This window comes from Pristiophorus japonicus, chromosome 5 (assembly GCF_044704955.1).
Source record: "Pristiophorus japonicus isolate sPriJap1 chromosome 5, sPriJap1.hap1, whole genome shotgun sequence".
NCBI classification, from domain to species: Eukaryota; Metazoa; Chordata; class Chondrichthyes; family Pristiophoridae; genus Pristiophorus; species Pristiophorus japonicus.
In genome coordinates this window covers 264,773,016-265,254,503 of record NC_091981.1, presented here as the reverse complement: position 1 = coordinate 265,254,503, position 481,488 = coordinate 264,773,016, and the positions used below count along the sequence as shown (strand labels likewise).

Sequence of the window (481,488 nt, the reverse complement as noted above, 5' to 3'; positions counted from 1 at the left end):
TTGCTATTGAGGGAGTGCAGCGAAGGTTCACCAGACTGATTCCCGGGATGGTGGGACTGACCTATCAAGAAAGACTGGATCAACTGGGCTTGTATTCACTGGAGTTCAGAAGAATGAGAGGGGACCTCATAGAAACGTTTAAAATTCTGACGGGGTTAGACAGGTTAGATGCAGGAAGAATGTTCCCAATGTTGGGGAAGTCCAGAACGAGGGGACACAGTCTAAGGATAAGGGGTAAGCCATTTAGGACCGAGATGATGAGGAATTTCTTCACCCAGAGAGTGGTGAACCTGTGGAATTCTCTACCACAGAAAGTTGTTGAGGCCAATTCACTAAATATATTCAAAAAAGAGTTAGATGAAGTCCTTACTACTAGGGGGATCAAGGGGTATGGTGAGAAAGCAGGAATGGGGTACTGAAGTTGCATGTTCAGCCATGAACTCATTGAATGGCGGTGCAGGCTAGAAGGGCCGAATGGCCTACTCCTGCACCTATTTTCTATGTTTCTATGTAAGAGGATGCAGGAATTGCCAGAGGGGACTGCTGGACCACTTCAGGAGAGAGGGGTGGAGGAAGAGGACAAGGAGGAAGACAGGGACATCGAGGAGGATGAGGTCGAGGATCCTGCCGATGAACCTGTGCCACACCCCCACCCCCGAAACCACAGGGGAAGTGAGACACTGCACAAGAATGGTCCAGTTGAATAATAATTTTTTATAAATGTTGAAATTTGAAATATAACAAGTTTAAATAAAATTAAATAATAAGTAATTCTTTTTCAATAATATTTTTACAAACCAAACATTGCCAACAACAACAACAGTCAGTACAAACAACTCACCCCACCCACCCTCCAAGGATTCTACCTGCGGCCACCTTTCCCAACGCCTTTCCTTCTCAACCCCCCCTTGACCCTTGGCCCTGTCCTCCTCCTCCTGCTATCAGTACCCCTGGCCCTGCCCACATCGGGACCAGGATGTTGTGCAGCAGAGTACCTCGAGCACAGCTGCTGAGGGGAAGGGGAGGGTCGACAATGGCAGCGCTATGTGTGGGGGGTCTGGAGAAGCTGGGAGTGTTGCGGACACGTCTTCAAAGTTGGAAGAAAGTACTGCCTCCCGACGATCAGGTGCTGTCGCATTGGTGGTATGGCACCTTGGGATGCAGTGCCATATCCCAAGACCATCAAGTGCCACATGGTATTGACGGACTGGTTGTTCTCCCTCACCTCCGCAATCAGCGATTGATGGGCAACCTCCGATTGATGGGCTGCTAATGTGACGATGTTGTTGGACAACCCACGAATGGCCTGGAGGAGCTCTCGACCCACGTTGATGCTCACCCTAGACAGTCCCACCATGTCCAGGTTAGCATCTGCCTGTTGTGTAGCACTCCCGCCTTGCCGGATCAGTCGCTGCAGAGTTTGAGGAGTGTCCTCCTCTTCCATCGTCTATTTCATCATCTCTTCCTCAGCTAAGTCCTCTCTGGGAAGGGCGGTTGGTACAGTCAGCTGCTGCTGCTGCTCCTCCTGCTGTACAACTGTAAAACATATTGGCCCTGAATTTCCGTTCGACCTCTTCCTGAGGGGAAAACGACCTTAAAAAAAGCAAAAAGATACGCACTTACCTGCTGCTGCTGCGACTGTCCGAACTGCCGAGCCTGAGGCCCAGAGCTGACTGCGCGCGCAGCTTGTGCACGTGGGAACGTGCGCAGGCCGGGATCTAGTGACAGCAGCCAATCAGGTACAGTATAGTTTTGCATTCATAGCAATAGGAGTTCCATAAGTATGGAACTCCTGTAGCTATGAATGAGAAACCCCCCCCCAAACACTTAAAAACTAATAAAAAATAGAAAATAAAGTACACAATTAACGCACATTTAAATTAAAGTTGTTATAAAAAATAGTTTTCCGACTTTTTAAAAAAACAATTTTTATTAACACTTAAAATAAACTTACCATAGTGGGGAGGGTTTTTAAACATAAAAAGTGCTTTTATAACTTTATTTTTTATTTGTATGTGTATTTTTAACCACATGCGCGTGTAAAAGTTGGTTATATGCCTGCTTTTCAGGTGCAGGATTTTAAAGGACATTTGCAGGGCAAGATATTCGTAAATATCGGAAATCTTACCCTGCAAGTGTCCTAGCTTCAGAGATGCGGCCATCTGTCAAGACCAAAAACTTGACAGATCGGAAATGTCGGTTTCCAGCGCATGCGCATTGCGCGCTGGATACCGGCTTTTCCAGTGCCTTCCCGGGTCCGTAGGAACTTCTTGCGGACCCTGGACATCGGAATTTCAGGGCCAATATTAATGGTTAGTGGCAGGGGAGTGGAGGGAGGGGAGGGGTCAGAGGTGACATGAGTATCGGCTTCTGTAGAGGAGCAACACCGCTGCATCATATATTACCAAGAATCATTACATAAAACTATTATAAACAGAGTAGATAGAAACTGCATGACATAACAAAAACTTGAAGTCCCAAACTGTTGTTTTCCAAGTGGCAGAGTGTGATCAGCCAAAAGTTCATGTCAGAACTAACAACATTTCGTGTTCCCAGCACTACATTGCATTCTACATTGTATTGACGCAACATTAAATTACATGACCGCAGCACATCCCGGGGATTAGGCAGGATTCACCCTCCACGAGCACCAGTTCAGCACCAACACGCATGGCCGTACGATCATGGGCGCCCGTCAGGGCTGCAGTGCGCTCCTCAAGGTTGGACAGTTCAATTGCCTTCGGTGGACCTCCGCCTGTCTTGCGGAGCTCCGCCCTATTGCTGGCTAATTTTTTTGCAAAGGTGACAAAAGCTATGTGTAAGCTAATTTCACAGCTACTATTACGGAACACATAGATAGACATCCCAATTAACCATCCCCAGTCCTTTCCTCAATGAGTGGACCATTTATGAACCATTAGGACGCAAGTGTTGCCTGATGAACACATCAAAGTACAGAGACTAGTGCAATGAGATCGATGATGGGAATAATGCGTGAGACCAAGCTTTGCAACGTAATAAAATGTGGCACAACATTAAGAGTAATTAGTCAGTGCATGATAAAAGTTATTACTTACTCTCGCCGCCCCAACGATATCGTTCCACTGCTTGCGGCAGTGGTTTGCACCCCGCATGACGGGTGTGGCAGATGATACCACCTCTACAATCTCTCGCCAGATTCACTAATAAACAACTGGGGTGGGTTTTCCGTGTCCACCCCAGGTCAATTGCTCCCAACGAGCCGCCATCTTGTGCACCAGTGCTTCCTGCGCCTCCTCCGAGAAGCGCACGGCCCTCCTCCTTCCACCTAGCTCTCTCTCCATCTCTTCTTGAATAATTTATATGTATTACTATTTATATGTTGTATAAATTATATATATTTCTAATAATTAATTATCTATTATTGCTTTATATATAATTTATAATTTATTTATTGGTATACTTTAATTTACATTTAATATTTCTTCATATGGATACTCCAAATGCTTTATAAATCTCCCTCTGCCTCTTTACAAACTCTCACCTTTCTAAGTCTCATTAGGTGCAGCAAGCAGTTAGGAAACCAAATGGTATGTTGGCCTTCATTGCAAGAGGATTTGAGTACAGGAGCAAGGATGTCTTACTACAGTTATAAAGGGCCTTGGTGAGACCACACCTAGAGTATTGTGTGCAGTTTTGGTCTCCTCACCGAAGAAAGGATATACTTGCCATAGAGGAGTGCAGTGAAGGTTCACCAGACTGATTCCTGGGATGGCAGGACTGTCGTATGAGGAGAGATTGGGTCGATTAGGCCTGCATTCACTAGAGTTTAGAAGAATGAGAGGGGATCTCATTGAAACGTATAAAATTCTGACTGGGTTGGATAGACTGGATGCTGGGAGGATGTTTCCCCTGGCTGGGAAGTCTAGAACAAGGGGTAGGAAATTTAGGACCGAGAGGAGGAGAAATTTTTTCACTCAGAGGGTGGTGAACCTGTGGAATTCTCTGCCACAGAGGGCTGTGGAGGCCAAGTCACTGAATATGTTTAAGATGGAGATAGATAGATTTCTAGAAACAAAAGGCATCAAGGGGTATGGGGAAAAAGGGGGAATATGGTGTTGAGATAAAGGATCTGCTATGATCATACTGAATGGCAGTGCAGACCCGAAGGGCCAACTAGCCTACTACTGCTCCTATTTTCTGTTTCCTCTTCTCTGTGCATGCGCAGGGTCACCCTTGGCCCCCGAAATCGAGGGAAAATGTCTGCGCATGCGCAGACGCTCATTGCTAGGGACGCACCAACCTTTCTAAAGTAAGAGGATGATCACCGCCGTGGGAGCAACACTACTGCCTGCTCCAGCCCGCTACCGCCACCGCCGACATCAAACAGCTGAAACTTGGGGGAATGGATCTTAGCGGTATTCTGGCGATTCTAAAGATGCAATCACCGGAATACCGCTAAGATTTGGGCGGTGGTGCAAATCCTAGCCCCATGTTACTTAATGTGACTTTTGCTTCCTAAATAAAACAAACTTTCACATATTTGTTTTCTATTTCAAGTCCAATGTATGTATGTGTAACATGGCATAATTGGCCCAGAATTTGCTAGAGTGGGACATCTTGTGGTGTGCCCTGTTAGTTGGATTTTTTTCCCTCACCCTTCAACAAGAAAATATTGTGCGTTGCAAATTGCTGGCAGTGCAAGCTGATAACAGCGTGGTGAGGTCAATGAGGTATCTGGGACCTTAGTTACCAACAGGACCAGCCGTCTATGAACAAAGAAACAGTGGAACGACGGAGAAGGAAACAGGACGAATTAGAGTCAAATTAGGTACAGAAAGAGAAATAAAGAGGGAAAGAAAGATTGGATTGAGAGAGAAAAAAAGAAACATTTAAAAAATCTCCAAGAACAATTTTCTTCCTGCGGGTATGAGATCTACTTTCACTTGTTCCCTTTCTGGGCCAAAGAGGTCAAGTGGTATTGCAGGAACATAAATCTCCTCCTTAAAAGAGTCCTGGCGTTGTTAAGTACCAGCCTGACCTTTCTGCAGTGAATTTAATTAATATTTACTGCGCCAATGCAGTAATTGCTTGAACTCATGGAGAGGTTTGACAGCGAGCTCAGTTTTTGTGATACCGGCAGAGTGGCACAAATCGTCCAACAATTTGTGGCAATTCGTGACTCACAACCTATTTCTTCCTCGCCACAGATTGCTGGGTTATTTACACACTAATAATGGTGTACGCATAAATATCACTATTTTCCCAGCAAATTCTAGGCCATATGTTAGTTCCGCTTTTCTTTCTCTTAACTAATGATACTAAAGATGGAATTAATCAAGTCAGATGCCTCAGAGTTATTGTCAGCTGACAGAGTGACTCTCGAGTTCCAAAGAGGTGTCCGTAGAATTAGACACAGGAGCGATGGTTCAGAAACTCTAGCCAAGATTTGTCACTCTGGCATTATCACCAGCAGAAGTATGATAGAAACATAGAAATTTACAGCTGCCAGAAATTTACCGCGTCGGCCGACAAAGAGCCGCACGGCCCTTGGTCAGCAACCCTGAAGGTTACATATAAACCTATGAACAATGGCGGAAAGGTAAAGAGCACCCAGTCCAATCAGTCTGCCCCACACAACTGTAACACCCCTTACATTAAAACATTCTACATTCTACTCCAACCTGAGCCATGTGATCTCCTGGGAGAGGCAAAAACCAGATAAAAACCCAGGCTAATTGAGGAAAAGAAATCTGGGAAAATTCCTCTCCGACCCCTCCAGGTGATCGAATCTAGTCCAGGAGATCACCCTGGCCGTATTTGATTCCCTGCAGTACTTAACATTGTATCTGCACTGGCCAACAAGAGGTTATCCAGTCAAATCCCAATTACCAGCTCGAGGTCCGTAACCTTGCAGGTTACAGCACTTCAAATGCCCATCCAAGCACCTTTTAAATATGGTGAGGGTTTCTGCATCCACCACCCTTCCAGTCAGTGAGTTCCAGACCCCCACAACCCCACTCAACGTGAAGAAGCCCCGCCTCAAATCCCCTCTCAACCTTCCACCAACCACCTTAAAAGTATACTCCCTCGTAATTGATCCCTCCACCAATGGAAATAGGCCCTTGCTATCCGCTATGTCCAGGCCCCTCAAAGTTTTGTACACCTCAATGAAGTCTCCTCTCAATCTCCTCTGTTCCAATGAGAACAAACCTAGCCTATCCAATCTGTCCTCATAACTAACATTCTTCATTCCAGGCAGCATCGTAGTAAATCTCCTCTGCAGCCTCTCTAGTGCAATCACGTCCTTCCTATAATACGGCGACCAGAACTGCACGCAGTACTCCAGCTGTGGCCTAACCTGGCCAAAAACCTCCGGAAGTGGAGGAAGAGCATCCGGGAGGGCACTGAGCACCTCAAGTCTCATCGCCAAGAACATGCAGAAAACAACGCAGGCAGCGGAAGGAGCGTGCGGCAAACCAGACTCCCCACCCACCCTTTCCTTCAACAACTGTCTGTCCCACCTGTGACAGAGGCTGTAATTCCCGTATTGGACTGTTCAGTTACCTAAGAACTCACTTTTGGAGTTAGAAGCAAGTCTTCCTCAATTTCGAGGGACTGCCTATGATGATGATAATAATGAACCAGAGTATTATACAATTTAAGCATAACCTCGCTGCTCTTGTATTCTATGCCTCGGCCAATAAAGGCGAGCATTCCATCTGCCTTCTTAACATAGAAACTGAGAAAATAGGTGTCGGAGTAGGCCATTCTGCCCTTCGAGCCTGCACCACCATTCAATAAGATCATGGCTGATCATTCCCTCAGTACCCCTTTCCCGCTTTCTCTCCATACATCTTGATCCCTTTGGCCGTAAGGGCCATATCTAACTCCCACTTGAATATGTCCAATGAACTGGCATCAACAACTCTCTGTGGCAGGGAATTCTACAGGTTAACAACTCTCTGAGTGAAGAAGTTTCTCCTCATCTCAGTCCTAAATGGCCTACCTCTTATCCTAAGACTGTGTCCCCTTAACCACCTTATCCACCTGGCCTGTTACTTTCAAGGATCTGTGGACAAGCACTCCAAGGTCCCTTTGTTCATCTACACTATTAAGTGGCCTACCGCTTCATGTGTATACCCTTTCCTTATTAGCCTCAAAGTGCATTACCTCAAACTTCTCCGAATTAAATTCCATTTGCTACTGCTCTGCCCACCTGACCAGTAGATTGATATCCTCCTGCAGTTCATGACTTGCCGCTTCGTAATCAACCACACAGCCAATTTTAGTGTCATCTGCAAACTTCTTAATCATACTCCCTATATTTTCAATCTAAATCATTGATGTATACCACAAAAAGCAAGGGACCTGGTACTGAGCCCTGCGGAACCCCACTGGAAACATCCTTCCAGTCACAAAAAACATCTATCAACCATTACCCTTTGCTTCCTACTTCTAAGCCAATTTTGGATCCAACTAGCCATTTTGCCCTGGATGCCATGGGCTTTAATCTTTATGACCAGTCTACCATGTGGGACCTTATCAAAAGCTTTGCTAAAGTCCATATACACTACAATGACTCTCTTGGTTACCTCCTCAAAAAATTCAACAAGGCTAGTCAAACACGATCTTCCCTTAACAAATCCATGCTGACTGTCCCTAATTAATCCTTGCCTTTCCAAATGTAGATTTATCCAGTCTTTCAGGATAGAACAGGACTTTTTTTTGTTCTTCATTCATGTGATGTGGGCATTGTTGGCAAGGCCAGCATTTATTGCCCATCTCTAATTGCCCTTGAGAAGGTGGTGGTGAGCTGCCTTCTTGAACCGCTGCAGTCCACGTGGTGAAAGTACTCCCATAGTGTGCCAAGTTCCAGAATTTTGACCCAGCGACGATGAAGGAATGGCAATATATTTCCAAGTCAGGAGGGTGTGTGACTTGGAGGGGAACTTGGAGGTGATGCTGATCTCATGCACCGGATGCCCTTGTCCTTCTAGGTAGTAGAGGTCGCGGGTTTGGGAGGTGCTGCCGAAGAAGCCTTGGCGAGTTGCTGCAGTGCATCTTGGAGATGGTGCACACTGCAGTCATGGTACGCTGGTGATGGAGTGAGTGAATGTTTAAGGTGGTGGATAGCATGCCAATCAAGCGGGCTGCTTTGTCCTGGCTGCTGTCGAGCTTCTTGAGTGTTGTTGCAGCTACACTCATCCAGGCAAGTGGAGAGTATGCCATCACACTCCTGACTTGTACTTTGTAGATGGTGAAAAGGCTTTGGGGAGTCAGGAGGTGAGACATTTGCCACAGAATACCCAGCCTCTGCCCTGCTCTAGTTGCCACATTATTTATGTGAGTGGTCCAATTAGGTTTCTGATCAATGGTGACCCCCCAGGATGTTGATGATGGAGGATTCGACGATGGTAATGCCATTGAAGTGCCAACTGGAAAGCATCGCCATCAGGGGATATTCATGGAGCCTCCTCCTCCCGTTAGTTGTTTAATGGTCCACCACCATTCACGACTGGATGTGGCAGGACTGCAGAGCTTTCATCTGATTGGTTGGTTGTGGGATCGCTTATAGCATGCTGCTTCGGCTTTTTAGGGTGCATGTAGTCCTGTGTTGCAGTTTCTCCAGGTTGGCACCTCATTTTTAGGTACACCTGGTGCTGCTCCTTCTACACTCTTCATTGAACCAGGGTTGGTCCCCTGGTTTGATGGTAATGGTAGAGTGAGGGACATACCAGGCCATGAGGTTACAGATTGTGGTGCCCTCATGGATGCCCAGTTTTGAGCTGCTAGATCTGTTCTGAATCTATCCCATTATTTCATCATCATCATCATAGCACAGTGGTAGTGCCACACAACACGATGGATTGTGTTCTCAGTGACTGTACGGTGGCCGCTGCGACCAATGCTGTCATGGCCAGATGCATCTGCAATAGGTAGATTGGTGAGGACGAGGTCAAGTCGGTTTTTCCCTTGTGTTGGTTCTCTCATCACCTACTACAGGCCTAATCTGGCAGCGACATCCTTCACAGCTCGACCAGCTGTGGTGCTACCAAGCCATTGCTGATGATGGATATTGAAGTACCCCACCCAGAGTACATTCTGTGCCCTTGCTACCCTCACTGCTTCTTCCAAGTGGTGTTCAACATGGAGGAGTACTGATTCATCAGCTGAGGGAGAGCAGTTGGTGGTAATCAGTGGAGCTGCCTCGACCTTGCCCATTCTTGACCTGATGCCATGAGACTTCACGGGGTCGGGAGAGCTCCAACTCCCTCCCTCCCGTATATCACCGTACCACCACCCCTGGTCTGTCTTGCCCAGGGGATGGTGATGGAGGAGTCTGGGACATTAACTGAAAGGTATGATTCTGTGAGTATGACTAGATTTCCTTCCCTAAAAACATGACTGAACCAGATGGGTTTTTACAACAATCCAGTAGTTTCATGGTCACCATTACTGATGTTAGCTTTTTTTATTCCAGATTTATTTAATTAACTGAATTTAAATTCCCCAGCTGGCGTGGTGGGATTTGAACTCAATCTCTGGATGATTAGTCAACGCCTCTGGATGATTACTCCAGGTGACATTATTACTGTGCTACCGCTCCCATTGCTACTTGCAATTAGGAGCTTACCACTATGTGTAGGGTAAGAAGGCAGGATATGTCATGCCTCCCTCCATGCAGTACCAACTTGGTGTGAGCAGTTTTCTTGCAAGGGAGGAAAAAATATTTTATAGAATATCAGCAAGGACAGCTTCAGGTTAGAATCATAGAAATTTAAGGCACAGAAGGCAGCCATTTGGCCCATCATGTCTGCGCTGGTCGAACAATAGCTATCCAGCCTAATCCCACTTTCCAGCTCTTGGTCCATAGCCTTGAAGTTTATGGCACCTCTCGTACATATCCAAGTATTTTTTAAATGCTATGAGGGTTTCTGCCTCTACCACCCTTTCAGGCAGTGAGTTCCAGACCTCCATTATTCTCTGGGAGAAAAAAAGTTCTTCTCAACTTCCCTCTAATCCTTCTACCAATTACTTTAAATCTATTCCCCCTGGTAATTGACCTCTGTGCTAAGGGAAATGGGTGCTTCCTATCCATTCTACCTATGCTCTCATAATTTAATACACTCAATTAAGTCTTCCCTCAGCCTCCTCTCTTCCAAAGAAAACAACCCCAGCCTAACCAATCTTTCCTCATAGCTAAAATTCTCCTGGCAACATCCTCATCAATCTCTCTAGTGCAATCACATCTATCCTGTAATATGGTGACCAGAACTGTACGCAGTACTCTAGCTATGGCGTAACTCGTGTTTTAGCATAATCTCTCTGCTCTTATATTCTATGCCTTGGCTAATAATGGAAAGTATCCCGTATGTCTCATCAACCATCTTAGCTACCTGTTTCGCTACCTTCAGGGATCTGTGGATATGTACTCCAAGGTCCTTCTGTTCCTCTACATTTGTCAGTATCCTACCATTTATTGTGGATTCCCTTGCCTTTTCAGCCCTCACACTTTAGACTTCTCAGTTTTAAAAAAAACTAAAATTAAGGTCTCACTGGTCTAGATCAGGATGATGTCAACATTCATGAGTCAAGTTAATGTCAAAGGCAGAATATCAATACACTCAGCCACAATAAAATTACATTTAGCAAGGACCTTCATTAACGAATGGATAGTCTCTAGTTAAATAAAGAGGACCAGTGATTGGTGATCCAGTGGGACAAGGGAAGGTGGTAAAGTTAACTCTTAGCAGGTGCACTGGGCAGAAATGTTGGTGAGAGAAGAGGGTGGTGCTGTTGCTCAAAAGGAGGCAGTGATACATACCTTGATGGGCCCTTTGAAGAATGCGGTAGCCTGTGATGATAGCAAGTGAATCGGAAGGCAGAAGAGCAGTGATAGTTTGAGTTAGGGATGATGGAAGACGGGTGGACCCAGTGGAAGACACCCGAGAGGGCAGTAATGCAAGGTGGCAATTTCAAGTGAAAGGAAAGAGAAAAAGACCCAAGAGAACTAGAGGATTTTAAAAAAGTGGATAGAAATAATGGGCTCGAGTCCAGAATGGGTAAAAATATGTACACAAATGGAGAGAGGGAATCTAAATTGCTTAAAAAGTAAAACAATGTGTTACATTATACAAGGAAACACATAAAGCGAGTACTGGAAGTTACACAAAATCATATGAGGATTACTAAATATAAGAACTTAAGAAATAGGATTTGGAATAGGCCATATGGCCCCTCAAGCCTGCTCCGTCATTTAATAAGATCATGACTGAATTCCTACATTAATTCCACTTTCCTGCCTTATCCCCATATCCTTTGATTCCCTTAGTGCCCAAGAATGGTATTAGATTAAAGGAAGAGGCTTATAATGTTGCCAAAAAGAGCAGTAAGCCTGAGAATTTTAGAATTCAGTAAAGGAGGACCAAGAAATTGATAAAGGGAAAAGAGAGAATTAACTAGCGAGAGACATAAAAACATACTGCAAAAGCTTCTATATGTAAAAAGGAAAAGATTAACAAAAGTAAATGTGCGTCCCTTACAGGCCTAGACAGGAGAAATTATAATGGGGAATAAGGAAATGGCAGAGAAATTAAACAAATACTTGGGGGCCGAAATTCAGGGTCTCAGATACCCGTTACTGCCCGTGTGCGGCGGCCATTCCTAAAAATCGAATGGCCACCACTTTGGGGTCAACAACCGAACCTAAATTCAGGTCGGGGATTTTTTGGCCTGGGCCCCATTCTGCCCAAGTAGTTGCACCGCCAATTTAAAGCAATATAAAAATACTTACCAACAATTTTTAGCTCCATCCCTCGATCCCCCACCATGCGGCGTGGTGCCCCCGGCAGGTTTTTCTGCTGGTGCACCATCTCGGAACTGAGCGCGGCTGCCCGTAAAGGGGAGGGCCCACTGCCGCGGCCACAATGGAGACATTTTTGCTGGCCAACTTGCCAATCAGCCATCAAAATATTGCCCCTGGGTTCGGCCAGACCACCAGCAAGCAGTCTGGCACCCCCTCTTGGATGCCAGGCTGCTGGCCCGGCCAAATCCCTTCCTGGTGGCCAAAGTTAAAAAATGATATTCTCTCCCCTTTAACATAGGGGAGAGCGCATAGTGACACACACACGCTGTGATGTCACAACTTCACTGCTGATTGACAGCGGCGGAGGCCCCAACTGACCCATTTTCAGCCAGTCAGCCTGGCTTTGAATCTAAGGCCCACCCCCATTATGATCCATTTCCTGTAGGACTTTGAAAAAATGTCAAAGTCCTGAAAATGGATCTCCTTATCATACCAGGAGTTCCAGCGGTAAGTACCACTACAAAACTCATTAAGTGCTCCAGCTTTCTGGAGCACCCGAATTCTGACCAGTGTCTGTCTTCATGGAAGGCGCAAAAAATTTCCTGGAAATAGTGGTGAACCAAGGGTCTAAGGAGATTGAGGAACTGAAAGAAATTAGTAGTAATAAAAAAAATTGTATTAGAGAAATTAATGGAACTGAAAGCCGATAAATCCCCATGACCCAATGTTCTACATCGTAGAGTTTTGAAAAAGGTGGTTAAAGATAGTGGATGCATTGGCAGACTAACTAGTGTGGTACTGCAAGGATCAGTGCTTAGGCCTCAGCTATTCACAATCTATATCAATGATTTGGATGAGGGGACCAAATGTGATATATCCAAGTTTACTGATGACACAAAGCTAGGTGGGAATGTAAGTTGTGAGGAAGATGCAAAGAGGCTTCGGGGGGGATATAGACAGGCTAAGTGAGTGGGCAAGAACATGGCAAATGGAATATACTGCAGAAAAATTTGAAGTTATCCACTTTGGTAGGAAAAATAGAAAAGCAGAGTATTTTTTAAACGGTGAAAGATTGGGAAATGTTGGTGCTCAGAGGGACCTGGGTGTCCTTGTACACAAATCACTGAAAGGTAACATGTAGGTAAATTCAAGCAAAATTTAAACTGCTCTTAAAGGATTAAAACAAATCAATCTCCAATGGCCATTTATTTTGGTGTTCAATATCCATTTTTTTTTAAAAGGAGTCCATCAATTCAATCTTCTATCCAATTAGGCAACCATGTCCTATTTTGTAAGTATCGTTTGAGCATCAACTCTCGACCCCATATGGTGGTCCCAAGCAACGTCCAGAGTCCTTCCCCTCTAATGCATATGGTATTACTGTTGGAGTATTGTGTAGAGTTTTGGTCACCCTATTCTAAGGGAGATATACATGCAACGGAAAAAAAATAGGTTGTTGCCAGTTACAAAGACTTCAGAGGTTAAGTGTTTTTTTCCAATTGGATCGGAGATTAAAAGGCAACTTAATAAAGTTCGCCATGATTGTGAAAAGTTATAAGGCAAATAGAAAATAATAATACATACAACAACTTGAATTTATATACTGCCTTTAACGTAGTAAAACATCCCAAGTCACTTCACAGGAGTATTATAAGACAAAACTAAATTTGACACCAAGCCACAAAAGAAGAAATTATGGCAGATGACCAAAAAGCTTGATCAAAAATGTAGGTTTTAAGGAGCTTCTTAAAGGAGGAAGAGAGGTAGAGAAGCGGAAAGGTTTAGGGTGGGAGTTCCAGAGCTTAAGAGGCTGAAGGTACGACCACCAATGTTTGAGCAATTATAATCAGGGATGCACAAGAGGGCAGAATTTGAGGAGCACAGACATCTCAGGGAGTTGTGAGGCTGAAGGAGATTACAGAGATAGGAAGGGGCGAGGCCATGGAGGGATTTGTAAACAAGGATGAGAATTTTGAAAATGAGACGTTGCTTAACTGGGAGCCACTGTAGGTCAGCGAGCACAGGGTGATGGGTGAGCAGGACTTGGTGCGAGTTAGGACACGGGCTGCCGAGTTTTGGATGACCTCAAGTTTACATACGGTAGAATGTGAGGGGCCAGCCAGGAATGAGTTGGAGTAGTCAACTCTAGAGGTAACAAAGGCACGGATGAGGGTTTCAGCATCAGATGAGCTGAGGCAGGAGCAGTGGCGGGTGATGTTACGGAGGTGAAAATAAGCGGTTTTAGTTATGTCGCGGATCTGTGGCCGGAAGCTTATTTCATGGTCAAATATGACACCTAGGTTTGCGAACAGTCTGGTTTGGCCTCAGACAGATGCTAGGGAGAGGGATGGAGTCTGTGGCAAGGGAATGCAGTTTGTGGTGGGGACCAAAGACAATGGCTTTGGTCTTCCCAATATTTAATTGGAGAAAATTCTTCTCAAGCCGTCTGACAATTTAGAGACCAAGGAGGCGTCGAGAGAAGTGGTGGTGAGGTAGAGCTTGGTGTCGTCAGCGTACATGTGGAAACAGACGCCGTGTTTTCAGCTGATGTCGCCAAGGGGCGGCATATAGATGAGAAATAGGAGGGGGCCAAGTAGAGATCCTTGGGGGACACCAGAGGTAACGATGCAGGAGTGGGAAAAGAAGCCATTGCAGGAGATTTTCTGGCTACGATTATAGATAAGAATGGAACCAGGCGAGTGCAGTCCTACCTGGCTCGACGGTGGTGGAGAGGCGTTCGAGAGGAGCATAGAGTGGGCAACCGTGTTAAAGGTTGCAGACAGATCGAGAAGGGATAGTTTACCTTTGCCACAGTCACAAAGGCTGTCATTTGTGACTTTGATGAGAGCTGTTTCAGTACTGTGGCAGGGGCAGAAACCAGATTGATGGGATTCAAACATGGAGTTCCGGGAAAGACGGGCACGGATTTGGAAGGCGACAACACTTTCAAGGAGATGGGGTGGTAGCTTGTAAGCACAGTGGGGTCAAGGGTTGTTTTTTTTTAAAAAAGGAGGGGTGATGACGGCAGATTTGAAGGATGGGGGGACAGTACCTGAGAGAGAACCGTTAACAAAGTCAGCTAACATGGGAGTCAGAAAAGGAAGTTGGTCAGCAGTTTAGTGGAATAAGGTCAAGGGAGTAGGAAGTGGAACTCATGGACAAGATGAGCATGGAGAGGTCAAGAGAGGAGATCAAAGAGAAACTGGAGAGAGATGAGAGTTCAGGGCAAGGAGGGAACCTCAGAGGAAGTTTGACTCGGTACGCTAGGGAAAGGAAGGGAATTGGCAGAGACAGCCGATCAGATGGTCTCAATCTTTGAGCTCCTCGCATGTTGTTGGAGGGGAGTGTAGTGGAGACAGGGGAGAGGGGTTTAAGAAGACAGTTAGCAGTACAGAATAGTAGCAAGGGGTTATCTTTGCATTTCAGAATGATCCTGGAATAGTAAGCAGTTTTGCCGGACTAGAGTAGGACCCGATAATGATTTATGTGGTCCAGCCAGATCTGACGGTGAATGGCTAAACCAGTTGTTTACCACATCCGTTCAAGTCTGTGTCCCTTGGACTTAAGGGAGCGAAGGTGAGGGCCGTACCGGGAGAATGGCCAGGGTGAGAGAGAGTAATGGTTTTAATAGGGAATCGGGTAGTAAAGGTGGTGGTGAGGGTGTGTTTGAGGTCGGTGGCTGCAGAAATGTCACGGTGAATGGAGGGCCAAAGACTGGACAGTTTGAAGTTGATAAGCGCAGTTGTAAAAGAGTTTGGAGAGAATTTTTTCTAGGGGCGGACGCAGAAGGAAGTAGGGTTGGGTGGGGGAAAGAGGTGGGGAGCGATACTAGGAAATGGTTAGAGATGGCCTTATCTGCAATTGATAGGGTAGGAATAGCAAGGCCACGAGAGATGGCAAGGTCAAGGGGTGGCCATGAAAATGGGTTGGGGTGTTTACATGGGAGAGAGAGAGAGTAAGGGAGCATAGGAAGGTAGTGAATTCAGAGGAGAGCATGATGAATTGAGATGGTGGTTGAAATTACCACGGAGGAGAAGTCGTTCGGTGCAGAGGCTGATGTAGGAAAGCAGTGAAGATCTCGGTGGTAAAAATGTTATGGTCCTTATGTGGGCGGTAGAGAACGAGAATTTTAAATGAGAAGTGAGAGGGGTGGAATAAGGTGGGATGTTCAAAGGAGGAGAAAGGAGGACAAACCAAGGTACGATTTGGTGTTGAGAGCCACACCGCCACCAGGGCAGTCTGGGCGGGGCAAGTGGTGGAAGGTATAGCCAGACGGGGAGACTGCGTTAGAGGCAAGGTGTCATCAACCCTCAGCCAAGTTTCCGTCAGGGCCATGATATCGATGCGATCATCCACGATAATGGATGGGAAGGGCCTTGTTTTCAAGCGAATGGACATACACATACAATCACCAAGTTTCACAATGACAAGTAAAGTCTCCGTGGCTACTGCCGACTACTGAATCCAACCCACAGTGCAGGATGGAGCACAAAATTAAGGAGACTGGAGGTACTTCAAAAATTATCATCCTTCAAATATCAGCTGTGGCTCAGTTAGTAGCACTGTTACTTCGGAGTCAGAAAGTTGTGGGTTCAAGGCCCAGTCCAGAGACTTGAGCACAAAAATCTAGGCTGACACACTGGTGCAGTACTGAGGGAGTACTGAACTGTCAAGAGGTGCCGTCTTTTGGAAGAGACGTTAAACTGAGGCCCCATCTGTTCTCTCAGGAAGACGTAAAAGATCGCATGGCACTATTCTGAAGAAGAGCAGGGGAGTTATCCCTGACGTCCTGGCCAATATTTATCCCTCAATAAGTATCACTAAAAAAATTATCTGGTCATTATCACATATTGCTTCATGTGAGAGCTTGCTGTGCTGCATTTCCTATATTACAACAGCGACTACACTTCAAAAAGTACTTCATGAAAGTGGTCATGAATGGCGCTATATAAACGCAAGTCTTTCTTTATGTTATATGGGTTCAAAATAGACTGCAGGACTTGTGCGCATAATCTAGGCTGGCACTTCAGTACAACACGAGAGACGTTCTCCATTGTCATGGGTGCTGTCCTTTGGATGAGATGTTAAACTGAAGTCCAATCGACCTGTTCCAATATCCAAGGAGACATTAAAGATCCCATTCATAGAAACATAGAAAATAGGTGCAGGAGCAGGCCATTCGGCCCTTCGAGTCTTCACCACCATTCAATATGATCATGGCTGATCATGCAACTTCAGTATCCCATTCCTGCTTTCTCTCCATATCCCTTGATCCCTTTAGCCGTAAGGGCCACATCTAACTCCCTTTTGAATATATCTAACAAACTGTCCTCAACAACTTCACAATTCCACAGGTTCACAATTCTCTGAGTGAAGAAGTTTCTCCTCATCTCGGTCCTAAATGGCTTACCCCTTATCCTTAGACTGTGTCCCCTGGTTCTGGACTTCCCCAACATCGAGAACATTCTTCCTGTGTCTAACCTGTCCAATCCCGTCAGAATTTTATATGTTTCTATGAGATCCCCTCTCACTCTTCTAAATTGCAGTGAATACAAGTCTAATCGATCCAGTCTTTCTTCATATGTCAGTCCTGTCATCCCAGGAAACAGTCTGGTGAACCTTTGCTGCACTCCCTCAATAGCAAGAATGTCCTTCCTCAGATTAGGAGACCAAAACTGTACACAATATTCAAGGTGTGGCCTCACCAAGGCCCTGTACAACTGCAGTTATACCTCCCTGCTTCTCTACTCAAATCCTCTCACTATGAAGGCCAACATGCCACTTGCCTTCTTCACCGTCTGCTGTACCTGCATGCCAACTTTCAATGACTGATGTACCATGTCACCCAGGTCTCGTTGCACCTCCCCTTTTCCTAATCTGTCACCATTCAGATAATATTCTGCCTTCCTGTTTTTACCAAAGTGGTATACATTAATAATTTAGATGAAGGAATTGAATGTAATATCTCCAAGTTTGTAGATGACACTAAGCTGGGTGGCAGTGTGAGCTGTGAGGAGGATGCTAAGAGGCTGCAGGGTGACTTGGACAGGTTAGGTTAGGTCAAAGAATAGAGAGTTCTTTTATCGAAGCCAACATTCTTCCCTCAAAACTGTCAAAGTAGCAGACTAATTAGTCTTTTACCTCACGATTGTTTGTGGGTTCTTGTGTAAGAAAAATAACTGCTAAATTATAACAGTAATGCGTTGTATTTGAAGTACTTGGAGAAATTTGACACACAAGTTGTTATACAAGTTTTCTTTACATTTACAGACATTATTTCCTTATTTCAACTATTTTTTGAACTGCAAAAGAATAAAGCAAATCTGTTTTCTTAATAATTTTATTCACTGTACATGGCTGCCTGCATATACAGTTGACGGAGGGGACAGGATATCAAGCACTGGATGCTGCAATTTCGTCAACAAAATCCGAAACGAATTACATTACAATGAAGACACCAGGGCCAAAAATCTTAAAATTTCCAAACAATGATAAACAGACTTCGGCTTTGTATCTCCCTCGCCATTAATTTCTCGCCGCTCGCTCAAAAAATTTTTTCTGCCAGCATTGCAAAGCAGTTTCACAATACAAGTTATAATTTCAAGCAAGCCAATGCAGATAGCACAAAAATATTCCACTGCACACCCCAGGCCAACAGATTTTTCTTTTTTTGATGGTGAAATGTTTTGAACTTTCCTGTTTGTGGCTGATCCTCTATTTGTACCAAGAAACCCACCTAAGACAAACTAATGACCCCTAATTTGGCAATCCCAATAAATCACTGTTTGGTGCTGTGCAAATATAGAGAAAAAAGATTGCCATTATCATTAGGGTAACACACTTGATGCTGCTGAACAAGTTCTTAATCTTGTAACCAGATAAGAAAGAAAAATATTTCATCGACAGCATCGACAATCCGGCAAAGAAAATGTCATAAATACTGTAAGAAAAAATCTATTAAGTATAACTATCCTCAAATATGAATTGGTTTCCATAATATCTTAATACATTTATATTTAAGGCACAGTAATACCTGCATGGAGCAGACAATGGTAGCTTGACCCAATAGACTTGACTGACTCAGCTGCAGTGTTCTAGTTCTTGAACCAAATACTCAACATTACAGCATTAACACAAGTCACAGATTGCACTTTTCAGGAAAATTGTAGGAGAGAAAGCTCAATTATTATTTTGTATTAAATGGGACAGAGTCATGTTGTGTGAACAAGGATTACTGCACCTTTCTGTTTTTCTGTTGTTTGTTTCTGAATAAGAGTCTTCATTATAGCCTTGGATTGAAATAATAATGTACCTGAAGAATGACTTTCACCATCAATGTCAGGGGGTAACTATCTTTAGACTATGATAGTAATGGACAATATATAACTATTGTGTGGGCTTCACAAAATACAGTCTCGTCCTGAAAATTCAGTCATTTGCAATATATATTTTTTTAAATCAGCAGATAATTTGAATTAAATAACTTTAAATTAAAAGTATACTGCAGAAGCCAGTCTTCATATAAAAGGGAAAAGCTATTCATCCATTTGGAAATAAATATTGTCCCAAGCAGAATAAAACAAATATGAACTGCATCTTTTAAGATACAAACAACTGACCTTTTGGTTTATATAAATGACCTAGATTTTGACAAAATAATTCAATATTTGACTTCAGATTCAAGTCTCGCCATTTTCTGCTGTCCCTGTGTCACTAATACTAACAGTTTACTACGTTTGCCTTGAACACTGTGCTTATACAGCAATAATCTAAATACCACAGGATCAAGTTAACTATTCTGTCTGAAGATGTTCGAGAATGAAGAATGTGTTTAGCTATATGGTTGCTTAAAGTAAGAAATAGCACTGCAGTACATAATATTTATAGCACATGATTATAATTCTGGTTAAGTAAAACAAAATATAAAAGAGAATTTGGAGGTTTTTTGGGGTGTTTGAGATTTAATAAAATCTGAAAATATTTTGCTTATTAAGCTCAAACCTATAATACCTTCTAACAAAACAAAACAGGATCGAAACAATCTGACATTTGAACAATGTCTAAAATCAAATAGCAATAACCTACTCAAGATTTTTGAACCTTATTATAACTCACTTTTTGAGTGAATTAAACCTTCATGCACTGATAGAATGTGTCAAAAGCATCCAATAAAATCAGCTCATCTGTATTTAAAAGGAGGCCAATGTCAGAAATATTATGAAGTTTCAACAATATTATATTATATATAAATATAAAAATGTTATATTTATTAGGGGCAGTGCCATAAAAGAGCTGGTACCCCAGCAGTGTGCCTGGGAATGTAGATGTGAGATTCTGATCTCAGTCATGCCTACATGGGAAGAAAGCAGAGCACACAATCAATCCCTGCATCTCCTATCAATTCAATCAAGAACAGGATTGGTGGAGATGTTGGAACAGAGCAGTGCTCTGTCCCGTCAGTCAGTCAGTGCACAGGGAGTTCCCGAGCGAGAAGAAAAATTACAAATCTGGGTGTGGGGGAATAACGTGGGCAAAAAACTTGATTTAGATGGTGTTCACATCTCTACAGCAAAAAGTCAAAATTAAAATAATCAGCACTGAATCCCCATAGTGATTACCAGAGATTGCTGATTGTAAAGTGCAGGTTTCCTCCTCCATAGCTTGCATCTCTTCATTATTTCACTGGTAAGTACATTGCGTAACTTGTGTTAGATGAAAAGTCAGTAAGGCCTACATATTTCATATCATAGCGCACGCTTCTAATGCAGAACTGTACACTGCAAGGCTACTGTAAAAAGCATGAGGCGATTGCTCAGACATGCAATCTTGTTACTTCAATAAATGGAAGATTCTCCCTTCTGTATCCTTCACAAACATCTGATATCACATACTCAAAACAATACACAAATCACACTTGCTGTATTTACACGTTATACATTGCAAACTTACAGACAAGGCTGAAGTAATCCTGGATCAACATTCTGCCTCACACTGTATTATACAGTCTTGTACAGTAAAGATATTTTCTTTTGACCAAAAGGACAATCAGCACATATGCCACAGGTTATCCATTTTACTACCATAAGAGTCACACCAGTAATTGTTTTAATAAAAAAACAATAAAATAAAAAAGTTAATTCACTAATAAAAGTTTTTTTTTTTAAAAAGATGCAACAAGCAGTGCCAAAACCCAGTAAAATATATACTGGGATGATGGCGTTATCTGTAAAATCTGTGGTGCATTCATTGGCACGTGTGCAAAGCTTTAGGTGTGATGCTGGTGCCCCTGGGATAATTTTTTTTTTAAAACAGCTAAAAGCCTTGGTGACCAATAGTAACGACACTGGGTTGGTGCTTCCTCTAGGTCTGGGGCTGGTGCCTGGTACCATCCTCTGTCAAATCATACCTGGAAGATGATTACAGATAAAGTTACATGTACAGTAAAAGCTACATCGGTGTGTGCTACAAGACAGGAGTTCTCAAATACTTACTGAACCTAGAATGATGATGTATTTTCTTCACTCTAAGTAATGCTGCACCACTGCAGGAGAATTTTGATTTTTTTTTGGTCAATCTGAGAATTCAAATTGACAGCGACCTGTAGCTGACTGGAATCTACAGCAGGAGCCTTTTCATAGTGTGGGAGTCGATAGTGCCCACAACACAATGACAGGCAAACTGAACGATGCCTGAAGTGACATATAATTGAGTGTTCCACACAGAGGTGGACTCTAACATAGACAATACACAGTAGATGTATGAATAAATACTTATCAGACGTGTCTACTCAATAATTGTGCACTACATTACTGCATAACCACAGAATACAGATGAGTAAAGTGAAGACAGTGTGTGACTGGGTCAGCACACTGCCCTTTCACCTCAGGGACCTGGCTCTAATCCCATTAATCTGCCGTAGGTTTAAAGTCTCTTCTATCTGCAGTTATTAAAGGTGCCCTGTGGAAAGAGTTTAAACAATCTCAATCTAGTTTATTAGACAGATTGAGGGCCCATGACACAAAGCTAGCTACAACTCGGGAACTTAAAATATCACAGGAGCAGGAGTGACCTTCAGTGGTTGGGACATTGTGAACATTGTTGGTTTTGGAGCTTCACCCGCATTACCTTTTGCTCTGGCTGATGCTGCACAATGCGCAGGAAGTAAGAAAATGTTACTAAGGGACGGTGGCAAGGAGTGCTTGTGGGGCCTCTTCAGATGCGATGTTAAATCAGTGTTTCATGCCTGTTCAGATGGACCTTAGGAGACACTATCCAAAGAAAAGCAGAGTTCTCCCGGTATCAACATCCCTTTCTCAACCATCAAAAACAGATCAAGTGGTCATTTATCTGATCGGCGTGCATAAAATGGCGACCATGTTTATCTACACAATAAAACTTTCGGCATTCTAAAAATTAATTCATCACATGAAGTGCTTGGAGATGTTGGAGGAATAATATAAATATAACATAACATTGGGAAGACCAAAGCTATAGTCTTTGGCACTCGCCATAAACTCCATACCTTTGCTACGGACTCCAGTCCCCTCTCAGCCATTGTCTCAGGCTGAATGAACCAAACTGTTCATTACCTCAATGTCTTATTTCACTCGGAGCTGAGCTTCTGACCCCATATCCTCCCCATCACCACCCAAATCACTGCCTCCACCTCAACACATCTGTCACTGAAACCCTCCATCCAGTCCATTGACTATTCCAATCCTCTACGCACTTACCTCCCATTCCCTTTAGCTGATCCAAAACTCTGCTGCCGATATCCTAACCTTCACCAAGTCCTTCTCCATCACCCGTGTCCTTGTTAACTTCAACTGTCTCCTGCCTGCCGAAACTTCATAGTGAACATTCTCATCCTGTGTTTAAATCCCTTCATGACCCTGGCCCCTTCCCCTTCTCTGTAACTTCCTCAAGCTCCACAACACCATCCCTCAAAATCTCTGTTCCTCTGTCGCCGACATCTTGTGCATCTCTTCCCACCCCTACTGCTTCATTCCGCCATCGGTAAACATGACCCTCTGTAAAACCCATCTCGGACCAAACTTTTGGTCATCCTCTTTGGCTCAGCATCCTTTTTAACTTTATACCTCTGAAGTACCTTGGAACGATTTTCTATATAAATGAGAGGAGTTGTTCAGAAGCTGAACATCTCACCTGCAGCTACAAGTATGCTGCATTTCTAAGGTAGGTGGTGTTCTCGCTGGATTGTTTCTTGCTTTTAGGAGCCAATATCTTGGTACTTACCACTGTGTAGAGCCTTTAACCACCTCCTCTGTCAGTTCTATTAGGAGCTACAATGAAAGAACAGTGCAGATATAGAGGGTTAGAGAGCACCTTTAGAGTATAGACTTGAACTGTTTCCCTATCTTTCTCTTTCAAACGTTAACTGATCTGTTGTACATTTTAAACACATTCCCTTTCATTTAAAAAGGTAATTAATAAAAACAGTGGAGAACAATAATTCAATTTAAGTATTTAAAAAAAATATTATGCAACAGAAGCACTGATCCTTTAATGAGTTTGATATCCTCAACACTTGGCTTCTCCTCACCCACTTTTGTATCTTGCCCTGTACTGGCTGCATCACTGACCTGCCAGTATGTACAATGTTCCACTCTCCATCACCTCAAACTGTGTGTGATACAGCCACTGAATGCTGCATATCATTTAAACTGGCTCTTTACATAATAACAGCTGTACAAATTCTAATGCAGCAATCAGGATACACCCCATTCTTTCACTTCATTAATCTGGAAGTTACATAGAATTATGTAGAATTTAGGAGCACAGAAATGTGCCATTTGGTCCATGCTGGTGTTTATGCTCCACGTGAGCCACCTCGCACTGTATCAACATAACCGTCTATCCCTTCCTCTCTCAGGTACTTATCTAGCTTCACCTTAAATGCATCTGTGCTATTCGCCTCAACCACTCCTTGTTTACGTTCCATTCTCACCACTCTCTGGGTAAAGAAGTTTCTCCTGAATTCCTTAATAGATTTATTGGTGACTATCTTATATTTATGACTTCTATTTTTGGACTCCTCCACATACTGCTTGTTACAAAACACAATCTGGCCACTTTCATTTTCCGATTCATAATCAGAATTCACTGAGGTCATTTTCATTTTATTCCTGCCGTGACACCACATCACCCTCACCCTTAGAATCAGGAATCCATCCATTTATTTGTATTTTATTGCAAATAGTGCTGTCCTTCCACTCTGAACACCCTGACCTCGCCTCCTTCCACTCTGAACACCCTGACCTCTCCTCCTTCCACTCTGAACATCCTGACCTCTCCTCCTTCCACTCTGAACACCCTGACCTCTCCTCCTTCCACTCTGAACACCCTGACCTCTCCGCCTTCCACTCTGAACACCCTGACCTCTCCTCCTTCCACTCTGAACACCCTGACCTCTCCTCCTTCCACTCTGAACATCCTGACCTCGCCTCCTTCCACTCTGAACACCCTGACCTCTCCTCCTTCCACTCTGAACACCTTGACCTCGCCTCCTTCCACTCTGAACACCCTGACCTCTCCTCCTTCCACTCTGAACACCCCGACTTTCAGCCCACAAAATGGACCTATGACCCTCCCAATGCCTGCCCCGAGCCAAGCTTCAGATCACCTACCATTTCACCGAAGGGCGCTACTCAGCGCCGAGCTTATGACCCACATTTTGCCGTAGGCATTTAGGCCCATATAGCAGTGCCTGGTCTCCAGTTGTCTTGGACCCGCTTGCGACTGGACCAAGACCTTGCTCCGCTAAGCCCGTGTGAAACGGCCACCCCATGTTAAAAGAACTCACACACAGGCATCTTCCACCCTTCAATATGAAGTTCAGGACCTGGAACGTCAGGAGCCTCATGGACAACTCCAACAGCAACAGGCCAGAACGCCGCACCACCATCGTTGCCTGGGAATTTAGACGCTTCAATGTCGACATCGCCGTCCTAAGCAAGAACCAGTGGGCAGAGGAAGGCCAGCTCAAGGAACAAGGTGGAAGTTACACCTTCTTCTGGAAAGGCAAACCAGAGGACGAACGGCACCTCCACGGAGTCAGTTTCGCTATCAAGAACGAGCTGGCCGACCGCCTCAGAGACTCCTCCTGCGGGATTAACCAACGTCTCATGACTCTCCGACTGATACTATCCCAGAACCAGTGCGCCATAGTCATCAGTGCGTACACCCCAACATGAGACCAGCGATGAGACAAAACAAGGTTTTTACTCCAGCCTCGAATAATCCCTGTCCTGTGTCCCCACGGACGACAAACTCATCTTCCTCGGCGACTTCAACGCCAGGGTCGGCAAGGACACAGCCCTCTGGGGAGGCATGATCGGCAGAGAGGGGGTAGGGAAAACCAATTCCAGCGGTACCCTACTCCAGACAAAATGTCTAGAGCACGAACTTGTCATCACCAACACCTTGTTCCGCTAGAGGGACAAGTACAAGGCATCATGGCAACACCCTCGCTCAAAACACTGGCACCTGCTCGACTATGTCATCGTCCAAGCCAGGGATCACAAGGATGTGCACATCACCCGCACCATGACAGGAGCTGATGACTGCTGGACGGACCACCGCCTCATCCGTTCCATCATCAATATAGCCCCAAAGCGGCGAGGGCAGCAGAAGCAGTGCCGCAAAAGTCAATGTCAGGGCACTCAAAGACCCAGCTAAGAGAGCCCGAAACAGCCAATGCCTCACTGCTAACCTGGCATCCCTTGATGACCCTGAGACGCAGAATGCCCACAGCGCTTGGTCTTCCCTCCAGGCCTCCATACCCAATGCCTGCGAAGAAACGCTCGGTCACTCAACCAGGAAACACCAGGACTGGTTTGATGAGAATGACTAGGAGATCCAAGAGCTAATAAATCGCAAGTGTCGGGCATTTCTGAGCCTGAAACAACAACCCAACCCGGGAGCAGCAAAGCAGCATTACAAATGGCTTAAGGCCAAGGTCCAACAAAAAACCCGCGACCTAAAGAACAGATGGGGGGGTGGAGAGAGCACAGGAGATTCAGCAGCTGACCGACAGCCATGATGTGTGAGGATTCTTCACCGCAGTCAAGGCCCAAACACCCAAGGCCCCACCCCACTGCTGGCCAAGAACGGGGAGACACTCATCAAGGACATCGAGGCAGTTAGGACTCGCTGGAAGGAGCACTTCGAAGATCTCCTGAACCAAGACTCTGCCTTTGACTCGAGTGTCCTCACCTCCATCCCGCAGCATGTTACCCGCCACCATGTCAGCAAAACCCCAGCCCTGCACGAGGTAAAAAAGGCCTTACGCCAGCTTAAGAACAATAAGGCAACCGACGGGAGCAGATGGAATCCCCGCTGAGGCACTAAAGTATGGTGGAGAGGCACTATTGGCACGAATACATGACTCATCTCTCTCATCTGGAAGAAGGAGAGCATGCCGGGAAATCTCAGAGCTGCAGTAATCGTGACCATCTTTAAAAAAAGGGACAAGTCCGACAGCGGCAACTACAGAGGAATCTCCGTGTTATCAGCCACTGGGAAAGTTATCGCCAGAGTCCTCCTCAACTGTCTTCTCCCTGTGGCTGAGGAGCTCCACCCAGAGTCTCCATGCGGATTTCGGCCTCTTCGGGGTACAACAGACATGATCTTCACAGCGCGACAGCTGCAAGAAAAATGCAGGGAACAGCACCAACCCTTGTACATAGCCTTCTTTGACCTTGCAAAGGCCTTTGACACTGTTAACTGCGAGGGACTATGGAGTGTCCTGCTCAGTTTCGGCTGCCCCCAAAAGTTCGTCACCATCCTCCACCTGCTCCACGACGACTTGCAAGCCGTGATCCGAACCAACGGATCCATTACACACCCAAGTCACGTCCAGACCGGGGTGAAGCAGGGCTGCGTCATCGCACCAACCCTCTTCTCAATCTTCCTCGCTGCAATGCTCCACCTCACACTCAACAAGCTCCCCACTGGAGTGGAACTAAACTACAGAACCAGTGGGATTCTGTTCAACCTTCGTTGTCTCCAGACCAGATCCAAGACCGTCCCAACCTGTCGTCGAGCTAGTCCGCGGACGACGCATGCGTCTGCACACATTCAGAGACTGAACTCCAAGTCATAGTCAGCATCTTCACTGAGGCATACGAAAGCATGGGCCTTACACTAAACGTCCGTAAGATAAAGGTCCTCCACCAGCTTATCCCCGCCACACAGCACTGTCCCCCAGTCATCAAGATCCATGTCGCTGCCCTGGACAAAGTGGACCACTTTCCATAGCTCGGGAGCCTATTATCAACAAGGGCAGACATCGACGACGAGATTCAACACCGCCTCTAGTGCGTCAGCGCAGCCTTCGGCTGCCTGAGGAAAAGAGTGTTTGAAAATCAGGCCCTCAAATCTAGCATCAAGCTCATGGTCTACAGGGCTGTAGTGATACCCGCCCTCCTGTATGGCTCAGAGACGTGGACCATATACAGTAGTCACCACAAATTGCTGGAGAAATACCATCAACGATGTCTCCGCAAGATACTGCGCCCCTGGGAGGACAGACGCACCAACGTTAGCGTCCTCGACCAGGCCAACATCCCCAGCATCGAAGCACTGACCACACTTGACCAGTTCCGCTGGGCAGGCTACATTGTTCGCATGCCTGACACAAGACTCCCAAAGCAAGTGCTCTGCTCGGAACTCCTACATGGCAAGCGAGCCCAAGGTGGGCAGCGGAAGCATTTCAAGGACACTCTCAAAGCCTCCTTGAAAAAATGCAACATCCTCATCGACACCCGAGAGTCCCTGGCCAAAGACTGCCCTAAGTGGAGGAAGTGCATCCGGGAGGGCGCTGAGCACCTCGAGTCTGAACGCCAAGAGCATGCAGAAAACAAGCGTAGGCAGCGGAAGGAGTGTGCAGCGAACCAGACTCCCCACCCACCCTTTCCTTCAACCACTGTCTGCCCCATCTGTGATAGAATTACTGTGACAGTAATTCCCGTATTATTCAGTCACCTAAGAACTCATTTTTAGAGTGGAAGCAAGTCTTCCTCGATTTCAAGGGACTGCCTATGAGAGAGATGTACAGTGTCCTTCCAAGTCATCAATGAATAATTAAACAAACACAAGATAATGTCACACTGTTCCCCTCAAAGAAGACGAGACTCCTGATGCACTCTTTCTTACCGCAGCTCTATCAGTCTATGCAGCACAACTTAAGCACTAAAGTAGATGCAAATCCTAAATAACCTGGAAACCATGTCTTGTCAAGAGTAACTGTGATGATGTCACTAGAAGACTAAAGCCACATTCCCAAAAGCAGCAAAAGTCGACCTATTTGTATTGGAAAAACCGAAGCCCTTACCTTGGGTCTCTGCCACCGACTCCATCCCTCTCCCTGGCAACTGTCCGAGGTTAAACCAGATCATTCGCAATCTTGGTGTCATATTGGACACAAAATGAGCTTCTGACCACATATCCGATCCATCACCAAGGCCGCCGACTTGCACCTCCGTAACTTCGCCCAACTCCGCCCTGCCTCAGCTCATCTGCTGCTGAAGCCCTCATCCATGCCTTTGTTATCTCTAGACTTGACTATTCCTACACTATCCTGTCGGCCTCCCATAAGCTGGACTTCACCAAAACTCTGCTGCCTGTATCCTAACTCGCACCAAATCCCATTCACCCATCATCCCCATGCTCGGAGACCTGCACTGGCTCCCATCTGACAAAGCCTAAACTTAAAATTCTAATCCTTGTTTTCAAATGCCTCCCTAGCCTCGCCCCTTCCTATCTCTAAATTCCTCCAGCTCCACAACCCTCAAAGATCTCTGCGCTCCTCTAATGCTGGCCTCTTGCATAACCCTTATTTTAATCGCTCCAGCATTGGTGTCCGTGCCTTCTGTTGCCTAGACACTAAGCTCTAAAATTACCTCCCTAAACCTCTCTGCCTCTCTCCTCCTTTACGAAGCTCCTTAATACCTACCTCTTTTACAAAGCTTTTGATCATCTGTCCTACTATCTCCTTATGTGGCTCTGTGAGAAATTTTGTTTGATAAAGCTCCTGTGAAGCGCCTTGGGACGTTTTAAGAACTAGGAGCAGGAGTAGGCCATTCGGCCCCTCGAGCCTGATCCACCATTCAAGATCATGGCAGATCTTCTCTCTCAACTCCACTTTCCTGCACTTTCCCCATATCCCTTGATTCCCTTAATATTCAAAAAGTATCGATTTCCATCTTGAATATACTCAAAGACTGAGCCTCCACAGCCCTCTGGTGTAGAGAATTCCAAAGATTCACCACCCTCTGAGTGAAGAAGCTTCGCCTCATTTCAGCCCTAAATGGCCGACACCTTATTCTGAGACAGTGACCCCTGGTTCTAGACTCCCCAGCCAAAAGAAACATCCTCCCTGCATCTACCTTGACAAGCCCTGTAAGAATTGTGTACGTTTCAATGAGATCACCTCTCATTCTTCTAAATTCTAGAGAATATAGACGTGGTCTACTCAATGTCTCCTAACATAGAAAATAGGTGCAGGAGTAGGCCATTTGGCCCTTCGAGCCTGCACCACCATTCAATAAGATCATGGCTGAACATTCCCTCAGTACCCCTTTCCTGCTTTCTCTCCATACCCCTTGTTCCATTTAGCCGTAAGGGCCATATCTAACTCCCTCTTGAATATATCCAATGAACTGGCATCAACAACTATCTGCGGCAAGGAATTCCACAGGTTAACAACTCTCTGAAAGAAGAAGTTTCTCCTCATCTCAGTCCTAATTGGCCTACCTCTTATCCTTAGACTGTGTCCCCTGGTTCTGGACTTCCCTAACATCGGGAACATTCTACCCGCATCCAACCTGTCCCGTCCCGTCAGAATCTTATATTTTCTATGAGATCCCCTCTCATCCTTCTAAACTCCAATGTATAAAGGTGCAATTGATCCAGTCTCTCCTCATATGTCAGTCCAGCCATCCCAGGAATCAATCTGGTGAACCTTCGCTGCACTCCCTCAAGAGCAAGAACGTCCTTCCTCAGATTAGGAGACCAAAACTGAACACAATATACCAGGTGAGGCCTCATCAAGGCCCTGTACAACTGCAGTAAGACCTCCCTGCTCCGATACTCAAATCTCCTAGCTAAAAAGGCCAACGTACCATTTGCCTTCTTCACCTCCTGTTGCACCTGCATGCCAACTTTCAAAGACTGATGAACCAGGTCTTGTTGCACCTCCCCTTTTCCTAATCTGCAGCCATTCAGATAATATTCTATCTTCGTGTTTTTGCCCCAAAAGTGGATAACCTCACAATTATCCACATTATACTGCATCTGCCATGCATTTGCCCACTCACCTAACCTGCCCAAGTCACTCTGCAGCCTCTTAGCGTCCCCCTCACAGCTCACATCGCCACCCAGTTTAGTGTTATCTGCAAACTTGGAGATATTACACTCAATTCCTTCATCCAAATCATTGATGTATATTGTAAAGAGCTGGGGTCCCAGCACTGAGCTCTGCGGCACTCCACTAGTCACTGCCTGCCATTCTGAAAAGGACCCGTTTATCCCGACTCTCTGCTTCCTGTCTGCCAACCAGTTCTCTATCCACGTCAGTATATTACCCCCAATACCATGTGCTTTGATTTTGCAGACCAATCTCTTGTGTGGGAGCTTGTCAAAAGCCTTTTGAAAGTCCAAATACACCACATCCACTGGTTCTCCCTTGTCCACTCTACCAGTTACATTGTCAAAAAAATTCCACAAGATTTGTCAAGCGTGATTTCCCCTTCATAAATCCATACTGACTTGGACCGATCCTGTCACTGCTTTCCAAATGCGCTGCTATTTCATTCTTAATAATTGATTCCAACATTTTCCCCACTACTGATGTCAGGCTAACCAGTCTATAATGACCTGCTTTCTCTCTCCCTCCTTTTTTAAAAAGTGGTTTTACATTAGCTACCCTCCAGTCCATAGGAACTGATCCAGAATCGCTAGACTGTTGGAAAATGATCACCAATGCATCACTATTTCCAGGGCTACTTCCTTAAGTACTCTGGGATGCAGACTATCAGGCCCCGGGGATTTATCGGCCTTCAATCCCACCAATTTCCCGAACACAATTTCGCGCCTAATAAGGATATCCTTCAGTTCCTCCTTCTCACTAGACCCTCGGTCCCCGAGTACTTCCGGAAGGTTATTTGTGTCATCCTTTGTGAAGACAGAACCAAAGTATTTGTTCAATTGGTCTGCCATTTCTTTGTTCCCCATTATAAATTTACCTGAATCTGACTGCAAGGAACCTACGTTTGTCTTCACTAATCTTTTTCTCTTCACATATCTATAGAAGCTTTTGCTGTCAGTTTTTATGTTCTCCTCATAGAACAATCCTCCCAATCCCAGGCATCAGTCTGGTGAACCTTTGTTTTACTCCCTCTATGGCAAGTATATCCTTCTTAAGGTAAGGAGACCAAAACTGTACACAATACTTCAGGTGTGGTCTCACCAGGGCTCTGTATAATTGCAGTAAGACGTCTTTACTCTTATACTCAAATCCTCTTGTAATAAAGGCCACCATACCATTTGCTTTCTTAATTGCTTGCTGTACCTGCATGTTAACTTTCTGTGATTCGTGTACAAGGACACCCAGGTCCCTCTGAACACCAACATTTCCCAATCTCTCACCATTTAAAAAAGACTCTGATTTTCTATTTTTCCTACCAAACTGGATAACTTCACATTTCTCCACATGATTATCCATTTGCCATGTTCTTGCCCATTCACTTAGTTTGTCTATATCCCCTTGAGGCCTCTTTGTATCCTTCTCACAACTTACATTCCCACCTAGCTTTGTATCATCAGCAAACTTGGATACATTACATTTGATCCCCTCATCCAAATCATTGATATAGATTGTGAATAGCTGGGGCCCAAGCACAGACTTTAAAGACGCTATATAAATGCAGTTGTTGATAAACACTGTGAATGGTGGTTATATTATTATTCAGGTGTAAGTGATTGCATTTTAACTGAAATTAGACAAATGTGAATGTGATACTTGCCTTTCCCAACAGCCCTTTGTCCCGTGATAAAAAGCCACCACTGTTTTTTACAGCTACATCCAGAGTTCTTTTCTGTACCTCTGCCAGTGACACAATGAACTCAAACCTATGGAAGAAACAAAGGATTCTCCATAAAAATCTGCTTTAAAAAAAAACTTCCATAGCTATTGGAAACCATTGGCTAGCGCTCCATATCACATAACTCAGGAGATCAACAGTGCCACGCCACTCCTGCACATATGCAAAATTCCAGCTTCATTTTGAGAGACGACGGTATTAATATAGCATGTGTCCCGCTAGGATGAGAGACAGCAACTTTAATAACTAGAGAAATCTTGAATAAAGCATGCTGCATTGATACATATGCTACGGTCTTGGTCTGTGGGATAATAGAGAATCACCACGTGGTGTTCTCACTTACCTCCCTGAAGACAGGGGTTGGCCAAGATCTGACAGCAGAATGACTGCCTGCCTCCCTTCCTGTCTGGTGCTAGAGGGAAGGTAGGAGTCCTAAGTGAGGGAAAAGGGAAGTGAGTTAACTCTACCCACTTTTCTTCTCCTCAAGGCTCTGGTATAGTTCTCGGGTGCCAGTGGCACTCCAGGACCTCACCCCAGATGACCATCGTCATCATCATGGGCAGTCCCATGAAATCGAGTAAGTCTTGCTTCCACTCCAAGGCCCCAAATTTGGCCAGTACAGATTTCTAGCGCACTCACCAGAGGTGTGCCGCTTTTGTAGAACTCCAAGGACGCCAAAAATGTTTGGCCCGAGTTTGGCCTCTTCCCAGCCTTTCCTCCATGGTGGCGTAGCGTGGCAACTGGATTCAGGGGCGGAGCCAGGTCCCGGCGCTGAAAACAGTGCCTGGACCTCTGCACACAGCGCGCATGCGCAGTAGCTCCTAGCCCCCAGAATCTGAGAGTGTGTGATGCAGGCTGTGTGGGAGGGGCCGAAGCGTGCCCCCCCCCCCCCCATATCCTAGGGCGCGTGGCCTGCCGCACAGGCCGGCCGCTGCCTTCCCGCGCTGAGGGCTACTAGAGACAGGTTAGTGGGGGGGGGGGGGGGGGGGGGGGGGGGGGGAAAAGAGAAAGAAAAGAATCTTCAAAGATTTTTCAGCACTTTAATGTCTAGCTATCTTTCCTAAAAATACATTCCGTTTAATCAGGCTGATAGCACCGACACCCTGTCCAGTCTCACTGCTTAGGATAAAAAAAAAATAGCATTCCTATCATAACACAGTCATTTGGAGGCTACCTGCATGGATTTCTTAACTCACCGCAGGGTTTTTCAGAACGTACAAAAGTCGCCACTTACTCTGGCCTAACTTAGTTTGGAGTAACTTTTAGCTGGCTAAATTTGCTTAAATGGCCAAAACAGGCCTAAGTGGCTGGTAACACCCTCTTTTCAAAAAAAAAAATCTGAACTTAAAAAAAAACTAACTCACTTACACTGGAGCAACTTAAATGGGGAGAATTGCGAATTTTAAGTTACTCCAAAAAAATCTAGTTGCTCCAAAAAAAACGGAGCAACTCCTGGGGAAACTTGGGCCCTAAAAGTGAATTCTCAGGTGACTGTACAGACTAATACGGGAATTACAGTCTCTGTCACAGGTGGGACAGACTGTGGTTGAAGGAAAGGGTGGGTGGGGAGTCTGGTTTTCCGCACGCTTCTTCCGCTGTCTGCGTTTGGTTTTTGCATGCTCTCGGTGACAAGACTCGATGTGCTCAGTGCCCTCCCAGATGCTGTTCCTCCACTTTGGGCGGTCTTTGGCCAGGAGCTCTCAGGTGTCGGTGAGGATGTTGCATTTTTTCCAAGGAGGCTTTGAGGGTCTCTTTGAAACATTTCCTCTGCCCACCTTGGGCTCGCTTGCCGTGTAGGAGTTCAGAGTAGAGCACTTTCTTTGGGAGTCTCGTGTCAGGCATGCAGATGATGTGGCCTGCCCAACGAAGCTGGTTGAGTGTGGTCAGTCCTTCAATGCTAGGGATGTTGGCCTGGGCGAGAACATTGACCCCCAGGTGACCATCCTTCACGCGTGAACCTAAATGCAAGTTTAAGTGGGACGGGCAGCATCACTGAGCCTGATTCAGCCCTCACCCTGCATTCACTTAAATGCACTATCCAGCAGGAATCATTAAACAGCAACTGGGAGAAGGAATATTGGTTGATTTTTTCCCCCCCATTCTTAGCCCAGAACTAAGCACAGAACAGGAATTAAACCTGCATCCTTCCTGATTTGCTTGGCTCAGTCCACATCAGCTAGTGCACTTACTCACTGAGTGCAGACAACATATCAAATTTATATACCAAATCTATTGTCTACAGAAAACAGAAATAGGCATTGGTGAAATATTGTTCCTACTGCACTGGTGGCGATGACCCAGTCAAATACTTGCACCCTATTACCAAGTAGAACTTTTGGAGCTTCAGAATCAATGGATTAAGAGTGGGTCTGGGTTGAGAATAGGCCTAAAATATGGATTGTTGGGTGTTGGAAGTTGACACAACTCATAATATCTCCTCAGTTGCATCGTGCATCGAATTATCCTACATTTCACAAAGAGGTTATGCAGACACCCACAAAACTACCATCTATACTTGTGCATCTAAATGCACCTCTTTTGGGAGAACTCAATGTTACGGTCTCCAAAAGGAAACAATGTTCCAAGCATTTCAAACACATAAAATGCTATTATATTCGTATGTCGAAGTATTTTTGTTATTTCACATTTCTTACTTCCAGTAGTGAGTCTTCGGTTTCGTGGATTAATAATTCCATCACATCCAGTCAATAACACAATAAAGGGTCTTAAGCTGGAATATTTTCAAACAAATGGAAAGGTTTTTCTACCTACGTTTCATCATAGACTGGATTTAGCTGTCTCTTCAGCACAGACGTTTTTCTCCTTCCCGATCTTCTCTTGTCGGGCAGCAAATACAATCGAGCATACGGATCTGAGCCATCCTCAGAAAAAGCAATTAAATTACTGCAGGAGAAAAATAAATGTAATAAATAGTGTCAAATCAAACTTCTAGTAAAAGCAGCCAACAATCTAGTAAGACGACAATCGGCATCTATTTTTTCTTTACACTGCAGAAGAACATAGAATCCTCCATTTCTTGGCGTGAGAAATGATGTAAACACAGATTACAATATTGCCAAAAACTTAAAAATTACACACGTTTTAAAAAAAATATTACACAAATTTATAAATGCCTTTTATTTTCTAGCTGCATTTAATTGTTCTTTACTCCACTGTGGTGTCCATCATTCTGTAACAGCAAAATATCTCCTCAGTGTCATGCTGGGCGTAAATCAAGCAAATCTATTGGCCCAAAACCTCCGGAAGAGGCCGCTGACCTGCGAAAAGAATATGCACCTACCTGATGGCAGCTCTGTCGCTACGTGCTGGAGACAGCCGAATCACCCACTGATCCCAGGGACGCAGCCTGTGCGGAAGCATATCTGGGATCACGTGGGCCTGGTCCTCCAATCAGAAATCAGATTGTCTTTCATTCATTTAAATTACTACATTACTACAGCCTTTAACATACACACAGATTTAGCTTTTATTGTGGGAATCCAATTCATTTCTCAGAATTCCCACTACTGGTTCAGCCTCAACTGGAGTATTGTGTCCAGTTCTGGGCACAGCACTTTAGGAAGGATATGAAGGCCTTGGAGAGGGTGCAGCAAAGATTTACGAGAATGATTCCAGGGATGAGGGACTTCAGTTACGTGGATAGACTGGAGAAGCTGGGGTTGTTCTCCTTAGAACAGAGAAGATTTGACAGCAGTGTTCAAAATCATGAAGCGTCTGGACATAGGAACATAAAAAATAGGAGCAGGAGTAGGCCATTTGGCTCCTCGAGCCTGCTCCGCCATTCAATAAAATCATGGCTGATCTGATCATGGACTCAGCTCCACTTCCCTGCCCACTCCCCATAACCCTCAATTCCCTTATCGCTCAAAAATCTGTCTATCTCCGCCTTAAATTTATTCAATGACCCAGCCTCCACAACTCTCTGGGGCAGAGAATTCCATAGATTTACAACCCTCTGAGAAAAGAAAATTCTCATCTCAGTTTTAAATGGGTGGTCTGAGATAGACAATGTCCCCTAGTTTTAGTTTCCCTATGAGTGGAAATATCCTCTCTGCATCCACCTTGTTGAGTCCCCTCATTATCTTATATGTTTCGATAAGATCACGTCTCATTCTTCTGAACTCCAATGAGTATTGGCTCAACCTACCTTCATAAGTCAACCCCCTCATCTCCAGAATCAATCTAGTGAACCTTCTCTGAACAGCCTCCAATGCAAGTATATCCTTCCTTAAATACGGATACCAAAACTGTACGCAGTATTCCAGGTGTGGCCTCACCAATACGCTGTACAGTCGTAGCAGGACTTCTCTGCTTTTATACTCGATCCCCCTTGCAATAAAGGCCAACATTCCATTTGCCTTCCTGATTACTTGCTGTACGTGCATACTAACTTTTTGTGCTTCATGCACAAGGACCCCCAGGTCTCTCTGCAGCACTTTGCAATTTTTCTCCATTTAAATTATAATTAGCTTTTTTATTATTTCTGCCAAAGTGGAAAACCTCACATTTTCCCACATTATACTCCATCTGCCAAATTTTTTCCCAATCACTTAGCCTGTCTCTAGCTCTTTGTAGATTTTGTGTGTCCTCTTCACAATTTGCTTTCCCATGCATCTCTATCAGCAAACTTGACTACATTACACTCAGTCCCTTCATCCAAGTCATTAATATAGATTGTAAATAGTTGAGGACCCAGCACCGATCCCTGCAGCACCCCACTAGTCACTGTTTGCCAACTGGAAAATGACCCATTTATCCCGACTCTCTGTTTTCTGTTAGTTAGCCAATGCTCAGAGCAGATAGAGAGAAACTGTTCCCACTGGCAGAAGGGTTGAGAACCAGAGGACACAAATTTAAGGTGATTGGCAGAGGAAAAAACACTTTTTACACTTTGAATGCACTACCTGAAGGGTGATGGAGGCAGACTTAATCACAGGTTTCAAAAGGGAGTTGGATAAGTACCTGAACGAAAAAATTGTAGGGCTGCAGGGAAAGGGCAGGGGAGTGGTACTAGCAGAGAGCCGGCACAGGCTCGATAGGCCAAATGGCCTTCTTCCATGCTGTAACCATTCTATGGGCCCAAGTTTCAGCCTCAGTTGCTCCTGATTTTTTGGAGCAACTGGCGTAGAACGGAGTATCTCGGCATTTAGTTTGCTCCAGTTCGAGTCAGTTAGAACAGTTTCACTTTGGAACAGAATTTTTTTTTCCAAAAGGGGGCGTGTCCGGCCACTTACGCCTGTTTTCAAAGTTTCGGCAGTGAAAACTTACTCCAAACTAACTTAGAATGGAGTAAGTGAAGATTTTTGTACGCTCCAAAAAACCTTGTCTACACTTTAGAAAATCAGGCGTAGGTTACAAATCAGGCGTAGGGAATGGGGGGGGGGGGTTTAAAGGGAAGTTTACAAACATTAAACACTTCAATTTTACAAATAAAGAGCCATCATCAATAATAAATGATAAAAACATCAATAAATCAACCAATAAAATTAAAAAAAAAGAAATAATTAAAAGAAAATCAATAAATAAAACATTTTCTACTTATCGACTGCAGCACCAGGAGCCCTCCAACAGCGTGCTGGGATGCCCCCCCAGTGTGTCTCTGTCAGTGTCTCTATCTCTCTGTGTGTGTCTCTCACTCTCTGTCTGTCAGTGTCTGTGTTTCTGACAGCAAGGGGTGGAGGGGAGGGGGAGGAGGGGTGGTGGAGTGGGGGAGAGGGGGTGTAGTGGGGAGGAGGGGTGAGAAGGGAGGGAGGGGAGGGGGGTGAGAGAAGGGAGGGAGGGGAGGGGGGTGAGAAGGGAGGGAGGGGAGGGGGGTGAGAAGGGAGGGAGGGGAGGGGGGTGAGAAGGGAGGGAGGGGAGGGGGGTGAGAAGGGAGGGAGGGGAGGGGGGGTGAGAAGGGAGGGAGGGGAGGGAGGGTGAGAAAGGAGGGAGGGGAGGGGGGGGAGGAGAGGTGGGGGGGAGGAGAGGTAGGAGGAGGGAGGGGAGGGGGGAGAGAAGGGGGGAGAGAAGGGAGGGAGGGGGGGGAGAGAAGGGAGGGAGGGGGGGGAGAGAAGGGGGGGTTGAGAGAAGGGAGGGAGGAGGGGGCTTGAGAAAAGGGAGGGATGGAGGGGAGGGGGGGGGGAAAGAGAAATGAGGGAGGGGAAGGGGGGAGAGAAGGGGGGGAAAGAGAGAGAGAGAGAGAGAGAGAGAGAGAGAAAGAAAGGAGAGGGAGGCTGAACAGGCCGGGTCCAAGACTTCGAGCTTAGATTTACCGGATTGACAGGTAGGTGGCGTCGGGTCCGGGGTCCGGGAGCGCGGATCGGGGGCGGAGATCGGTCGGGGGGGGGGGGGGGTGGAGCGGAGGTTGGGTCGGGGGCGGGGGGGTGGGGGTGGTGTGGGAGCGGGAGTCAAGTCAGGTCGGGGGGCAGAGGGTGGGGGGGGGGAAGCGGGAGTCGGGTCGGGTCGGGAGGAAGCAGGAGCTGGGCGTGGGAGGAGCCTTATGCATGCAGCCCCAGTGAAGCCATTCGGCCAGGGCTCGGGGCTGCGTGCTTCGGGCCCCTCCCACACAGTTTTGGGCACCTGGAGCTACTGCACATGCGCACCCACTGTAGCGCGCATGTGCAGAGGTGCCGGCACTGTTTTCCCGCCCCCTGCAGCTCGTGCTGCGCCGCGCCGAGGGCCAGAGGACCAGCAGGGAGCCGGAGAATCTGGAAGTTTTTTTTAGGCGCACTTTGTGGCGCAAAAAATGGGCGTCCAGGTCGGGGCTGTGCCGTTCTAGCGCGGCCTGAAACTTGGGCCCTATGATTGTAAACAAATACTGTGCACTGTGCAGAAAGTGATGGAAGGCAAATGGTATTTTTTTTTTTTAAAAACATGCAGCTTTGACATACACGAGGATTGCTTCTCAAATGTTCCTGGATTTTTAAAAAACGTATTTATTTAAAAATAAAAGCATTTTTTCATTTCAAGTATCCCCTTACACTGGGGAAACAGGCCCCGCGCCTGTTTCCACCAATCGTAAAATTTCCCTACGCTGGGCAGTTAGTGGGTAATTAGCCCAACTCTGCGCCACCAATTAGGTTTTCTGTGGCGGTGTGGATTGCTTGTCAACGCGTACGTTGACAGATCGCAAGTTCGGGATTTAGTGCGAACTTGCAGTGGGTTTCAAAGACGGTATGACAACGTATCACCACAAAATCCGGGCCATTAACTCGAAACCCCTCAATCCCCAGTCTTCGTCTAAAATAAGAAAGTTTGGAGTAAAGAAAAGATTTCAGGCAATCAAGGCTACTCCTTCGAGTCCATGTATGACCACCTTAATGCTCTCCTCCTAACTTCCATAAAGGAACAGGAGTAGGCCATTCAGCCCCTTCAGCTTGTTCCACCATGAAACAGGGCAGGAATCAGCTGCTGTTGGCCTTCATCAACTAGACAGTCAATGTGTGTCTGTAATAAACTTGATTCAAGTTTGTGAGTAATTCTCATTCCCATTCCACAAATTGCTTGTCTTTCAAAACATTTCCGAGCTATTGCTCTTCATCCCTTACTTTACAAACCCAATGTATGTGTGCAGGCACATCAACACACCAGTCTGCTGTGCTACCTACCGGCAAGCATGTACAACCACAATGAGCTTGTTTCTTTGAGAACTGTGCCGAAGTGTTAGTTGAATCTGACCCAATGGTGATTGGCCAAGAGTTGTTCCACTGCAAGACATAAAAAGTAGAAAGATTTACTGATAAGATCTATTCGAATGAAACACCAACAAATTGAGAGGTTAAGTGACAACAGGCTCGAAAACATTGTACAGACTTGAAACCTACATTAAAAAAAGTCAATATGCTCATGAAGGAGAAAGGTGTCAATGCTGTTGAACTCTGCCAGCTAAGGTGTAGCATGGATTACATGCAGAGCAAAGCATCCTCTACTCTGCTCCAACACTACACAAAAGAAAACCGCTCTCTCCCAGACAGAACTTTTCATTTCCTCTTACAGTAGCAGTTGCAAGACCTTGAAGTAAGATTGCTAATTAGTGCCGATAATCTGATGCCCACTGTGACTCAGGGTGCAATCTACCTAAACTCAGTTTACACAGAGCCAGCGGGGAATGTCTAACAATTTGAACTGGATTCGAACACAGATGACAAGAAGGATAGGAGAATGTTCTGAATTAAATATACTGAATGTTCTGAATCAAAAAATGCTCCACAGTTTTTTTTTCTATTCACAGAAAAATCCAGTATCTATAACATTCATTTTTTAAACGTTACCATGAGCACATTCACTTAATGAAAATATTTTACTATTTCAAAAATACATACAACTTACTTCAGAATGAACTCAATATAAAACTGCACAACAATGAACTCTCAGCATTTGGCCATTTCAAGCAGCCAAGGATATCCCCCCACCGATTCCTAACAAAGGCCCCGATTCAGATTTCCTCTGTGCCCTGTTTGTTACACAATCAATTCAAGATATAAAAGTCAGCTATAAGCACTTTCAATGTAGAAGTAGTGCAACTCGAAGCTAACAATGCAATGCAATATTTACACAATTTGTGGGACCAAAGGGCGCAATATCCTCATCACAAAGTCCGTGGCCAGGCCCACGCACTGAATAAAAAGTTTATTGTAGGCACCTGTTCAACTCTCAACTGAGGTGGGATATACCTCACATTAGACAGATAAAGGGTAACAGACGATCCAACTCTCCCAAGGCTACTTTCAAGTTCCCAATCTGCCTTTAAGATTTAAAAGTAATTGAGTTGGTTGTCTAAGAGAGAAGTAGAAAATTATTGCAGAAAGAGACATTTTTCTCTTGAGCAAACAAAATCAAGAGATTTGATAATCCCATCCTTCAAACTGGTTTTAATTCTATCAGTTTGAAGGAACTCCTCTTCCCCCACCCCACCCTAGTGTAAAAATGAGCAGGGACTGTACTTTTGCAGTTGCCGCAATCTCTGGTGTAACTCCTGCGTGGCGAAGGGTAGCGATATATCAGAGGCGATACTCGGGGTTGGTTCTTTAGCAGAAAGGTGCGAGGGCGAGCCTGTTTGACTCGAGGTATTGTGAGCGGATGGAGTTTGCTGGAGACTGGCAGGCCTCTGCGGGCTTTGGGAAGCAGTGCTGTAGTTCTCCACTTTGTCCGTCTTCTCAGGCCTTTTGGTGCTGTCGGCAGCAGGAACAGCTGGGGCAGGTTTGTTTGATTCTGTGGGGGCAACTGGTTGCACTTTTGTCACTGGCTTCCTAGCGTCCTTGCTATGAGATGGTTGCTTCTTTAACTGAGCTGAAGAACGATCTTGAGCCTTGTCTTGCTTTTCAATAGCAAGGATCTGTGAAGAGGAGGGGCACAATACGAGAATTACATCACGAGTTTCAGAAAGTTATCTGGCAATTATATGACACTTTAACTACAGGCCTTATGAAGAGAAGTTTAAAATTGATGTTCGGATCAATAATTGGAATGGGATACCAGAAAGGATGGTATTGTTGTGATTTGGACATTCATTTAAGAAATAGCTCGGCACTGCAATGGGCAGACAGTAAAAGCAATATTCTGAAAGGATGCTATTGAATGAGATCTTTGCAAGATAGTTATCGATGAAGGCGGCCATTAAGACAATCTTAGTTCATTGTTTGTGTCATGCTGTCCAACTGCATGTCTTCCTTATTAGTCCTGCATGACATTGCATAAAGGAATGCAGATAAGCAAGTTATCATCATAGGCAGTCCCTCGAAGCGGGATGACTTGCTTCCACGCCAAAAAGGAATGAGTTCATAGGTATTTCAATGAGGGACTAGATCCCGAACTACATCCTGAAGGGTGGAAGATGCCTGTGCTTGGATTTTTTTTAACGTGTGGTGGCCGTTGTACATCAGCCACCACACAGGCTTGACAGAGCTAGGTCTTGGTTCAGTGGCAAGGATTACCCAAGGCGACTGGAGACCAGCTCTGCTGCACGGACCTAGTGCGCACACACATATCGCAGTGTGGGCTGGCCCGTGCTGCCCTCGCCTCTTCTGGGCCTCAGATTCACGCCTCTCCTGGGCCCCGGTCACTTCCCTCGACAAACTCTTGCCGCTCCTTCGCCCCTCCTGCTGTGCCTGCCCGCACTGCAATCAGCGACCTGACTTCGCAGCCGTCACCCTCCTGCAGTGGTAGGCCACCGCACACTGCTCTCTCTGATGGGTCCGGCCTGCTGATGGTCTTGCAGACCCGGACCGTGCCGATTTCCGGGCCGAGCCGCCGCATGCTGCTCCCTCTAATGCAGCCTTTCAATCAGAGTAAATCCCCTTCAATTCACTAACGTGGCCAAGTTATATCTGTCGTCATTTATTTCTGAACTGTTCAAATAAAAGGAGAGCCAGTGGCCTTATTATTTTCAGTTGTTTTTCTCATGGTTGAGTTTGAAAGAAAAGAATGCTTTAACTCCTGCACATTATCCTAGTACTGTTGTCATTAGTTGGAAAAAAAAACATGCCAAGTAGATTTAGATGTAAATTGACAAAGAAATCCAACTTTTGCCACCAAACAGTATTTGTTAAGCGCCATAATGCTGCAGATTATCCTTACCATTGCCAATAATACTGAGGTCAACTGCAGAAATATAGTTTTGCCAATATAAAAGGTAGAAAGACCCAACTGTCAAATAGCTGCATTTGGTTCTTAAATGATTCCAGGGTCCAACTGGAATTAAAAAGGTCACTGGCTCTCTTATGTAAAATACTTCAGAGGTAATGACAACAGGTATAACTTGCTTGTCTGCATTCCTTTACGCAAGATCATACAGGACAAACACGCAAGACAGTCACATGCAGCTGGATAGCATGACACAAACAAGGGAAACCCAACAATGTGCAGGAGCTAAACCTCATGCAGTTGGATTAACAATCATCTGTGTACAGCTCACTTAATTTCCCTCTTATTGTTTAGCCTCGGCAACTCCTCTGGAACAAATTTAGCCCAGCCAGAAAATTCAGGGATAGTAAGTATAGGACATTACTTTTTAAAAATTTGCTCCTGGGATGTGGGCATCACTGGTGAGGCTAGCATTTATTGCCCATTCCTAACTGCCCTCAAGTAGGTGGTGGTGAGCTGCCTTTTTGAACCACTGCAGTCCGCATGATGAAGGTACTCCCATAGTGCTGTTAGGGAGGGACTTCCAGAATTTTGACCCAGCAACAATGAAGGAATGGCGATATACTTCCAAGTCAGAATGGTGTGTAACTTGGAGGGGAACATGGAAATGGTGGTGTTCCCACACGCCTGCTGCCCATGTCCTTCTAGGTGTAGAGGTCGCGGGTTTGGGAGGTGCTGCCAAAGAAGCCTTGGAGAGTTGCTGCAGTGGATCTTGTAGATAGTACACACTGCAGTCACGGTACGTCGGTGGTGCAGGGGGTGAATGTTTAAGATGGTGGATGGGGTGCTAATCAAGCAGGCTGCTTTGTCCTGAGTGGTGTTGAGCTTCTTGAGTGTTATTGGAGCTGCACTCATCCAGGCAAGTGGAGAGTATTCCATCACACTCCTGACTTGTGCCTTGTAGATGGTGGAAAGGCTTTGGGGAGTCAGGAGGTGAGACACTAGCCACAGAAGACCTAGCCTCTGGCCTGCTCTTGTAGCCACAGTATTTATGTGGCTGGCCCAGTTAAGTTTCTAGTCAATGGTGACCCCCAGGATGTTGATGGTGGTGGATTCGATGATAATGCTGTTGAATGTCAAGGGGCAGTGATTAGATTGTCTCTTAGACATAGAAACATAGAAAATAGGTGCAGGAATAGTCCATTCAGCCCTTCGAGCTTGCACCACCATTCAATGAGTTCATGGCTGAACATGCAATTTCAGTACCCCATTCCTGCTTTCTCACCATACCCCTTGATCCCCCTAGTAGTCAGGACTACATCTAACTCCTTTTTGAATATATTTAGTGAATTGGCCTCAACAGCTTTCTCTGGTAGAGAATTCCACAGGTTCACCACTCTCTGGGTGAAGAAGTTTCTCCTCATCTCGGTCCTAAATGGCTTACCCCTTATCCTCAGACTGTGACCCCTGGTTCTGGACTTCCCCAACATTGGGAACATTCTTCCTGCATCTAACCTGTCTAAACCCATCAGAATTTTAAACGTTTCTATGAGATCCCCTCTCATTCTTCTGAACTCCAGTGAATACAAGCCCAGTTGATCCAGTCTTTCTTGATGTGTCAGTCCTGCCATCCCGGGAAGCAGTCTGGTGAACCTTCGCTGCACTCCCTCAATAGCAAGAATGTCCTTCCTCAAGTTAGGAGACCAAAACTGTACACAATACTCCACGTTTGGCCTCACCAAAGCCCTGTACAACTGTAGCAACACCTCCCTGCCTCCGTACTCAAATACCCTCGCTATGAAGGCCAACATGCCATTTGCTTTCTTAACCGCCTGCTGTACCTGCATGCCAGCCTTCAATGACTGATGTACCATGATACTCGGGTCTCGTTGCACCTCCCCTTTTCCTAATCTGTCACCATTCCAAACCTGTCTCTCTGTTTTTACCACCAAAGTGGATAACCTCACATTTATCCACATTATACTTCATCTGCCATGCATTTGCCCACTCACCTAACCGATCCAAGTCACTCTGCAGCCTCATAGCATCCTCCTCGCAGCTCACACTGCTACCCAACTTAGTGCCATCCGCAAATTTGGAGATACTACATTTAATCCCCTCGTCTAAATCATTAATGGACAATGTAAACAGCTGGGGCCCCAGCACAGAACCTTGCGGTACCCCACTAGTCACTGCCTGCCATTCTGAAAAGTATCCATTTACTCCTACTCTTAGCTTCCTGTCTGCCAACCAGTTCTCAATCCACGTCACCACACTACCCCCAATCCCATGTGCTTTAACTTTGCTCATTGATCTCTTGGGTGGGATCTTGTCGAAAGCCTTCTGAAAGTCCAAATACACCACATCAACTGGTTCCCCCTTGTCCACACTACTGGAAACATCCTCAAAAAATTCCAGAAGATTTGTCAAGCATGATTTCCCTTTCACAAATCCATGCTGACTTGGACCTATCATGTCACTTCTTTCCAAATGCACAGCTATGGCATCCTTAATAATTGATTCCATCATTTTAGCCACACCGACGTCACGTTGACCGATCTATAATTCCCTGTTTTTTCTCTCCCTCCTTTTTTAAAAAGTGGGGTTACATTGGCTACCCTCCATTCGATAGGAACTGATCCAGAGTCTATGGAATGTTGGAAAATGACTGTCAATGCATCCGCTATTTCCAAGGCCACCTCCTTATGGACTCTGGGATGCAGTCCATCAGACCCTGGGGATTTATTGGCCTTCAATCTCATCAATTTCCCCAACACAATTTCCCGACTAATAAGGATTTCCCTCAGTTCCTCCTTCTTACTAGACCCTCTGACCCCTTTTATATCTGGAAGGTTGTTTGTGTCCTCCTTAGTGAATACCGAACCAAAGTACTTGTTCAATTGGTCTGCCATTTCTTTGTTCCCCATTTCTTTGTTCCCCGTTATGACTTCCCCTGATTCTGACTGCAGGGGACCTACGTTTGTCTTTACTAACCTTTTTCTCTTTACATATCTATAGAAACTTTTGCAGTCCGTCTTAATGTTCCCTGCAAGCTTCCCCTCGTACTCTATTTTCCCTGCCCTAATCAAACCCTTTGTCCTCCTCTGCTGAGTCCTAAATTTATCTCAGTCACCGGGTTCAGTGCTATTTCTGGCCAATTTGCATGCCACTTCCTTGGCTTTAATACTATCTCTGATTTCCCTTGATAGCCACTGTTGAGCCACCTTCCCTTTTTTATTTTTACGCCAGACAGGGATGTACAATTGTTGTAGTTCATCCATGCGGTCTCTAAATGTCTGCCATTGCCCATCCACTGTCAACCCCTTAAGTATCATTCGCCAATCTATCCTAGCCAATTCACGCCTCATACCTTCAAAGTTACCCTTCTTTAAGTTCTGGACCATGGTCTCTGAATTAACGGTTTCATTCTCCATCCTAATGTAGAATTCCACCATATTATGGTCACTCTTTCCCAAGGGGCTTCGCACAACGAGATTGCTAATTAATCCTCTCTCATTACACAACACCCAGTCTAAGATGGCCTCCCCCCTAGTTGGTTCCTCGACATATTGGTCGAGAAAACCATCCCTTATGCACTCCAGGAAATCCTCCTCCACCATATTGCTTCCAGTTTGATTAGTCCAATCTATGTGCATATTAAAGTCACCCATGATAACTGCTGCACCTTTATTGCATGCCCTCCCTAATTTCTTGCTTGATGCCCTCCCCAACATTACTACTACTATTTGGAGGTCTGTACACAACTCCCACTAATGTTTTTTGCCCTTTGGTGTTCTGCAGCTCTACCCATATAGATTCCACATCATCCAAGCTAATGTCCTTCTTAACTATTGCATTAATCTCCTCTTTAACCAGCAATGCTACCCCACCTCTTTTTCCTTTTATTCTATCCTTCCTGAATGTTGAATACCCATGGATGTTGAGTTCCCAGCACTGATCATCCTGGAGCCACGTCTCTGTAATCCCAATCACATCATATCTGTTGACATCTATTTGCACAGTTAATTCATCCACCTTATTACGGATACTCCTTGCATTAAGACACAAAGCCTTCAAGATTGTTTTTTTTAACATCCTTTGTCCTTTTTGAATTATGATGTAGTGTGGCCCTTTTTGTTTCTTGTCTTTGTTTACTCGGCCTTCCACTATTGCTTTTTACCTTTCTACCATCTGTTTCTGACTCCATATTACTTTACCCTTTCTCGCTGCATAGGTTCCCATCCCCCTGCCATATTAGTTTAAACACTCCCGAACTGCATAAGCAAATGTTACCGCTTGGTCATCAGTTCCAGTCCTGCCCAAGTGCAGACCGTCCCTTTTGTACAGGTCCGACTTCCCCCAGAACTGGTTCCAATGTCCCAGGAATTTGAATCCCTCCCTCTTGCACCACTGCTCAAGCCACGTATTTATTCTAACTATCCTGCTCCTTCTACTCTGATTAGCACGTGGCACTGGTAGAAATCCAGAGATTACTACCTTTGAGATCCTACTTTTTAATTTAACTCCTAGCTCCCTAAATTCAGCTTGTAGGACCTCTTCCCACTTACCTATATCGTTGGTACCTACATGTACCACGACAACTGGCTGTTCACCCTCCCTCTCCAGAATGCTCTGCAGCCGCTCCGAGACATCCTTGACCCTTGCACCAGGGAGGCAACATACCATCCTGGAGTCTTGGTTGCGGCCGCAGAAACTCCTATCTATTCCCCTTACAATCGAGTCCCCTATCACTATAGCTCTCCCACTCTTTTTCCCACCCTTCTGTGCAGCAGAGCCACCTACGGTGCCGTGAACCTGGCTGCTGGTGCCTTCCCCTGGTAAGTCATCTCCCCCAACAGTATCCAAAACGGTATATCTGTTTTGGAGGGAGATGACCGCAGGGGACTCCTGCACTACCTTCCTGCTCTTGCCTTGTCTCTTGGTCACCCATTCACTATCTGTCCTAACCCTTACCTGCAGTGTGACCAACTCACTAAATGTGCTATCCACAACATTCTCAGCATCGCGCATGCTCCAGAGTGAGTCCATCCACAGCTCCAGTGCCGCCATGCGGTCTGTCAGGAGCTGCAGCTGGACACACTTCCCGCACACATAGTAGCCAGGGACACTGGAAGCGTCCCTGACTTCCCACATAGCACAGGAGGAGCATGACAAGGTGATAGTAATTTCCTGGCGTGAATGTTACTTGCCACTTATAGCCAAAGCCTGAATGTCTTCCAGGTCTTGCAACATACAGGCATGGACTGCTTCATTATCTGAGGAGTTACTGTTAATCAGTATATAGATACAGCATAGATGGTCACCTGAACACATTCAGAAAGAGCTTTCCTATATTTAACATGGTTAAATTATTTACATTTTAAAATGATGTTGATGTGAATCTGCCATTACTTCTTCCACTGAGGTTTAGCTCTATCCTAAGCTGCTTCTTTCACTGCCATCTTCTGGCTGCACTGCAGAACTAACTCCACCTCGTGGCAGAAAAGTTTTTGAGGGCGACAATATATATTATGTATTTTGAACAATCATATCCAGATCCTTAATAATGACCTAAAGTTAAATGTTACTAAGTAGGGATGGTCATACCTTCAGTATGACAACATACACTGTGCAATATTGAAGGTTACATATTAAACTGGGTGACACTACTGCATTTGTTTTTCTTTCTCTCAAGTGTAAGGCAAGTTAACATTCCTCTTTGAGACAAAGTGTGTCATGTCTTACTGGGCTGTTTATGATTTTAAAATCAGCAGTTTGAGTCTGAACTGAACTGTGACCGTTAGCTCGTGCTCTGCTCTCCTGCAGTCCAGCAAGGTAGAGACAAGGAGAGGTCATTTCAACATCTGCAGTGGCTTAAGTTAGAAGGGAGAGCTGCCATTAAAATATCAAAGTATTGACCAAATTAATTCTTTTGTTCAGGCAGTCAACATGACCAGGAATACTCAGATCAGTAAAGTTCTGTAGCTGAATAACCAGAAGCGTGATTGTTCTCAGAGAACAATTCCATTTTTGCAAGCATTGGTCACTAACTTGAAATCCAATCCTCAGCTGGAGAAAACAGGAGCTGGCTTTTTACTAAACAAGACACAAAGACATTGTTCACACATACTCTAAGCATTATCTTCATCTTGATAGTGCTGCTGGGACCAGAATTGTTCAACTGGAATCGCTGGTTCATCGTTAGGTCTTCAGCTTCCAGCAACTGTTTAAGAGGCAGGTTAAATGAACCGAGTGAGCATTGGTGATGGTCATCCTTAGCCTGGACAAAACAAACCACATAAACATTGAGTCTTCAAAGTGTCAAGCAACAGATAATTCTTAAACAGAAACAACAAAACTACGCCCTGATTTTGGACTGTTGGGTGCTCCAACTTCAGGAACAAATCCTACCAGAGATGTTGTACACCATCATTTCCAATTTCTGCAGATACATCAGGAAGAGGAGCTGGGTCGGGGCTAAGCAATTCCACACAGGGAGGAATGGAGGGAAGTAAGGTCAATTGAAAAGTGAGAAACCTCGGAAATTGAGCTCTGCTCCAAACGGGGCGTACTCACCGTTATTTTAAGGTTTGCTCCACCAGAAATTCAACTGAGAGTTTTTTTTTCAGCGGGTCGGTGTGCCGGGTGGGTGCTGAGAGGAAGTGGCCTTTGGTCAGGTCTGCGGCCCCTCCCAGTAATCAGCGCCGTGCTGATGACGTCACAATGTCCCTCCCCTTCAGTTAACTGCAAACTCTCGATGGGGTTAGTTAGGTCCACTGGGCCACCAGGAAGGGTTTCAGCCAGACCAGTGGTCTGCCACCCAAGAGGGGTGCAGGGCTGCCTTGGGCACCATTGTTGGGCTGACCTGGTAGTCGGCCGACAAATAAAATAAAATGGCGTCCGCGGCAGTGTGCCCTTCCTGTTAAGGGTGGACCTGCTGCCCAAGCACACACAGCTTCCCGCCGAGGAAAGCTGTCGGGGACACCGACCGGCAGCCGATCTGCTCCCCTCGCCAATTTCCTGCACAGGGTGGAAAGGGGGTCGCCGCCGGTCGGCTGGGGGTCCATGTGTGCCCGACGGGTACACGGGTGGTGCGGTACTGATTACCGCTGCAAAACCCAGGTAGGGCAATTTATAAAATGGACCTGAATATGCACTGACTCGGCGGAGCGTCATTATCGATCTGTAGCCGCCTCTTTGAGAAAGGGGCTATTAAAGAAAGGGGCAATTTCTGCCTCCTAGACTCAATACTGTACATCATCTAGCAACTGGTTACAGAGTAGCACTGAAAGGTCTGAAGCAGACTGTATACCCTGCACTTTGGCCAGGAAAAGGTGTGTTGAAGCAGGGAAATCAGCTAAAACAATTAAAAAGCATAATTCCCCTCTTTACAACCCGTTCCACCCAAAACCCAAGATTGGAAAACCGCAAATGTAACGCCCCAATTTAAAAAAGGAGGCAGACAAAAAGCATGAAACTATAGACCAGTTAGAAACATCAAAAATAGGTTCAGGAGTCGGCCATTCGAGCATGCACCACCATTCAATAAGATCATGGCTGATCATTCACCTCAGTACCCCTTTCTTGCTTTCTCTCCATACCCCTGGATCCCTTTAGCCGTAAGGGCCATAACTAACTCCCTCTTGAATATATCCAATGAGCTGGCATCAACAACTCTCTGCGGTAGGGAATTCCACAGATTAACAACTCTCTGAGTGAAGAAGTTTCTCCTCATCTCAGTCCTCAATGGCTTACCCCTTATCCTTAGACTGTGTCCCCTGGTTCTGGACTTCCCCAACATCGGGAACATTCTTCCCGCGTCTAACCTGTCCAGTCCCGTCAGAATCTTATATGTTTCTCTGAGATCCCCTCTCATCCTTCTAAACTCCAGTGTATAAAGGCCCAGTCGATCCAGTCTCTCCTCACATGTCAGTCCAGCCATTCCGGGAATCAGTCTGGTGAACCTTCACTGCACTCCCTCAATAGCAAGAACGTCCTTCCTCAGATTAGGAGACCAAAAGTGAACACAATATTCCAGGTGAGGTCTCACCAAGACCCTGTACAGCTGCAGTAAGACTTTCCTGTTCCTATACTCAAATCCCCTCGCAATGAAGGCCAACATAGCATTTGCCTTCTTCACTGCCTGCTGTACCTACATGACAACTTTCAATGACTGATGAACCATGACACCCAGGTCTCGTTGCACCTCCCCTTTTCCTAATCTGCCGCCATTCAGATAATATTCTGCCTTCGTGTTTTTGCCCCCAAAGTGGATAACTTCACATTTATCCACATTATACTGCATCTGCCATGCATTTGCCCACTCACCTCACCTGTCCAAGTCACCCTGCAGCCTCTTAGCTTCCTCCTCACAGCTCACACTGCCACCCAGTTTAGTGTCATCTGCAAACTTGGAGATATTACACTCAATTCCTTCATCCAAATCATTGATGTATATTGCAAAGAGCTGGGGTCCCAGCACTGAGCCCTGCAGCACTCCACCAGTCACTGCCTGCCATTCTGAAAAGGACCCGTTTATCCCGACTCTCTGCTTCCTGTCTGCCAACCAGTTCTCTATCCACGTCAGTATATTACCCCCAATACCAAGTGCTTTGATTTTGCACACCAATCTCGTGTGGGACCTTGCCAAAAGCTTTTTGAAAGTCCAAATACACCACATCCATTGGTTCTCCCTTGTCCACTCTTAAGTTACATTCTCAAAAAATTCCATAAGATTTGTCAAGCATGATTTCCCCTTCAAAATCTATGCTGACTTGGACCGATCCTATCACTGCTTTCCAAATGCGCTGCTATTTCATCTTTAATAATTGATTCCAACATTTTCCCCACCACTGATGTCAGGCTAACCGGTCTACAATTACCTGCTTTCTCTCTCCCTCCCTTTTTAAAAAGTCGTGTTACATTAGCTACCCTCCAGTCCATAGGAACTGATCCCAAGTCGATAAGATTGTTGGAAAATGATCACCAATGCATCCACTATTTCTAGGGCCACTTTCTTAAGTACTCTGGGATGCAGACTATCAGGCCCCGTGGATTTATCGGCCTTCAACGCCATCAATTTCCCGCCTAATAAGGATTTCCTTCAGTTCCTCCTTCTCACTAGACCCTCGGTCCCCTAGTTCTTCCGGAAGGTTATTTGTGTCTTCCTTCGTGAAGACAGAACCAAAGTATTTGTTCAATTGGTCTGCCATTTCTTTGTTCCCCATTATAAATGGGAACCAGTGGATGTGGTGTATTTGGATTTCCAGAAGGCATTCGATAAGATGCCGCATAAGTGATTACTGCACAAGATAAAAGCTCACAGAGTTGGGGATAATATATTAGCATGGAAAGAGGATCGGTTAACTAACAGAAAACAGAGAGTCGGGATAAGAACACAAGAGAACATAAGAAATAGGAACAGAAGTAGGCCATACGGCCCCTCGAGCCTGCCCCGCCATTTAATACGATCATGGCTGATCCGATCATGGACTCAGGTCCACTTCCCTGCCCGTTCTCCATAATTCCTTATTCCCTTATCATTTAAGAAACCATCTATTTCTGTCTTAAATTTATTCAATGTCTCAGCTTCCACAGCTCTCTGAAGCAGTGAATTCCACAGATCCACAACCCTTTGAAAGAAGAAATTTCTCCTCGTCTCAGTTTTAAATGGGCGGCCCCTTATTCTAAGATTATGCCCTCTGGTTATGGTTTCCCCTATCAGTGGAAATATCCTCTCTGCATCCACCTTGTCAAGTCTCCTCATAATCTTATACGTTTCATAAGAACATAAGAATTAGGAACAGGAGTAGGCCATCGAGCCCTTCGAGCCTGCTCCGCCATTCAAAAAGATCATGGCTGATCTGGCTGTGGACTCAGCTCCACTTACCCGCCCGCTCCCCATAACCCTTAATTCCCTTATTGGTTAAAAATCTATCTATCTGTGATTTGAATATATTCAATGAGCTAGCCTCAACTGCTTCCTTGGGCAGAGAATTCCACAGATTCACAACCCTCTGGGAGAAGAAATTCCTTCTCAACTCGGTTTTAAATTGACTCCCCCGTATTTTGAGGCTGTGCCCCCTAGTTCTAGTCTCCCCGACCAGTGGAAACAACCTCTCTGCCTCCATCTTGTCTATCCCTTTCATTATTTTAAATGTTTCTATAAGATCACCCCTCATCCTTCTGAACTCCAACAAGTAAAGACCCAGTCTATTCAATCTATCATCATAAGGTAGCCCCCTCATCTCCGGAATCAGCCTAGTGAATCGTCTCTGTACCCGCTCCAAGGCTAGTTTATCCTTCCTTAAGTAAGGTGACCAAAACTGCACGCAGTACTCCAGGTGCAGCCTCACCAATACCCTGTACAGTTGCAGCAACACCTCCCTGCTTTTGTACTCCATCCCTCTCGCAATGAAGGCCAACATTCCATTCGCCTTCCTGATTAACTGCTGCACCTGCAAACTAACTTTTTGGGATTCATGCACAAGGACCCCCAGGTCCCTCTGCACCGCAGCATGTTGTAATTTCTCCCCATTCAAATAATATTCCCTTTTACTGTTTTTTTTTCCCAAGGTGGATGACCTCACATTTTCCGACGTTGTATACCATCTGCCAAACCTCAGCCCATTCGCTTAACCTATCTAAATCTCTTTGCAGCCTCTGTGTCCTCTACACAACCCGCTTTCCCACTAATCTTTGTGTCATCTGCAAATTTTGTTACACTACACTCTGTCCCCTCTTCCAGGTCATCTATGTATATTGTAAACAGTTTTGGTCCCAGCACCGATCCCTGTGGCACACCACTAACCACCGATTTCCAACCCGAAAAGGACCCATTTATCCCGACTCTCTGCTTTCTGTTAGCCAGCCAATTCTCTATCCATGCTAATACATTTCCTCTGACTCCACGTACCTTTATCTTCTGCAGTAACCTTTTGTGTGGCACCTTATCGAATGCCTTTTGGAAATCTAAATACACCACATCCATCGGTACACCTCTATCCACCATGCTCGTTATATCCTCAAAGAATTCCAGTAAATTAGTTAAACATGATTTCCCCTTCATGAATCCATGTTGCGTCTGCTTGATTGCCCTGTTCCTATCCAGATGTCCCGCTATTTCTTCCTTAATGATAGTTTCAAGCATTTTCCCCACTACAGATGTTAAACTAACCGGCCTAAAGTTACCTGCCTTTTGTCTGCCCCTTTTTTAAACAGAGGCATTACATTAGCTGCTTTCCAATCCGCTGGTACCTCCCCAGAGTCCAGAGAATTTTGGTAGATTATAACGAATGCATCTGCTGTAACTTCCGCCATCTCTTTTAATACTCTGGGATGCATTTCATCAGGACCAGGGGACTTGTCTACTTTGAGTCCCATTAGCCTGTCCAGCACTACCCTCCTAGTGATAGTGATTGTCTCAAGGTCCTCCCTTCCCACATTCCCGTGACCAGCAATTTTTGGCATGGTTTTTGTGTCTTCCACTGTGAAGACCGAAGCAAAATAATTTTTTAAGGTCTCAGCCATTTCCACATTTCCCATTATTAAATCCCCTTTCTCATCTTCTAAGGGACCAACATTTACTTTAGTCAGTCTCTTCCGTTTTATATATCAGTAAAAGCTTTTACTATAAGATCACCTCTCATCCTTCTGAACTCCAATGAATAGAAGCCCAACCTACTCAACCTTTCCTCATAAGTCAACCCCCTCATCTCTGGAATCAACCTGGTGTACCTTCTCTGAACTGCCTCCAAAGCAAGTACATCCTATCGTAAATATGGAAACCAAAACTGCACGTAGTATTCCAGGTGTGGCCTCACCAATACCCTGTATAACTGTCGCAAAACTTCCCTGCTTTTATACTCCATCCCCTTTGCAATAAAGGCCAACATTCCATTGGCCTTCCTGGTCACTTGCTGTACCTGCATACTAACCTTTTGTACTTTCATGCACAAGTACCCCCAGGTCCTGCTGTACTGCAGCACTTTGCAATCTTTCTCCCTTCAAATAATAACTTGCTCTTTGATTTTTCCTGTTAAAGTGCATGACCTCACACTTTCCAACATTATACTCCATCTGCCAAATTTTTGCTCACTCATTTAGCCTGTCTATGTCCTTTTGCAGATTTTTTGTGTTCTCCTCACACATTGCTTTTTCTCCCATCTTTGTATCGTCGGCAAACTTGGCTACGTTACACTCAGTCCCTTCCTCCAAGTTGTTAATACAGACTGTAAATAGTTGGGGTCCCAGCACTGATCCCTGTGGCACCCCACTGGTTACTTATTGATTGCCAACCCGAGAATTTATCCCCACTCTCTGTTTTCTGTTCATTAGCCAATCCTCTATCCATGATAATAAATTACCTCCAACCCCGTGAACTTTTATCTTGTGCAGTCACCTTTTATGTGGCACCTTGTCAAATGCCTTCTGGAAGTCCAAATACACCACATCCATTGGTTCCCCTTCATCCACCCTGTTCGTTACATCCTCAAAGAATTCGAGCAAATTTGTCAAAAATGACCCCCCTTCATAAATCCATGCTGCATGGGTCATTTTCTGGTTGGCAAAATGTGACTTGTGGGGTGCTACAGTGATCAGTGCTGGATCCTCAACTATTTACAATCTATATTAATGACTTGGATGAAGGGACCGTTAGTAATGTAACCAAGTTTGCTGATGATACAAACATGGGTGGGAAAACAAATTGTGAGGAGGACACAAAATATCTGCAAAGGGATATAGACAGACTAAGTAAGTGAGCAAAAATTTGCAGATGGAGTATAATGTGAGAAAATGTGATGTTATCCACCTTGGTAGAAATAATAAAAAAGCAAATTATAATTTAAATGGAGAAAAATTGCAAAGTGCTGCAATCCAGAGAGACATGGGGGATCCTTGTGCATGTAACACAAAAAGTTAGTATGCAGGTACAACAAGTAATCGGGAAGGCAAATGGAATGTTGGCCTTTATTGCAAAGGGGCTCGAGTATAAAAGCAGAGAAGTCCTGTTACAACTGTACAGAGCGTTGGTGAGGCTACACCTGGAGTACTGCGTACAGTTTTGGTCTCTGTATCTAAGGAAGGATATACTTGCATTGGAGGCTGTTCAGAGAAGGTTCACGAGGTTGATTCCGGAGATGAGGGGGTTGATTTATGAGAATAGTGTAAGTAGGTTCGGCCTATACTCAGTGGAGTTCAGAAGAATGAGAGGTGATCTTATTGAAACCTATAAGATAATGAGGGGGTTCGATAAGGTGGATGCAGAGTGGATATTTCCACTCATAGGGGAAACGAAAACTAGGGGACATAATCTTAGAATAAGGGTCCGCCATCAATGAGCGATAATAATCAGGGTTGCTCAGGAGGGCAGAATTAGAGGACTGCAGACATTTCGGGGGCGTTGTGGGACTGGAAGAGATTACAGAGATAGGGAGGGGCGAGGCCATGGAGGGATTTGAAAATAAGGATGAGAATTTTAAAAGCGAGGTGTTGCTTCACCGAAAACCAATGTAGGTCAGCGAGCACCACCGTGATGGTTGAGCGGGACTTAGTGCGAGTTAGGACATGGGCAGCTGAGTTTTGGATCACCTCTAGTTTACATAGAGATACATTTTAAGGAGCGTCTTAAAGGAGTGTCTTAAAGGAGAAAAGAGAGGTAGAGGCGGAAAAGGTTAGGCAGGGAATTCCTGAGCTGAGGGCTCAGGCAACAGAAGGCACAGCCACCAATGGTTGAGTGATTATAATCAGGGATGCTCAAGATGGCAGAATTGGAGAACTTTAGAGGAAGTTTGGCCTGGTGGGCAAGGGAAGGAAGGGAAAAGGGAAGGCAGCTGAACGGATGGTCTCAAACTTACAGACAAAGAAATCCATGAGCTCCTCACACTTGTTGTCGGAGGCGAGGGTGGAGGAGTCAGGGGAGAGGAGTTTAAGAAGACAGTTAGCAGTAGAGAATAGAGGTCGAAGTTTATCTTTGTTTTCCAGAATGATTCTGGAATAGTGAGCAATTTTGGAAGATGAGAGCAGGACCTGATAATGCTTTGTGTGATCCAGCCAGATTTGGCGGTGAATGGCTGAATCAGTTGTCCACCATATCCATTCAAGTCTGCGTCCCTTGAACTTAAAGGGACCGTACTAGGGGTACCAGCCAAGATGAGAGAGAGTAATTGTTTTAATAGGAACTAGGGCATTAAAAGTTGTTGTGAGGATGTAGTTGGGCAGATTGGTAACTGCAGAAATGCTGTGGTGACTGGAGGGCCAAAGTCTGGACAGTTGGGAATTCGTAAGTGGAGTTGTAAGAGAGTTGGGAGAGTGTTCTTTTTGCAGGGATGGATACAGAAGAAAGTCGGATTGGGCGGGGGGTAAAAGAGGAAGATGAGTGGAGAGCGATACGAGGAAGTGGACAGAGATGGCCTTATCTGCGATTGACATGATGGGAGTAGCGAGCCACGAGAGATGGCAAGGTTGAGGGTGTGGTTATGAATATGGGTTGGGGAGTTTACATGGACGGAGAATAAACATTTTCCAATTATAGCATAAACTCACAAGCAAATACCGTGCACTCAAGTAATTGCAAATAACTTGTACGGCTGTGTGACTCTTTGTGTGGTTTCACTGTTCCAATACGGGAATAGTCCAATACGAGAATTACAGTCTCTGTCACAGGTGGGACAGACAGTCACTGAAGGAAAGGGTGGGTGGGATTGGTTTGCCGCATGCTCCTTCCGCTACCTGTGCTTGTTTTCTGCATGCTCTCGGCGACGAGACTCGAGGTGCTCAGTGCCCTCCCCGATGCACTTCCTCCATTTAGGGCAGTCTTTGGCCAGGGACTCCCAGGTGTCAGTGGGAATGTTGCATTTTATCAGGGAGACTTTGAGGGTGTCCTTGTAACGCTTTCTCTGCCCACTTTGGGCTCGCATGTCGTGTAGGAGTTCCGAATGGAGCGCTTGCTTTGGGAGTCTCGTATCAGGCATGCGAACAATGTGGCCCTCCCAACGGAGCTGGTAGAGTGTGGTCAGAGCTTTGCTGCTGGGGATGTTGGCCAGGATAAGGTGTACACCAACAATAGTAGAGGACAGATATGCGAGAATGTGACTAGCTGAGGTAGTGATGCAGAAACTTGTATGTATTAGCTTAAATACAAACAGGAAAATGTCATCAACCTGAAACGTTAACTGTTTCTCTCCACAGATGCTACCTGACCTGCTGAGTATTTCCAGCAGTTTCTGTTTTTATTTCAGTTTTCCAGCTTCCGCAGTATTTTGTTTTTTGTACTTATTAACTTGTTTGATTGGCAGAGCAGGCTATTTAAATTGAATATAAAATGTTATTTTACTGTACATATCGAACATAGCTCTCCTACAACATGCATTTATGTAACTTTTATATGCCATAAATTGGAAGAAATTCCAAAATGTTTAACTTGGTTTAAAATATTATTGGAAATGCTTGTATCCATGTTTCCTCTTTTGGGAGGGAGGGGTGGAAGGGAAATGTAGCTGATCTGAAAAGTTTCAACATACAACTGAATTGCTAGCCTACACAAATCTGGAACGATTTACTTTTACTTAAATTTTGTTTCCTGCTGCAAACTTCAACAGAAATCCCAAATGTATTGGTTCCAATAGTTAGTTAATATAAAAGATAACGTTAAACAGATTGCTCTTAAGCACTGTACCTCAATATCTAGGTCCACAGTCTGTGGATTATGGATGCGGAAAGTAAACGCCTCTTCCCAAACAGGATCCGTGGTCCGATATCGGATCTGCAAATAGTGACAGGCAAGACAATGTGATAAATAAGCCAGCACCTCATTGATGGCAACCCCAGAGTATATGAATGGCAGACAATTTTACTGTAGGTCGCGGTTAACAAATGACCACCTAGTACAAGGTAACACACTTTCAGAACTAGTTCTACAAAATAAACTGTGCATAAGTCAATATAAGGCATTGTCAAATCGTTGGATTCAGATATCAATGAACCACTCAGGTTTTCTTTTAATGTGAGCCTTCAGATTCAATTCGTGCATGTAAAGCACTTTGAGGAATCCCGGATTCTATGTAATAGATGACTCAATATAATTGGTTTGTGTCACGAATGTCATGTGGACATTTATCCAGACTGCTTTGCAATTCAGCGGAGACAGTCACACTTTTTATGTCATACAGATGATAAATATATCGAGGAAGGCATATCTCATTTCTGGCCGAATAGTGACCAAGAGGGATGGAGCAAGGGAACATAGTAAAATGTCCAATGGCACTTCACAGGAGCGTTATCAAACAACATTTGACATTGAGCCACAGAAGGAGATATTAGGCCAGGTCGGTTTTAAGGAGTGTCTTAAAGGAGGAAAAAGAGGTAGAGAGGCGGAGATGTTTAAGGAGGGAATTCCACAGCTTAGGGCCTAGGTAGCTGAAGGCACGGTTGCCAATGGTGGAGCGATTAAAATCAGGAAAGTGCAAGGCGCCAGAATCGGAGGAGCGCAGAGATCTCGGAGGGTTGTAGGGCTGGATGAATTTACAGAGATAGGAAGGGGCTTGGAGGGATTTATAAACAAGGATGAGAATTTTAAAATGGAGGCGTTGGTAGACTGGGAGCAAATGCAGGTCAACGAGCACAGGGGTGATGGGTGAAAACATGGTGCAAGTTTAGGATATGGGCAGCAGAGGTTTGGATGAACACAAGTTTATGGATGGTGGAAGATGGGAGGCCGGCTAGGAAAACATTGGAATACTTAAGTCTAGAGGAAATAAAGGCACGGATGATGGTTTCAGCAACAGATGAGCTGAGGCAGGGGCCGAGTCGGATGATGTTACAGAGGTGGAAGTTGGTGGCTTTGGTGATGGAGCGGATATGTGGTATGAAGCTCATCTCATCAAATATGACACCTTGGTTGCGAACAGTCTGGTTCAGTCTCAGACAGTTGTCAGGGAGAGAGATGAAGTTGGTGGCTAGGGAACAGATTTGTGGTGGGGACCAACAACAACGGCTTTAGTCTTCCCAATATTTAGTTGGAGGAGATTTCTGCTCATCCAGGACTGGATGTCGGACTGGACTGGAGGAATTTGCTGGGAAGGAGGGAGGCATGGTAATGCTCGACATGGGCAAGCCAGGTCTGGTAGTGGATAACAAGGTCAGTTGTACATAGCCCTCTGACAATTGAGATTGGAAACAACACATGGGGAAACAGTAAGTGACATGAGGATGAAGGGAGTGAAGGCAGATTCTGAGCTGATTAAATACAGCAGTGGTAACGGGTAAAAGGACTTGAGAAAAGGAGGTCAAGAGTGTGTTGTAACTGGGCAAGGATTTGAAGGTAATGTGTTTGGAGGTAGTGCAGGGACATGGATGGTTAGGAAAACGCAGAAGTGATCAGGTAATCATATCAGTGTTTAAGACATCAGAGATTGTGAAACTGTGTGAGATGGCAAAGTCACTTAGTGTAGAAACTTAGGGAAGGAAGATTTCAATGAGGCCGCCACTTGGGCATTTGAAAGGGAAGTGAACAACAAAAATTTGAAATAAGATGCAGGAGGTATATGAGAGAGGGTCAGGTGCTTGAAGGTGGAAAAGGAGCCAGGAGTGGGAGAAGCTGAGGAAGGACTTGGTGATGAGAGCCATCCGTTGTGATCGGGTCTTGATGCTGGAGACATGGAGCATGGAATACTGAGGCTGAAGGGGGTTGAGTGGGACCAAGGGATGGTCAACCAAGAGGTGGGATTAGAAGGGGGCTCCTAAGATCCAGAGAAAAAGGGACAAATTTGGAAATGCCATGGAATTTGACTTAATTGGTCATCATAAATCGAGGCCCTGATGATAACGAAACTTGGGCTCCGTGACAGAAAGATGGCTGCTTACCTTACTTTCATATGTGTTATGTCCCACTGACAGCTGGACAAATGGGTTAGGCTCGCTGTTCATTTTCTTACCAAACTGTAATGGATGAAGAAAAATTTTGGAAGTCAGCCAAGAAATCATAAATCCTTATCTGCTTATTAGTTGACACACACAAAGTATTATATTTAGGTTTGAAACTTCTGTCAATTTTCCCTCCTCTTCCAAGAATCTGAAATGGAATGGGATGGTGCAGTTGGAAGCATTTATGTAATGGGCTACAGAGGTAGTTGTCATGTTACTGGCTAGGAATCAAGATGTTGGACAACTGCACCAAACTGAAACATTTCCAACATTATAGGGAAAAATTGGGACAACAGTGATAGCTTCAGGGGTCGCGTACCCGGCGGCCGGCCGCTACCAGGGCGTAATTTAAAGGGGAGATGGCTGGCTGCTGCTGAAATAAACTCCCGTTTCACTTCCCGCTCCAGTGCCACTTTGATCGTGGGATCGGTGCTGCGATCGCTCAGCCCGACACTCTGCGGCACCCCTGCTCCCCTGTGGTCCCGTTATGTAGATTGGGCCCTTCCCTTTAATTCAAGGATGAGCCTCTCATTTGTGGCAACTGAGCCGTGCATCCCGTTCCTGCCCCAGGACGGAAGTGGAGTGTTTGATTTAGCGCTCCACTTCCTTCCGGGGGCAGTAACCCCAATTCATCGCGAGACGAGACTTCTGCACCTGCCACAAAGTCTCGCGCCTCGCGAGTGTTACCGCCCCCAAACGGAGCAGGACCCAATTTCTAGGCCTATATTTTTTGCTTGATTTTATCCAAAGGGGGTGGTGGAGGGAAGAGTTTACTTTATCTTCTTCAACGACATAAAACACATATGGAAAGAGCCGTTAGAAAGTATATGAGAGCAGACCACGTATGGCTCCCCCCATGAACCAAGCCACCCCACAGCAGCATGCCCAGGTTTGTGAATGCCACAGAATGAGAGGAATGGGATTGGAACTCCTCCATTCCTCAGCACTGGCTGTTGGTGCTTCAATGTGGTGCATCAGTTAGCAATCACATTACTTGAAATCTAGTTAAAGGATCTGCAACTAGGGCAAAATGGTTTCATTTTTCAGAAATTTCAATTAATTGCCCATTCGAAGGAAAAGAAAGTTTGCAAATTCAGTTCTACATTAAATAAAACTGCATTTAATGTAATCCAACAACAATTCTGTAGTCTCATGCCAATCTGAGGTAATTTCAAGTTAAGTAGTGTGAAATTCGAGAACATTCATTGCATTTAACACTGATGGTAGTTAGTTAGCAAAATGAGGTTAAGATGTAGAGTCCAAACCAGCCACTCATACAAACATCTGGACTTAGCTAAGGAGACCAATGATTTCAGCGGAGAAGAGAAAAATATTGACTGCAATATCGATGGAGGGGGGGAAAAAAGGACTAAATAAATTATTTAATTTGTTTTTCTTATAAAAATTAATAGAATTTCAGAATACAGTCAGGAAATAGACACTGGCTAACACAAAGTAGTTTGTTTTTTCAGTTTAAGACAATTATTATCCAGCATCTTACAAGCAATTTAATTTTTGTTTTGTTTTTTTAAATCACTTCAGTGGCACCTACTGCTAATAGTAGCCAGAAAGTCACAGTAATAAGAAGTCATTCACGATGAGTTAGTTTTAAACTGCATAAATAAAAATACATGTTGGCTTAAGTAATGTCTATTTCCTAATTATATTCTGGAACTCCATTAACTGAAGAAAAATAAAGTGATTCATGCAATGCTTTTTTTTTTCTCTTCCTCCATCTTTTTCAGCCAGTTTTCTCCCCTCCACTGAAATCATTAGGGCACATTTTCCGAGGATTTGTGCTTCTGTTTTCACCCTGGGGGGTGGCAATGAGCTCCTCTGGGCAGGTGGCCGGCTTTCAGTGCTCCGCAGGGGTTTTTGGGCCGGTTTTACGGGGGTACGGAGCAACACCACCTGGAAGAGTTGAGCAGATGTGCAACACCCCTGGTTGCGACATGGGCTCGCTTTTTTGAGTCCCGCCCGACCCGCAGTGCGACCTGCTGGGACCGCCTGTGAAAACGGGCGTTCCGACCTATACCGGCTGCAGTGAGGCAAGTCATATCGTCCTCAGGTAACTGTGATTGCTTTTTCTTTTAATTGTTTTTACGATTTATGTTGTGGTGGCGTGGGCTATGTATTGGGAATGTTTTTTTCCAGGTTTTCTTTTCTCTCCAGGCCTCTATCAGAGCGCTGCTGGGCCGGCTGCTTAGCTCGGGATTTTCCCATGCTCAGCCGGCCTAGCACCCTAAAAGAGGTGTACAATGCCTCCCTTAGCGCTCTGCCTCACACTCAGGTGCCCAATTTTGATGACTGGCGCAAATTGTTCCCAGGTGCAAACTTTACTGTCCTGCCACCATAATTGTCCCAAAATCTGCAAAGCTGAAAATCCAGCCCAGAGACTTCTTGCTGGGATACAGTACCTCTCCCAAGTGTTCAATGTTCAGGTGAGCCTTGATGGTGATGATTGGATGAGACAAGTGTTTGACCATTTGGCACATCATGGCTGATCATGTCTTCACCTAACAACCACATATACATATGCACACACGCACACACACTTCCAGTAAGGGTGATTGGACCGTGATCAGGAGTAGGAATGCAGGTTGATTTTCTCCTCCTTACTCCAGGGATACTGAGGGCACATGTAAAGAAAGAATCTGGATTTATACAGTGCCTTTCACAACCCTCAGGACGTCCTAAAGCACTTTATAGCTGATTGAGTACTTGTGAAGTAGTCACCGTTATAATGTAAGAAATGTGGCAGCCAATGTGCATACAGCAAGTCCCAGAAACAGCAATGAGATGATGACCAGATAATCTGTTTTAGTGCTATTGATCGAGGAATAAATATTGGGCAGGACAACGTGGAGAACTTCCTTGCACTTCTTCGAATAGTGCTATGGGATCTTTTACCCAAGAGGGCCTCGGTTTAATGTCTCATCTGAAAGACATAGTGCAATGCCCCGAATGAGATCAGCTAACACTTGCATGTGGTTCAGCAATTTGAGTCCCAAAGCTGCCCATCATTTTAACTCACGTATTTCAAACAAGCATAATAGTTCCTCTTTGGCTCAGTGAGGCATTAACATAGAAACATAGAAAATAGGTGCAGGAGTAGGCCATTCGGTCCTTTGAGCCTGCACCACCATTTGATAAGATCATGGCTGATCATTCCCTCAGTACCTCTTTCCTGCTTTCTCTCCATACCCCTTGATCCCTTTAGCCGTAAGGGCCATATCTAACTCCCTCTTGAATATATCCAACGAACTAGCATCAAAAACACTCTGTGGCAGGGAATTCCACAGGTTAACAACTCTCTGAGTGAAGAATTTTCTCCTCATCTCAGTCCTAAATGGCCTATACCTTATCCTAAGACTGTGTCCCTTGGTTCTGGACTTCCCCAACATCGGGAACATTCTACCCGTATCTAACCTGTCCCGTCCCGTCAGAATCGTGTATGTTTCTATGAGATCCCCTCTCATCCTTCTAAACTCCAATGTATAAAGGCCCAGTTGATCCAGTCTCTCCTCATGTGTCAGTCCAGCCATCCAGTCTGGTGAACCTTCACTGCACTCCCTCAATAGCAAGAGCGCCCTTCCTCAGATTAGGAGACCAAAAGTGAACACAATATTCCAGGTGAGGTCTCACCAAGGCCCTTTACAGCTGCAGTAAGACCTCCCTGCTCCTTTATTCAAATCCCCTAGCTATGAAGGCCAACATACCATTTGCCTTCTTTACCACCTGCTGTACCTGAATGCCAACTTTCAATGACTGATGAACCACGACACCCAGGTCTCGTTGCACCTCCCTTTTCCTAATTTGCCACCATTCAGATATTCTGTCTTCGCGTTTTTGCCACCAAAGTGGATAACCTCACATTTATCCACATTATACTGCATCTGCCATGCATTTGCCCACTCACCTAACCTGTCCAAGTCACTCTGCAGCCTCTTAACATCTCCCTCACAGCTCACATCGCCACCCAGTTTAGTGTCATCTGCAAACTTGGAGCTATTACACTCAATTTCTTCATCCAAATCATTGATCTATATTGTAAAGAGCTGGGTCCTAGCACTGAGCCCTGCGGTACTCCACTAGTCACTGCCTGCCATTCTGAAAAGGACCCGTTTATCCCGATTCACTGCTTCCTGTCTGCCAACCAGTTCTCTATCCACGTTAGTATATTACCCCCAATCCCATTTGCTTTGATTTTGCAGACCGATCTCGTGTGGGACCTTGTCAAAAGCCTTTTTGAAAGTCCAAATACACCACATCCACTGGTTCTGCCATGTCCACTCTACTAATTACATCCTCAAAAAATTCCAGAAGATTTGTCAAGCATGATTTCCCCTTCCTAAATCCATGCTGACTTGGACTGATCCTGTCGCTGCTTTCCAAATGCGCTGCTATTTCATCCTTAATAATTGATTGCAACATTTTCCCCACCACTGATGTCAGGCTAACTGGTCTATAATTACCCGCTTTCTCTCTCCCTCCATTTTTAAAAAGTGATGTTACATTAGCTACCCTCCAGTCCATAGGAACTGATCCCGAGTCGATAGACTGTTGGAAAATGATCACCAATGCATCCACTATTTCTAGGGCCGCTTCCTTAAGTACTCGGGGATGCAGACTAACAGGCCCCGGGGATTTATCAGCCTTCAATCCCATCAATTTCCCCAACACAATTTTCTGCCAAATAAGGATATCCTTCAGTTCCTCCTTCTCACTGGACCCTCGGTCCTCTAGTATTTTTGGGAGGTTATTTGTGTCTTTCTTGGTGAAGACAGAACCAAAATATTTGTTCAATTGGTCTGCCATTTCCTTGTTCTCCATTTATAAATTCACCTGATTCTGACTGCAAGGGACCTACATTAGTCTTCACTAATCTTTTTCTCTTCACATATCTATAGAAGCTTTTGCAGTCAGTTTTTATGTTCCCGGCAAGCTTCTTCTCGTACTCTATTTTCTCCCTCTTAATTAAACCCTTTGTCCTCCTCTGCTGAATTCTAAATTTCTCCCAGTCCTCAGGTTTGCTGCTTTTTCTAGCCAATTTATATGCCTCTTCCTTGGATTTAACACTATCCTTAATTTCCCTTGTTAGCCACGGTTGAGCCACTTTCTCCATTTTATTTTTACTCCAGATAGGGATGTACAATTGCTGAAGTTCATCCATGTGATCTTTAAATGTTTGCCATTGCCTATCCACCGTCAACCCTTTCAGTATCATTTGCCAGTCTATCCTAGCCAATTCACACCTCAAACCATCGAAGTTACCTTTCCTTAAATTCAGGACCCTAGTTTCTGAATTAACTGTGTCACTCTCCATTCTAATAAAGAATTCTGCCATGTTATGGTCACTCTTCCCCAAGGGGTCTCATACAACAAGATTGCTAATTAGTCCTTTCTCATTACACATCACCCAGTCTAGGATGGCCAGCTCCCTGGTTGGTTCCTCGACATATTGGTCTGGAAAACAATCCCTAAAACACTCCAGGAAATCCTCCTCCACCGCATTGCTACCAGTTTGGTTAGTCCCATCAATATGTAGATTAAAGACACCCATGATAACTGCTGTACCTTTATTGCATGCATCCCTAATTTCTTGTTTGATGCTGTCCCCAACCTTACTACTACTGTTTGGTGGTCTATACACAACTCCCACTCGCGTTTTCTGCCCCTTTATATTCTGCAGCTCCACCCATACCGATTCTCCATCATCCAGGCCAATGTGCTTTCTTACTATTGCCTTAATTTCCTCTTTAACCAGCAATACCACCCTCCTCCTTTTCCTTTCTGTCTATCCTTCCTAAATATTGAATACCCCAATATGTTGAGTTCCCAGCCTTGGTCACCCTGGAGCCATGTCTCCGTGATGCCAATTACATCATACCCGTTAACTGTTGTATGCGCAGTTAATTCATCCACCTTATTCCGAATACTCCTCGCATTGAGGCACAGAGCCTTCAGGCTTGTCTTTTTAACACACTTTGCCCCTTTAGAATTTTGATGTAATGTGACCCGTTTTGTTTTTTGCCTTGGGTTTCTCTGCCCTCCACTTTTACTATTCTCCTTTCTATCTTTTGCTCCTGCCTCCATTTTATTTCCCTCTGTCTCCCTGCATAGGTTCCCATCCCCCTGCCATGTTCGTTTAACTCCTCCCCAACAGTACAAGCAAACACTCCTCCGAGGACATTGGTTCCGGTCCTGCCCAGGTGCAGACCGCCCAGTTTGTACTGGTCCCACCTCCCCCAGAACCGGTTCCAATGTCCTAGGAATTTGAATCCCTCCCTGCTGCACCACTCCTCAAGACACGTATTCATCTGAGCTATCCTGTAATTCCGACTCTGACTAGCATGTGGCACTGGTAGCAATCCTGAGATTGCTACTTTTGAGATCCTATTTTTTAATTTATCTCCTAGCTCCCGAAATTCGTCTCGTAGGACCTCATCCTTTTTTTTTTTTAAAACCTATATCGTTGGTACCTATATATACGACAACTGGCTGTTCACCCTCCCTTTTCAGAATGCCCTGCACCCGCTCCGAGACATCCTTGACCCTTGCAGCAAGGAGGCAACATACCATCTTGGAGTCTCGGTTACGGCCGCAGAAATGTCTATCTATTACCCTTACAATTGAATCCTCTATTACTCTAGCTCTCCCACTCTTTTTCCTGCCCTCCTGTGCAGCAGAGCCACCCACGGTGCCACAAATTTGGCTGCTGCTGCTCTCCTCTGATGAGTCATCCCCCTCAACAGTACCCAAAGTGGTGTATTCTGTTTTACAGGGGGATGACCGCAGGGGACCCGTGCACTACCTTCCTTTCACTGCTCTTCCTGTTGGTCATCCATTCCCTATCTGGCTGTGTACCCTTTTCCTGCGGTAAGACCAACTCACTAAACGTGCTATTCACGTTATTCTCAGCATCGTGGATGCTCCAGAGTGAAGCCATCCCGCAGCTCCAGTGCCGCAATTCGGTCCGCCAGGAGCTGCAGGTGGACGCACTTCCCGCACACGTAGTTGTCAGGGACACCGGAAGCGTCCCTGACTTCGCACATAGTACAGGAGGAGCATAACACGTGTCCAAGCTGTCCTGCCGTGACTTAACCCTTAGATTAACTTAATTTGGCAACAAGGCTAAACGGTTACTTACTGATAAAAAGAACAACTACTCACCAATCGCCAGCCAATCACTTATCCCCTTGGCTGTGACGTCACCTTTCGATTTCTTTCGACTTCTTTTTTGCCTTCCTGCTGCAGCCGCACCGGCTGGCCTTTATTGGCCTCTCCGACGTCCCCGGACTCGCACTGCTCCGAGCTCCCACCTCCTCGACAACCACGAACTCCTGCTGGCCTTTATTGGCCTCTCCGACGTCCCCGGACTCGCACTGCTCCGAGCTCCCACCTCCTCGACGACCACGAACTCCTGCTGGCCTTTATACGCCTCTCCGACGTCCCCGGACTCGCACTGCTCCGAGCTCCCACCTCCTCGACGACCACGAACTCCTGCTGGCCTTTATTGGCCTCTCCGACGTCCCCGGACTCGCGCTGCTCCGAGCTCCCACCTCCTCGACGACCACGAACTCCTGCTGGCCTTTATTGGCCTCTCCGACGTCCCCGGACTCGCACTGCTCCGAGCTCCCACCTCCTCGACGACCACGAACTCCTGCTGGCCTTTATTGGCCTCTCCGACGTCCCCGGACTCGCGCTGCTCCGAGCTCCCACCTCCTCGACGACCACGAACTCCTGCTGGCCTTTATTGGCCTCTCCGACATCCCCGGACTCGCGCTGCTCCGAGCTCCCACCTCCTCGACGACCACGAACTCCTGCTGGCCTTTATAGGCCTCTCCGACGTCCCCGGACTCGCGCTGCTCCGAGCTCCCACCTCCTCGACGACCACGAACTCCTGCTGGCCTTTATAGGCCTCTCCGACGTACCTGGACTCGCGCTGCTCCGAGCTCCTGCCTCCTCTTTAGAGCAGGGTGAGTTGCACTGACCAACTCGCCCTGCTCTAAACATATCTACTATATTGTGAAAAAGCTGTATTGCTGCAATTTTAATGAGTTCCACTTCCCAAAATACTCCTCTATCCTGGTTGAAAGAGGACAAAGTAGTAATCAGCATGCAACAAGAGAAAACAGCGCAATGTTCTTTTGGGGTTGGGGGAGGGGGCAGGTGGAGACATGCTTTCTGACTGCAATTTAGCAACCAGAAAGAGAGAGACACTTCAAGTGAAGACAAGGCCTCTTCCTTGTTTGCAGTCTAGCTCATTAATAAAGAATGAAAATTTGGTGAGGTTCGAGAGGTTGCTATTGCACATTTGATTCCACCCCAATGTGAGTCAACATCTTGAGAGAAAATGGCATGGGGAGAAAATTAGACGGGGTGGAGTGGGGGAGGTGGAGAGAAAGAGACTTTGTTCTCATTTGTGAAATATATTGGAACCAGTCATTTTGAGAACAGATAATACACAACAAATTCAATGAACTGGCTTCAAGATTCTTTTAAACCTACATGAACACACAACATTTAACAAGGTGAAACATGAGTTTCATACAGAATGCTGCTCTTGGTTACTGAAAAGTGAATGAATCAATTCAAGACATATAACAAGGCCTGAAAATATCTTCCTCGGTTTCTGTTTCTTTAATTGTCTCCATTGTAGAATTTATAACAAGAACCATATTCTAGCTTTTTAATTTTTTTTACTTCAGAAATTACAGAAAATGCATAAATAATCATCACTGGCAGATTCTCTCTAATACACAGTAATTAATTCATTGGGTTAGTTAGTAAATTAGCATTGATTTGACTGAAGGCCACAAAAAGTCACTGATTTCAGGTTACTATTTGTAGTTTGTTGTGCCCAAAAGTAGCAATTCAACCAAATCTTTATCTCTACTGACCCCTTTCAGCATCATTCGCAGTGCAGTGCATGGTCCTGGGAAGATGCCAGCTGGTGTCAGTACTGCACCTGGGCAAAATAGCTGCTGGAATGCCATCATAACACTAGCAACTGGGAATCAAACTTTGTACATCAGCTGACTGCGTGACTCAGATCATGAAACCCACAAACCCAGAGGATCAGCAAGTTACATGGCCCAGTATTACAAGTAAATTCCTCCCAACTCATCTTCTCCCCCTCAAAGTCACCCACCTCCGCCCCCCCCCCTCAGTCACCCACCTCCTCCCCCCCTCAGTCACTCACCTCCTCCCTCCCTCAGTCACTCACCTCCTCCCCTTCTCAGTCACTCACCTCCTCCCCCCTCAGTCACTCACCTCCTCCCCCCCTCAGTCACTCACCCCCCTCAAAGTCAATCATCACAATTTTACCACGAGAACTGTTACAGAATTGATTTATGAATGACTTCAGGAAAAGAACTAATGAGAACTTACTGTTACCGATATCATACAGCGTGACAATTAAACTGACTGACATCAGCAGGTATTTTGACAGTGATCCTCGCATATCAGTAGAGAGTCCGAACCTACACACAAAACCCTCTTTCCCATCCCAGTGTGACTCTGTATGGCCTTCAGTGAATGATTATCAGATTACCTTCATTGATTTGGAAATATTAGCCTTCTTCATGCCTTCAGGGTTAAATTCAAACGGATTGCGCTTTGTGGCAGGAAAGAATGAACATATAGGGTTAACAAATTGCACATGCAAGGCAGCGACGGTATTCTGTTATAGCAAAGAGATGAGCACAACATTCCACATCGAAATCTTTGAACTTTAATGAAATGCAAGAATTATTAGAGTGTAGATCTCCAGAAACCATTTTTGCTTAGTGAGTGAAAGGTAAAGTTGAAGTGGCAGAATGTAGCTGTCAAGTCAGGTGTTAAAGTTGTAAAAGATTTAATCCATTTTGCCTCAAAATCGTAGATTTACTAATATTTTTTTAATTCACCACAGTGAAAGCAATCACGGCTTTTTAAAAACTGGGCAGGTTGTGTGGTCACAAGATTTAAAAGGAACAAATCTGAAACACAGACAGGTCCCTTGTGGTAAAGCAGATAATACAGGAAATAGTCAGCAAGTCAGGCAGCATCTGTGGAGTGACCTGTTCTGACCAAAGGTTATCGGCCTGCAACGTTAACTCTGTTTCTCTCGCCACAGATGCTGCCTGACCTGTTGAGTATTTCTAGCATTTTCTGTTTTTATTTCAGACTACCAGCATCTGCAATATTTTGCTTTTATACTTGTGGTAAAGCAATTGATTTGCAGACAGATGAAGATTACAAGTTGCACAATTTAAAAAACAAAAGTAAAACCAGGGATTAGTAGTGATAGAGGACCTGGATCTCTGTTCAACTACAGACTTAAAAGAAAATGGAAACTGATGATTCTGCAGGTAAAGATGCCTGGTCCAGTCTCCTGCTTGGGCTGAATTACCCGATGACAATCAATCAGATAGTGTTGGGGGGTGGGGACAAGAGCAACAGGAAACATCAGCCATGGTGAAACAAAAACTGGAGGATACAGCAAGCACTCAGCAGCTCAGTCATTTAAAAAAATATTTATCATCATTATCAGCCATGATTCTGGCTCTGACTGTGATCATGCAGAGAGTAATCTACAATTGGGATGGACTTCAGGATAGAGTAGTTGAGGTGAAAACCCTGGAATCATTTAAGAAACAATTTGATATTGCAATGGGAGAGTGTAGGGTTGCTCTTAATGGATGAATTATGCTGAACCAAATGACTTTCCTCATCTGTAAGTATCTCGTGATTTAGTGAAAACTGTTGGAAAGAACCTGTGCATGTGGACAGGACCAGCTTGGCTTGGCTGTGACAGACACCCAAGTTAAACAGCTTGCTGATACTTGCTTTATAAGCTCATACATGAAGTACAGTCACTCTGGCAAAACACCAGAAGGCAGTTAGCTAGCATCCATTGGACTGTGCCCCAGCAAAATTCACTGCCTTCAGAAAACAAATGGCAGGATAAAAAAAAACATTATCATGGACCATCATGACCCTGGATTTTAATTCAGCTAATAATCAATATTTAAATCTGGTGCAGAGGACTTGCAGATACATTCAAAGAAAAAAGTGTTTGATTTCATTCTCTAATAAAAGGCCTAGAGATTAGAGTCTCTCAGACAAGGAAAACAATCCAATTTCACTTTGGTTAGTGTTGCAGTCAGGTAACTTTTCTCTCCTTCAATCAGAAATCATCACATTTTACATTTCTCCTGGTACATCATTTGTGCAAACAAGATAAATCAATCTTCATTTTGGAATCTTTGTGTTTAACTTTTGCAACAAAATAGGGGAGGGCGGGAGGCTACTCCCTCCTCAAAAAGGGAAGCAAAACCCAGGAAATTCTTCCCGCCCATCACCCGTAGCAACTAATACTGAAATACGCCGCCTGTGAGCATGTTTTTCCAAAGAAGTAAGTATAAAGGTGACAATCTGTACTCAAGTTTTTTTAAACATTTTTTTTTTGGAGTTGCACATCAGTTTTCTATATCAGAGCATGCACCAAAAACAATAACCATGCTCTGCAAATTGGATCAAAACGGATAAAAATACAGTTTCCTGTATTAGTGTCAATCCACACTGTAGCACTACACACAAAAAAAGCAAACAGAATGGAGCACTCACAAAAAAGTCTCTAAAGATTGAGCTAGTATTTTCACAAAAGACTAGTCCTGCCGCTCTCCTCTCTCGCAAGTATCCACACCCAAAGTTTCCTTCGTAGACATTCTTAAGGAAGGTGGAAGTGAAAGAAAAAGCAAAGAGTGATAGGGTTGGACAGGTACATGCTGTAGGGAAAGGCAGAATGGAATGTAGGAACAGCCAGTTTGTTGTAAATAACAGCCAGAAATTGAGAGAAATAGCAGCCAATGCATTTAATAGTATTGCATATATATCTATATATATTTTGATATTAAACAATGCACAATTTGGATTTAATAATCCTGTCAAATAGTGCCTGCATGCACAAGAAAAGGAACATGGCTTCTCAATCACGGTGTAAAAATTTGCATCAAATTCAACAATTCCCAAACTTGGTAATACTGTACATCTTCACATCAAGATGCTTCACTTGATAGAGGTTTCCTGCGTAAAATGTTCACAATTCCAAATTTTAAGTGCATTTTCCATTCATTGTAAGGGAAGGAAATCACAACATTGATTCCTTTGCAAAGAATCATGTAGACAAGCCCCCCACGAGGGTGAGATCTTGAGATTGGAACTAGCAGGAAGTCCGACCTTCATGTGACGTGGCTTCATTTCACAGAGAATGGTTAGCTCAGTGGCAGAAGTGAATCAGATACCTGGCCTTCCAATCCGAGGGAAATGATACAAAAATGTCAATGTCATGAGGGTTTGCCATATTGGTTGAGCTTGCAGGGCAGCATTCTGGCCCCCAGAAGCGTTGCATTGTCACAAATCCGAAATTTACTCCGTGTGATACAATGCATGCCCGCAAACCAACCAAGAATGGGATTAGTACAGGTATTGAACTCATTTTCAGAAATGAGGGAGGATTGAAAAGCCTGGAATACCATCACGTCTTAAAGTGTGCCTGACCTCCGATGATCTCCAAGTGAATAGAGGAATTGGAAAACAAGGGAAAATTAATATTTGCTGAAACAGGCTTAGACTCTTTTCCAATCCTTTGTTTTGAAGCCACTGGCATTTTATAAAGAACACTTTAGCAGTAACTCCATTGCCTCAAAAAGAACCTATCCAGTAAAGCACCACAAAATGCTGATTTCAGCATTGCAAAAAGCCTGAATACTCACCAAAGAACAGATCTGAGATCCTCAAATGGGGGGCAACACTACCATTGAACAAGATCAAAAGCTTGAAGCACACCTCTATGGAAACTTAAAAAAATAAAACTAGAATTTGAAAAGTTTTCACAAGCTATTTCCACATCTAACCAGTACAGGGAATTGTGTAAAATAAAATGTCAAAGTTTCCTAGCTTGTACCGTGCAATGGGAAAAACAGGTTTCAAAATGTAGACAGAGGTCGAAGGCTGGACTCCTGCGCTTGGAGGCACGGTTGAAATTTTGACCCCAGCTGTTTGAGCACTCTACTCTGAATGAACATGGGTCAGGTAGCTGGTTCGGTGAATTTTCACCGACAGCCTTTGTTCTCAGAGGGAGAACAGTGCCTCACAGTGTCAGTGGTTCAAAAAACTCTACGTGTCGTGGCCAGCCAGATGCAGACAGCTAAGACCACTCTGCACTCTGGCAGATAGTGCCAATAGTGTCAGCAACTTGGAAAAAATGTGAAGGGGTGAAATTAAAGTTATTATTTTAAATAAAGTATAAAATCTTCAGGCAACCAGCCACTTTTTGAAAAAAATTACTGAAGTTAAAAATGTACAATGTTTTTTCAGCATTCAATGAAGAGAAATCAGCAGAATGTGCTCAGGAACAAACATAGCAGTTGACATTTAGTACATACATTCAGAAATGCTAACTTGTGAAAAAACATATAAACAATAGTCTATTCAGTAACCTGAAAGCAGGAGCCCAACTTAACACAAATATTAAAAATAGCAAGGTGGAGATCCTATGTCATTCTAAAAGATGCATGCCATCGGTATTTGTGACAGTGAGCATGTTCAACAAATGTATTACTGACCAGCTGCTAAGAATGGGCAGGTAGAAGATTTAAAAAGAGTTGCAAAACTCAGTGAATAGCTATCAACAGATGAAAAGTAATAGGACAGCACACTGCATCATGGCATACAAGTAACAGTTGCAGCACCTCAAGAAAGATTCTTAACAATAAATACACTTCCACTTACTGGGAGATTCTTGGCAGAGTCCAGATAGATGATGAGTAAGGCAGAGGAAAGCCCATCATTGGCTGTTCCTTTAATAGCTTTAGTACTAGCCATAGCCTGGAGAACAGAAACAATAAGTGGAGTTTGACATTGTGCTAGTTTATTGCACCAATATTGGCATAAACACGCCAAATTTCAGATTTGTTTTTCGTATATGTTGTAACACAATCAAGTTGCAGCCACTACAAGACTCTTCAGTTCATTGGCATTCTTACACTAAGTAACAGACACAGTACAGATTAGATCGAGTGTGCCATCAGCAAACACTACCTTGTGTACTCTGGAGAAGAGTACGCTCAAGGGAAATACTATTTAGAGGACTGAAGCTTCGTAAGGGAATAGATGCATCGCATGATAATGGGCTGGAATTTGCAGTTGTAATGACGACGAAACTGTCAGTGTTTACCGTCATTACTGTGTAAATTTAACAGCAACTTCTGCCGTCCGCACGTGCGGTTAAACATGGAAACCGGAAGTTGCTGTCAGTGAATAACCTGCGTGGTTGCAGTCTTCGCAGATGCAATCAACACAGAATCAGTGAACTGATGTGAACATCAACTATTTGCGCACTTTTCTCACTGTAAAAAAAATAATGAAAATGTTAAGCCTTGTTCAATTAGGAATAATCGAGTTTTTAAACGGCGTGCTAAGTCATAATTACTGCTGAACAACCTCTCTGGCCATGAAAAACTAATTTTACAAGTGTGGAGTCTCTTTTCCTCAGATGAACATTTAAACATTACATGATTTTTAAAATAATAAAAAAAAATCTAAGTTTATCCTATGTCAGCTTTTTCCTTAATGTCATGTGTCTGTCCCAATCTTTATTTCGCTTTCTGTGGAATGATTAAAATGCGAATTATATTCCATCCTTTTTACTTCATGCTTGCTGACTGTGAGAATTTTTCAATCTGATTGGCTGCCTGCTCTGTTGGTGGACACGACAGATCCATTACAAATGGCACCAAATTAAAGAGACTCCAGAAGAGAGGAAATCTGCGCTCTGGAGCCTGGTAAATCTTTGTGGGCAGCTTTTCTCAAGGTCAGCGGTGAGGGCTGTCCCTTCACTACTGACCGCAAAATCCAGGCCAATAAGTTCAAGATTCCTGCAAACCAAAACCTGGGGAATGTGGCAGAAACTTGGAAGAGGGAGGATGCAAAATTAGAGTTAATTTATGCATAGGGTGGTGAACATTTGGAGTGGACTGCCTTGGGAAAGAAATTAAGGAAAAACTGGATAGCTACGTGAAGGTGTGTGCAATTGAGTTATAGATTTTTGGGACCAACCAGCTGGAACAGAGAGTACTTTCCGTACTTCCCTACGTTCTTAAAAAAAAAATATTGAGCCTTTATAAGAACATACGAAATAAGAACAGGAGTAGGCCAAACGGCCCATCGAGCCTGCTCCGCCATTCAATAAGATCATGGCTGATCTGATCATGGACTCAGCTCCACTTCCCCGCATGCTCCCCTTAATCTCTTATCGTTTAAGAAACTGTCTATTTCTGTCTTAAATTTATTCAATGTCCCAGTTTCCACAGCTCTCTGAGGCAGCGAATCACACAGATTTATAACCCTCAGAGAAGAAATTTCTCATCTCTGTTTTAAATGGGCAGTTCCTTATTCTAAGATCATGCCCTCTAGTTCTAGTCTCCCCTATTAGTGGAAACATCCTCTCTGCATCCACCTTGTCAAGCCCCCTCATAATCTTATACGTTTCGATAAGATCACCTCTTATTCTTCTGAACTCCAATGAGTCGAGGCCCAACCTACTCAACCTTTCCTCTTCAGTCAACCCCCTCATCTCCGGAATCAACCTAGTGAACCTTCTCTGAACTGCCTCCAAAGCAAGTATATCCTTTCGTAAATATGGAAACCAAAACTGCACACAGTATTCCAGGTGTGGCCTCACCAATACCTTATATAGCTACAGCAAGACTTCCCTGCTTTTATACTCCAGCCCCTTTGCAATAAAGGCCAAGATACCATTGGCCTTCCTGATCACTTGCTGTACCTGCATACTATCCTTTTGTGTTTCGTGCACAAGTACCCCCAGGTCCCGCTGTACTACAGCACTTTGCAATTTTTCTCCATTTAAATAATAACTTGCTCTTTGATTTTTTTTCTGCCAAAGTGCATGATCTCACACTTTCCAACATTATACCGCATCTGCCAAATTTTTGCCCACTCACTTAGCCTGTCTATGTCCTTTTGCAGATTTTGTGTGTCCTCCTCATACATTGCTTTTCCTCCCATCTTTGTATCATCAGCAAACTTGGCTACGTTACACTCAGTCCCTTCTTCCAAGTCGTTAATATGGATTGTAAATAGTTGGGGTCCCAGCACTGATCCCTGCGGCACCCCACTAGTTACTGGTTGCCAACCAGAGAATAAACCATTTATCCCTACTCTCTGTTTTCTGTTCGTTAGCCAATCCTCTATCCAGGCTAATATATTTCCCCCAACCCCGTGAACTTTTATTTTGTGCAGTAACCTTTTATGAGGCACCTTGTAAAATGCCTTCTGGAAGTCCAAATATACCACATCCACTGGTTCCCCTTTATCCACCCTGTTCGTTACATCCTCAAAGAACGCCAGCAAATTTGTCAAACATGACTTCCCCTTATAAATCCATGCTAACTCTACCTGACCGAATTTTGTTTTTCCAAATGTGCTGCTACTACTTCTTGAATAATGGACTCCAACATTTTCCCAACCACAGATGTTAGGCTAACTGGTCTATAGTTTCCTGCTTTTTATCTGCCTCCTTTTTTTTAAATAGGGGCGTTACATTTGCAGTTTTCCGATCTGATGGGTCCTCCCCAGAATCCAGGGAATTTTGGTAAATTACAACCAATGCATCCAATTCTCTTAAGACCCTAGGATGCAAGCCATCAGGTCCAGGGGATTTATCCACCTTTAGTCCCATTATCTTACTGAGTACCACCTTCTTAGTGATTGTGATTGTGTTAAGTTCCTCCCCCACTATAGCCCCTTGCCTATCCACTGTCGGAATATTGTTCGTGTCCTCTACCGTAAAGACTGATACAAAATATTTGTTCAGAGTTTCTGCCATCTCCATGTTTCCCATTACTAGTTCCCTGGTCTCATCCCCTAAGGAAGCAACATTTAGCCACTCTATTCCTTTATATATACCTCTAGAAACTCTTGCTGTCTGTTTTTATATTTTGTACTAGTTTACTTTCATAGTCTATCTTCCCTTTCTTAATCATTTTTTTAGTCATTCTTTGCTGGCTTTTAAAAGCTTCCCAGTCTTCTGTCCTCCTACTAGTTTTGGCCACTTTGTATGCCCTTGTTTTTAATTGGATACTGTCCTTTATTTCTTTGGTTAGCCACGGATGGCTATCTTGTCTCTTACACCCTCTTTCCTCCTCACTGGAATATATTTTTCTTGAGAGTTGTGAAATATCTCCTTAAACGTACACCACTGTTCATCAACCATCCTACCCTTTAATCTATTTTGCCAGTCCACTTTAGAAACATAGAAAATAGGTGCAGGAGCAGGCCATTCGGCCCTTCGAGCCTGCACCACCATTTAATACCCAACTTTGCCCTCATACCTTCAGAGTCTCCTTTATTTAAGCTGTGTATGCTGGTTGTTTATAATCTGCTACTTCTGTGTGTGGTGAATTTTCAATAAAACTAGGTATGATTTTGTTTCCTTTTGTAAACCTGTATCTAAGCATATAATGAGCAAATCAAAGTGAGAGCATAAGAAAGAGTGGAATGGGTAAAGGTCTAGTTACCCATCGAGTCCAATGTTGCGATGGGATCCAACAACGGTAATAATTAATTACTGCTCACAGAATTTGCTTCGAGTTTCTTCTTAAAAATGTATAGTTTAGTATAATAGTGTTACATCTGAGAAGCCTAGTGTACAGATTGGAGAAAAATGTCTTCTGCAAATGCAAACATCTCACTTGGAATCTGACTATAAGAGATCAGTTAAACTGTATTTATTTTTATTTTCATCAATTTGCACCCAATGTGCCACATCAAATTTAGGAGGGCGAAGAAACACTATTGAAATGTCGATATAAACTTTGGATTCAGGATCCATTGCCTATGACTTGAACTGAAAACAATGGAACTTAATTTGATGTACAAGCATTTAGGTACCTGAGGCAGTTGGTCAGCCATTGGCAGCAGAGAGAGCCACTCCAACTTCAAGTGCAGCTTTCCTTTGCTCACCTCATCCAAATCAAACCACTGGGAAAGGATAAAATGATCAAACACCAAGAACAGTGGGCTCACAGGTCACAACCAACATCAGCTACTACAGTTCTGTCAAAATGGTAACGTTTTCCCAGTTCCCTTCCATGTGAAGTAAGTTAACGCATGTTACTTTAGAGTCCATTTGCTTCAAGCAATAAATTTTAAATAACAATTTGTTTCTACTTGAAATAGGGCCAATGCATACGACCCAACAAAACTGTATACCTGATCAACAAGCTGTTCCTTCTGAACTTCAACAAGGTCAATCATAAGGCTGCAATGAGAAGATACACATGCTTTATAAAACCAGTATTCTGAACAACTTCTTAAAAAAAGTTCAATGTTTCTGTTACATGAATGTATTTATTCTGGCAATGCCCATCCTCATTACACTCCCCAATACTGCTTTCCGCCATTCAGTTCCCTTTTTCATTTGTCATTTCAGCCTTTCCCTCAACGACTGTCTGTCCCACCTGTGGCAGGGACTGTGGTTCTCGTATTGGACTGTTCAGTCACCCAAGAACTCATTTTTAGATTGGAAGCAAGTCTTCCTCAATTCCGAGGGACTGCCTATGATGATCATTTGGGAAGACAGAGCTTTGTAGGTGAATGACTGTGCTCGCTCACCTATATTGGCACCTGGTCAACCAACACCACAAATTTAAAATTCTTATCCTTGTATTCAAATCCCTCCACGGTCTCGCCCCTGCTTAACCTCCTCCAGCGCTACAGCCCTCCGTGATCTCGGTGTTCTCCTTTAACTCTGGCCTCTTGCGCACCCCCCACTTCCTTTGTCCCCACCATTGGCAGCCATGCCTTCAGCCATCTAGGCGCCAAGTTCTGAAATTTCTTCTGCCTATTCAGGTTGATGCAAAAGATTCCATAAAAACATAAGATAAGAAATAGGAGCAGGAGTAGGCCATTCGGCCCTTCGAGCCTGTTCTGCCATTCAATAAGATCATGGCTGATCTTCTGCCTCAATTCCACTTTCCCGCACTATCCCCATGTCCCTTGAATCCCTTAATATCCAAAAAGCTATCAATCTCTTTCTTGAATATACTCAACGACTGAGCATTCACAACCCTCTGGAGTAGAGTATTCCAAAGATTCACAATCCTTTGAGTGAGGAAATTTCTCCTTATCTCAGTCCTAAATAGCCAACCCCTTATTCTGAGACTGAGCTCCCTAGTTCGAGACTCCTCAGGCTTCTTCTGTAACCTCCTCAATGATACTATTCAAATGAGAGTTCTCTTGGTTTCTTGAGAAGCCTTTATCCCTCAAACACACCACCCAAAAAAAAATGTTGTGCACAAATTGGCTAATGTTTTGCCTACAAAATAACAGTGCATACACTTCAAAAGCAATTTGTTGGCTGGAAAGAGTTTTGGGACATCCTGAGGACATAAAAGGCAGAAAATAAATGCAAGTTCTTGTATCACTCTCTGCATTTTACTGCTATCTACTGGCAGAGGGAAAAATAATTTAACCATGCTTCTTGTTTCCGATCACTATCAAGTGACTCTTGTTGGAATTGCGCATTAATTGGGCATCAGGTGAGGGCACAATTAGGCTCATCTATAATAACTTCCATGGAAAATAGACTGCCTATTCACAATGTTGAGATTCACATGTCTATTACAAATTAAAATCAATGAATGGATCGCAATATTGCAATTTAACATGCAGTGACAAGTCCCGTCGGGCTTCATCTCTGGGAAAACCCATAATAAAAGTGTCTACTTTTACCTGTAGCACCGGTTCCACCTGCAAGTGGTGCTGTGATATGGCTTTTCAATGTTCAGGGCCAAGTTGCATTAGCTGCTAAAACTATTACCTCTTGCAGACTATTTTGAGCGTTAACACCAAACAAAAACCTGGTATAGTCTGCAGAAGACTGCAGGCTCTGGCCACTGAATATCACTGCGGGACACCCCAAGTTCTTGAGTCTCCATTGTTTCAGGTATGTTAGAATCATAGACTAGTACAGCAGAGAAGGGCATTCGGCCCATCGAGTCGGCGCCAGTTCTTTCGAAGAGCAATCCAGTTAGTCCCACTCCCCTGCTCTTTCCCCATATCACTGCCATTTTTTCTTCAAGTATTTATCCAATTCTCTTTTGAAGGCTACTATTGAATCTGTATCCACCACCCTATCAGATAGTGCATTCCAAATCCTAAACACTTGTTGCGTAAAAATGTTTTTCCTCATGTCGCCTCTGATTCTTTTGCCAATCACCTTAAATCTGTGCCCTCTGCTTATCGACCCTTCAGCCACTGGAAACAGTTTCCCTTTATTTACTCTATCTAAACCCTTTGTGATTTTAAACACCTCCATCAAATCTTAGCCTTCTCTGCTCTACGAAGAATAACCCCAGTTTCTCCAGTCTACCCACATAACTGTAATCCCTCATCCCTGGAGCCATTTTAGTAAATCTCTTCTGTACCCTCTCTGAAGTGTGCTGCCCTCCAGCTGAGGCCGAACAGTGTTTTATATAAATTTAGCATAACTTCCTGACTTTCGAATTCGATGCCTCTATTTATAAAGCCCAGAATTCCATTTGCTTTATTTACTTCTCGGTTAACCTGTCCTGTCACCTTCAGAGATTTGTGCACAAACATAGAAACATAGAAAATAGGAGAAGTAGGCCATTCGGCCCTTCGAGTCTGCACCACCATTCAATATGAACATGGCTGATCCTCTATCTCAACACCATATTCCCGCTTTTTCCTCATACCCTTTGATGCCTTTTGTTTCTCGAAATCTATCTATCTCCATCTTAAATATATTCAGTGACTTGGCCTCCACAGCCTTCTGTGGTAGAGAATTCCACAGGTTCATGATCCTCTGAGTGAAAATATTTCTCCTCATCTCGGTCCTAAATTTCCTACCCCGTATCCTGAGACTGTGACCCCTTGTTCTCGACTTCCCAGCCAGGGGAAACATCCTCCCCGCATCCAGTCTATCCAACCCAGTCAGAATTTTATATGTTGCAATGAGAACCCCTCTCATTGAATTCTAAACTCTAGTGAATACAGGCCTAGTCAGCCCAATCTCTCCTCATAAGACAGTCCTGCCATCCCAGGAATCAGTCTGGTGAATCTTCGCTGCACTCCCTCTATGGCAAGTATATCCTTTCTTAGGTAAGGAGACCAAAACTGCACACAATACTCCAGGTGCCATCTCACCAAGGCCCTGTATAACTGTAATAAGACAGCCTTGCTCCTGTACTCAAATCCTCTTGCAATGAAGGCCAACGTACCATTTGCCTTCCTAATTGCTTGCTGCACCTGCATGTTTGCTTTCAATGACTGGCGTACAAGGACACCCAGGTGCCTCTGTACATCGACACTTCCTAAGCCATCACCATTTAAATAATACTTTGTCCTTATGTTTTTCCTACCAAAGTGGATAACTTCACATTTATCTATGTTATACTGTATCTGCCATGTGTTTGCCCACTCACTCAACCTATCTAAATCACCTTGCAGCGTCTTTGCATCCTCCTCACAACTCACAATCCCACCTAGTTTTGTGTCGTCAGCAAACTTGGAAATATTACATTTGGTTCCCTCATCCAAATCATTTATATATATTGTGAATAGCTGGGACCCAAGCACTGATTCCTGTGGTACCCCATTAGTCACTGCCCGCCACCCTAAAAAAGACCCGTTTATTCCTACTCTCTGTTTCCTGTCAGTTAACCAATTTTCAATCCATGCCAATACATTACCCCCGTTTCCTATATGCTTAATTTTGCACACTAACCTCTTATGTTGGACTTTATCAAAGGCCTTCTGAAAATCCAAATACACTACATACACTGGTTCTCCCTTATCTATTCCATTAGTTACATCCTCAAAAAACTCCAGTAGGTTTGTCAAACATGATTTTCCTTTCATAAATCCATGTTGACTTTGTTTAATCCCATTGATATTATCTAAGTGTGCCGTTATCACATCCTTTATAATAGACTCTAGCATTTTCCCTACTACTGATGTCAGGCTCACCGGTCTGTCGTACCCCGTTTTTTCTCTCCCTCCTTTTTTAAATAGTGGGGTTACATTTGCCACCCTCCAATCTGCAGGAACTGTTCCATAAGCTATAGAATTTTGGAAGATGACAACCAATGCATCTACTATTTCCATGGCTACCACTTTTAGTACTCTGGGATGCAGATCATCAGGCCCTGGGGATATATCTGCCTTCAGTCCCATTAGTTTCTCCAACACTATTTTCTTACAATTCCTCTTGCTCACTAGACCCTTGGTTCCCTAGCATTTCTGGGACCCCTGACCTCTCTGCTCTTCCACCCCTTTTAAAATTGTACCATTTGGCTTGTTGGTGTAGTTAAAGTATAGAAATTTGTAAATAAATGTAAAAGTGCCAGAAATGTTTTGGCCTCTTGCGGGTCTCCTCTATTTCCTCCCACCTCACACCACCGTGTGTGCATTTTCTCAGAGCTGTCCCTCCTCCAGCCTCACTTGTCAGTCATTAAAGCCACAGGCCTCTGGCCCCTGCCCAGCTACTTCTCCCTTTCCTCTCCCCAATGACCAGCCCCGCACATCCTCCACACAGTCACTGAGCAGCAGTGGGGAAGGGCACTTCATTCTCATCCCACCAACCAACATTTTAGCCACGTCTCCAACACAGAAACATAGAAATTTACAGCGCAGGAGGCGGCCATTTCAGCCCATCGTGTCCACGCCGACTGACAAAGAGTCGCACAGCCCTTGGTCAGCAGCCCTAAAGGTTACATATAAACCTATGAACAATGACGGAAAGGTAAAGAGCACCCAGCCCAACCAGTTCGCTTCACACAAATGCGACACCCCTTACCACTAAAACATTCTACACTACACCCTAACTGGAGCCATGTGATCTGGCAGAGGCAAAAACCAGAAAAAAACCCAGGCCAATTTAGGGCGAAAAAATCTGAGAAAATTCCTCTCCGACCCATCCAGGTGATCGAAACTAGTCCAGGAGATCACCCTGGCCGTGTTCGATTCCCTGCAGTACTGACCATTATAGTTGCGCCGTCCATCAAAAGGTCATCCAGTCTAATCCCAATTACCAGCTCTAGGTCCGTAACCCTGCAGGTTACTGCATTTTAAATGCCCATCCAACCATCTCTTAAAAGTGGTGAGGGTTTCTGCATCCACCGCTCTACCAGGCAGTGAGTTCCAGATCCCCACAACCCTCTGCATAAAGAAGCCCCCCCACCCCTCAAATCCCCTCTAAACCTTCCACCAACCACCTTAAAACTATGCCCCCTTGTAATAGACCCCTCCACCAATGGAAATAGGCCCTTACTATCCACTCTGTCCAGGCCCCTCAATATTTTGTACACCTCAATGAGGTCTCCTTTCAACCTCCTTGTTCCAATGAGAACAAACCCAGCCTATCCAATGTCCTCATAACTAAGATTCTCCATACAGGCAGCATCCGAGTAAATCTCCTCTGCACCCTCTCTAGTGCAATCACGTCCTTCTTATAATACGGTGACCAGAACTGCACGCCAGCTGTGGCCTAACCAAAGTATTATACAATTTAAGCATAACCTCCCTGCTCTTATATTCTATGCCTCGGCCAATAAAGACAAGCATTCCTTATGCCTTCTTAACCACCTTTTCTACCTGGCCTGCTACTTTCAGGGATCTGTGGACAAGCACTCCAAGGTCCCTTTGTTCATCTACACTATTAAGTGGCCTACCGCTTAATGTGCATACCCGTTCCTTATTAGCCCTCCCAAAGTGCATCACCTCACACTTCTCTGAATTAAATTCCATTTGCCACTGCTCTGCCCACCTAACTAGTAGATTGATATCCTCCTGCAGCCCATGACTTTCCTCTTCATTATCAACCACACAGCCAATTTTAGTGTCTCTGCAAGCTTCTTAATCATACTCCCGATATTCAAATCTAAATCGTTGGTATATACCACAAAAAGCAAGGGACCCAGTACTGAGCCCTGCGGAACCCCACTGTAACAAAAATATCCATCAATCATTACCTTTCGCTTCCTACCTCCAAGCCAATTTTGGATCCAACTTGCCACTTTGCCCATGGGCTTTAACCTTCATGACCAGTCTACCATGTGGGACATTAACAAAAGCCTTGCTAAAGTCCATATTTATTACATCGTACGTACTACCCTCATCGACCCTCTTGGTTACCTCCTCACAAAATTCAATCAAGTTAGTCAAACATGATCCTCCCTTAATAAATCTGTGCTGACTGTCCCTGATTAATCCTTGCCTTTCCAAGTGAAGATTTATCCTGTCTTTCAGGATTTTTTCCAATAATTTTCCCACCACTGAGGTTCAGCTGACAAGCCTGTAATTACTCGGCCTATCCCTTTCTCCCTTCTTAAACAAGGGTACTACATTAGCAGTCCTCCAATCCTCCGGCACCATACCCACCTCCCTCACTTCACACTCCAAAGATGCACCTTTGCCCTGATCTTGACTGCTGCCCACTTTATTCCACTCAACAGGGAAATTGTCCTTAGCGCACTAACCTCCTTCACCATCTTCGCTCCCTCTCCTCCCCCTCCAAAAGAAAAGTACACATAGACACAGAGCTACATTGCTAATTCATCTGCACATATTGCAGTGGGACACATAGATTGTGCAGAATGTTCTAATTCAATTAGATATTTTTTTTAATGTAGGTTTTTATATTCTATCATCAACTTAATCCAAAGTGGTCATCTTTTACCTGCCAAGGAAATCATCTTTGTCTGGATCTTCATCAAAAAGTTCAATCTCCAGCTCCTGCCCAGGATTTTCATAAACTAGTGCCTATAAATAGAATACAGTTAAAAAGAAACTGAATTGGATCCAACAAAATTAGATCGCGATTGCTGCAGACTACGCAATGAAACTACGTATCCTGGGCAACATTTTAGAACAAAATATTAATGTGCTAGTTTAAAAAGACCATGGTTTCCTTGTGACACTTTTTGGTATTTTTACAAAGAGGTGTTAGTTTACAACACAGGGCTCTATCTATAAGGGCACTATACTTTACCAAGTTAGTTACTTTCTATCCAGCCAATTGCTAATTTGGTTTATTTTCTTCTCAGAAGGTACAGTAAGCTAGATCACTGTAGTTCCAGGGTTTCTATATTCATAAAATTGAATAATGAATCAAAATGTCAAATTTTCAATTATCAGGTCCTAAGCTGTATGAAACAGACCAAAGTTCAAGCCCAGAACTTGCATAGTTCAGTCAGGTTTGGTCATTTAATCTAAATTATGAAAGATTTGACCATTCTTTACTGAAAACTGCATAGTATTTTTCTCCATCTCTATGCAAAGAACATGTCACAAAACAAATTCTGTCAGAAATCAAAACAGTGTCTTTGTGAGTTGGGGTGCCTAGAATGTGGATGCTTCTTTGAGGGAAGAGCATCAAATTTGTTAGCTCCAAGGGCTTCCCCAGAATCTGTTAAGGTTCATAGAGAGAATCCTGGAAATACTCAACCAGAGCTTGTGAAGGGGCCCGGTGAAGAAAATGAAGAGCCATCCATCCACCAGGATCCATGCGGCATCCAAACAGGGAAGGTTAAAACTATGAACTAAAGCCTTCAGGTCGGGAAAGCTGCTGTGTTAGGTGAAGGTCTGCTCAAGGAGTCCCCAAATACGGCATGGGGTGTGTGGACAGTCTGATTTTAAAGTGGGCTTTATTGGATTGTTTGGGCCAAGACTAAACAAAAAACATAGGGTTGAAGTACCTGAAATCACGAGAAATTATTTCAGCAACCCTATATGCGACTTAAACAGCTTTTGCTGTTGAGCACCCTATCTCTAATGTCTAATTAAATTAAGTACCTCACCTAGCATATGGACCTAGTTATTGTATAACAGTTCAATGTCATTATTCAAAACTTTGGCTTGAAAAAAATTAAAAACATACTTCAGAATTATTTTTTGTAAGATGACATGACATGTCGGGGCCAAAATTCAGACCCACCAGAAAGCTGGCGCACTTACCGTTTTTAGAGTGCTTTTACCGCCGTCTCGGAAGAAGTCGACTCTTGATCGATATTCAGGACTTTGTCCCAGGAAGTCAGGGGGCGGAAGTGCGGGGGGGGCGGAAGTGCGGGGGGGACGGATTCTCCACCACTGTCGCTCAGCAGCGGAGCGGTGGTGATGTCATTGCACATCTGTGTCACCACGAATCTCCCCTCCTTTAAAGGGGAGAGAATCGGCGAATCTTTAGGATCGGCCACTGGGCCACTAGGGAGGGTTTCGGCCGGGCCAGCGGCCTGGCACCCAAAAGGAGGTGCGCCAGGCTACCTGTTGGCAGCCCGTCCGAACCAGGGGGCACACTAGTCCAGCCGACATGGAAGTCGGCCGGCAAAAAAAATAAAATGGCGGCGGCGGCATTGGGCCCGTGCCTTTCATGGCCACCACGCCGCCAGGGCTGACAGAGGGAATGAAAGGTGCACCGACAGAAAACGCTGTTGGGGGCAGCACTTGGTGGGCATTAGATTTTTCGGGCTGAATATCGACAGAGGTGTGGGGGGGGGGGGGGGGGGGGGGGGAGAGCGGGGGGTCCCGGCGGTGCGCGCACTGATGACGCACTTATGGCCGCTCGGCAGCAGTGGGGATCGCCAGAAAAAACCCCTGCTGACGGTGGCCATTCGTCCAGAAATCGGCCACCATTGGATTCCGCCGCCTGACCACCGCATTCCGGCGGTAACCGTCCTTATCGGGACCCTGAATTTCGGCCCTGTCAAATCTCAATCATTTGGATTAAAATCTAACCTATTTTCACATATGTTGCTGCAAAGCGAACATACTCCACATGTTAAAGTGGGCTTCCACTTGGACTCATTCTTGGGAATCTCACTTTTAAAATTACTCCAGTCTTGACTGACCTAGACACGTGATCAAAAGGTTCTGAGAGTGTGCAGAGTAGTCCAACTGCACATTACCTAAACCTACACAAAAAGAACTGGTTCAGCTGCTTGCTTATAAGAAGCAGAGCTACCTCATAAACCTCGTTCCACTTTGGACTTAGACTTTCTTTGACGGTCTTGCTTTGGAACATCTGGTTACCAATACGAAGAATGCCATATGGGTCAGATTTGCCTTTCACAAGTCCCTTCATATACATGTCTTTCCATTCCAGATCCTGAGCTTCAATGAAGTGTATTCTTAGAAGCCCCTAACAAATAAAAGAGCAAACACAAACAGTGAAATATAACAAATAAAATCTACAATCTAGCACAATAATTACAGAGAGAATAATGAGTACTTAAGTGATTATGTTATTACTTTCATTGAAGAATTCAAAGCATATCAGCTACCATGTAAACCTTAATTGTAGCTAATATATACTTAGATTTTGCCTTTTAGGGAGGGGAAAAGACACCAAGGAGAGTTACTGTGTTTGGTCAGTATTTGTATTAACAGTTTTGCATTGGTATAGAATGACTTTCATACTTTATCCATTGCACAAGCATTTTTCCACCTTCCCTTTGCTCTTCTGATGGCATGCTGGAGTATAGTTCAACAGCAGTTATCACCGACGCACCAATGTTGTGCTGTTGCTACGGAGCTTGATCTTCTCATCCATCCTTGGTGGACATGTACTTTGAGGATGTTTCACTGGACAGTGTGTGAATCTTGGCTGAATTTCCTCTCCCTAGCCCAGGGATGCCAAAGCCAAATGTCAGGTCCCTGACTGAATCAGTCTAACTCAGCACAAATCAAGGATCAAACCAAATGGCTCAAGCAATTCACACAACTCCAGGACAAAGCAAAAGGACGAGAGTCATGCTGATGGGACCCTTAAATCTATCAACAACAACTTGTATTTATATAGCACCTTTAACGTAGTGAAACTTCCCAAGGCTCTTCACAGGAGTATTAGGAGATAAAAGATTTGACACCGAGCCGCAAAAGAAGAAATTAGGGCAGGTGGTCAAAGAGGTAGGTTTTAAAGAGCGTCTTGAAGGAGGAAAGTTTAGGCAGGGAGTTCCAGAGCTTAGGGCCTAGGCAACAGAAGACATGGCCATCAATGGACGAGATTATAATCAGGGATCCTCAACATAGAAAATAGGTGCAGGAGTAGGCCATTCAGCCCTTTGAGCCTGCACCTTCAATATGATCATGGCTGATCATGCAACTTCAGTAACCCATTCCTGCTTTTTCTCCATACTCCTTGATCCCTTTTAGCTGTAAGGGCCACATCCAACTCCCTTTTGAATATATCCAATGAACTGGCCTCAACAACTTTCTGTCGTAGAGAATTCCACAGGTTCACAATTCTCTGAGTGAAGAAGTTTCTCCTCATCTCAGTCCTAAATGGCTTACCCCTTATCCTTAGACCAAGATCTTCAAGAGGGCAGAATTAGAGGAGCGCAGACATCTCGGGGTTTGTGGAGCTGGAGGAAATTACAGAGCTAGGGAGGGGCGAGGCCATGGAGGGATTTGAAAACAAGGATGAGAATTTTGAAATCGAGATGTTGCTAAACCAGGTCAGCGAGCACAGAAATGATGGGTGAGCGGGACTTGGTGCGAGTTAGGACACGGGCAGCTGGGTTTTAAATCACCTCTAGTTTACGTAGGGTAGAATGTGGGAGGCCAGCCAGGAGTTACAGATACCTTGCTTTTTTTCCCCCCAAAGACAGCAAATGGTAGGTTGCAAGCATGTCTATATTTAATTCTTCAGAGGCCTGGAACAATTGGCAATTGGCAACACAGTGATCCATTTCAACTCCTTCTATTGCCTGGGTGTGCCTGGTATCATCCAACATTGAATATAAATATCTCAGCCTAAACAACATATTTGCCCGACAGAAACGTACAAATTATCACAAGGGGCCTATAATCTGATTAGACACCTTTCCAAGGGTTCCAGGAGCAACCAAAGTTTCACAACCAGGAGTGAATTCTGGTAACATTGCAATGGCTTCCACCCGGAATGGAATGCAGTAATACAGAAAGGTAGAGGCAAACCCCTTTCAGCTCACAGTTTACAGAAACCAACTGAAATTTGCTTATTTTGCAACAATTCCAATACTCTGCACCACTACACTGTCCTTCAGCCTGAACATTAAAATTCCCAAGCTTTCCTAAATGTTAACAGCACAAGAGGCCATTTGGCCCATCATGCCTGTGCCAACTCTTTGCTAGAACAATGCAAAAGTAATCCCACTGCTCTGCTCCCTCCCTCTGCTTCAATCTATTATACATTGTTAACGAACATGCCTACAGCTGATGAATTAACAATTAATGGTTACCTTATCCAACCACTGAAGGTAGTATAAATCTTCAATTAAATCCTTCAAGTTAAAATAAGTACAGGATTTTCCAGTTATTTTCCAGTTCAATGCCTGAGATGTCAGAACTCTGAAACTTACTTTTGGTACAGGGAAACGCAGCTGAGCCAAGTGCACCTCATCCACCAGTGGTACCGTAATCCGATTGGGCAGCACCAGATAGTTGGAGATGATATCAAGGATGATCGTATCAGACATGCCACTGAAGAAAAAAAGGACACAGAAATCAGGTTAAAGCATTCCACCCAGAGACAAGATAAATTTATTACTCCATACATACATTAAACATGGAAGGTCTCTGCGCTCGGACTTCATACTCAGTTACAAATACAAAACCATGAAAGGTCATCAATTCGAAACGTTAACTCTGTTTCTCACTCCACAGATGCCACCTGACCTGCTGACTGTTTCCAGTATTTTTTGAGTTTCATTTCAGATTTCCATTATTATGCTTTCATCTTCTGCTCAAGACTTGCACTTTCAACCTTAAGTCTGAACTGGCCCGTTTACTCAAAGTTCCTGCGACCAAACAGTAATTAAACTCCAGATGACCCAAACCTCTGTTTAGATAACAATTAGGTTTGTGTTCTTAAAGGGACACAACTCAATTTTATCAGAGTAATCTATCGTCCATTACATGGTATAACACACCTGGCCTTGTTATAAAGGAATGCTCCAGCAGATCCACTAATTACTGAAAAATTAACATACCAGATACGAATACTACTATGCAAATGGAAGTTTTATTTGGTATAACAATCTTGAGCAAATTTAATATCAGGGACTAAATTTATTTAGTTTGGCTCTTTAACTGAATAGATCGAGCAGATACATACGTTTAGTCACCAAGCGTACAAAATATGAATCCAAGAACAGGCTCAATGAAGATTCTTTCCACTTCAAGACACAACTCCAAATAGCAATCTATAACAACTATTTTTACGGGGGTAAAAACCCAAAACATTTAGAAAGGGGTGGGGGGGGGAGGAGGTGTAATCTTTTTAAACATATTACATACATAATTTCAAATTATAATCCTTATACAGGTTCGACCTCTCTGGTCCGGCATCCTCGGGACCTGACCGGTACTGGAATGGAGAATTTTCCGAACCACGGGAGATCACGCTTACCTTCCTGTGTGCGCGCGTGCTGGCAGCCTGTGGGCGACTCCCTCAGCACCCGCACACACACTCACTGACTGACAGCCGCTCCAGCCAACTGCCGAACACACGCATTGATTGACAGTTGTTCCGGCCAACCGCTGAACACACTCACTGACTGACAGCCGGCCAATTGAAACTTTAAAAAAAATTCTCCCCTCTCTCAGGCCCAACTAATGCTGAACCATGGATGTTTCTGGACCAGCATGTTCCGGACCAGAGAGGTCCAACTTGTATTACATCAGCAACATAGGTTCAAGATCTTGGTATTTAAATGCAGTTGACACAAATTGGAGCCCCTAAAAATCCAACTGGAACCCCAAAAAAGTAAATTCCTATTAGGTCGCTAACATAACCAATTTCAAGTGCTTTGCAGGATATTGTGACCATAATATGTTTGAATTTCAAATTCAGTTGGAGGGTGAGAAAGTTGGTTCTCAAACCAGGGTCCCAAGCTTAAATAATGGAGACTACAAAGATATGATGATGATGATCATCGTCGTCGTCTTAGGCAGTCTCTCGGAATCGAGGAAGACTTGCTTCCACTCTTAAAATGAGTCCTTAGGTGGCTGAACAGTTCAATACGAGAACCACAGTCCCCGTCACAGGTGGGACAGATAGTCGTTGAGGGAAGGGGTGGGTGGGGCTGGTTTGCTGCACACTCTTTCCACTGCCTGCGCTTGATTTCTTCATTCTCTCGGCGATGAGACTAGAGGTGCTCATCGCCCTCCTGGATGGATTTCCTCCACTTAGGGCGGTTTTTGGCCAGGGACTCCCAAGTGTCGGTGGGGATGTTAGAGGGTGTCCTTATAACGTTTCCTCTGCCCACCTTTGGCTCGCTTGCCGTGAAGGAGTTCTGAGTAGAGCACTTGCTTTGGGAGTCTCATGTCTGGCATGCAAACGATGTGGCCTGCCCAGCAGAGTTGATCAGGTGTGGTCAGTGCTTTAATGCTGGGGATGTTGGCCTGGTCGAGGACGCTAACGTTGGTGCGTCTGTCCTCCCAGGGGATTTGTAGGATCTTGCGGAGACATCGTTGGTGGTATGAGGGTAGAGTTGGCTAAAGTGGACTGGGAAAATAGACTAAAGAATGGGACAGTTGATGAGCAGTGGCAGACATTTAAAGAAATATTTCATAACTCACAACAAAAATATATCCCAATGAGAAGGAAAGACTGTAAGAGAAGGGAGCACCATCTGTGGCTAACTAAGGAAATAAGGGAGGGTATCAAATTGAAAACAAAAGCATACAATGTGGCCAAGACTAGTGTGAGGCCACAGGATGGGAAATTGTTTAAAAGCCAGCAGAGAACGACTAAAAAAATGATTAAGGGAAGATAGATTATGAAAGTAAACCAGCACGAATAATAAAAACAGATAGTAAGAGTTTCTACAGGTACATAAAAAGGAAACGAGTGGCTAAAGTAAATATTGGTCCCCTGGAGGATGAGACTGGGGAATTAATAATAGAGAATAGGGAAATGGCAGAGACATTGAACAAATAGTTTATATCGGTGTTCGCGGTATAAGTCACTAAAAACATCCTAATAGTGGATAGTCAAGTAGGGAGGAACTTAATACAATCACTATCACTAATGAAGTAGTACTCTGTAAAATAATGGGACTAATGGCGGACAAGTCCCCTGGACCTGATGCCTTGCATCCGAGGGTCTTAAGAGAAGTGGCTGCAGAGATAGTGGATACATTGGTTGTGATCTACCAAAGTTCCCTGGATTCTGGGACGGTCACAGAACATTGGTAAACCGCAAATAACGCCCCTATTTTTAAAAAAAGGAGGCAGACAAAACGCAGGAAACTATTGACCAGTTAGCCTAACATCTGTCAATGGGAAAATGCTGGAGTCCATTATTAAGGAAGCAGTAGCGGGACATTTGGAAAAGCATAATTCAATCAAGCAGAGTCAGCATGGTTTTATGAAAGGGATATCGTATTTGACAAATTTGCTCGAGTTCTTTGAGGATGTAAAGAGCAGGGTGGATAAGGGGGAACCAGTCGATATGGTGTATTTGGATTTCCAGAAGGCATTCGATAGGGTGCCACATAAGAGGTTACTGCACAAGATAAAAGCTCCCGGGGTTGGGGGTAATATATTAGCATGGAGTGAGGATTGACTAACAGAAGAGAGAGTCGGGATAAATGGTTCATTCTCTGGTTGACAAACAGTGACTTATATTGTGCCTCAGGGATCGGTGCTGGGTCCTCAACTATTTACAATCTATATTAATGTCTTGGATGAAGGGACCGAGTGTAATGTAGCCAAGTTTGCTGATGATACAAAGATGGGTGGGAAAGCAAACTGTGAGGAGGACACAAAAAAAATCTGAAAATGGTTAGAGACAGGCTATGTGAGTGGGCAAAAATTTGGCAGATGGAGTATAATGTGGGAAAGTGTGAGGTTATCCACTTTGGCAGAAATAATCAAAAAGAAAATTATAATTTAAATGGAGAAAAATTGCAAAGTGCTGCAGTACAGAGGGACCTGGGGGTCCTTGTGCATGAAACACAAAAAGTTAGTATGCAGGTACAGCAAGTAATCAGGAAGGCAAATGGAATGTTGGCCTTTATTGCAAGGGGGGATAGAATATAAAAGCAGAGAAGTCCTGCTACAACTGTACAGGGTATTGGTGAGGCCAAACCTGGAGTACTGAGTATAGTTTTGGTCTCCGTATTTAAGGAAGGATATACGTGCTCTGGAGGCTGTTCAGAGAAGGTTCACGAGGTTGATTCCGGAGATGAGGGGGTTGACTTAGGAGGAAAGGTTGAGTAGGTTGGGCCTATACACATTGGAGCTCAGAAGAATGAGAGATGATTTTATTGAAACTTATAAGATAATGAGGGGACTCGACAAGGTGGATGCAGAGAGGATATTTCCACTCATAGGAGAAACTAAAACTAGGTGACATAGTCTTAGAATAAGGTGCCGCCCATTTAAAACTGAGATAAGGAGAAATTTCTTCTCGAACAGGGTTGTAAATCTGTGGAATTCTCTGTCCCAAAAAACTGTGGAGGCTGGGTCATTGAATATATTTAAGGCGGATATAGAATTTTGAGTGATAAGGGAGTAAAGGATTATGGGGAGCAGGCAGGGAAATGGAGCTGAGTCCATGATCAGATCAGCCATGATCTTATTGAATGGCGGAGCAGGCTCGAGGGGCCGTATGGCCTATTCCTGCTCCTATTTCTTATGTTCTCATGAGTTTAGGAAAACCATACGGTACACAATGAAGCACCAAAACTCATCACTAATACCGCTCGATTCTGTCAGCAACCATGAGTGTGATTCTGTCAATAAAAATATTTCCCCACTTGTGCAGATTGTGCTTTACAAGATAAATGACCACAGAATGCTGAGCAAGAATCTTCTTCTGAACTACGACTGATGCTACTCCACACTGCTCCATGTAACAACGAATGTACCATCTCAGTTTAAGTTGTAACCGAGTACCTCAAACTTTTTTTAAAAAGGGATTGAAGATAGATTTAGAAGCATTTTTTCCTCTTAGGGTCAAGAATGGTTGGTCATCACTGGTCTAAAATTGTGCAGTACATTAGAATTTTTCCAATTTAGCAAATTTGAAGTGGGAATTTCCAGTAGAGGGCAGCAGTGACTGAACATTCTGCTTCTCAACAGAAAGTGATTATCTGCATGAACATTTTTATGCCCTTTTGCGCATGCGCACCCAATACCCCTGTGCACATGCACGCTGTCACCAAGGTCCGGCCGCGCATGAGCAGGACACCATAGTTGTGTCTGCAGTGCAGCGTGAGCCACGCTTTCCTCAGCTCCGTGAGACAAGGCTGGCCAGGAGAGAATCGAAAGGGGAGAGAGAGGGGCGATTGGAGCGAGAGAGAGAGAGGGGGGATCGGAGCGAGAGAGAGAGAGAGGGGGGGGATCGGAGCGAGAGAGAGAGAGGGGGGGGATCGGAGCGAGAGAGAGAGAGGGGGGGGATCGGAGCGAGAGAGAGAGGGGGGGGGGATCGGAGCGAGAGAGAGAGGGGGGGGATCGGAGCGAGAGAGAGAGGGGGGGGGATCGGAGCGAGAGAGAGAAGGGGGATCGGAGCGAGAGAGAGAGGGGGGATCGGAACGAGAGAGAGAGGGGGGATCGGAGCGAGAGAGAGAGGGGGGATCGGAGCGAGAGAGAGAGGGGGGATCGGAGCGAGAGAGAGAGGGGGGATCGGAGCGAGAGAGAGAGGGGGGATCGGAGCGAGAGAGAGAGGGGGGATCGGAGCGAGAGAGAGAGGGGGGATCGGAGCGAGAGAGAGAGGGGGGATCGGAGCGAGAGAGAGAGGGGGGATCGGAGCGAGAGAGAGAGAGGGGGGATCGGAGCGAGAGAGAGAGGGGGGATCGGAGCGAGAGAGAGAGGGGGGATCGGAGCGAGAGAGAGAGGGGGGATCGGAGCGAGAGAGAGAGAGGGGGGATCGGAGCGAGAGAGAGAGAGGGGGGATCGGAGCGAGAGAGAGAGGGGGGATCGGAGCGAGAGAGAGAGGGGGGATCGGAGCGAGAGAGAGAGGGGGGATCGGAGCGAGAGAGAGAGGGGGGATCGGAGCGAGAGAGAGAGGGGGGATCGGAGCGAGAGTGGGGATTGGAGAGCGAGAGAGAGAGAGAGAGAGAGAGAGATAGAGAGAGAGAGGGGATTGGAGAGAGAGAGAGAGAAAAGAGAAAAAGAGAGAAACATAGAAAATAGGTGCAGGAGTAGGCCATTTGGCCCTTCGAGCCTGCACCGCCATTCAATGAGTTCATGGCTGAACATGCAACTTCAGTACCCCATTCCTGCTTTCTCACCATACCCCTTGATCCCCCTAGTAGTAAGGACTACATCTAACTCCTTTTTCAATATATTTAGTGAATTGGCCTCAACAATTTTCTGTGGTCGAGAATTCCACAGGTTCACCACTCTCTGGGTGAAGGAGAGAGAGAATGGGGGGGGAGGGGTTGGATTGGAGAGATTGGGAGAGAGGGGACCGGGGAGAGAGAGAGAAGGGGGGATCAGAGAGAAGAGGGGTGGAGGAGAGAGAGAGGGAGGATCGGAGAAGAGGAGAGAGAATCAAAGAGAGAGCAGCGAGAGAGAGAGACGGGGAGGAGGTCAGGAACTTGTTTAGGGATGGGAGAATGTCTTAAACCGTGAAAGTGAGCCCTGTCTATTCCAAGTGAACTCTGATCGGTCTGAAGTCGGCAGTCAGAATGTACCAGTCAACTCAAACCCCGCCCCCCCACTCCCCCACAAATAAACCCAAAAGCACGCAGAGGCACATTTATACAAATGAAATGGGCAAATTCTAATCTCAACAGGAAGCAAGTGCACCAGTAACCTATTCGGATCCCCATATTAATTTTATGCTTTTGGTAATTACAGCAATGTTGTAGGATTGCTGGTATGGTATTTTTATATTTTTAAAAATTTATTCTGATTTATACCGAGCACCACAATGGACAACTTATATAAGAATACAGATATAAAAGCACAGAGTGCAATTATGTGCTTTTACAAAACAAACATTCGAGGTATTTGAACCAGTCCTTTGAGACTGGTTAGAGTGAACTATTAATAAGTATGACCAAACATAATTCTGATCCACCATTTCTATTCACTCCCATTACACAGAAGTGCTGTTTGTAGCAGAATCTTCCTCAGAGGATTAAGTGGCTCAGAAAATTAAATTACGGCTTAAAGCTGATGCAAGATAAATTGTCAGGAAAGATTAGGATTATTGCAATGGATATTTTAGGAAAGATTTTGTACTAATCCCAAATCATTCGAGCAAATCAAAAGGATATGTTAGTGCTAAATATCCGAGTGACAGTGCAGCTTGTATCACTGCCAATTTGATAGAAATAGTGTGATGTTAAGGATGCCAAAGCATTAAACAGACTTCGAGAAATAAATGAATTGCCAGATTACAACAAAAAGTTAAAAAGCAAAAAAAAATGATATAAATAGCAGATAAATAAGGACAAAGATGTGCAAGAAGTTTGTGGAAACTATGCAAATGGTTGAGGAGAGTCAGCTCAAAAAGTGAAGGATTTTGGCTGCTTCAAAACTGGGTGCACCAAAATCCTGCTTTTTTGGATGAACATTTCAATGGAACCAATGACATAAAACTTGCATTTATACTGCCACACTGAAACATCTCAAAGTGTTTCACACAATGAATTACTTTTTGGAGTGCACTGACTTTTGTTCTGATTGCTGTCTGTATTATATATGTTCCCTTGGGTATCTGAGGATTAAATCCACATTATGAACATCACACACCTGTACAATAAGTCGAGAACTATTTCTTTCTCCCCACTTCATAGGAATTGGAGTAGGACATTCAGCCCCTCGAGCCTGTTCTGCCATTCAGTTAGATCATGGCTGATCTGCATCTTAACTTCATCCACCTGCCTTTTTCTCCATATTTCTCGACACCCTTACCTAACAAAAACTATCGATCTTAGTCTTGAAAGTTTAAATTCACCCACGAGCCACAAGACTTGGGGGGTGGGGGGAGAAAGTTCCAGATTTCCACTGCCCTGCGTGTTATGTATTTAACCCTTTGTAACCTGCATCACAACTGTCCACCAGAGGGCCTACCTGTTGGAGTCCCAAGGGATCCCAGCATCCCTTGGGAGCACAGTATTTAAGCAGGCCACCCACGAGGTACCTGCACTCTGGAACTATAATAAAGGAGCCAAGGTCACACTTGCTAATTACACACAATACTCGGTCTGACCATTTATTATGAGTGTAACAATTGGCAACGAGCTAACGAACAACCGCGCGAAAATGCAAAGAACAGTCAGCAACTGGAGAAGTTCTCAGAGGGGGACAATTGGGAGGCCTTCGGGGAGAGACTCGACCAATACTTCGTGGCCAACGAGCTGGAATGCGACAAAACGAAGGGCAATCCTCCTAACTGTCTGTGGGACAACAACTTATGGCCTCGTGAAGAATCTCCTGGCCCCGGCTAAGCCAACAGAGAAATCCTACGAGGAATCGTTGGTCCGGGAACACCTAAATCTTAAGGAAAGCATGTTTATGGCGAGATATCGGTTCTACACGTGTCAACGATTGGAGGGCCAGGAAGTGGCGAGCTATGTCGCCGAACTAAGGTGCCTTGCAGGACATTGTGAGTTTGAGGGATTCCTAGAACAAATGCTCTGAGACTTTTTTGGACTGGGCATCGGACATGAGACAATCCTTTGCAAACTGTTGACTGTAAAAACTCTGAATCTGAGTAAAGCCATAATGATAGCCCTGGCGTTTATGTCCACCAGCAACAACACAAAGCAGATTTCGCAGAACAAAGATGTTTCGGCCAGTACTGTGCATAAAGTAACGTCGGTTTTGAGCAGAAATGTGCAGGGCAGAATGTAGGTGTCGGCTGCTGTGGCCCGATCTCAATTGACCCAGAGTCCACCATCGTCTGTTAATGTGAGGCAGTTAACACCCTGTTGGCGCCACGGGGGTGATTGGCGCCATCAATGCTGCTTTAAGCACTATGCGTGCAATGGCTGCAGAACAATGGGACACCTCCAACGAATGTGCAGGCGAGCTGCAAACCCTGCAAACCACCACGTTGCAGAGGAAGGTCGATCTACAGTGGATCAGACAGAATTGGACGGAGGAGGCAGAGATATACAGGGTACACACGTTCACGACGAAATGCCCAACAATAATGTTGAAAGTAGAACTGAACGTCTATGGAGCTGGAGACGGGGGCAAGTCAGTCCATAATGAGTAAAACAGCCTTCGACCGGCTGTAGGGAAAGAAGGCACACAGGCCCAAGCTCTGCCCTATTCACACCAAACTAAGGACTTACACAAAGAAACTAATCTCTGTAATTGGTCGTGCTGAAGTCAAGGTCTCCTATGATGGAGCAGTACACGAACTCCCGCTGTGGACTGTGCCAGCGGATGGCCCCGTTTTGTTTGGTAGAAGCTGGCTGGGGTAATCCGCTGGAACTGGGACGACATCCGAGCGCGCTCGTCCGTCGACGACACCGCATGTACCCAGGTTCTAAGCAAATTCCCTTCGTTATTTGAGCCAGGCATTGGAAGCTTCTCGGGGGCGAAAGTGCAGATCCTTTGGTTCCCGGTACACAACCCATCCACCACAAGGCTCGGGCGGTACCATACATGATGCGTGAAAAAGTGAAAATCAAGCTGGACAAGCTGCAACCCGAAGGCATCATTGCGCCGGTGGAATTCAACGACTGGGCCAGTCCCATTGTTCCGGTACTCAAGGAGGACAGTACGGTTAGAATTTGCGGGGACAATAAAGTAACGATTAACCGTTTTTTGCTGCAGGACCAGTACCCGCTACCCAAGGCTGACGACCTATTCGCGACCCTGGCTGGAGGAAAGACGTTCACCAAGCTGGACCTGACCTCGGCCGACATGACGCAGGAGCTGGAGGAGTCTTCGAAAGGCCTCACCTGCATCAACATGCACAAAGGTCTACAACCAGTGCCCGTTCAGGATTCGGTCGGCCGCAGTGATCTTCCAATGAAACATGGAGAGCCTGCTAAAGTCGGTTCCTTGCACAGTGGCCTTCCAGGACGACATATTGGTTGCAGATCGGGACACCATGGAGCACCTGAAGAATTTGGAGGAGGTTCTTAGTCGATTGGATCGCATGGGGCTCAGGTTGAAACGCTCAAAATGTGTTTTCCTGGCACAGGAAGTCGAATTCTTAGGAAGGAGAATCGCAGCAGACCGCATCAGACTCACCAACGCCAAGACAGAGGACATCAAGATCACGCCGCGACCACGGAACGTGACGGAACTGCGGTCGTTCCTGGGACTCCTTAACTACTTGGGTAATTTCCTACCTGGGTTAAGCACCCTGCTAGAACCCCTACATGCGCTACTGCGCAAGGGAGACGTCTGGGTATGGGGGAATTCACAAGAGGCTGCCTTTAAGAAATTTATTATGTTCGAACAAACTGCTTGTCCTGTATAACCCATGTAAACGATTGGTGTTAGCTTGCAATGTGTCGTCATACGGGGTCGGGTGTGTGTTACAACAGGCTAACGAATCGAGGATTTTGCAACCAGTTGCGTCTGCATCCAGGAGTTTGTCCAAGGCCAAAAGGGTCGACAGCATGGTTGAAAAAGAGGCTCTGGCGGCGTTTATGGGGTAAAGAAAATGCACCAGTACTTGTTTGGCCTCAAGTTCGAGCTTGAAACTGACCACAAGCTGCTCATATCGCTGTTCTCGGAGAGCAAAGGGATTAATATCAATGCCTCTGCCCATCTAAAGGTGGGCACTCACGCTGTCGGCATACAACCATGTAATCCGCCACAGACCGGGAATAGAGAACTGCGCAGATGCTCTCAGTCGGTTACCATTGCCCACCACCGGAGTGGAAATGGCATCGCCAGCAGACTTGATCATGGTCATGGAGGCATTTGATAGCGAGAAATTCCCCGTTACGACCTGCCAGATCAGGACCTGGACAAGCCAGGATCCTTTACTGTACCTGGTAAAAAACTGTGTCCATGGGAGCTGGTCCAGTGTCCCATTGGAGATGCAGGAAGCGATTAAGCCAATCCACAGATGCAAAGATGAGCTGTCCCTGCAGGCGGACTGTCTTTTGTGGGGCAATCGTGTAGTCTTGCCCAAGAAAGGCAGAGACACATTCATTTGCGAACTGCACAACACCCACCCAGACACTGTGATGATGAAAGCCATAGCCAGATCACACGTATGGTGGCCTGGCATCGACTCAGATTTAGAGTCATGTGTGCACCAGTGAAACATTTGCTCTCAGTTGAGCAATGCACCCAGAGAGACACCACTAAGTTTGTGGTCCTGGCCATCCAAACCATGGTCGAGGATCCATGTAGACTATGCGGGCCCATTCCTCGGCAAAATGTTTTTGGTTGTCGTGGACACTTACTCAAAGTGGATTGAATGTGCAATAATGTCTGTAAGCACGTCCACCATTGAAAGTCTACGAGCTATGTTCACCACGCACGGCCTGCCTGATGTCCTAGTCAGCGACAATGGGCCGTACTTCACCAGTGCTGAATTCAAAGAATTCATGACCCGCAACGGGATCAAACATGTCACATCTGCGCCGTTCAAGCCCACATCCAATGGTCAGGCAGAACGGGCCGTTCAGACAATCAAGCAAAGCTTGAAATGCGTGTCGGAAGGCTCCCTGCAGACCCGGTTGTCCCGAGTACTGCTCAGTTACCGCATCAGACCCCACTCACTCACCGGGATTCCCCCACTGAGCTGCTCATGAAAAGGGCGCTTAAAACAAGGCTCTCTCTGGTCCGCCCTGATCTACATGATCACATGGAGGACAAGCGGCATCAACAAAGTGTGTACCATGACCGCGCAAACTTGTCATGCGATATTGAGATCAATGATCCTGTGTTTGTGCTCAATTATGGACATGGTCCCAAATGGCTCGCTGGCACGGTCACAGCCAAAGAGGGGAGCAGGGTATTTCAGGTCAAACTGACCAATGGACAAACGCACAGAAAACACTTGGATCAAATTAAACTACGGTTTACCAACAGCTATGTAGAACCTGAAGAGGACACCACCAACTTTGACCCTCCAACACACACACACACACACACACACACAGTGGAAACTGACATCACAGTTAACCACGAAACAGAACTCATCACCCCCAGCAGCCCGGCAAGGCCGGCTGCCCAACAGCCCAGAGAAGAATCGACCAACCCAACCGCACCAACATTTGTACCGAGACGATCGACAAGGGAGCGCAAAGCCCCAGATCGTCTCACTTTGTAAATAAGTGTACTCTTGAGTTCACGGGGGAGTGATGTTATGTATTTAACCCCTTGTAACCTGCATCACACCTGTCCACCAGAGGGTCTACCTGTTGGAGTTCCAAGGGATCCCAGCATCTCTTGGGAGCACAGTATATAAGCAGGCCACCCACGAGGTACCTGCACTCTGGAACTATAATAAAGGAGCTAAGGTCACACTTGCTCATTTCATACAGTACTCGGTCTGACCATTTATTATGAGTGTAACATTGTGTGTGTAAAGGTACGTCCCGATTTCACGCCTAAATAATATAGCTCTCTAATTTTATTATGCCCTCTTGTTCTGGATTCTGCACCACAGGAAATATCTACCTTATTGAATCCTTTAATCATTTTAAATACCAAGAACAGATCATCCCTCAACCTTCTAAACTCGAGAATGCAACCTGCCTTCATAATTTAACCTTTTAAGCTCTAGGTTAATTCTGGTGAATCTGCACTGTACCCCTTCCATGGTTAATATATATTTCCTGCGGCTTGGTGCCCAAAACTGAATGCAGTAACTCCAATGACGTTTGACCAAGGCTTTTTACAACTGAAGCATCACTTCCACACTTTTGAATTCCACCCCCACACCCCTTGTGATAGAGGCCAACATTCCTTTTGCCTTACTTTTTGTATCTATGTACTAACTTTTCATAATTTATGTACATGGTTACCCAAATCCCTTTGCCTCCTCCACAGCTTTTATAAAGAAAGTATTCCAATTTGTCTTTTTCAGATCAAAAGTGGATGACCTCATATTTCCTTCCCGACATTGAACTCCACCTGCCAAAGTTTAAACGATTCATTTAGTCTGTCAATGCCCCATTATAACTTCTGGCTGCCATCTACACAATTACTGCACCACCTAACTTAGTGTCATCTGCAAACTTGGATATACAACTCTATTCCTTGCAACTCTCTATCCAGACACTCCCCTATCCACCATACAAGTGACCGCTTCAAAAACTGGAACTACACTAGTCAGACATGACCAGTCCTTGACAAGTCTATGATGTTAAACTGACAGATCTGTAGTTACCTGGTTTCTCTGTTCCTTCTTTCTTAAATTGACATTTGTAATTTTCTAATCCAAAAGCACAATTTCTGAATCTAGGGAGCTTTGGAAAATTATGACCAACGCATCTGCAATTTCCTCAACATTTTTTAATACCCTGGGGTACAAACCATCAGGTCCTGGAGATTTGTCTATCTTACGTTTCACCATTTTCTTCATTTGTATATTGAATACACTAAGTTCCTCCACTTGACTTATGTTGAAGTTCCTTTGCATTACAAGTATTTTATTCTCTTCCTCCAATATGAAAACAGATGCAAAGTACTCATTAAACAAGTATGCCATTTTACTATTATCCATTCTAGTCTCGCTTGCACTCGTCTTTAACTTCCATTGAAAAGCTTCTATATCCAGATGGTTTATGCCCGTGAAGAAAGAATTGATTTCCCCGCCAATGCCCGACATTGTTTCTGATTTATACTGGCAGCTGGCGTGGCCTTTATTTAAATATGAAGATCAGGGCCTGATGATGTCATCATGCCCTAACTGTAATTTTAACCCCAGCCTAACTGGAGAAGCCATTGAGTCTTTCCTGCCCAGTGAAAGCCGGTCAGACGAGGATGGGAAGCAGAAGAGACCATTCCAAGGTAAGTTTCTTACTTTCCTTTGTGGGACGGTCGAGCAGGGGTGCTTCTCTGGGCCACACAAGGGAAGTTTCGGCCTCCCTTGTCTGGACTCACCACCCCTTCCCCCCCCTCTCCCTAACTCAAGATGACCCTGGACCCCCATCCTGAAGTTTACCCGAGTGCTGACCATCAGCCAATGGCCGCCCAATTTTACACAGTCCGTCATGTATTTCAGCCCGTTTCTGGCAGGAATGCAGCCTGTGGCATGTTAATGAGGCCTGGCTGTCAAAATCATGATGGCCTCATTCTGCCTTGGGCAGGTGGGAAAGTAGCGCGGCGGAATCCCACGGTGAATTACAACCCAGCCGACTTTCTTCAACAGTTTCTGTGCAAAACTGGCACACTTGGGCAGTAAGTCACGCCACCCGCTTTGTAAATGTTGATATTTGTTTTATTTGCTGCTGGTCCAAGACAGATCGATTGCCCGACTGCATACTCAGAAAATAACTTGCATTTATATACAGGAGGCAGGATCAGGGCTGGGAGAGGCTTAGATAGGTGCACAAGAGGAAGGGGCAGTGGAATACAGCAGAGGCAACAGACTTGAAATTACCAGAGACACACAACAAAACCAGTAAGTTTTATAATGGTTCAATGCCAATGGAGGAGGGACATCAAAATGCAATGTGGAATTGAGCGCCTGATTGTGTCAATAAATTCAAAAGGAAACTGTGTGAAGACTTGATGAGAGAGGTATTTGAGAGTGTGAAAGCGAAAGTGTGGTATATAATTTTTGCTCTTGAAATTTACCTGCCGAACTATAGTGGTTATTTCCAATGACATGCATACACTTTATACAATATGGATGGCAGTGTTACATTATTAATGATAAGCAATATTGTAAGGAACCCAAGGGTGTGGCTACAACTGCTGGCAATATTCCTTACCCACATACTTTCTCTTTGTACATACTGAAAAACTGGAGTTACCACATTCTTGTTTCTAAAAGGATTGGTCGGAGTTGGTAACAGTCAGAAAGCAGCAGGAGTGAGATTTGTGGATTACACAAAGGCAGCTTTCATTTTGGCTGAAATAAGCTTTAAAATAAATGGAATGAGATCCTCCTTTGCAAGGCTTTCTACTTTGCCTCCTTTACATGCAGCCTATTTCATTCAGATGAGTGGGTGGAGGAAAGAATACTTTATTGGATGATAGAAATACACAGGAGTAGGAAATAACTACTATAGTTCAGCAGGTAAATTTCAAGAGCAAAAATTATACACCACACTTTCGCTTTCACACTCTCAAATACCTCTCTCATCAAGTCTTCACTCAGTTTCCTTTTGAATTTATTGACACAATCAGGCGCTCAATTCCACACTGCTTTTTGTGTAAAAAATAAATTACATTTATCTGACTTTTCTTATGATGTGCACCATAGAATCAATCTTCAAAATATTAAATATGCACATGTCTATACAAGCTCTCAGTTTTGGAAAGAACAGACCGATGCTGCACCAAAAGATTTCTTGACATCAAACTAACAAAGTTAAAAGCAGGCTCATTATTTACAGCAGCAGAAAGAAATATTGGTGGCAATTTTTAAACTGCTGCTCTTTTTTCACTTGAAAATTTGGCGCCTAACACAAGAAAATCAGTTGGAGGAGGGGGGAACTTAGTCCGTCCCTTGGAGGTCCCAGGACCACCTGATGCTACACCGATACTCTAGTTTTATAGTACAAATGGGCAGAGAGAGCACCGTTCAGTTTGCCCAATCATACCAGGCCATGAACGGCTAATCATCGGTCTTCAAAAGAGATCGCTGGTGCCCACAAAAAGAACCCCAATCCTCTCGGGCCAGGAGGAGTAGGAGTGTCATATATGGGAATATGGCTGCAGGCAACATTCTTAATTCATGGTCGAATTGTAATGGAACATTATTTTACTGAAAAGATGACAACGACAACTTGCATTTATATAGCGCTTTTAACGTAGCAAAATGTTCCAGGAGTGTTATCAAACAAACACCAAGCTACATAAGGAGATATTAGGACAGATGACCAAAAGCATAGTCAAACAGGAAGGTTTTAAGGAGCATATTAAAGGTGGGGAGAGAAGTAGAAAGATTTATGGAGCTGAAAATGGTTGCTCCAAGGAAAAGAAAAGCACAGGAGGGAATAAAAGCAGATCGACTTGGTATTCTAAGAAAACAGACCAAGCATTGTTGAGAAAGCAGACTGAAAGAAAGATGAGCATTGATACAGCACTTTCCCAACCTCAGGACATCCAGAAGTGCTTCACAACCAATTAAGTCCTTTTTTGAAGTGCAATCACTGTGGTAATGTAGGAAACACGCCAGCCAATTTTCACAAGCAAGGTTCCAAAACAACAATGAGATACATGACCAGATAACCTATTTCAGTGATTGAGGAAGAAATATTGGCCAGAACTGCCCTGCTCTTCTTAGAAATAATGCCTTGGGACATTTACATCCACCTGAGGCCAGACGGGGCCCTCAGTTTAATGTCTCATCCAAAAGTCGGCACATCAGACAGTGCAACACTCCCTCAATACTGTACTGAGGTGTCAGCCTAGATTTTGTGCTCAAGGAAGGATCCACCGTCTATTAAAGGAAGGGTACATAAACATTTTAAGCAGAGTATGATACAGGGCTAGGGGGAGAGAGTAGGAAATAGGATTAGCTTTGAATTGCTCGGGCAAAGAGTTATCAACAACGATGTACATTTAGATAGTACCTTTAACATAGTAAATCTTCCTCAGGCTCCATCAAAATTTGACATCGAGCCACATAGAGATATTCGGACAGGTTACCAAAAGCTTGGTCAAAGAGGTAGGTATTAAGGAGCATCTTAAAGGAAGTGAGAGGTGGAGAGGTTTAAGGAAGGAATTCTAAGCATTGGGCCAAGATAGCTGAATGCATGGCTGCCAATTGGGGATGCACAAGAGGCCAGAATTGGAGGAAAGCGCAGATATCGGAGGGTTGTAGGGCTGGAGGAGGTTAGAGATCATCACAGACACAATGGACCGAATTGTCACCTTTAGTGTTGTAAACTTGTATTGTTGTGGGGACACTGAATTACTTCCTTATTTGCTGTCATTTCCATGAATCTACTTGGTCGATGTCAAATAGTGGAGGGGAGCTAGTTGCATCTTCTCCAATTAATTCTGGAGGGAGACAACTATTGGATATATTAAATACATTCATCCTTGATTTCAACCCCACTAGCATACTCTTAATGTTTTAATCTCTCATCAGACAGCCTGCTTAATTTATACTACTGTATGATTTTCCTGGTTTTATCATCAGCATCTGCAGGTATCGAGTTATAGATTCCTCTTTACATGCCAGGAACACTGAGACACTATTTCTATCCTGGCTGAGTTCACCAAAGAGGATCGAAACTGGGGCCATGTCTTGTAGATTTCAATTGTTCAGTTCAATCTTTACACTTGCAGAAGGTTAAAGTGAGATAGGTTAACTGAACATTACAGGGCAAGAACCCAGGTTTGACTCCCCCATATGTGCTAAATCAACTGATATCAGCAAGGTCGATGGCAAGGCTACCTCCATTTGCCTACGTCCCTGTTCTACAGAGAAGAAAATAAACCAAGATTTGTCGTGACGTACGTGTGTGGGGACAGCATCAGGCTTAGGTCTGATGCCTTCTATGATCAAACGTATGAGGGAAATTATAGTACCCCAACTGCTGATCTATCACGCTGCAGGAACTGAAGTTGACACCTTCTTGTCTGTATAGTTTGCTCTGATGCCAGATGGTGTATTAACGCATTAAAGCAATTCAGGATAGAATAAAAAATGGTTTTGCTTTTAGATGAGAAGGGGAAAAGAGGTTTGGTGGCTGTATTTTGGCCAGGGGAGGGGGCAGGGAGGAACAAGGCTAAATTGCTCTTAAATAATTGTCTTTGGTTCTCATTAGTATTGTACAAGGTGCATTTATAATGGATGAGGGAAGCACACTAGTATATTTCTTATCCACTGCTTGTATTATAATCTCACAAAATGAAAACAAAAAAAACTCTCAAAATGAAAACAAAAAGAGAAAAATACCTTTAAGTGTGAAATGCCTTAGCATATTTGAACTGTCAGGAAACTGTCACTTTAAACAGGATACATTAACTGTTTCAGGGCATTTAATGAAGTTGCACAATTTTGTGATCCTGAGCACTAGGAAGACTAAACTTAATAATGGCCAGAACTTGACAAGTCATTTGAAATACATTTTCTGAAAGACAAGTTGGTTAAAAGGTTGAGGTGGCAGTCCCTCATTAAGATGGTTATGATATTACAAAAAAACTACAGCACACCAAATTATATAGAGAGCCTGGAGTTGCCATAGTATCTTTGTGCTTGTTTCGGAGAATGCTACATTTGTAGAGAGACCGAGTGAGCTGTGACTAATGTCTCCAACAGATGCTACCATCTGTCGCTCCAGAACTTCTAACCAAAGGGGGAACATCCAATTTTCCCAGCAATGATTCACAACAACAAATAATTTAATTCCTCACTTCCTCCATAATACATAACTCAATTCTGGCAATGTAACAAGAGCACCAAATGTGTGTGCCATGACACTATCTCAATAAGTCAATTAAGATACAAAGTGTTAACTGAAAGAAACATGCAATGACTTGGTAGGAGAAGATTTATACAGTGATCTGATAGTTTACTTGGGACGGGACTAGTCTCAGGGACTAAGAAACCAGCAGTATAAACAAAATGGATGTAATGTGTCCAATATATGTCACGGCACAACACTAACTGTATATATGGACAACACAAATGAATAAATAAATGATAACAGAAAATACAAAATGGAATCTAAACTTCTCCAGAATAGCAGGAGTTAAACACAGGGAAACAAAATGAGTAACCAAGGCACTCCCCATTGTCAAAGTCCCACCCAATTACTGCTCCCAAGGTAACAAACAAACAAAGCCAATTTTAAATGGAGGTTCGTACATGCTGAAATATTCAATGACTTTGTGTTCCACAATTGAGGTTCTCTACAGAAGATGTTATTTTTTTATATTATTGTGCATTAGTAATTCTTTGCACGAGGGAAAATAGAAGCATGCCACAAGAAATAAATGTGAAATTTATGTCAAGTCTTTTGTTATTATGAAGAAGTGACTTCACATCATGTTCTGAGACACTAGGAACTTTTCCCAGTCTTATTATGCTACTCAGCGCCATTTTAAAGTATTCCTACTATCGATATGACTGTTATTTTGATAGACCAAAATATTTGATTTTCAAAATTGAGATACTACTGTAGTAATAAAAGCAAAACCAACATGGACAATCTGCAGGATGTATTTCAAGTAAATTCTTGATCTGGTTCATTATGCACTTGATAGCTCCACTGATTAACAGAAACAAAATGTGTTTTATTCAAAGATAAACACACGCTTGGTTGCACTCCAATTCAATACAGCGAGTATCGTAATTCAATGGTACCTGATAATTACGTTAGACAGAGGGCACTTTGAGACAACTCTATCTGAAATTAACCAAATGTGCATCTTAATACAGAAGGTGTGCCATCCGTCCTAGAAATTAAACATCCATTGCAATCCACCTGCATTGTATACAGACACTAAACTCTTAACACCTCGCACTCTTAACATGGATATCATGAGCAGTTCTATTCTTACTCACGATCCCAAAGGACTTTGGTGAACAATTTGAAACTGCAGCTCCTCACAGTGTTACTTGTTTACAGATGTAGAGCAGCACTGCGGGAAGAGGTATCCATTCTGTCCTTCTGGCTGGGGAAGGTATGTGGCACAAGGGACTTTGGTGGATTAAAGTACATTCATACTCTCAATAACTTCACTCAAGATACTGCTGCGACTTAACAGCCTGCTCAACTAATGGACTCAGTGTTGTTACATATTTTTCCTTTAAAAAAAAAAATTCATTCTTGGGATGTGGGTGTCGGAAGCATTTATTGTCCATCCCTAGTTACCCTCGAGAAAGTGCTGGTGAGCCACCTTCTTGAACCGCTGCGGTCCATGTGGTGTTAGGTAGGGACTTACAGGACTTTGACCCAGCAACGATGAAGGAACACAAGCTGTAGAGAAGATGATTCCATTTATGGGAAGTCCAAAACTAAGATCTATAAATATAAGATAGTCACTAATAAGTATAATAAAGAACTCAGGAGAAATGTCTTTGCTCAGAGAGTGGTCAGAGAGTAGTTGAGGCGAATAGCATAGATGCATTTAAGGGGAAGCTAGATAAGTACATGAGGGAAAAAGGAATAGAAATAGAAGGATATATTGATGGAGTGGGAGGAAGCTCATGTGGATCATAAACACTGGCATAGGCCTGTTGGGCAAAATGGCCTGTTTCTGTGCTGTAAATACTATGGGCCCAAGTTTCCACCCCCACTTAAAATGGCGCACCTTGTAGGATTAAAACTGCGGCGAAAACCAACCTCGTCATTCTCGCGACTCCTAGTTCCTTGCAGGCCCGTGGCGTGGCGCAGCAAAAGCTGTGGGGGGCGGAACTAGCGCCGTGCTGGGTCAAGACAGCCGGCATGGGGGCGGGGTTAGGGCCCAGCGTGTTTTTGATTGCCGGCAGTGTTGCGCATGCCCAATGGGTCATCAACCTTGGCAATCGGCCATTTAAAGGTAAATCGTGCTCAGTGGGTCAGCTCAGTGATTTGTGGGTGCCTGAAAGAGTGGAAAGAAGTGCTGCATAGGTGTATGCAAGCTAAGGAATGTGTATCTTGAAAAATCAGAGTGTAAATTCAATACAGGAATGCAACAACGCACGGAGAACAAAGAATTTCTTGCCTGATGAAGGGGAGATACTAGTTAATGTCATTAAGAACAGATGGCAGGAGCTGGATACGAGCAACAGAGGTCGCACAAAAATGGCACTCAAAGGAATGAATAAACGCTGGAACCTAGTTGCAGAAGAATACTGGGCAGTGGTACTGCGAGATTTGGAAGGCAGTGTAAAAAATGGCAGGACCTTAGTCAAGTAGTTAGTGTAAGTAATATCTTCATTTTTCAATGGAATTGCAATTATAAATGTGACCATCTGTATATGTCCCACCCAGCAGAAAGACACCCTCTTTAAAAAATTATATTTTCATCTTTGCAGAAGAAATTGGCCCAAAACAAAAGGGAAAGAACAAACAGGAGGAGGCCCGCCAAACCTGCACCTTGGAACAGAGGGTCACTGCTTTGATGAGTCGCACCTGAAGAAAATCAATCAGTACAGCACAAGCTGGGCCCACACGTGAGGGAGAGGGCAAGTCCTGAAAATTCATCGTGACCCTTCAAATCAACCTGCTGTCTGGCCTGCTACGTGAGAGACTACTCATGCCACCCATCCTCCCCCCTCCTGTGCTGCTAACCATTTGACTGTTCTGTTATATTTTGCAGAACATGATGCCAATCTTGAAGATCCTGAAGATTCAGATGTGTGCGATCCAGACCAAGGTGGCGGGGGGGGTGGAGAGGGAGGAGGGGGCATGGATATATGTTCAGGGGAGGATGTTGATCATAATATGGATCAGTCCATAGTGCAGGGCCTCACTCAGCCAGACACTTCGAAGAGTTCTGGTCCGACATTCCATGCTTTCATCCCCTCCCCATCCTTCCGTAGTGCTTTAAGTTTTGATGCGACATGCCATCATTTCTCCACGTACCCATCCGTGTTTAGTGATGTAAGTGCTGGTGCGGCATTTCATGGTTTCACAGGTTCCGTGGTTGCAGGTCCCAGTGGTGGTGGTGGTGGAATGCAGCTTGGAACACCCAGGGTCCCACCGTCCCAGCCTGCGCCTCGCACTGGAGGGGTGCCGCGAGGCAGACCCAGGGCAAGGAGAACGAGAATCCCAACAGGCTCTCCTGAGATGCAGCATGCAACAAATGTGCCTGAGATTATGGCATTGGGTGTGGAGACCAATGTCCTTACCTGAGCACTCGAGGGCACCGTAAATGGGGTGGGTGATGAGGTAACGGGACTGTCGGGACAAATAGCAGTAATGACACAGGAAGTGAAGGCGGGAATGTCAGAGGCAGTGCAAACGATGGCACAGGCCATCAGGGAGGGCGTGTGTGAGGTAGCTGCTGCAATAAGGGCACACAGCCCAGCCAATCAAATGCCACTCCCACTGCATTCCCCGCACCAGCCTCTGTGGAGACCCAAGCCGGGCCAGCCCCATCCCATCACCCACCCCCACGAGGAAGTGCACATTCATCGAGATGCGGATGAGAGATGGGCGCAACCATTCTTTGCTGCTGTTGTTGTTGTTGTTTTTACTGTTGTAACTGTTTTCAAATTGAAATTGTTTAGTAAGTTTTGTAACTTTACAAGTTTATAAGTGATCTTAAAGTTTTTAAGTGATCTTAAGGAGTCATATTAAAGTTTGATACAAGAATTGTTTTATTGCACCAAAGTGACGCTATGTCTAAACCACACTTCAGTTGATGGTATTCAGTGCCTCAAAATTAAGCTGCATTGAGTTACAAAGGTGGCCTTGATCCTGTGCACTTTTTTCTCGACTTGAGTTGAGAACTGCTCTGGATGCAGGTGTGAGCGAGCTGTAATGTATTGCGTTTGCTGTAGTGCTGTTGGACAAGCAGCAGATTATCAGATCATATACATCTGTGGCCTAGTGACAAAGTGGTTCTGGGAGGTAGTATTTTTAATGTTTACTTCTGATGTTCTTGTGTGTAATTATCAATGCTTCTATAACTGTAAACTGTAACCAGCATCTCCTGGTTATTAGAAATGTAAAAACAATATGAATTTTAACTGCCTTATCATTCCAATACAAATTCTTGAACTGGCTTTCATATTTTTTTTCGCTTGGTTCTGTTATGAAGACCATCAGTACTTTTTATGTTCTATTCATTCAAGTTCTATACGGGTAGTTTCCAAACATCTCAAATTACTTTTCCTGAAAGATTTTACAGGATGATTTTCCAGTTGCCATGGCTGGTGGAACAGGTAATTGGGCAGAGATCCCTCCCTGGATCACCAATAAGTTCTGCACAAAAAATGCAGGCACTTCATTTTAATATTAAACACAGACTGCCCGTAAAGTAAACTGTCCCACAAGTAAAGGGAGAGTGACGAGAGTGACCAAAGTGTCACCACGTGGGGGGGAAAAAAGGCGGGTGTGCATCACCGGTCCAGTCCCTGCGGAGCTCACGGTGACCATTCGCCAAGGTCTCGATGACGAGCTGCCAGTTGAAGCTCCCTTAAATTCGATTGCGGTGTAATGTTGCAAGACGGTGGCAAGTCCATTGACGGTCCGGACGAGCAGTGGGGGAAAACAGCGGGAGAAATGGAGAGAGAGAGAGAGAGAGAGAGAGAGAGAGAGAGAGAGAGAGAGAGGGCTCACTGTGGACAGGCACACAGACTGAACTAGACAGAAGTCGAAAGAAGGGCCGCAGGCGAAGATCACGCAGGGCCAATGAGCAGCGGGGACGTGCAGTGTGGAGCGGCAGTCGGCAGCAGAAAGACGAGGGCACGGCTTTTGTTTTATCAAGCCAGGACACCTCTATCATTCGCTGCCTGTCATCTAACCGCAGAGCAGCTGAATGAAAAGACCAAGCGTGCTAGGGCCATCCCTGTTTCAAGCCGACCGAATCGTCTTCTCTGTGCGGCCGTTTTCTGGTGACCGTTCATCTCTAACACGACTCTCATCTGCTGACCCAGCTTGCTCGTTTCGTTCCGGACAGACTGCATCGGGGAAAGGGGGGTGAGGGAGAGCCGCCAGTTCGGCCCAGCAGTAACGAGCCTGCCGCCCCTAGCCCTGGCCAAAGGGCTAGCCGATGTGTGCTGCAGTCGGCAAGTTAGGACTTTTTATTTTTTACTGATTGATTTATTTTTCATTTATTCTGGATGATGTTGTGAATGTGTTGTGATAAAGATGTGATGTACTGCTGATGTTGTCAAGGTGTTTAGTGCTTCAGAATCCTCTCACTTCCCTTCCGTCCACCCGCCCGTCCCCTTATCTCTGGCGACCTGCGCTGATTTCTTATTTCACCGCAAGATTTTTCAGAGCAGACACACTGGCCTGTTAGTTTGGAGTAACTTTTAGCTGTCAAAACTTGCTAAAATGGGCCAAACAGGTGTGTGGCTGGTTACGCCTCCTTTTGAAAAAAAAAAAGAAACGAAAAAAAAACCTAACTAACTCACTTCCACTGGAGGAAATTAAATGGGGAGAATTGCGATTTTGAAGTTACTCCAAAAAAATCGAGTTGCTCCAAAAAAAATGGAGCAACTCCTGCCGAAACTTGGGCCCAAAGTATGTAATCATTTCTATGTGACCAATCTCATGTGCAGACGCCTGAGCATTCTTTCAAACTCAACTGTACTGTGCAAAGAAACAAAACTTTCTGACCTCCTGTGGCTGCAGTGAATGCTTATTCAGATGCAGAATCATCATAGTAGCCATCAACGAAGTGAAGTATGGGAGGGGCTGCTCTTCATTGACACAGAGTACGCCAGGGAAATTATCATGTATCCATAATAGGATATGGGGAACAAGGAAGTGAGTGGGATTCGACTAGTTGGATCATAAGAGGAAAAACATTTCAGCAGACTGGATGGGCTGAATGGCTGATTTCGATGCTGCAAGTTTTGTGATTCAATGCCATTAGATGGTGCAATAGTTGGGGTTTTTTCTCTGTTCAAGGATATTATTTTAGGAATTCAGCTGGAAGGGTACCACATCTGAAATAGACACTAACAAGGAAATTGTTCCAGTTTAGATACACGTGTCCATTCACAAATATCCAGAGGGCTTTTGAGGGACCTCAAAGTCTAAAAACCCTAGCTGTTCATGCATTGTATCAATTTTCTGGCACTTGCACCTACAGATAAATTCCAAAAAAATATATTTTATTAACTTTAAAACAAATAAACAACCCTTGCCATTTTCTCATCTCAAATTTGTAACACTGCCTAGCAGGCCAATGCTGAAGCCTGCCGAAACACCTCAACGAATTCTGCACTTACTTCAACCCTGGGACGTCCAGAAGATTTGTTAGTCCTGTCCAGTTAATTTCAAGTAACTGTTGATTAAAAACAGAAAGAATTATTCTCAGCTTATAATTTTCAAAAAATGTCTAAAGGTTGCAAAATTGATTGATAAAGACCCTGAAATTACACCACAGGATGCTAGTATATGGCTGTGTACCATATTGCACAGAACTTCGTCCTTTGTTGTTTTAATGCAGGCATTTAAAATTTGAATGTTTATTTAAAAAGTTTAAAGATCAATGGACCCTCAGGAATATAACAGTAATTTTATTGAGGTGTTCCAAATATGTCAAACCTGGAGCGGTTTATAATCATCATCTGAACCCAAAAATGCTTTAAAACTTAAGAGTTACTTTTATGTAAGCTTTATGCCGTATAATCATAGAATACACAGGTCTGGCTTTGCCATTTTGAACCTTTCAATCATCGCAATGCATGCTGACACACACTGGAGATTATGATGTCATGACTGCAAGTTTATCGCGTGAAACAGTTGATTACTGGAACACAAAAAGAGACAGTACGTACGTAACATAAATTGCAATTTAAACAGTTAACACCAAGATTGAGGCGCTAGTAAAGTGCTATTGCCAAAAAGACTTGGTGTTAAATTTTCAAACTATGTTTAAAATTTTTATTCATCAAATAGATAGCAAACCTTCAATACATTTTAACTGTTGAGAGTTTTAATTGAGGGATTTATGTGCTATGAAGATCAGATTAGTGTATCGGGGTGATGCTATGGTGAAGCCCAGACCCGTGTCATGCTCCTCCAGTGCTATATGGGAAATCAGGGACGCTTCCAGTGTGTGCAGGAAGTGTGTCCAGCTGCAGCTCCTGACAGACCGTACTGCAGCACTGGAGCTGCGCATGGATTCACTCTGGAGCATCCGCGATGCTGAGGATGTCGTGAATAGCACGTTTAGTGAATTGGTCACACTGCAGGTAAAGGTTACACAGGCAGATGGGTGACCAGCAGGAAGAGCAGTGGAAGGAAGGTAGTGCAGAGGTCCCCTGCGGTCATCTCCCTCCAAAACACATATACCGCTTTGGGTACTGTTGGGGGAGATGGCTCATCAGGGGAACGCAGCAGCAGCCAAGTTCATGGCACCATAGGTGGCTCTGTTGCACAGGAGGGCAGGAAAAAAAGAGTGGGAGAGCCATAGTGATAGGGGATTCTATTATAAGAGGAATAGATAGAAGTTTCTGCTGCGGCAATCGAGACTCCAGGATGGTATGTTGCCTCCCTGGTGCAAGGGTCAAGGATGTCTCGGAGCGGGTGCAGGACATTCTGGAAGGGGAGGGTAAACAGCCAGTTGTCGTGGTGCATGTAGGTACCAACGATATAGGTAAAAAACGGGATGAGGTCCTACAAGCAGAATTTAGGGAGCTAGGAGTTAACTTAAAAAGTAGGATCTTAAAGGTAGTAATCTCAGGATTGCTACCAGTGCCATGTGCTAGTCAGAGTAGAAATAGTAGGATAGTTAAGATGAATACGTGGCTTGAGGAATGGTGCAAGAGGGAGGGATTCAAATTCCTGGGACATTGGAACCGGTTCTGGGGAAGGTGGGACCAGTACAAACCGGACGGTCTGCACCTGGGCAGGACTGGAACCGATGTCCAATGGGGAGTGTTTGCTAGTGCTGTTGTGAAGGGTTTAAACTAATATGGCAGGGGGATGGGAATCTATGCAGGGAGACAGAGGGAAGTAAAATGGGGGCAGAAGCAAAAGGTAGAAAGGAGATAAGGAAAAGTGGAGGGCAGAGAAATCAAAGGCAAAAATCAAAAAGGGCCACATTACAACATAATTCCAAAAGGACAAAGTGTGTTGAAAAAACAAGCCTGAAGGCTCGGTGTCTCAATGCGAGAAGCATTCGTAATAGGTGGATGAATTAACTGCGCAGATAGCTGTTAACAGATATGTAATTAGGATTACGGAGACATGGTTCCAGGGTGACCAAGGCTGGGAACTCAACATCTAGGGTATTCAATATTTCAGGAAGGATAGACAGAAAGGAAAAGGAGGTGGGGTAGCATTGCTGGTTAAAGAGAAGATTAATGCAATAGTAAGGAAGGATATTAGCTTGGATGATGTGGAATCTGTATGGGTAGAGGTGCGGAACACCAAAGGGCAGAAAACGTAAGTGGGAGTTGTATACAGACCACCAAACAGTAGTAGTAACGTTGCGGATGACATCAAACAGGAAATTAGGGATGTACGCAATAAAGGTACAGCAGTTATTATGGGTGACTTTAATCTACATATAGATTGGGCTAACCAAACTGGTAGCAATACGGTGGAGGAGGATTTCCTGGAGTGTATAAGGGATGGTTTTCTAGACCAATATGTCGAGGAACCAACTGGAGAGCTGGCCATACTAGACTGAGTGTTGTGTAATGAGGGGGGAATAATTAGTAATCTTGTTGTGCGAGGCCCCTTGGGGAAGTGTGACCATAATATGGTAGAATTCTTCATTAAGATGGAGAGTGATACAGTTAATTCAGAGACTAGGGTTCTGAACTTAATGAAAGGTAACTTTGATGGATTGAGACGTGAATTGGTTCGGAAAGACTGGCGAATGATACTTAAAGATATGGCAGTGGATAGGCAATGGCAGATATTTAAAGATCACATGAATGAACTTCAACAATTGTACATCCCTGTCTGGCGTAAATATAACACGGGGAAGGTGGCTCAACCATGGCTAACAAGGGAAATTAGGGATAGTGTTAAATCCAAGGAAGAGGCATATAAATTGGCCAGAAAAAGCAGCAAACCTGAGGACTGGGAGAAATTTAGAATTCAGCAGAGGAGGACCGAGGGTTTAATTAGGAGGGGGGAAATAGAGTATGAGAGGAAGCTTGCAGGTAACATTAAAAACTGACTGCAAAAGCTTCTATAGATATGTGAAGAGAAAAAGATTAGTGAAGACAAATGTAGGTCCCTTGCAGTCAGAATCAGGTGAAATTATAGTGGGGAATAAAGAAATAGCAGACCAATTGAACAAATACTTTGGTTCTGTCTTCACTAAGGAAGACACAAATAACCCTCCGGAAATACGAGGGGACCGAGGGTCTAGCAAGGAGGAGGAACTGAAGGAAGTCCTTATTAGTCAGGAAATTGTGTGAGGGAAATTGATGGGATTGAAGGCCGATAAATCCCCAGGGCCTGATAGTCTGCATCCCAGAGTACTTAAGAAAGTGGCCCGAGAAATAGTGGCTGCATTGGTGGTCATTTTCCAACATACTATAGACTCTGGATCAGTTCCTATGGATTGGAGGGTAGCTAATGTAACACCACTTTTTTAAAAAAGGAGGGCGAGAGAAAACAGGGGTGGGGAAAATACTGGAATCAATTATTAAAGATGTAATAGCAACGCATTTGGAAAGCAGTGACAGGATCGGTCCAAGTCAGCATGGATTTATGAAAGGGAAATCATGCTCGACAAATCTTCTAGAATTTTTTGAGGATGTGACTAGTCGAGTGGACAAGGGAGAACCAGTGGATGTGGTGTATTTGGATTTTCAAAAGGCTTTTGACAAGGTCCCACGCAAGAGATTAGTGTGCAAAATTAAAGCACATGGTATTGGGGGTAATGTATTGATGTGGATAGAGAAGTGGTTGGCAGACAGGAAGCAAAGAGTAGGAATAAACGGATCCTTTTCAGAATGGCAGGCAGTGACTCGTAGGGTACCACAAGGTTCAGTGCTGGGACCCCAGCTCTTTACAATATACATTAATGATTTAGACGAAGGAATTGAATGTAATATCTCCAAGTTTGCAGATGACACTAAGCTGGGTGGCAGTGTGAGTTGTGAGGAGGATGCTAAGAGGCTGCAGGGTGATTTGGACAGGTTAGGTGAGTGGGAAAATGCATGGCAGATGCAGTATAATGTGGATAAATGTGAGGTTATCCACTTTGGGGGCAAAAACACGAAGGCAGAATATTATCTGAATGGTGACAGATTATGAAAAGGGGAGGTGAAACGAGTCATGGTACATCAGTCATTGAAAGTTGGCATGCAGGTACAGTAGGCGGTGAAGGCAGCAAATGGCATGTTGGCCTTTATAGCGAGAGGATTTGAGTATAGGAGCAGGGAGGTCTTACTACAGTTGTACAGGGCCTTGGTGATGCCACACCTTGAATATTGTGTACAGTCTTGGTCTCCTAATCTGAGGAAGGGCATTCTTGCTGTTGAGGGAGTGCAGCGAAGGTTCACCAGACTGATTCCCGGGATGGCAGGACTGACATATGAAGAGAAACTGGATCGACTAGGCTTATATTCATTGGAATTTAGAAGAATCAGAGGGGACCTCATAGAAACATAAAATTCTGACGGGATTGGTTAGATGCAGGAAGAATGTTATCAATGTTGGGGAAGTCTAGAACTAGGGGTCACAGTCTGAGGATAAGGGGTAAGCCATTTAGGATCGAGATGGGGAGAAACTTCTTCACTCAGCGAATTGTGAACCTGTGGAATTCTCTACCACAGAAAGTTGTTGAGGCCAGTTTGTTAGATATATTGAAAAGGGAGTTAGATATGGCCCTTACAGCTAAAAGGATCAAGGGGTTCGGAGAGAAAGCAGGAATGGGGTACTAAAGTTGCATGATCAGCCATGATCATATTGAATGACGGTGCAGGCTCGAAGGGCTGAATGGCCTACTCCTGCACCTTGTTTCTCTGTTTCTAAAATAATCACAACCTGGAGTACGTTTCTGCCCCATCCAGGACTTTCTGTCATTGCTGGTGTAATTACTGATACGGTATAAGTACTGATACAGTGGATCACTGATTTCAGGGCAAACCATCTCACCACACAATGATGAAATGGAGAAGCTTGCTTTACTTGAGTGATACATTGGTTAAATTGTTCATTAACTTCTAAATGTAGATATTTACATTCATTCCTTTCAAGGTTATTTTTTAGTCTTTCCTTCAGTCTTGTTTTACCTAGTTACCACAAAAGCTTCAATAATTCATGGCAATTATGCTTGGCAGCTAACTTCCTCTGGCCTCCTTCACAAACTCGTAGGAGTTCAAATTAGCAAATGAGATGATGTAACTGCAAGCGCTTACTGCATTTTTCACTTAATTTTGAATGCAAAGCTTAGTGTTGCTCAAGTATTGATGTATCTCATTTAAAAATATCACTGCATACATTTCCATGGCATGCAGCTTCCAGTGAGTCAGTTTCCTTTTCAACAATATTGATATTTAATGATCAGCATTTCTGAGCTACTACTGGTACTTTCAGGTCTCATGCAAAGTGGTGTCCAAAGATCTGCTCTGCATCTATTTAGGATGCAAACAGAAGATTTATTTTTCCTTTCTGTCTTTGAATTGCCCTTTGAGAATTGAAAGCAGTAGGTAAGTGGACAAATAAGTGGATTGTAGCGTGTCTGCAAATTGATGCTGAACATGTCCCGTCATGACTTCATGCATCGTGATGTGAACTCGCTGACATTTAGCAAGCCACAGGAGGCGATCGTTATTCCAATTGCAGATAAATAAATTCATGAAAAAGTGGGTCTCTGCTACTTTCAACTGTGTGGATATTAGGCTGCTCACGCTCGAGTGGTCTCAAAGATACTGGATTTCAGGAGCCGATGGTACTCTAGTAAATCAAAAGTGCCTTTAAAGAACATTCCAAACTGTAGGCATAAATTCAAGCAATCAGAACTTCTCATGAATGCTGACAAATTTTTCAGGTCACCTCAGAGAGCCAAGCTTTGTGCTGCTCTGTCATTAAGCAAGGATATACATGGCAGAGGCAAGTGTATAAATTCCCAAAGTTTGCTTTGGATTCTATACCTTGACATCACTTATCCTTTTTGTTGCACGACTGGGCATCTTTTATATCTGCTAAACTGTAAATAAATTGCTGACATGATCGCGAAGATAAGATTAACATACTAAAACCACAATAATTGAATTCTAGTTGTAACTACACTGGATAGAGTATGGTCAGCAGCCTAATATTACACAATTCTCCTTTACACAAGTACAGGTTGAACCTCCTTTATCCAGAACTCCCTTATCTGGAACTACCCCGCACCCAGAATCATTCCCGGCCACTGGGTGGCGCATGTGCAGAACTCCGACATGAACAAATTGAAGTCCATCCTCGCTGCCGACTCCCGCAATCGACCCCCCTCCATGATCTCTCTGCTGCACTCCCAGCCCCAATATCCCCTTGCTCAGTACCTGTACCATCCAATTTAACATGACCACCCCTCATCCAGAAAAATCCCTTCTCCAGAACAGGCCAGGTCCCGAGGGTTCCGGATAAGGGAGGTCCAACCTGTACGCCAAAATGAAGATGGTAAAGACAGCTCAGATTGATTGATGTTTTTTTAATAAAGGAACTGATCAATTTTGCCTACCTATGAATGAGTCAAATGCAGTAGATTAAATGTTGTAATGACGCTGGCATTCAAGAACTTCATTATGAAGTTTTGACCAGTCAGTAATCAACATTTAGACAGATGTCTGATTTATGGGCTATCGAAACAGAGGCATGCCTGTCAATTGTATTGCAATCCACATGACTCGAGAAAATACAGCATCTTTTCCCAGGCATTGACTAACACCAGTCTTCTACCACTACAGATTTTTTAAAGTGGCAGATTAGGAAGCACAATTCATCTTGCAAATCTTCGGTCTACCAGAAAATGACAGAATTTGATTGAGTTCCACTGATCGAGTTACATGTAGCATCAAGCCATTCAGACCTAAAGGTTCAACAACAACAACAACTTGTATTTATATAGCACCTTTAACGTAGTAAAACGCCCCAAGGTACTTCACAGGAGCATTATCAAACAAAATATGACATCAAGCCACATAAGGTTATATTATGGCAGAGGTAGGTTTTAAGGAAAGTCTTAAAGGAGGAACTAGAGATAGAGAGGCGCAGAGGTTTAGGGAGGGAATTCCAGAGTTTAGGGCCTTGGCAGCTGGAGACACAGTCATCAATGGTTGAGCGATTAAAATCGGGGATGTTCAAGAGGCTAGAAGTGGAGGAGCGCAGATACCTTGGAGGGTTGTAGAGCTGGAGGAGATTACAGAGATAGGGAAGGGCGAGGCCATGGAGGTATTTGAAAACAAGGATAAGAATTTTTAAATTTTCACGGTTTGATTCCTGATCTGTGCTGAAGTGGTGTGCTACAAATTGTTCCCTCAGCTTGGTTGGAGGGCGAAGGGTAATAAAATCAGTGAGGCTTACTGCTCCTGATTGCTGCGGTGATCCCTACTAGATAATATGGATGGGAGGTGAGGATAGGAGTGAGCATTCTATGATGCTCCTCCTGATAGAATTATCTGCTGACACTTATTGTCACGGCTTACATGTGCATAACGCCCATTTGTGTGCAATACCGAGTGCTGTCTGTGCCTGTTGTACAGTACCTTCGGCAAGAGACAGTGCCTTTAGGGCATGGAAGGAAAAAATGTAGAAGGGCAGCGGGGGGGGGGGATCCTGATTCTGAATTAATACAAGGTTAGCAGTAAGGTAGCTCCAAACAAACTGTTGCAGCTGTGGTTCCAACACTTTGCAATTTGATGAATGGTTCACCAGCCTGAGCCATCACAGCTCTCCATTTTATACAAGGAAAAATAGCTCACAATCCTAATGGGCCACTCGGTGTACATTTTGTGCTGTACTTGGCTTCCTCAGCAGCAGATGGAAGTAGTGATTGGCTTTACCTCACGTTAGCTTGGCTGACAAATCAATACAACACAATTTGCTTTTCAAACCCCTCAACGGATTTGCTAAAATCATTAGTGCAATGACCTGCCAAACTCTGGCTGAAAATCAATGCGTTTTGGTGGTAAAGGAAACCCCCAATCCATCTGAACCAAATCAATATAGGCAGGTTCAGATTTACATATTTTACAGGCTGACACACCATACCTTAAGAAAGACTTGCACCTATATACATACACTTTACAAGAGTGCGATTTGGCAGCTACCTTTTTTTCCCCAGTTAGAAAGGAGAAAATCAGGCGGTACTCCAGATTTATATTTCAATCCAGCAGTCCCTACTGGGTGAGGACTTTGGGTGAAGCCAGGATCAAGTTCCACAGTGATGCTTTCCCTGAAAGCTTTCCAATATTCATAAATTGTCATAGATGAGGCACCAGAGGTTAACGGAACTGTAGACCAAGGTGGTGTCCAATGTCTTCAATATAGTACGGGGAGAAAAGCACCAGAAAAAGGAAAAGTAGACCATCAGCAGATTCGTCGATGATGCAGCAGGAGGACCTGCTCTTCTATTGGTCATAAACTGCTGTGGTGGCATCACTAGCACATTGTCAGTCTGTGAAGAATCCTCTAGAATGGTCTTAACGACAGAACACTAGGTCCAGAAGCTAACATAAAAACATAAGAAATAGGAGCAGGAGTAGGGCATTTGGCCCCTCAAGCCTGCTTCGCCATTCAATAAGATCATGGTTGATCTGATCCTGGCCTCAACTCCACTTCCCCGCCCATTCCCCATTACCCTCAACTCCCTTATCGTTCAAAAACCTGTCTATCTCCACCTTAAATGTATTCAATGACCCAGTATCCACAGTTCTCTGGGGCAGAGAATTCCAAAGATCCACAATCCTTTGAGAAAATAAATTCCTCCTCATTTCGCTTTGAATGGGCTACCCCTTATTCTGAAACAATGCCCCCTAGTTCTAGATGCCCTCACGAGGGGAAACATCCTCTCTGCATCGACCCTGTCAAGCCCCCTCATAATCTTATCCGTTTCAAAGTGAATATACGCAACCAAAATGGGACTTAAATATCTTTCGTAAGATGGTTAGAACATGCATTTGTGCCAGTTATTCCTTGTGCAACGAGTTACCCGATCTCATCCATGGCTTTCCCTCATAAGAAAAATAAATTAGTGCCAGCATCACCCAAACTTTTCTCCCCATGTGTACCATTAGCTGGTTTGTAAGATAGCATTGGTGGAGGGAAAGAAGTCAATATCTTGAGAGAAAATTGTGGAAAAAAGTAAAGAAAATTGCTTTCAGGAACAGTAACCAGTCATTAGCCTCAACAGTGCAAGTAAAAGCACTGCTTTGCTCATTACTGCGAGAAAAAGGTGATAACTTAAACAAGAGGTCCAGTACAGGAAGTCTGTTATTTCTATTGGCCAGCCTGTTCCTTCACTGTCACAAGGTTATTGGCAATAGGAAATACTACAAGCTATACAAAACCTTAAATGAAATAACATGCCAGCAAATAAATCCTCTTGGGACCCATCTTCCTTTAATATATGGATTTAGGATAATACCCAAACAAACTATTCTTTGAACAACTGACTCACAATCTCCTCATACATGGTCAAGGACACTTATGGTCAAGTTTATATACTTATTCTGAAGCAAGGTCATCGACCTGAAACGTTAACTGGGGGTCTGTCACCACAGATGCTGCATGACCTGCTAAGTGTTTCCAGCATTTTCTGTTCTGATTTATAGTTCAAAGTGTGGATGAGCAGTAGTACAACAGCTGTGTGTTACTCTGTCACCATTAAAAATACCATCAGCCTTCTTTGAAATGTCAAACCCCATTCCAAGGACTGTATTACACATCTAGCTCCACCTATTGCTACAATATCAAATATTCCATCAAGGTGCATGTATTCAAGATGTGTTCATATACATTAAATACAAAACTCTCCATCAAGCTTAGGGCAGGCAGGTATTGTTTCCAAGTATGTGAGGTAAATAAAACATAATAACATAAGAAATAGGAGCAGGAGTAGGCCAAACAGCCTCTCAAGCCTGCTCCGCCATTTAATACGATCATGGCTGATCCGATCACGGACTCAGGTCCACTTCCCTGCATAACCCCTTATTCCCTTATCGGTTAAGAAACTGTCAATCACTGTCTTAAATCTATTCAATGACCCAGCTTCCACAGCTCACTGAGGCAGCGAGTTCCACAGATTCACAATCCACAGAAGAAATTCCTCCTCATCTCAGTTTTTAATGGGCAGCCCCTTATTCGAAAATCATGTCCTCTAGTTCGAGTCTCCTCTATCAGTGGAAACATCCTCTCTTCATCCACTATGTCAAGCCCCCTCATAATCTTATACGTTTCGATAAGATCACCTCTCATTCTTCTGAATTCCAATGAGTAGAGGCCCAACCAACTCAACCTTTTCTCATAAGTCAACCCCTCATCTCCAGAATCAACCAAGTGAACCTTCTTTGAACTGCCTCCAAAGCAAGTATATCCTTTCTTAAATATAGAAACCAAAACTGTATGCAGTATTCCAGGTGTGGCCTCACCAATACCCTGTATAACTGTAGCAGGACTTCCTTGCTTTTAGACTCCATCCCCTTTGCAATCTAGGCCAAGATTCCATTGACCTTCCTGATCACTTGCTGTACCTGCATATTAATCTTTTATGTTTCACACACAAGCACCCCCCAGGTCCCGCTGTACTGCAGTGCTTTGCAATTTTTCTCTATTTAAATTATAACTTGCTCTTAGATTTTTCTGCCAAAGTGCATAACCTTACACTTTCCAACATTATACTCCATCAGCCAAATTTTTGCCCAATCACTTAGCCTGCCTATGTCTTTTTGCAGATTTTGAGTCTGCCTTACACATTGCGTTTCCTCCCAACTTTGTATCGTCAGCAAACTTGGCTACGGTCCCTTCTTCCGAGTCATTAATATAGATTGTAAATAGTTTGGGTCCCAGCACTGATCCCTGCGCACTCCACTAGTTACTGATTGCCAACCCGAGAATGAACCATTTATTCCAATTCTCTGTTTTCGGTTAGTTAGCCAATCCTCTATCGATGCTAATATATTACTCCTGCATCTTGTGCAGTAACCTTTTATGTGGCACATTGTCAAATGCCTTCAGGAAGCCCAAATACACCACATCCACTGATTCCCCTTTATCCACCCTGTGCATTACATCCTCAAAGAATGAGTAAATTTGTCAAACATAACTTCCCTTTCATAAATTCATGCTGACTCTGCTTGACCGAATTTTGCTTTTCCAAGTGTCCTGCTGCTGCTTCTTTAATAATGGACTCCAACATTTTCCCAATCACAGATGTCAGACTAATTGGTCTATAGTTTCCTACTTTTTGTCTGCCTCCTTGCTTAAATAGGGGGTGTTACATTTGCAGTTTTCCAATCTGCTGAGACCTCCCCAGAATCCAGGGAATTTTGGTAAATTACAACCAATGCATTCACTATCCCTGCCGCTACTTCTCTTACGACCCTAGGATGCAAGCCATCAGGTCCAGGGGATTTATCCACCTTTCATCCCATTATCTTACTGAGTACCGCCTCCTTAGCGATTGGGATTGTGTTAAGTTCCTCCCGCTTCTATAGCACCTTGACTATCCACTGTTGGGATATTGATAGTGTCCTCTACCGTAAAGACCGATACAAAATATTTGTTCAGTTTCTGCCATCTCGTCCTCTAAGGGACCAACATTTACTTTAGCTACTCTTTTCCTTTTTATATACCTATAGAAACTCTTGCTATCTCTTTTTATATTTTGTGCTAGTTTACTTTCATAGTCTATCTTCCATTTCTTAATCATTTTTTAGTCATTTTGCTGTCTTTTAAAAGCTTCCAAATCTTCTGTCCTCTCACTAGTTTTGTCCACTTTGGATGCCCTTTGTTTTTAATTGGATACTGTCCTTTATTTCTTTAGTTAGCCACGGATGGCTATCTTTTCTTTTACACCCTTTCCTCCTCACTGGAATATATTTTTCCTGAGAGTTGTGAAATATCTCCTTAAATGTACTCAGCTGTTCATCAACCGTTCTGCACTTGAAAATCTATTTTCTCAGTCCACTTTAGCCAACTCTGCCCTCATACCTTTGTAGTCTCCTTTATTTAAGCTTAGTACTCTGGTTTGAGATCCAACTTTCTCACTCTCCATCTGAATTTGAAATTTAATCATGCTATAATCACTTATTCCAAGGGGATCCTTTACTGGGAGATTGTTTATTAATCCTGTCTCATTACACAGGACCAGATCCAAGATAGCCTGCCCCCTGGTTGGTTCCGTTACATACTGCTCAAGGAACTTGTCCCTTAGGCACCCTATGAACTCTTCCTCAAGGCTACCCGGACCAATTTGATTTGTCCAATCAATGTGGACGTTACCCATGATTATTACTGTTCACTTTTTACAAGCCCCCACTATTTCTTGGTTTATACTCCGACCAACAGAGTTGCTACTGTTCGGGGGCCTATGGACCACACCCACCACCAGTGACTTTTTCTCCTTATTATTCCTTATCGCCACCCAAACTGTTTCAACATCCTGATCATTTGAGCCAATATAATTTCTCACTATTGCAGTGATTCCAGCCTTTATCAACAAAGCTACCCCACCTCCTTTTCCTTTCTGTCTGTCCTTCCGGATTGTCAAGTACCCCATAATATTTAGATCCCAGTCCTGGTCACCTTGCAAAATCTAAATAATTAGGATGAAAATTACTGGAAACTTGGGGATAATTGGGACCAGAGTATTCCAAAAATATACTGTGCAGAAAGTTGCAGGAAGGTCAAAATCTCTGAAAACTGGTTAAGATTTTCAGTGAACTAGATTATACCATTTGATTCCACATCTGAGGTTGACCACATGTAGCCTACCGACAAACATAGACAGACTAAAGGCTGCACCGGGTTCTCTTTGCAGATCATTAACACCTCAGTCACATAGTGTAAGAAAAATGAATTATAAATAGACCCAATAATGTTTGTGAATTTTACATTCTGACCATATCTGGCAACAGCGACATTAAGTCACAAGCGAATTATAGCAGCTTCCTCCTACAAAAAGCAAGATAAAATAGTTGGTAGACAGAAGCATGGAAGAACGAATATCTACTGAAAGAGATCTAGTGAAACAGAGAATAACGAAGTGATGTGTTCTGTCAGGTGGACGGGGGGAGGGGGTGGCGGTGAGGCATCCATGGCAGTAAGTTTTACAGCATTAAGCCAACTGTAGGATGAAACTAGTGGCATAGTGTACAAAAGATATTAGGGTAGAAATTGTCCCCCGCCGAAACGTTGAATCGTTTTTAATGCAGCTGCGGTTCAGGTCGCCTCTTGAGCGACATTCTGCTCTTTGTTGTTTTTTTTCCCTTGAATCTGGAAGTCACTCTTAATGGGGGCAGTGACAACACTTAAGGGGAGGATACGGGGCGCTGGCAACTCCTGAGCGGCGCAAGTTGGGGCGGTGCGGGGTGACCGCCACGATGACATCATCATGGTGCCGTGTCACTGCGGCTCTTCCCTTCACTTAAAGGGAAAAGTGTCCGCGATTTTAAAACTTCGGCCCACTGGGCGACCAGGGAGGGTTTCGGCCGGGCCAGCGGCCTGGCGCCCAAGAGAGGGTGCCAGGCTGCCTGTTGGCCACCCGGCCAAACCCGTGGGCATAATTGCCGTCGGCCGACAACAAAAAACATGGTGGCAGCGGCAGGAGGTCCTCCCCATTAAGGGAAGCCGCACCGCCGTTTCAGAAGGCTACAGCCTCACTGGACCACCAGGAAAAAACAAGATTTGGCACTGCCGGGCAGGCCGAAGATTTTCAGAGGAGAACGTCGTCGTTGGGTTGGGGGGGGGGGGGGGGGGGCGGGCGTTGTAGATCGGCGGTGCGCACGGTGATGATGTGCTTACCACAGATCGGCAGTAACGGAGCATTGGTTGGGGGGGGGGGGGGGGGAAAGAGATCGGGGTACCGCCAGAAAAACTTAAGGGGCAATTGGGCTATCAGTGGTCATTTCACGAAACGTCGGCGGCCACTCCACCGCAGCGTGGCCGCCGATTTGCGGTGGTACCAGACCTTAAGGAGAGGGGCAATTTCGGCCCCACTGTTTTTAGATTCTGTACAGAGAGATAAATAAATTCACCTGCCAGAAACCTGTGTAATAAAAATGTTATTGCATTTATTCAGTCACTATGAGTTAGTGGTTTTGCTAATATTTCTGATTATAGTCATAAACTGCAAAGGAACACTAATTCAAGCTCAGAATAAGAATGCTGAAAAAGCTATTTGGATTTAAATAATTTATACGAAGAGTGAGGAATGTACGAAGTAGTAGGCTGCAGGGAATTTTACTGGAAAAATTCAAAAAGAAGCTGGATAACTATTTGGCAAGCTAAACAATTCAAAGGCAAGAGTGCATTTGATATTTTCTAAACTTTGAGAACAGCCTGATGGACCATAATAATCTTTCCTAGATCTGCAGCTGAAAAATCACTAAATATAGGACACATCCTTATCTGATACTTGCCCCAACTGAGGATTTACAAACAGCTAGAATGTCACAATTGTCTGAAGCTGTAACACTAGTGAGTCAGCAATGCGAGCAAAATGCAAACTTACGATTTACTACCTTTACCAAGAGTGCAGTGTCTGAAGACAAAGCCCCAAATTGAGCAGCACAAAATGGCTCGAGATTTACCATCCTTTCTTACTCCTTACGAGAAGCAAGTTGGAAACCCGAGACAGGTTCCAGGGATAACTGCCAGAAGCTTTTGTTCATTATCACTCTTGAGAAAATGGTTTTCCCCGAGCGGATCAGACGGATTGTCCAGGCAGCTTCCGTTGCCCAGCGAAAGGCAAACTAGTCTATGAGGTTAATTTAAGCTGCATATTTCAACCATTAAGACGAGAAACCCAACACCAATTTACCTCTCTGGTATGCCACCAACCAAATGTAATGCCAGAATACCAGTGATATCAGTGTGGATTCAAGACACATAACTAACTTCAATGTATTAGTATCATAGAATCATCGAAGGTTACAGCACGGAAGCTGGCCAATCGGCCCGTCGAGCTCGTGTCGGTTCTCTGCACTTCAGCTAGTCCCACTTACCTGCCCTCCCTCCGTAGCTGTGCAAATTTTTTTCCTTCAGCTACTTATTGATCTCCCTTTTGAAAGCCACAATCGAGTCTGGCTCCACCACCCTTTCATGCAGTTCATTCCAGATCCTAACCACTCGCTGCAGAAAAAAGTACTTCCTCATGTTGCCTTTGGTTCTTTTGCCAATCACCTGGAATCTGTGTCCTCTGGTTCTCGACCCTTCTGCCAAGGGACCAGTTTCTCTCCATCAACTCTGTCCAGACCCCTCATGGTTCTGTCAAATCTCGTCTTACTCTTCTCTGCTCTAAGGAGAATAACCCCAGCTACTCCAGTCTATCCGATGAAGTCCCTCATCCCTGGAATCATTCTCGTAAATCTTTTCTACACCCCTCGAACACCTTCACATCTTTCCTAAAGTGCGATGCTCAGAATTGGACACAATACACCAGTTGAGGCCGAACCAGTGTTTTATACAGATTCATCATAATTTCCATGCTTTTGTACTCTACACCTCTGTTCATGAAGCCCAGGATCCCGTAAGCTTTAACTACTTTCTCAACCTGCTCTGCCACCTTCAACGACTTGTGTACATATACCTCTAGGTCTCTCTGTTCATGCTGCCCCTTTAGGATTGTACCCTTTAATTTATATTTCCTCTCATTTTTTTCTACCAAAAAGTATCACTTCACACTTTTCTGTGTTAAATTTCATCTGCCACGTGTCCGCCCATTCCACCAGCCTGTCTATGTCTTCTTGAAGTCTATCACTATCCTCCTCATTGTTCACTATACTTCCAAGTTTTGTGTCATCTGCAAATTTAGAAATTTGTACACCCACATCCAAGTCATTAATATATATAAAGAAAAGCAGTGGTCCTAGAATCGAGCCCTGGGGAACACCACTGGATACCTTCCTCTAGTCCAAAAAACAACCATTCACCACTGCTCTGTTTCTTGCCACTTAGCCAATTTTGTATCCATGCTGCCACTATCCCTTTTATTCCATGGGCTTCAACTTTGCTGGCAAGCCTGTTATGTGGCACTTTGTCAAACACCTTTTGGAAATCAATATACGCGTCAACTGCATTGCCCTCATCAATCCTCTCGGTTACCTCATCAAAAAACTCGATCAAGTTGGTTAAACATGAATAGCCTTTAAAAAAATCCATGCTGGCTTTCCTTAATTAATCCACACTTATCCAAGCGAGTTAATTTTGTCCCTAATTATTGTTTCTAAAAGCTTTCCCACTGCAGACGTTAAACTAACTGGCCTGTAGTTCCTGGGTTTATCTTTACACCCTTTCTTGAACAAGGGTGTAACCTGGAATACTGCTTGCAGTTTTGTTTTCCATATTTACGAAAGGATATACTTGCTTTGGAGGCAATTCAGAGAAGCCTCACTAGGTTGATTCCGGGGATGAGGGGTTGACTTATGAGGAAAGGTTGAGTAGGTTGGGCTTCTACTCATTGGAATTCAGAAGAATGAGAGGTGATCTTATCGAAACGTGTACGATTATGAGGGGGCTTGACAAGGTGGATGCAGAGAGGATGTTTCCACTGATGGGGGAGACTAGAACTAGAGGGCATGATCTTAGAATACGGGGCCGCCCATTTAAAACAGAGATGAGGAGGAATTTCTTCTCTCAGAGAGTTGTAAATCTGTGGAATGTGCTGCCTCAGAGAGCTGTGGAAGCTGGGACACTGAATAAATTTAAGACAGAAATAGACAGTTTCTTGAACAATAAGGGGATAAGGGGTCATGGGGAATGGGTGGGGAAGTGGAACTGCGTCCATGATCAGATCAGGCATGATCTTATTAAATGGTGGAGCAGGCTCAATGGGCCGTTTGGCCTATTCCTGCTCCTATTTCTTATATTCTTATTTGCAATTCTCTAGTTCTCTGGCACCACTCCAATTTTTAAGGAGGATTGGAAGATTATGGCCAAAACCTCTGTGATCTCTTCCTTCACTTCCCTCAGTGCCCAAGGAAGCATTCCATCTGGTCCTGATGACTTATCTACTTTATGTGCAGCTAGTCTTTCTCGTACCTCGTCTTTAGCAATTTTTATCCCAACCAGTATCTCCTCTACCTCCTCCTTCACTATGTCTATGGCAGCATCTTTTTCCTTGGTGAAGACAGATGCGAAGTATTCATTTAGCACTTCAGCCATACCCTCCATGCGTAGGCCTCTTTTTTGTCCCGAATCGGCCCCACCACTCCTCTTACCACCTGTTTACTATTTATATGCCTTTCGAAGACCTTTGGATTACCTTTTACATTAGCTGCCATTCTATTCTCATATACTCTCTTTTCCTGTTATTTTCTTTTTCACTTCTCCTCTGAGCCTTCTATATTTAGCCTGATTCTCAGATTTATTCTCGACCTGATATTTGTCACACACAATCTTTCTCTGCTTCTTTCGTCAGCCAGGGAGTTCTGACTTCAATTACCCTACTTTTCCCCCTAGTCGGAATGTACCTCGACTATACTTGAACTATTTCCTCTTTAAAGGCAGCCCATTGTTCCATTACAGTCTTGCCTGCCAATCTTCGATTCCCATTCACCCGGGCCAGATCCGTTCTCATCCACTGAAATTGGCCTTCCTCCAATTAAGTATTTTTTTACTCTAGATTGCTCCCTGTTCTTTTCCATAGCTAATCTAAACCTTCTGATGCTATGATCACTGTTTCCTAAATGTTCACCTACTGCCACTTGCCCCACTTGACCTACCTCATTCCCCAAAACCAGATCCAGCAACGCCTCCTTCCTTGTTGGGCCTAAAATATATTGATCAAGAAAGTTCTCTTGAATACACTTCAGAAATTCTTTTCCCTTTCTGCCTTTACACTATTACTATCCCAGTCTATATTAGGATAGTTGAAATCCCCCATTCATCACTACTCTATAGTTCTTGCATCTCTCTGCAATTTCTTTGCAAATTTGCTCCTCCATAATTTTCCCACTAGTTGGTGGCCTATAGAATACACCAAGTAGTGAAATGGCACCTTTATTATTTCTTAACTTTAGCCATATGGATTCTGTCCTTGACCGCTCCAGGATATCCTCTCTCTCCAGCACTGTAACACATTCTCCTTAACCAATATTGCCATCCCACCGCCTATCTTTTCTGAACATCTTATATCCAGATATATTTAATACCCAATCCTGCCCTTTTTTGAGCCAGGTCTCCATTATTGCCACAACATCATATCCCCATGTGTCTATTTGCAGCCCACCATCATGTCGACTTAAGTCTACCAGCATCACAGAATCGCATTGCATTATTCACAGCAGTTGTACAAGTTTAATACAAATTCATTTTATGTTGCCATTGCTCAATTATATATAACTTCTACGTGCATTTTTTGGTCGTTTTCCTACAGCCCTGAAGCTCCATGAAGTTGTGGGGCGGGGAGAATGGGAAGGGACGCGCATATCCAATCATTTGTATTGGTTTACATAGGTTTTTTGAGACACATAGCTCCGTGAGATGCTTCAGGGACTCGGATGAACATACAGCAATAACTTGCATTTATATAGCACTTTTAACATAGAAAACCATACCAAGCACTTAACAAGCCTAGTAATATTTATGAATTAATCTACAGTTTTTAGTAGTCAGCTAATAACTACCAACACCTCGGAGTCCCTGGCTAAAGACCGCCCTAAGTGGAGGAAGAACATCCGGGAGGGCGCTGAGCACCTCGAGTCTCGTCGCTGAGAGCATGCAGAAATCAAGCGCAGGCAGTGGAAGGAGTGTGCGGCAAACCAGACTCCCCACCCACCCTTTCCTCCAAGGACTGTTTGCCCCACCTGTGACAGAGACTGTAATTCCCGTATTGGACTGTTCAGTCACCTGAGAACACACTTCTGGAGTGGAAGCAAATCTTCCTCGATTTCAAGGGACTGACTATGATGATGATGACAGAAATCAATAGCATGTATTGCTCAGTGTTCCAAATTAATATTATTTTGTTTGGAATATTTGGTTCCTATAACTCAAGTTTCAGGAGAAACTCTGCCAAAAGAAGCTTCAGGGCTCAAGACGACAAAAGGCAAGGAAACTTAATCAACATTCTCTGGTACAGACTCAAAATGGAAACCATGTCCATGATCAAAATGGTGAAAACATTTAGCTACCGCTTGATTGTGATCTACTTATTTGCTTTAATGACCTGAATGTATGCACAAAGTACAGTGCTGAGTACAAATTTCAGCTCGAGGCCACCATTTATCACGGGTTGTGTGTGCATCCTTCTAAATTATAAATGTTTAAATATACACGCATTAATTCCTTTCCCCAGAATATTTGCTGCAGTAGCAAAAATTACAATTCTGAATATTGCTTTAGTAAACTCCTCGGATAAGCACTTAAAGTGGTCCCCTTGTATGAAATGCAATCTGAAGTAAATCAGAATTGTTGTTAATCTACAAGAGAAAATAAAATGCAACAGCAAATTAAATAGAAATACTCTCAGGCACTGCCCATGGCTTGCTGGCTAAATGACCAGGAAAGCCCCAAGTTTAATCCCTGGTCTGTGCGAGCAAAATGGACTAAAAGTTTGAGGAGAACGTAATAAAATGGTGTGGACTGAATAACTGGCCTTAATGTCCCCAGGCTCGGAGCGGACAAAGAATAAATCAGCTGTAGCTCCTGCAACTGACTGCTATCCAATGACTCCTGATGCAAGTGCATGTTGGTGGACAGGATCAGACTTGGCTGTGAATACTTAGACTCAACTCTCAAACCAACAAGTGAAAGACCACTTAGAACCTGTAGAACTGTAGCCCAGCACAAGTCTGCATTCATGATTGGAGGAAAGATATTAATGTAGTGGGAGGAGGAGGAGGAGTAGGAATGCAAAAGGAGAAGAGGGGAAATGGTCTACTCGGTTTCTAGTTTGGAGTACAGTTATACCAGACATGAAAATTGTGTCTACATGCGTAATTAACTGCTTCAAAAAAGCTCATGTGATATGACTGGCGAGTTAAAGTAAAATGCTAGTTTGGCAGCTTGCTGCAACTCAAAGCACAAGGTATTTTGTGTTTGTTGACACATTTACTGCAAACCACTTTGTAGTGTGGTTAGCCTGGCATGTCATCCTGCTCCTTGACATACGCTGTACACTGCAATGTGGATTCATACATGAAAAAGCACCGATAATTAAAGCCATTTGCTCTTTCAGGAATTAGAAGCCACAACATAACAGTCGCACCTCAACAAGAAACACGTTTATATACACACTTATTTTAATGTTAAGTCCTTTGCACACCGTTGAAATTAATATTAATAACATGGCGGAATAATTGACAACTCAAGTGAAAGAAAACAGCTTCATTTTCAAGGAGCAAAGTTAGCTTACGTCATGGAGATGGTTTTCCACAAGAAATGCATGGTCAAACCTGGCTATGATCAGGCCTCAAGCAGGGTACAGTCTCGTCCAGCTAATTCAAGGTTAGTTCGAATTAAGCAATTTTAATAAAATGACACAGAGGGCTTTTATTTTGGCACACATTCAATTCAAATGATTAGATAATTATAATTAAAACATTTTCAAATTGAGGACGACACTGCAAATTTTGAAATATCCAAGATTAGTTATTTTATTCTCTGAAAGCCACGGTACAGTTTCAACCCATATGTAAATCCAGCATGGCTGCGTTTCTCCATGCGGAGAACCTCAAGAGGATTCTGTGAAATTTATAAGTTCTCCCAACCAGGAACTGTCAGTGTGACTTGGCTCAGAGAACCTGATCTCATCTCTGCCATGTCTGTCTCTCTCTCTCTCTCTCTCTCTCTCCTCTTTCACTCTGCTGGATACACTTCATTTGATTTTCCACAAGGGGAGTTGAATTTGTAAGATTTAGCATATACTGTGCAGAACACACCAACTTTCCAAAGCCTTCAAAAAATAAATCTGAAAAATGTTAAAACACCTCACTGGGGCCCTTTCCATCAGCCTCAAATGGATATAAATTTGGTGCATTGATTTAACTATCTGGAACGAGTACTCTGCAAGCTCCAATACAAATAATACACTAACACTGTATTGTACTTTCTAATAAATTTCTGGCTTTTCTGGTTAATGAAAGTTAGACACGAGCACCACCAAAGTCCAACAGTTCTGTCAACATTAAGAATTGTTTTTATTCCAGCTCTGCAAATCACCAAAACCCTAATTGCTTTTTTCTTTATTACCGCATCGCGACAAAGACCCTTGTTAAACTGCCTACCATGACACCCAATTAGTTTAAGAAAAATCTAGCTTAAGAGCCAGGAATACAACACTGACAAATGCAAAGTATTCTCTCTCCTTTCCCGTGACTCAGCAGTCAAAGCTTTTTGCGGCACCTGTGGCATTCTGCCACCAGACAGTTCTGAGGCCTTGGAAAACTAGTTGTCTCAACCAGAAATTAAAGCATTCCAAGTCAACTGTCAGTATGCCTTGGCTCAGAGAACCCAACATCATTTTTACCAAATCTCTCTCCCCTCCCTGCCTCCCTCCCTCTGCTGGATACACTTCAATTTGTCTTCCCATAAGAGGAGTTGAATTTGTAATATTTAGCAAATATTGTGCAGAAATGCCTGGTGCTCAGTTTTCTGGTTGGCCTTTTCTAGAAGACCCACTTGCTCTCCTGGCCATTTTAAACTGGTACCCCTTGCACAGATGTAAGAACATAAGAAATAGGAGCAGGAGTAGGGCATTTGGTCCCTCGAGCCTGCTCCGCCATTCAATAAGATCATGGCTGATCTGACCATGGGCTCAGCTCCACTTCCCTGCGCGTTCCCCATAACCTTTTACTCCCTTATCGCTCAAAAATCTGTCCATCTCTGCCTTAAATATATTCAATGATCCAGCCTCCACAGCTCTCTGGGGCAGAAAATTCCATAGATTTACAACCCTCAGAAGAAATTCCTCCTCATCTCAGTTTTAAATGGGCGACCCCTTATTCTGAAACTATGCCCCCTAGTTTTAGTTTCCCCTATGAGTGGAAATATCTTGTCTAGCCCCCTCATTATGTTATGTTTCAATAAGACCACCTCTCATTCTTCTGAACTCCAATGTGTATCGGCCCAACCTATCCTCATAAGTCAACCCCCTCATCTCCGGAATCAACCAAGTGAGCCTTCTCTGAACAGCGTCCTATGCAAGTATATACTTCCTTAAATATGGAGACCAAAACTGCACAAAGTACTTCATGTGTGGCCTCACCAATACCCTGTACAGTTGTAGCAAGACTTCTCTGCTTTTATACTATATCCCCCTTGCAATAATGGCCAACATTCCATTTGCCTTCCTGATTATTTGCTGTATCTGCATACTAACTTTTTGTGTTTCATGCACAAGGATCCCAGGTCTCTCTGTACTGCAGCACTTTGCCATTTTTCTCCATTTAAATTACAATTTGCTTTTCTATTATTTCTGCCAAAGTGGATAACCTCACATTTTCCCACATTATACTCCATCTGCCAAATTTTTGCCCACTCACGTAGCCTGTCTATATATCCCTTTGCAGATTTTTTGTGTCCTCCTCACAATTTGCTTTCCCACCCATCTTTGTACCATCAGCAAACTTGGCTACATTATATTAATGACTTGGCTGAAGGGACCAAGTAGAGTGTAAATAGTTGAGGACCCAGCACTGATCCCTGCGGCACCGCACTAGTCACTGTTTGCCAACCGGAAAATGACCCATTTATCCCGACTCAGTTTTCTGTTAGTTAACCAATCCTCTATCCATGCTAATATATTACCCCCAATCCCGTGAACTTTTATCTTGTGCAGTAACCTCTTATGTGGCACCTTATCGAATGCCTTCTGAAAATCCAAATACAGCACATCCACTGGTTCCCACTTAATGTGAATAAATGTGAGGTTCCCCTTTATCCACCCTGTTCATTACATCCTCAAAGAACTTTGTCAGCAAATTTGTCAAACATGATTTCCCTTTCATAATACCATGCTGACTCTGCTTGATTGAATCATACTTTTCCAAATATCCCGCGACTGCTCCTTAATAATGGATTCCAGCATTTTCCCAACGTCAGATATTAGGTTAACTGGTCTGTCATTTCCTGCTTTTTGTCTGCATCCTTTTTTAAATAGGGGTGTTACATTTGCGGTTTTCCAATCTGCTGGAACCGCCCCAAAATCCAGGGAATTTTGGTAGGTTACAACCAATGTATCCACTATCTCGCAGCCACTTCTTTTAAGACCCTAGGATGTAAGCCATCAGGTCCAGGGGACTTGTCCGCCTTTAGTCCCATTATTTTACTTCATTAGTGGTAGTGATTGTATTAAGCTCCCCCCTACCTTTCGCCCTTTGATCATCCACTATTGGGATGTTCTTCGTGTCTTCTACCGTGAAGACGGATACAAAATATTTGTTCAATGTCTCTGCCATTTCCCTGTTCTCCATTATTAATACTCCAGTATCATCCTCCAGGGGACTAACATTTACTTTAGCCACTCTTTTCCTTTTTATGTATCTGTAGAAACTCTTACTATGTTGTTATATTTCGTGCTAGTTTACTTTCATACTCTCTTAATCATAATATAATGAACATGTCGTGAAATAGGTCAGAATCATTGTGCACATGGAATCAAAGTGGATCTAAAGCAAATCTCGTTGGACTCGGCAAATGTTTACCTTGGCAAGCACTTTTTAAAATTCAAGTTATAGGTTAAAATTGTGCCCTGCCTTCAGAAATTATTGGAAATATTTTGGATAGTTTCATATTTAGCCCATTTAGTTTGTACTAGCCACTAATCAGGAAAGTTCTCAGCCATTCATATGCAAGATCACCAACACCTGTCAGCAGGTTAGCTTGGGACAGGTTACGTAGGAATGCTTGGCATTTTAGGGGGCTCGGCTGCTCATGGAACGGTGTGTGGGGTTTGGAAAGTTTAATTATTCCACATACAAGGTGCTCTCAGACAAATAAAGATTTACATTTGATTACAAAATTCAAAGTGAAGTTACTCCGCCTGCAATCTCTGACAAATTCAGTGTTACCTTATATGGCAATATTAAACAACGTACTATGAAGAATTCCTGCTATATGAATCAGTTCCAGACGGTCAACTTATACTGGAAAAAAATGAAGGCCGAGCTGCATCGTGTACTGCTGTCTTTGCCAAATCCCACAATACCCAACAGCAAAGAGTTGAACTCAGATTGAGACACATTAAATTCTTTGTTTTTGGGTCCTTTCGACTTCAGTTTTGGTTTTAAATGTTCTAAAAATAGACAAAGCATTGACGTGAGCAAGGCAGAAACAGGTTTTCTTAACATTCAGCTACTTTTCCCACATGACAGCTGTTACCTTTAAGTAATATTTATACATAACAGGTACTGCTGGATGGGGTGGGGGAACTCAAGCCTGTTTATCAACTCTGCCTGGTACAGTACATGCAAGAGAACAGATTCCCTGTAGCAACAGAGCTGCTTTGATGAGATAAACCACAAGTGCAAAACTCTGGTAATTTCTAAAGTTTTGTTCTACCCAGAGACTGAACTACAGACTTAAATGCATTAAACAAAAAGCAGAAGGGACGAGAATTCTGAAACAAAAACAGATAATGGTGGAAACACTCAGCAGGTCAAGCAGCATCTGTGAAGAGAGTAGATAACTTGACAATTCAGGTGTGTTCTGATGAAGATTCACACTTGATCTGTTAACTTGTTATGTTCAGAACTACTGCCTGAGCTGCTGAGTGCTTCCAGTATTTTGTGATATACTCATCCCTGGTTATTTGCTATTCGACATAATTAAAAAATGATTAAAAATATATATTTTAGGTTGGCTGAGCATGACAAAGATGATGTGACGTTGATGAAAGTAATAATATTGAAATCAAAACAGAACCTGAAGGTTTAGAGTATCAGGTGACCTTTACTGTAATGAGAATTTACTTTTTCCATTAGCAGATTACTAGTAAATAAAATACTCTGCATACATTATTTAAGTTTATTAATCTACTACCTTTGGGAGACCAGAAATATGGATTTATTGACTCACTTCTAAAAAAAAAAATGACGACAACTGTGTGCAAAGATGAATACTCTGTAACCAAGAATGCATATTTAGGTATGAGAAGACTTCAACGTATACATTATTTTTGAGCCCAAAAACTCAACAACTGCTCCATTAAATAATCAGTGCTCAAAAATATTTAATACATTTGACTTCTCATTGCTTCAACAGAATGCAGAAAATTTCCAAAGTCTTCAAAAAATAAATCTGAAAGATTTAAAACACCTCACTGAGACCCTTTAACTGAAGAACATTTCTGGCTCCTCTGGTTAACAGGTTGATGCAAGTTTTGTCACTGCCAGCACATCATGGTCCAACAGTTCTGTGAACATTCAGAATTGTTTTTATTTTGGCTCTGCAAATCACCAAACCCCGAGTTGTTTTTTTCTAAATTTCAGCATCTTCACAAAGACCCTTGTTAAACTTCCCACCATGGCACCCAATTAGTTTAAGAAAAATCTAGCTCAAGAGCCAGCGATACAACACTGACAAATGTCAATACACTAATGTCACTTAATGTCCTTCAGGGAAGGAAATCTGCCATCCTTACCCGGTCTGGCCTATATGTAACTCCAGACCCACAGCAAAGTGGTTGACTCTTAACTGCCCTCTGAAATGGCCTAGCAAGCCACTCAGTTATACCTGCTATGACACACCATACGACTGCAGCGGTACAAAAAGACGGCTCACCACCACCTTCTACAGGGCAATTAGGCATGGGCAATAAATGCTGGCTTTGCCAGCAATGCCCACATCCCATGAATGAATAAAAAAATGCAAAGTTTTCTCTCTCCTTTCCCATGACTCAACAGTCAAAAGCTTTCTGTAGTGCCAGTGGCATTCTGCCACGAGACAGCTCGGAGGCCCTGGAAAAGCAGCATGAAACAGTATGATTCAGTGCCACCATGCTGCTTAATGGAGATGACTGATTCACTATCAGTCCATTTACAGTAACCAATGTTGCTTTTACAATATTATGATCCATCAGTTATGACGACGTCTCTGCATTTCAAAGTCAGTATAAATGAATAATTAAGACATATACAGCAGGCTCTTTATAATGTGGCCATTGAAAACCAAAGTGCATTTATAAAGGTGTGCCTTTATGCCAACTCTCCTTTATAAAATGAGGCATGATGTATGGCTTTTGCTTAATGTGCATTATATCAGGATGTTGAAATGCATGAGATGGTCCAACTACTACCCATCCGGCACTATATACTAAAAGTAAAACCACTCCATGTAGATGTGTATATTAATTTGCATTTAGGTTTAGAAATGACAACACTAATTCATGCTATTCAACAACTTGCATTTATGTAGCGCCTTGAATGTAGAAAGATGTCCCAAGGCACTTCAGGAAGGACATTCAAATCCTAATGCAGCAACGGAAAATGAAACTTCTAATTTACATTCCTCAGGTTGAGCATTTTCTGGTCTGCACCCATCCAGAGTCATGAAGTTCCGAGATGCAAAAAAGGGAAGCTCCCCTGACATTGTTCCAACATGTCCTCGATTGTTTCTCAGCAGAAACACTGCCTCTCCATCTTTCCAATTGTGATTAAATACAAAACTGGGACTCGAGCAGCTCAGGATGATCAAGTGGTGACAGTGATACGATCGCAGACTGGAGAAACACATTTCCAGATCGAAAAACCAACAGAATTGAAATGCAGTTAGCATTCATTCCAATTAAATACAATGGAAAACTGAATCAATCCAGAATACATGCCCTCACAACTAATCAAGATTGAAAAAGGTACCAAGTCACGACGAGTAGATTCTGTATTCACCAGTAACATAATTGGCTCAGAGGTAACACTCTTGCCTTTGAATCAGAAGGTTGAAGGTTTAAGCCCCACTTCTTGATCACATAATCTGAATTTACAACCAGTGCAGCAACCAGTGGGGGTGCTGCTTTGTCTGAGACTACCTCTGCCTGATCTGGTAAATTCAGCTAACCCCATTACACTTACTTTTTTGAAGAACCGTAGGGAATTCTCCTGATGCCCTAGCCAAACAACACGAGTACAAAACAAATTAAACGGTTACACCTCTGTTTAAATTGTACGCAAATTGGCTGTATATTTGTTTACGTAACAGTAGCTACACCTCAAAATAAGTCATTGGTTGGGGAAGCACTTTAGGATGTTCTGAGGACATGAAGAGTAAGCTCTTTTTCATTCTCTCAAACATGATAAGAAAAAGATACAGACCTCCAGCAGATTGCAACTCTCACTAGATGATGTCTCGTGACATTGCACATTAGGTATGAGAATATGAATAGCCCTTTAAACAGCCTCTGCTGTCTCACATTGCTGCTGCTCTATCTCTCTCTCGCTCACTCTGTCTCTCCTCCACCCTGCCCTGCTGCCACTTTTTTTGCTCCTCTGCTTTACTCTTGTTTCTACTTGCGTGGGAGGTGGTGAAAGGCATCGAATAACATGGTAGGAAAAGGCGCCACCTTTGCTTCAGGTGTTAGCAATTATAATCTCTGCCTTCCAGCAGCAAGCAGTTAGTATTTAGCTTTTCTAAACCGTCAAAAAATATTCAGGTGAGATAATTGGGCAGGATTTTAATTTTTTTTTAAATTACAACTTTACATGAATAAAGTTTTAGAAATTTGTCCTCTAGCTTTTCTTCAAGTAATTTGAAAAACAACTGAGCATGAATTGCAACAAGTTAAAGAAATATATACCATCAATACAACTGACTGGGCGCTGGAAGGAATATCAGACATGCTCTGACTGGACCGCCCAAATTCAACTCAGAGAATCATAGCTTTTGGCAAAGAAAAATGAATGAAGGTACTGAAAGAGACAAAATAGAATTCAATTGATAAATTTAATAATCTTGTTGTGAACTGTGTTATGTTTTTTTAAGTTTTTGGGGCCGAAATGGCCTCCTTTTTTTAAAAAAAAAAGAGTAACCTCCGACAATCTGGACATTGCCCTCGTGATTTTTTGAGGCGGAGAAGGTATCTGCCCCGCTCCTGTGCGAACGCCGATAATAATGTCATCGTAGCGCCAGGTCCCCGCTCCGAAAGCGACATTGCCCCTGGTCTGGCCGAAGCCCTCCCTGGTGGTCCAATGGGTGCCAAGTAGGCCTCGCTGGGCCTCACAGCATCCCTCCCCTTCAAGTGAAGGGGAGAGACATTGCTAATCGTCAGTGTGACGTAGCACGTCCGCGTCGCACTGACGTGCTCAGCACGGTGCTGATGACACCGCCCGCTTTCCGCCCCGCTCCCAACTCGCTTCCGCCCTTCTGCTGCCCCAAACACCACCCCGATTGACTGTTGAAAAGAAAAGAGAGAAATTTCCCTCTATTCCCCGCCCCATTGATTCGGGTGGGAAATTCATCAGATGATTTGAATTATCCGCCCCAAACGTGTGATGATGGGAATGGTGATACCAAGTGTGATAGCTCTATCACAGTACTACCTACAGGTGTAAAAGGTAAATCACAGAAAAATGCGGACACTTTTATAATGGCATTTCCGAGAGCAGCGGATTGACATCGGAGTATTCAATGGCATGCACAAAGTACCAAATTTATTATATTCAGATGCATGTTCCTATTTTTAAAAAGGATACAACATGTGCACCAAGCCTCTGAATAGATGCAGCACATTTATTATTTTTATGGAATCTGACCTGCATCAGCAATTCCATAAAAATAATTCCAAACCTAAAAAGCATTCGAAAGAACAGTCAGGCTTGACATTTTTGGGGGTAATACTTACCTGTCTCCCAAGTCCTGGTCAGGGGAAAGCTAGTTCTCAGACTCTGCAGACTCCTATTTAGATTAGAAGGTCACAGGACCAACTGCAGAACATGAAAGTAACACATTAAAAGGGCAGGAGAGACTTAAAATGGGAACACCTCAAGATGATGAATCAGGAAACTGCGCTCCTCTGTACAAGACACTGGATTGCTCGAAGATGGTACTCAAGAGGAGTCAGAGATGTGGTGCAAATACTACCCGATGAAGTTGACACTTGAGGGAGGCAAGGGAGGACATAGGCATGCCAGGCTTTATCTCTCTTCATTGTTAAGATGTCGAAGCCTCCGCTTCGTAAAGATACCTGAACATATCTGTTATGTATCTGGACTTGTATATACTCTGTACAGCCACCAGAGGGCTCATTCCCCGGAGTCCCAAGGGATCTCATAATCCCTTGGGAGCACAGGTATTTTTAAAGAGTGCTTCACAGGTTGGAGGGGCACTCTGGAGACCTGCAATAAAAGACTACGGTCACACATTACTTTGAGCTCAGTGTTCAGTCTGACTCTTTCTCCATACACTACAACTGCCGACGAGACACAGATAGCGAACCGAAAGATGCAGAGAACTGTGGGCATCCTGGAAAAATTCTCGGAGGGAGATGATTGGGAAACTTTTGTGAAGCGACTCGACCAATACTTCGTGGCCAATGAGCTAGATGGGGAAGAGAGCGCTGCCAAACGTAGAGCGATCCTCCTCAACGTCTGTGGGGCACCAACGTATGGCCTCATGAAGAATCTACTCACTCCAGTGAAATCCATGGAGAAGTCATACGATGATTTATGCACACTGGTCCGAGAGCATTTAAACCCGAAGGAAAGCGTTCTGATGGCGAGATACCGGTTCTACACCTACAAAAGATCTGAAGGCCAGGAAGTGGCGAGTTATGTCGCCGAGCTAAGATACCTTGCAGGACATTGCGAATTTGAAGGACATTTGGAGCACATGCTCAGAGACTTTTTCGTACTTGGCATTGGCCACGAAACCATACTTGGCAAACTTTTGACTGTAGAGACCTCAACCTTGAGTAAGGCCATAGCGATAGCCCAGGCGTTCATTGCCACCAGTGACAATACGAAGCAAATCTCTCAGCACACAAGTGCTGCTACAAGTACTGTGAACAAAGTGATGTTGTTTTCGAATCGCAACGTACAGGACAGGTCACATACAGCTGCAGCTGCACGTCCGCAGATGTCTCAGAGTCCACCAACAAGGGTGATGAATGCAAGACCATTAACACCTTGTTGGCGCTGCCAGGGTGATCATCGTTTCCACTCATGCCAATTCAAAGGATACATTTGTAAGTGTTGTGGAACAGTGGGACACCAACGAGTGTGCAGGCGAGCTGCTAGGCCTGCTAAACCAGGAAACCACCACATTAACGAGGACAGATCCATGGAGGATCACGACAAAACAGAACCTCTGATAGAGGAGGCAGAGATACATGGGGTGCACACATTCACCACGAATTGTCCCCGATAATGCTGAAGGTTGAACTAAACGGAGTCCCGGTGTCAATGGAGCTGGATACGGGCGCAAGCCAGTCCGTCATGGGCAAAAAAACTTTCGAAAGGTTGTGGTGCAACAAGGCCTCAAGGCCAGTCTTAACTCCAATTCGCACGAAACTAAGAACTTACATGAAAGAACTGATTCCTGTAATCGGTAGTGCTACCGTAAGGTCTCCTACGATGGAGCGGTTCACAAGCTACCACTCTGGGTGGTACTGGGCGATGGTCCCACGCTGCTTGGCAGGAGCTGGCTGGGAAAGATACGCTGGAACTGAGATGACATCCGAGCGCTATCGCCCGCTGACGACACTTCGTGTGCACAGATCTTAAACAAATTTCCTTCGCTATTCGAACCAGGCATTGGGAAATTCCAAAAGTGCAGATCCACCTAATCCCGGGGGCACGACCCATCCTTCACAAGGCAAAAGCAGTACCGTACATGATGAGAGAAAGGGTAGAAATCGAGCTCGACCGACTACAAACAGAGGGCATCTTCTCACCAATCGAGTTCAGCGAGTGGGCCAGTCCTATTGTCCCAGTCCTCAAGGGAGACGGCACCGCCAGAATCTGTGGCGATTACAAAGTAACTATCAATCGTTTCTCCCTGCAGGACCAATACCCACTTCCAAAAGCCGACGACCTCTTGGCAACACTGGCGGGAGGAAAGACGTTCACAAAGCTGGATCTGACTTCAGCCTACATGACGCAGGAACTGGAGGAATCATCGAAGGCCCTCACCTGCATCAACATGCACAAAGGTCTTTTTGTCTATAACAGATGCCCGTTTGGAATCCGATCGGCAGCGGCGAAATTCCAGAGAAACATGGAAAGCTTACTGAAGTCAGTCCCGCACACCGTGGTCTTCCAGGACGACATCTTGGTCACAGGTCGGAACACAGTCGAGCATCTGCAGAACCTGGAGGAGGTTCTTAGTCGGCTCAACTGCGTGGGGCTCAGGTTAAAACGCTCGAAGTATGTTTTCCTGGCGCCTGAAGTGGAGTTCTTGGTATTTTGTTCCTAACACAGATGAGACTGCACACAGGGAGGTTAAAGTAACAGTGACTTCAGTCTTTAATAAGACACTCCAGAGTGAGGAACAGGCCTTAGGGGCCGGCTTATATACAGTGCTCCCAAGGGATGCTGGGATCCCTTGGGACTTCATGGGATGAGCTCCCTGGTGGCGGAACATGAGATACACAACAACACTCCCCCCCCCCCCCCCCCCCCCCCTCAAAAATCAAAGTGAAAACTATTTACAAGGTGAGGCGGTCAGGAGCCTTTCTTTCCTGGTGGACCGCCTCGGTACAAATGTCTGTTCTGATGTGTTGGCTGTGCCCTCGCTGGGCTGGCGTGTTGTTGTCCCTGCAGGGCTGCTGGGGGAGCCTTGCCTAGCTGGGCTGTTGGGCGTGATGGGTTCCATTTCCTAGTCCGGCGTGATGTCGTTGATCCTTTGGGGGTGTGTGTTGTGGGCTCGAAAAAGGTGGTGTCTGCTGTGGGTTGTTCAGGGTATTCTGTGAACCGCAGCCTCGTTTGGTCCAGGTGCTTTCTGCAAATTTGTCGATTGTCTAGTTTGACTACAAACACCCTATTCCCTTCGTTAGCTATCACCGTGCCCGCGATCCACTTGGGACCATGTCCATAGTTTAGCACATACACAGGGTCATTCAGATCAATTTCCCGTGACACAGTGGCGCGACCACCGTTTACATTTTGTTGCTGCTGCCTGCTCTCTACCTGATCATTCAGGTTAGGGTGAACCAGCGAGAGTCTGGTTTTAAGTGTCCTTTTCATGAGTAGCTCAGCCGGGGGCACCCGTGTGAGCGAGTGGGGTCTCATGCGGTAGCTGAGCAGTACTCGGGACAGGCGGGTTTGGATTGAGCCTTCTGTGACTCGTTTAAGGCTCTGTTTGATTGTTTGTACTGCCCGCTCTGCCTGCCCATTGGAGGCTGGTTTAAATGGGGTCGAGGTGACATGTTTGATTCCATTGCGGGTCACGAATTCTTTAAATTCGGCACTGGTGAAACATGGCCCGTTGTCACTGACCAGCATGTCAGGCAGGCCACGGGTGGCAAACATGGCCCTCAGGCTTTCAATGGTGGCGGTGCTTCCCGACATTATTTCACATTCAATCCATTTTGAAAAAGCATCCACCGCCACCAGGAACATTTTACCGAGAAATGGGCTCGCATAGTCGACATGGATCCTCGACCATGATCTGGAGGGCCAGGACCACAAACTTAGTGGTGCATCTCTGGGCGCGTTGCTCAACTGAGCGCACACGCTGCATTGCCGTACACAGGACTCTAAGTCAGAGTCGATACCGGGCCACCACAAGTGGGATCTGGTTCTCGCTTTCATCATTACTATACCCGGGTGTGTGCTGTGGAGATCCGAGATGAACGTCTCCCTGCCCATTTTTGGTAGCACTATGTGGTTACCTCATAACAGGCAGTCTGCCTGAATGGACAGCTCGTCCTTTCGCCGCTGGAACGGCTTGATGAGCTCTTGCATTTCAACGGGGGTGCTGGCTCAGCTCCCATGCAGTGCACAATTTTTTTTACTAAGGACAGCAGAGGATCTTGGCTGGTCCAAGTCCTAAACTGGCGGGCCGTGACGGGTGATTTATCATTTTCAAATGCTTCCATGACCATCAACAAGTCTGCGGGCTGCGCCACCATCAACAAGTTTGCAGGCTGCGCCATTTCCACCCCCGTGGTGGGCAATGGTAGCCAACTGAGAGCATCCGCACAGTTCTCGGTGCCTGGCCTGTGGCGGATGGTATAGTTATACGCTGATAGCGTGAGTATCCACCTTTGTATGCGGGCTGAGGCATTAGTATTTATCCCCTTGTTTTCAGCGAACAGGGATATGAGAGGCTTGTGATCGGTTTCCAGCTCAAATTTGAGGCCGAACTGATGCATTTTCTTTACCCCAAACACACGCTAATGCCTCTTTCTCAATCATGCTGTCGGCCCTCTTGGCCTTAGATAAGCTCCTGGAAGCGTAGGCGACAGGTTGCAACTTCCCCGCAACGTTAGCTTGTTGTAATACACACCCAACTCCATACAACGACGCATCACATGCTGGCACAAGTCTTTTACATGGGTTATACAATACAAGCAGCTTGTTGGAGCATAAAATGTTTCTGGCTCTCTCAAAAGCAATTACTTGCTTTTTTTCCCCATACCCAGTTCTCACCTTTACGCAATAACAAATGTAGGGGCTCCAAGAGGGTGCTTAACCCCGGTAGGAAGTTACCAAAATAGTTGAGGAGTCCCAGGAACGACTGCAGCTCCGTGACGTTCTGTGGCCTGGACACGTCCCTGATAGCCTCTGTCTTGGCATCTGTGGGCCGAATGCCGTCCACCGCGATCTTTCTCCCCAAAACTCCACTTCTGTTGCCATGGAGACGCATTTCGATCTCTTCAGCCGCAGCCCTACGCGATCCAGTCCTTGGAGGACCACCTCCAGGTTTTGTGGGTGCTCGTCAGTGTCCCGACCCGTGACCAATATGTCGTCCTGAAAAACCACCGTGCGTGTCACCGACTTGAGTAGGCTCTCCATGTTTCTCTGGAAGATTGCTGCAGCTGACTGAATTCCAAATGGGCATCTGTTGTAGATGAACAGTCCCTTGTGCGTGTTGATGCAGGTGAGGCCCTTCGAAGACTCCTCCAGCTCCTGCGTCATGTAGGCCGAAGTCAGGTCGAGCTTGGTGAACGTCCTGCCAGCGTCGCAAATAGGTCGTCTGCCTTGGGTAGCGGGTATTGATCCTGTAGCAAGAAACGATTAATAGTTACTTTATAATCGCCGCAAATCCTGACCGTGCCATCACTTTTCAGTACTGGAACAATCGGGCTGGCCCACTCGCTGAATTCCACTGGGGGATGATGCCCTCGCATTGCAGCCTGTCCAGCTCGATTTCCACTCTGTCCCTCATCATGTGAGGTGCCGCTTGCGCCTTGTGGTGAATGGGTCGTGCCTCTGAGACCAATTGGATCCGCACCTTCGCCCCGGAAAAGTTTCCAATGCCTGGCTCAAAAAGGGAAGGAAATTTGTTCAGAACTTGGGTACATGAGGCCTCATCGATATGTGATAGCGCTCGGATGTCATCCCAGTTCCAGCATTTTTTGCCCAGCCAGCTCCTGCCAAGCAATGTGGGGCCATCGCCCGGGACAATCCAGAGTGGCAGTTCATACACCGTGCCTTCGGAGGTGACCTTGACCATGGCACTGCCCAGGACAGTAATAAGCTCTTTGGTGTATGTTCTCAGTTTCGTGTGGATGGGGCTCAGGGCTGGTCTGAGTGCCTTGTTGCACCACAGTCTCTCAAACATCTTTTTACTCATGATGGATTGGCGAGCACCAGTGTCCAGTTCCATGGCTACAGGCAAGCCATTCAATTTTATGTTGAGCATTATAGGTGGACATTTCGTCAAAAATATGTGCACCCAGTGTACTTCAGCATCTGCCTCCTCTCTGAGGCTTGAAATTGCTTTGATCCACCATGGACCGATCTTCTTCTGCCACGTGGTGGTTAACAGGTTTTGCAGAGCTTGCAGCTCGCCTGCAAGCTCGTTGGAGGTGCCCCATTGTTCCACAGCTCTTGCAAACATAACCTTTGATGCAGCATGAATAGGCTGAATGGAAGCCTCCACATGCCAACAAGGTGTGAATTGCCTTGCATTCATCCTTTATTGCGGACTGAGTCATCTTGGTCACCTGAGGCCTGATGGCAGTTGCAGACTCGTGGTTTCTGCCCTGTACATTTCTGCTTGCAAAGACAGTTCCAGTTAATTTATGAACATTGCTAGCACTTGTGTGCTGAGAGACTTGTTTGGTGTTATCACTGGTGGATATAAACGCCTGTGCTATCACAATGGCCTTACTGAGGGTCGGTGTCAAAAGTTTTCGTAGGATGGTCTCGTGGCCAATGCCCAGTACAAAAAAATCTCTGAGCATTTGCTCCAGGTAGCCATCAAACTCACATTGTCCTGCAAGTCGCCTTAGCTCGGCGAAGTAGCTCGCCACTTCCTGACATTCAGATCGCTGGCACGTGTCGAACCGATACCTCACCATTAGCACGCTCTCCCTCGGGTTAAGATGCTCCCGAACCAGTGTACACAGCTCCTCATACGACTTATCAATGGGTTTCACCAGAGCCAGAAGATTCTTCATGAGGCTGTCGGTCGATGCCCCGCAGACCGTGAGGAGGAGCACTCTCCTTTTTGCAGCGCTTCCTTCTCCGTCCAGCTCGTTGGCTACAAAGTACTGGTCTAGCCGTTCGACATAGGCTTCCCAGTCCTCACCCTCCGAGAACTTCTCCAGGATGCCCACAGTTTGCTGCATCTTTACCTTGGATTCGTATTCTCGTTGCCAGTTATTGTGTCCCTAACACAGATGAGACTGCACACAGGGAGGTTAAAGTAACAGTGACTTCAGTCTTTAATAAGACACTCCAGAGTGAGGAACAGGCCTTAGGGGCCGGCTTATATACAGTGCTCCCAAGGGATGCTGGGATCCCTTGGGAATTCAGGGGATGTGCTCCCTGGTGGCAGAACATGGAAGTGCATGCTTTACACAACACTTGGGAAGGAGGATTGCGGCGGACGGCATCAGGCCCACCAACGCAAAGACGGAGGCAATCGAGAACGCACCGAGGCCACAGAACGTGACGGAGCTGCGGTCATTCCTGGGACTCTTGAACTACTTTGGTAACTTCTTACCTGGTTTCAGCACACTGCGAGAACCACTACATATCTTACTATGAAAAGGGGGCGAATGGGTTTGGGGCAAAAGCCAAGAAAATGCTTTTGTAAAAGTGAGAAAATTGTTATGCTCAAACAAATTGCTTGTGTTGTATGATCCATGTAAGCGTTTGGTACTAGCATGTAATGCGTCGTCATATGGCGTCGGGTGTGTATTGCAACAAGCCAATGATTTCGGGAAACTGCACCCGGTTGCTTATGCATCCAGGAATCTGCCTAAGGCCGAGAGAGCCGACAGCATGATTGAAAAAGAAGCGTTAGCGTGTGTCTATGGGGTAAAGAAAATGCATCAATACCTGCTTGAGCTAAAATTTGAATTGAAAACTGACCATAAGCCATTCATATCTCTGTTTTCCGAGAGCAAAGCGATTAATACCAACGCATCGGCCTGCATCCAGAGATGGGTGCTCACATTGTCTGCATACAACTACGCCATCCGCCACAGGCCAGGCACAGAAAACTGCGCCGATGCTCTCAGTAGGCTGCCATTGCCCACCACGGGGATGGAAATGGTGCAGCCCGCAGATCTAGCCATGGTAATGGAAGCATTTGAGAGTGAGCAATCACCCGTCACTGCCCAGCAGATCTAAACCTGGACAAGTCAGGGCCCCTTATTATCTCTAGTCAAAAGCTGTGCGCTTCACGGGAGCTGGTCCCGTGTCGCAGTGGAAATGCTGGAAGAGAAAAAGCTGTTCCAACGGCGCAAAGATGAAATGTCTAAAAGACAGACTGCCTTCTGTGGGGCAATTGAGTAGTGGTCCCCAAGAAGGACAGAGACACCTTCATCAATGACCTCCACAGTACCCACCCAGGCATCGTAATGATGAAAGCCATGTGTGGTGGCCCGGCATCGATGCGGACTTAAGAGTCCTGCATTCACAGATGTAATAATACATGCTCGCAATTCAGCAATGTACCCAGGGAGGCGCCGCTAAGTTTTTGGTCTTGGCCCTCCAAACCATGGTCTAGGGTACATGTCAACTATGCAGGCCCGTTCTTGGATAAAATGTTCCTTGTGGTTGGAGACGTGTATTCCAAGTGGATTGAATGTGAGATAATGTTGGCTAGCATGTCCGCTGCCACCACTGAAAGCCTGCGGGCCATGTTTGCCACACATGGTTTACCCAATGTCCTGGTGAGCTACAACGGGCCATGTTTTACCAGTGCTGAGTTAAAAAAATTTATGACCCGTAACGGGATCAAACATGTCACATCTCCCTCGTTTAAACCAGCATCCAATGGTCAGGCAGAGCGAGCAGTGCAAACCATCAAGCAAGGCTTGACGAGGGTAACTGAAGGCTCACTGCAGACTCGCCTATCCCGAGTCCTGCTTAGCTACCGCACAAGACCACACTCGCTCACTGGGATCCCACCTGCTGAACTGCTCATGAAAAGAGCACTTAAGACAAGGCTCTCGTTAGTTCACCCTGATCTACATGAATAGGTAGAGGGCAGGTAGCTTCAACAAAGTGCATACCATGATAGCGCAAATGTGTCACGTGAGATTGAAGTCAATGATCCTGTATTTGTATTAAATTATGGACAAGGTCCCAAGTGGCTTCCCGACACTGTCGTGACCAAAGAGGGGAGCAGGGTGTTTCGGGTCAAACTTTCAAATGGACTCATTCACCGGAAACACTGGGACCAAATTAAACTCAGATTCACGGACTACCCTGAGCAACCCACCTTGGACCCTACCTTTTTTGATCCCCCAACACACACACACCAGTGGCAACCGACACCACGGTTGACCACGAAGCAGAGCCCATCATCCACAGCAGCCCTGCAGGGTCCAACACACCAGGCAGCCCAGCAAGGCCAGCTGCACAGCAGCCCAGCGAGAGCCCAACAAATGACTCAACAACACCAGCTTTCACACCGAGACGATCAACCAGGGCAAGAAGGGCCCCAGATCGACTCACATTGTAAATAGTTACACTATTGACTTTAGGGGGGAATGTTGTTATGTATCTGTTCTTGTATATACTCTGTACAGCCACCAGAGGGCTCATTCCCCAGTATCCCAAGGGATCTCATAATCCCTTGGGAGCACAGGTATTTTTTTTAAAGAGTGCTTCACAGATTGGAGAGGCACTCTGGAGACCTGCAATAAAAGACTACGGTCACACATTACTTTGAGCTCAGTGTTCAGTCTGACTCTTTCTCCATACACTACAATATCCATTAAAAATAGTAATTATTTTTATTTAAACAAAGCAAAGTTTTGAATTAAGACTTTGCAGATTATTATACATTGACACAAACTACGCGTGGGTGAAAACAGATACACAGAGCTGGAGTGAACTGCAAATCAAAAAAATATAGAAACCTTTATCTTCCGTTGTTCGATATATTACATTTAGAAAGAGCACAACTGCTGCCAACAAAAAAGTAGTTGTGCATGCGCAGTTCCAATGGTTTTTTGGATGTTCTCGCTGGACTTCCCAGATTGGTGAGAGAGAAAGAAGGGAAGAGGGGTGGGAAAAGAGATCGCTGCCACTGAACTTAGCCACGTCAGGAGAAGAAAAGAAAAATTTAAAGTTGGGTTAACATTCTTGCGCTGCCGAACTGAACAGAGAGCGAAAGGCATGGTGGGGAAAAGAGATCAGTGTTGATGAACTGAGCTGAGAGAAAGCTAACATTTATGCGCTGCCGAACTGAGTCGTGTCAGGAGAAGAAAATAAAAGTTGAAAGTTGAATTGGTCTTTTTAATCGGCTTATGAAAGTTAACATTTATGCGCAGAATGTTTCTGCGGAGCTTCTGGTTCTTGGCAGCAGTCACGGTTAAAAATTTGTAAAGATTTTTAATAAAGGTATACTAGATGTATTCACTGCCAATCTTGGAGACAGCTCTTACTGTGAATATTACTTTCAGAATTCTTTTGACTGCTTTAACTATATTCCAAGTTGCAATTTTCTTGCATATCAAAATGTTAGGTAAAAGTGAGTGTGTTTTATCTTAAGAGTTTTAAACTGGTTTTCTTGTTATTAAAAAGTCTAAGTTAGTAACATGACCTTTCGTTTTCAGTCAATGCTGCATCTCATTCTACTGTGTAGCCATTTACCTAATAACCATATTAAAGGAGTCTCAGTTGCTTAAGATTTTCTTTTGTGGTCCTTGCAGCTTGCTCTTTCACAGTCCAAAGCTCATACTATAACCCAAAAATGTCCACAGTACTGTAACCATTAGTATCGTATTGCCCACAGCAATCACTGCATCTTTACTTAACTAAATTAAACTAGTCCGTGATTACTAAACTGAAATTGAATCAGGGAGTCTGAAATCAATTACCCTGACTGCATAAAATCTTGCACAGAAATGGCTTTCTCGTTAAGTTGAATTATTCCATGAACTTGCACAATTGATGCTAAATGTTTACATCCTGTGATTCAATTAAAGTTCATTTGGAATTGCAGATGACATTGAACAGCTTGTTCCCTTCAAGCAAGAACCAAAATGTACTGGAAATAACTTGGAAGGAATGAAACATATTCCATGCCAAGGAACATGTAGCAGTTCACTGAATACAAATCCCCTTGAAAAATATTCACCCTTAATGTAAGGTCAGAAGATTTACAAATTTACAATTTGCAAATAGAGTGTCAGGCGCCTTTTTTCGACAATTGACTGTAAGACAAAGCATACTGTTTTATCCTTGTAAAGACCTTGGTCAGGCCTCAGTTCGAATACTGTGTCCAGCTTTGGTGGTCTCATATTGTGGGAGGTTTTGGAAAGGTTGCAGAGGAGAGCCATCACACTGATTCCCAGTTTGAAGCATCTTAGTTATCAAGATCGGCTAAAAGAGCTAGGACACTACACTTTCGGGACGTGGAGACTTAAAGGTGATTTGACTGAGGTTTATAAGATGATGATGATGAAGGAAATACATTGTGTAAGAGGTGAAAGTTTGTTCCAATTAAATAGGTTAGGGAAGACCAAGGGTCCGAATTTTAAGTTGCATAATGTCAGGAGGTGGTTCTTTTCCCAGCGAATAGTGGACCTCTGAAACAGGCTGCCGTTTCATGTGGGGGATGCTGATTCGCTTGATTACAATCGAGAGAGCTGGACCTGTTTCTGGCTGTATGAGGTCTCCTAGACTAGTTTTAATCGCCGAAGGGGGTCAGAGAGGAAGTTCTCAGATTTTTACTGTGCTGTAAGATTCTGTGAATTTGGCCTGGGTTTTTAAATCTGATTTTTTGACTCTCCTGGAAGATCACATGGTTTTGGGAGGCGGGGTGTGATGCACAAGGCATCATAATTGTGTGGGACAGTCTGGAGACCAGAGGGTCTCATCTTGTCCATATTTTCGTAAATGCACCATGCACTGGTACACAAAACCACACAGACCAGAATGTCTCAGTTTAACCATCATTCTGTGCTGAACCAGCTGACCCCAGCTTGAGCAGAAGCAGATGTGTAACAATTTGCCTTAGCATCTCTCAGCTGAGACAGGAATAAAAGAGTTTACCAGGGTTCCTGCTCAATCACTAAAAACTAACCCCTGTTAAAAGTCCAGGAGTATGGAAGTTGAACAAGAATGGGATTCAGCCCACCAGCAATGCCTTCCATCACCTTTCAACAATCATTGACTGGGTATAAACATACGAAACAGCCATTTGGGAATTGTACCAGCTTGCTTCTGGTATCTGTAGAACTGTACCTCAGGACGATTCTGCATCTTCATGAGAGATGGGAAGAAATATGGGGAGTGTGGGGGTGGGGGAAGAGCATAAAAAGGTTGACTTTAAATTTAATTAATTTGCATTAAAACAAGGTTCTAGCTGCCATATGTTGCTGTGCTCGATGTTAATCGCCAGTGGCTCCTGCCCTGTGGGTCGCACTCAGCTATGGCAGCCCAAAGTAAACTTGCCAGATTTGTTATGAAAAGGAGGGAAAGGCTTGCTTTTCAATGCGTCTTCCTGGCGACTGGCCTTAGAAAATCCAGCAATGTTACCACTGATTCCCTAAGACCGTGTGTCAAGCAGCGCTAACACGGCAACTCTCCTAACATAAATCAGCTTGTATTTCTTAAAGTGTTCACTTTGTACAAGAACATAAGAAATAGTAACAGGAGTGGTCCATATGGCTCCTCAAGTCTGCTCTGTCATTCAATAAGATCATGTGTGATCTTAGAGCTCAACTCCACATCCCTCGATTCCCCAAGAGTCCAAAAATCTATCTATCTTAACCCCACAACAATTCAGAGCGAGTGATGTTGCACAATTGCTAGATAGACCACAATTTGTAACTTCCTTTCGAAATAACTTCTCATTTTATTTCACTGAAGCAAATGTTTAAAGCTGTAATCGGCGTGGGAAGTAATGCTCTTAGAAGCCAGCGGATTTGATTTCAAATGTCCTCAATTAGTCATGCCCATAACTGAATTGGTGTAGAAATGGATGTACAGCACACACACATTTAACATTATTTGATAAACCAGGTTCAAAAGGAAAGTCAGCGCTCGGAGAGTTCTGGCAAATGAATTATACATTGAAGTACAAAAACTGGTTGGACAATTTGGGGTGGATACTGGAGGTTGTGACAAGGCTTCACGATGCTACAGGGTAAACCAATGTCTGCTGATTGCTAGGCATGGTAAAAGCCAATAATTACAGAATGATCTGAAACCTCTCCGATGAACAGACTTTCCTCCTACTTGTTTTCTCCCATCCCCTTTTCCTTTCCTAAAAGGTGTTGACTCCATGGTGAGGTACAAAAATGTAACTCTGCATGCCTGATGGCCTTGAGCTTGATTACATACCCATGCTAATCACCAAAGGCCTGCCCCATCCATGTAGTTAGATCACTCCGTCAGCACTCCCATTTATCTCATTGGAGAAAGTGGCACAAGTGGCCCAGATATAACACAAACATGGTTTTCCAGGCATGACACTGAAGCAGAAACCTTTGTTTCAATTATGCTTTTTTCACCAGAACAGAAAGGTTAAAAGGAGGGTCAAAAAGATGTTTTCAACATTATGAAAGATTCTAAAAGGACAAATAGTGAAAACTGCTTCCAATGATTGGTGAACATGTCACAAGAGTGCATAAAGAATCCAGATCATCAAGGAAGAATGCAATGGGAAGTTAGCAGATTATTTTCATATGGAATGCTTTTCCACAAGTGTCTCATGAGGCAGATGCTATACAATTAATTAAAATGGAACTAGACAAGGATTTGAGAAGGAAGATTTTCAATGGAGAAAGAGCAAGGAAGATGGAATAGATCAGTAGCTCCATTTGAAGAGATGGCACCAGCACTGTCACAATGAGTGAAATGGCATCCTTCTGTGTTGTAACTTTTATGATTCAAGAATCAGTTATATGATATTATGGAGGGACTGTGTTCAGTTTTAAAAATACTTTTGAATGTATGGGCCAAATCGACTTCCTGACCTGCATCAATCGTGTGAAAGTCAGAGGACTGGGCTACATATTTAACTCAATGACAATTTACTTCTTGCAGAGTCTGATTTTACATACACTGAATATTTGTGTTGAGTATAGGTAGCCAGTTACAGACAGATCACTGATTGGTTCTTGGTTCTGTGCTTGTATCGTTAATCCTTCAGCGTATACGCCATCACATATGAGAAAGTGCACGGAGAGTGACTGTCAGAAAAAGGGTCTAAACTTCAATAAAATCAGCATCAAGTTCACGTTAACTGTCAATATATTTTATGTCCTAGGGGGAGTGTTTGCTAGTGCTGTTGGGGAGGAGTTAAATGAATGTGGCAGGGGGATGGGAACCAATGCAGGGAGACAGAGGGAAACAAAAAGGAGACAAAAGCAAAAGACAGAAAGGAGATGAGTAAAAGTGGAGGGCAGAGAAACCCCAGACAAAAAACAAAAACGACCACTGAATGTAAAGAGGCTGCAGGAGGGGTCAAAACTAAAAATCATGGATTAAAACCTAGTATTAAAACACTCTACCTAAATGCACGCAGCATTCGAAATAAAGTAAATGAGTTGACGGCACAAATCATTACAAATGGGTATGATTTGGTGGCCATTACAGAAATGTGGTTGCAGGGTGGCCAAGACTGGGAATTAAACATACAGGGGTATCTGACGATTCGGAAAGATAGACAAGAAGGGAAAGGAGGTGGGGTATCTCTGTTAATAAAGGATGATATCAGGGCAGTTGTGAGAGACGATATTGGCTCCAATGAACAAAATGTTGAATCATTGTGAGTGGAGATTAGAAATAGTAAGGGGAAAAAGTCACTGGTGGGCGTAGTTTATAGGCCCCCAAATAATAACTTCACGGTGGGGCGGGCAATAATCAAGGGAATAATGGAGGCATGTGAAAAAGGAACGGCAGTAATCATGGGGGATTTTAACCTACATATTGATTGGTCAAATCAAATCGCACGGGGTAGCCTGGAGGAGGAATTCATAGAATGCATACGGGATTGTTTCTTAGAACAGTATGTTACAGAACCTACAAGGGAGCAAGCTATCTTAGATCTGGTCCTGTGTAATGAGACAGGAATAATAAACGATCTCCTCGTAAAAGATCCTCTCGGAATGAGTGATCACAGTATGGTTGAATTTGTAATACAGATTGAGGGTGAGGAAGTAGTGTCTCAAACGAGCATACTATGCTTAAACAAAGGGGACTGCAGTGGTATGAGGGCAGAATTGGCTAAAGTAGACTGGGAACACAGACTAAACGGTGGCACAATTGAGGAACAGAGGACTTTTAAGGAGCACTTTCATAGTGCTCAACAAAAATATATTCCAATGAAAAAGAAGGGCGGTAAGAGAAGGGATAACCAGCCGTGGATAACCAGGGAAGTTAAGGAGAGTATCAAATTAAAAACCATTGCGTATAAGGTGGCCAAGGTTAGTGGGAAACTAGAAGATTGGGAAAATTTTAAATGACAGCAAAGAATGACTAAGAAAGCAATAAAGAAAGGAAAGATAGATTACGAAAGTAAACTTGCGCAAAACATAAAAACGGATAGTAAAAGCTTTACCAGATATATAAAACGGAAAAGAGTGACTAAAGTAAATGTTGGTCCCTTAGAAGATGAGAAGGGGGATTTAATAATGGGAAATGTGGAAATGGCTGAGACCTTAAACAATTATTTTGCTTCGGTCTTCACAGTGGAAGACACAGAAACCATGCCAGAAATTGCTGGTAACAGGAATGTGGGAAGGGAGGACCTGGAGACAATCACTATCACTAGCGGGGTAGTGCTGGACAGGCTAATGGGACTCAAGGTAGACAAGTCCCCTGGTCCTGATGAAATGCATCCCAGGGTAATAATAGAGATGGCGGAAATTATAGCAGATGCATTAGTTATAATCTACCAAAATTCTCTGGACTCTGGGGAGGTACCAGCGGATTGGAAAGCAGCTAATGTAACGCCTCTGCTTAAAAAAGGGGGCAGACAAAAGGCAGATAACTATAGGCCGGTTAGTTTAACATCTGTAGTGGGGAAAATGCTTGAAACTATCATTAAGGAAGAAATAGCGGGACATCTAGATAGGAATAGTGCAATCAAGCAGACGCAGCATGGATTCATGAAGGGGAAATCATGTTTAACTAATTTACTGGAATTCTTTGAGGATATAACGAGCATGGTGGATAGAGGTGTACCGATGGATGTGGTGTATTTAGATTTCCAAAAGGCATTCGATAAGGTGCCACACAAAAGGTTACTGCAGAAGTTAAAGGTACGTGGGGTCAGTGAAAATATATTAGCATGGATAGAGAATTGGCTGGCTAACAGAAAGCAGAGAGTCGGGATAAATGGGTCCTTTTCGGGTTGGAAATCGGTGGTTAGTGGTGTGCCACAGGGATCGGTGCTGGGACCACAACTGTTTACAATATACATAGATGACCTGGAAGAGGGGACAGAGTGTAGTGTAACAAAATTTGCAGATGACACAAAGATAGTGGGAAAGCGGGTTGTGTAGAGGACAGAGAGGCTGCAAATAGATTTAGATAGGTTAAGCGAATGGGCTAAGGTTTGGCAGATGGAATACAATCACGGAAAGTGTGAGGTCATCCACCTTGGGGAAAAAAAACAAAAAAAGGGAATACTATTTGAATGGGGAGAAATTACAACATGCTGCAGTGCAGAGGGACCTGGGGGTCCTTGTGCATGAATCCCAAAAAGTTTGTTTGCAGGTGCAGCAGGTAATCAGGAAGGCGAATGGAATGTTGGCCTTCATTGCGAGAGGGATGAAGTTCAAAAGCAGGGAGGTCCTGCTGCAACTGTGTAGGGTATTGGTGAGGCTGCACCTGGAGCACTGCGTGCAGTTTTGGTCGCCTTACTTAAGGAAGGATATACTGGCTTTGGAGGGAGTACAGAGACGATTCACTAGGCTGATTCCGGAGATGAGGGGGTTACCTTATGATGATAGATTGAGTAGACTGGGTCTTTACTTGTTGGAGTTCAGAAGGATGAGGGGTGATCTTATAGAAACATTTAAAATCATGAAAGGGATAGACAAGAGAGGCAGAGAGGTTGTTTCCACTGGTCGGGGAGACTAGAACTAGGGGGCACAGCCTCAAAATACGGGGGAGCCAATTTAAAACCAAGTTGAGAAGGAATTTCCTCTCCCAGAAGGTTGTGAATCTGTGGAATTCTCTGCCCAAGGAAGCAGTTGAGGCTAGCTCATTGAATGTATTCAAGTCACAGATAGATAGATTTTTAACCAATAAGGAAATTAAGGGTTACGGGGAGCGGGCGGGTAAGTGGAGCTCAGTCCACAGCCAGATCAGCCATGATCTTGTTGAATGATGGAGCAGGCTCGAGGGGCTAGATGGCCAACTCCTGTTCCTAATTTTTATGAGGGAAAAAAAGATACACTGGGGTCGGATTATTTAAATCTCTTTTAGCAATCATAGAAGAATCTCAGAATCTTAGAGCACAGAAGGTGGCCATTTGGACCGCCGTGCCTTTGCTGACTCTTGAAAAGAGCTGTCCAATTTGGACCCACTTCCCAGCATTTTCGTCATAACCCTGAAAATTACTCCTCTTCAAATACATGTTCAATTGCCTTTTAAAAGTTCCTATGGAATCTGACTCCACCATCCTTTCAGGTAGTGCATTCCAGATCTTATAAACGCTCAGTGTGAAAATATTTCACATTTTCCCTCTACTTCTTTTGCCAATAATTTAAAAGTTATGACATCTTGTTACTGACCCACTTACCAGAGGAAACAGTTTTTGCTTACTTGCTCTATCAGAACCCTTGATAATTTGGAATACCTCTATTCGGCCTCCCCTTAACCTTCTCTGCTCCAAGGAGAACGATCCCAGCTTCTCCAATCATTCCACATGTTTGAAGTCTCTCATCCCTGAGATCATCCTGGTAAATCTCCTCTGTACACTCTCCAAGGCCTTGACATCTTCCCTAAAGTGTGGTGCTTAGAATTGTACACAATACTCCAGCTGAGCATTGACCACACTCGACCAGCTCCATTGGGCGGGCCACATCGTCCGCATGCCCGACACGAGACTCCCTAAGCAAGTGCTCTACTCAGAACTCCAACACGGCAAGCGAGCCCCAGGTGGGAAGAGGAAACGCTTCAAGGACATCCTCAAAGCCTCCTTGATAAAGTGTAACTTCCCCACCTGCATCTGGGAGTCCCTAAGTGGAGGAAGAGCGTCCAGGAGGGCGCTGAGCATCTCGAGTCTCGTCGCCAAGAACATGCAGAAATCAAGCACACAGCGAAAGGAGCGTGCAGCAAACCAGGCTCCCCACCCACTCTTTCCTTCAACCACTGTCTACCCCACCTGTGACAAAGACTGTAATTCCCACATTGGACTGTTCAGTCACCTGAAAGCTCATTTTTTGAGCGGAAGCAAGTCTTCCTCGATTTTGAGGGACTGCCTATGATGGTGATGGTGAGGCCTAACCAGAGATTTGTTAAGGTTGAGCATGGCTTCCTTGTTTTTGTATTTAATGCCCCTATTTATAAAGCCAGGTATCCCATAGTTTCTTAAGCACCTTATCAACTTGCCCTGCCATCTTCAAAAATTTGTGACTATGTCTCCCCAGGTCCCTCTACACTTGCACTCTCTCAAAATAGTACAATTTATATTATACTGCCTCTACGTGTTGTTTCTTCCAAAGTTCATCATTTCACAATTATCTGTATTAAATTGCATCTGCCATGTCTGCCCATTTCGCCAGTCTGTCTATGTCCTCCTGAAGTCTGCTACTGCTCAGTATTTACTGCCCTGCCAAGTTTTGCACCATCCACAAACTTTGATTCCTGTACCCAACTCCAGGTCTTTTACAAAGAACAAGAAATGCCATGGTCCTCATACCGACCCCTGGAGGGCCCCATTTCATACTTCCCTCCAGTCAGAAAAATATCCATTTACCATGACTCTCTGCCTCCTATCTCTTAGCCAGTTATGTACCCAAGTTACAACCATCCGTTTAATACCATGAACTTCTATTTTCTGAATAAGTCTATTATGTGGAAGTCCATATATACATCTACTGCACTACCTTTATCAGCCCTCTCTGTTACTTCATCAAATAACTTATGACGATGATAGGTTAGTCAGACACAATTTGCCTTTAATAAATCCGTGCTGGCTATCCTTATTGACCCATGCTTCTCCAAGTGAGAATTAATTTTGTCCTTGACAGTAGTCTCTAGTAGTTTTCCCACCACTGACATTAGATTGATTGGCCTGGAGTTACCATGTTTATCCCCCTCCCCTTTTGTTTTAAACAGAGGTGTAACATTTGCAATCATCCAGCTCCACTCCCATTGAAAGATTGTAGTCAGACCTTCTGCTATCTCCACCCTTGCTTCCTTCAGCAACCTAGGATTCATCCCATTTGGACTGGGTGACTTGTTAACTTTGTGAGATGCCAACCGAGTTAGCTCCTTCTTTCTACCTATTTTTATCCTACCCAGTATCTCTATTCTCCCTCTTCTACTGCGACATTAAGTTCATCCTCTTCTTTTGATGACAGATGCAAAGTACTCATTCAGTACATTGGTCATGCCCTCTGCCGCCACAAGATGATTTTGTCTTTTGTCCTTAATCGGCCCCACCATTCCTTTAACTCTCCTTTTACTTTTTATATGTTTATAAAAGATTTTTGGGTTCCCTTTTATGTTACTCTCTAATTTTTCTCATTGTCACTCTTTGCCGTTTTTCAATTCCCCCCGTTCACTCTGCAGTCTGCCTGGTTTTCGGTTGCATTTTGTACTCGACATTTGTCATAAACCTCCTTTTTCCTGTTTTATTTTAACCTCTATTTCTTTTGTCATCCAGGGTGCTCTAACTTTGGAGGCCCTATCTTTCCTCCTTATGGGAATATGCTTCGTTTGTCCCCGAGCTAACTCCACCTTGAAGGCTTCACTGCTTTCCTGGCCAATCTTTGTTTCCAGTTCACCTGTGCTAGACCCCTTCTCAAATCACTGAAATTGTCTCTCTTCTAATCCATTATTACCTGTTTTAAATTTTCCTGAGAGAAAAATTATATCTACATGGATGTACATATCCGTTGCTGCATCGAGTTAGAGCAACTAAAAGCAGATTAGAGTGCATTTACACAATAAAGTAGAATCAAAGGGATTGTTGTGGATTCTCTAAGTGTTTTAACTGCAGACATTGGATGGTACCATTATAGCTAGGTTCAATAGGCAACACATATTGGAGTTAAAAGGTTTTGGATTTGAGACTTTTAATAAAGGCCCATCTGCCTGTTCTGCTGAACTCAAAAGATTTTGAGACACTATTCCAAGAGAAGACTGTTCCCCGGTCAACATTAGTCTATCGACCAATACCCAAAAGAGTCATAGAATAGAATCATAGAATGGTTGCAGCACAGTAGGAAGCCATTCAGCCCTTCAAGCCCCTGCTGGCTCCCTGCAAGAGCACTTCAGCTAGTCCCACTCCGTAGCCCTGCAAACCATTTTCCTTCAAGTACTCAACCAATTCCCTTTTCAAAGTCACGAATGAATTTGCCTCCACCACCCTTTCAGGGAGAGCATTCCAGATCCTAACCACTCGCTGAGACATTTAATAATTGTTTGTGGGATTTTGCTGTGCACAAATGGCCATCATGTTTCCTGATGTAAATGTCACAGCACTTCAAAGAAATTCAATGTCGGTGAAGTGCTTTAGTACATTTGCGATGTGACAATGAACAAGTGTGGAGAGTCAGGGGTCAAAATTGCCCCTTTCTATAAGAGCCGTGACCGCCTCAGATGTGGCCACGGGTCGGTAGGGAATCGCTGCCTAGTTGGTGTGGAGTTACCGACAGTTCATAAATTGCCCTCTATTTTTGTCCACAGAGGTGCTCGTCACCGTGCCGCCCGTGTTGCTGTCCCGCCGAGCACGTGCCGACCCCACCACCGACCGGCGGCGACAAGAGTGGGAAATTGCCCCCCGGGAACGGATCGACCGCTGCTCGATGCCCCCGACAGCTTTCCCCTGTGGGAAGCTGTGTGTGGCTGGGCGGCGCGTCTGCCCTTAAAGGGGAGGGCGCGCGACTGTGGCCACCATTTATAGCAGCCATGGGTTCAGCTTGGCCGCCAACAGGCAGACCGGCAACCACCCTTGTGTACCGGACCGCTAGCCCGGCCGAAACCCTACCTGGTGGCCCAGTGGGCCAAACTAAACTAAATGCAGAGTTCGCAGTGGCCCTCCCCTTTAACTGAAGGGGAGAGGTGCTGCGATGCGTCAGCGCGACGCGACCGACTTCCGGCCCGAAGAAAAAATAAATTTAAAGAGCTGAATTTCGCTCTACTCTGCCCCATGGATTGGGGCGGTGAAAAATCTTCTTCATCGGTGAGCGTGCCCCCTTTTGGTCAGAGGGCAATTTCGGCCCCGATGGGCTGGTTGGGCCGAATAGCTTGTTTCCATGTTGTAACTTCTGTGCATTTAAGTCTTTCTTTCATGATAATAAGACTCAAAATTGTAAATTTTCTGCTCAGCTCCACTTGCACATTTTTAATTGCATAGACGAAGAATATGGGTATATATACTCAGCAGCAAAATAACTCAATTATTAGTTTCCCCAGTTTCAAAACATAAATTACCATCACTTACATCAGAACATAATAAATAGGAGCAGGAGTAAGACGTATGGCCCCTCGAGCCTGCTCCGCCATTTTATACGAACTTGGCTGATTCAATCATGGACTCCGGTCCACTTCCCTACCCACTCTCCATAACATAGAAACATAGAAAATAGGTGCAGGAGTAGGCCATTCAGCCCTTCGAGCCTGCACCACCATTCAATAAGATCATGGCTGATCATTCCCTCAGTACCCCTTTCCTGCTTTCTCTCCATATCCCTTGATCCCTTTAGCCGTAAGGGCCATATCTAACTCCCTCTTGAATATATCCAATGAACTGGCATCAACAACTCTCTGCGGCAGGGAATTCCACAGTTTAACAACTCTGAGTGAAGAAGTTTCTCCTCATCTCAGTGCTAAATGGCTTACCCCTTATCCTAAGACTATGTTCCCTGGTTCTGGACTTCCCCAACATCGGGAACATTCTTCCCACATCTAACCTGTCCAGTCCCGTCAGAATCTTATACGTTTCGATGAGATCCCCTCTCATCCTTCTAAACACCAATGAATAAAGGCCCATTGATTCAGTCTGGAATCCCTGGAATCAGTCTGGTGAACCTTTGCTGCACTCCCTCATTAGCAAGAATGTCCTTCCTCAGATCAGGGGACTAAAACTGAACACAATATTCCAGGTGAGGCCTCACTAAAGCCCTATACAACTGCAGTAAGACTTCCCTGCTCCGATACTCAAATCCCCTAGCTATGAAGGCCAACATATCATTTGCCTTCTTCACCGCCTGCTGTACCTGCATGCCAACTTTCAATGACTGATGAACCATGACATCGAGGTCTTGTTGCACCTCCCCTTTTCCGAATCTGCCGCCATTCAGATAATATTCTGCCTTCATGTTTTTGCCCCCAAAATGGATAACCTCACATTTATCCAGATTATACCGCAGCTGCCATGCATTTGCCCACTCACCTAACATGTCCAAGTCACGCTGCAGCCTCTTGACGTCCTCCTCACAGCTCACACCGCCACCCAGTTGAGTGTCATATGCAAACTTGGAGATATTACACTCAATTCCTTCATCTAAATCGTTAATGTATATTGTAAAGAGCTGCGGTCCCATCACTGAGCCCTGCGGCACTCCACTAGTCACTGCCTGCCATTCTGAAAAGGACCCGTTTATCCCGACTCTCTGCTTCCTGTCTGCCAACCAGTTCTCTATCCACGTCAGTATATTACCCCCAATACCATACGCTTTGATTTTGTACACCAATCTCTTGTGCGGGGCCTTGTCAAAAGCCTTTTGAAAGTCCAAATACACCACATCCACTGGTTCTCCTTTGTCCACTCTGCTAGTTACATCCTCAAAAAATTCCAGAAGATTCGTCAAGCATGATTTCCCTTTCATAAATCCATGCTGACATGGACTGATCCTGTCACTGCGTTCCAAATGTGCTGCTATGTCATCCTTAATGATCGATTCCAACATTTTCCCCACCACTGATGTCAGGCTAACCGGTCTATAATTACCAGTTTTCTCTCTCCCTCCTTTTTTAAAAAAGTGGTGTTACATTAGCTACCCTCCAGTCCACAGGAACTGATCCAGAGTCAATAGACTGTTGGAAAATGACCACCAATGCATCCACTATTTCTAGGGCCACTTCCTTAAGTACTCTGGGATGCAGACTATCAGGACCCGGGGATTTATCGGCCTTCAATCCCATCAATTTCCCTAACACAATTTCCCGCTGAATAATATCCTTCAGTTCCTCCTTCTCACTCGACCCTCGGTTCCAGAGTACATTCGGAAGGTTATTTGTGTCTTCCTTCGTGAAGACAGAACCAAAGTATTTGTTTTATTGGTCTGCCATTTCTTTGTTCCCCATTATAAATTCACCTGAATCCGACTGCAAGAGACCTACATTTGTCTTCACTAATCTTTTTCTCTTCACGTATTTATAGAAGCTTTTGCAGTCAGTTTTTATGTTCCCTGCAAGCTTCCTCTCGTACTGTATTTTCTCCCTCTTAATTAAACCCTTAGTCCTCCGCTGTTGAATTCTAAATTTCTCCCAGGCCTCAGGTTTGTTGCTTTTTTTAGCCAATTTATATGCCTCTTCCTTGGTTTTAACACCTTCCTTAATTTCCCTTGTTAGCCACAGTTAAGCCACTTTCCCCATTTTATTTTTACTCCACACAGGGATGTACAATTGCTGAAGTTCATCCATGTGATCTTTAAATATTTGCTATTGCTTATCCACCAACAACCCTTTGTCCTTTGCCAGTCTATTCTAGCCAATTCACGCCTCATACCGTTCTCTTTCCTTACCTTTCCTTAAGTTCAGGATCCTAGTTTCCGAATTAACTGTGTCACTCTCCATCTTAATAAAGAATTCTACAATATTATCGTCACTCTTCCCCAAGGGGCCTCGCACAACAAGATTGCTAATTAGTCCCTTATCATTACACATCACCCAGTCTAGGATGGCCAGCCCTCGACATATTGGTTTCGAAAACCATCCCTAATACACTCCAGGAAATCCTCTTCCACCGCATTGCTACCAGTTTGGTTAGCCCAATCGATATGTAGATTAAAGTTGCCCATGATAACTGCTGTACCTTTATTGCACACATGCCTTATTTCTTGTTTGATGCAATCTCCAACCTCACTACTACTGTTTGGTGATCTGTACACAACTCCCACTAGTGTTTTCTGCCCTTTGGTATTCGCAGCTCCATCCACACCGATTCCACATCATCCAGGCTAATGTCCCTCCTTACTATTGCATTAATTTCCTCTTTGACCAGCAACGCCACCCCGCCTCCTTTTCCTCTCTTTCTATCCTTCCTAAATGTTGAATACCCCTGGATGTTGAGTTCCCAGCCTTGGTCACCCTGGAGCCATGTCCCCGTGATGCCAATTACATCATATCCGTTAACTGTTGTATGCGCAGTTAATTCATCCACCTTATTCCGAATACTCCTCGCATTGAGGCACAGAGCCTTCAGGCTTATCTTTTTAACACACTTTGCCTCTTTAGAATTTTGCTGTAATGTGGCCCTTTTTGTTTTTTGCCTTGGGTTTCTCTGCCCTTCACTTTTACTATTCTCCTTTCGATCTTTTGCTCCTGCCTCCATTTTATTTCCCTCTGTCTCCCTGCATAGGTTCCCATCCCCCTGCCATGTTAGTTTAACTCCTCCCCAACAGCACGAGCAAACACTCCTCCAAGGACATTGGTTCCGGTCCTGCCCAGGTGCAGACCGTCCGGTTTGTACTGGTCCCACCTCCCCCAGAACCGGTTCCAATGTCCCAGGAATTTGAATCCCTCCCTTCTGCACCACTCCTCAAGCCACGTATTCATCTGAGCTATCCTGCGATTCCTACTCTGACTAGCCCGTGGCACTGGTGGCAATCCTGAGATTCCTACTTTTTACTTCAGCTCCTAGCTCCCTAAATTCGTCTCGTAGGACCTCATCCCGTTTTTTACCTGTATCACTGGTACCTATGTGCACCACGACAACTGGCTGTTCACCCTCCCTTTTCAGAATGTCCTGCACCCGCTCCGAGACATCTTTGACCCTTGCACCAGGGAGGCAACATACCATCCTGGAGTCTCAGTTGCGGCCGCAGAAACACCTATCTATTCCCCTTACAATTGAATCCCCTATCACTATGGCTCCCACTTTTTTTCCTGCCCTCCTGTGCAGCAGAGCCACCCACGGTGCCATGAACTTGGCTGCTGCTGCTCCCCCGTGATGATTCATCCCCCTCAACAGTACCCAAAGCGGTGTATCTGTTTTGCAGGGGGATGACCGCAGGGGACCCCTACACTACCTTTCTTGTACTGCTCTTCTTGCTGGTTACCCATTTACTGTCTGGCTGTGTACCCTTTGCCTGCGGTGAGACCAACTCGCTAAATGTGCTATTCACGTCATTCTCAGCATCGTGGATGCTCCAGAGTGAATCCACCCTCAGCTCCAGTGCCGCAATGCGGTCCGTCAGGAGCTGGAGGCGGATGCACTTCCCGCACACGTAGTCGTCAGGGACACCGAAAGCGTCCCTGACTTCCCAAATAGTACAGGAGGAGCATAACATGTGTCCGAGCTGTCCTGCCATGACTTAACCCTTCGATAAACTTAATTTGGCAACAACAATGCTAAATGTTTCTTTTTTCTTTTCTATATCAGAAAGTAAGTAAAACTACTTATCAATCACCAGCCAATCACTTACCCCCTTGGCTGTGACGTCACCTTTTGATTTCTTTCTACTTCTTTATTGCCTCCCCGCTGCAGCTGCACCGCTGGCCTTTATAGGCTTCTCCACGCACCTCGAACTCCCGCCTCTCCCAATCTGCCGCTGGCCTTTATAGACCTCGCCACACACCTCGAACTCCCGCCTCGCCTCTGCTGCCGCGCCTTTATAGGCCTCTCCACGCACCTCGAACTCCCGCCTCTCCCAATCTGCCGCTGGCCTTTATAGACCTCTCCACACACCTCGAACTCCCGCCTATCCTCTGCCGCCGCCTCCGATCTGCCGCTGGCCTTTATCAGCCTCTCCACGTACCTCGAACTCCTGCCTCTCCTCTTATTCCCTTAAGAAACTGTCTATCTCGGTCTTAAGTCTACTCAGTGACCCAGCTTCCACAACTCTCTGAGGCAGCGTTTTCCACAGATTTACAACCCTCAGAAAAAATTCCTCCTCATCTTAGTTTTAAATGGGCAGCCCCTTATTCTAAGATTATGCCCCCTAGTTCTAGTCTCCCCCATCAGTGGAAACATCCTCTCTGCATCCACCTTGTCAAGCCCCCTCATAATCTTATACGTTTCGATAAGATCACCTCTCATTCTTCTGAATTCCAATGAGTAGAGGCCCAACCAAGTCAACCTTTCCTCAGAAGTCAACCCTCTCATCTCCAGAATCAACCTAGTGAACCTTCTCTGAACTGTCTCCAAAGCAAGTATATCCTTTCTTAAACCAAAACTGTACACAGTATTCCAGGTGTGGCCTCACCAATACCCTAACTGTAGCAAGGCTTCCTTGCTTTTATACTGCATATATTCCAATAAAGGCCAAGATTCCATTGGTCTTCCTGATCACTTGCTGTACCTGCATACTAACCTTCTGTGTTTCATGCACAAGTACCCCCAGGTCCCGCTGTACTGCAGCACAATGCAAACTTTCCCCATTTAAATAATAACTTGCTCTTTGATTTTTTTCTGCCTGTGCATGACCTCACACTTTCCAACATTATACTCCATCTGCCAAATTTTTGCCCACTCACTTAGCCTGTTTATGTCCGTTTGCAGGTTTTGTGTGTCCTCCTCACACATTGCTTTTCTCCCATCTTTATATCGTCAGCAAACCTGGCTACGCTACACTCGGTCCCTTCTTCCAATATGGATTGTAAATAGTTAGGGTCCCAGCACTGATCCCTACAGCACCCCACTAGTTACTCATTGCCAACCCGAGAATGGCTCCAGGGTGACCAAGGCTGCAAACTCTCCATCCAGAGGTATTCAACATTTAGGAAGGATAGACAGAAAGGAAAAGGAGGAGGGGTGGCATTGCTGGTTAAAGAGGAAATTAATTCAAAATAAGAAAGCACATTCGCTTGGATGATGTGAAATCAGTATGGGTAGAGCTACAAAATATCAAGGGTCAGAAAACGCGAGTGGGAGTTGTGTACAGACCACCAAACAGAAGTAGTAAGGTTGGGGACAGCATCAAAGAAGAAATTAGGGATGCATGCAATAAAGGTACAGCAGTTATCATGGGTGACTTTAATCTACATATTGATTGGGCAAACCAAACTGGTAGCAATGCGGTGGAGGAGGATTTCCTGGAGTGTACTCGGGATGGTTTTCTAGACCAATATGTCGAGGAACCAACTAGAGAGCTGGCCATCCTAGACTGAGTGATGTGTAATTAGAAAGGATTAATTAGCAATCTTGTTGTGCGAGGCCCCTTGGGGAAGAGTGACCATAACATGGTAGAATTCTTTATGATGGAGAGTGACACAGTTAATTCAGAAATTAGAGTCCTGAACTTAAAGAAAGGTAACTTCGATGGTTTGAGGTGTGAATTGGCTAGAATAGACTGGCAATGATACTTAAAGGGTTGACGGTGGATATGCAATGGCAAACATTTAAAGATCATATGGATGAACTTCAGCAATTGTACATCCCTGTCTGGAGTAAAAATAAAAAAGGGGAAGGTGGCTCAACCGAGGCTAACAAGGGAAATTAAGGGTAGTGTTAAATCCAAGGAAGAGGCATATAAATTGGCCAGAAAAAGCAACAAACCTGAGGACTGGGAGAAATTTAGAATTCAGCAGAGGAGGACAAAGGGTTTAATTAAGAGGGGGAAAATAGAGTACGAGAAGAAGCTTGCCGGGAACATAAAAACTGACCGCAAAAGATTCCATAGATATGTGAAGAGAAAAAGATTAGTGAAGACAAACATAGGTCCCTTGCAGTCAGATTCAGGTGAATTTATAATGGGGAACAAAGAAATGGCAGACCAACTGAACAAATACTTTGGTTCTGTCTTCACGAATGAAGACACAAATAACCTTCCAGAAGTACTAGGGGCCCGAGGGTCTAGTGAGAAGGAGGAACTGAAGGATATCCTTATTAGGCAGGAAATTGTGTTAGGGAAATTGATGTGATTGAAGGCCGATAAATCCCCAGGGCATGATAAGTACTCTGGGATGCAGACTAAGTGGCCCTAGAAATAGTGGATGCATTGGTGATCATTTTCCAACAGTCTATCAACTCTGGATCAGTTCCTATGGACTGGACGGTAGCTAATGTAACACCACTTTTTAAAAAGGGAGGGAGAGACAAAGCAGCTAATTAAAGACCAGTTAGCCTGACATCAGTAGTGGGGAAAATGTTGGAATCAATTATTAAGGATGAAATAGCAGCACATTTGGAAAGCAGTGACATGATCGGTCCAAGTCAGCATGGATTTATGAAGGGGAAATCATGCTTGACAAATCTTCTGGAACTTTGAGGATGTAACTAGTAGAGTGGACAAGGGAGAACTAGTGGATGTGGTGTATTTGGACTTTCAAAAGGCTTTTGACAAGGACCCACACAAGAGATTGGTGTGCAAAATCGAAGCACATGGTATTGGGGGTAATATTCTGATGTGGATAGAGAACTGGTTGGCAGACAGGAAGCAGAGAGTTGGGATAAACGGGTCCTTTTCAGAATGGCAGGCAGTGACGAGTGGAGTGCCGCAGGGCTCAGTGCTGGGACCCCAGCTCTTTACAATATACATCAATGATTTGGATGAAGGAACTGAGTGTAATATCTCCAAGTTTGCAGATGACACTAAACTGGGTGGCGGTATGAGGTATGAGGGGGACGCTAGGAGGCTGCAGGGTGACTTGGACAGGTTAGGTGAGTGGGTAAATGCATGGCAGATGCAGTATAATGTGGATAAATGTGAGGTTCCCCTTTATCCACCCTGTTCATTACATCCTCAAAGAATTCCAGCAAATTTGTCAAACATGACTTCCCTTTCATAAATCCATGCTGACTCTGCTTGACTGAATTATGTTTTTCCAAATGTCCTGCTACTGCTTCTTTAATAATAGACTCCAACATTTTCCCAACCACAGATGTTAGGCTAACTGCTCGAGAGTTGCCTGCTTTTTGTCTGCCTCCTTTTTTAAATAGGGGGCGTTACATTTGCAGTTTTCCAATCTGCTGGGACCTCCCCAGAATCCAGGGAATGTTGGTAAATTACAACCAATGTATCCACTATCCCTGCCACTACTTCTCTTCAGGCCCTAGGATGCAAGCCATCAGGTCCAGGGGATTTATCCGTCTTTAGTCGCATTATCTTTCTGAGTACCACCTCCTTCGTGATTGTGATCGTGTTAAGTTCCTCCCCCTTCTATAGCCCCTTGACTATCCACTGTTGAGATATTGTTAGTGTCTTCTACCGTAAAGACTGATACAAAATATTTGTTCAGAGTTTCTGCCATCTCCATGTTCCCCATTACTGATTCCCCGGTCTTGTCCTCTCAGGGATCAACATTTACATTAGCCACTCTTTTCCTTTTTATATACCTATAGAAACTCTTGCTATCTCTTTATATTGCGTGCAAGTTTACTTTCATAATCTATCTTCCCTTTCTTCATCATTTTTTTAATCATTCTTTGCTGGCTTTTAAAAGCTTCTCAATCTTCTGTCCCCCTACTAGTTTTGGCCACTTTGTATGCCCTTGTTTTTAAATTGGATACCGTCCTTTATTTCTTTAGTTAGTCACGGATGGCTATCTTTTCTTTTACACCCTTTCCTCCTCACTGGAATATATTTTTCTTGAGAGTTGTGAAATATCTCCTTAAATGTATGCCACTGTTCATCAACCGTCCTACACTTGAATCTATTTTCCCAGTCCACTTTAGCCAACTCTGCCCTCATACCTTTGTAGTCTCTTTTATTTAAGCTTAGTATGCTGGTTTGCGATCCAATTTTCTCACCCTCCATCTGAATTTGAAATTCAACCATGCTATGATCACTCATTGCAAGGGGATCCTTTACTGGGAGATTGTTTATTAATCCTCTCTCAATACACAGGACCAGATCTAAGATAGCCTGCCCCCTGGTTGGTTCCGTTACATGCTGCTCAAGGAACCCGTCCCTGATCCACTCTATGAACTCTTCCTCAAGACTGCCCAGACCAATTTGATTTGTCCAATCACTATAGAGGTTAAAATCACCCATGATTACTGCTGTTCCTTTTTACAAGCCCCCACTATTTCCTGGTTTATGCTCCGTTCAACAGAGTTGCTACTGTTAGGGGGCCTAAAGACTACGCCCACCAGTGACTTTTTCCCCTTATTATTCCTTATCTCCACCCAAACTGTTTCAACATCCTGATCATTTGAGCCAGTATCATTTCTCACTATTGCAGTGATTCCATCCTTTATCAACAGAGCTACCCCACCTCCTTTTCCTTTCTGTCTGTCCTTCCTGATTGTCAAGTACCCCTGAATATTTAGTTCCCAGTCCTGGTCACCTTGTAACCACGTTCTGTAATGGCCATCAAATCATACTGATTTGTATCTATTTATACCGTCAACTCATCTATTTTGTTACGAATGCTACGTGCATTTAGACAAAGAGCCTTTAAATTTGTTTTTTTACCCTTTTTTCCTGTTTGTTTCTTCTCTCCTTCAAACTCACTTTCTTTACTTTTGCTTTCTAATTTCAGCTTTATTCCCCTCCCTACTGAATCTATTTTCAGATGCCCATCCACCTGCCAAGCTAGTTTAAACCCTCTCCAACAGCACTAGCAAACCCCCACCCCCATGAGGATATCACTTAATTTGCATGCATTCATAGCTAATCATTGACATACTGCCCAAACTTAGATATGCCTGTCTTTTAAAAAAACCTTGCAGAACTCGGAAATTATTTGCAGAAAAGAACTTAACATGTACAACATTGATATAATAGGTTATCAAAACAGAATGTTACATTACAGAATCAGGCATTCTAGTCCATCAAGTCTGAACCGGTGATTTCTCGACATGAGTCATTTACTGAAACATCCTCCAGTCCTCTCCTGCACATTCCCTCTATGTTTTAATGTTCCTTTTTTTAAATAACTACATAGTTCTGTTTTTAAAGAGTTTATGGACTCTGCTTCAACAATAGCTTATATGTGTAACATTTGTGTAAAGAGATTGTTAAACAGACCCTTGCAATTTGTTTTATCTTAAATTCGTGCCCCATCATTGCTGTCTCACCAACCAGTGGGAACAATCTGTTACTACCCTATTATAACCCTTTATAACCGTAGAAGATAATAACCATAAACATTCCACAAAAGCTATTTACACTGTATGTGCATAAAATAACCATGCTATTGCGCAGATGTGAGGATGTGTAATGAACAATAGTTTGTGCAGGGAGCGAGCACTTTGGTTTCTAGCATGAAGTCCAATGCAAACTGAATTCTGGGAGTTGATAGTTATACTCACAGGCCTGCGGAGAAAGCAGAGTGATAGTGCTCCAACCAGTGGCATGTCACCAATCAGGGGTTCCATAATCACTCGGATTATACCATTCAGCTGCAAATATAATAATGAAAGGATCATATCATTTCAGAAAAGAATCCTCGATTTTCACAGATTAGAGAATAACTGAATTGTGCTCAAAACACACCACAGATACCCAGAATCCTCATCAGGATTTTATATATTTAAGTCACAAGGCTGCAATGCCAAACATCCTCAAAATCAAAGGAACTACTTACAAATCCTCAGATTTGGGGTTGGAAGGCACAATTGTATTTCTCTTTACAGAAAGTGGATGAGGCATTCAGGTTCGGTTTAAATATTCCCAAGGAAACACAACGAAGAGGGCAAAGTACTAAATTACAATAATGAGAAAGGCTTCACAAGTGACAAAAAAAAAAAATCACAAGAAAGCTAAAGGCCATCTTTTAAGCTTTTCTGGTACAATAGGTAAAACAGTGAAAATCTTATTCTTTAATATCTATAACATTATTTTTTTTTTCTATTTTACAATTTCATGCAATAAGGAATCTCAAAATGGCATGGGTGTTACTTCGTAATGTGCCAGAAGGAATCCAGAGAGTTAATAGTACAAAGGAATATACGAACGAAAAGCCCATTCCCTCAACAAATCACAATTTACCCCACCTATCATGCAAAGGTAATCAAGCAAAACTCTGCAATATCGATCCTTTTCCCCCAATTCTGCTATCGAAGTCTTCCTGACTGCACTTTCGTTCTATGCGGTACCTGAAGCCAGTCCAGAGCAGTTAATTGCCTCGCCGCAAACACTATCCAACAGATCTATATTTCAAAAGAGACCAAAGAGTTATTTGAAGAATTCTGGAATACAAGGCACCTACCTGTACACTCTTCACACCTGCTCTGCAAAAGTACCTCTTGATCTCGAGGTCTATCTCACAGTTTCCAACGTAGCTGGGAAGATGAGAAGAAATACCATATAAACAGTGTGACAAAGGATTTTATTTAGTCATCAATCTGGACTTCTGTTGAAAACCTCAGGATCTTAACACAAAAAAGCAAAGAAGTTACTTCCTGTCAGCAACTTACTGTCTGAAAGTCTTCGCATAAGTGAAAGAACAGATTTCACAGTTCCCTGCGAATGTTCTCTATTCCATAGATGTGAACAATCCCTCACATCTTTAGTTTCTGAATTCTAGAGCATGATGCACAAGTTTGAACCCACGAAGCACTGAAACCAATGCTCACTCCCCCAGAATAAGGTGTTGCAAATATTACCTCACCGTATTTGGTGCTTTTTCAGCAATATTGCCTAGTTTTTTCATACAATCATAGAAAACTTATGACTCAGAAGAAGGCCATTGTGTCCGTGCCTGTCGAAAAATAGCTACCCAGCCTAATCCCACCTTCCAGCACTAAGTCCGTAGCTCTGTAGGTCACGGTTCTTTAAGTACACATCCAAGTATTTTAATTGCCTAATTCAAGTATGACCACAACATTTCATCCAATTTCTTGTATTTTTTTTTTTAAATATTGACTTGGGTAATTTTTTTCTCATTTTTAAAAATCCATTATCAGCAATTATTTCTAGCTTCTCGGAGAGGTTCAAATCAGGGCAAAGACTCTTCCACTTTGCCTCAATCCCCATCTCAGAAGAGCACTCTTCACAGCACTAGTGTGCTATTTCCCCATGACAAGATGTCTTGGAATACCGATTCATGCCAAAAAAAAGCTCTGAAGTGTCATTCTTAAATTTTCCTTCTATCCTCGGTGGAGAAAATACTCTGCTCACCTCGCCTCCCGACAACCCAGTAAAGATCAAGAAATTAATGTGCGAGGACAAACCAGAGTTTGACCTGTTGGACCATAACACCATTAACTTTCAGATTCTTCAATCGAGAGTCCACCAACCAGATTCACAGCCATCCCAAATGGCAAGTTGCCTTGGTGGGATTGACGCATTATAAGTAGCAACACAGCGAAATTGTAGCACAGAAGTACTGAACAATCCACAGTTGATTTGCCCGAGGTAACAGATGCAGGTGACATTTGAACACAAGCACTGCTATCCATCCTTGGCTCCTATACACTTAGATTTAGAGGCATACAACAAAGTGTCAAAACTGCTGACCTCAAACATGCATACTTAAAAGGTTTCATCCAATAGTTGAGATTGCTCTGAAAGCAGTGAACAGTACATATTATAAACTGTGTGTTCAATCTCACAATGAAAAGTTATTTATCCCTGCTTAGTAACACAACCATTTTTTAAGGCATTAAATAAAAATGATCTGCAGCAACTATACTGCAGATCTGACAACAGTCTTATTTTAGTGATTAACAAAATCATGCGACCTGGAAAAGTCAAGCACACAAGTGCACAGCCTCACGCCGAGACTGAAGTACACTAGATTACAGTGTTGACAGTTGCACAGCATAATAAAGTATATTTGTGCTGCAACTAATTAAAAAGCAGAGGAGGTTTAAGCTCATGAATATTACTGTATTGCAACAAACCTGACTGTGAGCTGAGTGGGGCTTTGTGACAATTGCGGATAGGTCATTCCATTGGGCCAAACAGGCATTTTCCTGAAATACTTGAAATGTGCTTGAATTATTTTTAACACAAAACCTACACAAGCCTTTATGAAACTCAGAATTGAAAGTTTATTTGCATACAAATAATTCTACCTCAAGCTGACTTCTAGATTAGTATACGTTTAATCATGAAAGGAAAGAAACGTTGCTTGATTTAGCTCTGGGACAAAAATCTGATGCGCAAATTAGAAAATAGCAACCACAGCAGAGGTTCAATGTAAAATTACAAAAAGGTAAACGAGAATCAAAGATGTGGGTACTGGAACAAAACCAAAATACTATGGATGCTGAAAATTTGAATTAAAAACAGAAAATGTTGGATATACTCAGCCGATCAGGCCGCATCTGTGGAGCGAGAAACACAGTCAACGCTTCAAGTAGCTGATCTTCCTTCAGAACACAATAGTGACAGTTACTGATGCACTCTGACTGTAAAAGGCTTCAGAATGACAGACAAGTTTGCAGGATGAGCAGACAGGTGACAGATACAACAACAACAACTTGTATTTATATAGTGCCTTTAACGTATTGAAACGTCCCATGGCGCTTCACAGGAGTATTATGAGATGAAAAATTTGACACTGAGCTGCACAAGTAGAAATTAGGGAAGGACAGGAGCTTGGTCAAAGAGGTCGGTTTTAAGCAGCGCCTTGAAGGAGGAAAGAGAGATTGAGACGTGGAGAGGTTTAGGCAGGGGGGAGTTCCAGAGCTTGGGGCCCAGGCAACAGAAGGCACGGCCACCAATGATTGGACAATTATAATCAGGGATGCTCAAGAGGGCAGAATTCGAGAAGCGCAGATATCTACAATTTATAACTTACATTGAAACAACACCTTTAAAGTCGTAAAATGTCCCAAGGTGTTTCATAAGAATGTTGCGTATATGCACATACATACAGGGCTATGTGAAGAACACAGGGCAGTTGAATTTGTTTTGGATTGCTTTAGCAAAAGGGCTGGCATAGATATGGTGAGCCAAATGGCTTCCTTCTGTACTATAAAATTCTGATTCTATTTTGCAACTCATCATAGTTTTTATTAATCATCAAGCCATCAGATTTTTTTTGTTTTTTTTTAAATAAGTGATCCTGATGAGGAGAGGTGATAATAACTCCACTCAACATTGAGGCAACATTTGGCTGAGTATGACATCAGAGAACCCCAGTGAAACAGAAGTCAATGGGGGAACCCTCGTGTGTCTGGAGTCAAACCGAACACACAGGAGATGGACGCGGTTATCCTAAGCAAATCATCATCACTCCACAACAATGCCCTCAGTCCAACCATCTTCAGATAATCATCTTCCCTTAGGTAATTTGTGCAGTGCATGCCAGTCTACAGTCAGACTGAAGAGTGCCAGGTAACAGCCATTTTGAACGAGAGAAAGTTCCACCATTTCCCCATCGTCAAGTTCCCCATATTCAATAATCCAATTCCAGTGTGCATGTCCATTCAAAACTCCTCTAATAATTAAAAAGCCCTTGCCAGCCTACAGTAGGGCCTGGATAACATCTAGACTTGGGCTGACAAGTGGCAGGTAACATTCCACCAAGGACCAGCTCAAATAACAACCTTCTCCAACAAAAGAAAACCAAGCCATCTCCTCCTGACCTTCAATAGCAGCATCACCATTGTCAAGTTCCTGAAACATCATTGTCTTGGTGGTACCTTTTGACTAAAAGCTTAACTGGACCAGCCACATGAACAAAATGGTTGACACAGAAAGGCAGAGGATGGGTACTTTCAAAGCATATCCACGATTAACAAGGCTCGTTGGGAGTATGATGGAATATGAAGCACTCACCTGGATTGGTACATCTGTATCAATCAGGCTGATTCACTTAATCAGCACCCTTGCCACTAGACTCAATATACACCTCCTCTACCACTAGCACATTGTGCACTGCAACAATTCACCTTGATAGCCTCTTGTCCTCAAAGACCTCTCCTGCTGAGAAGGACAAGAGCAGCAATGTCAAAGGAACAGTATCAAATCGAAGGACCCCTTAAGTCCCATATCATCCTGACTTGGACATATATTCTTCATCGCCTCTGGGTCAATATCCAGGAATTCCCAAACCAATACCACTGCAGGATCACAATCATAAGATGGGCTGCCACCTCCCTTCTCAGAGCAACTAGGGATGGGCAATACGTTTGGCCATCGAAACATCACCAACATCCTGAGAACTAATTGTAAAAATGACAGAATTTATGACTTTTATGGAACTGAATTACACACGTGAATTATGCCCCATCCTCTAACTCTACTTCACCTGAACAATAGTGTTTACTCCCTATATACAAGGCCATGAGAGAGCAACTAATGTATTAAAAGGCTTGCATATCTTGCACAGTTTGAGTCCACAAACCTCACTTTATTAATGAAAGACCAATATGTCAGCATGTCACAATAGAAGCTCTCTATTTAAACATTTACAATGCGAATCTTTGAACAAACATTTACAACAGGAAAACCCCTCTAAACATGCACACATTTCACCTTCAGACTTTGTTGATGAACCAATCTAATCACTCAATTGGGTTTCTGAAAAAAATGCTCCCCATTTTTGTGCTGTAAACCACATTTCTAATCTCCAAAAAAAGATTTTGAAATTCATAACATGATTACATTTATCTACTGACCTGTCTTTTAAAACAACCTTTTAACACCTTGCAAAATTCCTACTGTTAAATTTGTGCATCAGCATGAGTTATTGTAGAAGAGAATGTCGCCTCATCCTGTGACTTGAGAGTTTCTTGGATTTTCCTCATAAACCTTTCAAAGAAACAAGAGAGCGAGAGACCCTAGAAAAGGCTCCGAGGAAGGCCACTAGATAAATACTTAGTTTAAAAACACTTACGTTATCACAATCAGGGAGCTGGAAATTACTATAGAAAAGGATGTCTCGGACTGGCTGCACGGCATTCTGGAGGGAGAGGGTGAACAGCCAGTTGTCATGGTGCATATAGGTACCAACGACATAGGTAAAAAACAGGATGAGGTCCGACAAGCTGAATTTAGGGAGCTAGGAGTTAAATTAAAAAGTAGGATCTTGAAGGTAGTAATCTCAGGATTGCTACCAGTGCCACATGCTAGTCAGAGTAGAAATAGCAGGAAAGTTAAGATGAATACGTGGCTTGAGGAATGGTGCAAGAGGGAGGAATTCAAATTCCTGGGACATTGTAACCGGTTCTGGGGATGGTGGGATCAGTACAAAACAGACAGTCTGCACCTGGGCAGGACCGGATTTAATGTCCTAGGGGGAGTGTTTGTTTGTGCTGTTGGGGAGGAGTTAAACTAATATGGCAGGGGGATGGGATCGATGCAGGGAGACACAGGGAAGTAAAATGGGGGCAGAAGCAAAAGACAGAAAGGAGAAAAGTAAAAGCAGAGCGCAGAGAAATCCAAGGCAAAAAACAAAAAGGGCCACATTACAGCATAATTCTAATGGGACAAAGAGCGTTAAAGAGTGTTAAAAAGACAAGCCTGAAGGCTCTGTGTCTCAATGCAAGGAGTATTCGTAATAAGGTGGATGAACTAACTGCGCAAGCAACTATTAACGAATATGATATAATTGGGATTACGGAGACATGACTCCAGGGTGACCACGGCTGGGAACTCAACAACCAGGGGTATTCAACATTCAGGAAGGATAGACAGAAAGGAAAAGGAGGTGGGGTAACGTTGCTGGTTAAAGAGGAGATTTACGCAATAGTAAGGAAGGACATTAGCTTGGATGATGTGGAATCTGTATGGGTCGAGCTGCGAATACCAAAGGACAGAAAACGCTAGTGGGAGTTGTGTACAGACCACCAAACAGTAGTAATGAGGTTGCGGATGGCATCAAACAAGAAATTAGGGATGCGTGCAATACAGCAGTTATCATGGGCGACTTTAATCTACATATAGATTGGGCTAACCACACAATACGGTGGAGGAGGATTTTCTGGAGTGTATTAGGGATGGTTTTCTAGACCAATATGTCGAGGAACCAACTAGAGAGCTGGCCATCCTAGACTAAGTGTTGTGTAATGAGAGAGGATTAATTAGCAATCTTGTTATGCGAGGCCTCTTGGGGAAGAGTGACCATAATATGGTAGAATTCTTTATTAAGATAAGAGTGTGGCACAGTTAATTCAGAGACTAGGGTCCTGAATTTAACTTCGATGGTATGAGTCGTGAATTGGCTGGGATACACTGGCAAATGATCCTTCAAGGGTTGACGGTGGATAGGCAATGGCAGATATTTATAGATCACAGGGATGAACTTCAACAATTATACATCCCTGTCTGGAGTAAAATTAAAACGGGGAAAGTGGCTCAACCGTGGCTAACAAGGGAAATTAGGGATAATGTTAAATCCAAGGAAAAGGCATATAAATGGGCAAGAAAAAGTCGCAAACCTGAGGACTGGGAGAAATTTAGAATTCAGCAGAGGAGGAGTAAGGGTTTAATTAGGAAGGGAAAAATTAGAGAATGAGTGTGAGTTTGCAGGGAACATAAAAACTGACTGCAAAAGCTTATTTCGATATGTGAAGAGAGAAAGGTTAGTGAAGACAAACGTAGGTTCCTTGCAGTCAGAATCAGGTGAATTTATAATGGGGAACAAAGAAATGGCAGACCAAATTAACAAATACTTTGGTTCTGTCTTCACTGAGGAAGACACAAATAACCTTCCAGAAATATTCGGGATCCGAGGGTCTAGCGAGAAGGAGGCACTGAAGGGAATCCTTATTCGGGGAATTAATGGGATTGAAGGCCGATAAATCGCCAGGGCCTAATAGGCTGCATCCCAGAGTACTTAAGGAACTGGCCCTAGAAATAGTGGATGCATTGGTGATCATTTTCCAGCATTCTATTGACTCTGGATCAGTTCCTATGGACTGGAGGGTAGCTAATGTAACACCACTTTTTAAAGAAGGAAGGAGAGAGAAAGCAGGGAATTATAGACTGGTTTGCCTGACATCGGTGGTGGGGAAAATGTTGGAATCAATTATTAAAGATGAAATAGCAGAGCATTTGGAAAGCAGTGACAGGATCGGTCCAAGTCAGCATGCATTTATGAAAGGGAAAGCATGCTTGACAAATCTTCTACAATTTTCTGAGGATGTAACGAGTAGGACCCAAGTTTCGGGCCGTGCCGAGAACGGCGCAGCCCCGACCTGGACGCCCATTTTTCGCGCCACAAAGTGCGCCTAAAAAATACTTAGATTCTCCGGCTCCCTGCAGGTCCTCTGGAGCTGGGCGCGGCACAGCACGAGCTGTGGGGGGGCGGAGCCAGGTCGCTGCGCTGAAAACAGTGCCGGGACCTCAGCACAGGCGCGCTACAGTGGGCGCGCATGTGTAGTAGCTCCAGGCGCCCAAAACTGTGTGGGAGGGGCCCGAAGCACACAGCCCCGAGCCCTGGCCGAATGGGCTCACTGGGGCTGCGTGGATCAGGCTGTACCTCCCACGCCCATCTCCTGCTTCCTCCCTTCAGCTGGGTCTCTCAAACACCACCCCCCCCACCCCCCCTCCCCAGCTCCCGCTCCGACAGCCCGCCCCCCCGCCCTTGACTCCCGCTCCCCCCCCCCGCCCGGACCAGACTCTACTCCCCCCCCCCCCCCCCGTCCCCCCCAGGACCCAACCCGACCCCCTACCTTTAACTCCGGTGCTGGGGGCGGGCCCCGCCGGAAGTCTTGGGGCCCAGCCGGGCGCGGCCCATTCAGCCTCCCTTGTCCCCCTCCCTCCGCCCCCCCACCTTCTCCCCCTCCCTCCCTTCTCCCCCTTCCTCCCCTGTTCCAAATCTGTTCCAAACTGAAACTGTTCTAACTGACTAGAACTGGAGCAAACAATGCCGAGAATTGCAATTTCTAAGATACCCCGTTCTAAACCAGTTGCTCCAAAAAAAACAGGAGCCACTCAGGCCGAAACTTGGCCCCGTAGAGTGGACCAGTGAGAACCAGTGGATGTGGTGTATTTGGACTTTCAAAAGGCTTTTGACAAGGTCCCACACAAGAGATTAGTGTGCAAAATTAAAGCACATGGTATTGGGGGTAATGTATTGACGTGGATAGAGAACTGGTTGGCAGACATGAAGCAGAGAGTCGGAATAAATGGGTCCTTTTCAGAATGGCAGGCAGTGACTAGTGGGATGCCGCAGGGTTCAGCACTGGGACCCCAACTATTTACAATATTCATTAATGATTTAGATGAAGGAATTGAATGTAATATCTCCAAGTTTGCAGATGACACTAAGCTGGGTGGCGGTGTGAGCTGTGAGGAGGACGCGAAGAGGCTGCAGGGTGACTTGGACAGGTTAGGTGAGTGGGCAAATGCATGGCAGATGCAGTATAATATGGATAAATGTGAGGTTATCCATTTTGGTGGGAAAAACAGGAAGGTAGAATATTATTTGAATGGTGACAGATTAGGAAACGGGGAAGTGCAACGAGACCTGGGTGTCATGGTACATCAGTTATTGAAAGTTGGCAAGCAGATACAGCAGGCGGTGAAGATGGCAAATGGCATGTTGGCCTTCATAGCTTGGGGATTTGAGTATAGAAGCAGGGAGGTCTTGCTGCAGCTGCACAGGGCCTTGGTGAGGCCTCACCTGGAATATTGTGTTCAGTTTTGGTCTCCAAATCTGAGGAAGGATGTTCTTGTTGTTGAGGGAGTGCAGTGAAGGTTCACCAGATTGACTCCCAGGATGGCAGGACTGACATATGAGGAGAGACTGGATCGACTGGGCCTGTATTCACTGGAGCTTAGAAGAATGAGAGAGGATCTCATAGAAACATACAAAATTCTGACGGGATTGGATAGGTTAGAGGCAGGAAGAATGTTCCCGATGCTGGGGAAGTCCAGAACCAGGGGTCAAAGTCTAAGGATAAGGGGTAAGCCATTTAGGACCGAGATGAGGAGAAACTTCTTCACTCAGAGAGTTGTTAACCTGGGGAATTCTCTACCACAGAATGTTGTTGAGGCCAGTTCGTCAGATACATTCAAAATGGAGTTAGATATGGCCCTTACGGCTAAAGGGATCAAGGGGTATGGAGAGGAAGCAGGAAAGGGGGACTGAGGTTGAATGATCAGCCAAGATCTTATTCAATGGTGGTGCAGGCTCGAAGGGCCGAATGGCCTACTCCTGCACCTATTTTCTATGTTTCTATGTAAAAACAAAGATTATGGAGAGATTTGATTTAAATACTTAAAATGGTTAAGGGACTTGATTGTGTACACATAAGCAGATTATTTGAATTAGATAAATTAGGGAGTAGAAATGGAATTGCATGTGAGTTATGTAAACATAGAATGAGGTTGTATGTCAGGAGGTTCCTCTTTTCACAGATGGTCATTGACCTTGGGAATAAATTGCCAGATCGTGCGATGATTGCAGATTTGCTGCAAATATTCAACAGGAAGCATGACGAGGTCAGAGGAAGCTTGTATCATTGCTTACAAAAAGTAGGTGGGATGTTGAGCAATGCAGCCCGTGGTCATTGTTTCCTTCTCGAACTTGTTTTGATCGCCATTGGGGGTGGAGAGGAATTTCCCAGCCTTATTTATCATCATTTTATTTCTTCTCCCAGGAGATTACATGGGTGGGAGCATTGGGGGTTATGTTGCCTAATTGCAACATGACAGAATGGGAAAGGCTCGATGGCCCATCTGATAGTTTTCTGTCTACCTTTTTCCTTTATATAAGTGATGACATTTAAAGTGCAACAAATACTACTTTGCTATTGCAAACTGCACATGCAGCACTCGTGATCACAGTAGGTCTATCATTTTTTTTTTGTTAGCCATTAGAAAACAAAACAAGAATATTTACAGAGAATACATTTCCTTTTACGGTGAGGGGGGCTACGGTAGTGTAAAGATGTGACTGAACTAATTATCCAGAGGCCTGGATTAATAATTCAGACAAGGCAAGCTCAAATCCTATTCCATGGCAGTGTGTAAATTTGAATTCAGTATTTAAAAAACATCTGAAAATAAACAGCTGGAATCAGTTAAAGTGATCATAAAACTAATCGAATTGCCGGAAAAACCCACTGGCTCACTAATGCCCTTTAGGGAAGGAAACTGCCATCCGTACCCAGTCTGGCCTATATACACGAGTCTGACTGCCCTCTGAAGTTGCCTAGCAAGCTACTCAGTTGTACCAAACCGTGACTAAGAATAACACTAACGGTATTATGGGAGCACCTTCATTATACAGATTGCAGCGGCTCAAGAAGTGGCCCACTATCACGTTCGAGGGCAACTTGGAAAGGGCAATAAATGCCTGCCTTGCCAGCGATGCCCCATCCCAAGATTGAATGAAAAAATATCTCACTTGTCAGGAAGCAACTGAGCAGAACCTTTATTCAATAGGTCAAATGGGCTGGGTAGAACCATGATAAAAAACACTAATACAGTCATGACCAAGAACACTCGTGGTGCTGGGCAGAGCCAAGTCAACGAGTAGGCTGACTAGAGCCAAAATAGAGTACACTAATAATCTGTGCAAGTTGTAAGTTTGATGGGCTGTTTCTCCTCTTTTTATTTATTCATAGGATGTGGATCTCGCTGGCAAGGCCAGCATTTATTGCCCACCCCTAATTGCCCTTGAGAAGGTGGTGGTAAGCTGCCTTCTTGAACTGCTGCAGTCTGTGAGGTGAAGGCACTCCCAAAGTGCTGTTAGGGAGGGAGTTCCAGGATTTTGACCCAACGACGATAAAGGAACAGCAATATATTTTCAAATCAGGATGGTGTGCACCTTGGAGTGAAGCCTGGAGGTGGTGGTGTTCCCATGCGCCTGTTGCCCTTGCCCTTCTAGGTGGTAGAGTTTGCGGGTTTGGGAGGTGCTGTAGAAGCAGTTTGGTGAGTTGCTGCAGGGCATCTTGTGGATGGTACACACTGTAGCCATGGTACGCTGGGGGTGAAGGGGGTAAACGTTTAATGTGGTGAATGGGGTATCAATCAAGCGGGCTGCTTGGTCCTGGATGGTGTCGAGCTTCTTCAGTGTTGTTGGAGCTGCACTCATCCAGGCAAGTGGTGAGTATTCTATCACACTACTGACTTGTACCTTTTCAGGTGAGTCACACGCCGCAGAATACCCCCGCCTCTGACCTGCTCTTGTAGCCACAGTATGTGTGTGGTTGGTCCAGTTAAGTTTCTGGTAAAGAGTGATGCTCCCCAGGATGTTGATGGTTTCGGCAAAGGTAATGCCGTTGAATGTCAAGGGGAAGTGGTTGTACTCTCTCTTGATGGTGATTGCCTGGCACTTGTGTAGCACAAATTGTTTTGTTTAATTTGCGCCTAGGATATCGGCGTCGCTGGCAAGGCCAGCGTTTATTGCCCATCCCGAATTGTCCTTCAGAAGGCGGTGGTGAGCCACCGTCTTGAACCGCTGCAATCCATGTGGTGAAAGTACTCCCATAGTGCTGTTAGGGAGGGAGTTCCAGGATTTTGACCCAGCGACTATGAAGGAGCAGCGATATATTTCCAAGTCTGGATGGTGTATGACTTGGAGGTGTTGGTATTCTCATGCGCCTGCCGTCCTTGTCCTTCTAGGTGGTAGACGTCGTGGGCTTGAGAGGTGCATTTGAAGAAGCCTTGGTGTGTTGCTGTGGTACATCTTGTCGATGGTACACACTGCACCAGTGCTGGAGGGAGTGAATATTTAAGTTGGTGGCTGACGTGCCTTGTCCTGGATAGTGTTGAGCTTTTTCAGTGTTGTTGGAGCTGCAGTCATCCAGGCAAGTGGAGAGTATTTCATTGTACTCCTAACTTGTGTCCGGTAGATGGTGGAAAGGCTTTGGTGAGTCAGGAGGTGAGGCACTCACTGCAGAACACCCAGCCTCTGACCTACTCTTGTAATCACAGTGTGTGTGTGTCTGGTCAAATTACGTTTCTGGTCAATGGTGACCACCAGGATGTTGATGTTGGGGGCTTCGGCGATGGCAATGTCATTGAATGTCATGGGGCGATGGTTAGATACTCTCTTATTGGAGGTAGTCATTGCCTGGCACGAATGTTACTTGCCACTTGTCAGCACAAGCCTGAATGTCGTCCAAGTCTTGCTGCATGTGGGCATAGACTGCTTTATTATCTGAAGAGTTGCGAATGGAACTGAACACTGTGCAATCATCAGTGAACATCACCATTTCTAACCTTATGATGAAGAGAAGGTCATTGATAAAGCAGTTGAAGATGGTTGGGTCTCGGTCAATGCCCTGAGGAACTCCTGCAGCAATGTCCTGGGGCTGTAATAATTGGCCTCCAACAACCACAACCATCTTCCTTTGTGTACCTCATGACACTACAGAATTATTTTGAATTTCCAATCTGGCATTTAACAGACATATCCACAGTACTGCTAAGAATAAACTCTCTTATTTTTCCATCAACAGCACAGGCATTTTAAGTATGATAAGAATGAACTGAGAAACATCCAATTATCTTAAAGCATGTACAAATACGAAGCATCTCACCCAGTGGCTCAGCAAGTGAGTAGCTCAGCTATGCAGCCCATGAAGGTCTCAGCTTGATTCCCTAGTCTGTGCAGCTAGCTGATTTCAACCAGGGCAGAGATGGAGGCATTACAGTTAGTTTCAGTTGCCCTGAATTATGGAGGGAAAAATAATGTAGGGCTCCCATACTCGATTGCTCCTCAGCAATCTGGTAATAGTGAGTGTGTGCAAATGTTTGGTGAGCGCAACATCAACTGTGATGCCCTGTGTGGTCAAATATTCAGCCCACATTCCTTGTCTTGGAGGATGGCTACTTGGATCAAGTGTCAAAGGAAGCCTGGTATTCGTGGAACTGACAACAAAGAGTCAACGCCTTCAGGAAGGAAAAAAAATAACGGCAAAAAAAGTGTTAAATAATCAGAACACACGAAACAGAGCCTCAGGCTGGTCCAACTCAGAATCCTGTTCTTTTCCACTTTTAGCACTCCAAAAATATTAGATACACCTAACCTGCAATTGAATAGGCTTTATTATGTAAATTACCTGATTTGAAGGTCTAAGATAATTTGTCTGCTGTCCACGTTTTCTGTATATGTTTTTATTCCATCGATCCGTAGTGGCTGAAAAGAGATGAACAAAGAGATGAACAAAGAGATAGCGGTGAGGAGTGCCTAAGTGTCTGGAAACTCGCCCTAGCAGCTGGTAATCATAAACTTTTGTAAAACCCTTTCAGGTAATTAAAAACAAAATCCACATGCAATTTATTTTCTGAATGTATCTTATACAAATAAAAGACGCTGTTGTTCCCCAATGTTATTTGCAGTTATTCCCAAGAGGTTACAATTTATACAGCATCTTTAACGTAACAACACATCCCAAGGCCTTCATTGGGATAATGTACCCGTCAAGAGGATGTCATTTATGATGGTGGTTCTGAAAAGGAGCAGGACAGTACCTGAGGAGAGGGAACAATTTACAATGTCAGCTAATATTGAGGGAACCATTTACAATGTCAGCCAATATGGGGGCCAGGAAGGGACGTTGAGTGTTCAGCAGTTTAGTGGGAATGGGGTCAAGGGAGCAAAAGGTGGGTCTCATGGATGAGATGAGCTTCGATAGGGCATGAGGAGAAATTAATGAGAAACTAGAGCTTTGGGCAAAAGGAGCCTGAGGGAGGTTTGGCTTAATGGGAAAGGGGAAGCAGCAGAGGCAGCTGAACAGATGGTCTCGATCTTAATGACAAAGTCGTCTATGAGTTTCTTGTACAAACTGCAGGCGGGGGTGAAGCACAGCTGGGAAGAGGGGTTTAAGATTACGGTTGGTGATGGAGAAAAGATGGGAGTTATCTTTGCTCACCAAGATGACCTGGAGTAGCCAGTGATTTTGGCAGAGAAGAGCGCAGCTTTATGAGGTCCAGTGATATCTGATGATGGATGGCGAAACCACTTCTGCGCCAAATAAGCTTAAGTCTGCATCCCATGGACTTGAGGAAGCCAAGATGGGGACCATGTCAGGGGAATGACCAGGATGGGAGATAAGATTTTACTGGGGACAAGAGCACTGAAGGTGTGGTAAGGGAGTGGTTGAGAAAATCGATGCTGAAGTACCACCATGGCGAATGGAAGGCCAAAAGCTAGTTGGGCATTTGGAAGGTCAGTTGTAAATAACTTAGAGAGTTTTTTTTTTCCAGGGTTGGGCACAGAATCAAGTGGGGTTAGGGGGATGTGGGTGGTGAGCGATACAAGGAAGTAATTGGAGGTGGCCTTGTCGATGATTGAGACCATGGGAGGAGAGAAGCTATGGGAAATAGCAAGGTTGAGGGGTTGGCTGTGAGTATGGGGAGAAATGTTTATATGGAAGGAGAGATTTATGGAGATCAAAAGGGAATTCATTCAAGATTTTAAGTGTTTCCTTCTTAACTAGTCAGTCAAATTATATGTAGGTGCGTTTCTTTGCTCGAGTTTCTAGTGTAAAGTGCTAGATTTCCGGTGTGGCCAGTACGCACCTTGTTTCCCATGTCAACCTTTGTGAAGCTGAAGGTACTAAGATGGCTGTTTGCTCCCCGCACAGCCGGTTCAATGGTCTCTTTCAACAGTTTCTCCACAAATTGACAGATATATGGCCACATGTGTTTTACTGTCTAAAAGAAATAAAATGAAATACAATTTTATAAGCCAGAATCATGGCACAGAATGTAAAACCAGCACATAAGATAGACAGCGTTATGTAGAATCATAGAGCATTACAACACAAAAGGCCATTCAGCCCAGTGTCAGCTCGCTGATCTACTGACTTTGTACACTTCCCTTTTAAAAGCTGTTCTGGATTCTGCTTCTATCACTACTTCTGGTAGGGCATTCAAAGTCCTGACAACCTTCTGCATGAAAAATTTCCTCTAACTCCTCATTTTGGTGATGATCTTAAATATATGCCTTCCAATTATCAATGCAACCAATGGAAATAATTTTTCCTTATTTATCTTATCAAAATACTTCATCGTTTTGAAAATCCTCAACAGATCTCCTCGACCTTCTCTGGTCAAATGAAAAGAACCCAAGTTTCTCTCATCTCTCCTCTGTATCATCTTAAAATCTCTTCTGGACTCTCATGACCTTGACATGCTTCCTATACTAGGATGCCCAAAACTGGACACGGTATTCGAGGTGTGGCCTAACCAGTGATTTGTGGAGATTTAGCATTACCTTTTTGCTTTTTTTTTATTCAGTGCCACCATGTATAAATAGTTGGCTCCCAAGTGCCTTTAAAAAGAAATACATTGTCCTCCCACTTTAAAGATTTGTATAGGTGTTGGATTGTGGCCAGAAGGATCACATCATTGAATTCAGAGCATTACTTGTTACGCACTTAACCTGCTCTGATAAAAACCCTGTTTCTCTGCTTCTATTTTCCTTTCAAATTTTTACCATTTAATGTATATGTACTCTCTTTCCTCCCAAAACTATCACCTTGCAGTTCTCCGGATAAAATTTCATCTGAGATCCATCTGCCTAATCTAATAATCTATGTCCTCCTGAAGTCGCATATAATCCTTTTCACTGTTAAGTACTTTCCCTATTTCGGTCCAGATCATATATTTATAATGATAAGAGCAATGGTCCCAACACTGACCTCCAGAGGATCGTCACTGTTTACATCCTTTTACTCTGAAAAACATCCATCAACATCTACTCTGATTCCTGTCCTTAAATTTCGTATCTATTAATACTGTCGGACTTAACTTTAAGAAGTCTCCTATGCGACATCTTTTGAAGATTATAGACAACATCCACTGCCTTTCTTGATCAATACCCTTAGCTACTTCCTCAAAGAACTTGTCTTTACAAACCTATGCTAGCTGTCCTTAATTAACCAAAGTCTTTGAGTATTAATTTTATCGCGGATTATGGTTTCTATAATGCAGTGGGTTGCATGGTTTGGCATTCATTCCCTTACTTATTTCTATTTTTTTCTCCACCCTACATAAAGCACCACGGGACATTTTCTAAGTTACAGGCACTATAAATTGTCAAACAGAAAATTGTAAAAGCTGGTGTGCAAGACACATTCTCATTTTTATGTTCTTGTTCAGCTAGTAGGGTATGATATAAATGTTGTTAAAATTGCACTCATATGAGGGATTTTACAGATTTTAAACAGTATTGAAAAGATCTGACTTTATTATAACAATCAGAAATAAACTTCAAGGAGTCAAACATTGATACACTTGAATGGAAGAAGGGAAAAGTGAAATGTGAAGGACATTTAAAAAGGTAGGAATGAGAAAAGGTCATTTAGCCCTAAAACATGCTCCCTTCTCTAGGTCCTGTCTCCTGGCACTAGTCTGAAAGACAGGATCTGGGATTTCTCAGAGTCATACCATTACCTACTAAACTAACCATCCAGTTAACATAAGTATGTGTGATACTTAAAATAAATGATGCTAGAAGCATTTTTAAATAATATTGTTCTTTCAAAATAGGAATTTAAATTGTTTGATTATAAAAAGAGGATTAGCTGAAGTCAATATACGGATAATGTGAAAATGGATTGGTTGCACCAAGAACCATTCCAAAGAGGCACACTACAAGCTCCTAACGAGATGAATGGGACTTGGCAGCAAAGCAACTAGTTAAAAGGAATCTAAAACAGAATCAATATAGCACATTGTGAAGTTGTCAAGAGTATAAAATCTTTGTACTGTTTATGCTGTGGAATATTTGTGTCAAATTCCCAGAAGCATATACCATTGTACTTTAATGGCAGTTTCATAATCTCCAGCATAAATTCATCTTTCTGACTCTGCCTGAAGCAGCAAGAAAAAAAAAATCAACAGTACAACCTTATTTTTTTATTAACTTGAAAAACTTACATTTGCACAACTGCAAGACGTTAATGGCTAAGCTTCAAGTGACTAAATGCAAGCCAGACTTTCGATATATGTCATGTATTCAACCAGCATTGTAACCCATGTATAATCTGACCAAAGTTGTACACTGTGACAACAATGACCACTAGGTGGAGACACTCCTAACCTGGACCTTCAGGTATAAAATGGGAAACTCCACCCACCTTCATCACTTGAGTGCTAAGAAATAAAGGACAGGTCACAGACTGACCTTCTCTCAAGCATGGGCCTCGTGTGCATTTATATTGCATAGTAAGGACGTATCAATGGCGACGAGAAACTGGGATTTAAACCACGCGAGCATGGCCACTAGCAGAACAGACGAGAGGTACTGTGTTGAGGAATGGTTGGGACAGAGATTCAACATTGTTAAAGCAGCACACAGTTCTCCAGGCAAACAAGGGCAGTCGGGCATGCCCCAACATGTAGTCGAACCCAGAGGAGGAGTTCGACAGAGACAATGGCAAGTTGAACGGCTATTCACGCCATTGCAAGGGACAATGCGGCCAGTAATGGGGCCATCAACACCTGTTAATGGCGCACTCAAGGACAGTCACAGGGGCAGTCAGGCAAGGGACCTTTTGTTTCCAACAGCAGCTCATGTTGGAGGCGTGGAGGCACACACTCAGCCGGAGTTTGCAGAGATGAGCAAAATACCTGCAGAAATTGCAGAAATGAATGCTGGGGGAAATCGCTGGAAGCTGAAGTTCAGCGAGTTCATGTGGAGCACGTATACAGTTCATACACCAGGACGCCACCGATAATGATGAAAGTGCTCCTCAATGGCATCCCAGTATCAATGGAGCTAGACACGGGGGCCAGCCAGTCCCTGATGGGTATCAAACAGTTCGAAAAGTTGTGGGCGTCCAAGGCCAGAAGGCCAAAATTATCGCCGATTGACGCACAGCTACGGACTTACACAAAGCAGATCATTCCGGTGCTAGGCAGCGCCACGGTAGTTGTGACCCACAAAGATTCGGAGAACAGGTTGCCACTCTGGATTGTCCCAGGGGACAGTCCCGCACTACTGGGGAGGAGTTGGCTTGCTGTCATGAACTGGAAATGGGGCGATGTCAATGCAATTTCCTCTGTGGGACGAGTATCATGCTCACAGATCCTGGATAAATTTGACTCATTATTTCAACCCAGCATCGGCACTTTCATGGGGGCCAAGGTAGTGATTCACATAAACCCGGACGCCAGGCCAGTACACCACAAGGACAGAGCGGTGCCGTACATGATGCGGGAAAAGATAGAAGGCGAATTGGACCGCCTGCTGAGGGAAGGCATCATCTCGCCAGTCAAATTCAGTGACTGGGCGAGCCCGATCGTGCCGGTGCTCAAGGCGGATGAGTCAGTCAGGATATGTGGTGATTACAAGGCCACCATCAATCGGGTGTCACTCCAAGACCAGTACCTGCTACCGAGAGCGGAGGACCTCTTTGCGACGCTATCCAGTGGCAAACTTTTTTCAAAATTGGACCTGACCTCAACTTACATGACCCAGGAGCTGGCGAGTGAGTCGAAGAAGCTGACCACCATCACGACACACAAGGGGTTGTTTGGGTACAACAGATGTCCGTTCGGGATTCGCTCGGCCGCCGCGATCTTCCAACGAAATATGTAAAGCCTCCTCAAGTCGATTCCAGGGACGGTGGTTTTTCAGGACGACGTCCTCATCACGGGTTACGATACTGGAGGAGGTGCTACGCAGACTGGACCGGGTAGGGCTGCGACTGAAAAAGGCGAAGTGTGTCTTCCTAGCTCCAGAGGTAGAATTCCTGGGGATGAGGGGAGCAGCAGCAGACGGGATCAGCCCTACTGCGTCCAAGACGGAAGTGATCCAGAGAGCACCCAGACCCCGTAACACGACGGAGCTGCGTTCGTTCCTGGGGTTCCTGAACTATTTTGGTAACTTTCTTCCCAAATTAAGCACGCTGCGAGAGCAGCTACACGTGCTCCTACGCAAAGGTCGCGAATGGGTTTCGGGGGACAGCCAGGAGAGGGCTTTTAATAGAGGACGCAATTTGTTATGTTCCAACACTCAATGTTAACACTATACGATCCATGTAAGAAACTTGTGTTAACGTGCGATGCGTCGTCCTATGGTGTCGGGTGTGTGTTGCAGCATGTCAATGTCAAGGGTCAGTTACAGCCGGTAGTTTATGCCTCCAGAAGTCTGTCCCAGGCAGAAAGGGGTTACGGGATGGTTGAAAAGGAGGTGCTCGCATGCGGTAAAGAAAATGCACCAGTACCTGTTTGGCAGGAAATTTGAGCTGGAGACAGATCACAAACCCCGAACGTCCTTTTTGGCCGACAACAAGACCATAAATGCAAACACATCGGCCCACATACAGAGGTGGGCACTCACGTTAGCCGCCTGTGACTATACAATTCGGCACAGACCGGGCACTGAAAACTGCGGCGATGCACTCAGCAGTCTCCCACTAGCCACCACTGACGGGGCTACCGAGCATGGTGCTGAGATGGTCATGGCAGTTGAAGCTTTCGGAAGCGAAGGCTCACCTGTGACAGCCCGTCAGATTAAAGTCTGGACAAATAGAGACCCGTTATTGTCTCTAGTCAAGAAATGTGTCCTGAATGGGGACTGGGCAGCCACGTACAGGGCATGCCCTGAGGAATTTAAACCATTTCACAGGCGCAGGGATGAACTCTCGATTCAGGCCGATTGCCTACTGTGGGGAAACCGCGTAGTCATGTCCCAGATGGGCAGAGAGGTGTTCATCAGAGAACTCCACAATGAGCATCCGGGCATTGTCACGATGAAGACAATTGCCAGGTCACACGTTTGATGGCCAGGGATAGACGCAGATCTGGAACTTTGTGTTCGCAGGTGCAACACGTGTGCCCAGCTGGGCAATGTGCCCAGGGAAGCCCCCCTTAGCCCCTGGCCATGGCCCGCCAAGCCTTGGTCACGCATCCATGTGGACTACGCAGGTCCTTTCATGGGAAAAATGCTTTTAGTTGTAGTAGACGCCCACTCCAAATGGATTGAGTGTGACATTTTAAATTCAAGCACATCCTCTGTCACGGTAGAAAGTCTACGGGTAATGTTCGCCGCCCACGGTCGACCGGACGTCTTGGTCAGCGACAATGGCCTGTGCTTCACAAACACTGAATTCCAGGACTTCATGGCAGGCAATGGAATTAACCGTGTCAGAACGGCACCACTCAAGCCGGCCTCAAACGGCCAGGCAGAACGAGCAGTGCAGATAATCAAACAGAGGATGCTCAGAATCCAAGGGGGTTCCCTACAAAGGTGCTTATCACGTCTCCTGTTGGCCTATAGATCCCGATCACACTCACTCATAGGGGTTCCACCCGCAGAGCTGCGAATGAAAAGGACGCTCAAAACCCGGCTATCCCTTAAACACCCCGCCATGAAAGAAATTGTCGAGAGCAGGCGCCAGCCATAATATGACTACCATGACAGGAATGCGAGGGCGCGATGCACTGATGTAAATGATCCTGTTTTTGTCCTCAACTATGCTGCAGGGCCCAAATGGCTCGCAGGCACTGTGATTGCCAAAGAGGGAAATAGGATTCTGGTAGTTAAACTTACCAATGGACAAATAAGATCAGCCATGACCTTATTGAATGGCGGTGCAGGCCGAATGGCCTACTCCTGCACCTAATTTCTATGTTTCTAATCTGCCGCAAACACGTGGATCAAACAAAAAGGAGGTTCAGCAACCCCATAGAAGAAGCAGAGGAAAAACACGATGTAGAGTTCACGCCACCACAGGTGACCGCACACCGGAACCAAAGGGAGGAGAGCCCAATCACTGTGGGCAGTCTGGATCGGCCTGAGGCACCGCAAACAGCAGACACTCAGGCCAGCGCCCAACAACCGGAGCCCCAACTCAGGCGCTCTACAAGAGAGCGTAAACCACCAGAGAGCCTCGACCTGTGATCCCAATAAGACTTTGGGGGGGAGGTGATGTCATGTATTCAACCAGCATTGTAACCCATGAAAAATCTGACCTAAGTTGTACACTGTGACAACAATGACCACTAGGTGGGAGACACTTCTAACCTGGACCTTCAAAGTATAAAAGGGGAAGCTCCACCCACCTTCATCACTTGAGTGCGAAGAAATAAAGGACAGGTCACAGACTGACCTTCTCTCAAGCATGGGCCTCGTGTGCATTTGTACTGTATAGTAAGGACGTATCAATATAAAACACAAGTCAGGACCGAGAAGGCCACTTGGCTCCTCTGACCTCATCCCGTTATCACATGAAATCTCACATGATCTGGGGATGTAGCTTGAACAACAAATGTTACACAATAAAAAGGAAAAACTGTAAATGCTCCATGTGCATAGAAGGTCTCTCAGCTGAAAGGCATGAACTCAAAAGAAGATAACCTGTCTTCCCTCTTCACAGATACCGACTGATCTGCTGTGATGTACCAACAGTCCCGGTTTTTATTTTTGAATGCGAGCAGCCCTGTTGTTGTCCCAGACCCATTCAAAATCTGCTGGTCCTTTCACCTAACTGCACAACCTTCAGTACTGTCAACTTGCAGGGTTTTGGCTAGAATATTCATTCAGATAAGCTCTTGATGCAGGAGTTTATTTTTATCAAAAGAGAATAAATTCAGTAAACTGCAACATGCTGTTTTTTGATTGAGTTGGGAGCTCAAAGACGGAGGGTGAAGAGGACAAGAAAAAGAACATGGTTTAAAGAAAGACAGCCAAAGGAACTCCACTGAATTCAGTCCAGAAAAAAATGTCATTTGTGACTAAATAAAAAATGGCTGTGAATTCTCTTCATCTTTTTAAACTTTTCTTTTGCCTTCTCTGTTTGACTCTCCCATGATTTGTCATCAATTCCACCCACCCCATTTTTTTTTCTCTCAAGTCATTTTGGACAGAAAAAAGAATTTGTATTTATACACCATCATTCATTTCATCAGGGTTCTGCAAAGAACTTTACAGCCAATTAATTACTTTTGAAATGAAGCTACTGTTGTTTTGTCGGCAAACATGGTGGCTGAGTTGCACCGAGTAAGGTCCCACAAACAGCAGAGATAAATAAACTAATAATTGATTTTTGGTAGTGTTGGTTTTGGCCAGGTTACCAGAAGAACTCCCTACTCTTATTCAAACAGTGCAATGGCTCTTATTATATCCACCTGAACAGAGAGAACATGAATTTAATGTCTCAGGGAAAAGACAGCCCCGCCTCAGTACACACTGAAGTAGATTATTTGCTCAAGTCGTACAGAGCAGTTTGAACCCATGATCCCCTAAATGTTTATTTCATGAAATTTTATGCAGATTTTCCTTTTTTTTTTTAAATAGTCTATTGTGAAGCAAGAGCAATGATAGCTTTACTGCTCCTCATGAATTTTTATAAATATGGGGCTTGAGTTTTTGTGTTCTAATTAAAAGCTGAAGAAGAAAGATTGGAGAAGTCGAAGCCTTACAGCCTCGAAAAACAAGTGGCTAAGAAGGAATCCCATTGAAAAGTATAAAATGTTAAATGGTATTTGAATAAAGTAAAACCAAATTATTATTTCAAAGTAAGCATGGAAAATAGGGCCAGAAGCAGAAATAGAAATAGAGTTAAATTGAGTTCAGATGCCCCCGCCGCCCTAGTCCCTTGTCAAATTAGCCATTCTTCTTTTATGAGTCTGAACAGCAGGCTATTCAATTTTGTCAATGTTCTCACCCAATGTCCATATGAGTGCTTGCAACAGTGGTTGATGGATAGTGAATGTGGCGACACCCTGTGTTATATATGTGGACTTGTATTTACTCTGTACAGCCACCAGATGGCTCATTCCCCGGAGTTCCAAGGGATCCCATAATCCCTTGGGAGCACAGGTATTTAAGGAGGCTTCACAGGTTGGAGAGGCACTCCGGAGACCTGCAATAAAAGACTAAGGTCACACTTTACTTTGAGCTCACAGTGTTTAGTCTGACTCTTTCTCCATACACAACACCCTGGATGATTTTCCCCTTTCCAATCCAAGAGATGTCATTGTGTCAATGATAGCTCCAGTTGAAGAGTTATCAACTCAATCCCACATCCCTGAATCTTAAAAGATGGCCACTTAGGACACGACCCTACAATAGCCCCTGCAGAATAAAACTGTACACTATGAGACATCATGACATCTAATGGAACTCTGAATAATTCCATTGTTTTTCCCTCTATTTCACAGCTTGGTAAATTATTCAAAATATTTATCACCCCAGTGAAAAAAACTGTTATTAGCTAGAAGATTTTTTCCATACAGTTAGAACATGGAATTATTTACCACAGGTAGCTATTGAGGCAGAAGTTATATTAAACAGAATTTGTTGAGTATTAAAAGGACCAGGGAGGGAAATCGTAAATAAGCATCTCCCACAGGTGGCTGCTTGTTCTGCTGTTTATTCCAACCAATTAATCCGAGCAAGAGCCCGTTTCATCACACTAAATCCAGACAATACATTTCAGTCGTTTATCATTGCATTCAGTTTAATTTTTTTTTCGAACAAATAAAATTTGGGGGAGACCAAAACTCGGGGCCATAAATATAAAATAGTCATTAATAAATCCATTCTGGAATTCAGGAGAATGGTCTTTAACCAGAGAATGGTTAGAATGTGGAACTCGCTACCACAAGTAATAGTTAAAGTCAATAGCATAGATACATTTAAGGGGATGCTTGCTAAACAAAAGAGGAAATAAAGTATAGAAGGTTATGCTGATAGGTTTAAGTGAAGGAGGGTGGGAGGAGGCTAGTGTGGAACATAAACACCAGCATAGACCAGTTGGGCTGAATGGCCTGTTCTGTGCTGTACAGAATAACATAAGAAATAGGAACAGGAGTAGGCCATACGGCCCCTCGAGCCTGCTCCGCCATTTAATAAGATCATGGCTGATCTGATCATGGACCCAGCTCCACATCCCCGCCCGCTCCCCATAACCCCTTATCGTTTAAGAAACTGTCTATTATTGTTTTAAATTTATTCATGTCCCAGCTTCCACAGCTCTCTGAGGCAGTGAATTCCACAGATCAACAACCCTCAGAAGAAATTTTTCCTCATCTCTGTTTTAAATGGGAGCCCCTTATTCTAAAATCATGCCCTCTAGTTCTAGTTTCCCCTATCAGTGGAAACATCCTCTCTTCATCCACTATGTCAAGCCTCCTCATAATCTTATATGTTTCGATAAGATCACCTCTCATTCTTCTGAATTCCAATGAGTGGAGGCCCAACCTACTCAACCTTTCCTCATAAGTCAACCCCCTCATCCCCAGAATCAACCTAGTGAACCTTCTCTGAACTGCCTCCAAAGCAAGTATATCCTTTTGTAAATATGGAAACCAAAACTGCACACAGTATTCCAGGTGTGGCTTCACCAATACCTTATATAGCTGCAGCAAGACTTCCCTGCTTTTATACTCCATCCCCTTTGCAATAAAGACCAAGATACCATTGGCCTTCCTGATCACCTGCTGTACCTGCATACTATCCTTTTGTGTTTCATGCACAAGTACCCCCAAGTCCCGCTGTACTGCAGCACTTTGCAATCTTTCTCCATTTAAATAATAACTTTCTCTTTAATTATTTTCTGCCAAACTGCATGACCTCACACTTTCCAACACGATACTCCATCTGCCAAATTTTTGCCCATTCACTTCGCCTCTCTGTGTCCTTTTGCAGATTTTTTTGTGTCTTCCTCACAGATTGCTTTTCCTCCCATCTTTGTATCGTCAGCAAACTTGGCTACGTAACACTCAGTCCCTTCTTCCAAGTCGTTTATATAGATTGTAAATAGTTGGGGTCCCAGCACTGATCCCTGCGGCACCCCACTAGTTACTGGTTACCAACCAGAGAGTGAACCATTTATCCCGACTCTGATTTCTGTTAGTTAGCCAATCCTCTATCCATACTAATATATTATCCCCAACCCCGTGAACTTTTATCTTGTGCAGTAAGCTTTTATGTGGCATCTTGTCAAATGTCTTCTGGAGGTCCAAATATACCACATCCACTGGTTCCCCTTTATCCACCCCGTTTGTTACATCCTCAAAGAACCAGCAAATTTGTCAAACATGACTTCCCCTTCATAAATCCATGCCGACTCTGCCTGACCAAATTTTGCTTTTCCAAATGTCATGCTACTGCTTCTTTGATAATGGACTCCACAGATGTTAGGCTAACTGGTCTATTACCTGCTTTTTGCTTGCCTCCTTTTTTAAATAGGGGCGTTACATTTGCAGTTTTCCAATCTGCTGGGACCTCCCCAGAATCCAGGGAATTTTAGTAAATTACAACCAATGCATCCACAATCCTTGCCGCTACTTCTCTTAAGACCCTAGGATGCAAGCCATCAGGTCCAGGGGATTTATCTGCCTTTAGTCCCATTATCTTACTGAGTACCACCTCCTTCGTGATTGTGATTGTGTTAAGTTTCTCCCCACTATAGCCCCTAGACTATCCACTGTCGGAGTATTATTTGTGTTCTCCACCATAAAAACTGATACAGAATATTTGTATCCATACATGCTATGTAAATCTATGTACTAGGCCAGTCGGCAACACCTAACCAAACTAGAATCAGCTTTCACATAGACCAAAGCACAATCGAAGTGGATGCTTCACTGTTGAACCAATCTTCCCCTTTCCCGCATTACAATCTAAAAACAGAAATGGCTTGTTGATTATGCAGCAAATGAACTTCACAAATGAATAATTGTGCACTGTGAAGCCTAAGCCAATAGCTGCCAGACATCCGCTACAATATACACCATACTGCACATCTGGCTGACATATCAACGAGCCCAACAAGATGTGCCAAGAGGCAACTGTAACAAGCACAGGTGGCTTTTAAAATGGATGCCTGGGGTGCAGAAGGCCTGGAGAGTTAGTGCTAACAGCAGAAATACAAACTGCCTCAAAGTTGGCTCCAATACATCACATGAATAATTCATTCCCATACTCTTTGGATAGAGTTAATAGAAAGTATCGTTCTCAAAAATCAATCAATATAACAGTACCTTGTTTATCCATTCTACCCGCTCCACGTCTGGGAAGTGAACCTGAAATGACAAGAGATTAAGCGTAAGTACAAAATAGCAAGAAAAAAAAAAAATCAAGAAAAAGTGAGCAAGAATGAAGTCCAGGGGAGTTTGGGGCGGGGGGGGGGCAATTTTATGGGAGCAAACAGGGACGATTTGAAGTAGGATTTTTAGCTCCAATTGAATTTGAAAACAATGACTGAGCATTGAGCCGCAGTTCGAGAAACTTTGCTCTGCAATAACTGACAACACTACATTATACTAAGAAGCTTCTGAAACTAAGAACTTTACGTATATCTAATTTCTGCATTGCTGATGCTGATCTTTATTTTAAAACTGGAGAAAGGGCAAAAATTAGCCCTTTACTTAGTCATAGCACATCATTCATTTTCAGCGGTCTCCCAATGATGAATGCTGCTGGTAATTCATTTTACTTCACCCCGAAAGTCCGGGGCGACGTCGGGTCAGCAGCAGAGGTTGGGGGGTGGGGGGGGGGTGGGTCGGGGGTCGGCGAAGGGTCAGGATCGGCTGCAGAGGGTCCGGGGATGGAGAAATGGGGGAGAGGGGGGGGGCAGGGGTCTGACAGCGTCGGTGGCCGGGAAAAAGCTGCGATGATGATCTGCAAAAATCTTAACGTTTTTTTTTAATTCTTTTTCAGCGATTTCGTAGGTAAAGGTTTTGTGATTTTTTTTGGAGGGTGTTTTCCCCCGTCCCTCGGCCGAAAAAATGTCCGAATTTCAGAACGTTTTCCGGATTCTGGACGATCCCTCCACGGATCAGCGCGATGTCTGGATTTCAGAACATTCCGAATTTTGGAATTCTGGATTTCGGACGCTCAAGCTGTATCTCGATTTCACTAACAAGTGCTGCTGGACAACCCATGTATGCACTGCACTCAAGTGTACTCTACATGGAGCCTCACTCTGGATTCATATATGCCCAACCACTTCAGAGATTATCACTTGTGTCACACTGCTCGAATTGTACTGTTTTTATTTTTATTAGCAAACCTCAATTTTATTTTACATTGCCATAAAGATGATTGCAAAGTATCTGAAAAATATTATTCAATCCATCTTAACTCATTCATCCATAATTCTGAATGCAAGACAAGAATGACAAACACCTTGGGGGCAAAATTGCCCCACGCCCCGATTGGAGGCAGTAACCTTCTGGGGCTGGGACTTTTAGTGCCCGCTGCGGACGTCCCGCCCAACCATTGAATTGGGCTTACCGCTCCTGAAAGGAAGTGGAGCATAATCTCCCACGCTCCATTTCCAATTGGGGCAGGTCCCAGGCGCTACTGGGACAAAATGTTTAGCGCAACGCAGATGCTCCGCGTCGCGCTGACGTGCTTCACCATCCTTTCCCTTCGATTAAAGAGATGGGCCACTGCGCACTCTCTCTGATGGCCTCCACTGGGCCACCAGGGCAGCGTGCAACCTGGCCAGCAGGCCGGTACCAGAGACGGAGTCCCGGGCTGCACGATGGCGTCCCAGATCACGCCATCGCCGAGCCGACCAGAGAGTCGGCCAACAAAAAAAGATGGCGGCCCAGCGAACTGGCGCCCTCCCGAGAGGCCTGCGGGAAGGCAAGGGGTTGGGTGCAGGGTCGCCGCGCACGCTGGTGACATCATCCCCAGTTGCAGAGTGGCTCAGGACGCTAACTGCTGCGTTTTTGCAGGCAATTTCCCAGGAGCCAGTAGCGCCCCACCCCCTGCACGCGAAAACTGTCCTGCACCCCGTTAGCACCACCACCCGGCTCTCAGTTTTAGATCCTCCCTCAGAACTTGGGATAGATCAGCCTGGAATTACCTGTAATGATGCATCAATGTTGCATGGTCCAATTTACGGCGCAAAAGCACCAGGAAATTTTGGCGTAAATAACTTCATAAATTCCTTAGACTTTTGCGCCACTCCACTGTTTTACTCCGCAAAACAGAACAGTTAATTATCATATTAAAGTCAAGGGCGAGATCGAGTATGCCAAATTAATGCCACCGAGATCGCAACTGTCTCTAAGATCATTGTAAAATGACGTTGGTGAGGAAAATATACAGCAATCATAACAGAAACATGTGTAAAAGAGGCAACATCGCTTCTGAGCATTCTAATACAGTTGCAATCTCAATTCTACATTTTCTTGATCATGCTGATCAAAAGCAGAATCCACATTTTTGAAAGTTTAATGTAACGTAAATGCAAATATTACTTATACTTATTTTCCACACTGCTAAATACAGCAATGGAAAAAAGTGGGGTAATCCTGGAAACACTTAAATTGCCTCCTTCTACATTGCTTCTGAAATCAGTTTTTGTAGTCAATCACGGGTGAAATACCGCACTCGTCTTAAAATCCATAGCTCCCAGCCATAGCCTCATGACAGTGCGAGAGTTAGAAGAACTGGCTTGTTCTTGTTGCAATATTTATTCAACATTTATCCCCGTTTATATATTTTAGTAATTTGCTGCCAGATATAAACAAGCAAACAAATAAATTAGATCAAAATTACCACAGAAATCAACAATGAATTCTTAACTATTCATTGGCCGCAGTACTCCCGATTCCCCACCATGCTCGCTGCGGCGTATTCTAATTATTTTAGCTGTAAAATTAATTGCATGTTAATATGCAAATCGGCCAGCAAGTTCAGGGGATTGAGAAATACATTGTAAATTGTGAATCCCCAGAACTTGCTAGTCAATTTCGCACAAACGGCATTCTGTCCTTCGCCTCCCCGTTATTTTTAAGAACTTGCTGGCTTTGCACATAAATTTCTCATTAAACTCGCCACAGAAAGTTAAGTCTGGTAATTAAGAGCATAAGTACACTTTTACCAACGTGATAATTATTAATGTCACCGTAATCGGGCCATCCATCATTAAGGTCACTCAACCAGAAAACACCAGGACTGGTTTGATGAGAATGATCAGGAGATCCAAGAACTAATAGATCACGAGCGCAGAGCATTTCTGAGCCTTGAGCAATAACCCAACTCTGGAGCAGCAAAGCAACATTACAGGCGGCTCAAGGCTGAGGTCCAACAAAAAACCCGGGACCTAAAGACCAGGCCGACAGCCACGATGTGCATGGATTCTTCATCGCAGTCAAGGCCACCTACGGTCCAAACTCCCAAGGCCCCACCCCACTGCTGGCCAAGAACGGGGAAATACTCATCAAAGACACCGAGCTGTCAGGGCCCGCCTGAAGGAGCACTTCGAAGATCTCCTCAATCGAGACTCTGCCTTTGACTCGAGTGTTCTCGACTCCATCCTGCAGCATGCGGTTTCACTGAGATGGTGGTGGTTAGCAACATCGCACGAGGTCGGAAAAGCCGTAAGACAGCTCAAGAACAACAGCTACAGGAGCGGATGGAATCCCTGCTGAGGCACTAAAGGAGGCGCTGTTGGCGCGGATACATGACCTCATCTCTCTCAACTGGAGAGAGGAGAACATGCCGGGAGATCTCAGAGATGCAGTGATGGTGACCATCTTTAAAAAAGGAGACAAGTCCGACTGCAGCAACTATAGAGGAATCTCTCTGCTATTAGCCACTGGGAAAGTTGTCACTAGAGTCCTCCTCAACCGTCTTCTCTCTGTGGCCGAGGAGCTCCTCCTGGAGTCACAGTCTGGATTTCGTCCCCTACGGGGCAAAACGGACATGATCTTTGCAGTGGACAGCTGCAGGAAAAATGCAGGGAGCAGTACCAGCCCTTATACATGGACTTCTTCGAACTTTCAAAGGCCTTTGACACAGTCAACCGCGAGGGTCTATGGAGTTGTCCTCCTGCATTTCGGATGCCCCCAAAAGTTCATCAACATTCTCCGCCTGCTCCACGATGACATGCGGGCCGTGATCCTTACCAACGGATCCATTACAAACCCAATCCACGTCCTGACCGGGGTCAAACAGGGCTGCGTCATCGCCCCAACCCTCTTCTCAATCTTTCTCGCTGTCATGCTCCACCTCAGTCAGCAAGCTCCCCGCTGGAGTGGAACTAAACTACAGAACCAGTGGGAACCTGTTCAACCTTCGCCACCTCTAGGCCAGGTTCAAGACCACCCCAACCCGTCGTCGAGCTACAGTATGCGGACGACGCCTGCGTCTGCGCACATTTAGAGGCTGAACTCCAGGACATGGTCGACGCATTTACTGAGGCGTACGAAAGCATGGGCCTTACGCTAAACATCCGTAAGACAAAGGTCCTCCGGCAGCCTGTCCACGCCGCACAGCACTGCCCCCTAGTCATCAAGACCCACGGCGCGGCCCTGGACAATGTGGACCATTTCCCATACCTCGGGAGCCTTTTATCAACAAGAGCAGACATTAATGAGGAGATTCAACACTGCCTCCAGTGCGCCAGTGCAGCCTTCAGCCGCCTGAGAAAAGAGTGTTCAAAGACCAGGCCCTCAAATCTACCACCAAGCTCATGGTCTACAGGGCTGTAGTAATACCCGCCCTCCTGTATGGCTCAGAGACATGGACCACGTACAGCAGACACCTCGAGTCGCTGGAGAAATACCACCAACGATGCCTCCACAAGACCCGACAAATCGCATGGCTACCAATATTAGTGCCCTCGCCTAGGCCAACATCCCCAGCATTGAAGCACTGATCACACTTGATCAGCTCCGCTGGGCAGGCCACATTGTCCGCATGGTCAGACACGAGACTCCCAAAGCAAGCTCTCTACTCGGAACTCCTTCATGGCAAACAAGCCAACGGTGGACAGAGGAAACGTTACAAGGACACCCTCAAAGCCTCCCTGATAAAGTGCAACATCCCCACCGACACCCAAGAGTCTCTGGCCAAAGACTGCCCTAAGTGGAGGAAGTGCATCCGGGAAGGCGCTGAGCACCTCGAGTCTAATCGCCGAGTGCATGCAGAAATCAAGCGCAGGCAGCGGAAAGAACGTGCGGGAAACCTGTCCCACCCTCTCTTACCGTCAACGACGATGTCCCACCTGTGGCAGGGACTGTGGCTCTCGTATTGGACTGTTCAGCCACCTAAGGACTCATTCTCAGAGTGGAAGCAAGTCTTCCTCGATTCCGAGAGACCGCCTGTGATGAATTATTAATGTAATGCCAGTCAACCTCTCTGGCCCAGAAAATGAACAATTTAAAATGTGTAAACTGTTCCAAGATTCAAAAATAGTAAAATTTTATGTATTTTTCCTTACTTTTACTTTGCTTCTTTTTTCTCTCTCTTTCTTAATCCAATCAATCTTCCTCTGTTTATTTCTGTTTCCGTATCCGATTTTATTCTAATTCACACTCCTTTTCAGCCATTCCTCTGTTCCCCATTGGTTCAGGAGATGGATAGTTGGTCCCACCCAATGTTCCCTCTCTGCCGGTCCCGCGCAGCCCGGGTCGGGCTTTTTCAATGTTAAATTTCACACATGCGTGAAACTGTGAATGGGCCGCCCACTCCAAAAAAACATTTGGGGGAACATTGGTGCCATCGTTCACTGAGGTCCCGTATGTCTTGTTGCCCTCGCCACACCGTTATCAGCTCGCACTTCCAACAAATTACAGCGCAAAAACATTTTCAGCTGAAGGGTGCAGAAAAAAGTCTAACTAATGGGACACGCTGCAGCAAAATCCGACCCATCGATATTGCAGCAAATTCAGGGCCACTGTCTCCATCTCTCACTTGCCTTTAGGAAATATATCAAGGGTGTGGGTTCAATTCCCACTCCAGAGACTCGAGTACAAAAATCTCAGTGCAGTGCAGCACTATGGGAGTGTTGCACTGTCAGAGGTGCTGTCTTTCAGATGAAATGTTAAACGAAGGCCCCCTCTGCTCTCTCAGGTGAGCATTGCACTATTTCATAGAAGAGCAGGGAAGTTATCGCTGGTGTCCTGGCCAATATTTATCGCTCAATCAATCAAATGATCTGGTAATCATCATAATGCTGTTTGTGGGAGCTTGATGTGCACAAATTCTTCTATTAAGTTTCCTGCATTACAACAGTGACTACACTTCAAAAGTACTTAATTGGCTGTAAAATGCTATGAGGTCATGAGAGGTGCTATATAAATGCAAGCTTTTCTTTTTACACATTCAGACACTCGAGTAGTGAACTGCACTGCCAGTCAAATTTGAGTAACTTGAGTCATAGCATCACTGTAAGCACACCAACACATGATTGGTATGTATTGATGAGAAATGCAGGATACAAGTCACCGTAAGAAGAAAAATCTGCAGTAAAGTACACAAAACACCATTTTCCTCCACTTGCTTGACTTTTACATATATATTTGAACAATATTGTAACTAACAGCCTCGGTAATGTGCATTTACAATTCCCATCTACATAATTTCACTACTTCCTTGCCTTTTTACTGCAGTCGTGCCGATGGAATATTTGACTACATTTATTCAGCTCCCAGTACTTCAGTTATGTAGAGAGAGATACAATAGAAATTTTCGGTGGGAATAAGAGATACGAGAGAGAGAGTATATTTATGCAGCACCTTTGTCACACCCTTAGGATATCCCAAAGTAGCTCACAGCCAATGGGTAACTTTTGAAGTACTGTTACTTTGATGTAAGCAAACACAAACCAATATGCACACAAGAGTACTATAAACAGTGAATGATACGAAAGAGAAAATATGTGTGTCTTTTTGTTGGCCAAGAAATCAAAAGAACTCCCTGCCCTTCTGTGAATAGGCAGTGGGATCTTTTACATCCACCTGAACCACTGGAACAGGTAGATCATACATTAAGTTTGACGTCTTGCCTGAACAATAGTACCGCAAACGCTGCAGTATTTAAGTGTCAACTACGGTTATGTGCTCAAAATCTGGAGTGGGACTTCAACCCTCAACCGACCGATTCTGAGGTGGCTGTGCTATTAATTAAGCAAAGCTAAATGCATTGAGACACTAAGAAGGAGGATAGAAAAAGAGAAGGGAGAGGGTATTCAAAATTGATGAAAATACAACCAAAAAACTTAATAGTGGGATATTTGTAACCCGCATTGCTATTCGAATCTTTGCTTTTAACATTACCGTCTGTCGCCTGAATTATGCCTGTCAATACATGCTCCTATAAATTGTACATGAAATATGTAAACCAGTGTAAAAGTTTTTCTTCGCTTAAAAAAAAGTTCCAAAATTAGTATTCAAGAGTGGAGCATGTAAGAAGCAGTACAGTCCCATCAGAAATTACGTAGCTCGAAGTTGGAAATGCACATTACCGAGGCTGGCAGTTTTATTTACAACATATAAAATGTTAAGTGCTTCAGAGGCATTATCAAAAAATGGATGCGGTTAAGCAGGAGATTTTAAAGAGAGGTTGGTCAAAGAGATGGGTTTTAAGGAGGGAGATGGGGAAGTAGAGGAGTTTAGGAAGTAAATTCCAGATGGTGGGGCCTCGATGACTGAATGCATAACAGTCAGTAGTGGAGTAATGGGGTGGGCGCGCGGGGAGCAGATGCACAAGGCCAGAGTGAGAAGAATGTACAGCTTCCAGAGTTGGGGCGGGGGTTGTTGGAAGTTATAGAGATAGGAAAAGGCTGAAGAAATGAAGGGATTTAAACACGAAAGGTTAAATTTGAGACATTTGGGGAGTGTGAGCCAGTGTAGATTAGTAAGGACAGAAAGCATAGAAAAACTGGACTTATGCAGAGTAGGATATAGGCAGCAGATTTTTTTGAAGGAGCTAAAGTTCACGGAGGGTGGAGAGCATTACAACAGTCGAGTCTAGAGGTGACAAAGGCGGGGATGAGGGTTTCCGTGGCAGGTGGGCTAAGTAGGATGCAGAGGTGGCAAAATTATGGGGGTGGAAGTAGGCAGGCACGAAAGTGGAGTTGATATGGGGCCGGTAGCTCAGTTGCCCTGTCCTTGAAAACAGCCTGTACTGGAGATATTGTTTTTCGAACAGAAAGAAAGAACTTGCATTTATATAGCACCTCTCACAATCCAAAAGTGATGTTGGTTGTGGGATAAATATCAGCCAGAACATCAGGAGAACACCATGGGATCTTGCGTCCACTTTAGAGAGATGAGGCCTCGGTTTAACATCTCATCCGAAAGATGGCACTTCCACCAGTGCAGCATTTCCTCAGTACCTAGACTTTATGATCAAGTTGAAGGGACTTGAACCTGCAACCTTCCAATCCAGAAGAAAGTGCTACCACTGAGCTACCGTTTACACCCTCTTTTAATAAAAAGAGTAGTCAGACAGTGGGTACTTTCAACAGGATAACTTCATCAGACATGCACTGCTTCAAATTTCAAAGAACAGAAGGCCATATGAATTATTAAATATTTATTGATGTAGAGTAAATAATGGTTGAGTGTGGATGCTTTGAGAGCAACAAGAATCTTTAGAATTGTTAAAAAGTAACTTTAAGATCAATGAAGCTGTGCACCAAACGCTGGAAAACATTTAACTAAACTCACCACTTAAAACATTTGCCCAGGCATGGTTGAAGGCCAGGCAGCTGATGAGCTCCTCAGCTTCTGCAGCTCTCTTAATAATTTAGCTGCTGTGCTGCAGTCCCACTATCGCATGGCACAGTACCATAACTTAGCTTGAAAGGAATAATGGATCTTGTCCCTGCAACCAGCTACTCTGAGGCACAGAACAATGGACCCACCCAGGTGCTTGGCCACGTATCCTCAGGAAAAAAGTACTGGGGGATTTGTTTGAAGTCTTGCCTGGTGTCAGTTTCTGAAAATTAAAGGTGCTCTGTCCATCTTCAACAATCAGATATAAAGTCAACAACAACATGCACTCTGTTTAATGGGGTGGGTTAGGAAAATAACTCTGGGCTACGAAACTATCATCAAATGGAATGTGTAGGCATTTTCTCCCTCCCCTTCTAAAATTATATTCACCAAATCACATGCATCTCATGGGACAGGCAAGATTCAGGTCTCAAAAATCTATGGCATCAGGCTTCAAAGATTTGATGAATCAGATTCTGCCAACTTGCTCAGATCAATGAAAAGCCACTGGGCTACACTCAGTAGATATTTCATGCAGCCAAATGTTTGCGACACAATTAAAAAATCAATAAAATTGGTCTATTGTCTTATTGCACTTTTTTCATGAATATTACAAAATGAGATCATTTCCAAGTTGTTCAGAGCTTTTGGGTTTGACTTTCAGAGGAAGGTGGGCATGTTAACCCTGCCTGCCCCGGCAGAAAGCAGGCAGTTCAAATGCGCAGGGTTAATCACCCCCGAGAAAGCTGCCCGGATCTGCCATTCCAATATAAACAGACATCTACGGACAGATAACGAAGCTGCTTGCCCAAAGCTGGCAGGGTCCTAATTCACGTCTGCTAATCGGGTACACCAATATCATCATTTGGAAGTTGGGCTTGAGCAGGGAAGCTGTTGTGCGTTCCAATCAAGTGAAGGCCATCGTGAAGAGGATCAGGAAGCTGATGAGACCCTCCAGGTAACTTTTCTTTCCTTTCCTTTCTGGGGTCAGGAGGAACAAAGAATGCTTCTCCAGGCCCTGCAAGGAACATTTAGGCCACCTCTGCCCTCAAGTCTTCCCTCCCTTCTGTGAAATTCCTCAAAACCTCTTTCCTCACACTTTCCCGACTGCCATCAGGGTTTTACCAGAGGCTGGCAGCCACATTCTGTCCATTCCAGGCGAGAAGTGGATTGGTGGCATGTTAATCATGCCTGGCGGTTAAAATCGCCCTGGGCTCATTCTGCTGCGGGCAGGTGGGAAACTAACTGAACACAGCGGTTCCCAACCAAGAATCCACTGGCAGTCAATACTCCCTCTCAATGTCAACGCAGCTTTAACATTTTAAAAGAATTGTCTGCACCTCACGCGATAGAAAATGTGCATTTTGAAAAGCAGCGAGCACGAGGGGGAGGGAGAGAGCACGAGAGCGAGAGCGCAAGCGAGCGAGGGGGATGGAGGGAGGGAGGGAGCGAGGACGAGGGGGAGGGAGGGAGGGGGTGCGAAGGCACCAGCGAGCGAGGGGGAGGGAACGAGGGGGAGAGGGAGAGAAGCGAGGAGGGGGAGAGGGAAAGGAGGGAGGGAACGAGGGGGAGGGGGAGGGCACGAGGGAGAAGGAGAGGGTGGGAGAGAACGAGGGGAAGGGAGAGAACGAGGGGTAAGGAGAGGGAGGGGGTAAGGAGAGGGAGGGAGTGAGGGAACGAGGGGGAGGGAGAGGGAAGGGGAAGAATGGAGGGGGGAGGGAACGAGGGGGAGGGAGAGGGAAGGGGAATGAGGGAGAGGGAGGGAATGAGGGAGAGGGAGGGAACGAGGGGGAGGGAGAGAGAGCGCGAGGGGGGCGCGAGTGAGCGAGGGGGAGGGAGAGGGCGAGGGGGAGGGAGAGGGAGGGAGAGCGCGAGTGAGCGGGGGGGGGCGCGAGCGAGGGGGGGGAGGGGGCGCGAGCGAGGGGGGGAGGGGGCGCGAGCGAGGGGGGGAGGGGGCGCGAGCGAGGGACGCGGGCGAGGGTCAGGGACGCGGGCGAGGGGCAGGGACGGGGTAGCGAGCGAGGGGGGCGCGAGCGAGGGGGAGGTAGGGGGCGCGAGCAAGGTGGAGGGAGAGTGAAGTTACCATTCTCGAGACACGAGAGCGAACGCGAGCACAAACGCACGTGAGACAGACAGTACGTGCAAGAGAAAGTGAGTGTGTGTGTGAGCGGATGAAACAGAGGGACAGTCGCAAGTGCAGCCTGCCCCTTGGGTTCTGTCCTCCCTTAAAATCATTCATCAATAACAGCAAGAAAGAAAGAAATGGTAAATTCGAGTTCTGCTGCTTGGAGAGACATTTGGCTCATCTGTAATGTCACTTTGCAATTTCAAAGTCCGGTTTCTAGTTCTGAATTTCAATAAAAAATACTCTGCTTCATGTTTTAAATACAGGCTCAGAAGATTAAGACTATTGGAGATCATCAGGTAAATGCACGTGTCACAGCAATGCCAAACAATTACAGATGGAATATTGCACAGAAAAATCACAAATAATCGGTGCTTTTTTTTATTCTAAATTTTTAAGTTACTTCAAACTGATACAAAAGATAAAATGACATTTCAGGAAAAATACAACATCTGTGATGCCTGATAATGAGCCTAGTGAAGTTGAGAGATATATGGATTTAGCACTGCTTTAAGTCTAAAATATCTGTTGCCATTTTATTCTGTGGTGATAAATGCAAATAATGGCATCTTATCACTGAATTCGAACATGCACAGCAAGACAGCTTAAATATGGACAACTGATAGAGCTTACGCCACTTAACTTATTTTCGTTGTGCGCCTAATTAATCAATTGAACTAAAAAGGACGTCCATTTACACGCACTATTTTATTCATGAACTACAGATGAAAGTTGCTGCATTAAGAGCACTTTCCCTCTCCCCAGTCTGTTTGCTTCTGATGAATAATGTCTGGGATTTAAATAAAATAGGGCTCTCTCCCCATTACCTAAAGACAGACAGACTTGCCTTTATGTAGCACCTTTCATAACATCAAGCCAACCAAACGTGGTGGCCAATTTGCACACAGCAAGCTCCCACAAACAGCAGTGATGATGACCAAATAATCTGCTTTAGTGATGTTGGCTGAAGGATAAATGTTGGGCAGGACACCGGGGAGAACTCCCCTGGTTTCCATCGAAATAGTGTAATTGGATCTTTTACGTCCACCTGAGAGAATCTTGATTTATCGTCTCAACCGAAAGAAGGCACCTCTGACAGTGCAGCACTTCCTCAGCACTGCACTGTTGCCGGCCTTGATTTTCTGCTCAAAGCTCTGGATTGGGTCTAAAGTTTATGCAGTGCATCAATGTACAGCAGCTACATCACCCTATAACAACAGCAAAACAACTTGCATTTATATAGTGCCTTTAATGTGCTAAAACATCCCAAGGCACTTCATAGGAGTGTTATTAAACACATTAAGGGCCAATATGTGACAGTGGCCAAAGAGAGAGGTTTTAAGGAGCGTCTTAAAGGAGAAAAGAGAGGTAGAGAGGCGGAGAATCTTAAGGAGGGAATTCCTGAGCTTAGGGCCTCGGGCCTTAGTGAGGCCTCACCTGGAATATTGTGTTCAGTTTTAGTCTCCTAATCTGAGGAAGGCATTCTTGCTATTGAGGGAGTGCAGCGAAGGTTCATCAGACTGATTCCAGGGATGGCTGGACTGTCATATGAGGAGAGACTGGATCAACTGGGTCTTTATTCACTGGAGCTTAGAAGGATGAGAGGGGATCGCATAGAAACATATAAAATTCTGACGGGACTGGCCAAGTTAGATGCGGGTAGAATGTTACCGATGTTGGGGAAGTCCAGAACCAGGGGACACAGACTTAGGATAAGGGGTAGGCCATTCAGGACTGAGATGAGGAGAAACTTCTTCACTCAGCGTTGTTAACCTGTGGAATTCACTGCCACAGAGAGTTGTTGATGCCAGTTCATTGGATATATTCAAGAGGGAGTTAGATATGGCCCCTACATCTAGGGGGATCAAGGGGTATGGAGAGAATGATCAGCCATGATCTTACTGAATGGTGGTGCAGGCTCGAAGGGCTGAATAGCCTACTCCTGCACCTATTTTCTATGTTTCTAAGGCACGGCTGCCAATGGTGTAGCAATAGTGCGCAAGAGGCCAGAATTGGAGGAGTGCAGTGATCTCAGACGGTTGTAGGTTGTATATCAAATGGATCTTTCCGTACGTAGTTATTGCACCACTGTTGAACACCTCACAGCAATCATGTGAAGAGAATGCATTAGGTCACTAAAGCTTTAAAAAATATCTCACCAAAAGAAAAACATTTTGAGAATGAGTTACCAGAAAACATATGTATTAAACTTTGTTTAACTTCGCTAACTGCCACAGTCTCTGTTGGTCCTCAACTGTGCTCTTTGATCAATCAGGCAACTAGGATCCAAAATCGGTGTTTACATAACCGCTGCCATGAGGTCTTCTGCAACCAAACAGTTTGGGCAGTTCGGAAAAGGGAATTCTATTTAAAATGCAATCCATCCTATTGACATTTTCAGTTCAGTGTATGGTGGCTGGTGTGCAACGGCCACACACGTTAAAAAAGAAATCCGCGCACAGGCATCTTCCACCTTTCAGGATGTAGTTCAGGATCTGGAATATTAGGTCCTTCATTGAACACCTGCGAACTCATCCTTTTTTGGCGTGAATGCAAGTCATCCTCATTTCGAGGGACTGCCTATGATGATGAGTAGCTGAATGTAGTTTTGACCTCAAAATCTCCCTGATCAAGCTCAGACACCCTTCACATGAACACCAACCATGAGCGTTACACACAACTTCTGACCGACAGCATGCATTGATCAGAAGGGGGTGATGAAATGAAGGGGAGAGGCAAGGGAGAAATGAAAGGGTTGGGGCAGAAATTGGAAGCAGCACCTTGGAGTTCGGGAGGATTAACTGGGAAGGTGGGAGAATTTTGCAAACATAAACCGGAGGGATTATGTCAGCTTGAATTGAGGTAACTGAAAGGGGAAAGAATGGCAGCTTTAATTGAGGGCAAGAAGAAAACCAGCTTAAACAAGGTCTGAGTAGGAGATAACCAGGCTAAACTGGGAGAATGGAAGAGGAAGAATGTCACTACAAACTGGGAGTACAGAAAGAAAATAGAACGTCTGAAAAAGCAAGAAGTTGGATGGGATACAGTGACTCTGTAAATGTCACTGACATTTATAAAAACGTTACAAAGTCACTTTCAAAGCCTCCCTGATAAAGTGCGACATCACCACCGACACTTGGGAGTCCTTGGCCGAAGACCGCCCTAGGTGGAGAAAGTGCATCTGGGAGGGTGTTGAGCTCTTCGAATCTCAACGGCGAGAGCATGAAGAGGTCAAGCACTGGCAGCGGAAGGAGCGTGCGGCAAACCAGTCCCATACATCCCTTCCCTCGGCGAATATCTGTCCCACCTGTGACAGAGTCTGTGGCTCTCATATAGGACTGTTCAGCCACCAGAGTACTCACTTCAGGAGTGGAAGCAAGTCTTCCTCGATTCCGAGGGACTGCCTATGATGATGATGAAATGGGTCCAGAAGGGGTAGAGTACCTCTGTAAACTGGATCAGGTGAGTGGATGTGAGAGGGGTTCTGATGATCTGGTTGATCTGTTAAAAATACAAATGTCATTTGGTGGTTCTTTATTTTCAGATTTGAACCATTTAAAATAGACCAGAATGCATAACTTAATATAAGCATTGATAACTTCCTGTGGGAGCATTCTCCCAAATATCTCTCAAATTTACCAGTTTTATAAAGCCTGTGTTACTTTTAGTTTTTTGCAGATCATAAGTTTATAATCAGGGCTATGAATGAGTTTTCAGCTTTTTAAGAAACATAGGAACAGGATTACAGGAGAAGGCCATTTAGCCCCCGGAGCCTGTTCCGTCATTCATTGAGATCATGGCTGATCTGTGACCTAACTCCATATACTCGCCTTTGTCCCATATCCCTTAATAACTTTGGTTAGCAAAAATCTATCGACCTCAGATTTAAAATTAACTGATCCAGCATCAACTGCCATTTGTGGCAGAGTTCCAAACTTCTACCTTTGCGTGTAGAAGTGTTCCCTAACTTCACTCCTGAAAGACCTAGCTCTAATTTTTTTTTTTTTTTACAAAGAGTATGCCCCCTAGACCTAGAATTCCCAACCAGCAGAAATAGTTTCTCTCTATCTACCCAATCAGTTCCCCTTAATATCTTGCAAACTTTGATCAAATCACCCCCAACGTTCTAAATTCCAGGAATTACAACCCTAGATTGTGTAATCTCTCCTTGTAATTTAACCCTTGGAGTCCAGGTATCATTCTGGTAAATCTACACTACAGTCCCTCAAAGATCAATATATCCTTCCTGAGGTGTGGTGTCCAGGAACTGAACACAGTACTCCACAGCTGTGGTCTAACTAGGGCTTTGGAAAGCTGTAACATAACTTCTACCCCCTTGTATTCTAGTCCTCTAGATATAAAATCCAGGATCGCATTAGCCTTTGTGATTATTTTTTGCAGCTGTCCATTACATTTTAATGATCACCCCCAAGTCTCTTTGGACCTCCATTGTTTCTAGCTTTTCACTATTTAGAAAGTATCTTGTTCTATCCTTTTTAGCTCCCATTTGCCTACACTCAAATCCATTTCCCACAGTTTTGCCCGTTCAATTAATCTATTAATATCCTTGCTAGTCATATCCTGCCAATTAGAGTATCCCTACTCTGTGTCTCCTGCTGCTCAGCCAATTTCCCAACCAGGTCGATAATTTGCCTTTTTGGGGACAGAGAGCGTTTGCTTATTGGTCTTCAGCCAGCTTTCAGGATACAAGCAAGGTGTGAGTAAATGTATCAACAGCCCTTATAATACAGGTTGCAACAGTTTCCCCAGTTGAAGTAGAAACAACAGGAATATACTGCAAGAATCTATTGGTACAAATTGTTTCCTCCTATTCAACTAGAGTGAAGCAGATGACACTAAGTTAGGAGGAACAGTAAGTTATGTATGGCAGAGCATGAAGTTATGAATGGACATAGACAAGTGAGCAAAACTGTAACAGATTAAATTCAATGTAGGGACATAGACGGTCATCCACTTTGGATCCAAGAAAGACAAACCAACATTTTTTTCTGAATGGCAAGAGACTAGAAATGTCTTAAAAAATACATCAGACTCCATCTGGATTATTGCATTCAGTTCTGGGCATCGCACCTTAGGAAAGATATCTTGGACTCTCAGGGGGTTCAGCGTAGATTTACCAGAACGATGCCCACCCGACTTGCGAGAGAACACCATGAGCGGCAGGAGGGGATACTAGCAGGAGCTAGCCACCGCAGGGGGAGGCGTGACCCATTCTAGGAGGGCGACGAAATCGAGGAGGACGACTGCATTGACCTCACCAAAATCCAGGTAGCCGATTGGAGCATGGACGAGACCAGCAGCGGGGTCGGGACCAGTTGCAGGAGGAGCAGCGGGGAGCGGCGATCGGAGGCGGCGTGGAGCGAAGATCAAGACCGGCGATTGGAGGCGGCGTGGAGTGGAGGTCAGGACCAGCGGGGAGTGGCAATCGTAGGCAGTGAGCAGCGGAGGAACGACGAGGTCAGGGCGCAGGAGCAGGGCGCATGAGTGGGCTGGAGCCCAACAGCGAGGCAGAAGCTCAGGCGTGGCGCAGCGTGAACCTGCAGCGGGGTCGGGGCCCAGGGAAGGTGCAGCAGTGAGGCCGTGAGGCCCACAACGAGTCCTATGAATTCCAAAGACAAGTAGGAGTATGTATCTGTACTAGGCCTGTGCAGCGGAGCTTGGTTTCCAGTAGTCTTGGGTAACCCTTGCCTCTGGACCAAGACCTTGCTCTGACAAGCCCGTGTGGTGTCTCGTGTGCAACGGTCACCCCACGTTGAAAGAATTCACGCATCTTCCATCCTTCAAGATATAGTTCGGGACCTGGAATATCAGGTCCCTCACAATAGTGGATGCATTGGTGATCATTTTCCAACAGTCTATCGACTCTGGATCAGTTCCTATGGACTGGAGGGTAGCTAATGTAACACCACTTTTAAAAAAAGGAGGGAGAGAAAACGGGTAATTTTTGACTGGTTAGCCTGACATCAGTAGTGGGGAAAATGTTGGAATCAATTATTAAAGATGAAATAGCAGCACATTTGGAAAGCAGTGACAGGATCGGTCCAAGTCAGCATGGATTTATGAAAGGGAAATCATGCTTGACAAATCTTCTGGAATTTTTTGAGGATGTTTCCAGTAAAGTGGACAAGGGAGAACCAGTGAATGTGGTGCATTTGGACTTTCAAAAGACTTTTGACAAGGTCCGACACAACAGATTGGTGTGCAAAATTGAAGCACATGGTATTGGGGGTAATGTACTGACTTGGATAGAGAACTGGTGGCAGACAGGAAGCAGAGAGTCGGGATAAACGGGTCTTTTTCAGAATGGCAGGCAGTGACTAGTGGGGTACCGCAGGGTTCAGCGCTGGGACCCCAGCTATTTACAATATACATTAATGATTTAGATGAAGGAATTGAGTGTAATATCTCCAAGTTTGCAGATGACACTAAGCTGGGTGGCGGTGTGAGCTGTGAGGAGGACGCCAAGAGGCTGCAGGGTGACTTGGACAGGTTAGGTGAGTGGGCAAATGCATGGCAGATGCAGTATAATGTGGATAAATGTGAGGTTATCCACTTTGGGGGCAAAAACATGAAGGCAGAATATTATCTGAATGGCAGATTAGAAAAAGGGGAGGTGCAATGGGATCTGGGTGTCATGGTGCATCAGTCAATGAAAGTTGGCATGCAGGTACAGCAGGCGGTGAAGGCAGCAAATGGCATGTTGGCCTTCATAGCTAGGGGATTTGAGTATAGGAGCAGGGAGGTCTTACTGCATTTGTCCAGGGCCTTGGTGCGGCCTCACCTGGAATATTGTGTCAGTTTTGGTCTCCTAATCTGAGGAAGGATGTTCTTGTTATTGAGAGAGTGCAGCGAAGGTTCACCAGACTGATTCCCGGGATGGCAGGACTGACATATGAGGAGAGACTGGATCGACTGGGCCTGTATTCACTGGAGTTTAGAAGGATGAGAGGGGATCTCATAGAAACATAAAATTCTGAAGGGACTGGACAGGTTAGATGCGGGAAGAATGTTCCCGATGTTGGGGAAGTCCAGAACCAGGGGACACAGTCTTAGGATAAGGGGTAAGCCATTTAGGACTGAGAGGAGGAGAAACTTCTTCACTCAGAGAGTTGTTAACCTGTGGAATTCACTGCCGCAGAGAGCTGTTGATGCCAATTCATTGGATATATTCAAGAGAGAGTTAGATATGGCCCTTACAACTAAAGGGATCAAGGGGTATGGAGAGAAAGCAGGAAAGGGGTACTGAGGTGAATGATCAGCCATGATCTTATTGAATGGTGGTGCAGGCTCGAAGGGCCGCCTACTCCTGCACCTATTTTCTATGTTTCTATGAAACACCTGAGAATTAATTTTTTTGGTGTGGGAGTGGGTCATCCTCGACACAAGGGATATGATACGATACTATACCAGAATGACACTGGGCATAAAGGGTTAAATTATGAGGATAGGCTGCATAATTTGGGTTGCATTTCCTTGAGTATAAAAGGTTGAGGCGTGATCTGATCGAGGTATTTAAAATGATAAAGGAATTTGAAAGGGGAGAAACACAAACTATTTCCTTTGGTGAGGGCATAATGTGAACATTAAAGCTAGGCCATTCAGGGGTGAAAGCATCTTAACACCCAAAGGGTAGTGGAAATCTGGAATTCTCTCTCTAGAATGCCTGTGTGAATTGAAATTTTTCAAGATCGAGTCATTCACTGCTATATAAAACAGCAAGTTTGTCCCCTTATATGAGCAAATGAGGGACCCAACATCTGTTTTCGGGCCCTCTTGCTGAAATCGGATAGGGATGAGTGGTGCCAGGTCTGTTCCACTCAGGATTCTTGGGTGGTGGTTAAGTTTTATTTCAAATTAAAATGCAAATGTTTTCTATCGAGCCAGGAGCAGCAGAGGTGCTGCCCGGCTCCACAATATTCCAATTCTCCCCCCTCCCCCTCCCAACCCTTTCCTCCGTTGCTGCTCCTGGAGTTGCCTTTGGGCTTTGAGCCACGGTTGGCGAGGCAAATGGTCCAATCTTCATATTCTTAAAATGGGCGAGCTGCCTGTGGAGCTTTCTGTGGAGGCACTGGCAGCTTGCCCACATAATATTAATGCAGCTCGAGGCCCAATTTAGGGCCAGTCACGAGGATCCTGGGTTTGGACATGTGCTTCTTACTTAATTCCATTTCAGACCCAAAAACAGAGCGAAAAAGGAATTTCCACCCACAGTCTGTTGATCAGAAACATTTAAAGTAGAAGAGTAAAAAGAGCAGTGTGAAAGGATGAACTATGGATCACGCATTAGAACAAAGATAGTACATTAAGAGTATGTTGACAGTACTGCAGCATCCACACAACTTCATCTCCCTTAATACGACAGTTAAGGTGCAAATGTCATTCTAATTTGGAGGCAGAGCCTATCCTAGACACAGAACCGAAGTGAAGCATAAGTCCCTGAAGAGGGTATCTCATGCTGCCGGAATCAGGTCAAGCATGAACAACTGATCTTCACACCACATATTTAGTGTTGGTATTAAAACCACTTTGTATTGGTACCAAATGTGTAGGTTTAAGTGCAGGAAAAACAGATACAATTTTTTTTTTTTTTAAAACAAACTAATTCTGTTAAAATAGGAATAACTTCAGTTATCATGACACTTGATGCCATTCCTCCAATGGTTAAACAGGTTAAGAACATAAGAATTATGAGTAGGAGTAGGCCATTAGGCCATTTGGCCCCTTGAGCCTGCTCCGCCATTCACTAAGATCATGGCTGATCTTCGACCTCAACTCTATTTCTGCACTATCCCCATATCCCTTAATATTCAAAAATCTATTGATCTCTGTCTTGAATACACTCCGCAACTGAGCATCCACAGCCCACTGAAGTAGAGAATTCCAAAGATTCACCACCCTCTGAATGAAGAAATTTCTCCTCATCTCAGTCCTAAATGGCCGACCCCTTATCCTTAGACTGTGACCCCTGGTTCTCGACTCCCCAGCCAGGGGAAACATCCTCCCTGCATCTACCCTGCCAATACCTGTAAGAATTTTGTATATTTCAATGAGATCATCTCTCATTCCTCTAAACTCGAGAGAATATCGACCTAGTCTACTCAACCTCTCCTCCTAGGACAATACCCGCATCCCTGGATTCAATCTGGTGAACCTGTGTTGCACTCCCTCTATGGTACGCATATCCTTCCTTAGGTAAGGAGACCAAAACTGTGCACAATACTCCAGGTGTGGTCTCACCAGGGCCCTATATAATTACAGTAAGACATCTTCACTCTGATACTCAAATCCTCTTGTAATAAAGGCCAACATATCATTTGCTTTCCTAATTGCTTGCTGTACCTACATGTTAACTTTCAGTCATTCGTGCACAAGGACACCAACATTTCCATATCTCTCTGTTTAAAAAATATGCTGCTTTTTTATTTTTCCTACCAAAGTGGCTAACATTTCTCCACATTATATACCATTTGCCATGTTCTTATTAAGGCAGCGAGTAGCTGAACCAGGAAATGTCCCAGTTTCAATCGGCAATATGTACTGAGTTTGCTAATCTCAGCAATCCCGCTGGGAGCGCATGTGGGTGGACTTTGGGAGAGGAAAGAATTGTATTGACTGTGATGATCCCATAGTTAAATAACCTTCAAACATTCACAGTCAAGAATTACACATTAAGTCACTGGCGCCCTGCAACAAGTAGATGCAAGGAGAAGGGGCATATTTGGGATCTGCAATGTCAGTTATTTTCATTTGTTCTTTTATTAATGGGCTTCAACAATATTTAATGAGATTACCAATGTTCTGCACTTTGTTAGATTACACCATTTCTTCCTGGAAGGAAAGCAAAGTCATAAATTAATTAAAATATTAATGTAACAGAACACTAGGCAAACTCAAAAGCTTCATAAATTTCAAAATAATGTCAATGATGACTGGAAGACAGCAGAATTCTGAGGATGAGATTACTTCATTAGAATGCAATCTATGATTTACTAATCAGTCTGTCAGGCTAGGGAGCACGAATCTAGCCAGCTGTGTTTTATTTTCCCATTATAAATCTCACTGCATCAATAAAATATCTTCCCTGCATTGAGAATGTCTGAGTAAAGAAAACTGCAATAACACCGGAAAAAAGTGTCAATTTATATAGAACCAAGTTGACACCACCTGCTGGCAGAACCATATTCTTGGGGGTCCTCCCAGGAACATTCAGAGCCCCCTCACGCCCCTGCAACAACACCCTCCAATTGTATGAAACAAGCCCCACATTTGCGCAGGGCTCTGCCATTATTTATCTGGGGCCCCTGGGCACAGGCGCCCCGTAAGGCCGTGCGTTAATGCGCCCCTGCCTGCTATAAATGCCTATGCATTAGATATCAAGATTATGCTGAGCTTTGATGCCTATTGACTTACAGTTGAGGCTCCCACATTGATAATGGCCATTGGGTAGCTTCGCAGAATGCATGAACTGCATTTCAAAAATTCCTGGCACCTGTGTATTCATCGTGGTTTCCCAGCTGGATTGGCAACTCCAACGACAGCCACGTAGTAATTCCTCCTGCTCAAACACCCCTCAAACAGCTGAATTCTCACACATACAATGGCTGCTACAACCAGGCCAATAGACAGTTTTTGGTACATCTGATCACAAAAGGCCAACATCAAGCTAAGTGGCCTATAGTTCCCTGTTTTCTCTCTCCCTCCTTTCTTGAACAGCTGAGTTACATTTTCTACCATGCAATCCATGGGGATCATTCTCGAATCCAGGGAATTCTGGAAAATCAAAACCAATGAATCCACTATCTCTGCAGCCGCCTCATTTAAAACCCTAGGATGTAGGCCATCAGGTCTAGATTTGTCAGCTTTTAGTCCCATTAATTTTTCTTTATTAATATGAAGTACTTTAAGTTCCTCGCTCTCATGGTTCCCCACAATTTCTGGTATGTTCTGTGTCTTCGACTATGAAGACAGACACAAAATATTTGTTTAACCTCTGCCATTTCCTTATTCCCCATTATAATTTCTCCTGTCTTTGCCTCTGAGGGACCCACATTTAATTTTGCTAATCTTTTCCTTTTTACAAAGTTATAAAAGCTCTTACAATCTGTTTTTATATTTCTTGCTATTTTACTTTCATATTCCATTTGTTCCCTCTATCAATTGCTTGGTTATCCTGTGCTGATTTTTAAAACACTCCCAATCTTCAGGCTTACTACTTTTTTTTGGCAACACTGAAAGCCTCTTCTTTTAAGTACAGGGAAGAGGTTAGGAGAAATATGTTTATGCAGAGCATTGTTAGGACATGGAAAGTTCCACCAAATACAGGGTGGAAGCAGAATCCATAATAGTTTATAACGGACGTAGATAACTATTAGAGAAATGTAAAAAAGTATGTTGAATGAGCAGAAAAATGGGAGTTAATGGCCAGCTCGTCCAGAGAACTGCAAACTTGGGGGTATAAGTCAAGTTTTCCCAGTCAGCAAGCAAAACGTCAGAACATTCTGAAATTACACTGGGAGATAGCCAGGTCACTGTGGTACTGATAAAAACCCTGCACTAGAAAAATACATTTGCAATTAAAATGTGGCACACCATGCAAATGTCAGCTGTGGCTCAGTTGGTAGCACCATCGCCTGAGTCAGAAGGTCATGGGTTCAAGTCCCCCTCCAGTGTCTGACATTCGAGGTGCCATCTTTCAGATGAGACGTTAAGCTGCTCTCTCAGGTGGGCATAAAAGATCCCATGGCATTAGTTCGAAGAAGAGCAGGGGAGTTATCCCCGGTGATCTAGCCAATATTTATCCCTCAATCAATATAACAAAAACAGATTATCTGGTCATTATCACATTGCTATTTGTGGGAGCTTGCTGTGCACAAATTGGTTGTCGTGTTTCCAACATTACAACAGTAACTGGCCTTTAAAAAGTACATAATTGACTGTAAAGGGCTTTGGGACATCCCGTGGCCGTGAACGGCACTGTATAAATGGAAAGTTAGTTTGCAGGTAATCAGGAAGGCGAATGGAATATTGGCCTTCATTGCAAGAGGGGTGGAGTACAAAAGCAGGGAGGTCCTTCTGCAGCTGTATAGGGTATTGGTGAGGCCGCACCTGGAGTACTGCGTGCAGTTTTGGTCACCTTACTTAAGGAAGGATATACTAGCTTTGGAGCGGGTACAGAGACGATTCACTAGGCTGATTCCAGAGATGAGGGGGTTACCTTATGATGATAGATTGAGTAGACTGGGTTGGAGTTCAGAAGGATGAGGGGTGATCTTATAGAAACATTTAAAATAATGAAAGGGATAGACAAGATAGAGGCAGAGAGGTTGTTTCTACTAGTCGGGGAGACTAGAACTAGGGGGCACAGTCTCAAAATGCGGGGGAGCCAATTTAAAACCGAGTTGAGAAGGAATTTCTTGTCCACAGAGGGTTGTGAATCTGTGGAATTCTCTGCCCAGGGAAGCAGTTGAGGCTAGCTCATTGAATGTATTCAAATCACAGATAGATAGATTTTTAACCAATAAGGGAATTGAGGGTTATGGGGAGCGGGCGGGGAAGTGGAGCTGAGTCCACAACCAGATCAGCCATGATCTCTTTGAATGGTGGAGCAGGCTCTAGGGGCTAGATGGCCGACTCCTGTTCCTAATTCTTATGTTCTTATGTTCTTATAAATCTTTCTTTCTTTACAACACAGAATAAAATGTCATGCAAATCCAGCAATGTTTGTATACCAGTCATTCTGATGCAAAGTACATTTTGGATTCCCTTCAGGGATGAAAAAACTATTTTATCCAATCTCTCCTAAGTTACCAACCCCTAATTTTCTTTAAGTATCAGGACGGCTGAAGTCCAGTTTTTAAAAAGTCAGCACAGCAGCAGATTTGCCCAGTTTCCCAAATAAACAGTTTATTTAACAGTTAGAAGATTAGACATGATAAATAAAGGAGCTAACACTGTAAATACGAAGAGAAGCAAAATAAATAAACAGAATTCAGACTGTCTCAGCAGAGATAAACACATATTACTAACGTGAAGAGACAGAAAAACACGTCAAATAGTTTAGCTTCAATTTCAAGAATTCTCCAAAATATTAAGACTCAGTCTGATATGGTACATAAACTACAGAAATGATATAAAATTCCTCAGTAATTACTTATTCAGTTCAAAGTGGAGTGGCGGAGAGGGGCAACAAAAACTCAAACAGGATGAATTATAGCAGGACACCAGCTAGTTGTTGCAAGCTCTTGCTAAACACCGAACATGCCAACATGGAACAAGGTGGTCCTCTTCGTAACAGTGGGTCAATGCTCCAATGGACAGCTACAGCAAGAGCAATTTGTTCTCAGGGGACAAAAAAGCCACTGTCTATGCAAGGACCGGTGTATCGGGAATTAGGGAAGTCTGGTCACTTTCAGAATCCCATTGTTTCTAAGGTGAGTCAATAAAATTACCCATCCCAATACAGTGAGCAGAAGATAACTGTTATGTTGATTCAAACAGACATTACTGAATAAATAAGATAAAATGCTGAAGACCTTTGATGATAATCAGAGAATCAGCACTTGTGGGTGTTGTTGGTCTTCACTTGCAGACAGGCAGGAACAAAGATGAGTGCAGGAGGGCTGGTGCGAAAAGGTGTTTGCTTCAGCACCAGTCTCCCAGGCTCCCAAATGAAATGCACAGACACCATGTTTCCTCCCAGAGACTCTTACCTTTCGCTTGCACTATACATAAAGAGTGCAATTACAGAGCAACTATGAAGTATTTGTCCCTGTTTCGATACTACCAGCATTTGGAAACTAAAGAGAGGATTAATTAGTATGTATAGTTCTGTATGTCAACAGCATCTACTGGATAGAATGTTGGCGGTGTCATCTTTCAAATGAGATGTAAAAGCCAGGTCCCCATCTTCCCACCCAGATGGGAGTGAAAGATCCAATGATACCATTACAAAAACAGGAGTTCTCCCTGGTGTCCTGGACAATAGTGTCAAAGGCCTTTGTAAGGTTGAAGGAGGCCATTTATAAGGGCTGGCGCTGTTCCCTGCAGCTGTCACTCTGAAAAATCATGTCCGTTGTGCCCTGTAGGGGACGAAATCCGCACTGTGACTCCGGGAGGAGCTCCTCGGCCACAGGGAGAAGACGGTTGAGGAGGACTCTAGCAATAACTTTCCCAGTAGCTGACAGCTGGGAGATTTCTCTGTTGTTGCCGCAGTCGGACTTTTCCCTTTTTTTAAAGATGGTCACCATCACTGCATCTCTGAGATCTCCCGGCATGCTCTCCTCTCCTCCAGATGATAGAGATGAGGTCATATATTTGCGCCAACAGTGCCTCTCCGCCGTACTTGAGTGCCTCAGCAGGGATTCCATCCGCTCCCGTAACCTTGTTGTTCTTGAACTGTCTAATGGTTTTTTCTACCTCGTGCAGTGTTGGGCTTTTACTGAGGCGGTGGCAGGTAGAATGCTGCGGGATGGAGTCAACAACACTCAAGTCAAAGGCAGAGTCTTGATTGAGGAGATCTTCGAAGTGCTCCTTCCAGCGGGCCCTGACTGCCTCGGTGTCCTTGAGTGTTTCCTGTTCTTGGCCAGCAGTGGGGTGGGGCCTTGGGAGTTTGGGCCGCAGGTGGCCTTGATTGCGAGGGTCGATGGAGCGTCCTTCTCCATTTCGGATGCCCCTAGAAGTTTGTCAACATCTCTGCTTGCTCCACGATGACATGCAGGCCGTGATCCTCACCAACAGATCCATTACAGACCCAATCCGCGTCCAGACCGGTGTCAAACAGGGCTGGGCCTTCACCCCAACCCTCTTCTCAATCTTCCTCGCTGCCATGCTCCACCTCACAGTCAACAAACTCCCCGCTGGAGTGGAACTAAACTACAGAACCAGTGGGAACCTGTTCAACCTTCACCATCTCCAGGCCAGGTCCAAGACCACCCCAACCTCTGCCGGTGACCTGCAGTACACGGACGACGCCTGCGTCTGTGCACATATAGAGGCTGAACTCCAGGACAAAGTCGACATATTTACTGAGGCATACGAAAGCATGGGCCTTACTCTAAACATCCGGAAGACAAAGGTCTTCCACCAGCCTGTCCTCGCCACACAGCACTGCTCCCCAGTCATCAAGATCCACGGGGCGGCTCTGGATATCTCAGGAGCATCTTATCAACAAGAGCAGACACTGATGATGAGATTCAACACCGCCTCAAGTGCGCCAGTGCAGCCTTTGGCCGCCTGAGGAAAAAAGTGTTCAAAGACCAGGCCCTCAAATCTGCCACCAAGCTCATGGTCTACTGGGCTGTAGTAATACCCGCCCTCCTGTATGGATCAGAGACATGGACCATGTACAGTAGATACCTCAAGTCATCTGGAGAAATACCACAAACGATGTCTCCGCAAGATCCTACAAATCCCTTGGGAGGACAGATGCACCAACATTAGCGTCCTCGACCAGGCTAACATCCCCAGCATTGAAGTACTGACGACACTTGATCAGCTCCGCTGCCACATTGTCCGCATGCCAGACACGAGACTCCCAAAGCAAGCGCTCTACTCGGAACTCCTTCATGGCAAACAAGCCAAAGATGGGCAAAGGAAACGTTACAAGGACACCCTCAAAGCCTCCCTGATAAAGTGCAACATCCCCACCGACACCTAGGAGTCCCTGACCAAAGACTGCCCGAAGTGGAGGAAGTACATCCGGGAGGGCACTGAGCACCTCAAGTCTCATCACATGCAGAAATCAAGCGCAGGCAGCGGAAAGAGCGTGCGGCAAATCTGACCCACCCTCCCTTACCTGTGACAGGGACTGTGGCTCTCGTATTAGACTGTTCAGCCACCTAAGGACTCATTTTAAGAGTCCTTTTAAGAGTGGAAGCAAGTCTTCCTCAATTCCGAGGGACTGCCTGTGATGGGCAATAATTCACCCTCAACTAACAGCACTAAAACAGATTATCTCATCATTATCGCATTGCAGGAGCTTGCTGTGTTCAAATTGGCTGCCACATTTCCGACATTACAACAATTACTACATTTCAAAAGTATTTCATTGGTTGTAAAGCACTTTGGGACGTACTGGTTGCGAAAGGTGTTATTTTGCAAACCTTTCTTTTACCTGTGGTGGGATGATGGAAGTTAGGAGCTCACCATTCAGGAATTGAAGGTCCTGGCCCACATTGCATCATTATGGAAGTGTAATATGTTGGAAGTTTTCCTGAAAATAGTTTTCTACAAACCATTACTTGGTACTTGTAGCCCAACACAAAGCTAGAATCATAGGATCATAACAGCACAGTAGGAGGCCATTCGGCCCGTCGAGCCCGTGCTGGCAAACACTACTGTAAGCTAATTTCAGGGTCCAGATGACCGTAATAAACTGTTCCAGCAATCTATCTGATGAACGGTTAAACGCAATCCATTAATATATTTGAAATATTGATGAACCAGCTGTGCATTTCCAGCATTTTATTTTTTTGTGCATTTATTGGCAAATTGGCTCCATTTGCAGACATAAAAAGATGAAATAATAACAGAAAATGTGGGTTAGGTAGCATCTGAAATAGAAAGATCGGTTAACTTTTGGGTCGAGATACTTTGGCATAACAGCAAATTGGAAGATAAGCACCCCCTTTATCGTGACTGTTTTTGGGTTAGCCATGGCTCTGGTATCGCCTCTGAGTCAGAAGGTTGTGGGTTTAAGCCTTACTCCAAGACTTGAGCACATAACTGAGGTTGACACTTCAATGCTGTAGGGAGGTGTCGTCTTTCAGATGAGACGTTTTCGAAGAAATGCAGGGTAGCTCTCCCGGTGTCCTGGCCAACATTTATCCTCTGCCAACTTCACTGAAAAACAAATTATCTTGTAATGTATCTCACTGTTGTTTTGCAGGAGGTTGCGGTGTTCAAATTGGCTGCCATGTTTCCGTACATTATAACAGTGACTACATTTCAAAAGCACTCCACTGGCTGAAAAGCACTTTAGGATGCCCTGAGGTCATGAAAGATGCAATATAATTGCAAGTTCTGTTTTCTTTTTATTTGAAATATTTGCAGTTTAATTTGGTTTAATTACAAACAAAACTTCCCTTTTAATACCAAATGATGAGTTCCACGTTTTTAAATTTAAAGCACAAATTATATCATAGCGGAAATATTACCATGATACCAATACCATGACTGCCCATTAGACAAGTGGATTGCTTTGTGACTATGCCAAGTTTAATCCTAAGAATACAGCCTGACAAACTTTTCTCCAATAACACTCATTATCAGAGTGATTTTTGTTACATGTTGTCACGTTAGGTATCCGTCACATGCAGCATAATTCAAAAATGATGGACTTCAGATATCAAAACAAATCACAACTATCCACCATTTAAATGACAACGGTCATCAGGATTTGAAATCCTTGATCACATCCCAATAGCCCCCGAATTTGTCACATCAGCCACGAAATGAATGTGTGAATGAGGCAACATTACTAGTATAAAAGGAAAGTCAATCTTACTGGCAAGGGCAAATAGGTAGACATACAAGTGGAAAAAATGGTTCATTTGGTGTATAAAAACCTAGTCCCGATGAGGTTAAAAGAATGCCCAATGTTATGTAAACAAGAATGCAGTAGTAATAAAATTCAAAAGTGTTCAGTTCAATTGGTTAATCCTCCGATAATGTAGTTGCCAGCCAACAGTAGAAGATGGATAACACCCAAGCTTGAGCTGACAAGGGACAGACAACATTTGCGCCACACATGTGCCGAGCAATGACCATTCCACCTTGATCTTCAATGGCAGTATCATCGCCTCGTCCCCATTTAGAAACATCTTGTAGATCACCAGAAGCTGAACTGACCCAGCCATGTCAACACAGGAAAGAGTTTGGAAACTTTGCAACATGCAGCTAAGCTCCTGATCCCTCAAAGTCTCTCCACCATCTACATCACGCTCCAGACCAGAGCCTTAGAATACTCATCATTCACCTGAATGAGTACAACTGTAACACTCATGAAGCTCAACATCATCTATGACGGAACAGGTTGTTTGATCGACGTCCCTGTTGCTGTATTCAATATCTACCCTCTTCACCACCATCATACCATATTTGAAATAGGTATGATTTATAGTACATAAGAACATAAGAAATAAGAACAGGAGTAGGCCATATGGCCCCTCGACCCTGCTCCGCCATTCAATAAGATTGTCATGTATTCAACTGTCATTGTAACCCATGTATAAGCTGACCTAAGTTGTACATCTTGAGAACATTGACCACAGGGGGCAAAGTTGTGGGAGACACTCCTAACCTGGACTTCCCGGGATAAAAGGGGAAGCTTCACCCACCTTCAGTCTGTTGAGGTCTTGGTAAAAGGTAACTGGCCACAGAGTGACCTTCTCTCAAGTATGGGCCTTGTGTGCATTTGTACTGTATGGTAAGGAGATATCAAAGATCATGGCTGATCTGATCATGGACTCAGCTCCACTTCCCTGCCCGGTCCCCATAACCCCTTATCCCTTTATCGTTTAAGAAACTGTCTATTTCTGTCTTAAATTTATTCAATGTCCCAGCTTCCACAGCTCTCTGAGGCAGCGAATTTCACAGATTTACAACCCTCAGAGAAGAAATTTATCCTCATCTCTTTTAAATGAGCGGCCCCTTATTCTAAGATCATGCCTTCTAGTTCTAGTCTCCCCCATCAATGGAAATATCCTCTCTGCATCCACCTTGTCAAGCCCCCTCATAATCTTATACGTTTCGATAAGATCACATCTCATTCTTCTGAATTCCAATGAGTCGAGGCCCAACCTACTTAACCTTTCATAAGTCAACCCCTCATCCCCAGAATCAACGTAGTGAACTTTCTCTGAACTGCTTCCAAAGAAAGTATATCCTTTTGTAAATATGGAAACCAAACCTGCACACAGTATTCCAGGTGTGGCTTCAGCAATACCTTATACAGCTGTAGCAAGACTTCCCTGCTTTTGTACTCCATCCTCTTTGCAATAAAGGCCAAGATACCATTGGCCTTCCTGATCACCTGCTGTACCTGCACACTATCCTTTTGTGTTTCATGCACAAGTATCCCCAGGTCCCGCTGTACTGCGGCACTTTGCAATTTTTTTCCATTTAAATAATAACTTGCTCTTTGATTTTTTTCTGCCAAAGTGTATGACCTCACACTTTCCAACATTATACTCCATCTGCCAAATTTTTGCCCACTCACTTAGCCTGTCTATGTCCTTTTGCAGATTTTTCGTATCCTCACACATTGCTTTTCCTCCCATCTTTGGATCGTCAGCAAACTTGGCTACCTTACACTCAGTCTCTTCTTCCAAGTCATTAATATAGATTGTAAATAGTTGAGATCCAGCACTGATCCCTGCGGCAGCCCACTGGTTACCAACCAAAGAATGAACAATTTATCCCGACTTTCTGTTTTCTGTCAGTTAGCCAATCCTCTATCCATGCTAATATATTATCCCAACCCCGTGAACTATTATCTTGTGCAGTAACCTTTTATGTGGCACCTTGTCAAATGCCTTCTGGAAGTCCAAATACACCACATCCACTGGTTCCCCATTATCCACCCTGTTCGTTACATCCTCAAAGAACTCCAACAAATTTGTCAAACATGACTTCCCCTTCATAAATCCATGCTGACTGCCTGACCGAATTTTGCTTTTCCAAATGTCCTGCTACTGCTTCTTTAATAATGGATTCCACATTTTCCCAACCACCGCTGTTAGGCTAACTGCTCTATAGTTGCCTGCTTTTTGTCTGCCTCCTTTTTGAAATAGGGGCGTCACATTTGCAGTTTTCCAATCTGCTGGGACCTCCCCAGAATCCAGGGAATTTTGGTAAATTACAACCAATGCATCCACAATCCCTGCCGCTACTTCTCTTAAGACCCTCGGATGCAAGCCATCAGGTCCAGGGGATTTATCTGCTTTTAGTCCCATTATCTTACTGAGTACCACCTCCTTTGTGATTGTGATTGTGTTAAGTTCCCCCTCTCCAAAAGCCCCTAGACTATCCACTGTCGGAATATTGTTTGTGTCCTCTACCGTAAAAATTGATGCAAAATATTTGTTCAGAGTTTCTGCGATCTTCATGTTCCCCATTACAAATTCCCCGGTCTCGTCCTCTAAGGGACCAACATTTACTTTAGCCACCCTTTTCCTTTTTATATACCTATAGAAACTCTGCAGCAACTCACCAGGGTAACTGCTGTGTCAGGTGTGGCTCAGTGGGTAGCACACTCGCCTCGGAGTCAGAAGGTTGTGGGTTCGAGTCCCACTCCAGGGACTTGAGCACAATAAATCTAGGCTGACACTCCAGTGCTGAGGGAGTGCTGCACTGTTGGAGGTGCTGTCTTTCGGATGAGACGTTAAACCTGTGGCCTCGTCTGCTTTTTCAGGTGGATGTAAAAGATCCCAAGACACTATTTCTAATTAGAGCAGGGGAGTTATCCCTGGTAGCCAATGTTTATCCCTCAATCAACATAACAAAAACAGATTATCTGGTCACTATCACATTGCTGTTTGTGGGAGCTTGCTGTGTGCAGATTAGCTGCCGCATTTCCCACATTACAACAGTGAATGCACTCCAAAAGTACTTCCTTGGCTATAAAACGCTTTGAGACATCCTGTGGTCATGAAAGGCGCTACATCAATGCAAGTCTTTTTTTCTTGATCACAGCACCTCCTAACCCTGCAACCTCAAACAAGGACAAGAGCAGATATGTCATGGGAACACCGTCACCTCCAATTTTCCCTCCAAGTCACACACCACCCTGCCACTGGATATGCATCATTTCTTCATCATCACTGGGTCCATTTCCTGCAATTCCCTACCTAATGCCATTGTGGGAGTACCAACACTACAAGGGGAAGGGTAGGCAGGAAAAGGCCAGGTGATTCCTTGCAAGGAGTGAGGGGGACAAAAATATAAATCACTAAATTGTTGGGCAAGCGGCATTGGGTCACTATCATCCACCATCTAGCTGGCTGAGTTATTGACACAAATATCGGAGCAGGCTGCCTGCCTTCTCAGCCAAGGAACTGCATCAATCCAGTTGCTTGGGAAGATTCAAGGGGGGTTGTCGGGGAAGGGGAGAACAGCATAAATAGTAATGCTCCTGTCAAAGATAGGGAGCGGTTGCCAGAGCTTATAAGTAGATACAGACAGGAAGAAATGTGTTCAAACTTCAAAAACTATTGTGTGATAAACTGTGCTTTATATCGCACAGCTAAGTTGTAAATTTGTTTTCCTGTTGTGAAAACTATTGCAGTTTTTGAAGTTTAGTTTGTGGTGCCTACAGCAATTACTACTCTCAGTAATTTAAGGAATCATCTCCTTAAGTATTTCCTTCCTCAGCACTACAATATTGCTGCTTTGACTCTCTGGTAATTTCAGTAGTTCTATTATTGATTTTTGTTGGTGATTTAATTCAATCTGCTGACAAATGCAGTGAGTGGAGAATGCTGGTACACAGGCTTATGACTCTGCCCGGCTGTTTCTTCAAAGCCAATAAAAAAGATGCTTTGTTAAAATTTTAAATTATGAAAATATCAGCTGTATGCACGCAGACCTTTCTGAAAGAACACTGGGCAACAGGCAGTTTGCTGGAGACACGGTGAAAGGCAAGCCATTTAGGATGTGGTTGATATCCACCCCTAACAAGTCATGCAACATGAAAAACAAATTGCAAAACATTACATGCACATGAAACAACTGGGGTGTCTAACATGGATGACATAAATAAGCATTCAATCAGCATCCATCAGCCATTGCATCAACTTGGAATTTGGAATTCAGAGCGACTGGCACAATGGCGGCGGGGGCGGGGGTGGGGGGAGGTTAGGAGGTGGTGAAGAGTGGGGGAATATAACAATCACTCACCAATCTGTTGCCCTGAATGTGAACCTAATCCAGGCTAGTGGGCTAAAATGCTCCAACCCGTTAATGAAGTAAACTTAGGCAGTCTCAAGCCAGCTCCCAGTGGCCGTCCAATACACAAGCAAGCAATTACACTCAGACTGCAGGAGTCGGTGGTGTCGACTGGTACCGCGCTGCTGTTGACTTCATTCCAAGCGCCAGATTACTAATCTGCTTTCGCCAGGTTAACCGACGACGACAGTACAAGAGACCAGGCATAATCGCTTCCTAAACTCCTCCACCTTGCGACCACCTTCAAAAGCCTCCTCAAAACCGTAGTCCTATCCTGCGCAATGGTTGACCTCTCTGCCCCCATTGTGAAGCACCTCATCACATTCTGCAACTTCTTACGATAGAAAGAAAGCCAGCAACATCAAAGACATGAGAAATAAAACAGAACATGTTGAACACAGTGAATCAGTCAACATATGACATAAAAAGGAGAGTTGATGAAATGTGTCAGCCTTTTCTCAGCTCAATGCCTCAGCTCATGTGGGAGCTCAAAAATGTCAACACTGGGTATTGTTGAACAACAATCTTCTTTGCCCCACTCTTCAATTGAATTTACAATAACTGTCCATCAAACATACACCTTTGGGAATACCAGGTCCAAAATATGGGCATTAAGTTCTTTGCAAATAGGCAACAAACATTACTATCCAAATGTTACCATAAATTTGCATATTTATAATGTATTAAAATGTGAAAGGAATTGCACTGGAATGAATATTTTACAAAATGATAATACACATTTGTACCAATATTCAGTTGAGCAAAGCTTTACAACATTGGTAATCTATTAGTGAAACAGTCTTTTTTTTTACCTTTCGGACTCTCTCACAGTTACAATTCCATCTCACCTCATAGAATACAGGAGAGAACAGCAAAAGAAGATTAGATTCACAAATCGATCCAAAGTTTTTGCTCAACCTGTGAGTGCAATTACTTTTTGTAAAGAAAGACAACCGAGGACTAGCCCAGAGATGCACCAATGTGTCAACACATCGTGTGAGTGTGGAGAACAAAGCTCAGATTTGCACAGCGGTAGCATAGTGGTTGTGTCACTCGACTAGTAATCCAGAGGCCTGGACTAATGATCCAGAGACAGGAGTTCAAATCCTACATGGCAGCTGGGGAATTTAAACTCAATTAAAAAATAAAGCTGGAATTTTTTTTAAAAAGCTAGCATCAGTAATGGTGAACATAAGAACATAAGAAATAGGAGCAGGAGTAGGCCATTTGGCCCCTCGAGCCTGTTCTACCATTTAATAAGATCATAGCTGATCTGATCATGGACTCAGCTCCACTTCCCTGCCTACTGTCCATAACCCTTTACTCAAAAATCTTTCTATCTCTGCCTTAAATATATTCAGTGACCCAGCCTCGACAGCTCTCTGGGGCAGAGAATTCCACAGATCCACAAACCTCAGAAGAAATTTCTCCTCATCTCAATTTTAAATGGGCAGCCCCTTATTCTAAGACTATGTCCCCTAGTTTTAGTTTCCCCTAAGAGTGGAAATATCCTCTCTGCATCCACCTCGTCAAGCTCCCTCATTGGGGCCAAATTTCGGCCCGAGTTGCTCCTGTTTTTTTGGAGCAACTGGTTTAGAATGGAGTATCTTAGAAATTTGAATTCTCGGCATTCAGTTTGCTCCAGTTCTGGTCAGTTGGAACAGTTTCAGTTTGGAACAGATTTTTTTTCCTCAAAAGGGGGAGTGTCCGGCCACTTACGGCCGTTTTAAAAGTTTAGGCTGTGAAAACTTACTCCAAACTAACTTAGAATGGAGGGAGGGAGTGGGAGAAGGGAGGGAGGGAGGGGGAGAAGGGAGGGAGGGAGGGGGAGAAGGGAGGGGGAGGGGAAGAAGGGGGCAGAGGGATGGAGGGAGGGAGTGGGAGAAGAAGAAGGGAGGGGGCAAAGGAAGGAAGGGAGGGAGGGGGCGAAGGAAGGAAGGGACGGGGGGGGGGGGGAGAAGGAAAGGAGGGGGGAGAAGGAAGGGAGGGGGGAGAAGGAAGGGAGGGGGGGGCAGAAGGAAGGGAGGGGGGGGAAGAAGGAAGGGAGGGGGGGAAGAAGGAAGGGAGGGGGGGGAAGAAGGAAGGGAGGGGGGGGAAGAAGGAAGGGAGGGGGGGGAAGAAGGAAGGGAGGGGGGGGAAGAAGGAAGGGGGGGGGGGAAGAAGGAAGGGGGGGGGGGGAAGAAGGAAGGGAGGGGGGGGAAGAAGGAAGGGAGGGGGGGGAGAGAAGGAAGTGAGGGGGGGGAGAGAAGGAAGTGAGGGGGGGGGAGAGAAGGAAGTGAGGGGGGGGGAAGAGAAGGAAGCGAGGGGAGGGGGAAGAGAAGGACGCGAGGGGAGGGGGAAGAGGGAGAGGAGGGAGGGGGAAGAGGGAGGGGAAGAAAAGAGAGGGAGGCTGAACAGGCTGGGCCAGGTCCGGCCCAAGACTTCAGGCGGGGCCCGCCCCCAGCACCGGATTTACAGGTAGGTGGCCGAGGATGGGTCGGGTCCGGTGTCCGGGGGGAGCGCGAGTCGGGTCGGATCCGGGGGCAGGGGGGAGCGCGAGTCGGGTCGGGGGATGGGGGGGTGGGGGGAGCTCGAGCCGGGTCGGGTTCGGGGCTGGGGGTCTGGTCCGGAGGCGGGGGGGTGGGGGGTCGGGTAGCGCGAGTCGGTTCGGGTCCTGTCCGGGGACGGGGGAGGGGAGCTGGGGTCGGGTCTGGTCCGGGGGCGGGTGGGGGAGGTCAGGTCCGGGGTCGGGTCGGGTCTGGGTGCAGGGGGGGCTAGCGGGAGTCAAGTCGGGTCGGGTCCGGTGAGGGAGCAGGGGTCGGGTCCGGGGCGGGGGGGGGGGGGAGAGTCAGGTCCTGTCGGGAGGAAGCAGGAGCTGGGCGTGGGAGGTGCAACCTTATCCATGCAGCCCCAGTGAGGCCATTTGGCCAGGGCTAGGGGCTGCGTGCTTCGGGCCCCTCCCACACAGTTTTGGGCGCCTGGAGCTACTGCTCATGCGCGCCCACTGTAGCGCGCGTGTGCAGAGGTCCCGGCACTGTTTTCAGCGCAGGGACCTGGCTCCGCCCCCCACAGCTCGTGCTGTGCCGCGTCCGACTCCAGAGGACCTGCAGGGAGCCAGAGAATCAGTAAGTATTTTTTAGGCGCACTTTGTGGCGTGAAAAACGGGCGTCCAGGTTGGGGCTGCGCCATTCTAGACGCGGCCCGAAACTTGGGCCCATAATCTTATAAGTTTCAATAAGATCACCTCTCATTCTTCTGAACTCCAATGCGTATAGGCCCAACCTACTCAACCTATCTTCAGAAGTCAACCCCCTCATCTCCAGAATCAACCTAGTGAACCAATGCCAGTGTATCCTTCCTTAAATACGGAGACCTAAACTGTACGCAGTACTCCAGGTGTAGCCTCACTAACACCCTGTATAGTTGTAGCAGGAATTCTCTGCTTTTATATTCTATCCCCCTTGCAATAAAGGCCAACATTCCATTGGCCTTCCTGATTACTTGCTGTACCTGCATACTAACTTTTTGTGTTTCATACACAAGGACCCCCAGGTCCCTCTGTACTGCAGTACTTTGAAATTTTTCTCCATTTCAATTATAATTTGCTTTTCTATTATTTCTGCCAAAGTGACCATGAAACTACTGGATTGTCATTAAAAACCCAACTGGTTCACTAATGTCCTTTAGGGAAGGAAATCTGCCATCCTTACCTGGTCTGTCCTGTATGGTAACTCCAGATCCATCATCATCATAATCATCGGCAGTTCCTCGGAATCGAACAGTCCAATACGAGAACCTTGTCACAGGTGGTACAGATGGCTGTTGAGGGAAAGGGTGGGTGGGACTGGTTTTCCGCACGCTCTTTCCGCTGCCTACGCTGGATTTCTGCATGCTCTCGGCGATGAGACTCAAGGTGCTCAGCGCCCTCCCGGATGCACTTCCTCCACTTAGGGCAGTCTTTGGCCAGGGACTCCCAGGTGTCAGTGGGGATGTTGCACTTTTATCAGGGAGGCTTTGAGGGTGTCCTTTTAACGTTTCCTCTGCCCACCTTTGGCTTGTTTGCCGTAAAGGAGTTCAGAGTAGAGCGCTTGCTTTGGGAGTCTCGTGTCTGACATGCGGACAATGTGGTCTGCCCAGCAGAGCTGATCAAGTGTGGTCAGTGCTTCAATGCTGCACTGCAATGTGGTTGACTCTTAACTGCTCTCTAAAATGGCAACTCACCACCATCTTCTCAAAGGCATCCCATATGTAAATAAAACAAAACCTCATGCAACAAGCTCCTAATCTCAGCTCGACCAAAATGAAGCATGATTTTGAAAGGTGCAAGGGAGTGAGAGGGAAAGAACCAAAAGAGCTGGCTAACATCCTTAATGCTCACTGAATGACAATTGTAGAACCTGGAACAGTCAACAAATGCCAACCTGATCAGAGCTGAGTGCAAGACACAAGTGGTCATGATGGAAAAGGAAATAAATAAAAGAGCAAAATAAAAATAGAAATGTTCCCGATAAACATTTTTGACTAGTTTGTTCTTCGAAAACCTGGTTAAGATATCTAGTTAGCATTTTCCTGAGATATAACCACAACAGTATCTGACAAAACAAATTCCTATGAAGAACCGGCACTAAGGGATGCATTGCTATCTAGATCCATACAAATTTATAGTACAGGTCACTTAACCCATCGTGTCTATACCAACTCTTTCACACAACAATCCAAATCTAATGTTACAGCCCTACTCTTTTTCTTTTGCTGCCATGTAATTCCCAATAAATCACATTACAAATATTGTAAATGTTTAGTCTACAAAATTTGAAGCAAAAGATTTTCTCCAACAACAATTTTGCATAAGTCACATCTTTTGAATATTCACCATCTTTCTGACCTAATTATGACATCTATTCTTAGTCAAATTGATTCCAGTCTCTGCTGAGGTCACTAGAAAGTATGTCAAGAATGAAAAATAGAAAAAAATATCTTTGTACGGACACAAAATCTTACCAGGGCGACATGCCCCAATTGTAGAAGTAAACACAGTTTGCTGAAGTAAGTTTCTTTATCGCAGAGGCACTTACTAACTGCTGGGTCCAGGGTCACAATTACAAAAACTGACGTAGACAAGGGCCGCTCACCAAAATTGCTTATGTTTATTTTTAATAATGCTAGACATTTTCCCTCCTCCTTACCACAAACACGACAACACACTTCCCCTTTTCCCTGGCCAAGCGCAGTCACCTTGCTTCCCCAAACATGACCAGATACCTTATTATTAGAGTAAGTGATTAGGCATTCATTGACATTTTGCAACCTGCAACATTTACTGGATGTAGTGCAATATGCTTTCCGAGTGCCACAACTTTGTATACTATGTTAAATCCCGGAGGCAGTGACAAAGCTGCTTACCAAGCAGATTTGAGCAATAGATCATTTGCTGTAACAAATCATTTGTCCTAGTTTTATTGGGCCCAAATCTGGCCCTCCCGTTTTTTCAGCGCACTCACATGAGATGCGCCGACTTCCTACAGTCCAAACGGCGCCAAAAAGATGTCCCGGGATTCTGGCCCCTCTGCCGACTCTCCCGGGAATTGGCACGGCATGGCGAGTCCATTGGAGGGCGGAGCTAGGGCCCTGCGCCGAAAAGAGTGCCAATAGCTGTCCGCATGCGCAGGAGAGTGTTCGCGCATGTGCAGTAGCTCCTCCCATGATTGTGATGATGCGTGCCTGCAGCGTGGGACCCAACGCATCCCGCCCCTATCCCAGGCCAAGTGGCTTGCCGCTGCCTTCCCGCGCTGAGGGCTACAAGAAACAGGTTGGTGCGGGGAGACTTTTGATTGCGGGGGGGGCGGGGGGTGCGGAAGTTTCTTTAAATGATTTAGAAATAACGGGCACAAGTTTCGAGCCTAGAACGGCGCAGTCCCGACCTGGACGCCGGTTTTTCGCGCCACAAAGTGCGCCTAAAAAAAAACTTCCAGATTCTCCGGCTCCCTGCAGGTCGTTTGCAGCTCGGCGCAGCGCAGCAGGAGCTGTGGGGGGCGGAGCCAGGTCCCTGCGCTGAAAACAGTGCCGGGACCTCTGCACATGCGCGCTACAGTGGGCGCGCATGTTCAGTTGCTCCAGGCACCCAAAACTGTGTGGGATGGGCCCTAAGCACGCAGCCCCTAGCCCTGGCCAAATAACGTCACTGGGGCTGCGTGAATAAGGCTCCTCCCACGGCCAGCTCCTGCTTCCTCCCGACCCGACTCGACTCCCGCTTCCCCCCTCCCGCCCCTGGACCGACCCGACCCGACTCCCGCTCCCCCTCCCCTGGACCGGACCCCGACCCGACTCCCGCTTCCCCCCCACCCCCCCAGGACCTGACCTAATCTCCCTTTCCCTCCCTCCCCCCGACCCGAACCGAACCGAACTCCCTCCCACCACCCCCCCCCGACCCGCGCTGCCCCCAGCCCGACCCAACGCCACCTACCTGTAAATCTGGTGCTGGGGACGGGCCCTGCCCGAAGTCTCGGGCCTGGCCCGTTCAGCCTCCCCCCCGCCCCCCATCTCCTTCTTCCCCCCCCCCATCTCCTTTCTTCCCCCCCCTCCCCTTTCTTCCCCCCCCTCCCCATCTCCTCCCCCCACCTCTCCTCCTCCCCCCTACCCCTTCTCCACCCACTCCTTCCCCCCCTCCCCTCTCTCCCTCTAGCCCCCTCCCCTCGCTGTCAGAAACACAGACAGAGAATGAGAGACACACACACACAGACAGACAGACAGAGAGATAGAGACACTGACAGAGACACATTGGGGGGGGGGGGGGGTGGGGGGGTGGGGGGCGGCATCCCAGCACGCTGTTGGAGGGCTCCCGGTGCTGCAGTCAGTCAGTAGAAAATGTTTTATTTATTGATTTTTTTAAAAATTATTTCTTATTAATTTTTTTGATTGATTTATTGGTTGATTTATTGATGTTTTTATCATTTATTATTGATGATGGCTCTTTATTTGTAAAACTGAAGTATTTAATGTTTGTAAACTTCCCTTTAAATCTCCTCCCCCTCCCCCCCATTCCCTACGCCTGATTTTCTAAAGTGTAGACAAGGTTTTTTCGAGCGTACAAAAATCTTCACTTACTCCATTTGAAGTTAGTTTGGAGTAAGTTTTCACTGACGAAACTTTGAAAACAGGCGGAAGTGGCCGGACACGCCCCCTTTTGAAAAATAAATTCTGTTCCTAAGTGAAACTGTTCTAACTGACTAGAACTGGAGCAAACTAAATGCCGAGAATTGCAATTTCTAAGATACTCCGTTCTATACCAGTTGCTCCAAAAAAACAGGAGCAACTCAGGCCGAAATTTGGGGCCAACAAATTGGGAGGAGCGGAAATGATAAATAGCAATGCGCACAAATTCAAAAAGATCTTGGCAAAGCTGCAGCACATAGTTCAATGTGAAGGGGTCCAATCTCCAGGACTGGTGAAAAAAGAACAAAAATGTTTCACATGCCCTTCAACAGTCTCAAGAACAAGCTGCTTGAATTTAAAAAGTTGTCCCGAGACTGTCTGCTGATAAGAGCAGTAAGAAAGACAGTCAGCACCATCAAAATTCAACTACAAACCATATAATAAACTGCAGAAATTCAGATTTGTGGATTTTCAAGTCAACCCAAGCTGAGCGATTACATTTATTAAGAGACATGGCTGAGTGTACATAATGCATATAAAGGTTACCTCGGACAGAACAGAGTGGCTTCACTGACAAGAATTCCTTGGATGTAGATTTAGCATCAAGGATTGACTGTGCTTCAATGTAACTTGATTTTCTGTTCTTGTACTGTGTATTTTGTTTTCCAATTTCACAGTACTGGTAGAATGATTAAAATAATGAAAGTAACAGATTACACTAATAATTACGATAACTTCCAACAGGTATGGCTTAAATTATAATTCAGAGCTGCTCGCAAAATATTTGATTCATAAATGGTTTTATGAAACCCTTTGTCGTCTGATACAAATATTAAAAAGTTCATATTTTATGAAGCTTTATATAGTGGAATGTGTAAATTATGCAAAAGTTACAGTACAAGATCTGTATTAGTTGTTGTGAAGGTATTTAGTGCTTTGCAAGGTCCTCTGTGCTCCCCCCCACCACCCCCCATATCTCTGGCTACCTGCGCTGATTTCTTAAATCTCCGCAAGGGTTTTCTGTGCGGCCACAAGTGGTCACATACGCTGGCCTAAGTTCGTTTGGAGCAATTATTAGCTGTCCAAACTGACTTAAATGGCCAAAATGGGCGTAGGTGGTTGATAACACCCCCTTTTGAAAAAAAAACTAAACTAAAAAAAATCCTAACTAACTCACTTACACTAGCGCAAATTAAATGTGCAGAATGGGGATTTTTAAGATACTCCAGAAAAATCAAGTTGCTCCAAAAAAAACAGAGCAACTCCTGGGCAAATTTGGGCCCATTAATGTATTTAACAAACAGCTAGCTGCTTTTCCCAAATGGTGGGAATGATTTAATCTGAGTTTTAATGACACAAGCAAGATTGCTGCCTTCTGCTGGAAACATGACCAAGCTGCCTACTTCCCGTCTGTGATGTCGTTCTCAGGGAAGTAAAGCAGCAACTGGTTCACTGGTGAGCTTTAGGGAAGGAAATATGCCATCCTCATCGGGTCTAGCCTATCCAGTTCCACACCAGCACGATTGATTCTTAACTGCCCTCTGAAATGACCCAGTTGTACCAAAACAAGAACAAAACCAGATGGACCACTCTGCTGTGTCCTAGCCATTGGATTAGTACACAACATCCAGTCCAGTCGATACAGCAAGTTAGTTAGCAGAATCGTAGATGCTGGTTCATAATTTTTAAAATTCGAGTGATTTTATTAACAGGAAGATTGCAGCGGAATACCAACTTCTCAAAAACAATGGCAATTACCCAAAGGAAAATTTTACATTTGAACAAAATGAACATGATGCATTAAATCAACAAATACAGAAAAAAAAAATACAGAATTCTCTAGATACTGTGCACCAGATTTGCCTCTCCCCAGACAGAGAGATCTGATAACTTCATGGATCCCTGGAATCCCTTCCAAAACCCTCTAGGTTTTGCAGAGGTTGGAATTGCACTTTGCCGTAGCATGGAGGATAGGCATGCATGGAATGTCACACTTGGCTACGACAGCACAAAAGAATACAATAAAGGTACATGTCGGGGAATCAAAATAAGGGGTCATAAATATAAGATACAGGTACAGCGTCAAGAATCCGGAGTTCCAGAATCCGGGACAATCCGTGGCGGGGTCGTCCGGAATCCGGAAAATGTTTCGTAATCCGGACCCCCGCCTCGGCCGCCCGACCTCCCCCAGCCTCGGCCTCCTCCCCACTCCCCCCCCCCCCCCTCCTCGGTCCCAGCTCGACCTCCTACCCACTCACCTCCCCTGCCCTCCCTCATCTCCCCAGCCCTACCCCCCTCACCTCCCCTGCCCTCCCTCATCTCCTCCTCCCTCCCTAACCTTCCCTGCCCCCCACTCCTTCTCCCTAAACTCCCCCCCCCCCTCCACCTCCCCCCCCCCCCCATCCTAACTTTCCCTGCCCTCCCACACACCGCCCCCCCGCCCGCCCCTCCTCTCCCTAACCTCCCCTGCTCAACTCCCCCCCCGCGCCCACACACACACACCTTTGCCCAGGCGCTTCCGGACTCGGGATGTCAGAAAGATGTTCCCAAGTCTGGAAATACACAAACCTGGGCTCTGGAGTTTCCGGATTCAGGAGGTCATAAAGATGTTCTGAAGTCTGGAAATACACAGAATCCGGAGCGGCCCGAGGCTTCCGGATTCGCAACAGTGTAGTCACTCACAAATTCAATAAGGAATTCAGGAGAAATGTCTTTACCTAGAGAGTGGTTAGAATATGTAACTTGCTACCACATGGTGTAGTTGAGGCGAAGGGCATAGATACGTTTCAGGGGAAACTAGACAAGTACATGAGGGAGAACGGAATAGAAGGTTATGCAGATAGGGTTAGATGAAGTACAGTGGGAGGCAGCTCATGTGGAGCAGAAACACCGGCATAGACCAGTTGGGCAGATTGGCCTGTTTCTGTGCTGTAAATTTTAAGTTAAAAAATTAACTTAAATAGACTTTTAATTAATAATTAAACCAACTGCATATGAGCAGACATCGTTCACTAGTTTGGTCACCTAGGTGTCTCTCTTTGTTTACAAATAGTAAAAATTTATAGGATTCCCTTCAAAAGGATGGCAATAAAATTTAAGACATGGCAAAAAGCACAGAGAGGAAGGGGGCCAAAATCAATGGTGTGATTGGGAATGCAGTGGAGAAAAAAAGAAAGTGTCTTGAATCCTGCAAACTGCCAGAAAAACAAACTTGGAGCACAATTGATTCACAAGCCATGTGATGAATACCCTTGCATTATAGGAACATAACCACTTTTGAAAAAATATTGCAAGTGCACTTTATGAAGCACAATTCAATGGTAAAGCATTTCTTACAATATTTTAAAGCTTTGTTCATCCATTTTCCTTCCAACCAATAAACCAACAAACCTCAGGCACTCAACCTCCACTCCAATCCATTCCAAACTACATTTAAAGTTAATGATCTGTTTTGCAACTCAGTTCACTTTCATAATTAAATAGTAACCAGACAATGAACAAGCATGTGATTTAACTCTGCTGATTACACTACCTTTCATAACCCAAGATATATCAAAATTACAACATATTTATTCATAAAACACTAGTTAAAACACTACGTGCAGATCTGGTCACCACATTACAGGAAAGATGTGATTGCATTAGAGAGGGTACAGAGGAGATTTACGAGGATGTTGCCTGGACTGGAGAATTGTAGCTATGAGGAGAGATTGGATAGGCTATGTTTGTTTTATTTGGAACAGTGAAAATTATGAGGGGCCGAGATAGAATGGATAAGAAGGATCTATTTCCCTTAGCAGAGAGGTCAACAACCAGGGTACATAGATTTCAAGTAATTGGTACGACGTTGAGAGGGAATTTGAGGGGAATTTTTTTTTTAAACCCAGAGGGTGCTGGTGGTCTGGAAGTCACTCACTGAAAGGGTGATAGAGGCAGAAACCATCACCACATTTAAAAAGTACCTGGATATGCACTTGAAGTGCCGTAGCCTACAAGGCTACGGACCAAGAGCTGGAAAGTGGGATTAGGATGGATAGCTCTTTGTCGGCTGGCACAAACACGATGGGGCGAAATGGCTGCTTTCCATGCTGTAAATTTCAGATTCTATGATAAGCATACTGTAAATTAAACTATGAAGAAAAGCGGCTTGCATTTATATATAACCTTATTAAATCGTTCAGCAACAGCTCAAAGTCATTCATATAAATTGAATTACGGTATTTCTGAAGTGCCATGACTGTTATGTAGGTAAATGCAGCAGCCACTTTACACACAGCAAAATTCCACTATCAGAAATGAAATAACTAATTAGTTCATCTCTTTTTTAGTTTCAACATGAGGGAGAAATGTTGGTCAGAATACTGGTTGAATCTCCCTTATCCAGAACCACCCCTCGTCCAGAACCATTTCCAGCCACCGGGTGGCGCACTCCGACATGAACAAATTGAAGTCCTTTCTCGCTGCTGACTCCCACAATTGGTGACCTGACCTCGCGATCCACCGCCCCTCCGTATGATAGATTGAGTAGACTGGGTCTTTACTCGTTGGAGTTCAGAAGGATGAGGGGTGATCTTTATGGAAACATTTAAAATAATGAAAGGGATTGTCAAGATAGAGGCAGAGAGGTTGTTTCCACTGGTCGGGGAGACTAGAACTAGGGGGCACAGCCTCAAAATACGGGGGAGCCAATTTAAAACCGAGTTGAGAAGGAATTTCTTCTCCCAGAGGGTTGTGAATCTGTGGAATTCTCTGCCCAAGGAAGCAGTTGAGGCGAGCTCATTGAATGTATTCAAATCACAGATAGATAGATTTTTAACCAATAAGGCAATTAAGGGTTACGGGGAGCGGGCGGGTAAGTGGAGCTGAGTCCACGGCCAGATCAGCCATGATCTTGTTGAATAGCGGAGCAGGCTCGAGGGGCAAGATGGCCTACTCCTGTTCCATATTCTTATGTTCTTATGTTATGTTCTTATCTCTCTGCCGCACTCCCAGCCCCAAGCCAGCCAGCCCTGATATCCCCTTGCTCAGTACCTGTACCATCCAATTTAACGTGACTACCCCTCGGCCAAAAAAAATCCCTTATCCAGAACAGGCCAGGTCCCAAAGGTTCCGGATAAGGGAGGTTCAACCTGTACTGGGAAAACTCCATGTGCTTCATCGAATGGTGCCAGTGGATCTTCCAACCTGAACCATCAGAAATGACTTTTAAAGTTACAAGATAACGGTACGTTTCTTTAGGAATATAGATGTATAACATTTCAAAAATTATCAAGATAACCAAATAAATGTAAAATGTAAAATTCTGTACTTTGAATATGATTTGAAGTTTAATAAATAGGACAGCTGCCCCATGTTCATTAATACAGAGGCCTATGGTCTTGCCTTTAATAAGGATCAGAGTAATAGCCAATTAAAATCTCACGATTTTGAAAAATTGGAATACTTCAAGTTGAGATTTGTTTTGTCCACATTCATCTATTTAATTTAGTTTGCAATCCCACAATCTGCCCCACACCCCGCCTTTGAAAGCAAGGACTCATGCTGGGATGCCACATTGTCTCTGCTACCTCAGCCAAGTGGACCAAGTCATTGAGTATTCGCCAAATTCAATCCTGTCCCCACCCAATAAATCACTGTACTTGAACTTTTTATACCCAGAACAAAAGTAAGAACCCTCGATGATATTTCACATCCCTGGCCTAGGGCAATTGTAACCTTAAAAGCCATTTCTGATGGTTCAGGTTGGAAGATCCACACCAATTGAGATCTGGTTCATCCAATAAGAGACACTTTTTACCTTCACTCTGCATTGTTGAACAGTTTTAGAAGCGGAACCAGTCTCCATAGACATTCTCTTGTGTTTACAAGCTAGTTTTAGCTTCGTATCCCGATAGCAGAATGACACACCAACAAGACCTACAATGCCTTCTGGGCCTTATGCCTGTATAGAGTACAAGCTCAGACATCTTCACAAAGATACAGGCTGTTAGATGGAGGATTGAACTTGGAATCTTCCCGTTTCATTTCCACACTGATTAGTGCAATTACCACTGTGCCATCAGGGAGCTGCATTTAAGTACTGTAATCACCATTCACACCCACTTGGCACATGAAACAGTCAGTAAAACCTTTTTTTCTTTTTAAAATAGTCTTCTGGCAGTACCAGGCACCATATATTTGTCTCCACATTATCAGGATTTAGCTAGTGTCCATAATTGGAAGAGTGTAAAACACTTCAGTCAAAGGAATTCAGCCATTATCGTTATCCCAAAAGCAATCGCCATTACACTCAGATCTCAGTGTCTGCATTTGAAGATGAAAAGTCAATTGTACATTGTCCAGAGTCAAAAAATACATATACTGAGAGGCATGGGGAGCATACAGACCACAACTCACGTTAAAGGGTTTCCCAATTATCTGAAGTAAATATTTCAAGCAACAATTGAGAAATTTCAGCATCTTTAACAACTAAGAACATTTTGTCACCTCCCCCCAACCGCCCCCCCATCCCACCCGCCCACCACACTTCATTAATTTTCTTCCCCATGGCTTATGTTTTTCTTAAGGCGGTGACTCCTGCAAGGGTAAGATTCACAAGCTGAACAACTTAGCTGCAACTGAACAGCTTAGTTGTTAAAGATGCTGAGCCCTTTGGGATTGAACATTTTTTTTTTAAAAAAGGACTGCATTCACTGGTACCCTCAGCCACCAGGAACTGATGGCCTTATACTGCTGATCCTGGATTAATCTCACAATGAGAAGACCCGCCGCCGCTGGAGGAGAAGGCCCGGACACCTGGTCGGAGGCTCACCTGCTCGCCGGGCGTCGTCGTGGATCAAGAACCCCAGTCGTCGTCGCTGTTGGGTGGTGTGGTGGGAAGCCTGAGGGAGGCCCGACCTTGTGGGATTCGCAGGGTTAGGTTTAGCGTAGGGGTTCAAGTGTTTAAGACCCCTTATTCGGGTCTGTTAGGGCAAGGGGAAGTTTATACAGTGGGAGGGAGCAAGCGCTCTACTCAGAACGCCTTCACGGCAAACGAGCCAAAGGTGGGCAACGGAAACGTGACAAGGACACCCTCAAAGCCTCCTTGAAAAAGTGCAACATCCCCACTGACACCTGGGAGACCTTGGCCAAAGACCGCCCTAAGTGGACGAAACGCATCCGGGAGAGCGCTGAGCACCTCGAGTCTCGTCGCCGAGAGCATGGAGAAATCAAGCGCAGGCAGCGGAAAGAGCTTGCGGCAAACCAGTCCCACCCACCCCTTCCCTCAATGACCATCTGCCCCACCTGTGACAGAGACTGTGGATCTCGTATTGGACTGTACAGCCACCCAAGAACTCATGTTAAGTGTGAAAGCAAGTCTTACTCGATTCCGAGAGATTGCCGATGATGATGATGATGATGATGATGATGATGATGAATGTGAGAAGTTTCAAATGTATGATGTTTATCAGCAGCTACTGCAGGGTCATGGTCAGTCTTTCCACAGTGCTCAGGAAACTTCATTTAAGGCTGGTTGGCAAATATTGTGGTGCACCAACACTATAGTCGTGGCATATTTTCATTTGTGTCAGAGCCTGGCCATCTGCCAAATGCAATTTAAATATTGGGTTATCCAATTCTGTGGTAGATTTTCATCTTGAAGCAATTTGAGAATATTCAGTGTTTGACATGCTAGAGAACAAAGGTCAAATGTACAAAAATTCTTCCCACCTGACTGGTTTGTATTGCTCAGAGACATCTGTTGCGCGGCTATGTGGGACCTTGAGCAGCTTTTAGCAGATGTGTTTACTTATTACTCCAGGCTATCAGTGGTATTGGGCTAGCTGGCTATTGCCAGTGCTCTGTTCCATGATCTTGTTCCAGAACTACAGCAAACCAAGCCAGACCTGTATATTTATACACATTATTTATGTACATTAAATCACCTCATTGCAACTTATTAGGTGATTTCATTGAAGTCTATCCACCAGATAAAACTGACTGCTTTTCAGCCAAGAGTCTTCCAGTTTCTCTTTCTTGTTGTATTTATGTCTCCAGTAGGGGTTTACTACTCCCTTTGCACCATTCTTTATCGCTGAGACTAATACTGTCAGTGGGAAAGCAGTTCCTTGGTTTGAGAAGGGATGCAATGGTTAAAATTAAGATAAGCAGTTGTTTTGCAAATCCCAGGGCATTTTCCCCTCTGACAAAAGGAGCAACAACTTGCATTTATACAGTGCCTTCAACATCGCAATGTCCCAAGCCAATTCACAGACTGGTGTACGGGAAACAGATGCTGAACCAGAAAACAAGAAATGAAGAGCAAAAACTTGCTCATAGAAAAGGCTTTTGAGGAGCTTTTCAAAAGGAGGAACGGTGGAAAGATGGAGAGGTTAAAGCAGGGAATCCCACAAGAGTTGGCTTAGGCAGCTGGGACCTTCCTACCAATTCCAAGGCAAAGGCAGGTGGAATTCAGGAGGCTGGAGTCAAGAGTGGTGTTCGGAGGGGGAAATGTTAGGCGAGAGGAGGCTGCAGAGAGTGTGATGTTATGGAAGTATTTAAAATGCAAATGAGAAAACCAATTCTTTTGCACAGATACAGCCCATCTGAAGTAGGTCAGGCTGTGTGAATCAACACTTTTATGCTGATCTAGTCCCACCTGGTTCCCATACAGCTGACGAAGCCAAAAGTAATACATTTCAAGACTCACTAAAGAGACACAGCCTGCAAAACGTGCTAAAAACAGGTCTTCCCAGCAGAAGCTACTTCACAGTAATAGGCAACAAGATTGTGGGCACATCATTTATTCTGTTCTCCTGTGTGTAGTTGTCAAAAACTCCTTTGTCAGGACTAATGCACATAATACTTAATGATGCACTTCATTCTGCAAAAGGAGAATGGCACAGATCTGCCATCACAACCAGAAAATTAGGCCCCAATATGTGCAAGGAAAAGGAAAAGTACAATGTACTATTTTTACTTTGTCCTGACACCAGTGGTCCAGTCATTAAACTCAAGATGTGACTGTTCCTCCTAATCTTCTTTATTACAAAGAACAATTACTGGAATAACACAAGTTTTACCATGTACCAAATATCAAACAATGCCATACGTGCAATTATAAATAGAATCATACAGCATAGAAGGAGGCCATTTATGCCCGTGCTGGCTCCTTGAGAGAGCCATCCAATTAGTCCCATTCCTTGGCTTTTTCGCCGTAGCCCTAACATTTTTTCCTTTTTCAAGTTTATAACTAATTCCCTTCTGAAATAATTTTTACTTTTTTGGTTGGTCTCAAAGTAATAATTACTCAATTAATAAAAGCAGAAGGAGTATAACAATATGTATAAAATGATCCTATTCAGGTGTTCAAAGCTTGAATTGGAAAACTGGTAAAAGAAAGATTACAAACTGACAATGTTATTCAGGAAGCTGTCAGAACAATTGCTGGCTCTCAACAACCCAACACATGAGCCACAAGAACATGCTGATTCATCAATCTTATCTGTGTTAATGTGGTCGCCAGGGTAGTACAACACATTTACATAAAGCTGCATGATGTTTATCAATCTATCAGAAGTGTATACATGAGTAAACTGCTTCAAATACGCGAGTGGCATAAGACTACTGACTGAAGAGATCAGCAGAATCTGCTCATTTGCAATCACCAGAACTGCTTACATATTGCAAAACCCAATTCGACTGATCAAGAATTCAGAATATTACAATAAACAAAAGATCACCTTGGCATTTCTCTTCACACCCCTCCATCTTCTGTAGGTTGGTGATCAATGCACTCCATGCCTTTCAGTTTCTGCAGGGGGATTGCTCAGCCCCCGATGTTCGGCCTCTCATTCCACCATCTGGTCATGTTCTTATTCACCTGCCTCTTATTACCTTGAATTTAACATCTATATTTAGGAAAACAATGAACTACTTCCCTTATAATGAACACAAAATATATTCTAACACAGGTTTATGCAGGACAGATCACAGTTAACAAATTTATAGGAATCCAAGGATGTCGAATTGATGAAGGATAATTCTATCAGCTCATTACAGAGATGGATATTGCAAACTGGATCATAAATTGGCTAGATAATAAATTAATGAAATTAATAAGCACAAACTTTAATCTATGGCATTAGTTCTAATTTGCAGGGATCAGACTTGGACCTCTGTTGCTCAAAATATTGACAAACAACATCACTGATTTAGAGCTTGCTTGGAAAATTGGAGAATTACAGAATTCGATCACTGAATCACTGGTAAAAATCCCAAAATCCCAAGTAATGAAAATGGAATTTGACTTATTCACTCAACATAAATCAATGCCCAACTTTGTGAATGAACTTGATGATTGAGTTAGAAATAAAACATCAAAATTCAGATACCATTAATCTGTGCAGAAAAGTTGGGCTGTTCAGTAGGAATGGATATCTTCCAATGAGATCTGGAGATATGTAGCAACCCGGAAGATAAATTGCAAATGGCATTTAGTAATGAGAATGATAAGGTAATACAGTCTGGTACTAAAATAGCTAGTGATGTTAAAATTGTAGTGAAGCAAAAACTCCATGTGTAATCATTACCCAGACATTGAAAATGTCAACACCATGTAGTGCAATAGCTGTGAAAGAACATTAAATGTTGGAGCATACACGCAAGCTCATAAAATTGCTGTGTGGATAATGAGAGAGAAAATGTTGCATTTTGGCTGCGAGTGCCTCCCATTGTCAAACAGCCTGCTGACACAAAGGGTCCAGGCATACATGTAAAAAATAGGCAGTTCCCATCAAATTACTGAACTCAGTAACATTGAAATTGCAGCAACATCTCTTCAAATAACAGTAACTGTTCATACAAGTGCAGAGCTTACAACTCCCAGGAGCAGTTTCTTTTCAAAATGAAAGCCACAGACAGGCGAGTACTTGGAGAAACACAGAATGCTTTTTATGTTTATTGAAAACTACCTTGGATCAAGTCACAAGTCCATACATCAGAGGATGGTTGCCCACAGGGTCCATAAATTATTTTAAAAAAGAGATTTACATAGCTAATATTTTTAAAATCATATGGAGCACAGACATAGTGAGCCAAATGGCTCATTTCCGTGTTCTAACATTTTATGACTTTCAAGGACAGCAATCTCTCACACACAGACTCAAAAGAACTAACCTCAAATAAATGCTGCTTCAATAACGTTGCAGGGCTACTGGTTTTAAACTGTTCAGTCGCAGGTGAAAGTGAAAAGAACCAGCACTGAACTGCAGTCTGGAATCCGCTTCTAATAGACCATCCAACAGCACTTTGTCAATGATTTACAGAGTCTTATGCTCAAAATTATGTTTTCGGAGTTCATTTGTGACAAAAAAAAGTCCAGTGTGCCCACACAATGGTACCATCATCAGAACATGGGGCAGAAATAGAGAGAAAAAGTAACGCTACTCTTGAAAAAAATTAAGAATCACTCATGGAGTCTTCCATTTTGTTAAGTATCTACTATATTCCACAGTCACTGCTTTCTGAAGTAAAGTCTCCCTCTCAGTGATACAAAATACAAGACTAGTGTGAGGCCACAGGATAGGGAAATTTTTAAAAGCCAACAGAGAACGACTAAAAAAATGATTAAGAGGGGAAAGATAGATTATGAAAGTAAACTAGCACGAATAATAAAAACAGATAGTAAGAGTTTCTACAGGTACATAAAAAGGAAAAGAGTGGCTAAAGTAAACGTTGGTCTGCTCGAGGATGAGACTGGGGAATTAATAATGGAGAACAGGCAGAAACGTTGAACAAATATTTTGTATTGGTCTTCACGGTAGAAGACACTACAAACATCCCTAGTGGATAATCAAGAAGTTATAGGGAGGGAGGAACGTAATACAATCGTAATGAAGTAATACTCGGCAAAATAATGAAACTAAAGGCGGACAAATCCCCTGGATCTGATGCCTTACATCCTAGGGTCTTGAGAAGTGGCTACCAAAACTCCCCAGATTCTGGGGCAGTCCCAGCAGATTGGAAAACCACAAATGTAATGCCCTTATTTAAAAAAGGAGGCAGACAAAAAGCAGGAAACTATAGACCAGTTAGCCTAACATCTGTCGTTGGTAAATGGCTGGAGTCCATTATTAAGGAAGCAGTAGGGGGACATTTGGAAAAGCAGGATTCAATCAAGCAGAGTCAGCATGATTTTATGAAAGGGAAATTTGCTGGAGTTCTTTGAGGATGTAATGAGCAGGGTGGATCAAGGAGAACCAGTGGATGTGGTGTATTTGGATTTCCAGAAGGCATTCGATAAGGTGCAACATAAGGGGTTACTGCACAAGATAAAAGCTCATGGAGTTGGGGGTAATATATTAGCATGGATAGAGGATTGGTTAATGAACAGAAAACAGAGAGTCGGGATAAATGGGTCATTTTCCGGTTGGCAAACAGTGGCTAGTGGGGTGCCGCAGGGATCGGTGCTGGGTCCTTAACTATTTATAATCTATATTAATGACTTGGATGAAGGAGCCAAATGTAATGTAGCCAAGTTTGCTGATAATACAATGATGGGTGGGAAAGCAAATTGTGAGGACACAAAATATCTGCAAAAGAATATAGACAGGCTAAGTGAGTGGGCAAACGTTTGGCAGATGGCGTATAATTTTGGAAAATGAGAGGTTATCCACTTTGGCAGAAATAATAGAAAAGCAAATTATAATTTAAATGGATAAAAATTGCAAAGTGCTGCAGTACAGAGACCTGGGGGGGTCCTTGTGCATGAAACACAAAGTTAGTACGTAGGTACAGCAAGTGATCAGGAAGGCAAGTGGAATGTTGGCCTTTATTGCAAGGGGGATAGAGTATAAAAGCAGAGAAGTCCTGCTACAACTGTACAGGGTATTGGTGAGGCCACACCTGGAGTATTGCATACAGTTTTGGTCACCGTATTTAAGGAAGGTTATACAGGCAACTCTCGATTATCCGCACACGGATCGAACGGAGAACTCGCTGCAACGGCACTTTAAAAAACTGTCGCACACGTGAAAATCTTTAACAGCTCACACAGAAATTGACTCAGACGTGCACTCCTTTCTCACTTCGCAACTGACACAGGCATTAAGTAACTGTCGCACATGTGAAAGTCTCGATCACTTCAATTAGCAAGCACACATAAATTGAAGCAGGCGTGGACTTCTTTCTCCCTTTGCAACTGCCACACGCATTGAAAGCAGTTAAAGTAGTCCGTTGCACAATTTAAAATGACTTGTGGAGGCATTAATAGGAAAGGAAAGGTATTGTGCATTCAGCAGAAGTTAGAAACTATAAAGTAGTATGAAGCTGGCAGAAGTGTGCGTAACTTGATGGAGGAATATGAAGTTGGATCATCAACAATTTACGACATCAAGAAGCAAAAGAACGATCTTGAAAGAGTCACCGATGTTTCTGAATCTCCCATGAAGGTAATGGCCCACAAGAATTTGCGAAAGCCGAAGCTTGACAAACGAGACCAGGTGCTTTATGAATGGTTTGCTTTGAAGCGTTCTGAAGGTGTGGCAATTTCAGGGCCAATGATTACAGCAAAGGCCAAGGACTTCAAGATGATAATGAATCCAGATGAAGAGTGCATTTTCTCAGAGGAGTGGCTCACACAATTTAAGCAGCGCCATGGCATTCGCCAACTGGATGTGTCGGTCGAGAAAAGATTGGCAGACAATGAGGCCGCACAGAATTATGCCAGAACATTTGCTGGAACGGTGCAGGAAATGAAATTGACCGCAGATCAAATGTACAACGCCGATGAGACTGGCTTACTGTCGAGGTGTTTACTGACTGCTATGTTGGCTGCAGCAGGGGAGAAGAAAGCTGCAGGCTTTAAGATGAATAAGGACAAGTTAACAATCTTAAATTGTGCCAATGCCTCTGGGGAACACAGACTTCCACTTTTAGTGATTGACAAATCAAGACGACCACATGCTTTAAAAGGAATTGCCCATTTACCAGTCAGCTATAAAGCTCAGAAAAGTGCGTGGATGGACAAGGACATATTCATGGAATGGTTCTCAACAGAATTTGTCCCCCAAGCTCGAGAAAACATGAAGAAAATAGGCAAACATACTGGGAAGTGTGTCCTGTTTCTGGACAATTGCAGAACACACCCGCATGAGTCAAAATTAGTGTCCAGTTGTGGCAACATCTTCGCATGTTATCCGCCCCCCATGTGACCTCGCTCATTCAACCTATGGATCAGGGTGTCATACAAAACTTCAAGTGCCACTATAGGAACAACTACATACACAGATTGATTAATAGCGATCTATCAATCATTGATTTCCAGAGAGCATACACTATTATAGATGCCATCTATATATGCTCTCTGGCATGGAGAGAAGTAAAAAAAAACCTTACACTGATGAGGTGTTGCCGCAAGTTGTGACCCAATGTCATGATTAAAGACAGTGCTTCTAATGACGAAGAATTCGAAGGTTTCTATACCGGGGCTAATACAGAAGAGGCCGTCAAAGAAATCATGGAGATTGTCAGCAGTGCTCACGATACAAACGTACTTAATCCCTCGCAGAGGATGAGATTGTTAAATGGATACATGTTGATATCAACTCAGCTTATACCGATGAGCAACTTATCGGCATAGTCACGAATAAAGACAAATCTGATGGAGAGATGAGCGATTCAGATAGAGATTGAAGTAAAAGAAAGGAAAACTTGGACACTGCTGAAGAAGCAATGAAATATGTCGTGGGTTTCTTGGAGGAGAATTCTCATTTCACTTCTCACGAGGTTTTGCAAACTCATATCATCCACAACATTTTAATAAAGAAGAAATTGAATTAATTTAAACAAGCAGATATAAAATCGCTTTTTTAAAAATCAAGCTCAGTTTTAACACTTAACTCTTAACATAATAAAATAATTTTGAAACAATATGAATCCATCGTCATGTGACAACACGAACTAAGTCTTCGTGGTTGGTTCTATCAACGTCAAATTTCAGCTCTGAGAAGTGCACTCGCCCTAGCGTCAAAATAGTTTACCCGGAATAGCCCAATCTCCGAGGGACCTGGATAATCGAGAATTGTCCGTACTTGCATTGGAGGCTGTTAAGAGAAGATTCACTAGGTTGATTCCGGAGATGATGTGCCATTGAGAGCATCAGCATTCTTTAATTATTTTTATCTGGAGAAAATTCATCTCAGATCCTGAGGTTGTTGTAACCAAACGGTGAAGCTGAGTATGGAGAAAAACAATGACACCAAAAGAAAATATACTGCGGGAATAGGACAAGGAGACAAGTTCAAATTACTAAAAGATAATTTTAGAACTTATATCAGGAGGGGTTTTTTTCTTGCAAAAAGTGACCAACACTTGGAGTGGTGGAGGGGAAACTCCTGGAATTATTTAAGACACAACTAGATGCAGCAGGGGACTGTAAGATTGTTCTGCATGGATGAATGAATAAGTATTTTGTGATAATATTTAAAGACTGAGCAACACTTCCAAATAACTGTACAAAGTATTGGTGAGGCCACACCTGGAGTACTGCATACAGTTTTGGTTTCCACATTTAAGGAAGGATATACAGGTACTTGCATTGGAAGCTGTTCAGAGAAGGTTCACTAGGTTGATTCCAGAGATGAGGGGGTTGAATTATGAGGATAGGTTGGGCCTATACTCATTGGAGTTCAGAAGAATGAGGTGTGTTCTTATCGAAACATATAAAGGTAATGAGGGGGCTCGACAAGGTGGATGCAGAAAGGATATTTGCACTCATAGGGGAAACTAAAACTAGGGGAATACGGGGCCGCCCATTTAAAACTGAGATGAGGAGGAATTTCTTCTCTGAGGGTTGTAAAGCTGTGGAATTCTCTGCCCCAGAGAGCTGTGGAGGCTGGGTCATTGAATATATTTTAAGGCGGATATAGACAGATTTTTGAGCGGTAAGGGATTAAAGGGTTATGGGGAGCGGGCAGGGAAGTGGAGCTGAGTCCATGATCAGATCAGCCATGATCTTATTGAATGCCGGAGCAGGCTCGAGGGGCCAAATGGCCTACTCCTGCTCCTATTTCTTATGTTCTTACGTTCTTAAACTAGGAAGGTAGGAGACTTGATACACAGTCTGAGCATCTTCAATCATTACCAGCCTGAAAATTGTCTGTTGGTTAATCAATGGAAAGAAATCTGGCTCGAATTGCCAACCCTTACTAGAATTACACTTTTACGAATGCCAAGAGAATTGAACCAGCCTTGGAAAGAGGTACCGAAGAGAACTGCACCCCAGGGAAAGAGTCTGGGTGAGAAGAGAGGACAAAATTGGAGATGTGAAGAATGAGAAACAAGTGGGTTTGAGATAAAAATGTGTCACAGTACTCAAAATTTTACTATATGTAGTGGTTAAGAGCAGCTCCGGCCTACACTGAATAAGACAGGAAGTAAAATCTTGTGGGTAGTAATGTTCAAGTGGCACAATGACCTCAGAAGCTCAGTAGCATGCTCCCGGCATATCGGTCGGTACACTCCAATCAATAGGAGTTGCCTATGTTAAGCAAAACAAGCTTAATCAAATATCTGAATCACAAGACCAGCAGAAGGCAAGAGCTTGTGAGCCATTCAGGATTCCAAATTCTTTACAGCAGTTGAAGAGAGAGGATTTGCAGTCATGCTAAATAAAGACGACTTCATCACATGTTAGTGGAACAAACTGGGCATTCCATTCTATTTCACAGGCAGCTGAAGGGATCCATTTTATATAATTTTCTGCTTACATTTTCAACAGGAGTTACTATACACACAGACACATTTAAATTAACCACAAAATCATGGAATCTCCTCTCACCGACATCTCTGGCTACCATTCTGAAATTCCCTTTAAAGCTGGTAAGGCTTTGAATTCACGGCAACATTGTAGCCTCAGACAATTTCAACTGTGTGCAATGAAACTCGAAAGGATATTGGCCCAGAAATACCGGCCTCCCGGGTCTGTACGGATCCGGGAAGGCATCGCAAAAGCCGGTTTTCAACGCACAATGCGCATACGCTGAAAACCAGCTTTTCTCAACAGTCAAGCTCTAGCTTGACGGATCCTCCATATCCCCACAGCGAAGACATTGGCATGGGCAAGATTGCGGTATTTACTCATATCTTGCCCAACGGATGTCCTGAAAACTCTTGCGTCTGATAAAAGCAGGTGCATAGCCTACGTTTACAGGCGTAAGTCTTAAAACACACAAAAACAATGAAATAAAATTTCCACTACGGTAAGTTTAAACCATAATTTTAAAAACTTTTTTTGTTTAAATCGGAATTTTTTTTTCTAAGACATTTATTAACTTTAATTCATTTCAATTAATTTTAATTCTGTGAGGTGTGTGTTTTATTTTTATTATAGTGTTTAGTGTGTTTTTTTTCTCATTAATATAATGAGAACTCGTAGATACGGAGTTCTCATTGCTTTTAATGAGAAAGCTGTGGAATACTTCTCCTGATTGGTTGAGCGGTCACATGTGACTGCACCTTCTAGGTCCGAACCTGGAGGACAGGAGCGTGCTTCACAGCGCGGGATGAGAAGGCCTCCACACCGGAATCCCAGGCGCCTCCGGGACCACCAGGTACTTTCGTAAAAATTCTCCGGTTGGAGGCATTCGTCCAAAAGAAGCCTCCGACCGGAATTTCAGGGCCATAGTGTTTCATGGCTTGATGTAAAGCAAGCTGGTAGGAGGACGCAAAGAAGCTGCAAAGGGATATAGACAAGTTAAGTGAGCGGGCAAGAACATGGAAGATGGAATATAATGTGGAGAAGTGTGAAATTATCACTTTGGTAAGAAAAATAAAAAAGCAGAATATTTTTTAAATGGTGTAATACTGGTAAATGCTGGTATTCAGAGACCTGTACACAATTCACACAAAGTTAACATGCAGGTACAGCAAGCAATTTGGAAAGCAAATGGTATTTTAGCCTTTATTACAAAGGGATTGGAGTACAAGAGTAAAGAAGTCTTGCTACACTTATATGAGGCCTTGGTGAGACCACACCTGGAGTACTATGTACAGTTTCAGTCTCCTTACACAAGGAAGGTAAGGAAGGTACTTGCCTTCGAGGGAGGGACAATCACTAGACTGATTCCTGGGATGAGGGGATTGTTCTACGAGGAGATTGACTAGACTAGGCCTATATTCCCAAGTGTTTAGAAGAATGTGAGGTGATCTCATTGAAACATATAAAATTCTTGACAGGTTACGATGAAAAGCAGTTTCAATTGCAATACTTCCACACATTGGGCCCAAGTTTCCACACGATAAAAAACGGGCGCCCCTCCGAGCTGGGCGCCCGTTTTTCGCGCTGAAAACAAAACGCGCGATTCTGGAGCGCCCTGCAGCTCCATTTCTGCTTGGCGCGGCGCCCGGGGGGCGGAGCTTACCACTCGCGCCGATTTTGTAAGTGGGAGGGGGCGGCTACCATTTAAATTAGTTTTTTTCCTGCCGGCAACGCTGCGCGTGCGCGTTGGAGCGTTCGCGTACGCGCAGTGTGAAGGAAACATTGGCACTCGGCCATTTTTGTAGTTCTTTGTAGCTGTTTAATTTTTGAAAATTTTTTAATAAAAGCACATTGCCATCAGCACATCAGCACTGAGGCTTCTTGCAGCAGTGAGAAGGCTGCAGGAAGCCTCAGAAAGTTGAGGCAGCCGTTTCCCTCCTTCCCCCCCCCGCGGGAAGGAACGGCTTCCTCCTCTCCCCCCCCGCGGGAACGAACGGCTGCCTCCTCTCCTCCCCCCCCCCCCGCGATAACGAACGGCTTCCTCCTCTCCCTCCCCCTCCGCGGGAACGAACGGCTGCCCCCGCGGGAACGAACGGCTGCCTCAACTTAAGGCTTCCTGCAGCATTCTCCCTGGGTGAAGCACTTTCACACAGGTAGGAAGATGGTTTATTTAATCTTTTCTTTGCTTATAAATTTTTATTCAGGTTGGATTTATTTGTATAAGTATAAATAAGGATTTATTATAGAATTTAATGACTTCCCTTCACCCCCCCACCTCGTTCTGGACGCCTAATTTGTAACCTGCGCCTGATTTTTTAATGTGTAGACAAGGTTTTTTCAGTTCTACAAAAATCTTCACTTGCTCCATTCTAAGTTAGTTTGGAGTACGTTTTCACTGTGGAAACTTTGAAATCAGGCGTCAGTGGCCGGACACACCCCCTTTTGAAGAAAAAATTCTGTTCCAAAGTGAAACTATTCTAACTGACTAGAACTGCAGAAAAATAAATGTGGAGAATTGCGATTTCTAAGATAGTCCGTTCTCTACCAGTTGCTCCTAAAAATCAGGCGCAAATCATGTGGAAACTTGGGCCCATTATGATATTTGGGATCACACTGGCTGTGATAGCATCAGTCAATTTCACAACCACAAGTTCTGTAAACTGCTGCAAACTGTAGAGGAATTAAACGACAACAACTTGTATTTATATAGCGCCTTTAACGTAGCAAAATATCCCAAGGCGCTTCACAGGAGTGTTTTAAGACAAAAAATTGATACCGAGCCACTAAGAAATTACGGCAGATGACCAAAAGCTTTGTCAAAGAGGTAGGTTTTAAGGAGTGTTTTGAAGGAGGAAAGAGAGGTTTATGGAGGGAGTGCCAGAGCTTAGGGTCCAGACAGCTGAAGGCAAGGCCACCGATGGTTGAGCGATTATAATTGGGGATGCTCAAAAGGGCAGAATTTGAGGAGTACAGGTATCTCGGGGGATTTTGAGGCTGAAGGAGATTACAGAGATAGGGAGGGGCGAGGCCATGGAGGGATTTACAAACAAGGGTGAGAATTCTGAAAATCGAGGCGTGCTTAACCGGGAGCCAATGTAGGTCAGCGAGCACAGGGGTGATGGGTGAACGAGACTTGGTGCGAGTTAGGACACGGGATGCCAAGTTTTGGATGACCTCAAGTTTATGTAGGGTAGAATGTGGGAGGCCAGCCAGGCATGTGTTGAGTAGTCAAGTCTAGAGGTAACAAAGGCATGAATGAGGGTTTCAGCAGCAGGTGAGCTGAGGCAGAGATGGCCAATGTTACGGACGTGAAAACAGGCGGTTTTAGTTATGCCCCGGATATGTGGTCGGAAGTTCATTTTAGGGTCAAATATGACACCAAGGATGCGAACAATCTGGTTCAACCTCAGACAGATGCTCGGGAGAGAGATGGAGTCTGTGGCAAGGCAACGGAGTTTGTGGCGGGGACCAAAGACAATGGCTTCGGTCTTCCCAATGCTTCATTGGAGAAAATTTCTGCTCATCCAGTACTGGATGTCAGACAAGCAGTCTGACAATTTGGAGACTATGGAGAGGGTCAAGAGAAGTGGTGATGAGGTAGAGCTGGGTGTCGTCAGTGTACATGTGGAAATTGACGCCGTGTTTTCGGATGATGTCACCAAGGGCTAGCATATAGATGAGAAATAGGAGGGGCCAAGGATAGATTCATGGGGGACACCAGAGGTAATGATGCGGGAGTGGGAAGAGAAGCCATTGAAGGAGATTTTTTGGCTACGATTAGATAGATAAGAATGGAACCAGGCGAGTGCAGTCCTACCCAGCTGGATGATGGTGGCGAGGTGTTGGAGGAGGATGGAGTGGTCAACCATGTCAAAGGCATTATTTTGAAGAAAAATAGGCGAGTTATCCCTGGTGTCCTGGCTAATATTTATCCCTCAATCAACATAACAAAACAGATTATCTGGTCATTACTGTTTGCAGGAGTTTGCTGTGGGCAAGTTGGCTGCCGCATTTCCCACATTACAACAGTGACTATACTCCAAAAGTACTTCATTGGCTGTAAAGTGCTTTGAGACGTCCGGTGGTCGTGAAAGGCGCTATATAAATGCAAGTCTTTTTTTTAATAACAGTCACTGATCATTGCGTGATGAACTTTGAGATGAGACACAATACAAAAGCAAATTTTATTTGATAATTAATCCTATACATCAGCCTCATCTCACCTGCGCACTTTATCAGAGGCTGTGATACTGGCCAGTACCATTATAAATTCTTTGCAATTGGAATTTCAGAAGCACCAATTTAGCTGTATCAGTTATCCTCTGAACAACCTGAAAATTCACAATCAGGCAGCTGCACAGCCCACACAGAGCAAGAACCCTTTTATTAAATAGAAAAAGAGTCAGACGAACAGGAAAACCAATTGCTTCAAATTAATCTTGCCAGGGCTGCTCTGTTTACAGGATCAAGCCTCACAGAAGACTGCAGCTGGCAACCTTTCAGTAACTGGGGATCTGCTTAAAGGTCACATGCAACAAGAAGTTTTCAATTTTTTTAAAAAAGCATGTTGCCATGGTGCTCGTGAGTCATCAAGCACCATGCATTTGCGGGTACTTACATTTGGAAACTTCAATTGCCAGCCCCAACAGTAGGCAGTCCTGCTGCATTCGGTTTGCAATTTTAATATATAAACTCAATTCATTCATCGTCACCCGGATTGTCGAAAAGACGATCTTCAGTACGGGAGATGCTTGTAACCAGGAATCTTAATTCCATCAACGTCTTCCTCTCCTTCTCCATTAAAGGCACTATATAAATGCAAGTTGGTCATGTCCTACCGTCATCCCCAACAAATTTCAGCTTTTTCATTTCACTTTGAAAGTTCTCTCCTCCTCTCCAGAAGGAAATCAATTCTTTGCAGTCCAGTTCCATGAGCTTTGAGCACCCAAAATTACTTACCTGCCATTGATCCATATCCTAGGATAACCTTGCGTAATAAAAATCTGTCGATCCCAGTCACGAAAATTTCAAGTGACCCAACATCCAGTCTTTTGGGTGAGGGAATCTTACAGCTAATTTTAAAATTGTGTCCTTTTGTTCTGGATTTCCCCACCAGACGAAATAGTTATTCTGTATTTACCCCATGAAATCCTTTTATAATTTTAAACAAACAACCAACTTGTATTCCTAGAACGGCGTCAACATAGTCCCAAGGTGCTTCACAGAAGCATTATTAAACAATATTTGACACCAAGTCACACAAGGAGATTTTAGGGCAGGTGATCAAAAGTAGGTTTTAAGGAGCATCTTAAAATTAGGAAAGAGAGGTAGAGAGGCGAGAGGTTTGAGGAGGGAATTCCAGAGCTTAGGGCCTCAGCAGCTGAAGGCACAGCCACCAATGGTGGAGCGATTAAAATCGGGGTTTTGCAACAGGCCAGAATTGAAGGAGCCAAGATATCTAGGAAGGTTGTAGGGCTGAAGGCGGTTACAGAAATAGGGAGGGGCGAGGCCATGGAGGGATCTGAAAACAAGGATGCGAATTTTAAAATCGAAGTGTTGCTTAACCGGGAGCCAATCAGCGAGCACAGAGGTGATGGGTGAACGGGACTTTATGCAACTTAGGATACGGGCAGCAGAGTTTTGGATGACAATAAGTTTACAGAGGATGGAAGATGGGAGGCTGGCCAGGAGTGCACTAGAATAGTGACGTCTAGAGATAACAATAGCATGGATGAGGGTTTCAGCAGCAGATGCACTGAGACAAGGGCGGAGTCAGGCGATGTTACTATTGTGCAACGATAGTAGGCGGTCTTAGTGATGGCGGACAGGTGATCAGAAGCTCATCTCAGGGTCAAACTGACTGGTTCAGCCTCAGACAATTGCCGGGGAGAGGGATGGAGTCTTTAATTAGATCATCCCACAGCTACCTAAACTCAAGGGGACAAGCCAAGTTTATACAAACGGTCCTCCTAATTTCACCCTTTAAGTCCTGATCATCATCATCCTCATCGGCAGACCCTCGGAATCGAGGAAGACTTGCTTCCACTCTTAAAATGAGTCCGTAGGTGGCTGAACAGTCCAATGCAAGAACCATAGTCCCTGTCCACAGGTGGGACAGATAGTCATTGGGGGAAAGGGTGGATGGGACAGGTTTGCCACACGTTCTTTCCGCTGCCTGCGCTTGATTTCTGCATGCTCTCGGCGATGAGACTCGAGATGCTCAGTGTCCGCCCGGATGCACTTCCTCCACTTAGGGCGGTCTTTGGCCAGGGACTCCCAGGTGTCGGTGGGGATGTTGCACTTTATCAGGGAGGCTTTGAGGGTGTCCTTGTAACGTTTCCTCTGCCCACCTTTGGCCCGTTTGCCATGAAGGAGTTCCGAGTAGAGCACTTGCTTTGAGAGTCTCGTGTCTGGCATGCGAACAATGTGGCCTGCGCAGCGGAGCTGATCCAGTGTGGTGGGGATGTTGGGGATGTTGGCCTGGTCGAGGACGCTAACATTGGTGCGTCTGTCCTCCCAGGGGATTTGTAGGATCTTCCAGAAACATCATTGGTGGTATTTCTTCAGCGACTTGAGGTGTCTACTGTACATGGTCCATGTCTGAGCCAGAGTACTGGTATCATTTTATTGAATCTGCACTGCACCCACCCCCAAGGCCAATATATCCCTTCCAGAGCTCTGATTTGGACTGCTTAGCTCATAGTGACATTGCATTATTGCATGCCATATGTATGTGCGATGTAAAAATATTTCCTATTTCCACAAATTGGTATAACAGCCCCGAATTAAATTGGAATCAGAACAAAACCAGAACTCAATGGAACTAAAAGCATCCTGGTAACAGAAACCAGTAAAACTTGTAAACGAGCAGCTCTTCTGAATTATAGAGAAAAACAGCCCTTACTGCAACAGCTAAGGGAGCTTTCATAGTCCCCATGATAAAATAAGATCAGTTGGGTGCCGCTCTCCTTTCTCAGAACACTGCTGTTCACAGCAGATTATGCATATTTTGTGAATTAGTCACTGTAGCTTAAAATAAAGATGGACTGTTACCACAGCAACTGCAGACACGCTCACTTCTGCTACAAGTTCTATTTATCTTTTGATTGCCTAGAAGCTTTAAGGAACGACTATACATGCCCAAAGTTTGTCCATCTTGCTCCATTTGCTTCTTCCCCTCTATATTTTCATATTTTGGTCCTTTTTTCCTGCACCACATAGTAGCCCTCAATCCACTTCTCCCAAAAAAAGATGGGCAAGCAATCTGTTGCTAAGTCTTTATGATTGCTGCTCTGAGTCAGTCACTAGATACAGGATCGTAGTCTAGACGCATCTCCCTATACAGAACAGCCATCCATCTGATGGCACAGGCAACATAGAGAACTGTGCAGTGTAGTGGTAGGTTCAAGCTCAAGTCCTACTGTTCGCCAAAGCACTCAACATCTTTTATGAAGAATGGCTGAAAGTAGGGGACCTCACTGTGAAACAAGCAGCCAAAAATCAAATAATCTTTCAGAACCGAAGGAGGCCATTTAGCCCATCGTGCCTGTGTCGGCTCTTCGAATGAGATATCCACTTAGTCTCCCTGCCCAACAGACAATTTTTCTTTTTCAAGTATATATCCAGTTCCTTTTTGAAAGTTACTATTGAAGCTGCTTGCACCACTCTTTCAGGCAGTACAATCCAGATCATAAAATGCCGCGGAAAAAAAAATTGTCCTCATCTCCCCTCTGGATCTTTCGCCAATTATCTTAAATCTGTGTCCTCTGGTTACCGTTTCTCCTTGTAATTTTGAAAATAACAACAATGAATATTCAGCTGCACACAGTCTTATAAGGAGAACAAAAAGCAAAATGTTGCAGATACTAGAAATCTGAAACAAAAGCAGAAATACTGGAAAGATTCAGCAGGTCTGGGAGCACCTGTGGAAAGAACACACAGGTTCACATTTCTGGTACCAGACCACATCGAAACATAGAAAATAGGTTCAGGAGTAGGGCGTCCGGCCCTTCGAGCCTGCAACACCATTCAATAAGATCATGGCTGATCATACAATAAGATCATGGCCGTTCCTGCTTTCTTTCCATACCCCTTGATCCCTTTAGCCGCAAGGGGCATATCTAACTCCTTCTTGAATATATCCAATGAACTGGCATCAACAACTCTCTGCGGTAGGTAATTCCATAGGTTAACAACTCTCTGAGTGAAGATGTTCCTCCTCATCCCAGTCCTAAATGGCTTACCCCTTATCCTACGACTATGTCCCCTGGTTCTCAACTTCCCCAACATCGGGAACATTCTTCCTGCATCCAACCTGTCCAGTCCAGTCAGAATTTTATATGTTTCGATGAGATCCCCTCTCATCCTTCTAAACTCCAGTGAATTCAGGCCCAGTCGATCCAGTCTCTCCTCATATGTCAGTCCTGCCATCCCAGGAATCAGTCTGGTGAACCTCCGCTGCACTCCCTCAATAGCAAGAACGTCCTTCCTCAGATTAGGGGACCAAAACTGAACACAATATTCCAGGTGGGGCCTCACCAAGGCCCTGTACAACTGCAGTTAGACTTCCCTGCTCCTATACTCAAATCCTCTCGCTATGAAGGCCAACATACCATTTGCCTTCTTCACCGCCTGCTGTACCTGCATGCTAACTTTCAATGACTGATGTACCATGACACCCAGGTCTCTTTGCACCTCCCCTTTTCCTAATCTGCTGCCGATAATATTCTGCCTTCATGTTTTTGCCACCAAAGTGGATAACCTCACATTTATCCACATTATGCTGCATCTGCCATGCATTTGCCCACCCACCTAACCTGTCCAAGTCACCCTGCAGCCTCTTAGCATCCTCCTCACAGCTCATACCGCCACCCAGCTAAGTGTCATCTACAAACTTGGAGATATTACACTCAATTCCTTCATCTAAATCATTCATGTATATTCTAAATAGCTGGGGTCACAGCACTGAGCCCTGCAGCACCCCACTAGTCACTGCCTGCCATTCTGAAAAGGACCCGTTTATCAGAATGGAGACAAAGGACAAGTGATCACATTATCAAGAGAACATCCCATGAAGAATGGGAGATCTTTTGAAGACAATTAATTGAGACAAATAAAAATTCCCTATAAAGAACAAGTACAGGAGTATGTGACTTTGTGTTGGACATATAAATCTACCTCAGTGCAAAATTACATTTTTCTTTTTTATCAGCGGTTATTCTGATCAATGCCACAACTGGAGTCCTCCTGCCCTAATTTTCAAAACACTGATGGTTAAAGTAACACTGAATAGTTGCTGGTTAATAATGTGACTGAATTGCAACAGCTGGAGTATGGTGTTCAATTCTGGGCACCACACTTTAGCAAGGATGTCAAGGCCTTGGAGAGGGTGCAGAGATTTACCAGAATGGTACCAGGGATGCAGGAGTTCAGTTACATGGAGAGACTAAAGAAGCTGGTGTTGTCCTCCTTTGAGTGTGGTGGCAGAAGATTGAATAATAATTTTCAAATGCGAATTGGATGAATACTTGAAAGGGAAACATTTGCAGGGCTATAGGGAAAGGGCAAGAATGGGACTAATTGGATAGCTCTTTTAAAAAACTAGCACAGGCACAATAGGCCCAATGGCCTCTTTCTGTGCCATATGAATTCAAGACAATCCATATTCAGGTAAAATCTTCATTAAACTGCATCCACTTTTTGCAGGCTCTTATCTTCCAATGCATTGCAGATGCTTGGAGAAAAACCAGACACATGGGAAAGAGTTACAATCCTGTAACCGAATTGAAAGGTTTATGATTTCAGCTGAACTAATTGAAGCCAATTTTAAATATTTTAGAAAGCCCACCTAGACTCCAAGGTGAGATGACAAACCTCATTGCACCGTGTGCAATTTATTATCTTACCTACAATGTACAAGATACTGCTACAAGAATTGTTACATTCACTCTTAAACAGTATGTTTGACAACCCACAACACGTCACTGATCTGCATGAATCGTCCCAAAGGATATTAATGCTCAGTGAGATCATTCATAACAGAAGTTAACAGAGAAAAGGCCATTCAGCCCATCAAGCCTGCTCCATTAAAAGACCCTATATGATTACTCCATCAGGGATTTCCCTCCCACAACATCTTTTGACCCCTATTCTAGGCAATACTTATTTCTTTCCATGGCCTCCTCTGAAAAAGACGCAGCAGTATTGTTGCCCATCTCTATAACCATGCTTGTTTTGCAGTTGTTCTGCATTTAATTGACCATGTGTGGTCTGTTGATTGCGGAACGATTTCTACAATCTCCACATGCATGAAGCCTTTAAAAGGTTTAAAATTCTATTTTTTAGTATGTGACATGAATAGAACTACCGGATTGTGTTAAAAACCCATTGGATTCACTCATGTCCCTTTGGGAAGGAAATTTGCTGCACTTACCCGGTCTGCCTATATGTGATTCCAGACCCACAGCAATGTGGTTGACTCTTAACTGCCCTCTGAAATGGCCTAGCTAGCCACCCAGTTGTACATAACCGCTACGAAAAACAATAATACTGCAACGGTTCACGGATAATTAGGGATGGGCAACAAATGCTGGTCTTGCCAAAAAAGGAAGTTAAACCTGACACCACATTGGAGCAGCTTCATTCACATTCAATCAAAATATGCATTTTATAGAACTGTGGAAATAAAGGTGAGTTTCTGAAATGAATGTTTATTCAGCACTTGAGACTTGAGCACAAAAATCTAGGCAGAAAGTCGGTGCAGTGCTGAGGGAGTGCTGCACTGTCAGAGGTGCCACCTTTCGGATAACATTAAACCGAGGCCCGTCTGCTCTCTCAGGTGGACAAGAAAGATCCCGTGGCACTATTCGAAAAATAGCGGGGACAGTGGGGTTTTGCCCAAGCATCCTGGTCAATATTTATCCCTCAACCAACATCAATAAAAAATCAAATTGCAGATTTTCTGGTCATTGTAACATTTCTGTTTGTAGGAGCTTCTGTGCACAAATTAGCTGCCACATTTCTGAAATTACAACACTGCTTCAAAAGTACTTCATTGGCTGTATAGCGCTTTGGGACATCCTGATGTCATGCAAGGCGCTATATAAAGTCTTTTTTTTTTAAGCACTATGGAAAAAGTAAGAGAATTTTAAACCCCACCCCCCTGCCCCACGAAGAAGATCGAGCAAGGGGTGGTAATAATTGAAATTGCATAATGCGACTCCAACCCACCGCGTATATGTCTGCCGCCATAGTTACAGCGGTAGATTCCATGGTGTGTCTGTGTACCGCTTGAGAGGCATGACACCTTATTATAATATTTAAATATGTCTTCTGCAGTGCAGTTGGGAACCTGATTTAACGTATTTCCCAGGGCACGGGAAACCTGGCAGCTAAATTGACATGGGAACAGCCAGGTCAAGCAGCTAAGTGTTTTTAATAGCACTGCTTGTGACCCAGGAGAGCACCCCCTGGCCTCTCAAGCAAATCTTCTGCCGTGATCGGCCATCTCCCCCCCGGCCCCCATCCCTCCAAACCTGCGATCCTGAGCCGACTGCCCCACGATCTCTCCCGGTCCCCCCTCCCTCCCGATCTGAAGCCCACCTCCAACCTCCGATCTTTCCCGGTTGCTGGAGACCATGAGATCCTGCAGTTAAATTCAAAGCAGCTACAACCTCCTCCCCATCTGCCGCACCCATGCACCCCAGCAAATATCAGGGCCATGGGATCAGGAACTTCAGCAAGTGCATAGAATTCGTTTCTAAATCCTGTTGCTCTATCCAAACACAGATTCAAGCCATGTTTCAGCTTCATTTTTTGTACCTTTAAATAAAAATACTTTGAAAATATGTGTCCAAAGTCAGTAATTTCAGGAGTTTGGGATACTACACTCAGCCTCAAGGGTTGGTGGAAGGGAGGTGAAAGAGAGCGAGGAGAGAGAGCGAGCGAGCGAGGAGAGAGGCACGGGGGGGGGGCGAGCGAGTAGAGAGGGGGGGCGAGGCGAGCGAGGAGAGAGAAGAGAGGGGAGAGGCGAGGCGAGGCGAGGCGAGCGAGGACAGGGGGGGCGAGGCGAGCGAGGAGAGGGAGGGCGGGAGCAGCGGTAGAGAGCAGGGGGCGGCAAGAGCGGTGGTGCGGGGGGGGGAAGGGCGAGAGCGAGGGGGGCGAGAAAGAAGGCGGCCAGAGAGAGAGAGGGAGCAAGAGTGGGAAAGAGAGAGGAGAAAGGAGAGAAAAGAAAGTCAGCTTTGGTTCCTGGCTTCTATCCAGTACTTCCTGCTGGAAGTGTGTCCGTGGCTGGAGGTTGGATGAGAGCAATGATCAGGCTTTACCCTCGCGCTCGAAAAAATCATATATTCATTCATAGGTTCCCACGTGAAGAACAGTCATGTGGATGAGGTCTGCTCGTGTCCTTGGAACTGTGTTCCAGCAAGAGTCAATGTATTGGGGAAGAGCATGGGACAAAAATGGAATGAAAACTCTCGTACACTTAATCCATATGTAATGTTTGAAATCCTTGAGCAGTGCGAGTTGTAATATTAACCTCTATTCATATTATATATAGCAGTACAGTACATATAACACTGATTCATGAATGTTCCCAGTAGGTGCACTTAATACTTTTTACTAGTGGCGCACAATACAGTTTGAATATTAACAGTTGAGAATCAAGCGATATAATGGATCAGTGCATTGAGATTTCTTGTGTATCTGGTCATAACCAGAGGCTTTGGAACAGATCACCTGTGGATGGTGGCTTGGGATTGCATTCTAAAATGAAAAAAGTGCTAGTATTACATAGAATTTACAGCAAAGAACAGGCCAGTGGATTGTGCAAATTCTCATTTAATGTAAACATCAGAGATCACCTGACGAGCAAGGGAAATGCACCCAGAGCAGAAGATTATGTATCCCCCACACCCTCTATCACCAAGGTAACACAATCTATCTAAACCGTTCTGACTCGACCACACAGCTATGATAAATAATACTATACAGTTACTCTGCATGGCGCTTCCAACACTGTGTCTTTAAAACAGCGCAAATGCCAGGGCCGACCGCAGAGCAGTTTACATCAATTGTACTGGCAAGACTGCGCAAGCCCAATGTAGGGTGCAAACACATTGCAGGAGGCTTCACAACAATGCAAGGCGAACAAACTTGATTATTCTGTTATGTGATTTCTTGGGACTTTTACTTCACCAGGAAAAATCAGTTGCTTTGTTACACAATAGGGCGGCTGCTAATGGTATCAGTTTGACCATGGGCCAAAACAGGTACTTCTGGACAATGTCCCCCCAAAAAAAGCTTCTATTTGGGTGAGCTCATAGAACCAGAGTCTAAAATAATCCTGCTGAACAGCGTTGTGTTTCGTGAGGTGCTGTTTTTGGCTCGGGCCTAATACTACTCTAGCAGACAGCTGCCACAAATTCTCTAATCCAACCCTAGTGACGAAGGCTAAAGATCACAAGAAAGTGCCTTCTCATTCTGAAAATAATCCAGACAGTTTATTTTATCTTCCAAGAATTTATATAATCTCTTTTTCCACGAAATTATAATTAAATCTGTTATGAGCTGCATCCATATAGCTGGAACAAAGAGAGATAACGGGGAGTAAACACAGGGCTGAGTTGCTCATTCTTCAGTGCTTGAAGTGTATGTTAATAGTATGAAAAGCACAACATTTGATTATTTACAAAAATTATTTGATTACATTTATGTAAATCAGAATATAAATCCAAAATCCTTTAAATATAAAAACTGATCTTTAAAATGAGATTACAGATCGCTCAGTGTTCTCCGTTGGCTAGAAGAGACCGCTGTAAAAAGAATTTGGATAGCCCCAACCCAGCTACTTGAAGCACAAAAACACTCTAATTTAGCATTAATTGAAAGTCTCATTCAGAATGGCTGATGTAGGAAATGGAAAAAGATGTCACTGGTGCACGAGGGAGTGCTCTTCTGAGGTTTGGGATGAGCACAAGGTTGGGGCATTCTCCATCCTCGCCCAACGTGGAAACATTTGCTCCAGCAAATGGTTGCCCTAAAATCTCTCACGTTGAGCACAAAACACAGGGGTGGACACAAAATTAAAGTAACTGCTGAATTTTTATTTCACAACAATCCTGCAGGTGAAAGAGCTCAGCATACAATTTGGGCATTTAATTTTCTTTGGAAGTTTCCATTTATTGGCCAAGATTTTCCAGTCACCGGCGAACAAGCGGCACTCACCATTCATGACACTTATATACTTGCCCACAGACTCTCTGTGGGCTTTTACACTGGAACTTGTAGTTATTAGAAAGTAAAAACAGCACTGCGCCCTCTACAGGGGAGCTGGGACTTGTGTGAACAGGACAAGCAACAGTGTGTCTCCTTAACCAATCTGATTGAAGAATCCTTACTGAGACACAGAGTCTAAATCAGGAAGTTAGAATAGTTCAATGCCAAATCATGTACAGAAAGTAAAAAAGAGGGAAAGAAAGATGGGATTGAGAGAGAAAAGAGACAAAGACATTTTTTTTTTTTAAAACTCCAACAATATTCAAATTTAGAGTCTCATTCCTTCAGATTTTTAGAGGTTGTTTGGCAGTAATTAAGACTTATCACGCCGTTACAAATTTTCTTACACTAGAATGGAAAAGCCCTAACTTTTTCTTGCATGCTTAGTGGGTCTCTATCACGCAAGTACACCAACTTTACGTCACTGCATGTATTTGAATGCTGAGTCTCTCGGCGAGGTGCTGGTGTTGTGCTGCTTCTGGAGGAGCAGGGTATCTAGGACAGCAACTTCCAGATTTTTGTGATTGCATGTGCAGATGCTCAAAGTTGCTGTCCGATTTACTCCTTAATGACACTGAGCCTCACCATTATGTCAACTGAAAGTTCCAGGCCATTATTTCCGACACACTGTTCAAAGCTGATGTATTATATTCAAGACAGCTGTCTGTATAATATGTTCTGGACATCCTGTAATAAGAGAACCACATGCAGCAGTCATTCAGGCAGCTGTCTGCAGAGAAGCAAATAACATGCTCTCTAGAAATTTAGACAGTGCAGTTACAGTTAAAGAGTTATTGATTGACTAACATTACCACACAGCTAACTGTAGCTTTGCTCTAAAGCTGCTTTTATATTAGGTTCAGGAGCCTGCTACCGCCCTCAACCCCGAAACATGGGTCTTTTTTTTAAAAATTGGATTGTCCCAGCAGCCAGCCTGCCTCAGCAAATCCAGCAAGTTTACTCTGGGATCGCCACCAGCAATGAAAGACCCAAATGTCAAAGCCCAAGACTCTCAAATCCTAGCCAGAGTCAGTGATTCATAGCAATGATCAAATATTTTGTAACAAAGCACCAAAGATTCCAGTCCCTGATCACCCTCTAGTTTTCAGACCAACTCAGATGAAAACCACAGAATATATATTCTGGGTATAAACAGCAAATGTTAGAACGTCATATGGCTTCAATTTCTAACACAAATGGAATGATAGTATTTACTAGGAGACCTGCAGAGTACAAAAACCAGACATTTATATTGATCTATTGGTGAGACGAGATGGGAGTATTTTGCCCATGTTGGTCATGAAACAGCACTGCTAATCATCCCCATATGGGATACTTTCAGTTAAACTGAAGGCATAAAGATTAACTACAAAGAACAACCTTCTGTGAAGTAGCTTGGAACATCTCTAACTAATTTCTGGTTCAGTTATTCAAAGCTGCAGTTGAACTAATTTTGTATCAAATGTTTTATTCCATAGCTCCCCAATTGCTAGGTAAGCTTAACCAACGAGCAGTTGAGCCACATAAACCCAAAGATCCAAGATTTAATTATCAATCTTTTTTGAGTTTGTAATCTTATCCAGGATTGTGGTGGGACCACTACAACTGGCATCAGCTCCCCAGGTTAGAAAGCAGAAAATCGGTCAGGATTGCTGTTCCAGAACATTATGCAAAGACCCATCTTCATAGAATCATGGAATGATTCAGCACAGAAGGAGGCCATTCATCCAATCATGTCGATGACTGCTTTTTGAAAGAGCAATACAAATAGTCCCACTCCCCTGCGCTTTGCCCAAAGCCCTGCAAATTTTTTCCCTTCAAGAATTTAGCCATTTCCATTTTGAAAAGTTATTCAATCTGCTTCCATTACCTTTCCAGATAATAACAATAACTCGCTGCGTATTTTTTTTCCCCCTCATGTCGCTCTGGTTCTTTTGCCAATTACCTTAATTCTGTGTCCTCTGGTTCCTGACCCTCCTGCCACTGGAAACAGTTTCTCCTTATTTACACTATCAAAATTATTAAATCTCCCCTTATCCTCCTCTGCTCTCAAGGGAACAACCCTAGTTTTTCTAGTCTCCCAACATGGTAACATTCTGGTAAATCTATGCATTAAATGTTATCTTATGTGTCTGCCCAGTTCACCATTCTATCATCATCATCATCGGCAGTCCCTTGGATAAGACTTGCTTCCACTCTAAAAATGAGTTCTTAAATGACTGAACAGTCCAATACAAGAACCACTCATGGGATTGGGGGTAATATACTAGCATGGATTGAGGATTGGTTAATGGACAGAAAACAGAGTCGGAATAAACGGGTCATTTTCGGGTTGTAACTCGTCATCATCATCACAGGCAGTCCCTCGGAATCGAGGAAGACTTGCTTCCACTTTTAAAATGAGTTCTTAGGTGGCTAAACAGTCCAATGAGAACCACAGTCTCTGTCGCAGGTGGGACAGACAGTGGTTGAGGGAAGGGGTGGGTGGGACTGGTTTGCCGCACGCTTGGTTTCTGCATGCTCTCGGCGATGAGATTCGAGGTGCTCACCGCCCTTCCAAATGCACTTCCTCCACTTAGGGCAGTCTTTGGCCAGGGACAGCCAGGTGTCGGTAGGGATGTTGCATTTTCTCAGGGAGGCTTTGAGGGTGTCCTTGTAACGTTTCCTCTGCCCACTTTTCCTCTGTATATCTCCTCCTGTTGGAAGTGCATGTGTGACACTGAGCAAGAGTAGGATGGGACTCAACTATGATGCCATCTCCACGGTTGAATTTCCTGCCAAGGCTGAAATAATGCCACTTGTGCAAAGAAATAAATCCATGCTTCCATAAAAGAGGAAGAAAACTGTCAAGAGGGGTAATTATAGAATATAGAGCACACCATGTTCTTATGTACCATCTAATAAATCATGAATTATTTTAAATGTTGCAACTATCGTGGCAAATAAGAAAAATGGATCAAATGTGCAGTCATATCCTATTTTATTTGGAAATTTGCTACTTTCCTAACCCAAATGAACTGCATCTTACTAAGATTACTTTTGTTACTTAGAATCATAGAATGGCTACAGTGCAGAAGGAGGCCATTCGGCCCGTCGGGCCCGTGCCAGCTCTCTGCCAACAGCACTTCAGCCAGTCCCACACCCCCGCCCTTTCTTAAATAGCCCTGCAATTCTTTTTTCCCGTCAGGTACTTATTCAATTCCTTTTTGAAAGCCATGATTCAATCTGCCTCCACCACACTCTCAGGCAGTGCATTCCAGATCCTAACCAGTGGCTGCGTAAAAATGTTTTCCCTCATGTCGCCTTTGGTTCTTCTGCCAATCATCTTAAATCTGTGTCCTCTGGTTCGTGACCCTTCTTCCAATGGGAACAGTTTCTCTCTATCTACTCTGTCCAGACCATCATGATTTTGGACACCTTTATTAAATCTCTTCTCAACCTTCCCTGCTCTAAGGAGGGGAATGACTCATCAGGGAGGGCAGCAGCAGCCAAGTTCATGGCACCGTGGCTGGCTCTGCTGCACAGGAGGGCAAGAAAAAGAGTGGGAGAGCGATAGTGATAGGGGATTCAATTGTGAGGGGAATAGATAGGCGTTTCTGCGGCCGCAACCGAGACTCCAGGATGGTATGTTGCCTCCCTGGTGCAAGGGTCAAGGATGTCTCGGAGCGGGTGCAGGACATTCTGAAATGGGAGGGAGAACAGCCAGTTGTCGTGGTGCACATTGGTACCAACGACATAGGCAAAAAAAGGGATGAGGTCCTACGAAACGAATTTAAGGAGCTAGGAGCTAAATTAAAAAGTAGGACCTCAAAAGTAGTAATCTCGGGATTGCTACCAGTGCCACGTGATAGTCAGAGTAGGAATCGCAGGATAGCGCAGATGAATACGTGGCTTGAGCAGTGGTGCAGCAGGGAGGGATTCAAATTCCTGGGGCATTGGGACCGGTTCTGGGGGAGGTGGGACCAGTACAAACCGGACGGTCTGCACCTGGGCAGGACTGGAACCAATGTCCTAGGGGGAGTGTTTGCTAGTGCTGTTGGGGAGGATTTAAACTAATATGGCAGGGGGATGGGAACCAATGCAGGGAGACAGAGGGAAACAAAAAGGAGCCAAAAGCAAAAGACAGAAAGGAGATGAGGAAAAGTGGAGGGCAGAGAAACCCAAGGCAAAGAACAAAAAGGGCCACTGTACAGCAAAATTCTAAAAGGACAAAGGTGTTAATAAAACAAGCCTGAAGGCTTTGTGTCTTAATGCAAGGAGTATCCGCAATAAGGTGGATGAATTAATTGTGCAAATAGATGTTAACAAATATGATGTGATTGGGATTACGGAGACGTGGCTCCAGGATGATCAGGGCTGGGAACTCAACATTCAGGGGTATTCAACATTCAGGAAGGATAGAATAAAAGGAAAAGGAGGTGGGGTAGCATTGCTGGTTAAAGAGGAGATTAATGCAATAGTTAGGAAAGACATTAGCTTGGATGATGTGGAATCTATATGGGTAGAGCTGCAGAACACCAAAGGGCAAAAAACGTTAGTAGGAGTTGTGTACAGACCTCCAAACAGTAATAGGGATGTTGGGGAGGGCATCAAACAGGAAATTAGGGGTGCATGCAATAAAGGTGTAGCAGTTATAATGGGTGACTTTAATATGCACATAGATTGGGCTAGCCAAACTGGAAGCAATACGGTGGAGGAGGATTTCCTGGAGTGCATAAGGGATGGTTTTCTAGACCAATATGTTGAGGAACCAACTAGGGGGGAGGCCATCTTAGACTGGGTGTTGTGTAATGAGAGAGGATTAATTAGCAATCTCATTGTGCGAGGCCCCTTGGGGAAGAGTGACCATAATATGGTGGAATTCTGCATTAGGATGGAGAATGAAACAGTAATTTCAGAGACCATGGTCCAGAACTTAAAGAAGGGTAACTTTGAAGGTATGAGGCGTGAATTGGCTAGGATAGATTGGCGAATGATACTTAGGGGGTTGACTGTGGATGGGCAATGGCAGACATTTAGAGACCGCATGGATGAAGTACAACAATTGTACATTCCTGTCTGGCGTAAAAATAAAAAGGGGAAGGTGGCTCAACCGTGGCTATCTAGGGAAATCAGGGATAGTATTAAAGCCAAGGAAGTGGCATACAAATTGGCCAGAAATAGCAGCGAACCTGGGGACTGGGAGAAATTTAGAACTCAGCAGAGGAGGACAAAGGGTTTGATTAGGACAGGGAAAATGGAGTACGAGAAGAAGCTTGCAGGGAACATTAAGGCGGATTGCAAAAGTTTCTATAGGTATGTAAAGAGAAAAAGGTTGGTGAAGACAAACGTAGGTCCTCTGCAGTCAGAATCAGGGGAAGTCATAACGGGGAACAAAGAAATGGCGGATCAATTGAACAAGTACTTTGGTTCGGTATTCACTAAGGAGGATACAAACAACCTTCCGGATATAAAAGGGGTCAGAGGGTCTAGTAAGGAAGAGGAACTGAGGGAAATCTTTATTAGTCGGGAAATTGTGTTGGGGAAATTGATGGGATTGAAGGCCGATAAATCCCCAGGGCCTGATGGACTGCATCCTAGAGTACTTAAGGAGGTGGCCTTGGAAATAGCGGATGCATTGACAGTCATTTTCCAACATTCCATTGACTCTGGATCAGTTCCTATGGAGTGGAGGGTAGCCAATGTAACCCCACTTTTTAAAAAAGGAGGGAGAGAGAAAACAGGGAATTATAGACCGGTCAGCCTGACCTCAGTAGTGGGTAAAATGATGGAATCAATTATTAAGGATGTCATAGCAGTGCATCTGGAAAATGGTGACATGATAGGTCCAAGTCAGCATGGATTTGTGAAAGGGAAATCATGCTTGACAAATCTTCTGGAATTTTTTGAGGATGTTTCCAGTAAAGTGGACAAAGGAGAACCAGTTGATGTGGTATATTTGGACTTTCAGAAGGCTTTCGACAAGGTCCCACACAAGAGATTAATGTGCAAAGTTAAAGCACATGGGATTGGGGGTAGTGTGCTGACGTGGATTGAGAACTGGTTGTCAGACAGGAAGCAAAGAGTAGGAGTAAACGGGTACTTTTCAGAATGGCAGGCAGTGACTAGTGGAGTGCCGCAAGGTTCTGTGCTGGGGCCCCAGCTGTTTACATTGTACATTAATGATTTAGACGAGGGGATTAAATGCAGTATCTCCAAATTTGCGGATGATACTAAGTTGGGTGGCAGTGTGAGCTGCGAGGAGGATGCTATTAGGCTGCAGAGTGACTTGGATAGGTTAGGTGAGTGGGCAAATGCATGGCAGATGAAGTATAATGTGGATAAATGTGAGGTTATCCACTTTGGTGGTAAAAACAGAGAGACAGACTATTATCTGAATGGTGACAGATTAGGAAAAGGGAAGGTGCAACGAGACCTGGGTGTCATGGTACATCAGTCATTGAAGGTTGGCATGCAGGTACAGCAGGCGGTTAAGAAAGCAAATGGCATGTTGGCCTTCATAGCGAGGGGATTTGAATACAGGGGCAGGGAGGTGTTGCTACAGTTGTACAGGGCCTTGGTGAGGCCACACCTGGAGTATTGTGTACAGTTTTGGTCTCCTAACTTGAGGAAGGACATTCTTGCTATTGAGGGAGTGCAGCGAAGGTTCACCAGACTGATTCCCGGGATGGCGGGACTGACCTATCAAGAAAGATTGGATCAATTGGGCTTGTATTCACTGGAGTTCAGAAGAATGAGAGGGGACCTCATAGAAACGTTTAAAATTCTGACGGGTTTAGACAGGTTAGATGCAGAAAGAATGTTCCCAATGTTGGGGAAGTCCAGAACCAGGGGTCACAGTCTGAGGATAAGGGGTAAGCCATTTAGGACCGAGATGAGGAGAAACTTCTTCACCCAGAGAGTGGTGAACCTGTGGAATTCTCTACCACAGAAAGTAGTTGAGGCCAATTCACTAAATATATTCAAAAGGGAGTTAGATGAAGTCCTTACTACTCGGGGGATCAAGGGTTATGGCGAGAAAGCAGGAAGGGGGTACTGAAGTTTCATGTTCAGCCATGAACTCATTGAATGGCGGTGCAGGCTAGAAGGGCTGAATGGCCTGCTCCTGCACCTATTTTCTATGTTTCTATGTTTCTAACAACCCCAGCTTCTCCAGTCTATCTACACAACTGAAGTCCCTCTCTCTGGAACCATTCTTGTAAATCTTGCATCGGAACAGGCCATTCAGCGTTTATGCACCATTCGAGAAACAGAGGAACAAAAACAGATCATCTTCAAAGAATGCAATGAACTTCGATTTACCCAACTGCTCGAAATCTTTGGGCTCCATTTTCACCCATCAGGGAACTTGTGTTTTTTTTCCAGAAACTTAGTTTCTATTGGCTCTTGTGCTTTGCAACTTCAGCACAGGGCTGTTAGGACAGTTTATTTTTGAGTAATTGAATGGGTCACAATACAGAACAAATCTGCAATCAGTTGTAGTGCTGCTGGCTTCTACTTTGAGACATTTTCCTTAGTCACTTGAGAGCAGACTGGCTTGTCAATTGACATGTCTTTTGTACAGGATCTGGCATAACAGTGTGCAGCTGGAGGCAAAGAATAAAAGTCACATGGCATTGATCTTGGTTCTTGGGAGCACAGAAAGATTTGAAAAAATAGTTTTAATGTACTAATAGTCAAGTTAAGGCTTTTCTAAGTATACTGCATTCTCCAGCAAATGCTGCCTCAGTATATGTTGCTTATTTCTGTTTTTGAATGTTGCTGATATGCAGACAAGAGTTCCAAGTGATGAGACGACCTAGACAGAACTCCAGTAATTTATTTCTAAATAACTGAGGGTGCTAGAGAAAGTGTGCAAAGTTTTGTTACTGCCATTCCATCCACATTTTGTTTCTGGATTTGACACAGAATGTTAGGAGTGCAGCTCGTGTTTATTGTAAAAACACCGAGATCCAGTTTGGACATCAGGAACCCATGACATAATGATCAGGTCACAATAGAAACTTCTGTTTCCAAACTAATTGTTTCCCAGTGATCTGTCCCAATTCACACAAAACAGCAAATTGTAACTTGCTTTTACACATAAGAAATCGCAATGATGAGGAGAGTGATGAGCAGAATTGACACACTTGCTTTCTGTGAGAAATAGTGTCAGTTTGTAGGTGGATGGAAACCGTGCTCCTCAGCTTGACCAAATTCCAAAGAGAAGCTACACCAGGGAAGATATACTACACGGGTTATTTAAAACAAAATCTTAATCCTACCAAAAACATATAATCAATGATTCTACTACAACACCAATCAACAAAGTTCTTCAATTTAAAAAAAATCTCACTGTTACCTACCCCAATGGATTGTATTACATCTCCGTCAGGTTACAAATCATGACATTCCAAGACACCAAACTAACCGTCACATTCCATGGCAGTATCGGGAATAAAGGCCACAAACCACATTCAACAATCATGCCATCAGTTACTCAAAACTGATTAAACTCAGCATCACAAAAATTGCAGAGTATCTTCTTGGGAGTTTTACAAAAGTGGCTTTTATAGAATTACAAAAAAAAGCAATAGCCCATAATTTGCGGTTGTAATGACAGCGAAATGGTCAGCATTTGCCATCATTGCTGTGTAAAACTGACAGCAACTTCTGGCATCCGCACATGTGCAGTTCATTGGAAGTTGCTGTCAGCGCTACCCAGCTCCTTGACAGAGTGCGCTGTTGCGGTCTTTGCAGACACGATCAACACAGAATCAGTAAATCGACGTGAACTTCAACATTTTACGAACTAGTCTCGCTGTAAAAACCAAAGAAAATGTTACGCCTTGTTGACGTAGACGTAGCTGAGTTTTTAAATGGTGTACCAAGTCATAATTACTGCTGAACAACCTCTCTTGCCCTGAAAAAAACTAATTTTACAAGTGTTGGGAGTCTCATTCTCTCAGACGAACATTAAGAAATTCCATGATTTTTAAAATTATAAAAATTAATTTCTATTTTACTTTGAAGTTTATTATGTTTCAACTTCTACCTTAATCCCATGCGTATGTCCCAATCTTTATTTTGCTTTCTGTACAATGTCCTAAAACGTGAATTATATTTCGCTGTTTTTTTACTTCCTGCTTTGCTGTCTGTGAGAATTCTTCAATCTGATTGGCTGATCAGCCTGCCTGCTGCTTGACGCCACACATGGCACCAAATTCAAAGTCACGTCTGAATAGAGGAAATCGACGCACTGGAGCCCACGAAATCTTTGCCAGCAACTTTGTGGTCAACGGCGAGCACTGTCCCTTCGCCGCTGAACCTAAAATCCAGGCCATTACTGAAAATGCTTCCAATGTAACCATTCACCAACAATAACTTGCATTTATAATAGCGCTTTTAACGTAGTAAAATATCCCAAGACACTTCACAGGAGTGTTATCAAACAAAATTTGATGCCAAGCCACATGGCCCTTACAGCTAAAGGGATCACGGGGTATGGAGAGAAAGCATGAAAGGGGTACTGAGGTGAATGATCAGCCATGATCATATTGAATGGGGGTGCAGGCTCGAAGGGCCAAATGGCCTACTCCTGCACCTATTTTCTATGTTTCTATAAGGAGATATTAGCACAGGTGACCAAAAGCTTGGTCAAAGAGGTAGGTTTTAAGGAGCATCTTAAAGCAAAGAGAGGTAAAGAGGCTGAGATGTTTAGGGAGGGAATTCCAGAGCTTAGGGCCGACGCAGCTGAAGGTACAACTGTTAATGGTGGAGTGATTAAAATCAGGGATGGGCAGTTGGTCAGAATTAGAGGAGCGCAGAGATCTCGGAGAGTTGCCAGGCTGGAGGAGGTTCGAGATGGGGACGGGCGAGTTCATGAAACAAGGATGAGAATTTTAAAATTGAGGAATTGCCAGACTGGGAGCCAATGTAGGTCAGCGAGCACAGGGGTGACAGGTGAAGGGGTTTTGGTGCGAGTTAGGATACAGGCAGCAGCGTTTTGAATGAGCTCAAACTTATGTTGGGTGGAAGATGGGAGGCCGGCCAGGAGAGCATTGAAATAGCCAAGTCGAGAGGCAACAACTGCATAGATGAGGATTTCAGCAGCAGGTGAGCTGAGAAAAGGACAGATACAGGCAATGTTACAGGGATGGAAGTAGGCAGTCTTGGGACTGCAGCTGCATTTATAACCCATGAATCAAAGTAACACAACCTAAACCTACCACTTTGACCAAGTACGTGACCTAATATCTCCTTATATGGTTTGGCGTCATAATTTGTTTGATAATACTCCAATGAAGCGCCTTGGGATGTTTTACTTCATTAAAGTCGCTACTTAAATGCAAGTTATTGTTGTGTTCTAGCGTGCACATTTGCATTCCCACTCAGGAGCACCGACAGAATTATAGGAACTGCACATGGATTATTTTCACACACACTCCTAGTCTCAATCCTGGCTGAGTAGTTAGGTCAAAACATAATTTATCTACAAATCAATCACAACAAGGACATTTACAATTGGTGAAAATTGAATTTGTAATATTGAGTATTTAGGTGAACCAACTTTTAAAAATCGTTGGTGCTGTTAATGCAATGGGTATTTTTTTTATAGGCACAGTCACCTGGCGTGTAAACAAATATTAATCCTTGGTTGACTAAACTAACATTTATGCCCAAAGTAAGAGCAAAGAAATAACTTTAAAACAATCTTGCAATGCCCAGACACTTGCATATTATTTGAAAATGGTGCGATGTTTCATTATGGGATCCAATTTTCTGTGTGCTTCTGTGCGTTTCTGCTGTTCTTAAAGAAATACATTTAAAGTGTTTACAAACCTCCCTTTTAAAATCAAACATTGAAAATGGCAAAAATCCATTTTAACATGACAATTTTCAAAAGAACAATTTTTGCTATTGAATTTTGAACTGTACAAGTTTGGTTATTTGTACTGTTCCTGACTCAAATATACAGTGCTAACATCTGCTCCAACTGACTATACATTGTCCAGTCCTGCAAGTGAATAATCTAATGCAGCAGTATCTTTATGTACCTAGCACAGTGTTACTTGAGATCCATAAATCTCCAGCATTTGCAACAGATGTAATAATTACATTTGTATAAATCAAAAATCGACGACATAAAATAGCATGCCCCTAAAGGTATAGAGGCAATATTGCCACTTTATACTGCAGACATTAACAGTCACATTGTCACCAAAGGAGATTTTCTTTATTAAATATTAAACCAAATCAGGTCTTCAGACTAGTTATTTTAACATATTTCATTCTTATTCCAAATTTCACATATCAGTTTCTAAATTTATTTTCAGCTTAAAGTGTTCTACTGCCCTGTACTGTTGTTGATATCATAGAATGAACAGCACATGCAGCCTTTCGATCCATCGTGCTCATGACAGCTCCTTGAAAGAGCTGTTCAGTTAGTCCCACTTTCCTGCCCTTTCTCCACAGCCCTGCAAATTTTTCCCCTTTATTTATCCAATTCCCTTTTGAAAGTTATTATTGACTCTGAATCAGGCAGTGCATTCCACATCACAATAACGAACTATACACAAAAAACTCTCCTCATGTCACCCCTGGTTCTTTTGCAAGTTACCTTAAATTTGTGTCCTGTTTACTAACCCTTCTGCCATTGGAAACAGTTTATTCTTATTTACTCTATCAAAATCAATCATTTTAAACACCTCTAACAAATCACCCCTTAATCTTCTCTGCTCTATGGAGAACAATCCCAGCTTCTCGAGTGTCTCCGTGTAATTGAAGTCTTGCATCCCTTGTACCATTCTAGTAATTCTCCTCTGCGTCCACGCAAAGGCCTTGACATCCTTCCTAAGGTATGGTGCCCAGAATTTTACACAATACTCCAGATGCGGCCTAACCAGTGATTTACATAGGTTCTGCATAACTTCCTTGCTTTTGTACTCTGTGCCTCTATTTATAAAGCCAAGGATCCCATATGTTGTTCCGAACAGCCTTCTCAACACGTCCAGCCACTTTCAAAGATGTGTGCATGTACACCACCAGATTTCAGATCCTGCAGCCCCTTTAAAATTGTAGCATTTAATTTATATTGGCTCTCCTCATTCTTCCTACCAAAATACACAGGTCACACGACTCGGCATTAAATGTGTCTGCCCATTTTCACCAGTGTGTCTATGTCCTCCTGAAGTATGCTACGATTCTCCTCACTGTTTACTATAGTTCCGAGTTTCATCTCATCTGCAAACTTTGAAATTATGCCCTGTACATATCCAAAACCAGATCATTAACATATATCAAAAAGAGCAGTGGTCCCAATACCCACCCTGGGGGACAACACAGTCTTCTTCGCTCCAGTCTGAAAAATAACCATTCACTACTACTCTGTGCTTTCTGTCTCTTCGGCAATTTTGTATCCACACGGCCACTGCCTCTTTAAGTTTTGCTAACAAGTCTATGATGTGTTCCTTTATCAAACAATAAAGTAGGAGTGTTCTGTAACATTACTACAGATAAGATCGGTGTGAATATCAAGACATGCAAAATAGATACTGCAGTAAGCCTGCATCTACTCCGAGCCAAATAAACTTGACAAGTCTGAAATTATGCTTCTTCCACCGTAATGTATTTTCCACAAATATTACTATCATCACAACTACCAGCTACATAATGGTATCACAGGGCAACACCCCACGCCATGTTCCCTTTCGACCCAACTAAAAGAATGCTCTCTTTGTATGGGGCTGAAAACCAGTTAACTGTACCGCACCGGCTCCACCCCAAGCTCTCACTTCTCAGATATTTATCTTGGGGGTAGAAGGTGAAGGGTCAAGGAAAAGAAAAACAAGGCGGTTAAGAACTAATCACACATCTTTCTAATTACTCTGTGCCAAGCAGCCAGGAGGCACCCTACCAGCTAAGCAAAATACTCATTTTGTGATACCCAGCACCCCCAAGAGGCAACTTTAATTGAGACGTTTTCTGCCAAGTAACTGTCAAAGGCACAACTGCAAGGCGCACAATCCAGCATCAAGTATGCTGATGTTCGTTTACAAAACACCAATGTAAAGTGCCGAGTGCAGCCCATTGTATAAGAGAGAATCCCAAATGTGGTATTTCAGCTAAAACAAAAATCCGGTATTCCTTGAGCGGAGATAGCCGGATTTACCAGTAAGCGCACACGGTAAAAACACAGGAACAGGTATTACACAATGGTAGCCCTGTACTCTCAGCGTTGCAAAAGCAGCCTCTTGTCGCTTGCACTGCAGGCATGGCAGGTCCATGTTATTACAACATTTAAACACAACTTAAACCTACCAGATGCAAACCTGCTTTATGAACCCCACAAGTGCAGTGAACTTTTAAAGCTAGAATAGATTACATATTTTGACTACATCCCTAACTTTAAAACATTTTCTAGGGGGGAGGGGGAGGAAAAGAGACAAGAACCCATTGGCTCGGGTGAAATGTGGCACAGCTCAACACTTGGCGGTGACCTTTGAAGAGACCAGTGAAGGGAAGCCGGGCACAAGGGTAAGGTGAGGGAGGCAGCCATACGCACCCAGGGCGGGAGGTCGGAGCTCTGGATGTTCTCCTTCGCGGTTTTCTCTTCGTGCTCCAGGAAGGCCAGCGCCCGGAACAGCCGGGAGCGCTTGTTGCCGCGGTTCCTCCGCCACCAGAAGAAGACGAGCAGCCCGATCAGCACCCAGCTGAAGCTCAGCCCCAGGTAGCCCAGCACGTACACCGGGAAGATGATGACAAAGGTCTTGGAGAACTGCAGCAGGACGCCCGCCACGTCCACGCTGATCATCTGCGGCGGCGCTTGCTGCTCCTGCTCCAGCTGGTCGGCCAGGCTGGATTGCCGCCGCCGGCACCTCTCGTCCTCATCGGCGGCCGCCGGTCCGCTCATCTCCGGCTGCAGCTCGGGCTCGGGCCTGGCCTCAGTCGCCCCGGCCCTCTCCCGATTTAAATGTGGATCGGTTCAGACGGCCTCTGTGTCTCCTGGACGAGCTGGCTTGTGTGGCGCTGCCTGCTGATGCTGCTCTCACCCTCGCCGTCTCCCGACTCCCTCACACACTCGGCGCCACCAGCCCCGCCTCCGCGCTCCACCCTCCCAACCGACAGACGCAGCGCCGAGCACGCAGCACACCTGCGTCTGACGTCATCCCTCTCCACAACGTCACGATCCCTCCCTGTCTGACGTCATGCCTTCCCCGTGACGGCACAGGCTCCCTCACCCGACCCCCCCCAACCACCGAATGTTGTTGCTGCTGTCATTATTGTTGTTGAATCATAATCTGCATGCCAGACACCAGACTCCCAAAGCAAGCGCTCTACTCGCGACTCGTCCACAGCAAGTGAGCCAAAGGCGGGCAGAGGAAACGAGACAAGGACACCCTCAAAGCCTCCCTGATAAAAGTGCAACATCCCCACCGACACCTGGGAGTCCCTGGCCAAAGACTGCCCCAAATGGAGGAAGTGCATCCGGGAGAGCGCTGAGCTCCTCGAGTATCGTCGCTGAGAGCATGCAGAAATCAAGCGCAGGCAGCAGAAGGAGTGTGTGGCAAATCAGGCTCCCCGCCCACCCTTTCCTTCAACCACTGTCTGTCCCACCTGTGACAGAGACTGTGGTTCTCGTATTGTACTGTTCAGCCATCTAAGAACTCATGTTAAGAGTGAAAGAAATGCTTTTGACAAGGTCCCACACAAGAAATTGGTGTGCAAAATTAAAGCACATGGTATTGGGGGTAATGTACTGACGTGGATAGAGAATTGGTTGGCAGACAGGAAGCAGAGAGTCGGGATAAACGGGTTCTTTTCAGAATGGCAGGCAGTGACTAGTGGGGTGGCGCAGGGCTCAGTGCTGGAACTCCAGCTATTTACAATATACATTAATGATTTAGATGAAGGATTTGAGTGTAATATTTCCAAGTTTGCGGATGACACTAAAGCGGGTGGCAATGTGAGCCGTGAGGAGGATGCTAAGAGGCTGCAGGGTGACTTGGACAGGTTAGGTGAGTGGGCAAACGCATGGCAGATGCAGTACACTGTGGCTAAATGTGAGGTTATCCACTTTGGTGTCAAAAACATGAAGGCAGAATATTATCTGAATGATGTCAGATTCGGAAAAGCGGGGGTACAATGAGACCTGGGTGTCATGATACATCAGTCATTGAAAGTTGGCATGCAGGTACAGCAGGCGGTGAAGAAGGCAAATGGTATGTTGGCCTTCATAGCTAGGGGATTTGAGTATAGGAGCAGGGAGGTCTTACTGCAGTTGTACAGGGCCTGAGTGAGCCCTCACCTGGAATATTGTGTTCAGTTTTGGTCTCCTAATCTGAGGAAGGACGTTCTTGCTATTGAGGGAGTGCAGCAAAGATTCACCACACTGATTCCTGGGATGGCAGGACTGACATATGAGGAGAGACTGGATCGACTGGGCCTGTATTCACTGGAGTTTAGAAGGATGAGAGGGGATCTCATAGAAACAGATAAAATTCTGACGGGGCTGGACAGGTTAGATGCAGGAAGAATGTTCCCAATGTTGGGGAAGTCTAGAACCAGGGGACACAGTCTAAGGATAAGGGGTAAGCCATTTAGGACTGAGATGAGGACAAACTTTTTCACTCAGAGAGTTGTTAACCTGTGGAATTCCTTACCGCAGAGAGCTGTTGATGCCAGTTCATTGGACATATTCAAGAGGGAGTTAGATGTGGCCCTTACAGCGAAAAGGATCAAGGGGTATGGAGAGAAAGCAGGAAAGGGGTACTGAGGAGAATGATCAGCCATGATCTTATTGAATGGTGGTGCAGGCTCGAATGGCCGAATGCCTATTTTCTACGTTTCTATGTTTGCTCGATTCCGAGGGGCTGCCTATGATTGACTGACTGACTGTTGAATCATAGAAAAATGACAACACAGAATAAGGTCATTTGGCCCATTGTGTCCATGCCCTTGGTTTTCAAATTGGAGCCGGGTGGACTTAATCAGCAAGGATGATTAAATCACCCAACGAGCGCCCTTAAACTATACAAAGAGCCAAATACTGTGGATGCTGGCAATCTGGAAAAAAAAATGTAACTGGAAAATGCTGGAAATACACATCAAGTCAAGCAGCATCTGCAGAGAGAGAAACAGAGTTAATGTTTCAGGTTGATGACCTTTTGTCAGAACCCTTAGACCATAACTAGGAGTACGGTAGTATAGTGGTGATGTTGCTGAACTAGCATTCCAGAGGCCTGGACTAATATTCCGGCGATGTGAGGTCAAATTCCACCACAACGGCAGCTGGAGGAATTTAATCTAATTTTGCTGTCCTTACCCGGTCTGGCGTATACATCATTCCAGACCCATCATCATCATCATCATCATAGGCAGTCCCTCGGAATCGAGGAAGACTTGCTTCCACTCCTGAAGTGAGTTCTTTGGTGGCTGAACAGTCCAATACGAGAGCCGCAGACTTTGTCACAGGTGGGACAGATAGTCATTGAGGGAAGGGGTGGGTGGGACTGGTTTGCCGCAAGCTCTTTCCGCTGTCTGCGCTTGATTTCTGCATGCTCTCGGCATTGAGACTCGAGGTGCTCAGCGGCCTCTCGGATGCACTTCCTCCACTTAGAGCGGTCTTGGGCCAGGGACTCCCAGGTGTCAGTGGGGATGTTGCACTTTATCAGGAAGGCTTTGAGGGTGTCCTTATAGTGTTTCCGCTGCCCAACTTTGACTCGTTTGCCATGAAGGAGCTCCGAGTAGAGCACTTGCTTTACATAAGAACATAAGAATTAGGAACAGGAGTAGGCCATCCAGCCCCTCGAGCCATTCAAAAAGATCATGGCTGATCTGGCCGTGGACTCAGCTCCACTTACCCGCCCGCTCCCCAGAACCCTTAATTCCCTTATTGTTTAAAAATCTATTGATCTGTGATTTGAATACATTCAATGAGCTAGCCTCAACTGCTTCCTTGGGCAGAGAATTCCACAGATTCACAACCCTCTGGGAGAAGAAATTCCTTCTCAACTCGGTTTTAAATTGGCTCCCACGTAGTTTGAGGCTGTGCCCCCTAGTTCTAGTCCGACCAGTGGAAACAACCTCTCTGCCTCTATCTTGTCAATCCCTTTCATTATTTTAAATGTTTCTATAAGATCACCCCTCATCTTTCTGAACTCCAACGAGTAAAGACCCAGTCTACTCAATCTATCATCATAAGGTAACCCCCTCATCTCCGGAATCAGCCCAGTGAATCGTCTCTGTACCCGCTCCAAAGCTAGTATATCCTTCCTTAAGTAAGGTGACCAAAACTGCACGCAGTACTCCAGGTGCGGCCTCACCAATAACCTGTACAGTTGCAGCAGGACCTCCCTGCTTTTGTACTCCATCCCTCTCGCAATGAAGGCCAACATTCCATTCGCCTTCCTGATTACCTGCTGCACCTGCAAACTAACTTTTTGGGATTCATGCACAAGGACCCCCAGGTCCCTCTGCACCGCAGCATGTTGTAATTTCTCCCCATTCAAATAATATTCCCTTTTACTGTTTTTTTTCCAAGGTGGATGACCTCACATTTTCCGACATTGTATTCCATCTGCCAAACCTTAGCCCATTCGCTTAACCTATCTAAATCTCTTTGCAGCCTCTCTGTGTCCTCTACACAACCCGCTTTCCCACTAATCTTTGTGTCATCTGCAAATTTTGATACACTACACTCTGTCCCCTCTTCCAGGTCATCTATGTATATTGTAAACAGTTGTGGTCCCAGCACCGATCCCTGTGGCACATCACTAACCACTGATTTCCAACACGAAAAGGACCCATTTATCCCGACTTTCTGCTTTCTGTTAGCCAGCCAATTCTCTATCCATGCTAATATATTTCCTCTGACTCCGCGTACCTTTATTTTCTGCAGTAACCTTTTGTGTGGCACCTTATCGAATGCCTTTTGGAAATCTAAATACACCACATCCATCGGTACACCTCTATCCACCATGCTCGTTATATCCTCAAAGAATTCCAGTAAATTAGTTAAACATGATTTCCCCTTCGTGAATCCATGTTGCCTGATTGTACTATTCCTATCTAGATGTCCCACTATTTCTTCCTTAATGATAGCTTCAAGCATTTTCTCCACTACAGATGTTAAACTAACCGGCCTATAGTTGCCTGCATTTTGTCTGCCCCCTTTTTTAAACAGAGGCGTTACATTAGCTGCTTTCCAATCCGCTGGTACCTCCTCAGAGTCCAGAGAATTTTGGTAGATTATAACGAATGCATCTGCTATAACTTCCGCCATCTCTTTTAATACCCTGGGATGCATTTCATCAGGACCAGGGGACTTGTCTACCTTGAGTCCTCTTAGCATGTCCAGCACTGCCTCCCTAGTGATAGTGATTGTCTCAAGGTCCTCCCTTCCCACATTCCTGTGACCAGCAATTTTTGGCATGGTTTTTGTGTCTTCCACTGTGAAGACGGAAGCAAAATAATTGTTTCAGGTCTCAGCCATTTCCACATTTCTCATTATTAAATCCCCCTTCTCATCTTCTAAGGGACCAACATTTACTTTAGTCACTCCTTTCCGTTTATATATCGGTAAAAGCTTTTACTATCTGTTTTTATGTTTTGCGCAAGTTTACTTTTGTAATCTATCTTTCCTTTCTTTATTGTTTTCTTAGTCATTCTTTGCTGTCGTTTAAAATTTTCCCAATCTTCTAGTTTCCCACTAACCTTGGCCACCTTATACGCATTGGTTTTTAATTTGATACTCTCCTTTATTTCCTTGGTTATCCACAGCTGGTTATCCCTTCTCTTACCGCCCTTCTTTTTCACTGGAATATATTTTTGTTGAGCACTATGAAAGAGCTCCTTAAAAGTCCTCCACTGTTCCTCAATTGTGCCACCATTTAGTCTGTGTTTCTAGTCCACTTTAGCCAACTCTGCCCTCATCCCACTGTAGTCCCCTTTGTTTAAGCATAGTACGCTCATTTGAGACATTACTTCTTCACCCTCAATCTGTATTACAAATTCAACCATACTGTGATCACTCATTCCGAGAGGATCTTTTACTAGGAGATCGTTTATTATTCCTGTCTCATTGCACAGGACCAGATCTAAGATAGCTTGCTCTCTTGTTGGTTCTGCAACATACTGTTCTAAGAAACAATCCCGTATGTATTCTATGAATTCCTCCTCAAGGCTACCCCGTGCGATTTGATTTGACCAATCGATATGTAGGTTAAAATCCCCCATGATTACTGCCATTCCTTTTTCACATGCCTCCATTATTCCCTTGATTATTGTCCGCCTCACCATGAAGTTATTATTTGGGGGCCTATAAACTATGCCCACCAGTGACTTTTTCCCCTTACTATCTCTAATCTCCACCCACAATGATTCAACATTTTGTTCATTAGAGCCAATATCATCTCTCACAACTGCCCTGATATCATCCTTTATTAACAGAGCTACCCCACCTCCTTTCCCTTCTTGTCTATCTTTCCGAATTGTCAGATACCCCTGTATGTTTAATTCCCAGTCTTGGCCACCCTGCAACTACGTTTCTGTAATGGCCACCAAATCATACCCATTTGTAATGATTTGTGCCGTCAACTCATTTACTTTATTTCGAATGCTGCGTGCGTTTAGGTAGAGCGTTTTAATACTAGTTTTTAAACCATGAATTTTAGTTTTGACCCCTCCTGCAGCCCCTTTATATTCATACATATTGTCCCTTCCTATCATCTTGTGGTTTACACTTACCCCAGTGCTACTCTGCTCTGTTGCCTCCTGCCTTTTGCATTCTTTCTTGGGGTCCTGTTCATCTGAGCTCTCACCCACTCTAACTAGCTCAGAGCCCTCTCCTGGGTTCTGAATACTCCTCGCATTGAGGCACTGAGCTTTCAGGCTTGCCTTTTTATTACACTTTGACCATTTAGAATTTTGCTGTACAGTGGCCCTTTTTGTTTTTTGCCTTGGGTTTCTCTGCCCTCCAATTTTACTCATCTCCTTTCTGTCTTTTGCTTCTGTCTCCATTTTGTTTCCCTCTGTCTCCCTGCATTGGTTCCCATCCCCCTGCCATATTTGTTTAACTCCTCCCCAACAGCGCCAGCAAACACTCCCCCGAGGACATTGGTTCCGGTCCTGCCTAGGTGCAGACCGTTCAGTTTGTACTGATCCCACCTCCCCCAGAACCGCTTCCAATGCCCCAGGAATTTGAATCCCTCCCTGCTGCACCACTGCTCAAGCCACGTATTCATCTGAGCTATCCTGCGATTCCTACTCTGACTAGCTCGTGGCACTGGTCGCAATCCCGAGATTACTACTTTTGAGGTCCTACATTTTAATTTAGCTCCTAGCTCCTTAAATTCGTCTCGTAGGACCTCATCCCTTTTTTTACCTATATCGTTGGTACCGATGTGCACCACGACAACTGGCTGTTCACCCTCCCTTTTCAGAATGTCCTGCACCTGCTCCGAGACATCCTTGACCCTTGCACCAGGGAGGCAATATACCATCCTGGAGTCTCGGTTGCGGCCGCAGAAACACCTATCTATTCCCCTTACAATTGAATCCCCTATCACTATCGCTCTCCCACTCTTTTTCCTGCCCTCCTGTGCAGCAGAGCCAGCACATCAGCCACCACCACAGAGACTTTGGAAGTCTCGTGTCTGGCATGCGGACTATGTGGCCTGCCCCGCGGAGCTGATCGAGTATGGAATGTGGTTGACTCTTAACTGCCTTCTGAAATTACTACCACTTTCTCAAAGGCAATTAGAGACGGACGGCTCACCACCACCTTCTCAAGGGCAATTAGGGATGGGCAATAAATACTGGCAATAAATAGAGACACCCACATCCCATGAATGAATAAAACATAAGTGCCCCCTTTTCAGAGGGACAAATAATTTTTTTTAAGACTGGCATTTATATAGCGCCTTTCATGACTACCATACGTCCCAAAGTGCTTTACAGCCAATGAAGCACTTTTTGAAGTGTAGTCACTGTTATCCCAAATTATAATAAGTTTAAAATTATGACAAAACTAACGTCAAAACTTTTTAAAATTATAATTTTGTTCCCTGTCTCCACTATGCACTCTAGTCCTTCTGATGCCCACCGGTTGTGGAAAGCCTCAAGCATACTGGCAAACGCTGCGCGCTCCCTCTCCAGGGACACCTGGATGCAGAAATAGCTGCAGAAGAGAGGCAGGGCAGCCGAAGTGAACACCTCCTATTGACCGTGCTGTGCCTGGAGCAGATAATGGCCACCTTGACTAGGCCCCGCAGCAGACTCACGAGGAGACTCCGACCCGCCTGTTCACCTCCGCGCCGGGTGGCCAAAGTTCAGGAGCGTGGGACTGAAGTAGAGCCAGAAATAGCGGAACAGCCCTCAAATAATAGAAGAAGGGTTGCAATCTCTGACACGCTCTATAAACATGAAACAATGACTCATCCAGGCTGCAAAAATTACAGGCAGACTGGGAGCCCGTGAATCAACTAAAAAACATATTAGATAGGACTGTTCCATGCAACAGTCAGTAAACTAGGAGGATAGCAACAAGGTCATTGGATTTCTTTTTCGGATAAAGTGCATCACTCCTGCTCCCAATTCTTTATGTTCTTATGAAATACAGCCAGAAATAGAGGAGCAACCCCCATCAAATAATGGAAGAGGGGTTGCAATCCCTCACTGTCTGTATAAACATGAAACAATACCTGGGCCTCAACTATTTACAATCTATATTAATGACTTAGATGAAGGGAACCAAGTGCAATGTAACCATACAATGTAAACTATAATACAAAGCTAGGTGGGAAAGTAAGCTGTGAGGAGAACACAAGGAGCTCATCATCATCATCATCATCATCATCATCATCATAGGCGGTCCCTCGAGCAAGGATGACTTGCTTCCACGAGTGTTCACAGATGTTTCAATGAAGGACCCGATGTTCCAATCCTGAGCTCCAGTTGAAGGGGTGGAAGATGCCTGTGCGTGAATTTTTTTAACGTGTGATGACCATTGCACATCAGCCACCACACGGACTTGATAGAGCTAGGCCTTTATCCAGTGGCAAGGAGTAACCAGGACGACTGGAGACTTGCTCTGCTGCACGGACCTAGTGAGCACACATATCGCAGTGTGGACAGGTCCGTGCTGCCCCTGGGCTCTCAGCTCTTCTGGGCCCCGTCCCCTCATTCGCCACACCTCCGCCGCGACATTCCAGGGCCCGGCCCGGGATATAGACAGGTTAAGTGAATGGGCAATAAGGTGGCAGGTGGAGTATAATGTTGGGGAATGTGAGGGGTTATTCACTTTGGTAGGAAGAATAGAAAAACAGAATATTTTTTAAATGGTGAGAAACTGTTAAATGTTGGTGATCCAAGGGATATAGGCGTCCAGGTACAAGAAACACAGAAATTCAGCATGCAAGTACAGCAAGCAATTAGGAAGGCAACTGGCATGTGGGCCTTTATTGCTAGAGGGTTGGAGTACAAGAGTAAGGAAGTCTTGCTACAATTGTACAGGGCTTTGGTGAGACCACACCGAGAGTACTGTGCAAGGTTTTGGTCTCCTTATCTTAGGAAGGACATACTTGCCTTAGAGGCAGTGCAATGAAGGTTTACTAGATTGATTCCTGGGCAGAGAGGATTGTCTTATGAGGAGAGATTGTATAGAATGGGCCTATACTCTCTGGAGTTTAGAAGAATGAGAGGTGATCTCATTGAAACATATAAGATTCTGAGGGGGATTGACAGGATAGAAGCTGAGAGGTTGGTTCCCCTGGCTGGAGAGTCTAGAATTAAGGGGCATAGTCTCTGGATAAGGGATCGGCCTATTAAGACTGAGATGAGGAGGAATTTCTACACTCAGAGGATTGCGAATCTTTGAAATTCTCAACCCCAATGGGCTGTGGATGCTGAATCATTGAGTATATTCAAGGCAGAGATAGATAGATTTTTGGATTCTAGAGGAATCAAAGGATATGGAGGTAGGGCGGGAAATAGAGTTGAAGTCGAAAATCAGCCATGATTTTAATGAATGGCAGTGAAGGCTCGAGGGGCCATATGGCTTACTACTGTTCCTAATTCTTATGTTCTTATGAAGTATAGCCAGAAATAGAGGAGCAGCACTTTCAAATAATGGAAGATGTGTTGCAATCCCTCACACTCTCTGTAAACATTAAACAATGACTTATCCAGGCCACAAAAATTACAGGCAGCCTGGGAGTCTGTGAATCAACTTAAAAATGGGACTGCTCCGTGAAACAGTCAGTGGGATATCAACAGAAGCACTAGGTCATTGGATTTCTGTTTAGGATAAAGCACATCATATGAACAGTCCGCTTCGCCATTGGAGCATAAGGGTGCACAACAATCTAATTTACGCATTAGTCGGCAATATCGCCATTGCAGGAAATTCCTGGACAATGTAACAAGGCTCTTATTGAAGAGTTGTTTTTATTCAAGTCTGCTGAATGAAATGTTGAGTAAATAATTCATTCAGAGAAGGACAGAAAGAGGACATTGAATATTCAGGGGAAGGGGAACCAACAGAGGCAAATGAATATATCCTACCAACACTGACTGGATGCCTCACAGGGCCTTCTCTGGGGTACATTCTACAAGCCAGAACATCTCCCCCAAAAGCACATGTCAGCCAAACAAGACATATACTAGCATTTATCCCAGTGCGCTGTTCCTATTGATAACGTCATCAATCCAGCCCATACTGACAGGCGAGTTCAAGCTACCCAGTTGTAAACTAACAAGGTTACTTTATTTAATTTTACACAATGGCACTAAGCACAGCCTGGCTCACCAGTCAATATGTTCAATGTGCAACCAGCAGCTTCTTCATCAAGCTGTGACATCATTCAGAGCTTCCTCGAGTCCTCTGAAAGCACTACAGTGAGGAGTGCAATCGGTTAAGTAGCTATCATCCAGTCCTTCTGTAGTTGAGTTGGCCAAAGACAAGTGGAGGAAGAGCATCCGGTAGGGCACTGAGCACCTCGAGTCTCGTTGCCGAGAGCATGCAGAAAACAAGCGCAGGCAGCGGAAGGAACATGCGGCAAACCAGACTCCCCACGCATCCTTTCCTTCAACGACTGTCTGTCCCACCTGTGACAGAGACTGTAATTCTCGTATTGGACTGTACATTCACCGGAGAACTCACTTTTAGAGTGGAAGCAAGTCTTCCTTGATTTCGAGGGACTGCCTATGATGATGATGATGAATCCAGATTATCACATTACGGGGCATCCTTCAAGTGATGGGTTCTCCCGAAACTCTGGATTTTGTACTCTATTAGTCAGCAAGTAGAATATATTTTAAAAATGCTGTTTAAATGCCGCACACTAATATATTGGTATTTTTGTTTCTATTTAGTCACAAGGTCCTTTGTACAGAAGAATTGTTTTCATTCAAGTCAATTGAATGCAACATTGAGGCAATGAGCCATCTTGGAGAAGGACAGTGAAGAAACTTCAAGTTCTGGCATTGCAAACATTATACACAAAACTAAGAATTAAATTTACTTGAAGTGGTTTATACGAGACACTATCACTAAAGAAAGTTGGTGTGTATGATCTCAGAGATGTATACATAAAGAGAATAATTAAGGTATTTCAATTATAACTTAAGACAATGTCCAGAGACTTCACCACTTCCTTATCAGGTTTTAATGACAACTGACACTTTTATTGTTTTACAATGTTAATTATTCGATCATAGAATGATTTTGCATCATTGTGAATACTGTAGATGCCAGTCAGTTAGGGTTACCAACCCTCTAGGATTGTCTTGGAGTCTCCAGGAATTAAAGATCAATATCTAGCACACTTCTGTGAGCAAACTGGAAGAAAAATCATTCGGATATTAAAAAAAACCTGTGTACTTTTTCCATTTTTTTTCAGCAATTTTGTTTATTAGTTATAGAAATATTAAAGATAGCAAAAAGGTTGTTTGATTGATAGTCAAGAATCATCCAATCAGCTCACGACGTGTCTGCTCGCTTTCCAATTGGCCTGGGAAGGTGTTGCTTCGGAAAGTTGGACATGTTGGGTGACCAATGGCGAGAGTGAGGAGGCAGAAGATGATGTGATGAAACCTCCAGGGATTCGTCCAACCAGGATTGGCAACCCTACTGTCAGTTAGAATATTGCAAAACATTGACCTTTACTTGTTTAATTACTGACTGAGAGAGGTTACAAAGATGCAACTTCAGGTGCAATTGGATCACAATATTACAAATGTTCCCTGTACAAATAGAGACATTTTATAGAGATCCTGATTAGAAATTAGAACTGAAAGACTAAACAATCTAATGGGAGGCCAGTAGGCATGGTTCAGGGTCAATCAATCATAGGCAGTCCCTCGGAATCGAGGAAGACTTGCTTCCTTTCTTAAAATGAGACCTTAGGTGGCTGAACAGTCCAATACGAGAGCCACATTCTCTGTCACCGGTGGGACAGATAGTCATTGAGGGTAAGGGAGGGTGGGACAGGTTTGCCGCACGCTCCTTCCGCTGCCTACGCTTGATTTCTGCATGCTCTTGGTGATGAGACTCGAGGGAGCTCAGTGCCCTCCCAGATGCACTTCCTCCACTTAGGGCGGTCTTTGGCCAGGGATTCCCTGGTGTCAGTGGGGATGTTGCACTTTATCAGGGAGGCTTTGAGGGTGTCCTTGTTACGTTTCCTCTGCCCACCTTTGGCTCGTTTGCTGTGAAGGAGTTCCAAGTAGAGTGCTTGCTTTGGGAATCTCGTGTCTGGCATGCGAACAATGTGGCCTGCCCAGCGGAGCTGATCACGTGTGGTCAGTGGTTCAATGCTGGGGATGTTGGCCTGGTCGAGGACGCTAATGTTGGTGCATCTGTCCTCCCAGGGGATTTGTCGGATCTTGTGGAGACATCATTGGTGGTATTTCTCCAGCAACTTGAGGTGTCTACTGTACATGGTCCATGTCTCTGAGCCATACAGGAGGGCGGGTATTACTACAGCCCTGTAGACCATGAGCTTGGTGGCAGATTTGAGGGCCTGGTCTTCGAACACTTTTTCTTCAGGTGGCTGAAGGCTGCACTGGCACACTGGAGGGACACTGTGAGAAGTAGTTCCAAGTTCTAGATATATGGGATAGGGGCATGGAGGGGTTGAATTGACCCTCTGGTGACAGGTACCAATTTAAAACTGTCTTTATATGTAAATTACAACTTAGTAATGCTTCTTAGAGGAACTCCTCTCGCCCTATTGTACATATAAATGCTCAAACCCTTGTCTAATTTAAAACTGCCTCGGTGACATCGGCCAGCAATAAAGGCAGGAGACTTCATTGTCGGCAGGAAGACTTTGCCTTCTAACCTGTATTCTAGTTAAGCTAGAATCAATCAATAATAATGCTTTCAATCTAATTCTGAAAACATTATTCTATCCTGAATCTCTATAACATTGATATGGGGAGAGAGCAGGGCAGTGGGATTAGTTTTGGATTGCTGAAGCAAAAAGCAGTGGTCGGTACAAAGGGCTGAATGACCACCTTCTGTGCGGTAGACCTCCGCAGTTCGATCATTTGTCTTCATCTTTGCAGAAGTCTACTGGAAAACACTCGGAATTCCACTCAGGATTCGGGTTGTCATCTTTTGTCAAATGTCAGGAATTAGTGTGGGGAATATGGAACAGTGTGAGTTTTAGCTTGAGTTCTGATGTTGACCTCAGCTGTGCTCCAACGCTTTGAATCTAAACCCCTTGTCCTCATTTTCAAATCCTTCCGTGCTCTTGCCCCACATTATCTGTGCAATCTTTTCCAGTCTTATACCCGCTCCCACACTCTCTGATCTTAAGTGCAACCACTCCCTTTGCCCTACCATTGGTGGCAGAAACGTCAGCCGTCTCTGCTGCACTCGCTAATTCCCTCCCTAAATCCCTCTAAACCTCTCTATCTCTCTTCCTGCTTTTAAAAGCATTCTTAAAATCCATTTTTGACCACGCTTTTGGTGTCTTCAGACTCTCCCACAATGGGTCAATATCTGTTCCTTGTTTTCAGTTTGCCCTCTGTAAAACACGATGGGACACGTTTCTTTGTTCGAGGTGCTATATTGCTGTTGTATGTTATGTAACATGCAAATATATTCAAAGTCTTAATAATTAATGCCTCACCCTCTGTGCCTCAATGTCCCATGATACAGATGTAAATGCAGTCCTCACGACTTGTACCGTTCATATTTATGACGGCTGGCTGTCTATATCGAGCAAATAGCGCTAACCATATGCCATAGGAGTCAATTACAAAGTCGCCGCTTATAACATATTGAGAGCGGCGACTATTTCGGGCACTTCTTCGCACCTTGTTAATCCCCTGTACCGTATTTAACAATCTGCGATGATCACTGTTTATCCCTGACGAAAAATCCAGGAAGTGTCAGTGTGCATCTCCTCCGAAATACTCTGAATTCTCAATTTTCACAGGTATTGCCCTCACTGTTCTCACCGTATTGTAGAAGTTTATATATTCCGGTGCAGGAATATTCAACCTGTCGTATTTTGGCTGAAGAAGTCTGGCATTGACAAAAAAGAAAAATATACCAGGAGCAATTGAAGGCAACCATCCCTCCTTTTCCCACCCACCCACTCGCACCCTACCCCCACCTGTCAGCTCCTAAACTTGGTAGAGATTTGTCTGCTCTTAGATCACACGATAATTATGGATAATAACCCTCCACTTGCCTGGATGAGTGCAGTTCCAACAACATTCACGAAGCTCGAAACCATCATCATAGACAACCCCTCGGAATCGAGGAAGACTGCTTGCAATACGGGAATTACAGTCTCTGTCACAGGTGGGACAGTCATTGAAGGAAAGGGTGGGTGGGACTGGTTTGCCACACGCTCCTTCCATTGCTTGCGCTTGGTTTCTGCATGCTCTCCGCGATGAAACAGAGAAACATAGGTGCAGGTGTAGGCCATTTGGCCCTTCGAGCCTGCACCACCATTCAATATGATCATGGCTGATCATACAACTTCAGTACCCCATTCCTGCTTTCTCTCCATACCCCTTGATCCCTTTAGCCGTAAGGGCTACATCTAACTCCCTTTTGAATATATCCAACGAACTGGCCTCAGCAACTTTCTGTGGTAGAGAATTCCACAGGCTCACAACTCTCTGAGTGAAGAAGTTTCTCCTCATCTCGGTCCTAAATGGCTTAGCCCTTATCCTTAGACTGAGGCTCGAGGTACTCGAGGTTCCATCCAGGACAATGCAGCCCGCTTGATTGGCACCTCATCCATCACCTTAAACATTCACTCCCTCCACCACCGTGTGCACCGTGGCTGCAATGTGTTCCATCTACAAGATGTACTGCAGCAACACAGCAGGTTTCCTCGAGAGCACCTCCCCAAACCCGTGACCTCTACCAGCTAGAAGGACAAGACCAGCAGGTGCACGAGAACAGCACCACCAACAAGTTCCCCTCCAAGTCACACACCATCCTGACTTGGAAATATATCGCCGTTCCTTCATCATCACTGGGTCAACATCCTGGACTTCCTACCAATGTTCCCTGTCATTTTTTTAAGGGGCTGTACGGCCGATTCAAATTTTCGTGCATGTGTGGTTTCTTGCATTGAAAAGCTGGTGAGCAGCCTGTGTGGGACCTCCAGATCGCTGCACAGTGGGAATCGTTGCTCCCTATCTAACAACACTGTGGGTGTACCTTCACCACACCAACTGTAGTGGTTCAAGAAGATGGCTCACCACCAAATTCTCAATGGCAACTAGGGATCGGCAATAAATGCTGACCTTGCCAGCGACGCCCATATCCCATGAATAGTTTTTAAAAAGAGCTGGAACTCCCTACCTAACAGCACCATGGGAGTACTTTCAACACATGGACCGCAGCTGTTCTAAAGACGGCTCACCACGACATTCTCAATGGCAACTAGGGATCGGCAATAAACACAGCCGTTGCCAGCAATGCCTGCAACCTGAGAATGAATAAAGAAAAATAAAGGAGGCCATTTAATTCATTTGATTCAGATACACAGAGTCGAAATGATTCAGTTTACAAGCTGCAGGAAGACAGGCATTGGATTTGTATGCAAATTCATTCAAATTTAATATCTATTTAAACACACGTGTAATGTAGATTTTTTGCTGAATGAGAGTGCTTTGAACTCTAGCCAGAGGAAGGTGAAATGAGCAAGGTAATGATCAGTGATCGCCTGAAGGAATTTGTGTATAATTTATACTGTGCAAATTGCGTAAGGAAGAATAATACTGGCAGTACATGCAAAGGCTGACTCAGGTTTTTTTATAAATCCAGTCAGGTTGGTTTGCACCCATCTCCCATCTATATTTTCCTGCTTGGGCGAGTGCAGGTGCTTACAAACTTTATTTTTTAAAGATCACAGTCCTGAGCAGTGACTTTCTCAAGGGTGGTTCTCACAGGCCTGTCATCTGCTGAATTTGTTCGAGCTTTTATATGTTTTTTGAACAATGTTTATCCATCTCTCTCTATCTTTAATCTTGGCTCTGCAACATTCCTGGGAAGCAGTCATTGAGCCATGAACAGTTGGTTTACAGAGAAGCAAAGATAACGGAAGTGGGCTGCTATGAGTGCCACAGCTCTAGCATAGAAACATAGAAACATAGAAAATAGGTGCAGGAGTAGGCCATTCGGCCCTTCAAGCCAGCACCACCATTCAACAAGATCATGGCTGATCATTCCTTCAGTACCTCTTTCCTGCTTTCTTTCCGTACCCCTTGATCCCCTTAACCGTAAGAGCCATATCTAACTCCCTCTTGAATATATCCAATGAACTGGCATCAACAACGCTCTGCGGCAGGGAATTCCACAGGTTAACAACTCTCTGAGTGAAGAAGTTTCTCCTCATCTCGGTCCTAAATGGCCTACCCCTTATCCTAAGACTATGTCCCCTGGTTCGGGACTTCCCCAACATCGGGAACATTCTTCCCGCATCTATCCTGTCCAGTACCGTCAGAATTTTATATGTTTCTATGAGATCCCCTCTCATCCTTCTAAACTCCAGTGAATAAAGGCTCAGTTGATCCAATCTCTCCTCATATGACAGCCCAGCCATCCCTGGAATCAATCTGGTGAACCTTCGCTGCACTCCCTCAATAGCAAGAACGTCCTTCCTCAGACAAGGAGACCAAAACTGAATACAATATTCCAGGTGAGGCCTCACTAAGGCCCTGTACAGCTGCATTAAGACCTCCCTGCTTCTATATTCAAATTCCCTAGCTATGAAGGCCAACATACCATTTGTCTTCTTTACCGCCTGCTGAACCTCTGTGCCCACTTTCAGTGACTGATGAACCATGACACCCAGGTCTCGTTGCACCTCACCTTTTCCTAATCTGCCGCCATTCAGATAATATTCTGCCTTCATGCTTTTGCCCCCAAAATGGATAACCTCACATTTATCCACATTATACTGCATCTGCCATGTATTTGCCCACTCACCTAACCTGTCCAAGTCACCCTGCAGCCTCTTAGCGTCCTCCTCACAGCTCACACCTCCACCCAGTTTAGTGTCATTCACAAACTTGGAGATATTACGTTATATTTCTTCATCTAAATCGTTAATGTACATTGTAAAGAGCTGGGGTCCCAGCACTGAGCCCTGTGGCACTCCACTAGTCACTGCCTGCCATTCTGAAAAGGACCCGTTTATTCCGACTCTCTGCTTCCTGTCTGCCAATCAGTTCCCTATCCACGTCAGTATATTACCCCCAATACCATGTGCTTTGATTTTGCACCCAATCTCTTGTGCGGGACCTTGTCAAAAGCCTTTTGAAAGTCCAAATACACCACATCTACTGGTTCTCCCTTGTCCACTCTGCTTGTTACATCCTCAAAAAATTCCAGAAGATTTGTCAAGCATGATTTCCCTTTCATAAATCCATGCTGACTTGGTCCGATCCTGTCACTGCTTTCCAAATGCGCTGCTATTTCATCCTTAATGATTGATTCCAACATTTTCCCCACTACTGATATCAGGCTAACCGGTCTATAATTACCCGTTTTCTCTCCCCCGCCTTTTTTAAAAAGTGGTGTTACATTAGCTACCCTCCAGTCCATAGGAACTGATCCAGAGTCGATAGACTGTTGGAAAATGATCACCACTGCATCCACTATTTCTAGGGCCACTTTCTTGAGTACTCTTGGATGCAGACTATCAGGTCCCGGGGATTTATCAGACTTCAATCCCATCAATTTCCCTAACACAATTTCCCGCCTAATAAGGATATCCTTCAGCTCCTCCTTCTCACTAGACCCACTGTCCCCTAGTACCTTCGGAAGATTATTTGTATCTTCCTTTGTGAAGACAGAACTGAAGTATTGATTCAATTGGTCTGCCATTTCTTTGTTCACCATTATAAATTCACCTGAATCCGACTGCAAGGGACCTACGTTTGTCTTTACTAAACTTTTTCTTTTCACATATTTATAGAAGCTTTTATATTCCCTGCAAACTTCCTCTCATACTCTATTTCCCCCCTCCTAATTAAACCCTTAGTCCTCCTCTGTTGAATTCTAAATTTCTCCCAGTCCTCAGGTTTGTTGCTTTTTCTAGCCAATTTATATGCCTCATCCTTGGCTTTAACACTATCCTTAATTTCCTTTGTTAGCCACAGTTGAGCCACCTTCCCAGTTTTATTTTTGCTCCAGACAGGGATGAACAATTGCTGAAATTCATCCATGTGATCTTTAAATGTTTGCCACTGCTTATCCACCGTCAATCCTTTGAGTATCCTTTGCCAGTCTATTTTAGCCAATTTACGCCTCATACCGTTGAAGTTACCTTTCCTTAAGTTCAGGACCCTAGTTTCCGAATTAACTGTGTCACTCTCCACCTTAATAAGGAATTCTACCATATTATGGTCACTTTTCCCCAAGGGGCCTCGCACAACAAGATTGCTAATTAGTCCCTTCTCATTACACATCACTCAGTCTAGGATGGCCAGCTCCCTGGTTGGTTCCTCGACATATTGATCTAGAAAACCATCCCTAATACACTCCAGGAAATCCTCTTCCACCGCATTTCTACCAGTTAGGTTAGCCCAATCAATATGTCGATTAAAGTTGCCCATGATAACTGCTGTACCTTTATTGCACACATCCCTTATTTCTTGTTTGATGCTGTCCCCAACCTCACTACTACTATTTGGTGGTCTATACACAACTCCTACTAGCGTTTTCTACCCTTTGGAACTCCACAGCTCCACCCATACCGATTCCACATCATCCAGGCCAATGTCCTTCCTTACAATTGCATTGATTTCTTCTTTAACCAGCAATGCCACCCCACCTCCTTTTCCTTTCTGTCTATCCTTCCTAAATGCTGAATACCCTTGGATGTTGAGTTCCCAGCCTTGGTCACCCTGGAGCCATGTCTCCGTGATGCCAATCACATCGTATCCGTTAACTGCTATCTGCGCAGTTAATTCATCCACCTTATTCCAAATACTCCTCGCCTTGAGGCACAGAGCCTTCATGCTTGTTTTTTTAACACACTTTGCCCCTTTAGAATTTTGCTGTAATGTGGCCCTTTTTGTTTTTTGCCTTGGGTTTCTCTGCCCTCCACTTTTACTATTCTCCTTTCTATAGTTTGCTTCTGACTCCATTTTGTTTCCCTCTGTCTCCCTGCATAGGTTCCCATCCCCCTGCCATATTAGTTTAACTCCTCCCCAACAGCACTAGCAAACACTTCCCCTAGGACATTAGTTCCGGTCCTGCCCAGGTGCAGACCGTCCGGTTTGTACTGGTCCCACCTCCCCCAGAACCGGTTCCAATGTCTCAGGAATTTGAATCCCTCCCTTCTGCAGCACTCCTCAAGACACGTATTCATCTGAGCTATCCTGTGATTCCTACTCTGACTCGCACATGGCACTGGTAGCAATCCTGAGATTACTACTTTTGAGGTCCTACTTTTTAATTTAACTGCTAGCTCCCTAAATTCATCTCGTGGGACCTCATCCCATTTTTTTTACCAATATCGTTGGTACCTATATGTATCACGACAACTGGCTGTTCACCCTCCCTTTTCAGAATGTCCTGCACCCACTCCAAGACATCCTTGACCCTTGCACCAGGGAGGCAACATACCATCCTGGAGTCTCGGTTGCGGCCGCAGAAACGCCGATCTATTCCCCTTACCATTGAATCCCCTATCACTATCGCTCTCCCACTCTTTTTCCTGCCCTCCTGTGCAGCAGAGCCAGCCATGGTGCCATGAACTTGACTGCTGCTGCCCTCCCCTGATGAGTCATCCCCCTCAACAGTACTCAAAGCAGTGTATCTGTTTTGCAGGGGGATGACCGCAAGGGACCCCTGCACTACCTTCCTTGCACTGCTCTTCCTGTTGGTCACCCATTTACTATCTGGCTGTGTACCCTTTACCTGCGGTGTGACCAACTCACTAAATGTGCTATTCACGTCATTTTCAGCATCGTGGATACTCCAGAGTTCATCCACCCGCAGCTCCAGCGCCGCAATGCGGCCCGTTCGGAGCTGGAGACGGATGCACTTCCTGCACACGTAGTTGTCAAGGACACCGGAGGCATCCATGACTTCCCACATAGTACAGGAGGAGCATAACACGTGTCCGAGCTGTCCTGCCATGATTTAACCCTTAGATACACTTAAATTGGCAACAACAATGTTAAAAGGTTACTTACTGATATAAAAAGAAAAAGAAAAACTACTTACCAATCACCAGCCAATCACTTACCCCCTTGGCTGTGACGTCACCTTTCGTTTTCTTTCTACTTCTCTTTTGCCTTCTCCCTAGTTTAACATCTGTAGTGGGGAAAATGCTTCAAACTATCATTAAGGAAGAAATAGCGGGACATCTAGATAGGAATAGTGCAATCAAGCAGACGCAGCATGGATTCATGAAAGGGAAATCATGTTTAACTAATTTACTGGAATTCTTTGAGGATATAATGAGCACGTTGGATAGAGGTATACCGATGGATGTGGTGTATTTAGATTTTCAAAAGGTATTCGATAAGGTGCCACACAAAAGGTTACTGCAGAAGATAAAGGTACGCGGGGTCAGTGGAAATGTATTAGCATGGATAGAGAATTGGCTGGCTAACAGAAAGCAGAGAGTCGGGATAAATGGGTCCTTTTCGGGTTGGAAATCGGTGGTTAGTGGTGTGCCACAGGGATCGGTGCTGGGACCACAACTGTTTACAATGTACATGGATGACCTGGAAGAGGGGACAGAGTGTAGTGTAACAAAATTTGCAGATGACACAAAGATTAGTGGGAAAGCGGGTTGTGTAGAGGACACAGAGAGGCTGCAAAGAGATTTAGATAGGGTAAGCGAATGGGCTAAGGTTTGGCAGATGGAATACAATGTCGGAAAGTGTGAGGTCATCCACCTTGGGGAAAAAAAACAAAAAAAGGGAATACTATTTGAATGGGGAGAAATTACGACATGCTGCGGTTCAGAGGGACCTGGGGGTCCTTGTGCATGAATCCCAAAAAGTTAGTTTGCAGGTGCAGCAGGTAATCAGGAAGGCGAATGGAATGTTGGCCTTCATTGCGAGAGGGATGGAGTACAAAAGCAGGGAGGTGTTGCTGCAACTGTGCAGGGTATTGGTGAGGCCGCACCTGGAGTACTGCGTGCAGTTTTGGTCGCCTTACTTAAGGAAGGATATACTGGCTTTGGAGGGGGTACAGAGACGATTCACTAGGTTGATTCCGGAGATGAGGGGGTTACCTTATGATGATAGATTGAGTAGACTGGGTCTTTACTCGTTGGAGTTCAGAAGGATGAGGGGTGATCTTATAGAAACATTTAAAATAATGAAAGGGATAGACATGATAGAGGCAGAGAGGTTGTTTCCACTGGTCGGGGAGACTCGAACGAGGGGGCACAGCCTCAAAATACGGGGGAGCCAATTTAAAACTGAGTTGAGAAGGAATTTCTTCTCCCAGAGGGTTGTGAATCTGTGGAATTCTCTGCCCAAGGAAGCAGTTGAGGCTAGCTCATTGAATGTATTCAAATCACAGATAGATAGATTTTTAACCAATAAGGGAATTAAGGGTTATGGGGAGCGGGCGGGTAAGTGGAGCTGAGTCCACCGCCAGATCAGCCATGATCTTGTTGAATGGCGCAGCAGTCTCGAGGGGCTGGCTGCCCTACTCCTGTTCCATATTCTTATGTTGTTATGTTTTGTAGCTGCACCAGCTGGGCCTTGAGAGCATGAGCTGGCGCCTGTGTAACTATTTTATTGAGCTAAGGGCTGATTTCATTAATAGTTTACTGCGCCCTTGCCTCAGCGCATTTGCTGCTGAAACCTTCATCCATAGCTTTGTTACCTCGAGACATAACTATTCAAATGCTTTCCTGCCCAGTCTCCCACCTTGCACCATCCATAAACTTGAACTCATCCAAAGGTCTGCAGCCTGCATCCTAACTTGCATCAAATCCCATTCATCCATGACCCCTGAACTCGCTGAACTACATTGGCTGCTGGTCCGGCAATGCTTCAATTTTAAAATTCTCATCCTTGTTTTCAAATCTCTCCAGAGCCTTGACCCTCCCTATCTCTTTAACCTCTTTCAGTCCTATAACCCACCGAAATCTCCGCGCTGGTCCAATTCTGGCACCTTTAATATCCCCCATTTTAATTGTTCCACTATTGGCGGCCGTGCCTTCAGCTGCCTAGAGCCTAAACTTTGGAATTCCCTCCCTAACCCTCTCTGCCTCTCTATTTCGCGCTCTTCCTCAACGACGCGACTTAAAATTACCTCTGACCAAGCTTTTGGTTACCTGTCCTAATATTTCCTTATGCAGCTTGGTGTCAAATTTTATTTGATAACACTTCTGTGAAGCGCTTTGGGATGTTTAACTATGTTAAGGACACTATATAAATGCAAGTTGTTGTTATTTTTTGTGTTCTATTGTTCTTACCCCAGGATTTGTTACGTGAGTGAGCTTTAATGCAGTTGATGACAGGTTGGATTGGATGAATGTGTGATCTAGAACTGAAATGGTACATCAACAAGTGTGGTGATGGACTGACTCAATCCAGTGACATGTAGTAAACAATGAAGAGGATGGTAATAAACTTCAGGAGGACTTCGATAGATTGGTGAAATGGCAAGACACATGACAGATTAAAAAAAATGGTACAATTTTAAAGGGAATGCAGGAACAGAGAATATAAGAAGATAAGACTAGGAGCAGGAGTAGGCCATTCAGCCTCACGAGTCTGCTCCGCCATTTAATAAGATCATGGCTGATTCCCTTAATATCCAAAAATCCTTCGATCTCTCTCTTGAATATACTCACCGACTGAGCCTCCACAGACTTTTGGGGTAGAGAATTCCAAAGATTCACCATCATCATCATCATAGGTAGTCCCTTGAAATGAGGATGACTTGCTTCCATGCCAAAAAAGGATGAGTTCACAGGTGTTTCAATGAAGGACCTAAGATTCCAGGTCCTGAACTACATCCTGAAGGGTGGAAGATGCCTGTGCTTGGATTTTTTTAACGTGTGGTGGCCGTTGCACACCAGCCACCACACGGGCTTGACAGAGCTAGGTCTTGGTCCAGTGGCAAGGGTTATCCAAGATGACTGGAGACCTGTTCTACTGCACGGACCTAGTGCGCGCACATATCGCAGTGTGGGCTGGCCTTCGCTGCCCCTGCGCCTCTGGCGCTGAAATCACGCCTCTCCTGGGCCCCAATCACATCTCTCCACAGTCTTTCACCGCTTCTGCTGTATCTGCCCACGCTCCAATCACCGACCTGGACCTTGATGACGTCACTCCTGCACCAGCTCATGCTGCTCCCTGAAATGGCATACCTCCACGCTGCTCCCAGGCCGCCGCTGCCTACCTTGGTACACGTAACTACAAGCACACGCATACATGCACGCCATACATGCACACACACACACACACACGTACATACGCAACATAAACATGCTCACCAAAACTATTGTAATCGGTCAAAACAAGCAATATTCAGACCTGATAGCAGAAGGATACATTGCTATTTTCCACAGCCAATAGCAATGTCACACTTGGCAATGACAATGATACAAACAATTCCATGTTTTGATTGTGACTTTATTCAGTACAGACAGATTTTATTCCTTTCCTGGCGAGGTCGGGCAAAATCAAAATTAATGTCTGGGACTCAAACACACAAGCCTCTGGACTAGAAGCTAAAGCTATCCCGGGTGCTGGATATGCACACGTTTTTAAATTCAAGATGGAAAGAGAGATTGAGTGAGTGCATTTTGCGCTTGAATTGGAGCAACAAAAAGATAGAACACTCTGTTCTGACATTTTTCTCACGCACGATCAGAGCAGATCATTATTCACCACCCTCTGAGTGAAGTCATTTCTCCTCATCTCAGTCCTAAATGGCCGACCCCTTTATCTAAGACTGTGACCGCTGGTTCTGTACCCCGCAGCCAGGGGAAACACCCTCCCTGCATCTACCCTGTCAAGCCCTGTCAGAATTTTGTATGTTTCAAAGAGATCACCTCTCATTCTTTTAAACTCTAGAGACTATGGGCTCAAGTTTCGGACCCTGGCTAGAACGACGCACATCGGAGAGGCACGCCTAATTTGTAGAACAGAAATTGCGCCGCATACTTACTTCGCGATTCTCCGATATCTATAGGCACGTTTCCAGCTCGGTGCGGCTCAGCAGGAGCTGCTGGGGGCGGAGCTACAGCCCTGCGCCAAAAACAGTGCCGGCAGCTGCGCGCATGCGCAGTAGCTCCTGGCCCTCCCAGTGCGTCCTGTCTCCGGGTGAAGACCCTATCCCTGGCCGAAGGGACGTCACCCCTATCCTGGGCCGAGTGGCCTGACACCCCTGACCTTGTCGGTGGCAGGGCCTGCCCGGCATCTTACTGGGGGTGGGCCCTGCCCGAAGTCCTCGGCGGCGGAGATCATCGCTGGGTGTGGGCCCCGCCCGAAGTGGCGTTGTCGGCGGCGGCGGGGCCCGCCTGAATGGCATCTCCTGGGGAGGCCCCGTTCCAGCACGCTGTTGGAGGGCTCCCGGTGTTGCAGTAGGTGAGTAGAAACTTAATTTTTTATTTATTGAATTGATTTTTTATTATTTATTTTATTTTTTATTTTTAAATTTTTTTGTTTTATTTTTTTTTATTTTTATTTTTTTTTGGGATTGATTTATTGGTTGATTTATTAATTTATTTATCATTTATTATTGATGATGGCTCTTTATTTGTAAAAGTGAAGTGTTTAATGTTTGTAAACTTCCCCCTGCCCCCACCCCCCCCCCGCCCTGCCCATCTCTCGTTCCCGACGCCTGATTTCTAAGTGTGGCAAGGTTTTCCTGAGCATACAAAAATCTACACTTACTCCATTCTAAGTTAGTTTGGAGTAACTTTTCGCTGCCTAAACTTGCAAAACAGGCATAAGTGGCTGGACACGCCCCCTTTTGAAAAAAAAATCTGTTCTAAAATGAAACTATTCTAACTCACTAGAACTGGAGCAAACTAAATGCCGAGAATTGCAATTTCTAAGATGCTCCATTCTAAACTAGTTGCTCAAAAAAAATAGGAGCAACTCAGCTGAAACTTGAGCCCCATGGGCCTAAGTCTACCCAATCTCTTCTCATAGGATAACACCTCATTCCTGGAATCAGTCTAGTAGCATTCCCTCGAAGGCAAGTATAACCTACCTTAGGTAAGGAGACTAAAACTGTGCACAATACTTCAGGACTCCAGGACTAAATGGGTCATTTTCGCGTTGGCAGGCTGTAACTAGTGGGGTGCCGCAAGTATCAGTGCTTGGGCCCCAGCTATTCACAATCTAGATCGATGAGTCTCACCAGGGCTTTATATAATTGCAATAAGACATCTTTACTCATACTCAATTTCTCTTGTAATAAAGGCCAACATACCACTTGCTTTCTTAATTACTTGCTGTTCCTGCAGCTTAACTTTCAATCATTTGTGTACAAGGACACCCAGGTTCCTCTGAATACCAACCTTTAGCAATCTCTCACTATTTAAAAAAATACTCTTTTTCTATTTTCCTATCAAAGTGGATAACTTCACATTTCTCCACATTATATTCCATTTGCCATGTTCTTGCCCATTTATTTAGCCTGTCTATATCCTCTTGAAGCCTCTTTGCATCCTCCTCACAACTTGCATTCCCACCTAGCTTTGTATCATCAGCAAACTTAGATATATTCCATTTGGTCCCCTCATCCAAATCATTGATATAGATTGTGAATAGCTGGGGCCCAAGCACTGATACTTGCGGTACCCCACTAGTTACAGCCTGCCAACGTGAAAATGACCCGTTTATTCCTACTCTCTGTTTTCTGTCCATTAACTGATCCTCAATCCATGCTAGAATATTACCCCCAATCCTATGAGGCCACATTTTGTTTAATAACCTCTTGTGTGGATCCAATCGAATGCCTTCTGCAAATCTAAATGCTCCACATCCACAGTTTCCCCTTTATCTTTTCTGTGAGTTAAAATCTCAAAAAACTCTAACAGATTTGTTAACCATGATTTCTCTTTCATAAATCTGTGTTGACTCTGCCCAATCCTATTATTATTTTCTGAGTGCTCTGTTACCACGTCCTTAATAATAGATTCTCGCATTTTTCCTACAACTGATGTCAGGCTAACTGGTCTGCAGTTCCCTATTTTCTTTCTCCCTCCTTTCTTAAATAGTGGGGTTATATTTGCGACTTTCCAATCTGTGGGAACCGTTCTAGAATCTGTGGAATTTTGGAAGGTGACAACCAAAAAATACAGATTCCTTGGCTTTATAAATAGAGGAAAAGAGTACAAAAGCAAGGAAATTATGCTAACCCTTCACAAAACACTGGTTAGCCATTCTATAGCTCTTTCAAAACCCGAGGATGTAGGCCTTCAGGAGGGTGTTGCATGGAGCAGTCCCGTGCAATAAGTTTTTAAGTCGGTTCACGGACTCCCAGGCCGCTTGCAATTTCTGCAGTCTGGAGGACTCCGTGTTCCATGTATATGTCGAATATGTAAGGTTGCAGCCCCTATTCCATTATTTGAAGGGGCTGCTCCTCAAATTCTGGTTGCACTTCAGTCCCACACTCCTGATCTTAGGGCATCCTGTGTGAAGGGGAGCGGGCAGGTCGGAAGGCCTCCTCGTAAGACTGCTTGTAAGGGCATGGCCAAGGTGGCCTTCAACCGATCCAGGCAGCGGGCGGTCGAGGGGATCATTCAGCCCGACTGCCTGCCTCTCTTCCGCGGTTACATCCGAGCCAGGGTGTCCCTGGAGATGGAGCACGCGGTGTCTACCGGTCCTTTCGCGAGAGGTGGGCACCAGAGGGACTGGAGTGCATCATCACCCCCGGCAACCAAATTTTAATTTGATTTAAGTTGACTGTCTAAAGGTTAATTTGTTTAAATTTGTTGGTTTTAGTGCCCCCCTTTAATCAGGGGGCACTTGTATTAATGTTCTACAACAAAATAGTTGTAGGCCATCAGGTCCAGGGGATTTATCGGCTGTCGGTTCCACTAATTTCTTCAGTGTTATTTTTTTTAAAGAAACCTGGAGTTGTATGTACACAAATCTTTTAAGGTAGCAGGACAACTTGAGAAGGCAGTTAAAAAAGCATACAGATTCCTTGACTTTATAAATAGAGGCAAAGAGTACAAAAGCAAGGAACTTATGCTAAACCTTCATAAAACACTGGTTAGGCCCCAGCTGGAGTATTGTGGCCAATTCTGGCACCACATTTCAGGAAGGAAGTTAAGTCCTTCCAGAGGGTGCAGAAGAGATTTACCAGAATGGTCCCAGGAATGAGGGATTTCAGTTACGGCTGGAGATTGGAGAAACTGGGGTTGTTCTCCTTAAAGCAGAGGAGGTTAAGAAAGAAAGTAATGAAAGACTTGCATTTATATAGTGCTATTTACAACTACAGGGTGTCCCAAAGCGCTTGATAGTCAATTATGCACTTTTGATGTATAGTCACAGTTGTAATGCAGGAAACACAGCCAATTTGCGAACGGCAAGCTCTTACAAATAGCAATGTGATAATGACCAGATAATCTGTGTTTTTTTTAAAGTGATGTTGATTGAGTGATAAATATTTGTCAGGACACCAGGGAGAACTCCCCTGCTCTTCTTCAAAATAATGCCATGGGATCGTTTACACCCACCTGAGAGAGCAGACAGGGCCTTGGTTTAAATGTCTCATCCAAAAGACAACGCATTTCCCTCAGCACTGCACTGGTGGGTCACTCTAGATTTTGTAGCTCAAGTTTCTGAAGTGAGACTTGAATTCACAACCTTTTGACTTTAAGGTGAGAGGCTAGCACTAAGCCACAGCTAACACTGTGGACAATCTGAGATCCAGCTAAGAGGGACTGAAATACTTTATCTGTATTTAGAAGTTTACCCTCTCCAACCATCATGCCTGTGCCAGCTCTTCGCGAGAAAAATCCAAAACCAACTGCCTTGCCTTCTCCCCATAGTGCTGCACCTTCCTCTGCTTATGTTTATCTACTCTTTCTTTCAAATATGCAATGGTCTCTAACTCAATTGGTCTGCCTGGTAAAGGCTTCCAACTCTTTGCATTCGGAAATTTCTCCTGACCTCTTTCCTCACACTTTTCGCAATAATTGTTGACCTTTTGTCACTGACTCCCCAACCAGAAAAATAGTTATTCTTATTAAAATGCTACTTAATTTTCAAAGTTGAGTAAACCTTCCCTTAGCCTTCTCAGCTCCAGTGGAAAATGTCTGAATATCTCAATGCTTCATTCATGTTGTGGTCTTGTGCAACTGGCCCATGTGCACAAGAACTGTACATTCCTGCCCAGGGGCCAATGTAAGGTGTATGGACATTCTAATAACTGACCTTTGATTAAGGCTGGCTTCCGTTGATTCATTCTCATTGTATGTGATTGTAGAAGGGAACAGTTCTGTTCGCTAATGGCAACTTGTAACCCTGCATCACTGCAGCTCCAGTACAAAAATGTTGGTGCATATGAGTAGCACAGGACTAACATTGAAATTAATATTCATCTAATGGTAGCAAGAACGCAATCAAAGTGCTACACAACCTTAAGATGGCTGAGAGGTGATCTGACGAATGAATTTAAAATGATTAAGGAATTCAATTGGGTAGATACAGAGAAACTATTTCCTCTGGTGGGGGAATCCAGAACAAGGGGACATAATCTTAATATTAGCACTAGGCCATTTAGGAGTGAAATCAGGAAGCACTTTTTTCACACAGAGGTTAGTGGAAATCAAGAGTTCTCTCCCACAAAAGGCTATGGATGCTGGGTCAATTAATTTTTCAAGGCTGAGATCGCTAGATTTTTGTTAGGCAAGGGTATCAAGGGATATGAAGCAATGGCGATTAAAGGGAGTTGAGGTACAGTTCGGCCATGATCTAATTGAACGGTGGAACAGGCTTGAGGGGCTGAAGGGCCTACTCCTGTTCCTATGTTTCCTAAGCAAAACCTAAAAGTATATGAGGAATCGACAGAGAGGGGAAGCAACAGGTACTAGTTAGGGGATTGATGTTGGGCTGGAAAGATATGCTGAATGGAATGTCTCCAGGAATCAGTGCTGGAGACCCTGCTGTTTTCGATTTAAGTAAGTGACCTGGATCCAGAAACCTCATGCAGGTTTCTCAAATTTCTAGATGGTAACAATCTGAGGGAGGGGAAAGTTGAGTCTGTTGAAGCAACCAAAGAATTGCAGAAGGACCTTAATAATATTTTCAAATGGGCAGAACTACAGTAAATGAAATTCAATGCTGATAGAAGGACAAGATTTTATACATTTGAAAATAAATCAAGACAAGTGTACTTACTGTGCAATACTGAATGAGTTAGGGGAGCACCTGAAAGATTCTGTGATGATAGTGGACTCAAGACTCATGTGTAATCATTGCCGAGCAGTCATCAAAAAGCAAACAGAATGTTGGTCTTTATTGCAAAATAGATAGATTATAAATCTGATGTTGAAGCTTTACCGTGCTTTGCACCTTATTGAGTATTGAGTGGAACACAAAAAGTTAATCCTAACCATTGCTTCAGGTTAAACCATTGGTACAGACTGGCTAAACACAATTTCAGGACTGGGGTTAGGAAACATTTCCTTATGCAAAGAATGATCAATATCTGCAATAACATTGCCCAAGCGATGGCAAGATGCTGTTAGACAGGAGCAGGAGAACTGCAAGTTTCCATGGAAGGATGAACTAGATGGGCCAAATTGCCTCCCGCATCTATACTTATTTAGGTGTCCATCGTGATCTTGGTAAGTTTCACCATTAACGTTGACTTGAGCACATAGATCTGCAGGGAACAATAAAATGGTTTTATGGAGCCTGGTGATTCTAACACAGCTTGGGTCAGGGAGGATTTTGAAACTGATGTAGAACTTATGAAATATCTGATTTGGATTGTTTCTCATTACTGAGAGGAAAATAGATCCATGCAATGATTAACTCTGTGGCACTAGACACACCTGGATTTATTTAAATGTGTTTCGAGCTCGGTAATATGTCTTTAAAAAAAATAGTCTTTCTAAATTGAATTGCCTTTTCCAATTTCCTCTCTCGATGTTGGTTTGCATTCACTTTATCAATATGGTTGAGGATTGTATCCTTATCAGGATGGAGTTTCCCCCAGTGTCTGGATGTATATCTATCTCACAGGTTATAAGAACATAAGAACATAAGAAACAGGAGCAGGAGTAGGCCATTTGGCCCCTCGAGCCTGCTCCGCCATTCAATAAGATCATGGCTAATCTGATCATGGACTCAGCTCCACTTCTCTGCCCGCTCCCCATAACCCCTTATCGCTCAAAAATCTGTCTATCTCTGCCTTAAATATATTCAATGACCCAGCCTCCACAGCTCTCTGAGGCAGAGAATTCCATAGATTTACAAACCTCTGAGAGAAGAAATTCCTCCTCATCTCAGTTTTAAATGGGCGGCCCCTTATTCTCAGACTATGTCCCCTAGTTTTAGTTTACCCTATGAGTGGAAATATCCTCTCTGCATCCACCTTGTTGAGCCCCCTCATTATCTTATAAGTTTCAATAAGATCACCTCTCATTCTTCTGAACTCCAATGTGTATAGGCCCAACCTACTCAACCTATCTTCATAAGTCAACGCCCTCATCTGCAGAATCAACCTGGTGAACCTTCTCTGAACAGCCTCCAATGCAAGTATATCCTTCCTTAAATACGGAGACCAAAACTGTACGCAGTACTCCAGGTGTGGCCTCACCAATACCCTGTATAGTTATTTGGAAGTGTTGCTCAGTCTTCAAATATGATCACAAAATACTTATTGATGAGGAAGGTCATTCAGTCCATCTTAATTCATCCACCCAGAACAATCTTATACTCCCCTGCTGCATCTAATTGTTTCTTAAATAATTCCAGGAGTTTCCGCTCCACCACTCCAAGTGTTGGTCACTTTTTGCAAGACGAACCCCGTCCTGATATCAGTTCTAAAATTATTTTTTACTAATTTGAATTTGTGTCTCCTTGTCCTATTCCCACGGTATATTTTCTTCTGTTGTCATTGTTTATCTCCCTACTCAGCTTCACCCTTTGGTTACAACAACCTCAGGACCTGAGATGAATTTTCTCCAGATAAAAATTGTGGTGTATGTAGCACACAAATCACTGACTCCACACGGTCTGGTGTAAATCCTTCGTCCTTTATTGTTCAGCTCCAGAGTGCCTCTCAGGTATGGTGGTCAGCCTTTTATAGTGCCTGTTGCAGGCACTTCCAGGTTTCCCACCACAGTGCCCTCTGTGGTGTAGCATTGTGCTTACATTACATTTAAGGTACCAGGACGATACACACATCAATACACAACATCATACTTCCCCCCCCCCACCATAAGAACATAAGAACATAAGAAATAGGAACAGGAGTAGGCCATCTAGCCCCTCGAGCCTGCTCCGCCATTCAACAAGATCATGGCTGATCTGGCCGTGGACTCAGCTCCACTTACCCGCCCGCTCCCCATAACCCTTAATTCCCTTATTGGTTAAAAATCTATCTATCTGTGATTTGAATACATTCAATGAGCTAGCCTCAACTGCTTCCTTGGGCAGAGAATTCCACAGATTCACAACCCTCTGGGAGAAGAAATTCCTTCTCAACTCGGTTTTAAATTGGCTCCCCCGTATTTTGAGGCTGTGCCCCCTAGTTCTAGTCTCCCCGACCAGTGGAAACAAGCTCTCTGCCTCTATCTTGTTTATCCCTTTCATTATTTTAAATGTTTCTATAAGATCACCCCTCATCCTTCTGAACTCCAACGAGTAAAGACCCAGTCTTCTCAATCTATCATCATAAGGCAACCCCCTCATCTCCGGACTCAGCCTAGTGAATCGTCTCTGTACCTGCTCCAAAACTAGTATATCCTTCCTTAAGTAAGGTGACCAAAACTGCATGCAGTACTCCAGGTGCGGCCTCACCAATACCCTATACAGTTGCAGAAGGACCTCCCTGCTTTTGTACTCCATCCCTCTCGCAATGAAGGCCAACATTCCATTCGCCTTCCTGATTACCTGCTGCACCTGCAAACTAACTTTTTGGGATTCATGCACAATGACCCCCAGGTCCCTCTGCACCGCAGCATGTTGTAATTTCTCCCCATTCAAATAATATTCCCTTTTTCTGTTTTTTTTCCCAAGGTGGATGACCTCACACTTTCCGACATTGTATTCCATCTGCCAAACCTTAGCCCATTCGCTTAACCTATCTAAATCCCTTTGCAGCCTCACTGTGTCCTCTAGACAACCCGCTTTCCCACTAATCTTTGTGTCATCTGCAAATTTTGTTGCACTACACTCTGTCCCCTCTTCCAGGTCATCTCTGTATATTGTAAACAGTTGTGGTCCCAGCACCGATCCCTGTGGCACACCACTAACCACCGATTTCCAACCCGAAAAGGACCCATTTATCCCGACTCTCTGCTTTCTGTTAGCCAGCCAATTCTCTATCCATGCTAATACATTTCCACTGACCCCGCGTACCTTTATCTTCTGCAGTAACCTTTTGTGTGGCACCTTATCGAATGCCTTTTGAAAATCTAAATACACCACATCCATCTGTATACCTCTATCGCCATGTTTGATGCAGGAGGATTCCACGAGGCTTCTCCTTGGGCGCTGCCATCTTTGATGCTCTGTTGCTCTGGACACGATGCCGCCGCCATCTTGCTCTCCGCCGCTCCAGATGCCCTCCGCCGTCGCAGCCTCCGCTCCCCTCCGCTGCCACTTGACTTGCCGCCTCTCCTGCGGCCATCGCCGTCGCTTCTCCGGCAGCCGCACTTGCCGCCTCCCCCGCGGCCTCCCCTGCGGCCGCCGTGGCCCCTGACCTCCAGCTGCTGCCGCCGCTCGACTCTCACTCTGCGTGGGCCCCTCCGATCCGCCAGCCATCCTGGATCCCTCGCACCCCGCCGGCTCACCCCCACACCACTAGGCCCCTCTCTGCAGGGCTGCTTGCCTGTGGGGGATGAGGCTGCAGGATCTCTGTGTGAGATCCGGGGCTGGGGCTTGCCTGTGGGCGGATTGAGGTTGCAGCTCCAGCTCGGTCGGCGCTGCTCTCTGGGGACCCGGGGCACAGCAGCACCCCGGGGAGCAGCAGCCTGTGGAATGGTGAAGTCTTCCCAGCTCCCAAGGACCGTCCCCATCCACCTCCAGCCAAGGAGTGTCGGCCCATCGCCTGCAACGACCCACAGAGGTAAAGCGTGTGTCTCGTCCCCGTGGGATACCTGCACCATTGCTCTGCCAAGAACAGGTATTAGAAACATAGAAAACATAGAAAATTGGTGCAGGAGTAGGCCATTCGGCCCTTCTAGCCTGCACCGCCATTTAATGAGTTCATGGCTGAACATGCAACTTCAGTACCCCATTCCTGCTATAGAAACATAGTTCCCTGGTGTAGGTACGCAGCTTCGCCGTGACCGGGACCAGCTTGGGTCGTGCAGCTGGGTTAATCCACAGTTTATCAAAAGCTCTCCGACTCATCAACGACGGACCCGAGCCCGTGTCCACTTCCATACTCACAGAGACTCCATTGATTTTTACTTCTGTTATCACTGGGGGCAAATCGTCGGTACACGTGTATAGTCCCAACACCTCACATCTTCTGCCTGCCCCTCGCTGGATGATGGATCATCCCCCATCTCCTCAGCCACATGGTGAGTCCGATTTCTTTTACACATACGCTGAAGGCGGCCTTTAATGTGGCAGGTATTGCACGTGTACTCCGCAAACCTGCAACGGTGAGCCCCATGGCTTTCTCCACAGCGCCAGCATGGTGCTGCTTGATTGGCCCCCCTCAGTTCCAGGACCCCGAGGTCTGTGCTCTCTGCCCCGGGCAGAGCCACGTTCTGCAGTTTTGTCCGTGGTGGGCGCTATCCTGCGGACAGTGCCTGCCGGGTTCGAGACTGTGTGAATTATTTGCTTGGTGCTGCGAGTCGAGGTCATATATGCCCAGCTGATGGCGATGGCCTTTGTCAGAGTGACTGTGGGTTCCGTTGCTAACAGCTTGTGAAGGAGTCCCTCGTGGCCAATCCCCATAACGAAAACATCCCGCCTCATCAAGGTGTGCGCCAAAATCACACGGCGCCGCGAATCTCCTGAGGTCCGCAGCATATGTGGTGATATCCTGGCCCTCGGGTCTGCAGTGATGGTAAAATTTGTATCTGGCCGTGAGGATGCTCTCCATCGGTTTCAACTGGTCACGAATGAGTTCAGTCAGCTCCTCGTATGACTTGTCCCTGGTGCTCCCGGGTGCCAGCAAATCCCTGACAAGACAGTAAACCTCATCTCCACAACTGGAGAGCAATATTGCCTTATGCTTATCTCTCATTGCGTCCGTGTCCTTCATCAGGTCGTTTGCTGTGAAGTAGTACTCGAGCCTTTCCGTGAAGGCCTCCCAATCATTGCCCACGGTAAAATCCTTTAGCGAGCCCAAAGTACCCATCGTTGCGTGAAGTTCGTCCGCTTCCTAGTCGCCAATGTGGTGTATGTAGCACACAAATCACTGACTCCACTCGGTCTGGTGTAAATCCAACTGCTGTGACCTTCGTTCTTTATTGTTCAGCTCCAGAGTGCCTTTCAGGTGTGGTGCCTTTTATATTGCCTGTTGCAGGCACTTCCAGGTTTCCCACCACAGCTCCCTCTGTGGTGTAGCATTGTGCTTACATTACATTTAAGGTACCAGGATGAGACACACATCAATACATAACAAAAATAATTAAAGAATGCTGATGCTCTCAATGGCTGAGGACATTGCAGACCATTGTCTTTTTCCCAGACCCTTCCAAATAGAGCCCTCTGCTGCGTCTTGTAATCTTGCACCTTGAGCATTGCTCCCATTTTTTATTTTTCATCTCCAATTTTCTTCCTTCGCAGCCCTGGCTCAGTTGGTAGCACTCTCGTGTCTGAGTCAGAAGGCCATGAGTTCAAGTTCCACTCCAAAGACTTGAGTACAAAATCTAGGCTGGCATTTCAGTGCTGATACTGAGGGAGCCATCATCATAGGCTGTCCCTCGAAATCGAGGAAGACTTGCTTCCACTCCAAAAGTGAGTTCTCAGGTGACTGAACAGTCCAATACGGTAAATACAGTCTCTGTCACAGGTGGGACAGACAGTCATTGAAGGAAAGGGTGGGTGGGGAATCTGGCTTGCCGCACGCTCCTTCCACTGCCTGAGCTTGTTTTCTGCATGTTCTCGACACGAGGTGCTCAGCGCCCTCCTGGATGCTCTTCCTCCACTCAGGACAGTCTTTGGCAGTAATCGTGACCATCTTTAAAAAAGGGGACAAGTCCGACTGCGGCAACTACAGAGGAATCTCCCTGTTGTCAGCCATTGGGAAAGTCATCGCTCGAATCCTCCTCAACTGTCTTCTCTATGTGGCTGAGGAGTTCCTCTCGAATTCACAGTGCGAATTCTGTCCACTACAGGGTACAACGGACATGATCTTTACAGCGTGACAAATGCAAGAGAAATGCCGGGAACAGCACCATCCCTTGTACATGGCCTTCTTTGACCTTACAAAGGCCTTTGACACTGTCAACCGTGAGGGACTATGGAGCGTCCTCCTCTGAGGGAGTGCTGCACTGTCGAAGGTGCTGTCTTTCGGATGAAACAATAAACCCTCTCAGGTGGATGCAATTGATCCACAGCACTATTTGAAGAAGAGCACAAGCGCTTTGGAATATCCTGACATCATGAAAGGCACTATATAAATGCAAGTATAGTTTACAGTTCTGGTCGCCGTATTATAAAAACTATATCGAGGCACTAGAGAGGGTGCAGAGAAGATTTACAAGGATGATACCAGAAATGTGAGTGTATACCTATCAGGAGAGGATGAACAGGCTGGGTCTCTTTTCTCTTGAAAAAAGAAGGTGTGACCTAAGAGAGTCTTTAAAATTACGAAAGATTTTGATGGAGTGGATACAGAGAGAATGTTTCCACTTGTGGGGAAGAGAATAACTAGAGGCCATCAATATAATATAGTCACCAAGAAATCCAATAGTAAATTCAGAAGAAAATTCATTACCCTATGGGCTAGAAATGGGTCTTTTGGCGATAGTGGTATTTTTTTGACATTTTTTGCCAAAAATACTGTTAAAAATACCGCTATTTTTTAAAGGCATAAAATGCACCCGACAGTAAAAATTGGAGTTGCATGACAATCCTCGCCACGGTCCTTGCCTACTTTAAGCTCAGGCCGATTACCACTAAAAACACACACAAAACAATTGCAAAATACAAAAAATAAAAAAAATCACAAAACATTCACAAGACACTTATCTAGCGAAAAATAATTAAAAAATAAAACATTGAACTTATCTTTTTTGCAGGTCTTCATACTTGCCGCTGTTTCTGGGGCTGCAACGCAAGCTTTTCTCGGGCATTTTTTTCACCCAGAATATGAGTGCGCCGAACAGCCAATTTAAAGCGATGTCACTTTTTTTCATCTTGCACAATGGCGGTATGCTTTTCAGCAGCATTTCAAAACTGCCGGCGCACAACTTTGACCAATTTAGGTGAACACCTTTTTCCATCAAAAAAGGCGAAATATCGCCGAAGAAAATGGCCAATTTCTAGCCCTTTAAAGAGTGGTGAGAATGTGGAACTTGCTACTACAAGGAGTGGTTGAAGAGAATATTATCGATGCATTTAAGGGGAGGCTAGACAAGCATATGAGGGAGCAAGGAATCGAAGATTATGCTGATAGATTTAGATGAGGAAAGATGGGAGGAGGCTCGAGTGGAGCATAAACACTGCCATGGACTGGTTGGAATGGCCTGTTTCTGTGCCGTATATCCGATGTAATCTTATGTAAGTCTTGCTTTCTTTTCCTTCTCATTTTCTGAAAACGTTGATTCACTAGCTGAGGTACGGTTCCATGGATGTGAAACATAGAAACTACGGGCCCAAGTCTCCACAAGAAAAAAAACGGGCGCCCCTCCGAGCTGGGCGGCAGTTTTTCGCGCCTAAAACGGCGCCTAAAAAAATCCTCGGTATTCTCCACCTACTTACAGGTCCTCTGGCCCTTGGCGCAGCCAGCACAAGCTGTGGGGGGGACGGAACCAGGTCCCGGCGCTGAAAACAGTGCCGGGACCTCTGCACATGCGCGCTACAGTCGGCACGCAAGTGCAGTAGCTCCAGGCGCCGAACTGTGTGGGAGGGGCCCGAAGCACGCAGCCCCTAGCCCTGGCCCAATGGCCTCACTGGGGCTGCGTGAATAAGGCTCCTCCCACGGCCAGCTCCTGCTCCCCGCCCCCGACAAGACCCGATACCCGCTCCCCACCCCCCACCCCCGCTGACCAGACCCGACCCGACACCCGCTCCCCCCACCACCCCCCGCCGACCAGACACCCGCTCCCCCGCCCCGACCCGAGACCCGCTCCCCCCACCGCGCCCCGACCCGACACCCGCTCCCCCCCGCCGCCCCGACCCGACACCCGCTCCCCCCCCGCCCCGACCCGACCCGACACCCGCTCCCCCCCGCCACCCCGCCCTGACCCGAGACCCGAGACCCGCTCCCCCCCCGCCCCGACCCGACACCCGCTCCCCCCCACCCCCGACCCGAGATCCGAGACCTGCTCCACCCCCACGACTGACCCGACCCGCGCTCCTGTTCCCCGACCCGACCCGCCCTCCCCTCTCTCTTCCCCCCTCTCTCTCTCCCCCCCTCTTTCTCTCCCCCCCACCCCCCCGGCTCTCTCTCTCCCTCCCTCCCCTCTCTCTCTCTCCCTCCCTCCCCTCTCTCTCTCTCTCCCTCCCTCCCCTCTCTCTCTCTCCCTCCCTCCCCCTCTCTCTCTCTCCCTCCCTCCCCCCTCTCTCTCTCCCTCCCTCCCCTCTCTCTCCCTCCCTCCCTCCCCCTCTCTCTCTCTCCCTCCCTCCCTCCCCCTCTCTCTCTCTCCCTCCCTCCCCTCTCTCTCTCTCCCTCCCTCCCCTCTCTCTCTCTCTCTCCCTCCCCCCCCTCTCTCTCCCTCCCCCCCCCTCTCTCTCTCTCCCTCCCTCTCTCTCTCTCTCCCCCTCCCGCTCAGCGACACGAACAGCTTTCTTCCCCCTCCTCCCGCTCAGCGGCACGAACGGATGCAGAATTATCCCTGGCTGAAGCACTTTCACACAGGTAGGAAGATGGTTTATTTAATCTTTTCTTGGCTTATAAATGTTTATTCAGGTTGGATTTATTTGTGTAATATTTGTAGAAGTATAAATAAGGATTTATTGTCGAATTTAATGTTCCCTTCCCCCGCCCCCCCTCCCCCCCACCTCGTTCTGGACGCCTAATTTGTAACCTGCGCCTGATTTTTTAATGTGTAGAACAGGTTTTTTCAGTTCCACAAAAATCTTCATTGGCTCCATTCTACTTTAGTTTGGAGTACATTTTCACTGTGGAAACTTTCAAATCAGGCGTCAGTGGCCGGACACGCCCCCTTTTGAAGAAAAAATTCAGTTCTAAACTAGAACTGTTCTACCTGACTAGAACTGCGGGAAAAAAAATGTGGAAAATTGCGATTTCTAAAATAGTCCGTTCTCCACCAGTTGCTCCTAAAAATCAGGCGCGAATTATGTGGAAACTTGGGCCCATAGAAACATAGAAAATAGGTGTAGGAGTAGGCCATTCGGCCCTTCGAGCCTGCACCACCATTCGATAATATCATGGCAGATCATTCACCTCAGTACCCCTTTCTTGCTTTCTCTCCATACCCCTTGATCTCTTTAGCCGTAAGGGCCATATCTAACTCCCTCTTGAATATATCCAACGAACTGGCATCAACAACTCTCTGCAGTAGAGAATTCGACAGGTTAACAACTCTCTGAGTGAAGAAGTTTCTCCTCATCTCAGTCCTAAATGGCTTACCCCTTATCCTTAGACTGTGTCCCCTGGTTCTGGACTTCCCCAACATCAGGAACATTCTTCTTGCATCTAACCTGTCCAATCCCGTCAGAATTTTATATGTTTCTATGAGATCCCCTCTCATCCTTCTAAACTCCAGTGAATACAGGCCCAGTCGATCCAGTCTCTCCTCATCTGTCAGTCCTGCCATCCCGGGAATCAGTGTGGTGAATCTTCACTGCACTCCCTCAATAGCAAGAATGTCCTTCCTCAGATTAGGAGACCAAAACTGAACACAATATTTCAGGTGAAGCCTCACCAAGGCCCTGTACAACTACAGTAAGACCTCCCTGCTCCTAAACTCAAATCCCCTAACTATGAAGGCCAACATGCCATTTGTCTTCTTCACCGCCTGCTGTACCTGCATGCCAACTTTCAATGATTGATGTACCATGACACCCAGGTCTCATTGCAGCTCCCCTTTTCCTAATCCGCCGCCATTCAGATAATATTCTGCCTTTGTGTTTTTACTACCAAAGTGGATAACCTCACATTTATCCACATTATACTGCATCTGCCATGCATTTGCCCACTCCCTAACCTGTCCAAGTCGCCCTGCAGCCTCTTAACATCCTCCTCACAGCTCACACCGCCACCCAGCTTAGTGTCATCTGCAAACTTGGAGATATTACACTCAATTTTTTCATCTAAATCATTGATGTATATTGTATATAGCTGGGGTCCCAGCAGTGAGCCCTGCGGCACCCCACTAGTCACTGCCTGCCATTCTGAAAAGGACCCATTTATCCCAACTCTCTGCTTCCTGTTTGCCAACCAGTTCTCTATCCACGTCAATACATTACTCCCAATACCATGTGGTTTAATTTTGCACACCAATCTCTTATGTGGGACCTTGTCAAAAGCCTTTCAAAAGTCCAAATACACCACATCTACTGGTTCTCCCTTGTCCACTCTACTAGTTACATCCTTAAAAAATTCTAGAAGTTTTGTCAAGCATGATTTCCCTTTCGTAAATCCATGCTGACTTGGACCGATCCTGTCACTGCTTTCCAAATGCGCTGCTATTTCATCTTTAATAATTGATTCCAACATTTTCCCCACTACCGATGTCAGGCTAACCGATTCCCCGTTTTCTCTCTCCCTCCTTTCTTAAAAAGTGGTGTTACATTAGCTACCCTCCAGTCCATAGGAACTGATCCAGATTTGATAAGACTGCTGGAAAATGATCACCAATGCATCCACTATTTCTAGGCAACTTCCTTAAGTACTCTGGGATGCAGACTATCAGGCCCTGGGGATTTATTGGCCTTCAATCCCATCAATTTCCCTAACACAATTTCCTGACTAATAAGGATTTCCTTCAGTTCCTCCTTCTCACTCGACCCTCGGTCCCCTAGTATTTCCGGAAGGTTATTTGTGTCTTCCCTCGTGAAGACAGAACCAATGTATTTGTTCAATTGGTCTGCCATTTCTTTGTTCCCCATTATGAATTCCCCTGATTCTGACTGCAAGGGACCTACGTTTGTCTTCACTAATCTTTTTCTCTTCACATATCTATAGAAGCTTTTGCTGTCAGTTTTTATGTTCCCAGCAAGCTTCCTCTCATACTGTATTTCCCCCTCCTAATTAAACCCTTTGTCCTCCTCTGCTGAATTCTCCCAGTCATCAAGTTTGTTGCTTTTTAGAAACATAGAAACATAGAAACATAGAAAATAGGTGCAGGAGCAGGCCATTCAGCCCTTCTAGCCTGCACCGCCATTCAATGAGTTCATGGCTGAACATGAAACTTCAGTACCCCCTTCCTGCTTTCTCGCCATAACCCTTGATCCCCCGAGTAGTAAGGACTTCATCTAACTCCCTTTTGAATATATTTAGTGAATTGGCCTCAACTACTTTCTGTGGTAGAGAATTCCACAGGTTCACCACTCTCTGGGTGAAGAAGTTTCTCCTCATCTCGGTCCTAAATGGCTTACCCCTTATCCTCAGACTGTGACCCCTGGTTCTGGACTTCCCCAACATTGGGAACATTCTTTCTGCATCTAACCTGTCTAAACCCGTCAGAATTTTAAACGTTTCTATGAGGTCCCCTCTCATTCTTCTGAACTCCAGTGAATACAAGCCCAGTTGATCCAATCTTTCTTGATAGGTCAGTCCCGCCATCCCGGGAATCAGTCTGGTGAACCTTCGCTGCACTCCCTCAATAGCAAGAATGTCCTTCCTCAAGTTAGGAGACCAAAACTGTACACAATACTCCAGGTGTGGCCTCACCAAGGGCCTGTACAACTGTAGCAACACCTCCCTGCCCCTGTATTCAAATCCCCTCGCTATGAAGGCCAACATGCCATTTGCTTTCTTAACCGCCTGCTGTACCTTGCATGCTAACCTTCAATGACTGATGTACCATGACACCCAGGTCTCGTTGCAACTCCCCTTTTCCTAATCTGTCACCATTCAGATAATAGTCTGTCTCTCTGTTTTTACCACCAAAGTGGATAACCTCACATTTATCCACATTATACTTCATCTGCCATGCATTTGCCCACTCACCTAACCTATCCAAGTCACTCTGCAGCCTAATAGCATCCTCCTCGCAGCTCACACTGCCACCCAACTTAGTATCATCCGCAAATTTGGAGATACTGCATTTAATCCCCTCGTCTAAATCATTAATGTACAATGTAAACAGCTGGGGCTGACCAATTTCTGACCAATTTATATGCCTCTTCCTTGGATTTAACACTATCCTTAATTTCCTTTGTTCGCCACGGTTAAGCCACCTTCCCCGTTTTATTTTTCCTCCAGATCGGGATGTACAATTGTTGAAGTTCATCCATGTGATCTTTAAATGTTTGCCATTGCCTATCCACCGTCAACCCTTTAAGTATCGTTCGCCAGTCTATCCTAGCCAATTCACGTCTCATACAATCAAAGTTAACTTTCTTTAAGTTCAGGACCCTAGTCTCTGAATTAACTGTGTCACTCTCCATCTTAATGAAGAATTCTATCATATTATAGTCACCCTTCCCCAAGGGGCCTCGCATGAGAAGATTGCTAATTAATCCTCTCTCATTACACGAGATCCAGTCGAGGATGGCTTGCTCTCTCGTTGATTCCTTGACATATTGGTCGAGAAAAACGTCCCTTATTCACTCCAGGAAATGCTCCTCCACAGTATTGCTACCAGTTTGGTTAGCCCAATCTATATGTAGATTAAAGTCACCCATGAAAACATAGAAACATAGAAAATAGGTGCAGGAGTAGGCCATTCAGCCTTTCGAGCCTGCACCACCATTCAATATGATCATAGCTGATTATGCAACTTCACGGCTAAAGGGATCAAGGGGTAGGGGGAGAAAGCAGGAATGGGGATTCCTGCTTTCTCCCCCTACCCCTTGATCCCTTTAGCCGTAAGGGCCACATCTAACTCCCTTTTGAATATATCGAACAAACTGGCCTCAACAACTTTCTGTGGTAGAGAATTCCACAGGTTCACAATTCTCTGAGTGAAGAAGTTTCTCCTCATTTCGCTACTGCTGTATCTTTATTGCACACATCCCTAATTTCCTGTTTGATGTCATCCCCAACGTCACTACTACAGTTTGGTGGTCTGTACACAACTCCCACTAACGTTTTCTGCCCTTTGGTATTTCGCAGCTCTATCCATATAGATACCACATCATCCAAGCTAATGTCTTTCCTTACTATTGCGTTAATCTCCTCTTTAATCAGTAACGCTACCCCACCTCCTTTTCCTTTCTGTCTATCCTTCCTCAATGTTGAATACCACTTGATGTTGAGTTCCCGGCTTTGGTCACCCTGGAGCCATGTCTCCGTAATGCCAATTATATCATATTCGTTAATAGCTGCCTGCGTAGTTAATTCGTCGACCTTATTATGAATACTCCTTGCACTGAGGCACAGAGCCTTCAGGATTGTCTTTTTGCCACACTTGGTCCCTTTAGAATTTTGTTGTAATGTGGCCCTTTTTGATTTTTGCCTTGGGTTTCTCTGCCCTCCACTTTTCCTTTTCTCCTTTCTATTTTTTGCTTCTGCCCCCATTCTACTTCCCCCTGTCTCCCTGCATAGGTTCCCATCCCCTGCAATATTAGTTTAACTCCTCCCCAACAGCACTAGCAAACACTCCCCCTAGGACATTGGTTCCAGTCCTGCCCGGGTGCAGACCGTCTGGTTTGTACTGGTCCCACCTCCTCCAAAACCAGTTCCAATGTCCCAGGAATTTGAATCCCTCCCTCTTGCACCATTCCTCAAGCCACGTATTCATCTTAGCTATCCTGCAATTCCTACTCTGACTGGCACGTGGCACTGGTAGCAATCCTGAGATTACTACCTTTGAGGTCCAACTTTTTAATTTCACTCCTCGCTCCCTAAATTCAGCATGTAGGATCTCATCCCGGTTTTTACCTATATTAGGCACTCTTCTATAAATTACACACGTGACTATTGCTCAGGCTTGATTTTTTTTATCAGCTGGGTGCTGATACAAATGGAAAGTCATCACTATGTTTAAGAATATCTGATGCATACTACTGAGAAATCTAGACATAGTAGGATTTGTGTTTGCCAAATGTGAAGTCAGCATTCTCTCCCTGTAGAGGCATATGTCACTCAACTAAGTCCAGGGAGCTTTGGTGCTCTGTTAGCAGAGCTAAGATTTTGGGACCCACAGGTGTGAATAAGGGTACTGTTGGAGTTCAACTCGTGAAAAAACATGCAGCTTACCAGAGTCGATCACCTGTCAGCTACCCGTTGCTTGATCAGCTAAGGCCGTTAGGGATTTGACTGGCTGGCTTACTGCTGGTCCATTCGAGGCCCGAATTGATTTGTCCAGCCACGACTCATGGCCCCCTTCCCCCACTCCTTGCAATCGCCCTGGCAAACCTGGCCTGCTGGCTGGCTCAGCTTAGGAGCCCACCGATTTCCCGCTCTCCCACAACTGGTATTTGCCGTTTGACGACAGCACTTAAGTGAGACCGAGACCCGAATTTGGTTCAGGCCTCACACTGGCACGAACGGGTGGGCCAAGCAGTCAAAACGCCTGGTTATTCCCATCTAATGGATGCCATGATTAACGCAGCCGAGTCCAATGGGACTACAATCGCTCGGACTGTAGGGTTCTTCAGGAAATGAATTTGAGTAGCCTTAATTTAGTTCCAAATAGACATGAGTCCATATCATGGAACTGCCTTTCATTTGACTCATATCAGCTCGAAACTGTCAGTCACAAGGATGGCTGCTGTGGGAGACAGAAACATTGGTGCAAAACGTGATCTTTCTAGATTGTAACACAAGAGAAAGTATTGAGGCACAGCAGAAGGAATTTTTTTCTTTATCTTAATGCCAAGCAGGTGATTTGGAACCCTGGTTACCCAAATTGGGGAAATGTTCCATTGGTGACCACTGAAATTTCCAAAAATTAGTTACTTTGCAGCAACACTGTCGAACAAAAAGTTTAATTTGTACTTGTAAAGTCAGCAGTTGTTTGATTTTTCCATACAATTATTTATATAAAGTAGAGTTTTATGACAAAATGCCTTATTGTTTTCTTTGCCCAATATAAAGGTCAATCTGAGACCAGATCCTTCGATCATTCCTTGTTTGTCATGGCATCTTTCTGTACAGTTCATAAACAAACTGATTTGGCATCTAGAAAAGAAGAAAAGAATGATTAGTATTCCTGCTCCTAAATGCTGTCCAGTAACCCCTGCCATCCACCTGCTGGTGTTGTGCATTTTTTTATTCATTCATTCACGGGATGTGAACCTCGTTGGCAAAGCCAGCATTTATTGCCCTTGAGAATGTGGTGGTGGTGAGCCGCCTTCTTGAACCGCTGCAGTCGGTGTGGTGAAGGTAGTGACTTTGTTGTAGCGGTTTGGTACAACTGAGTGGCTTGCTAGGCCATTTCAAGGTCCAGTTGAGAGTCAAGCACATTGCTGTGGGTCTGGAGTCACATATAGGCCAGATTATTCATCCAGGCCTCTGGATCACTAGTCCCTTAACATAACCACTATGCCACCGTACCCTTATGTGTGGATGTTGGGCAATGAGAGGGTTCCACTTAGCTAATATGACTTTCACAGTTGAATAGCCAGCCAACATTCACTATCCAAGTCTACACGTGAAGAATGGCCACTTCGGTGAGATACCAGAGTGGCACCAGCTGTATTCAAGGGGAGAAGGTTAAGAGGAAGCCCTTAGAAAACTGAAGAAGGAAAGTAATGGAGATGCTGAAGCTAAAATAACAGTTAAAATAAAATAAAAATTTCCAAGCCAGATTAACATTTAATTACAAAGAAACTATTTTTGCAAAGAAAACATGAAACATTTGTAGAATAGAAACTATTCTAATTACTGCACATGAAAATATAGAACAAAATGTTCAGTACAGAGATAAAGAAAATAAAAATTATATTTACTTTAAAAAGAGGAAATGAGAAACACTTATCTAGAACATAACAGCGGCATTCAATCAATCAATTTTCTTGTCAGGCATAAGTCAACTTATTTTCTACAGATGCTGATAGCCTGTTTATGATTTGAACCTGAACTATATTATTATAGTACGGAAGTAAAACTTGAAAGTATAATTCCAGGCATCCTTAAGTGAGCTCCTTGCTATAAATGAAACCGAGTTTACTTTGAAAAAAAATGATAATTTGCCAATATTCTGCTTTTCTCTGCTGAAAGTGTGGTTTTGTGCTTGGGTGCGTTTCACGTGTATAAGTGGCCCTCCAACACCTCAGCCCAAAATTCATTCTCGATGTATAAGCCTGTTCAGTGAGGATGCTTGACCATGTGGGTGCCTGGTTTGGCCCAATTCTATCCTTACCCAATGTTCATGATAATTTCAGTAAGGATCAGTGAAGCTAAACCATACAGACCAGGGAGGTCCGGACTGAATTTCCTGATCTCTGTCAGGGTAGCAAATAGAGGTGATATAATTGGCCTCAGAACCCCTGGGACGGGAAAGGGAAAATTGGTCAGTCCCTACTCTTGATAGCTATTACGGACTCCACTGGAAGTGTGCACGAATGGTTAGGAGGCGAGGACAGGGACAGGCTCGGCTGTGATATCCCTCATGGTCTAATCGCCCGCCAACACTCACTTCCTGAACTCCCACATGAAGAATGGCCACTTGGGCAAGAAAATGGAGGTTGAATAGTGCAAAATGGGCTTCCCGTTTGAAATCCCATTTTATATTGCAGACATGTTGGAGGAAGAGAAGCAGCAAGAGACTGTAAAAGAAGGCAGATCAGTAAGGCAGCAGCAGAAGAGAGCCAGATTATTTCAGTGGTGCAGATTTAGCAGGATGTATCAACCTAAGGTGTCTCACATAAGCCGTGTCTTTGGAGGCTGCCGGTGGACCATTGGGGCTGCCAGCCCTGAGAATCCACTGAGTAGCCATGAGAAAAGGTAGCAGTTACCTTTTTAGGCCTTCATTGCCCTGCTGCCTGCTCCTCTCGGTTTTCTAATCTGAGGCACAAGGTTTACTGGCAATTGCTTTTGGGCAAGCTTTCAAACGAGTGCATGACCGCCATTCTGAGAGGAAAATGAGGTAGGAAAGCACCGTTAGGCTACTCCTCTTCATTTCACTTTTATAATGCCTGTGCCTGTGCCTCCATTTCACTTTGGTATCAGCTGTGGCTCAGTTGGGAACATGCTCATAATAAGAACATAAGAATTAGGAGCAGGAGTAGGCCATTCGGCCCCTTGAGCCTGCTCCGCCATTCAATAAGATCATGGCTGATCTTCTACCTCAACTTTCCTGCACTATCCCCATATCTCTTGATTCCCTTAATATTCACAAATCTATCGATCTCTGTCTTGAATATACTCAACGACTGAGCTTCTACAGCCCCCTGGGGTAGAGAATTCCAAAGATTCATCACCCTCTCAGTGAAGAAATTTCTCCTCATCTAAGTCCTAAATGGTCAACCCCTTGTTCTGAGACTGTGACCCCGGGTTCCAGACTCCCCAGCCAGAGGAAACATCCTCCCTGCATCTACCCTGTCAAGCCCTGTGAGAGTTTTGTATGCTTCAATGAGATCACCTCTCATTCTTCTAAACTCTTGAGAATATAGACCTAGTCTACTCAATCTCTCCTCATAGGACAATCGCCCCATCCCAGGAATCAGTCACCTTTGAGTCAGAAGGTTGTGGGTCCAAATCCCATTCCAGAGACGTGAGCACAAAATCTCGGCTGACACTCCAGTGTCGTACTGAAGTGTTGAGTTAATGCAAAGGGGGCGGAGACCTTCGGGTGTCCTTCAGATATATAGGAGAGGAATATTAGGGGGATTGTGGTAACTTAATTGTGAAATACATTGGGCCGGTTTTTCGGCAGGCTTGTGACCGGGTTTTTGCTGCAATTTGGCTCTCCGCGGCGAAAACCCGGTCGCAAAGCCCGGGCGGGCTCCTCGGGTACCTGTTTGCGGCGGCGCTTTCAAGTACCGCTAGGCGAGAGGTGCGCCAACGTGCAACGACTTGGATTGCATTTGCATCCGAGTTTCGGCACCCTCCCGACTCGTACGCCGCGCCCAGAATAGCCACAGGTCAAACCTGTCGGTGCATCCCTGCCAGCAATGGTAGGTACGAAAACCTGCAAAAAAGGTAAGTTAAAGTTTTTATTTTTTCATTTTTTTGCAGCGATTAGATTGTTAAGGGTCTTGTAAATGTTTTTGGAATTTTTTTTTCTTTTTCCCCCCCCACTCCCAAGGCCTCTCTCACAGCACTCCCTGGACTAAAGTTGCCGAAACTTGCGTTTTACGCCACGAATGCTTGTGCAATGCCTCCTTTACCGACCCTGGCGCAGACGTTAAGGCCGAAGGTTCGGGCTAAAAACGGCAGATCAGTGAAAACGGTAAGTTTCACGTATCGCTACCGTCTTCGCCGAAAAACACCGAAAGCTGAAAATTCAGCCCATTAAGTTGGATTTTCATGTGGAATGAAACTGCACAAGGCTCTTTTCAGTCTTTGGGGACAATCCCAGACCTCAGTGAACACTAAGAATATGAGCTCGTGGCTCACATATTACAGCCCCAGTTCTTTAAGCACTCATGATTAAACATGTTCAAAGCCAGCTGCCAAATCTGGATGTCGGAACAGGCAGGCAGCCAAGATCAATGACCATGTAGGTGGGGGAGGACTATGTCAGCGACCAGTTCTAAGGGCAGGAAATCAGCAATAGACCCGCCGTCCTCCCACCCCCACCCTCCCACAATCCTTCGAAAAATACTCCGGGTCTGCCCCAAAATTAAGTGGAAGAAATTGGGCCCAAGTTTCGGCTGTCCCGCAGAGAGGCCCGCCTATTTTTGTCGAATTAAAAGCGCGCCCAAAACTTACCTCGCAATTCTCGGGTGTTCAGCAGGCCTGTTTAGCAGTCAGCGCGGCGCAGCACAAGCAGCTGGGGGCGGAGCTACAGCCCTGCGCCGAAAAGAGCGCCGGCAGCTGTGCGATTGCGCAGTGGAGTCTGCGCGCGTGCGCAAAAGCTCATGGCCCTCCCATCGCGTCCTGTCCCCGGGCGACCCTATCCCTGGCCGAAGGGACGTCGTGATGTTCGCCGCCCCTATCCCGGGCCGAGTGGCCTACCTGCCTCACCGCCCCTCGCCTCACCTCGTCGCCACTGCCCTTACCTCGAGGCCTCCTCGCCGGCCTGCCTGAACACCTCCTCCGCGATGAGGCCCCGCCAGACTAGCAGCTCTTCAGCAACGAGGCCTGCCTGAACTCCTCCCCGGTGGCGGGCCCCGCCCAACCACCTCCTCGGCAGCGGGGCCCGCCTGACCAGCTCTTCAGCAGGCTGTTGGAGGGCTCCCGGTGCTCCCGAACGGATAGGTGCTGCAGTAGCTGAGTAGAAACTTTAAATTTTTTATTTATTGATTGATTTATTTTTATTTTTAATTTTTTAATTTTTGATTTTTTGATTGATTTATTGGTTGATTTATTGATTTATTTATAATTTATTATTGATGATGGCTCTTTATTGGTCAAAGTGAAGTGTTTCATGCTTTGGAAAATCCCCTAACTTCTCTCGAACTTCCCTTCCCCACTCCCATCTCTGACTACCAGCGCCTAATTCAAAAGTGTACGCAAGGTTTTTCTGAGTGTACAAAAGTAGAAATTTACTCCATTCTAAGTTAGTTTGGAGTAATTTTTCGCTGCCGAAACTTGCAAAACAGGCGTAAGTGGCTGGCAACATTCCCTTTTGGAAAAAAAAGGAACTAAAACAAAACTAAACTAACTCACTGGAACTCGAGCAAACTAACTGCTGAGAATTGCGATTTCTAAGATACTCTAAACAAAACTATTTGCTCCAACAAAAATAGGAGCAACTCCAGCCGAAACTTGGGCCCTATATATTAAAAAGAGTAATAAGTCAGAACCAGGAAACAATGGGTCCATTAGTTTCACTTCAGTTATGGGCAAATTGCGAGAAGGGATTATTAGAGGTGCATTATATGATAAACTGAAAGACTAGGGACTATTAGAATATCGTACCTTCTCTCCTGTCATACCAACCTGATTTATATTTTTTCAGGAGGTTACATAGTTGGTGGATGGGGAAAGGCCAATTGATATTATACACCATGGGCTAGAAATTTGGTTGGAGGGTTCATAGAAACATAGAAACATAGAAAATAGGTGCAGGAGTAGGCCATTCAGCCCTTCGAGCCTGCACCGCCATTCAATGAGTTCATGGCTGAACATGCAACTTCAGTACCCCATTCCTGCTTTCTCGCCATACCCCTTGATCCCCCTAGTAGTAAGGACTACATCTAACTCCTTTTTGAATATATTTTGTGAATTGGCCTCAACAACTTTCTGTGGTAGAGAATTCCACAGGTTCACCACTCTCTGGGTGAAGAAGTTTCTCCTCATCTCGGTCCTAAATGGCTTACCCCTTATCCTTAGACTGTGACCCCTGGTTCTGGACTTCCCCAACATTGGGAACATTCTTCCTGCATCTAACCTGTCTAAACCCGTCAGAATTTTAAACGTTTCTGTGAGATCCCCTCTCATTCTTCTGAACGCCAGTGAATACAAGCCCAGTTGATCCAGTCTTTCTTGATATGTCAGTCCCGCCATCCCGGGAATCAGTCTGGTGAACCTTCGCTGCACTCCCTCAATAGCAAGAATGTCCTTCCTCAAGTTAGGAGACCAAAATTGTACACAATACTCTAGGTGTGGCCTCACCAAGGCCCTGTACAACTGCAGCAACACCTCCCTGCCCCTGTACTCAAATCCCCTCGCTATGAAGGCTAACATGCCATTTTCATTCTTCACCGCCTGCTGTACCTGCATGCCGACCTTCAATGACTGATGTACCATGACACCCAGGTCTCGTTGCACCTCCCCTTTTCCTAATCTGTCACCATTCAGATAATAGTCTGTCTCTCTGTTTTTACCACCAAAGTGGATAACCTCACATTTATCCACATTATACTTCATCTGCCATGCATTTGCCCACTCACCTAACCTATTCAAGTCACTCTGCAGCCTCATAGCATCCTCCTCGCAGCTCACACTGCCACCCAACTTAGTGTCATCCGCAAATTTGGAGATACTACATTTAATCCCCTCGTCCAAATCATTAATGTACAATGTAAACAGCTGGGGCCCCAGCACAGAACCTTGCGGTACCCCACTAGTCACTGCCTGCCATTCTGAAAAGTACCCATTTACTCCTACCCTTTGCTTCCTGTCTGCCAACCAGTTCTCAATCCATGTCAGCACACTACCCCCAGTCCCATGTGCTTTAACTTTGCACATTAATCTCTTGTGTGGGACCTTGTCGAAAGCCTTCTGAAAGTCCAAATATACCACATCAACTGGTTCTCCCTTGTCCACTCTACTGGAAACATCCTCAAAAAATTCCAGAAGATTTGTCAAGCATGATTTCCCTTTCACAAATTCATGCTGACTTGGACCTATCATGTTATCTCTTTCCAAATGCGCTGCTATGACATCCTTAATAATTGATTCCATCATTTTACCCACTACTGATGTCAGGCTGACCGGTCTATAATTCCCTGTTTTCTCTCTCCCTCCTTTTTTAAAAAGTGGGGTTACATTGGCTACCCTCCACTCGATAGGAACTGATCCAGAGTCAATGGAATGTTGGAAAAGGACTGGCAATGCATCCGCTATTTCCAAGGCCACCTCCTTAAGTACTCTGGGATGCAGTCCATCAGGCCCTGGGGATTTATCGGCCTTCAATCCCATCAATTTCCCCAACACAGTTTCCCGACTAATAAGGATTTCCCTCAGTTCCTCCTTCTTACTAGACCCTCTGACCCCTTTTAGATCCGGAAGGTTGTTTGTGTCCTCCTTAGTGAATACTGAACCAAAGTACTTGTTCAATTGGTCTGCCATTTCTTTGTTCCCCGTTATGACTCCAACATAAGCCCGAAGGTGCTAATGTTGGACGGCCACTAAATTCAGTTTTTGCGCCCTGAGAGTGGAGTGGAGCACTACGGGAAGTGTCTTCTCTTAGGGCGTTAGGTCGGATGCGCAACTGGAGATCCCTTTCTAAAGCGCCATCTTTGTAGGGACATAAGAGAGGCCTCCCTGCAAAAAAAATCGGAACAGAAAACACAAAAAATGTTCCTGTATACATTACTCACCCCAAATAAAGTTAAGCCGCACAAAATCCCCTCAAAAATATCAGTCACACTTACCTCATGCAGTCATTCCTTTACTTAGTGCCCTGGGACAGCTCTCATGCCAGCTTTCTCTGGCAGGGTTACTACAGGGCACTACGGGTGCAGCGCAAACAAAGTTTAGCTTCCGCGTCGATACCGGGGGCATTGTACATCGATGGGATGCTCCCAGGCGATATTCCTCAGGGCCGCCGGTACCGGTACTTTAAAATTGCCAAGTGTCGTGAATGTCTACGCTCGTGGCTGCAAACCCTTTAGCGCCCCTCGTGAGGGGTGCTATCCAACTGAATTTCTCCCCCCATGACTTTCAAAAAGCTTTCGATAAATTTCTGTACAAATGGCTTCTAAACAGGGTTGCATCTTGCGGCTGGAAAAGATTTGTTTGCATTAGTCAGAAAGTAGTTCTTAATGTTTGCAGTTTTGCGTATGGGCCAAGTCCTAGTGGGGTGTCGCAGGGATTGGAAAGGTTCAGGGGAGGGGTATTTGCTTGATACCTAGTTTAAGGGCCAATGTGGCTGTTGTTCTTCACCATATGTATTGAAGATTAAGATGAAGGCATCAAAGGAACGACCCGCAATTTTGTGGATGACACGACGATGTGTGCTGTTATAAGGACCTTAGATGAAAAAATAGGCTGTAGGCAGATCTAAACGCAATGGGCCCACATCGAGCAGACAAATACAGTATGATGCATTTGGCAGGGGTAATTTCAAGCAAGCAAGGTTACCCACTCAAAGTTGCTAAGTGGGAGAAGGACATGGGTATTGTGGTTTGTGAAGGTCCATGACCAGTGTCGCAAGGCTGTTGCGAAAGTGAACAGGGTGTTCGGACATATAGCTAGCACAGTTCAATGTAAAACTATACGTTTGTTTTCCTTGTCCAAGGCCTTGGGCTGGCCACATCTAGAATACTGTGTTCCATTTTGGTCCCCTCACTTAATGGGGATAGCGAGGTCTTGGAAAAGGTTCACGGGAGGGGTATTTGATTGATACCAAGTTTAAGGGCCAATGGTTATTAAGATCGGCTTCAAAAGCTGGAGCTTTTTATTTTGGAAAAGCATCGGCTTCAAGGAGTTGTGACTGAGGCCTTTAAAATAATGAAGGGATTAGATTCTGTCAATCGGGTACTTGAGCTAGATAAACAGGGGAGGATCAGGTGACTTAAGTACAAGTAAAAAAACATAGAATTAAATTAGATGCTTGCAAGTACTTCTTTTGTCGAGTCCTCAACCTCTGGAATGTGTTGCGTAAAGGTGTGATGAGTGTGGATTCACTACAGGCATTTAAAAGGGAGTTGGACAAGTTCTGCAAGTGATGTCTCTATTGATAGAAGATAGGTGAGTTAATGGGGGAAAGTGACAGCAGAATTCTTTCAATTGCAATTGTATAAAATACTGAGCGGGCATTCCAATGTGATGTTTTCAAGGGGCATCACCACATCTGATTGTCATCAGTTCAAATCCCAAACTCTCCTGTGGTTCAAATTAATTTCATCAACACAGTATCACTAATGCTTATCCAAGCTGCTGATTAGCAGACACGGCATTGAAGCACATGGGAGATGGGGTGTGTGGTCCAGGGGCGGGGGTGTGGTGGGGAGGGGGTGGTGTGGGGGTGGGGGCGGGCGGGAAAAGGCCAGATCTTACAACTGTACTGACTGGCTGAAATCATTCTGTTGCTGCTGCACAGTTATAATGATTCTGGACACCTATTCATTATAATCAGAAACACAAAACTAAAAACAGACCTAATATGGTCAGAGACTCAATGAACAATATTTTTTGCTCAAAAAATTGTGCATTCTATAAAATGTGCATGTTTACACCTGCAGGTTATCTATTATATATAATATCTAATATGTATGTTTCCATTTGCAGGCTAGCTGTTGCATATAATGTGCATTTTTCCACTCTCAGGTTAGTTACTGTAAATAATGGCCCAGATTTTGCAGTGGTAATATGGCAAAACTGTCAGCGTTCACCGTCATTACTCCTCTAAAAGTGACAGGAACTTCTGGAGTCAGCGGCAGCGCATACGCAGATAAACACAGAAATCCAGAAGTTGCTGTCAGTCATTTCCCGCTCCTCCACAAGGTTGGACTTGGAGCTCCCCAGAGCCGGCAATCAATTCAAATCACATTTCCTGATGAAAACTTCCCCTATTATGTTGGAATATTATGACGTTAAACCCCCCCTGAAAAAGTTAAGCCTTGTTGAAAGAGGTTTAACTGCGTTTTTAATGGTGTACTGACAGCTGAACAGCCGTTCTGACCTTGAAAAACCAATTTTATATTTGTGGAATGTCAAATTTTTCAATAAATAAGATAAGAATTGCATGGCTTTTAATATAATATATACAGGTATATATTTTTTAAGTTTGTTTATGATATTTCAGCTTCAACCTTAATCCTATGTTTATATCCCAATCTTCATTTTGCTCCCTGTAAAATTTATATAAAGTAAATTATAACCTGTGCATTTTACTGGTCTGCTGTCTGAAAATTCTTCAATGTGATTAGCTGTTTAGCCTGCTTGATGACATCACTGTTGCAGGATGCTGGAGATTCTCTAGATTTGGTGCTAGATTCGAAGAGGAGACCTGAAATTCACGCCACAGAGATTGCTAGATCTTTGTGGGCAGATGTCTTCGAGGTCAATGGCGAACGTCGCCACTTCGCCACTGATAACAAATTCCAGGCCTATATGTAGGTTATGTAGGTCTATAATGGGCACCCCTCAACCTGCAAGAGAACACCATCGGCAGGTCGGGGCTATAAAAAGAGCTGGAGCGGCCCAGGACAGCACGACGCCCCCCTGATCTGCGAGAGAACACCATTGGCAGGTCGGGGCTATAAAAAGAGCAGGAGCGAGCCTCTTAAGGAAGCAGCGCATGTCGTTCCAGGAGGGCGACTGATTCGAGGAGTCCGACTGGATTGACATCACCAGAATCCAGGTCGCTGATTGGAGCCCGCACGGGGGGGGACCATCGGCGGGGTTGGGGCCCAGGTGCAGGACGAGAGGTGGCGAGCAGCAGAGGAACGGCGAAAGTTCGTGGCCCAGAAGTGGCGTGATCGGGGCCCAGGAGAGGGGAGAGTTCGGGGTCCAGGAGCGGAGAGGTTAGAGTTGAGGAGCGACGAGGTTGGAGGCGAGGTCAGAGTCGAGGAGCGACGAGGTCATGGCCCAGGAGCGGCGAAGTTTGAGTTGAGGAGTGGCGAAGTTGGAGACGAGTAGTGGTGGGGTTGTGGCCCAGGAGCGGCAAGGTCATAGTTGAGGAATGGCGAAATCGGGGTTGAGGAGCGGTGGGGTCGTGGCCCTCGAGTGGCAAGGTCGGAGTCGAGGAATGGCGAGGTTGGGGAGCAGCGGGGTCGTGGCCCAGGAGTGGCGAGGTCGTGGTCGAGGAGGCCAGCAGTGAGGCAGAGGCCCAGGAGCGGCGCAGCATATAACAGCAGGGTCAGGGCCCAGGGAAGGTGCAGCACAGGCAGCAGTGAGGCCATGAGGCCCACACTGCGACCTATGAATTCCAAAGACAGTAGGAGTATGTGTGCGTACAAGGTCCGTGCAGCAGAGCTTAGTCTCCAGTCGTCTTCATTAACCAAGACCGTGCTCTGTCAAGCTTATGTGGTGGCTGGTGTGCAACGGCCACTTCACATTAAAATAATTCACGCAAATGCATCTTCCACCCTTCAATATATAGTTTGGGACCTGGAATGTCAGGTCCCTCATGGAAACACCTGTGAACTCATCCTTTTTTGGTGTGGAAGTAGGTCATCCTCGACATGAGGGACTGCCGAATACTGTACTATAATGTGCATGTTTACATTCTCAGGTTAATGTATATAATGCGCACCATTATGCAGATCTTTTATTGTACATAATGTACACGTTTATGTCTGCAGATTATGTACTGTATTTAACGTGTTTGATTACTTCAGTGGGCTAGTTATTGTAGTATGTTCTATGTTTGAATCCTTCCAATCTGGTTTCCCCGCCTGCCAGTATCGAAACGGCTCTCATCAAAGTCGCAAATTACATCCTTTGTGACTGTGACAAAGGCAAACTATCCCTCCTCGTCCTTCTTGACTTGTCTTCAGCCTTTGACACGGTTGACCACTCTATCCTTCTCCAACGCCTCTCCACCGTCGTCCAGTTTCCCGTTTGTTCTATCGATTATCTCCACTCGAGCGGGAAGCTTACTGACGGTGAGATGTAGCATTGCAGCAAGGAAGATTGAGAAGAGCGTTGGTGCAATGACACAGCCCTGCCTCACCCCGGTTCGTACATGAATTGGGTCTGTGGTGGATCTGTTGGTCAGAATAACGGCTTGCATGTCATCATGAAGCAAGCGGAGGATGGTGACAAATTTTTGAGGGCAGCCGAATTTGAAGAGGACGCTCCATAATCCTTCACGGTTGAGTGTCAAAGACCTGTCAGGTCAAAGAAGGCCATGTACAGAAGTTGGTGTTGTTCCCTGCCTTTCTCTTGAATTTGTCGACGGTCATGTCCACTGTGCCCCTTAGTGGGCGGAATCCGCATTGCGACTCTGGGAGGAGCTCTTCTGCCACAAGGAGAAGGCGGTTAAGGAGGATTTTTGTGATAACTTTCCGTGTGGTCGACAGCAGGGAAATTCCTCTGTAGTTACTGCAATCGGACTTATCCCCTTTCTTGAAGATGGTCACGATGACGGCATCTCTGAGATCCCTGGCATGCTCTCCTCCATCCAAATAAGAGAAATGACCTCATGTATTCGCGCCAATAGTGCTTCTCTGCCATGTTTCAGTGCTTCGGTGGGGATTCCATCTGCTCCTGAGGCCTTGTTGTTCTTCAGTTTTCGAATGGTCTTTTCAACCTCATTCAGAGTTGGGGTTGTACTTAGATGCTGGCGGGTGGCATGCTGTGGGATGGAGTTGAGTGCACTCACGTCGAAGACAGAGTCACAGTTAAGGAGATCTTCAAAGTGTTCCTTCCAGCAAGCACTGACTGCCTCTCTGTCCTTGATTAAAACTTCTCTGTTCTTCGACCGCAATGGGCTAGGACCTTGGGTGCTTGGGCCGTAGATGGTTTTTACTGCACTGAAGAATCCATGCATGTCGTGGTTGTCTGCTCGTTGCTGGATCTCCTACGCTATCTCCACCTACCATCTGTTCTTTAGGTTGCGAGTTTTTTGTTGAACCTCGGCCTTCAGACGTCTGTAGATCTGCTGTCTTGCTGTTTCAATTCAAGAATGCCTTGTGATTGCAGCTTATTAACTCCTGGATCTCCTGGTCGTTCTCGTCAAACCAGTCTTGGTGTTTCCTGGTCGAGTGACCGAGCGTCTCCTCACAAGTCTTAATTATGGAGGCCTTGAGGGAAGACCAGTGCCGTGAGCACCCTGCGTCTCTGGATCACTTTGAGTCGCCAGGTTGGCTGAATAGCGCTTTCTTAGCATGATCTCTGCGTGCTCCAGCGTTGATTTTCCTGCGGCATTGGTTCTGTTGCCGCTGCTGTTTTTGGGCAACATTGATGGACATCACCAAGCGGATTCGGCAGTGGTCCATCCAGCAATCATCAGCTCCTGTCATGGCATGGGTGAAGCATATGTCCTTGCGGTCCCTCGCTCGGATGATGTAATCTGGCAGATGCCAGTGCTTGGATCGAGGGTGTTGCCATGAAGACTTGTATTTGTCTTTCTGACAGAACAAGGTGTTGGTTATGACAAGGCCATGTTCTAAACATTTCGTCAAGAGGAGGTTAGCGTTGGAGTTGGTTTTCCCTACCCCCTCTCTGCCGATCACATTTCCCCAGAGGCTTGTGTCCTTTCCAACTCTGGCGTTAAAGTCACCAGGGAGGATCAGCGTGTCACCCGTTGGTACTTGGGACAGGGATTGTTCAAGGCTGGAGTAGAATTCCTCTTTGATCTCGTCTGTAGCTTCCAGCGTTGGGGCGTATGCACTGATGACCGTAGCACACTTTTTCCGGGCTAAGTTGAGCCAAAGAGTCACGATGCATTCGTTTATCCCGCAAGGGGAGTCTCTGAGACGGCCCACTAGCTCATTTTTTATGGAGAAGCCTACCTCATGTCGGAGGCGTTCTTCTTCTAGTTTACCTCTCCAGAAGAACGTGTAACCAACACCCTGGTCCCTGAGCTGGCCTTCCCTTTCCCGTCGGGTCTCGCTTCGGGCGGCAATGTCAACATCGATGCGTCTGAGTTCCCGGGCAACGATAGTAGTATGACGTTCCGGTCTGTTGCTGTTGGGATTGTTCATGAGGGTCCTGATGTTCCAGGTCCCAAACTTCATTTTAACTGGTGGAATATGCCAGTGCGTGTATTCTTTTAACGTAGGGTAGCAATTGCACACCAGCTGCCACACGGGCTTGGCAGTGCAAGGTCTTGGTCCAGTGGCAAGGATATCCAAGACGACTGGAGAGCAGGCTCCACTGCATTAACTAGTACATACATACAAACACAAACATACTCCTACTGTCCACCGTCCTCCTTCCCATAGGACCTCACCCATCACCCCTGTGCTCGCTGACCTACACTGGCTCCCGATTTCAATATTCTCATCCTTGTTTTCAAATCCCTCCATGGCCTCGCCCCTCCCTAACTCTGTAATCTGCTCCAGCCCCTGAGGAGATTACTGAGAGCAGGAGATAACCCCCGCCCCCCGCAAGATGTCTGTGGTCCTCTAATTTGCCCTCTTGAGCATGTCCCTGAGGAGGAGATTATCCCCCCCCCCCCGCCCCGAGATGTCTGCGCGTCTCTAATTCTGCCCCCTTGAGCATCCCTGATTAATACATCCCTACTGGCACCTGGGAGTCCCTGGCCAAAGACCGCCCTCAGTGGAGAAAGAGCATCCAGGAGGGCGTTGAGCACCTCGAGTCTTGTCCCCGAGAGCATGCAGAAATAAAGCGCAGGCAGCGGAAGGAGCGCGCGGCAAACCAGACTCCCCACCCACCCTTTCCTCCAACGACTGTCTGTCCCACCTGTGACAGAGATTGTAACATAGAAACATAGAAAATAGGTGCAGGAATAGGCCATTCGGCCCTTCGAGCCTGCACCACCATTCGATAAGACCATGGCTGATCATTCCCTCAGTGCCCCTTTCCTGCTTTCTCTCCATACCCCTTGATCCCCTTAGCTGTGAGGGCCATATCTAACTCCCTCTTGAATATATCCAATGAACTGGCATCAACAACTCTCTGCGGTAGGGAATTCCACAGGTTAACAACTCTCTGAGTGAAGAAGTTTCGCCTCATCTCAGTCCTAAATGACTTATCCCTCATCCTGAGACAGCGTCCCCTGGTTCTGGACTTCCCCAACATCGGGAACATTCTTCCTGCATCTAACCTGTCCACTCCCATCAGAATTTTATATGTTTCTATGAGATCCCCTCTCATCCTTCTAAACTCCAGTGAATACAGGCCCAGTCGATCCAGTCTCTCCTCAGATGTCAGTTCTGCCCACCCGGGAATCAGTCTGGTGAACCTTCGCTGCACTCCCTCAATAGCAAGAACGTCCTTCCTCAGATTAGGTGACCAAAACTGAACACAATATTCCAGGTGAGGCCTCTGTACAACTGCAGTAAGACCTCCCTGCTCCTATACTCAAATCCCCAGCTATGAAGGCCAACATGCCATTTGCCTTCTTCACTGCCTGCTGTACCTGCATGCAAACTTTCAATGACTGATGTACCATGACACCCAGGTCTCGTTGCACCTCCCCTTTTCCTAATCTGCTGCCATTCAGATAATATTCTGCCTTCGGGTTTTTGCAACCAAAGTGGATAACCTCACATTTATCCACGTTATGCTGCATCTGCCATGCATTTGCCCACTCACCTAACCTGTCAAGTCACCCTGCAGCCTCTTAGCATCCTCCTCACAGCTCACACCACCACCCAGCTTAGTGTCATCTGCAAACTTGGAGATATTACACTCAATTCCTTCATCTAAATCATTAATGTATATTGTAAATAGCTGGGGTCCCAGCACTGAGCCCTGCGGCACCCCACTAGTCACTGCCTGCCATTCTGAAAAGGACCCGTTTATCCCGACTCTCTGCTTCCTGTCAGCCAACCAGTTCTCTATCCACGTCAGTGCATTACCCCAATACCATGTGCTTTAATTTTGCACACCCAATCTCTTGTCAAAAGCCTTTTGAAAGTCCAAATACACCACATCCACTGGTTCTCCCTTGTCCACTCTACTCGTTACATCCTCAAAAAATTCTAGAAGATTTGTCAAGCATGATTTCCCTTTCATAAATCCATGCTGACTTGGACCGATCCTGTCACTGCTTTCCAAATGCGCTGCTGTTTCATCTTTAATAATTGATTCCAACATTTTCCCCACTACTGATGTCAGGCTAACTGGTCTATAATTTGCTGTTTTATCTGTCCCTCCTTTTTTAAAAAGTGGTGTTACATTAGCTACCCTCCAGTTCATCGGAACTGATCCAGATCGATACTGTTGGAAAATGATCACCAATGCATCCACTATTTCTCGGGCAACTTCCTTAAGTACTCTGGGATGCAGACCATCGGGCCCCGGGGATTTATCGGCCTTCAATCCCATCAATTTCCTTAACACAATTTCACGCCGAATAAGGATTTCCTTCAGTTCCTCCTTCTCACTAGACCCTCGGTCCCCTAGTATTTCCGGAAGGTTAATTGTGTTTTCCTTCGTGAAGACAGAACCAAAGTATTTGTTCAACTGGCCTGCCATTTCTTTGTTCCCCATTATAAATTCACCTGAATCTGACTGCAAGGGACCTACGTTTGTCTTCACTAATCTTTTTCTCTTAATTCCTGTATTGGACTGTACAGTCACCTGAGAACTCACTTTTCGAGTGGAAGCAAGTCTTCCTCGATTTTGAGGGACTGCCTATGATGATGATGATGTTGCCTAGGCCCTAAGCTCTGGATTATTTCTCTAGTGATTTGAGGTGTCTACTGTATATGGTCCACGTCTCTGAGCCATAGAGGAGGGCGGGTATCATCACAGCCTCGTAGACCATAAGCTCGGTGCCAGATCTGAGGACCTGATCCTTCAAATACTCTCTTCCTCGGGCGGCCGAAGGCTGTGCTGGTGCACTGGAGGCGGTGCTGAACCTCGTTGTCGATGTCTGCCGATAATAGGCTCCCAAGGTATGGAAAGTGGTCCACGCCGTCCAGGGCCGTGGAACTTGATGACTGGGGGGGGGGCAGTGCTGTGTGGTGGGGTCAGGTTAGTGGTCGACCATTGTCTTGTGGATATTTAGTGTAAGGCCCATGCTTTCGTACGCCTCGGTGAAGATGTTGACAATAACTTGGGAGTTCAGCCTCTGAATGTGCGCAGACGCAGACGTTGTCCACGTACTGTAGTTTGACGACAGAGGATGGGGTGGTCTTAGATCTGGTCTGGTGGCAACAAAGGATGACCAGGTTCCCACTGGTTCGATAGTTTAGTTCCACTCCAGCGGGAGTCCGTTGAGTGTGGAGCATTGCAGCGAGGAAGATCGAGAAGCGGGTTGGCGCGATGACGCAGCCCCGCTTGACCCCTGTTCGGACATTGATTGGGTCTGTGGTGGACCCGTTGGTCAGGATCACAGCTTGCATGTCATCGTGGAGCAGGCCAACATCCCCAGCATCGAAGCACTGACCATACTCAACCAGCTCCGTTGGGTAGGCCACATTGTCTGCAAGCGTTCTACTCGGAACTCCTACACGGCAAGTGAGCCCCAGGTGGGCAGAGGAAACATTGCAAGGACATCCCCAAAGCCTCCTTGATAAAGTGCAACATCCCCGCCTATACCTGGGTGTCCCTGGCCCAAGACCGCCCTAAATGGAGGAAGAGCATCAGGGAGGGCGCTGAGCACCTTGAGTCTCGTCACCAAGAGCATACAGAAAACAAGCGCAGGCAGCAAAAGGACCATGCAGCAAACCAAACTCCCCACCCACCTTTTCCTCCAACGAATTCCCGAATTGGACTGTTCAGTCACCTGAGAACTTATTTTTGGAGTGGAAGCAAGTCTGCCTCGATTTCGAGGGACTGCCTGTGATGAAGCTCTGGAATTCCCTGCCTAAACCTCCTAATCTTTTTCCGCCTTCAAGACGCTCCTTAAAACCTACCTCTGACCAAGTTTTTGGTCACCCACCCTAATTTCTCCTTTTGAGGCTTAGTGTCAAATTTTTTGTCTCATAACACTCCTGTGGAGGGCTTTGGGATGTTTCACAATGTTAAAGGCGCTATATAAATAAACGTTGTTGTTGTATGATGTACATGTTTACATTCGCAGTTTATGAGTACATAACGAAGAACGGTTACTGCCACAGTTCAATTATTATACCATCATCATCATCATCATAGGCAGTCCCTCGGAATTGAGGAAGACTTGCTTCCACTCCTGAAGTGAGTTCATTGATGGCTGAACAGTCCAATACGAGAGCCACAGACTCTGTCACAGGTAGGACAGATAGTCATTGAGGGGAGGGATGGGTGGGAATGGTTTGTCGTACGCTCTTTCCGCTGCCTGCGCTTGATTTTTGCATGGTCTCGGCGTTGAGACTCGAGGAGCTCAGCGCCCTCTCGGATGCACTTCCTCCACTTAGGGTGGTCTTTGGCCAGGGACTCCCAGGTGTCAGTGCGGATGTCACACTTTATCAGGGACGCTTTGAGGGTGTCCTTGTAACGTTTCCGTTGCCCGCCTTTGGTTCGTTTGCCGTGAAGGAGTTCCGAGTAGAGCGCTTGCTTTGAGAGTCTCATGTCTGGCATGCAAACGATGTGACTTGCCCAGCAATACACAGTTGTACAGTCACAGCTCCATATTCAGCAACATGTCCCACAGACCGATCCAAGTGTGCATGGTCAGGATTGGTGACGTCACAGTGACCCAGCCCGCAGTCGGAGCGACAGTTCGGGGGGCGGGGTTTGGGATGAACGTTGCCATGGTTTCCAACCCATGACACGCATGCGCCGTTTTGTGCGTTTGATCCGAACCATACCAAGATGGCGACTGTCCGGTAACCAGGGAGCCAGGAGAACGCCATAGTAACGCCGGCCGCGGCTCGCACCATGAGATCCAGCAAGGTAAAACAAAAAACTCAACAAAGTAAAAACAAAAGCCAGCAGCGAGTGTTGGCGCTGTCAGAGAGCGGCGGGCTCTCTGAGGGGGAGGCGGTGAGCGGGGGGAACCAGGCCAGAAACACTCGGGCAGCGCCAGCCGCCACTCTCCGGGCTCCAGGAATGTCTCCGGCTCCAAACCGAGTCTCACTCTCGGAGTATGTCCTCAGCAGCCGCCCGAGCTTTCAGCTTCGTGCCTCACTCTTTCTCTAACAGGACCCCCACCAAACGCGCACTCTACTTCGGCGCCCGGTGGCTGCTGAGGATTTATTCTGAGAGAGAGGTTAGGTCTGAGCCGGTGACATTTCTAAACCCTGGAGAGTGAGAAGTGGCGGACGTGTCGAGTAATAACGGCGTTGTCGATAATTAAAAAAAAAACGGATTCTAACCCTAACCATTAGCCCCAATCCTGACACCCTAATTCTAACCCAAAACCCTAACTCTAATCCCGTAGAATAAGATTTCGAATTCGCAAACTAACCTTGGGTCGGACCGACACTGTCCTCGAAATGCTTTTTATTTGCTGATCGATCTTACTTGGTTTCTGCCAGTAGACCCACTGAATTAAAAACCGAAAATGATGGAAATTACAACAAAAGAACTTAAAAATAGGAGCAGGAGTAGGCCATTTGGTCCCTCGAGCCTGCTCCGCCATTCAATAAGATCATGGCTGATCTGATCTTGGCCTCAACTCCACTTCTCCGCCCGCTCCCCATAATCCTTGACACCCTTATCGTTCAAAAATCTGTCTATCTCCAACTTTAATTATTCAATGACCCAGCCTCCACAGCTGTCTAGGGCAGAGAGTTCCAAAGATTCCCGACCCTATGAGAGAAGAAATTCCTCCTCGTTTCTGTTTTAAATGGACGACCCCTTATTCTGAAATTTCTAGGTAATAGACAAAGAGCAGCAGAATCCCACACTCCTGAATGGAGGGTGCAGAGTACAGCAAAGGCCCATCAGGATGGTGAGTTAAATGAATAACGTAAGCACAGCCCCCCGCATGATGGAGGGTATAGGGATTAGCTGTAGGGCACAAAGTACAGTGGAGCTTTTACCGATATATAAAACTGAAAAGAGTGACTAAAGCAAATGTTGGTCCCTTAGAAGATGAGAAGGGGGATTTAATAATGGGACATGTGGAAATGGCTGAGACTTTAAACAATTATTTTGCTTCGGTCTTCACAGTGGAAGACACAAAAACCATGCCAAAGATTGCTGGTCACGGGAATGTGGAAAGGGAAGACCTTGAGATAATCACTATCACTTGGGGGGTAGTGCTGGACAGGTTAATGGGACTCAAGGTAGATAAGTCCCCTGGTCCTGATGAAATGCATCCCAGGGTATTAAAAGAGATGGCGGAAGTTATAGCAGATGCATTCGTTATAATCTACCAAAATTCTCTCTGGACTCTGGGGAGGTACCAGCGGATTGGAAAGCAGCTAATGTAACGCCTCTGTTTAAAAAAGGGGCCAGACAAAAGGCAGGTAACTATGGACCGATTAGTTTAACATCTGTAGTGGGGAAAATGCTTGAAGCTATCATTAAGGAAGAAATAGCGGGACATCTCGATCGGAATAGTGCAATCAAGCAACATGGATTCATGAAGGGGAAATCATGTTTAACTAATTTACTGGAATTCTTTTTAGCGACTCGATGGCATTGGCCGTGTGGCGGACGTTGGCAGAATCTAGGCGCCGCGCCAGCCCGCTCCTCCGCCATCGAGCAGGTCCCTGACCCTGGTCACCTCACCAGTCACAGCCCTCTCGTCCGACCGCCACCAAAAACCTCGGTCGTGGAGGTACGGATTCCCGAGCAGCGGCTCCTGCAGGACGGCCACCACTCCAGCCGGTGGAGAGCTGCGCTTGGTGGAGACTTTGTTCCAGACCCTGATGAGTTCCTTGTAAAAGACAGGCAGCTCCCGGAGGGCGGTCCTGACGCCCCCCCACACTCACAAACAGGAGCTGCGTGTCGTAGTTGAGGCCGTGCTGCTGGCGGAAGAAATACATCGCCAGAGCACGCCACCTCGGAGGGGGCTCGACGTAAAGGTATCTCTGCAGGGTCTGAAGACGGAATGTCGCGAGCTGGGCGCTGACGCACACCAACGACTGACCGCCCTCCCTAAGCGGGACACTCAAGACTGCGGCAGAGACCCAGTGCTTCCTGTTGTTCCAGAAGAAGTCCACCAGCTCCTTCTGTATCTTGCCGACAAACGCAGGGGGAGGGGTCAAAGTGACCAGCCGGTACCACAACATGGCGGCCACCAGCTGGTTTATGACTAGCGCTCGACCCCTGTAGGACAGCACTCGGAGCAGTCCTGTCCAGCGCCCTAGGCGAGCAGCGACCCTGGCCTCCAGCTCCTGCCAGTTCGCCGGCCAGGCTTCCTCGTCGGGGCTAAGGTAGACTCCCAGATAGAGGAGATGGGTCGTGCTCCAGGCAAAAGGCCTGAGCTCCTCCGGCAGGGACCCACCAGGAGTCCGGAACATTTCTCCCAGTTGATTCTGGCGGAGGATGCGGCCGAGTAAATCTCCTGGCACTCACGCATCCTCCGCAGGTCAGCGGGATCCTCTACCGCGAGGAGCACGTCATCGGCGTAAGCCGAGAGGACGACCTCCATGCCCGGCCCTTGCAGAGCCAGTCCCGTCAACCTCGTCCGCAGGAGGCGCAAGAAAGACTCCACGCAGACGGCATATAACTGGCCGGACATGGGGCATCCCTGGCGCACCCCTCTCCCAAAGCGAAGGGGCGCCATCTAGGACGCGTTAACCTTTATCAGACACTCCCCGGCGGCGTACAAAAGTCGGATCCGGGCGACGAAATGCGTCCCGAACCCGAAAGCGCGCAGAGTTCCGAACAGAAAGTCGTGATCCACCCTGTCGAACGCCTTCTCTTGGTCGAGGGATAGGAAGGCGCCCGACAGACCAGCCTCCTGGGAATAATGGATGAGGTCCCGGACCAGATGGATGTTATCGTGGATTGTCCGGCCCGGGACCGTGTAGGACTGATCGGGGTGGATCATGTGGTCCAGCACGGCGCCAAGGCGAGCAGACATCGTCCTGGTGAAGATTTTGTAGTCCGTGCTGAGGAGGGAGACCGGGCGCCAGTTCTTAAGGAGGCGGAGATCGCCCTTCTTAGGCAGCAAGACTTTCCCCCAGGACCCGCGTGTAGTCGCCCCCCAGGACGTCCCAGAATGCCCTGTGGAACTCCACGGTCAGCCCGTCCAGCCCCGGGGCTTTTTCCCTCGAGAGCCGGTCGAGGGCGCCGGTCAGCTCCGCCAGGCTTAGCGGAGCTTCCAGATTTTCGGCGCCCTCCGGGCTGACCTTCGGCAGGTCCTCCCACAAAACTCTACGCGCTTCCTCGCTGGATGGCTCCGGTGAGAACAGGGCCCCGTAATATTCACAGGCCCTGTTGTTGACACCCTCCGGATCTGAGACGAGAGAGCCGTCGTCGGCCAGCAGCGTCAAGAGCTGCTTACGGACACTCTGTCTTTTTTCCAGCGAGTAGAAGAAGGGGGAGCCGCGGTCCAGATCCCGCAGGAACCAGATCCGCGACCTCACGAACGCACCTCGGGACCCGACGAGCTGCAGGTCCTTCAGCGCGACCTTCTTCGCTTCGTACACCGTCCGCAGGGCCGGGTCCTGGACGACTTGAGCGAGACGGGCTTCCAGGTCGAGCACCTCTTTTTCCAGGCGCCCGACCCTGGCCGCCCGCCTCTTGGTCGACCCCCTCGCGTCAGCTTGACAGAAGACGCGGACGTGAGCCTTGCCCACGTCCCACCATAGCCTCAAGGAGGGGAAGCCCCCCTGCTTCCTTCTCCAGTCGGCCCAGAAACGACGGAACGAGTCCTGGAACCGCACGTCCTCCAGCAGCTGGTTGTTAAAATGCCAGTACGCGGACCCCGTCCTTGCGCGGAGCGAAGCGAGCTCCGCCCACACCAGGTGGCGGTCCGAACACGGTACCGGCCGCATGGAGGCCGCCGGGACGCAGGAAACGTACGCCCGAGACACGTAAAGGCGGTCGACTCTGGACCATCCTACTCCAGGCCTCACCCAAGTAAAGGCGCTGGAGTCGGGATGGAGATTTCGGCAGACGTCCACCAAGTCGAAGGACCCGACCAGGTCCCTCAACTTCTCCATCGCCGTCATGCTCTGCGGGGCATCGGAGCGGTCCCGCGCCTCGAGGGTGCAGTTAAAATCCCCCCCGAGGACAATGCAGTCGCCGAAGTCGACGGAGCCAAGAAGAGCGGACACCTCTTTGAAGAAGCGCGTTTGCTGCGGGCCGGGCTGAGGGGCGTACATGTTCACGAGATGGAGCGGCACGTCCCCCAGGCGAACCGTTACGTGCAGCAAGCGGCCTGACACGGGCTCCTTGACCCCCAAGATCTCCGGCTGAAAATGCGGGGCCAGCAAGATGGCCACCCCACTAGAAGTGGCGGTGAGGTGGCTCATGCGGACCTCTCCTTGCCATTCCAGGAGCCACGTGGCTTCGTCTCCCGGAACGGTGTGGGTTTCTTGCAGGAAGCACGCCGCATATTTCCCCTCCCGCAGGAGCGAAAAATTGTTAAATCTACGGCGTGCCTCTCTGCCGCCGTTGATGTTGAGGCTGGCTATAGTTATCTTCATGACGAGCATAGTGCAACCTCTACCTAACCTATTGTGGAGGGGGGAGTGGAGTTGTTTTTTGGCCTCCACTCCGTCCGCAGCCCAGCGAGGAACCCTCTGAGCCGGCGCAGCTCAAGGTCTTGCGCCCTTGTCAAGGGCCCGCCCGCGGCCAAGGTTTTAACGGCGGCACGGACGGACGCGATGATCATCACTGGCTCAGACCATCTTTCCAGGGCCAGACGGGCTCGGTCGCGGCGACCCTGGCACTGGACCAAAAAGTCCCGGAGTTCCTTTGCAGGAATGAGGAGGGCCTCAACGGCGGACGCGAGCAGATCCACCGCCTCACTGGCGGTGGACTCTAGCTCTTCTCCCGTGTCCCCCACCGAGTCCCCGTCCTCCCCTGGGAGGTCGCCACCAGCAGCCGGCCCGTTGAGCGCACGTGGTACGGCAAACGGCCCGGCCGCTCCATCTGGCCCTGGCTCTGCCCCGATCCCACCCCCAGGATCGTCGGCGGAGGAGTCCCCACTGGGCTCTTTTAAAAGTGGTGCTGGGTCGGGAAGCGACAGCGGAAGGGGGTCCTCCCCCGCCCCAGGAGCCGGGGAACACGGAGAGTCCCGGTTTAGGAAATTCTCCAGGTCCACCAAGTCCCTCAGCTCCAAAGTAGGGGGCGAGGGTTGTTGTTCTTCCCCCTCCCCGCCGACACCCCCGGCTCAGCGTGTGGATGTATATTAAAATTGTCTGCAGTTTCATTTTCTGCCGAGTCGAGCAAGACCCGACGGCAACACATTCCTCCGCTGGCCCCGCGCCCCCCACGACAGGCAGATTTTCCACGCCACCCCCAGGGGGCAGAGGCTGGGCAGCCTCGACGGTCTCATCCTCCCCGGGGACAGATTCCTCGAGCCTACGGCGCAGTTTGGGGGCGCCGGTGGGGGACGCGGGACACGCGACGGGCACCGACTCCTCCGCGGAGGAATGTTGTTCCCCCTCCGCCTCATTGGAGCGGCGCCTCCTTTTGTTCCTGGGGGGGCGCGGAGGCAGGGAGACCCCCATGTCTGCCGAGGCCTCCCGCTCCACTCCCCCCTTTTTCTTGTCTTGCCCGCGCCCGAACCCCTCTGCGGTATTAGTCAAGGGCTCGGGCACGGGCTCAGGGCACCCCGCGCTCGCCGGTGAAGGGGTTGGGCCGAGCGTGGTAAACAGATTGTCTGGCGCACCGAGGGGACCCGCCTCTAGATGTTTCGCCGCCTTCCGCGCCTTCTTTCCGGTCGGACGCTCTCCCTCCCCCCCCCCGCCAGAGGCCGTGAAAACAAAGGCCTCCGACGATGCCCGCGCACCTACGGCTTCCGGCACGCGGACGCAACTAGGGGGAGGGGTGGCGGCGGCGCCAGCCTTGGCCGCCTTCGGTGGTTTGACGGCCTTGGAGGCGGGGCAGTTATTGCGAACGTGCCCCACCTCCCTACAGGCATGGCACCGCACGCCGTCCGACGTCCAAAAGACACGGTAGGCAGTCCCCTCGTGCATTACGTTGAACGATCCCTCCGTGGTCTCCTCCCGCGCGAGCCGGACAAAGAGCTGGCGGCGGAAGGAGAACACGTGGCGCAGGCTGTTCTCCCTGAGGCCGAGCGGTATGGGGTTGATCCCCGACCTTACCTCCCCCAGTTGGTGTCGGTGAGGGAGGAGGAGCCTAGCGGGAACAAAGGGTGGGACGTTCGATAGAATGACCCTCTGCTCGGTGGCCTCGAGAGGGTCCACCGGCAGGAACGCCCCGCCCACCGTGAGCCCCTTTTCAATGGCCCGGGACACCGCTCGCTCCGACCCCAGGAAGAACACGGCCTTCCCAGACATCTTGGAGGCTGCGACAATGGCCGAGGGGCCGACTACCCCAGCCATCGCCCGCACGCACTCTTCAATGCTCATTGTGGGGTGAGTGTAGCTCTTGACCCCGTGTTTTTTGGTTATAAGTCTGAATGGTGGCAGGGGCGCAGGAGGCGCTGTGGATGTGGACGCCGCCTGCGCATATGTCCTTGCTGGCCCCGCCACCGGCGTGGATGGGGTCGCTATCACGGGGTCCCTTTAAGGGCTACACCCACCCCAAAGTCACAGGCCTCAATGGTCTTAAGTGGCCTCGTTTAAATATTTAACAGAGGGAGCTCTGAAAGAGGCACTCCTCTCCCCTAGTTGGCAATTGGGGAGGGGCCTTGCTCCCTCTGCTCAGTTGTCTTAATTGTTCTTGTTTTTTTCACTTGGGAGGAAAGGGCTCTCCGAGAGACAGGGGAGAGACAGAGAAAGAGAGAAAGAGCGAGGGGGGGTGGGAAAGAGGGAAGCTGCGAGGGCAGGTCTCCCCTCACAGCGATGGGTGGGTGCACTCCCCAGATGTCAAACAAAACAGTCTTTGGGGTGGTCTTCGGGTGGGGAGGAGAAGATGTCTTCACCTGGGGCAGCTGGAGCCACACAGGTACACACTCCCAACCATGTTAATTAGGGTGATTGAGTTTCTTCAGCCTGGTAGCTCCAGCTATCCCAGGCTAGGCAATGGGGGAGGGGTGCTTCAGTGGTGTGTGGGCCTAGCTGTAGGCAAGACTCCCACACACACTTCCACACACACACACACCCCCCGCGATGTTCCGGCCCTCGATTGGTCTTCTTTCCTCCCCCCACTGATACAACAAAGTCTTTTTGGGGAGTGCACCAAAACACACCCACCTTTGGCGGACGAAGTCTTTCCCTCCTTCCACATTAGTAAGTTGTTCTTTCTTCCCCCTCTCCCCAACTCTTTGTGGAATTAATCAAGTTGTTGCAGTCTTCTGCTCTCCTCCTCTCACTCTGGATGAATGGTAATGAAGCCCCTTCCTTCCTTCTCTTCCTGGGCTGGTCTCAGGGCTCACTCCAGGCCTTCCAGACAGGAGCAAAGCAGGGAGCTCCTTCTCTCACTGCTCCAGGCTCCAAGTGAATAGGCCACACTTCCAAAGCTCCACCATTGGTCCTTGTGCATGAAACTCTTTTGAGTTTACCTGCAAAACATAAAACATTAAGACCATGCCACCCGACCTGGGTGACACAGCAGACATTTTCAAGGCCCCTTTTCTTTTAAAATTATTTTTTTTTTTTTTGGGGCGCTAAAATCAAATTTTCCCAGTGCCCCCTATAAAAGGGGAGGGGGACACTAAAAGCACCGGCAATTAAAACAAATTAAACTTTAAAACGTAAAATCAAATTAAAATTTGGTTGCCGGGCGTGATGATGCACTCCAGTCCCTCCGGTGCCCACCTCTCGCGGAAGGCCGCGAGCGTACCGGTGGACACCGCGTGCTCCATCTCCAAGGACACCCTGGACCTAATTTCACGTAGCGAGCTAACTTGTGCATGAATCCCAAAAAGTTAGTTTGCAGGTGCAGCAGGTAATCAGGAAGGCGAATGGAATGTTGGCCTTGATTGCGAGAGTACAAAAGCAGGGAGGTCCTGCTGCAACTGTACAGGGTATTGATGAGGCCGCACCTGGAGTACTGCGTGCAGTTTTGGTCACCTTACTTAAGGAACGATATATTAGCTTTGGAGCGGGTACAGAGACGATTCACTAGGCTGATTCCGGAGATGAGGGGGTTACCTTATGATAGATTGAGTAGACTGGGTCTTTACTCGTTGGAGTTCAGAAGGATGAGGGGTGATCTTATAGAAACATTTAAAATAATGAAAGGGATAGACAAGATAGAGGCAGAGAGCTTGTTTCTACTGGTCGGGGAGACTAGAACTAGGGGGCACAGCCTCAAAATTCGTTGGAGCCAATTTAAAACCGAGTTGAGAATGAATTTCTTCTCCCAGAGGGTTGTGAATCTGTGGAATTCTCTGCCCAAGGAAGCAGTTGAGGCTAGCTCATTGAATGTATTCAAATCACAGATAGATAGATTTTTAACCAATAAGGGAACTCAGGGTTATGGGGAGCGGGCGGGTAAGTGGAGTTGAGTCCACGGCCAGATCAGCCATGATCTTGTTGAATGGCGGAGCAGGCTCGAGGGGCTAGATGGCCCACTCCTGTTCCTAATTCTTATGTTCTTATGCCATCCATCCCACATAAGGAGGTCAGAAAGAATCATGCAGCTCCTTGGAAAGAAGAATGTAAGCGACTGCATAATTCTTTCATTTTCGGCCGTCCCTCGAAATCGAGGAAGACGTGCTCCCACTCAAAGTGAGTTCTCAGGTGACTGTACAGTCCAATCCAGGAATTATAGTCTCTGTCACAGGTGGGACAGACAGTCGTTGAAAGAAAGGGTGGGTGGGGAGTCTGGTTTGCCGCGCGCTTCTTCCGCTGCCTGAGCTTGGCTTATGCAAAGGTGACGAGACTCGAGGTGCTCAGCGTGCTCCAGGATGCTCTTCCTCCACTGAGGGCGGATTTGGGCCAGGGATTCTAATGTGCCGGTGGAGATGTTGCACTTTATCAAGGAGGCTTTGAGGGTGTCCTTGAAACGTTTCCTCTGCCCACCTTGGGCTCGCTTATTGTGTAGTAGTTCTGAGTCGAGCACTTGCTTTGTGAGTCTCGTGTCGGGCATGTGGACGATGTGGCCCGTCCAATGGAGCTGGTCGAGTGTGGTCAGTGCTTCGATGCTAGGGATATTGACCTGATCGATGTCGAAATCTCGACCTCCGATAAATGACTCAGACACCTTCAGCTCCGGCAGAAGTTTCTTTAATTTACTTGCTAGCAAGGGAAAGGTCACACTCAGTCAATGGCTAAGTGAACACCTCCGAAATGGTACAGTTTCACGAGATATTTATACAGTAAAACTCAAGTTATGGCCTCTCCCTGTGTATTGGCTCTGTCTCGCAGTCAGTGAATACAGATAAAGAGTTAATTACTACATCCTTGTCCTGACGTGGTTTCCAGATATTTCCTTTTGTCAGGGTTATTAGTTGGCCAGCCGGCCATTACTCGATGAGAGTGTGGTAATGAGCTATTACCTGCCTTGCATTGTGTCAGGATTGTCCAGTTTCCTGGTCAGTTATCTTTTGCATCAAATGGATGAGGTCTCTACAAGAGATAATGGCTGGTGGTTTGAGTACTTCGAAAAGGGTGGGGTGGCGTGGAACTGGTGTCATATAGACAATAGGAGAGCACCATGGGGGGTGGGGGGGTGGGTACTTGTCTCAGCAGGACTTGCCTCCTAGCTGTCTGGTGGCTATCAGCCCTTTCAAGCCAGATTTAGCTGTTTCTGCAAGCCGACTGCTTTATTCAGAAATTTCTGCAAGGACCAGGACTCCATTTTGTTATATATTAAAAAGGGCACAAAAATACCGTGTGGTATCAGCTTAGATAAAAATACATTTCCACATCGAGAATACTGATGTTCCTTGGGATAGTTCTTTGGGATAGCATGCAGGGAACAGCAGAAACCTTCAAAGCAAGTTCATGGAGAACAGTGTGGTTTCCTGGAAAGGACTACGAAGGTGAAAAGTGGGACCAGGAGCTTTGAACAGAAACAAAGTTCAAGGATGGTGAAAAAGGTGAACAGGATCATAACTCAAGAGATAGAGCACAACTCGAAAGCTTTGGCAGGGGTTTGCAACCCAGCTTGATTATTACAGTTCGAGGTACTGCACCATTGGGTTGGAAGCAGGGAGCAGGGGTTGAATCCTGGCTTTGGAGGGAGTAATCAAAAGGCTACAAAGGGAGTGGAAAGTGGGATTGCATCCTTATGCTACGAGGGAAAACTGCAGGTAGATTGAAGGATATTGCGGGGGGGGGGGGGGGGTGGGTGGAAATGGGCTTCCAGGTAAACATCATGAGGTATTTATAATCTTAAACGGAATAGAAAATTGGATCCAAGTGAGAAGCTCATTGTTACTGAGCCCCAGGAGAAGCAAGAAAATATGAATTCAAGCTTAGATGATAAATGGTGAATATCTTCATAGGCAGTCCCTCAAAACGAGGATGACTTGCTTCCATGCCAAAAAAAGGATGAGTGCACAGGTGTTTCAATGAAGGACCTAATATTCCAGGTGGAAGATGCCTTTGTGTGAATTTTTTTTCAACGTGTGGTGACCGTTGCATACCAGCCATCACACGGGTTTGACCGAGCTTGGGCTTGGTCCAGTGGCAAGGGTTATCCAAGATGACTGGAGACCTGCTCTGCTGTATGGACCTAGTACGCATGCATATCGCAGTGTGGGCTGGCCCGTGCTGCCCCTGGGCCCTCGCCTCTTCTGGCACTGATCACATCCCTCTACAATCTCTCGCCGCTCCTTCGCCCCGACCTCGCCGCTCCTGCTGTACCTGCCCACCCTCCAATGATCAACCTAGACCTTGATGACGTCCCTCTTCGCTGCAACAGTTAACAGTCTTTGCCTCGCTTTCTCTCTCAGCTCTTCTCCCCTGACAAGGTCCCTGAAAGACATGTCCCCATGCGCTGCGCAGCAAATCTAGGCCTCCGACCAGGATCCAACATTCCTCCGGGACCAGCAGGTAGATTCGTAGATTTTTTTCGGGTCGGAGGCATTCGTACGAAGGAAGCCTCCAACCTCAATTTTCGGCCCATTGTTTAAAGCCTCCTCCTTCACTCTCCCTCTGACCGCCCTCCACTTCTCTTTCATTTTGGTGAATATATGCTTCATGCAGAGGCTGGTGATGATATGAAATTACCTACTGACTGGGGTGGGGGCGTTAATGCAAACAGGGAGTAGTAGAAATTTCAAGAGGGTGATGGATAAACTTTTCAGATGTGAACATTGACTGGTGTAAAATATAAAGCTGTAGAGAGTGATCAGGGTAGATTCATCAGGATGATCCTAGGGATGGGAAACTATAGTTATGAGGAGAGACTTGAGATACTGGAACTATTTCCATTGGAGCAAAGGTTAAGAGCAGATTTACTTGAGGTTTTAAAAATTATGTCGCGTTTTGATGATGGATGGGAAAGACAATTTCCTTTGTTTGGCGAGTCCGTGACGAGGGGTCATCAATTTCCAAATTGCCAATCAGAATAAGGAAAGAGGTTCGAAAAGATTTCTTTGCACAGACGGTTGTTGGAGCATGGCATGCTTTGCCAGAGGGAATTATTGAGTCAGAGACAATTGCTTCTTTTAAGAGAAAATGTGAAATATTTTTAAGCAGAGAAGGATACTAGGCTACGGGGAGAGAGTTAAGAATGGAAGTTGTTTTGGATTTCTTTAGTAAAGGGCTGGTACAGACATGATGGCCTGAATGGTCTACTTCTGTGCTGTGAACTACTGAGGTCCAAAATGGGCTATGAAGTCTCCATATAAACTTTAGGATTGGTCTGATAGATTGATATAGCCGTTTCTCATCCTGCACAGTTCTGTATTCGTAAAAACAGTGGGGATGATTTAGTTGCTTACATCTAGTGATATGCTATGGGTAACCATGATTTCTGATGCTCGTTTAATTGTCTTAGGGAGTTGGGGAGGAATTTACAGGAGTTATTCCTGAAATTAGCCAGAGGTTTTTTTCCAGGTATTTTTTTTTGCTTGCCCTCGGAGTTAGCATCACTAGCGATTTGGGGAAGGTAATGCATGGTGTTGTCTGAAGGATGTGGTGAGCATTGAAGGGCCTGATGGTCCCTTTTCTTGCCATCTTCTCATACATTCATAACATTAGAAATGGGATGCATTCATTTTTAATGAGTATTGGAAAGATGAGTGTTCAGAACAGGACTACCCTGAAATGTGGCAAGATGATATGTTGCACATAGTATTTTTTTTAAATTGGAACTTTGTTCAAGAAAAATATAAGAAATAAAATAAAAAGGCAAAAAATTTGCAGTTAGTAAAGGAAGGTATCGTGTGCACCTCAGGGGTTGTTGTAAGGATAAATGATTTGTGACAGATAACACTTGAGTACACAGCAGTATTGAACATTAACCAGAAGCAGAATAGTATTCTTACTGTTCGTGCTTATCTTGCACGGAGACATAGCATATTGTTGCCACATCTATTTTGTGGTTTGTTCTCCTGTTTAGCCCATTGAAGCACTGGTTGATCGCGTTATCTTAGCAATAAAGGAGAACATCGCTCATGTAATGAGACATCTTAACTTTTGGGAATCTTGTGGAGTGCCATTCATTCTCCACTACGACAGAATACTTATGGAATGTGTAAGCAGACAATCTCTGCAGTGTGTACTTCATTTGCAAAGGTGACTTGCATGTATCTAGTGCCTTAACATCCCCAAACATTAACAGAGGTGTAATGAAAAAATGGATACTGAGACAAAAAAGGCGATATTAGTCGAGGTCAAAGTGGTTGGTTTTAAAGAGGAGATTCTCGGAAGTGGAGAGGCAAAGGGGGCTTGGGGGAGGATTTCAGACAGTGGGACCTAGGCTGTTGATGACAATGGTTTCAAATATTATGGTGTAGGGATGGGCAAGAGGTCAGTGTGAGAGGAATGCAGATTTCAGGGGAGTCTTGTAGAGCTGGAGAAGAGTACAGAGATAAGGTGGGGTGTGACTTTGAAAAGATTTAAACAGAAGGATGAGAATTTTAAATTTGGGGCATTGGGGACTCAGAATATCATCATCATAGGCAGTCCCTCAATCAAGGAAGACTTGCTTCCACTCAAAGTGAGTTCTCAGGTGACTGTACAGTCCAATATGGGAATTACAGTCTCTGTCACAAATGGGACAGACAGTCATTGAAGGAAAGGGTGTGTGGGGAGTCTGGTTTGCCGCACGATCCTTCCGCTGCCTACGCTTGTTTTCTGCATACTTTCGGCGACGAGACTCGAGGTGCTTGCGCCCTCCCGGATGCTCTCCCTCCACTTAGGGTGGTCTTTTGCCAGAGATTCCCAGGTATCGGTGGGGATGTTGCACTTTATCAAGGAGGCTTTGAGGGCGACCTTGAGACATTTCCTCTGCCCACCTGGGGCTCGCTTGCCGTGCAGGAGTTCCGAGTAGAGCGCTTGCTTTAGGAGTCTTGTGTCAGGTATGTGGACAATGTGGCCTGCCCAACGGAGCTGATCGAGTGTGGTCAGTGCTTCGATGCTGGGGATGTTGGCCTGATCGAGAACACTGATGTTGGTGGTATTTCTCCAGCGATTTGAAGTGTCTGCTGTATATGGACCACGTCTCTGAGCCATACAGTAGGGCGGGTATCACTTCAGCCCTGTAGACCATAAGCTTGGTGGCAGATTTGAGGGCCTGATCCTCGAACACACTCTTCCTCAGGTGACTGAAGGCTGCGCTGGCGCACTGGAGGTGGTGGTGGACCTCGTCGTCGATGTCTGTCTTGCTGAAAGTAAGCTCCTGTGGTATGGAAAGTGGTCCATGTTGTCCAAAGCTGAGCCGTGGATTTTGATGACTGGGGGCAGTGCTATGTGGCGGGGTCAGGTTGGTGGAGGACCTTTGTCTTACGGATGTTTAGTGTAAGGCCCATGCTTTCGTATGCCTCGGTGAAGATGTTATTGATGGCTTGGAGTTCAGCCGCTGACTGTGTGCAGATGCAAGTGTCGTCCTCACACTGTAGTTCGACGACAGAGGATGGGACGGTCTTAGATCTAGCCTGGAGGCGATGAAGGTTGAACAGGTTTCCACTGGTTCTATAGTTTAGTTCCACTCCAGTGGGGAGCTTGTTGAGCGTGAGATGGAGCATTGCAACGAGGAAGATCGAGAAAAGGGTTGGCGCAATGACGCAGCCCTGCTTGACCCCTGTCTGGACATGGGTTGGGTCTGTGGTGGATTTGTTGGTCAGGATCATGGCTTGCATGTTGTCGTGGAGCAGGCGGAGGATGGCGACAAACATTTGGGGGTAGCCGAAACGGAGGAGGACGCTTCATAGTCTCTCGCGGTTAACAGTGTCAAAGGCCTTTGTGAGATCAAAGAAGGCCATGTACAAGGGTTGATGCAGTTCCCTGCATTTCTCTTGCAGTTGTCATGCCGTGAAGATCATGTCCGTTGTACCCCGTAGTGGATGGAATCTACACTGGGACTCTGGGAGTTGCTCCTCAGCCACAGGGAGAAGACGGTTGAGGAGGATTCTAGCGAAGACTTTCCTAGTGGCCGACAACGGAGATTCCTCTGTAGTTGCCGCAGTCGGACTTGTCCCCTTTTTTAAAGATGGTCACGATTACCACATCTCCAGGCATGCATTCCTCCTTCCAGATGAGAGAGATGAGGCTATGCATTCGAGCCAATAGTGCCTCTCCGCCATACTTTAGTGCCACGTCGTGGATTCCATCTGCTCCTGATGCCTTGTTCTTGAGCTGACGGATGACCTTTTCTATCTTGTGCAGGGCTGGGTTTTGATGAGATGGTAGGTAGCATGCTGCGGGATGGAGTCGACGACACTCATGTCAAAGGCAGAGTCTCAATTCAGGAGATCTTCGAAGTGCGCCTTCAGCGGGCCCTGACTGCCTTAGTGTCTTTGATGAGTATCTCCCCGTTCTTGGCTAGCAGTGGGGTGGGGCCTGAGTGCTTGGGCCGTAGGTGGACTTGACTCTGGTGAAGAATCCTCCCACGTCATGGCTGTCGGCCAACTGCTGAATCTCCTGTGCTTTCTCCTTCCACGATCTATTCTATAGGTCGCGGGTTTTTTGTTGGACCTTGTCATTCAGCTGTTTGTCGAGCTGCTTTGCTGCTCCCGAGTTGGGTTGTTGCTTTAAGTTCAGACATGCCCTGCGCTTGCGGTTTATTAGCTTCTGGATCTCCTGGTCATTCTCATCAAATCAGTCCTAGTGATTCCTGGTTGAGTGATCGAGCGTCTCTTCGCAGGCGCTGATTATAGTCGTCTGGAGGGCAGACGAAACGCTGTCTGCATCTCGGAGTCATCGAGAGTCACTAGGTTGGCAGTGAGGCGCTGGCTGTATAGGGCTCTCTTAGCTGGGTCTTTGAGTGCCCCGGCGGTCATTTTTGACCGGTATGCTCAATAATTGTTTAATCAGAGGGACTTCAAGACAGACTGTATGAATGTTCTCTTTACCGTCGCAACAGCAGCATGGCTACCAGTGAAATATAAAAAGACCTTAGAGCATGGCATTGCTTATTGTAAATCAGATGATCTTTTTGTAATGAAAGGAACGTTATACCGTGCAAATCGCAATATATTATTCTGCTGTTAAGGTGGAGTGTGCTCAATGGCTTGTTTCTTTAAATCACATGGTCTAATTGCTTTAAACAAACACAGCCTGAGGCAACCCAATGTTTCTATGGGCCAGAATTCATCGTAAAAATAATGGTGAGGCTCACGCGCTCATCATTATTTATTCACAAATTGGACAGCAACACCAGGCGAGCGCAGATGCGCAGTTAAACACAAAAGTCCTGATGTTGCTGTACGAGATGCGCTGCTCCTTCGTAAACTCTGCAAAAACGGAATTTCACTGTCTGTCTTCAATGTAATGAATAGTGTGAGGTTCCTTTACTTGGGCGGAAGATAACTGGCCACAGAAAGTTGGGGCTTATCCTTTTTAACAGCATGATGAATCTTAATTACTGCCAAAGTAACTTCTCTGGTACTTGAAAATTAACTTTTACAAGGGTGGAATCTCATTTCTTCAGATGTTAATTGTTGTTGGAGATTATTTTTAACAAGTGTAAATTACACTTTATTTACTTTTTCTTTGTCTCTTTTCTCGCTCTCTTTTAATGCCATCTTTCTTTCTGTCTGAATTTCGCTTTCTGTACCTGATTTGACATTAAATTCACTATTGTAATTTGCACTTGCTAGTTCGTACTCTGTGCTGTTCATTAACAATACTTTAAAATGATTGGTGAAGGAGAGACACAGTCCTGTCCTGTTCACACATGTCCCAGATGTTCTTTCACTAACAGCAACTTCCAGTGCAAAAGGTCATAGAAATTAAATGGGCATGGCAAGTCTAATTAAGGGCAGGTGCTGTTTGTTCCCTGTCTAAATTCTGGCCCATTGTGTTTGGTGAGGGAACTTTCTGATTGGAATATGCTTGGCAGTTGCAGGTTGCAGTTCAGAAGCACCCAGCATTTTATGATTGTTTTGCATCTGTAACAGAGTGTAATATCTGGGTGTGCTGACGTATCATTTTTAATATGTTAGTAAATAAAAAAAATTCCTTATTTATTTGTCTGTTTGGTTTTCAATTGTACTTCATAAATGCAGCAATCCATTTGATGTGCGCAGCCTTCAATCTAACCAACCAATATTATGCAGAAATCATTCTGTTGATTGTCTTATATTTTAGTCCTCTTTCCAAATGAAAAATGATGAATTCGGCTTTCAAGTAAAATAACATTTTCTAGCAATATCTATATTTAATATGCAATTGAATACAAAGATATTTAGTCAGTAACATCTCTTATGTATATAATTTTAAAAATACCTGCAGTAATATTTCCTAATCACTAACTTGACCTGCCGTGTTTTTGCAATGTTTTCAGTTTTTGGTTCAGATTTCCAGAATTTGCAGTTTTTCTTTCCTCATTCTTAAAGATGTTCAATTTTACTTTATTTTAGGGGAAAACCAAAGATGACACCTGGAAATCAGAGGAGCTGCTCAAGCATATTAAAGTAATTGCTTTTAATTCTAAAATATAATGCAGTTGTAGACCAATCACAAGAGCAGAAATTGGTTGTTGATTGACCAATCTCTCAAGCCAGTGTTTGATACTGTCGAGTCAACGGGCTAGAATTTCCTAACAACCCGCCAGTGCCCGATTGCTGCTCAAAAGACTGCTAAGATTCCCAAGATTATCGTCGGTGAAAACTCCCTCCCACCCCCCGCGCACCAAAAAAAAAATAGAGAAAAATATGGGCGTTGCACTCCGATTCTCGGCGAAAAAGTGGAATTTTGGGTCGATTGGGCGGTTCTTAAAGAAAATGGGCGATAATTAATAAATTCACAAAAGATTTACCCCGAGGCTGCGGGTTGGGCCGAGGAGGAAAAAAACACAAAATATTTTTTCAAAAAGCAGAACATAAAAAATCATAACATTCTCAGGACCCTTTTAACTTAAATCACCACAACAGAATTTTAAAATAATGAGTAAAAAACCAATTACTAACCTTTTTCTTGCAGAGCTACTCACTGTAAGAGGGGGGGGTTGTCTCTTTGTGGGGGTCAGGTTCCTTTCTGATCAACTTGAGCGGTTCGAATCGCTCCCACTCCCTTGGGTTCTGTACGCTGGATTTATTTGTAGGGTGTGACAAAAGTGCAAAGGACTCTGGTTTGATGCAAAGAACTTTGTTTTTATTACAGTCAAGGTAATACAGGCTTATTACTCTAGTAAGAAAATACAAGGCCAAACTTACAATCACTCTAATAAAGAACAATACAAGGAAAGGTACAAGGTCAAACTTAAAATCACAAATCACTCTAATAAAGAACCATGCACTACACATTCAAAGGGGGGTCACAGTAAATTATACCTCCCACCTCCCAATACCTAATTCTAGCTAGGTTAGACTCCAGGGCATGCAGGGACTATGCTTACTAACCCTTTTGATAGTTAACGGTAGATCGCGGTTGTTTTTCCCTTGATACCACGTTGACTGTGGTCGGTCGCTACTGCGATGGTGATGTCCTTCCATCCTTCAGGACTTCAGGGCTTCGAGGCTGCAGAAGTTAGTTTACAACTGTCGCATTGGTTTCTCTCCTTGTCTTGATGACACAGCATAGTGTGGTACTAGTCTGTCAGTCAAAGTGTCATCTGAGGTAGTAGCAGCCTTGTAGCTACCGAGCAACCACCCATAACCTCTGTTGAAAACAGAGGCCGGTGATACAATTTCAGTGTATTAATCTTAGCGCCAAATCTCTTCAAAATCCTTTGTATAATTTTGTCTGGCTTGGTTCTTCTTTGTAATATTTTGTCGGGCTCGTTAAAAGTTGATATGTCTTGGGTGGGTTGATGTTCGAAAACTGTTTCCTGATGGAAATATTAGTTTGGTAATTGCAATGTCCTTTTGTGCTTAGTCTTTCACATACAGGCTGAATTGGACCTCTTTGTGATGTATATGCTGAAATGGTTGTCCAGACCCATGTTGATGGGTAGCTACCTCTGGGTGATTTTGTGATGTTAATGTCTCTTGTGGGGGAAGGATTTTCGAAAACTCATTCTTCCAGACAGGTTAACTCAGTTCTCACACCCAGGTAGCTTCATAGAAACATAGAAACATAGAAAATAGGTGCAGGAGTAGGCCATTCGGCCCTTCTAGCCTGCACCGCCATTCAATGAGTTCATGGCTGAACATTCAACTTCAGTACCCCATTCCTGCTTTCTCGCCATACCCCTTGATCCCCCGAGTAGTAAGGACCTCATCTAACTCCTTTTTGAATATATTTAGTGAATTGGTAGAGAATTCCACAGGTTCACCACTCTCTGGGTGAAGAAGTTCCTCCGCATCTCGGTCTTAAATGGCTCACCCCTTATCCTTAGACTGTGACCTCTGGTTCTGGACTTCCCCAACATTGGGAACATTCTTCCTGCATCTAACCTGTCTAACCCCGTCAGAATTTTAAATGTTTCTATGAGGTCCCCTCTCATTCTTCTGAACTCCAGTGAATACAAGCCCAGTTGATCCAGTCTTTCTTGATAGGTCAGTCCCGCCATCCCGGGAATCAGTCTGGTGAACCTTCGCTGCACTCCCTCAATAGCAAGAATATCCTTCCTCAGGTTAGGAGACCAAAACTGTACACCATACTCCAGGTGTGGCCTCACCAATGCCCTGCACAACTGCAGCAACACCTCCCCGCCCCTGTACTCAAATCCCCTTGCTATGAAGGCCAACATGCCACCTGCTTTCTTAACCGCCTGCTGCACCTGCATGCCAACCTTCAATGACTGATGTACCATGACACCCAGGTCTCTTTGCACCTCCCCTTTTCCTAATCTGTCACCATTCAGATAATAGTCTGTCTCTCTGTTTTTACCACCAAAGTGGATAACCTCACATTTATCCACATTATACCTCATCTGCCATGCATTTGCCCACTCACCTAACCTATCCAAGTCGCTCTGCAGCCTCACAGCATCCTCCTCGCAGCTCACACTGCCACCCAACTTAGTGTCATCCGCAAATTTGGAGATACTACATTTAATCCCCTCATCTAAATCATTAATGTACAGTGTAAACAGCTGGGGCCCCAGCACAGAACCTTGCGGTACCCCACTAGTCACTGCCTGCCATTCTGAAAAGTCCCCATTTACTCCTACTCTTTGCTTCCTGTCTGACAACCAGTTCTCAATCCATGTCAGTACACTACCCCCAATCCCATGTGCTCTAACTTTGCATATCAATCTCTTGTGTGGGACCTTGTCGAACGCCTTCTGAAAGTCCAAATATACCACATCAACTGGTTCTCCCTTATCCACTCTACTGGAAACATCCTCAAAAAATTCCAGAAGATTTGTCAAGCATGATTTCCCTTTCACAAATCCATGCTGACTTGGACCTATCATGTCACCTCTTTCCAAATGCACTGCTATGACATCCTTAATAATTGATTCCATCATTTTACCCACTACCGATGTCAGGCTGACCGGTCTATAATTCCCTGTTTTCTCTCTCCCTCCTTTTTTAAAAAGTGGGGTTACATTGGCTACCCTCCACTCCACAGGAACTGATCCAGAGTCAATGGAATGTTGGAAAATGACTGTCAACGCATCCACTATTTCCAAGGCCACCTCCTTAAGTACTCTGGGATGCAGTCCATCAGGCCCTGGGGATTTATCGGCCTTCAATCCCATCAATTTCCCCAACACAATTTCCCGGCTAATAAGGATTTCCCTCAGTTCCTCCTCCTTACTAGACCCCCCGACCCCTTTTATAACCGGAAGGTTGTTCGTGTCCTCCTTCGTGAATACCGAACCAAAGTACTTGTTCAATTGGTCCGCCATTTCTTTGTTCCCCGTTATGACTTCCCCTGATTCTGACTGCAGCGGACCTACGTTTGTCTTTACTAACCTTTTTCTCTTTACATATCTATAGAAACTTTTGCAATCCGTCTTAATGTTCCCTGCAAGCTTCTTCTCATACTCCATTTTCCCTGCCCTAATCAAACCCTTTGACCTCCTCTGCTGAGTTCTAAATTTCTCCCAGTCCCCAGGTTCGCTGCTATTTCTGGCCAATTTGTATGCCACTTCCTTGGCTTTAATACTATCCCTGATTTCCCTTGATAGCCACGGTTGAGCCACCTTCCCTTTTTTATTTTTATTCCAGACAGGAATGTACAATTGTTGTAGTTCATCTATGCGGTCTCTAAATGTCTGCCATTGCCCATCCACAGTCAACCCCTTAAGTATCATTCGCCAATCCATCCCAGCCAATTCACGCCTCATACCTTCAAAGTTAGCCTTCTTTAAGTTCTGGACCATGGTCTCTGAATTAACTGTTTCATTCTCCATCCCAATGCAGAATTCCACCATATTATGGTCACTCTTCCCCAAGGGGCCTCGCACAACGAGATTGCTAATTAATCCTCTCTCATTACATAACACCCAGTCTAAGATGGCCTCCCCCCTAGTTGGTTCCTCGACATATTGGTCTAAAAAAGCATCCCTTATGCACTCCAGAAAATCCTCCTCCACCGTATTGCTTCCAGTTTGGTTAGCCCAATCTATGTGCATATTAAAGTCACCCATTATAACTGCTGCACCTTTATTGTACGCACCCCTAATTTCATGTTTGATGCCCTCCCCAACATCACTACTACTGTTTGGAGGTCTGTACACAACTCCCACTAACGTTTTTTGCCCTTTGGTGTTCTGCAGCTCTACCCATATAGATTCCACATCATCCAAGCTAATGTCCTTCCTAACTATTGCCTTAATCTCCTCCTTAACCAGCAATGCTACCCCACCTCCTTTTCCTTTTATTCTATCCTTCCTGAATGTTGAATACCCCTGGATGTTGAGTTCCCAGCCCTGATCATCCTGGAGCCACGTCTCCGTAATCCCAATCACATCATATTTGTTAACATCTATTTGCACAGTTAATTCATCCACCTTATTGCGGATACTCCTTGCATTAAGACACAAAGCCTTTAGGCTTGTTTTTTTAACACCCTCTGTCCTTTTAGAATTTTGCTGTACAATGGCCCTTTTTGTTCTTTGCCTTGGGTTTCTCTGCCCTTCACTTGATTAGACTGTCTCTTGCGAGTTCCGTAGGTCCGCCCACAGCCTTGAGTTTGTATTTTAAAATCTAAAATTCTATTAAAGTTCGTAGTTTCTTTCATAAGCACCTCAGAGTTCCAAACTTTCCGGTAGATAGTCCCAAAGTAAATTTCCTTTCAAATGAGCGGGGAGGGGGGGGGGGGTTTGTCAATTTTGCATTCCTTCATCACCTACTGCCCAGCTCCGCTGATTCTTGTGGACGTTGTAAAAAATATTTACCTATGGGTCACTGCTGAGCCAAATATCACGCCATGGCGATCTGTGGACGGTACACACTGGCGGTCCGCTCCCTAGAGGTACCTCGAAACCGCCGGCGTATCTCAGCTGGGCAATTTCTCGATGACCCGGTTATCGCCCAAAATGGCCAATTTGCTGAGAGACCGGGCGGTGAGCCACTGCTATTTCTAGCCCAATGTTTGAAATACATTTCTTTTCGTTGCAAAAACAAAAGATTGATTGGTACAATAGATTATCAGATATGAATTACTGATGTGAGTCCTGAGTTGCATTTCAGATGATGATGATCATCATAGGCAATCCCTTGGAATTGGGGAGGACTTGCTTCCACTCCCAAAGTTGAGTTCTTTGATGGCTGAAAAGTCCAATACAAGAGCCATAGACCCTGTTACAGGTGGGACAGGGGGAAGAGGTCGGTAGGGCTGGTTTGTCGCGCGCTCCTTCCGCTGCCTGCGCCTGGCCTCTTTATGCTCCTTGCGTCGAGCCTCAAAGAGCTCAACGCTCTCCCAGATGTACTTTCTCCACCTCGGGCGGTCTGCGGCCAGGGTCTCCCAGGTGTCAGTGGTGATGTCGCACTTTACCAGGGAGGCTTTGAGGGTGTCCTTATAACATTTCCGCTGACCTCCTTTGGCTTGTTTACCATGAAGGAGCTCCGCATAAAGCATTTGCTTAGGGAGTCTCGTATCTGGCATGTGTACTATGTGGCCTGCCCAGCGAAGCTGATCGAGTGTGGTCAGTGCTTCAATACTGGGGATGTTAGCCTGATCGAGGACACTGATGTTGGTGCGCCTGTCCTCCCAGGAGATTTGCAGAATCTTGCGGAGACATCGTTGGTGATATATCTCCAGCGACTTGAGGTGCCTTCTGTACATTGTCCATGCCTCAGACCGAGACAAGAGGGCGGGTATTACTACAGCCCTGTCGACCATGAGTTTGGTGGTAGATTTGAGGGCAGCGCTGGCGCACTGGAGGCGATGCTGAATCTCCGCATCAATGTCTGCCTTTGTTGATAAGAGGCTCCCGAGATATGGGAAATGGTCCACGTTGTCTAGGGCCGCGCCGTGGATCTTAATGATTGGAGGGCAGTGCTGTGCAGCGATGACAGGCTGGTGAAGGACCTTTGTCTTACGGATGTTAAGCATAAGGCCCATGCTTTCATATGCCTCAGTGAATACATTGACTATATCCTGGAGTTCAGCCTCTGAATGTGCATCGATCCAGGCATCGAGCGCATACTGCAGCTCAATGACAGAGGTTGGGGTGATCTTGGACCTGGCCTGGAGGCGGCGTAGGTTAAACAGCTTCCCACTGGTTCTGTAGTTTAAGTCCACACCAGCGGGGAGCCTGTTGATCGTGAGGTGGAGCATGGCGGCGAGGAAGATTGAGAAGAGGGTTGGAGCGATAACGCAGCCCTGTTTGACCCCGGTCCGGACGTGGATTGGGTCTGTAACGGATCCGTTGGTAAGGATCACGATGGCCTGCATGTCATCGTGAAACAGGCGAAGGATGTTGACAAACATGTTGACAAAAATGGGGGCATCCGAAATGGAGGAGGACGCTCCATAGACCCTCACGGTTGACAGTGTCAAAGGTCTTTGTAAGATCGAAAAAGGCCATGTATAAGGGCTGGCGCTGCTCCCTGCATTTTTCCTGCAACTGGTGCGCTGCAAAGATTGTGTCTGTTGTGCCCCGTAGGGGACAAAATCCGCATTGTGATTCCGGGAGGAGCTCCGTCGGAGAAGACGGTTGAGGAGAACTCGAGCGACAATTTTCCCAGTGGCTGAAAGCAGGGAGATTCCCCTGTAGTTGCCGCTGTTGGACTTTTCAGATGAATGTATGCATTGATGCATTTTTGGTAGTGATGTTCAGAGATCCTGATATTCTTTGTGATATTTGATAGTTTTATCGCAGTTCAATATATTCAGTTTCATATATTGTGTTGGTAGATTATTTTTTGGCATGGCTAAATATGTAGCTTCTTTCATTCTGTTTGCTCACTTAATCAAATCTTAAATCAACACTACATCGTACTAATATAAAATAATGAGTAGCCCATGGTTGGTAGCAGCTTATTTGTTTCTTCTTCATACACTATTTTATCTTACTAGAAGTATAATCAATTCCCACCTTTGTGAAAGGTAGCCAGTATATTGTTATGAGCAGACAGTGTAGGTGAGGAGTTTATTGATAATGAATAATAATGAAGGTTGGAAAGACCGGTGACGAGATATTTGAGGTCACAACTTGAAAGGAGGCAGTGGAGCGTGCTTATTAGGCTATTCGGATAGACATGGACTTATTTCAAGGGGAATTCAAGCGTTTGATAGCAGCGGGCCAATAGAATATCAGAGGAGACATGGCGGGTTGGAGTAGAAATTGAGTGGGAAAAATACCTCAATGGGAAGAAATGAAGGGTGGCATGATCAAATGGCAAGAAGGAGAAGGCAGAAGCTCGAAGGGTCTCAGAGGGTCGAGAGAAAAGCAAAATGGAGATAGAAGTAAATGGCTTGGGTCTTGAATGGCAGGCAAAATTTGCATACAAATAGATTTGCACATGCGTTTGGGTTACATAGGCATGACAGAGATTAGGCAAGACCTGTTGCAGTTGTAACAGTGGACAGGGAGGAGATGATATGAAACAATACAAAGTTCAAATCTGAGATCCTGTGGTGAAATGAAGTTGATTTGCAGACAATTTGGAGTCGGCTTGGTGCACAGATAGGCCATTGTCCATATCCAGAGTCAGAGTGGAGAGGGAACGGATCCAGCAGCCATTCGGAGTATCAGCTGAGAGACTGGTGGAGGTTGTCCAGTGGAATAAGAGAGCCGAGGAGGAATGGAGGATCAACTGTAAGCCAGTTGAGGTTGATTCTTGGATCCAGCGGAGGTGCTCAGTGGTCTTGGGTGTTAACAAAGTGCACCAGCAGATACGATGGGGCAGCATAGGAGCGAAGTACAATGGAAGAGAAGCTGTTGGATCAAGAGCAGAGACGACCAGAGAGTTAGGGAAGAATAAAGGGTAAATCTACGAGATCAGTGCCAATGTGGGAGTTATGGGGCAGTGAGAGGCACAAGATTGGGAGTACAGCAGGAGTTTGAGGAGCCGGTCAAATCCAGTCCAAATGAAGGGTGATGAAGGAGCTGTGAAAGATGAATAGAGCAAAGCATAGTCAGCGGACATGGGAGGCAAGTAGTAAGAGCACAGCCGAGATCATTCAGTAACATGTGACCTGCTTTCAGAGCAGGATGGGAACTTGCAGGTCTAGATCAGAACTAGCACAACATAGTGAAAAGTCCGAGTGGGGAAATAAAAACTGAGCTTGCAAAAACAGGGCAGGTAGAGGAAATCCAACAGAATACAGTCTCAGTGGAAAATGAAAATTCTAAGTAGAGTAAGGAAGTTCAGCCTGTATCCTGGCCAACACTGATCCCTCACCAATATCACTAAAACAGATTCACTGGTCATTTGTATTATTGCTGTTTGTGGGACCTTTTTGCGTCCAAAGGAGCTGCTGCATTTTGCCAACAAAAAAAAAGCCGACATACAAAAGGTAATTCATAGGTTACAAAGTACTTTGGGGCACCTTATGACGCAAGATCTGCTTTATAAATGCAAGTTATTCTTTCTAATCACAGCATTATGGGGAAATTGGAGTCACTTGAAGATGAAAAATACTAATTGGCATGGGGACAGAATCAGGAAATGGGATTAGAGGGGATAGCTCTGATGCAGAGAAAATGACAGCATCTTATGCTGAAATTTCTATAATAAACAAATTGTTGTGCTCCTCAGATGGACTAAGAGGTAAAAATGTAATGGTGAGGATCAGTACTCTGATTGCCATGTAGTGACCTCTGCTGGAAAAGTCTATGTGTGCATGGGCTAATGGGTCAGAATTAGATCAAGCTTGGCAATGATGCTGCCCTCACCCAGATAGCGCTGCCAACTCTCACCAATGAGCAAGAGAAAGCTCAGTCATCTCCGCTTGACCTTCAACTGCCCCACTGCACCATCCATATCAAAACTGTGACGCCAAGAGCTGGGTGGTGACTGGGCATTCTGCACCAGTAGCTCAGCTGCTGACCCTTCAAAGCCTCTCCACCGTCGACATGGCACAAGTCGGGAGTGCAATGGAATACTTAGCATTTGGCTGGATGGGTGCAGCTGCAACAACATTCAAGGCTCAACACTTTTCGGGAAAGGGCAGTTTGCTTGATCGGTACTCCATCACTGGACTCGATGACCTCCCCCTCCTGGTGTACTGTGGCTGTGGTTTGTATGATCTACAGGGTGCACTGCCATAGTTAGTTCATCAGTATCTCCCTTCCCTGATGTATCAAAGGACAAGGGCAGTAATGTGGAAACATCTCCCAAGTTATGTACCATCCTAACCTGGACAAAGGTCACGGTTTCTTCATCATCGTTGGGTCAGTATCCTAGAATTCCCTTGGTAACACCATCACCACAAATACTGCAGTTGTTCAAGGAGACTGCCCATCATTTAAGGAGATATTTCATAAATGGCAGACATTTAAGGAGATATTTCATAACTCTCAACAAAAATATATCCCAATGAGAAGGAAAGACGGTAAGGGAAGGGATAACCATCCGTGGCTAACTAAGGAAATAAGCAATGACATCAAAATGAAAACAAGGGCATACAACGTGGCCAAGACTAGTGGGAGGCCAGAGGATTAAGAAACTTTTAAAAGCCAGCAAAGAACGACTAAAAAAATGATAGAGAGGGAAGATAGATTCTGAAAGTAAACCAGCACAAAATATAAAAACAGATAGTAAGAGTTTCTACAGGTATATAAAAAGAAAAAGAGTGGCGAAAGGAAATGTTGGTCCCTTAGAGGATGAGACTGGGGAATTAATAATGGACAACAGGGAAATGGCAGAGACTTTGAACAAATATTAAGACATAAAAAACAGTGGATAATCAAGGGGCTATCGGGAGGAAGGAACTAAATACAATCACATTCACGAAAGAAGTAGTACTCAGTAAAATAATGGGATTGAAGGCGGACAAGTCCCCTGGACCTGATGGCTTAGAACATAAGAACAGAAGTAGTAGGAGTAGGCCATATGGCCCCTCGAGCCTGCTCCGTCATTTAATACGATCATGGCTGATCCGATCATGGATTCAGGTCCACTTCCCTGCCTGCTCCCCCTAACCCCTTATTCCCTTATCGGTTAAGAAACTGTCTATCTCTGTCTTAAATTTATTCAATGACCCAGCTTTCACAGCTCTCTGAGGCAGCGAATTCCACAGATTTACAACCCTCTGAGAGAAGAAATTCCTCCTCATCTCTATTTTAAATGGGCGGCCTCTTATTCTAAGATTATACCCCCTAGTTCTAGTCTCCCCCATCAGTGGAAACATCCTCTCTGCATCCACCTTGTCAAGCCCCCTCATAATCTTATATGTTTCGATAAGATCACCTCTCATTCTTCTGAATTCCAATGAGTAGAGGCCCAACGAACTCCATCTTTCCTCAGAAGTCAACCCTCTCATCTCCGGAATCAACCTAGTGAATCTTCTCTGAACTGCCTCCAAAGCAAGGATATCCTTTCTTTAATATGGAAACCTAAACTGTACTCCGTATTCTTGGTGTGCCCTCACCAATACCCTGTATAACTGTAGCAAGGCTTCCCTGCTTTTATACTCCATCCCCTTTGCAATAAAGACCAAGATTCCATTGGCCTTCCTGATCACTTGCTGTACCTGCGTACAAAACTTTTGTGTTTCATGCACTAGGACCCCCAGATCCCGCTGCACTGCAGCACTTTGCAATTTTAACTTGCTCTTCAATTTTTTTCTGCCAAAGTGCATAACCTCACACTTTCCAACATTATACTCCATCTGCCAAATTTTTGCCCACTCACTTAGCCTGTCTATGTCCTTTTGCAGATTTTTTGTGTCTTCCTCACACATTGCTTTTCCTCCCATCTTTGTATCGTCAGCAAACTTGGCTACGTTGCACTCGGTCCCTTCTTCCACAACATTAATATAGATTGTAAATAGTTGGGGTCCCAGCACTGATCCCTGCAACTAGTTACTGATTGCCAACCCGAGAATGAACCATTTATCCCGACTCTCTGTTTTCTGTTAGTTAGCCAATCCTCTATCCATTCTAATATATTACCCCCAACCCTGTGAACTTTTGTGCAGTAACCTTTTATGTGGCACCTTGTCAAATGCCTTCTGGAAGTCCAAATACACCACATCCAGTGGTTCCCCTTTATCCACCCTGTTCATTACATCCTCAAAGAATTCCAACAAATTTGTCAAACGTGACTTCCCTTTCATAAATCCATGCTGACTCTGCCTGCCCAAATTATGCTTTTCCAAATGTCCTGCTACTGCTTCTTTAATAATGGACTCCAACATTTTCCCAACTACAGATGTTAGGCTAACTGGTCAATAGTTTCCTGCTTTTTGTCTGCATCCTTTTTTAAATAGGGGGGCTGCATTTGTAGTTTTCCAATCCAACTAACTAATAGAAAAGAGAGTCGGGATAATTAGTGGGGTGCCGCAGGGAAAGGTGCTGGGTCCTCAACTATTTACAATCTATATTAATGACTTGGATGAAGGAGCCGAGTGTAATGTAGCCAAATTTGCTGATGATACAAAGATGGGTGGGAAAGCAAATTGTGAGGAAGACACAAAAAATCTGCAAAGGGATATAGATAGGCTAAGTGAGTGGGCAAAAATTGGCAGATAGAGTACAATGTGGGAAAATGTGAGATTCTCCACTTTGGTAGAAAAAATCAAAAAGCAAATTATAATTTAAATGGAGAAAAATTGCGAAGTGCTGCAGTACAGAGGTATCTGGGGATCCTTGCACATGAAACACAAATGTTAGTATGCAGGTACAGCAAGTAATCAGGAAGGCAAATGGAATGTTGGCCTTTATTGCAAGGGGGATAGAGTATAAAAGCTGAGAAGTCCTGCTACAACTTTACAGGGTATTGATGAGGCCACACCTTCAGTAATGCGTCCAGTTTTGGTCTCCGTATTTAAGGAAGGATATACTTGCATTGGAGGCTGTTCATAGAAGGTTCACTAGGTGGATTCCGGAGATGACGGGGTTGACCTATGAAGGTAGGTTGGGCCTATATACATTGGAATTCAGAAGAATGAGAGGTGCTCTTATCAAAATTTCCAAGATAATGAGGGGGCTCGACAAGGTGGATGCAGAGAGGATATTTCCAATCATAGGGGAAACTAAGACTAGGTAGCATTGTCTCAGAATAAGGGGCTGCCTATTTAAAACTGAGATGAGGAGAAATTTCTTCTCTGAGGGTTGTAAATCTGTGGAATTCTCTGCCCCAGAGAGCTGTGGAGGCTGGGTCATTGAATATATTTAAGGCGGAGATAGACAGATTTTTGAGCGATAAAGGGTTATGGGGAGTGGGCAGGGAAGTGGAGCTGAGTCCATGATCAGATCAGCCATGATCTTATTAAATAGCGGAGCAGGCTCGAGGGGTCAAATGGCCTACTCCTGCTCCTATTTCTTATGTTCTATCATCACCCTCTCAGGGCAATTAAGGATGGGCAACAAATGTTCAAGTCTTTGGAGAGGGACTTGAATCCACAACCTCTGACTCCGAGGCGAGAGAGCTACCAACTGAGCCATGGCTAATACGGTCTGTACAGTAGCATAGTGGTTATATTACTGGACTAGTAACCCAGAGGCCTGCAATAATGATCCAGAGACGTGAGTTCAACTCGCAGTTTAAGTTCAGTTAATTAAATAAATCTGGAATTTAAAAAAACTAGTATCAGTAATGGTGACCATGAACCTACCGGTTGTAAAAACCCAACTAATGTCCTTTGGGGAAGAAAATCTGCCATCCTTACCTGGTCTGGCCTATCTGACTCCAGACCCACAACAATGTGGTTGACTCTTAACTGCCCTCTGTGGTTCAAGAAGACGGCTCACCACCACCTTCTCAAAGACAGTTAGGAATGGGCAATAAATACCGGCCTTGCTAGCGATGCTCACATTCTGTGAACAAATTAAAAAAAAATGTGGCCTTGCCAGTGTAAGGGGGTAAAAAGTACACTTGAGTAAGAAGCACAAGGGAATTAGGAGGTTCTGAGGAATCGGGAGTTCCTCTGTCTTACGGTATGGATTGTAATGTTGACCGATTATGTAAAACTTGCTTATGTATGTAAAGCACGCTTATACACTCGCTTACATTGGGTGAAGAAGAGGGAGGCAGCAATGCCTGATGGTTAAGGAACCATCTTAGGTAGTCAACACTGCATTGACCCTTAGCACAGAAAATAGAAGATGAAAACAGACTGAATAACAAGGGCAGTGGAGAATCAACAGCCTGGAAAGATAGCATACCCTGGGAAGCAAGGTCAATCAGCACGTCATGAAAAACTGAGGCAAAGTTGAAGAAGGGTGACACTATGGGCGATGGACAGGTGGGGGAGAACCACTCAGAGCCAGTCTGAGCAGTAGGCCAATCGTTGGTTTTGTAGGAGGGTTGCACAAATCGAAAAATTATATAACTGTGCTTGTCGAACTTTTGTGATTTGAAGTGTTCATTGGAACATTTCCCGATTATGTTCGAATAAAACCGATTAACCGAGGTTTCGTTTGAGTGATTTTGTGGTTGCTATACAATACGGGCAGGTGTTGATTCCTGATATCAGGGAGTCCACCTTGAGGAAGAGAAGTCTTTTTACCCCAACAATTGGCGCTGCGAGCAGAGTATGTTGTCTTTCTAGGCTGTTGATTCTCCACTGCCCTTGTTATTCCGCACTGATTGTATGTTTTCATCTTCTATTTTTCGTGCTAAGGGTCAATGCAGTGTTGACTACTTAAGATGGTTCCTTAACCATCAGGCATTGCTGTCTCCCTCTTCTTAACCCAATGTAAGCGAGTGTATAAGCATGCTTTACATAGATAAGCGAGTTTTACATAATCGGTCAATATTACAATCCATACTGTAAGACAGAGGAACTCCTGATTCCTCATAACCTCCTAATTCCCTTATGCTTCTTACTCAAGTGTACTTTTTACCCCCTTACACCAGGGTCACTTACATTCTGGGAAACAATTGAAAAATGAAGAACAATCTGCAGTTGCAGGTTGATGTAAAAGATCCCATAGCACTATTCAAAGAAGAACAGGGGTGTGTTCTTAGTGGCCTAGCTGACATTTATCCCTCAACAAACATCACATCATTTCTCATCACGGTTTGTAGAAACTTACTGTGTACAAATTGGCTGCTTGTGTTTCCCTACATAGCAACAGTGATTACACTTCATAGGTACTTAATTGGCTGTGAAATATTTTGGGATGTTTGAGATAATAATTGAGGCTATGTAAATGAAAGTTGTTTGTTTTCTTTTTGCAGCCCCTTAGGCAATATACTGGATGGATTTCGGTATGTGCAGAACCAACCCCAGCATGATTTATTGCCCGAGGGAGAAAATTGGAGTGGGTGGGAGCGGGAAATGAAGTTCCTGGAAAAAGCTGCACAAAAAATACTCGAGTCGGAATTGGTAGAAATTCTGTTTGCAGGAAAACTTTGTCATCAGTGAGGTGAAGGGGCAAATTCTTGAGAAGAATGAAGTGAAGAAGAGCTAACTAGTAGCTGACACTGCAGGCCAGGACAGCCAATTCTGAGTCTCCCCACCCCCAGGATTTTTTTTCCAGTCCATTTCCCTTTGCTTTCACACTGCTAATATAATTTTGAAGAATTTAAGTCCTATTACATTGTAAATGTGTAATCGGGGAAAAATAAAGCTTTTAGCTCAGCTCAAACATTTAGTTATGGTCCACTGGTTTCTAAGTTAAGTTTGTGCAACATCTTTGTCAGTTAAGCAGAATTACTTCACTGGAATTTCGAGAATAATGGAAACGAGAGTATAGATGTCATTTTAATCAACAAAGTTCACACCATTTTGGTAGGAGGAATAAGGAGAGACTATGCAAGCGAAATGGTACAATTTTAAAGGGGGTGCAAGAACAGGGAGATCTGGAGCTGTTGGTGCACAAATCTCTGAAGTTAGCAGGACAGGCTTTATAAATTGAGGCATAAGAGTACAAAAGCCAGAAAGTTATGCTTAAGCTATGTAAAACACTAGTTTGGCCAATTCTGGGCACCACACCTTAGGAAGAACATGAAGGCTTTGGAGAGGGTTTTACGAGAATGGTTTCTGGGATGAGGGATTATAGTTACGTGGATAGACTGGAGAAGCTGATGTTCTGAGAGCAGTGAAGGCTAAGAGGAGATTTGATAGAGCTGTTTCTGGCCGTGCCTTCTGTTGTCTAGACCTAAGCACTGGTATTCCCTGCCGAAACCTCTCTGCCTCACTACCTCTCTATCCCTCTCTCCTCCTTTAGGACGCTCCTTAAAACCTCCCTCTGTGACCAAGTGTTTGGTCATCTGCATAATTTCTCCTTATGTGGCTCGGTGTCACATTTCTTTTCTTGCAATACTGCTGTGAAGCGCCTTGGGACATTTTACTATGTTAAAGACGCTATATAAATACAAGTTGTTGTTTTGTTGAAGTTATTTAATTTGAATTATCTCTTAAAAAGAAATTTGAATTAATATAAAATGCTCTATGGTTTTACATACCCCTTTTTTGATTTTGCTTTTTTTCAGGCTGCCCAAGGAGATCACACTGATGACAATGATAAAAAGAGCAGAGAAAAGAAAAGACATAAGGATGAGGCATCTACTGGTAGCTCTGACTCTAGGGAGCATCGACATAGGGAAAGGGAGCGAGATAAGGAAAGGGAGAGGGAGCGAGATAAAGACAGAGTGAGGAACAAAGGAAAAGAGAGGGATGGAGACAGACATAAAGAACGAGAACATGAAAAAGTACCCAAAAAAGTGAAGAGTGAAGAAAGGGATAAAGAAAAGAAACAAGAAAAGGAAAGAGAGAAGCATAAAAACAGGGATAGAGATAAAGAGAAGGATCGAGAAGGGGAACTAGACTGCAGTGCAGATCAAAGAGCTCGTAACAAGGACAAAGAAAGGAATTCTAATACAGAGAGACCTACAAATCGGGGACATGAATCTGAGAGACACCGAGACAAAGATAAAGAAAGAGATAAGAAAAAAGAAAGAGACAAACTCCAGGAAAAAGCGAAAGAAAAAGATGAAATTGGCGACCAACGATCTAAACATCGGCAGAGAAAAGATAAAGGTAGATTTGTATTTACTGTTGAAAGTTAATGAAAATCAGATTCTACAAGGGAATGGTTCTATATTTTCCATTACTGAAGTACTTTATTTGTCTTTTAAATATTCTTGGGTTTTGCGTCAGCTTGCAGTTTGATTAGTTTTACACATTAAAAAGAACATTTTGGCAGATGGTTCACTTGATTCTATATTTCCCACTTTGTTATATCATGTTAAGTTTCTCTTCTGCAGTCAAGACGCCAGATAATTACTGATGAGCGAGAAGATTCGGCTATTCTCAGCTTGTCCATTGAGAATGATCCTCAAGTTACCCCATTGCAGCATCCAATTGGTTCTTCAATTGTTATAGGATTTTAACTTCTAATACTCTGTCTGGGAGTTTATTCTGAATGCTGATTACTCTTTGTGAAGAATAACTTCCTGGTATCAGTCCTAAATTTCCTGTTACTAGTTTAAATCTGTCACTCCCTTCTACGATAACAATGTAACTTAAAATAGTTTTCTGTGTTTTCCTTTTTCCTACTATTTACAATCTTGTATACCTCTAAGATCCTCTTTTGGGTCGATTCTTTCAAAGATGAAGAGCCCAAGTTTCTTGTCTTTCCTCATAACCAGTTAAAATCAGAGATCAGCCTCGTGACTCTTGTCGATAATGCCACCAGTGCTTGAATGTCTCATTTCTGTTTTGGTGACCGCAACTGAACATAGTCCGTAAGATGCCTTGGGACGTTTTACTATGTTAAAGGCACTGTATAAATGCAAATTGTTGTTGATGTGGTGTGACCAAAGCCCTGTATAGTTTGATCACAACTTCCTCTGACATTCATTCAATTGTCTGAATTATATCGTTCAATATTCTGTTGACTTTGCTGATTGATATCCTGCATTAGCTGGATATATAAGCTTTTCTGTTTTTAAATGATTTACAAAATACATGTGTTGCTTATTTTCCCTTCAAATTTGCAGAAGAGGTACTTTGTTTCTCTATATTAAACTTCATCTGCCAGGGTTCTGCCAAATTACATATTTTATCCAGTTCATTCTGTGATTCTGAGCTGCCTTCTCCGATTCCACTGACTCTCCCAGTTTGATGCCATCTGTAAATGTGACCAATTTGCATTGGGTTTCTAAGTCCAAGTCACTGATGCACATTTGAAAGAGAAGTGGAGCCTGATCTCTCAGGACTCATAACCAATACTTCCCTAACCCAATCCTGACACAACTCCTCTGAGTATCCCCTGATTTCCACCTTTCAACCAATTTCTTACCCATTCCCAAGATTGACCCTGAATATCCACAGCTTTGAATTTTACTAAAAACCGTAAAATGCCTTCGAGAAGTCAAGGTACAACTTGTCATAAGACTTATCACTGTCTATCTCGGATGTTATTTCCTCAGTCATCAAGGAAGTTGGTTCCACTCCAGAATCTTGAACACAAAATCTGTGCTAACATCAGTGCAGTACTGCATTGTCATCGGTTCCATCTTTAGGATAAGGCTAAACTGAGGCCCTATTTGCCTCCTCAGGTGAATGTGAGAGATCCCATGGCACTGTCCTGGTCAACATTTATCTCTCAATCAATGTCACCAAAATAGATTATCTGGTCATTTATCTCATTGCTGTTTGTGGGACCGTGCTGTTCACAAATTGGCTGCAACATTTCCCTGCCTTACAACAGTGACTACACGTTAGAAGCACTTTATTAATTGGGAAGTGCTTCTGGATGTCCTGAAGTCGGGAAAGGCACTATTTAAGAGCAAGTTCTTTCATTTTTTCTTCTTTTTGTTTTACATGGATTGAAGTAAGACTACTTTGTCTGTAGTCTGATTTGTCACCCTTTTTGAATATAGGCAATGTTGTTTCCAATGTAGTGGTACCTTCCCAATATCCAATGACTCCATCATAATTGTCAGTTTTTCTCTAGTTGCCTTCAGCACTCTGAGGTACTATCTGTCCCTTGAAATTGATTATTTTTGAGGTCCTTTGCCTAGTTAGGATTTCACCTCATTTATATTGGTCATTAATTTTGCTTGAGATAACTGGGAAGGGTATGTTGTGAACACCGAAGAGGAAGGAATCATTCAGAACATTTACTTGTGCCTGTCCTCTGTTTCAAGCCTATTTGCATCTTTTATAATTTTCACCCCTTTGACTGCCCTCTTCCTGGTGAGAGAATGTCTTGCTGCTTTACATTGTGTGTTTGCAGCTTTGCTTTTTTTTAAAAGGTCTATTTTTCTCCCTTTGATCACCTTTTTAACACGTATCCGCATGTTGCTATATTAATTTTAGTGACACCCATCCTCATTCTCCTTGCAATATTTGTCGAGATATTTTTTTTAGCTCTTTATCTTGCCTTTGATTTATTCATTAATCCATTTAAAGTCACACTAATTTAGTCTAAGCTTGATGATTTTAAGTATGCATTTATCCTGGATGCTCAATATTATTTCTGTAAAGGTGTTATACTTGACCTCTACTGCACTGTTGTTAATGACCTCCCCTGAAAAAAAAATGCTTAAATTTTCAATTAATTTCTTTGAAATTAGCCCTTTGAGTAACATAGAAACATAGAAAATAGGTGCAGGAGTAGGCCATTCGGCCCTTCGAACCTGCACCACCATTCAATATGATCATGGCTGATCATGCAACTTCAGTACCCCATTCCTGCTTTCTCTCCATACCCCTTGATCCCCTTAGCCGGAAGGGCCACATCGAACTCCCTTTTGAATATATCTAACGAATGGCCTCAACAACTTTGTGTGGTAGAGAATTCCACAGGTTCACAATTTTCTGAGTGAAGAAGTTTCTCCTCATCTCGGTCCTAAATGGCTTACCCCTTATCCTTAGATTGTGACCAGTGGTTCTGGACTTCCCCAACATCGGGAACATTCTTCCTGCTTCTAACCTGTCCAATCCCATCAGAATTTTATATGTTTATATACCCTCTCATTCTTCTAAATTCCAGTGAATGTAAGCCTAGTCGATCCATACTTCATATGTCAGTCCTGCCATCCCAGGAATCAGTCTGGTGAACATACCATTTGCCTTCTTCACTGCCTGCTGTACCTGCATGCCAACTTTCAATGATTGATGTATCATGAGACCCAGGTCTCAGTGCATCTCTCCTTTTCCTAATCAATCACCATTCAGTTAATCTGCCTTCCTGTTTTTGCCACCAAAATGGATAACCTCACATTTATCTGCATTATACTGCATCTGCCATGCATTTTCCCACTCACCCAACCTGTCCAAGTCACCCTGCAGCCTATTAGCGTCCTCCTCACAGCTCACACTGCCACCCAGCTTAGTGTCATCTGCAAACTTGGAGCAATTACATTTAATTCCTTTGTCTAAATCATTAGTGTATATTGTAAGTAGCAAGGGGCCCAGCATTGAACCTTGCGGCACCCCACTAGTCACTGCCTGTTTCGTGTATTCAACTATCATTGTAACCCGTGTATAAGTTGACCTAAGTTGTACACCTTGAGAACATTGACCACAAGGGATGAACTTGTGGGAGACACTCCTAATCTGGACTTTCAGGTATAAAAGGGGAAGTTCCACCCACCGTCATCACTTGAGGTCTTGGTTATAAAGCTAACAGCTCACAGAGTGACCTTCTCTCAAGTATGGGCCTCGTGTGCATTTATGCTGTATAGTAAGGACATATCACCTGCCATTCTGAAAAGGACCCGTTTATTCCTACTCTTTGCTTCCTGTCTGCCAACCAGTTCTCTATCCATGTCAATACATTACCCCCAATACCATGTGCTTTAATTTTGCACACTAATCTCTTGTGTGGGATCTTGTCAAAAGCCGTTTGAAAGTCCAAATACACCACATCCACTGGTTGTCCCTTGTTCACTCTACTAGTTACATCCTCAAAGAATTCTAGAAGATTTGTCAAGCATGCTTTAAATCCATGCTGATTTGGACCGATCCTGTCACTGCTTTCCAAATGCGCTGCTATTACATCTTTAATAATTGATTCCAACATTTTCCCCACTACCGATGTCAGGCTAACCGGTCTATAATTCCCTGTTTACTCTCTCTGCCTCCTTTTTTAAAAAGTGGGGTTACATTAGCTACTCTCGAATCCATAGGAACTGATCCAGAGTCTATAGAATGTTGGAAAATGATCACCAATGCATCCACTATTTCTAGGGCAGCTTCCTTAAGTACTCTGGGATGCAGACTATCAGGCCCTGGGGATTTATTGGCCTTCAATCCCATCAATTCCCCTAACACAATTTCCCGCCTAATAATGATTTCCTTCAGTTCCTCCTCCTTTCTCGACCCTCGGTCCCCTCGTATTTCCAGAAGGTTATTTGTGTCTTCCTTAGTGAAGACAGAACCAAAGTATTTGTTCAATTGGTCTGCGATTTCTTTGTTGTCCATTATAAATTCATCTGATTCTGACTGCAAGAGACCCACATTTGTCTTCACTAATCTTTTTCTCTTCACATATCTATAGAAGCTTTTGCAGTCAGTTTTTATGTTCTCTGCAAGCTTACTTTCATACTCTATTTTCCCCTCCTAATTAAACCCTTTGTCCTGCTCTGCTGAATTCTAAATTTCTCCCAGTCCTCCGGTTTGCTGCTTTTTCTGGCCAATTTATATGCCTCTTCCTTGGATTTAACACTGGACCTAAGTTCCCTTGTTAGCCACGGTTGAGCCACCTTCCCCGTTTTATTTTTACACCAGACAGGGATGTACAATTGTTGAAGTTCATCCATGTGACCTTTAACTGTCTGCCATTGCTTATCCGCTGTCAAACCTTTAAGTATCATTCGCCAGTCTATCCTAGCCAATTGACGTCTCATACCATCGAAGTTACCTTTCTTTAAGTTCAGGACCTGAGTCTCAGAATTAACTGTGTCACTCTCCATCTTAATGAAGAATTCTACCATATTATGGTCAATCTTCCCCAAGGGGCCTCGCACGACCAGATGGCTAATTAATCCTCTCTCATTACACAGCACCCAGTCGAGGATGACCAGCTCTCTAGTTGGTTCCTCGACATACTGGTCTAGAAAACCATCCCCTATACACTACAGGAAATCCTACTCCACTGTATTGCTACCAGTTTGGTTAGCCCAATCTATATTAGACTAAAGTCACCCATGATAACTGCTGTACCTTTATTGCACGCATCCCTAATTTCCTGTTTGATGCCATCCCCAACCTCACTTCTATAATTTGGTGGTCTGTACACAACTCCCACTAGCATTTTCTACCCTTTAGTGTTCCGCAGCTCTACCCATACAGATTCCACATTATCCAAGCTAATGTCCTTCCTTAGTTTGCGTTAGTCTCCTCTTTAACCAGCAACGCTACCCCACCTCCTTTTCCTTTCTGTCTATCCTTCCTGAATGTTGAATATCCTTGGATGTTGAGTTCCCAGCCTTGGTCACCCTTGAGCATGTCTCCGTAATCCCAATTACATCATATCCGTTAACAGCTATCTGTGTAGTTAATTCATCCACCTTATTACGAATGCTCCTCGTGTTGAGTTACAGAGCCTTCAGGCTTGTTTTTTTAATACTCTTTGTCCTTTTAGAATTATGTTGTAATGTGGCCCTTTTTGATTTTTGCCTTTGATTTCTCTGCCCTCCACTTTTCCTTATCTCCTTTCTACCTTTTGCTTCTGCCCCCATTTTACTTCCCTCTGTCTCCCTGCATAGATTCCCATCCCCCTGCCATGTTAGTTTAAACCCTTCCTAACAGCACTAGCAAACACTCCCCCTGGGACATCGGTTCCGGTCCTGCCGAGGTGCAGACCGTCTGGTTTGTACTGGTCCCACCTCCCCCAGAACCGATTCCAATGTCCCAGGAATTTGAATCCCTCCCTCTTGCACCATTCCTCAAGCCATGTATTCATCTTAACTATCCTGCTATTTCTTCTCTGACGAGCACGAGTATATATCTGGCTCTTGATATTTGGTATTTCTGAAACCTGGAACATGTTAAACTTGATCATTCTGTGACCACTGCCTCCCAGGGATGCCACACATTCCATTTTTGTACTTTGGGTCACTTGCAAATACCAGTTGAGAAGACTACTACCAATCATGGTTTCTCTAATGCAGTGGGCCATGAAACAGTTATGCATTAGCAGCACATTTGGAAAGCAGTGACAGGATCGGTCCAAGTCAGCATGGATTTATGAAAGGGAAATCATGCTTGACAAATCTAGAAATTTTTGAGGATGTAACTAGTAGAGTGGATAAGGGAGAATTCGTGGATGTGGTGTATTTGGACTTTCAAAAGGCTTTTGACAAGGTCCCACACAAGGTCCCATTTGTTCTTGGCCCACAACGTCAGCGCTCGGCAACCCCCGCAGCACCCGGCGCCATGTTGGAATATGCCGGCGCATGCGCGCTGCCGCCCTCCCCGGGCTCCGCTGGGACCGTGTGAGCGAGGCAGTGGGACAGGGTGTCCTCGCTTACTGCTGCCTGCTGCCTGTTGGACTGCTGTGGGTGCAAAGGAAACCCCATTCTCGCAAAGCTCGCTGCTAAAATGCAACCGCCAACTACTTTCTCATGGCAGCAGACTGAAGAGGATTTTTTCAAAGCCTGCCCAACAAATCAAAAAAAGTATCACCCAACCTGTGCTTGCATTTATATAGTGCCTTTCACCTCAACCTGTACAACATTATAGCCCTTATCTTGCTATCTTTTTACTTGCATGCCTATAAAGCATGCCTATCAAGCGGGAGATCGTGGCGGAGGTGCGGTGAGTGCTTTTGTGGCGGAGGAGTGGCGAGAAATCGTGGCAGAGGTGCGGCGAATGAGGATACGTGGGCCAGAAGAGCCGAGGGCCCAGAGGCAGTACGGGCCAGCCCACACTGTGATATGTGTGCGCACTAGGTCCATGCAGCAGAGCAAGTCTCCAGTTATCCTGGTTAACCCTTGCCACTGGATAAAGGCTTAGCTCTGTCAAGCCTGTGTGGTGGCTGATGTGCAATGGTCACCAGACGTTAAAAAAATCCATGCACAGGCATCTTCCACCCCTCAATTGGAGTTCAGGACTGGAACATCGGGTCCTTCATTGAAATATCTGTGAACTCATGTGGAAGCAAGTCATCCTTGTTCAAGGGATTGCCTCTGATGACACAATAGATTAGTGTACAAAATTAAGGCACATGGTATTGGGGGTAATGTATTGACGTGGATAGAGAACTGGTTGGCAGACAGGAAGCTAAGAGTGGGAATAAACGGGTCCTTTTCAGAATGGCAGGCAGTGACTAGTGGGGCACGGCAAGGTTCAGTGCTGGGACCCCAGCTATTTACAATATATATAAATGATTTTAGACGAAGGAATTGAATGTAATATCTCCAAGTTTGCAGATGAGACTAAGCTGGGTGGCAGTGTGTGTTGTGGGGAGGATGCTCAGAGGCTGCAGGGTGACTTGGACAGGTTAGGTGAATGGGCAAATGCACGGCAGATGCAGTATAATGTGGATAAATGTGAGGTTATCCACTTCGGTGGCAAAAACAGGAAGGCAGATTATTATCTGAATGGTGTCAGATTAGTAAAAGGGGAGGTGCAATGAGACCTGGGTGTCATGGTACATCAGTTATTGAAAGTAGGCATACAGGTGCAGCAGGCAGTAAAGAAAGCAAAGGGCATGTTGGCCTTCATCGCGAGAGCATTTGAGTATAGGAGCAGGGAGGTCTTACTGCAGTTGTACAGGGCCTTGGTGAGACCACACCTTGAGTATTGTGAACAGTTTTGGTCTCCTAATTTGAGGAAGGACATTCTTCTATTGAGGGAGTGCAGCGAAGGTTCACTTGACTGATTCCCGGGATGGCAGGACTGACCTATGAAGAAAGACTGGATCGACTAGGCTTATATTCACTGGAATTTAAAAGAATGAGATGGGATCTCATAGAAACATATAAAATTCTTGACTTGATTGGACAGGTTAGATGCAGAAAGAATATTCCCGATGTTCCAGGGATAACAGTCTAAGGATTAGGGATAAGCCATCTAGGACCGAGATGAGGAGAAACTTTTCCATCCAGGGAATTGTGAACCTATGGAATTCTCTACCACAGAAAGTTGTTGAGGCCAGTTTGTTGGATATATTCAAAAGGGATTTAGATGTGGCCCTTACGGCTAAAGGGATCAGAGGGGGTAAGGAGAGAAGGCAGGAGTGAGGTACTGAAGTTGCATGATCAGCCATGATCATATTGAATGGCGGTGCAGGCTCGAAGGCCGATTGACCTGCTCCTGCACCTATTTTCTATGTTTCTATTACATTTACCAGCTGTGTCTGTGGACCACTTGGGTTTTCCCAATTTATATTAGGTTGATTGTAATTGCTCAGTTAAATTATTTTCCTGTTCTCGCGTCTCTCAACATTAAATAATTGGAAGAAGTATTTTCACCCATGTAAGGAATAATGAGGATGCACCTGGGTGTTTAAGAGCCTGCTAGATCATGGGAATCTTTCAGTGACCAGTGGGCACTGCATGGCATTGATTGCTTTATTGCACCCGAGCTTACAGTTGTAATTGAAGTTTTCTTCATTCATGCGTATGCTTGTTCTCACTGAGCACCCTTCCTGTACTATTTGTGGTGTTCTCCTTATAAAATGGGAATCTATTGATTGTCTTGCTGGGTTTGGCCCAAGTACAGTTCCACTATTGATCAATCAGTTTAAAACAGTCAGTTCATCGAGTAGATTGTGGCCTTGATAAAGAAAAAAGTAACACTGCTATCGATTAAAGAACCTGCTGAAGTATTACAAAATCTGGACTATTCTAAACCAATCTTTTTTCAAATTTGGCTTAATTGGCACTAACTTGCTCTAATCTCACTTAGGTAGGCTGCAGAGCATATGGAATGGACAACTGTGGCACTGATGTAGAAATGTTTTTCTGAGTTTGGGCTTGAGGTAGAGTTAAGGGAACTTTAGTCTCATCTAATTTTGCTGCACTTGACCTGGAATTAACACTGACACTGAATCCTGAAATGGAAAGTGTACCATTCCCCAGCATTAAAATCTTCCAATTTTATTGCCATATAAAGCTAGCTTAAACAAAAGTTCCCAGTCTCTCTTCTCATCAGATGTCCAACGGACTTCATTGCAACCAAAAGTAAAGGAAACGATGAAGATAAATTTTGTCATTGAATGGTGCAGTGGGTTTTGTGACTTTCACTTCTCGGACCTGGGTTCAAATCCAGCTTGATAAATAGTGGTTGTTTTATAACAGTATTTAAATTTATATAATGCCTTTCATGTAAACAATGCATCTTTCATGTCAAAGCATCTGGAAGTGCTTCACAAATGAACTTGTTTTGAAATGCAATACCCAATGCCAAACAAGATCTCTCCGACGACTGTTAGGTAGCCAAGTGAATTGAATTTGGGAAATCTCAATCTCAGGATTTGTGCAGTAGACATGCTTTTATCAAGTTTGGGTTTGGGTGCATTGTTGGGTCAGGTTAGAGGTAACTTTATCCTCTATTTAACATGTTATAACTAACCTGTTGCTCATATATCAGTTGCTTGGAAAAGTTTGTTACTTGTGTGCAATTTTAGTGTCCAATTGTGCTTCAGAAAATTTGGACTTGCCAAAAGATGACAAAAATGAAGAAAAAGAAAGAAAACATCGAGAGCGAAAAGATAAGGAAGGGAGAAGCACTGAAGTGAGTAAATGTTCCCTTTTGTAATTTGCTTCTTTGCTCTGTCTTCACAGTCAATGCACCATTCCCAATCTGAGAGTGAGAGGGCTTTTGCCACAGTTACTTTCAAGTCAGAGAAAAACACGTGGTAACTTGTCCTTTCAGTTTTCCCTAGCGACAAATGGGATATGTTTGGCAGCTTCCTGGTGCCGCAAATAAGATTGGGAACATATTCTGTGGTGTATTATGGTCAGGATCTTGTCTCGAATGCGTTGTGCTACCACACTAATGGGCCAAGTTTCAGCCTGAGTTGCTCCTGTTTTTTTGGAGCAACTGGTTTAGAATAGAGTATCTTAGAAATTGCAATTCTCGGCATTTACTTTGCTCCAGTTCTAGTCAGTTAGAACAGTTTCAGTTTGGAACAGATTTTTTTTTCCAAAAGGGGGCGTGTCCGGCCACTTACGCCCGTTTTGAAAGTTTAGGCAGTGAAAACTTACTCCAAACTAACTTAGAATAGAGTAATTGTAGATTTTTGTCTGCTCAGAAAAACCTTGCCTACACTTAGAAAATCAGGCGTAGGTTACAAATCAGGCGTAGGGAATGGGGGGGGGGGTTTAAAGGGAAGTTTACAAACATTAAACACTTCAGTTTTACAAATAAAGAGCCATCATCAATAATAAATGATATATACATCAATAAATCAACCAATAAATCAATCAAAAAAAATTAATTAAAAAAATTAAAAAATTAATAAATAAAACATTTTCTACTTGCCGACTGCAGCACCGAGAGCCCTCCAACAGCATGCTAGGACGCCCCCCCCCCCACCCCAGTGTGTCTCTATCTCTCACTCTGTCTGTTAGTGTCTGTGTTTCTGACAGCGAGGGAAGAGGGGGAGGGAGGGCGAGGGGAAGAGGGAGGGAGGGAGGGGGAGAGGGAGAGGCAGGCTGAATGGGCCCGGCCCGGCTGGGCCCCAAGACTTCGGGCGGGGCCTGCCCCCAGCACCGGAGTTAAAGGCAGGGGGTCGGGTCGGGTCCTGGGGGGGGAAGCGGGAGTCGGGTCGGGTCTGTGAGTGGGAGTCGGGTCGAGTCCGGGGGGTGGGGAGGAGCGGGGGTCGAGTCCAGGGCGGGGGAGCGAGAGTCGAGTCGGGTCCCGGGGGGGAGCGGGAGTCTGGTCAGGTCGGGTCCGGGGGGGGGGAGCGGGAGTCGGGTCCCCGGGGGGGGGGGGGTGGAAGAGAGAGAGTCGAGTCAGATCTGGGGGGGTGGGGGGGGGGGGGAGTCGGAGCGGGAGCTGGGGGTGGGAGGTGCAGCCTGTGATCCACGCCACCCCAGTGAGCCCATTTGGCCAGGGCTAGGGGCGGCGTGCTTGGGCCCCTCCCAAACAGTTTTGGGCGCCTGGAGCTACTGCACATGCGCGCTCACTGTAGCGCGCCTGTGCAGAGGTCCTGGCACTGATTTCAGCGCAGGGACCTGGCTCCGCCCCCCTACAGCTCGTGCTGCGCCGCGGTCAGCTCCAGAGGACCGGCAGGGAGCTGGAGAATCTGAGTATTTTTTAGGCGCACTTTCGGGCGCGAAAAACGGGCGTCCAGGTCGGGGCTGCGCCGTTCGAGGCGCGGCCCAAAACTTGGGCCCGAAGTGATTCCATCTTCAAAGACTATTTAATATTGGCAAAAATACCCGGACCCATCAGTGATATTAACGTGTTCTCGACAATTACAGTATATTTGCGATTTATTTTTTACGTAACTCATAATATTCCCGAAGTCTTTTGAAATCAATATGTATCAGGGGTAGGCCATTTAGGACTGAGATGAGGAGAAACTTCTTCACTCAGAGTTGTTAACCTATGAAATTCCCTGCCGCAGAGAGTTGTTGATGCCAGTTCATTGGGAGTTAACTCAAGAGGGAGTTAGATATGGCCCTTATGGCTAAGGGGATCAAGGGATATGGAGAGAAAGCAGGAAAGGGGGACTGAGGGAATGATCAGCCATGAACTTATTGAATGGTGGTGCAGGCTCGAAGGGCCGAATAGCTGTACTCCTGCATCTATTTTCTATGTTTCTATCACGGCTTTTGGATTGAAACTTATGGACTACAATAGAACAAATAATTAAAACACTGTGGTGTTTGTATATAGTTGAAAAGAATAGATAGAGTGGCTTCTGCTGTTGATTGTGTTTTAAAATAAGTTAATTTTACATGATGAATATAGTGTGAAATATGCACAGTAGAGTATAACTAACTTGTCAAAATAAGAACAATAGAAAGATTTGTTTTTTTAGTATTGCTATTATCTTGCACTGTTTCCACTTTGTTTTTTCTTATATTGCAGCTTCAGAGTTTGATTTTTATGATCTAAGGTTGGAGGGAAGGAAGTGGAAATGACAAACTTGGCAACAGCATTGATTCTTTAAGAATATGCCAATCTGTTATACTGATAGATAACTTTCTGTAGTTTAATTAAAGGGTAACAACCTTTGAAATGTACAAAAACTGATGTGTGTTTAATTAGCTGTTACATTGTCTAAATACATGAAGGTAAAGAGGAAAGTGGAAGTCTAAAATAAAAACCGAACGCGCTGGAAATACACAACTGGACAAATACGCAAAGAAAAAGATGCTCTAATGTTTCAGACTGGGCCCACATTAGAGCTGTTGAAGGATCCCACCCAAAATGTTAACCTAGCTTTTTTAGATGCTGAATAATTAGTTATGGATTTCCAGAATTTTCTGTTTTATTATACAATGGTACTTGTTTGAGAAATGACTTGCAATGTTCATCAAAAATGGCATAACCATAAGACTTGGTGAAGATTAATTCAGTCTATATGACTGGCTGCTTGCAAAACAACGTAAATATGACTAGCACTGTCCTGACTGTGAATACTTGTCTCTCAATTTGCTTTGTCCCTGATCTTATTTAATTTTTAAATTATATTTTTTATATAATTTTCCTTTGTAACAAATCTTTAGCAAATTATATAATGATAGAGGTCTACTATAAATTGCCCAATCATTTATAATATTTTAAAGGTGCATTATAACTTGGTTTACTCTATTTGACAACACTATTTTTGTATTCAGAACCAGGTAATGCAGTACTAAGAAAAGCAATGTGTAAAAATGAAAATTTGTACAGCAGCTTGAATTTGTAGGTGAGATTTGCAGTGGTTTTGTTTTGCTGCCCATGCATTTTTAACCATTGATTTAGGCTATTAATGAAAACAGTTGCTCAGTTTTCCTCGTAAATAAAATTAACTATGCATCATGAAAAATATGTTTGTACTGACAGAATAGTGAAGAGAGCAAAGAGAAGAAAAGAAGATCTTCTGAAGTGAAAGATGAAGATCATGACCGACGATACAAGGAGCGTAAGGAGCATGGGCCTCGTGATGGACATCGAGAAAAGCGTCCAAAAGAAAGAAAAGAGCCTGGTCAGGAAGGCAGGGTTGAAGAAACGGAGAAGAAACGCAGAGAGAGGAAAGACAAAGAATCCAAAGAAGATGAGAAAAAACATCGGTATAAAGATATTAAGGTTGGTGCCCTGGAGTTAACGGATAGAGAGCAGGGTCACAGAGAAAAAAAAGGTCGGGAAAAAAAGGAAGATCGAGAGCGAAAACATAAAGTAAAGAAGGGAAAGGAAGAAAAAGAAAGACAAGGGGATTATAATGAGGTTCGTCTTTTTTAAATTATACCCGTTATCTGAAGTTACAATATTTGGCTGAGTACAAAATCTGTGTTTTACATAGAAATAGTAAATACATTAAAGTGCAAAACAAATAATCTGTGCAATAGAAATGACCCGAGTCTCACTTTGATAGACACAACCCCCAAATTGGGCACTTTTCCATTGACCGTTCTCAATTTAATTACCTTTTCATTATGGGCCCTTTCAAAATTTAAGTGGTGTTCATTTTAACATCAGTTATGGGAAGTTATTCGGAATCTATTGTCAGAGACAGAGAATCTGCGCATTTGACCAAGTATCAGCTGATCATAGAGAGCATAGATTGTAAGTGTAGGCCAGTCAGACTAATCTCGTTGAATTTTTGAGGAGGTCTTTAGCATGGTGGATAGGGGAGTGTCCAAGGATGTTGTCTATATGGACTTCCAGAAGGTATTTGGTAAGATTTCTTGAGATTTATTAGCAAAAATTGAAATAGAGCATGGAATTGAAGGTATCCTTGTGGCACGGAAATAATTAGTTGGGAGGATGGAGACACAGTAGAGATTGAAGGGAATGTTCTCTGATTGGAGGAATGTTGCGAGAGATGTTGCCCAGGGATTTGAATAGTGATCTAGCTTTTCATAAATTTTAATGACTTGGATGAAGGATTAGAGAGTTGTTTATAAGTTTGCAGATGACACTGTTAGGAGCCACAGTAAGCTACATAGATGGGAGCAGGAAGTTACAAAGAGACATGGACAGACTCAGTGAGTGGGCAAAACTATGGCGGATGGAGTTCATCATGAGGAAGTGTGGGGTGATCCACTTTGGATCCGAGAAAGAGAAATGAGAACATTTTCTTAATGGTGAAAGACTAGAAGCTGTGGAGGCGCAAAAAGATTTTGCTACCCTTGTACACAAATCACTAAAATCTAGTGCACAGGTATCAAAAGTGATCAAATAGGCTAATAAAATGTTGACCTTTATCTCAAGGGGGTTGAAATTCAAAAGTGAGGAAATTATGCTTCAATTGTACAGAGCCTTGACCAGACCCCATCTGGAGTACCAGTTCTGGGCACTGAACCGAAGGAAGGAAATATTGTCGGAGGGGATACAGTGCAGTTTCACCAGAAAGACTCCCGGGTTCCTCCTCTTGGGCAGTCCCTCGGAGTTGAGGATGACTTACTTCCACACGAAAAATGAGTTCTAAGGTGACTGATGAGTCCAATGCGGGTGGGCAAGACGGTGATTGTGAAGGAATGGGTGGGTCAGGTGCTTGGGTTGCCGTGTGCTCCTTCCGCTGTTTACGCTTGGCTTCAGCTTGCTCCTGGCGAAGAGACTTGGTGTTCGGTGCCTTCCCGGATGTTTTTCCTCCACTTAGAGCAGTCCTGGGCCAGGGATTCCCAGATATCGGTGGGGATGTTGCACTTTTTCAAGGAGGCCTTGAGGATGTCCTTGAAGCGTTTCCTCTGCCCACCTGGGGCTTGTTTGCCATATCGAAGCTCTGAGTAAAGCGTTAGTTTTGGGAATCTCGTATCGGGCATGCGGATGATGTGGCCCATCTAACGGAGCTGATCGAGCGTGGTCAATTCTTTGATGCTGGGGATATTGGCCTGAGCGAGGACACTGACGTTGATGCACCTGTCATGCCAATTGATTTGCAGCATCTTGCGGAGGCAGCATTGGTGGTACTTCTCCAGTGCTTTGAGGTGTCTGCTGTACATAGTCCATATCTCTGAAGCATATAGGTGGGCGAGTATCACTACTGCTCTGTAGACCATGTGCTTGGCGCCGGGTTTGAGGTCCTGGTCTTCAAACACTCTTTTCCTCAGGCGACCGAAGGCTGCACTGGCACACTGAAGGCGGTGTTGGACTTCGTCATCGTCATCTGCCCTTGTTGACAGTAAGCTCCCGAGGTATGGAAAATGATCCACGTTGTCCAAGGCCTCGTCGTGGCTTTTGATAATCGGGGGGTAGTGCTGTGTGGCGGGGGCAGGTTGGTGGAGGACCTTTGTCTTACGGATGTTTAGTATAAGGCCCATGCGCTCGTATGCTTCGGTGAAGGTGTTGCTGATGGCTTGGAGTTCGGCCTCCGAGTGAGCGCATAAGCACGTATCGTCCGCATACTGTAATTCAATGACCGAGGATGGAACGACTTTGGATCTGGACTGGAGGCGGCGGAGGTTGAACAGTTGCCCTTTTGTTCTGTAGATTAGCTTCATTCCGCGGGGATCCTACTGAGAGTGAGATGGAGCATTGCAGCAAGGAAGATCGAGAAGAGTGTTGGTGCGATGACACAGCCTTGCTTGACCCCAGTCCAAACGTGAATTGGGTCTGTGGTGGATCCGTTGGTGGGGGTCACAGCTTGCATGTCATTATGAAGCAGGTGAAGGATAGTGACAAATTTTTCGAGGGCAGCTGAATTTGAGGAGGACGCTCCATAATCCCTTACGGTTGACTGTGTCGACGGCCTTTGTGAGGTCAAAGAAGGCCATGTACAGAGGTTGATGCTGTTCCCTATGTTTTTCTTGGATTTGCCATGCCGTGAAGATCATGTCCATTGTGCCCCTTAGTGGGCGGGATCTGCATTGCGACTCTGGGAGGAGCTCTTCAGCCACAGGGAGAAGGCGATTGAGGAGGATTCTTGCGATGACTTTTGCTGTGGCAGACAGCAGGGAAACTCCTCTGTAATTCCCGCAGTTGGACTTGTCGCCTTTCTTGTAGATGGTCATGATTATGGCGTCTCTGAAATCCCGTGGCATGCTCTCCTCCATCGAGATAAGAGAAATAAGATCATGTATTCGTGCCAATAGTGCTTCTTTGCCAAGTTTTAGTGCTTCGATAGGGATTCCAACTGCTTCTGAGGCCTTGTTGTTCTTCAGTTGTCGGATGGCCTTTTTTACCTTATGCTGGGCTGGATTGTGCTGAGATGGTGGTGAGTAGCATTCTGCGGGATGGAGTCGTGGACACTCACGTCGAAGACAGAGGGGCTGAAATTCAGTATCCCGGGAGGGATTGTTACCGCGGGTCTTCGGTGGCCATTCGGCAAAATTGATCGGTCGATGCATTCTGCTCTATTGGCCCCCCTAATGCTTATTCAGCGCAGTGTTTATTTCAGCGGTGAGCACTTCCGCCGGAATCGGCCGACTGAAGCCACGGTGAAAAGATTTTGGCCGCGGTGACGTCATCAGGTTGCGCACCGCTGCCACACGGCCACGCCACCCATATTCAGGTTTAAAAAGGGAGGGGCTTTTTGAGCAGTGCCCTCACCAGCTTTTTGGGGTCGGTACACTTGCCGTGATACGCAACACCGCTGGAGGAGGATAATGGAGGATTCCCGCGACCGGGGTATTTTTGCACAAAAGTTTCATCTTTGTTTTTTGTTTTGATTTAACCTGCTGAGTGCTGTTAGTTTTGAGGGCTTTCAGCTCTCACTCATTAGTGGAGGCCTATAGGCCTCATTCTGTGCTCCAGAGGCCTGGTTGTCAGGGTGCAGCCTTGATGCACAATGGGATCAGTGTTGGCAGGGGAATGCCTGGTGCACCTTATAAGACGCAGGGCGGCACGCAGGAGAAGGCGACGCCGTCATCGACGTGCAGAGAAGCAGCGGGCAAGGGAGGCAGCAGCCATGCCTGCCCAAGGGTCTGCAGATGTGTGCAGATCTGCATATGTCCAGGAGGAGATAGCATCAGGAGGGGGATCAGGCATGCTGACCCCCGCACCACAGGAGCCATGCCAGCAACAGCCTGCAGAGGCGCGCGACCATGATGCGGGCCAGGGAGATGGGCATCATCCAGCTGCCATGGAAGATGATCCACACAGGTGGGGGAAGGAGGCCCTACCCTCAAAGGGTCTACAGACCTCAGTTCTCCTTCCTCCAGCTCAGTGATGAGCTATGCCTGCGAAGACTGACATTCAGAAAGGAGGTACTGAGGGAGCTCTGCAATATGTTGCGGGAAGATCTCGAGCCCCTCATAAGGCTCAGGACCACCCGAACCGTTGGGACCATGGTCACCATCGCTTTGAACTTCTATGCGACGGGGTCTTTCCAGTCTGCCACTGCAGACATTGGCAACATTTCTCAATTCTCTTCACATCGCTCCATTCGCCAGGTTAGCGATGCACTGTTCAGGAGAAGACTGGACTGCATCTCATTTCTGATGACGAGGGACAAGCAGGTGGAGTGGCAGGCCAGATTTGCCCGCATTGCAAGGTTCCCGAGGATGCAGAGTGTGAATCGACTGCACGCACGTTGGGCTAAGGGTGCCACAGCACCACCCCGAGATCTTTGTCAGCCGTAAGGGGTTCCAGTCACTCAATGTGCAGCTTGTGTGTGACCAGCAGCATCGGAATCTGGCAGTTGATGCGAGGTACCCAGGCAGCAGCCATGATTTGTTCATTCTGTGCCCACCCTCTTCACCAGCCAAAATCAGAATTGTGGTTGGCTGCTTGGCGACAAGGGATATCCCCTGTCCACTTGGCTGCTCACTCCACTGCGGAATCCCAGGACAGTGGCAGCGCATGCGTACGACACTCACTCTGGCACCATAGAAACATAGAAACATAGAAATTAGATGCAGAAGCAGGCATTCGGCCCTTTGAGCCTGCACCGCCATTCAATAAGATCATGGCTGATCATTCAACCTTAATACCCCTTTCCTACTTTCTCTCCATACCCCTTGATCCCTCAGGCCGTAAGGGCTATATCTAACTCCCTTTTTGAATATATCTAACGAACTGGCCTCAACCACTTTCTGCGGTCGAGAATTCCACAGGTTCACCACTCTCTGAGTGAAGAAGTTTCTCCTCATCTCGGTCCTAAATGGCTTACCCCTTATTCTTAGACTGTGACCCCTGGTTCTGGAACTCCCCAGCAACGGGAACATTCTTCCTGCCTCTATCCTGTCCAATCCTGTCAGAATTTTATATGTTTCTATGAGATCCCCTCTCATTCTTCTGAACTCCAGTGGATACAAGCCCAGTTGATCCAGTCTCTCCTCATCCTGCCATCCCAGGAATCAATCTGGTGAACCTTCGCTGTACTCCCTCAATAGCAAGATAGTCCTTCCTCAGATTAGGGGACCAAAACTGAACACAATATTCCAGGTGTGGCCTCACCAAGGCTCTGTACAAATGTAGTAAGACTTCCCTGCTTCTATACTCAAATCCTCTAGCTATGAAGGCCAACATGCCATTTGCCTTCTTCACCGCCTGCTGTACCTGCATGCCAAACTTCAATGACTGATGTACCATAACACCCAGGTCTCGTACCTCCCCTTTTCCTAATCTGCCACCATTCAGATAATATTCTATCTTCCTGTTTTTGCCATCAAAGTGGATAACCTCACATTTATCCACATTATACTGCATCTGCCATGCATTTGCCCACTCACCTAACCTGTCCAAGTCACCCTACAGTCTCTTAGCATCCTCCTCACAGCTTACACCGCCACCCAGCTTAGTGTCATTTGCAAACATGGAGATATTACATTCAATTCCTTCATCTAAATCATTGATGTATATTGTAAATAGCTGGGATCCCAGCACTGAACCCTGCGGCACCCCACTGGGTCACTGCCTGCCATTCCCACTCTCTGCTTCCTGTCTGCCAACCAGTTCTCTATCCATGTCAATACATTACCCCCAATACCATGTGCTTTAATTTTGCACACTAATCTCTTGTGTTGGACCTTGTCAAAAGCCTTTTGAAAGTCCAAATACACCACATCCACTGGTTCTCCCTTGTCCACTCTACTAGTTACATCCTCAAAAATTCTTGAAGATTTGTCAAGCATGATTTCTCTTTCATAAATCCATGCTGACTTGGACCGATCCTGTCACTGCTTTCCAAATGTGCTGCTATTTCATCTTTAATAATTGATTCCAACATTTTCCCCACCACCGATGTCAGGCTAACTGGCCTATAATTACCCGTTTTCTCGCCTTCCTTTTTTAAAAAGTGGTGTTACATTAGCTACCCTCCAATCCAGGAACTGATCCAGAGTCAATAGAATGTTGGAAAATGATCACCAATGCACCCACTATTTCTAGGGCCATTTCCTTAAGTACTTTGGTATGCAGCCTATCAGGCCCTGGGGATTTATCGGCCTTCAATCCCATCACTTTCCCGCCTAATAAGGATATCCTTCAGTTCCTCCTTCTGACTAGACCCTCGAACCCCTAGTATTTCCGGAAGGTTATTTGTGTCTTCCTTAGTGAAGACAGATCCAAAGTATTTGTTCAACTGGTCTGCCATTTCTTTGTTCCCCATTATAAATTCACCTGATTCTGTCTGGTCTTCACTAATCTTTTTCTCTTCACATATCTATAGAAACTTTTGCAGTCAGTTTTTATGTTCCCTGCCAGCTTCCTCTCATACTTTATTTTCCCCCTCCTAATTAGACCCTTAGTCCTCTTCTGCTGAATTCTAAATTTCTCCCAGTCCTCAGGTTTGCTTCTTTTTCTGGCCAATTTATATGCCTCTTCCTTGGATTTAACACTATCCCGAATTTCCCTTGTTAGCCACGGTTGAGCCACCTTCCCTGTTTTATTTTTACTCCAGACAGGGATGTACAATTGTTGAAGTTCATCCATGTAATCTATAAATGTCTACCATTGACTATCCACTGTCAACCTTTTAAGTATCATTTGCCAGTCTGTCCTAGCCAATTCACATCTCATACCATCGAAGTTACCTTTCCTTAAATTCAGGACCCTAGTCTCTGAATTAACACTGTCACTCTCCATCTTTATAAAGAATTCTACCATATTATGGTCACTCTTCCCCAGGGGGCCTCTCACAACAAGATTGCTAATTAGTCCTCTCTAATTACACAACACCCAGTCTAGGATGGCCAGCTCTCTCATTGGTTCCTCGACATATTAGTCTAGAAAGCCACCCCTAATACACTCCAGGAAATCCTCCTCCACCGTATTGCTACCAACTTGGTTAACCCAATCTATCTGTAGATTAAAGTCGCCCATGATAACCGCTGTATCTTTATTGCATGCATCCCTACATTTCTTGTTTGATGCCATCCCCAACCTCACTACTACTGTTTGGTGGTCTGTACACAACTCCCACTAGCGTTTTCTGCCCTTTGGTATTCCGCACCTCTACCCATACAGATTTCACATCATTCAAGCTTTCTTTCCTACTATTGCGTTAATTTCCTCTTTAACCAGCAACGCTACCCCACCTCCTTTTCCTTTCTGTCTATCCTTCCTGAATGTTGAATACCCCTGGATGTTGAGTTCCCAGCCTTGGTCACCCTGGGAGCCATGTCTCCATAATCCCAATTATATCATAATCGTTAATAGCTGCCAGCGCAGTTAATTCCTACACCTTATTACGAATACTCCTCGCATTGAGGCACAGAGCCTTCAGGCTTGTCTTTTTAACACTCTGTCCCTTTAGAATTTTGCTGTAATGTGGCCCTTTTTGATTTTTGCCTTGGGTTTCTCTGCCTTCCACTTTTACTATTCTCCTTTCTATCTTTTGCTTCTGCCCCCATTTTATTTCCCTCTGTCTCCCTGCATAGGTTCCCATCCCCCTGCCATATTAATTTAACCCCTCCCCAACAGCACTACGTGCATCATTGAGCACTGCATTGGGATCCTCAAGCAGAGGCTCCCTTGCTTCAACCGGTCTGGTGGCGCCTTGCAGTAAGCTCCTGAACGGGTCTCCATACTTGGCGTGGTCTGCTGCATGCTGCACAACCTGGCCCTCGTGAGGGGACAGCCGCTTGAGGTCGAGCCACCTGATGATGAGGCGCAGGAGGAGGAGGATCCTCGTCGCCACCCAGCCAGGAGGCGTCGCCCCCGTCGCAACCCTGCAAAGCAGGTGTAGTTACGTCTGATAGCTGCAGGATTCACGTAATCTCATCCACACATGACCCTTCAGCTTCCCACTTTCCATCGCCATCCCAATGAGTGCCTTCACGTAGAATTGCACACTCCCAAATGAAACCCCTGACTCCAGCCGTGAACGCAACACTGAGGTGTCGAGTGGCTTCGAGCTGAGACTGCATGAGAGCCGCCAGAGTCTCAAAGCCAGAAGACATGGCAGCAGTTTGATGCTCAATGGCAGCAGTAAGATGCACCGTGGCCTGTTGCCCAGAGTGCATAAGAGCATTCTGAGTTTCCAGGGCTGTGGCCATCCTCTCCAATCCAGCACCGATCACTCGTTCCCTCGCACCTGTGCTGAAATGGCAGCTGTCACATCACCTGCAGGTGCAGCACTGCATCTGGATCCGCACGGTCACTATGGGAGCCCACCATCGCCTGCACACTGGCAGTGATGGGCTCCATGGTGTGCGCAAAGTGTCGGCTATGCGGGAGGTGGACTTCTCCACACTCCTGACCACTTCCGACAGCCTCTCTGGTATCCTTGACAGTGCCCCCAATATCTGGGAATGCATGGCCTCCACCCTTCGTTCATATGCCGCTGCATCGATGGCATCATTTCAGTCCTCGACGGCAGAACTCTGGTGTAGACTCCCCCCCCCCCCCACCCCCCAAGAGAGATGGCACATGAGGTTGCCTAGCCCTGTCACCATGGTGCAGCCCACTAGGCACCAGTGCAACACCCAGTGCAGACCCCTCTCCCACTCATCTATATCACACTGGGCACTCCCAGTATCTGAGCTGGTGCATGTGGGTGGAAGCAGTGATGCGTTGGTGCCATCAGTGTCCTCCTCTTCCTCGTCCTCAGTGGCATCCCTAAAGGATGCTCGCAGCAGGGCTTGAACCCTCCGTGTTGTCACTGCTCAGAACTGAGATTTCAGGGTTTAAGGTGAGAAGGGTCTCCAAATGCTATGCGACGTCTCTCCTCACTGGCGACTGTGCTCGGTGTGCTGCCACTCGGTCTGTCATCTGCAAGCATAAATGGTAGAAGGAGCTGCCGTGAGGGGGAGGTGGGGGATTGACGCATGGATCCTACAAATTGCAGACTTCCAGAAAGAAAGGCACAGTCGGCGCTGGCGCACTCAAGTAGAGAGCGCATTCAAGGATGACCTCACTTACCCATGGTGCCCACATCGACGTTGCCAGTACCGGAGCCAATAGGGGGCATGCCATCTGCAAGCAGAGATGGGAGAAGGGCTTCCGTGAGGGGGAGATGGGGGATGAAGGCATGGAGGATGCAACAAGACTTCCATGAAGAAAAGGAAAAGTAGGCGCTGGTGCATTCAAGGAGAGAGGGCATTAAAGGAGAGCCTTCACTTATCTACATTGGCATCAGCACTACCCTGGCCCGCAGGGAACGCACCAGTCCGCCGACCAGCGCCTCAGCCCTCTCCTCCAGAGGTGTGAGGACCTACGTGTCTGCCTCACCACCACCGGTCCTCTTTTGTTCCGTTCTATTGTGAGCTAGTCTGGCCTGCATAAGAAAACATGGTTGGTGAGTACCACTGTGATGACGTATCAGAAATGAGTGCACAAGTGTTTGTCCCGGACATGCAGCTGTAAGTGTGACATGAAAGGGAGCCTCCATTGCGAGAACACACACATATATGTCTAGAGGCATGAACAATTAAATGCTGCTTGAGTGACTAAACAGTAAGTATGGGAAAGAAGAGAATGTTGAAGGAGAGGCTTGCAGATGCAAGGTCAGCAGTTGCTGGAAGAGGGACTCACTTTCATTGGACTGATTATGTCGTGAAATCTTTTTCTGCACTGCACGGGAGTCCTCTGATAAATGGAGGTGCCTGAGACCTCCTCTGCTTTCTCTCTCCATGCATTAGTGATGACCCGGTGACTTGGTCTCCCCACATTCGGATGCGGCAGTCTCCTCCTGCCCTCCACACCTTGCATAAGGGTGTCCAGCTCGGCATCTGTGAAGCGGCTTACCCTCCTTGCTCCTCTCACACCAGCCATCTTCAAAGACAACTCCTTCCCCTCTCAGGGCCTAACTGCAAACCTTGACCTTTGAGAAGGCCAGGGAGCAGCAGACTCGTTACAAACACATTACCAGCATGCTCAATTTCTCCATGGGATTCTGCTTCAATTAACATAGCCACACCACTAGAAACTGCACTTTGGAGAAGCTCCTTCGTGCTGGAACCCATTTTATTAGTTTTTGAGCTGAAAATTGATTGGGCCTTTCGGCCGGAATGGCCCCAAAAAGTCGGGAGGAGCACCAGATTTCTTGTGCTACTGAATTTCGGTCCCAGAGTCGAGGTTACGGAGATTATCGAAGTGCTCCTTCCAGCACTGACTGCCTATCAGGTTAAAATTAAATGATGAGGACAGGTTGTATAAACTTGATTTGTATTCCCTTGAGTTTAGAAAGTTGAAGGGTGATTTAATCAAGGTGTATACAATGATAAAGGGATTTGATATGGTAGAGAGTGACAAAAATATTTCCTCTGCTGGGGGAATCCAGACAAGGCGATATCATAAAATTAGAGAGGAGCAATTTCGCAATGAAATCAGGTTGAATTTTTTCCACGCACAGGGTAGTGGAAATGTGGAACTTACTCCTCCAAAGGCTAAGGATGATGGGTCAAATAATTTTTTTAAGATTGAGATTGATAGATAACTATTGGGTAAGGCTATCAAGGGATTTGGAACAAAGGTGAGTAAATGTTGAGGTACAGATCAGCCATGATCTAATTGAATGACCGAATAGGTTGGACTATCTTACCGTGCCGGCTCTCAGCTAGTCCCACTCCCCCGCCCGTTCCCCGTAGCCCTGCAGATTTTTTCCCTTCAGAAACTTATCCACTTCCCTTTTGAAAGAAAAATTGAGTCGACTTTTCAGGCAGTGCATTCCAGATCTTAACCACTTGCTGCATAAAAAAGTTTTTTCTTACGTTACCTTTGGTTCTTTTGCCAATCGCCTTATATCTGTGTCCACTGCTTTTCGACCCTTCTGTCAATGCGAACAGTTTCCCTCTATCTACTCTGTCTTTTGATTTTGAACATCTCGATCAAATCTCCTCTCAATCTTCTCTGCTCCAAGGAGAACAACCCCAGCTTCTCCAGTCTATCAATGTAACCGAAGTCTCCCGATCTCCAGGCCTCCCCCCACCCCTCCCCGCCGTCTCCAGGCACCCCCCTCCCTGCCGTCTCCAGGTCCCCCCACCTCTCCCTGCCGTCGCCAGGTCTCCCTCCCCGCCGTCTCCGGGGCACCCCCCCCTTCCCCTGCGTCACCAGCCCCCCCGCCTTCCCTGCCGTCTCCGCCGCCCCCCCTCCCCTGTGTCACCGCCCCCCCCTTCACTGCCGTCTCTGCCGCCCCATCCCTCCCCGCTGTCACCGCCCCCCCCCCTTCCCTGCTGTCTCCGCCGCCCCTCTCCCCACTTCCCTGCCGTCTCCACCGCCCCTCCCCACCCCCCCGCCCCCGCCGTCTCCGGGCCCTCCCCACTTCCCCGCTGTCTCGGGGCCTCCCCGCCCTCTCCAGATCCCCCCCCCTCTCCAGATCCCCCCCCTCCTCGCCGTCTCCGGAATGCCCCTCCTCGCCGTCTCCGGGCCCCCCTTCCTTGCCGTCTCCAGGACCCCTCCGCCCCGATCTCTAGGCTCAAATTTTCAGCCGACAACCTGTCCGGCTGCTGGGCGGGAAATGGTGTAAAACATTCTAATGAGATCCTACCTCAGCATTCCGGGCATTTTGGTATTTCCCGGCCGCTGACTGGCACCGCTGCTCCCTCACCGCCATCCTGTAAATGTCGAACCCCGAGGCGTTCCTTGGTTTCTTCCTTGTTAGCTTAGCTGATAGAGGCAACTTTCTGTATATAGGCATAAATCTGCCTGCTGTGGATGTCTTGTGCTTCTTGGTAAATTGTATAATTTGTATTTATTCTATTAACATAGAATCATGATTATTTTCATTTGTAGGAACAAAGTGGCAAGAAAAAGAAGGAACGGAGATCTGTGCAAGAAGTTCCAAATGAAAGGAGACCGAAAGGGTAAATTGCTTTGGCTTTGATCTAATTGATGATTTCACTGTTGTGATCAGCAAACTAATAAATTAATGCTTTGGTCTAGTGCCTCCTTCGTGATGAGAGTTTACGGTTGTGCTGTGCTTCACATTGGGCCTTAATGGGATTCATTTGAGTAATCCTTGAAGATGTGCTCCCTACTTACGTGCCTTTGAGCCAGAGCCTTGATGTATAATGCATCAGTGAGCTATTCTGTCTATTTGGAATTTTCACTCTTTTCAATTTGTTCCAAAATAATATACAATACTAGCCATTAAGAAACAATTCACATGTATGAATTGTAATTTTTAATTTTCACTGATAAATTTATAAATCTCCCCTTGAACATTAACATTTTTTTTTGGCTGTGATTGTGTTGTTTAAAGGAATGTTATCAGGATCACTATTTAAATGCAACCAGTTGAAAAGAATTGAGATTACTCACTTCGTAGCTCAGCTGGCTAGTGCAATAAGTCGCAAAGCCATCCGGATCAGGAAGGCGTAAGGACTGATCCTTGGTTTGTGCTAAGTTAGCCGATCACACCTGGAGCGATATGCTACATTGGTTTTGGAACCCCTAGGTAGGTTCGGGAGGACAACATTGGCTGTTCCTGATGACTGACTAGTCACCCCTGCTGGAAGTGTGAGTTTGTGGATGTCGGGTGAAGAGAGAATTGGGCTCAGCTGTGATGCTGTACCTCCACCCCACCATGGTTGATCAGCATGCTGTTGCTCACTGGTTAGGCTCAATATGAACAATGGCTTCTTGAGTGAGGTATCGGGGCACCCAGCACCTTTGAAAGTATGCCCCAGCAAGAAATCAACTCTCTCAGAATACTAGGAGAGGAAAAATCGGCAGAAAAATATTGAGATCAACTTTGCTATGCTCTGTTGATTTTATTTTTCTTGTTATTCTTGTGATAGGTTAACATCCACATCTATAGTCTGGCTTGAACTCAGTGATATGAAGCAACTGAATTAACATATAACTGGGGCTGACACATTCTAGGAAACTTTAATATCAATTAATGTGAACTCACTTCCTGCACTTGCCTCCAAGTCACGAAACCCATGGTGCTACATAGAATCATAGAATGGTTACAGTCCAGAAGGAGGCCATTAGGCCCTTCGAGCCCGTGCCGGCTCTCTGCAAGAGCACTTCAGCTCGTCCCATTCCCCTGCCCTTTCCCCGTAGCCCTGAAAATGTTTTTCCTGAACTAATTCCCTTTTGAATGCTGTGATTGAATCTGCCTCCACCACCCTTTCAGGCAGTGCATTCCAGATCATAACCACTCGCTGCTTAAGAGTATTTTCTTACGTTGCCTTTGGTTCTTTTGCCAATCACCTTAAATCTGTGTCCTCTGGTTCTCGACTCTTCTGCCAATGGGAACAGTTCCCCTCTATCTACTCTGTCCAGACCCCTCATGATTTTGAACGCCTCGATCAAATCTCCTCTCAATCTTCTCCGCTCTAAGGAGAACAACCCCAGCTTCTCCAGTCTAGCTACATAACTCAAGTCCCTCACCCCTGGAATCATTCTTGTAAATCTTTTCTGCACCCTCTCTGACCTTTACATCCTTCCTAAAGTGTGGTGTCCAGAACTGGACACAATACTCCAGTTGAAGCCGAACCAGTGTTTTATACAGGTGGTTCATAATTTCCATGCTTTTCTACTCTATACCTCTGTTCATGAAGCTCAGAATCTTGTATGCTTTTTTAACTGCTTTTTCAACCTATCCTGCCACCTTCAACGATTTGTGCACATATGCCCCTAGGTCTCTCTGTTCATGCATTCCCTTTAGGATTGTATCCTTTAGTTTATATTTCCTCTCTTCATTCTTTCTACGAAAATGTATCACTTCGTACTTTTCTGCATTAAATTTCATCTGCCACGTTGTTCGCACATTCCACCAGCCTGTCTATGTCCTCTTAAAGTCTATCCCTATCCTCCTCATTGTTCACTATATTTCCAAGTTTTTTGTCATCTGCAAGTTTTGAAATTGTGCCCTGTAGACCCACATCCAAGTCATTAGCATTGGTCTCAGAACCGACCCCTGGGGAACACCACTGTCTACCTTCCACCAGTCTGAAAAACAACTGTTCACCATCCCTCTCGGTTTCCTGTCACTTAGCCAATTTCTAATCCACCCTGCCACTGTCCCTACCATTCCATGGGCTTCAACTTTGTTGGCAAGCCTATTATGTGGCACTTTGTCGAACGCCTCTTAGAAATCCATCTCAACTGCATTGCCCTCATCAACCCTCTGTTATCTCATCAAAAAACTCAAATCAAGTTAGGTAAACACGATTTGCCTTTAACAAACCCGTGCTGGCTTTCTTTAATTAATCCACACTTGTCCAAGTGACAATTTTGTCCCTGATTATTGTTTTTAAAAGCTTCCACTACCGAGGTTAAACTGACTGGCCTGTAGTTGCTGGTTTATCTTTACACCCTTTTTTGAACAAGGGTGTAACATTCTCCAGTCCTCTGACACCACCCCATTTCTAAGGAGGATTGGAGGATTATGGCCAGTACCTCCACAATTTCTTCCTTCAGTCCCCTCAGCGTCCTAGGATGCATCTCATCTGGTCCTGGTGACTGATCTACTTTACGTACAGCCAGCCTTTCTCTTACCTCATCTTTATCAATTTTTATCCCATCTCGTATCTCCTCTACTTCCTCCTTCACTATGTCTATGGCAGCATCTTTTTCCTTGGTGAAGACAGATGCAAAGTATTCATTTAGTACCTCAGCCATACCCTCTGCCTCCATGCGTGGGTCTCCTTTTTTGTCCCGAATTGGCCCCACCCATCTTACTACCCATTTACTATTTATATGCCTATAGAAGACTTTTGGATTACCTTTTATATTAGCTACCCTTCTATTCTCATACCCTCTCTCTGCCCCTCTTATTTTCTTTTTCACTTCTCCTCTGAAATTTTTATATTTTGCCTGATTCTCAGATTCTTGACCTGACATCTGTCATACGTGCTCTTTTTCTGCTTCATCTTACTCTCTATCTCTTTAGTCATGCAGGGAGCTCTGATTTTAGTTGCCCGACCTTTCCCCCCAGTGGGAATGTACCTCAGCTGTACCCAAACTATTTCCTCTTTAAAGGCAGCCCATTGTTCCATTACAGTTTTGCCTGCCAATCTTTGATTCCCATTTACCCGGGCCAGATCTATTAAGAAATTGGCCTTCCTTCAATTAAGTATTTTTACTCTAGATTGCTCCCTGTCCTTTTCCATAGCTAATCTAAACCGTATGCTACCATGATCACCGTTTCCTAAATGTTCACCTACTGACACTTGCCCCAATTGACCTACCTCATTCCCCAGAACCAGATCCAGTAATGCCTCCTTCCTCGTTGGGCCAGAAACATACTGATCCAGAAAGTTCTCCTCAACACATTTCTTCCCCCTCTCTGTCCTTTACACTACTATCCCAGTCTATAATTAATATAGTTGAAGTCTCCCATTACCACTACTCTATAGTTCTTGCATCTCTAATTTCTCTGTAAATTTGGTCCTCCATATTTTTACCCACTAGTTGATGACTTATAGAATGCACCTCGTAGTGTAACGGCATCTCTCTTATTTCTTTACTCTAGCCATATAGATTCTGTCCTTGACTCCTCCAGGAAATCCTCTCTCTCCACCACTGTAATAGTCTCCATAATCAATACTGCCACCTACCTCTTTTCTTTCATTCCCTGTCTTTCCTGAACACCTTATATCCAGGAATATTTAATACCCTATCGTGCTCTTTTTTGAGCCAGGTCTCCGTTATTGCCACAACATCATATTCACATGTGGCTATTTGTCCCTGCAGCTCAGCATCCTTGTTCACTATGCTTCGCGCGTTCACATACATACACTATAAACCTATCTTAGACCATGCTGTATTCTCTCTTAGTCTGACCCCACATAATACTTTACTATTTAATACTTTTAGTGCTATCTGTCTCTGCCAATTCTTTGTGCCCTTTGTTTCTCCTTTCTAATGCTACATCCTGGTACCCATTCCCCTGCCATCTTAGTTTAAACGCTCCCCGACAGCACTAGCAAATCACCCTGCGAGGATATTGGTAGCAGCTCTGTTGAGGTACAACCCGTCCGGCTGGTTACGGGTCTTGCACCCTCCAGAACCGGCCCCAAATCCCCAGGAAACTGAAGCCCTCCCTCCTGCACCATCTGTCCAGCCACATCTCTCCAGCCACGCATTCATCTGCTCTATACTCCTATTTCTATACTAACTCGCGTGTGGCACCGGGAGTAATCCGGAGGTTACTACCTTTTGAGGTCCTGCTTTATAATCTCTTTTCTAGCTCCCTAAAATCTGCCTGCAGGACCTCATCCCTCTTTCTACCAATGTCGTTGATACCAATATGGACCATGACCTCTGGCTGTTCACCCTCCTCCCTCAGAATGTTCTGCAGCCTCTCAGTGATATCCTTAACCCTGACACCAGGGAGCCAACATGCCATCCTGGAGTCATGTCTACGGCCGCAGAAACGCCTGTCTGTTCCCCTAATTATCAAATCCCCTTCTACTATTGCCTTCTCAATCTTCCTCTTTTCTCCCCTCTCCCTCCTCCCTGTACAGCTGAGCCACCCATGGTGCCATGGAATTGGCTCTGACTGTACTACCTAGAGGAACCATTGCCCTCACCAGTATTCAGAACTGAATACTGGTTGGAGAGCGAGATGCACTCAGGGAACTCTTGCACTACCTGCCTGGTCCTCCTTGTTTGTCAGTCACCCATTCTTTCTCTCTGCCTCAAACATTAAAATATACAACAGAAATAGACAAAGGCATGAAGTTAATTGTAAACCTTTGAACAGTTTGACTTGTTCAAAAAGGATTTTTGATGGTGATACTCCTTTGCTAGTGTGTACGATATTTTATGAATATTTTTGAACCTATTGCGTTTATTTTTTAGGAGTACAGTGGAACAAGTTGCTTGTCAAGAGAAACCGACAGAAAGTCTCTCGGAAGAGGTAATTATCGATGTTATGTTAATTTCCTGGGACAATAACGGGTTATCAGTTTTGAAGTGGATGAGTAATATTGCTTAAAAGATTATTGCTTCTTCTGGCATTGTCTGCCAGACAGTGACTCAGCGAGTCGAGTCATTCTTTTACATTTCTGGTAATTAATTTATCCTCAGCTTGCTTCTCTTCCTTTATCTACCTGCTGCCCTTTGGTGACATCATCGACAGGTATGGGGTCAGCTTCCATATTTACACACGTGCACCATCCTTCTACCTTTCCAACATCCTTCTTGACCCTACAACTGGTTCTGTTCTGTGAGACTACCCGTCTGACCCAACGTCATGAATGTTTCAAAACCTCCTTCCAATTGAACATTGGGAAGACTGAAACCAATGCTTTTGGCTCCCATCATAAACTCTGCATTGTATTGACTGATTGCATCCCTCTCCTTGGCCATTCCTTCAGGCTGAACCAGACCATGTAAAATCTTGGTGACCTGTTCAATGCAGAGCTGAGATTAAAACTCCACATGCTGTCAATCACCAAAATGCTTATTTACAACTCCAGAATACTGCCCACCTCCATCCATACTTAAATCCTTCCACATCTGAAACCCTCAATTTCTCTAATAACTTCCTTGTTTCCTCCTATTTTTCAACCTCCATCAATTCCAATTTGTCCAAAACCTAGCCACCTGTAACCTCAGTGACCTGCGTTGGCAACAATCCCCCAACGCATTAAATTAAAAATCCTTGCCTTTGTCTTCAAATTCCTCCATGACCTCACCCCACCTTACCTTTTTAGTGTACTCCAGACTTGCATCCCCTTCTGCAATTCTGTGGTCCTCTGATTTTGACTTTTTATGCACCCCATCCTCTCTTTGCCTCATCATTGGTGCAGAGTCTTGAGAACGCTCTGTTTTCTTTCAATCTATAAAAACCTCTCCAAAATCCATCTTTTCCCCAAGCATCCAGTTGCTCCACCTAATCTCTCCCAAAGTGGCTTGGAGTCTGTTCCCTTATTCTCTAAAGTGCCTTGGGACATTTTCTGCATTAAAGAAGCAATATAATTGTTGTTTTATTGTTGCAGTAGTACGGTGGGTGGTACACTCATAATAAACTGAGTACTATGTACAATGAGCAAGTCCTTTTAATAAGACTCCAGAGTGCAGTGGATGGCCTGTTTATATACTGTGCTCCCAAGGGATGCTGGGATCCCTTGGGACTCCAACAGGTGGGCCCTCTGGTGATCAGGTGTCATACAGGTTACAAGGGGTTAAATATATAACATCACTCCCATGTGAAGTCAACAGTACACCTATTTACAAGGTGAGACGATCTGGAGCTTTTTGCTCCCTTGCTGGGCTGCTGGGGATGATGAGTTCGGCTTCGTGGTCAACCATGATGTCAGTTGCCACTTGTGTGTGTGTGTTGAAGGGTCAAAGTTGGTGATGTCTTCTTCGGCTTGTTCGTAGCTGGTGAACCACGATTTGATTTGGTCCAAATGTTTTCTGTGCATTTGTCCATTGGTCAATTTGACCTGAAACACCCTACTCCCCTCTTTGGCTGTGACCATGCCAGCAAGCCATTTGGGACCATGTCCATAATTGAGCACAAACACAGGATCCTTGATCTCAATATCGTGTGACAAATTTGCGCGGTCATGGTACACACTTTGTTGATGCCGTCTGCCCTCCATGTGATCATGGAGATCAGGGTGGACAAGAGAGAGTCTTGTTTTTAGCGCCCTTAGCGACCTGTAACCAGTATGTCGTCCTGGAAAATCACGGTGCAAGGAACCGACTTTAGCAGGCTCTCCATGTTCCGCTGGAAGATGGCTGCGGCCGACCGAATCCCGAACGTGCACCGGTTATAGATGAACAGACCTTTGTGTGTGTTGATGCAGATGAGGCCTTTCGAAGACTCCTCCAGCTCGTGCGTCATGTAGGCCGAGGCCAGGTCCAGCTTGGTGAACGTCTTCCCTCCAGCCAGGGGCGCAAATAGGTTGTCTGCCTTGGGTAGTGGGTACTGGTCCTGCAGCGAAAAACTGTTAATCGTTACTTTATAGTCCCCACAAATTCTAACCGTGCCGTCCTCTTTAAGTCCCGGGACAATCTGACCAGCCCAGTGGTTAAATTCCACCGGCGCAATGATGCCTTCTCGCTGCAGCCTGTCCAACTCAATTTCCACTTTTTCACGCATCATGTACGGTGCCGCCTGTGCCTTGTGGTGGATGGGTCGCGTACCGGGAACCAAATGGATCTGCACTTTTGCCCCTACCTGGCCAATACCTGGCTCGAACAATGATGGGAACTTGGTCAGAACCTGGGCACATGAGGCGTCGTCGACAGACGAAAGCGCTCGTATGTAGTCCCAGTTCCAGTGGCTTTTTCCCAGCCAGCTTTTACTAAACAACGTGGAGCCATCCCCTGGCACAATCCACAGCGGGAGTTCGTGTACTGCTCCGTCATAGGAGACTTTGACTTCTGCACTGTCACTTGCAGGGATTAGTTCCTTGGTGTAAGTCCTGAGTTTGGTGTGAATGGGGCTGAGCTTGGGCCTGTGTGCCTTTTTGCCCCACAGCCTGTCGAAGGCCTTTTTACTCATTATGGACTGACTTGCACCCATGTCCAGTTCCGTAGATACTGGAATACCGTTCAGTTCAACTTTCAACATAATTGGTGGACATTTCGTAGTGAATGTGTGTACCCCGTACACTTCTATCTCCTTGGTGCGAGTCTCCAATTCAGCCTGATCTTCCTCTGGATCGATCTTCCTCTGCAACGTGGTGGTTTGCAGAGTTTGCAGCTCGCCTGCACATTCGCTGGAGGTGTCCCATTGTTCTGCAACCGTTGCACACATAGTGCTTAAAGCTGCATTGATGGGGCCGATGATCACCTCCACAATACCGACAAGGTGTTAACTGCCATATCATTAACGATTGATGACGGACTCTGGGTCAACTGAGGTCAGGCTGCAGCAGCTGGCGTGTACGTTCTGCCATGTACATTTCTGCTCGAGACCGATGTTACTTTATGCACAGTACTGGCTGAAACTTCTTTACTCTGTGAAATCTGTTTGGTGTTGTCGCTGGTGGACATAAATGCCTTGGCTATCGTTATGGCTTTACTTAGATTTGGAGTTTCTACAGTCAACAGTTTGCGAAGGATTGTCTCATGTCCAATGCCTAGTACAAAAAAATCTCTGAGCATTTGTTCAAGGAATCCCTCAAACTCTCAATGTCCTGCGAGGTGCCTTAGTTCGGCGACATGGCTCGTCACTTCCTGGCCCTCTGATCGTTGACACGTGTAGAACCGATATCTCGCCATCAAAACGCTTTCCTTAGGATTTAGGTCTCCCGGGCCAGTGTACACAATTCTTCATAGGATTTCTCTGTTGGTTTTGCCGGAGCCAGGAGATTGTTCATGAGGCCATAGGTTGTTGCCCCACAGACAGTTCGGAGGATCGCCCTTCGTTTGGTAGTGTTCTCGTCCCCTTCCAGCTCGTTGGCCACGAAGTATTGGTTGGGTCTCTTCACGAAGGCCTCCCAATCGTCCCATTCTGAGAACTTCTCCAGGATACCGACTGTTCTTTGCATTTTCGTGCGGTTGTTCATTACTTTGTTGACAATTGGTACACTCATAGTAAAGGATGTAACTGAGCACTATGTACAATGAGCAAGTGTGACTTTAGCTCCTTTTAATAAGATTCCAGAGTGCAGGTAACTCGTGGGTGGCCTGCTTATATACCGTGCTCCCAAGGGATGCTGGGATCTCTTGGGACTCCAACAGATGGGCCCTTTGGTGGTCAGGTGTCATACAGGTTACAAGGGGTTAAATACATAACAGTGGGCGTGTGTTTTTCCCTTGCTCATCTCCTCTCAAGGTGCTGACGGTTACCATTTGTATATTTATTAATCCACAACAGATGTGGTTATATCAGCATCAAACTACACCCTGTATCACAAGCTTCTTTCGACACTCATTCCCTGTGATTGGGTACAATTGCAGCGCCAGATTCTTTGCATTCTGGTCATGACACGCCTGGTAGTCTTGTCCCACAACAGAACATAGTGTCCCTGATAATGTGCTGGCCCATCTGTCAGCCTTACAATTGACTGTTTTGGGCCGGACCTCACAGGGCCGCTAATACTTAAAATCCCTTGAATTGCCCTTCTGTGACTTGCTTGGCTGTCCTGGCACAGGTTTACAAGGTGCATGCTGACTACTGGGTTCAGTGAGTTGCCTATCTGTCAGTCAGTGGATAGCATCTATCTTCCCACCCACTCATTGATTTTCCCCGAAGCTTGAGATAACGTGAAGTGATCAGTTCATTCAGTCATTTGACTCACAGCCTTGGTTTAGCAAACGTAACCACAAAGCTTCTGGAACTACTTCCAGAAAACAATCTCTTAATATGAATAAATGTACTGCTTTGTAGTCATTTACATTATCCCTCACTAATCACAATGTCAATGTAACATCCATTTTTGTTACCAATTCTCTGTAATTACATTCATGAGCTTTCTGTAACCTTTTAAGTTTCGGCCTGCATGCTTCAGGCCTCAAACGATCAGCAAAAATCACTTATTTCACAATTTATGACAGTTTGTTAACTATTCAAAAACCATTTAATATCCACCTGTGTTGCTCTTTTAAAAATGTTCAATGAGATCAGATTTCATTCAGTTATGTTGCACAGATTTATGGACTGGATAAACTGGGCCACCTCTCACCAATCTTGTAGTTGATGAGCCTTTCTCTGCCAGTTCATATGAACAGCTAAAATATTACTATATTTTATGTCTGCCACATAATGTTTGCACCTTTCAAATAGTTCCATTGACATATTATAGTTTGCATAGTCTTCTTTGCTGAAAAGGGTAATCTGCTTGTGCAACAAGTTACCAGAGAAGACCATTGAAATTAATAATATAAATGGGCAAGAGACAATTTGATGTGAAAGGGTTGAGGAATATGGTGAGTAGGCAGCTAGGGATTGATGATCCATTTAAAAAGGATGGACTTTATGGTCCCACTGGTTTCTCCTCTTCCTTTCATGGTCAGATTTATAAGCAGAGGGAACTTGATTAGCTCTTTCTTAGTCTTAGAAACAAATATGTTTGGTATGGTCTGTCTTTGTTTAATTTAACTAGAAATGGTCGGATTTTAATTTAAGTATGTAAATTTATAGAATTTGTATGTCTGTTTATTTCTTGCAATTAAGGTGACACTTCTTGCAATATGAAAATTCTTGATTAAAAATGCAAGGAACAGACAAGAATTTTGATATTTCTGGGAGCCAGAGGTTATAATTGTTTTCAAGTTCGAGCACCACCAATTGTGCGGCAAGTAGATGTCACAGGGGCACTTATCTACAAGGTAGTCTGGAGCCCTCTAGAGGAAGGAACAGGGAACTGACTTCCACTTGGTATTTGCAGATTTGTACCAACCCTCTTCCATCTGTCGACATGAAATGCTTTACTCTTGGTAGTTTCATTCTGCAGGGCTATCATATTTTCCACTACTAAAATTGCTCTGTGGTTATTGTAGCTCTTTTCTGTCTTTTCAACTCTATCTCTGGCAAATTTGCAGAGTACAAGTGGACTTCAATCAACATGGCGGTCCAGTTGGATTGGATTAAATGATGACGATGCTGTAAGAATTTGACCCTTTTTTAAGTAGTTCAATTAAATTAGTGTTTAAAGCTATTCCATCCCTTCATTAGAAATACTAGATCATTGGAGAAAGAAAGTTAGTTTGTGTTTTTTTTTCAAAATGTACCCCCCAATATTATTGAGCTAAATCCTAATACTTAAAAAAAATATATATATATTTTCCGTACCTGCTTTCAGCTGTTAAATGAAATAGGTGTTGGTCATCCTTTTTGAAATCCATAAAATCATGAAAGTTGTCACTGAATAATACCAATGTTCGTGGAAACTTTTCTGTGTGTGCTTATAATTGCACCTTCATATATTACTCAAAGTTTTTTTTCCTCAAGAATGGAACAGGAATTATTTCGTATTGTTTTTGTGCAGGGAGTGAAGGTAATTTTATTTTTTTAAATAATTCCTGAAACTAAAATATTTTGCTGTCAGTGTAACGGTGAGGCTAATGGAGTTTGCAGTTATTTATTCAGAAATGGAACAGCAGCTTCAGGCAAGGAGAAGATGCGTGGTTAAATGAAAATGTCCAAAAGTTGCTGTCCAAGTTCTAGTGCTCCTCCATTAGCTTTGCGAAAACGTCATTTTGCTGTCTGTCTCATTATTTAAATGCATTGAATGGCATGAAGTTGCTGTATCTGCGAGATGCGAACTAAACTCGCCATAGAAAGCTAAGTCTTGTCATTTCAAACGTAAGTACCCTTTTAATTATGTGATAATTGTTCATTACTGCCAATCAACTCTCTTGACACTGAAAATTAACTTATTACAAGTGTGGAGTCTCATCTCTTCAGATATTAATTGCTGTTGGAGGTTTATAAAATGTCAAATTTAAAATGTTGACTTTTTTTTCCCTTTCTGTCCTTTTTTGTTAATTAATCTTCACTAAGTGGCGACAAATCGGACTAAAAGTGGCGACAAGTCTGACGACCTGCATCCTAGGGTTTTAAAAGAAGTAGCTGCAGAGATTGTGGATGCACTGGTATTAATCTTCCAGAATTCCCTAGATTCTAGAACAGTCCCCAAGGATTGAAAGATAGCAAACATAAACCCGCTATTTAAGAAAGGAGGAAGAAAAAAAAATGGGCCAGTTAGCCTGACCTCAGTAGTGAGCAAAATGCTAGAATCTATGAGGGACATTGTAACAAGGTACTTAGAAAATCAAAATATGATTAACCGAGTCAACATGGTTTTATGAAAAAGAAATTGTGTTTGACAAATCTGTTAGTTTTTTTAAAGATGTAACTAGTAGGATGGATAAGGGAGAACCAGTGGATGTAGTGTATTCGGATTTTCAAAAAGCATTCGATGAGGTGACACACAAGAGGTTATTACACAAAATTAGAACTCATGGTATTAGGGGTAATATATTAACATGGATTGAGGATTGGTTAATGGACAGAAAACAGAGAGTCGGAATAAACGGGACTTTTACAGATTGGCATGCTGTAACTAGCGTGGCACCACAAGGATCAGTGCTTGGGCCTCAGCTATTTACAATCTATATTAATTACTTAGATGATTATTCAAAGAAAATTAAAGCACATGGTATTGGGGGTAATATATTGAAGTGGATAGAGAACTGGTTGGCAGACAGGAGGCAAAGAGTAGGAATAAATGGGTCCTTTTCAGAATGGCAGGCAGTGACTAGTGGGGTACTGCAAGGTTCACTGCTGGGATCCCAGCTATTTGCAATATACATTAATGATTTGGACGAAGGAATTGAATGTAATATTTCCAAATTTGCAGATGACACTAAGCTGGGTGGCGGTGTGAGCTGTGAGGAGGATGCTAAGAGGCTGCAGGGTGATTTAGACAGGTTACGTGAGTGGGCAAATGCATGGCAGATGCAGTATAATGTAGATAAATATGAGGTTATCCACTTTGGTGACAAAAACAGGAAGGCAGAATATTATCTGAATGGTGACAGATTAGGAAAAGGGGAGGTGCAACGAGACTTGGGTGTCATGGTACATCAGTCATTGAAAGTTGGCATGCAGGTACAGCAGGTGGTGAAGGCGGCAAATGGGCTTCATCGTGAGAGGATTTGAGTATAGGAGCAGGGAGGTCTTACTGCAGTTGGTGAGGCCACACTTTGAATATTGTGTACAGTTTTGGTCTCCAAATCTGAGGAAGGACATTCTTGTTATTGAGTGAGTGCAGTGAAGGTTCACCAGACTGATTCCCGGGATGGCAGGACTGACATATAAAGAAAGACTGGATCGACTAGGTTTCTATTCACTGGAATTTAGAAGAATGAGAGGGTATCTCATAGAAACATATAAAATTCTGACGGGATTGGACAGGTTAGAAGCAGGAAGAATGCTTCCGATGTTGGGGAAGTCCAGAACCAGGGGTCACAGTCTAAGGATAAGGGATAAGCCATTTAGGACCGAGATGAGGAGAAACTTCTTCACCCAGAGAGTGGTGAACCTGTGGAATTTTCAACCACAGAAAGTTGTTGAGGCCAGTTCGTTAGATATATTCAAAAAGAAGTTAGATGTGGCCCTTACAGCTAAAGGGATCAAGGGGTATGGAGAGAAAGCAGGAATGGGATACTGAAGTTGCATGATCAGCCATGATCATATTGAATGGTTGTGCAGGCTCGAAGGGCCGAATGGCTTACTCCTGCACCTATTTTCCATGTTTCTATGAAGGGATTGAGTGTTATGTGTCCAAGTTTGCTGATGATCCAAAGTTAGGTGGGAAAGTAAGCTGTAAGGAGGATGCAAAGAGGCTGCAGAGAGAGATAGATAGGTTGACCGAGGTGGGCAAGAACATGGCAAATGGAATATAACGTGGCGAAATGTGAAGTTAACCACTTTGGTATTTGAACAATAAAGCAGAATATTTTTTGAATGGTGAGAGGCTGGGAAATGTTTGCACTCAGTGGGAATTGGGTGGCCTTGTACATGAACCACAGAAAGTTAACATGCAGGTACAGCAATCAATTGGGAAAACAAATGGTATGATGGCTTTTGTTACAAAGGGATTAGCGTACAAGAGTAAATAAGTCTTACTATAATTATACAGGGCATTGGTGAGGCCGCACCTGGAGTACTGTGTACAGTTTTGGTCTCCTTACCGAACCTAAAGAAAGGCAGACTTGCCTTAGAGGGAGTACAGTGAAGATTCACTAGACTGGTTCCTCGGATGAGGGAATTGCCCGAAGAGGAGAGATTGAGTAGACTAGGCCCATATTCCTTATAGTTGAGAAGAATGAGTGGTGATCTAAATGAAACATAGAACATTCATAAGGGGCTTGACAGGGTTAATTCTGGGAAAATGTTTCCCCTGGCTGGGGAATCTAGAACACAGAGTCACAGTCACAGAATAAGAGGTAGGCCAGTTAAGACTGTGATAAGGAGAAATTTCTTCACTCAAAGGGTTGTGAATCTTTGGAATTCTCTACCCCAGAGAGCTTTGGATGCTCAGTCGTTGAGTATATTCAAGACAGGGGTCGATACATTTTTGGGAACAAAGGGAATTAAGGGATATGGTGATAATGTGGAGTTGAGGTAAAAGATCAGCCATGATCTTATTGAATGGCGGAGCAGGCTCGAAGGGCAAATGGCCTCCTCCTGCTCCTATTTCTTATGTTTTCTCTTTATCCAATTTTTATTTCCCTCTATTTATTTCTCTTTTTGTACCTGATTTAGCATTGAATTCACCCAGTCCACTTCCTTCTCAGTCCTTGCCCTGTTATTTTCACAATCCTTCGCTTGTGTGAAACCTTATAAAATGTCTTCTGGAAATCCATACAGACAACATCCAAAGGCACTCCCTCTCTACCATGCTAGATTAGTCAGACATGATCTTCTACTCGTATCTATGCTGACCCTCTTTGTACCTTCGCTGTTGATAGGATTCCGGTAACTTCCCCACAATTAATATTAAACTGACAAGTTTGCAGTTATCTAGTTTCTCCCTCCCACCCTTCTTAAATAATGGAGTGACATTTGCACTTTTCAATCCAAAGGCGCAATTTCTGAATCTAGAGAACTTTGAAAAATTATGTCAGACTCACCTGAAGCTTCCACACCCATCATTGGCAATTGCGAAGTGGTTTAATAACTGAGAATAAGAACATAAGTAATAGGAGCAGGAGTAGGCCATATGGCCCCTCGAGCATGCTCCACCATTTTGTACAATCTTGGCTGATCCGATCATGGACTCAGGTCCACTTCCCTGCCCGCTCCCCATAACCCCTTATTCCCTTATCGGTTAAGAAACTGTCTATCTCTGTCTTAAATTTATTTAATGTCCCAGCTTCCACAGCTCTCTGAGGCAAAAAATTACATAGATTTACAACCCTCAGAGAAGAAATTTCTCCTCATCTCGTTTTAAATGGGCAGCCCCTTATTCAAAGATCATGCCCTCTAGTTCTCGTCTCCCCCATCAGTGGAAACATTCTCTCTGCATTCACCTTGTCAAGCCCCCTCATAATCGTATACATTTCGATAAGATCACCTCTCAATCTTCTGAATTCCAATGAGTATTGAGGCCCAACCTACTCAACCTTTCCTCATAGATCATCCTGCTCATCTCTGGAATCAACCTAGTGAATCTTCTCTGAAGTGCCTCCAAAGCAAGTATATCCTTTCGTAAACATGGAAACCAAAACTGCATGCAGTATTCCAGGTGTGGCCTCACCAATACCCTGTAGAACTGTAGCAAGACTCCCTGCTTTTATACTCCATGCCCTTTGCAATAAAGGCCAAGATTCCATTGGCCTTCCTGATCACTTGCTGTACCTGCATACTAATCTTTTGTGTTTCATGCACAAGTACCCCCAAGTCCCGCTGTACTGCAGCACTTTGCAATCTTCCTCCGTTTAAATATTAACTTACTCTTTGATTTTTTTTCTGCCAAAGTACATGACCTCACACTTTCCAACATTATACTCCATTTACCAAATTTTTGCCCACTCACTTAGCCTGTCTGTCCTTTTTCAGATTTTGTGTGTCCTCCTCACACATTGCTTTTCCTCCCATTTTTGTATCGTCAGCAAACTTGACTCCGTTACACTCGGTCCCTTCTTCCAAGTCATTCCTATAGATTGTAAATAGTTGGGGTCCCAGCACTGATCTCTGCGGCACCCCACTAGTTACTGATTGCCATCCCGAGAATGAACTATTTATCCTGACTCTCTGTTTTCTGTTCATTAGCCAATCCTCTATCCATGCTAATATATTACCCCCAACCCCGTTTGGATCAGATGTCAGTGTCGCTGTAGGTGACTGTACTGTCCTATTTCTAAACAGCTATAAATTTCTTTCAGTTGGTTGAAGGAGAGGAAATTGCTATGGACAGCCAATCCACTATTGAATCATCGAACTATGAAGACGACTTTGAGGTATTGACCATTACACTATAGCGTATAAGTCATATGCATGTCTGGTTTGAAGTAAATGAAGATAAAATGTTCAGATTTCCTTTAGTGCCTGGGATAGACAGGTTTTCAGATTCTATCACAATTAGCAAAGTCATGTGCTATAAATATTTCCATTAGTACATGCTAGTTTGTTACTTTAAATAAAACAGAACATAATTTAATTAGATTATTCCAGTCTATTAAATGAACAAGATAAATGAAAGTCTTCTCGGGAAGTGTGTACTAAACCTGCTGTATTGATGCAGCCACCAATGGACAGTTTCTGTTATCTGTTCATATTGCAGCATCTTGGCTCTGGTAATCCCAAATAAGTGATGGTCCTCTGCCGCAAAATTCGGCTCCTTAGCGCCTGCTGTTTCGGTGCTGTGAATGGTGTTTTGCACTTCTGGCCTGAGTTATGTGGAAGACATCATGGTGAGGGCATTCGCGCATGTGCAGTGAGTGCCCACCGGAAGTAAGCAGGTCATGACGTCAATCAGCGTGCAATGCTGATTTGATGCCAGTGCTCCAGCTAACGTCCTCTCTTAAACTCGCACAGCAGGAAAGACCCCCCCCCCCCCCAAATACCACCACTGTTTAAAGGGACCATCAACTGCTTTCAGGTTAGTCGCTGATTGATTTCTACTGGCTGTAGCTGCGATTGTAAATGTTTGGTGTTTTCTAGAGTTTTTAAAAATTGCTGAAGTCGACAGGGAATGGTGTGGCAGTTGCTGAAGGACTCTTTCTTGACTTCAAGGCAGATGCACAAACCAGTTGCTCCCAGACATGGGTGCACTAGTAGGCAATTCTGTTGGAATACAGCATGACTGGGAGAATGAGCATAGGCTACACAGAGGGAGGGGGAGAAGGGTTTTCAGTAGGAAGCTATATTCAACAGGGAGTTCAGGCAGCAACTGTCCCTCATGAACCTCAGTGAGGAACAGTGTGTCAGATGTCTGCGCTTCACTAAGGACATCCTCACTGAAATCTGCCACTTGCTGCAGCCACAACTGCAACCTCAGAGCAGGGTGAAGGTTGCATTGTCAGTAGTTGTGAAGATGACCGTGGCCATGAAATTTTATGTGTCGGGCTCCTTCCAGGCTGGAGCAGGAGATATTTGCAACATCTCACAGTTTGCCGTCCACTGTTGCGTAAGGGAGATCACTGATGCTCTCTGTTCCAAGAGACCTAACTACATTTCATTCTCTCTCGCCAGAGAGCACCAGGCGGAGCAAGCACATGGCCGTTTTCAGGGGCTATCGAATTTAGCCCCCCTATAGTCATCTATATACTTGTATAGGAATGAATTTGCAATCTTTTTGTAAAACTGGTATATTGTGAAATCTACCAGAATGGTTTCGGGTTAACCCTAAATCAATGAATTCTAAAATGGTTGTTGTGGTTTTGTCAGACACTAAATTGTGACATTATTGGATAAAGGACCCATTACAGTGTTGAAAAGAGGTGAAAATGTAATTTAGACTACCGAGGAGTATTGACAACCGTTGTATGCATGTGTATGTACGCGTGAAAAGAGAGTGAGAAATGAGAAGAAATAGGAAATGAAAAAGGATGAGAAATGGGAATAAGGAATAAGGAAAATTAAACTAATATAAATTTGTTCCAACAGATCATTGTTGTTCTTGCATATATCTGACTAAAAACATACCAAAAAAGATGTAAATAAGGAACACAGGAACAAAATAGTGGTAATATAGAGAAAGTGTGATGTTGATATAGGTGATGAGGTCATTCGTTTATAATTCACATAACTGTTCTCTCTGCAAACTCTGTTGTATTTATTAACTATTTCTTTACTCTCTTTTTAAAACTGTGCATGTCATTGTTTTTTTTTAATTTCACTTGCTTTTCTTCAATGAACAATTCTGAAATACAGGAAAAGGTAATTTGTCACACTTTTAAAGTTATACGGTTCAATTTGCTATATTGTAGAGGGTAGGCAATTGTCCATAGAGGGAATGTCAGAGGCCAGATTGACCCTGAGTTGTTCTCACACATCTTCTAGCGGGTGGATGAAGAACAGAACTGACAGAAATTTGGGGGAATGCAGCGTGGCGTGGATTAGGGTTAAAAGGGAGAAAGCAAAACGGTCGAAATTGTCCTCCGGCACCCTTATATGGAAGATAATTATCAAATATATAACAGATTAAAAACATAGGTTTGCATAGGATCCTAGAGATGCAGGTGGTTCAGAAGCTTCCCAGTGGATCACATGGGCCCAGTCCTCCAATGACAAAGGAGAATTCCATTGCAATCATTTACGAAGGGAATCACCTAATGATATGCAATGGAAACTCATATAATTATACAAGGTACAGAATTCTAATAGCTGTAATTATAAATGTACTGAATTGCAATTTTATTCATGTTCCTTAATTGCACCAACCTCAATAAAAATGTAAGTTTTTGACATAATTTTAAACATCTTAATCGGGGCTGATATTTGTATAAATTCACTTAAAATGTATGTGCATCATTTTGGATTTTTAAATGTTTTATTTAAGCCTTATAATATCCTTATGCTGATTAAAGCAGGCCCTGCACCTGCTTTTACCAGTTGTAAGAGTTGCATGGGCAATGCTGGGCAGTTGTTTGGCAAATAACCAAACTCTGTGGTAGCAATACTCATCTTTCGGTTGGTTTGGATGATCTGCCAAAAGCGTACCTTGACATCTCCCAAGTTCTGGATTCCGCACATGCTTTCAAAAGGAATACGACGGCATACTCAGAGTACCCCGTCGAAGACACTGCAATTTCAGGGCCACAATGTTTACAGAAAGCTTCTTGTGCTTAACATTAGAGGAGGTTTATCTTAAAATAACCAGCAGTAGACTTGAGGTAAATTCCATACACGTGCTTCATTTTATATTAGTTTTGTAATTCTCTCTTCTGACTGGAGAAAGATACTGATCGTATTATTCTTAGCCCTTGTTAAATTGCACATGTATATATTTATTTATTCACGGGATATGGGCATATAGTGGAGTATTTAATATAAATAATCAACACCAGGTCTGGGTTCGAAGATTCAAGTAGTCTTTATTTTGCACCAGTGGGGAGCCTGCCTGCTGGTTGTCAGGCCTCCAATGATACAAGGTTCCAAGTAACCTTTTATATACTTAATGATGCATGTCAGCCTCGTGCACGGTCCCCATGCTGTTTAATTGGCTCAAAGCCCGCATGCACAGTTGTTGATTGACTAATTCCATTTTGCGTCACACAATCATTCGCCTATGTCTCATACCAAATGGAGTTTCTCCAACGTGTCACTTTTGACCCCTTGCCCTCTTTAACTGCCCCTCTGGGCCTCCTGTGGTTCAACAGTTTGGCTATTTGTTATTGTCCTCAAGTTACACAGCTTGTTAAGTTGACCACTACAAAAGCCTATTTCAGCTCATTTTAGTTCCGAGATCCATTCTTAACTCTTTAATTATAGCAGAGCTCGAAAGCCCCACTTCAGGGCATCACTGGCAAGGCGATTTATTGCCCTTGAGAATGTGGTGGTGAGTCTTATATCATTAGATATTAACAGGCTTTTATTTATATATTTGAGAAAACTACCTGTTTCAAAATCTAATTTCTAACGTATAATTTTTGCCCCCTGTTAGTTTCTCATTAACTAAAGCATGGAATTTGCTTTAATTATGCTGATCAGTACGGCCAGTAATAGGGAAAACCAAATAAATGCACATGACTTTTAGAAAAAATAAACACAAGGGAAACTTAAAGCACATAAACATTTTATATATTGGGATTGACCGTATACAGAAGTCTTGTAGTATTTACCACAGAGTTGTGTATGGTTGTGTTGTAATTCACACTGTGTTCCTGATCATAATTCCTGAACTATTACGGCTGGTAGCTTCTAACAGTGTAGTATTAGAGAAGGCCATTAAATGTCTGTTTAGCAGAAAATCTATGAGAGAGAAATAAACAAATGTTGCAAATTAAAAATACACTGTAAAGTTATGTAATGAAGTACAAAGGTTCCATGTTCCTCTGTGTCAAGGACTACGAGGATGATTTTGAGGATGATGAATGTGAAGATGAAGAGGTAGAACAAGAAAAGGAGGAAATGCCAGCACGTCAGCGAGCTGAAATTGAAGAGATTAAAAAAGCAATTTCAGCGGAAAATGAACAGATCAGAGCAACACAGACTAGAAGCAACAGAAAGACATACGAGGAAGAACCAAAAAGAGGTACCGTCAATTTTTATATGAATTACCACACCTTAAAAAATTAATTATCATTGGATTATCAAAATTACATTTTAAAACATCAAACACGATTAATCTTTTAAGAACTTGGCCTGTGTTCATACCTGTTTTTCTATACACCATTTCCATATATCATTTGATAGAAATACTTCCGCCAGTTTTTGTATTCCCAGCACTGATATCCCTCACTTTAATGAACACAGATTCACTCCAAAATAGTGTTTTTTTTGTTCTCTTTGCAAATACTAGGATTAGTTTATGATTACTCTTCCTCCATTTTACACTAGTGTTAGGTAGTTATTAAATGGATAATTATAAGTGATGCACTACTGTTGAAAAACTATTTTAAAAATGCATTCATCTGTCCTGAGACTGGGATATTTTCCTTCCAGCTTTGTATAAGTACAAACTGTAATTGGTGCAAGAGCTGGTATTCACGAGCCAGTATTCTTAATTTATTTGCTGTGGTGTTGCAGTGCAGCTCAAGCAACAGCTAACCTTATGTACAACTATAAAATCTATATTAATGATTTGGATTAAGGGACCGAGAGTCATGTATCCAAGTTTGCTAATGATACAAAGTTAGGTGGGATAGTAAGCTGTGAGGAGGACACAGGGATACAGGTTAAGTGAATGGACCTGAATTCTCTAGCATTTAGAAGAATGAGAGGTCGTCTCATTGAAACATACAAGGTACTGAGGGTGATTGACAGGATAGATGCTGAGAGGCTGTTTCCCCTGGCGGGAGAGCCTAGAACGAGGGGGCATGGTCTCAGGATAAGGGGTCAGCTGTTTAAGACTGAGATGAAGAGGAATTTCTTCACTAAGAGTTGTGAGTCTTTGGTATTCTCCACCCGAGGGCTGTGGATGCTCAGCATTGAGTATATTCAAGGCTGAGATTGCAAGATTTTTAGGCTCTCTGGCAACCAAGGAATATGAGGATCAGGCGGGAAAGTAGAATTGAGTTCGAAGATCAGCCATAATATTGAATGGTGGAGCAGGCTCGAGGGGCCGACGGGCCTACTCCTGCTCCTATTTATGTTCTTAACCAATTTTACCCAGCATTTCTAAAATGCTCAGGAATAAGTGGTTCTAATTATATTACCCCATGGAATGTCAGAGAAGTGCCTTAAATAACATTGCTTCAGTTTGGTAATGAAAGGAGTCATCATGTTACATTGGTCACACTTCCTGAAGCCCTGAACATAATTGTAAATGGGTAGGCATATACCTCCTACATTATACAGTCTCCATATAATCCATGTTTTACATAGGCAGTGAGGTTTTAGGATTTCAAGGAACTATAGTGCTCAGTGTGCATGGTTAGCAAAACCTAACAGTGCACACAGTACATCTACCTATCGGCAATCTGTTAACTAGCCTGATGGATAGGAGGACTTGCACCAAACTGTGGGACCAGGATGATGTCATTGTACAGTTAAGTGATGAGAACAATGGGCCCGTACCTTCAGTTTGTGCCAAACAATGATGTTTGAGATTTTGTTCAGCTCTGATATTTATGCCTTGACATAATGTGTAAACATCCGGCACATGCCCATCATATTGTAGTTCTGCCAATTAAGTTTTGGTCTCCGTATTTAAGGAAGGATATATTTGCACTGGAGGCTGTTCAGAGAAGGTTCACTAGATTGATTCTGGAGATGAGGGGGATGACTTGTGAGGATAGGTTGAGTCGGTTGGGCCTATACTCATTGGAGTTCAGAAGAATGAGAGGTGATTTTATTGAAACATATAAGATAATGAAGGGGCTCAACAAGTTGGATGCAGATAGGATATTTCCACTTGGAGGGGAAACTAAAACTGGGGGACATAGTCTCAGAATAAGGGGCCTCCCATTTAAAACTGAGATGAGGAGGAATTTCTTCTCTGAGGGTTGTAAATCTGTGGAATTCTCTGGCCCAGAGAGTTGTGGAGGCTGGGTCATTGAATATATTTAAGGTGGAGATCGACAGATTTTTGAGCGATAAGGGTTATGGGGAGCGGGCACGGAGTCCATGATAAGATCAGCCATGATCTTATTAAATGGCGGAGCAGGCTCGAGGGGTCAAATAGCCTACTCCTACTCCTATTTCTTATGTTCATAGTGCATATGGTCCAGCTCTGAAACTACATGCAATGTGCTACAGCAAAATGTGACTGTAAATGAGGGTAGTAACAGACGGCCTGTTAAGTGTGCTGGATTGTCACAAATATTGTTAAATCTTTGGATCTGTTTCATCGAAAAGAAGTAAACCAATAAAACAGCTAATTTAATTAGATTTGGATATATTTATTTCTCATCTAAATGTTGTATACTACTTCCACCATGCTGTTTGTTTTATTCGTGTTTAATGCTATTTGTTGCCTAATTTAGATTTTGAAATCTCTCAGACCAGTGGACCATCTCGAGGAACATTCATTGACTTTGTGGCAGCAAAGCAGCGTGAGATCAGTTCGAAGGTGGCCAGTAAACAAAAGTAGGTAACTGAAGATATATCAGCTTATAGTTTACATGTAATATAGTACATAATCTAGGAGTGATTACACAGAATAATGGAGCAATTACACATAATAATGGGAGCGATTGCATAGTAAATAATGGAGTCATCGGTATTTGGGATTATTGTCATGTGTGTTTGGAAATAATTACACAGAGTAAAGGTTACAAAAGCAAAATACTGTGAATGCTGGAATCTGGAATAAAAACAGAAAATGCTGAAAATCTCAGCAGGTCAGGCAGCAACTGTGAAGAGGAAGCAGAGTTAACGTTTCGGGTCGCCAGGTTCTGAGAGTAAAGGTTACTTTTGAGTGATTACAGAGAATAAGGGTGTAGTGAAGTTATTGCACATAGAATAATGATTGGATGGGAGTAGTTATATGCAAAATAATGGGAGTGACCACAGTATGCATGTCAAAATGGTCGTGGTGGTTCTTGTACATATTATTTAATATGTGAAACTATTCTCTGGGTTATATTCTAAGTGCTTGGCTAAGTCCAGCCATCATTTCGAATAGTGTACTGTGAAAGAGTATTGCCCCTTCTCACCATAACTCCATTTTCTTCTTTCTCCAGAAATATATCCAGTTGCTTCTTGAACCCATTTATAGCTTTTACTTCAATGATAATCCACTTCTAATTTTGTGGTGGTGTAGCACGCGTTGCCAAAAGCCATCTTGGTCTTAATATCCCTGTTCCTCTTGATCCTTTTCAACAGTCAAACACTTATTTCCCCTTCCCAGTCATCCTCTTGTCCGCTCCCAGTGACTTTCTCAAAATTCTTTTCTGTAGCTAAATTCTTGTGGTTTCACCTGCAATAACTTTTAAATATATGGATGGATCATCATTACAAGGTGGCATTTGCTTCCCTGTTTTGCATTGGAGTGCTGGAGATCATGGGACAGAATCCTTCAAGATTATTACAGAAATTGATGGAACACATATCCAGCCATAAGTTCATATAGCCTCCATCCCATTAGACAACCAGAGATCAGAGACATCTATAACTAGAGATAACAAAAATATTACGGACAAACCAATCAGCTTGGCTGGAGCCACAGAAGATAACTTTATCTTTCTGTTGTTATGACTAGAATATTTGAGGCAGGATCGGGAACATGTTGGTGAGCAATATGCAGAGGGACATTTTGTTTAAAGTAAATAAATTCAGACCCCACCCCACAATGGGCTATATTCAGGTTATTGGTCAAATTAATGTAAACCATAACAGTTGCAATTTTTTCTGTTTGTGTGACAATACAATCTAAAGAATAGTGCAAGAAAAGTCACAAAGGAAATAACCTGTGTGCATAGTTTGGGTGGAAATTTTAAAAGACACTTCCGAGTTCTCCTCCACAGAACAGGCTTTGTTAGTATTGGTGAGAGATTTGATTTTCGAACAATATTAGCGTCAGTATACTGAACATTGGCTGTTGAAAATCCAAGTGTAAAATACCAGGTTTCTGTTATCAATATCTGGAGCAACAACTAGCTAGTTTTAAAGTTAGCAAAAGATGAATCTCCATCAAATTCTAATTTAAAAATAGAAATAGAATTTTTTGATCTATCATTAGCTCTGCAACTTTCAATTCCTCAAGAAAGATTTGGATGAAGGAGATTCTTTGGCCCATTTAATTTCATCCACTACAAGAACAAAAAAACGATGTTGAATAATGGCTCTTTCATCAGTTTGTTACACACTGAAATGTTTAGAAATAAGAGCAGAAGTTCTTGATGTTCTGACGAAAGGTCATCGACCTAAAACACTAACTCTGTTTCTCTCTTCACAGATGCTGCCTGACCTGCTGAGTATTTCCAGCATTTTCTGTTTTTATTTCAGATTCCAGCATCTGCAGTATTTTGCTTTTGTTTAGAAATAAGCCTGTCTTTCCCCTATTAACGTACATGTAAAAAGTCCTGATTTGATCTCTGCAGAAAGCGCAGTGTGGAGCTCCTCAGACTGATTGACTTGGATTTCTCAGTTACTTTTTCGATGCTTGATCTGCCTCCATTGAATGAGTACGATGTGTACATCAAAAACTTTGGGCGCACAAACACCAAGCAGGTTTGTATAGTGGTATTGCATATTTTTTGCCCCTTTATGTATGATGTATAGACTATATTTATTTAAAATGTTCTCAAATACTTAGTTTTTTTATTCTGGAAGTTATTGAATACAACTTTTATTCCATGTGTGAAGACTGATGGATAACTCTGAGTAGCAAGCTTGGATTATATAGAATCGTGTTAATGTGACCTATCAAGTTTAGTGTTGTTTTCTGAATTCTAAGCTGAATTTGCATTTTAGCAGTGAGGCATTGTTTATGTAGATTGTATGCACAGCTGTATTTGAATCCTGAAGTGCTTCATATTAGTTATCATCAAAGTGTGTGTAAAGTTTTGAGTTGGTGGATTGTTATTGAGGGCTGTGTGAATGTTTATCATTAGAAATTTATTTCATAATGAGAGATATTTAAAGAAAATTGTTAGGAAACTCAATTATAATAGGCAGTTAAAATGTTATCTCACATTCTTCAGGTGATATTTTCACAGAGAATCAGGATTAGTTATGTGGTAGTATTAAGTGTTGTGTGCTTTGTATGCTAAGATGACATGTTGGTTTTACATGATGTATTTTTGTTTCCACCATTCATGTCATCATTAATGTGTATAAATTATCTTCTCACGTGGGGTACAGATTCTTTTTCGCCAACAAGAATTACTTTTCTGTGAGACACTGGCAACTGGGACAAAACAGCTCTGCAATTCATTCACTATTAGTTGGTGCTAACTGCAATCATAGCAACACTACTTATTAACTACAGCCGAGTTATCAGTATTATACAAAAGCACGCTCACCCTTCATGGAATCCACTCTTATCTTCCATCCAGAACTTCTGTACCCTGAAGTGTGTCTTTTGCAATCATGTTATATACACTTTGCAAAATACCATTTAAGGTATTTGACAGGATTTCTAGTAATCTAAAAGATCCCGAAGTATCTTTTTTTCCCAAACTGCTACCAATGGCAGAAGAAATACAACAATGGGAGGAATTATACTGAACATCATGGAAGGATGGATTGAAAGCTGCTCACACAGGCCTTACAAAGTATTTACAACACAGAAACAAGCCATTTGGCCCAACAGGTCCATCCCTGGTGTTTATGCTCCGCACGAGCCTCCTCCCACCCCTCTTCATCTAACCCCATCAACATATCCTTCTGTTCCTTTCTCCATTGTGTGTTTATCCATCTTTCCCTTACATGTATCTGAACGGAGCCCAGGAGAGGCGTGAGTTCGGGGCCCAGAAGAGGCGAGGGCCCAGGGGCAACACGGGCCAGCCCACACTGCGATATGTGTGTGCACTAGGTCCATGCAGCAGAGCTGGTCTCCAGTCGTCTTGGTTAATCCTTGCTGCTGGACCAAGACCGAGCTCTGTCAAGCCTGTGTGGTGGCTGGTGTGCAACGGTCACCACACGTTAAAAAAAATCCAAGCACAGGCATCTTCCACCCTTCAAGATTTAGTTTGGACCTGGAATTTTAGGTCCAGCATTGAAATACCTGTGAACTTTTTGACGTGGAAGCAAGTCATCCTCGATTCGAGGGACTGCCTATGATGATGATCTATACTATTCACGTCAACTACTCCTTGTGGTAGCAAGTTCCACATTCTAAACAAGTTTCGCATGAATTCCCTATTGGGTTTATTAGTGACTATCTTATATTTATGGCCTCTAGTTCTGGTCTCGACCGCAAGTGGAAACATCTTCTCGATGTCTCCTCTATCAAACCTTTTTATAATCTTGAAGATATCTATCAGGCCACCCCTCAGTCTTTTTTTTTTAGAGAAAAGAGACCCAGCCTGTTCAATCTTTCCTGATAGGTATAAACTTTCAGTTCTGGTATCATTCTAGTAAATTTAAAAAAAATCTTCTCCAGTGCCTCGATATCCTTTTTATAATATGGAGACCAGAACTGTTCACAGTGCTCCATGTATGGTTTAACCAAGGTTCTATAAAAGTTTAAAATGACTCTTAATATTATTATAAAAACAGAAAATGCTGGAAATCTCAACGGATCAGGCAACATCTGTGGAGCAAAACAGAATTAACATTTCAGGTCTGTGGGCCACAAACCAGAAATGTTAACTCTGTTTCTCTCCACATTTGCTGCCTGACCCGCTGAGATTTCCAGCATTTTCTGTTTTTATTTAAGATTCCAGCATCCGCGGGATTTTGCTTTAATACTGTAGCTTTCTGTGACTAAACCACCACATTTAAATAAAAGGACCCTGCCACCATATCTTTTTCAACAGTCCATACATCTGCTGCTACAAATAATCATGTAGTATGCAAACTAATAATGACGACTGTCGCTAAACATTCTGGTATATGTGTCAGTGGTGGCTCAGTGGATAGCATACTCGCCTCTGAGTCAGAAGGTTGTGGATTCAAGTCCCACTCCAGGGACTTGAGCACATAAATCGAGGCTGACACTCCAGTGCAGTACCAAGGGTGTCGGAGTTGCCGTCTTCCGGATGAGATGTTAAACCGAAACCCCGCCTGCTCTCTCGGGTGGATGTAAAAGATCGCATGGCACTATTTCGAAGAAGAGCAGGGGGGTTATCCACAGTGCCCTGGCCAATATTTATCCCTCATTCAAAATCATAAAAACAGATTACCTGGTCATTATCACATTGCTGTTTGTGGGAGCTTGCTGTGCACAAATTGATGACGCATTTCCAACATTGCAACAGTGATTACACTCCAAAAGTACTTCATTGGTGGTAAAGTGCTTTGAGTCGTCCGGTCGTGAAAGGCGCTATATAAATGCAAGTCTTTCTTGCTGTGCCATATAAATGTCAGCATACTGCACCTCCGCTTCTATAAATTATGTTTAATTTTTTTTCTCGTTTTCTCAAGCCAGGTTGTTTTTTCCATGTACATTAAAGTATGAGAGTGAAATCTCCTGCATAAAATATCTGTGATTGTTGCTTTTCTTTAAGCAGTTATGGGTTCGAATCCCATACTAGGACTTGAACACACAGGGGCTGAAATTCAGGGTCTCAGAGAGACCCATTATTGCCCGTTTGCGGCAGCCATTCCTAAAAATCGAATGGCCGCCGCTTTGGGGTCAACAGCCTGACCCGATCAAAAATCAGATCGGGAATTTTTTGGCTTGGACCTCATCTCACCCAAGTAGATGCACCACCAAATTAAAATCAAATAAATACTTACCTATCCATTTTCAGCTCGATCCGTCGATCCCCCACCACGCGGAGCCCCCGGCAGGTTTTTCTGCCAGTGCACCCTCTGAAGACTCTGTTCGGCTGGCAGCGCAGCAGCCCTTAAAGGGGAGGGCCCACTGCTGCAGCCGCAATGGAAGAATATTTGTGGGTCGATTGGCCGGCAAAATACTGGCCCCGGGTTTGGCCGGGCAGCCTGGCACCCCCTCTTGGGTGGTCTGGCCGAAATCCTTCCTGGTGGCCCAGTGGCCAAAGTTTAAAAAAAAACGATCGAATATCTCCCTTTTAACAGAGGAGAGAGAGCGTGGTGATGCACAAGCGCTATGATGTCACCATGTTGATTGACATCCATTTTCAGCCAGTCAGCCAAGCTTTGAGTCTAAGGCCCGCCCCATTATGATTCATTTCCTGTAGAACCTTGAAAAAAATTCCAAATCCTGAAAATGGATCTACTCACCACACCAAGTGTTCCAGCTAAAAACTCATAGGTGTGCCAGCTTTTTGGCCCACCTGAAATTCGGCCCCATAATCTCAGCTGGTTTTTGAGTACAATATTAAGGACATGCTGTATTGTTGGAGGTGCCATAATTGGTTTAAAACGAGTTCCCATGGACTATTCGAAGAAGTGCTGGGGTTCTCCTCGTGTCCTGGTCAACATTCCTTTCTCAATAAACACCACCAACAAAACTTAGATCAACTAGTCATTCATATTGTGTGTTGAACATTACTGGTGCAAAATGGCTCCCATTCAGATAACATTTTTGTATTGGCCACATAGGATTGATTCACAATTTAACTGTAGCTGGGGATGAAGGTTGAAACCTGGGCTGCTGAAATTGTTTATCAGCCTCCGAAAACCTTGTGCTTCTTTATGTATTGTATTATTATATTAAGTAGCATTTTCAGGCTTAAAAGTCACAAATTCCTCCCAAAAAGCAATGCTGGGAATGGAACTTAAATAATTTTTAAGTTATACTATTGTAACAGCGACAATTCTTGTGCTGAATTTATGCCTACAGCTGTGTACATCTGGAATGAAAATTGAAATAAGAGCAATGTGAAGCATTGCTGGTGCAGCATGGCTGCTGTCTTTGTCCACATACCAGTCTCAATAAGTGGCCATTAGTTGGATGGCCAGTTTGTCCTGAGCTGTCGAAATGCTATTTTTCTCATTCAACAAAAGGAGAGTACAGAAAAGAAAACGAGCAGTGGCCCTTTGCATTTTTATGTACATAATCTTCATTGTGCACATAGGCATCTGCTTAGCGATAATGCTGGACTCGAGCTTATTTTGAGACGGAGCACCACTGCTCACATGCAAGCATGTATTCAACACCTATGGGCGCGAACATGGGATTAGGCTACTGCTTGCGGTGGATATAGAGACCAACACAGCCTGATTCGGGCGAATGGCCTGTTTTAAAATTATAATTTCTATGTAATTCTATGTTCACTCAGTGATGCTCTGATTTTTGGAGGAAATTGGTATTCTTGATTGATTAGTGAGAATATGGCAGAATTATTTTAACACACCTCACCTGCAGGTTAGTGTGATGATGGCTAAAATATGGCAAGATTTATGTCAAAGTAGGGGGATGCATTTAAGTGCCGTTTTCAGTATTCTAGCATGAATATATGAAGCTGTAAAAAAAAAAAAAAGAAATTCAGTGGAGGAAACAATGAAATTTTGCTCGGCGCTACTTTTAGTGCGCTGTTTAATGTGTCATTGAATATTCCGATATGTATTATTTCAATAAAGACATTAACTTCTTTAAAATAAACGAAAAATAATGCTCAGTGCAATTTCAGTCCTTGTTGGGGATTAAGGTGTGTCCTACTCATGTTGAACTGATTTTTCTCTTTAAATGACCTATTTATACGGAGAGTGTATAAACTCTTCCAAACACATAGGCCACTATTTTGCTAAGTGCAGCCGCAGTAAGTGGCGGACTGCAACCCGCTCTCGGTTCCATCGCTCTCTGTTGAAATGATTTTGCCCTGATTAGGCTTGTGAGATTCTCGGCCAATTAAAAGGAAGCGGGTCTAATAACGTCACTTGATGATGAGTCATCAGCCAGTTTCCTAAAAGAGATCATGCCCACATTCATTTTGACAGTTGTGTTGTCAGTGTTCTGCAGCATTGAGGTATTGCAAACACTGACCAGCACTGCACAGATATACACAGTTGCATCCAAACTCTCCCATCACTCCCTCCATATGCTGATGGAGGGAGTCACAGCACACAGGGAGGTTCTCTTCCCTTCCAATGGGCGGAAGAGACCTCCCCAGGAAACCGACGCAGCCTGGTTGCACATTGAACAAGAGGGCACAAGCAGGAATATTACCAGGAGGACCTGGCTGCAGTGGCACAAACCTTTCAATGATCTCAGTAGATCACAAAATGTTACTGCAAAGCCACACTCAACCTCATCCTGCTGTGCCTCTCATCATATCCCCATAACTCTACCTTCCCTACCCCGCACATCTTTTCTCATTAGCAACTTAGCTTGCACCTCCACCCATCCCTCTCTATGTACATTCTCACTGATCGGTCCTTACTATACAGTATAAATGCACATGAGGCCTATGCTTGAGAGAAGGTCAGTCTGTGACCTGTCCTTTATTCCTTAGCACTCCAAGTGATGATGGTGGGTGGAGCTTCCCCTTTTGTACCTGAAGGCCCAGGTTAGGAGTGTCTCCCACCTAGTGGTCATTGTTCTCACAGTGTACAACTTAGGTCAGATTATACATGGGTTACAATGCTGGTTGAATACATGACATCACCTCCCCCCCCCAAAGTCTTATTGGGATCACAGGTTGAGTCTCTCTGGTGGTTTACGCTCCCTTGTAGAGCACCTGAGTTGGGGCTCCGGTTGTTGGGCGCTGGCCTGACAGTCTGCTGTTTGCGGTGCCTCAGGCCTGTCCAGACTGCCCACAGTGATTGGGCTCTCCTCCCTTTGGTTCCGGTGTTCAGTCACCTGTGGTGGAGTGAACTCTACATCATGTTCTTCCTCTGCTTCTTCTATGGGGTTGCTGAACCTCCTTTTTGTTTGATCCACGTGTTTGCGGCAGATTTGTCTATTGGTAAGTTTAATTACCAGAATCCTATTTCCCTCTTTGGCAATCACAGTGCCTGCGAGCCATTTGGGCCCTGCAGCATATTTGAGGACAAAAACAGGATCATTTACATCAATACATCGCGCACTCGCATTCCTGTCATGGTAGTCATATTGTGGCTGGCACCTGCTCTCGACAATTTCTTTCATGGTGGGGTGTATAAGGGATAACCGGGTTTTGAGCGTCCTTTTCATTAGCAGCTCTGCGGGTGGAACCCCTGTGAATGAGTGTGGTCGGGATCTATAGGCCAACAGGAGACGTGATAAGCACCTTTGTAGGGAACCCCCTTGGATTTTGAGCATCCCCTGTTTGATTATCTGCACTGCTTGTTTTGCCTAGCCGTTTGAGGCCGGCTTGAACGGTGCCGTTCTGACATGGTTAATTCCATTGCCTGCCATGAAGTCCTGGAATTCAGTGCTTGTGAAGCACGGGCCATTGTCGCTGACCAAGACGTCCGGTAGACCATGGGCGGCGAACATTGCCCGTTGACTTTCTACCGTGGCAGAGGATGTGCTTGAATTTAAAATGTCACACTCGATTCATTTGGAGTAGGCATCTACTACAACCAAAACATTTTTCCCATGAAAGGACCTGCGTAGTCCACATGGATGCATGACCAAGGCTTGGCGGGCCATGGCCAGGGGCTAAGGGGGGCTTCCCTTGGCGCATTGCCCAGCTGGGCACACATGTTGCACCTGCGAACACAAAGTTCCAGATCTGCGTCTATCCTTGGCCACCAAACGTGTGACCTGGCAATTGCCTTCATCATGACAATGCCCGGGTGCTCATTGTGGAGTTCTTTGATGAACACATCTCTGCCCATCTGGGGCATGACGACGCGGTTTCCCCACAGTAGGCAATCGGCCTGAATCGAGAGTTCATCCCTGCGTCTGTGAAATGGTTTAAATTCCTCAGGGCATGCCCTGTACGTGGCTGCCCAGTCCCCATTCAGGACACATTTCTTGACCAGAGACAATAACGGGTCTCTATTTGTCCAGACTTTAATCTGACGGGCTGTCACGGGTGAGCCTTCGCTTCCAAAAGCTTCAACAGCCATGACCATCTCAGCAGCATGCTCGGTAGCCCCTTCAGTGGTGGCTAGTGGGAGCCTGCTGAGTGCATCGGCGCAGTTTTCGGTGCCCGGTCTGTGCCGAATTGTGTCGTCATAGGCAGCTAACGTGAGTGCCCACCTCTGTATGCGGGCCGATGCGTTTGCATTTATGGCCTTGTTGTTGGCCAAAAGGGATGTTCGGGGTTTGTGATCTGTCTCCAGCTCAAATTTCCTGCCAAACAGGTACTGGTGCATTTTCTTTACCGCATATACACATGCGAGCGCTTCCTTTTCTACCATCCCGTAACCCCTTTCTGCCTGGGACAGACTCCTGGAGGCATAAGCTACCGGCTGTAACTGACCCTTGACATTGACATGCTGCAACACACACCCGACACCATAGGATGACGCATCGCACGTTAACACAAGTTTCTTACATGGTTCGTTACGTGTTAACAGAGTGTTGGAACATATAACAAATTGCGTACTTTATTAAAAGCCCTTTCTTGGCTGTCCCCCCCCAGACCCATTCGCGACCTTTGCGTAGGAGCACGTGTAGCAGCTCTTGCAGCGTGCTCAATTTTGGAAGAAAGTTACCAAAATAGTTCAGGAGCCCCAGGAACGAACGCAGCTCCGTCGTGTTACAGGGTCTGGGTGCTCTCTGGATCGCTTCCGTCTTGGACGCAGTAGGGCTGATCCCGTCTGCTGCTACCCTCATCCCCAGGAATTCTACCTCTGGAGCTAGGATAATGCACTTCGCCTTTTTCAGTCGCAGCCCTACCCGGTCCAGTCTGCGTAGCACCTCCTCCAGGTTATGGAGGTGTTCTTCAGTATCATAATCCGTGATGAGGATGTCGTCCTGAAAAACCACCGTCACTGGAATCGACTTGAGGAGGCTTTCCATATTTCGTTGAAAGATCGCGGTGGCCGAACGAATCCCAAACGGACATCTGTTGTACTCAAACAACCCCTTGTGTGTCATGATGGTGGTCAGCTTCTTCGACTCACTCGCCAGCTCCTGGGTCATGTAAGCTGAGGTCAGGTCCAATTTTGAAAAAGGTTTGCCACCGGATAGCGTTGCAAAGAGGTCCTCCGCTCTCGGTAGCGGGTACTGGTCTTGGAGTGACACCCGATTGGCCTTGTAATCACCACATATTCTGACCAACCCATCCGCTTTGAGCACCGGCACAATCGGGCTCGCCCAGTCACTGAATTTGACTGTCGACTGGCGAGATGATGCCTTCCCTCAGCAGGCGGTCCAATTCGCCTTCTATCTTTTCCCGCATCATGTACGGCACCGCTCTGGCCTTGTGGTGTACTGGCCTGGCGTCCGGGTTTATGTGAATCACTACCTTGGCCCCCATGAAAGTGCCGATGCCGGGTTGAAATAACGAGTCAAATTTGTCCAGGATCTGTGAGCATGATACTCGCTCCACAGAGGAAATTGTATTGACATCGCCCCATTTCCAGTTCATGACAGCAAGCCAACTCCTCCCCAGTAATGCGGGACCGTCCCCTGGGACAATCCAGAGTGGCAACCTGTTCTCCGAATCTTTGTGGGTCACAACTACCGTGGCACTGCCTAGCACCGGAATGATCTGCTTTGTGTCAGTCCGTAGCTGTGCGTCAATTGCCGATAATTTTGGCCTCCTGGCCTTGGACGCCCACAACTTTTCGAACTGTTTGATACCCATCAGAGACTGGCTGGCCCCCGTGTCTAGCTCCATTGATACTGGGATGCCATTGAGGAGCACTTTCATCATTATCGGTGGCGTCCTGGTGTATGAACTGTATACGTGCTCCACATGAACTCGCTGAACTTCAGCTTCCAGTGATTTCCCCCAGCGTTCATTTCTGCAATTTCTGCAGGTATTTTGCTCATCTCTGCAAACTCCGGCTGAGTGTGTGCCTCCACGCCTCCAACATGAGCTGTTGTTGGAAACAAAAGGTCCCTTGCCAGTCGATCGTCCCTGACTGCCCCTGTTATTGTCCTTGAGTGCACCATTAACAGGAGTTGATGGTCTCATTTCTGGCCGCATTGTCCCTTGTAATGGCATGTTTTCGCTATTCAGCTTGCCATTGTCTCTGTCGAACTCCCCCTCTGGGTTCGACCACATGTTGGGGCATGCCCGATTGCTCCTGTCTGCCTGGAGAACTGTGTGCTGCTTTAACAATGTTGAATCTCTGTCCCAACCATTCCTTAACACAGTACCTCTCGCCTGTTTGCTAGTGGCCATGCTCGCGTGGTTTAAATCCCAGTTTCTCGTCGCCATTGATAGGTCCTTACTATACAGTATAAATGTACACGAGGCCCATGCTTGAGAGAAGGTCAGTCTGTGACCTGTCCTTCATTCCTTAGCACTCCAAGTGATGATGGTCGGTGGAGCTTCCCCTTTTGTACCTGAAGGCCCAGGTTAGGAGTGTCTCCCACCTAGTGGTCATTGTTGTCACAGTGTACAACTTAGGTCAGATTATACATGGGTTACAATGCTGGTTGAATACATGACAATCACATCCCTATTTCACTCACTACCCCTCACACTCGCCCTCATCCTTGTCCGATGATACCATCTAACAACACACAAGGGTATGCACTTGGGTCTTTTAGCCAGCATTCATGTAAAGTTTCTGTTAATGTATTTTCAAACATTAAAATCTTTATTTTCACCACTTTGCCGCCTTGGACAGATTTGTGTACACCTTTGGAAGTGGCTTAGTAAGTTGTAGTGAATGGTGAGATATAAGGGCACCTCCCGCAATGGCGATGAGTCTGAAAGGAATATCTTGGACATTGCAGGGATGCTTTATGGTGCTGGTGTGGGGTGGTGCCAATCTGCCGCATCATGTGGCAGCCAGGGTGTACAGTGTCAGTGAAATAAATCCGACTATGGCGAGGCCGTCCCCGGTTTCCTGGGCAGCAATGTGGTCAGATGCTGATGCCCTGGAAAGCATCAGGAGATTGCGGAGAAAGTTGGTGGTGATGTTGATGCTGCTGGTGTGCCTGGTGATGATGGTGTTGGGGGTGATTGTGGTGGGATTTTGAGGACCAAGGTGAGTTTTTTCAAGGGCATCGATGCCACTGGAATAGATTGCAGCTGAAGCGGAGATGACAGAAGCGATCTGTCAGTGGTGAGAGGGGTTACTCCAAGGAGGTGCCAGTGGATAGAGAGCTTACTCCAAACACTTCCAACCTTCCTAATGTTCAAAAGTGTGTTCCCAATCCTGAAGGCTCCAGCTTCTTAAGATTGGAAAGTGAACAGCTGTGAAATGGTAGCTTTTATACCACTTTTTCAGCTGTCACCTATTGAAAGCAATAGAGTGTTGTTGAAAACCCAACCTACTTACCTGAAGTGATCCCCGAGTGACATGAACCACATGAAAAAGTTGGAAAAATGGTTAATTGGTGGTAAAATGTTGTTCAACTACCCTTAAAAACCCTCCTAACTACTTAAATTGGCTCACCCGCCACTTAGTATCGGGTCTGTAAAGCCCAGGCAGACCCGGCGCTTGGGGAACTTACAGCTCGGCGAGGTCAGAGTGGGATACTGCCCCGCTGTCAATCTTTTACATTTTGACAGCGGACCCGCCTCCAAACCCACCCTCTGAGCGCCGGCAAAATCCAGTATATATCGTGTATGCAGGTGGAAGCTCCAGCTTCTCATCTAAGCATGTTAGTTTAGTTTATTATTTTCGTAGTTGACTTGATTTTATTATGCCATAGGCCTTTGTTCAGTGCAATGAAGACAATGTGGACCGAGAAAGTCAGACGGATGAACTCGATACTGTTGAAAAGTGGACACAACATCCTGGAGAGGGTAGTCTAGTGTGTGGGGGTAAGCACTTTTTCTGGCAAAACTTTATAGTTGCAAAAGTCTGATCTCTCAAAGTAACCTGCATTTGCCTGTTTAATTACATACGAACGCAAGCTTCCTGACAATGGTTAGCTACTTTGGGGGTACCTTTTAGATGTTTTACTGAAAGCCATTACAGAGACGTGGTTGCAAGGTGACCAGGACTGGGAACTAAATATTCAGGGGTATGTGACAATTCGGAAGGGCAGACAGAAAGGAAAAATAGGTGGGATAGCACTATTAATAAAGGAAGAGATCAGTGCGTTAGTGAGAAATGATATTGGCTCAGAAGGTCAAGATGATAAATCCGTTTGGGTGGAGATAAGGAATAATAAGGGGAAAAAGTCGCTCGTGGGCGTAGTCTATAGGCCCCCTAACAGTAGCTACACTGTCGGACGGAGTATAAATCAAGAAATAATGGAGGTTTTTAAAAAAGGAACGGCAATAATCATGGGCGATTTTAACCTTCACATTGATTGGACAAAGCAAATTGCCCAGGGTAGCCTTGAGGAAGAGTTCATAGCGTGTGTCCAGGATAGTTTTCTTGAACAGTACGTTGTGGAATAAACCAAGGAGCAGACTATCTTAGATCTGGTACTGTGTAATGAGACAGGATTAATAAATGATCTCCAAGTAAAGGATTCTCTAGCAATGAATGACCATAACATGGTTGAATTTCAAATTCAATTGGAGGGTGAGAAAGTTGGTTCTCAAACCAATGTCCTGAGCTTAAATAAAGGAGATTACAAAGGTATGAGGGCAAGTTGGCTAAAGTGGACTGGGAAACTCGATTAACGTATGGGATGGTTGATGAGCAGTGGCAGACATTTAAGGAGATATTTCACAACTCGCAACAAAAATATATCCCAATGAGAAGGAAAGACTAAGAGGAGGGCTAACCATCCGTGGCTAACTAAGGAAATACGAGATGGTGTCAAATTGAAAACAAGGGCATACAATGTGTCCAAAACTAGTGGGAGGCCAGAGGATTGGGAAACTTTTAAAAGCCAGCAAAGGACTAAAAAAAATGATAGAGGGGGAAGATAGATTTTGAAAGTAAACCAGCATGAAATATAAAAACACATCGTAAGAGTTTCTACAGGAAAAGAGTGGCTAAAGTAAATGTTGGTCCCCTAGAGGATGAGACTGGGGAATTAATAATGGGGAACAGGGAAATGGCAGAGACGATGAACAAATATTTTGTATCGGTCTTCACGGTAGAAGACATTAAAAACATCCCAATAGTGGATAATCAAGGGGCGAAAGGGAGGGAGGAATTATCACTAATGAAGTAGTACTCAGTAAAATATTGGGACTAAAGGTGGACATGTCCCCTGGACCTGATGGCTTACATCCTAGGATCTTAAAAGAAGTGGCTGCAGAGATAGTGGATGCATTGGTTATAATCTACCAAAATTCCCTGGATTCTGGGGCAGTCCACATAAAGCAGGAGGCAGATATAAAGCAGGAAACTATAGACCAGTTAGCCTGACATCTGTTGTTGGGAAAATGCTGGAGTCCATTATTAAAGAAGCAGTCGTGGGACATTTGGAAAAGCATAATTCAATCAAGCAGAGTCAGCATGGTTTTATGAAGGGGAAATTATGTTTGACAAATTTGCTGGAGTTCTTTGAGGATGTAACGAGCAGGGTGGATAAGGGGATGTGGTGTATTTTGGATTTCCAGAAGGCATTCGATAAGATGCCCCATAAAAGGTTACTGCACAAGATACAAGTTCACTGGGTTGGGGTAATATATTAGCATGGATGGAGGATTGGCTAACTAACAGAAAACAGAGTCAGGATAAATCGGTCATTTTCCGGTTGGCTTTAACTTTGCACATTAATCTCTTGTGTGGGATCTTGTCGAAAGCCTTCTGAAAGTCCAAATACACCACATCAACTGGTTCTCTCTTGTCCACTCTACTGGAAACATCCTCAAAAAATTCCAGAAGATTTGTCAAGCATGATTTCCCTTTCACAATTCCATGCTGACTTGAACCTATCATGTCACCTCTTTCCAAATGCGCTGATATGACATCCTTAATAATTGATTCCATCATTTTACCCACTACCGATGTCAGGCTGACGGGTCTATAATTCCCTGTTTTCTCTCTACCTCCTTTTTTAAAAAGTGGGGTTACATTGGCTACCCTCCACTCCATAGGAACTGATCCAGAGTCAATGGAATGTTGGAAAATGACTGTCAATGCATCCACCATTTCCAAGGCCACCTCCTTCAGTACTCTGGGATGCAGTCCATCAGGCCCTGGGGATTTATCGGCCTTCAATCCCATCAATTTCCCCAACACAATTTCCCGACTAATAAGGATTTCCCTCAGTTCCTCCTTTTTACTAGACCCTCTGACCCCTTTTATATCCGGAAGGTTGTTTGTGTCCTCCTTAGTGAATACCGAACCAAAGTACTTGTTCAATTTCTTTGTTCCCCGTTATGACTTCCCCTGATTCTGACTGCAGGGGACCTATGGTTGCCTTTACTAACCTTTTTCTCTTTACATATCTATAGAAACTTTTGCAGTCCGTCTTAATGTTCCCTGCAAGCTTCCTCTCGTACTCTATTTTCCCTGCCCTAATCAAACCCTTTGTCCTCCTCTGCTGAGTTCTAAATTTCTCCCAGTTCCCGGGTTCACTGCTATTTCTGGCCAATTTGTATGCCACTTCCTTGGCTTTAATGCTATCCCTGATTTCCCTTGATAGCCACGGTTGAGCCACCTTCCCTTTTTTATTTTTACACCAGACAGGGATGTACAATTGTTGTAGTTCATCCATGCGGTCTTTAAATGTCTGCCATTGCCCATCCACTGTCAACCCCTTAAGTATCATTCGCCAATCTATCCTAGCCAATTCATGCCTCATACCTTCAAAGTTACCCTTCTTTAAGTTCTGGACCATGGTCTCTGAATTAACTGTTTCATTCTCCATCCTAATGTAGAATTCCACCATATTATGGTCACTCTTCCCCAAGGGGCCTCGCACAACGAGATTACTAATAATCCTCTCTCATTACACAACACCCAGTCTAAGATGACCTCCCCCCTAGTTGGTTCCTCGACATATTGGTCTAGAAAACAATCCCTTCTGCACTCCAGGAAATCCTCCTCCACTGTATTGCTTCCAGTTTGGTTAGCCCAATCTATGTGCATATTAAAGTCACCCATGATAACTGCTGCACCTTTATTGCATGCACCCCTAATTTCCTGTTTGATGCCCTCCCCAACATCACTACTACTGTTTGGAGGTCTGTACACAACTCCCACTAACTTTTTTTGCCCTTTGGTGTTCTGTAGCTCTACCCATATAGATTCCACATCATCCAAACTAATGTCCTTCCTAACTATTGCATTAATCTCCTCTTTAACCAGCAATGCTACCCCACCTCCTTTTCCTTTTATTCTATCCTTCCTGAATGTTGAATACCCATGGATGTTGAGTTCCCAGCCCTGATCATCCTGGAGCCACGTCTCTGTAATCCCAATCACATCATATCTGTTAACATCTATTTGCACAGTTAATTCATCCACCCTTATTACGGATACTCCTTGCATTAAGACACAAAGCCTTCAGGCTTGTTTTTTTAACACCCTTTGTCCTTTTAGAATTATGATGTAGTGTGGCCCTTTTTGTTTCTTGCCTTTGTTTACTCGGCCTTCCACTATTGCTTTTTACCATCTGTTTCTGACTCCATATTACTTCGCCCTATTTCGCTGCATAGGTTCCCATCCCCCTGCCATATTAGTTTGAACACTCCCGAACTGCATTAGTAAATGTTACCCCCAGGACACTGACATGAGCATTGGGGTGTGCCTGAGATCGCTCTGCTTTTGGAAGGGGGCTGGAGTCTTGCAGTGCTGGGATGAAGTCTTGGGGCCTGCAGCATTTTGAAGTCTCCCAGGATGTGGAAGCACTTGGGCAGCATAGAAATTGCTCAACAAAAAAAGCTCCAGGTCCATCTCGTTCACCTTCGATAATCCTGTTGGTCGAATGATACAATGATAATGGAGTTATTCACTAATCATAGCAATCAGTCTTCATCAATTAGCCTACAACAGACCCAAACATCAGGTGAGGAAAACCTCCAAAAGTGTTGGGAAGCATAGGCCCAAAGTGACCTGCTCTTCTCAACATGCTACACTTCCCATATGTCCCTGGTATTCCAAGAATGCTAGAGAGGGAGGCTCTCGGAAAACTGAGGCAGATTCTGGTATCACTGAGAGAGCGGTCTTGAGACCTGGGGAGAGGATCTGGGGAGAATAATGTTAGGGGCCTGGAAGCATTGAGGGTAGCTCTGGGATCATGGGAACACTTGGAATGCACTGGGAAGCCATTTTAGCAGTGAGAGGAAGCTTTTGGATCTGGGAGTGAGGAGAAAATTTACGGTCCAGCAACCCTGAGGAGGAGGTTTTGGAGCATTGAGAGAGGGGTAGAATCTGGCAATATTGTGAATTGCTGGGATCTGGCAGTATGGGAGAAGCAGGAAATAGCAGCCTTGTGAGGGAGGGAGCCCCAGAGAATGTTATCTGCTGTTGGACCATCAAGCTCGAAGCCGCCACTGCATTCCCATCTATAAGCCTCTTCACTGACCAAGGATAACGTTTCTGCTTTTTAAAAGGTGCCATCGTTCAGATGAGACTTTAAACTGAGGCCCCGTCTGCCCTCTCGGATGGATGTAAAAGATCTCGGGGTACTATTTCAAAGAAGAGCAGGAGAGGTTTCCTGGCCAATATTTATCCCTCCACCATCATCAGTAAAAACAGATTATCTAGTCATTATCACATTGCTGTTTGCAGGACCTTGCTGTGCATAAATTGGCTGCCGCATTTCCTACAGTGACTACTTTCAAAAGAAAAAAGTACTTAATTGACTACAAAGTGCTTTGGAATGTCCCGAGCTCGTAAAAGGCGCTATTTAATACAACTTCGTTCTTTCTTTTCTTAACGTAATATGAGCAAAGGCCCATCTATTTATTTTGATTGTTTCCTTCTTTCATGCTGCTTCTACAGGACTTCGAGTACCTGGTGGGTATATTCACTTTCTTTCTTCACTGACTTGTTCTAATCTTTTTGATTGCCTTAAATTAAATCAACCCAAAACATGTTTGAAAATCTTATTAATGTATATTATATTGATGCGCTTTAATGTTAGCCTAACATCTGTCGTATGGAAAATGCTGGAGTCCATTATTAAGGAAGCAGTAGCAGGACATTTGGAAAAGCATAATTCAATCAGGCAGAGTCAACATGGTTTTATGAAAGGGAAATTAAGTTTGACACATTTTCTGGAGTTCTTGGAGGATGTAACGAGCAGGGTGGGTAAGGGGGAGCCAGTGGGTGTGGTATATTTGGATTCCCAGAAGGCATTCGATAAGGTGCCACATAAACGTTCACTGGGTTGTGATATTAGCATGGATTGAGGATTGGCTAACTAAAAGAAAACAGAGAGTCGGGATAAATGGGTAATTTTCCGGTTGGCAAACAGTGACTAATGAGGTGTCGCAGGGATCGGTGCTGGGTCCTCACTATTTACAATCTATATTAATGACTTGGATGAAGGGACCGAGTGTAATGTAGTCAAGTTTGCTGCTGATACAAAGATGGGTGGGAAAGCAAATTGTGAGGAGGACACAAAAAATCTGCAAAGGGATATAGACAGGCTAAGTGAGTGGGCAAAAATTTGGCAGATGGAGTATAATGTGGGAAAATGTGAGGTTATCCACTTTGGCAGAAAAAATAGAAAAGCAAATTATAATTTGAATGGAGAAAAATTATAAAGTGCTGCAGTACAGAGGGACCTGGAGGTCCTTGTGCATGAAACACAAAAAGTTAGCAGGAAGGCGAATAGCATATTGGCCTTTATTGCAAGGGGGAGAAACATAAGATAATGAGGGGGTTAGACAAGGTGGATGCAGAGAGGATATTTCCACTCATCGGGGAAAGTAAAACTCGGGGACATAGTCCTAGAATAAGGGGTCGCCCATTTAAAACAGATGAGGAGGAATTTCTTCTCTGAGGGTTGTAAATCTGTGGAATTCTCTGCCCCAGAGAGCTGTGGAGGCTGGAACATTGAATATATTTAAGGCCGAGAGAGACGTATTTTTGAGCGATAAGGCAATAAAGGATTATGGGGAGCGGGCAGGGAAGTGGAGCTGAGCCCATGATCAGATCAGCCATGATATTAAATGGTGGAGGAGGCTCGAGGGGCAAATGGCCTACTCCTGCTCCTACTTCTTATGCTCTTATGTTCTTATGTTGAGTATTCTTTCCTCGAACAGGAGTTAATGTCAGTGATGCCTCGTCCTCGGTGGCTACGAATGTGGATTCTCGGAGATTGACCAACTTCCTGAAATCTGCTTGTCAGGTGTTGTATTTCACATGGATGACACCATGAAAAAGCATAGTGTTATATTGCAATTCATTTTTTTGCAGAGATCTGGAAAGATTGCACTGCTGAACTAGCCCTATCTACCCATCTGTTTTTTTTCCAAGTCAAAGTATCTTGCACACATTGATTTAATTTAACAGAGGTTGATCAAAATCAGAAGAATGAAATTTCAAGATAGCGTATGATACCGACAATGACTTGAACAAATAACTTCTAACAGTATTCACTGTAGTTTAACTATAACACTGACTCTTTGGACATGCTTGTGATATCAAAAGGAAGTGATTGCTCGATCAAGCTATTACTGAACAGATCTACCGAGATAGTTTGTTTTTGTGTGTTATAGTCCCTGCTTGTTGACAGTGTTACTCTTAATACCTTGACAGGTAATTGCAGTGTTGCTCGAAGAAGATCAAGCAGAGTACCAAGCCAGTCAGAACATACAATCGAAAACAGCCAGTTTGTCGGTCAGTGATGGATGCTCTCAACTGAACACAAACTTGCCATTTTTACATGGTAATAAATAGTGTGTGTGTGTGTTTGAGGGTGGATATAAACATTATTCATATTCACTATTTGCATTGACTTTTCCGCATAGTTTGTTTGTTTAATTAACTTGTAAGTTATTTTTAAGGAAAATACTGCTTTCTCAATTTCTTTCGGTACACATTTTTCACTTTGAAATGCATGTATTTTGGCGCACTTACTCCAATCCAAGTTTCAACATGGCTGATGGCACATCATTTTCGTCGCCAATTTTACATTCCGTATGCCTTGTTGTCCAGCAATGCTGCCTGGGTTGTTGTCTTACATTATATAACCTTCCCAGTGTTTTGTGCCTGATAATTCCTTTCTCCCTGGGCAAAAGCATCACATCTTCCTTTGTACTGATTGTTTAAGACTTTGCAGACTCATACCATACCACTTGATGGAGCTATATCACTAGCTCTTTTAAAATGACATATTGTACAGAGTACTGTCTTATTCAGATTGATAAATACAATGCTGTGAATGTAGGGAATTCCTTATTTATTCAGAAATTCACAACTAATCACAAACCAATAGTTTTAAGATTGCATTTAAGTAATCCTCCTAATGGTAAGTCTATGCATTTATGTCGTCTTTTGTAGGTCGGAAGGTATTATGTCTACGTTTTTCACAGGTCCAGAGACAAACCCTGCTTTCAGTTCACAGTCTTCCTAAAGAGCCCGGGGTAGCCCAGCTGGCAAGCAATTACATAATCTGTGTTTGGAATATCTGGGAACCATCAGCTCCTCAGAAAGTCCTTGTCTGTGAATCCGAGGTTTGTGGAAACTAAATTATCTGTGTTTTTATTTATTTAGGAAATTTTTATGGAAACAGTTATTGATAATTTCATGAGGCAAACAGAAAGCCAGCACCCTTAATAATTTCTCTGACCAGTGTGGAGTCTTATTCCTTCAGGTAGTGAATTGTTGGAGATTTTTAAAATGTAACATTTAAAATGTTTTTTTTTTCTTCTGCATCTTTATATCTGTGCCTTAATCTAATCAGTCTTTCCTTCTCTTTATTTGACATTGAATTTATTTGACATTAAATTCATCCACTCTAAATCACCCTCCTTCTCAGTCCTTCCTCCGTTTATTTCTCTGTCCTTAAATTTCATTGGTTCAGGAGATACACTGACAGTCCCGTCGTTCACCATGGTCCCAGATGCCCTGTTACCCTCAATGCTCCGTTATCAGCTTGCACTTCCAGCAACTTACAGGGCAAAAGATTTTTGAGCTGAAGGATTCAGGAAAATGTCTAACTGACCTGGCGTATGATACCCTGCTTCAGCACATTCTGGCCCATAATTGGAGTTTAGCCGTGATTATATAACATTTCATTGCATAAGATCTTTCACCTTGATGGCCATAAAAATTTACCAAAAAAATAAGTAAGTTATTCCCAAACTTAGTAGTGCACAGGCAGATCCTGAAAACATTGTAAAGTATTCTTGTAAAAGTAAATTCATTTCGTTGGGACATCGGGCTACAACACTGCAGCGCTAATTCTCCAACCTGAGCTGCTTTTGAGCACAGCCCTTTCACTGGGAGCTAAAATGAGTAAATTTGCCCTATAGTGTAATAGTTACTTTGAATATCCTGAGAATCACCTATCATGGAGTCTGGATATAATGGGCCAAAAATTATGTTCGGAGGCTTCCTTCGGGCGGATGCCTCCGACCAAAATGTTTTTCGTGAAAGTACCTGGTGGTGTTGAAGGAATGAACACTTGCGCTTCGAGGCCTAGATGCGCAGCCCAGCGCAGAAGCCCACATATTCCAGGAGCGTATACAATCCTGGGATCACATGGGCCTGGACCACCAATCACAATGTAGTATTCCCATTCATAGCAATGGGAGCAATGAGAATACCCCTAAAATCAAATAAAATACAAACATAAATTAAAAAAAAATCACTTCACTTTTTAAAAAAGTGATTAGAAATTGCATGAAATTAAATGTTTACAGAAAAATGTATTTTTTTGGAATTTAAAAGATTTAGTAGTGTTTAAAAAAATAAGCTTGCCTTCATAGACAGGGTTTTTAATATAAAAATAAGTCATAATTATATTTTCTATCTATTAAAACTCTTACATCTGCAATACCAGGTGTAAGAGTTTGAAGGACATTTGCTGGGCAAGAGTTAGGCAAATAGCCCAAATCTCTGCCCGCGAAAGCCCTTCTCCCGGGGATGTGTGCGATCTGTCAAAAGACATTTTAGCAGAACGCATGTGCCGGGATCAGACGCATGCGCTTCGTGCGCCTAAACCTGTAACTTGCGGGGCCTCTTTCGGGCGTGTGTGCGCGTCGTATGCACCTGGAGTGGCTGCAATTTCAGGGCCATTAAAATCCAGCAGCCTTCGAGCTGCGGTGCTTCAGGCAGGCCTTCCATGTTGGAGACAGGGGCGGCGTCAGTGACTCGACGGCAGCCCAACAACAACGGCAGCAAGCAGCCTTTGAGCTGCGGTGCTTCAGGCAGGCCTTCATTCCATGTAGGAGACAGGGGCGGCGTCTGTGGCTCGACGGCAGCCGAAGACACAGCAAGCAGCCTTCGAGCTGCGAGGGAGACTGAGGCCATTCGGCCAGGGACAGGTAGAGGCAGCCAGATAGCCAGTTTGAAATTTAAATTTTCAGAATGGATGCTGCATTGTGTCAACACCACGGATTATGCAATGGTTCGGCAGCAATTCACTGCATAGGAGAGAATTGATTAGAGCTCACTGCACCAGGAACGTCATACCCCGTAGGCTGATGGGCAGGAGATCTTACCCTCGTCGGCAATATCGAGCCAGGCGCTCGTACCTGGACATGAGCGAGGCTGCTTGTGTCAAAAGGCTGCGTTTCCGCAAAGAAGTTGTCGCTGAGATCTGTAATATGCTGAGAGCAGATTTGCAGCCCAGAAGCAGAGCGCCGACTGCCTTGTCTGTTGAAGTGAAGGTAACAGCTGCACTTGCCTTCTATGCCTCGGGATTGTTTCAGGCTACAACTGGAGATGTGTGCGCCATCTCTCAATGTGAAATACATGCCTGAATTTACCAGGTCATGGCTGCACTGTGTGCGCGGAGGAATGACTTCATCAATTTCCCAATGACCGCACAAGCGATCCATGAGAGGGCTGTGGGTTTCTTCAGGATTGCCGGCTTCCCAAAGGTACAGGGCTGCATTGATTGTACCCACATAGCCTTGCGAACACCTGTGGAAGATTCCGAGCAGTGCAGGAATAGAAAAGGTTTCCACTCCATCAATGTGCAGCTCGTGCGTGACGACATGTCAGTCGATGCGAGATATCCTGGCAGCATCCATGATGCATTCATCCTACGCGGCAGCGTTATATCTGACATGTTTGAGCAGCAGCCAGAAGGGCAGAGCTGGCTACTGGGAGACAAAGGGTATGGCCTGACCACCTGGCTCATGACGCCCCTAGGCGTGACACGGACAGGAGCTGACCGTCAATACAACATGGCGCACATTGCGACGCGCAGCTTCATTGAGAGGACTATTGGCATATTGAAACAGCGATTCCAATGCCTGGACCATTCCGGAGGCCACTTGCAATAATACCTCCTCAGATTGTCGGTCCCTTCACTGTTGTGTGCTGCATGCTTGATAACTTAGCCATCATAAGGCAGCAGGAGCTGGTAGTGGAACCAGAAGACTCACGTGAGGGTCCAGTGCATGATGATAATATTACAGAAGAACAGGATGCGGATGACGACGACGATCAGGAAAGCATGCAAGTGCCTGATGTCGGAGCATGAGGTCGGAGGAGGGCCGTCCATCGTGCCCCTTTAACGATTGCTCGAGCCCTGTGCCAGCAGCTCATCTGTGAACGCTTCAACTACTGATGCCTGAGGGCTCTGCGATCACTGTTGCGCATGGACATGTTTATTCTTTGCAGTTGTTCCTACGTTGTGTTGTGTTAATGGAAGATGAAACAGTTTCAATGAAAAATATTTTATTGAAAAGTTAACGTCACTGTAATAAAATATTTGTTGTATCAAACTATACTTTTTAATATGACTCTTGAAGATCACTTAAAAACTTTAAGATCACTTATAAACTTGTAAAGTTACAAAAGTTACAAAACAATTTCAATGTGAAAAATCTTACACTCTTAAGATCACTTAAACTTCAAGATCACTTTTTGGATGCAAAATTAAATAAGTTACAAAATGTGTGAGCATTTACACTATGGAAGATCACTTAAAAACCCCAAGATCACATAAGTTGTAAAGTTCCAAAACTTACAAAAAAATTTCACTTTGAAAAACGCTACTACAGCTACATCAAGAACAAGAACAAAAGCAGCAAAGAAAGGCTGCAACCATGTCTTATCCATATCTCAGTGAATGTTCACTTCTTCATGGGGGTGTCATTTGATTGGCTGGACTGTGTTCCCTTATTGTAGCAGCTACCTCCATGATGGCCTGTGCCGTCAATTGCACTCCCTCGGACATTCCCTCCCTAAGTTCCCGTGTCATTATTGCTATTTCTCCCGTCAGGACCGTCACCACTTCACCCACTGCACTGACGCTACCGATGAGTGATCGGGTAAGCTCATTGGTCTCCTTACCCAATGCCACAACCTGAGCCGCATCTGTTGCATGCTGCATCTTCTTCTCCTCTGCCTGGGTCTGCCTCATGGCACCACTACACTGGGAGGCGCGGGCACGGACGGTGGGACACTCTGTGTTCCAGACGGCAGTACGAGAGAGAGAGAGGTGCGGGCTGGGACGGTGGGGCGCTCGGTGTTCCAGACGACAGCACTTGAGTGCGAGCCGTGGGCTGGGATCATGGGTGAATGGGTGTAAACTGCTCCATTACATCACCAGCACCACTGGGACCGCAATGTCGGAATCAAAACCATGGGAGGTGGAACCAGAACCTATGGGAGTGGGAGGCGCAGGCTCGGACGGTGGTGCACTGGCTGTAAACTGCTCCATGACATCGCCAGCACCACTGGGACCCGCAACATCGGAATCAAAACCATGGAAGGTGGAACCAGAACCTATGCAAGGGGTTGAAACTCTGATGCCCCTTGATGGGGGCTCATAAACATTAATTTGGAAGCTCTCCCCTGTAGATATTTCGGTCATCACCGCCATCATCCAGTCTGGATCGTCCGCATCTGGTTATACTGGTTCTTGTTCTGTATCTTCAGGATCCTCAGGGTTGGCATCATCATCATCATCATCATGTTCTGCAAAATACATCAGAACAGTCAAATGTTTAACAGCATGGGAGGGGGCTGGATGGGTGGCATGAGTACTCTCACACATAGCAGGCCAGGCAGCAGGTTGATTTGAAGGGCCACGATGCATTTTTAGGACTTGCCCTCTTCCTCGCGTGCGGGCCCAGCTTGTGCTGTACTGATTGCTGTTCTCCATGTACGACTCATCATGGCAGCTACCCTCTGTTCCAAGGGTGTCAGTGGATGCAGATTGGGCGTGCTTCCTCCTGTCTGAGTTGCTTCCCTTTTGTTGTGGGCCAATTTCTTCTGCAAAGAGTAAAATATAACTTTTTACAGAGTGCGTCTTTCTGCAGGCTGGGACATACAGATTATATTACAATTACCAATTACGATTACATTAAAAATGGAAATTATTACTTACACTAACTACTTGACCAAGTTCGTGCCATTTCTTTTTACACTGGCTTCCAGATCTCATATGCACCACTGCGCAGTAATCTTCTGCAACTTGGTTCCAGCGTTTCTTCATTTCTTTAAGTGGCACTTTTATGCGACCTCTGTTGCTGGTATCTAGCTCTTGCCATCTCTGCTCAATGACGTTGACTAATATCTCCACTTCCTCATGCAAGAAATCCTTTGTTCTTGGTGGACGTTGTTCCATTGCTGTATTGAATTGGCACTCTTATTTTTCAAAACACACAGTCCTTAATTTGCATGCACCAATGCAGCACCTGTTCTGTAAGTTTAGCAGTGAAAAGCAGCACTCACTGATTTCAGCAGGTGATTTATTCAACAGTGCTGCTAAAAGCACTCCTTCAGACACAAAAAAATCACCAAAATTCAATCCCAAGCCTTTCCAGGGGTCCACGAGACAAATCAACACTTTTCTTCCAAGTCCCTTTAAAAATGGCCGATTGCCAATGTTTCTGGGCTACTGCACGTGCGCTCCAACGCGCATGTGCAGGGCTGCCGGCACGACGTTGCCGCATTTAACTTAGCCCCGCCCCCCTCCACTTGCAGAATCGGCGCGACTCTGTGGCTCCGCCCCCCTGCTGCTGTGTGCGTGCCGCGCCGAGCACCCAGGGACCAGCAAGGGGCCGGAGAATTAAGAGGTATTTTTCTGTCGCGCTTTTCGGCGTGAAAAACGGGCGTCTAGGTCGGGGCTGCGCCCTTCCTGGTGCGGCCCGAAACTTAACCCCATGTTTCCACTGATGGGGGAGACTAGAACTTGAGGGCATGATCTTAGAATAAGTGGCCGCCCATTTAAAACAGAGATGAGGAGAAATTTATTTTCTCAGGGGGTTGTAAATCTGTGGAATTCGTTGCCTCAGAGAGCTGTGGAAGCCGGGACATTGAATAAAGTTAAGACAGAAATAGACAGTTTCTTAACCGAGAAGGGAATGAGGGGTTATGTGGAGCGGGCAGGGAAGTGGACCTGAATCCATGATCGCATCAGCCATGATTGTATTGAATGGCGGAGCAGGCTCGAGGGGCCGTATGGCCTACTCTTGCTCCTATTTCTTCCGTTCTTATGTTCCTTTCCTCATTAGGAGATCAGGAAATCAGAACTTGCAATTATTTCTGTGTCCAATCATACTCATGACCTCACCTAAGTTCAAAGGCTTAATTTATTTCTAACCAAGCTTAATTATATTGTTCACCTGCCCAATTAGTTTGATATAGTCAGCAAATGTTTTAACATTCCAAGAAATGTACTGCTCCAAATCATTCTGAATAACGTGAAAGGCGGAGGACTCAACAGATCCCTGTGGAATTCTGTTAGTCATTGCCTCCAATCAGAGATTATTCACTTTGCTTTCTGATGTCAAGCCAGTTTTCAGTCCAGCTAGCCTTATTGGAAACTTATTAATTAAAGAAAATGCTGATATATTGTACCATTCTGCTGCAGGTGCAATGCTGCTGCTTTGGCCCAGGTAATGCGATATCTGTTTTTGCTGGAACGGTGGATGGTTCAGTAATAGCTTGGGATCTTCGTGAACACTCCATTATACACTACAGTCTTCAGATCGGGGGCCAAGAATGGATTCTGAGAAATCCAACATTCTCAACTGGTGAGTCAAAGATGCAACAGTGACTGAATGATTAAAGAGAGCCAACATCGATTTGTAAAGAGTACATAAGAACATAAGAATTAGGAACAGGAGTAGGCCATTTAGCCCCTCGGGCCTGCTCCGCCATTCAATAGAATCATGGCTGATCTTCCACCTCAACTCTATCTTCTGCACTATCCCCATATCCCTTAATTCCCTTAATATTCAAAAATCTATTGATCTCTGTCCAGAGTACACTCAGCGACTGAGCATCCACCGTCCTCTGGGGTAGAGAATTCCAAAGATTCACCACCCTCTATGGCAAGTATATCCTTCCTTAGGTAAGGAGACCAAAACTGTATACAATACTATATAATTGCAGTATAATTTTCACTGGATCTCTTGTATTTTAATCTTCACTCTTATTCTCAAATCCTCTTGTAATAAAGACCAACATACCATTTGCTTTTCTAATTGCTTGCTGAACCTGCATGTCAACTTTCAGCGATTCGTGTACAAGGACACCCAGGACCCTCTGAACACTAACATTTCCCAATCTCTCTCCGTTTAAAAAATACGCTGCTTTTTTAATTTTTCCTACCAAATTGGATAACATTTCTCCACATTATATACCATTTGCCATGTTCTTGTTAAGGCAGAGAATAGCTGAGCCAGGAAATGTCAGTTTCAATCGCCAATATGTACTGAGTTTGCTAATCTCAGCAATCCCTGCTGGGAGCGCATGTGGGTGGACTTTGGGAGAGTATTGTATTGACTGTGATGATCCCATAGTCAAATAACCACCTAACATTCACCGTCAAGAATTACACATTAAGTCACTGGTGCCCTGCAACAAGTAGATGCAAGGGGAAGGGGCATATTTGAGATCTGTAATGTCAGTTATTTTTATTTGTTCTCTCATCAATGGGCTTCAACAATATTTAATGAGATTACCAATGTTCTGCACTTTGTTAGATTACACCATTTCTTCCTGGAAGGAAAGAAAAGTCATAAATTAATTAAAATATTAATGTAACAGAACACTAGGCAAACTCGTGCTTCATAAATTTCAAAATAATGTCAATGATGACTGGGAGGCAGCAGAATTCTGAGGATGAGATTACTTCATTTATTCGAATGCAATCTATGATTTACTAATCAGTGCTAGGGAGCACGAATCTAGCCAGCTATGTTTTATTGTCCCATTAAAAATCTCAAGGTCATGTCGAAACAAACCTAATTATATTTTTTGAGGAAGTAACTGAAGTAGTAGATAGGGGAATGTCTATGGATGTCGTTCCTATGGACTTCTAGAAGGCATTCGATAAGGTTCTGCTTAAGAGACTGTTAGCTAAAATTAAAGCTCGTGGAATTGAAGGCAAATTATTGATCTGGTTAGGAGATTGGTTAGAGTGTAGGGATAATGGATTAGAAGGAAGTCACTAGTGGTGTTCCACAAGAATCTGTGCTGGGACTTCAACTATTCACTATATTCATTAATAACTTAGAAAGCACAATAGGGAGCCATATATCTAAGTTTGTCAATGACACAAAGATTGCTGGCATAGTATGTAGTGTAGATATGAGCATAAAATTACAAAGAGACATTGATAGATTAAGTGAGTTGTCAAAACTGTGGCAGATGGATTTCAACTCCAATAAGTGAGATTATCCATTTTCGACCAATAAAAGGATAGATCTGAGTATTTATTAAATGGTGTATGAATATATCCTGTCCATGTACACAGATCACTAAAATGTAGTAGACAGGTACAAAAAAAATAATCAAAAAGGCTAAGTGAATGTTAGATTTTGTAACTCGAGGGCTAGACTATAAAGGGGAGGATGCTTTGCAGCAAAGCCCTGGTTAGACCACATCAGGAGTACTGTGTACAGTTCAGGGCACTGCACCTGAGAAAGGATATATTGTCCTTGGAAGGAGTGCAGTGCAGATTCACCAGAATGTTACCAGGGCTCCAAGGGTTAAATTATGAGGAGAGATTACACAAATTAGACTTGTATTCGCTGGAATATCGAAGGTTAAGCAGTGATTTGATTGAGATTTTTAGCATTTTGAAAGGAATTGTTAGGGTAGTTAGAAAGAAACATTTTCCGCTGGTTGGGGAGCCGAGGTCGAGGGGCTATAACCTTAAAATCAGAGCCAGATCATTCAGGAATGAAATTAGGAAATACTTCATGCAAAGGGTGGTAGAACTGTGGAACTCTCTCCCATAAAAGCAGTAGGTGCTACCTCAATTAACAATTTTAAATCTGAGATCGATAGATTTTTGCTAGCCAAGGGTATTAAGGGATATGGAGCCAAGGTGGGTGGATGGAGTTAGGATACAGATCAGCCGTGGTCCCATTGAATGGCAGAGCAGGCTCGAGACTGTGAATGGACTTACTCCTATTCCTATTTTTCTATGAAGCTGGTATATGGCAAATTCATACAAAAGGTGGTGCTGATTTCACTCGCAGTTTTAATATACCAACAACAATAACAATTTATATACTGCCTTTAAAACACCCAAAATGCTTCACAGATGTGTAATCACAAAGAAAGAGATGTTGGGAAGGATGACCAAAAGTTTGGCCAAAGTGTTTTAAGAAGAGTCTTAAAGGAGGAGAGGGAGGTGAAGAAACTGAGGAGCTTAAGGGGGGTATTCCAGAGTGTGGGGCGTAGGCAGCTGAAGACATCGCAGCCAATGGTGGGCAAATGAAAGGAAGGATGCACAAGGGACTAATTTTAACTACCCTCTCATCTGCTTTGATTTGAAATTAATTATAGTCTGCCCATTTCTGCTATATGATTGGATTGGACAGTACCATTTTATTTTTTCAAGCTGGGGGTGTTTGTGGGTTTTGGGAAAATTCGGTGATTTTGGACATGTACAACAAAACATCTGACCATAACACTGCAGTATAGATTTACGGTCAAATAAACCCAGTTTCAACAACGTTACATGAAAATGTAGAGCTATTTCGGTGTGGGAGACCCATTACACTAGATCTCTCTACGTTGCGCCACGATTTCCAGGACTACCCTGGGTGCGGAGCTGGAACTGTAACTAAAGTAGACGCTGGGCCATGCAAATGAGGTGAGGCAGGTCCCTAGCCTGCCGATTAATTTTACTTGAACAGTGCTTGTGGAGCACCTCCGCACCCAGTGGTTATGGCCTGCCCTTGAATACCCACAAACTGGAGAGTCCATGGGGACCCAGGTGCAGGCCGATGATCCTGCACAGGGGTGCACTTTCGAATATTCACCTGCCCTCCAGGATGTTTCTGAGCAATTGAGACTGTCTGGCTGCTGATCGCTATCCATAGCCAGATGGCCCTGATCTTCGAGACCTGGCACATAGCTACAGGCCTGAGAGGCCTGCAATTGCACTCGGCTATAGTTCTTCTTCATCATCATCATCATAGGCAGTCCCTTGAAACGAGGATGACTTGCTTCCATGCCAAAAAGGGATGAGTTCACAGGTGTTTCAATGAGGGACTTGATATTTCTCGTCCTGAACTACATGTTGAAGGGTGGTAGATGCCTGTGCATTGATTATTTTAACGTGGGATGACCGTTGCACACCAGCCACCACACAGGCTTGACAGAGCTAGGCCTTGGTCCAGTGGCAAGAGTTAACCAAGACGACTGGAGACCTGCTCTGCTGCACGAATCTAGAGCGCACAAACATCGCGGTATGGGCTGGCCCACGCTGCCCCTGGCCCACGCCTCTCCTGGCCCCAAACTCGCGCCTCTCCTGGGCCCCGATCACGTCGCTCCATGATCTCTTGCCACTCCTTCGCCCCGATCTCGCCGCTCCTGCTGTACTTCCAATCACCGACCTGGGCCTCGATGATGTCCAGTTGCCCTCTTCGCTGCCGTTGCCCTCCTGCACCAGCTCACGCTGTACCTTGCAGTGGCATGGCCGCTACAGTCCAGCACCGAGGCAGATGACGGCCAGTAAAAAAAAAAAAGTCCCATAGATTTCACTTCAAAATGCTGTTCAATTCTCCCTTCATAGATGCAAAGCTTAGGGAGGATATATCTGAAAACAGTTATTCTTGGGTTGCTGTTGTGCTTCTCCCATGAGCAGTATTTAGGCCTTATTGAAAGTACGTTGAGCACTCTCTGACTGCAGGTCATGTATGGTCCATGGAATTAAGAGGATCAGGAGCTGGCTCGTAAAACAAAATGTCAGATTTTGTTTTCCGTGGTGCACTCACTTTAATGTCAGTGCAAAGCGGTTTCCAATGGCAGCGTTAGTGTAAATCTGAAGTCCAGGCGCAACCTCATCACTTCTATTTGACGCTGTATGGAGTGTAAATTTAGTGCTGTCCAAAAAGTGTCGGATACTTGTACCTATCTGCAAGTAATTTAAAAGTTTAGTCAGTGAGGATGCTGCTGCTGATACTGTATAAACATTTATGCTTGGAATTTCAATGCGGAAGGAAGTGGTTCTCCCAATATCCCATCATGATATCAATGAAAACCCGTGTGATACAGTGTAAATCGGTGTGACTGCAGGGTTTCTTTCTGCTGACCTTCTACCAACGTTATGGTGGCGATTGGGAGAATGCTGCTGAAATGCTACCTGTTAAAATTTTACTGCTGGGAGTAAAGCTTTGTGCACATGTTCAGAGCTCTGTTCTGGGCAGAATAATTCAAGGTTCACCAAAGTAGTGTAAATAGATTACTGCCCGGCTGAAACTGAACAGCAGCTACTGCTGACTTAAGTGTAAATAAATTAAGTCTAAAAGTGCTATTTCTTTCCCAATGATTCCACAAAAATTCCCAAAAGTGGACCACCTTACGTACAATCCAGAATATTTATTTTATCAGTAACCTTCCCTTAGCAGAGTTATGTGATGGAACAGTGCACAATATTCATAAATGGTTCATTACCCCATTTCAATATTTTCTTCATCATACAATCATAGAATAGTACAGCACAGAAGGAGGCCATTCAGCCTATTGTATCTGCGCCGGCTCTTTCGAAGAGAATCGTAGAAATCATTTCCGAGAAAGTCTTTTCCAAAATATCACAGTTGCCACGAGGGAAAATCCTTCCTGACTTCTTCATCTTATACTCCAGAAGGGTGGGAGGAGGCTCTTTTGGAGCATAAGTGGTGGTGGAGACCAGTTGAGCCAAATCGGCAGTTTCTGTGCTGTAGACTCAATGTAATCCTTGCTTTCCCGATGTTAAATAGATTTGGACCATAATAGATGACAGAAGAGCTATTGTGGAGTTCAACCTCAGAATTTAAAATTAACTAAAGAATAGCAGCAAACACCCAGTTTGAGAGCCTTTAAAATTCCTTTGAAGTTAGATTTTATAGACAAACTTGCCTAAGTTGTATTTCAGAAATACAGCACAGATGGAAGATCATTTGGCATTGAAAAATAATAAGTATCAAACAGTATAGTTGACAGAGTTGAATGTATCATAGAAACCTGGTGTGATCACATTGAAAAAAAATATATAATCGTACATGCAAAACAGTGAGGAACGGCAAAAGAAAAATTTCTGAGGATGTGGGGTTTTATTGAAGTGCAATTTAATTACAGATGGTGTTCTGGCAGCTGTAAATCACTCTTGTGCAGTGAAGGCTGTTGATCCAGTGTCATCTGCTTACTTTGATAATCATGGTGCTGGGCTTTCACTCTTGGCATCTCAGGAAGGTAAGCATCGCAGTCCTTACATCAATTGTTCTTTCAAACATCTTCATTTGTCTTGCGTGAAAGACTTCTAACTTATTTTATTTCCATTAAGTATAATTTAGAACCAACTTAATGTTGTATTCTGTAAAAGAAAATATACTTATTCTGAAGATCCGCATCCAACTTTCTGTTAGCCCTATTTTATGTCTTTCCCAAATGTTTAGAGCCTGGTATTTCAACCTGAACAAAATCATGAGACTTAAATTAACTGTTTAATTACAGATCTCACACGCTGTTAACATGATTAGCCCACTCTAAGCCTTTAAAATGATGACCGCTAATAAAGCTCCACCTCCATTTCTTTCGTTGCTTTTCTTCTTGACGGTTTTGGATTCAAATATACTGTGCAGCATTCATGGGCAATACAGCAGGCAAATCATCCCTGCCCAGCTTCTGCCAATGTATTCTGTAATCAGCTGTGGATGAAGAACACAAAGTGACCTGCCAAATCATATTGTTGTGTTTTTTTCCTCTTCTCTCATTGAGAAAGATATTGCCTGCTGATTGGTACTTCCATTTGATGATTTGGCAGAGACCCATCTTGCCATGTGGGAAATCGTGGCCTTGTGTGGCAAGGTGCAGGTTGATGAGGATGGTTTTAGGCCACCCCAAAAGGCTCAACAAGTTTATCCAATGAGCAGTTGAGTGACATGTTTGATCCCTGATTTGTGCTGAATTAGCTAATCTCAGCTGGATGGTGGTAGGGGCTTCAGCACCTCTGCCTTTGGAAGTCGATTCAAAAATGAGCTGAGGCTTCTGCTCCTGATCACCACCCATGTGTGTCGGTGGACATTGGGTGAAGACCAGGGCCAAGAACAGCTGTGATGATCCTGCACTTGAATAGCCTGTCATTTTTCACTGCCGAGGCTTATTGAGGTGCAGAACTGGGAACTGTACCCCAGCAAAGGATGGACTGCGGGAAGGGAGGTAAATTGATTTGGAAAAATGATCAGAAACGAGAAATTCTGCAGGTAGAATTTTTGGTTTTTTTTTGTATTATGTCATTAAGAGGATAGATTCAAATTCCCAGTGGAAGCAAGTCATCCTCAACTCCGAGGGACTGCCTAAATGAGAGAGATTCACATTATTTATAGGATCTTCTGAGATAGTTAACAGTTAAATATTGTTTGCATTTCAGTATTCAAAGATTTTCTTTTTTTGCCTCAGGAAGTTCAGGACTGTCATTTCAGCTGGCATCACTCGACGAAAGTGGTTTGCTTAATCTGTGGGTAAGCGCTAGTTATGTCACTCCATATAAGGGTCTGAATATTTATATTTTAGATTGGAATAATTAACAGGAGTAAATACTTGAGTCTATTCACAGTATAGGCCAGTGAAGTTTTTTGTGACTCTGAATTGGGTAGTTCACTTCTGATAAGCACATGAATAATTAGCTGAGAAGTGTTCTGCTTGCATTAGAATATCAACATAATGGGATTGAAAGGAAATTTAAAATTCTGTACTTGAATCACTTGGGTATTTATGCAGATCTCACTGTTCTTTTATTTATTAGATTTTTCTCAGTGTCTCCACATATCAAACATGCACTTCATCCCCGTTCCCAAAACATATGTTTGCATCTTTCTGAGGGATGCGCTCGAGTTTTTGGAATGACATCCCAAATGTTTTTCCCAAGTTTGAGTTGCATTATTAGTGATTTATTTTAATGTTTAATTAATCTAGTTACTTATTTCAGTGCAATTGTCTGTAATTTAATTAATTATGTTTTACAATTTTTCAAATTGCTGTATTACTTGGAAATTCAAATCTTATTTCTCAGAACTGATTAATGACATCACCTCTCTGTAAATAAGCAATGCACTAACTGCAAGTTCTCAACCAATTTCCCATGTTTCCCAAGAGAATTTGTCCGCCACCCATTACTTTGATTCTCTGCTATTGCGTGAGTCACATTGTAAATCGTTTATAATGTTTACAGCTTTTTTAATGAGCTGTCGGCCATACTCTGGTGTTTATACAAACCTAAACTTTGATTTTGATGGAAACATGCATCGGTTAGACTGACTAGTCCTTAGAATGTGACCGTAGTATCACACTCTGGGTGACCTATTTTTTTTTAAAAAGGCTTTTACTGCAAATTAATTTACTACAAATTAATAATCTGGAACTCACTCCCCCAAAAGGCAGTGGCTGGTGAGTCAATATGGAAAAAATATAATTTTGGTGAATAAGTTTGTAATTCATGGATATTTGGATTATAATTGAAGTCAGATACCCTAATGTGAAAAATGATTGACTCCATTAATTGTGAAAAGGGTATTAGATAATTGCTTGAAAAAGAAGAATATTGAAGGATACATGGGGAGTGAGTTGGAGGGTAGGATCAGACTAGATGACTATTAAGTGTCTTGGGACATTTTACTACAGTTAAAGGCATTATATAAAAGTAAGTTGTTGTTGAGGTTGCGATATAAATGCAACAACTTTCTTCTTTCAGGTAGTGGTTGAACTCCAAAAGGCAGATCTTGCTGGTTCTCTGACTGATTTGGGTATGTATGAAATATAGGGCAGCAGGAAAAGTAATTACACACAAAATCTGATGAATGTGTCAGTCTTGGCTCAGCGATACTGCTCTCGCCTCCTGAGTTAGAAAGTCATGTGTTCAAGCCCCATTCCAGGACTTGAGCACATAATCTCGGCTTACACTTCAGTGTAGTACTGAGGGAGTACTTTTATACGAGACATTAAACCGAGGCCCCTTCTGCCCTTACAGGGGGATGTAAAAGATTCCATAGCAATATATTCAAAAAAGAGCAGGAAAGTTCTCCCATTGTCCTGGTCAATTTACCCCTCAAATGACACAATCAAAAACAGATTAAATGGTCATTTATCTCATTGCTGTTTGTGGGCATTGCTTTGTGGAAATTGGTTGCTGTTTGCGCCCCCAAAAAAATCAAATTTGCAAGTAATTTATTGTCTGTAAAATGATTTGGGGCATCCTGAGGTCATGAAAGGTGTTGTATAAATACAAGTTATTTCTTTCTAATGTTAAGGAGGACAAACGGTGGATAGCTGAGCAAAAGGAGAAAAGGGAAAAATAGGAAGAGTTGGGGAGTGGACCAAAGGCACGGCCAAAAAGAGGGATTTCGAGGAAGTCTTTTGAAAATGGGGAGAGAGAAAGGGTAGTGGAAATCTGGAACTCATTCCCCAAAAGGCTGTGGCTGCTGAGTCAATTGACAGTTCCAACATTGAGATAGATAGATTATGAAGGGATTTGAACAAAGGTGGATAAATAGACATGAGGTACAGGTCAGCCATGATCTATTTGAATGTCAGAACAGGCTTGAGGGGCTTAATGGTTTATTCCTGTTCCTATGAATTCAAAGAGGGCATGGGGCCATTGGGAGAGAAATGAAAGAGAACGAGTGATTCAGGGTGAGGATGGGAAACCTGTGGAGAGGCATGGTTATGTAGGCAAGGGGAAAGATGAGAAGCAGTAGAGGCAACTGAATGGATGGATGCTAGTTTGGTAACAACGAAGTCCATGAGCACTTTTCACTTGTTACAAGTTAAGGCAGAGGAGGCAAAGGAGAAGGATTTTAGGAAACAGTGGTTTTATCAGCGCTCCAGGATAATCCTAGAGTCGTGGATGGTTTTGGCTTTATCATGTCAATACCTGTACCGTTGGCAGTTCAGGTGTGTTAAATGTCTTTTAATCTTTTCTGTATTTTTAGGCCTGATCCCTGGTGGGAAGATAAAGTTGATCCACAGCTCTTCTATTAACGTGAACAGGTAGGTCTGTAGGGGCTAATTCTATGACTATGTACACTGACTGCAGATGCTAAATGGCTGATCTTGTATATTATCAAGTGTGTGTGCCTCAGGCCTGCTGAGTGCCGAAGCACAGATGGGCATGTCAAATTTAAACATCCATTCTTCTCAAGCCTCAATGGGAAAACGTCTATTTAAAACTGGCATGGCAGGAATATAATTCAGCCATTATGGGGCATTTCACCTTCAAGAGAAATGCTAATTTTGGCCGACGCAAATTTACTTTGTCTGCCTGCAGGGTTTATTATCTTGCCTGGTTCTATGCTTATCTATCTAATCATAGCCAAGGAATCACCTGCAACGGCATCTCTTTCTACCCCCGCATAGTTACCTCTGGGGTCCCTCAAGGATCTATCCTTGGCCCCCCTCCTATTTCTCATCTACATGTTGCCCCTTGGCGACATCATCCGGAAACACAGCGTCAATTTTCACTGATCCACAACGCGGCCCTGGACAGCGTAGACCACTTTCCATACTTCGGGAGCCTGTTATCAGCAAGGGCAGACATCAACGACGATGTTCGAGAGGCGGGAGTGCGTGGTGTCGGGAGGCCTATAAAGGCACAGCGGCAGCAAGAGGCGGCGGCGGTCCGAGAGGCGGGAGTGTGTGGTGTCGGGAGGCCGCTAAAGGCCCAGCTTGTACAGCTCCAGCTGGGAGAAAAAGCAAAAAAGAAGTAGAAAGAAATCAAAAGGTGACGTCACAGCCAAAGGGGTTGGTGATTGGTGAGTAGCTTTTCTTTTTCTTTTTATATCAGTAAGTAACCTGTTAACAGTGTTGTCACCAAATTAAGTGTATCTAAGGGTTAAGTCATGGCAGGAGAGCTCGGTCACATGATATGCTCCTCCTGTACCATGTGGGAACTCAGGGACACTTCCGGTGTCCCTGACGACTACATGTGCGGGAAGTGTATCCGCCTCCAGCTCCTGATGGACCGCGTTGCGGAATTGGAGCTGAGGGTGGATTCACTCTGGAGCATCCATGATGCTGAGAATGATGTGAGTAGCACGTGTAGCGAGTTGGTCTTACTGCAGGTGAAGGGTCCACAGCCAGATAGGGAATGGAAGACCAGCAGGAAGAGCAGTGCAAGGAAGGTAGTGCAGGGGTCCCCTGCGGTCATCCCCCTGCAAAACAGATACACCGCTTTGAGTACTGTTGAGGGGATAACTCATCAGGGGAGGGCAGCAGCAGCCAAGTTCATGGCACCGTGGCTGGCTCTGCTGCACAGGAGGGCAGGAAAAAGAGTGGGAGAGCGATATTGATAGGGGATTCAATTGTAAGGGGCGTTTCTGCGGCTGCAATCAAGACTCCAGGATGGTATGTTGCCTCCCTGGTGCAAGAGTCAAGGATGTCTCGGAGCGGGTGCAGGACATTCTGAAAAGGGAGGGTGAACAGCCAGTTGTCGTGGTGCACATTGGTACCAACGGTATAGGTAAAAAAAAGTGATGAGGTCCTCCGAGATGAATTTAAGGAGTTAGGAGCTAAATTAAAAAGTATGACCTCAAAAGTAGCAATCTCGGGATTGCTACAAGTGCCACGTGCTAGTCAAAGTAGGAATCGCAGGACAGCTCAGATGAATACGTGGCTTGAGCAGTGGTGCAGCAGGGAGGGATTCAAATTCCTGGGGCATTGGAACCGGTTCTGGGGGAAGTGGGACCAGTACAAACCGGACGGTCTGCACCTGGGCAGGACCGGAACCAATGTCCAAGGGGGAGTGTTTGCTGGTGCTGTTGAGGAGGAGTTAAACTAATATTGCAGGGGGGTGGGAACCAATGCAGGGAGACAGAGGGAACCAAAATGGAGACAGAAGCAAAAGACAGAAAGGAGATGAGTAAGAGTGGAGGGCAGAGAAACCCAAGGCAAAAAACAAAAAGGGCCACTGTACAGCAAAATTCTAAAGGGTCAAAGTGCAATAAAAAGGCAAGCCTGAAAGCTCGGTGCCTCAATGCGAGGAGTATTCAGAACCCAGGAGAGGGCTCTGAGCTCGTTAGAGTGGGTGAGACCTCAGATGAACAGTACCTCAAGAAAGAATGCAAAAGGCAGGAGGCAACAGAGCAGAGTAGCACTGGGGTAAGTGTAAACCATAAGGTGATAGGCAGGGACAATATGTATGAATATAAAGGGGCTGCAGGAGGGGTCAAAACTAAAAATCATGGTTTAAAAACTAGTATTAAAACACTCTACCTAAACGCACGCAGCATTCGAAATAAAGTAAATGAGTTGACAGCACAAATCATTACAAATGGGTATGATTTTATGATTTGGTGGCCATTACAGAAACGTGGTTGCAGGGTGGCCAAGACTGGGAATTAAACATACAGGGGTATCTGACAATTCGGAAAGATAGACAAGAAGGGAAAGGAGGTGGGGTAGCTCTGTTAATAAAGGATGATATCAGGGTAGTTGTGAGAGACGATATTGGCTCCAATGAACAAAATGTTGAATCATTGTGGGTGGAGATTAGAGATAGTAAGGGGAAAAGGTCATTGGTGGGCGTAGTTTATAGGCCCCCAAATAATAACTTCACGGTGGGGCGGACAATAATCAAGGGAATAATGGAGGCATGTGAAAAAGGAACGGCAGTTATCATGGGGGATTTTAACCTACATATCGATTGGTCAAATCAAATCGCATGGAGTAGCCTTGAGGAGGAATTCATAGAATGCATACGGGATTGTTTCTTAGGCCAGTATGTTACAGAATCTACAAGGGAGCAAGCTATCTTAGATCTGGTCCTGTGTAATGAGACAGGAATAATAAACGATCTCCTCGTAAAAGATCCTCTCGGAATGAGTGATCACAGTATGGTTGAATTTGTAATACAAATTGAGGGTGAGGAAGTCGCGTACTATGCTTAAACAAAGGGGACTACAGTGAGATGAGGGCAGAGTTGGCTAAAGTCGACTGGGAACACAGACTAAATGGTGGCACAATTGAGGAACAGTGGAGGACTTTTAAGGAGCTCTTTCATAGTGCTCAACAAAAATATATTCCAGTGAAAAAGGAGGGCTGTAAGAGAAGAGATAACCAGCCGTGGATAACCAAGGAAATAAAGGAGAGTATCAAATTAAAAACCAATGCATATAAGGTGGCCAAGGTTAGTGGGAAACTAGAAGATTGGGAAAATTTTAAACGACAGCAAAGAATGACTAAGAAAGCAATAAAGAAAGGAAAGATAGATTACGAAAGTAAACTTGCGCAAAACATAAAAACAGATCGTAAAAGCTTTTACCGATATATAAAACGGAAAGGAGTAACTAAAGTAAATGTTGGTCCCTTAGAAGATGAGAAGGGGGATTTAATAATGGAAAATGTGGAAATGGCTGAGACCTTAAACAATTATTTTGCTTCGGTCTTCACAGTGGAAGACACACAAACCATGCCAAAAATTGCTGGTCACAGGAATGTGGGAAGGGAGGACCTTGAGACAATCACTATCACTAGGGGGGTAGTGCTGGACAGGCTAATGGATCTCGAGGTAGACAAGTCCCCTGGTCCTGATGAAATGCATCCCAGGGTATTAAAAGAGATGGCGGAAGTTATAGCAGATGCATTCGTTATAATCTACCAAAATTCTCTGGACTCTGGGGAGGTACCATCGGATTGGAAAGCAGCTAATGTAACGCCTCTGTTTCAAAAAAAAAGGGGGGTGCAGACAAAATGCAGGTAACTAAAGGCCGGTTAGTTTAACATCTGTAGTGGGGAAAATGCTTGAAGCTATCATTAAGGAATAAATAGCGGGACATCTAGATAGGAATAGTGCAATCAAGCAGACGCAACATGGATTCATGAAGGGGAAATCATGTTTAACTAATTTACTGGAATTCTTTGAGGATGCAACGAGTATGGTGGATAGAGGTGTACCGATGGATGTGGTGTATTTAGATTTCCAAAAGGCATTCGATAAGGTGCCACACGAAAGGTTACTGCAGAAGATAAAGGTACGCAGAGTCAGAGGAAATGTATTAGCATGGATCGAGAATTGGCTGGCTAACAGAAAGCAGAGAGTTGGGATAAATGGGTCCTTTTCGGGTTGGAAATCGGTGGTTAGTGGTGTGCCACAGGGATCGGTGCTGGGACCACAACTGTTTACAATATACATAGATGACCTGGAAGAGGGGACAGAGTGCAGTGTAACAAAATTTGCAGATGACACAAAGATTAGTGGGAAAGCAGGTTGTGTAGAGGACACAGAGAGGCTGCAAAGAGATTTCGATAGGTTGAGCGAATGGGCTAAGGTTTGGCAGATGGAATACAATGTCAGAAAATGTGAGGTCATCCACCTTGGGGAAAAAAAAACAGTAAAAGGGAATATTATTTGAATGGGGAAAAATTACAATATGCTGCGGTGCAGAGGGACCTGGAGGTCCTTGTGCATGAATCCCAAAAAGTTAGTTTGCAGGTGCAGCAGGTAATCAGGAAGGCGAATGGAATGTTGGCCTTCATTGCGAGAGGGATGGAGTACAAAAGCAGGGAGGTCCTGCTGCAACTGTGCAGGGTATTGGTGAGGCCGCACCTGGAGTACTGCGTGCAGTTTTGGTCACCTTATTTAAGGAAGGATATACTAGCTTTGGAGGGGGTACAGAGATGATTCACTAGGCTGATTCCGGAGATGAGAGGGTTATCTTATGATGATAGATTGAGTAGTCTGGGTCTTTACTCATTGGAGTTCAGAAGGATCGGGGTGATCTTTATAGAAACATTGAAAATAATGAAAGGGATAGACAAGATAGAGGCAGAGAGGTTGTTTCCGCTGGTCGGGGAGACTAGAACTAAGGGGCACAGCCTCAAAATACGGGGGAACCAATTTAAAACCGAGTTGAGAAGGAATTTCTTCTCCCAGAGGGTTGTGAATCTGTGGAATTCTCTGCCCAAGGAAGCAGTTGAAGCTAGCCCATTGAATGTATTCAAATTACAGATAGATAGATTTTTTAACCATTAAGGGTAACGGGGAGCGGGCGGGTAAGTGGAGCTGAGTCCACGGCCAGATCAGCCATGATCTTGTTGAATGGCGGAGCAGGCTCGAGGGGCTAGATGGCCTACTCCTGTTCCTAATTCTTATGTTCTATTATGTTCAACACCGCCTCCAGTGCGCCAGTGCAGCCTTCGGCTGCCTGAGGAAGAAAGTGTTCGAAGATCAGGCCCTCAAATCTTTCACCAAACTTATGGTCTACAGGGCTGTAGTGATACTCGCCCTGCTGTATGGCTCGGAGACGTGGACCAATTACAGTAGACACCTCAAATCTCTGGAGAAATACCACCAACAATGTCTCCAAGATCCTACAAATCCCTGGGAGGACAGAAGCACCAACATCGGTGTTCTCGATCAGGCCAACATCCCCAACATCGAAGCACTGACCATATTCGAACAGCTCCGTTGGGCGGGCCACATTGTTCACATGCCCGACATGAGACTCCCAAAACAAGCGCTCTAATCTTACATGGCTAACGAGCCCCAGGTGGGTAGAGGAAACGTTTCAAGGACACCCTCAAAGCCTCTTTGATAAAGTGCAATATCCCTACTGACACCTGGGAGTCCTTGGCCAAAGACCGCCCTAAATGGAGGAAGAGCATCCGGGATAGCTCTGAGAACCTCGAGTCTCGTCGCCGAGAGCATGCAGAAAACAAGCGCAGGCAGCGGAAGGAGCATGTGGCAAACCAGACTTCTCTCACCACCCTTTCCTCCAACCTGTGATAGAGACAGTAATTCCTGTATTGGACTGTTCAGTCACTTAAGAACTCACTTTTAGAGTGGAAGCAAGTCTTTCTCGATTTCGAGGGACTGCCTATGATGATGATGTCCAACATCCAGTTATGGTTGAGCAGAAATTTTCTCCAATTGAAAATTGGGAAGACCAAAGCCATTGTTTTCGGTCCCTGCCACAAACTCCGTTCCTAGCCACTGACTCCATCCCTCTCTCCAACTTCTGTCTGAGGTTGAACCAGACTGTTTCCAACCTTGATGTCATATTTATCCCTGATATGAGCTTTCGATCACATATCCACAGCATAACTAAGACCGCCTATTTCCACCTCCGTAACATCACCTGGCTCTGCCCTTGCCTCAGCTCATCCGCTGCTGAAACCCTCATCCATGCCTTTGTATCTGTCGACTTGACTATTCCTGGCTGACATCCCACGTTCAACCCTGCGTAAACTAGAGGTGATCCAAAACTCGGTTGCCCATGTCCTAACTCGCACCAAGTCCCGCTCACCCATCACCCCTGTGCACCCTGCCCTACATTGGCTTCCGGTTAAGCAATGCCTCAATTTCAAAATTCTCATCCTTATTTTCAAATTCCTCCATAGCATCGTCCCTCCCTATCTCTGTAATCTCCTCTAGCCCCACAACCCCCGAGATGTCTGCGCTCCTCTACTTCTGCCCACTTGAGCATCCTTGATTATAATCGCTCAACCATTGGTGGCCGTGCCTTCTGTTGCCTCGGCCCCAAGTTCTGGAACTCCCTGCCGAAACCTCTCTGCCTGTCTACCTCTCTTACCTTCTTCAACACGCTCCTTAGAACATACCTCTTTGATCAAGCTTTTGGTCACCTGCAATAATTTCTACTTGTGCCATTCGGTGTCAAATTTCTATCTCATAATATTCCTTGTGAAGCAGCTTGGGATGTTTCACTACATTAAAAGTGCTATATAAATAGAAGTTGTTGTTGTAGCGAAGAGCTGGCATAGACATGATGAGGTAAATGGCCTTCCTCTGTGGTGTAAATGTCTATTCTTTGGTTAAAGCTTTACTAATTACAGATTCTGTCCCTTTTATGACTTCTCGCTGCAAATTATCTGGAGTTGCTCGCCTTGTCTATTTAAGAGCTCGTCACTTTTTTGCCATCATATCTTTTGTTATGTGAATACTGTCTAGCTCCTCCTCTATCATTCCTGAAAATCTGGTTTCTGACCAGCAACTTTTCCTTCTGAGTAAAGACAGATGGAACATAATTGTTTAATAATGTCCTGTTTTATGACCCGAGCTTCCGAATATAATTTTAAATTTAAACAATACTAAATTTGACCATTTGTTTACTGCATACAAATTGAACAATCTCTTATCTTTCTTCGCATTATGTTCAGTGTTTCTCTTTTTTTCACCTGCTTGACTTTAAAATTTACCCAATCCTCTTACCGACTGAATTCCCCGTTGAAAGCCACTTGCTTATCTGTCATACTACTTTTTATATTTTTTCTTAACTACATTGGCCTCTAATCATTGGTTTGGTTGTTTACTGCCCCATTGTAATGTCCAATATCGACAAGAATGAGTTTTGTTTTGCTTTTATTAAAAAAATAAGTAAACACATCTTGCATGAGAAGAATTAACATTTTGAATGAGTCTTGTGAATTTGTATCTCTAGTCCATTTTAACAATAAATTACAACATGCCAGCAAGATTTTAGTTCCTCAAAAGTGGACTTAAATCATGCAGTTCATTGGTGCGTTTTCTACAATTGCATTTTGCTGATGTCCTTTTAGAATCATAGAATCATCGAAATTTATAGAACGGAAGGAGGCCATTTTGGCCCATCGTGTCTGCGCCGGCCAACAAAGAGCTATCCGGCCTAATCCCACTTTCCAGCTCTTGGTCCGTAGCCCTGTAGGTTATAGCACTTTAAGTGCACATCCAAGTACTTTTTAAATGTGGTAAGGGTTCCTGCCTCTACCAGCCTTTTAGTCATCCCTTGTACCAATTGGAAAATAAGGAATCTTAACTGTACACTAGATGGGATTTTTATGTTTTGTATGTAGCTCACAGCTTTCACAAGTTCAGTTTATTGATGTTGCTTTTTTTTTCTGTTGTGTTTGATCAGCTTTTTCCCAAGAAATCTTATGCAGCTGGGACCTCCTCAGACTTTGAGTATCAGGTTTCTGCCATCAGATCCTAATCATTTCTTTATTGGAACAGATATTGTGAGTAGTTGTAAAATATTTAATAAATTTTTTCTAAAAGAAATGAAAACCCTATGGACAGTACTGTTTTACTTACTATGCTCCATTGTGTTGACTTCATGTAAAAGTAAGTTAGAACAGATTACAGTATGAAATATGAAAGGAAAAATATTTAAAAATCAATTGACCATATTTTTGTTGGTGTTAACTAGGTTAGGTCATCCATTAGGACAACAGGAATTTCAGATTTATAGCATCTGCAGTATTTTGCTTTTTATTTTATTGTTTAATTCACTGCCCCTTCACCTCCAGGTAGATCCACCATGAAGAGATTCTGCTCTTCAATGTGATTTTCGTTCGGTTCTTTTATCCTGTTCACCTTCATTGTTATCTGCCTCCCTTGTGTTTGATCATGTGTTCTGTAAAACTCTTTCACAGCCACACCTTTTTGTCTCTGGCACATGGATCCTAGTTTAAATTCCGCCCTTCCTGTTTCAGATCCACCCATGATCACAGGTATTTCCGTGATATTCAACGTTACTCCAACAAGTACTCTTGGTGTTTCATGAGATCTGCTCTCGATTTGTACCGACTCACTTTATTTTATCGCGGTCCTAATCCGCAGTTACATTTCATCCTTTGCCTGATCCAGCGCTTTAACAATGAACTTATTTTCTTCCTTTCAGGCAGCAAGGACCATAAGCTTCAAAAACGATTTGGATGCTTCTCTTGATTCCTCTTCTCCTTCACTTTCTCCTTTCAATCTCAGCACTTGTCATATTTTCTCTCTCCCTTCTGACCTTCCCCTCTCTGATCCTGAACGATCTGTCTTCAGCAAAGATATCCGCTTCACCCCTTTTAGGCCAGTGGGCTTCAACCCACTCAGTGGACCCATTCTCTTGTCTTTGTCACCTTCCTCTACCTGGCTGAACTTGTTGTCACATTGAACATTTTATACTTTAACTCCATTCACTTCCTTCAAATGAAAGGGGTCGCTATAGGATGCCACATGGATATGCCTGACTTTTTGTCGGATATGTTGAGCATTCTTTGTTTCAGTCTAACTTTGGTCCCACCCTGCCCTCCTCTTTTAGTACATAGATAACTGTATTGTACCTGCTGCTTTCTCTTCTCGCCCGGAGCTGGAAAATGTCATTAATTTTGTTTGACAATAAATAGAATCTGACATTCTATGGAAAGAGACATTTTGTCCTCCCAAATAAAATGGCAAAAAAGCAGTACTAATTATAACGTATTTGAGATAATCATTTATATTCTCTTAACAGGGTCTAGTGAGCCATGGTACACGCCATGGCTTACAAACAGCTCCAAAGCTGTACAAACCTCAGATGAACAGTGTCAGACCAGTTCAAGTCACTTGTATCGACTTCTGTCATTTTGGAAAAACGATGTTCCTGGTAAGCATTCATTTACCATTGGGGGTATCATGGCAGAGTCTAATCCTGGCTTCACTCAACTTCCATACCTGTAGTTCTAGTAGGGAAGGGGATCAGAAGTGACAACTGTGACTGATTTGTTTCTTCCCTCTTCCTCGTTCAAGGGTTCTGAACCCAACTGTAGCATTCCAGTCCCAGCTAGCCTCGGTCTCCTCAGGTTGCTGGCAAGAAAAATCAGTCACGCTTCCCATTCTCAATTTCTATTCAAACACTTATGTCGGAAATAAGCAAGGCTCTTCCTATTCATGTCCTCAGCCTGGGGATGGGGGTGTGGTGGGTGGGAGGGACGCTGTGACACAAGCCGAACAGAAACCTGGTTCGCAGGTCCTCCCCCTTGAAATTATGGTGTTGCAGGTACTCGCATTAGCAAACCTTAGCATTGAAAACCCCTATCACAGGGTCAGCTGCAGGTTTCACAACTATTGCAGATAAATGTGGACACTTTTACAATGGGATTTTCTATAGTACCAGGTTGACATAGTAGTTTTAGTGTATTTTGTCATGTAATGCTGTGACTCACCTACCATTTTTGATACAAAGTCCATATCAGTACATTGCATAAAATATAACCTGAACGCTGTTTCATTAATTGAAGAAGCATGAGTATTGCTGTGCAAATGGAAATCTCCTGTTAGAAATCCCATAAAGTTAAAATTGTTTCTATTTCAAGAATTAAAGTAAATTAATATCAAAGAACTCTATAGCGGATGCATGTAAGAAATCTAGACAGCCTGGATTACTGGACAAACATTAAGTCTTTGATGACAGGGATGTCGCGTGTCACAGAAACTGTAACTGTCAGTATGTGACTGTATCAAAATGGCTGTAGATTTTGTTTCAAAGTCAGAGGGCAGAAATTGTGTAGCATCCCGTTTGCAGGAGCGCAAAAGTATCGTCGGACGGTAAACATTTGATTCTGCCAGTAACTTCTGCTTTAGCACTCCAAGAGTGAAGTGGAGCACTAAATCAAGCACTACCGCTTCCCTTAGAGCGCTAAAGGGAGTGAGTGGGACTGTGTCGGCAGCGTGCTGAGCCATGTTCGTGCAGTGCTGCCGGTTTTACAGTCTCCTTCCCTTGCTTACAGAGACGGGCCAATGCTGTGTTCATTGAAGCCTACGTGTATGTTCATCCACGGCACCTGTGATATGCACATAGCAGCCCCAAGCTCTCGTAAGAGAGTGTAGGGCTGAGCAATTGCTGGCTCGAAAGAAATCAAAATGTAACACACTGGGGACATAATTAAATTTTGGCCAACCTGACCACTAAATAGCGCTCCCTGATCAGCCAGCCGAGGTGACAACGCCTCCTGCAGCTCCCGTTGTTGACACCCGGCGATGCTGCAGAGGGCGCAAATGAATTTTACATCTGGGGTGGTAACGGGGCGCTGCACACTGGATGACGTCACGATCTCCGGGGCGCACTTGGTCAAGGTGGTAAGTTTTAGCGTCAGCGCAAACCCACCAGGGAAGTTCGCGGGCGTCGGTGATTTTGCCATGCCTGGTTGGTAACGCCATAGTTCCCCTTTACTGCCTCCCGGAGGTGCTAACGGGAGGCGCAAAGGAGGCCAATTTCTCATCCAGAGTGTTTAAAAAAAGCCATTTGTCATGTTGCCTTGCAGGTTGGGTGTTCCGATGGAACAATTAGATTGCACTCAGTTGCAACAGATCACCCCATTCTGCAGTGGAATGAAAGCACTCAGGGCAGACCAATCCAAACTGTGCTGTGGGCACTGACACGACCAGGCATGTTTTTTGTTCTTGACGAATCATCTCATATTTACGTATGGGACTTGTTGCAAAATGATTCTAAACCAGTTGCAGAGGAGAGCCTTCAGCTTGATAGGTAAATACAATGATTTCAATAAATCAAAAGCTATAATTGTGTTTCTAGAAGCTATTGTACAGTGAAGCTGTGCCACATTCTTTACATTGTTATTTAACAAGAAGATAGAATGTGCTTGGCAGATTTTTTTTTGATCAAAAGGTGGCAAACCAGTTGGAGATTGATGGGATCCAAATTCATGGTGGAACTCCCTAAGCTTATGATGTCAACTGGGCCAATGGAATGCGAAAAGGAAATTGGATACTTTCATAGAAAGAGAGTCTCTTATACTTTTATCTGACTCTCCTCGGCGGGAAACATGGTCGATCTGATAATTATCACTGTAAAAAAAGGTGGCGGGCGCATGCTGGTGATGTATTCCCCGTGTTTTAACTCTTTATCCCGGACTCGCTCCCGCCTGTCATGGGGAGGGAGGGAGGGTGGCATGGTTGCAGGGTTAATGTTGAGGCCTCAGTGTTCCAGTTTCTTCTAAAAGACAGCACACAGATAAGGTTATATTTATCAGGAAAGACTGAACAGGCTGGGGCTCTTTTCTCTAGAAAAGAGAAGGCTGAGGGGTGACCTTATAGAAGTCTTTATAACTTTGAAGGGGTTTGATAGGGGAGACGTAGAGAAGATGTTTCCATTTGTGGGAGACCAAAACTTGGGTCCATAAATATAAGATAGTGACCAATAAATCCAAAAGGAAATTCAGAAGAAACCCAAAGTGGTTAGAATGTGGAACTCACTACCACAAAAGGGGTAGTTAAGGCAAGTAGCATAGATACATTCAAAGGGAAGCTAAATAAACACATGGAGGAGAAAGGAATAGAAGGATATACTGATAGAATTAGATGGCGGGGTGGGAGGAGCCTCGTGGAGCATCAGCACTGACATCGACCAGTTGGGCCGAATGGCCTGTTTCTCTGCTGTCGATTCTATGTAATTGTGCAGTGACTGCCAGTCCCAAATCTACTGTCTGTTACAAATGTATTTTAGTTGCTTTGTTGATTGCTGCGATGTAAATAACTGAACATGATTATTGTTGAATCTGATATCATTCCAAGATCTTTTTCAGCTAGTTCAGCAACATTCATCAAGTATGTTCAGTGCAATTATTCGCATTGAACTTCACCTGCCATAGTTTTGCCCGTTTGCAAATATTGTCTAGTTCCTTCCATAAATCCATGTTTCCGAGACATTTCAATTAAATTTGGCCAAATTCTTTTTTTTAAATTCCTGCTCATAATATTTTACGCTGAAGATTGCAATAGTTATAAATATCAGTCACTTCTTAGTATAATTGTGATGATGGCTTTGGTTATCATGTGCAGCATGTACAGTCTGTGATTATGCTAATACACATGAGATTGGATTTTCTTGTGAAGATGTCCCTGCAGCATGCAGAAGTCACTGTTTTAGCTGTTAAGTTGTATTCCGAAGGCAAATTACCATTTTACAACATGACTTGCATTTCTGAATCTTTTTTCACACTGAGGTTTTCTACTTGTATTGATAATGTAAACAGAAAATGTATCAGCTGCCCGTTGGATATAATATTTTGGTGTCTATGTTGTGGAATGTTTGATGGTGTTTGTGCCCTTGTACTTAAAAAAAAAAAGCCTTGGCCATTAAATGTTGATCTGTTCCTCTCTTTCCCCATCCCGCCCCCTACATTACAGGATTACAACCATAGCTATTCTGGGTGATCCAGAGAAACCAAGTGCATCCTCAGGCCTCATGTTGGCAAAGCAGTCTGGAGCAATTGAGATCCAATATCTAAAGAAGCAGTGGTCAGAGCCTCATCTCAATGAATTGGAAACATTGCACTATATTCTGCAGAAAACTATATAGAATTGTGTACAGAATATGGAAAGACTCTACGAGTTCACCAAGCAGTAAGCATGCCCATGATTGGTGGTTTGCAAATGTACTACTCTTTGTACAGTCAGCTGTTTTTGTAAAAGTTATTTATAAATTTTTATTATCGTAAATGTCACACCTATAAAGTATTTATAAAGCCACTTGATTCCTAAGATTTATTTTATTCTATTATGGACATGCAAATGCATATTTTTTTGTAGCTCGCTGAATATGCCAGACTAATATTGGAGTCATCACTTCTCTTGTGTATCAACATCAGGACAGCAACAAGTTAAAATTGCTGATGTGGTTTCTGGAAATGTTTCAAAGCTTTAAGAATCCACAAAACTAGTAAAATGCCAGTCAGTGACAGAAAGTACAGCATTAATTATGAATGCAAGGCGACAGCTCTTGTCTACATTAGTGATGAGTGCTGACTTGTATATGTGGTGAAACTGTTGATTACAGAATTTATCCCATGTGATATAACTCACAACAATCACTATTGCGAGTTGGCTGACTCCCACCTCACCAGTGAGGTAAATTATGTATTTCTGGCTAACCTTCTTGTGTTTTGTTCATACAACAGTGGGGTGTAAGATAAAATATTGCAACATTAATTTTCTCCTCATAATTTTATTTAGTCTAGGTTATTTGAAACATATTCATATCTTTTAATAGCTTGTTAAGCTGATAATAAATCTCGTTTTGTAACTCATTATTAAAGACTGAAAAATGCCAGTGTTGACATCTAGCCATGCCCCTAAACCCGGCTAACAGGGACGCACATTTTTAAATATATATTATATTAGAGTGCCAGTGGGTTACAGACATTGAAATATAGACAAGCAAATTGACAGATTATCAGAGCAAGTGATTAAGCTCACTGCATGAAGTCGCAAGACAAATCCTGTGATTTCCAGCATTTGACCCGTATAACACTATTTTCTCCTGCTAGCACAGCAGTTAAATTGTAGGAGGGAACATTTGAAATCTACATATCACACGACCGGCTTCAGTAAAAACGGTGCACCTACGTTTCGGATTATATGTCGGACGATCCAGAGGGAACGATTGTTTTGTTCAGAATAAACTAATGTGATTGAGTACTGTAGACGTGAGTACGTGTGACCTTAGTCTCTTTATTTTAACTCCAGAGTGTTGGTACAGCATGGGAGGCCTGCTTATATACAGTGCTCCCAAGGGATGCTGGGATCCCTTAGGACTCCAACAGATACGCCCTCTGGTGGCGGTAGAATGCTGGTTACATAGGGTTGCATACATAACGACGATGGGAGGAAACTCAAGACAATGGGAGCATTTCCACCAACTTTTTTCAGAAGATCCCTCTACTTGGGGAGCAAATTGCACGACACACAGGAAGTGTCGACTAATCATGGATGTATATTCTAGTAACACCAGGATTCGATCAGGGTAACAGTACATGATATTCCGTGACCCTCATTTGTGAAAATGGGAAATTTCCCTGCACCACGTACATTTCTTCAATTTCCCCACTCTTGTCCTATAATGTTTGGCTATGACAGATTTCTTGTGCTGCAGCAGTTGTCAACAACAACAACAACAACTTGTTTTTATATATGTCGGGAAACGTCCCAAGGCGCTTCACAGAAGTATTATGAGATACAAAATTTGACACCGAGCCAGATGATAAGAGATTAGCGCTGGTGACCAAAAGCTTGGTCTAAGAGGTAGATTTTAAGGAGCATCTTGAAGGAGGATAGAGAGGCGGAGAGTTTTGGCAGGGAATTCCAGAGCTTGGGGCCGAGGCAACAGAAAGCACGGTCACCAATGATTGAGTGATTATAATCAGGGCTGCTCAAGAGGGGGGATTGTGAGGCTGGAGGAGATTAGAGATAGGGAAGGAGGAGGCCATGGAGGGATTTGAAAACAAGGATGATAATTTTGAAATGGAGGAGTTGCTTAACGGGAGCCAATGTAGGTCAGTGAGCACAGGGGTGATGGGTGAGTGGGACTTGCTGCGAGTTAGGACACGCACAGTCAAGTTTTGGATCACCTCTAGTTTACGTAGGATAGAATGTAGGTGGCCAGCCAGGAGTGTGTTGGAATCGTCAAGTCTTGAGATAACAAAAGCATAGATGAGGGCTTCAGCTACGGATGAGCTTGAGGCAAGGGTGGAGACGGGCGATGTTAAAGAGGTGGAAATAGACGGTCTTTGTTATGCTGCGGATATGTAGTCGAAAGCTAATTTCAGGATCAAATACGGTACCTAGGTTGCGAACAGTCTGGTTCAGCCTGAGACAAAAGTTGGGGAAAGGGATGCGGTAATATATGGCGATAGATGCAGTGAACATAAGAACATAAGAATTAGGAACAGGAGTAGGCCATCTAGCCCCTCGAGCCTGCTCCGCCATTCAACAAGATCATGGCTGATCTGGCCATAGACTCAGCTCCACTTACTCGCCCGCTCCCCATAACCCTTAATTCCCTTATTGGTTAAAAATCTATCTGTGACTTGAATATATTCAATGAGCTTGCCTCAACTGCTTCCTTGGGCAGAGAATTCCACAGATTCACAACCCTCTGGGAGAAGAAATTCCTTCTCAACTCCGGTTTTAAATTGGCTCCCCTGTATTTTGGGGCTGTGCCCCCTAGTTCTAGTCTCCCCGACAAGTGGAAACAACCTCTCTGCCTCTATCTTGTCTATCCCTTTCATTATTTTCAGTGTTTCTATTAGATCACCCCTCATCCT

General features: G+C 44.7%; 2 protein-coding genes across 10 annotated transcripts; one reads left to right on the top strand and one right to left on the bottom strand.

The window, feature by feature from the left end:
• Window positions 1–18,112: 18,112 nt before the first annotated feature.
• LOC139264693 (extended synaptotagmin-2-like) lies at window positions 18,113–285,671 on the bottom strand. Of its 4 annotated transcripts, none has more exons than XM_070881611.1 (23): window positions 285,127–285,671; window positions 200,872–200,913; window positions 189,451–189,585; window positions 187,989–188,065; window positions 175,286–175,358; window positions 174,387–174,476; window positions 114,389–114,444; window positions 89,841–89,961; window positions 87,464–87,640; window positions 85,184–85,266; window positions 78,694–78,742; window positions 78,373–78,462; window positions 74,194–74,289; window positions 69,971–70,033; window positions 60,355–60,429; window positions 58,169–58,255; window positions 48,623–48,772; window positions 40,854–41,245; window positions 39,519–39,617; window positions 34,684–34,815; window positions 31,834–31,939; window positions 23,045–23,091; window positions 18,113–21,194 (listed from the first exon to the last, which is right to left on the bottom strand). In XM_070881611.1, exons 1-23 carry the CDS (start codon window positions 285,472–285,474, stop codon window positions 21,149–21,151), a joined length of 2,634 nt encoding a protein of 877 aa, XP_070737712.1. In that variant the 5' UTR covers window positions 285,475–285,671; the 3' UTR covers window positions 18,113–21,148. The 4 variants fall into 4 exon arrangements, with proteins under 4 accessions (XP_070737712.1, XP_070737711.1, XP_070737715.1 ...); XM_070881610.1 differs by lacking the exon at window positions 69,971–70,033 and adding an exon at window positions 72,028–72,129 and having other exon boundaries at window positions 285,127–285,670; XM_070881614.1 differs by lacking the exon at window positions 69,971–70,033 and having other exon boundaries at window positions 285,127–285,670.
• Window positions 285,672–347,569: 61,898 nt separating this feature from the next.
• On the top strand, window positions 347,570–479,853 carry dync2i1 (dynein 2 intermediate chain 1). 6 transcript variants are annotated; one of them, XM_070881606.1, is made up of 25 exons: window positions 347,570–347,655; window positions 364,715–364,768; window positions 380,246–380,792; window positions 390,358–390,446; window positions 393,714–394,094; window positions 405,924–405,994; window positions 410,949–411,006; window positions 416,595–416,657; window positions 421,947–422,021; window positions 426,070–426,259; window positions 428,652–428,754; window positions 430,710–430,839; window positions 441,911–442,022; window positions 448,329–448,414; window positions 448,825–448,954; window positions 449,569–449,741; window positions 456,065–456,227; window positions 461,773–461,886; window positions 463,093–463,154; window positions 464,384–464,435; window positions 465,621–465,678; window positions 473,535–473,634; window positions 474,900–475,031; window positions 476,689–476,912; window positions 478,574–479,853. In XM_070881606.1, exons 1-25 carry the CDS (start codon window positions 347,641–347,643, stop codon window positions 478,743–478,745), a joined length of 3,354 nt encoding a protein of 1,117 aa, XP_070737707.1. In that variant the 5' UTR covers window positions 347,570–347,640; the 3' UTR covers window positions 478,746–479,853. The 6 variants fall into 6 exon arrangements, 5 of the variants coding, with proteins under 5 accessions (XP_070737707.1, XP_070737706.1, XP_070737709.1 ...); XM_070881605.1 differs by having other exon boundaries at window positions 390,340–390,446; XM_070881608.1 differs by having other exon boundaries at window positions 390,340–390,446; window positions 393,714–393,956; window positions 478,574–479,852.
• Window positions 479,854–481,488: the final 1,635 nt, after the last annotated feature.

Excerpts from the sequence above, each read along its gene's own strand:
- LOC139264693 (XM_070881610.1), bottom strand. The coding sequence starts at position 285,474 with ATGAGCGGACCGGCGGCCGCCGATGAGGACGAGAGGTGCCGGCGGCGG. Across the intron at positions 188,066-189,450 it reads AGGTTGACATGGGAAACAAG|CCACTACGGATCGATGGAAT; the intron begins GTGCGTACTGGC and ends ATCTCTTTTCAG. Across the intron at positions 87,641-89,840 it reads TGCGTTTCCCTGTACCAAAA|GGGCTTCTAAGAATACACTT; the intron begins GTAAGTTTCAGA and ends TTTATTTGTTAG.
- dync2i1 (XM_070881605.1), top strand. Across the intron at positions 448,955-449,568 it reads AAACTTGCCATTTTTACATG|GTCGGAAGGTATTATGTCTA; the intron begins GTAATAAATAGT and ends CGTCTTTTGTAG. Across the intron at positions 456,228-461,772 it reads AAATCCAACATTCTCAACTG|ATGGTGTTCTGGCAGCTGTA; the intron begins GTGAGTCAAAGA and ends ATTTAATTACAG.